The 571,154-nt window shown below is 40.2% G+C and overlaps 3 protein-coding genes and 2 long non-coding RNA genes across 7 annotated transcripts; 3 read left to right on the forward strand and 2 right to left on the reverse strand.

Moving 5' to 3' along the window:
- Positions 1-154,496: 154,496 nt before the first annotated feature.
- Positions 154,497-477,599, reverse strand: LOC145429373 (uncharacterized). Its single transcript, XR_013909604.1, has 2 exons — positions 476,770-477,599; positions 154,497-155,153 (listed from the first exon to the last, which is right to left on the reverse strand). It is a non-coding gene; the product is annotated as an uncharacterized LOC145429373 (long non-coding RNA).
- LOC145429371 (uncharacterized) lies at positions 194,293-196,566 on the forward strand. The gene is made up of 2 exons (XM_080302695.1): positions 194,293-195,130; positions 195,258-196,566. Exons 1-2 carry the CDS (start codon positions 194,807-194,809, stop codon positions 195,927-195,929), a joined length of 996 nt encoding a protein of 331 aa, XP_080158821.1. The 5' UTR covers positions 194,293-194,806; the 3' UTR covers positions 195,930-196,566.
- LOC113023394 (E3 SUMO-protein ligase ZBED1-like) lies at positions 248,377-250,593 on the forward strand. Its single transcript, XM_026169397.2, has 2 exons — positions 248,377-249,599; positions 249,764-250,593. The coding sequence occupies exons 1-2, from the start codon at positions 248,533-248,535 to the stop codon at positions 250,437-250,439; spliced, it is 1,743 nt and encodes a 580-aa protein (XP_026025182.2). The 5' UTR covers positions 248,377-248,532; the 3' UTR covers positions 250,440-250,593.
- pcdh10a (protocadherin 10a) lies at positions 259,101-277,682 on the reverse strand. Of its 3 annotated transcripts, none has more exons than XM_026169920.2 (5): positions 274,496-277,682; positions 273,189-273,247; positions 272,552-272,658; positions 262,754-263,137; positions 259,101-260,805 (listed from the first exon to the last, which is right to left on the reverse strand). In XM_026169920.2, exons 1-5 carry the CDS (start codon positions 277,040-277,042, stop codon positions 260,786-260,788), a joined length of 3,117 nt encoding a protein of 1,038 aa, XP_026025705.1. In that variant the 5' UTR covers positions 277,043-277,682; the 3' UTR covers positions 259,101-260,785. The 3 variants fall into 3 exon arrangements, with proteins under 3 accessions (XP_026025705.1, XP_026025706.1, XP_026025704.1); XM_026169921.2 differs by having other exon boundaries at positions 260,307-260,805; positions 262,977-263,137; XM_026169919.2 differs by lacking the exon at positions 259,101-260,805 and having other exon boundaries at positions 262,367-263,137.
- Positions 477,600-500,723: 23,124 nt separating the features above from the next.
- On the forward strand, positions 500,724-501,655 carry LOC113023207 (uncharacterized). The gene is made up of 2 exons (XR_003272523.2): positions 500,724-501,452; positions 501,535-501,655. It is a non-coding gene; the product is annotated as an uncharacterized LOC113023207 (long non-coding RNA).
- The last annotated feature ends 69,499 nt before the right edge of the window (positions 501,656-571,154 follow it).

A 571,154-nucleotide genomic window follows, 5' to 3' on the forward strand; every position in this document is an offset into this window, starting at 1 on the left:
GCACCTAGTGCTCCGATTACCACGGGGACCACCATTACCTTCACCCTCCACATCCTCTCGAGCTCTTCTCTGAGCCCTTGGTATTTCTCCAGCTTCTCGTGTTCCTTCTTCCTGATATTGCTGTCATTGGGAACCGCTACATCGATCACTACGGCCGTCTTCTTCTGTTTGTCTACCACCACTATGTCTGGTTGGTTAGCCACCACCATTTTTTCCGTCTGTATCTGGAAGTCCCACAGGATCTTAGCTCGGTCATTCTCCACCACCCTTGGGGGCATCTCCCATTTTGACCTCGGGACTTCCAGGTTATACTCGGCACAGATGTTCCTGTACACTATGCCGGCCACTTGGTTATGGCGTTCCATGTATGCCTTGCCTGCTAGCATCTTGCACCCTGCTGTTATGTGCTGGATTATCTCTGGGGCATCTTTACACAGCCTGCACCTGGGGTCTTGCCTGGTGTGATAGATCCCAGCCTCTATGGATCTTGTACTCAGAGCTTGTTCTTGTGCTGCCATGATTAGTGCCTCTGTGCTGTCTTTCAGTCCAGCTTTGTCCAGCCACTGGTAGGATTTCTGGATATCAGCCACCTCCTCTATCTGCCGGTGGTACATACCGTGCAGGGGCCTGTCCTTCCATGATGGTTCCTCGTCTCCCTCCTCTTTCTTGGGTTTTTGCTGCCTGAGATATTCACTGAGCACTCGGTCAGTTGGGGCCATCTTCCCAATGTATTCTTGGATGTTCGTTGTCTCATCCTGGACTGTGGTGCTGACACTCACCAGTCCCCGGCCCCCTTCCTTCCGCTTAGCGTACAGCCTCAGGGTGCTGGACTTGGGGTGAAACCCTCCATGCATGGTAAGGAGCTTTCTTGTCTTTATGTCAGTGGCTTCTATCTCCTCCTTTGGCCAGCCTATTACCCCAGCAGGGTACCTGATCACGGGCAGGGCGTACGTGTTGATAGCCCGGATCTTGTTCTTACCATTCAGCTGACTCCTCAGGACTTGCCTGACCTGATCTGCAATGTTGCCTTCTGGTAGTTCAATCCCCTCAGTTCTGACTACCTTCCCTCTCTTTGATACCATCCGACTACACTACTCCAGTCCGAACGACATTCCAATGTCATTGCTGTATAGCCTGGTAGTGTGGATCAGTGAATCGATGTCTCGTTCACTCTTGGCATACAGCTTGATGTCATCCATGTACAGGAGGTGGCTGACAACTGCTCCGTTCCGTAGTCGGTATCCGTAGCCAGTCTTGTTAATGATCTCACTGAGGGGGTTCAGGCCTATGCAGAACAGCAGTGGGGACAGAGCATCTCCTTGGTAGATCCCGCGCTTGATGGTGACTTGTGCTATGGGCTTGGAGTTGGCCTCTAGTGTTGTACGCCACATCCCCATTGAGTTCCTGATGAAGGCTCTTAGGGTCCCATTGATCTTGTACAATTCTAGGCATTCCAGTATCCAGCTGTGGGGCATTGAGTCATAGGCCTTCTTGTAATCAATCCAGGCAGTGCACAGGTTGGTCAGTCTGGTCTTGCAGTCTCGGCTGATTGTTCTGTCTACCAGTAGCTGGTGTTTTGCGCCTCTGGTATTCTTGCCAATTCCTTTCTGTGTCCCACTCATGTATTGACCCATGTGCCTGTTCATCTTAGCCGATATGATGCCTGACAGGAGCTTCCATGTAGTACTGAGGCAGGTTATTGGTCGGTAGTTGGAGGGGACCGGTCCCTTCTTTGGGTCCTTGGGGATCAGGACCGTCCGGCCTTCGGTTAGCCATTCCGGGTGTCTCTCGTTAACTAGCAGCTGGTTCATTTGTGCTGCCAGACGCTCGTGGAGTGCAGTCAGCTTCTTTAGCCAGTAGGCGTGAACCATGTCAGGCCCTGGTGCTGTCCAACTCTTCATACTGGAGACCCTTTCTTGGATATCTGCCACTGTGATGGTTACTGGACCCTGTTCAGGGAGGTCGCTGTGGTCTGCCCTCAGATCCTCTAGCCACTGAACTTGCGATCCTGGGTTCCAAAGGCGTGTAGTCTAACCACTACGCTATCCAGCTATATATATATATATATATATATATACATATATATATATATATATATGTATGTATGTATGTATGTATGTATATATATGTATGTATGTATGTATGTATGTATGTATATGTATGTGTGTATATATATATATATATATATATATATATATATATATATATAGATAGATATAGATATAGATAACTTTATATAAGAAAGTATTGTAATTGTCCAGTATTGTGAATTTTCACTCTTGCATTATGTCCCTCCCTCTGTGCATGTTCTCATGGTCTATTCCGACTTCTAAATCCTCTATTCCACACCATTCTTTCTCCCTTCCTCTATTCCTCACTAGCCGATGCCATGACCTTTTTAGCAGCTGCTTAAACAGATTAGCTGTTATTAAGAGCTATGCACCGCTGATGACTCTTTCATGAGGTAAGGTCCTGGTCCTGTGGGGAAAAGAGATTTGAGGGGAAAAGAGGGGAGGGGCTGGATGCATAAAGAAGTGGAAGAAAAAGAAAAACTGCAGGTGAACAGGTAGGCAAATTGGTCAGGTAGAAGCGAGCGAACAAAGACAAAGCTAAAGTAAACGAAAAGGGACAATGTTAAGGTTCTGAATGAAGTTTGGAAAGATGTATATAGGTGGAATTTAAAACCTGAGATAAGTGACATACTTTGGAATGGGAAAAGTAAAAAATAGAATTCAGATTAAATATATTGGCAGATGGGAAGCATCGGGCATCAAAATACTGTTCATAGAAAAAGTAAAACATGCAAGAACATGCCATTGTTTTGTTTAACCTAAACTTTTAATGAGTAGGACAGAGGGAGATATTCTTTGATGAGATTATATATTCAAATTTGTCAATCACCTTCTTGTATTGTTTCTGTTAACAAACTTATTCCTTCAATAACTCTGTAATCATGGCAAGTTGAATTTCAGTGTTGTTTACCTTTTTTAACAATAAGAAAATCAACTAATGTGTACTATTGCACTAAAGTCATTTTTTCATTAGTACCTACTCAGAGCGGCTCGCCCCAACTCGACTTGAATCGATTGCTTTTCCTTTACAATTGAGTATTTGATTAAGTCGAAGATCAATCCCTGTCTGCGTACAGAGTGGTCTTCCCACGCGTGTATTCATTAAAATCAATTGTTTGACCAAGATCGTCTGGACCAATGGTTGTTTGTACTCTCCTTCCTCAATTATGTGAACCTTAACACTCCGAATGTGCATAGTCATTGTCATAGCAACTTGAGCATCCTACAATGTCCTGTATGTTCCATGAACACTACAACAAAGGTGGACATTGAGGCAGGAATATACCTGCTGCTTGCTCTGTGGCTTTGCGTCAGACTTGGGGATCACGCCGTGTTTGTTGTAGCTGTTGCCGGGTTTCAAAAATAGCAGATTTGAGTTTCGTAAATGGTAAATGGCCTGTATTTGTATAGCACTTTACTTAGTCCCTATGGACCCCAAAGCGCTTTACACTACATTCAGTCATCCACCCATTCACACAGTGGTGATGGTAAGCTACATTGTAGCCACAGCTGCCCTGGATGCACTGACAGAGGCGAGGATGGCGCCACCGGGCCCTCTGACCACCAGTAGGCAACGGGTGAAGTGTCTTGCCCAAGGACACAACAACTGACTGTCGGAGCCGGGGCTCAAACCGGCAACCTTACGATTACAAGACGAACTGCCAACTTTTGAGCCACAATCACGATGTGAACGAAACACTCTCATAAGTCATTGAGTGACCAACCAATACTACTACTAACCAACCAATCGGTGGCATGTAGTCTAACAACATCACACCTTAGTACCTGCTCAGGCTGCTTGGCACATCGGCCAAACAGATACTATTTTAGATGGTACCGGTTACTGTGACCAAGTCTATCATAGTAGGCACTAATGGAAAAGTGCCAGATGTTAATCTTGAATGCCCTCACCTTAGTTTCCTACTGTTTGCACTGTGCAGTGGTGTTACCATTATACTTTGTTTTTTAAATAATAATAAAAAAAATGGTCATGTCCAGGCATTGAATGAGAAATTAGATTAGTTATTGTTTTAACAAATTATGGTGATTTCTTTTCTTTTTTTTTTACCTCAGTATTTTACCTCAGTATTTGTTTCCTTTTAAATAACAATAGCTGAGTCAGCTAAGAACCCAACTGTTAAACATACATAATACCTACCGTATGTTTACCCTTAGAACAGTAGAGTTAAGAATGTGCTTTATCACATAAGAAATACAATTAAGGGCAAACAAAACAAAATGACCTTAAGTGAAAGTTAAGATGAAGTTAAATCAATGACAATATAAATAATATATACCAATAAAAGAGCAATAATAAAAGAAAAAATAAACAAGACATTTAAAAGACTATAAAGACCAATAAAAATACTTTTAGAGGCACATAAAAGCAGGTATTTGAAAATGCGTTTTCAGAACTAATTTTAATTCTACAAGCTTTATTTCCTCAGGCAGGTGTTTTAGAGCCGAAGGGCCCTGATGGCTGACCAGAAACTCAGCTTTTATGTTTTAATTTCTCAGTAATTATTTTCACACTGGCACACTGTTGTGGTGGTTAGCACCATTGCCTGACATCAAGAAGATCCTGGATTTGTATCCAGTTTTCATGTTCATTTTGTATGTTTTCTCCATGTCTGCATGGGTATTCCGGTTTCCTCTAACAGCGCAAAACCATGCATGGGAGGTTTTTTGGTGATTCTAAATTAACTATAAGCGTATAAAATCTCTGTGTTTTGCCAGGATGTACCCTCCCTCTCACCCGAGTTGGGATTGGTTCCAGACCCACTCGACTCTTAATAAGCACATGAAAATTGATTATTCTTTTATCTTTAAACAGAAAATACTGCTATAGGCTGTATACCTCTGTTAACGTGTGATGGTGTGAAAACACATAGATTGTCCCTGCCTGCTTACACTGTTGGATTTTAAGAGAATGGTCACCTGAATCTGTTTGGCTTTATTCAGCTTCAAGTTTGAGCTTATTGTGGAGATTTTGCACTCAACAAACTATTTGTTCAATACCAAATGGCAGATGGAAAGGATCGCAACTTGTTGGTGGACATAGTAAAATACACATCCAATATTTTTCTCTGGAATTGTTAGAAGCTAAAGAGTTTTAAGAGAGTGAATATTGATTTCACAATAGCATTTTGTGACTTAATTAATAACATTGTTTGAGATACACGATGCATTAGATGTTGAAAGTAAAAAGAAGTACGAACACTAGTATATTAACCACTCTAATGAGAATAGAGTTAAGATCTTGTATCATAAAGTAGATTAAGTGATTCTAAAACTTGTATCAAACTTGTCTACCCACTTCACAATGCAGAGATATAACAGCCTTATTTTGTTGCCTTATTTAAGCAGTATCCCACCATATTTCCTTATATCCATGGCCTATATCTGTATATTCAACTGTTGCATATGTGCACCCTTTGGTTTAACAAAGTAATTACAAAATTACGGTAGATATGTTCCTCTGAGGATCCGCACATAGTTAACTTAAATGTTTGCTTTTTTAAAATTTTCCCACAATTCATTTCACTTTCTGAAACGTCTTATGAGATGTAAATAGCTGTATGTCCTGGCCAAATTATCAAATATTTGCTTCCATTTCTGAATTCAATTTACTCTTCCCACCACAAGAACACACTGACCTGCAAATACATTTTACTAAAGAATTGTATATATAAAAGAACAAGCCCAAATTTTATCGATCCTGAAAAGTAATTAGTAAGAGTTATTATAAAAAGACAATTATTTGTGCCAGTTGTTGGGTGCTCCTCAGTATTAAGCAGTGACTCATGCATATGCTGTCAAGTTTAAAACTCTTTTTCTTCTTCCTCTCTCCTGAAAGATCATTTTAATAACCATAAAAATGGCTCCTCCTGGTTTGTCAATTTGTTGGGTTTTTTTCCCCCTATTCCTCTTTTTCTCCTGACCCAGCAACATTCATTATTATGATGCAACAGAAATGGAAAAAGTAGAGCTCAAGGTCACATTTCATCAATTGCTGTTATGTGCCAAAGCATATTTCTTCCTTAAAACACCTTGACATTTTTGTTATGGAGCATTTTTCCTCCTCTCTCCTGGTGAAATATGCTACTCAATTCATCTGTGTATGTGTGTGTGGGTGTGTGTGTATGTGTGTGTTGCACCTGTGAACCTGACTGATACCTTTTGTGCGTGATGTACAATCTAGTAAATTGAAGGCGCATGTGGATGGGGATTTTGATGGATCAATAAATTGATATACAGTGTTGGTTATGAGCTCTGTCTTGAGGTGTATGTCATTTTTTTATGGACTGTATTTATAGAATTTTTTTTTATCTCTCTCCAATATACCTCTTCCCACTGGATGCAATTAACATTTACTGACATTCTAATGAACACTTTTCTATAATCCTCTGTGATTTCATAATCAGTGAGGCTTACTACAAACAATAATAAGATTTCCCTACTGTTAAAGAGTCCCTCAACTCACTAAGTCCTGGAATGTCAGATGTATGATTTGACAGTTTACTGGTAAACACTGTAATTATCTCTAAAGGTCTGAAGTAAAAACTGTCACTTTTCTCTGCATTTGCTAGAGTAGCAAACATCATTATGTCACATTTTGAGGGGGGTACATGTCAAATTTGTGATACTTGGGAAGTAAAAAAGGAAAGGAGAAGCATACATCTTTTAAAGTGACTCCTGAAACTTTTAAAAGTGGTATTTTTTAATTATCTTGATGCATGGGCACGGATTAGAATCAGTCTGTAACCATTGGCGACAGCAAATCAGAAAGAAGCACTGGTCATCGATGCGACAGGGCTCTTGCCAGAGGGGGCGATGTGGCCAGACTTACCCCCTCACTCTGACAACTGTAAAAGGTATCGCACATATTGTTATAATGAGGACCAGACTGGCAGTCCTCTGTGCCCTTCACTCTGTGCTAGGAGAGCAGAGGGGATGAAGAAGTATTAGACATAGGGGCAGAGAAAGGAAATGGAGTGTTATCGTTGGTGGTATAAAAGTAAATGGAGGCTAAGTGGGAAATACTGTATGATTATGGGTGAAGAAACTGACACATAAAGGTAGAGAGGTTAAATTGTTTCTGAGGTGCAAGACGAGCTACTAACACACAACCATTTAGCTTAACAAAAAGTCTGGAAACCATTTGCCATGACATTTGCCTTGATGTTGCAATTATTTGGTTCACATAGATATGTGTCGAATTGACCAACTGGTTTGACCAGTTTTCAGCAAATGTACACCCCAAACAAGCCTTTATACACATAATGCGATGAGGCCAGGAGTGTCTGTAACTGATTGACTGATTGATTTATTATAATCTGTGTGCCACATGGGCTCACAGATTGGATTGGATGGGTCTTCTGGCATGACTATGACTTAAAACGTACTGCACCAAAGGTGCCTTGGCATCTGGCCTAGCCAAGATCATGGAGTCGCTTAGCCAGTTTACAGGCCTCAATCCTATAGAAAATCTTTAAGTTGCCAATATTTAGAGTTTCTGTAAAGAGGGGTGTGCTAAAAATGGTTTGAAATGAGTGCAAACCTGTTGGATAACTGATAGAAGCATCTTACCACTGTGCTTGCCAATGCGGGTTTTGCTTGGTGATTAAATGCTTATTTCACTGAGTAACTCGCAAATTATTATTATTTTTCCGGGTTTTTAGTTCATATTCTATTATCATTGAAATAAAACTGTTATAAAAAAAAACTAACTTACAAATTTAACAGTGATTCAAAGAATTATTTCCCTCACTTTATGTCCCAATATGAGCCAGTCCATTCCATGCATGCACAACACATGCACAGTGGCACAGGAAAATAATTGCTCACACGCTTACAGGTTACAGGTTAAAATGTGATCGTTTTTCACTGTGAGTAAGGAAAGTTAAGTGTAAGAAAACCACCATGAATGTGTTTAATCCTTTGAGGTCCTGGGTCTAATTGGCTGTTTTTGACTACTTTTAATTTTACCTTTATATTTCACCTTTAAAAACTGTTTACCTCTTTTTTTTTCCCAGCAAAATCTTACGACTGACTTTGCAGTTACTTTTTATTACATTTTAATCTGCCTTTGGTGTCATTTTAGCCAGCATCTGTGACATTCAGTAGTCGCTTCATTTGACACAGAAAACAAAAAAATTACTAGGCTACATACTGAAGACAATACACTACACATTAACCATACACTCAAAATAAGCTCTCTCTCAAATTGCAAAGCTCAACTCTGTCTCTCTTTCGCTGCTGTCACTCCTACAACTTTCCTCCCTTGCTAATCAACCAGATACCACATGTTGCAATATAATTTTGTGACTGGTTGTGTCATGGTCAGGGGGACTGACAGTGTTTTTCCTCAATGTCGTGGACTCCACCTCTGGGCGGAGTCCTCATCATCGCACCTGCTGTCCACACCTGGTGGTGATCTAGTTGGCAGTATTTAAGACCACTGCACGCAACTAGTCTTCGTCAGTTTGTCTGCTAACCCACTTTAGTGATTGGTCGCCTTAGTTCTTTTGTGTCGCCTTGTGTTTTAGACATTTCTTGGATTTCCAATTCTCCAACCTGGCAGTTCTGTCACTTACTTGGACTTACTTGGTTAGTCCTGGAAATCACAAGCCAGTATTTCATGCTCTGTCTTCTGTCTCTCTTTATCTCCATGCCCTCCTGCCACAACCATCCCGGAACACTGGACCTCTCAGGCTGGACTCCCTGCTCACCCACCTCATCTGGATCCTCACCCTGACTGTTCTGCTTTGCCCCACATTACTCTCCACCTGCGAGCAAGCTAGCGTCTGGAAAATCATATGTTCACATTACCTCCCGTCTCCCCAACCTGCACTCCTCTGTTTTAGTGATCTCAATCCTCGCCCCACGAACTACGATTCTCTCCCCGACTCTCGCTCCGATTCACACCTCATGTTCAATGCTCTTGAGTTATTATTTTCCTTGTGTTTGAAAATTGTTAGAAATCTGATTCTTGTGTTTCCATCTGTATCTGCATTTGGGTCCACTTTCACACACTGGCCTTAACAGGTTGAGCAACTGTTTAAGCCATGCTTAAGATTAATCCTAAGAAATTTTATTGTTAATTAAATAAAATGTTTATTTCCTTGCCAGTCTCTCTCTCTTTGAATATCAATAGGCAATTTAGTATGCATTTGTGTCTACACAGCCCAAATTGGCACAAGAACAGAATCCGCAGGAACACAAACTAAAACAAAACATCAACAAATGAGCTCCACAGCTAAGACCCTGTAAAACAAATGAATGTATTTGAAAATGCATGTCTAGTACCGACTGCTCTACTAAGTAGTAGCTACACACATTTTAGTCAAGGTAGAATTCACCAGTGACACAATGTAGCTCCTGAATTGCATAATATGTACAGTAAGTTTTAAATGTAATTAATGTCAATAGCTGGCAGTCTCAGGGGCGTGATAATGAGCCATGAACAAAAAGCCAGCCTCACAGAAGTAATGTTGGTAGAGAACCTTCCAGGCAGTGCTCAAATACTGTAAATACACTGTCATTTTAAATTAGGAAAAGCAAACAAAACATTACTGCCTGGCTGAAATCCAATTTATCTGAGCCCCAATTGCTGAAATAGCACTGTTGCCCCTTGCTGTTTATTTGACTTGAAATCTGCTAACGTTCAGATTTTTATGTAAGATACTCTGTTCTGATAATTTTTTAAAGCATCTAAATCTCCAGGTAAAATAAAATGTACACGTAGCGTTTAGTGTGGATTCTAGCCCAGATTATTCTAAAAGTGTTCAAAGCCTTGTTTGCCATCAAGCACCAGGGGACTAAGTGCACTATTGTGAGTGTGTAGTCTTATTATGTTCCTGGAGCAGTAACAATTATGATTCAGCTTTATTATCAGTTTAGCTTCCCAGAAAATTATTTATGATGAAGCAAGCTCTATAAGACAAAATAAAGAAGGTGTGAAGCTGTGCAGGCATTATCTGAACAATTCTGAAACCAAACTAGAAAGCACAAATATTATTAGGAGAAATACATTGCAGTACAAGGAGACTAATTTGTTTTGCTCTATACACTGTCATTAAAACTGTTGGTGAAGATGTCATTTTTGTGTTTGGGTACTAGCACAAAACACAAGGTGGAAGAGCGTTCTTTTGCATTTTGCATTGGATTTTATCCAAAAAATGTAACTGAGCCACTATACTTCTATCTCCTTTTTAAACTTCAGTCTGTTAAAGGAGGTAGTAATAATAATGCTGCCAAAAATAGGTGGGCAGCACACTGTTAGTGGTTACCACTGAACATTGAGAACAATGGAGAAGTTCACGGAGAAGTCAAGTGATGTCAATATGAAATGGAAATTTTGACTTCTAGCATTGACTACTAAGACAACCTGAAAATACTTATAATGCTCTAATTGGTGCAGTTGCAGACCAAAACAACTACACCAAGACCGTTTGGAGGAGGTGGTCTTGGTCCAGTTCCAAACAAAATCCACTGAAGTTCATTTATGGTCTGAGCTTGACCCAACTACCAGGTGTACTTTGTAAATTTGAGCTACACACCTCCCTTTAGCCATATATGTTTTTGTATTCTGAGTTGAGGTACAGTACCATAGATGTCCAAAGAGCAATATAGACCACCAACTTGCTATGAAATGAATAAATGAATGTATATTCTCCATATTCTCCAGTAGTCCAAAAAAGCACCTTCTTTCTGTATTAACATTTGTTAGTCCTGCCCCAGACACATCCAGCCAATAAACAGCAGATGTTTCTGTGTGAGAAGAAACCAAACCCCAGGGGGGGAAAAAATCATTAAACTCATTAACTGATTCAGACCAGAGTAAACAAACTATATAAAAAAAGGCCAATAAAATAATAAAAAAATATCTACAGTGTTAATAACACAAGGTGTGATTAGATGTGTGTTACATCTGATGTGAAGTAGCTGCTAAAAGTGCGGTTGCCAAAGAAGGTTGATACCAGATGGATGGAAGATGCATTAAATCGAAAAATGTGCATAGAAAGGTTTTGGATGAAAGTTTTTTTTTTTCACTTTTCACCTGTTACTGTAATTGTAAAAGTTTCCTTTCCAATGGTCAGTCAGTGTTTTAACACTTTAAACTGCCATTAGGTAATAGAGTTCCTATTAAAACGTAATAGATCAAGAGCCCATATCTTTGAAGGAATGTCTGTGATGTAAAGTACACAATCAGCTAATTGATAATGTCTGTTGTGGTCCTGCAGTATATTTCTACGTCATTTTCCCCCTAGTGCTACATATCTATTAAATGTCATGTATACTTCTGAGGCAAACAACTGGTCAATTGGTACACTCTGCTCTAAAAGTAATTTAGATGTTTCATGCCACCCAATAAACCATCTGAGAAGTGAGCTCTTAAACTCTCAGTCTCAAGACACATAATCAAACCACAAGGTCAGCAAGCTAGTTTCATACTTGACACCATAAGTATTTGTCAATGGCCCTTCATTTGTACATGAAAACAGAAAGAGATTTCCTGTTGACAGCTACTTTTCAGGTCACACAGTTCACTTGATAGGGTAAGACAACTCGTCTTCCTCTTCCCTTTCCTCATTATTGCCTCACCTTTCCTTACTATGTGTCTGTTTTATATTAGAAACATCACCCTTTACTTTTTCTGCTGCTCTTGTGCTAATCTCTTGCTCTCTTGCTCTCTCATCTGCACTCTCTCCCTGTCTCTCTGCCCCTCTCTCTGTTTTCAAATACGGCTCTATTTGCGTTCACAGTAGCTGGTAGACTTTGATGTGGGCTGACAATGTGGCTTGTGCCTCTGCTAAATTTAATCATATTAGCTAGTTAACCATGCTACCACCGTGTGACCCACTGACAAAAAACTGTGCTCCTTCTGCTCTCTCTCCCCTGTTTGCTCTCTCCCTTGCTCGCTCTCTCCTTTTTTGTCTCTGATAATCTAGCCTTGGGACTGAGGGGGTGCAGAGAGCAGAGTGCTCTCGGGAGATACAGTCAATGTGAATGTGTGGATATGTGTGTGTTCACAACAGACAGCGAGGAGATGAATATTTATAAGGTGATATTGGATCTGTAACATTTCTTTTTAAATGTCTCCCCACTTTATTTTGCAGTTTCAAAGATGATTACCTTTTCCTTAAATATATCACCTTTAACCAAATGCTTTGTGTCCTATAGTATAGAAATATTAGATTTCTCCAACAGAAGTAATTATACATTGTATCGACAGTCCATTATGTGAAATGGCCCTGGATGACTACGGATCCACCAATCCCTTTGACACAGACTGCCTCCTCTGTCTTAAGTCCACAAGGGAGAGAAAAAGACCTGCATGAAAAGTTGACACTGCTGTACGTGTGTGTATTTGATAGTTTGTGTGCATATGTCAAAGCGAATGTAGGAGAACAGATGAGATATCTCTTGATTACAGCTGATAGGTTTATTTGAGGAAGGTCAGGAAGATTTGGGAGAAGAACAAGACATGAGTAGCTGATGGGGATGATAGGAAAGTGATGGCACAGTTCACAACACACACACATCATTTCTACAAACACACACTTGCACATAAATTCTAGGCACGCACGTACACACACACACACACACACACACACACACACACACACACACACACACACACACACACAAACACATGCACACGCACAAACCAACAGAGAGAAATGGAGGCCAAGACAAATGACAAAAATCTACATTAATAATCAAAGCAATGAAGCACAAAGTTAATCACAAAAAATGGAATAGAGGTGGGAGCATTTCAACACCAGTTTCCTTCTGTATTTCCATTGCCCTTCTTTGGGAACAAGAGATTGGACATGCCCACTAGTGCTGGGTTGTCAGAAAGAATCTGTCTGACACCAGTGAATGCCCCCCATGGCTCATCAGAAGTGTCAATCTGAAGAATGATAGATTTGAAGGTCAAAAAATAGGCAATTGAATGACAGCTTGATGAACAGATACATTAGATAAGATTATTGCAGTGCAAAAGGCAACTTTTTTCATGAATGTAGCTAGGAGATTTAGGATTTTCTACAGAATAAGATGCGTCACTTAAAGTTTTGTCACATTCAGTAACCAATCCCCAAAGTGTGGCTGACTTGTATCTACTCTGCAACAACTCCTGAAAGGTGGAATATCTTCATTCTCGTCATATAATTACCTCACCGGCCTGACAGTGAAAACACTCTGATGGCATTATCCGTTTTGATTATTGCCGTTGTAGCCCTCTAGGCATTCCATGTTTGATTACTCCTGCCTTGGAGGTTGATCTTTGTCTGATTACACTGACTGTTTGGTTATTCTTATAATAGCAGTCTTGTATAAAATTGTTTTTGTTTTTGGCAGGGGGGTTTTCATGCGGGCTTATCTGTAAGTAAACATCTCTGTTTGGAAGTTTTCAGAGGATGGATGTTTTGTTAGGGTTGGGGGTGATTATTGATAGCTCTGAGGTTTGCTCGGGTGTGATTACTTTTGCCTGGCAGGCTAGCGTTTTAGAATAATTTGTGCCCTCCAGAACCGATGTTTATTTTTGTCAACATTCCAATTACATCAGACCAATCAGTGTGGTCACAGCCCAGTCGTCTCATCTCCACATATCAGCTGTGTCAACATTCGCTATCATCTCTGGCTGTCACACTGATTGTAACTCTATCACTCAATCTTTTTAGTGGTTAATTACATCTGGATCTTACTGTGAGAAAATAATAATAAGCCCAAGCTCTTGTCTATACTTTACTTTTGCATTAAAGTGTGCCCAGGGCATACTGTTTAAATCTTATAATATATACTACATTTTGGGAAGGAAGTCCATCAGTCATTTATTTCCATGACGTGGCCGCAGCTGATTCATGACAGATTTTTATTCTTTTTTCCCCCCGTGCTTAATACTTTCAGTTTGAGCTCTTCCATGACAGTAATTGTCCAATTTTTCTCTGGCCATTTCTTTGGTGTTCTGGGTTGAAAGGTAATCGGTTTTGACTGACTCAATTAGTTCCAGTATGCCTGGTGAATTCAGCTGATTATATTGGTTCTGTCATACAAAGCCCTCAACATATTCTTTCATTGTCATTCACAAAATGAATGGGGAGAGGAGTATTCAGATTAACACCCATGCACTTTCTTTAATTTTATCACAGGGCTTCCTGGTTCACTGGTCTGTTTTATTATAAGTTGTGAGTTTTGGTAGACTTAAAATAACTGTTCAACTGAAAACATTAGTTTCATTAAAACCACTTGTACTGCTTGATACAAATGCTTTCTATAAAATGATAAAGTGAGGGGACTATTCAGATGCATTAAGGTAGAATTTCAGGATTAAGTGGGATTGACATAATCCTGCCAGAGGAGGGAAAAGGCCAAAACACAGGTTAACCACTAAAAAGCAGGAAAGGGATAAAACGAGCAGAAAAAAAAGCTTCAAACAGAGGGAGAGCACAGAAAAACAATATCTGTTAATGTAACAAGCAAACGGTTGGTGTAAAAGGACAGAGAAAACAGTTGGTATTGTTTTAATCCTGTCAGTGGGAACCTTCTAATCCCTTGCTGTGAGCATCACAGAAACACGTTGGTGTTTTTGTCTTTTGTTCCTGGGGCTAATCCCTGGCTTGCTGGCCCCCAGGTCTGGGGTGGTATATTGATGACATGGTTTCTTTCAGCCTATACATTACACAAAGCACAGAACACACACAAAAATCCCTGACCTGACAGGTCATCAGGGAATCCTAGACATTGGTGGTTTTGGCACAGTATAGTTTTTACTGTAGTAAGAAATATAGGAAAAATAAGATTAAAATATTATCACAACAGAGTAATAACCATGAGATAATGTCTTTAAAGCATTGTGCAGACAGACCTTTGTCTTTCTTTTTGTAATCCACATTTTCAACTGCAAAAAATATGATACCTAATTATTTTAGTCGAGCTTGTATTAGTTCAGACAGTTATTTTCAGGCTTTACTGTAATGTTTTTCTCTCTATGTTTTCACTTATTTTTTCTCCCTGATACGCTTTAGATAGCTTTGGACAACACAACCTTGTGGATAGGTCTTGAAAAAGATTACTCTAATGTTGATTGTGTACCTGAAAATGAGCACCTTTCTGAAAATGTATGATATTTTACAAACCATTATCCACCCAAATCGGAGAAAGACACATAGTTTGTTTTAACCCTATTGTTGATGCTTTATTTTGTTCATTTTTTCCAGTCTGAAATAAATAAATACATTTTCTTATACTGCAGCAACAGAAAATATTTGCTTGTGCTTTGCTATGAAAGTCAACCCTGATAATATACCAAAGCATATGAATTTAGTATTGCAAATAGCAGTTCAAACCCTCAAAAATCTGTTTAAATACTAAAGTAACTGTTCAACAAGTAGGTAAATAAGAGATATTCCTCTTGTTTTGTATCAAGTATGCTCTCATATGCAATAGCTGTTTCATCTATGCACCACATAAGACAGTTAAGATGCATTGTTATGACTGGACCTGAATGCTGTACTATGAACCACCAAAAGGATCAAAATCAGTGCCCGTAGTCACACTGTACTGGTTATTTTAATCATAGTAGTTAATCTGTTTTACCACACAGAGCTGACCTTTCTATCTACTGTCATAAAGTTGGTTATTTAGTCTCTACAGCTAGCTTAAAAGCAGTGACATGTGCCTTTGCATTTTTTGACTGGAACCTGGAAATGTTTGAGCTGAAAGGGAGGACTTAATTGTTATTCCTATTTTTTTCTGTTATACTCAACCATTTGATTGCTTTTGATCCACTATTAAAGGTTTAAAATCTGGAAATGCAAATCCAGCTTACTGTTGAACAAAGAACTTGATTTTTAAGTGATTTTTATGATTTTTAAATACATCTGTGTGCTATGTGTAACACTTACTACCAGTAAGTGCAGTACTGTGTGCATACTGTGTGAGAGACAGAGAGAGAGAAGGAGAGAGACATTGTTGCCTTTGCACATACCTTTGCTGAAACCTCCTTGTAAATGGACGTATGCTTTTGAAAATTAATAAAAGTCCTTTATTTCATTGCCTCTATATTTTATAATATATACTTTATATTGTCACAACAGATTTTGCTCTTGCCTAGTCAGACCTGTGCTTTATTGTCGAGGAAAAGTGAAAAAGTAGCAGCAGCGCTGCTGCAATATTCCTCCCATTGGTGATTATAGAACAATGGTGAGACTTACAGTGATAAACTGTATCCTACTTTCCTACTTTCAAACACTGATATACTCCTTATGTCAGCAAATGCTAAATCTAAATCTCTTTTTGGGTTCCTCTCACAGAAATACAAAATGCAATTATCGCCTGTCATCATAACACCTCAGTGTCAAGTGATGATGGTGATAGCTTTACGAAACTTACATGAAGCCAAACACAAATTCATAGAGACATACGTTCATTTTGCCTCCTCACAGGGATTGTCTGACATCGCTTTGCCTGGCGGCTTAATGTTATGATGTCAATGGGTCATAGTGGTTTATGGGATTTAGCCTCTGGAGGAAGTCAGAGGCTCTTTAAAGCCAGGACAAAACGGCCTCTAAATTTAATTGAGGTTGCAAGTGGGCACAATAATAATGATCGGTCTTATCGTAAAAAAAGCATTATATTGTAAGTATTAGGAATAACAGCCAGAATGGTTATGAGTGGATCCAATTCAAATGTGAAGAGAAAAAGATACTCAGTGACACTCAATAAAAGTGGCATAGTTATGACAGACATGGAAGAACAATTGTGTAAGATATATAAATTAATATTTAAAGCACCTGTTGTCACTGGCAAAATCAGTGGTGTTCTCTCCTGACAGCTGTGAAGCCTGTCTTCAATACCATGAAAGAAGAGCAAATGTAGTGCAAAAGCCAAGTCTTCCAAGATGGCATCAGTCTATATTGTGATCTGCATGCCTACACACTTTACAGATCTATCTGAAAACTCTCCAAGCAGCCCAAATCAGTTTAAGCTTAGAGAGGAATAGTACCGTTAATACTTTTGCCTTGGCTTGAACGGCTCTCTAACAGAACTTTGAAACTTTACAGAAAATCATCCTTTCTCCAAAACCCATAATCAGGAGTTGGTACTGTATTCTGTTCACAAAAATTCAACCTTTTGTGTGTATTGGCCTTTCGAGATGCCATTATTCCATTTTCAGTAAAAACTTCATCCATCTCATATTTCATCTCTCCAAAAAAAAAAAAAAGGAAAAAAAATAGAAATAAAGAAATGCTTTTTTTAGGATCAAGCTTCTTTCTGTTCTCGGAGGGAGATTAACATAATTTTACGGCAGGATTTACACTGGCTAAGACTTTAAATCTGTCCTCAAATCCCAAGTGAAGTGCAGCTTTTTTGCTTTCTTAGCTATGTGTTTTTCTATATTGTAATATTTTATTTCTGGAAATGCAATACATGATTGCAGTCACACTGTAAGATCAGAAGAAAAAGAGGAATCATTCAAAAGGATATAATAGAGGACATAGATAACTTGCAGATTTAGGTCTTTGCATGTTTGTGTGTAGTAAATTTACTCTGAAAAAGAAAAAGGTGAGTTATGGAATCCACTGCTTGGGCTACACAGTCCCAAGAGCACTGCATCAAACAAAAATGTGAAAACAGTGATAAAGGCATCGACCAGCTCATGGTGCACTGAAAAACCACATCCCAGGTAGGCAGCAGGTAAGGTAACTCAGGGGAGTACAGGGAAATGAAATGGCAAACTCAACACATGAATTAAACATTTTGTCCAGAAAACCCACTGTGCTGACACAGCACTTTGGTGTTAACAAGTGTTTTTCTTTTTTCTTTTTTAGGTCAACATAGTTTTCTCATTCCATCATGCAAGTGGCATTAACATACTTTCTAGAAGGTCTTGTATCCAAGTATTTTTCCATCGTCATACAATAGATTTGTATAGCGCAGAATACAAAAGGCCAAGATAGCTGTCTTTCATTGTTCTCATCAATCATATATGACATCTCAGGAGATATCTTACTCTGGTGTACTTTTGATGAAACTTGGAGAAGCAATGCATCTTCACATGCTGATCTGCCATTTGAGAGATTACATTTATTGTCCAAATACATTTTTAAAGGTCACATTTTCAAAGTCAGAATGGCCCGAAATTGCTGCAGCACGGAATCTGTTTGGAAAAAGGCACATAAAAGGGAGGGATGTGCGCATTTATATTGTCAGACATTTGTATCACAGTATTTTTCAAGATTCAAGCAGTATATCATTATAATTATTTCTGCTTAAGTTGCACTTTATGTAGTTTTACAATATCTACAACAGCCCTTTTTGTTATTTGGGGATTTAAACAACAGAAAAACCCGAATAACAAAAATAATATAAAATAGATTTGGCACAGGGAGCCAGTTGAAAACAACCTGGGTATTACAATTTCACTTACACTCACTTGCTACCTATAGCACTGCCTTTTAAAAATGCCACCTTACTAAAATGAGTGAAATTGCATGGTTTATATTCCTCATAGAAATGTTGTATTAAAACATTTTTTTAGATTCATCCATAATAATTTACCAAATATGTTTTATAACTGAATATTACATTTTGTCATCCTGTTCCCTGGGAAAAAGAAATCAATGCTGACTCAAGAATTTCACTGATTTCTGAAAGAATGCAACAGCAGGTGTTAAAACTCTCAAACTGTGAAAGGCCGAATCGAAAAGTCGAATCTTTCTGATTAGATTTGTAGTGGCGGAGCTTTATGCTGATTCTTCTGATTTTTTTTTTTTTTTTTATGATTTCCCATAGTTTAAAAGAAATCTAAGAGCATTTATTATTTTTTTAATCAGCAATTTCTTTTTATTTTCATTTTAATGAACAGCTGCAGGTGTTACCATGTTGTGTAGGGTTAGGGTTTATTGAAAAAAAATATAAAATGCTTTTTTTTTGGTCTCACACATTCGGTTTGAATGTCCAACAGTCTCGTAATCATAAATCAAGGTAATACTCACAAACTGGCTGCTTTAACCTCCTAGGACCCGAACTCTTTCACAGCATGCATTTTTAATTTCTCTTTGATATTTGGACACATTGGGACCCGATGAATGTAAAAACAAAGAATTACCAGATTTTATTTAACCTTATTTTTGTTTCTAATAAAACTGAGAGCCACATATGAGGATATTCGTTTAAAAGTTTGATAGAACAGTGGCAGTATAATGTCCTCGTAAGTGGATATCAGGCCCTTGTAGAGCAAAATTGAGTATTTTAGTCTAAATAACCCAAAATGTGATGTCCACATATGTGGACGCCAGGTCCTAGGAGGTTAACTGGTCATTTGGCTGCCTGTAATTTCATTATTTCTAAGCTAGTTCCACTTCATGTCTAATTCTCATAGATCACAACAGATGCTTTTACTAAAAAACATCCTTTTGCCACAGCATGACACAATGCTTAGTAGTGTGTCAAGCAGCTAAATCAAATTGGATACTGGATATTCATACTGTACTTTAAAAATAAATAAATAACTCTTAGCATTCCCTAAACAGACTGCTCTTGACCTACAACCAGCAGTTCATGTTTCAGTAAGCATCTGACATCTGTTAGTTTAAAAAAAATTTGAAACATTACTCACTCTGCTTTAAACGAACCTGGTGTTTGAATTCGTTTCAATCGCACTTTGCTGTTTTGCAGCATGTATACAAATTATATCTTATTTATAGTTTGGCCCATTTCCGCACACATTATTTTTAAAGGAGCAGGTTCCTTAGTGGCTAATAGTCAGAATCTGGTGTGACTTGGTTCTGAAAATTCTAGATGGATGTGTTGACTTGCCTCACCTCACCTCACCTCAGCAGATTAAACTTCTATACTGCACATAACTAAACGAGTTTATCCCCCTTGTGATTTTTTTTCATTGTTTGCAAAGTCTGCAAAACCTGTGTTTGAATACTACACCACTTTTACCTTGGGGATTTAGTTCATGCTCCTTAATGCTCATGATTTATTTTTCTATCTGATCCTACTCAGTAGAACTACTTCATGGCGCAATGCTACAGTGAACCCTTACACACTCGCCATCTGTCTTTACAGCTGCAACAGTACTGCATTAAATGCTGCTTGGATGCACACAATGACTAATGCTGAGTAGTCTGTACTCTGTGGCATTGATTCCAGGTTCAGCCACTGTAAAATACAAATGTAAAGTACTTGGTGTCTTGCAGTGTCTTTTCGTAATCTGTACAGTAGTTACCGGCAGCCTTTTAGCTTGGTTAATGTGTGGTAACTTGGACTATGCACTGGGAATATCAGTGATTTTAATTAATAAATATATGTTATTAATACCTTACGTTCCTAATCTAGGTTCAAATTTTGAGTAGAGCTCACCCCCCCATTGTAATGTCATATGTACACTATCTTGTAATTAATATTAAAGGAATATGCTGTTTTTGCAAATATGATACATTTGTTTTGGTGGAGCCTTTGGTTATCAAACCTGTAGCAAAGGCTCAGTCATGTTGCTTAGAATTTTATGAAGTAATGTAAGGTGGAAAATCACCCTACTGCTTCAAACACCTGGACAAGAAACAAATTGGTAAGAGTGTTGCCTTTACAACCACCCTGTTACTCTGCAGACTCAGCACACAGCATCATGTACCCAAATCCAAGAGTGGGGAATAGATTTGTAGTCTGTCACATCAATGCAGTGGCCTTTTCAATGTGTCTTTAGAGTGATATGAATCCAGTAAAATTCTGCCATTCATATTAATATGTTCTTTACAATATCCACTGGCATTTTTTTCAGCGGGTTACAGAAAGACGCATAAAGCATCCATGAAAAATAATTGTTTTGAAAAACAATTGTTTATTCACCTACCTTTACTAGGTTCCCATTTGCTCACCTTGCTCTTCCTGCTCTTGTACAAATTGTCTGTCCTCTCTGTCTCTCTCCATCTTCCTCACTCCTTCTTTGCTCTAACAGTCATAGTCAAACTCATTGTATCCAACTAGAAAATAACAAAAAAGAATATTATAAGAGTTGGGGATTAACATTTGATATCAGTATAACACCTTACTCTTTTTGCTGCCGTCACCCTGCTTTGTTTCTTTCTGTCTCCCTCTCTGTCCCCGTCTCTCAGTATTTGTGCTGTTACCAGAAAGTTAAAGTAAATAACAGTGAAACATAATCTACAGCCTAATAACGGCATAAACTCATCCATATCAATTTATATCAATATTCTAACTGAATACAGGCTGCTGCTGGACATTGACAAGTAACATCCTTTTAGCGTGCTCACACCTGGAACTGGAGCTGTACTGTAAACAAACAATGAAGCCCAATAAGACCAGAATAGGCATGGAAAAAAACCTAAAAGAATAAAGTAAGTAAATCAGCTTGGTTGGCACCTAGCGATATGCCAATAGCCTACATTAGCTAATGTTGTTAATGTCTATTTACAGAACAAATACAAATAAACAGACACTTCAGAAGTCACAGAAATGTCCCTGCATTATCAGAACAGTCTGCACTGCCTGCACTGTAGCGTCATTACATCAAGAACACTGGACATTAAAACCTTTTTTTATTCTAACCTCTTACATCTCCAGCAAACAACTTGGCAAAATACAACATCAGACAACAGTTTCAGACAATAATAATAAAAACATGATGCGAATGGCTTGATCAAGAATTGAGCTGGGTTAGGGGTCATATAGAGAAAAGACCCAGAAGGGGCTTGTTTGGAGGCGTGGTCCCACTCCTGAAATTCAGATAATTTATTTCCAATTGTTGCTGAGATGGCCTCAGATTTTACTCTATAATGCTTAAGAGTTTATCATTGACTTAATGACTATGAGGTGCCCAAGTTCTATGGCTCCAAAACAAGCCCAGATTCTCACCCCTGCACCATCGTGCTCGACAGCTGGAATGAGGTGTTTGTGTTGATATGCTGTGTTTGGTATTCAGCAATCTTGAAACTGTGCATTACGACCGTACCAGACATACCCACTTGGCCTCCTCTATCAAATGGATATTGTCTATCCATTACCCACTCTCTTAATTACAATGGACACACAAGGTGTACTGTCAGTACACAAGATAGATTTACATTCAAAGTCCAGTATACATGTGTGTTTAATGTTGCCTGTAACCTTAAAATCTATATTTAGGGTTTTTTGTTTTGTTTTTTTTAGCATAGATCACAAACTACCTCAGTCAAGAAGAAGGAACAAAAATCTGAGCAAACTTTATATGGCAAGTTTTAGTATGAGTTTCTTTCATATATATCAAAGCATATTTAACATTTCTGAAAAAATATTTCACGTGGGTTCACAACCTGGCCATCCTTTCTGTAGTGATGTCAAGACTATTTTCTTTGTTTTTACATTTTGCAATCCTTTTTAGTAGAAGAAAACTGTGCACATGAAAATATATTATTTGAAAATGTAATTAGCTGCTTCAGTTCAAAGCCTCATTGCACTGTGTGTAATGCAAATCTGTATTTCAAACAGGAATTTAGAGGCTGTTCCATGTGTATGAATGTGCATGAGTCACAACAGACTGTTTCCTGTTTGATCAGAGACACCCTCAGATGTCATACGTTTTTTTAATGTGTTCTTCAGAAGAAGACTCTATTTGTAGAGGTTGAGGTATGCATGTGTGTTTGTATATGTGTGCACGCTCGTATGTTTGTCTGAAGCCCACTCAGACTTCCCAGTGCAGACACCGAAGGTCTCTCTTGTTCTCCCCAGTGGCGCTGATTGGGAAACAGCTCCAGGCAACCTCTAGGCTCTAACTCTCACTCCTTTATCTCGTGTTTGTGAGTGTGTGAGTGCAAGTATTGTATCTAAATCTGTGTGCGTGCATGTGTGTTTATACATGTGCCCATGTGCACCCTGTTTTCTACTCAAACTGCTTCATCCTGATTAGCACATGCTAACTTTAGATGAAAAAAAAATCACCAGAGAAAAGGAGGATGATAAAGATGGGTTGAGTTCAGAAGTTGATGTAACAATATTGGGTTTGCTAAGTGGGAAAAAAGGAGTCAAAGAAAAAAATGAAGTGAAGGTTGAGGTTAAAAAAACAAAAGGAAAGCAGAAAAAAGTGACTTGCTGAGCAGGGGAACAAAGAAAAAGGTTGAAAAAACAATGACTCAACCAGGATAAGGAAGGTAAAATTGAAAAGAGAATGCGGTCAGATGAGAGGAAGGAAGGAAAGAAGGAAGAGGATGAGACCAAGGGGGGAATATGATGGAGGAATGAATCAGAATGTAAGAATCACTGCCAGGTGTTTGAACTTTGAAAAAGACAGTATTTGAGGGTAAAGAATAAAGGATAAAGGATAAAGGTTTGTTGAAGCCAAGGGGGATTCTTTCTCATTCTCTCTCACTCTTCCTCCCTACTTCTGACTCTTATCAGACTGATTGAGATTTTACCTGAAACTTAAGTCATACAGATTTCTGCACACAGAGAGGTTGAGGGCGAATGAGACAAATATATCACAGATCTGCAGATTGATTTGCAAGTGTCCACTGACAGGCATATGAATGTGTATGAACCATGTCAGACTATTGGAACGAGGTAAAGGTTCGAATAATAACAAAAGGTATCCTAGTCCAAATAAAAATCTGTAGTTAAACATTTCTACCACTTGTATTGTCAGTCAAAATATAGATAATTAATAAAACTAAAAAAAGAATTAGATTAATGTTGCTGCACAATAATGTTGTTTAGCTGTCACTCAATGTAATTTGGGATTGTTGCAGAAACATTGAACCCTCTTATGTCCCATTTGTTGCCCTCAGCTGGCTGTGTGTCAAATTATCCTTTGAATTGATAAATCCCTGCTCCAACACAGTGCTACAGAAATGATGTGCCTTTCTTAAAATTGTGATTGATTTGTGCATATGCACACATGGCTCAGCAGCAGTAATTTAATTAATGCTGGATAATTCAGAATCTGACTGTAAATAATGTTCTATGTTCTTCTGCTGACAGGTCAGCTGTTACACACAGATTTTTATAGTGGAATTGTTTGTGATAAAGCCTGAGCTTCATCACAGCTGTCATTTTTTTTTAATTACAATGCCTATTGTTAGGCATAGCATTAAATTTCAGGGAATTAATTTTGTTCTAGGATTTTGAGTTGTAGTATTGCTACTGCTAGGTGTAATGGGACAGGGGATGAACAACAACAAAAGTAGTATTCAATTTAAAGCTAGCCAACACTTGAGCATTCTGTGTACTGTTAACAAGAAAGCACAGAATATAAATGTCCAGTGATGCCAGGCAACAGCACCACCAACTGCATCATTACCAGGGAATGTTTTGCAATTTGTAAGTGTCAACTATGTTAAAATTAATTAGTGATGCATTTTTACATACATTGGTTTGGGCAATTAACAAAAGTGAACAATAGAAGAATTTCAGCTACTCCCTTGTTCACAAAGGATTGCCACAGCAGATAGCTGCATATTTGATTTGACTGACTTTGAAAAAAGTCAACTAAGGCACTCGTTTGATTACCTAGATATAAAAATACTTGATAACTATAAACATATTGTGTTTATGGGTATTAAATGATTCCTTATTGTTGGTTGCATCTGAATCAAAGAAAATTCAGATCAATCAGATCTATATGTGTTCACCTAATGAGAAGTTATTATTTCAAAACAGTGACTCTTTCATTGCTAACTGTGCATGTGCCACACTCTGGAAAAAGTTCAAATCAAAGACAGTGAGACAAAATGTTACAAGGTTGTTAAGTTAACACATCATCAGAGCTACCAGTTGCAGAACTACCTTTTTGCATTCTTAATATAAAGGGTAAGTAGTGCATATGTATAAATATAGACCTGAATATATTAATTTCTGTAGGAGTGATAAGTAATGAGTGATAGGTCTGTGTTCTATTGTTAGCCAGGCTACTATTAGCCTCTGTGCTATAACTGAGACTTGGACTGGAGTGTTATGGTCTAGCTTCTTTTAGCAGATGTTAGCCAATCCTCAGTGCTCAAAGAAAACTGTTAGCAGGTTTAATTCATCTGAGAGACAGCATCTTCTATCATCGCAATTTAGCTCATCTCAGAAGTTGGGACAAGCCGCAGCCCTCAGAAGGCAGTAAGTCCTGTAATTCCTCTCTAAATTTTCTGCCACACTGACATGAATCTTTACACACCCTAAGTAACAATGCAAAACCAACTAGAGAATATTAGAACATGTCTGTTTAGTTGCAGACTTGCACCAGTTTTTTCTTTTTTTTATTTGAAAGCTTCAGTAAGCAGAATGTACTGGGTTAATCCCATCTCCGCAACTATTCAATATATATTATTGGACATGAACTTCTAATTAAGTTGTTATCTGCAATAATTTGCATAGCAGTTTTTTTGTAAGTAACCTTGAGTAAGCACATTAGTTTTGCTATAGATATTTAGCCATTATTAATTACCTTTAATTGTAGTTGATAAATTGCTCAATGTTTCATGTTTTTCATTCATGAATACATTCCCATTTTCCCACCTTTGAATGATTAATATGACTGAAAAACTGATGCATCGAGGTTGAAATTAGAGTTCTTTGTGTGTGTTTTACAGTTGAAATTTAAGTCAAGTTTGCAATATTCTTTCCTTTAAGTACGTCACAGAATAAAGGAGTCTCCTTCATCTGCTATGGAGTATATAAGAGAAAAAAGAATTGATCGTCAAAATGCACCTACATATACAGCTGAAAATGAGTTATTTGCTAAGTTGTCTGCTATTTGTAGATACTGGCTGATCTCTGAAATTGAGGGAAAAAGCTGCCAACACAGAAAAAACAAAACAAACAAAAAAACAACAACTTTGAAATACCTTCAGAAACCCAGTAAAACTATTGCTCAAGATCATTTCTTTATATTTTGCTTCCAAGGAACCAGACTTTCTTTCCATTTTTTAAAAATGAAGGGTGGCTCAAGACTTTTGCACAGTACCAATACAGTACAGTACTGCAGATTGGACTACTGCAATTCATTGTATTTTGGTCTCGACCAGGCCTCCATTTATTGTCTTCAGATGGTCCAAAATGCAGTTGCTCGTGTGCTAACTGGCCCCAAACGGAGCATATAACCCCAATTTTAGCTTCCTGTTTTTTACAGGATCCAGTTCAAACTTTTACTTTTCGTTTTTACGTCACTCAACACCCAAGCCCTTCCGTACCTGTCTGAGCTCCTATTTGTTTATGCTCTGGAAAAAATAAAACCTGAGGTCCAGCTCAAACTTAATGCTATCCATCCCTTGGACTAAACTCAAATTCCGTGGCAATAGAGCTTTGTCTGTGGCAGGTTCCAGACTTTGGATTAATCTTCTCCTAAATATTAGATTTGCACAAACTCTTGATCAATCGAAATCGCTTCTAAAGACACATTTTTATGCCCTGGCTTTTAATACATTTTGACCCAAGCATTTTGGTCTTATTTCATAATCTTAGTTATTGTTTTAATTCTCTTATTGTCCTTTTATTTTTATTGTTGTACTTTTTGTTTTTACATTGTTTCTGTTTTAATGGTATTTTCATATTGTTAAGCACTTTGTGCAACATGGTCTGTCTGGAAACCTTGACCTAATGCATGGTGATTAATAAGTTGATAGCAATTTTACAGCCAGAGAAACAAAATAGCAACAGCCACAAATGTTAAACTTCAGTTTTCAACATGAGACTTCACAAACCCAATTTTTGATATTTTTAACATATTTAACATAAACAGTAAGTTTATGTTAAATATGCTAAAAATATCAGTTATTTTAAATGGTATGTTTTTATAGTGACAAAAAAAATGTCTATAAAAGTTGCTACACTAGCTACACAATCATAAGAACAATATAGCACGGAGGCAGAAAAAATAAAATTAGTGTCTGTTAAAATGGATTGTTTACCCTGTGTTGACTTTACCCTGTATAGAACTCATTGTTTCAAAAGAGCTTTCCAAATGGAGTGAGTGAAATCCTACATGTGGTGACTTTGACAAAGTCAAAATGTTCTTACGGTTTTTGTGTGCTCACAAACTGTGAAATGTTCATGTTATTTAATTTGGATTCACCCCTTTTTAGCACTTAACTTCACCTCTCCACAGAACAGAGAACAAAAATGGAAACAGCTGGGTATTTTGTTTTGCCAGTATGTATCGTCTATACAAATCTATGACAGCACAGTTGCCAATTACAGAAATTGAATGTGTTAACTTTTAATGTGTTAATCATGTAATTTCTCTGTGGCAAACTTTGTTATCTAAATAAATGAATCTAAGTGAAATGACAAGATTGATATTTTGAATATTTTCTATCCATGTATTAGTTTATTCAACAAGACTGACATTTGTTACACAAAGTATATAAGAGTTGCAGTGTTTTGTTGCTCTGAGGTATTTGATTGATGCTGAGTGCATTAACAAATATTTTGTTAGATTCATTAAAGCCAAATATTTGGACTCAATTGAAGGTTAATATATTAAAGCTACGTAATTTTACGATATTTAACTGATGAATGCATGTCATCTTCATAGAACATCATCAAAATATGTCAAGCAAACTTTTAGATGGTGACATGATAAAAGTACGTTCATTCAACAGATGATGTTTTTTAAGTGCAGATGTCTTTATGACAAGTCTCCTCCTGGTCTCAAACCATGGGCATTTTGTGTATTAAGTGAATTTGTTTGGTACTGAAGAGTCTTGCTCCAAATTAAAACAGGTTCTAATTACTCATCACAAAGTGTACTTGTATCTTTTCATTCATCTTTCAACTTTAGATTTTCTATCAAAAAAAGGATTTTCATGAATAACTACATGCTCAGTTGTTCTTTTTTATGACTGGAATAAAAAAAAAAACCACAGACAAATCCCCAAAAAGGGGAAAAAACAACCTAGACCTTCAAAGGTGGATCCTATGTGGATTTTATGGATGCTCCGATCAATTCCAAAGCATACAGTGACTGATCAGTAGTATAGAAAAATCCCTGGCAGCAACAGATGTTTTATTTATTGCCTCCAGCTTCATTTTAACTTCATATGCTAGTTTCATACTTTTCATGATGCTGATGAAATTGTAAAGATGACAAAAACCACAATATTGAATCCATTTGAAAATAATATATCATTCTTCCACTCCATGTTGATAACATCACACGTCACAGCGTCTATGAGCGCAGGCTTCAATTATATTGAAAGAGCAGTGGGAGTTTCAGTGAGTGTGAGAAGTCTGAGAATACAGCGCACAGCATAACAAGAGCACATCTCAAACAATGCTCTTTATCTTTCAGAGAACTTTCTATACTCTCACAAAAATACACACACACACACACACACCTACACACACAAACAGACACACACACGCACGCTCCCAGATCTCAGGAGGGATGTAAAAAAAAGCATTAAAGAGCTGTCTCCATTCACTTTCATCTCTCATCTCTTTTTAATACGTCCTCCTTTCTGGAGCAGGTCTCACTCCCCCAGCTGTTATTTTAGCAGCTTGAAGTGTTTGTGAAGTATATTCCCAATCAATCAGTGAACGTTTTCTGGAAGAGTTTGAAAGACATAACAACTTCTGCTTGCTGTCAAGACGTGAACAGGTGCTTAATGTGTGTGTGGCCTGTGTGTGTGTGTGTGTGTGTGTGTGTGTGTGTGTGTGTGTGTGTGTGTGTGTGTGTGTGTGTGTGTGTGTGTGTGTGTTCATGTTAGATCGCATCAGGCCCATGCGCTTGCCTTGTCTTCTTTCCTCTCATGCCTTAGCTAACACAGCTGGCTGCCTCATATCCATTAGGAAGTTCTCTTCAGCTCCATTCCTTCGCTGGGTGTCACAGTGCACTGAGCACTGGCCTGTGTGTGTGTATATACATCCAGCTTTGCAAGAAGTATGTGTGTCTATCTGCTCAATGTAGGAATGAATGTGTGTCTAAGTGTGTATAAGTGTGCATGTGTGCCCTTCAGACTGCTCACGCTTCATTTGTCTGCTGAATGAGACCAGAATCTCTCACTATTCACTAGAGAATCCTTCTGAATTCTCTCTCCACCGGGGTACTGCTTCAGTAAGCACTCTTAATGGTAACCCAACAATGTGTGTGGCATGTGTGCGCAGATGTGTGCACGCATATATTAGAGTATTAAAGTAAATTTACTCTAAAACTTCAGAGCTGCTATTTTCTGTGTGTTTTTGTGTGTATCTACATACAAAGACTTTATGAGCTACGGAGGACAGCATAAGAATGTCAAGAGAGTTTAAGGTCAAAAGGGCCCAAGAGCTGGAGATGAGAAGGCCAATGCTCAGAACTATACAGAGGACATACATGAATTTACCTCTTAGACAGAATTTACCTCTTAGTCTCTATATCCTTCAAAACCTCTCATTACATCTTTCAAACTTTCTCATTTTCTTCCTTAGTCTTCTCTTTCTTATTACCCTTCTTCATAATTCTCTGATCCTCATTTGTCTCTTCTTTACACACGCACACACACACACTTCTTCATCAAAGTTGCCCAGTAAGATCACCCATATAAATGCATCACGTTTCTCTTTAGGGAAAACAAATACAATTTACTCGACTGATCCAAGTTTTGATTTTCTAAATATCCATGTTTATTGTTCTTTCTTCCTTGCTTGCATGGTAGTAGCACTTCTCACGTCTTGCTGTGATGTTGCTGTTGTGTTATTATGCCTAAGTAGGACCCATGCTGAGAAAATTGGCCCAAGTTCAGCACCGGGATAAATGACCAAAAAGGCCTTATAATAAGCACACATAATGGCCTGTGTACGTACGTTTTTTTTTTCCCTTTTTTTTGCCTGTTTGGATTTGTGAATATGTGTTCACTATGTGCTTTCTATGTGTGCACTCGTCTGTGAGTCTGCATGCGCTTGATAATGATAACCATGAATTATGCATGTGGTGTGATGCTTTTCATTCAATTTCAGCTCTTATTTTCCCCCAAACAACATTACAGAGGCGGGTCTCTGGGCATTTGGCTGTAAATAAACTCGAACTAATAGACTTCAACTCTGGGCAACACCCGTCTGCAAAGCACTCGCCAGGGAGCAAGCTTAACAAATTGCCTTCAGGCCCTGTACTCAGGTCAGCTCCTGTACATTACCATTGACTTTCAGGGGTACCACTGAGGTTAAGAAAAACAGATCTGAAATCAGCCTTCTCAGGGCACAGTTCTCCTCACCTAAAAGGCAATTCCAAAAATGGTAGTAAGCTAACAAAAGCTAAAATATTTTGAATATTTGCACACATAAATGCCATGTTACATCAACAAAGGATTTTGTGCCCTGAGCAGAAGTTGATAAATAAATCAAACTGTTTAATTTTGTGTGGGTTGATTGTGTCTTCTGGGCATAACTGTACAGATTTTATACATATAGAGCTGAATGCCTCTGAACAGGTATGTGTCAGAGGCTTCAGGTTACATGTTCTATTTTCTGTGAAATGCTCGGGGTATCAGGATGAGGCAGTATGTTGCCATACATGAGTGGCCATATATCCCTTGTCTATGATCTGTGACCTTGTCCTCTCTCATCACTCGTTGCTTGTGACTGCGCAGTGGCTCAGAGCGCTCTCTCTCCCTGCCTCTCTTCTTGTCTCTTCCTCTCTCACTCTTTCGCTTTCTCTGTCCGATGCGCTTCATTGCTCTTCAAGAGCCCCAAGCTCTCCTTTTTAGTGCCTGGGGCGCCCTGCTCAACACTTGTGACATTGGAAGTATGTGTATGTGGCTGTGCATGAGCATGTACTTATATCCATGTGTGTTAATGTTTTAGCCCATGTGAGGGGAGTCAGTCTTATGATTTTGCAGAAGACAATCACCTGCAGCTTTGATTCAAGCAGCTGGAATCACATAGTCTTCTGCCAACATTTCACACACTGTTGTTTATATGTGTGTGGGAACATTGATCCTTAGTGACTAAGTAACTTTATGCCACCCTACTTAAAAAAAACTGCAGAAAACAGTTTAGGGCTGCCTAGCCTGGAGAGAGTGTCCAGTGACAGTGGTGAAGACATCCTAAGGGCCAATGGGGAAGCCAGTAGTGCAGATGGAGGAATTCAGAGAGCCGACATTGGGGACACAGATGTGGCTTGGCTGTTGACAGGTGTTGATAGGGGGTATGGGTCACCTTTGGTCATTGGCTAGAAGCCAATGTTGATGAACATTGATGACCCACTGGCTTGGGCTCTGGACTCTCTGCCAGAACAAGACCCATAGGTTCTGGTGCTATGTGTTCCTCAGGCCCAGGTAGCTGGAGTGACAGTGGTAACTCTGGAGACTCGGGGGCTACAGGAAGCTCTGAAAGAAACTTGGGGGATGCAGGCTGTTACTTGACCCGGCATGCAGTTTTCTCACAACCAACTCTGAAGGCTGAGGCTAAGACCTGTCCGCCCTAACCCTGGGGACAGCTGTGGTTGTAGGAATGGTCTGGGCCCTCAAAAAACACAACATGCTGGGCAACAAACACAAGACTATTTGCACTCAAATCTTGCAGAAGCAGGCCTGCCCAACCACTTTCCTTGTATGAATTCATAATGCTCTAAGGTGCTGGTTTCTGAAACAACAAATACTATTTTCAAACATCATTCATCAGAATGCGTGTTGTAATTGTAACTATACACTATACTTGTTTTAGGTGTAGAGTGCCATTTTGCAGCTGTGGATAATGTCTCAACAATATCAACGCTGTTGTCTTTTTTCCTATGTTATTTAATCACATATAACAATAACATATTCATGTCTCATAAAGGAAAATGTTTTCTTGTAAGTGACTATGGAGGAACATTACTGCCACGCAGTGTAACTTGCATGCTGGTAATGGGTGGTTGTGTGTGTTACTGACAGTAGGCAGCATTACTGTTGTGAGCCCCACAATTAGCATTTAACGACTCATTTACAGTGGAAGAATAGTCCGCGCTGCAGGTCTCTGCTAGTCACGTGATACAGGTCACTCAGGACGGTACCATGCTGACATGTCAGCAGTGAAAAAACAAAATGTTGGATGTGGATTTGAATGTGGAGTAAAACTATTCATTTTAAAAAACAAGAAAGGAAGAAATCATTGCCTCCGAACATAAAAATTAGCTTGAGTTTTGTAGGCAAGAATTCATAAAGTGTTAAAATGTGAGAAAAAAAAAATCATCATTAAGTAATCGCTTATGGTTTTTTGCCACTGCCAAACAGTATGTGTTTTTTGCAGTTTATAAATGATCTTTTTATTTATTCGGGGGACAATGAAAACTTATCCAAACCTACCATGCTCTGTGTTAACAAAAAAACAACTGCTCCCTGAAATCTAATAGGGCTTTGGAGCGTGATGTCACAGGAGGTGGGCCACGCCCCCAGAAGCCATGACAGTAGGCCAGACAAAGGATACAGCTTCAGCTATGGTTCGAGTAATAGGTAGTTTGCACAACAAGTTCAAAATGTTACACACTACAATGCCAATCCGATTACTCTTATCATGTGAGGCTGAAGACACAACACTTCTTGATAAGATCGTTAAGGTTTGCTGTGTTTTTGTTAATATGTGCCCCAGTGTTGTTGTCAAACCAGGGCCAAATGACACTTGCTCCTGTTGAGTATTCTTAAAGCTGTTTTTTTGGATGTACAGTACATTGCAAATAGTTGTACTTTGTGTGAAGTTGTTTTAATAAAACAAAAAAGAATAGTATATTTGTTTGTTTTTCTTTATTATAGATCTATTCACATGTACACAGCAAACACATAAAAATGAAATGCAAACTATTTACATCGCACCACACAGCTGTCATCAATCTTTAAGCACAACATGAAACATTACAGGCTATTTAGAGCAGCATGTTGTTTCCAGAAGTATTTCCCAACAAGTTCAGGAAGTGCTTGCTTTAAGCGCGGTTTCCAGAAATCCACAGCAGGGATTAATAAAAGGCCTGTAATTAACAGAGGCTAATATAGATGGGTTGGCTGTATGTGCAAATCAAAAACTGTAACTAGGAAGTTGTTTAGAAAGTTATCAAGTTCAAAGCGACTTACCTTTGTCTTAACGACAACGTACTCGCAGCGTGGAGGCTTAAAGATGGACAAATCTTGCACCCAGCCATTCATGAATTGGATGTGGGCCTCCAGGGATTTATAATTCTTAAACTGGTTCGCTGTTTATGCGCTGACTCCACAGACAAGGTATGCGAAGATATCGGGATAGGACAAAGGCGGTAGGTCGTCTGAGTTTCCACTCCACTTCACTAGTTTGAGACCATGACTGGCTTCAATCAGTCAGACTCGGCTGGGTGTCTGGTACACAGGGGCCGCTATTGAGAACAGGAAGGCTGCAAAGGGGGTAATTAGCACTGCCAAAAATCATTGGCTGCCCTCTGGCACCCCTGAAGGCCGTTGCCAGTTCCTCCTGTCTCCAGAAAATGAGGGACATCACAGGTGACCCCTTGCACCCTGCCCACCACTTGTCTGACCTCCGGTCAATCAGGTCCGACACAGGTCCCTCCAGACTCGCAAACAGTTTCTTGCCCTGGGCCATTAGAACTTTTAGCACACACTATCTCCCCACACCCCACCCCTGCCCACCCACCCAACAATCTGAGCCATGGTCTGAGTAACCCTCATCACTCAGGCCACTCAAACACAGACTCTACTCAGATCGAGTCCTTTGCACTACTTCCAAGAAAGTTGCAACCTGTTGTCTATGTGTGCCTTTTCTATTGTGCGTCTTTCTTTTGTTTTGTATAAATTCCTCACGTTTTGATATATTTTTCCTGTTTGTTATTTAATCCTGCTGTCTTAATATTTCTGTTTTATTCCTGAACAGTTGACGTGGAGCACTCACAATTTCATTGCCTAAGCAGAAAAGCCCAGACCTCCCTATCCCCAGCCACCTCCTCTAGCTTATCCGGGGGAACACCAAGGGGTTCCCAGGCCAGCCAAGCGATATAATCTTTCCATCGTGTCCTGGGTCTGCCCCGGGGCCTCCTCCCGGTGGGACATGCCAGGAACACCTCACTTAGGAGGCGCCCAGGAGGCATCCTTGTCAGATGCCCGAACCACCTCAGCTGGCTCCTTTCGATGTGGAGGAGCAGCGGCTCTACTCTGAGCCCCTCCCGGATTGCTGAACTTCTCACCCTATCTCTAAGGGAGAGGCCAGCCACCCTTCGGAGGAAGCTAATTTCCGCCACTTGTATTCGCAATCTCGTTCTTTTGGTCACTACCCACAGCTTGTGGCCATAGGTGAGGGTATCAGAATCAGAATCAGAATCAGAATACTTTATTCATCCCGAGGGAAATTAGGGTTACACCAGGCAGCACGCTAATGGCGCATGCGGTAGGGACGTAGATTGACCGGTAAATTGATAAATTGTTTTGAGGACTTGGAGAAGGCATTCGACCGTGTCTCTCGGGGTGTCCTGTGGGAGGTGCTATGGGAGTATGGGGTGTCTGGCCCATTGCTATGGGTCATTCGATCCCTATACAACCGTTGCAAGAGCTTGGGTTGCAGTCGGACTCGTTCCCGGTGGGTGATGGGCTCCGCCAGGGCTGCCCTTTGTCACCGATTCTGTTCATAATTTTTATGGACAGGATTTCTAGGCGCAGCCAGGTGGTGGAGGGCTTCCACTTCAGTGGCCTCAGAATCTCATCTCTGCTTTTCACGGATGATGTGGTTCTGTTGGCTTCATCGGGTGAGTGCCTCCAGCTCGCACTGGAACGGTTCGCAGCCGAGTGTGAAGCAGCAGGAATGAGGATCAGCACCTCCAAATCTGAGGCCATGGTTCTCAGCCGGAAAAGGATGGAGTGCCCACTCCGGGTTCCACTTGGGGCGTTCCTGCCCCAAGTGGAAGAGTTCAAATATCTCGGGGTCTTGTTCGCAAGTGATGAAAAATCCAAACTTTCAAATTGCTCTTAAAGAAACATGTAATATACAATACAACGTTGAAATGTAAGTCTCAACCATTAACTTGTTTAATACTTAATCCTTCTGATTAATTTCATGAAATATATGTCATGGTCCCTGTGTCTCGCCAGCTTACCCCGTGCTAGGAGACATGTTTTGTTTTGTTTTTTGCTCTCTCTCTCTTTCTCCGTTCTGCAAAGGATTCCTGGTCTGCACCTGGGTCCGTTTAAGAACCCGGATGATATAATTAATATGTAATATATATCAGCGGTCCCCAACCCCCGGGCCTCGGACCGGTACCGGTCCGTCAGTCGTTTGGTACCAGGCCGCGAGAGTTGAGGCTCAGGTGTGAAATGTATAGTTTTCAGGTTTTTATCGGTTTTCAGCGTTATTTTGTTATCGTTTTTATCGTTTACTCGGTTTTCCTGGGTCTTTTCACGTGTGTTATGAATAAATTTTCTTTTTTTCGGTACCGGTACTAGTTTTATTTTGTTGTATTTATCCGCGACACCTTAAAGGCCGGTCCATGAAAATATTGTCGGGCATAAACCGGTCCGTGGCGCAAAAAAGGTTGGGGACCGCTGATATATATCATTAACATGACTTACCTATTAGAGAATATTTTCCTGTTTACATATTCAAACTTAAACTAAACTGATTCGATTAGAATAATTTCGCCCTGACTTGTTCAGGGTGTACTCTGCCCAATAATAGCTGAGATGGGCTCTAGCCTCCCACTATGCTGAATTGGAAAAGCAGAAGAACATGGATGGATGACTAGATGGCATATTAAATGGCCTGTATTTATATAGCGCTTTGGGGTCCTTAGGGACTAGTAGTCCCTAAGGACCCCAAAGCGCTTTACGGGCCCTCTGACCACCACCAGTAGGCAGTGGGTGAAGTGTCTTGCCCAAGGACACAACGACCGAGACCGTCCAAGCCGGGGCTCGAACCGGCAACCTTCCGATTACAAGGCGAACTCCCAACTCTTGAGCCACGATCGCCCGATATTAAAGTGATGTTATTTGTATGTTGATGTTCAAATCATTGAATGATGTTAACATTTATTGGAGTTGGTTTCAGTCAAATGGCAAACCTCGGTTCTCAAATTTCCACTGACTTGTGAAAACGTCTGATTCTGAAGAAATTTAATATTCAAGTCGGTGAACATCACCCATAATGGCACATGTAGTGGAAATAATTTTCTGTATTTTATCTGTTTCGGTAAAACTGGCCTTGGTAATTAGTGCATTTTTTGTTTTTTCTTTTACGAAGAGGAAAATACTAGTTCCAGCTGTATAAGTGTATATTATCATCTTTGGTTCTAATAGCCACTATGCCCTCCTGTCCTGTAGCTGTACTAGGAGAATGATTAGATGATGGTAATAAAAAGAATGGTAAAAGAAAAATTATATTTTTTCAAGATTGCTCTTTCTAAGATCCTTTTCTTTTTCATGTATCCTGAATAACATCCTGATGATATGTGACGGAAGTGTCGGGACTCACTGTCAGCCCTAAGGGTTATGCTATTATGGTTCCAAAGTGAAAAACTACTCCCACTCTTTTTATGCTGCCCCTGAACAATATTCATAAGACTCACAGTAAGCCATTTCATTAATTCTGAATTGTTTTTGGAATAGAACTGTATTATTCTTAGAGCCCTAGAAAAGCAAAAATGGTATGTTGTTATTAAATTATCTGCATATAAAGCATTACTACAGGTAAAACAGTTAAGATTTATGAAAGTAAACTGTTTTAAGAAAACACGGCTGACAAATCTGATGTTTATTTTGCTTGTTATTGTTTCCCCATTTTGCAACCTTGTGTCCATTTCAATGACAGCTTGATTAGCACATAAAGTAATATCTTTACCCAAACACAAATCATGCCACTAATCTCTTAACTCTGCTGACGTAGGACAGATATTCCAGTCATGCTTCTCCATCTGGGAGATTAAAGACCCTAATACATCCCCTTTACAATATTGATTATATCGATCATGCCTTGAACAACAGCATAGTCGGTGAAAAAAGAAAGTACTCTCAGGGAGTCCATCCTTTCCACCAACTTTATTTGCAGAGAAAACTGTTCTTGTTCATTTGTCAGGCTCAAGATGAAAGATAGCAGAAAGCATCAGTGAGATCGTTTAAAAGACTTAAGCTTTCCTTTTAGAGTTTTATAAACTATAAAGCATGTACTGTAGCTAGATCCTTTTGGCTTCAGTAAGTGCTGGAATCTTGTGGCATTAATCAAAATAACCAATCTGTATTAAATCCATATGCACCTTGTGATAACATCCAATTTTTGTAAATGCATAAGCGGCAAGCTGTGCTATAAGGTAAAAAAAATTATTGGTGTATTACATGATCATCTGAATGATTTATCTGCTATGTTAATTATTTTCATGAATGGTCAACAGGAGTACTACACTGGGTGATGCCACTATCTACTTCGATAAAGGATGTTTGTCTAGTGTATTGTGTGCTAAAGGAGGTAAATAAAAGAGGCATTGGAGCACATTTTCTTTGCATTTATAGAATGACCAGCTCTTATAATGGCTACCACTTAGATACGTATTACTCATTTCTCTCAGTTAGGAACGTTCCTAATCATAGCCACACTTCTTATCACATTTGGTTTCAGTCTAAACTGAAATGCAGCATTATGAACAATCCCTACTGCAGCCATCACTGTAACTAACCAGCTGATCTATGCCATGGAAGCTGCTTGGCTATAAGATAAACAGCCACAAAGAGCACACCAGGCAAGTATCAGAGCTGTAGAAAAGTGTGACACCTAAGAAGTACAGCATGCTGCCAAGACAAAGCCTTGGCCAGCCGCTTGAAGAGGTATACCCGACAGATGGAAGCCAGGAGAATAACTGTACTCTACTGAACCATCCAAGGTGTACTGTCAGTGCCAGGGGAACTGTATGAGAACAACCCCACAGAGGCAGGAGACAAAGCAATACTGGAAGAGTATATGTGAGAAGGATGCAACTAATGGCAACAACACTCAGTGTTTAGTGGAGTAAAGAGCAGACCATAGCAACCTCCCTGAACACGATCTATTAACCATCACAATAGCAGACATTCAAAAAAGGGTGTCAAGCATGAAGAGCTGGACAGCACCAGGGCCTGTGATGATTCACACATTGACTAAAGAAGCTAACTGAATTCCATGACCATCTAGAAGCACAAGTGAAACTTCTAATGGATGAGATGCAGTCAGAATGACTAACCAACTTATCCCACAACTTAGACATTCACATTACTCACACTCTCATTACACATACATATAGGATCTTGGGGGTGGGCACGATACACGGAGTCCAAAGTACCATCAGGGTGTACACCCCACCCCTGGCATCGTTGCCCACCTCTCAATTTTAAATACACGTAGACATTGAGGGCTAGCAGGAGGGACCATGCACTTACCTGCTGCTCTCTGGCAGGTAGCTCCAAGCCAAGGTGAATCAAATGGACCATTACGGCAAGGCTGGGATGGTCAGTTTGGTAAAGTAAATCCGTTGGGCATCTTTCTTTGCCTTTAGACAACAATTCTGATGGCAAAAGAGCCAAACGGGACAGGCCAAAAAAAAAAAAAAAAAAAAAAAAAAAAAAAAAAAAAGAATGACTAACCAAAGGCTGAGCAGTCGTGGAGGGACTGGTACCATCCAAACAACCAACGATGGAAGCTCCTGTCAGGTATCATAGTGACTAAGATGAACAGGTACATGACTCAATACATGAGTGGGGTACAGAAAGGAATTGACAGGAAGACCAGAGCCAAAAAGTCGAAAAGTACGAGTTGTCACTGACCAGAAACCGGAGATGGAAGCATGTAAATATAATAATAACCACTGCAGCCAAGAAGAGTGCCCGACCAGCCCAGTTGTAAGTAAGCTATTAAGACTCGACTGTACACTGTGTTCGTGTTTTCCTCTGAAACAATAAGTTCAGTTGGAGCAGCCTTTCAATGCCTCTCTCTGTCTCTCGCTAGCAAAGTTGACAGAGAGAGGCAAGGTAAAGCTAGTTTTCAGCTATGAGCCCGACACAGAACCAGAGGTCCCTTTATTATGGTTCGGAGCCGCGGACATGTTTTATATACACGTGGAAAAAAGTGCAGCCTTACCTAATGTCCCTCCTACTGTTACTTGTTTTTATATTAAGATTTAAAAATCTAGTTGGTACTGTTATGGTTTGTAACCTACAGTAATAGTAATAAATCACACAGCAATAGTACACTAATGTAGTTGTAAAAAGCATGATAATATATTAAGTAAGTATTCAGAATACGTTAATCTCATTGAGTAATGTAACTGAATACGTTACTCAATGAGCATGTATTTTGTAATCTGTAGTGGAATATATTTGAGAAGTAACCTTTCCAACACTGCTAACAGATGAGATCCATACAATATTCTAATAACATCATAGTATTTGCTTTTTAATCTGAACAGTGTGTTTTAAATCAGTTTTGCTCAGGTTTCAGATGTGAATAAGAACTTTACTTTGCTATGTAAGGAATTAAAGGATATAATCTGTTCTCTAGACAAACTGGAGCATTTCTGTCAGGGACAAAGCAGTAAGAGGACACAGGTGGTTAACCCTTTAAAACCTACCATAGAACAAAGTCCACCAGAGCTTATATTATATTTTTACATGCTTTTGGAGCCATTTTTGGGAGCATTTCAAGTTGCTATACATCAATACAACCATTATAGCCCAGATTTTAATAATATGTATTCATTAAGTGCATAGTAATTACATAAATTGCAAAAAAGTGCAATAAACTACAAAAAAATTGAAAATCGTTTTTGCTTTTTTAACATATATTTGTAGTTAGAAAAATTTAAGAGGCTTATCCCTCAAAACTGTAAATACAAAAAAGTTGCACAAAATAGTTTCCCACCACAGGAAATTTATTTTGAGTGTCTTCATAGTTTTATTTTTGAAATACACCAATTTTTATACACTGCAGGAAATATAAATAAATATTATACTGCAAATTTGCAAAAAAGCAGCATATGCATCAAAATAAACTATTTCCAGCAGTGCAATATGAGTCCTAAGCATCCCAGAAATGACACAGAAAGTCATAAAGTCAAAGATAACTTTTAAAAACACAAGTATAGGCCCTGAGGCCCTGATGGCAAAAAAGACTACATTTCTGCGAAAATGACGTCACTTCCGGTTTCGGGCAGGTAATGGCGGAAAAGCAAAAGTTCGCGCTGACGTCTATTCCAACGTAGGAAGTGTTATGAACAGCTGATCGGATTGGCAAAGCGTGTTTCTGGAATATTATGTTTTTGTTCCTGCAAGCGCTTTTTATGCAGTTTTTGCAAAGCTTTATGTGGAAGGAAACCGTGACCTAGGACAAGCTGATGGCATAAGATGTAAGTACAACTCCTTCGGTTTCATATGCAAAAAAAAAAAATGCGCTAGCTTACGTGGTTGCAGAGCTACCGGGATTTAAAAATAGTTATGCAAAACAGAGCGTTCCCGCTCCGATCGGCTCTGAAGGGTTAATTAAATAAAATGGGGTTTTATTGACTCAAAACAAACCCAGAAATTTAAACGGGCAGACCAATAAAAGAGGTCAACTGAATAATAATACTCAATAAAATAAACTCAAAATAACAACTAACAAAACCTCAAACAAAGATCAGACAAACTGACCTGTTGAAATTCATGCAAAATGGTGCATTACCACACCAACTGGTGTGGAGTGTGGACCAAAATGTCAAAAAATCAAATCCTCCCAAACAAATTAGTCTGCCTTAAAAACCAAAATATGACCTGCTGAAATGACACATGGAGGGAACTTAAATACTGGCTTAGCTAAACTATATGGCACACAAGGGGAAAACAAAGTGGCTGCCACACACCCAACTAACACAAAACAATTACACAAACTCCAAACACCCCCAGGCAATGAAGCATGTGGTTCAGTCCACTGAGGCTATCAGCAGTACTTCAGATTTCTCAGCCCTTTGTTACACCTTTTGGAAGGAGAAGCCAAACCTCCAGGTAACTCAAAGAAAGAAAGACAGATGTATTAATATAACATAAAACAGAACTTTGACCTTGCAGTGTTGATATGTGTGTACTCCATATAAACATTGAAAGGTGTGATGGAACAAAGAACCAATATATTCAACAATAAGTAAAATATATTTAAAGTAGTGACTGCAAAGTAAACTAAAGTGAAGAAACTAGTGGTGAGTTGTGGAACTTGCCATATGTGGCTTGCTATCACAGTTGCATTAACTGACATTTAGGAAGCATTTGGCACAGAGAACCATAAAATTATTGTAGACAGAATTAAATAAATGGGTTTTGACTAGTGATATGAATTCTGGCTCTTTTTGGAAAATCGGCTCTTTCGGCTCAGCTCACTAAAAAGAGACGGCTCTTTCGGCTCCCAACTGGCTCTTCAGGTTGTTTTCTTGCTTTAATTAATTTATTATCAAAAGCAATATAAAATTATGCACAAAATGAATTACTAATGTAAAAAAAACTCCTGTTTTTTTATACGTTTATATATGAACATGCTTTTATTTATTCACTTCACATAAAATGTAAAAAAGAAATTATAAAATACAAAAACCAGCTATTTACATTTCAACTTTTAACTATTTAAACTTTCAGCTTTTTCCTTTTAAACAAATTTAAAGTGAAACAACACAAAACTCTGCAAACCATGCAGAACTCAATAAAATCTAAATTAAAATACAAAAAACAAAAAGAAGATGCATGTTCTCTGTCATATAGGCCTGGGATGATTTTTTTGGAAGAGTGTTTTCCTGCTTGGAATTGTAAACACAGGATTCACTGCATGAACAAACTTTCTGAATCCTTTATCCTACACAACTGAAAATAGTTGTGTATGATTGCTATACTTTTCTAATGTGATGATGTTGTCTCTTGTTGTTGCCCCTGGCTTTCTATCTGTCTATCTCCCTCCTGCTCGGTTCCTGTGCTACTGCGAGTGTAACTACTGTCCTCCCCCCTCTGCTCAGTGCAAACACAAGGCTCACATGCAGTGTGAAGCGAAAAAAAAGTGAGAGAGAGAGAGAGAGAGAGAGAGAGGGAGAGAGAAAGGGGAAAAAAAACATGGCTCCCAATGTTCACTTCAAAGCTCTAAGAGTCGTTTCGTTTGCGACTGACACATCACTAATTTTAAGTAGGTTAAGTTTCTTTTATTTTCTTTTTAGGAACAGTCTGCCTTTCTTTTAGCAGCAGGCTAAAGATGGAAGAGACAAAATCTTTACTGGTCCTTCAACATGCAGATATAATGTTCATGAATCCTGCTACTAGTACTTTTAAGCCCTGTGATGCTGTGTTTTTTAGATCCATCATTGGGAACAGCGTTGTCACCCATCACTGTATCCTGTACAACAGACCTGGACATTGTATAGCCCTGGGCTACATCTGGTCCTTTGGTTGTCTATGACCTCATACGGAGCCCCCCAGGGGACATGGGAGAAAAAAAAAATTAGGGAGGAAAAAAAAAAATTAGGGAGGAAAAAAAAAATTAAGACGGATTTTTGCGAGCGCTCGCAAAAGTATTGCGAGATCTCGCAATAAGTATTGCGAGCGCTTGCAAAAGTATTGCGAGATCTCGCAAAAGTTTTAGCCGCATTCTTCGGAGGCCGCCAGCTCGAAGCCGACCGGGAGGTCGAGGCGCGATGTGCCGGGAAAGCGGTGTTCCTCCCGGCTGTAGTAGGTCTCGACTTCCCGTTAGCTTCGAGCTAGTGGCCGCCAGCACGAAGCCGACCGGGAGGTCGAGGCACGATGTGCCGGGAAAGCGGTGTTCCTCCCGGCTGTAGTAGGTCTCGACCGCCCGTTAGCTTCGAGCTAGTGGGTGTCAGATCTCCAAAAACGTCGGAGCACTTTTGCAAATATGTGATGTCTTGTAAACCGAGCAGGTATCTGACGTTTACACAACTACATTCACGCCTCAAAATATCTTAAAAGTGTATTTTGTGACCCAGAAAGAGTAATATTACAACTAAGTAGCTGCCGCCATTGTTGGAGTTTTGCGAGATCTCGCAATACTTTTGCGAGCGCTCGCAATACTTATTGCGAGATCTCGCAATACTTTTGCGAGCGCTCGCAATACTTTTGCGAGATCTCGCAAAAGTCCGTCTTAATTTTTTTTTTCTCCCTAATTTTTTTTTTTTCCTCCGTAATTTTTTTTTCTCCCATGTCCCCTGGGGGGCTCCGTAACCTCACATGTGGAATTAATATTCAAAATTAAAATTCAAAATTAACCTGCACCTTATGCTGCAGGTGTATTTACACCTGGTGTAAATTAGTATATTATATAGCAGGAAATGTTGTGTAAGACAAAATCTCAGACAAAGAATTAACCATGTTGTTGATGTAACAACATGAAAATAGTTCACTTCATTAGGGACAAACACGTTTTTGCAGGTTTGGAGAAGCATAAGACTGAATTAGTTGACATAGGGCACCACACAGCTGTCAGGTGGCTTAGGCTGGTTAAACTCCTAAAAAGAATATGGGACCCGAGAGCAGAAATTCAAGAGTTTTGTGAAGAGAATGGCAAGGACATTCCAGAGTAGATTAGAAGGCAGATCTTGCATTTGCTGTTGATGTGATTGCCCTTCACATTTCCTCTCAGACATTAAATCAGACTTTAATGCACTTGTTCAAATGCAAAACAGACTAGACTTTCTCACTGAACAAGAACCCCCCCCCCCCAGAAAAACTGTAGATGAAGTAATTAAACTAAAACCAAAATAGTAGTAGCACCTTGTGTAAAGTAAAAAAGAAAGTAGAAAAACTTCTATGAAAATATTGATTTTTTTTTACAATTGTTTTGGGGAATGTTCATTAAATACTAATAAATAGTTAGCATTTTTATTATGCCTAATACACATTTTAATTGCCTTATTTTATTTGTCATCACATCAAACTTATCTTTACACATTCACAAACTTAACTCTGATAACCCATTTATGACAGCAGAAAAAGAGAAACAAATGCTTTCTCTTCTTACACCTAATATACCTAACAAGTAGAGAAGACTTCAGCTCTTTTAGGATGTGATTAGATGTCACCCTAGAACAGTTTAAGCTATGTTTTTGAATGTTTTGTATAATTAATGCTCTCGCCTTTCTTAATAGCTTGAATTATGCATGATCAGTGTAGCTGTGTGTGAATGTCATGTTTGTGTTTGTGTACATATCAGAGTTCTCAAAAATACTGAGCAATACTAAAAGGGACTAGTGAATAGTAATTTGCAATTAGTATCCCCCCACCATTAGCAGCTGAAAACATTAAAAGTTGTTGGCATTCCCAACACTGAACAACACTGTGTGAAATTTTGAGAGATCAGTAGAATTTCCTGCAATTTATTGGTAATTAACAGATAGCCACATTAGCTGTCTCTTAAGTCATTATTAAGGTTTACAGCTAGCAACTACAGGGAGTGCAGAATTATTAGGCAAATGAGTATTTTGTCCACATCATCCTCTTCATGCATGTTGTCTTACTCCAAGCTGTATAGGCTCAAAAGCCTACTACCAATTAAGCATATTAGGTGATGTGCATCTCTGTAATGAGAAGGTGTGTGGTCTAATGACATCAACACCCTATATCAGGTCTGCATAATTATTAGGCAACGTCCTTTCCTTTGGCAAAATGGGTCAAAAGAAGGACTTGACAGGCTCAGAAAAGTCAAAAATAGTGAGATATCTTGCAGAGGGATGCAGCAGTCTCAAAATTGCAAAGCTTCTGAAGCCTGATCATCGAACAATCAAGCGTTTCATTCAAAATAGTCAACAGGGTCGCAAGAAGCGTGTGGAAAAACCAAGGCGCCAAATAACTGCCCATGAACTGAGAAAAGTCAAGCGTGCAGCTGCCAAGATGCCACTTGCCACCAGTTTGGCCATATTTCAGAGCTGCAACATCACTGGAGTGCCCAAAAGCACAAGGTGTGCAATACTCAGAGACATGGCCAAGGTAAGAAAGGCTGAAAGACGACCACCACTAAACAAGACACACAAGCTGAAACGTCAAGACTGGGCCAAGAAATATCTCAAGACTGACTTTTCTAATGAGAGTGAGTCTTGATGGGCCAGATGGATGGGCCCGTGGCTGGATTGGTAAAGGGCAGAGAGCTCCAGTTCAACTCAGACGCCAGCAAGGTGGAGGTGGAGTACTGGTTTGGGCTGGTATCATCAAAGATGAGCTTGTGGGCCTTTTCGGGTTGAGGATGGAGTCAAGCTCAACTCCCAGTCCTACTGCCAGTTTCTGGAAGACACCTTCTTCAAGCAGTGGTACAGGAAGAAGTCTGCATCCTTCAAGAAAAACATGATTTTCATGCAGGACAATGCTCCATCACACGCGTCCAAGTACTCCACAGCGTGGCTGGCAAGAAAGGGTATAAAAGAAGAAAAACTAATGACATGGCCACCTTGTTCACCTGATCTGAACCCCATTGAGAACCTGTGGTCCATCATCAAATGTGAGATTTACAAGGAGGGAAAACAGTACACCTCTCTGAACAGTGTCTGGGAGGCTGTGGTTGCTGCTGCACGCAATGTTGATGGTGAACAGATCAAAACACTGACAGAATCCATGGATGGCAGGCTTTTGAGTGTCCTTGCAAAGAAAGGTGGCTATATTGGTCGCTGATTTGTTTTTGTTTTGTTTTTGAATGTCAGAAATGTATATTTGTGAATGTGGAGATGTTATATTGGTTTCACTGGTAAAAATAAATAATTGAAATGGGTATTTATTTGTTTTTTGTTAAGTTGCCTAATAATTATGCACAGTAATATCTGGGATGATCAGATAGGAGAGGAGTACAGAAGTCTGGTGAGGAACTTTGTCGCATGGAGTCACACAAACCACCTGCAACTCAACACCTCAAAGACTAAGGAACTGGTTGTGGACTTCGGGAGGTCCAGAGAAGGTCCACTGCCGGTTCAGATAGAGGGGGAGGAGGTGGAGGTGGTCAACAAGTACAAGTACCTCGGGCTGTGGGTGGACAATAAACTGGACTGGTCATGCAACACAGAGCACCTGTATAAAAAAGCCCAAAGCCGACTGTACTTCCTCAGGAGGCTGAGGTCTTTTAACATCTGCAGGAAGCTCCTGAGGATGTTTTACCAGTCAGTGGTTGCTGGAGTACTTTTCTATGCTGTGGTGTGCTGGGGGAGCAGCACAGCAAAGAAGGACTCATGCAGGCTAGAGAAACTGATCAGGAAGGCTAGCTCTGTGGTCGGCATGAAGCTGGACACTCTGGTGACAGTGGCAGAGAAAAGGACACTAAAAAAGCTGCTGGACATTATGAACAATGCTGGGCATCCTCTGCACACGGCCATTAACAACCAGAAGAGTCTGTTCAGTGACAGGTTGCTTCTCCCCAAGACAAGAACTAACAGACTTAAAAACTCCTTTGTCCCACACGCCATCAAACTGTTTAACTCCTCTCTGGAGGGGAGAGGGAGGGGAAACAGGAGGACAAAGGAGGGGGGAACAACTAAGCTGTAGTGCCTCTTCACCTCACTGTGCAATACCTTATTATATATATATATATATATATATGTTTTTATATAAAAAAAACACCCAGCACGCCCCTGTGGGCGGTTTATCCTTCAAGCTCGGGTCCTCTACCAGAGGCCTGGGAGCTTGAGGGTCCTGCGCAGTATCTTAGCTGTTCCCAGGACTGCGCTCTTCTGGACAGAGATCTCCGATGTTATTCCCGGGATCTGCTGGAGCCACTCGCCTAGCTTGGGAGTCACCGCACCTAGTGCTCCGATTACCACGGGGACCACCGTTACCTTCACCCTCCACATCCTCTCGAGCTCTTCTCTGAGCCCTTGGTATTTCTCCAGCTTCTCGTGTTCCTTCTTCCTGATATTGCTGTCATTCGGAACCGCTACATCGATCACTACGGCCGTCTTCTTCTGTTTGTCTACCACCACTATGTCCGGTTGGTTAGCCACCACCATTTTGTCCGTCTGTATCTGGAAGTCCCACAGGATCTTAGCTCGGTCATTCTCCACCACCCTTGGGGGCATCTCCCATTTTGACCTCGGGACTTCTAGGTTATACTCGGCACAGATGTTCCTGTACACTATGCCGGCCACTTGGTTATGGCGTTCCATGTATGCCTTGCCTGCTAGCATCTTGCACCCTGCTGTTATGTGCTGGATTGTCTCTGGGGCATCTTTACACAGCCTGCACCTGGGGTCTTGCCTGGTGTGATAGACCCCAGCCTCTATGGATCTTGTACTCAGAGCGTGTTCTTGTGCTGCCATGATTAGTGCCTCTGTGCTGTCTTTCAGTCCAGCTTTGTCCAGCCACTGGTAGGATTTCTGGATATCAGCCACCTCCTCTATCTGCCGGTGGTACATACCGTGCAGGGGCCTGTCCTTCCATGATGGTTCCTCGTCTCCCTCCTCTTTCTTGGGTTTCTGCTGCCTGAGGTATTCACTGAGCACTCGGTCAGTTGGGGCCATCTTCCCAATGTATTCTTGGATGTTCGTTGTCTCATCCTGGACTGTGGTGCTGACACTCACCAGTCCCCGGCCCCCTTCCTTCCGCTTAGCGTACAGCCTCAGGGTGCTGGACTTGGGGTGAAACCCTCCATGCATGGTCAGGAGCTTTCTTGTCTTTATGTCAGTGGCTTCTATCTCCTCCTTTGGCCAGCCTATTACCCCAGCAGGGTACCTGATCACGGGCAGGGCGTATGTGTTGATGGCCCGGATCTTGTTCTTACCATTCAGCTGACTCCTCAGGACTTGCCTGACCCTCTGCAGGTACTTGGTGGTTGCAGCCTTTCTAGCGGCCTCTTCATGGTTCCCATTTGCCTGCGGGATCCCCAGGTACTTGTAACTGTCCTCTATGTCTGCAATGTTGCCTTCTGGTAGTTCAATCCCCTCAGTTCTGACTACCTTCCCTCTCTTTGTTACCATCCGACTACACTTCTCCAGTCCGAACGACATTCCAATGTCATTGCTGTATAGCCTGGTAGTGTGGATCAGTGAATCGATGTCTCGTTCACTCTTGGCATACAGCTTGATGTCATCCATGTACAGGAGGTGGCTGACAACTGCTCCGTTCCGTAGTCGGTATCCGTAGCCAGTCTTGTTAATGATCTCACTGAGGGGGTTCAGGCCTATGCAGAACAGCAGTGGGGACAGAGCATCTCCTTGGTAGATCCCGCACTTGATGGTGACTTGTGCTATGGGCTTGGAGTTGGCCTCTAGTGTTGTACGCCACATCCCCATTGAGTTCCTGATGAAGGCTCTTAGGGTCCCATTGATCTTGTACAATTCTAGGCATTCCAGTATCCAGCTGTGGGGCATTGAGTCATAGGCCTTCTTGTAATCAATCCAGGCAGTGCACAGGTTGGTCAGCCTGGTCTTGCAGTCTCGGCTGATTGTTCTGTCTACCAGTAGCTGGTGTTTTGCACCTCTGGTATTCTTGCTGGATAGCGTAGTGGTTAAACTACACGCCTTTGGAACAGAGGATCGCAAGTTCGATTCCTGCCTGGGGCGTCTGTATCCAGTAAGGGTCCTAAGGCTAGACCCCCTATGCTAAGCAAGCCTACCGCAGACATGAGCGAGACAGATAAATATGAAGGCATGCCGGCTCGGACGTCGCCCGGATCAACAAGGTCCGCGTCAGGTGTTGAGGAACCAGGGCACCCTGACGAAAAGTGGGCTACTGGAACAAGAAGGCATCGGTGGGCAAGGGACGAAAACAGGGCGTTGTTGGAATATATATATATATATATATATATAATATTCTGTAACTTCTGTCGGTGCTGTGCTTTTTGGAAATCGAATTTCCCAGAGGAACCCACCCGAGGGATTAATAAAGTTCTATCTTATCTTATCTTATCTTAATAGTCACCTGCACACACAGATATCCCCCTAAAATAGCTAAAACTAAAAAACAAACTAAAAACTACTTCCAAAAACATTCAGCTTTGATATTAATGAGTTTTTTTGGGTTCATTGAGAACGTGGTTGTTGTTCAATAATAAAATTATTCCTCAAAAATACAACTTGCCTAATAATTCTGCACTCCCTGTATAGGTACTGATTGAATTGAATTCAAGATCCTGCTCCCTATATACAGGCCCCATCGTATCTTAATGACGTTATAGTACCATATCACCCCATTAGAGCACTTTGATGTCGCACTGCAAGCTTTTTGTGAGTATTTAAAAGTAGAATGGGAGGGAGAGGCTTCAATTTTCAGGCCCCTCTTGTATGGAACCAGCTTCCATTTTAGATTCGGGAAACAGACACTATCTCTACTTTTAAGATTAGGCTTCAAACTTTCCTTATTGCTAAAGCATATAGTTAGGCCTGGATCAGGTGACCCTGAATCCTCCCTTAGTTATGCTGCAATGGGTGTAGGCTGCTAGGAGATTCCCATGATATTTCTTCTTCAGTCACCTTTCTCACTCACTATGTGTTAATACACCTCTCTGCATTGAATCATACTGGTTATCTATGGCGTTATTTTTGTGGCACAATTCTGAGCGCACGTAAAAAAAAAATTGCAGGTGCAAGTGTCGCATTTTGAGGAGAAATTTATTTTGAGTGAAGAAAAGCTAAATTTGAGTGAACAAAATTCATTGCTGCGAGCAAAAAATGTATTTCAGTGTTTGCTATTATCCATATACACACACAATAGCAGCCCTTCTCGCTCAGTTTTTGCATTTGCGCTTGCTCGCAATGTGTTGCTTGCGCTCTCAACATTTCTTCGTTTTCACAGATGGGTTAAACATAATATATAAGGCTGAACTGACAAAAACTCGTCCGTCTACACCATCAGGTATTATAGGATAAACCATAAAGCCTTTGAACTAAAACAAACGCTGTTGTGACAGTGATGTACGCTGTCTTGTTGGTATATATGTATGATTTGTATCACCTTCATGTTTCCCTCTCACCACATATACAAACCGATATCATGACCAGCAGCTTTTACAGCTGTGGCTCCACCAAACATCAGCTGATACTAGAAAGTAATATTAAATAAATTCTAACAACAGCTGATCAAGCTTGAACGTGCTGCTGTTGTTTAGCGCAACATCCGCTGATTTCCTCTTTCTGGCGCAAAGTGGGAGATAAACAAACAAGAGAGATGGGACTTATGACAGAAAAGCCGATCAGCTAATCATTGATCAGTTTCATGATTGAAGTAGCAACAGGAGAGGGAGGGGAGAGAATGAGAGAAGAACAGGCAATTGTGCAGCAAAAACACAGAATAACTCCAGCTTTGAGTCTTTTTTTCATTCTAGCTGAAGTACGGGACGAATCGTGTTCTTTTTCACGTCAATACGGATGTATTGTAATTGGTCCAGCCCAGAGTCGATCATGACCAATTGGCTAATCCACCACCTTTCATTGTTTATACCGCCAGAGCTTATCTTTATATTTTTACATGCTGTAGAGCCATTTTTGGGAGCATTTCAAGTTGCTATACATCAATACAACCATTATAGCCCAAATCTTAATAATATATATGCATTAAGTCCAAAGAAACTACATAAATGACAAAAAAGTGCACTAAACTAAAAAAAAATTTAAAATCTTTTTTTTTACACATATTTCTAGTTAGAGAAAATAGTTTCCAATCACAGAAAATTTATTTTGAGTGTCTTCATAGTTTTATTTATCCTGCCAAGTCACCAGAGGCAAAGCACTACAGTATTAATATGGCTAGTAAAGTTACTGTAATTTTATTGTGTTTGGCTCAGGGACAGGTTTGGGTTTAAATCCCAGTTTGAGCATGGATTTGTTATCAATTTGTTTGTATCAGAAAGGCTATTTATACATTTGACATTGATCTGTTGTTCAAATTTTTTTAGTAGACACATTTGAGAGAATTCTTGGCCAAAGGTCTAAATTGACCTGAACTATACTGTGAAGGCATAAAATATGAACAGTATGTGAAGGTTAAAGAAGAGGATTTTATCTGAAAGTATGCAATCCTCGTGTTAAATAATATAGCATAACAGTGCAATTCAATTTTCATTTTATTTATATAGTACCAAATCATGACAGCAGTGGCCTAAGGGCATTTTATATTGTAAGGTAAAGACCCTACAATAGTACAGAGAAATGGCAAAAATCTATTGAACCACTGAACTAATAACACTAACAACTAAAATATATAAAATATCATAGACAAGGGGCCTCCACTCCTATGTGTAGCCTAAATATGAATCTGCATTAGTGAAGTCTGCTCCATTAGGTTGCCATTCTTTGCTTTTTGGGCACAGAATTAACTTTTTTTCTTCTTCATCCATCACACCACACCATGTTTTTAAACCATCTTTAGCATGGATGCACCAATCTACCTTTTTCAATTTATGATCACGAGTCCTGATCCATACCAAAAAACCACAAATTATAGGACACATCAGGTTTGACTTGAAAAGCTTTTTTTTTTTTTTAAATTAAATATAATAAACAGGTTGATCCAAGGATATAAATGTAGCTAATTGTTGGTATTTATTGTAGCAATGAAAGATGACAACAGGCCCAGACTAGATACAGTGAAAAATGAGCGTGCAAGACACCAATGCCAAATCGTTGCTGTTGTTGTTATCAACCAACAAGCTTGGCTAGCAAGTCTCCAAATTGTAAAGACACAGTTACAGATTAATAGAAACATATTAATAAAATGAAAGATTTATTTTTATTGGATAATGTGCCAGTGCAAAAACATTACTGGCATTAAAATACTCTGAAACATATCTTTAAAACACTCCAAAAATAAAACACTGCTAATCAGCTGAGCAGAAGACAAATCTAACAAATAGCTAGTTGTAAAATCACCTATGTCAGTATCCACCTAGGAACCAAAGTGCCCAATTCTCTTAGTCTGTGGAGATGGTCTTACTTTTAAAACTGTCCTCTTGAGCCCGAATCAAGAGGCCAGTTTGACCCGTTTGTCATAGGCTTATTTTTTTCAGCCTCAGAGATTGCCACTTGATAGTGACAGAGGCAGAAAATATTATTAGAGCTTTGGTATTATTTAAAAGTGGGGTCAGTGGTAGGTGTCTTATAAGGTTTTTGCTTGACCATGAAGCTGTGAAAGGTAGTTTAAAGAAAAAACAAAATTAGCATGTAGCTAACATTTCATTGCTGATGTAGTGACATTCAAGGCTAAGGGAGAAACTGGCCATGTAAGCCACAATACATTGAAGATAAAGGTTCTAGTGGTCACTAAATCAGCCAACTGTTGTGGCTATTTATTTATTTTTCCTTTTAAGCAAGTTTAAACTTTGGGAGATTGTTGTTTTTATTAGTGCACTGACTGTTTTATTTATTTTTTTGTATTTGTCTTGTATACTTAAAGTTTTTAATAAAAATACAGTAGCTTGGACAACAGCCCTCAGTTCATATTCTGACTACCTAATCAAAACACAGAGTGCTAATCCTATCTTCTCTAACTTGCAGCAGCTTTCTTCTCTATTATTAGTGTGTTACAGCATTACTAAGCTGGCTGTTGTTATGAGAAACTGTATGAAACTATGTTTCCAAGTTTTGCTTTCATGCTTCTCATGTTGTGTATGGTGTGATTTCTGCAAGTGTTTTGGAGAAATCATGATCAGATAATTACATAAATAAACCAGACAGAGGCTAAAAATATCTTCTCACTTTTGACTTTACTAAGCAAATAAAGAAGTGCTCAACTGATATTGAATTGGGAAGATGGATTTTTCAATAACTGTTCCAGGTTGAAAAAGGCTAAGAAGCTCACATCAGTGAGACAAGGTCAGTAGTTGTTCTTGTAGCTAACATTACAGGTCTCATAAAGGGCTATTTTTAATATATTTGCTGCTCTAAACAACATACCATAGTATTCCATTTTGGCATTTTTTCCTTTTTATCGCTGCCTAAGATTGACATATGACACCTATTTTCATCTTGTCGCCTTGTCAGCCTTTTCTCGCTTCTTATGGCTTGCACTCCATGTCATCGCCTTTACCACCCCCACACAGTCCCAACAGCCACTTATGTTCTTCTCCAGCTTTTTCTCTCTCTCTATTTTTGTGTGTGAGAATGGGAAAACTACTACTCTCAAACTAGCCCTTTTTTTTGTTTTTAAATAAGGCTGATTCTTATCCTGCATCTCTACAGTGACAGCCCCTACACCAACAACATGTGGATAAATCATCCTCTACACCAGCGGTTCCCAAAATTTTTTTGCTAGGCCCCCGTTTGTTTTACGTTTTACAAGAAAAATGTTCAGTTTATTTCACACCTCAAACATTTAGTAAACAATTAAGCAAATACAAGTAATCTGCAATACATTACAGGTAGTAAGAAAGTAAACTACTAACTCTTTTACGCTACGTCCACACCTACACGGGTATTTTTGAAAACACAGCTGCTTCGTCCACACGTAATCACCGAAAACTGAGATTTTTTAAAACTCTTTTTTTGCGTTTACGTGTGGACGAGGAATACAGAGTTTGTCACACAACGTCAAAGGTATGTGCCTTTTTACATGTCATGCTGTGCGCCACGCTATTGTTTACATCAGATGAATTGCAGAATGGCAGATAGAGACAAAATACTGTTACTGTTAATCTTACTTATCTTCAGGTTTTACACGCTTACATACACACACTGTACTGTCCCTCCATTTAGAAAGGCAGAGGCATCACGGTGTGATTATTTCACGTGTAGTTGTTTTTTTCCTGTGTAATAATATTCAACATTGCATTTTCAAAAAATGCCTCTCTGTGCAAAATGGGTTCAAAGACATAAACAACTGTGGGATACTGTTTGTCCGTGGTTTGAACCGAGGGAACAAATCGTGGCAGGAACAGCCTGATGTTATTTGTATCCCGCTGTAACTTTACAGTATAAAGAGCTAACATCTCCGAAATGTCAGGAGTAGTTTAGTCATTACAACAAGTGTTTGTGAACTAAAAATCAAGAATGTGGGATACTGTTTGTCCGTGATTTGAAGAACCCAGTGTGTGCTCCTGACAAAGGGAAAACCAATTCTGCAGGGGAGACCTACCTTAGCACTTGTGCAGGTGAAGCCAAAGGGAAGATATGCTTCACCATATTTTCTAGTCTTTGGCTTAGAATTAAGTTGGTTTGGAAACATATTCAGCGATGCTTCATCTCCTGCTTTGCGTTTGTGTGGGCGCCCCTGCTAGCAGTGTCCAGGCATGTTTTTTTTTCCCCTTTCCATACCACGCCCCCCCCCCCCCCCCCCCCCCAGGGGGCGGGCCTCACACTTTGGGAAGCTCTGCTCTACACCGTCCTATCATTTGCTTTGGGGTTCACAGAAAGACAACTGTCAACACGGATAGCTCTCTGCTGTCGCCATAACCATTTCATCGTCCATAGAAATCAATCACATGAGAGTTCACACCCCATTAATCAGACCTCTTAGGCTGATTTGATAATGGAACATTCTGCTGTCTTATGGAACAATGCAATAACTGTAGACATTAGCCACTGTGTGCCATGAGGCTACCAGCCTAATGTTATTTCCTTTCATCATGAAAGAGGTAAGCTTTTGGTGTTTTGCAGATGTTCACACTCAAGTCTAATTATTGCAATTTTGCAAACATAAAGAGATATACCAGATGAGATCAAATAATGGGACTGAGGTGCAGGTGGTAGGAAGAGACTGAATACTATGGAGAGAGAAATGTTCATATGTCATCATTTTGATATGGCAACTTTCTATGCCAGATGGCCTTGCTGACCCCCAAGAGATCTGTGTCTACTCCCAGCATCAAACAAAGACTATTTCACTTGTTTAGCATACATGTAAACCGCTATTCTATGTAGCCATAAGTAGCAAGGACCCAGACCTGCAGACAGTTTTTTTCCCTGCATGTGAATGCTTTTTGTTGGTGTAAACAATTTCCAACACTCAGTGGCAGGCTTTTCAGCCCACTCTCTGTGCAGCTCAGTACTCCTGTCTGGAAGGCATGACCAGGTGATGGAGAACAGCTGTGTGGGTCAGCCTCCCATGACAGCACACCCTGAATCCACTGCTCCATAGCACTAAGTGATCAGAATAGTTTTAAAAAGCAGAATTAGTACTTAAATTGATAGTACTTCAATTCATTACGGTCAAAAATAACACAAAAAACCCCAGAAAGATGTAAACAAAGGTTGGGTGATGTGTACTGAATTTGCTGCTCTCAGCTATGGCCAGAAGGCTAACCATACCTGGTGGGCCAACAAACCATGAAGCTGCATGAAGAGGCCAACAAACCCAAGGAGTCCTTTAAGGTTTTAGTAGCTCAGGGGACTCCCGAGGCAGCTGCCAGCCTTTTAAGGCAAGAAGGATGACAGCCTCTCTAACTGCAGAAACAAAGTCTCACACGTGAGAGGAATTTGGAATTAGATCACGGAGAAAGATGTGACAGAACTTGGCCCAGGCTGTTGTCAGCAAGCGTGTTTAGCTGTTGACCTCCTGGAAATAGACTAGAAACACTTTGATGATCTTTTTAACTCACTTGATGTGTTTTCTAAGTAGGTATCCAGAGATTGTGTTAGGCAAAGACTTGACATTATCAGTATTGTTGTGTTCATTTCCAAAATGAGCAAATGGGTTAGGCAAATCATTAAACATTGTTTTTAAGTACTTTGTATTTCTTCAGTGGTTATTTGCTGAAGTCCATATTGTCGTTTGGACCTCAGAGGCAAATGAGGTTAGAGAAAGTCATTGTATTTGCCACATCACACACACACCCCATAGCTCACACACAAACACACAGACAAACATACAGAAATATTCACCCTCTCCAGCCTTCCATCCCCATCTCTGAAGATGAAATATATTGAGTTGGTGGTACAGACAGTCCCACTTGATAAGCACCTCAGTCATGCAGAAAAACATCTTCCACATTCTCATAATGTAGACAAAATGCCATTTACATGATCCATCGCCTCAAGATAATGTCTCCCTTTGTGGGTGTAGAGGTGTCTGGGTGTGTGTCTACATGCATGTGTGCATGTTTCTGTGTGTGTGTGTGTGTGTGTGTGTGTGTGTGTGTGTGTGTGACAGTCAAATAGGAAACAAGTCCTGCCTTGTCTTTATGCCCTCTGTATTTGCCTCTGTTATAGGTGTTATAAGTTTTCTATGGGTGGAAAGAAAAACGTACATTGCTGACTACACTCCATCAGTGCCAATGTAGAGTGTAATGAACTAATTAAAGAAATAAGCTTCACAGCAGGCTTTTTTTCAGGTTAAATATATTTTTTATGATTAACCTCCTAAGACCCAAACTCTTCCACGACATGCATTTTTAATTTCTCTTTGATATTTGGTCACATTGGGGCCCGATGAATGTAATAACAAAGAATTACCACATTTTTTTTTAAACTTATTTTTGTTTTTAAGAAAAATAAGAGCCACATATGAGGATATTCGTTAAAAATTTTGATAGAACAGTAGCAGTATAATGTCCTCGTAAGTGGATATCAGGCCCACGTAGAGCAAAATTTAGTATTTTAGTCTAAATAACCCAAAATGTGATGTCCACATATGTGGACGCCAGGTCCTAGGAGGTTAAGATTTGTAGTTGATTTTATTATGTATTTATTATGTATTTAAACTGCATCCCTTTAATTTAATTTCTTAAGAGGCTCTAATGATAATTAACCAGTCAGTTCATATACACAGCAGCTTTAAGTGTAGCAGGGTATTTATTGTTCTCTTCTCTTTTAGTGGAAATGTACTTTAGCAATTTTCTATTTTGCAGCACGCTTTACTTCATGAACATTTCTTCTTTGACCTTGTAACTGGTTTTACAACAGCAGAACAAACCAGGAGAAACAGGGCCTCACTCTTGCTACACCTGATAAATTACTGAATTTAAGATGAGTTTGAATGTAGACTTTTCTTTAGAAACACAATACTTAGGGACTTTGCATAACCACTTAAAAGTGATGCCCTTCACTGTTGTCAGAGGGTTGACACCGTGTTTTGGGTTGACTAAGAAGGTGATGAAGACGTTTGCACATATCAGTGAGCTAAATTTAGTACCAGTAAGAGCATGGTCTTTGGGAGTGACCTCTGCTCCTGAACAAGGCAGGTGTGAGAATGCCTCTCAGGCAGATCACACATGTCTGCCTGGGCTGTTCCACAGTGAGAAATGGCTGACAGTTGGATGACTACTGCAGATGCAGCTGCAAAATGCAAAACAGGGCTGTAAATATGAAGTTAAAAGAATGCAGTGCGGTTTGATGGGCAGGTTGAACATTGTGTCTGCAATTAGAGTGGGTGAATATTAGTTCTTAAAATTATGCATTGTTTTCTCTAAATCTCCCACCCTACTGCCTCTCTGTCACTGCTAATTTTTCTCTCTGTATATGTGCCCCTGTCCATTTTTAACGTTTTCATTCTGTCTCTTTCTCTCCCTTCTTCATTTTCTACTGCACAAAAGAGAGAATGTACAGTTTATGTAACAGCCATTTTGAGAGGGCACATTGGGAAAAAAAGAAATGACGATCATCAGACAGTGATTATCTTCACAGCTACTCATTCATGGGATAAAGCTAATACATAATGCAAACCTCTCATCTACCCGACCATCAATGGCGCCCCCATCCATTATAAGCTCAGCCCAATATGTATTTCGCAACTAAAGGGTGATCGAAAGCATGATGGGGCTGAGGCGCCTTGAAATAAATGCAACGTTGACCCACATCTTCAACCATTCCCCTAAATTAGAAATCCATACTTCATTTCTTGGGCAAGAGCCCTTGTTTCTGCAAGGCCGATGGCTGATATGGGCAGCTATGATAGGCACTCAGTCAGTGTTCAGGCCAAGTCATGCTCTTTATGCCGTTGGACTAACTGGTAAAAAAGTCTGGATGATGGAGGCAGGGATGAGAAGAGGGAAGGCTGACCTTTAGATAATCATCTCAGAGCTAGGTTTAGGACGCAGTGTTTCTTTTCCTTTTTTTTTTTTTTTTTGAGAAAAAGAATTAAGTTTGACTTTCTTGTCTAAAGGGATTAAAGTTTATAGACCAAACTGCCCAAAGGTAAAGATTCACAAGTTTATTTCATTTTATATGTGACAGAAAAAGAGAATCTGTCTTTGTTTGTGAGCTCAATTTGGTAGTTCAAGATTGATGGCAGTTGATGTATCGTTTCACAAAAGAAATTGATGCAGTTTCAAGGGACCTTCTTCAGCCTTCAAGGCTCTAAAATCAAAGTGCAGTATTTATATATATATATTTAGCTTATAACAGTCATAAAAATCACATTGAATATATTGTCAACTTGCTCATCTGCTACTCACATTGCTTTCTTAGTACTGTCTTTAAAAAGACTAGCAAAAGAACATACACAAATCAGATGATATTGCAAAATATAAAACATTGCAGCAACAAAATTTAGACATGCATTATGTTAACATATCAATTATTATATTGTATTATTATATTATATTTACCCCATTCACCTCGTATATTTATTTATATATATATATATATATATATCGTATATTTATATATTTATTTCATAATGCACGAAGTATCCATGACTATTTCATCTAAAGGAAGCAGTAAGAACTTTGTGACGTGATGTGGGTTGATGAGTCAATGAACCTCACTCCTGATCGATGACAGAGATACTGACATGAGTTGTGGAAGATTTTCTATCGTTAAGGGCGGCTGTTTTAGTAAGCACTGCTATTCAAGAACACAGACGATCATCAGACAGACTGGTGTTACTGAAATTTTCTTTCAAGTGCATCTAACATTGCTGGATTTGGACACTTGGACAACAAATAAACCTTCCTATCATGCAAGAATGTAATCCAACTCTTCATCAAAGAGAAAGGTATCCTAAAACTCCCACTTTCTCCTTTTTTCTAAGTCTAGTCTAGGCTAACTAACTGTTTTGTTATTTATTGCTGCCAGCTGTGAAAAATATAATGAAATGTAAACATCTTCAGTGGTCATATGTAGTTTAAAAGGGATATTTGTGGTTTTTAAATTAAAATTAATTTTAACTGAAAGAATCCTTTTTGCTATTTTTAGATATCTTAAATTGTTATCGGATTTCCCCATTCTTTTAGAATTCTCGGGAATGCAACAGATATAGACGTTTAACTGCAGCCATTCATCTGTTTCAATAAAGATGATCCTTACCTTGCTCAGTTCAGCAAGACAATGCCAAGGACTGGTCTTCATGTATTCATGGCTATATAGTAAAAGGGTCCAGATGCCAAAAAAAGATTGCTTGAGGTGCAGTTCAAGGAGTATGACTAAGAAAGCATTGAATTGTTGAGCTGCTGAATTCCTGTATCAAGCTAGAACTGGAAAACATCTGTCCACAATACTGTAGGAATTCATCCCTGTTGTTCCCAGACACCTTTAGAGTGTTGTAAAAAAAATAGAGGTGATGCAACATAGGACTGAAAATGTCACTGTCCCAATTTGTTGGTGGCATCATACTAGAAATGAGTATTAGTCTTTTTGTTTTTTGGTGAAAAATAAATCTTATTTTCAACATTTGATACCTTATGTTTGTACTATTGCCAGTTATTATCACTTGTTATTCTTTATTTCTAAATGTTTCATTCTGTTCTTATTTGGGTGTTGATCACATAGACCTAGTGATTGATTGGCTAGTAAATTCTGATTTATAAGAAAAATGTGGATATGTTTACACATACACCTTTACAAACACCTTACAATACTCACCAAAAGACTCTAAACAACAAAAACTTCCACAAATCACCTATAAACTGAAACAATATGCTTATTTGCACACTTAGTCGCATAGTTACTGAACACACATCTAAATTATACTATATTTGCACATTTTGCATCTTGCACATGTCTTCACCCTGTCTCGTCTACAATATCCTGACAGTAACTTGAACCTGGTATTCAATACCTACTGCACAATACACTTTGTGTTGTCTCTGTCCTGTCTTTGTGTATTGTACAGTTAGTATTGTATAGTTATTACTATAGTACTGTATAGTATTGTATAGTTGGTAATTAGTACCTTTTTGTCCCTTAATTTTACCAAAATTTAGGGTGTTATTTATTTGTAATTCCTAGTTTTGTATCTCTTGGAGATATATTTTTATATACTTATAAATGCACCATGAGGGGCTTGGGGTGAAACAACATTTCGGTATGCTGTATACTGTGTATACTGTTGTATTGACAATAAAGCTCTTGAATCTGAATGTATTTGTTCAGGTGACAAAATCTGGCATTTCATCAAAACACACAATCTTGTCTTTAATCTTTCAATAACATATATTTCAATAATAGATATTAAAAATTAAAAACTGAAAATCAAACGTAAGTGTGGATAAACTGAATTTGCAAACAACCTCCCAATGCACAGACTGCTACATGGAGGGATTTTAATGAACAGCTGTATTCACCCTGAGGAGCTTTACTGTATTTTTTCAAGCCACCGAGCATTAAAGCATCTAGTCTAGCATTTAGTTTGGAGGGGTAGTTTGTAACTGATGACTGATTTTAGTATTTGGGCTGATTTGTCCTGAAATTGAATCTCTGACCTTCTTATTGCTACAATGGCATTTACCTGCTTATCCACACATAATACACATATTAATTAAGGGTCAGATGTTTGTGTCAGACGTTAGGCGAATAGTGAACCATGTCTCATATGTCAGCTTATATGCCTTTTTCACTTCACTGACATATTTAATTAACCATTAGCTAAGTAGGCATTTTGACTAAAAGTGTGTTTGATTTGGTTTTGGAACCAAGGTCGAAAATCTTAGCACAGGGATGATATGCAATCACATATGTAGGCCTCACATACTTCAAATGTGTCAATGAACAGATGACGTAAGTATGTTTAAAGGTACTAGCAAAAACCACACCTGCAGTGGTTGTTTGTTTAGTTCATGTTATTCTTTGTACCCTTATTGTTTCACTGTATATAGTAAGACAGCTAAATAATGGACACAGAAAGACTACTAAAGTAATCAATAATAAAAACATATATTTGTTGACTGTAATACATTGTTTTATTCAAAAAACTTGATAACAGGCACATTGTGTCATTGTTTGATGAGCACTTATGAGATGTATGACAACATATTGCAGTGCCCTGAAACTGCCACATCACTAAAAATTGTTGAACAAAGATTATTTACAATCAACAACAGTTATGTACATGTAATGTATTCTTAATGTCGGTATTTGTTTGGAAGTCAGCTATTACACTTAACCAGTAACCAGCTGACATTGTACATCCACACTGAACGAACCATCTACCTCGTGATTCTTTCACTGTGATGTAGACTAGGAAAATAATGGAGTTTCATACCTCCTACGGCTTCTCTGAACTCGGGTATTTGTTCATACATGTTTGGCCGACACGCAGCTGCCTTCCTTATTGGAACTTGGTAATCACATTTTAAATGCACACATAACTATCTATCTTGTTCCAAAAAGCAAATTTGGAAACCTTCTACAGTTCACATTAGTACAGTGTTAAAAAGATTTTTCTTTTAAAAAATTGACATTGATGGTATAGTTATTAAAAATGCCTTTTAGCATGTATCTTTCTCTGTGCGTGTGTGTGCAGCACAGAAAAAATGTGAAATTCTTCATGTTCATGGATACAAATTTTCACTTTTGTGGCATTATGTGGCAGTGATCATGTGTAAGTAGTGCATTTAAGTTTTCCACATAGTAGGAATGCATCACCATGGCAACAAAGAAAACAAAGCTTTAAAAGACATGCACTGCATTCTTTTTCTAACCATAACACAGTATTTTTTAATGCCTAACCTTATCCAAGTTGCTTTACATGCTGAAAGCTGAGTCGTATGTGTCTAACCCTAATCAAATATGAGAGTGCATTAATGAAAAGCCATGTTTGTACCAAAAAAAAATGTGCTGAGAAATTCATTTTGAGGAAGATGAAAAAGGTTTGTGTCCAGAAATGTAAATCAATTTATTGAAGGTTATGACTGTTTCACAAAATGCTGTGAGACTGTGTTGCTTTTCATCTGGGGGCCTGGAACCTACCATAGCCTACCAGAGGCAGGGTACACGCGGGACAGATTGCCAGACAACCATTTGCGCTCACATTCACACACATGGGCAATTTAGAATCACCAATTAACCTAACCCCACACCATACATACAGAGACAAAATATTCTTTCTTTTGACAATATATTTTTTCTGTCTGTCTATGTAGCCTACATATTGCACTAGAGAAAGGTCAGGGAAGCTGGGCAACCCAAATGTACTGAACACCCAATGGAATGCATTTGATACTGTCAGAAGCAATTTGGGGTTGGCACAGGGTGTGCCAGGAGCATGTCAGTCTGATTTAGAGTTCCTCCATTGGGGTACCAGCATTAGGGGGAGTCCTGCTGACAGTTATACACTTATAAGGTCACACATAGTGAACATTAACATCTACACATAAACACACATAATCCCCACATGAGAAACACATAGAAAATCTGATGCAGCATGACTACACACACATGTGGCAAGTGTACATGCATGTGTACATATGTGTGGACACACTGTCTTATTCAATCAAGTCCCTGGCTTACAAAGCCTTAGTGAGACTGAAAGAGAAGAAAAAAAGCACAAGCAGAGGTGTCCTAACATTTCACAACATTTCAGTGAATGCTCTGGTCTGCAAAGAAGCCAGCGATTCATGAAATAATTCAGCACATCACAGTATGAAGTAGCCAAGCGATGGCTCATCTCATGGGGAGAGAGAGACAGGAGAAAGATGCCACTGTGGACTCATTCAATTAAATTTTATTACCTTTGTGTGAATATATATGATTGAATGTGGATTATGCCTGAGTGCTTTGTATTTGAAAGGATTTGAATTTTTGATACTTTTCTTTACATGAAAATCTGGATGGTCACTATTCCTAAATTAACACCCTCTCATACATAGACACATTACTTCTCACATCTGCCTCTGTTTTAAAGATTAATCCTACTAACCTCTGTCAATTTTTTTTAACTTTATATTGTACATATGTATCTTGTCTCCCTTCACAGTATATAGTTGTCAATATTTTCTGGGGGGCTTTTTAGGTGTGCATCCACACTATGTATATGTATACAAACTACAACTGTGCTTTCTATATTTAATCACAGACTTTGCAGCTAAACAATGCAACACATTTCTGCTTTCATACAGTGATAAATGACATAACAGTAACCCCATTATTACTTCCTAATCAACCCCTTTTGGTTCATATGTGTGTGTGTGTGTGTGTGTGTGTGTGTGTGTGTGTGTGTGTGTGTGTGTGTGTGTGTGTGTGTGTGTGTGTGTAAAGCAGTGAGTGTACCTTGAGGTGGAAATCACGGAAGGCATTATTTCATGAATTTCATTAGTGAGGTGAAAATAATTTCCGTGCCAGCAAGTATTGTAATTCAGCTATTGTTGTTAATCCAAATTTAATATGTTGAAAATGATTGGAGGGAGATGAGTGAAGTGCTTATGCTGCTGCTACATTTCTGTGATGAGATCTCCTTGCCTCTTATGACTGATTTTCTTTTCTTTGCTCTTTTCTGTTTTCTCTCAGAAAAAAGATTGTTTTTTCCCTCCTTTTTACTACCACTCCCTAACCTCCTCTGTATCAAAAGTGAACACAAGCCACTGTCATCTTCTGTGGGCTTTCTAAGCTGTGATCATAGTGAATAATTCAATAATATTGATGTCCTTGTTTTGAAGAACAAGAATAGTGTAAATTCATGCATATGAGATCGCTGTTTGATGTAGCTATTTCGAATTTTCTGGCTCACTTGAAAGCTAGTTCACTTGACAGATTCCGAACATTCACAGGAACTGATTCATTCACCCATTGTCACTGTATATGAATAATGACCACATAATCAATACATACCTAATTTTCCTTTCTATTGTTTTTTAAGAAATTAGAAAAACACAAAATGCAAACTTTAGAAGTTGAGTTTTTTCAGACTACTCATCAAAGTCTAAAGATCTTCCAAGGGCGCTGTTGAGCTTTATTTTTCTCTCTTTGGGGGGCAGATACTCATGGTGTGCATTTTGACTACAGGAGGGCACAGTGAAAATTATAAAAGAAACACAACTGACTTAAACTTGTGGTAAGAAATGTGAAGGCCTTTACAGCAAATGTCAGATACAAAGCCACAGAGCTGTGAGAAATATGGTAAATAGGCTGTATTTATATAGCGCTTTACTAGTCCCTAAGGACCCCAAAGCGCTTTACACATCCAGTCATCCACCCATTCACACACTGGTGATGGCAAGCTACATTGTAGCCACAGCCACCCTGGGGCGCACTGACAGAGGTGAGGCTGCCGGACACTGGCGCCACCGGGCCCTCAGACCACCACCAGTAGCCACACACAGAAATGGTTGTTGATTCAGTATGTTACATAGTGGCTTTTCACTAATTTAGCATTTTATTCTCCAGATAAAGATTCTTATAGCTATGCTAATATGCCAATATGGAACAAGTGTGAGTTCTGTGTTTGTCATCGTTATCATCGGAATTTGACTTGGGCAATATGTAAATTTTGCAATCTCAAGCTTCTTGTGTTCTTTCTTCCTGATGTTAGCCATCACCAGTTTGCCATCTGTACCTGGAATTAACACAGGATCAAAGGCTACGTTCACACTGCAGGTCTTAATGCTCAATTCCGATTTTTTGATCAAATCAGATTTTTTTGTCTGCTCGTTCACACTACAAATAAAATGCGACAGCAAACGCTCTCTAGTGTGAACGCTCAAAGCGGCCCACATGCGCAAAAGAAGATGTCACACACAACGCGCTCTGTTTAGACCCAGAGCAACAGTATTGTTTGACTGATGGCCCTTAATATAAAGACTTCGGACTTCACGTTTCCCAATTTTTGCTTTAAGTTATTTTGTTATTTACATAATAATGTAAATAACCTAACAATGATCCTTATTGCTGTTTAAGAGAGGAGCGGTGCTTCAAAGGATAGCTGCAGATTTCTGTCAGAATCTGCAGATTATTCAGTACAAATAAAATGTTTACGTTGTCTTCCCAACAGTTTCACTGACATCTACACTGGATGGCCAGGAAGCGTTCGCGATGTCTTCTCGGGCGCTTCTCTGGCGCTGATAATTGGCTTCAGTCTTGTGTCGGTGACGTAAACGGCGGATTTAATGCGACTTGACCGTTCAAACAGCAGTCGCTTTCTAAAACATCGGATATGTATCGGATTCAGTACCACATACGAAAGTGACCCAGATCGGATTTGAAAATATCGGATTTGCGCCGTTCACACTGTCATAGTATGATCGGATATGGGTCGCATAGGGTCAAAAAAATCGGATTTGATGCGCTTTCGCCTGCAGTGTGAACGTAGCCTTAGTTTGGTCATTCTCAACCACACTTGGGGGCAAATCCCCTTTTTGTCCTAGGGATTTCAAGGCCTTACTCAGCACAGATGCCCCTGCATACTGGTTGTCAATAGAAAATTGTACTTAGTAGTCAGTATAATCTTTTAATAATATAAGTTTACATATGGTAGTGATAGGATGTGCGATCCTTATTAGTCTGCGAAGGCTTTGTGTGCATTCCAGAGTGCTCTGGCATTCACACCCACCTCCTGGGAGCATGGGAAAGGTCGTACCTTCTTTTATTGTTTTACGGTAGGATAAACGTAGCTATGTCAGTTTTAGTCTAAGTGCCTTTTTTACATATAGATGAACTGTTGGATTTTCCAGACCAGCAGGTTTAGGGAAGTCGTTTATGGGGTCACACTCTGACACACACACACACATACGTATACACCTTCACATTCCAATGTAAGGAACAAACACCCACTGATGTATAAATAAAGACCAGGGCAGTCTCAGAGCTGCGAGTCCCTGAGCCCTCACTCTCGTGCGAGAGCTCAGAGCTGCCCTTGCTAAGCAACAAGTAAAATTGTGTGTTTCTCCTCTCTGATTCTCAGCTGAAGAAGTGTTTTAGAATACATCTCCTAACACTGGTCCAGCCACTTGGTTGTAGCATTACATGTATGGCCTGCGTGCTAGCATATTGCACCCTGCTGTTATGTGCTGGATTGCCTCAGGTTCATCTTTCCATAGTCTGGACATGGGATGTCATGGTTCCCAAGTCTCCTGTGCTGGCCTGCCTTTTTCTTTTGTTTTTCTTTGTTGTCTTTCTTTATTGTTTTTCTCCCTTAGTGAGTGTGTGTGGGCATATTGTGTTTACCATCTCTGTTCAATTCAATTTGAATTCAATTCAATTTTATTTATATAGCGCCAAATCACAACAACAGTTGCTTAAAGGTACTTTATATTGTAAGGCAGACCTTACAATATTGCATACAAGCACTTTGGCGCTAGTGGGAAGGAAAAACTCCCTTTTAACAGGAAGAAACCTCCAGCAGAACCAGGCTCAGGGAGGGGCGGCTATCTGCCGCCACTGGTTGGAGTGGGAGGAGGAAGACAGGATAAAAGACATGCTGTGGAAGAGAGCAAGAGATTAATAACAAGTAAGGATTCGATGCAGACAGGTGTATTAACACATGAATGAATGAGAAAGGGGACTGAAGAAGAATACTCAATGGATCATAGGAATCCCCCACATGCCTACATCTATTGCAGCATAACTAAGGGAGGATTCAGAGCCACCTGATCAAGCCCTAATTATATACTTTAGGAAAAAGGAAAGTTTTGAGCCTAATCTTAAAACGACAGATAGTGTCTGCCTCCAAAATCAAAAATGGATTCCACAGAAGAGGGGCCTGAAAAGCAAAGGCCTTGCCTCCCATTCTACTTTTAAATACTCTAGGAACCACAAGTAAGCCCGCAGTCCAGGAACAAAGTGCTCTAATGGGGTGATATGGTAATATAAGGTCATTAAGATAAGATGGGGCCTGATTATTTAAGACCTTGTATGTGAGGAGCAGGATTTTGAAATCAATTCTGGATTTAATAGGCAGCCAATGAAGGGAAGCCAATATAGGAGAAATATGCTCTCTCATTCTAGTCCCTGTCAGTACTAAACATTTTGGATTAGCTGAAGGCTTTTCAGGGAGTTTTTAGAACATCCTGATAATGACAAATTACAGTAGTCCAGCCTGGAAGTCATAAATGCATGAACTAGTTTTTCAGCATCACTCTGAGGCAGTATATTTCTAATTTTAGCAATATAATAATAACCTCAGTTTTATCTGAATTTAGAAGCAGAAAGTTCGAGGTTATCCAGGTTCTGATGATGCTGCCTAAGAGAAGCATGTACAGTGGCTTCCAAAAGTATTCCGCCCCCTTGAACTTTCCCACATTTTGTGACGTTAAAGCCACAAACATGAATCAATTTTATTGGAATTCCACGTGAAAGACCAATACAAAGTGGAACGAAAATCATACATGATTCCAAACACTTTTTACAAATAAATAACTGAAAAGTGGGGTGTGCGTAATTATTCAGCCCCCTTTGGTCTGAGTGCAGTCAGTTGCCCATAGACATTGCCTGATGAGTGCTAATGACTAAATAGAGTGCACCTGTGTGTAATCTAATTTCAATACAAATACAGCTGCTCTGTGACGGCCTCAGAAGTTGTCTAAGAGAATACTGGGAGTGACAACACCATGAAGTCCAAAAAAAATCAAAAAAAAAAAAAAACCCACAAAAAAAAACAAAAAAAAAACAACACACCAGACAGGTCAGGGATAAAGTTATTGAGAAATTTAAAGCAGGCTTAGGCTACAAAAAGATTTCCCAAGCCTTGAACATCCCACGGAGCACTGTTCAAGCGATCATTCAGAAATGGAAGGAGTATGGCACAACTGTAAACCTACCAAGACAAGGCCGTCCACCTAAACTCACAGGCCGAACAAGGAGAGCGCTGATCAGAAATGCCCAAGAGGCCCATGGTGACTCTGGACGACCTGCAGAGATCTACAGCTCAGGTGGGGGAATCTGTCCATAGGACAACTATTAGCCGTGCACTGCACAAAGTTGGCCTTTATGGAAGAGTGGCTAGGGATGGGTATCGTTTAGGTTTTATCCGATACTGGTGCCAAACCGGTACTTTTGAAACGGTGCTGGTGCTTAAACGGTGCTCGAACCGGTGCTTAAAGAATGGAGAACACAAACTTGTCCAAAAACCTCTCATTTTTAGCTGTTTTTCTTTTGTAAAAAGATAAAAATAGCCTTTTCTGCAGCTATAGGGCATATATGGTATCACTACTGGCTGGAAGCAGTGCTTAAACAATGGAAAAAACACATACTTTGTCCAAAAACCTCATGTTTAGCTGTTTTCCACTTTTTCTTTGGTCATTTTAGCTTTTTTGGCCAGGGTGAAGGGATTATCTGCCATCAAACAAGAAGACAGCCGCATGTAACTATGACGGTGTTTGCTAGTTCACCTCACATGCATTAATTTAATAACGTGATCAAGGTTCAAGGTTCAAGGTTCCTTATTATTTGTCACATGCATAGTTATACAAGTATAACACACAGTGAAATGTAGCCTGACACGCTCCTCGACATGTGCAAAAATTAGGGGGGGGGGTGTAGAGGAAGAACATATATATATATATATATATATATATATATATATATATATATATATATATATATATATATACACACACATATAGTATATACACTGGGTGAATGTGCAGTAGTAGCAGCAAGCAGGTGAATTCTGTACATTAATATGAATAGATATCTGACTATTTTACAGGATAGACAATATAAACATATTTAAAATTAAAGGAATTGAAATGTACATTGTGCCTTGGTTTAGTGTCTGGAAGAGTCCTGTCTCAGTCAATTATAGATGATGTGAGAGGGCGGGTGTGTGTGTTTAGGGCACGGATGGCTTGGGGATAGAAGCTCCTCTTGAGTCTCTCTGTCCTTGCCCGGAAGATGAGGAACCTTCTACCAGATTGCAGAAGTTGGAACAGTTTGTTGCCAGGATGGGACGGGTCCTTCAGTATCTGCACTGCTCTAGTCCGGCATCTCCTGGTGTAGGTGTCCTGAAGCGGGGGGAGAGCAATCCTGCAGCAGCGTTCTGCTGTACGGATCACTCTCTGGAGAGCTTTTTGGTCCTTCACACAGCTGTTCCCGAACCACGATGTCATGTTTTGTGTGAGGATGCTCTCCACAGCGCCTGTATAGAAAATCCTGAGGATCTTTGGAGAGACCCTGAACTTCTTCAGTTGTCGTAGGTGATACAGGCGCTGCCTAGCCTTTTTTGTCTGGACCTGAATGTGGGCAGCCCATGTCAGGTCTGAGGAGATGTGGACACCAAGATACTTGAAGGACTGCACCCTCTCCACTGGAGCTCCATTGATGATAATGGGCTTGTAGTCTCTGTGCTGACCCCTTCTGAAGTCCACCACCAGCTCCTTGGTCTTGCTGACGTTCAGCTGGAGGTGGTTGTCCTGGCACCACGATGCCAGATTCTTCACTTCATCCATGTAGGCCGCCTCATCGTTGTTGGAGATGGCACCCAACACCACTGTGTCGTCAGCAAACTTCACAATGGTGTTGGAGCCATGGGTGGCCACACAGTCTGAAGTGTAGAGGGAGTAGAGCAGTGGCGAGAGGACACATCCCTGAGGTGCTCCTGTGTTGATGGTGATGCTGTTGGAGAAGCACCTGCCCACCCTCACCACCTGAGTTCTGCCAGTGAGGAAGTCCAACACCCATGCACACAGACGGCTGTTAAGTCCCAGATCCCTCAGCTTTGTGAACAGTCTGCAGGGCACTATTGTGTTAAACGCTGAACTGTAATCAACAAACAGCATTCGCACATAGTTACCCTGTTTCTTGTCCACGTGGCTGAGAGTGGTGTGTAGGACGTGGGCGATGGCATCCTCTGTGGATCTGTTGGATCTGTAGGCGAACTGCAGCGGATCTGTGGTGTCTGGGATGGAGGAGGAGATGATGTTCTTCAGCAGCCTCTCAAACACCTTCATTACTACCGAGGTCAGTGCAACTGGCCGGTAATCGTTCAGGGATGAGGGTTTGCTGTTCTTGGGCACAGGGATGATGGTGGATCTTTAGAAGCATGTGGGGACCACAGACTTCGCCAGGGACTCGTTGAAGATGTAAGTGAACACACCTGCTAGCTGGTCAGCACAGCAGCGCAGCAGACGGCCGGTGATACCGTCTGGCCCCGCCGCTTTCCTTGTGTTCACTCTCCTCAGTGCCGCTTGGACGTCATGCTCCGCGATGCTGGTCACCGGTCTCTCGCTGATGACGTCACTGTCCTCGGTAGTCAGGCGGTAGATAGCATTAGCCGCCTGGCTAACCTCGAAACGGGCGTAGAACCGATTCAGCTCGTTGGTGAATGCAGAGTCGGCGTTGATCGGCGCAGTGTCCCTGGCTTTGTAGTCCGTAATGGTGCGTAGTCCGTGCCACATACTCCGTGTGTTGCCCTGGTGGAAGCGGGACTCCACACGTTCCCGGTACCTGCGTTTGGCATCTCTCACCGCGCGCCGCACGCCGTATGAGGCCGCTTTGTAGGCGCTCATATCGCCAGTGGCGAGACCCGCGTTGTAGGAGGCGGTCCTGGCGTTTACTGCAGAGCGGATCGATCTGTCCATCCACGATTTCTGGTTTGGGAATGTGGTGACTCTCGCAGTGGGGATAATCTCCTCCGCTAGCATATTGACGAAGCATACTGCTACTTCCGTAAACTCGTTGATGTCGACTGCGCATGCTCTGAACATGTCCCAGCCTACTCAACGTAAATTACACACGAACAACATTATGCCACTCACCCAGAGAAGAACGGCTGCTGCTGCCATCATCATCCGTCATCATTTCTGCTACACTGGCAAGGCTAGGGGTCAGGACTCTCCTCTTTGTGTTCTTGCGGGATTTTGCTAACTCCGGGTCTGATAACAGACACCACACCTGCAGTAGATGTGCTCGGTTTGAGGTCTTGCAGCAAGCTATCAAATACGGTGCATTTCTCTGCTTAAAAGAATGTACGTACCTGGGCCCGCCTACTATCATTGGGAAGGTAAAATGATTGCCTAGAATCCAAAGTGTATGACATCTCAGGGAAAAAGCACCGAAATAAAACACCTAAATGTGCGCTGCTTTTCGGTCTGGTTACTACAGTTTATGTCAGAACCGGTGCCATCATGGCACCGGATACCGGTACCCATCCCTAAGAGTGGCAAGAAGAAAGCCATTGTTAACAGAAAACTATAAGAAGTCCCATTTGCAGTTTGCCACAACCCATGTGGGGGACACAGCAAACATGTGGAAGAAGGTGCTCTGGTCAGATGAGACTAAAATGGAACTTTCTGGCCAAAATGTAAAACGCTATGTGTGGCGGAAAACTAACACTGCACATCAATCTGAACACACCATCCCCACTTTGAAATCATGTATGATTTTCGTTCCACTTCTCACGTGTACACAACTTTGTATTGGTCTTTCACGCGGAATTCCAGTAAAATTGATTCATGTTTGTGGCTGCAATGTGACAAAATGTGGAAAAGTTCAAGGGGGCCGAATGCTTTTGCAAGCCACTGTATAATGTAAACAGAACTGGTCATAGCACTAAACCTTGTGGAACTCCATAATTAACCTTAGTTTGTGAAAATGATGCTCCATTTACATTAAGAAATTGAAGTCTATGTAATAGACAAGATTCAACCGCATCTACATGGATGTTAAAATCCCCTACTAATATATATATATATATATATATATATATATATATATGTATATATATATACATATATATATATATATATATATATATATATATATATATATATATATATATATATATATATATATATATATACATACACACACACAGTGGGGCAAAAAAGTATTTAGTCAGCCACCGATTGTGCAAGTTCCCCCACCTAAAATGATGACAGAGGTCAGTAATTTGCACCAGAGGTACACTTCAACTGTGAGAGACAGAATGTGAAAAAAAAAATCCATGAATCCACATGGTAGGATTTGTAAAGAATTTATTCGTAAATCAGGGTGGAAAATAAGTATTTGGTCAATAACAAAAATACAACTCAATACTTTGTAACATAACCTTTGTTGGCAATAACAGAGGTCAAACGTTTACTATAGGTCTTTACCAGGTTTGCACACACAGTAGCTGGTATTTTGGCCCATTCCTCCATGCAGATCTTCTCGAGAGCAGTGATGTTTTGGGGCTGTCGCCAAGCAACACGGACTTTCAACTCCCGCCACAGATTTTCTATGGGGTTGAGGTCTGGAGACTGGCTAGGCCACTCCAGGACTTTCAAATGCTTCTTACGGAGCCACTCCTTTGTTGCCCGGGCGGTGTGTTTTGGATCATTGTCATGTTGGAAGACCCAGCCTCGTTTCATCTTCAAAGTTCTCACTGATGGAAGGAGGTTTTGGCTCAAAATCTCACGATACATGGCCCCATTCATTCTGTCCTTAACACGGATCAGTCGTCCTGTCCCCTTGGCAGAAAAACAGCCCCATAGCATGATGTTTCCACCCCCATGCTTCACAGTAGGTATGGTGTTCTTGGGATGCAACTCACTATTCTTCTTCCTCCAAACACGACGAGTTGAGTTTATACCAAAAAGTTCTACTTTGGTTTCATCTGACCACATGACATTCTCCCAATCCTCTGCTGTATCATCCATGTGCTCTCTGGCAAACTTCAGACGGGCCTGGACATGCACTGGCTTCAGCAGCGGAACACGTCTGGCACTGCGGGATTTGATTCCCTGCCGTTGTAGTGTGTTACTGATGGTGACCTTTGTTACTTTGGTCCCAGCTCTCTGCAGGTCATTCACCAGGTCCCCCCGTGTGGTTCTGGGATCTTTGCTCACCGTTCTCATGATCATTTTGACCCCACGGGATGAGGTCTTGCGTGGAGCCCCAGATCGAGGGAGATTATCAGTGGTCTTGTATGTCTTCCATTTTCTGATGATTGCTCCCACAGTTGATTTTTTCACACCAGGCTGCTTGCCTATTGTAGATTCACTCTTTCCAGTCTGGTGCAGGTCTACAATACTTTTCCTGGTGTCCTTCGAAAGCTCTTTGGTCTTGGCCATGGCGGAGTTTGGAGTCTGACTGTTTGAGGCTGTGGACAGGTGTCTTTTATACAGATGATTAGTTCAAACAGGTGCCATTCATACAGGTAACGAGTGGGGGACAGAAAAGCGTCTTACAGAAGACGTTACAGATCTGTGGGCTACTGGAACAAGAAGGCATCGGTGGGCAAGAGACGAAAACAGGGCGTTGTTGGAATGCTACTACGCAAGTAACCCCGGCAGAAGGGGCTACATGAATAGGATGAGAGACCTATGGATTCTTCGATACCCAACATCCACAATGACGGCGAAACAACTAGTAGCTCAGTGTTCCAATATTCGAAAGAAGGGACTGCTCTCACAGCTAGAGATTGACGAGGTACAACACAAATGCTACGGCAAGGAGGAGTCAGGACGCCAGGTCAGGGGGGTGATATCATCACCCCCACCCGAGATTGGGTACATAGCCCCAAGTGCGATAGGAGAAGGATCGTTGAGTGCGAGAGGAACTGACCTGAAAAATAGGATCATGGCCAAGCTTGAAACCTGGATCCCCCGTAGCCGGTTACCAAGATTACGTGAAGTACCCTCAGAAGGTCTGCTAGATGATGTTAATGCAGCACTACAGGCAATACCTACAACCACGATTACCGACACTAACAAGCTGATCTACAATACGGCAGCAGTGATCAGTGAGATGCTTGGCTACAAGTTGAACAGCGACAAGGGGCAGTACCCTCCATGGAGGAGGGTACTGGAGGCTAGAGGGCAAGATCAAAGTAGCACGGAGGGAGGTTAGCCAACTAACGGAGTTGCAGAAAGGTGCGACAAATAAGGTGCCTAAGAAATACAGCAAGCTGTCCATACCTGAGGCCTTGGAAACTGCCAAGCAAAGACTCACAGCCTTGGCCAGCCGCTTGAGGAGGTACACCAGAGAGATAGAAGGCAGGAGAATAAACCAGCTGTTCTCCACAGAACCAGCAAAGGTGTACTCTCAGTGGCAAGGGAGCAATAAGAGAACAGCACCACCAAGGCTGGAGACGGAGCAATACTGGAAGAGCATATGGGAGAAGGATGCAACCCATAACGGCAATGCTCAGTGGCTAGTGGATCTGAGGGCAGACCACAGCGACCTCCCTGAACAGGGTCCAGTAACCATCACAGTGGCAGATATCCAAGAAAGGGTCTCCAGTATGAAGAGTTGGACAGCACCAGGGCCCGACATGGTTCACGCCTACTGGCTGAAGAAGCTGACTGCACTCCACGAGCGTCTGGCAGCACAAATGAACCAGCTGCTAGTTAACGAGAGACACCCGGAATGGCTAACTGAAGGCCGGACGGTCCTGATCCCCAAGGACCCCAAGAAGGGACCGGTCCCCTCCAACTACCGACCAATAACCTGCCTCAGTACTACATGGAAGCTCCTGTCAGGCATCATATCGGCTAAGATGAACAGGCACATGGGTCAATACATGAGCGGGACACAGAAAGGAAACTGACCAACCTGTGCACTGCCTGGATTGATTACAAGAAGGCCTATGACTCAATGCCCCACAGCTAGATACTGGAATGCCTAGAATTGTACAAGATCAATGGGACCCTAAGAGCCTTCATCAGGAACTCAATGGGGATGTGGCGTACAACACTAGAGGCCAACTCCAAGCCCATAGCACAAGTCACCATCAAGTGCGGGATCTACCAAGGAGATGCTCTGTCCCCACTGCTGTTCTGCATAGGCCTGAACCCCCTCAGTGAGATCATTAACAAGACTGGCTACGGATACCGACTACGGAACAGAGCAGTTGTCAGCCACCTCCTGTACATGGATGACATCAAGCTGTATGCCAAGAGTGAACGAGACATCAATTCACTGATCCACACTACCAGGCTATACAGCAATGACATTGGAATGTCGTTCGGACTGGAGAAGTGTAGTCGGATGGTAACAAAGAGAGGGAAGGTAGTCAGAACTGAGGGGATTGAACTACCAGAAGGCAACATTGCAGACATAGAGGACAGTTACAAGTACTTGGGGATCCCGCAGGCGAATGGGAACCATGAAGAGGCCACTAGAAAAGCTGCAACCACCAAGTACCTGCAGAGGGTCAGGCAAGTCCTGAGGAGTCAGCTGAATGGTAAGAACAAGATCCGGGCTATCAACACCTACGCCCTGCCCGTGATCAGGTACCCTGCTGGGGTAATAGGCTGGCCAAAGGAGGAGATAGAAGCCACTGACATAAAGACAAGAAAGCTCCTTACCATGCATGGAGGGTTTCACCCCAAGTCCAGCACCCTGAGGCTGTACGCTAAGCGGAAGGAAGGGGGCCGGGGACTGGTGAGTGTCAGCACCACAGTCCAGGATGAGACAACGAACATCCAAGAATACATTGGGAAGATGGCCCCAACTGACCGAGTGCTCAGTGAATACCTCAGGCAGCAGAAACCCAAGAAAGAGGAGGGAGACGAGGAACCATCATGGAAGGACAGGCCCCTGCACGGTATGTACCACCGGCAGATAGAGGAGGTTGATATCCAGAAATCCTACCAGTGGCTGGACAAAGCTGGACTGAAAGACAGCACAGAGGCACTAATCATGGCAGCACAAGAACAAGCTCTGAGCACAAGATCCATAGAGGTTGGGGTCTATCACACCAGGCAAGACCCCAGGTGCAGGCTGTGTAAAGATGCCCCAGAGACAATCCAGCACATAACAGCAGGGTGCAAGATGCTAGCAGGCAAGGCATACATGGAATGCCATAACCAAGTGGCCGGCATAGTGTACAGGAACATCTGTGCCGAGTATAACCTGGAAGTCCCGAGGTCAAAATGGGAGATGCCCCCAAGGGTGGTGGAGAATGACCGAGCTAAGATCCTGTGGGACTTCCAGATACAGACGTACAAAATGGTGGTGGCTAACCAACCGGACATAGTGGTGGTAGACAAACAGAAGAAGACGGCCGTAGTGATCGATGTAGCGGTTCCCAATGACAGCAATATCAGGAAGAAGGAACACGAGAAGCTGGAGAAATACCAAGGGCTCAGAGAAGAGCTTGAGAGGATGTGGAGGGTGAAGGTAACGGTGGTCCCCGTGGTAATCGGAGCACTAGGTGCGGTGACTCCCAAGCTAGGCGAGTGGCTCCAGCAGATCCCGGGAACAACATCGGAGATCTCTGTCCAGAAGAGCGCAGTCCTGGGAACAGCTAAGATACGGCGCAGGACCCTCAAGCTCCCAGGCCTCTGGTAGAGGACCCGAGCTTGTAGGATAAACCGCCCACAGGGGCGTGCTGGGTGTTTATATATATATATATATATATATATATATATATATATATATAATTTATTTTTTATTGTTTTATTTTTTTATCTGAGCCTAGCATTAGATCAGATAAAAAGTCTGCGAAATCAGACAGAAGCTCTGTGTAAGGCCCAGGTGGAAGACAGTTCATGACAAATAAGATTGTTTTTTGAGTTTTCAAGCTAGGGAGGACAATGCTATCAGGCTTTCAAATGAATTAAAACTCTGTCTGGTCTTTGGTTGATTAACAGGCTGGTGTGGAAAATTGCTACCGCCCCCTCGGCCTCTGCTTTGAGGATTCTGGTAGTTGGTCTGACTTGGAGGTGTTGATTTATTTAAACTAACATAATCATCCCACTTTACTCTGCCTTACAGAAACCTGGTTTAATTAATTTGTTGATCAATTATTAAGTCGTGTACTAAGAGAGACATGGAAGAGAGATATCTAATGTTTAATAATTCACCTTTCACTGTTTTACTCTTTGGTGCAGATGTGGATACTGTAATCTTCTTTGTGTTTTTTTTTTTGTGCTTAAAATGTTTTTTGCTGATTTTTCGTTTGTCTGTTTGGGAGCTGACACTGTCTCTAATGGGATGGGGTTTTGGGGGGCGTAACATGAAGAGAGAAGCTGCAGAGCTGTGTAAGAGTGCAACTCTGCTTTCTTGTCCCAACTCTGGACAGTCACGTTTCACAAAGTGGGATGGATGCCAGTTGAACTTTTACAGTGATCGAACACAGCATTGGACAGAATTTTGGCGTGATGCTACTACTAATGCCAAGGTTGCGGGTTCGATCCCCGTACGGGCCACAACTAAATTTTGATGGGGCAGGGATAGCTCAGTAGGTAGAGTGGTGGCCACATTTACCACCTCCCAGAAACTCCAGCGTTACCATCACCTGATCTATTCCCAGTGGATAGAAAGCCCAGGGCTTTCTAACACAGTGTACGCTTATCTTTAGGCAGTTACAAAGAACGTACGATTGACTTTAAATTTGTTATGAAGATTATCTTAGCAAAGTCAATCTGAGGCAGAGCATTATTGTGGGCTCAGGCACCAATTCGTTCTGGTAATGAGTTAATGTATGCTGAATACATTATCCTGTCTCAGAGTGATGCTGAAAAACTAGTTCATGCATTCATTACTTCCAGGCTGGACTACTGTAATTCATTATTATCAGGATGTCCTAAAAACTCGCTGAAAAGTCTTCAGCTAATCCAAAATGCTGCAGCAAGAGTACTGACAGGGACTAGAAAGAGAGAGCATATTTCTCCTGTTTTGGCTTCCCTTCATTGGCTTCCTGTTAAATCCAGAATTGAATTCAAAATCCTGCTCCTCACATACAAGGTCTTAAATAATCAGGCCCCATCTTATCTTAATGACCTTGTAGTACCATATCACCCTATTAGAGCACTTCGCTCTTGCTCTGCAGGCCTACTTGTTGTTCCTAGGGTATTTAAAAGTAGAATGGGAGGCAGAGCCTTCAGTTTTCAGGCCCCTCTTCTGTGGAACCAGCTTCCAGTTTGGATTCAGGAGACAGACACTATCTCTACTTTTAAAATTAGGCTTAAAACTTTCCTTTTCGCTAAAGCATATAATTAGGGCTGGACCAGGTGACCTTGAATCCTCCCTTAGTTATGCTGCAATCGACGTAGGCTGCCGGGGGATTCCCATGATGCATTGAGTTTTTCCTTTCCAGTCACCTTTCTCACTCACTATGTGTTAATAGACCTCTCTGCATCGAATCATATCTGTTATTAATCTCTGTCTCTCTTCCACAGCATGTCTTTATCCTGTTTTCCTTCTCTCACCCCAACCGGTCGCAGCAGATGGCCGCCCCTCCCTGAGCCTGGTTCTGCCGGAGGTTTCTTCCTGTTAAAACGGAGTTTTTCCTTCCCACTGTCGCCAAAGTGCTTGCTCATAGGGGGTCATATGATTCAGTGGCGTGTCTAGAAAATTTTTGTTGGGGGGGCCAGGTAGGGGCACAGATTTGGAGAAGGGTGGCAGATGTAATTGGCAGATAATGTTTAAAAAAAATTCTACCAACCGTTAACCATAATTCAATAATCCTATAAACGTAATAACCGAATGCACTTTTAACTCTTATTAGAATGAGATTTTAACCAGTTTTTAGATACTGTGTTGATAAAGTACAAGAGATACAATCAGTGCTTTGTCAGTGTTTACTCAGCATTCAAGGACAGCAATATTTGCATAGTATTTTTACTGACATATAGTGCACATATGTTTTGGGCAAAAACATTTTTTAATATTAAAATACGAACATTTGTAACAAACAATTGACAAATTAGCCAGTTCCAATGTAAAACTTTATCTGCCTATTAAAAAAAGAAGATAATCTTCTCACAAACTGGTGTTTGATTTTGAAACAGGAAAAAAGTGGGGAAACAACTGAAAAGACTAACATTTGAATAAAACCTGGAAGCAAGTAAATACTTTCTATGCTGCCTTATGGTAAACTTTGGTAATATTGATAAAGAACAACACTGGCTGATGATGAAATACAGTCAGCTGGCATGGTGACACTGCCAGTATTAACCTGCAGGGCTGGACTCGGACAGAAAATCGGGCATTTTGACTAGAGACCAGCCCACCAGGTATTAAAGCCATAAAGACTTTGAATGAAAACAAATGCTGTTGTGACAGTGATGTACACTGTCTTGTTGGTATATGTATGATTTCTATACATTTTACATCAGATAACAACTTTGGTTGTAAGATTTAGATAATTATTTAATAAAAGCTAGATATTTTAAATGAGAATAAGAAAGAAAAGTATTTCTTTGTGCCCCCCTCTCCCTGTTAATGCCCTACCTGGCCCCCTGGCAAAACTCTCCTAGATCCACCCCTGCACAGTTACCAGCTGTCAGCTACATAAAAAAGGATCCTGGTGTTATTTATCTCTCAGAAACAGTTCATAACTTCCCTTCAACTCATTCATGTGACCTAAAAGGTAAACCCGTTTCTCCATCACCTGTTCAGCTCTGATGATTCAGTAAGGACATCTCCTGGTTTCATCTTCATGTTTCCCACTCACCACATATCCAAACCGACATCATGACCAGCAGCTTTACAGCTGTGGCTCCAGCAAACATCAGCTGATACTAGAAATTAATATTAAATAAATTCTAACAACAGCTGATCAAGCTTAAACGTGCTGCTGTTGTTTAGCGCGACATCCGCTGGTTTCCTCTTTCTGGCGCAAAGTGGGCGATAAATAAACAAGAGAGAAAAGCGATCAGCTGATCATTGATCAGTTTCATGATTGAAGTAGCAACAGGAGAGGGAGGGGAGAGAATTAGAGAAGAAGAGGCAGCTGTGCAGCGTAAACACTGAATAAATCCAGCTTTGTGTCTTTTTTTCATTATAGCGAAAGACCAGGACAAACTGCATCTCTTCTCAGCTCAATACGAAACGTGTAATATTTTCTCTGAATGAGAGACCATTCCATTTTTTTAAGGAGCCGTTGGCAACTCTACTAACTAACCTTATGAATAAAATAAAGTTGACTATCAGTAACATCATAGCACCCACCCAGCTGTATAAAAACTCCGTCAAACTGGCTAGAACGCAGTATGAGTTATTGCAACTGACGGTAAAAAGTCAGCACAACGAAAATAAACTACACCTAAACTTGGTTTATATCTGACCCAGATAGACTGCAGGTCATAACTTCTTACCTGAAGTTCAGTTCACCCGACACTCGGACTGGCGGCCGCCTCGGGGCTCTCCTCCTGCCTCCCCTTCCCTCATCCACCTGCTGGCCTCTGTGGAAGCCCCGCCATAGCCACCACCAAACAACTGACTTATTTTTACACATCGACCTGCATCTGGCCAATCCACCAAGTCTCATTGTTCATGCCATTACAAAAAAAATAAAAAAATAAGTCACCGGGCATATGTCCGGTATGCCCGATGGCCAGTCCAGCTATGTTAACCTGCAACCAAATCTGCAGCTCCATACAGCAGTGTTACGACTTACATTATATCTTATAACTCATCATATGAGAGAGCACTGGAGGCGTAGGTACTCGTTTCTGTTAAGCAGAGACCAGGAGATTTCAACCTGGCTACTCAACTCTGTATTGCACAGATTTCTCTCCCGGGACATCTGCCGATCTTGGCTCTTAACAATCAGTGGCTAACTTCCTTCATACTGAACCAGACTTACTTCTGCTTTCAGGCAACAAGCATGCTATTTTTGATACTCAGCGTTCCCCTCTTGTGCTTCGTTTCTCTTGGCTTAAGAACCATCACCCTACCATTCACTGGGCTAGTAATAAGATTCTTCTACAGAATTTATACTGTCACCAGCATTGTGTGCAATCAGCTTTACCTCCAGACAACCCCTAGTTTGTTTGTTTTTTTGTACTCTAATTCCACAAACTCCAGATCTGTCAACAGATCATGCATGACTTAGCATTTGAGATATATATGGTAAAAAATGGCCTTAAACCTTCTGCCTTCTCTTTTCTTGAAGGAAAAAAACAAGAGTATTAAAACAATTTCTGTCTGTCTAAACATTGGCCTACACGCACTTGAGGTTTGCAAAACAAGTTCAATTCAATCAAAAGTGCAGTGAAAAATATGGGTTTAAGCATAATTAGAAAACACCATCTCTATGAATCAGTCCACTTAGGCCCCAGAAATTATAATCCTAGTGACAGAGATTTACAGCTTGTTGACAAATACCTGAATGAGGTTGCGCTTCAAGCATGTTAAGTACTGCAACGTTTGTGTTTACAGCATTTGTAAGCTGGCATAACATTCTTGTTTTCTGTATCCTACAGAGCACATCTATTGCTAATAAACAATAGTCTCTTATTTCCTTTACTCTATTAATCATTTGTCTTCAAGTTTAGGTTTTTATGTCATAGTCTCTTAAAAAAGTGATTAATCTACTTTTACACTCTCATCACAGCAAGATATTCCACCTTATTAAGTCCCCATAGGGACCCAAACTCTTCAAGCAGGTTTAAATTAGTGCTTTCTTTCTCTGTTTGATTTACATCCAGTGATTAAATGGGGGGCTGAGGGTGGTGGTGGTGAATGAAAGAGGGAAAAATAGCTTACGTCAGCAGCTAAGAAGATCTTTGAATGCAGAGCTGTTATTTCACCACAAACTAAATCATTCAGATACTGCACTGTCTCTGCCAAGTTATTTCAATGACATCAAATTACTTGGGCCTACTTCCGAGACGTGCATCAAAGGCAAGGTCAGGTAAAGGTCATAAATGTAAAAAGGTAAAAATAGTCATATTAGTCAGAGTTTAATTTTACTGCTCAGGAGAGTTAGTGGAACATATTTTGAGGTGTAGTGTCTATAAATTCGAAAAACTAAAGTGTTTGTTCTTGGTATACTCCATTGAATTACAACTTTGCAAACAATTGTGAAATGATTTACAATTTGTAATTAATTCATTATTGCAATTCTATAATGTTGTATCTTGGCATCACACCCAATACGGATCAAGCTCCAAAAACACATATCTTAGCAAATGCTTACAACATTCCTTTCTAAATTTGAGCCTAATACAGCTGTAGTAGTTGATATTCTATGAGTTGAATGTGTAGCATACAATCCTACTGTTCATCTATCATAGAACAATTATCCTCTCACCACAAATGTCCAGACAAGAACATCAGCTTGGTTCATTTTGTGGGGAGGTTGTAGTTGCTGTTACAATTATAGTTAAAAGAAAAATTTCATTTACTTCTGTGACGCCTTCTAACTTCCAGTCCACCACTCTGACACATATCACAATTTTATCTCCAAGTAGTGATAAGTATTGGCCACAGTTAGTGGGATTTACTCCTAAGAATACTGAAATGGAAACGTGGACACGATATGGTACATCAGTTATTCTGCAACATTAATCGTATTTGTCCACCACACTAGATTCAGATTGTGATGAGGGAATGTTCAAGATATGCTGCTTTTCTGAGCCCACACACAGTGTGTTTAAAAAAGAGAGAGAAAAAAGAAAGGAGCGCACAGAGGTCTTGCCAAATCAGACAAGCAAGCAAAGAAAGCTAATTATGGTGCTTGGGAGCTAAAATACTCATTGAGAATCACAGGACTGCTCTCAGGGTGTATATAACTATTAGTCTGATTCACAGGATGTGGCCAAAAGTACTGATCACTGTAGTTATATCAGCCAAACCAGATCAACCCCTACCCTATGGATACACAATTTCTGACTCTTCAAGTATTAATGATGTAGGTCTTTACTGCGTGTGTGTCTGTAGATCTAGAAAAAGCATCTGACAACAAGGATTGTGCTGAATAGCAACCTGTCCAGGCTGTACCCTACTTTTTCTTCTATAGGGATAGGTCCCAGCCCTCCTGCAACACTGATCTAAATGAGAGGAAGTAATTGTCTATCAAAAGTAGTCATAGAAGAAGTTGTTGTATGATGTACTTACTTTTTAATGAAACGGGCCGATCCTTGCTTGTCAGTTTTAAGGGGAATTACTTTAACTGCCTCTAAATAAGTGATAATATTAGGTGGATAAATCACATCTTTCTACAATCTGAAAACAAAGCAGCTGAAATATCAGGCAAATACCATATCAGACATACATAATATAGACAACATATTACAAAAGCATGAGAAACATCATCCTAACCAATCCTAACCACAATTATGATTACACTGACCACAATTACTGGAAGAGAAAGACAAAAGATTAAAAAACACACCACTCTAAAACAAACTGCAATTGTTTGTGCAGGGCTTATAAAGCTCATTTATTTAGACATTGTTTGGTAGACTGACTCTTTGTTAACGAGTGCACGTATAGTAAGCACAAAGGTTTGGCTTGACCTTTGTGCCAAAGCCATGTATCAATTTACCCCAGTCTTTGGCATTTTATCCACATGAGTGTGATTGAACTCCTGAGGTACACTGAAATCTGCTGCTAACAGCAGCACCTTCCCACCCACACTCTCTTGCCCCTCCAAGTTAACTGACAGAAATGGACTTTGAAAAATAAAAGCAGCTGAAATTTGAATCATGCTTCCAATCTTGTACACTAATGACAGACCTTTTGCAATTACCCTTGTCGCATATCTCTCCCAGATTGGGGTGTGGGTGGGGGTATAGGTAATACCTACAAGGTCCCCATCTGGATGTAAATACGCCTGTTCTTTTAAATGAACGGCTTTATAAGCACAAAAAAGCCATCAGAATCCTCACACCTCTGCCACCCTCTGGCAATGTAATCACTTCGTGCATTGGATATTGCATTTATTTTTTAATATTTCACTTTACCCCGTCTGTTCGTCTTTCTTTCTACCTCAGCTTGCTACCCTGCATGCATGCCATTTTCATTCTCACCCTAAATGGTATTTCTTCCCAAGAAATTAGATATCAGCCCAGCTGTCCCTTATTATTTCAACCAAGAAAGGAGGACTCCAGTTACAGCCTATACTGCTCTCTACTCTCATTCTTTTACTTTCTCCCCCCCCCCCCTTTTTTTTTTCTGTCTAACCCCCTCTCTTTATCCCTTTTATCTTCATTCTTACCTTTCCCTCTTTCACTCTCACCTCCGAGGCCTAACCTCCTCTCCTGCTTCAACTATCACTTGCATTAAATCAAACGGAACACATTAAAAGTGGCATGCGCAGCAGACAATGGCTTTTATGATTGCCTGCCGTGTTCGGCCTGGTTGTGCTGCACAGCCCCATAAAATGCCATTTGTATCACCTCATTTCATAAGGTCTTACTAAACAGATGAAACAGAGAGGGAGACTGAGAAGAGACACATAAACCGAGCAGAGATATAGTAGGTTGGAGGGAGGTTGAAAGAGAGAATGAGAAAAAGGTAAAAGCATTGCAGAAAGGAAAGGACAAGCCAAAAAGAATAAGAAAAAGAATCACAAAAGGAGACGAAGCATAGACTCAGAGTGAAATGAGAGTAAAGATAGGAGAAAGATGAATAGAACTGGATGAAAAGCAAAGGAAAAAAATATATATATATATCTGCAAGTGCAACAAAGCCAGACTGGGGTAGCAAGACAGGTGAGAAATGAGGGTTAAAAAATGGGGGTGAGGAAGGAACTGACAGAAGATGAGAAGATTACATAATTGAGTGAATAGGAAAAGTGAGATGGGCAGAATAGAGAGAAATATGTGTGAGGTAGAAGACAGGGCAAGAGGTGGAAAAAAGAGAGTGAGAAAATGATACTGATGAGACAGTGAGGAAGAGAGAAGAGCGCTGCATTGTGACTGAGATTACTCCAGAAAGCCCTGACACTATTCAAATAAGAACAAGCTGCCAGGACAACTACGAGGATTTAGAGCAATAAGAAATATATAGCAACCAAGGGAGAGAGATAACAGTGATGAGGGCACATCTCTCGCTCTCCCTCCTAGTGTCTCTTCCTCCCTCTCCATTAGTACAGTGAGCATATTGGGCTTATTAAATTCTAATTGTCTGTAATGGCCGCCCAAGCTCTCTGAGGCACTATGTGACAGGGTGAGAGTGAGTGGAGGTATTTGTTTTGCTAATTGGAAACCGTTCACCTCCCTTAAGTGTTCTGCTGTTTGCCGCTGCTCAGGGAGCAGCTGATAAAAACCAGCACAACGATGGATAGATAGCACGAATACCATGGAGAGAGAGAGCGGGAGAGCAGGGGGAAGAGAGAGATGTGGGGTGCAGTGGTGGGCAGGAGGGCAGAGTGTAAGAGGAGCACCTTGGGGGTATTTACCGGTGAGAAGGAATATGAAAAATCAATGAGGACATAATGAGCTTCATTTAGAAAGTTGTCAGACACTAGCAGAGGGCTGTTTAGCATGCTGGATCCACAGTGCGAAACAAAAGATGTTTACACAACAAACCACGTAGAGTATGTCTTTCAGCGGCTTTCAGAAAAGACTCTCAAAGGCTGCAATTGCTTTGGAGCTGTCTCTTGTATGAATAGTATAACAATATATGTATGATTTATTATTTATTTATGGATATGTGACTGGAGTTGTTGTGTATATCAACATTTGTTTATTTTCCTCTGTGCTAAGGAATCCCCCCACACCACCAACACAACCAATATCTAGCATGTCCTTGCAACGTCCTTAGACAGCGTGCTTCAGAAATCCATTTAGAGTTCTTTACTTGTTCTGCTGAACTCCTCTCCACCTTTTTCCTTTACTTCCTCCCAGTGGCAATATTAACAGTGGTAAGACCAGAAGCTGAAAAGAGGTGCTAAAAGCTTCTGTGTTTCCATAGGGTCTTGGTTCCACTGAGACCTGCACACACAAATGCTTGTAGTGTACTCTATACCAAATGAGATGACCTTGCTAAACACACAGCACACTTAAGAAATGTTCCTTAATTTTAAAGAAAGTTTGATTCATTAAGAAATATGCATATTTACTTTGATAGGAATCCCAGAGAATATTGATAGCATCAATATATTTACCTATTCAATATGACTCTGGAGCTATTAGACAGTACGCTTCGAGCCTAAAAATGGAAAAATATGTGGAAAAAAAAAAGTTTCTACTTTCTTAGATTTTTGTGTATTTGTAATTTGTAAATCTTTTAGATGATCATCACAGATAACCAGAGTAAATATAAAATACTGTTTTTAAATGACAATTTCATTTATTAAGGGGAAAAAAGCTACTATACCTACATGGTCCTGTGTGAAAAAGGAATTACCCTCAGTGAGGCTACATCCAGGTATGATTACTATTAAATCAAAAAATCACATAAATTAAGCACATATGATAAAGTAGTGTTGGCTAAACTAAAGAAGTAGCCAAGAAACAAAGTCATTGATATGTATCAGTTGGAAATAGTTACAAAGGCTTCAAAGGCTTTGGAGCTCTAGTGAACAACAGTGAAAGCCATTATCTACAAATGGGGAAAAGACTGCACTGACGACTCATTCAGGAGGTCACAAAAGAATATAGAACAAAATCTGAAGAACTGCAGGCCCCACTTGACTCAGTTAAGGTCAGTGTTCATGATTCAATAAAAAGAGAGAGACTGGGCAAAAATGACGTCCATCAAAGACTTCCAAGGCAAAAATCTTTCTGACCAACAAAGAGACAAAGACTCATCTAACATTTGCCAAAAAAAAAACTTCTTGATGGTTTCTAAGAATTTAGGGAAAATATTCTGTGGAATGATAAGACAAAAATGTACCTTTTTGGAAGGTTTGAGTCTTGTTATATCTGGTGTAAAACAAATGTTTCATAAAAACTCAAACATGGTAGTGGTAGCATGATGGTCTAGGGCTGCTTTGACGCTTCAGAACCTGGATGACTTACCACAATTGATAGTTCCACAAATTCTGCTACGTCATTGTTCAATGTTTTTCATCACTAGGGATGGGTATTGATAAGATTTTCACGATTCCGATTCCATTTTCGATTCTGTTTAACGATTCAATTCTTTATCAATTCTCTTGTCGATTCTTTTTAAAAAAGGAGAACACTAAGGTCAGTTAGCTTAGAACTTTGTTTTATATCTTCTTCAAGATAGAAATTTAGGAGTAACATGGTGAGATCTTAAGAGATCCACAGCCTACGGCTCTTCAATGGGGTGTCACAGGGTCCCCAGGAAAAAAAATGGTAAATGTAAAATAATAAAATAAATATTCTTCTGTAGCAATAACAAAGTATAACAAATTATTCTGTAGCAATTACACAAGGATATCCAGTAATCTCCCTGCCTACAATTAAACACATTCACTTACTGAAAATCGGGGGCATCTGCTGCATGCGGCAAATGGGTGCAAGCCTTTTACCACAAACTTAGTCTCTGCTCGGTGACATTCGTGTATCCTGGCCTGAAAGGAGACGCTACCGGTAGACTGCAGCGAGAACTGCCAGCATCTGAAGCAGCCAGACTCTGTCTGTCTCTCTCATCATGGTCACCTAAATGCAGCGCACAGTAATGGCAGGTTTTGTAATAAGGCAGATCGCGCTAACATAATATGCACTGTTGTTAATTATTTACCTGCCATATTAACGGGAGAGGACGTGCAAACGTTACCGCTGCTGCTGGGTTGAGATTCACGAGTCCGGAATTAAAAACACAACATTCATTTAAGGTTATCGTGTGTTTTGTGAGCAAATGCTTTTGCATATTCGTAGTGTTTAAATGAATGAAATATCTAATTTGCAAGTTGCCCTGTTGTCATCCGTTCTTGTAAAGTATAACCAAACTTTTGAGCGTTTGAGCTGCTTAGGCGCCATGTTTCCTGCCAGGAAAATGACGCTCCGCAACGGGGTGACGTCATTCGGGGCAACTGGAATCGATAAGGGAATTGTTTGCAAAAATGGCAAACAATTCCAAGAAATTGAAACAGTGGGAACCGGTTCTCAACACGAACCGGGTTTTGATACCCATCCCTATTCATCATTGCATTACTTTATTTTTATATGTGCAAGCAACTAGGTCTTATAAAATACAGGTTTATATAGAAAAAAATGTGTCTGTAAAATGCTTTTTCTCAAAATTACTTTTGATGGATAATGACAGCACTAATGCCTGTGGAAATTATCTCACCTTTTAGTAAAGACATTTTAGCTTTATTCGTCTTACATTGTAGTCTAAACTAAGTTAAATGTTACATGGCTTAAGGTTATAGGATGACACTGAAACAGATTTTGAGACAAGTGTCTCAGAGCTAGCATAGTACTGTAACTGTTTCTTAGCAGATGGTTTAAACAATGGTTTACGCATTGCAATAAATACGCCAAAAGCTGTTACATACAAAGATGCGATCGAGTGTTGCTTGTCTTGACTATAAACAACAAATGGCACAAATACAAGGTACAGTAAGACATTACAAGCCCCAGAGCAAAACTAGTTCTACTTTTCTCAAGGTGGGTGCCCCTTTTTGCCAACAGTAATTAGAGTAGAAGATTTCAGTTTTTCTGTAAATCATTAGTGCCATAAATGTTGATCAATAAAGCAATCAATCAGAACCACAGAACATCATGACAGCAAAATATACAAGCATATTTTTTTCAAAATGTCAAATGTGCTTTCAGGGTTCTGCTCCGGCAACCGATTTGCATCATATAATCTTGCCATGTCTCAGTGTTTTATTTGAAGGCTAATTTCGATTTTTTTTTTGTAATTCTTGGCAGCCAATGACTCAATCATGGCAGCCAATTGAAACATTTTCTCCCTGTGGATTTCTGAAAAACACTGCCTTGCTGGCTTATGTGGGTGTCCCATTAGAAATAAACAGAAGTGCTTTTGGCTGCCTTGTCTCCGTTCCCCCTGGTGCCTTTTTAAGTGGAGCCATGTTATTTTTACATTGCTGTTTGTCAAGACTTAGATGGATAGGTAATGTATGACTGGCTGTTTGGAGACATGGAGGCAGGTCCCACAGTGATTTGTCTCAGCGACTGTTGGACAAGTGTGTAGAGGGACAGCGGGTGCTGAAAAAAAGTGTATATATGTAGGTGTGTATGTGTGTGTGTTTTCCAGATTTAATTTCTATGCATTCATGCTCATACTTTGGCATTTTCCAGTAGATACAAACGTTTGTGTGTATCCGAGCACAGCCATGTACTAAAGTTCAGGAAAGGTTTTGATCCTGTGATGTTACAAAGAAAAGCTGAAGAAAGGGTGGCTGTAAAGCACCACAAATATTCAGGCAAAACAAACTTGAATCAAAATACAGAGAGATTAAACTCTTGGGAGTAGCAGTGGAGAATACAATTGTTTGAATCAAAGAAACTGGAATACCATAGCAACATGTGGTATAATGCACAGTAAACTAATCAACCAGTATCTACAGAGATACTATAAACTATGTAGTATATACCAAAAGGTCTATTTTCAGCAAACACAGATACAAGCATATCTATAATGAATTCAAGTTAAAATTACAATGAATAGTGAATGTCTCTTCATTTTAAAATAGATACAAATGTTCATTCATGGCTCATTCTTGTCCTTCGGCAATAATCAGTAACAAAATGCGGATACATGGTTTGTCTACACTTTCGTACACATTTTGTGGACTTCAGTAGTTGGTATCCTTTTTTTTTTAAGATGGGTACATTTTTTTTGTTTCAGAAGTTCATATGACCTGAATTATTATAATTTTTTTAATTTTCTTTTTTCTTTCCTTTTCTATTATTTTGGTCATAGTTGTCCACTGGCCTGCTGTGGCCCTTCTGTATGGAGTACTCCCTGTTCTCCCTTTGCTAGCGTGGATTCTCTGCACGTTCTCGAGCTTCCTCCCTCAGTCAAAAGATTTGCTGATCCTAAATTGGTGTGGACATTTTAATGTTTGGCACCTTGAATAGGCTCCACCCCCTCCAGTTTGTTGTCACAGCAAAGTAGAAGAAGGCAACACCTATTAAGTTATTAACAACAAAACAGACCACCAAGCTGGCAAACAACAAAAACTTTGGGAAAAAATGTCTAACCAGTGCTGCCAATGATCAGCCACTGATTGCCAATGGCATAATTTAATTATGTGCAATGACTATTTACTAGAGATGGACCGATCCGATATTACGTATCGGTATCGGTCTGATACTGACCTAAATTACTGGATCGGATATCGGAGAAAAATAAAAAATGTAATCCGATCCATTAAATATCACGAAAGCACCTCACAAAACTTGCAACACGCTGTAACTCACCTCAGAACGTTAGCACGTCGGAGCAGTATGCGTCACGTGATAGAGCGGCTGTGGCATGCGGGACCTGTTGGTGGTCTGGATAGCATTTGGAGCTTCGCTAGCAACCCGGCATTTCATCTCCGACAAAGTTATCCCGAGAGAAGTAAAGCAAGTGTGTAAGTCCATCTCTGAATGTTTGTAAAGCATTCCTGCGTTAAGCTTAACAAGCGACTGCCTCTCCTGCTGCTACTTCAATCATGAAACTGCTTAACGATCAGCTGATCGTCTTTTCTGTCGCGAGTCCGTGTCTCTAGTTGCTTTTGGCCCACTTTGCACCAGAAAGAGGAAACCAGCGGCTGAACAACAGCAGCACGTTTAAGCTTGATCAGCTATTGTTAGAATGTATTTAATATTACTTTCTACTCCAGGATCTTTTGTAGCTGACGCTGGTAACTGTGCAGGGGCGGATCTAGCAAAGTTTAGCCAGGGGGGCCGATAGGGCATTAACAGGGAAAAGGGGCACAAAGACATACTTTTCTTTCTTATTCTCATTTAAAATGTCTAGCTTTTAAAAAAAATTATCTGACACCCAAAGTTTTAATTTGATGTAAAATGAATAGAAGTCAATTACTGTATATAGTAACTATTAAGTCTAATATATATACCCTAGTAAGCTATAGTACTTTTTCCTTTGGGAAGGTACCATCTGTGCAGTCTGCAATTTTGTTGACGAAAGATGTTGAATCTATTTAATATTTCTTGAAAAATAATTGATTTCTGTGCATTTTTTTTTTCACACTGCATCAAATTAAGGTTGATTACGTCGAGGTGGAGCGTGAGGGGTGGTTCCCTATTTTTTATTTATTTATTTTTGTTGTTGCTGGGAGTTGGAACCCTATTAGTTAGGTTGCTTAATATTTATGCTAAGTACTCTTTAAAATACCAGAATAGGGAGGATGGTGTAGGTTTAAGTTTATTAGATTGATCAGTATTGCTGAACTATGAAATATATTTTTTTGCATACAGGTATAACAGAATAGCTTTAGTGTACTTGTTGTTTTAAACTTGAGTATGAACTTATACAAAATGCAGCAAGATATTTAAAAAACAGTTTTGTTGATTAAAACACACTATATCGGATTCATATCGGTATCGGCAGATATCCAAATTTATGATATCGGTATCGGTATCGGACATAAAAAAGTGGTATCGTGCCATCTCTACTATTTACTGAAGCTTTTCTTCTTTGAATAGTAAATTAATCTTAAAATAATATCCGAAGACAAAAAACACAATCTCTTTGGAGTGATGAATACTATACCCATCTTTAAATAAACCTAAATGGAATATTTACTCACTGATTTGCAGTTCTTAGATTTATAACTGCTGATCTTTTCATTATTTTATTGGACTTTCTTTTTCTTTAGTGATGTAAATGGCACCCAACAGGAGAGTTAGTTCCACCAACTGTTCATCTTGATGAGTCAAACATGGAAACAGGCATTAACTGGAATTTAATTTTGCCAATTTTATTGCTTCTTTGCCAGTTTTATAGAAAGCTAGTTAAAATTTGGACTGCACTTGGATAGAAACTTGATGCGTGTGGATGCACACTAATTTTTTCCTTCTTCATTGGCTCCTGTACATCTGCTTATGTTTCCCCCGCTACACAATGACTTGGTAATCCCCAATTAGACACAATAATTTTATTTATGGAGCAGCTGTCCCTACAGACACCTGATGCGCACATAAACACACAGACATGTACAAGCCTTCAGAATACACATGCAAGCACAGACAGTCTCTGAATACCCACTACTACTACTATATTACACACAAATGGCCCAGGCCTGCATACTCTGCTGGATTGTGTGGGCTTGCTCACCAGATGCCTGCTGAATAATCAATGTGCCATCATCTGACATTCTTCCAGTGTACGTGTGTTCATGTATGTGTTTGAACTCCTTCCTTTCAAGATGTGGGCTTAAAAATTAAAACTAATTGGATTGCTTTGAAAAGTGCCCATGTATTGGGTTAAATGATTATTTTGTTCATTTTATTATCTTACTCACCTCAATATTTCATTTTCTTTTATTTGAGTTCTTTCACTCACATAGCTCTCATTTTTATTTTCTCTATCCACTGTCTTCCTGGAAGTCACCCCAACACCTGCGCCCCCCCTCCCACTCTCTGCTTCATGCCTTCTCATTGCACATGTGCTGCCTAATTTGCTGTCCAGAAAGTCTTCAATGATTATTGTCTCCAATTTGTTACGTCTACCTTAAAGCCTGTCTAGATTGCTGCAGACTGTGTTGATGGCAGACACTTGATATAGAGTGGTATGAGCGTAGCAGAAAAACTGAATCTGAAATGAATATTGTATAAAAATTACAACTGAATGTTTATCGTAGGTGTCGCTATTGTTGGCACGAGAGAACCCCTTATCCCCCAGTTTGTTAAATTTCGGAGTTAAAAATGCTGCTTTGAGTGATTTCCATTATGGGTACTACATATGCATCACACACTCTCACTCACACATGCCCGCACCTCTGCATAATTTCTGTAACAAGTAGCCTCTTATTTACAGCAAATCTGCATTTGCCACTTAACTTCCTCGCTTTGGCAGCCCACTGCAGTGGCACAGTCATGGTGCACATTCATCTAAGAAGTCCTTAAGCCACCCTCTCATTTTTTTTTCTTCCTCTCCGTTTATTGAAAAGTCTTTATTTCTCATTATGTCAGACCCCAGATTGCTCTTTTTCTCTTTGTTCTTCATATGGGTAATTTCACAGTCACTAATTCATGCCTAAACTGGTTAAGCACTTGTTCATACAGTCTTCGACTTGGTTATGTGACTAATTACTCTTCATGAATGAGGATTCCTAAAGGTGCTTGTATATGTCACCAAAGGATAACAGAAAGAGTATGTGGGTGTGTATACATGTCATTATTTACATAATTTTACTCTCAGTGATGTATGGAATAACTGGGGTCATGAACCCTCTCAGATAAAAGCAGCATTATACACTACTACTTTCTTTGATACTTTGCAATACTTACTTTTCTGTCAAAGGTTTAAATAAACCCACTGTATCAAAGTGAAATGCAAGAATCAGTTTGGCTTGAAGAAAAAAACAACAAATAATAACATTTTAGGAACATAAACAGTTGTTGGGACTGGTTTAAAAAATGTCAAGAAAATTAAATGATGTGAAAATTAGTTATGGGAACTGAAAACTGGTTCTAGTTAAGAGTCAGTTTCAAAGAATTCTTTGGATTCATATGCCTCCAAGCTTTGGTTGAAGTGAGATTTGGCAGGTGGGGGAACCATATATATGGCAAGGCAGCAAAATAACCTTTATCAGATTTGATGGTTTTGTTACTGTCACGGTATGGCATGGCAAACCGTGGAAGGAGTGGGGAAGGAGGACCCAGGCGCGGTGCTCTATGTATAAACAGTGTGTTTATTTACAGTGTGCAACAAAGTAACAATAAATCCCCGTGTTTTCCCAGACTCCCGTGTCGTGTCTCTCCGTGAATAGTCCGTGTCTCTGTGCTCTCCGCTCCCGTGTCAGCACCCCCCGGTGCTCGCTGCTCTCGTGTCTTCCACGCTCCTCCTGCGGGAAACAATAGACGCAGCCGTCAGGACACATACAACTGCGGGCATACGCATACACTAACTCAATCAACGGGACGACTAACGTGGAGCCTCAAGGAAATGATCCCGCGTCGGTGGGAGCTCCAACTCTCTCCTAAGTAGCTCCCCCGACGAGGCTTGATCAGCAGCAGGTGTGTGACTTCGGGTGTGGCCAGTCCCTCCGCAGGGCCACACCCCTCAAGCCTGCAGGTGGCCGAGCTCCATCCTCCAGGCACACCCGCAGACATACACACCCATACCTCGCCTAAACATATGAGTGGGACACAGACTAGCACAGCACAGAAAAACACACACATATGTACACGCACAGAGAAGGGGAAACGACACCAAAAATACATAATAATAATACAGGTCCATGACTGCCCAGGGGTCCTAGGTCGCCCAGTCCCAGGACCCTGACAGTTACAGACTTTTCAAAAAAGTGTTTTTCTTTCACAAATGTGGAGATTAAATTGTGTTAAAATGTACAAAACAGTGATGTCATGTTTTGTGACGACTACAGAGAGACTTGATGAATTTAGGAATCTTATGATTTAATAAAGAAATTTGCAGACTTGCACAGAGATGGTAACATTCTGATGACTGATAATGGAGACGAAGACAACAGACGACAAGGACAGGGAGGAACAGGGGTTTAAATGCACCAAGGAGACTGTCAGAGAGAACTCGGGACAACTGGAGACATTTAGGGATGCAGGGACTGACAGAGACAGGGAAGAAGTCTCATCGTGACAAGTAAAGTTTATCTTGCCTGGCTGGGCAGCTCTCTGGGTGCTTAGCACCCCCAAACCTCTGATCCTAGAATCGCCTCTGCTGTGAGATCCAGTATTGTTAGTTAGTATTGTTAGCTGCTGTTAGCCAGCTTTAGTGAAACTTTCTTTGGTGGCTCTAACATTGTTGGACTTGGTTACAAAGCAAAGAAACTGTCATGCGATGTGAAAATGTAGACAAACTGTTTATCAGAGGGAAGGTGTGAATTTTAGGACGATCTAGCCATTAGCTGGCATAATGTTAGCTTATAACCAGGGGTTGCTATTGTTTAGCCCAGCGGTCCCCAACCCTTTTTGCGCCACGGACCGGTTTATGCCCGACAATAGTTTCACGGACCGGCCTTTAAGGTGTCGCGGATAAATACAACAAAATAAAACTAGTACCAGTACCGAAAAAAAGAAGATTTATTCATAACACACGTGTAGGACTGGACTCTCCCAAACACGTCACTATAAGACTGGACTCTCACACACATCACCACACGCACCACCACACATTCCCTATAATCCTATAATTCCTATAATTTATAATCCTTATCTTTATAATCTCTTCTGCTATTTGCACATTCTTTACTGTAAATTCCTAAGTTAATTTCTAAATTTTTGTAGTAAACTGTAAATTGTAAATATTGTAAAACTTTTCTTCTGTCATTTAATGGTCGGGCATTGTACAGCTACAAGCATTTCACCCCCATGTCATATGGTTGTGTGTGTGTGACAAATAAAATTTGAATTTGAATTTGAAAAGACCCAGGAAAACCGAGTTAACGATAAAAACGATAACAAAATAACGCTGAAAACCGATAAAAACCCTGAAAACCATACATTTCACACCTGAGCCTCAACTCTCGCGGCCCTGAGGTTGGGGACGGCTGGTTTAGCCCGCTCCCTGTTAGCTCCTGAGACAGGAAAATGACGAATAAATAAGCATTTTTATGCATGTTTTTGTTTGTTTGACCCTGACTTCCAGTCAGGAGAGAAGGTGAGGTGAGGAGGATGAGGTGGGAGAGAGAACAGTGATGGAGAAGGAAAAAAAACAATAGAAAATGGACAAATTAATATATAGGTTGAAAGACCTATTTTTGATCATTAAATTAAAGGGTTAGGCATGCTACGTGTGTTTATATGATTAGGTGGAATTACAATGTCTCAACCACTATATTCAAAGAAACTTTGGTGCTTTCATAAACTAGTGCCCACTCCTATGTACTTTTAATAGCTTAATTCTAAATTTATGAGAATGCATTAAATTGTTGGAAGATATAATTACACACTAATCAGTGTATATTTATGAGTGCAAAATGCTTTTTTTCCTAATAAATAATGTTAAAAATTATTTATGTACATTTAGGGACTTCCTGCATACGTATACTCTAGCGCTCTCATGCTATGTGAAGATGATAGCATATATTAACATGCCATGTCCATAAATTTAAGCTGAATGAGAAGTCAATTTCACTCACTCCAGAGGCATAATTTCCTTCCTAAATACAGAACTAATCAGATGTTTAGGCAAGCTCCAGCCATACACTTTCTGAACTGCTTATCTAACTAGGGTAGTGAGGGTGGCATGGGGCAGGAGGAAGGAGTTCCTGATGTCTCAGCTGACATCAGCCGAGAGGCGGGCTACACCCTAGAGAGGGTACTAGTCCATCAAATACAGAAAGGTCTTGTTACCCTGGAAATATAGCATATACAACTGCATGGAGCAAGTGCAGCCACCGGAGCTGATCGTACCCACCCAAGACAATGCTTGCAATTCCACTAAATGCACCACAGCATGCTCAGAAGTATCCCGGAAGCTGATGTCTTTTCAGTCCCTCAATCTTCTGTAATGTATAATATCATACTCACCAATAGGGCTGGGCTATATCATACCGTTTATGGTAATACCGGTGTAATTTTGGGCAACAATAGGAAAATGAAATATCGCGATAGAATATGGGTAAAACGCGCATGCGCAGTGCCTATGTTTACATACGCACATGGCGGCGACGCAGAATGAGAAGAGCGAAAGTGGATCGTTAAATGAAATGGATGACTCAGAATTGGTTTGTAAAAATGCTGCAACTTCAGTGGTGTGGAACTGGTTTAGCTTTCGTCCGTCAGATACACAACAAAGCACTATTTTTGGTAGAGCATGCTAGCAGGCTGTTGTTATTACCGTGTTGTTTGGAAAATATGGCACACTTAAAATCAATCCTTTGATTTTTCTGAAAATCGACAGTGCCCCTTATAATCCCGTGTGCCTTATGTATGAATTCTGGTTGTGTTTACTGACCTCGAAACGATTTTATGTGGTACACGGCGCTCGAAAATCTGTCAAATGTTTTAGTACGACTTTGCTAAGCTATAAACCCGCACAGCTTATTGGATTGTCGGAGCATTACGGCTATCGTAGGCAGGCGCCTCGCGGAGTGATACGTACTGTGCCTCAACATAATATTACCGTATTGTGTGTGTATAACCTCTTTTTAAATTTTGTGGATATTATACATGGTTATGCTGGGGATGTGTCGGACAATTTTCCCTGGAAATGCCTTTTGGTTAAACTGTCAGCAAGGAATTTGCACTGTTACATTTTTATATAACTTTAATGCACATAAAAAACAGCTGCTTGTTAAGTGAAAATACATTGATGGGGTTTTTTGCACTAATAAAGTTGTGGAGTTGTAAAGTATTTTGTCTAGTGTCAATTATATCGTCAGTTATATCGTTATCGCAAATTTTCAAATGTATATTGTGATAAATATTTTTGGTCATATTACCCTGCTCTACTCACCAATCACTCAAAACATGGCAACAAGACTAAAAATGAGAAAACGCATGCAAATTTTGAGAGCTGTTCTTGAAATCTTTAACCCTTACAAGGATTATTTGGGTGAGGTTTACATTTACTTGACAATGTGTACAAATTTGTGGCTGTGCAATTTTCATGACATTTCACTTACTTGCAGCTAGGGAGAATCAACAAGAAAATATAATAGTATTATGCCATTAGCAGTGTAGCCTCTCAGCAAGGAGGTCATGTGTTCGAATCTGCTGTCCAGCTGGTGCCTTTCTGCGCGGCATTTGCATATTTCTCCTTATCTGCATGGATTCTCTGCAGGTGCTCTGGGATACTCCCACAGACCAAAGATGTTAACTGGTGTTTCTAAATTGCCCTTAGGTGTCAATGTTTGTATGGTTGCCTCTTATGTCTGGGTGCACCCAGCCTCATGCTTTATGACAGGTGGGATGGGCTCCAGCCTAACCATGACCCTACAAGAAGATGGATGAACCAATGAAAGCAATAGAGCTAGCTAGCAGTTATGTCAACAAGAGAAGCTTTTTAGAATATTTGTAATTACTTGTGCTGAATCCATTTCTTCTCTCCCCTGAATTTGCACATCTTATGGGCTTTAAGGATACACATAATGTGTTTTGGTGAGACAAGATAACTGTAAACTTGTGTTCAGGTGTTCCGGAACATTAATAAACGTCTTTTGGACAGTTGATCTTGTTGTTCTTTTTTTTTAGTAAACATTTTATCATACCTTGAACAAATTATGTCCAAAGCTGAAAGATGTAAAAAATTCAGACTTATCCAAGAAAATAACACCATTTCCCTTTAATTAGATCCTGCAATTGACTGACTGATTAAACCTTTAGGGTTGATTTAGTGTCTGCTGTGATTTATGTTGTTATCCTGACTGAAATTCAGTGAGTATGAACTGGAATTACATTTCTTTATTTAAGTCGGAAGAAAGGGCATTATTTCCATTTGTTTATACGCTTTCAGACTGTTTTGGAGTGTTTTACAATTACAAGCCAGACAGAGCAGACAAATAATGTTGACGGGAAGGGAGGCCAAGTGGAAGACAGAAAAGAATTGTACTTGCTGCTGTTAAAATGGAAAATATCAAGCGGTATTCAACCGATGACTGTAATTTAGCCAAACCTCTTCAGGGGTGCTTGACAAGGCATATTATACAAGGCAAATGCTTTTTGGAAAGCAAAAGAATGACAGCATCCTTTTTTACTTCACAAGATATGGCTTCAGTTCAGTCATGGCACTCTTTTAGCTGAGAACTGGACATGTCTCAATGTTTTTGTTCAGATTTTCAACCATTGCTTCCAAGTTATATCAAACAGACATAGAGCACAAGTTAAAGGTGGCCTGAGCTCAGAATGATAATACACTATCCCAATAGATGGAGCTATAGGGTTACATGTCACTGTTTTAGGCTATAAGTACCACTAATATACATGAACCAATCCTCAGCACTACCTCAAATAAATTTACATTGTTGATACATTATTGGCAACTAAGAAAGAACATCTCCCATCACAGTTTCTCAGAGAGAAGAAAGTTACTTTTCCAGCTAACTTTGACTGCATGAAAAAGGGGTTAAAAAGGCAGAACTACACACACACACACACACACACACACGCACACACACACACACACACAACATACAGACAGGCAGTTTGACAGACAAGGTTGGGGAGAATAGATGTGGGCAGGTTCAGTGATTCTGATGTCAGAGGCGGTCTGAATGCTTTCTGTGTCTATCCTCTCTCCACTAGACCTTACATGGCAGTTCTCCTCTCCGGGGTGTTCTGAGAAGACAGGAGGGGTTGCTGGAAGAGAGGAATAGAGGAATGGGGAGGGGGGCTACGATGGCAGGTACTAGGGGATTGTTCCAATGCCCTTGACATGACGGAAACACTACAATAAGGAAGAAAGAGGCAGCCAAGAAGGGAGGATCACAAAAAAGAAAGCCTGAGGAGGATGTTCATGTCTGCTTCAGAATTGTTTTTTTTCTTTTCGCTTTCTTTTTTTTTTAGAGGACTTTGTGTGTGTTCATGTCTATTGTATTAGCTAAGTGTGCTTCAATATGTATGGAGGTTTGCTTGTATATGGTGTGTTGCTTCTTAAGATCAAGGCTTGTGTATCTTAAAGGTTCTGGCAGTGTGTCTCAGGCAAGTATGTATTTTTTTAAAGCAGTTAAATGTATGTGAGTAAGTGTGTGTATGTGTTCACTGTCCAAACCCAGTACAAGTCCCAAACCAGGGCTTTTCTTTGGGCTAGCAGATGTTTTGCTCTCACCTTGCCATACCTCATAAAGCGTGATGGCTTGGGACCCTGGGGCCAGTCTGGCAAACACACACATGCAACCACCTATGCACACACCCACACACACTGGCATACATGCACCCTCTACCTTACTGCCACCATTATAAAGCCATGGTGCACACACACACACACACACACACACACACACACACACACACACACACACACTCACACATACACGTGCAGAGACAGAAGTGGGCAGTGGTGTTCCTGTGATTTGTCGTTGCACACTAACATATAGAGAAAAAGTGTCAAGGGCAAAAAGTGTGTATGTATGAACATCACAAAAGCTAAAGAGTCAGGAAAGGAGAATAACAACACCTGCACTTACACACAGGAGATGTAAAGAGAAAAGAGTTACTAGACTTTGAAGTAGCCACCAGAAAAGCACAATTATGTATGAGCAATAAAAAAATGAAGCGATCGCAGCCTTGTGTTCAGTGCTGGTCATAAAAAAAATGTTAAATGTTAAATGGACTAGTTCTTATATAGTGCTTTTCTACTCTCCTTGAATAGAACATGTTAATGTTATACAACAATTTTTTAAAAAGCACTTCTAAATGAAGTACCCAAGTCTGGAATTTTCATCAAACCAGTACAGCAACATTAAGCATGCCTGCAGAGTGACACCCCTCCTCCATCTAGGACAATCTGACCACTTCTCTCTGCTTGTGATTCCCCCCCCCCTCGAAGTATATTTTTACTTCAGTTTCACACTTTCTACATTATTAAACCTATAGACAAACCTTACGTCTGATTATTCTGATCCAGGTCCTGTGATCTTTGTTGTCAATCCACAGCTACTGTTATTAACATTAGACAAGAGCATGTGGATGGAGGGGAGACAGAGGAACCTATTCCAAAGCAGCACATGTTTTAAGCTGATAGAAAGTCATGTAGATTACAAACTCTGAAAGGTCAGATCCCCTTCAGACATTTCAGAAGAAGAAAAAAAACATTTTTCCCCATTATGAATAAATAAATACCTTATCAGTTTTCTGCTTCTTAAAATTACATACATACCTCCTTTCCCACTGGAAAATCCCGAGTCCATGAATATGAAAAAGAACTGCTGGATACAAGATGCCCCCCGCCGCACAGAACGACCATCATCAGTGTAGTATTTACCTCATTTAGAGTTCACTTAGGCACTCCTGATTGTTGCCAGGATGGAAACTATTTGGTAACCAGGACAGGGTTTTCCATATTCATTTATTTGACTATTAAAACACTCCATGTTTGATTGTAAGGTAATGTTTTTATAAAGCCTTCAGCCACTGTTGAATAACTTGTATCCCAATTTACTTTGTTATTACGATTTAATAAAATAAAAACTATTCAATAATTTATTTGTTTTGGGTTTTTATTTTGTTTCTAGGAAAATATCTTCTATAATTATCTGGATTAAGCACAATTATCATAGCAGTACACTTTGGGTGTATTGCCTATAAACAAGACATAATTACTAAAAAAGAGAAAATAAACCATCAGCTAACATATTAAGTAACATATTTTACAATAATGTTAATGTATTTAAACCAAATTATCTTCAAATTACACTGAGTCATTTTAATTGTGTTATTTTTTTCCTTCCTCACTATTCATATTTCTTTCAGTTCATCAGTAATCCAAATTCTATTTCTGATAGATAGTTGTTTATAACAGTTTATAACACATGCAAACAGACATTTGAAAATTTAAGCATGAGGCTGCACACAAGGAGAGAAATGCACATCCATAAGCACACATGTATGGATTGACTTGGATTGACATACATGCAAAGCACCAGGTTTGACAGAGAGACCAGAGGACGTTCAACACTACAAATACTGCTGAGATTCTCATTAAAACCCTAGAGGGAAAATCCTTTTTAATCGTAGGAGCATTACCCCAGTGGTAATCCAAAATGGATTATACTGAACTATAAAACTGAAACAACCGCAAGGTGGCAGAAAGCCTGGCAACACACAGCACAGCACTTACTTAAGGATTTTGCTTTTTAACTCTCAAATGGCCAGCCTCGGTCAGATCCAACTATAGATATATGAGGTCTTTATTTTGTCAGTCAATATTGTGTGATGTTTTTATTAAAGTAGGCATATTTCTCTGGAGGACAGAGATGACACTCATGTTTTGCAGAAACTATCTTCAGTCCACTGATACTCAAAATTATGTAATTGCAAAATCAAGCAAATTCATATGTTTTTTTTTCCTTCTAAGTCAATGCGGAAAACATGTATCGTGCCACAGTTTTCAAATACTTAATTAAAACACTAAATAATAATTTAGATAATTTGAAATATCATTTACAGAAAGATATTGTAAAAATTATGTTTTCTTCATTTTTTCATGCTGATATTTATTTTGATATGTCCATAAATATATGATCACTTACTGCACTTGATGGTCTAATAGATACAGAGACGTCAGATAGACGTGCAGATCATGTCAATATTGGGTCCATCTGTCAATGACCAATTCTGATATCTATACAATGCCCCAACTAGGTCCACAATTTGGACATCCAACCATGGCTTGGACGTCAATATGATGTTCAACATTTGAACTTTGGACTGGCTAATTTCTTTAGACGTCATGTAGACATCTATGACAGGTGCAAGAAATTTACATGATTATTAAATGTAATATGTTTTTTATTTAAAATTGTCAACATTGTTGATACATATGAGCATGATACATATGAATACAGATTGTATATAAACAAAGACAATTTATTATATGGTAGCCTATTGATTTATTTATTGCATGTTTTGTTTTTTTATTTTACATTTTCCCGTTTTTCTTTAACTGGTTTGTTTATTTCAATTAATCAGCTTATTTGTTTGTAACCAGCTTAAATCTGTCATTTAATAAAATGTACTGAAAGTTGTGTAAAAATTTAAAATAATAATGGTTAAGGTCCTTAGAAAAATTTGGGAATTTGTTTTTGAAAGGAGTACAATGTGTTTACAAGAAGTTTACAAAAACATTTGCCCTATATACGGTTCAATCCTGTTTTATTTTGAAAAACTCTTGATTGTAAGAGGAAATGATCAGTGTGGTTGCAATTGTTAGCTGGACTGAGAGAAGTTATGTTGGAAAGTAGGAGAAGTTTGTGCCAGTATGCATGTTTAAACTGGACAATCTGCTAAACAGTCTCTAAGAAGCTGGGGAATTCACACTGTAGCTGCTCAATTTTGTTTTAGCGTCAAGATATCTTGGAGATGTCTGCTGATCACTCTGCATTCCTTCACATATAAGTATATAACTGATGTACAGTGGTCCCTTGCTATAACGTGGTTCACCTTTCATGGCCTTGCTGTTCGCGGATTTTTTTTGTGCAATTTTGCATGCTTTTTTTATTTTTGTTTTTTTATAGTGCATTGTGTTCTGCGTCCTGATCGGCTGTAGACCATTGTCAGTCAATCTTGTGCAGTATCTCCTGCACAGTACAGAATGCGTTCAGCTTGTCAAATTTACATAAATTTTCGATCGCTAGTAGTGTGACTCTGAAGTGCTGTACTGTATGTTCGTAAGTATTCTCCCAAAAAACAAGAATGTTGACGAAATGTCATCACCTGCATGTGCCTTTGGTTTCATTCTATAATACTGCACTTATTTTTCTACAAGCTTTGAACTTTGAGAGTGTTTAAACAAGTGTGAAAATGTTCAGCCTGTCTGAGAAAAGTGTATAAAGTGTGTAGTGAGGGGTTTTACAGGCTTAAAACATCTATAATAATTGTAAAAAATAAAGCTGGCTACTTCGTGAATTTTACTTACTATTTTTAGAACGTAACTCCTGCGATAAATGAGGGACCACTGTCCCATTTCAAAAGTTGGCATTCTGTTCCAGATCCTTTTCCATTAGCTTCATTTGATTGTCTCAGCTGCGGATTATTTTTAAAATTAACTGGCAGTGTATAGAAAACATGTCCTCCATCCTCTGGAAACATGGGACTACAGAACCTATAGAAGCCATATAAAAACAACAACTAAAATGAGTCTAAATCACATTTGACCCATAGATAACCCATATACAGAGGTCCTACAGACGTCAACACCAGACGTTCAGTAGATTTTTAAAAAAGACACTGCCTTCAGTGGACCAAAACTGGACTTCCAAAAATGACACATAAAAGACTCTGACGTCACTTTGCACACTGGGTAAGTGTTAATGATGGGTAATGAGCACAGTCTTGCTTATTCTATATTCAGCCAAAGACAAAGCAATCAAATGAAACAAAGAATGTTACAACATTACAAAATACTGGACTGACTAAGGAACCATTATTTGAGCAACATGGGAGCAACAAACAGAAATTGCCCTAGTTGGTCTCTAGAAGAGGGATTTTGTTGTGTGATTTAGAGCTCTATTTGTCTTCACTTTTTTAGTCTTACATTTCAATTAATAGCAGAAAATAGCCACAATATAATACAAAGATAATAATATAACAAAATGGTATACATAATCAATAATAATCTAGTTAAACTGAATTACTTACCAGCTGTTGTGACCACACTGCACTGAACAAGGACTGTGGATTTTGTACTTTATTTCTGATATTAGCTTAGTCTGTTTTTTGTTTTTTTTTTGTTTTTTTTTTTCATTTTATTTATTTTTTTGTCCTGCCTGATCCCTGCAGGACATGATGAATCAAAAATCACTTTAACCTACCAAAATTATTCCAAATTTGGTGTGAATTGATGACATAATAAGGAGGTCACAAGAGAACCCAGAGCCAAGAACATAATTTAAAGAACTGCAAGCCCTACTTGTCACCTGTCTCACATTTGTCAAAAAAAATCAAATTAAAAAAATCTTTATAATCCCTAAGACTTTTAGGAAAACATTATGTGGTCCATCTCTGAGTGACTCAAAAAACAAAACAAAAAAACAGTTTTGTAGTGGCTTACTCAATGTCGAGACTTAAATCGCAGATTTGATTGAAATGCTTTAGCATGACCTTGGACAGGCTGCTCATGCTCAAAACCCCTCCGATGTGGCTGAATTAAAACTGTTCAGCAAAGAAGAGTTGGCCAACCTTCCTCCACTGTCACTTGAAAGACTTATTGCTAGTTATCGCAAACGCTTGATTGTAGCGCTTGCTGTCAAGGCTGGCAAAGCCAATTATTAGATTTAGGGTGCAATAACTTTTTTTTACATGAGGCCAGACCTTTTTTTCATTATAAAAGAAATTATCATAAAAAAAAACCCTGCAGTTTGTATTTACTTGGGTTATCTTGGTCTAATATTAAAATTTGCTTGACAATCTGAAACAACAAACAAAGTGTGGCAAATATGCAAAAAATTAATAAATTAACCCTTTAAGACCTACCATAGAACCAAGTCCGCCAGAGCTTACTTTATATTTTTACATGCTGTGGAGCCATTTTTGGGAGCATTTCAAGTTGCTATACATCAATACAACCATTATAGCCCAAATTTTAATAATATGTATGCATCAAGTCAATAGTAACTACATAAATTGCAAAAAAGTGCAATAAACTACAAACAATTTAAAATCTTTTTTTTTTTTACATGTATTTCTACTTAGAGAAATTTAAGAGGTTTATCCCTCAAAACTTTAAATACAAAAAAGTTGCAAAAATAGTTTACAACAACAGGAAATTTATTTTGAGTGTCTTCTTAGATTTATTTTTGAAATACACCAACTTTATATACTGCAGAAAAAACGAAATAAAAAAATCCTATAATGCAAATTTGCAAAGAAAACAGCATTTGCATAAAAATAAACTATTTAAAGCAGTGCAATTTGAGTTCTAAGCATCCTAAAAACTATTCAGAAAAGCATAAAGTCAAACATGACTTTTAAAAACACCATTAAAGGCTTATAAGACCTACAAGTAAAAAACTACATACAAATGACGTCACTTCCGGTTTCAGGGAGGTAATGGCGGACATGCAATAGTTCGCACTGACAGGTATTTCAATGTAGGAATAGCCCTTAGAAATCAGGTAGGAGGGAAATACACTTTTTCATGGCTGAGTGTGCAATGTTTTTCTGTCTTGGTTCACATAGCTCACAACTAAAAACCTAGATTTTGTTAGTTGAGATAGTCACCATTATGTATTTGATTAGGTATGGATGCGCTGATAGCATTGATGTGATTGTACTTTTAGCACCCTCGATGGGCGATTGTGTGATTCATTTTGACATGCAGTCACATTACACAAAGTGGAAGAAAGTAGGAAGTTTGAAGGAAGTTTGTGCATGGTCCCGATCCACTTATAGCTGCCCTCCTTTATCTTTTGTGGCATCGTCTGTATGGGACTTGTTTATTACTTATTACTTACGTCTAATATCATGATTATATTTTGCAACACTGGTGAAGTTTGGTCTGTAAAAAAATGTTAAAGTTGCATGGGCTGAGAGTGCAACTATGCTTACTCTAACAAAATATGTGCTACAGAACAATAGGAGATTTAAAGATTATACTTTGTATAATTGTAAATGAGGTATATTTTTACTTCAGTTTCACACTTTCTACATTATTAAACCTAAAGACAAAGAGTAACTGTCTTCAGAGTCTTAATGGAAGAAAGGTTTTGAACCTTGATGGCAATTTCTCTGGAAGCAAGATTGAGGAGGTTTATATATTATGACCTTGCCAACTGTGTGTGGACTGAGCAATGCCTGCCCTTTTGCTGGTGCACTACACAAAGGTCAAGTGTGTGGTGGTGGCGGCTCACTAATGAATGCACTTTCTGGGTATGTCTTTACAGCAGTTAGGATTAAAGAAAATATGACTGGGTGGGACTAGCTAAAAGGGGTGCAGTTATAGTAAGGAAACAGTTATAACCTAAAAGCCAAAAATGATTTGTTTATTTTATGACCTAAAATTATTTGTGTTGACAGTCACTAACTGCACAAAGAGTGTCAGCCGTTAAACTATTAGCAAGATATTGTGAAATGTAGGTCTGTTTTCCATGCATTTTGGTAAGAACTATAGTTACATTAGAAAATTATTACACGCATCTACCTAACACAATAAACAGTATTGTGTTACGTAGATGGGAAAATACAGAAAATCAATAGTGAGCTTGACTTCACTCTTTACATTTATTAGCTTACAGAGAAGAAAACATTGCCCCTGCCTTTCTCTTGTTCTCAACCCATTTAAGTCTTGGTCTGCCTCAATGCAATGTGCCACGGGATATGACTTGACTTCACTTTACATGGTATTCCAGTGCTGCATTTCAGTCATACACAAATATAGAGGGGGAAAAATGTCTGCAGTCAAATGAAGTCTCACAGCTTACCAACTTTCATCTTTATTTGTGTTTTTGAAGAACATGCATACAGAGACACAGACAAGCACAATGACGGGCTGTCTGGGTTTTTCAGGCTTTGGGGAGCTTTCATCCTTCTATATGTCAATCAACTTTGGCCTGCTTTTTATCTTTTTGGGTGGACATTGCTACATACAAACATGCAGCGAGAAAAGCTTTTATGTCTGTATACCTAACCCAGTATTCAAAGGCTGAAACTTTCTATATGCTATCTTCCTCTGACTGGTATAAATAGAGCAACTTGAGAGGTGCTAGGTTTAATCTTAAAGCCCATCACAGATGACAGCACGGTGAAATAATCAAAAACTTCTTCAGCCGCTCTGCAGGCAGATTCCGTTGGTTATGAAGGAGGCCAAAGATAAAAGGATGCCTTTGAAAAGACATTCGATGCAGAGTCACATATGTCTCTCCCAATTTAGCCTAAACTGGTTCACTACCCCCTGACGAGACAACACATTTGCACATTCACACACATACACACACTCTGAAAACATACATGTACTAAGTGTAATGGAAAGACACAAAAGGACATGGTTATATATAAACATACAGCCAAAAAAAAGTCCACGTTTGGGTGTGTATGTGCGTGCAAAAAAGCACATGTGTACAATCACACACAGGCAAGGCACTTGTCATTACTCGCTCCGTCAAAGTAGATCATACAGGCATTAATTGAGAGCGCAATCATGCTCTGAGCCCACGGTTCAAAGGAGCTGATAATAAGCTGTGATAGGTCCAGCTGATGGAAAAAGCCTGCCAGCAGGCACAGACACATGCTGGGTTTATGTGTATGTGTGCCTTTGTGTATTACTTTGTCCATGCTTGTGCCCTTTTCCTTCTGTCACTGTAGAAAACATTTCCATTGAAAAACTTGTTTTTCGTTGACTTAAGATTTGGACCCCGATTTAAGCTTAGAGACACTAAAGTAAGATTTTGGTCCATTTTCAGTCTGCAAAGACGTAGTTGTATCTCTATGAAATGTACTATGCATTTCTCTCAATGTACCAGTTTATTTAGTGGTGAGGAAATCTAATCTTTTCACCAGGTGTAGATTCAGTACCCCACTGAACCCCAAATCAACACCACTCAAACCACACATTAGGTTTTTTAGGTGTTACCAGTGCTTTATATACAGCATGCATGTGTGTGTGTGTGTCCATGAGCAGCCACTCTAGCCACTAACTTGTCTTGTAGCCAGCTCTGTATTCCTGGCATTTCTGTGGTCGATAAGACAGTGGCATGCAATATTAATGCAGTCTGCTACTGTGGTTGGTAAGAGCCTTAGACACCCTCTGCTATTGTTTCAGAGAGAACTGGGAACAGTGAGCCTGAAACACAGAGGTGAAGAAAAAGCAAGACAGGAGGGAATCAACAGGGAGGGAAGTTAAAAAAAAAGGAGGAACAGAGTATAAAGGAGGGAAAAAGTGATATACTGGAGGTAGAGGAAAACATAAAAGCAGAGTAACGTAAAAGGAGTGCCAAAAAAGAGGAAAGAAAGTAGCTGAAAGACAGAGGAAACAGAGGGTAGACACAGGTCAAGAGTAAAAAAGACCTGTGGATGGACAAGATTGATAGGAAAAGTAAAACTGGAGACATGAAAGAGTGGTGAGGAAATGAAATGGGGATGGAAGACTGATTTAGAGGATGAGTGGATGAAAGTGGAGGCAGGGAATTGAATGAGAGGAAAAGCTAACAGCACGATTAGATGGAAGGAGAAAAAAAGAGTAACTTAAATGTAGTGAGACTGTGATGAGAGGATAGCTTAGAGAAATGAGAGATCATAAAAGCAGTTAAGGTAACGGAATGATGGGAAAAGGGAGAGATGTAGAGTGATCACTGTGCCCATGATTATCAGCAGTATTGAGGACAAATGGATAAAGGACCACACATTGTAAGGTCAAGTAAAAGGAAGCTCCTCATACTGCACACAGAGCATGTGTGCCATTGCAATGTTACTTTTCCAAATACAGTCTGTATCAATATTAGTGTACATGTTATTACAGACAATTTACATGTTGGGTAGCCACATTCAAGCAATTGAAAGCAGAGAGTTCCTGTAACCTGACAGAAAACACGAGTTCTACAAAAATGCTCACTTTTTGCATGAGTGTAAAATCACAGAATAGAGAACCCTGACCCAAGTTTGCATGTTTTTAATGATGCACCCTTGTTGTAATCTAGGATTCTCCAGAGAAAGTTTTCAGAAGTCAGCTCTTAAGTGGACTAGATTTCTCATGAGACTGCCTCATTTGCTTTATTACTTACTGTATATGCCTCTCTCTCTCTGGCTTCTTTCCCAAGTCTCACTCATGATGATTTAATTCAGGAAGTTCAAAATGATTTAAGTGTCAGCAGGTGGTAATTTATTTATGTTCTTTTGGTAGGTTAATGACTGCATACCAAGAGCAGTGAAAGAAAAGAGGCGAGGTTAAGCTCAAATTCAGTGGTATTTCCAAGAAACTGCAGTTAAATTATGGTCCTTCAGCATGTTAATTCCCTCTGCTATGAAGTTCAGTCATTTGTCAGGGATAGAAGCTCCAGTGTTTCATTTTAGATGGCGCTTGCTAGAACCCAGGGTGGGACCCCTATGTTGCGAATAAAAGAGGAGGGAGGAACCCAACTGTGAATATACATTTGTGCAATACAGTGTCCGGTTGGAACTGCTGTCTGCCACAGTTGTTTTCAGGGGCTGAGAGCTATGTGTGGAAAAATGCATAACTCAAACCTATTACAGCTTGCTTTTAGCATCAACTAACTCTGAGTGAAGTACAATGGTGTTGCACTTGATGATGCATTATCAGCTCTCAATTAGGTGAATTGTGGCTTTGGCTGTATTTATAGCCATTTTCAAAGTCAGTAAAGTTGTTAATTCAAAAGAAAGGAAAAAAAAAACAAACAAAAAGAAAAACATTTGAGTCCTTTCCAGATATAAACTCGGGAATATAGAGGCATTTGTTGCAAGAAAAACTAATTTAAGTTCCTAAAAATTTGCTATTACATGTTGTGATTTGTAGATGGTTTCAATTTGAGATTCTATTCAGTAAAACAAGATAATAATAAGAGAACATTGAATAGATAGTTGACTTTATTGGGATTTCATGTAAATACACGATTTTTCATTATTATCCCAAAACTTTGCCCCCTTCCAATAGGTAGAAGTATTCTCAGTAGAGGACTTTAAACATTACAAAAAATAGAAAATATACTACCTTCTTTACTGCAATGGTCCACTCACAACCTCTTCATTCAATAGCTTGTCATTTTACGCACGCACACACACACACAAACACACACATGCACAACCTCTATCTGTTGCACTTATCTTCCCCTTAAGCCCACAAGTGTTTGGTTTTCTGTTTTCCATTTGAGTCCTCATATCGCCAACACTGTATCTACTCACACTGACACTTCAAACCAGCGGGGTCAATGACCATGTGGCATCGCTTTGTACAGCAATAACATCCCCCTCACTATTCCTGTCTTCCCTGTCTCTCATTCATTTCCTTTACCCAGAGTGCATTTGCTCTGACCATTCACATCAGTGTCAATTCCTTATCACATGCATTATCTCAGGACCCACAGATCAACTGCCAGTGCTGTTTTGTTTTATTGATACTTCAATTATATAGAGTGTTGGTAAGGAAGCTGGGCACTCTGGTTGATCATTAGAAGGATGGTAAGGGGTGTTCTTGTGGGTGAGTATATGGGTGGCCAGAGGGTGGTAGATCACATGCTGGTATAACAGGTATTGATTATTCTAATGGTTACACATTAATATTCTATACGAAGTGGCCCTAGGCTTCAAGACAATCAACTGGTCAATAGGCTGTGAGTTTTTCCACACAAGGCTGGATAGGTTTGAAAAGTTTGGGGTTTTCTTAATAAATGAAATCATCATTTAAAAACTGCATTTTGTATTTAATTGGGTTATAATATTATAATTTGTTAGATAAGCTGAAACATATAAATCTAACAAATATGCCAAAACCACAATAAAATAAAATAAAAATCAGGAAAATAGCAAATATTTTTTACAGGAGTGCAGTTCTTTTAGTGGAAAATAGATAGTACATTCCTAGAAAAAAAAGAAATGAAATCACAAATGATTCTTGAGCATATTCTTAATATTACTTCAGGTCTGTTGCAAAAGCAAATGATGATTTTTAACGATGATGGCTGATGATTTCAGTGCAATATTGGAATTATTTCCATTTGTGCTCAGCCATTATTGCTATGGGCTCCAAGGACATTTATGAACTGAATGTTATATATATTTATTTTGGAAAATTTGCAATTTTATGTTAACATAGACAAAGACACTGTAAGGCTTTAGCTTTACTTATTCCCCTGTTAAAAGCTTCCACTGCCAGATTTTAAATGTGCCACAAAAGACGCAAGCTTTTTAGACCCGTTTTAAAAGAGGATTGAACTGTTACAAATAAGTGTGTGAACTTTGGTTCTGTTAGTAAGCTTACAAGCTTAGGCAGCTATGGACCCCCTTATAGACTTGGAAGATGGCTATAAAATGCAATTTCCTTCTTCATCATAGAAGCAGTAGTGGACAGTTATTAGGAATTCCAATAGTGACAGCCTTTTACTTTATCTGAAGAGAATTGTCAGACCATTCCTGCTGTCTGTGTGCGTGTGTTTGCAGTGTGACAGATGGCTCTGTCGGAGTTCTGGTATTTTGGAAGAGGCAGTGTACAAAACAGTGTACTTAACAATCTTTTGGTAAGATGAAGACTGCTTAAACAAACTGAGAATTAAGGGTGCAGAGAAATGGATTATGCTTTAGGTGTGGTCTGAAGAGTTTCTGTCATTTTGTTTTTCAAAACTTGGGATTATAAAAGTCCTTTGGAATCAACATACATTCAAAGAAGATTTTAAACCAAACTTACTCATTCACGCTTGAAGGGACTGGAGATGATAATTTCATAGTGAAATGTAGAATTTTGGAGTATTACTGCTTCACCTTCAGTCAATGCCCACAGACAGTCCTATGTGGTATTGGACAAAATATTTCATCCCTCAACACTTCAGCACTCTTGGCAAGTTGCCATTCTGTCAAATCTAGCTAGCTAATGAATGAATATGTCAATCATGCATTAAAGGCTATGTCCAGGTAAGAAAAAAAATACATATGTGGATACCTGTCTGCATTGTGACAGACTAGACAGACTACTCACAATCACCCTTCAGCTCTTGGAACAAAAGATTTTTAATAAATCAAAGTAACAGCATGGAAGTTCTAGAGGACTTCTTTCGGGAGTTGATGGCAAGGCCACCAACATAGCCAATACCAGTGTGAGTGTAAAACAGAAAAAGGTGTTAAGAACATCACAAAGAAGACGTTTTCAGCAAAATCTTCTGACAGCCGGTCTAATGAGGCACCCTGACGGAAAGGTCACATGTCACTTGTGTACACAGTATAGCGGTATAGTCTGTCCCTGCAAATCATTATTAAATGCGTAGGTCTTGATCAAGGTAGTGCAGTCTCAGTGAACGCGCTATTTATTTCATTTTGCTTCAGTTCCTGATTCCATGGAACCTTCCATTAAACTTTAATATATTTTTACTTTTTATATAGAATACATTAGGTCATAAACTATTGATTGGATGCTGATATCTAAATGTAAAATGAATAAATCTTTTGTAAGACAGACTTCTTAGAGGTTAATTGAGTTCCTCAAGGATTTAATGTCATACTAGTCACTAGCACATTGCTCAATCTAGCACACTGGTCCACATTGAAATGTTGTATGGTAGAAAACACTGAATGGATTTGTGGTCCCCAGAGGTTGAACTGTGCAGTATTTGAAGTTTTTCTTCTATTGTCTTGAGCAGGATGGCATTTTTGATTGTAACTGACATGTCTTTAAAAACTGCAGGGTGAATTGCCATGGAATTTGTGAATCTCTCCTCAGGGTTAATATATTTTTTATTCATTTTTCACTTTTGCTGACTTTTGCATTTAGTTAAATTTAAACAAAAATCACACAAAGTATCCAGGCTAATCATTTTAGGATAATCATACTCATCATACTGACTTGGTGGATAACAAATCAGTGCGATGCGATAAGTGTGGATAATAAGTTGTGAAACTGCTTCTGAAAGCACAAATCGAGAACCTATAGAAAAGAAATAGAAATATCTGTTACCGTCTCTCATTTGGGAAATTCATGTGTTCCAGCAGCAAAGTGACAGGCAGATGGAGCACACAGATTCACACAAAAGTAAAGAATATAAAATCATAAACTCGAAATAAGAGGCTGTACAGGGCAAATTTACAACATAAGAATAAAAATAATAAATAAATAAATAAAACATAAAGCCCTATATATAAACCCTTACCCATTTCTCAACTTTTTTGAACTGTGTTGCTTACATCACATTTAAAACTATTTATTTTCAATTACAAAAATACCATTTCTAAGTTTAAGCATTTTATTGTTTTTTTACATGTACTGTTAAAGGTGGTGCTGTGATTTACATTATGTTTACATGTAAAATTGTCTTCTTCATGTTGCTAGCTCCTGTACACACAGGACCTGATTTGTTTCTCCAAACAAATGTGTATTAAAATTGAAGACCGCTTCAGTAAAAAAGTCACTGTATTGTTATCAGCTTAAGCCAGGGGTCCCCAATCCTAGTCCAGGGCCGGTGTCCCTGCAAGTTTTAGATGTGTCCTTGATCCATCACAGCTGATTTAAATGGATAAATTACCTTCTCAACATGTCTTGAAGTTCTCCAGAGGCCTGATAATGAACTAATCATGTGATTCAGGTGTGTTGACCCAGGGTGAGATATAAAACCTGCAGGGACACCCGCCCTCGTGGACTAGGATTGGGGCTTTAGGCATTTGTTGTAATGCTGCTTAAATACTATTTTGGAGAGAACTGCTTTCCCTTTTTTGTTTGTGTTGTGATACATCAGCATTTGTTTTGTTTTTTGTGTTTTATCATCTAAGTCCCACTCCTTTAATCATTTCTTGTACACATTCACTTGATCCTCATCATATCCACTCTGTATTTTTTTAATAGCCATGTCACCACAGAGAGACCTACCTATGGGCATCATTTTCTAATAACACCATCTTCCCCAGTCACCTCTTGCCCGTCTAGCTCTAATATAGAAGACAAATACTAGCAGGAACATAAGCTATCATTCAGGCACTGCATAAATTGGTTAAATCTGATGGACCCAACTGCAGCCTGGAGATACCCCCTGCCATGAGTGCTCCAGTCGACAATTAATCTAAAATGCCCAGTCTTAATCAAGACTCCCGCTGCCGCTGGTTTTCAGGCTGACCTGCTTCAAAGAGGATTGCTGTCAACTGGTGTCACTGTGAGCTCTAAGTACAGTTAAATATAATTTAATAATGGTAGGGTCAAACTTGTTAAAAAGCATAATAAGATCAAGCAGAGTAACACGTTTAAAAATGTACACAAGATCCATAAGTGAAAAAATGATTCAGTTTTCTCATACATTAGCTAGATATTAGCTTAATTATATTTAACCAAAATGTTTTCAGTTATTATTATGATTACTTGAGTCTAAATGTTATGCATATCTAGTTAGTATTTGTCCATATGTCCCTTGTTTCAGTAGCCCCCAAGTGGGACATATCTGAAGCAGACTTCATAAAAGACAACATGGCTTTCATGAACATGGCAGCACAAGAACAGGCCCTAAGTACCAGATCCACAGACATACAAGTAATAGCATGATGCACGGTGCAACCTGGGACTGTGAACACTGAGAAGCACAACCAAGTAGCTGAGCTAGTGTACAGGAAAGGGAGACAGCACGGTGGTCTAGAACCACAGAGCTACATTTCTGTGTGACTTTGAGTTCCATATCACAAAATTACATATGACTAACAAGCCAAGTAATTTAGTGTGTTATCAGTTTGCATTTTGTTTGCGCTCAGTGCTATTCCACTCTTTAAAATAATTTCTCACTAACTTTGAACCTAATCTTTTGAGTTTTATTTGCTGCTTACCTGCAATGGCATACTGACAGTGTAGTAATGGATAGCAAAGAATGTCCATGCCAGCATCAAAATCAAAAGTCTGCTTAGCTTGTGTTTTTACCTAATGTGTTTTACAGGGAAAGAACACAATCTTAACTGTTTGTAACAGTTTGCGTTTCCCTTTGATAAGATAAGATAAGATGACCTTTATTAGTCCCACAGGTGGGAAATTTGTTTTGTTACAGCAAAAGTGCAAAGTTATGTAGCAGAAATTAAAAAACACTGGAATGCAATAAAATAAAAAATAAAAAATACTACATAGAATAGAATAATATACACAATAGAATAAAATAGAAATACAAATGCTATATACAACTGAGTAAGAGATGTTATAAAGATTCATTTAATTTCAATCCTACAGAAAATGATGCAAATATAATGAATATCAAAATGTAAAGCTTGCTCCTTTAGTAATCATTTGTAAATGATCAAAATTTAAACACAATCACAAGTCAATACTCCATAAAGAATGTTTGTCTACAATAAGAAAATGTCAAAATCAGAGCTCAGTGAGATTTGACATTTTTTTTCCATCTTGCAAGCCAACCTAAATGCATTAGCTCCACCAGTGTAAATATCCATTGAAACAGAGTGCAGCTGATGAGTCTCCTTGTCTAGCACGACAGCTCTGGCAGTAAGACAAATTCCTATCATCCATTGTTGAGTTCTCCCTTTTACTCTAAATGGCTGTTAGGCCTTTTAACCAGCAGCTGCAATTAACATGTCATTTCTTGGCTGTCAAATGGTGTGTGTTTGTGCGTGTGTGTGCATATGCACATACTAGTGTAATAGCTAAATGATAATTTAGACCACATATGCCACTTTGACTGACATAAATAAGGAGCATATCATTTGCTTTATTCCAGGTTCTTCCCCTCATCATTTCCTGCCTTCTGTTCATTTTGACAGCAGGCCAGGAGCAACATGTCTAAATCCAGTTCTGTTCTCCTTCATATATAATGTGGTAATTTTTTAATAAAGTCTGTTTTTGTAGTGTCACATGTTTTGTTTTCTTTCTGTACTATGCCAAAATGCTTGAAGATTGGCATTTCCTACACCAATGTTGGCAGGTGTGCCACCTGGTGACAACTAATAGGAACATATAATCAAGTTACCTGGCTTTGGTGGTGCACAGACAGAAAGCAGGTTAAATTCTTTTAACTATTTACTTGCTAGACTGTGCTTATGTGCACACACTTAGCCAAGCACATGACAAAACTGCAAAAATGTTGTATCTTCATTTTGTATTACATTTAGTTAGTGAGGGTTAAAGGCTATTGCAATTATGATTTTACCCAAGCAGCGTGCATTGATGCAATTGTCCCCTGCTGAGATGACTATGGCTTCACATTAAGTCAACATCAAACATGACTACTGTGACTGATTATACAAACGTATATTTTGAAACAACATATTATCAAAACATGGATATAGGGTTATGTAGATCGACCAGAGGCGCTAAGATTTGAAGCCCAGAGTACAGAGACTGATTGGCTTGCAGAAGGCCAGCTAGAAAATGATTGGTTCAGAGTGATGAAAGCAGAACAGAGTTTGACAGCATGGGAAAGAGGAGATGATGAAAAACATTGTAGAGCCCATATGTTCAGGAATTCAGGCAGATAAGTGCATACAGATCTTTTTAAAGGGTGTGTTCTTATACAAGCTTGATTAAGATAAGATAAGATAACCTTTATTAGCCCCACACGGGGGAAATTTGTTTTGTCACAGCAGAAAGTGGACAGTGGAAATGTTATGTAGCAAAAATTAGAATACAATACAAATAATATACTGTACAACTGTACAGAATATAATTAAATAAAATACTATATACAATAGAATAAAATAGAATAAAAATATACAATAGGTTAAAAATAGAATACAAATTCTATATACAACTGAGTAAAAATGCAACTTTGTCAGAAAAGAGTATTACAGCATTCTGTAATCTATATTTATCTGCCCATTTCTCCATTACACTTATACTAGTATTTTTCCAACACTAGCCTGAATGAATTTAAAAAAAATTAGGTTAGTAAACTGTAGAAGAAGACTGAAAATGCAGGGATGTACAGCTTTTATGAAAATTGACATCTTTGTTCAACCAATTCCGAATCAAAATGTTGCAGTTCACTTTAAAGTTGTTGAGACAGTGTTCAGCAAGAGGATGTACAAACTAAAGTTAACTGTAGCAGCAGGTCACATGAAATGAAGAACGCAGGCTGTGCTTCCTAATGATGCTCCTTCACTAATGATCTACTTATGTATTGTTACCCTAAAAATATATAAATTCATCCCCCACACGAAATTTTTTTTTTACTTTTTTGACAAAGTGTGTTTTTTTTTCTTTTCTAACTGGACACATTCCAGTTAGAAAAGGTGTGTAATTTTGGAAAAAAGCTGTCTGAGCTTAACACATACATGAATTATTGCTTCAACACTTATCCAGGAGCAGAACTGTGAAAAACTGCAAGAGATAGAGGGAGTGAAGTGGTATTGGCAAAAATGCTTAAAAGAGAAAAAGGAGGCGGAGAGAAACAGAGAGAGAAACAGGAAAGAGTCAACAACAGGTGTTTGTGTGAGTAGACACTTATGTTCAGTATAGTTTTATCCCTATAAAAAAAACAAAAAACTGAAAACTCTTGTTGCTTAATTTCCCATTTAATAGGACACACAGAGATTTTAATTTAGTTTTTTTATACGAAGGTACAGTGCTTTCCCTTTAGAATTATTATGCATACATGTATGTACATGTCTATAACCTTCAAATTCAGCCATGGCTGCTCAATAACATTTGCGGTGTATATTTTTTTCTTATCGTGTATTATATGAATTTTTATAAAACTAGAAATTAAGTTCAGGTTTGTCAAGTTCTATACCACAAAGTTTTCTTTAAAGTTACTGTCAAACCTGAGGTAATTTACATGTGAATGATGAGGGTGTGGCCACTAAACAGTAGGCATCCTTTATCAACTTATGAATGGTGGATTTTTGTCAACCATTTCTGGAATTTAATGGAGGGACTGGAGAACAATTCGGTGCAAAGTGATGAAGACAGTTTCCCCAGTGACCATGCTGCCTGCACAGTCTGGACCATCAGTCGACATCAAAAAACAGTCTCCCATTTGCTTATCTACCACAGGCAGCAGGCACACTATTTACTGAGCAGTTGCTATTGCACACTCTCATTTAATGACATTTGTTATTTCAATTCCACTCCACACAGTTTCCTCTTCAACTTTAGCAGGGAAAGAGACGAAGAGAAGAGCCTTTTACATTAGGATATTTACTTCCTTTTGCTCAGACTGTGGCAGGGATGCTCTCTTCTGACTCTGCTTCTTGAGGTTTGTTTTTTCGTCTGTGCTAAATTTAGTGTTAACCAAAACTGGTCTTTTGAAAGATTAAGTTGGCATTTTTTGAGTATCCTCATTATGTAGGGCCCAAATAATAGATTGACATGCATTTTCCCTACTGTTATTCATCGTCATAAAATGTCTATGTTAATATAAGGTCTCTTGATGCTTTCACCATGTTATCAAGGGACTGATATTATTCAGACATGCCCATTGCAAAGTAGAAACAGATGTAGATGATACAGGATCTGGATTATCACATGCAGTGTCAGAGACATACAATTAAAAGCCATAGTATTAAAATATTGGATCACTTAAATGTAGTCAAAGTGATTTTCAGATTAATTATTTTTTAATGCCATTCCTCTGTCACTTATAATGATGCAGTTTGATGCTTACATACTATGCAACTGGGCAATAGAGTATCACCAGCAGGATTGCTTACATGTGGGTTTTTGGATAAACTTTGGATTTCTGGATTAGCTTTGACATTAGTGAGTGTTAAATGCTTTGGGTATGGATTAAATGGTCCCCTCATTCAATTCATACATTAATATTAAATGTATAGCTTTAGTGAAATAAAAGTGGCATTAAGAGCTTAGCAAATTAATTCATACCAAATTAATGACCAATGCAGATTTTTTTATTTATAGTACATTAAAGAGATTTAGCTAAAGCATGCATACTGAAAAGTGACATCCCAACCTTTAGTCCTTTTTTGAGGTTAATACGATATTCCTGCTTAGCACATTTGTGGCTCCAGAGTGTAATGGTTAACAAATTTGACTGGTGACTGACAAGTTGCTGGTTTGATTCTAGCTGGAAACATTAGACTGATATCTGTACTCCCAGTTGTGTAAGATACTAGAAAAAATATTCTCCACTAGATTTTATGACTTCATCACAAAAAGCAATGTGCTATATGAACAGCGGCACATGTTTAGTAAACCCCCAAATAAAATCCCCCAAAAACAAACAAACCAAAACAAACACACAATACATGCTTTAATTAAGTTTAAAGATAAAGTAACACCTGCTTTTTAAAACAACAAAATATTCTGTAAAAAAATTCTTACATCTTAAAAGAAGCATTTGGTACAGTTGACCATGACCATGACCTTTTACTAAACTATGGGATTAGAGGGGTGGCATTATTGAGGGTTAATGGCCAAACTGAAAAATGTTTGCCTGAATAAATACCACAAAATTGAAATTAGAACCTGTTGTCTATGGGGTCTTCCAAAGATCTGTTTTTGGGGCCTTATTTACATTACTGGCATATCCACAATTTTAAATACATTAAAAGTAATGTTTGCAGATGACACAAACTATTGTGCTGTGGAACTTGGAACAACTTCAGTTAATTTTAATTAATTAAATAAACGGAATAACTGGTTTGACAATAATAAATTAACACTGAATTTGAAAAAAAAAAAACAATACAAAATCCATGATATCTGAGAATTGTAAAATTCTATCACTGGGGAAATAATGACGAAAAAAATAGAATTAGAAAAGGTGACCGAAATCCAATTTCTTGGGATAATAATACATCACAAATTATCCTGGAAATTCCACATTACTTATATTAAAGGCAAAATATCAAAGTCTGTTGCAATTCTTTTTAGAGTTGAAGATTTTATAAATCAAACATTATTACCATACTTTCTTACATGACATACTGTGTGGAAGTATGGCAGATACTCATCCAACATACATTTATACATTCTGCAAGGAAAAAAAGCAATAATTATAATGAGTAAAATGGCTTCAAGACAACCATCAAACTACTTATTATCACATTAAATGCACTGTATAATTTAAAGTCCTGGGTAACATCAAAACTGCAAAAATAATGTATATAACAACCAATCTCATTCAGAAGCTGTCACAAATGAGACCAAATTATCATGACTTGAGAGGAATCCTTATCCTCAAGCCAGTAGTAAGGACTAATGTAAAATATTACAGCGTTGCAATCACAGGAGTTTGCATAACAATTCTATGAATGAAGTGAACAAAGTACATCAATACATAATTTCACGTTTGTTCAAAAACAACTAATTGCATGAATAAGGGAAATGTTCTTGTCAGTGATTGATTTGTTTCGTTGTGTTCTTTTGAAGCCTCGTCTTCATTTTTTTGTTTGATCAATAAGACAGAAAACTAAGCTGAATGTTTTCATCAAGATTGTATTTTAGTGAAAAGGAAGTAGGTCTCAATAAGTGTTAAAATTCTGCCTGCTCCTGTTTAGGTATAGTATGTACATATTGTGTAAAATTTACAATTATTTCATATTGTTTCTCATATATCGTACATGTGTAAGGATTGTCATGGATGGTACCGTTGTTTTCACTGCACTTTGCCTTTGTTTTCTTGATCTAAAAACAGTGTATATTATATGAAGAATAAAAAAAACTAATAAAAAAAACTAATTTAAAAATTTATTCCAGCCAAACCTGCCTTGCTCCGTCTCTCAGTTATACCGCTTCCAAGCATATCTTGATATAAATGATCAGTTTTGGCTATTCAAAACAAAGATATTGGGCCTGTACTACAAATTGAGTTACCCTAACACTGGCAACGGGGATAAATGGTCACACTAAGGCTAAGTCCACACTTACACGGGTATTTTTGAAAACAGAAATTTTCTGTTTTGGTTTTTTTTTTTAAACATCCCCTCCACACGTGCAGTTTTGAAAAAATATCTCCGTCGACATGTAAACGCTAAAAACGAAATGTTGGATAATCAGAAGTCGAGAAGCCTGTGAAGGAAAGAGTAAACAGGGTTTTGTACCCTCACAAAACCTTAAGTACTTCTGAAAAGTTTGTTTTTCTGGAAACGTGGCGCACAGCATGATGTCAAAAATGGCGCACCCCTTTGATGTTGCGTGAGTCTGCTAATAAAATTTAGAAGAAGAATACGACATTGCACGAGTAAATCTCAGTTTTCCTCGTCTACACCTAAACGCAAAAACAGATTTTGAAAATCTCCACCCTGGCAGGAGTTTTTAAAAATCACCGTCTTCAGTGACCCATAATGCCGTTTACATGTGGACGAAAGGCCCAAAGGCATAGAAAAATCTGCGTTTTCAAAAATACCCGTGTACGTGTGGACGTAACCTAAGACTGTCATCAAATCACCTTGGTCCACCTGGGCTTGTCCCTCGATATTCACATGAAAGGGGTGGTTTTGGTAGCATCTCACCTGTCTAAAAGAATTGTTTCACAGATAAACTCTTCTTTCAAAGAAAAGAACTGTAAATGCTTCAGCATATGAAGACATTTTGGAAAATTTCTTGCTCCTAACTTTGTGGGAATTGTTTGGGGATGGCCCCATTCCTGTTCCAACAGGACTGTGCATCACTAATATTTATATCTCCATAAAGCCATGGATGAGCGAGTTTGGCATGGAAAAACTTGGCTGGCCTGCACAGTCCTGATCTTGACTCGACACATCATCTTTAGGATGAATTAGAGCAAAGACTGAGAGCCAGGCCTTCTTGTCTATGGATTTTTCTATCATAACTTCTGCAAAAATGGCTGTTTCCATAGAGCAATGCTGGAGCTCTGTCCAAGTAACAATCACATTCTTCATCATCTCCCTGACTAAGGCCCTTCTACCCCAATTGGTAAGATTGGTGGGTGTCCAGCTCTTGGAAGAGTCTTGGTGGTTCTAAACTTCTCACATTCATAAATGATGGAGGTCACTGTGCTCATTGGAGTCTGTTATGTCCCCTGGCTAGTCTAGGGGGTTTGAAGGGACGAACATAAAGGTGGATAGTGAAGAAGTAGCCAAGATGGTAGTTTTAAAAAGGTTTATTTAATGCTAGTGATGAAATTTGGGTTCAGACTGAGGTATAACTTCAGGGAGAGCCAAGGCCAACATAACAAAAAAAACATCCCTGGTGTGAAAATAAAAGAAACTTACCTAACTCCAAAGAAAACCAAATATACAACCTATAACCATAACCTACCTAACAACACATAAACAGGAGAAAACAGGGTGTCAAAACAATAGGCAGCTCTCCCCTACAAGCAGTCTGAACATGAAAACAAAAATGCACTTTCAGGTCACAAAGGCATGCAAGCCTGTACAGGCATGGCAACCAAAATGGCCAGAGGGCACAGAAACACAGCTCCACAGGCCTTCAGTAGTGCTCTGCTGATTAACAATTAGCTGGACTCTGAGCAGCATCCAATCAGGACAGAAGAGGTGGAGCCTAGACAAAACATAAGGAGTTAGTTGAGAGAAGAAAACCAACATCATCCTGTGGGATGTAACAGAGCCTTTAATTCTGCAGATTTCTTTTCTGTACTGTTCTGTAGATCTGTACCTTGACACAATCCTGTCTACAATTCCTTGGACTTCATGGTTTGATTTGTACTATGACCTGTCAACTAAGCGGCCTTATATAGACAGGTGTGCGCCTTTCCAAATCATGTCTGCTGAATTTATCACAGGTGGACTTAAATCAGGTTGAAGCATCTGACAGATGATCAGTGTAAATAGGATTCACCTGAACATGAATGCTTGTGTCCATGTTATATTTCAGTTTTTTTATTCTAAATAAATTTGCATTAATTTCAAACTTTTCAGTTTGTTATTATGGAGTATTGTGTGTAGAATTTTCAGTTGAAAATTAATATATTTTGGAATAAGCCTGTAACATTACAAAATGTGGAACAAGAAAAGTGCTGCAAATTTTCTGTATCACCAAATGAATGCATGTTTCAGTCTGTGGTTTTGCTAAGCTACAGCTTAAGAATTTGCACATATAAAACACATTCCCCCACTAGAGGATGTATATTGTCCTTAAAACATGCTGTAAACAAATGGCTTGTCACGTCTGGCGAGGCAGACAGCGAGGCTAAGGAGATTGAGAACCCAAGTGCAGGCAAATGGAGACGAGTGGGGACGTAAAACAAGCCTTTACTGTCGGCTTTACAAAAACTACAAACAGGAGGAACAGATAAAACTAACTAAAACCTAGACTGGGGAAAACTAAGCATAAACATATAACCTGAGGACGGAGACCAGAAGCAAGGAGTGAGAAACCAGGAAACACAGGGAAAGCTGGCAGAGGAAACATGAAGGACACACAGAGAGACTGACAAGGAACAGAAGGAAGCACACACTATATATACACACAGGGTAATGAGGAAATGGCAGACAGGCAGATAACACAGCTGAGATTAATCAGACAAGACGAGATAGAGAGGACATGTCAGTACCCGATCCGTACCGGAAACCCGATCGGTGCCACCCATGTGCAAAAGGCCACTACTTCCGCTCGAAGCATTTAATGATAGTTATGGGTCAGAGTATCTGTTAAGATGTAAACAATAATAAGTATCGCTTAAAATGTTTGCAGTAATGAAACATTTCAATATAATGTAGACAAAAACGGGAAAAAAAAGTTACGGATAGTTACGGATCAGAACTCATCGGTCCTTACTGCGCATGTGCAAAGTTGAGACCGTACAAATCAGGTCTACCCAATTCGTACCGTGCATGTGCAGATGTTCTCTTCTTCTCCTATTCATTTAATGGCAGTTTACTCCCCAGTTTACGAGGATACCTCCACTTGCTGACCGAGCGAATGAACCCGATTGTAAACTGAACTTTTTTTTTTCCACCTGTCCCATTTGGTTCTTTTGCCATCAGAATTATTGTCTAAAGGCCAAGAAAGATGCCCAACGGATTTACTTTACCAAATGGACCATCCGAGCATGGACCATCCCGGCCTTGCCATATTGGTCCATTTGATTGACCTTTGTTTTTATTATTTATTTTATTTTCACTTGCTACACACGGGACATACATGACTGGGGCAAAGAAAAGGGAGAAAGAAAGAGAGGTAGGGAAAAAAACAGCAGGGAAGAGGAACGGTGATAAAGGGGAAAAAAACAAAAACAAACAAAACAAACAGACAAAAAATACATATATCAATCACCTGGATCATCTGTTGAGAAAGAAAAAAGAGAAAACAAGCAAAAAAGGAGAGCAATATAATAAACAACATCATGATAATCATTGTGAATATAACAGTAAATACTAAATACTGAATATTATTGTGCAGCACATAAGATCGGATCGACAGCGCACAGTGTGCTTTGAGGTAGGAGCCAAAAAGGGTGTAGGGTGTGTCTGTGAGCACCCGTGTGTACACCTGTGAGCATGAGCGCGCTTGTATTCGAAAGGCTCCTTCATGTAATGATCTGCTAGAGCAGTGGCTCCGAATGGTTCCCAAACTGTTTTTGCTAGGCCCCCCTTTGTTTTACAAGAAAAATGTTGCCCCCCCACAAACACATTCTCCAACCGCACACACCCATATTTTGTTTTCAAACTCCATTGCGGTTTATTTCACACCTCAAAAATTTAGTAAACAATTAAGCAAATACAAGTAAACTGCAATAAATTACTCTAATAACTTTATTCTCAGCCAAACCGATTTACTCACAAACAAGTAAAACACTGAAAAAGCCAAACAATAACATTTTTAAGTTATCTAAGTGACTTATATAGCATGTTTAAGCCAAGTAGTGAAAGACCGCGGGGGTTTGAAGACGATGTGGCAGCTCAGATATTTGAAGTTTACACAGCTACATTCTCACCTGAAAATATGTTAAAAGGTTTTTTTGCGACCCAGAAAGAGAAATAAGAGTAATATTAAAACTAAGTAGCTGCCGCCATTGTTGGAAACTGGAATTGGCTGTGCCGCGCTATTCTGAGATATGTTTTTTTCAATTTTGTTGTCCTGGTGGAAAATCGGGAGAATGGTGGATTTTCGGGAGGGGCACTGAAATTCGGGATTCTCCCGGAAAAATCAGGAGGGTTGGCATGTATGGTTGTGGCAACATCATTAACCTTGTCAAGCACCTCAGAGTAAATCATATCACAGAATATGACGAGCATATGTTGAGGCGAACTGAAGAGGAGGAGAGGGACAGGTGCTGCTAGGGCGAGACAGACGTCTCTCACAGAGTCCTTTAGTGCTGCAGGCAGGCAAGGTATTCAATTAGCGCACAACTTCAGTTTTTTATTTCTACATGATAATTCTGCATTATTAAGTGATGAGTGGTATCGCACATCGCTAGTGGGAGCCCTGTCAAAACCCTGCCCATTATGCTAGCAGTGTCCAAGCGTTGTTCTTCTTTTTTTTTCCTTTTCAAATTTGATTTAGTGATACCTTGTCTGTGTGGAGAGGATTGATTGGAATAGTGATGACGATGTCCGCTATCACTGTCAATTGTCACTAAACACTTAATCTGGCTGATGAATCTTCATGTGACACATTACTAAGTATGTATTATTAGATTAGATTAGATAGAACTTTATTAATCCCTCGGGTGGGTTCCTCTGGGAAATTTGATTTCCAAAAAAAGCACAGCACCGACAGAAGTTACAGAGTTACAGAATATTATATATATATATATATATATATATACACACACACACATATATATAAATACAGAGACAATATAAATAAAATATACGAAGGGGATAAATAGAATAAATAGGAATAAAAATAAAAATACAAGTGAATTGCACATTTCAAGTATTGAGTCTATTGCACCGTTGACTATTTACAAAAGTATTGCACAAAAGGTATTGCACAGTGAGGTGAAGAGGCACTACAGCTTAGTTGTTCCCCCCTCCTTTGTCCTCCTGTTTCCCCTCCCTCTCCCCTCCAGAGAGGAGTTAAACAGTTTGATGGCGTGTGGGACAAAGGAGTTTTTAAGTCTGTTAGTTCTTGTCTTGGGGAGAAGCAACCTGTCACTGAACAGACTCTTCTGGTTGTTTATGGCCGTGTGCAGAGGATGCCCAGCATTGTCCATAATGTCCATCAGTTTCTTTAATGTCCTTTTCTCTGCCACTGTCACCAGAGTGTCCAGCTTCATGCCGACCACAGAGCTAGCCCTCCTGATCAGTTTCTCCAGCCTGGATGAGTCCTTCTTTGCTGTGCTGCTCCCCCAGCACACCACAGCATAGAAAAGTACTCCATCTATTAAGTCTGTAATTATGCGCCATTCTTCCTATTTTACAGCGCTTTTATTCAATCAGGGAGGAAGTGATGTAACATTTGCGCATGCGTGGTACGGATCGGGTAGTGACAGAAAGCAAAACTCAAAAAACTGAACATGGGTCACGAGGCTGTCAAAGTAAAACAGGAACTACATGAATGTAGAGACAAGGATGTCAGGAGATAACACAGGGGACACCAGGGAGACACAGTAACACCAAAACACTAGAAATCATAAATAAATAACTATAAACTAAGTAAATCGAAGAACATTAATAATGACAAAACATAAACACGGATTCACTAGCTTCGGGACCATGACAGGTTCAGTGAAAACGCAGTTCTTTCAGACCTGCTCTGGAGCAGGTAAGAGGTGAGCCAACTACGCAGTACAGAAAACCCAGTGGTAACCTTGAAATCACCTGGATGAGAATAAATTTTGCTTTGTAGTACAGGTATATCAAATAGGAATGATGCAGATGTCATTACAGTGCATCAAAACAATATTAGGCAATGTTAATAACAGATGACAATCTGTTTCTTCCAAAGAAACCAGCAGGAAAACAAAATCTAAAACAAAAGCCCTTTAAAAGTTAAAAAAGGGGAAAAAAATACATTGAATGCTTGTTATTAATTGAGCATATTTATTATAAGAAATTCTGTAGAGAAAAGCTTGATAGCATGTGTTTCATGAATAATAAATATAATTAACTTTAACAGATGAAATACTTTGTTGTAAACTGTTTTCTATTGTTGTACCTTTTTAAGTCACCTATACTGCAGCTTCCTTTACAAAGTATGCTCCACTATATGCAATAAACTGACAACTAAGTATTGCATTTGACATTTGACATATTATACATACCAGCACAAAAACCTTGGTTAGCATAAGAAACAATATTTTTGGAATTTACTCACTAGGAACAGTGGAAAATGCATATAGTGTTTAGATGAATTTTTTATTTCTTTTTTTATGCAAATGTTTGTGTGTGTGTGTTTTTTTTTTTTTCAACAGAGTACACATGCAGAGATCTTCACCATGGGAAATCAAAACAGTCTTTATTAACAACAGAATGGTTGGGATAACATGTTCTATTTTGAAAGAAACCTGCATATCAGTTGTATGAAAATGGTTTATATCAAAGCTGCCTTCCCTGGTTGAATCCTGCATGCCATGTGAGCTACTAGGATCCATCCACAGAATATCAAAAGCTCTTCTCACGGTCTGACCTTAGATCTTACCCATATACAGATAATTTCAATTTTCTTTCCATTTCCTGTCCCTGATCTGCTTTGGTATGTTGTTTCTGGAGAGAATCATAATTAAAACTTTATTATGTTATATTTTCTGCCACCCTGTGCTGCTTTTGGTAGGCTTGGTTGGCCATTTCAGAAATGAACTGACTTAGTCTGTGTTCATAAAATTTGTAAATGAATTTGCAAGTTTGCTCACTTGCAAAGAAATGAACAGTGGTAGTTTCATTTTAAGAGTGATGGAACGTTAACTAAACAAACAAACAAACAAACAAATTGCATACCAGTTATAAATTGAGGTTTGAATTGAAGAAATAGACAAGTGCAAAAAATGCAAAACAATTTATACTTTGAAGTAATTTGTTTTTTCTAGATTTTTAGTTGATATTCTGTCTCTCTCCAGTAAAAATCACCGAATTTCCCAGAGGAACCCACCCGAGGGATTAATAAAGTTTTATCTTATCTTATCTTAGCTTAGCTTAAAAAGGAACTACCATTAAAAATTAGACTGTTGATTTCTTTTAAGTGAGCAAACTTACAGAGTCCACAGGTGATCAACCAATTATTTCTCCCATTCTTTACTGTCACATTAAACACCTGCAAAACAATGCTAATTTTTTTGATACCCACCATAAGACTCACACATTTAGAATACATCGTTTAGCATGTCCCTGTTTATGCTAACCTTGAGTCATCAAACACACTTTTCCTTTTGTGCTGAGGACATGCTAGGCCATTTCATGGTCAAACATACAGTATCAGTAACCCATAGGACTGTTTTCAGCTAGATTAGCTAAGCACCTAATTTATGCAATGATCTTCTGATTGTATGCATCCCTTTTTCAAGCCAGTGAGTGATTGCAAACTTAACCCCATGATACACTTTGACTGACAGCCCTCTTATTGTATACTGCAGTAGAACAGTGAAAAGAAAATGTAAAAATTCACAAGCTTTTCTGAAAAGAAAAAAACTCAAAGGAAATATAAATGAGAATATAAATAATTAAAAATGAAAGTTTAATGGGAAAAGAGATAATCAGGAAAATTTGTATAAAAAGTAATAAATGCAGAGGAAACTTAAAATTCAAATAATGATTTACCATATTCTATAAATCCATTAATGTCATTTCTAGTCTTTGTCATTTTATCATTTTTATTTTTTTCAGACAGACTCTAACCTAACATCCTCCATCATGTTGCCTTGCTGATCACAACACTACTTCTTACTTTTTAGTCTTTAGTTAGTTTTTGTATTAGACACATCCATCAAAAGACATCAGGACTGCCAGCAATTGGTTGTCCAGGGGGAGTTATTAGCAAGGAAAACAGAGCTGGTAACTAGTATTTTCCTGTATTTTGTTGGGACTTCATAAAATATTTTCACTGGGTCAGTATCCAACATGCCTGCTGATTTTCAGTGTAAACAGTAAAATAATTACTCAAAGTGACAAGAAATCCACATTATGATGTGCTGTTGCTTGCTTTGCAACAGTCAGAGCATAAAAGATGACCAGCAGCTCTGCCTGCGTAATTTCTGTTTCTTAATATAGAGGGAGTTCATGTGGACACATCCTTATCTAACTTTAGAGCAATGCACTTATCATAGCTAAAAATCAGTCATTCCTTGAAGTTTTATTTAATAAACAAATTGATAAAAAGAGAGATTTTCTTGAAATGTCACTGTATAAATTAAGCAGTGGAGAATCTTTTGGATTAATAAAAAGAACAGACTGAAAACTGGCGAGATGCACTTGCTAAAATATTTTGTACATTATGCATTTTTTTTTAAATGTAGATCTTGACACATTGCATTTATGTCACATTCTTATGTGGCTATCTGGTGAGAAAAGATATAGGCCATCTGTCAAACTCCACAGACTGATGCTGAAAAAGACTGACAGTTGAACACAAGTCTATATAGCCTAAAATTTCTTTTCTGACTTTTATCAAAAATGTTTTCTAGCATATGGATAAACAGATGGATAAATCGACTGACCAATGGATAGCGGAGAGGGGTCTTAGCACCATTTGTCACACGTAACTGCCAAAACTCTACTGTTTCCATACACATACAGTGAACACATTGTGAATAACTACCAGAAGCTGCAACAGACTTCAGTTTTGCATAAGAGGAAAATAATCAAATCGCAACACTCTGGTGGTCATCATTAATTAAAAAAAAAAAAAGACAGCTATAATGAAATCCCCATATGAATTAACTTGACTCAAACACTCATTTACAACCCCTTTTCTTTCATATGCCCCCCCCATCAACCATAACTGACTGAGACAGGACTCGCATTCTCATATCATGCCTGATATAATTCAGTCACTTATTGCACATAATGTCGTCTTTGTATATATTTTTCTTACTTATTGTATATAATGTTTTCTCTTTTTGCACAGTCAATGAGCGTATCAGGACACATTTCAATGCGCGTTATACTTCTATAACCAGGGGTGCACATAAGTGGTCCGCAGGTGCGCATTCGCTGTCAAAATAAAAGACGCGCACCAGATAAGAAGTTGCAATGCGCGTTTGCGTACGTAAGATTTTCTGGAGGAGGACAGACATTTGTTTAGAACTCTTAAAAATGTCGAAGAAGCAAGCTTCTTTAAGCAATTACTTTGGTGTTCCTCCACCTCCAAAGAAATGTCAGGAGTCCAACCGCAAAAGAAGCGCGTATTCTTGGAAAAGTGGTTGTAGGAGGTGAGCTGGCTTCAAACAAATGATGAACGCACAGAGATTGTGAAAATCCCACTCTAGCAGACAAAAACAGTGCCTTTATGTACGCAAACGCGCGTTACAGCTTCTTATCTGGTGCGTGTCTTTTATTTTGCCAGCGAATGCGCACCTGCGGACCGCTTATGTGCACCTCTGTGTATAACTATGCATGTGACAAATAAAAGATCTTGAATCTATATGTCCATTTTCATGCTCAAAAGTCCCACTTACTAAGGTGTGGGAATAGTCTTTGAATGACAGCTGAAAGAAAGAACTTATTGTGTCCTGCTTTTTACACATAGTGATAGAGATCTAAGTGAACTCTACAGTATGTATATAAATCTGATGAAATGTTTTCTTTCAGTCCAGTGAACATGTTTTCTTTCTTTGGTGTTGAGCTTCCCCTTTCCCCCTTCAGATCCTTGGCATAACAAGAAAGAGTGATCAATAAGAACTGGGGACATTATACTTAGTCTTTTTGGCAATTTTTTAAAAATGCTATGAGCTGAACATTCACTACACCTACACTTTGGCTGTCTGTACTTCTTGTAAATACCTCTGTACGCAGGAGATAATGTGCCATTTTGCTTCTTTTCCAAAGGTTTGTGCAAAAAGGAGCCATGCCAAAAAAGCATGCCAAACTGGCATCACACAGTTGTATTAAACACTTTTTCAGGAAAGAGCTGCACACATAGAGGCCCATATAACAAGTTTGTCTTGGTAAAAAAAAAAAAAAAAAAAAAAAGGTTTGGGGAGATTTTTCTGTGAGTTCATAATGAAGCACTGCACTCCTCTATGCACTTATAATATGTGCAGTTATAATGACCTCATATCATATATAAGTTGCCTAAAGTGCATAATTAATGCTTAACCTTTTTTTGCATGTGATTTATAATTCTGCCACCCATTTATTTTATAGATGAAGCCTGTGAATCTATTGACGAAACATAAAAAGATAATGTAATACAGTACAGATACAAAGAAAACCATAAAATAGAAAGTAAAAAACAGAGATTAAAAATGGAAATAAAAATAGAAAAAGCAATTGCAGTTGAATATATAATAGCATGTTCAATGTTTTAATAGTACAATATTGTCTTAAGTGAAAGAACAAAGTAAAATTGTACGTTATTGCAAAGTACCGTGATGGAAACAGCATTTGCCTCCTTCCTGATTTCCTTCTCTTTTAAACACTTGCATGTTTAAGATAATCAAAGATAGTTTAATGTTAGACAAAGATAATCCAAGTAAATGCAATTGTGTGTGTAAATTGTGTGTTTGCTGCATAACCCAAGTATGCTTGATCTTCAGAGCACAAACTGACAACCAGGGGTTCTCCATCAGGATAAGAGAAGCATTCATGGTTCACTTATGGAAAGTCATCCAGGTGGTAAAGCTGCAAAGACCATAACTTTAACTGTTGGCATGATTTTCTGTTTTTTAGGAAATTTAGTTTCATGCCAGATCTAATAGGGCAGAAACTCATTGCTGAAAGAACAATGCTGACTTTAACTGAGGAAAGTGTAGTTCTTTAGATGTTCCGGGTTCTTTTTGGAGCTGCTGGATGAGTTGTTATTGTGCTGTTGAAAACATTTTGGTAGGCTGGCCTTTTTCTGGAATGATTCACCACTACTCCAAGTTTTCTGGATAATGAATTCTTTGACTTCTGGAATTCATGTAGCCACACATCTGAAAGCATATTGATTTGCTCTCCTGATATTTAGACTGTAGTATTGATATTTTAACCTTTGCCTCACTGAATACCAGAAGTCAAAGAAATGGCTTTTTGATCTTTTTCAGACAGAGAATTTGTCAATCATCTGTTTCTGTAGATTGTGGCATGATGTGTTTCATTTGGAGATCTGTTAGCTCTGTTTTTACTTCATGAAACAGGCTCCAATAAAGTAATTTCTTGATTCAAACAAGTCTGGCAGTAATCAGCACTGGATATGGCTGCTGAAATTATACTTAGCATTCCAAAAAATATAATGACAGTTAATGAGGAAGAGGACGTTGGGGGGGGGGGGGGGTTTCCCCGGGTACAGTAGGTGTTTCCATAGTAATGATTAGCACATTCGGTTGCCAAAGGGAAGAGTGCTGGTTTCAATCCCTCTGGAGAGACAAATTCCCTTTAGGGCTGCACCTGGAGTGAAGCTGCCAAATTAATTGTTTAGTAACCCCTAATGATGAGTAAGCATCTAAAGGTAGCTTAAAATTTAAAACTGCATTTTATATTTAATTGGGTTAAAAAAGAAATAAATAAGTAAAATAAAGTTTGTCTTAAGGTATCTCATAAGAAGTCTTGAGCTAAACCAGAGATGTTAACAGCTCCCAGCTTAAGTGCCTCATGTGTTGGAAGAAGTTGGCTAATGCTAAAGTGCTGTCAAGAAAGCTGGAGAAGCAAAGAAAACATCTCTTCTAAAGAGAAACTTGGCACCTTTTACAAAGAGCGCTGGATCGGAACCTTAGGCAGTGAGTCCATCTGTTGGATTGCAACTTTCAAACAATGCAGTTGAGTAAAGTTTTATGCCAGTGGCACTTATTTTAGGAAGCACTAAAAATATGCGGCTCAGACCCATTGTCAGTAGCATAAACTCAGCCACTTACAACATCTCGAAACACCTTGCTACCATCCTAGCACCTCTTGTGGGGAACACCCCACATCACATCAAGAACTCCACCGACTTCACCGACAAGGTCCAGAAACTTACCCTGGACCCAGATGAAACCATGGTGTCCTTTGATGTAGTCTCTCTCTTCACTTGCATACCCACCACGGAGGCAGTGGAGACTGTCAGAAAACAACTACAAGAAGACAGCTCCTTGGAAGACAGGACCAACTTCACAACCAATCAGATTTGCACACTGTTAGACCTCTGCCTCATCACTACATATTTCAAATACAACGAGGGTTTCTACAGACAAAAACATGGCTGCGCCATGGGCTCCCCCGTGTCACCTATTGTAGCCAACCTTGAAGGAAGTGGAAAGAAAAGGTTCTTGGCTCTTTTAAAGGGAGAGTACCCAGCCACTGGTACAGATATGTAAACAACACCTGGGTCAAAATCAAAAGACAAGAAGTGGAATCCTTCACTGCGCACATTAACGCCATGGATAAAAACATCAAGTTCACCAGGGAAGACACAAAGGACAACTGTTTGCCTTTCCTGGACTGCGCTGTGCACATTGAAGAGAATGGCAACCTCAACATTGAAGTTTACTGGAAGCCCACACACACGGACCAGTACCTCCTCTTTGACTCCCATCACCCTCTGGAACACAAACTTGGGGTAATCAGGACCCTGCACCACTGGGCAGAACATGTTCCCTCTAAGCCTGAAGGGATAAAGAAGGAACACACACATATAAAGGAAGCACTTAAAACATGCGGTTATCCTAATTGGGCGTTTATAAAGTCAGCAAAGATGCACAGAAAAGAAGATCAGACACCAGCGAGGGAGGATAAGAAAGACAGACGCAACAACATTGTCATCCCCTATGTAGCCGGTGTATCAGAGAAACTCAGGAGAGTTTTCTCCAAGCACGACATCCCGGTGTATTTCAGATCCAGCAACACGCTCAGACAGAAACTGGTTCACCCGAAAGACAAAACTCCTAAACACAAACTTAAGAATGTGTTGTATGCTGTACAGTGCAGCGAGGAATGCCCAGACCTCTACATCGGAGAGACCAAACAGCCACTTCACAAGCGCATGGCACAACATAGAAGAGCCACCTCCACAGGACAAGACTCAGCAGTTCATCTGCATCTAAAGGACAAAGGTCACTCTTTCGAGGATGCCAACGTTCACATTTTGGACAGAGAGGACAGATGCTTTGAAAGAGGAGTGAAAGCCATTTACGTCCACTGTGAGCGACCATCTTTGAACAGAGGCGGTGCTTTACGACACCAACTGTCTGGCATCTATAATCCAGTTTTGAGATCCCTTCCCAGGCACCTTAACGCCCACTCACATCCTGGGCCATCTGACCTCAGAAAATCACATGATAGGGTTTCACAATGAGCTCACCCGAAACCCTGGCTGATTGTCACCCACACCCGCTTTCACACCTTGGCTCATGTGATTAGGTAGAGGATCATCAGGGGGTCCTTTGTCCCTCTTTGGGGGGAAACTCCCACTGGGTTTAAATCTGGGACTCTCCACCATTTGACCCTTAGAACTGAAGAAGCTTCTCGGATGAGAGGTGAAACGTCTTCAAGCAACTCAAAGAAGTCCAGACGCTTTTCTTTCCAAGCTCCTTAGACTAGAATAATGTATATAGTATAACATGACACTAAGTTTGTCAATATGGCAAGAGCCAATAAATGCATAAAAGATGCAAGGAAAACAATGTAATTTTAAGGGAACATTGTCAAACGTACAAGCAGTTGTTGAAGTGAATGAAATTCCAGAGTAGATTTGTTTCCATGGAGACCCTTCTTTGTTAGCCATGTAGTTGTCTAGCAAATTTGTAATACCGCGGTGTTTGTGTGAATGCACGCCAGTATCTGTAAGAGGGTTTTTGAAGGTGCATGCATGGTTGTTGCCAATTCACAGCAAGCCCTAGAGAGTGTGCTATTATACATAAAAAGATCACTGTTGCATATTCAGATGATCTGTCCCAGGGGGGTCATTAAAAGGCATGTTTCGAAGGAGCCAGCTATCTCACATTGCTGTTAATGAGCTATGGTTATGGCTTTATTAAAACTAACACTTGTTCACCAGTCTTTATGTGGACATTCCTATGGAGGATAAAAAAGAAACAGAAGTATGGAGAGTTAAATTACTCTGTTCTTTAGCTGTGACTTGGTTTAGTTGCACACAGAGGAAAATTAATGAGCTCACTCAGCTTACTGCCAATCAGTTCTGACAGACTTTTGAATATGAAGCGTGCATTAACTGTGCAGTGTCAGAACCAGCCTTGATATTTTAGGAAAGGATATGTGCTGCCAACCTCATAAGTGATATGAGACACTTGACAGCATTGTAATTCAGTGCGATGGGAAGCTAGCCATCCGTCGGCCAGTGACAGAGCTCTAATTGTGGTGCAGCAGCTGAAAGCCTGTTGACAACCATTTCCATGCATTAGTGAGAACCACTGTACTTTGGTTCCATTAAAACAATGTCTCTCCAGCCACTCCTGAGCTAACAGAGCACAATGTTTTGAATCTGATAAACTGAAACTATAAAACACAGCAAACCTAAAGCATTAACATACAGCTAGGTAAAATGTATACTTATAGCCTCTGTAAACAAATGAATGGATGATTTTAACAGTGCTGCTTTCATTTGATTTGTAACATTTAACATGTACTGTTAAGAGTGCCTTTTTTTTCTTTTGCATTCTGTTTGATGTGAGTCATTTTGAATTTAAGCACCCAGGTGACTTCTGCAGCACAGTGAAGGCATATGGTAAACTCATAGAGCTTATTTTTCTGTGTTCTGTGTTGGCAGCGTAAATTTCTTTACCTGTCTGCTGCTCTTTATCTTTTGATCTTTTCTCATTTCCTAACTGTGTGTTTGTGTTATGGTGCACAGAGTTTCCTCTTGGGGGAATCAAGCATGAGTAAAAAACATCTGTTGGGGTCATCTCACCCTGTTGTGGAGCTTACAGTATGTTCTTTAAGTAATGCATTTTCCTTACAAGATAAACCAATAAGGACAAATTACAGTTAACTTTGAGTTAGCGATGAGTTGACTTTGAGTTGTCTAAACAAATTGCCTCAATGTTCTCACCCACTACCCACTATCACCCATCACTGCCACTAGCTGATTAACACAATAGTTTATCTGGTCTGAAACTATTGCTAAATACAAAACTGACACAGTTATTTTCTCCTTTTATAATGCTGCACTATACTTTTTCTTTTAAATAGGATGTGTCATGTTTGATCACTTCCTTGCCTCACCTGGTTTGTGAAATTAAAATCATGTGAGACTATGCAACAGGGAGTCATCAAGAGGGATTCTGATCTCTTCAGCAGTCCCTTTTACTGCCAGCAGTTAAATGCCTCACCAGCAAAGAAAGCAGGACTGCAGAAAAACAGAAATGCTTTCATCCAAGCAATACTGTGTTTTCCTCATTGTCAGAGGTAGCTTCAGGTTGGGTTCAGGGTCAGATACACAGAGCTTAGGAGAAACATGCCCTGTTCGTCACATCTGCAATTATCCAGATCCACTGAAGAATAGCTTTAACAGACCTATGTTCTGTGCTTACACCAAATGGCAGTCATTCTTGGCAGTTCACACATGCAGGCAGATCTTCTATGCCAGAGGCAGTGTGCTCCACATGGTGGTAGATAAAACCTGTCTGGTGGAGGGCCACCACTGTGGACATGCCAGGACAAGAGAGGAGAGTGCAGCCCACAAAGCCATTTCTTGGCTTTTGTAGTGGGTGCATGAAGAGCATTTTGAAAAGAGGCATACAGAGCCAGCTCCTTGGGTTGGGATCATTCTGACTGGGTCAAATAGTGCTACAGTCTTTATTTAGGTACATATCTCACAGCATCAGACCTGCAGTTAAATTTGCCATATTATGTGCGTGTGCATTTGTATTTGACAATTTTATTTCATTTACAAGTAAATGACTATTGCAGTAACTTTGAGTGATTTGAGTACTTTAAAAGGCATAATCACTTCTTAAGCTTCGATTATAGTTTCGGCATCCATGAGTCTACTACTGTCTGCTCGTGTCTGAGTGACATAAATTTCATCCTCAGATGGTGAGTTTAAAGGTCCTTGCTGATGTTTGTATGCCTCCCTGTTTTTTTGTGACCACGTGGACTTCTCTGTGCCAAATTTACATTACAATACACCAATTATGCATGGACTCCATTCGGTGGACTTCAAACTGCCTTCAAAGAAGGCTAAACATAACAGAAATGAGTACTGTTATGTACCACTGGTGGTGGTCAGAGGGCCTGGTGGCGCCTATGTCCGGCAGCCTCGCCTCTGTCAGTGCGCCCCAGGGCAGCTGTGGCTACAATGTAGCTTGCTATCGCCAGTGTGTGAATGTGTGTGTGAATGGGTGAATGACTGAATGTAGTGTAAAGCGCTTTGGGGTCCTATGGACTAGAAAAGCGCTATACAAATGCAGGCCATTTACTTGGCTGATGGTTCTCCAGCGCTCTGTGTCTGTAATGAAGTACAATCAATCACAGTCAAATGGTACAAAAGCGGATCAATGTTATGAGTAGAGCTAGTAAAAAATAGTAAAGCTTAAACTTTTTTTTCCTGACAGTAGCTTAACGTTGTTTTGGTCCTGACAAAAAGAGACAATAGTAAAACTTTCACTCTAATGCCAATGAAAACATCAAATGGTAAATGGCCTGTATTTGTATAGCGCTTTTACTAGTCCCTCCTGGGGACCCCAAAGCACTTTACACACCCAGTCATCCACCCATTCACACACTGGTGGAGGCAAGCTACAGTTGTAGCCACAGCTGCCCTGGGGCAGACTAACAGAAGCGAGGCTGCCATATTGCGCCACCGGCCCTTCTGGCCAACACCAGTAGGCAGTAGGGTGAAGTGTCTTGCCCAAGGACACAACGACCGAGACTGTCCGAGCCGGGGCTCGAACCGGCAACCTTCCAATTACAAGGCGAACTCCCAACTCTTGTCGGTTTTGGCTTGTTGTTCTTAAATTGGACATACGTTTGTCAAGTTTTATTTTATTTTATTATGTTCTTTATAGAAGAGAATGATTTTTAGTTGGTGCTTTTTGATAACATTTCCAAAGTCAAGTACTGTTTTCAAAGATTTTTATGAAAGTATTCTTATTAATTGAGTTTTTACTCGAGTTTATTTCTGAACTGCTAACACCTTTAAGTAATCATCTGTGTGTGTGTGTGTGTGTGTGTGTGTGTGTGTGTGTGTGTGTGTGTGTGAGAGAGAGAGAGGGAGAGAGAGAGAGGGAGAGAGAGATAATTACTTCATATTAATTTTTTATGCCAAATGGGTTGGAAAACAGGTCTGTTCCTTTCAGAACAGCAACTTCTACTGTTCAGTCTTCGTAATTGATGTGTAATAAAGAAAAGTGTTAAATGAAATCACAGAGGACTAATTATTTATCTTCATTACTTTTTAACAGAATAGTCCATTTAAAATCCATAAACACAGTATGCAACAGTATGTGAAGCAGAATATGTTATTTAGTTAATATTTCTTTGAATTACTTGCTTTTTAAAAGGTACATTGATATGTTTTCACTTTGCCTGTCTTCCTGCACCTAGGGCTCCATTTGAAGTGAAATTGGACTATCACATCCTTCATTGCTTTAGTTGCTTCTCTCTCTCTCTCTCATGTGGAAAATCAGTGGTTGAGCGTCAGCTGTCAATCATAAGGGATGACTGGTTTCTGCCTATGATGCTTATCAATAATGAAATGGACAATTTACCTGCCTCTAGGTCTATCTCTCACAGCCTCGCTGTCGCTCTAACTTTGAAATGGAACAATTTGCTTTATTGCTGACATATAGTATGCTGCCTGCAACACTATATCAGCCTTGGTGTGATTTTGTTTGAGCTCATGCTTTATCAATCCATATGTTACCACTTGTCATCCACTGCAGGGGTGCCTGTCTGCCGGGTTTCTCATCTGATGAAAATGCTACCCCTGATATAATTCAAATGCCTATTTATGCCGGTTCAAGCAGCTCCAACATTTGTGTACCACAGGAGGAACAAAGGCACTACTTTCATTAAGCTGTGATATCATAAAGCTAGCTGTTCATGTTCCCATTCTTCGAATTGATAGGTCACCAGATTCTTTGTGATTAACCATCTCTGTGCTGTGTTACAATGGTTCTCGTTGTACGCTTTTTATGGGGGTTTGTAGTACATATTAAATGCTTGTCATGTCAGCACGAATGGAAAGCAAACTCAGCTGGAAGAAACTTGGATATTAAATTTGCATGACTATGTAATTTTGATATATTCAGTGTTGGATTAAGACTACTGTGTCAATATTGAAGCCATACAAGGGTTTTAACTATGTTAGCATAATGACCTAATGTATTTTCTCACACAGCTGCTGAGCGACTTGTTCATTTGCAACTTTGGGGGCACATTTGTAAGCTCCGGGACTTACCAAATGTTGGCAAACTCACAGAGCAGTCTTCCTTCCTTTTCACTTAGTGTCTATTAGCTTTTACAAATGACCTGCATGCTCAACAACGTGCAATGCCTCCTCAGCTTCCGCTGATTGAATATGAAATGACTTCAAGGGCAAATAGAAGATAACAGCGAGAAAGAGCTAGAGATAGTGAGAGACAGAGAGAGAGAGAGCAAGAGACATTTCTTTCATGCGATCCTTCATTCTGGCTTACAGGTCCCTGTGGGTGATTGGTGAGAAAACCAATAATTTGGGTCCTGACTGAATACGTATGTCAGCAGCTTGAGCTGTGCAAACTACCAGTGGCTTATTGGAATGTATGGGTGGAAAGGAGGGTGTTAATGCCCGAGTGTATTGGCTCCAGCCCAAAAAAACGAGAGCCCATCCTTTTACGTTATGCATGCCTGGCTTGGCTGGTTAGTATTTGCTGTGCATTAGTTGGCTTCAGTCTTTGGAGACTGGCAGCGTCTGCACACAATGTCTTGCTCTACCGAGTGAGAGAGTATGAGGACATGCGCAGAGCAAGCGATAGCAAGGACCAAAAGTGATAGGATAATAAAATGAAATGAAAGGAGTAGTTATAGAAACCTGGAGGAATAGTTAGAATAGGTGTTCATTTAAATACACGCAGAGTGAGGTGCAAATAAAATAAGATCAAATGATGCATAGACTGAGATAAAAAAAAATGAGCAAGACAGAACAACAGAAACAGATATGAGTGATGTGACGTGAGTCTGGAGTTATTAACTGACAGAGAAAAGAACACAAAGGTCTGAGATCTGAGTCCAGCCCTTTAAGAACATGACTGCACACCAAATCCATTTTAATCATTTTACAAGATACACAAACAGGTGCTTGATAGAGAATGACATTGTCCCTTTCTGGTATGTGACATTGTAACAGCATCACATACTTCTGTTGCTGGATAGCTTTTTCATTTGTTATTTTCTTTATATTTAGGTCAAAGGAGTGGAAGACAAGCCTGAATAAGGGTGTAAGAAGTGTCACTGGAACTTCAAAGAGGTTCAACATGATGCAATTGGATGCAATGTGATGCCAAACTCTAGTAACTGGGCCCGAAGAAGCAGGTATTTTAACATAGGGCAACAAATTCTGCCTAATAGTGTGGGCAGAAACCACAGGACATCATTATCTCAAACTGATCCTCATGATATTCACAGTTAGGCTTGGAACGTGGCTTGATTTAAAATCCATTACAAGTGCTCCTCTGCAGCTCCTTTGCAAGAGAGTCCATGTCACAAGACTAACATTAGAATGAACTGAAATTGGGGTGCAATTGCCTGACACCAAATAATTTGCCTCTGCAGATGAGAAATAGAAGGATAACATGAAATTGCGATTAGAACCGTGACATGAAGCAACCACTTATATAGTGTTCTAAGAATAGAATACAGAGGAGTAATTTTACTGGAACAAAGACAGAGTAACATGTTTTTACTTGCCTGAGAACACTGATATTTTTTTCAGCATGTTTCCTTATTTTGCTGTTTGATTGTCCAGAGGTTAGAACTTCATAGCCAAAAGCTTTGAGTCATTTAATACATCTGTGAGTGTTGTTTAATTATAAATGAAATCCTCTTTTCACCAAACTGCCTCTAGTTATTATGTTCAGGAATTAATTTGGAACATGAAAAAGCCGGTATCATTGATGCTGGCTGCAAGAGGTCCACTTTCCTTAGAGATAAGCTGCCTATCAGGAGTTGTTGGAAATTATTAGTTTCTCCATCTGCAACTGATTGATGTTGAAGTGAAGCAAGGAAATGAGGCAGAGGGAAAAAAAGAAACACATAAAAAGAACACAGACAGAGATCAGCGTTATTTGTCTTGCCCACATGCATGACAACACTTTGTTGTTTGCCATATTGTAGGCCAACATTTTGAAGAAAGCTGACCTGCATATACACAAGGAGAAGCTTTTGTACACTTATTTACCATAATTTGCTGCGAGCTGTTTTCAAAGGCTAGTGGAAGAAACCCAGCCCTTTGAGATAAGCAGCCCTTTGTTTTTAATCAAAGCCCTGGTTTGAATGAGAAAATGTTCCAAATGACTAGAGTCAAATGAAAAGGGTGTTTAGGCAGCCACAGCGCTTTCAGGATTCAAATCAAACCTCAGAACCACAACTGGAAAAGCTGTGAAAAAACAAACTTTTCACTGTTAAACACAAAGTTATGATTAAATTATTAAATTCTCTGTATGAAATTATCTCTACCGGCCTGACTGACCCAGGAATAGTTGGAGTTGATCCTTCTGATCTGAAATCAAAATTTTCTTGCCTATCTTTGTCGGTCGTGACCTTGACAACAGACTCATGAGTTACAAAGTGCATCAACGAAACGCACTATGACATAAGATGTGAAAGTGTATACTGCTGCTGCCTGGACTTCATATGTTGTTTTTTGTGTTTGTTTTATAAATGCTTTTGTAAGTGGTAGTATTTCATAGCCATAAAGAAATAGACATTAAGGCACTCATAAACACAACAAATGGAATAATTTTTAAGTCATCAAACATGCAGCATAACACATTTTCCCAACAGCTGGCATTAACTACTGTACAAGTCGTGTAAAATCAAAGATACAGATGGAGAACCAAGTCCAAATAATTAACATATATATATATATATATATATATATATATATATATATATATATATATATATATATATATATATATATATATATATATATATGTCCCTCTCTCTCTCTCTCTCTCTCTCTCTCTCTCTCTCTCTCTACTTGAGATGCTCTGTCCCCACTGCTGTTCTGCATAGGCCTGAACCCCCTCAGTGAGATCAACAAGACTGGCTATGGATACTGGCTACGGAATGGAGCAGTTGTCAGCCACCTCCTGTACATGGATGACATCAAGCTGTATGCCAAGAGTGAACGAGACATCGATTCACTGATCCACACTACCAGGCTATATAGCAATGACATTGGAATGTCGTTCGGACTGGAGAAGTGTAGTCGGATGGTAACAAAGAGAGGGAAGGTAGTCAGAACTGAGGGGATTGAACTACCAGAAGGCAACATTGCAGACATAGAGGACAGTTACAAGTACCTGGGGATCCCGCAGGCGAATAGGAACCATGAAGAGGCCGCTAGAAAGGCTGCAACCACCAAGTACCTGCAGTGGGTCAGGCAAGTCCTGAGGAGTCAGCTGAATGGTAAGAACAAGATCCGGGCCATCAACACCTACGCCCTGCCTGTGATCAGGTACCCTGCTGGGGTAATAGGCTGGCCAAAGGAGGAGATAGAAGCCACTGACATAAAGACAAGTAAGCTCCTTACCATGCATGGAGGGTTTCACCCCAGGTCCAGCACCCTGAGGCTGTACGCTAAGCGGAAGGAAGGGGGCCGGGGACTGGTGAGTGTCAGCACCACAGTCCAGGATGAGACAACGAACATCCAAGAATACATTGGGAAGATGGCCCCAACTCACCGAGTGCTCAGTGAATACCTCAGGCAGCAGAAACCCAAGAAAGTGGAGGGAGATGAGGAACCATCATGGAAGGACAGGCCCCTGCACGGTATGTACCACCGGCAGATAAAGGAGGTGGCTGATATCCAGAAATGCTACCAGTGGCTGGACAAAGCTGGACTGAAAGACAGCCCAGAGGCACTAATCATGGCAGCACAGGAACAAGCTCTGAGTACAAGATCCATAGAGGCTGGGGTCTACCACACCAGGCAAGACCCCAGGTGGTGGACATAGTGGTGGTAGACAAACAGAAGAAGACGGCTGTAGTGATCGATGTAGCGGTTCCGAATGACAGCGATATCAGGAAGAAGGAACACAAGAAGCTGGAGAAATACCAAGGGCTCAGAGAAGAGCTCGAGAGGATGTGGAGGGTGAAGGTAACAGTGGTCCCCGTGGTCATCGGAGCACTAGGTGCGGTGACTCCCAAACAAGGTGAGTGGCTCCAGCAGATCCCGGGAACAACATCGGAGATCTCTGTCCAGAAGAGCGCAGTCCTGGGAACAGCTAAGATACTGCGCAGGACCCTCAAGCTCCCAGGCCTCTGGTAGAGGACCCGAGCTTGAAGGATAAACCGCCCGCAGGGTGCTGGGTGTTTATATATATATATATTAGGGGTGCAACGATATTCGTATCGATATTGAACCGTTCGATACAGTGCTTTCGGTTCGGTACGCATATGTATCGAACAATACAACAGTTGTAATTTATTTTATCAATTTTCCTTCTGACGATGCTGTCTGTGTTGAGCGCTCAGTGAATCTGTGTTCGACTACTCCGCCTAGGCTGCACTGTCGAGCGCAGATCCACTGAGCGCTCAACACAGACAGCATCGTCAGAAGGAAGAGTGCAGGGCAAGCTAGCGAGACAGAAGTTAAGCTCTCCTTGCAACAGGCAAATTGAACGTCATTCAGATCTGGCGTTTGGAATTATTTTGGTTTTCATGTGACGTGTGACCCTGTTGTGGCGCCGTGTTGTGGCGTTAAGGTCATTTCAACGAGATTAACCTGAAAGCTCTAGCGGGAACACAACGAATATGACTGCACATTTACGCCGACATCATCGTAGTGCAAAGACAAGTGGAAGCAGAAACAAAACAAGCAAGCATGCTACTAACTTTAGCCGAGTCATTTAGACAGCTGTTAGCACATGATTCTCCTTATGCTGCTGAGAATATAGCCCAGAAGAAGCGGATAGTATAGCTTTTATTTTGGAAAGAGACATTTCTCTGTAATAAACTCTCTTTTCCAAAGATGAGTGATTCCTCAATCAGATACAGGGCTTGCAATATCGCTAGCCCGACGTCCCGGAGCTAGCGATTTTTTCAGTCGGGCTACCAAAATCTATCTCTTCCCTGCCCATCGGGCTATTGTAGGAAAAATATATGTCAATGCTTTTGCATTCTTTCGGAAATGTAGCTGGGTAATTATGTCATTGGCATCTGTGAGCCACTGTCAATATGTGACATATTGAAGTCGCGTTTGAATTTGCGCTTGTTTTTTTGCTTTCACTTTGCAATCGTGCAAACTGTGTATAGAGAGCGACAGCACTGATCTGTGAGTGATGATAATTTGTGCACCAATTCCTCTGACATCGTCTTATTAATCGTTAGCTTACTATGCAAACATGACAAGTGAAATCTCCCGCAGCAAGCTTAAACATGTGAGAGGTTGATCGCGCAGAGAATTGCTGAGCTTATGTGAGTGAGTGTGTAAAAGCATTTCAGTTCTGCTGAGCCAAATAAGACAGGTCAGGGTGAAGAAGTGACAGCCAAAGAAAAGCTTACCACAAAACGGAGAAGTTATGACAAATCAGACTATGAGGCAAAAAGAAAGTGCAGCTTTATGGTTTCATGGACAAAAGAATTTCTGTGGCTGCAATATGATGAGCTAAATAACCAGGGCTGCACATAAGTGGTCCGCAGGTGCGCATTCGCTGTCAAAATAAAAAACACGCACAAGGGTTAGGGTTAAATTTAAAAACTGTACTTTTGAGTTAAAATATATATTTATAATTTTAATAAATGACAAATTAAAAATGCATGAACATTTTTTTGTATCAAAAAAATATCGAACCGTGACACCAAAGTATCGAACCGAACCGAACCGTGAATTTTGTGTATCGTTGCACCCCTAATATATATATATATATAATATTATTATCATAACACTATAACATGAGTGTTGGGCCATGTTAGGTTATCAGGCCATTTTATTTTTCAGACAAAAACAGCTTTCATTGTATCATATTCCATTTAAGAACTTTCTTCACTGAGGACAGCGGCAGCTGAAGAGTTGATGAGCATTTGGTTTCTATACCAGCCAGCAGATCATCATAACTGTGGGCCATTTTTTGAAATCATGCTGCTATAGTGGGATTGGTTACACAGCTTTGTTTTATTTGGTTTCACACATTTTTAGAAGCCTGCTTCTTCCACAGTGTGGCCATATCAAGGCCCGGTTGTGTCAGTTTGAAAGACTAACTTGTAAACAAAAACACAGCCAACAGAAAAAAAGCAACATAATCAACTGAATTGTATGGAACATTTATTATTAACAAAATTAAAAATGAACTTTATTTTATGTTGTCATTTTAGAATGTTGTTTTCGTATAAATATGCCTTTTTGACCTCCTCAAATGGCAAAAAAAAAAAAACAGTGAATCCACGTGTTTCATATTTGCCTTTGTTTTAACCGCACTTGCATGAAAAGAAAAGTAAGTAGATTAGTACTTGTCACCCCTTACTTACTGAATAATAGTACAATGTACAGTTAAATAAATGTGATGTTTTTTGAACCAATCTATTGATTGTTTCATTTAATTGTGGTATAACATGTTAATAGTGGCGTAATAAGGTAGAAACAAGTGCCATATTGCCAAAGTAATATCCAAGTAATTATTTTGTCAACAATGGGTATAGCTTGGTAATATTACACTGAAATTTATGTAACTGGGTAATAACAGGCCATAAATTGAGATTAATAATGTGGGAAGAAATGTATGCATATGGGGCAGAACCAAATAGTAATAGTATAATAATATGTTGATAAAAATATGATAACCTGGTGGAAATAAAATGGTAATATCTCTGGATTAGAGTTTTTATATACTGATTGATTGCCATAACGTCATAATAATAAGGTGATCCTGGTTACTTTAAGGTGCTGGCCTTTTATTACCCAGTTAACCAAAAATCTAATAAACAAAGGATGCTACAAATAATACAACAGCCAACAGATCTAGTTGCGAGATCTGTGGGATTAGTTGCGCTAAAGTAAAAACAGACTGTTCATTGTGAAACAGATTGAACAGCTGATTGCCTACATTTTAAAACAGACCTCACAGCTAGCTACAAACACGTAAGAAACACATTTTAAATAATTATTGTAAACGCGGAACAGGCAGAGTTTTTCATCTCATCCACATCTGCCTCAGATTAGCAAATCTGCAGCTTCTCATAAAGTGTTCACAGTGCGCCGCTTTGTCTCAACTCTCCTGCTCAGACCTGAAAGCTGTTTCACTGTTGTGGTTTGGATTTCATCTTTATTTGCATAGATTAGTTCTTCTCACTTTGGACTTTCAGTTTAGTTCAGCTACAGTTGTCCCGCTGCTTTGCACAGACAGCTACTCGCTCCATTCTCCATGCATTCCGTCACACACTCCCCAGTCTGACCCACTCTGCTCCAGCTCAAAATCCCATCCTTAGTCCGGCAGTTATTACCCATCTTTTATCTAACTATAGTTTACTAAATATTTATTTTTCAATCATGTCTAGCCTGCTTTGGCTCAGGTTATAGTAGCCTTCATGTCAAAATTTGCATAAACAATCATGTTGATAGGCAATCCAGTAATGATTTTAAAACAATTTCCATTGGGTCCAAATGACATCCGCAGCTGTGCTAAGTGGTCATACTTTTTTTTCTTTGGGTCCTGCACACCCAAATATTAGGTATTTGATGAATAATCCCACTGTAGGAAAAGTCATGTAACATGGGATGATGGATTCATACAATTTTTAAAATGCCTAGGGGTCAAAATGACTTTCTTAGGGGTTCGACTGTTCAAGACATGAAACCCTGGATGACCTCTAATTCCCTACTTTTAAATTTCAAGCAAAACTGTGTTTATTGTAGTCATTTGTAAAATATTAGAAAGATGGTATTACTTTGGCCTCCAGTAACACTACGAGGAATTTTTTGTCATTTTTTTCATCAGGATATGTCCTTTGCCGTGCACAATAAACACTTATAGGACTGCCTTCATTCATTTGTGCAATATTGCTAAAATTAGGAATATCCTGTCTCAGAGTGATGCTGAAAAGCTAGGTCATGCATTTATTAATTCTATGCTGGAATGTTATAATTCATTATTATCAGGTTGCTCTACAAGCTCCCTGAAGAGTCTTGATATAAAATGCTGCAGCAAGAGTACTAACTGTAAACTGCCTAGGGAATAGAAACAATTAAGTTCAGAAAAAGCACAAAACAACTTCAAACATCCAAAGTCACTCCTAACACCTAATCAGAAAAAATAAAAATAACTTTCATGTGACACAAACTGACATTGGTTGGCTCAGTATTCAGTCATTCCATAGCTGCTAAAGCTTTGACTACATCTTTTGGGCACCAGAACTGAGATGACAACCCTGTCTCTACAAAATGTATTCTAGTAAGACCACATACACTGAACAAAAATATAAACGCAACACTTTTGTTTTTGCTCCCATTCCCCATGGGATGGACGTAGAGACCTAAAATTCATTCCAGATACACAATATAACCATCCCTCCCAAACAGTGGTCACAAATCAGTCCAAATGTGTGGTAGTGGGCACATCTGCCATATTGCGATAATCCATCCCACCTCACAGGTGTGCCCCATCAGGATGCTGATCTGACATCATGAGTAGTGCACAGGTGTACCTCAGACTGCCCACAACAAAAGGCCACCCTGGAATGTGCAGTTTTGTCTCACAGCAAAATGCCACAGATGCCACAAGCAACGAGGGAGCGTGCAATTGGCATGCTGACAGCAGGAATGTCAACCAGATCTGTCGCCCGTGCATTGAATGTTCATTTCTCAACCATAAGCCGTCTCCACAGGCGTTTCAGAGAATATGGCAGCACATCCAACCGGCCTCACAACCACAGACCTCGTGTAACCACACCAGCCCAGGACCTCCACATCCAGCAGGTTCACCTCCAAGATCGTCTGAGACCAGCCACCCAGACAGCTGCTGGAACAATTGGTCTGCACAACCAAACAATTTATGCACAAACTGTCAGAAACCGTCTCAGGGACGCTCAACTGCATGCCCGTCGTCCTCATCGGGGTCTTGACCTGGCGTATACGACAGCGTGTACCAGTTCCCATGAATATCCAACAACCTCGCACAGCCATTGAAGTGGAGTGGACCAACATTCCACAGGCCACAATTGACAATCTGATAGACTCCATGCGACGATGTGTTGCACTGCATGAGGCAAATGGTGGTCACACCAGATACTGACCGGTTCTGGGTCCCCAGACCCCCAATAGCGCAAAAAACTGCACATTCCAGGGTGGCCTTTTGTTGTGGGCAGTCTGAGGTACACCTGTGCACTACTCATGATGTCAGATCAGCATCCTGATGTGGCACACCTGTGAGGTGGGATGGATTATCTCAATATGGCAGATGTGCCCACTACCACACATTTGGACTGATTTGTGACCACTGTTTGGAAGGGATGGTTATATTGTGTATCTGGAATGAATTTTAGGTCTCTACGTCCATCCCATGGGGAATGGGAGCAGTAACAAAGGTGTTGCGTTTATATTTTTGTTGAGTGTATATATGTATTTTTGGTTTAATAAATCATTGCACATTGTGGTGATCTTCATGCTAATAAGATCCTAACTCCTCAGAGTCTGCAGCCAGTTTTGTGCTCCTCTATCTGACAGGATGATGTATAGCTATGCTAACTAGTGGATCACGTCAAGCAGTAGTACTAAATTATAATATTCCTATTAACACTTGTTGACTGGACTAGGCGTCAGTACTAAAGCTTTTGTCTCCATATTTGTCAAGTCAGTAAACCAAAACCACATGCAAGTAATATATCAGGGTGCAGACAGCATAAATCCTTTTGAACTGGCCTTCACTTTCCTGTGGCTCATGTTTAAAAGGTCTGCAGCCCACTGATGTATGCATGCTATCTCTCCCTGTATCTCTGAAGGTCTTTTAGAAGTCACCACTAACTAGAAACTGGGGAATAGGTTGTCTGGGCTGACGGAGAAGCGAATGGGGTCCCCCCAAGAGGCTCCGTCAGTTCCCAAAAGCTCACACCTCAAACGGATTCTCTTTCATGTGGACTATTAGCATCAGGTAACGCTGTAGCCCACTGCTTTGAAGTCAACGCAGATATCAAAGGATTGGGGGGAGATAGGGAAAGGCGACATAGACGAGGACTGTATTTAGATATGACTTGTACGTTGCATGTGAATGAGCACAGTGCAGAGTAAAAACTGTCGCACACAGCATTAATATCATCACTGACAGATCACTACTGGCTATATTCACCTCATTAAAATTGTGACAAATAAATGTTTAGTCTAATTGTTTATCTAGGGGACAAAATAATTTCAGTGATGGCACAAGTAGTTTGCTAATACAAACTAAGAATAGGCCACTGGCAGCACAAGATGTCTGAATTTTCAACAGTGTCAAGGGGTAAAGTGTTGAAGGGTAAGTTGTGTGAATGTGTCAAACACACCGCTGTCACTGAAAAATGTTCATCTGCTTTTCCCAGTGCTAAAAAGGTGCATATCCCCAGTGCTAAAAAAGAGGGTCATGGCCTAGCACTCCAGATGTGTTTCTCACACACCATTTTGTGCAAAGACTTGTCTCTGAGTGGTGCGCTTCAATCCAGAGCAGTCATTGCTGCACGGTCGCTGCAGGGGAGGGAGATTTAGCTGAAGTGCTTCCACCCTTCACTGTTAATCCTGTGGCTGCACAGAGGAAGAGAATAACAGAGAGAAGTGCATGTAACTAAGGAAAGTTCTGTGGGTTCAGCCAAGTGTGAACACCAGATATGTGGGGTACTGGAAGAAAGCCCGATACCCGCCTACTCAGGGCCTTTCTCAAAAACAAACGGCACGATTGATTGTGTATATGAACAATAAACAATTGTTGGACCCCCAACCCCTCCCAGGAGCAGTATCTTGCTTAACTGTTTTTCAACTTTTTACAAAATTCATAAACTCTAAAAATCGATTGCTCTTGTTGATGAACCAGTAAGACTGCTACATTAAACTTTCCACAATACTCCATCTTCATCACTATATAGTCACACTTTTTTAAGCCAAGACCAACCTTTCATTGATGGTTGATATAAAATAAATTGCTGTAAATGTTCAACAGACACCTGGTATAAAACTCCAGTATATTGTTAATTATACAGAGCTGATGCTGCTTACTAAATATTGTAGAAACTCCTTTGGCAAAGGCTGAAATGCAATAGACATCAATGCTGACAGTCACACAAACTCACAATTTTGCCAAATACTTGGGTTTTTTCCCTTCATACCATGGGCAATCATCATCTTGGTCCATGATGCATGTGGGAAAAATAGTTTTCACACAACATCCAAGCTCAGCAAAGTTATATGTACTGAGAAATTGTAGGTGTGCAACCAAGTGGTTTGCAGCCCTTCATCTAACAGCTCACTGTGGCTACTCCCTCATGTTCCATTACTGACTGCAATATTTAAGACCTGTCAAAAAAATCCAAAAACTGTTGCCTTGATTTGCCAATGCATTATTAATGAACAGTGGCTGTTAGTCTATAATCTTTTTACTAAGACCGTTTAACAATATTTTAGGTATTTAAAGTCATTAAAATGCGTTTAATATGAAGTTTGGATGGCAGGAAAAGCTGGGCTTGCAGAATAATTTTTGTTTTAATATTTATAATTAGTTGTAGTTATGGAAACAGTGGATACTTGAACTAGGATACAGGTTAGGTGCATTGGCATACATACGTATATTAGTATAAACCATAGTGACATACTCTATTTGAGATATAGTCAAGACACTTAAATTAGCGTTTTGTTTCCTGTGAATATGCAAAATAAATTGAGGTAATGATCACGAAAAAAAAGAAAAAAGTAACGTGAGCTTAAATACCATCTTTGTGACACAGGATTGAATATTTGATCACTTCAATAACTGGCATGTGCTATCTGAACTGTGAACGTGAACGTGTAAAACTCTGAACGTGTTCTCATTAGAAATTGCACTGTAATGCTCCCACAGACGTGTACTGCTTTTTTTCTAATTGCTTTGAATAATAAAGATGGTTGGGGTTAGAAGTCCTCCTGAGAGCACTGGATATGAGTGTGCCTGACGATGACAATGGGTATTGTGTTTTTTTGTTTTAGCTAAATTTTCCCACTTTGAATAAACATGCAGACTATCATTTTGATGATTGTGATGTTAAACACAGCAGCATTAAAACAATGAGTCATTCACCGAAAGCTGCAATTATTGGTATTAATCCCTTGTGCACCTAACCCTTCTACACGGTGCTACAACAAGTCAACCATTCATTTCAGGATTTGATTCGTGCTTGCATACAGTGTATAATTCAAGTGCACCACTTGTAGCACTGGAACAAATGGTGCATTAAAAAAATAAATAGATACAATACCAGAGTATTAGTGAAAAATGCATAAAACACACTCTGATTATGAGAATGTGGTAAAAACACATAAATGAAATGGATTTCATGGTATGCCATTTGCTCTCTTTCTCTGTATTTCTCTCTTGCTCCAAAGACCCCACCCTACCTCCAAAAAATGTTTTAGTTAAAGTGATATTAGGCGAGAAGTGAGTGTGGGCGGTGGTTTTGGTTAAATGTGGGGGTAATCAGCTTAATGCAGAGTTAAAGGGCCGATGGGACTCTGGCCAAATCTCTAGGCTATTAAAGTCGCACTGTGTCCCTGGCAGTGACCTCATCCTCAGCTTTAATTATGGCAATACTGTCTATCTCCTTTAGCTCCCCTCTTTTACCCATCCCCCCGTCTTTGTCAGGCTTACTTGTTCTCACTTCATCTCTCACTTTTTTTCTGTTTTACTTCCTCTGCAGCCCTCTGCCGTTCAGTCCTTCTTGTTTCAAACTGTTGTATACCCCATTTTAAATACCCCAGCACTTACTTTCTCAGCTTCATTTGTAGATGTTGCTTCTGTGCCTTCATTTTCCTTCGTATTTGTTTTTTTTTCCTGATTCATCCTTCCTCCTCCCCCTGTTCTCTTCCTGTTCCATTTGACTATGTTTGAATTTGCCTCCCACAGACTCTTTACTTGTATACTTTCCATCAAGCCTTACTTTTTGGGGGGCTTCTCTCCTTCTTTCCCTCCTTCTGTGCTTTGCTCTGCCTGTCATTCCTGTCAGCACATGCTGGAAGTGAATGACAGCAGTGAGGTGAAAAGTGTGTCACTGATTTGCTTATATGGAGAGAGGCCAGTGGGTGGTATTGTACCACAATGATTGTTCAAAGGAAAGGTTTTAATAATTATATGTTAAAAACAGAGAACAGTAGTAAATGCTGCCCCATGGGAAGCAGCACTTATTTTTTAAGCTGCTGAGACTGCATTTGCACTTTTTTCTTTTAATGTCTCTTGGCATTTCTGTAACTTCTTTCTTGCATGCTTGACATGGCTCAGTCTTCATCTATGTCTCCTTGATCCACATCAATCTCATTTTTTTCTTGCCCTTTTATTCTTTAGAAAAAAAATGCCATAAAATTATACAACCTGTCTCTCTAATTCCTTCTGCATTATGATTTCAACTTTCCCCTTGTTACACTTTATTCCCTCCATTTTCATCCTCTTCGATCCCTCTGTCAAACTCTCACCTCTTTTCCACTGCCTCTACTTTACCACCCTAATCACCTTCTTTTTCCTTATCTTTATTGTATTCCCTCATCTGTTTTATCCTGCCGAAGGCTTCACTTGCCTCTAGTTACAATGCACTATCAATATTGCAAAGAGAACCACTGACGGCTGCTCATGTTCAACCACTCACATAAATTCTACATTCCTCTAATTCATCTCCATGGGATACACACACACACACACACACACACACACACACACACACACACACACACACACACACACACACACACACACACACACACACACAGACTAGCACTATCTTTCAAAACCATAGAGAGATGAACACAAATTGTACACATGCACAAACGCAAAGAACATCCAAACACAACATTTGGAAAGCACACACAAACAAATGCAAGTGTGCATAAAAGCGCATACTGGAACACACATACACACACAAGTAAACATACAGACAGTGGCACACACCCATAAAATCACTGCCAAACATCTGTTGGCACATCTATAATTTCAACAGAACCCCAGTATGCCATTGAGAAGCACACATTGCCAGCTGGGCCAACACTTCTGCCAGCCGCACATCTGCACCGTGTGTGCTTGGAGGACTAGTTGTGTCTCTTAAATGTGTATGCGTATGCATTTGTCTGTGTGAAGCTGACAGCACCGATCTGACACTTCTTGTGAATACACTTTCTGTTAGTACACCTCAGTTTTAACCCTCTCAGGCTCAAATTAAACTTTTTGTTGCTAATGCACAACCAAGTCCTGCAGTGGTAAAAAAACCTCATAAAATATGTATGTGGGGTAATCAGGTTGTTAGTTTTTAACTGTTGCAAATCGGCAACGCCTGCCTCGAGAGGGTTAATGTGTGTCACTTGCAGTCCCTATATGGATCAGCCATTAACAGATGTATAGATTTTTGGATAGTGACGTTTTTCGGGGTGTTTTTTTGCCTCTGTATGATCTTCTTTGCTTACACTGACATCTCTTTGGACCTCATATTGACATTTAAGTGAACGAAATGTTAGTGCAACACGCAAACCTCAATCTTTGTTTAAGTTAATTGTCTTTATTGACCTAATTTACATGGTTTCTTTCACTTTGATCACAAGGAGTTCCCTTATTTGTTATGTAGGTTTCACCTGGACAGCTTTTACAGGCCTTTCCCTAGACCTTCAAAATAGTAAACAACCTTTACAATGAAATGTGCATGGTGCATGATACCACAGACATACAAGTTAAAAGAGTTTTGTTTAATTAAGGGCAACCTAACACACACACACACACACACACACACACACACACACACACACTTTAATAGTAGTATTAAAGCTGTAAGTTGAATAAAAATGCCTTTATTTGAATAAAGTACATTTTATGTAGCTTATACATTCAGAGATGACTACAGGGAAGGAAAGTAACACTCAACCAATCTAATCTTCATGTCTATAGACATATAATACACATATGAATAGGTCAAGGCATTTTTTCTTTAGTCGTACAGCTCACAGAATTCAGATCGTACATGATACAATTAATATGGAGATCACTGCATATGTTGTCTTATATAAACTTCTTGTGGGTGAATTAAACTAACACCACAAATAAATAAAATCCAACTCTGAATAATGAAGACTAATATATTAATATATCACTGCATGAAAATCTTTCTATTTACTGTAAAACACACAACTAATCTTGAAGTCACCCAGCTAGAGATGAACAACGTTGCATTTGCATTGCTTGTGAAAGTGACTTCTTGTACCAAATCTTTTATTGCATGTAGTTATATACATTTGTACATATATATACATTTTGTCTTTTACAGTTGCAATGTGTTTTTTCTTTTACATTTATTTTTATTTCTGTGCAGTTTTCTGAAAATGATATTGATTTGCATAAAAAGTACATAGCTTCATCCATCAGTTCTAGAGGGTGTCTGTGAGATTGGATGGGTGTGTTCGGAGATAGAAGTATTGATTTAAAATCTCAGCATTCATACCTTGAGGTTCTTGCAGTGATTGGCAGGCTCAATTTCATTTTAATTATACCTTTAGGTGATGCTGTCTGTATTTAATTGCAAAACATCTGAAATATTACATGCTGCAATTTGATCTCAACAGAGTATGTTCTATATTTGGAACTTTCTCTTCCTGTCCTAAGGAATGTGAAGAACGTTTTTGGAGTCACTCACTACTAACACTGTATTAGTTTTAGTGGTTATACTACAGTGGGGCAAAAAAGTATTTAGTCAGCCACCGATTGTGCAAGTTCCCCCACTTAAAACGATGACAGAGGTCAGTAATTTGCACCAGAGGTACACTTCAACTGTGAGAGACAGAATGTGAAAAAAAAAAATCCATGAATCCACATGGTAGGATTTGTAAAGAATTTATTCGTAAATCAGGGTGGAAAATAAGTATTTGGTCACCTCAAACAAGGAAAATCTCTGGCTCTCACAGACCTGTAACGTCTTCTGTAAGAAGCTTTTCTGTCCCCCACTCGTTACCTGTATGAATGGCACCTGTTTGAACTCATCATCTGTATAAAAGACACCTGTCCACAGCCTCAAACAGTCAGACTCCAAACTCCGCCATGGCCAAGACCAAAGAGCTTTCGAAGGACACCAGGAAAAGTATTGTAGACCTGCACCAGACAGGGAAGAGTGAATCTACAATAGGCAAGCAGCTTGGTGTGAAAAAAATCAACTGTGGGAGCAATCATCAGAAAATGGAAGACATACAAGACCACTGATAATCTCCCTCCATCTGGGGCTCCACGCAAGATCTCATCCCGTGGGGTCAAAATGATCATGAGAACGGTGAGCAAAGATCCCAGAACCACACGGGGGGACCTGGTGAATGACCTGCAGAGAGCTGGGACCAAAGTAACAAAGGTCACCATCAGTAACACACTACAACGGCAGGGAATCAAATCCCGCAGTGCCAGACGTGTTCCGCTGCTGAAGCCAGTGCATGTCCAGGCCCGTCTGAAGTTTGCCAGAGAGCACATGGATGATACAGCAGAGGATTGGGAGAATGTCATGTGGTCAGATGAAACCAAAGTAGAACTTTTTGGTATAAACTCAACTCGTCGTGTTTGGAGGAAGAAGAATACTGAGTTGCATCCCAAGAACACCATACCTACTGTGAAGCATGGGGGTGGAAACATCATGCTATGGGGCTGTTTTTCTGCCAAGGGGACATGACGACTGATCCGTGTTAAGGACAGAATGAATGGGGCCATGTATCGTGAGATTTTGAGCCAAAACCACCTTCCATCAGTGAGAACTTTGAAGATGAAACGAGGCTGGGTCTTCCAACATGACAATGATCCAAAACACACCGCCCGGGCAACAAAGGAGTGGCTCCGTAAGAAGCATTTGAAAGTCCTGGAGTGGCCTAGCCAGTCTCCAGACCTCAACCCCATAGAAAATCTGTGGCGGGAGTTGAAAGTCCGTGTTGCTCGGCGACAGCCCCAAAACATCACTGCTCTCGAGAAGATCTGCATGGAGGAATGGGCCAAAATACCAGCTACTGTGTGTGCAAACCTGGTAAAGACCTATAGTAAACGTTTGACCTCTGTTATTGCCAACAAAGGTTATGTTACAAAGTATTGAGTTGTATTTTTGTTATTGACCAAATACTTATTTTCCACCCTGATTTACGAATAAATTCTTTACAAATCCTACCATGTGAATTCATGGATTTTTTTTTCACATTCTGTCTCTCACAGTTGAAGTGTACCTCTGGTGCAAATTACTGACCTCTGTCATCATTTTAGGTGGGGGAACTTGCACAATCGGTGGCTGACTAAATACTTTTTTGCCCCACTGTAGGATAAAATTGGGCTAGTTAATTCTTACTAAGTTAAAGCAGCGTGAGAAGGCTCACTATTTCTATATTTTTTTTGTTTTTGGTCTTTGATGCATGTTCGGTTGGTTAGCCATCAGCAAAGGATCTTAGCTTGGTTATTCTCAACCACCTTTACATTCCAGCTGTATTGTCTCAGGAACATTTCTACACAGCCTGCACCTGGGGTCTTCCCTCATCCTATTCATGGGGGAGGGCCAGTATGGCTTCAGTTTTTATATATATAAAATAGGCAGGCATATATAAAAAAAAAATAGACAGGCATTTAAATATTTTAAAAGCATTTTAAAAGTCAAATAGGAAATTCCTCCTAGTAAATATTACACAAACCATTCATTCTGCACTGGATGATGGACAGCTGCCTGGATAGAGAGAGATAAAGAGAGCAAGAGCGTGAGAGAGACTAAAGCAAAATTTTGAGAGATACAAACAACATTAAGCCACATTAAAGAAGATTAGGGCAAGCAATCAAATGCTGGTTGCCATGGAAATCCCAAGCTAAATTGTTATTAAGTGGGACTGGGTGGCTAGCCAAGACTAAGATTGTACAATGAGGATAAGCTAAATGCTATCTACCTACCCCCCTTCAAACTGACATCCATCAGCTTTCTGTCTGTAATTTGGGATCTACAGCCCAGATAATCTTTGTCCTCTAAATGTATTTATGCTTGTCTTGCTTATTAATGGCAACGTGGACTCAAAAAGAATATGTTCAGGTGGTATGAAATAAGCAACTTTTAATAGTATCAAGTGTAAGTTCCAAGCATTAGTGCATATGCACATGAGTAATGGAGATAATGGAGTAATGAGTAATGGTTATGTGTTTGGAGCCAGCAACCCCCCCCCCCCCCCCCCCAAAAAAAAAGGGGGGGGGGGAACTAAAGGAAACAGAACAATAGTGATTTCTTTAAACTGCCCAAAAGAACTAACCATGTATTGTGTCTGTCTGTGTGCCCCACTGCCAACATGAGAACTGTCCCACTTCCTACAGAGCCAAACAAAAAGGAGAGTGAGACAGTTTTTCAAGCATCCAATTGGGCTTTTGAAAGGCAGTCAGCTACAATGCAGGCTTAAAGATGAGCTCTAAGCCAGAAAGCGTCATGAGTTGTGTCAGCAGCACAGACAGAGAACAAGTAAGGCAACATAAGGACACCGTTGTGCTCTATGATATAATCTGAAGAATGTTGTTTCAAGCTAAGCTAAATGAACATATTACATACATTACACAATATACTAATTCCACACTCTAAACAATGGTAAATGCTTACTGATGTCGTAAAACCTATTGTGTGTGTATCCAAACTCTTGTGTGTATTCGTTAAGAGTGATAAAATTAAAATCTCTGTGTGCCATACTTTGGCAACATTATAAGGCTTCTCAGGTATCAAAAAGTACGAGTAGAGATTCAAGAAAATACAAATGTGAATGACCAGTAAAACACTAAAACAAATTAAATGCATAATGAAAAAACTTGATATTACAATAGTATGCCCATGACTGTGCAATCTGTGTAGTTTGTTTGCTTTAACAAAGGAACAAAACAACCTTTTTGTTTGTTAGTTTTTCTATGCGCCCTTCTCTTCTACACCAGAAGTGAAGACATGCAGGGATGACCTGTAACTTTGTGTTTGTATTGTTCAGCAAGAAAACAATTTGTGCTTTTTGTATGCTCCTCCCCCAAATCTTTATCATTAGCTACTTGACAGCAAATAACAAACAAAAGAATATACACTGTTATAGACTTTTTATCATTCTTTACTACAGCAAAAATAAGTTTTTTTAGTTTAAGTGGAAACATAGAGAGAACTACAATTTCCTCAAAAACTAGCAGAACAAAGAGAGCGAAAAGAAAACTGGAACTTGATTTATATTTATCAGACAAAAAACTGACAAATTGATGCAATAATTGATGTTTATAGAGTATGTGTGTATAAACAGACACGCTAGTGTATATCAAGCTTGTTTCAGCTGTGTAGATGTGACATAGAAGCAAATAGTGAAAAATTTATAGACGCTACAGTAGGGGTGGGCGATATAAACGGTATACGGTAGAAATGATATGAATTTGGCCAACGGGAAAGAGATGTTGAATATACCGCTCTGCTGCGATAGCGCATGTTGATGATGTCATATATCATTACCGCATATGCTTCAAATTATACCGCAATATGGATTTTAGGCCATATCGCCTAAAGTATGCTACAGTACTCTAATACAATACCAAAAATGCAAAATCCAAGTAGGCAGGAAAAGGTATGGGAATTTATGTGGGCTGTAACTACTTGCATTATATACTCCAGTTCAGACCTTATAGCTGTTATTATTATTAGTAGTATTATCATTCACAGATTCTATCGAAGGAGACGGCAGCATTCCTAGATAACTAAGCCCTACCTCATTATTAAGTCAACAACACAATCCCTGCATGCTCGTCATCCATTACAGAGAAGTGTCGACACTGCTCATCCAGGAAGTAGCTTTGGCTCCTACAAATTGAATTGGGAACATTAATATTCCACTCGAGCCCCTGTGCACTCGGGCGGGGCTCTACACAGGGAAGTGGAGAGAGACGTATAATGTTCTGTCAGCATATGCACTGGGCCCCGTCCATCTGTGTGATGGGGCCCCAGAGCAGTACTAATTTTCCTCCACCCCCCCACTCCACCCTTTTTTACACTACTCTGGAAACCAGTACAGTCAAAGACGAGGAGACAGTAATTGTGTATGGTACTCCTGCATGTGTTTTCCTTTTATGTGTCTTTCTGAACTGTGTTTGTGTAATTGTGTCAGCGTGTGTGTACGTCTGTATAACACAAGTATACACATGCAAATCTTGCCCCTTTCGTGACCATGCGAATTCAACAGCATGTACTACAGCACCTTGGTTGCCATACTATAACAGAGGTCACCTGTCTGCAATCTGGGGGACTCTTCTGTCATTCTTTCTCCTCCCCTTCCAATTACCTTATTAGTGGTTTCCCCAAAGGAACCTTTTCCTTACTGCCATCTGCTGGCATGGCATGCATAATGATTAATTTAAAAAAAAAAATACTAAAAGCATGCTGAGTACTTCCCTTTTATGTTGGACATCCAGTGGTTGATTGTCAGAAGTGTGTCACCAAATTGTTTTCTTTTTTTGTTCGTTTCACTTTGAGATTCATCAGACTCTTGATATCAGAGGATTAGGGCAGAAAGTGAGGGAAGTGAAATCATCAGGTGCAGAGCTGAAAAAGGAAAAGGCTTTCCGATTACTTCTGTAATGGGAGCCAGCAAGGAGAGGAGCGGTGGAGGGTGTGGGGTGGAGCTAAAGGAAAGGTGGAAGATTTGAGATCTTGCCAGATTGTGAACTGAGCTGATGTCAGATCCAACAGAAGTACAAGACGATTAAGAGTGAGTTATGACCCTTAAGGGAGTTATTGGCTTTAGGTTTCTTTTTATGGGCATTGTGATAGTCGGAAATTGGTTGGACCTGCAATAGGATCTTAGCATTAATGGATTACTGGGAGAAGATGCCTGTGTTGCATACATAAGTAAGTGTGCATACTCATTGTTTGAGGGTATCCCTTCATACCCCCTGCAGTTCTGGAAGATTGAGATCAGGGTTAAGTATGCTTCGCTATCTTGTGCTTACACACACACACACACACACACACACACACACACACACACACACACACACACAGTGAGATAAAGCCATCTCCTTAATGTAAAATCTGTGAATCCTAGTTGAGGGAGAACGGTTTAATTTCAACTGATGTGACCTGAAGCCATAAAGAGTAAAGGAAAAAGGAGAAAAAAAAGAAAAAAATTGAGTGGGAGTGAATCGTACAGCAGCATGCTAACATAATCCACTGACACACACATAGACCATTATCGTGAAACATCTGTCCGCCCTGTTGACCTCCTCATTTCAGGTCAAATAAGGCCGATTACACAGTAGTGAGATGGATGGGAAGATGGAGATTGATGTCAGTGTGCATTAGGCAACCCTGTCTGTTTTTATGTTGCCTAGTGTGATGTGTGTCCTAGGTCATAGGGCTAAGGCAGTGTAATCCTAATAGTCACATATCCGGCACAATAAAGCACATATCATCAGCAGAATTTTTCTAGTGAATTTAAAGCCACTGTTTTGGTATTTTTATCTGTAACAGTCTTATAAAGTGAAAAGTAAGACTATGGGTTTGAATATCATGGCATTATCAGATACTTCTGTTTATCAGGGCATATTAGCGCTGCAGAGAGACTTAGGGCTAGGTTTACTAAATGGGGCAAAATCCTATGCGAGCAAATTCCACAAAAAGCACTTATAAGTGTTGTTAGTTTTACGGGTGATTTACAAAGTTGTGCTGTTTTATAAATACAGTCACAGTCAGCTCACTGTATTTTTTTGGCATTAAATATTGGGCAAAGGTAAATCACATGTCAAAAATGTTAGTAAATCGCTTTGTTCACTTGATTTAAATATTCTTCTCTCTATGTTGTGCCTTCAGAAAGGACATCCCACAAATACTTATGCAACAAGGTCATCTGGAGAAATCTACTTGAGTTCCTACCTCTTATAGGCAATCTTGTCACTCAACCCAGTTTAGACTGTGCAACACACTATTTAATATAGCCCACAATGGGTTACCCATAAATCCCAACAATTGGGGAAAATTAGTTAATTGCCACCTCTATAACCAATATTGCTATAGTTAATTAAAATAATAATTTAAGCTGTATAATAATATTATTATTTATTACTTAATGAGCAGTATATGATGTGCTATATAAGTTTAATATATATTCTATAATTCTAATTGTAACAGGTTACATATATATATATATATATATATATGTATGTATATATGTATGTATATATATATATGCATACATACAAAAAATGGACAATATAAGAAAATATCACCTAGTTTGATGATGGCTGCTCTAAATTTGCATGGATCTATGGGCTTGTATCAGTGGTGGTGGTGTCAGGGACCAAGTGAGCCTTATTTTAATACCACAGCCTACCTGAGTATTGTTGCTGACCATGTCCACCACTTTGCAGGACAATGCTTTTTGTCAAAAATCTCATATAATTTGAAACTAGTTGTCCTGTACACTGTTTGTGGTGGTCTGAGGAGCAGACCCAATATGTAGACTCACAGGCAGGACAGGGCTTAAAACAGCTTTATTAGTAAGCTTGCGGGCAACAGGAAAAAAAGAAAGAAAGAACTAAATTAAGCCTACATTGTGAAATGTTAACAGGGCAACTACACTGGAAAGTGACAGAACACACAGCTGGCAGAAAGAGGGAGATCAGATAGACAGGGCTGAGAAGAAACACCTGGGGAACACAGCTGGACATAATCTAACTGACGAAACAGGGGAAGCAAAACTGAGGTGAAGACTTACTAAATGAAGAGAACGAATGAGCGGACAAGAGACACATGGATAAACAAAGATGGAGGAACTTAACAATAGCAAACAAAAAACTATGGATGTGCAGCCAACAAATTGGTAGCAACTGTGTAATGCTGTCATGTTAATATGGACTAAAATCTCTCAGGAATGTTTCTAGCACATTGTTTAATCAGAGGTGGCAAAAATACAGACATCCTGTACTTAAGTAGAAGTACTTATGTACTTTTCTAAACATTAGTACTTGAGTACTGGTATTTAAAAAAACATTCCAGTAAATGTATTGATTCAACTTCTTTACTCAGCTATAAGTGAAAGTACAGGCTTTCATGTGTTTAAAGTGTTCTCCAAGTAAGACACTTCCAGTTTATCAAATACCACTGAGCGGTCCTTAACTTTAATATAACCTCTCTTCTTCCTGTCCTGTTACCTCCCACTCTTTTCTCTCCCTGTGTAATACAGCAGCTGTAGCTTTAGCTATCAGACACACTGTGTGACCCACTGCACACAGTTTGTGTTTGTTGATGTTTTTAAGCTGATAGAAACGTTGCATTTGAAATAACCTGACATTAGTTCCATTAATGCCATAGATGTTGATCTATTTGGTCTGAAACCATACTGACTGTCCATTATTGTTTTGTGCTTATCTATAAATTTGTCAAGTCTATTAATGAAAACTTTTTCCAGTATTTTTGAAAATTGTGAAAGTAGAGAAACAGGCCTATAATTTGTGAATTGGTGTCTATCTCCATTTTTAAACAGTGGTATTGCTTTAGCTGTTTTCATTTGTGTTGGGAATGCACCAGTTTGTAGAGACAAATTGCAAATGTGTGTTAAGTGTTTGGAGATGCCATCTATCACTTTCTTAACGATTTCCATATCAATGTCATCAGAGTCTGTAAAATTTTTTGTTTGTGATTTCCCAACAATATCAATGATTTCCTTTTCTTCCACCACCGTTAAAAACATTGAATGAGGATTACAGTCAACGAGTTTAGTTTCTTTCTCTGCAGAATCTGTTATATCAGGAATTGTATCAGCCAAGTCTGGCCCAACACTTACAAAGAATTTATTGAACTCATTAACCACATCACTCATGTTAGTAATATTTCTATCATTATTAGCGAAATACGAAGGATAATTTGACTGCCTAGAACCATTTTTAATGATGGTATTTAATGTTTTCCAAATCCCTTTAATATTATTTTTATTCATATTTAATAATTTCTCATAATATTCCTTTTTACATGACCTCAAAATACTAGTTAATTTATTTTCATATTTCTTGTATTTATTTTCAGCTTCTGTACTTCTGTTCGTTATAAATTCTCTATATAAGGTATTTTTCTTTTTACATGCATTTTGTAATCCTTTTGTGATCCATGGGCACGCTGCATATTTTTGTTTTTTACTATATTTCTTTACTGGGCAACGACTATCATATAACAGTTTAAATTTTTCTAAAAAAATCTCATAAGCTTTATCAATATTTTTTTCCTTATACAGCATCTCCCATTCTTGCTTAAGTAAATTACTTTGCATTTATGGACTCCTCTGTTCTCACTCGTTTGTATTTTGTTGTATTTTCCTGTTTGACCTTCCTGTAATTGCTGTTATACACTACAAAAACAGGTAGATGATCACTGATGTCATTAATTAGGAGACCACTTATAGATCTGTTTTCTATTTCATTAGTAAATATATTGTCTATTAAGGTTGCTGACTGTGCTGTAATCCTGCTGGGTTTAGTGATCACTAGACAGAGTCCCATGCTATACATTGTATTAATAAACTCATCTGTCATACTATGTTTGTTTGAGTTAATCTCAAGATGCTGAGAAGATTCACATACTGAATTTTAGCTTTATACTATAAAGGGGGTCTCAATAGCTCATGTAATATCAGCTTTTGTCAAGTTCAGAGCATGTACTTTTTCACTGAGGAAAGAAGGTAAATCAGTACTTCAACTTTTACCAGAATATTTCTAACACAAGTATCTGTGCTTCTACTTAGGTGAAGAATGTCTATACTTTTCCCACCCTTTTCCCTGCTTTTGCATAAAGGCATGGACATGGTCACTAAAAATAATGAGGCAGGTAGGGGAGCTTAAACAATATTCAATTGGTAATAAGGAGCGTAAGGAGTATCGCTAGAAAATATCTCCCATACCATTACACCACCAGCAGCCTGAACTATTGATACAAGTCAGGATGGGCCCATGCTTTCCTGTTGTTTATACCAAATTCAGCCAGAGTGTTGCAGCAGAAATCAAAACTCATGACACCAGTTAATTTTTTTGGTTTGTTTTGTAATCTTCTTTTTAAAATTTTGGTGTGCAATTGTGAACTGAAGTCTCACTTTCCTATTTTCAGGAGCTCAGGTGGTAGAGCAGTTCACCTACTAATCGGAAAATTGGTAGTTCAATCCCTATCTACTCCAGTCTGTGTGCCAAATATCCTTGGGCAAGATATTAACCCCAAGTTGCTCTCCGATGCATCCATTGAAGTATGAATGTGTGTGAAAGTTAGACAGAAAGAGCACAGAAAAAAATGCTCGTGTGAATGAGGCAAGTTGTGTAAAAGTGCTTTGAGTGCTCTTAAAGAACCAGTCCATTTACCATTTAGCGGTCCACCTGCTTCAAGGTTCATAGTATTGTACATTCTAAAATGCCTTTGTCTGCCTTCAGCAGAAAGCAGTGTAGACATTCCCTTCTGACCTTAGCACCAACACTCATGCCACATTCAAATTAATTTACATTACATTACCTTTCTTTTGGATGTACAGTTTCAACTTCAGCAGGTTATGTAAGTGGTGTGTGGATCGATATTGAAATATTGATTCATCCAATACCAGTTATTTATGTTCTAGAATCAATCCTTATATTAAAATATCTATATTTTAGTAATTTGGGCTAAATTTGTAGTTTATCATTAACAGGAACACAGTGGAACGAAACTATATTATTTGGATCGTCTAACTTGGAAGGAACTACTTCCTCTTCCGCCTTTCATAGTCATATGCGAAATACGGCTGTATAAATGTGTTGCAGCGCCTTGGCGTGCACATTCACAACAAAGGCTGAGCGTAAACAGAGTCATGAGTAGACGTATTTTACTTCCACAAACAGCCAAGACACGGTTTGCGATACATGTGGCAAGAGAATGAGGTGTTGTGGCAACGCCACTAACCTCGTCAAACACATCAGAGTAAATCATATCAGATAATATGATGAGCTTATAGGGATGGGTATTGATAAGATTTTAACGATTCCGATTCCATTTTCGATTCTGTTTAACGATTCGATTCTTTATCGATTCTCTTATCGATTCTTTTTTTTTTAAAAAAAAGGAGAACACTAAGGTCGATTAGCTCAGAGCTTTGTTTTATATCTTCTCTTTGAACAAGATAGAAATTTAGGAGTAACGTGGCCTTACAAACCCAACAGTGAGATCTTGAGAGATCCAGCCTACGGCTCTTCAATGGGGTGTCACAGGGTCCCCAGGAAAAAAAAATTGTAAATGTAAAATAATAAAATAAATATTCTTGTGAGACATATCACATATTGACGGGGTCGGGTTATGTTAAAAAGTATAAATTGTTATACTTTGTTCATTGGTTCAAAGGTACCCCACACTTCTTTTTTTGTTTGCTTGTTTGTTCTGGTGTATTTTTCATTTGAACTGTTACTCTGCCAGAGTACTCATATTTACAAGATGGCATTGAACATGGTGTATCAGGAAAACTATTTTGTACGTATGTTCCTTGAAGGGGATTGAAGTCGTTCTTTTTTCCACCGCAGCGAAGGGCTAGGAGTAGGAGAGGAGCTGCTGTATGTTTTTGTTATCGAATCGATCTGATTGTGAAATAAAGCATATGCAGTGAGAAAGCAACTCCAGGAGTCATCCCTGCCTTAAAGCTGCAACATTCTTCTGTAGCAATAACAAAGTATAACATAAATTGTTCTGTGGCAATTACACAAGAATATCCAGTAATGTCCCTGCCTACAATTAAACACATTCACTTACCAAAAATCGGGGGCATCTGCTGTGGCAAATGGGTGCAAGCCTTTGACCACAAACTTAGACACTGCTCGGTGACATTAGTCTATCCTGGCCTGAAAGGAGACGCTACCGGTAGACTGCAGCGAGAACTGCCAGCGAGCGCCAGCCAGACTCTGTCTGTCTCTCTCATCATGGTCACCTACATGTACAGTAATGGCAGGTCTTGTAATAAGGCAGATTGCGCTAACATAATATGCACTGTTAGTTGATTATTTACCTGCCGCATTTACGGGAGAGGACGTGCAAACGTTAGCGCTGCTGCTGGGTTGAGAGTCACGAGTCCGGAGCGGAATTAAAAACGCGTGTCATCGCGTGTTTTGTGAGCAAATGCTTTTGCATATTCGTAGTGTTTCCTCCCTTAAATGAAATATCTACTTTGCAAGTTGCCCTGTTGTCATCGGTTCTCATAAAGTATAATCAAACTTTTGAGCGTTTGAGCCGCTTAGGCGCCATGTTTCCTGCCAGGTAAATGACGCTCCGCAACGTGGTGACGTCATTCGGGGTGACTGGAATCGATAAGGGAATCGTTTGCAAAAATGGCAAACGATTCCAAGGAATTGAAACAGTGGGAACCGGTTCTCAACAAGAACCGGTTTTCGATACCCATCCCTATGAGCTTATGATGAGGCAAATTGAAGAGGAGGAGAAGACAGGGACAGGTGTGGCTAGGGCGAGACAGACGTCTCTTGCGGAGTCCTTTAGTGCTGCAGGCAGGCAACGTGTTCAAATAGTGCACAACTTCAGGTCTTTTATTTCTATATGATAATTCTGCATTATTAAGCAATAAGAACAAGTAGTCTGATGTTGTGTAATCATTGTGAAGCTATAATTTGAAGTACAATAAAACATTACTTTTTTGTACAAAGTATTGGTATCGGATCAGTACTTGGAAATCAGTGGTATCACACATCACTAGGTTATGTCATTTCCACCTCAACCAAGAGATGTAATCTCTCCAGCATTTCCTGGGTCTGCCCCGGGCCTCCTCCCTATGGGACATGCTCGGAGCACATCACCCAGGAGGCATCCTTATCAGATGCCCGATCCACCTCAACTGGCTCCTTTCGATGTGGAGGAGCAGCGGCAGGTAGCTATCTACTTTCATATGTTGTATTCATTAATTTTATTTATTTATTGCCTTTTCTTGATTGATGCAACTTTAAGTTTTGAACCTCATTAAATAGACAGAACAAAGGCTGAATCATAGCCCTTACATCACTAGCAGTCTTTTGTAGCTTGAACATCATTATTTTTTTCTCTCACAGAAACAGGACTGCTAATTTAGTAGACTTTAGACTTTTTACAAATGAATCTGACAACCACAGTTTAAAATAACAATATTTATAATAAAAGTCTCAAAGAACATAATGATATTATTATCACTGCTTAGCATATGGCTCTGTTAATAATACTTCTCTCAGCTTTCTAAATAGTTATTAGATGAACATGGTGTTGTTTTTGCTAATGTCCAGTGAAGTGAAGCTTGATGCTGTGGCACTTGTGTTCTTGCTTCAGGTTTTTTTTTTTTTTAACTTAGATTTTGAAAAGCAATCCATCAGATTTCAGATTTGTCTCTTAGTTCCCCTGTGGCTCAGCAATTTGGTGCTCTGTATTGCCAGTATGATATACCCTGGCTGCAGGGTTTGACTACAAGCTCCAGCTGTGTACTCACATCTATCTTTATTACTCTGTTTCCTGTCAGCTGGTAGCATTAAACACTAAATAAAATAACAAGAAGAGCTAAAACAAGTGTTCATTCGAGAGAAAAAAGAACCGGAAAAGAAACTGAAGTACTTGAAACCCACTCTGTTATAGTGTATAAGCCTATCTTAAGCTGTGCCTAGTGCCTCACTGTTGTCCTTGATCGTTTTCATTTTAGTCGAAAAGAAACTATAACCCCTCAGGCTCAAAGCTGTGTTTTTGGAACAATCCTGCTAAGTGATTTCTACAAGCTATGTACCAACCTTTGCATATGGGTATTAACGAGATTATAGCATAAACAAAAAAGCAAATGTTCTGTATGAGTTTATTCACATTAACTTTATGAAGAACCCAAACACATGAAATGTAAATACTGAGATCTAAATCCTGAAGGTTGAACTTCACATGAAAAACATTGCCTCATTCTGACATTGTTTCTAAGGAGATTCATTTCCTTTGAATGTACATCATTGCATGTATAGTTCCTGACATGCCCACGATTTTGCAAATCTGCACTTTTCTTACCAAGTCCACAGGGTGAAGTAAGTTATGCAGTCAATATAAGCTGATAGATCAAGTCAAAGGGTATGAGGAGGAAAAGAACAAAGGGACAAAGATTCTGCATTATATATTTAAAAGGAACTGTGAGCAAGTCTAATGGATGAGATGCAAATTATTACTCATAGTCATAACCCTTATGGAAATTGCCAGGTTGACATCCACAGCTCCAATTCTTCAAGTTTTATCACTGCAATTTTACAGGAAAGCTTTTTTCTGCTGGAAGGAAATATTTATCAGATATATTGGTCTCTTTTTTCTGCTCACTAGAGTCACCTTTGAACCAACAAAATCCATAGGTTTTAAAAAGCTGTGCACACACAAAGAAATTCTGTTAATAAGAACATAACCTGCCTTGTCTGCCAAATCCACATCAATATTTTATATTTACCATGCTATTTATCCAGTTCGTTTATCATTTATGAATGTTATTTAATGTGTCGCAGTACACATGCACAGAATTTCTGTGGGGTTTTTTTTAGAATTTTTTGTAAGTGTGCCATTTAGATAATGTCACAGCAGGCCATAAACTCCTCTGGCATCTCTGTAACCCCGCTATACAGCCATCGACAAGGCTATTCTCTCTGAATAAACAAGTGTCTCCTCTTCTCAACACTCGACCCTTAATTATTCATATGGAGCTGAATAGGACATTGTTTGTCAAGGCTACGGCACCAGGGAACTTTGTGCTCCTGGCTATACACCTATGTGTGTGTAGTACAAGAAAGCAAGAAAGTTGGTGGGAAAAAAAAGATATTGAACTAGCTTATGCAGAGGCAGCCAAGTTTCTAATTGGTAATTAAAATACCTTTGACAAACTAGCTTTAGTTGTCTACTTGCTATTGGTATGGTAATGAGGGTTGAAGAGGTAAACTGCTTTCCCACCAGAGAGAAAGAGGGGGCAAAGAGAAAGTGCTAGTGTGTGTTTGTCATGATGAGCACACTGCATGTGTTATTTTTAGATGTGTTAGTGTTGAGTTATTTAAACCAGAAATGTTTAAAATTTCGATGCAATCTGACATTGCGAAACAGTAATGGTGAACATCAACCGTTATACCATAAAATATATTTCTAGTATTGTGTCATCTTATTTGTTGTACATATTTGTTTCAGTTCTGCAAAATGTCAGAGAAGAATGACAAATGTCCTGAATGTCCCTGAGTGAGGAAAATAATAAAATCAAAATTGTATTCTATTTAAAAATAAAACGAGGAAAAATATTTTCAAAGCAGGCACATTATGATTTTGTATTGAGTCACTGAATCACCTAGATTGCAAGACATCTTTTCTTTACTTCTTTCTTTTGTGCTTATTTTTTCAGTTAATGGATTATTTAACTATTGAATGTTTTAAAAAACGAAGGAACAATGTCCAAGCAATGTCTCATTACTCAAGCTGGCATCCTCAACAGCCTGGGACCTAAAATAACTCACTGGGAAAACTATGACAGCACACTGGCTGCTTAGAAACACAAAAGGTTTATATTTCAGGCTTATAATACATTGCTGTGTTTACCAATAATTGTATTGTTCAAGTAGCATATACTTACTGTTGCTTGAGCACATGGTTGTGCTGTGTATTTTATGAAAAACGTATTATACAACGATTGCCACATAAGTTTTATATATGCAATGTCTTGTGATCAACTAGTGGCACCGGTCATCCTGTTTTAGTAGGAAAACAGGTTTCCCTTATTTCCTGTCTGATTCCCAGGTCTCTGTAGAGGATTTCTTAATATAATGCTGTAATGTGATTTCTGTTCCTTGTCTTTTTTGTTAATGTCAAATCCCAAAATACATGGCATTTCAAGTCTAATAGCATGTCATCATGTTTGAGCTAGTTAAAGGCCACATTAGTAATAACAAAGGAAATGGCAATGCTTTTATGCCATGTAGCCTACCTTTAGATTTAATGCACTGCAGAAGCCCATAATTATGAGGTCAATTTGGACCAAATGAAGACTTAAGTCTTTGCAGGGGTGTTGAAGGTGACATTTTAACATGGGTTTATGCCTTAAAAATTCTGTTCCTTTTTTATATTACCATGAAAATTAATTTAATTGTTGTTATTTAAAAAAAAAAAAGTTCAAGTGAAACATCACAAGTAGGCATAAACAGCAACAAAGAGTTATTAAAACAAATTTGGTATCTGTACATGTAAAAAAATAATAATAATTAAATAAAATAAAATAATTATGATCTCCACATTTCAGCCTCTTTAAACCAAGTTCATAAAATAATTTAGATGTAGGCTGGTATAACTTGGTTGACTGGCATTTTAAAATCAGCCAATGTTCACTAAAAACTTTTGTTTATACTTCCTGCAAAAACAAATCACCACTTTCTAGCTAGATAGGTTTTTTGCACAGTTATAGTTATACTGGAAAACAGTATAATTAACATTTCATGTAAGTCCTGGCTTAAGTGTAGTATTATAATAGCTATGGTGTCAACCGATTGTCTTCTATGATGTCTTCCAGTGTTGTCTTCCAGGTTTTCCAGTGCATTTGTCACTTTTATTAATGTGCTGGATTGTTGCTTTGGGCACTGATACAATGTTTGCTTTTTATTTGTTGTGTTTTTCCAGCTTTGGGCCATCTCTTTGGCCTCCATACATATAAAATGTAAATGAAATGTTATTGAGAATTAAGATTCCACACTTTCAACTACCTCTTTATGTATTTTTATTTGTCATGATTAACAACAGATATTTAATGTTATGAAATCAACTGGCCTTACCTGCATTAAATTGTTTGTTTGTCAGTTTTTCAGTTGCCTTTTAGACTATTACAGTGTGCTGTTGTAAAAATTTATATTTTTATGTAGACATTGGTGCCAACATGTTGTGCGTATAAACATATTGCAGGGTTTATACCCAGGGTCAATTTGTTTCCTCCACCTTGGGTTTTGATTTATCTTAGTTCCCTTAGATCCTTTATAACAAATAATGGTTGTAGCTCAGAAAATAGGAAGGTTGGTGATTTGATCCCTGGATGCTGAATATCCTCGAGCAAAATATTGTTGAATGTTAGATAGAAAGCACTTTCATAGAAAAAGCATATAAAAGGGTATGAATGGGTGAGTGAGGCAAGTTGTATAAAGAGCTTTGAGTGTGCCGGTACCATAGAAAAGCGCTATATAAGAACTAGTCCATATATATGTTGAAATATGAACATTTAACAATCACGCAAGATACCATTCAGTAAAAAAGCCACTACTCCAGGCTTGGTGTTTTTGAGAAACCCCCCAAAACCTGTTGATCAGGACTTGATGCTTAGTGGTTTCAACAACACACCAAAAACCAATGCAGCAGGCATTTCAGTTTTTTGCAATATTGTTTTGTTCAGATAGCTTTATATTTACAATAACCTACATTATTTTGATGCATTCAGAACTGATTTTACTTTTGAAGCTGTCGCAAAATTATTAAAGACACCTTTTGACTCCAAGGCATCCTACATGAAAGAAATCTGTTTTTCTACATAATTATCTAACATTTCTGGTAATAGCAATGCAGTATGTTCTGCATGTGTGCTTGTAGTAATGTTTTTTTTTAAATAACCGAGTATATAAAACGGCGTAAATTGTATCTATAAACTGTATAAATAAGCAGTTATTAGCTGCCTTTCAAGTACGTTCCTCATGTCATGAGTGGGCTTCCACTCCACTGTCATGGATTGCAACTACAGTAGCAATGGCATTACCTGTTCTGCTGCCTCAGTAAACTCAGTGTACTGACACCAGCTCTCCTAGTGTGCTGGAGTTGTTTCACTAACACTCCTCATTCCTGAGCAGGGGACTGGAGTTTTAGGAAAATATTGAGGATGGGAAGGACTGGAGTTAGCTGATTAGTGGAAGTTGCACTTTGAAATTAAGAGCAAGGGTGTTGTTCAGTAGTAAATCAATCAAGCAATTGTCTTGGATCAATGAAAAAAAAAATCTCATCTGGGATGACTATAAACTGTCATCCCACAATTTATAGTACCTTATGAATGGGAAAACTCATTGTAAACAAAAGGCTGTAAGGGTGTATTCTTCCTGTTGACACATTTTCTGCCCCAAGTTCCTGTATTGGAAAGGCTGCTTATGTCTTTTGTCTTTTCACCATCAAGGTTGAAGGAGAAGCAGAAGTGAAAATGTGTGTGCTTCTCCTTCAACCTTTTGGTGCCAAAAATCAACATCTATCATACTCATTACTCCACACTTCACTCCCCTCCCCCATTCATACAATGCTGATCAGTGTGCTCTTCAGTGCCCCCTCCCAACCTTCTCCACCTCCATTTTCTCCTCCCAATTACAAAGCACTGTCAGCAGGGTTGTCAGTGTTACACTGAGGAGTGCAGGGCATAGGCAGACACATGGCTGTTTGATCATTCTATGCACATCCACACAGAAAGCCACCCTGGATAAGCACATACTTTAGAGATAACGTCCTTGTATCATTTAAATGTTAATAGGCTTTCTATGGGCTCAAAACTACATTTATTATTGTGCAAATGAGCCAATTTCCCCATATCTGTCCTGTCGTTAGAGCTGGCATGTTTAGTTGTCTGAACATAATTAGAATTATTGTACTGTAAGGAAGAGAGAAGAGGATGGGGGAGAAGGAAAGGAGAACAAGGGGGGCTCATCGTTTGTTCTACGTAGAGTAGGACAAGCTCTTTGGAGAAAGTTTCCTTTGAGAAAGAAAGAAACATTTTCACTTTTATTCTTTTTCATTCCACAGATTTATGGATCTCCCCAATCTTACTCCCACTTTCTGTTTTCTTTTATTTCGTCTTCGTCAGACATGATTGTTAGAATATTTTGCTTAGGTAGTGAAGCTGCTTTGCAGGAGATAGAAACTGAGGAGTGAGCAAGAAAGTGAGAGACAATAGCAAAAATTGTACTGCAGATATAGAGTTGGCATATGTGCAGTCAATGTCAGATGAATCAATTTCAATATCAGGGATCTGATGAATGCCCCCAACTACGATTGAACTGTAATGATGTATATACTTTGATAACTAAATATTTACATGCATTCTATATCTGATGTGCTATTCAAAAATGTGAAATCCAAAGGCTTCAATAACATATTTGGTTTGTACGATGAACATTTTCTGGGAGACTGTTTCCAAACCTGAGATTTACCGTACATAAAAGAAACACACTTCCTAGAAGATTCCTCTTCAAAGTATTTTGTTCAACAGGGCCAAGAAGATCTTTGGCAGTACTATATATTCCATCTCATCAGTGAAATTCCTGTGATAAAGCTAGAGGACATGGTTCGAAAGAAGGACATGGAGTTACCACAATAAGTATGTGACCCAGATTTGAATTTGGGGCAGAAAATGATTGGATGAAAAAGAACAAAGTCCAGCAAAGGTGGGTTTATTAAAACTTGTGATTGGAGTAGGCTGCAGCTAAAGTGGATAGTCTCAGATTCTTCTGCCAAAGCTCACATTCCACAGAGCTGTCAATCATCTCCCTCTGTAGTGACAGATGACCTCCACATATCCCCCCCCTTTCTTGTCTCTGTCTGTAGTGCGCTTCTCTCTCCTCTTTTCTGCTGTCATCATCACTGTTGGCCTGTCTCTATCTTCCCTTGTACCTCTAACTTGTGTCTACCTTTCCATCATATTCTTCTCCATTCCCCTGTCAGTTTTTTCTGCTACTCTCTTTCTCTTCAATGTTTCCTCTCTAACCTGCACCGCTTCTTCTCTTTTGTCACAGCTTAAAATGTTCCCCCCATGTTTTTTCTGCTCCTTTTCTTATTGCTACCTGCATCATCAATACCAGCCTGCTGACTCCACATGTTAAGTTTCACTTCTGTTTCTTTTACAATTTATTTAATCTTGGATGCATTGAGTCGGGATCCAGTCCACTGACAGACATGTGTTTGCTGATCTAAGAGCCCTGAGTGTGGCAGTAACACTGGCCGAAGCCACTGGCACCAGCGCCTAGCTATAGCAGTACACAAGGCAGCCAACCAGAAAGCCAGCTTTCACACTGTTTTTTCACAATCTGATTGTTCATTGCAGTCACCTGGCAAAGAAGCTCAAACTGGATTGTGGTTTAGCAGATGGATGAGGTAGATCAATACAGGACAAGCAAACATCTCCTGCACACATTTGGTCCTTGCTTACCTTCATGCTCCTTTACCCATTGTTTGTTTCTGCTTTCTAAACCTTGCTTCTATGAAAAAACTATCTCAACAACAAAGTGTTAGACACTGACAGAGTGTCTGTTTCACCCTTCTTTTGCAATCAGGTTAGCCAGGCAAAAAGGTGTGAAATTGCTTACTGCTTTCTGAACTAAATATGTGTTCTTGTGTTAATCCTGGTTTCTGAAGCCAGACCTGCAAGAATTGCTTTCCTCCAAAACACTTGGAGCATGGAGTGTGCAAATATGCACATGGCTACAAATGAAAAGGATACAAAGAAAAAAAAAGCATTCATTCTTGGTGAAGAAGAGCAAAACAGCAACAAAGTATCTTTCTTTAGCAGTAGCACTTTGGACAAGCTGTAGATGGGAAAGAGAAGACTGACTGACAGTAAAGTGAATTACAATAGTCCAAGCATTAAATGAGTGCATGAATGACAATTTTGCAATATCTCACAGAAAGGAAATGCTTAATTTTTGATCTGGAGCAGAGATGGAAAAAGGTTTTTAGTTATGAAGTTAATTTGCTGGTCGACCTTAAAGCCAGAGTGAAAGATCACATGAGATTTTTGGCATAGGTGGACAGATTTTCTACCTGATTAGAAAACCCTCAAAAGGAACTAGGGGAGCCAAAAAGTACATTTTCTGTCTTCCTCATTTAGCAGAAGAAATTTCTGCACCATCCATCCTTAATTTCCTCAAGGGATATGATGATGCTATCCAGCCTAGACTAGTTGGGTGTGAGGGGAAGATAAACTTGAGTATTGTTACCAAAGAAGTGAAAGGATATACAGGGAGTGCAGAATTATTAGGCAAATGAGTATTTTGTCCACATCATCCTCTTCATGCATGTTGTCTTACTCCAAGCTGTATAGGCTCGAAAGCCTACTACCAATTAAGCATATTAGGTGATGTGCATCTCTGTAATGAGAAGGGGTGTGGTCTAATGACATCAACACCCTATATCAGGTGTGCATAATTATTAGGCAACGTCCTTTCCTTTGGCAAAATGGGTCAAAAGAAGGACTTGACATGCTCAGAAAAGTCAAAAATAGTGAGATATCTTGCAGAGTGATGCAGCAGTCTCAAAATTGCAAAGCTTCTGAAGCGTGATCATCGAACAATCAAGCGTTTCATTCAAAATAGTCAACAAGGTCGCAAGAAGCATGTGGAAAAACCAAGGTGCCAAATAACTGCCCATGAACTGAGAAAAGTCAAGCGTGCAGCTGCCAAGATGCCACTTGCCACCAGTTTGGCCATATTTCAGAGCTGCAACATCACTGGAGTCCCCAAAAGCACAAGGTGTGCAATACTCAGAGACATGGCCAAGGTAAGAAAGGCTGAAAGACGACCACCACTGAACAAGACACACAAGCTGAAACGACAAGACCGGGCCAAGAAATATCTCAAGACTGGTTTTTCTAAGGTTTTATGGACTGATGAAATGACAGTGAGTCTTGATGGGCCAGATGGATGGGCCTGTGGCTGGATTGTTAGAGGGCAGAGGGCTCCAGTCCGACTCAGACGCCAGCAAGGTGGAGTTGGAGTACTGGTTTGGGCTGGTATCATCAAAGATGAGCTTGTGGGGCCTTTTCGGGTTGAGGATGGAGTCAAGCTCAACTCCCAGTCCTACTGCCAGTTTCTGGAAGACACCTTCTTCAAGCAGTGGTACAGGAAGAAGTCTGCATCCTTTGTCATGGTCTACGGTGGGTGGCTGGAGTTTCCATTAGGCTCCTGAACTGACCTGGGATCCGCCCCTGGGCAGGGCCAACTCCAGCTCCTGCACACCTGGAGCCTATTGCAGGCAATCAAGCCAGAGGGATTTAAACCACACATCGATGTTCACTCACTGCCAGTTTGTCATCAACCCATGTTGGTAACAGGTCTTGTGCTTCAAATGCTCGCTGTGATTTATCTTACTAACAAAGACTCTTTTGTACTACAGTTGCTGTACCCACCCTGGCTCACACTCCACCTCCGGACTCGGGATACCTAGTGATCATTCTGGAAATCCCTCTGTGCCTCACCTGCCTGCCCTCCTGCCATCACACTCCACCTGGAGCCCCGGATCTCAGGTCAGCCTTTCCACGCCACTCAGCCTCCCCTGGATCTTCATCACCCCCCTCTCAAACACTCCAGGTCCCTAACTGCAAGTAAGAATTGCTGCTCTTATACTGGCCACTTCTGAGCTGCCTTCACTACCTGCCTAACTCCTATATCCTCTTCCCTCAGTCTGACTGTTCCCCACTCAGCTCCGTTCCGCTTCTCAGGCCTCGTTCCCTCGCCCTAGCCACGTTCCCCTGGGCACGCCACACCAAGGCTCCACGTCTCGTCATTTTCTGTCTTTGCCACGTTTCTTTTTTTTTTTCCCCTTTGCACTTAACCGTAATAAACTGTTAAATCATCTACTGTCTCCGCTCTGGGTTTCTGCACCTGAGTCCTATTCAGTACCGGCCATCCGTCGCTGTGACATCCTTCAAGAAAAACATGATTTTCATGCAGGACAATGCTCCATCACACGCGTCCAAGTACTCCACAGCATGGCTGGCAAGAAAGGGTATAAAAGAAGAAAAACTAATGACATGGCCTCCTTCTTCACCTGATCTGAACCCCATTGAGAACCTGTGGTCCATCATCAAATGTGAGATTTACAAGGAGGGAAAACAGTACACCTCTCTGAACAGTGTCTGGGAGGCTGTGGTTGCTGCTGCACAGATCAAAACACTGACAAAATCCATGGATGGCAGGCTTTTGAGGGTCCTTGCAAAGAAAGGTGGCTATATTGGTCGCTGATTTGTTTTTGTTTTGTTTTTGAATGTCAGAAATGTATATTTGTGAATGTGCACAGCAACAATTAACACTGGAGAGTGTCTATATGGGTCCACACCTCTGAGTGTTAAATACAACATTGTTGAGTGTTAAATTAACACTTTTGACAGTGTTATATGTTTAAAAGTAACCTAGTCAGTTTTGAAGATTAACAAAGACTAACACTGAGCAGTGCTGATTTTCTAACACTGGAGGAAAATAACTCAAAATGTTAGAAATATTCCAGTGTTAATTTAACACTGGAGATTTTGCTGTGTGGAGATGTTATATTGGTTTCACTGGTAAAAATAAATAATTGAAATGGGTATATATTTGTTTTTTGTTAAGTTGCCTAATAATTATGCACAGTAATAGTCACCTGCACACACAGATATCCCCCTAAAATAGCTAAAACTAAAAACAAACTAAAAACTACTTCCAAAAACATTCAGCTTTGATATTAATGAGTTTTTTGGGTTCATTGAGAATATGGTTGTTGTTCAATAATAAAATTATTCCTCAAAAATACAACTTGCCTAATAATTCTGCACTCCCTGTATTATGTTTATTGATGATTTAAACCAAGGGAAGAATGTGTAGAGCAAACAGGATGGGACCTAAGATTGAACCCTGAGATATCCCACAGCAAAGAGCTTCTGTTGAAGAATAGTTTCCAATGGTGACAGAGTATAATGTGTTTTTGAAGTATGAAGTGCACCACTGTCTTCTCCATAGTAATGCAGATGTTAGTGGTAGCTCATCAGAATATATAATAATTTCAAGATAATTTCTAGCATCATGAATCCCCACAACATTTTCTAGTGTATACTGTTAGCTGACAGTGTTGCTGACACTGGTCGCAGCTAAGCCTGCACACCGAGAGTCATTGGCACTATTAGATTCAATAGAATAATCACAAATTCCATAGACAAAAAGCAATATGTGGCTGGGTTATTCATAGACTTGACAAAGGCATTTGACACTATAGATCATGATATATTAAGAAGAAAACTGGAACGTTATGGTGTCAGAGGGGTAGCTTTAGATTGGGTCCGGAGTTATTTAGGTGACAGGAAGCAGTTTGTGAAATTAAATGGTAGTTGCTCCTTATGTATGAACATTGCTTGTGGTGTACCCCAAGGGTCAGTTTTGGGTCCAAAATTATTCAACTTGTACATTAACGACATCTGTAAAGTGTCCAAAGTATTAAAAATGGTTCTCTTTGCTGACGATACAAAATTTTTTGCTCTGGTGATGATCTGCAGAACTTATTGGAGGATATGACTAATGAAATAAGTAAAGTGAAGTTCTGGCTTGATAAAAACAAATTATCATTAAATTTGAATAAATCTAAACTTATGTCATTTGGAAATAGTAGTTTAAATATAAATGCTAAGATTAAATAAATGGTGTTGATATTGAAAGAGTCAGTGAAAATACATTTCTGGGGGTATTAATAGATGAAAAATTTAACTGGAGAGCTCACGTAAGATATATTCATTCCAAAGTATCATGTAGCATTGCAATACTAAACGAGGCAAAACAGGTATTCGACAGAACATCACTTCATATTCTATACTGTTCACTGGTTTCACCGTACTTACGCTATTGTGCAGAGGTCTGGGGCAATAACTATAAAACCACATTACATTCACCTTTTACTCTTCAAAAAGCAATTCGAATCATCCACAATGCAGGTTATAGGGAACATACAAACTCACTATGTTTGCAGTCTGAAATATTGAAAATTGACAATCTAGTGAAATTCCAAACAGCACAAATTCTATTCAAAGCAAAAAATAAAGAACTGCCAGGTAATATTCTGAGTATGTTTTTTTTTTTGAAAGAAGGAAGCTATAATTTAAGGGTTTTTTTTAACTTCAAAACAGGGAAGGTACGTACTACAAGAAAAGGCTTTTGTGTTTCTGTTCATGGAGTGAAACTGTGGAACAGTCTGAATATGGAATTAAATCAATGTCAAAGCATAAAACTGTTCAAAAAGAGTTATAAAAATATGATCTTCTCAAACTATAAAGAAAAGGAAATTAAATGAATGTCTCTATTAAAAAAAATTCATGATGTGATATTATAGTATATAGTATATCAGAAATCTGTTCACTATTTTTATTACAAATTATATCTGTAAGGAAGCTGACTAAATATTAACTGATAATTTATGGCAAAGGGGTGGGATTAAATAACTGTTTACTTCTTCCCACTCCCTTTCAACATGTAAATTAATCAAAACATTTTTTTGCATGTGTGTAATGTGTGTGTGAATGGGTGGATGACTGGGTGTGTAAAGCGCTTTGGGGTCCTTAGGGACTAGAAAAGCGCTATACAAATACAGGCCATTTACCATGTATTTTGTATAGTATTTTTTTCTCTCTTATTTTCTTTTCTAAATGTACCTGTATATTGTTCACATGTTTGAAATAAATTACCACCACCAACAACAACAGATGGCCTCCCCTCCCAGGAAGAAACCTGTCGGAGGTTTCATCCTGTTAAAAGGTTGTTTTCCCTTCCCACTGTTGCCAAAGTGCTTGCTCATAGGGGGTCATACAATTTTGGTTTTTTTTCTCTGTATGCATTATTGTATTGGCGACTGTAGTTGTGATTTGGCGCTATATAAATAAAACTGAATTGAATTGAATTGACACTGCCCCATCCTGTGATAGGCCATATTCTTTTTTTAAAAGTACATCTCTCTTCTTTTTGTAGTTTGTGAGATCACACTGAATCAAATGGTAGGTGGTCCAAAAATTACGTTATCAGCTTCTTATTTTTTAAGGGCACTTTATTGTCTGTTTTTGGTAGTTTTATGCTTTAAAAGGGTGCTCTACTCAGATTTCTTAACGTAAAATATTCAGTTTGAGCTTAGAAAGTACTTTTTTTTAAGGCTTAGCAGTAGCAATTAGAAACATATGGGAATTTAACAAGCAGAGAGTTTTATTATTGGAAGGAAAGGATCCAGGATTTTTTTGGAGCTTGTCTCATATAAGCACTAAAAGCCAAGATATTTTGGCCTCTGCTGGATAACGTTTAACATTTTTATTATGAAATCTGTCTCTCAGTCCCCCAACCTCATTAAATCAGTAAACATGTCATTTAACAACGCTTCAGTAATAGCATAATTAAAACTGATACAAAAAAATTGTGAATAATACCACTTTGAGGAATACAATTAAAAGGGTTGTGTGTCCATACTTCAAGTGAAAAAAAAGGTCATCTCAAAAGAAATTTTCATTGTGCGAAGAATGATGACTCATCACTATTCGATGTGAACGTGCTTGTCAGATTGTCATATTGGAAATATTACACCAAAAAAGTTTGAGGGGAGGGTATTTCATATCTGGTTGTATTATTCAACAAGCATTGTAGTTAAACGTGCTGACAGCTTTCATCTCACAGTGAACAAATCACGCCACGTTACATTAAAACCACTGACGAACAGTGTACTATCACTAATTAGTTGTATGCACAGGTAATCAAGTAATTACAAATGTTTCTATGGCACTTTAACCAATTACAGTTTGATGAGATTTTATTATTCATTTTATATTGTTCATAATATGATTAAGGGTCTCATTAAGCATTGATTATGTTCCCCTGAAGTAGGTTGTTAACAAAAAGAGCTTGGTTTCAAAAAACTGAAATGAGATATTGGTTTTGAGGCACAAATGTTACCGACAAAGTTACTAAAAACATTTACAAACAACAACCAAATACAATCAAACCCAAAAAACAACCCACAAGCCACTTGTGACTTTTTTTTTTAATCAGTTGATTTTATACTTTACATGGCTGAGTAGCTGCTTTGCTGAAAAGCTTTACATTGATTTGCTTTTATGTGGAGCTGGAATTCACATCACAAAAGATTATAAACAGTGCTTCTATGATTGTATGATTTGCAAGTGATTGCTTTTAATTACAGCTTGAGCCAAATATAGACGATGCATCTAAAAAGTGTGTCATTGGTAAACTAAAACAGCTTCTAACTACCTAATCAACTGCTCATGTCAGTTTTTTTCTGGAGGTAAACTGCAGAGAAGCAATTTCTGCCTCATTATTAAAAATGTTGACATTTACGGTGCAAGTTCCATCGAAAGTTAATTACCTTCAGTGGCTTAAATCTCTTTAGGTAATACAGAATACTTTGTCTTTTACGAAACCTCTTCTTCTCTTGACACAAAATCCAATTTAGTGGAAGGGAAGAGACTTAGACATTCCATGTAATCTTTAATAACAATATATCTTAAAATATGTTGTGCTTCAGCAAGTTATTCTGGGAAAGGGTTGGAACTAACTGTCACAGGTGTTCTCCCAAGAAAAACATAGCATGCATGTGTGCGTGTGCTTTTTGATCTCTTTATGAGAAGATAACCATGAAAAATTCCATAAGGACACTGTAATGACTCTTATCAGTTTCTGCGCTGCTTCACTCATCTGATTTATTCAGCAGTTAATACATATAAAAGGATCCGTAGTCGTATAAAGTGAATTTGCCTTTTGTTCCAGATTAAATGAGTTTTAATTCAATTTATTTGTTTAATTACACTATTCATGGGTTAAAATAAAACCATCCATCCATGGAGGTAGAAACCAATGGCTTTGATCAAAGGAAAAGCAATATTTGGTTTGCATTTGTGTTCAGCAAATCAATATCACAATCTGTAACTTTGCTTTCTTCATATGCACATGAATATTAGCATTTTTCTGTAAGCTCCAAGTGCTCACAGAATGTGAATGCAGCCACAATTATCGAAAGATTTGACGTGTTACCTCTTGTCTTGTTTTAACTACAAAACATAAGGTAAAAATTTATGGAACCCACATCGTATGTATTGTGGTATGTGAATGGGTTAACTCTAACTCTGGGATTCTTCCCAGGGTACCTGCCCTTTACCTGATCTGGAGACCGTGGGGAGATGGTTGTGTTAAACTTTTTAGTCCTTCTTTAGTCCCATGTTTGAGTCCTCTTTAGTCCCTCGTATATGACAAAATGATATGTTCAGTAAATGAACTCTGCAGACTCTGATCTTGTTCTGCAAGGAGTCCTGCTTGGTAAACATGACTAGGTATGACCCAGTAAGACTCACTGATCTTCAGACAGCTCAGTTGCACCTATTTGATAGATGGTTCCAAGATGACCTACCTTGTGAATCTGTTGTAGAGCAATAAGGTGGGCTTTGTCCAACACACTTCTAAATTTTACAACTAAGTCCTTTTTCGTATTAGTTTCAAGAACAGCCAAAGTAAATAGCCCTGATTCTGCAGGTTACAGTGTTCAGTCTGCATTAAGGGAGAAAGAGTGTTGTGATCTCCCCGATCTTCTTGACACTTATTTCCATTTTAATTACAGTAGATGACCACAGTTGCGAGCACTGAAAGTTGAAGAATTACAACTCCAAGAGCCAGGTGACTTCAGACAGGGTCGATTCTAGGATGAGAGCTTTGGGGGTGCTGAGCACCCAGAGAGCTGCCCAGCCAGGCTAGATAAACTTTACTCGTCACGATGAGACGTCTGTTCGTCTCTGTTATCAGTCATCATAATTTTGCCATCTCTGTTCAAACCTGCAAATTTCTTTATTAAATTCATCAAGTCTCTCTGTGCCTGGGTCCTCATCACAAAACATGATATCACTGTTTTGTACATTTTGTCACAATTTAATCCCCACATTAGTGAAAGAAAGGCAAAAAACTTTTTTGAAAAGTCTGTAACAAAACCATCAAATCTGATCAAGGTTATTTAAATGCTGCAAAAGAAGAATGGATTGGAATAAAAAAATAAAATAAAATACATATCCTAACCTTAATTACTGGGGGAGAATAATGAATGATGCTCATAGTGAGTAAAAAGTAAACTGGGTGCATTTTTTGGACAGAGATTCATTTTTAATGTGGATGCATAATATAATGCAGATACATAAAATGCACTCCAAAAATAGAAGAGTCTTTGAAATGTACAAATGTACAAAATATTAATTAAAAAAAAAAGGCAGCTTTGCCTATGGTACAATGTATACTATGTATGAAAAGATCTTTATTGCAGATACTACTATGGCTCTGCAGATTTTTTTATTTTATTTTAACCTATTTCGCCTCACCTTGAGGTTGGCAAATGTGTCTATCACTTTTGGTGGCCAACTCTCTCAAGCAGTTTAACGGTTTCTGTTTTGCTTGTCACTATTTCCTGTAGTGCTGGGCGATATGGCAAAATATTTATCACGATATGAATTATTTTATATAACGATAACGATATATATCACGATATACCACCTGACCTGTGGTCATTTGCAAAGTACGCAGTCGGTAAACAGCGAGCGCAGAGGGTGCAGTCTTTGTTAATGAAATGGATAGTTGCTCATGTAGGGCTGCGTATCTCTGCTCATCCATAGTTCAGTCGTCAAGGCATAATGCACGACACTGCAAACATCCTTCTCTGCTTTGGCCCGGCATGCGTCATTAGTTATTAATTACATTAATATGAAAAAAAAAAACAAAACACTATTAAGATCACTAATAAAAAAGTCCTCTGTCAGTGTACTTTCAACCAAAAGGCAAATAACCAAACCACATGAACATCTAATAAAAGATATATTTATTGAAACACTGATCCAACATTATTCTTTATTGATGGATCATTTGATCTTACACTTTTACACCCGACTTTTCAGTTATTTATTTGTAAAAAATGTTTGGAAATCATGTATGATTTTCGTTCCACTTCTCAAGTGTACACCACTTTGTATTGGTCTTTCACGTGGAATTCCAATAAACCTGATTCATGTTTGTGGCTGTAATGTGACAAAATGTGGAAAAGTTCAAGGGGGCCGAATACTTTTGCAAGCCACTGTACCTAACTATATAAAGAGTAACTGCAGGTTAAATGCAGCTAACATGTCCTGTTTTAAGCCAGGCACTCACACCTCCGCTCCGCTGCGTCTCAGCCACGTTCGCTCTGCAGAAAGGGCGCTAGAGCCAGAGTAGGGGAGAAGCGAGCTGGAACAAACCATTTTTTTGGAGGGGGGGGGGGTAAAACATTACTTCTCAACCAAGTACTGCATGCTTTTTATATTTTTAGTAGTGTGTCACAGCAAATACTGTCAAAAAAAGTAAGAAATCTTTGGGGGTGCTTTGATTAATTTTGGGGGGCAAAAGGGGCTAAAACACCCCTGACTTCAGACCTGGGTTGAGTAAGCTGTCAACTCCATGACCTCCATAGCAACCAGTCTTCCCTCACTCCTCATTGTGTATGGTCCAGGATGGGCCGATTTTTAAAAAGAAAATGAACAAAGAACACTTGTTGCACTCCCGACACTTCAGTAAAACTTCTCTATGGTACAGGAAGTGCCCAAATTGGCTTTCAGAGGTAAAACAAATTTATTTTATTGTAGCTAGACGCAGCTAACATAGCTTTACACCACTTAGTGATGACAGTAATAATATTGTCTTCAAATATCGTTTCATTGTTCACCCTCTGAAAATCTTTGTAAAGGTCTTTTTAGCTGAACATTTTTAGCTGGCATTCTTTGCTTGTCATCTTAATAAGATCTCACAAAAGAAATGGCACTGACATGGATAGGGTTTAAGCTAAAACCTCATAGAATATTTCAAATGTGTCTCTCACTGCTCATTCATCAGGCAAGAATTTCAAATGACAGAGATGGCATTTACTAATTTTATAGATGGGTCATTACCATAATTCTAAAATAAAATAACTAACATAAAGGGTCATTAATAACATTCTTTACAATTGGTGTCTTGGAAACCTACTGGCTATGCTCTTTGCACCACACAGAATTTATTAGTAGCAACATGATCAATGGGACAAATAGGCTGACAGATGCTTCAAGCCCACATACACTATATGTAATAACTGGACTTGTTACGTCCTGATGGCAACCTATCACTGACATCCACTGAGCTCCTGAGAACGATCTTTTCTTTGACAAATATTGCAATACTTGTAAAAGCCTTATACATGCCTAGGTGCTTGAATTTATACAGCTGTGTCCTTGGAAGTGATAGGAACACCCGAAAACAATAATCTGGATCGGTGAGTGTTGGCAATATAGCGTATGATTTAAATGTAAGACTACTATCAGCAGTAATTTTTTAACTGCCCAATATTCTTGATAATATTACAAGTGGGAGTATTAATCAGTAAGTCTAACATTTTTACTTTTGAAAGATGCCCTTGGTATGCCATAGAGTATCATCTTCAGCAACTCATTCTGAATGTAGCTACTTGAAAGTCAGATCCTTCCTTCCATTGTTATGTTGGTGCTGATCTTCCAATTTTTCTTGTCACTGCTGACTGTATGAGACTAAATAGAATACTAAGCAACTGATAACTAATCCGTCATTTTTTGCAACATTAATCCACAGCAGCAAATTCCCGTTCAGTAAACATGACCAATGACATTAAGTTATTTACATATGTTAGCATTTTACTTAAGGTTTATTATTTCAACACAACTTTTCTTTTTGACAAAAGCTAAAAAGAATCCATGTAAACATTCTTCAGTGACTCCTGAATATCCTTTTTGTCCATCTGGCAGTTGATGAAGGTCAAGGATAGCGGGGAAAAGAGGAAAACTGTCTCAACTGACTAACATGATCTGTGGTTACATCTGTATTCCTCTAACCTCACATGCTAGGCTTGTGATATCCGGCTCCTTGGAGGCCAGTGTAAGCCTTTGATTCGGAGGTGCTTCTTCCCTCTGGGTGGTGGGCTGCTCTACAAAGTCATAACACAGCACAATAGGTTCCTTGTTGTCAGATGATTAGGCAGACTTGTGTGTGTGTGCGTGCACATGCATGTGTGTTGACTAGTTTGTCTGACAGCGGTTTCAAATAACAATAGATGTCAGAGCCAGTGAATAAGTAGTCTGACTGGCAGAGCCTTTTGTTTTCCAGACCTTTTCAATATCGCGTGGGAATGTCACTGTGTTGACTGGGGATTTGCCAGAAGGGGCACATATTGGGAAGAAAAGTGAGCTTTAGTGACTTTAAAAAAAGCTTTTCACATATTTGTCTCTCATCTAAAATGAGTTGGCTTTATTTTGTTTGTTGTGTATGCTTGTGTGTGAATTCGCTCAGTATGAGTGATGGGTTATTGTTAATGACAGACTGTGTGGGCACCAGAGACAGACAGGTGGATGGTTAGCTTTCTCTTTCACACACTTTTCTTTGCTTCTACCAGCATCCTGCCAAACTCACAGTTAACACATCTTTGTGGTGACTGATCTCCCTTTCTTTTGTTACTCATGTGTAGTTCTTATTATTTCACCAAAAAAAAAAAAAATGCACCCAAAACATGTCTAGAAAGGAAAATGATCACAGCAGCTTATAACTTTCTAAATGCTAAATTTTCATGTTATTGTTTTATTGCATGTTTGCGGCAACTCCTCTGGCATTATTAACGCTCAAGCAGCAGCAAATTAGGTCAGCAAGGGGCAGGGGAATCACTACATTGAAGAAACCCCGTTTTAAAGACAAAAGAGAAGCGGAGAAAGAAAAGCAAAAAAGGTGAATGTGACTAATTAAATTAGACATAGCTTAGCTTGAGGGCTGCTATGGGGAAGAAGTGTAGAGAGACAGGATGTAAAGGGTGGGTTTTAGAGTAGAGGAAGGATATTTAACTGCATATCAGGTCATAGAAATCAAAGCCCTGGGGCACAGCTGAACCAAACATGTCCCAGTCAATGAGGTACTAGCGCAGAGACAAGCTCTGACCTTTGAACTTCAACCTCTTTGTGTTTATAGGGGTTGGGGGGATTCAGGAAGTCATATCCAGCTTTCTGTTTGGTGCATCTAGCCCTCAGGGAAGTGTTTTAAGCTGACAAGGATATATTGGCAACCAAGGAGATAATGTTTGATAGCACGTTTGTTAATGTGTTTATTTTTTAAACTGAGTGCTTTAGGCAGTTTTTTAAGCCCTGAATGTGGCCTGTTTTACATATGATGAGTTGGAAGGTTTATGCCTGGATGTTATAATGAGTTGTAGAATCGAGATTCTGGTAAATGGATTTTCCACTCATTTATTTGGAGTAAGAAAAAAATTGCTAATGTCCCCACTGGTTTATATTTTGCTATAGTGTTAGCTATATCAAATTCGCTGAAGCCAAAATATCTTGTCTTTAATTCACTGACTTTCAGAATGTTTCCCACTGGACATTGAAACTAATATTAAGTCAGCAGAATGGGAATCCACACAGGACCCATCTTTAAAAAGAAATCTTTCCAGATGCAGGAATTTAAACAGGGATAATGTGAATTCTCTTCATATTAGTTTCATATTTCTTTCTTTCTTCAGCAATAAGCAATTGAGCACTCTGTGTTTTATTCATCACATGCTTTAGGAATCACCCATCTCTGCCCACATTCAGATGTTTCTCTTTTTCTTTCTTGCTAAAGAAAAATAGAACTGGTAGATTTTGCTCTTTTGCAGCGCTGTTTGTTAAAGCCCCAGGGGATTTTTAATATGGATTTTTATCATAATGTTGACATACAGCCACACTGTCCCCATAGAAATATCCACAACCCCCCAAAATTGCAATGCTATTAACGTTATATTTCCAAAACAAACAAATAAATAAACATTAAAGGTTATTGCCAGATAAAATCTTATTTTGTCCCATTTAGTAGTGTGTGTTTGTGTGTGTAAGAGATCATTCATTGCTTCTAACGCATGTACCATCAACACAGGTTGCAGGCCCGAGGCCACATTTGGCCATGTTACTAAAACATTTTCACTATACTCACTGCATGATATCTGACCTTAATTATGAGCATAAAATAACAGTGGCAGATGGATGGGGAAGCACATTAATGATGAAAAGAAATTATAATGGAACTGTGGGGAGAAAAGCCTCCAACCCATGTTAAAACTAGACGTGGTTGATAAGTTAATCCTTTGTCATACAGTATACTAAATGGAAATGAAATCACCACTTGATTTTTCAACTTAGTATAATTACAGTAGAATTACATGACTTTTCTTAGAACAAAGAAAAGCAGTCTGATAGCTTTTCAAAATAAGATGCTTCCCAATATGCACAATACTTGGTTTCCCCAGGATCAAAATAATCCACTGATTGGCATATTTCCACTGGAAGAGTTAATAGCTAATTCAACATATAATCAATGTGTGTTTGAGTGAATAGTGGGACCCAAATGCAGACACAGGAGACAGAACTGAGTTTTAAACAAAAGGTGAGCCATTTATTTGGCTGACGAAATGTAAACGCAAAAACAATGCAAGAGCGAACAGGGCAAACCCTAACCTGAAACCTAAAGTGGGAAATAACTAAATAACTATGAAAACTGTAACGAGAGCCACGGACATGAAACTGAACAGGTACATGCAACTATAAACCAAACAGGAATCTTATCAGTACAAAGAACTCTGAGACATGACAAGGCTAGACATGAAACCAAACAGATGACCTGACAAAGACTTAAAGAAAACACATAGACTAAATATACATAGGAGGCGATCAGGGGAAACACATGGGGAAACAGCTGACTAGAATAATATCATGACACCACAGGGAAAAGTAACACTAAGCACAATGAACATAGAAACAAGGAGCATAACGGGATGCAGACATGACATGTGCTTGACAACACAGGACACACAGACATGACACATGACAGGTTAAGACACACGAACCAACAAGGGAGACTTAAACACAGGGCTGATGACATAAAGGGATCTAATAAACAAGGAACTAAAAGTGAGCAACCTAGGAGCTTAAGATGACTAAATTAATTTAAACATAAACAATGAATATCAAAATACAGGGTCACAAGACCCAGGACCGTGACACAACGGTATCAGTTTAGCAAAATATGAAATAATACAAACTCTGCCTGTCTATATCGCTCTTGACATTAATGTAGGTTATTCAATGATTTTTTGGGGGAACACAAAGAACAAAATACCATAGATAAAGTCATGCTTTTAAACTGTATAGCAGACAGAGAAGGAATAGTCATGCATGTATTATCGAAACAGCATGTCACTTACACATCTAAAAAAAGCTTTCACATACAATTCTTAACTCAGTCCAGATAATAAATCATTCCTGATCAGGAAAAATCCTGTGCTCACATAGTAATTTAAGCACATTCATGCACGTGTACTATAAAAAATGCATCTACATAATAATTCGATGCATTTTTTTCCTTTGGAAAAATAGGCATTAATAATTCCCATCTTTTCAAATACATCTCTGATTTCGGTTATACATGTGTGTTCATTTAAAAGTGATAGCAGATGACTTTGCTTGTGGAGTAGTGTTTGGTAGTGATCAAAATATTTATTCAAAGGTGAAGTGCCACAACAAGAAAGCTAGAGAAGTAAGGAAAAGAAGATCATAACTGACTCATGTAAGAGTTCTCAGGTTGCTTCTCCTTCCCTCTCCTTCTCTCCCATGTGTCAATCTCTTTTAAAGCCACTCTTTCCACACATCCGCTTCATTCACCATCTCTTTTATCTGCTTGTTTCACCCGCACATCTTCACCTCTGCCTCATTTACAATTCACTTCTTTCCTCCGGGGAGTGTTAACCTCAGCCGTCCGCTCATTGAGCCCCAAGGCCATGATTAGAGTTAGGAGAGAGAGAGATGAATATGAGGAAGTTAGGGCTGTTGAATGGCGGGGCGGGTAAGGATTGGTTCAGCATGCCTGCAATGTGCATAAGTCAGACACAGCTAGTGACCCAACCATCAACCCCCAATGTGGCTTTTAAACAAACTATATTTCACTGCTGTTATAACCTCAGGATGATGATGTTTGGGGACCTTACTAGAACTTTTAAAGGCCTTTATTTCGAGGCGTCTACAGGTAGCCACATCACATACAGATACAACACTAAATGCTCCCAGAACTGGAAATTGAATGCAAATTAAATCCAGTTAAGTCTAGGGACTGACACAGTCCTTGCTTGATTTTAAAGCAATGTACAGAACATATGGTAGAATGGCAAAAACCATGTTGAAGACACTCTTCATATTTTAATTATATTATCGATGAATTAGTAAGATAATAATGTAAAAAATAAAGTTAATTTTGACTTGCTTGGCAAATCTTGTCATTTGAGGCAATTGAGATCAAATGTAATGTTATGAAGTTACAGATTAATCATATTATTCTGTTTTATTTCCATTTACCTTAACATCTCCAGCTTCACTATCACCATTATCTTTAGTGTACTTGACCGCTATATCAATATCTTTAGACTTTTATATTCTTTATTCTTATCTCATCCTTCTCACATCCGTTTACCCATTTTTTATAATTATGCTGTCTCCAGTCGTTTGCCTTATCTATAGAGAACCTATATCTTTTTATTTAACCCATGCTCACTGTTCAGTTTCTCTGCCCTTCCTTATACCCATTTTCTCTCCAGCCATCATCCCTCCTCTGAATATACCATTCTTCTTATCTCTATAGATTGCTTGCTTCCTCCCTCTTACCTCCTACTCCCTTGCAATTAGCTTTCTATTTCACTTCCTCCATTTTCCTGCTCTTGTGCTTAGCTTTCCTTGACACTCCTGTATGGCTGCGGACCTTTGCCCTTCTCTCTGATCGTGGTTTTTCTTTCCAAATATCACCCCTCCTTGCAAACTCTTTATATTTCCTATCTTGCCATTCAGCAGACTCTGATCATTTCTTCTAGCTATTGCCCCCTCCCTCTTCTTTCCTCCCTCCCTTGCTGGTTCCTGACCTCCATCCTCCCTGTGATCATCCCTCCAGAGTTCATGCCATCTGTTCCTGCAGGAGAACCAAGTGTGTCCTGCTCCCCCAACACCAGCCAGGATATGTGTGTTTGGGCATGTGTGTGCCAGTTTGTGTGTGTGTGTCTGTTAAAGTATGACCACGTATCCCTCAGTGAATGTCTTAAAAAAATAAAATAAATCAATAAATTAAACATTGGAGATTTGCATATTCATGATTTTAAGGGTAGCGCACCATTGATACCATTTATGGAATTATCTTTCACATCCTTCATCGCTGATATTGCTACATTAAAAAGCAAAAAAACAAAACAAAACAAAAAACCTTTATTGTCTAATGCATGAAGGATGTATATGATTATAGCTAAAAAGGCCGATACCTGTGTGCTTTCTTTTTTGTCAGTGTTTATGAAGGTGTGTGATATTGCATTTATCTGTGTATTTGCATGTCTGTGCATGTGTTTGTGGTAACAGTGAGAGTTCAGGCCCTCAGTGCTCTCCCTGCTCGATTAGGAAGTAAACAATGTTTATTCAGGAGCAGCTGTCTGAGGGAGATGGCTGTTTACGCGTGCATGGATACACGTGCACACACATGCACTCAGAAAGATGAAGTCTTGTAAAGTAGAGAGACTGATTAGCAGCTCTGGAACCAAGGAGGAGATTCCCCAGTGGAAATATGAATGCAATAAGTTCACATGCAGCTACTTTTGCAAAGACAGACCAGTATTTATAGTGACCATTGTGAATACGTTTCAATAAAGGACTATTGAGAATCATGGGTGTCACTGAAAAAGAGGCACCACAAATACAATGACTCTTTAGTCTTTAACTGAAACAGAATGTGGACCTCAACGTGAACTCTCCAACCCATTAGCAAGACCTCATTGGCACTTTAACTCTTCATACAGGCAGCTTCCTCTGCAGCTTTATTATTTTTATTTTTAAGCTCTTGAAAATCACCACTTCTTCCTTTAATAAAAAGATAATGTAAGCATTATAGTGGCAAAAATGTTTTTATTTCTTTGTGAAAACTGAAAAAATAACTAACATGTCAGACTTATTGTGTTGATTGTTATTCTGTGCTGCACCACAGACTTTCCTCAAAAAAGAAACACAAAGAAAAAGGTCTTCAGAAATCTGCTTTTAAAACAAAAATACCAAAATCTGCCACGTAGTCCACCCACTTTTCTCGCTGAGCTTTTCGGATTCCTTCCTCTCGTCTTCACGGCAGCTGTGTGCATTTCTCTTCAGGGTGAATCCTCCACTAGCAGGAAGGCCTGCTTTCCAAAAATGACCCAAATTACCCGACACACGCTCTTACTGTTTATGAATCTAATTAAAATCTGTTTACAAATCTTATAAAGGCCAGTAGTAATCATATTTACGCTCAGTTATTCGTTCACAGTGTTAAACCAGCATAATCTGCCAAATGTATAAAAGCATTTTTTTTCTGCAAGTTTGACCCTGTCACTTTCTGTCAGCTATTCAAAGGATTTTCTTTACTTTGACATTCTTTTCACTATATTCACACAGCATTGATTGAGGTATCCTTAAGAATGAAAATACAGCACTGTAAACACGATTTGGTGAACGAAATAGTTGCATTAACAAAAGCTCGCAATACAAAGTATCCATTAGACTCTATGGGATAATCAAACATAAAGCTGTTGGTCACAGCTGTTACTTTTGATTCAAAAGCCCTCTGTTTGGATCTCCCTATGAGCCTTGCATTGGAAAACAGTCGGGTAGCTATAACCACTTCTGCTCACTAAAAAGTATTTTAAAGACATGCATTTGTTTAAACAGTTGGCTATTTTCTTTGCTGTAGCATTTAATTAACACATTTTACTGTCCTAACATGGTGAGCCTCCTTTGGTCTAGAAAGTATGGTTACTTAAAATTGTCAATACATTATTAGTGGTTGTGTGTGCCAGCTTTGAGAATATCCAAAATGGGGGTACTTTGGCGCTCACCTGTTGCACTTTGCTTCAGTGTTAGAGTTTGATTCTAAGTTCAATTTTAGTTGATAAGTAGCTTTCACCAATTTGTCATACTGACTCCATTGAACCGACTGGTATAGGAACTGAAAGTGGTATAGGAACTGAAAATAGACATTTTTTTTATTGGCAGCAGAATGTGATGCTTATTGTCCACACTTGGTCTGGTCTCATTCCTTTGTCTCTCTCTCTCTTTTTTTCATTTTCTCTTGTTCTGTCTTGCATATTCTATTTCACCCATCCCCATCTATCTGCAAATATGAGAGTTGGAACACAACTCAGCAGTCTTAATTAAAAGGGTTGTTTGCACAAAGGCTAAAAGTCCTGATAACACAATGTTTTCTATCTGTCTAAAATGAATGCTGTTTAGTATGGTAGTGCAGCTCAGGCTGAAATTGAAAACCATTGTTATGGAAGGCATAAATACAGACGAATAAATAAAACTAGTCACTGGTCCAACCAACGAGTTCTCTATTTTATAACCTTAGGTGACCGATAAATATATCCAACGCACTGTGTAAGCCAGGGGTAGGCAACCTTTCTGATGAGGAGTGCCATTTAAAATTTCCTCAGAAGTCAGTGTGCCATATGATTGCATTAGTAATAAATTTAATAACTCTCTATATTAACAGTTACACACTATATAGAACCACTTTTATAGAATTATATTTGTTCGCAGATGTTGGCAGCTATCAGCGAATAGTTATCAGCTATTTTGAAACAAAAAAAAGACACTTTTTATCCATAACAAGAACTCCATAACAGCAAATGGACTGTACAACAGAAAATGCAAATGCTATTTATGGTGTCCTCACAACAATGATAAAAAAAAATAAACTGGGCCAATATGGCATGTTTTGTTACAGTTTTTCTCGATTGCCTAAACACTATAACCAGGCCTCTAAACTAAAATTTCAAAACCGTAACGCTATTGTTCAAAAAGCTCACCCATTTCCCTGAACTATAAACACTATTCCCTGCTTTGACACATGACTCAAATTTGGTGAACTGTTACTGCAAAACTCTACACACAAATCCCTACATTTTACAGTGCTTACACCATGTAGTCATTTAGAAAGCACTAGCATGCAATAATGTTAACTTAAGTCAGCATAGCTTGAGCTCAATTAGCACACAATTAACTAGGTGGAAACACTAGGAGTCAAAATTTAGCACACACCAATCAGAACCTGCGATGGATAGATAAAAGGGCCAAAGTCAGCTCATTCAGGTTTGAAACAATGGATCCAAAGAGATGCAAAGGAAGAGGACGTGGTGGAGAAAGAGGATGTGTTGAAGGAGGAGGACGTGGTGGAGGAAGAGGACATGGTGAAAGAGGAGGACGTGGTGAAAGAGGAGGACGTGGTGGAAGAGGAGGAGGAGGTGGTCTAGGACAACAGGAAGGTGGTGGAGGAGGAGGAGGACGTGGTGAAGGAGGAGGACGTGGTGGAGGAAGAGGACATGGTGAAAGAGGAGGACGTAGTGGAAGAGGAGGAGGAGGTGGTCTAGGACAACAGGAAGGTGGTGGAGGAGGAGGGAGAGGTGGAGGAGGAGGAGGACGTGGTGAAGGAGGTGGAGGTGGAGAACGACGGCGACAAGGAAGGGGAAGAGCAAGGGCAAGAAGACAGTCAGTCTCGGATGAAATTCGAGCCACTTTAGTTGACCATGTCCTTGTCCATGGGATGACTATGAGGGAGGCTGGGCAACGAGTACAACTAAATTTGAGTCGCTTCACTGTTGCCTCCATCATCAGAACCTTCAGGGAGGAAAACAGGTAGGTGTACTTGCAGTAAGACTGCTTTGTACAGTAACGTTTAAGTTACTGAACTTATGTGTCTTGAGTATGTTTCCATTATTTGCCTGTAAAATGAATGTGTGACAGTTACAGTAATGAGTGCTTCTATTTTTGTAGGACACAGAGACGACCACCTGGTGGAGGCAGGTTAAGGCTTTTGTTGGAGGAGCAAGAGAGGGAACTTGTAAACATGGTAATTGCAAATAATGTAATCCGCCTGCAAGAGATTCAAAGGAGAGTGATTGAGGATGATCATCTTTTTCGAGGCATAAATGCCATCAGCCTCTCCACAATTGACCGCATCCTCCGAAAGAATCAATTCCGGATGAAACAGGCATACCGAGTCCCTTTCGAACGAAACTCTGACAGAGTGAAAAACCAACGTGTGGAATATGTTCAGGTATGAGTTTTGATACTGTATAAAGTATTGTGTACCATCACAGCATGGCAGTTTATGCTGCCATTTCAGCACTCTTGAACTGTGGTTCAGGGTACCGATTGACTCTACTGTGTTATGTGTTTTGCAGAGAATCTTTGAGATTGAAGGACGGCCTGTTCCCCATGAAATAATCTTTGTGGATGAGGCAGGTTTTAACCTGACCAAAAGAAGGAAAAGGGGGAGGAACATAATTGGCCATCGGGCTATTGTAAATGTCCCTGGTCAGCGTGGGGGGAATGTCACTATGTGCGCAGCCATCAGCCAACGAGGGGTACTCCACCGCCATGCCGTACTAGGACCCTATAACACTATGCTTCTCCTTGCTTTTCTTGATGGTTTAAGACAACATATGTTCCAGCTGGACTACAGGGAACCAGCACAGCCAGAGCAGCCTCACTACGTTGTTGTGTGGGATAACGTCAGCTTCCATCGCGCTGCTCTGGTTCGTGACTGGTTTACCAATAACCCAAGGTTTTCTAATATCTTTCTGCCTGCATACTCTCCCTTTCTAAACCCGATAGAGGAGTTATTTTCGGCATGGCGGTGGAAAGTGTATGACCGAGAACCTTATGTCCGTGTTCACCTCCTTCAGGCCATGGAAGAGGCCTGCCTAGACATATCAGTAGATGCATGCCAGGGGTGGATCAGGCATGCAAGAGGATTTTACCCCCGCTGCCTGGCTGGGGCCAATATAGCCTGTGATGTGGATGAGATTCTCTGGCCTGACCCAGACCAAAGACAAGATGCTGAGGTGGGATAATGTTTCTGGTGTGTGTTGTACTGTATAGTACATGAATGACAATGTGCCACTGTACATACATTGGTTGTGTCTTTTGTGTTTATCATGTGACAAGGGTTTTGAAGGGGAGAACCATAAGCAACCTATTTGTTTTGGAACTATTGTTTTGAATTAATTGTACCAGTGTGCAAAACTCTGTTGTAGTGTGTGTGTTTTTGAGGGCTTGTGTTTGATGTCTGAGGGCAAAGTTTGGTTTTTCAGCAAGAGTGAATAGTTTTGAGTGTAGAGCTTTATTTTGACCTGAAAATAGGATATTTGGGAAATTGAGTGAGATGTTATGGATTTGTGTTTACTGTTGTGAGGATATGAGGCGTAGTTTCAAGAAATGTGTTTTAGCAATCGAGAAAAACTGTAATATACTCTGATCTTCTGTCTTCCACTCAGAGACACAGGTCTCCAAGTGTCCAGCATTCAGACGGCTACCTGAGGACACTCATGTGAGAGAAAATCTGCTCACACAGATATGTAGAGCCAAATACTGTCAACAAGGCCTCTGAAATGTTCTGAAGACAGTTAAACTTGTCAGGTAGTGATGTCCAGCAGGCGAAAATGCGAGCTCCATGAACACGCACAGCTATGGATTCCAGCTGCTTCGATGTTATATGTGTGATTTCTATACATTTTACATCACATAAAAACTTTGGTTGTAAGCTTCAGATAATTATTTAATAAAAGCGAGACATTTTAAATGAGAATAAGAAAGTATTTATTTGCCCCCCTTTCCCTGTTAATGCCCTACCTGGCCCCCTGGCAAAACTTTGCTAGACCCGCCCCTGCACAGTTACCAACTGTCAGCTACATAAAAAAAAGGATCCTGGTGTTATTTGTCTCTCAGAAACAGTTCATAACTTCCCTTCAACTCATTCATGTCACCTAAAAGGTAAATCTGTTTCTCCATCACCTGTTCAGCTCTGATGATTCAGTAAGGACATCTCCTGGTTTCATCTTCATGTTTCCCAAACCAATATCATGACCAGCAGCTTTTACAGCTGTGGCTCCAGCAAACATCAGCTACTAGAAATTAATATTAAATAAATTTTAACAACAGCTGATCAAGCTTAAATGTGCTGCTGTTGTTTAGCGTGACATCCGCCGGTTTCCTCTTTCTGGCGCAAAGTGGGCGAACCAAGAACCAAGATGGCGCCGCGTATGGTCGCCCTGGTGCTTCAGTGCGTTACTTTTGTTTTGTTTTTGTGCATTTCTTCTGTGTCTGGGCACTCCTCTGGATACTCGTACACCAGAGAAGAGCTCCTTAACTACAGGACTACAACGCCTGTGGATTTATTTCCAATATTTGTCGCATCTGCGGCAGATTTACTGCTGACTCTGACCAGGAAAGCGAGACGCCGAAAGAGAGGGAAGCGAGCCGGCGCACTCGTGCGTTTGAGGAGACGCGGACTGCGAACTGCTCTTCCTGGGATCTTCCTTTCTAATGTACGCTCACTCGGGAATAAGATTGACGAACTGGTCCTGATGAGAAGCATGAACAGAGACTTTGCCTCCTCCTGTGTCTTATGTTTTACAGAGTCGTGGCTCAGTGAGAACATCCCAGACTGCGCGCTCAAGCTGGAGGGCTTCCATCTGCTGCGCGCGGACCGGCAGGCCGCTCTCTCCGGTAAGTCCAAAGGTGGAGGTCTCTGCTTCTACATCAATAGTGGCTGGTGCACAGATGTGACAGTGATTGCTCAGCACTGCTCTTCCTCTCTGGAATATCTTTTTATCCACTGCAAACCGTTTTATTCTCCGCGGGAGTTTGCTTCATTCATCCTGGCCGCTGTTTACATCCCGCCTGACGCAGATGCGCAGGCAGCTCAGTGCGCACTCGCGGAGCAGATACTGCACATGGAGCGGACATTCCCGGACTCTCTCATCATTGCTCTTGGGGACTTTAACAAAGCCAATCTGAGCCATGAGCTTCCCAAATACAAGCAGTATATTAAATGCCCGACCAGAGAGGAGAGGACATTAGACCACTGTTACAGCACGATCAGCGGGACCTATCGCGCGGTGCCCCGCGCTTCACTCGGACTTTCTGACCACGTCATGATCCACCTAATCCCCACGTACAGACAGAGGCTGAAGCTCTCCAAACCTGTCGTGAGGACTAAAAAACTGTGGAGCAACGAGGCTGTGGAGGAGCTTCGCACGTGTCTGGAGTCTACAGACTGGGACACAATGAAGGCTGCTTCTAACAGCTTGGACGAGTTTACGGACACTGTCACCTCCTATATCCACTTCTGTGAGGACAGCATTGTGCCATCACGCACCAGGGTGAGTTATAACAATGACAAACCCTGGTTTACTCCTAAACTCAAAAAGCTGTGGCTGGAAAAGAGAAAGGCGTTCAGAAGCGGAGACAGGGACTGCTACAGAGAGGCCAAGTACAGGTTCACTAAAGAAGTGGACATTGCTAAACATCAGCACTCTGAGAAGATGCAGCAGAAGATCTCAGAGAATGACTCGGCCTCTGTGTGGAAAGGTTTTAGGAATATCACAAACTACAAGCCTAAAACCCCCCACTCCACTGATGACTTGCTCTTAGCCAACACCCTTAACGACTTCTACTGTCGTTTTGACGAGCCATCAGGCAGCCTTCACACCTCCAACGGCCCCAACAATAGAGGCACTTTGGACACTCATTCCCCCACCTCTCCCCCCTCCATAGAGCCATCACCACCTTCAAACTGTTCACCTACAACACCCCCCTCCTCACCCCACACAAAAGAGGATTTCACACCACCTCCTCCCACCACAACTCTTCATATTCATGAAGCAGATGTGAGGAAGCAGTTTAAGAACCTGAATGCTCGGAAAGCTCCCGGCCCAGACGGCGTGTCTCCTGCCACCCTCAGACACTGTGCAAACGAGCTGGCCCCAGTGTTTTCTGGCATTTTCAACTCCTCACTGCAGGCATGTCATGTGCCTGCCTGCTTCAAGTCCTCCACCATAATCCCTGTCCCCAAGAAACCTAGGATCACTGGACTAAATGACTACAGACCCATGGCTCTGACATCTGTGGTCATGAAGTCTTTTGAGCGCCTAGTTCTCTCCCATCTCAGGACCCTCACGGCCCCCCTCCTGGACCCCCTGCAGTTTGCATATAGAGCCAACAGGTCTGTAGACGACGCCATCAACATGGCCCTACACTTCATCCTGCAGCATCTGGACTCCCCAGGAACCTACGCCAGCATCCTGTTTGTGGACTTCAGCTCTGCCTTCAACACCATCCTTCCAGACCATCTCCGAGGCAAGCTTTCCCAGATGAATGTGCCTGATCCCATTTGCCGGTGGATCACTGACTTCCTGACGGACAGGAAGCAGCATGTGAGGCTGGGAAAGAATGTCTCGGACTCCCGGACCATCAGCACCGGCTCCCCTCAGGGCTGTGTTCTTTCTCCTCTGCTCTTCTCCCTGTACACCAACTGCTGCACCTCCACCCACCAGTCTGTCAAGCTAATCAAGTTTGCAGATGACACCACCGTTATTGGGCTCATCTCTGACGGGGATGAGTCTGCCTACAGGAGGGAGGTTGAACGTCTGGTGTCCTGGTGCAGCCACAACAACCTGGTGCTGAATGCCCAGAAGACAGTGGAGATTATTGTGGACTTCAGGAAGCACACAGCCCCACTCCCCCCCATCATCCTGACTGACACCCCCATCACCTCTGTGGACTCATTCCACTTCCTGGGTACCACCATCACCCAGGACCTGAAGTGGGAGCCCACCATCACCTCCGTCATCAAGAAAGCCCAGCAGAGGATGTACTTCCTGAGGCAGCTGAAGAAATTCAACCTGCCAACACGGACGATGATGCAGTTCTACACTGCAATCATCGAGTCCATCCTCACCTCCTCCATCACCGTGTGGTACGCTGGAGCCACTATCAGGGACAAACAGAGACTGCAGCGTGTTGTGCGCTCTGCTGAGAAGGTGATTGGCTGCAGACTCCCATCTCTGCAGGACCTGTACACCTCCAGGACATTGCGGCGTGCAGCTCGGATCTCAGCTGACCCTTCTCACCCTGGACACAGTCTGTTTGACCTGCTCCCCTCAGGCAGGAGGCTCCGGTCCATTCGCACCAGAACCTCTCGCCATAAGAACAGTTTCTTCCCCTCTGCTGTTGGACACATGAACAATAACCATATGACTGTTCCCACCACTAACACATGACCCTACGCTGTGTTCACTGCATCATTCCATGTTTGGCACTGATCACCACCTGCACTCATGCATATATCTTTCTACGTAGCACTCTTAATTCTTATTCTCATGTATATATCTCATGTATAGCTCATGCACATATCTTTCTACGTAGCACTTTTAATTCTTATCCCTACTTTTATTTTTTCATGTCTATTTAAGTGCTATTTATGACACTATGTTTGCACTGAAGCACCGCAGCAATTTCCTAATGTTGTAAACCTGCTCAACATTTGGCAATAAACCCCTTTCTGATTCTGATTCTGATTCTGATAAATAAACAAGAGAGAAAAGCTGATTAGCTGATCATTGATCAGTTTCATGATTGAAGAAGAAACAGGAAAGGAGGGGGGAGATAATGAGAGAAGAAGAGGCAGCTTTGCAGCGTAACAACAGAATAACTCCAGCTTTGTGTCTTTTGCCATTCTAGCTGAAGTCCGGGACAAACTGTCCCTTTTCACCTCAACACGAAAGGCGTAATATTTTCTCTCAATGTGGGACGATTCCGTCATTTTACGGGACGGTTGGAAACTCTACTAACTAACCTTATGAATTAAATAAAGTTCAACATCAGTAACATCAAAGCACCCACCCAGCTGTATAGAAACTCCGTCATAGTACACAGTATGAGTTATTGTAACTGACTGTAAAAAGTCAGCACAACGAAACTAAACTACACCTAAACTTGGTTTATATCTGACCCAGATAGACTGCAGGTCTTAAATTCTTACCTGAAGTTCAGTTCACCTGACACTCGGCGGATACCTCGGGGCTCTCCTCCTGCCTCCCCTTTCTCTCATCAACCTGCTGGCCTCCACCACTTGTTAATTTTACTGAATCTGAGGAAGCACCACCATAGCCACCACCAAACAACTGAGTTATTTTTACACACCGACCAGCATCTGGCCAATCCACCACCTTTCATTGTTTATACCGTTACAAAGAAAAAGAAAAAGAAAAGTCACCGGGCCACCGAGCAAATTCCCAGTATGCCGGATGGCGAGTCCAGCTATGGTCGTGCCATCAGTTAACCCTTCGCATGCCAACTGTGGCACGCATGCCTAGGGTTGCCGACCCCTGGTGTAATCTGTAAAATATTTGCATCCTGCCTTTATTTTCCGATCCTGCATGTTCACAGCGAATTCCAATGGATAGGTCAATTAGGATCAGTTATGCTTCCAGTGTATTTTGGGTTAGCCTCATTCCTCTAATCCTAACAATATTCCTGTTCCACCCAGGACAGATTGTGAGTGAACATCTGCACACCTTCATTTTCTGTTGTATAAGTACCAAATGATTCAGAAAGCAGGGCTCTTTAAAATAGAAAGTATATGATCTAAGTGCCAAAAGGAAAGAGTTGCTACAATGCCTTATGAGCACGGCCAAATTGGAATAGCTTTTCCCTGAACCCAAGGTTTGGTACAGATTCTGTGTTCTTTGTTTTTTTGTGAGCCGGGGACTGGATAATCTGCTCTGGCTGTGGAATCTCTGGGCAGCCTAACAGACTGGAACTCTGTAGTCGACTCCGGTTCACAACAGCTACACCTAAAACAATTCACTGGATCAGACTTTACTTTAAAGACCGAAACTATTTTTTCGGTGTGGGCATTTCCAATTGTGTGATGAAGCTGTGTTAACCATCCTAAATAAGAAAGTTTCTGTGTTAACCTTCCATTGGTTTGCTGTATTGTGATGGTTGGGCCCTTTTCCCATAGCTAGAGTGGTTCGGGAGGGGTTGAGAACTCACAACCTTGGGGAGTAACAGCCTGTTTTATTTGTTTTATTGGGATTCTTTCTTTCTTTTTAATTTTTTTGAGTGTTTTTTCTTTCTGTTACTTGTGTTCTCCAGGGCCCCGTTAACATTGGTGTATGGTCTAGGTTCACGAGGGCCAGTTGAACAAATAAAAGGGTTACACGTGATTTAAAAGTGACTGTAGTATGTTTCTGTCAAACCAGGTTGCCTTTGAATAGGGGCACCCGGGTTATCTGGTTGGGTACAGGTATGTGGGGTTAGGGTGAGTTAATGTTCGACAGCATAGTGCACTGCGGGCAGCTGTTACTCGCAGGTTTGAGCCCTGGAGCCCCCCCCACAGAAGTGGGGGGGGGGGGGGGGGCAACAGCCAGACAGCTAAAACCATTCTTAAAGTAGTAAGTATCTGGGTCAACTGTACAAGGGGCGGTCGCGGACCCAGATCCCACTACCCCCTAGTCGTTCGAGGCAGCTTGTGCATTTCTATACCTCTACATAACGGGGCTAGTAGGCCCTTACATATGCATGATTTACCTTGTTTAGTGTATCTCTTACCTTCCCATCTTACATGCTCGGTCGTCTGCTGATTACTAATAAAGTCATAAACCAAGAATGATCCCTTTGACACAAAGGGGTACATTTTCACCTCGTGTTCTTTCCCCCTCTATGTATGTTATTTATTTTCCTTTCTCTCTGTATCTTGTTCTAACTTACACACACAGATACAAACACACACTTCAGATATGCAACAGAATTGTTGATCCTTGTCTCTTTCTTCATAACAAAAATTCTCCTGGGTATTGAAGTACGTACGTGCTAGCATGATGTCTGGGACAACAGATGGGAACCATTCTCCCAGGTGAAGGAAATATCAGAGGTCTTCTTTGAGAAAACATGAAGTGAAATAAGGAACTGAGAATTGCAGAAGCTCACAAAATTGCACAGACCCACAAAACACATGTTGTCAGGAGCTTGCTGCAATTTTGCCTTTTCAACTAACCAAAACTATTTACATTTTTACCATTTGTTATGATGAAAGTAAAAGTAAAAGTAAAAGATTAAAGAGTAAAAGATTAACAAATGGAAACGAAAGTAAAACTGTAATGATTAATACAAAAATACCAGTTATTTTGGCATGTTTGGCAAAGACAAAAGAGAATAAGTAATAGGGAATCGGTAAAGGTAGAAAGTTATAAAACATCAATAAAATAAGAGTGAAATTTTCTTACTCTGTTCATTACCTAATCATTAAAATGATCTATATGAATTTAACATACTTAAAGAAACTGAAATACACTTGGAAGTAGCATTCTCAGAGCACATACCAAAGATTGTGTCTATAAGAAAAAAATCAAAGGAAACTGTGTTTCAGCACATATGTATTAATTTACACTTTACACACAGCTATGTATATGTGTGTGTAAGTGTTGACATTTTTGGTTTCAACTGACTATTGTCCTACACCGTAGGTCCTACACGTAGGACAATAGTCAGTCAGATCCAATGTGTGATTTAGGTACTTACTTATTTTTTTCAGTGGCACATATTTGTTTGAGGAAGTCCTTGTTATAGCTAAACATTCAGTGTGTCGAATGGTGCAGACAGAGCTTATACAAACACATACTGGGGATTTCATAGGATAACATTATCTGTCCAATAGCAGACTTCTCAGCTGGTATTCCCCAAAGAAGAAAAATACCCAGCAGGATCCACCGGCTTTTTCAACACTCACAATAAGTTATTTCCTAAGCTTGTGGGATTCAGGAATATTAATCCTCTGTAGAGTAAGCTTATAGTTACAATGCCTTAGTCCTAAACTGCAGCAGATTCTAAAATATAAATCCCCCAATAAAATCAGCTGTAACATGTGTGAACTATGTTGACATTTAGGGATGCACATTTGGCTTTAAATCAACTTCATTTGGTCCTGTGGTGCTGAATGTCACAACATCCCACACTGAGTGTTTTTATGTCTTAATAACTGTGACCTTTTCCTTTTGCCTATTGGATGTCCATAAATCAATCTGTTGGTTCTGGTAAGGGTACTAATAAATGGCTTTTGTTGGAAGGCAAGAGCCAGCTGGTCTCAGTGGTCATCATGGAGAAGTATGAAAGCAGTTTGGTTTTGTTTTGTGTTTATACAATTCATACTGACCTTGGGTTATTACCAATAAGACAGGTTTCTCTGCAGATTCTCCTTGATTGCACTCATTCTTGTGCATGCAGTCTTGGCTACCAAAGCTCTCAATGCAAGATGAACTGGATGAACAGAAAGCTGGAGCAGTCCCTCTGGTTCACTGCTGTTTGCAGATAGCTGGGAAATGCAGCTTTAGTTCACTTTACTAGTTTTAAACCAAAGTTTCAGCACCGAGGTGAATTCACTTAATGGCAGCTTTCAAAAAACAACACTTTAGACATCGCTGAGTTCAAAGTCTTAAGAACAGTAAAAACAATAGTTTTCTTACCTCACAAAGCATGGAAATTGTGTGAACAAAATGACGTATAAATAACAAGTAAGCATAGAATTTGATAAATCAGAAATGATTGAGAATAGAATTACGGTGCTGGTGAAATTGTCGTTAACTGTGTAGAAGAAGTGAAGAAAAACACCTGCATTTTTTAACAGTGGACAACTATTCAAAGGCTGTTTTCTTGTATTTGTGTTAGTATTGATGGTTATACTTGCACATAAACCACTACATTGGACACTGATGTGTCACTCCATACCCTGCCACCCACTGGTCATTTAATGTTACAATATGACGTGTTTCATTGTAATTATTGTTATTTAACACTTTCATGCATGAATTATGAAAACCTCAATCAGGATTTTATTTCTTAAGTATTTTTATTCATCTTTACATGCCTAAAGATGAATAAAAATACTTAAGAAATAATCCCAATTGAGGTTGTCATAATTCAAGCATGAAAGGGTTCAATGGATAGCATGCCTGATATGGCAGTTTACTCTGTATGTAATTTCCCAACCATAATGTAATCATGAAAGTGATCTAATTAATATTTATTTTAATGGATTAACAATCACATTTGGATTTTTTTTAAGTATTAGAGAAATATAAACACATATGAGACTTAAGTCTTTAAGGATTGTCATGGTCCTGGGTCGTGCGACCCAGTGTTTTGTGTTTAGTCTATGTTGATGTTTATTGATTATTTAGGTTCATTGAGTTAGTCCAGCCATTTGTATATATCACCCTTGCGTCACGTCTCCCTTGCCCTTCGTGTGTTTATGTCTGTGTGTCTTGTACTGTCAAGTTCATGCTGTCAGTTATGTCACCTCCCCCCGTACTACTTCTCCCTGGTTCATGTCTCATGTTTCCTGTTTTACTTTGAAGGCCTGCATTCACTGTCAGTGTATTCAGTTTCACTCCTCCTGTCCTGTCGTTAAGTTCATGTGTGTCAGCTGCGTTCCCATGTGTGGCCACTTCCCCTGATCATCCCTCATGTGTATTTAGTCTCTGTGTTTCTTACAGTCTGTGTCGCGTCGTCTGTGTTACCACCTCTGTGTTCCGTATTTCAAGCCATAGCTTTTCCTTAGTTTATTTCCAGTTTAGGGTTTTGTTTTAACTGTTACTCTTATGTTGCCTTCACTCTGTTTTGTTCCTTTTCATTAGCCATAATAAACGGCTCGCTTTTGTTTAAATCCACTCCTGCATCCTCGCCTGTGTTCGCACCTGGGTCCACCACACACATTTCCGCACGGTCTGTATTTACTTTGGGAAATCAGGAAATTCTTGTTCTTTTCCATCTGGATAAAGGAACCGAATTCTCTATCTTCCACGTCTGCCTATGGCCTTGTAAGCTCAAAGTGATCCTGTTTTTGCCTTGTAATAAAAGAAAAATAAATCAAGTCTTTTGTCTTGAGTTTTAGATTAATAGAGAGCTCAAGATGTTTGTCTTTGACAGTCCTGCTGGTCTATTTTAGTCTATCTTTGCATAAAAAAAAAAACAAATTTTAACCACATCGGGGCAAATGGTAAATCAAACTGTGGCATTAGACATATTTATAAATTTTAGGGGTTGAGAGTTGACTCCTCATTAAGACACCTAGTCAAATAAATAAATAAAGAACAAATATAATAAAAACAAAGCAGCATATAAAAGATGTTTGATTTCACTATGACAGCTGAGTCAAACTGCAAGAAACCCAAAGGCAACCACACAGAGTTGAACAAAAAAATCAAATGCTGACACCATGAAAACACAACCCATTTTATTTCATATTTTTCAGTGTTTGTTTCCTGCAGAATGTTGTTGTGATTTTTCTTTAACCTTGCCTCACCTTGCTCAAGTGTTTGTCTTTGCTGTCTTAAGTAGACTGACTCACGGGTCGCCACAAAGTGGATATTTTCACTATCAGTCTGAAAAAGATTATTTAGTCTTTGCATATTTAGGCACTTTGTTCAAACAGGGGATTGACTTTGCTGGGGAAATAGGGCAACTACAAACAAAACAAAGCTTTGGATGCCATTTCTGTTTACCCTCTGACTAACAGTACCATGCAGTTAGGTAACGAACAATAATGATGCATTTTGGAGGCACAATCCATTTAATTAGAGAATAATCTGGTTGGCTATTGTTATAAATGCTGCAAGTTTGGTTTATGTTTGTCACTATAAAGTAACTGTATGAAAAGAACAAAGGAGCTGTTTTATAAGAATTATGTGCGCTACAAAATATACAGGAAAATACATAATTATTCAAGAATCTGCACTTCCCATTTCCACTAATTGATAGTCATGGTATTGCCATAATGATTAAAGCTAGTCTGGGGATGTGTTATGAACACATTAGAATGAACAAATCAAAAGACGTCAGATGGTTTTAAAAAACTGTTTGTATTTATTTATCCATATTTCTACCACTTGTTTGGGTTCTGGTCGTCGGGGCAGCCATCATTTCTTTTAGTGATTATCCACAATTCATGGCCATAGTAGTTTGACTGTTATATGGACAGATTTACTTGCAGATTTTGGTAACCTTTTACCACAATGGACTATTACAACACACCAATGACCCTTAAAATGTTGTAATCTATATACTATCCCCCCAACTCAATTAAAAGACTCATCCTCAGTAATCAAGCCTCTTTGACACAATTTTGTCATCCTAGTTTTGGGAATAATTATTTCAATTTTCTAAAACTAACTTTCTATATTTGCTCAAACTTCCTAAGTTCCTAAATCTCTGTGTAAAGGTGCTCCCTCTGTGACTGAAATGGCGCTGAAATGTGTGGAGTGTAGGCCCTTGAGGAAATGGGGTCTGTGGTTGACATCTGAAGCATTTTGTAAGGAGCAGACTGAGTAATACACACAAACACGCACTCATATAAAGACACACATACTCGTGCACATAAAGACACACAAATGTGTTCCAACAGACTCACTCGGTGACACCTGCACTGACGTGCAAACAAACAAATGCAAAGACAGATAGTGACAGGTGAGGTCATGTGTTTGCACACACAAATGCACACTTCCCCAGCTCCTCAGTTGATCAGAGACTGTTACAGTGTCACCTCGTTCCCCAGCTCAACCCCCTGTAGGAGATCGCTCTTTGTCACTGATGCCACTCTCTAGACAGTCTCACACAACTTCTGTCTGCCTGCTGCTTCTCTGTTTGTGTGTTTGTCTGTAAAAACGTTTCCTCCCCGTGAAAGATTTAAAATATTCTATCAAATCTGTTCCAGCAAAAATTAAGAAGTGCTTACAGTTTAAATTCAGCACCACACATTAATCACATCAATATTAGCTTAACTTTCAATTAGGTGGTGCATTCCTATACCAACAGCATTTGTGCTTACTTTTAAAAAAAGCTGACAAAATTCAACATATTTCCTAGAGCTGCATTTCAACGTGTCTAATTTCACATCTAGTTTGTTTTAGCTGTGTAAAACCAAAATTAAAGGGGTGGGCAGTGGGGCGCTGTGTTTGCAGTTAATATTACATTGTTTCCCAGCTGAAAGAGACATAATTCTTTTCATCTCTCACAAGGCCCAGGGAAATGTGGATTCTATGTAGAGCAACAAAGAAATTGCACAGACTCTTGTAGTCCCTCTGTTTTGACATCTACAGGCAGTATGCCACGGCTCAGCTAATGGTGTGGTAAGTGATAAAATGTAGGTTTATGAGGGATTAGTCAGTTCTGTATGTGCAATAGACACTCACACAAAAGCACGCATGAGCACAAGAGATTCCCCAAGTTTAGCGATGCATTAGTGGTGTTTACGACAGCTTTGAGTGGAGCTTACCCCTCCACTGCCATCCCCCCACCTCAGCCTCGCCACCTCCCACAACTGCCGCAACACACTCATCTACACTAGCCGCAGTCACCAGCATGATGGGGGTTTAGTTAAAGACTGGAATTCTCTGTCACAGATGGTCAGGTCACTGAGATTGGGAGGGTAAGTGGTGGTGGTGGGGATTCTTCCATGTTTTTCATACCGTGGGGCTCAAAGGAAGAAGAGGCAGAGGGGAGATAGCTTTAGCAAAAAAATGGATTGAGATGAAGAGAGGGACATCTGGTTTGGGGAAGACAAAGTGGGGCAGAGATATAAGTGGATAGAGTGTTGTTAATGATGGCAAAAGGAGGGAGGGAGTAGTAAGAGGAAGAGAGGGTGCAAGCAGATAGCATAAGATGCCTAACAAAAAGAGGAGCCAAAAAACTTTAGACTGGCAGTGCATTGGCCAGAAGTAAATTCTGGTCCCCCAGTAGTTAGGCTGTCTTAATAGTACTCATGGCCTTAAACCCTGACCCAGAGCCTACTTATGAAGTGACTGATACTATTTCTTGTTAAAAGTTGAACTATTTTGCATGTCTTTTTCTTTTTTCAGGTCATGAATAATTGTCTCATAACCTGTCAGTGGCTGTTTGGACTATCAAACGCTATTAGGTCAAAGCTTATACAAAGGGATTTTTACTGGGAAAAACCTCCGAAACAAAGTCTCCAGCACCCTTACTGAGAGTTTTTCTTTTTTTTCCAGTGGTAACATCTATTGTTTTGGAGGATTCTGCAAAGATTAGCCATGCCATTAGCACTGGTATAAATAGTATGAAGCTGTGGCAATATCACTGTTTGCTTGTGACATTACCAATATGGCAAACATAAATAGGCCCTTATAGTCTCTTGGGCTTATGCTCATTACCTTCCATGTAGTCAGAATATTTGGATAGTAGATGAAGGATATCAGGTATAACACTTCATGTTCTATTCTCTGCTCTGAACAAATACAGAGAAAAATCTAATATAATTTAACAAAAAAACAAAACTGTAAGTATGTGGGGGCTTTTCTTCAACAAAAGCAATTCCTCTTTTCAAACCAAAGCCTAGTTACACAGCAATAATCAATAAATCTTGAACAACAAACAGAAACCAGAAAAATTTTTGGTACCAAAAATATAGTCTCTTTGCAAAAGATTATTCTTATTTTATGAGAGAGATTAAAGAGATGAGAGATATGAGACACTACTAATAAAGTCTCATTCCTTATTCCAAAAAAAAAAAAAAAAAATACATACAAATGAATGTCAACACATTTCTAGCCATTTTACAACAGTTTTCCAGTGAAAACAATAATAAAAAGAAAGAATAACTTGGCTAGATGCACAGGGAAATTATATTACGTAGAATTTAATTGGCTTTTCCAGTTTGCACTACAGTAATCTTTACTACATGCATTATTGATCTATTTTTAAAGTCGCAAATGGACTGCCTTTAGTGGGGGCACACTCTTATGCAATCTGACAGTTTGCAGCTGGGATCTCCAAATGCTCATTTCCCGAAGCTGCTCCTAAAGCAGTGCGTGCTCCACACTACAAAGTGTCTCATTTACTGTAACAGATTTTGTATCCATATAAGAGATGATTTTTTCAAGAAAAATAGTCTGCTTGTTAAACTCAGGGGGAATTGAGTCCATCTATAAAGTACATTTGGATATGTTTTTTACCTCAGACCCCTGCTGAGTAAATCTCTCTCTCTGTGTGTGTGTGTGTGTGTGTGTGTGTGTGTGTGTGTGTGTGTGTGTGTGTGTGTGTGTGTGTGTGTGTGTTACTATGCGAAAACCTTTAAAGTGAGTACAGATATTGAGTAGAGATTGATTTGTACATATATCAATGATTGACACAAAAAAAAAAGGAAAATATCATCTGTCCATACCCTAATAAATAAAGTTGGGAAGCAACAAAGTACGAATATCTCTGCTTTTACTGCCTATTTACAAACATTTCTGTACTTTCTACTCCTTACATTTCAAAACAGGCTCATTTAGGTTTAACACATTTGAGGGAAGTTTTGATTTCCCACCACTGCATGCTTTCAAACATCAAACCGATTGGAGCATAAATGAAGGGAACAATACATAAAAAACAGTCCTGTTAGTTTATCCATCACTGAGACTTATCACATAGAAATAGATAAAAGGGGCAAAAGCCCCTATTTTATGTATAATTTTTAAAAAATGATCATCTGCCAAAAAGTGCCAAAAAATGATTGCTGGTATTTAAACCGTTTAAAAGAGTTGGTCTATAAGCTGTCAAACATATCGCTCATGAATAACATCAGCTCATTTTGGGCCAGAAAGAATATTTCTGTTACAAGGTAGCAATCAGTTTTTGTCAAAGTGGTTTTTACCAAGTTAAAAACATTCATTAATATTAAAATGATCTTTTTCAAGGGAGATGTCTAAGGGCAGCAGACATAAACAAAACATCACAGCTCTGTAAAGACATATTGAGCAGCCAAAGAACTGGTTGATTAAAATGAGTAGGTACAGTAATGCACTCAGATACTCGCAAAACAGGTAATTTCTTTATTTAATTTATAACCCCTTTCATAACTCCTGTTGACTACAGGCTATTTACAGCAAAGATACAAGAACACACAGAATCATCAGAAATCGCTTTTGGTGCAGATGTCCATAATCGGTGGAGATGGTACTTCTAGGGGTTTCTTTTTTCCTCAAAGTGCTTGCTCAAAGGTAGATCATTTGATTGTTGGGGTTTCTCTCTGTTATTGTTCGTGTCAAGGCGCAAGCACTGATAAGAGTGGACTGAGCTGAGTCTGGTGTATAATTCACAACTTTACTGTAAAGAGCACTGATTTCAAAACACAGAGAATTGGCACTAAGAGACTCTCTGAAGGGAATAGCAGAGATAGGTGAGTTCAGTATGATGACAGCGATTCCTCTGATCCACTGGGAAATCGACTGGAAGAAGAGCAGTGTTTGGCACACTAGGAAACACTACACTAGAAAATTCATGGAGAGGCCTGATTACCACTTGGCAGGTGATAAGCAGATGATCTGGCAAAGAGTGGATGTCTGGACTAGCTCTTAAGGACTGACTGGCCAAATCAGGAAAATGAGTCACAGGTATGTATCCCCAGAGACCCCTCCCAAAAGGAGGAGTCAACCTTGCCCAACCCAACCTTGATCTGCAAAAGAAAGAAAACAGAGGCCCAAAACACAATCAAGATCTGTCATGACAGTAGCGTCCTTACCTTAAATTGGAATGCACCTTGAGGTGACTGTCATGATTTGATGCTACATAAATAAAATTGAATTAATTTGAATAAAAAATTACATTGAAACAAATTCAGGCAATTTCACGTTTATACCAATGGCAAACTGTCTAGTATAAAGACAGTATTTAGTTAGTGTAGGGAATAGAAACTAGCCAAGTTAGCTGGTTACATCTTGTTGAATTTGTGTAAATCCACTAAGACCAGTAAACCTCAGAGCAGCAGCTCTTTATGTACAGCTGATCACAGTCTGTACATAAAGAAATATTTGTTTTTGTATTTTATAAAAACATATTAATATTATTACACTAGTATTTGATACTAATACTAATATGTTCATTTAGCTTTACTCTTTTCTTGTTTCTTTTATGAGTCATTCAACCTTTATCATAGTATTTTTAAAGGCAAGTATCTGTATTTGTGCTCATTTTTTAAAATTAAAAACAGTTGAATTTAATTCAGGCAATTCCACCTTTATAACAATGGCAAGCTGTCTAGTATTAAGACAGCCAAGTTAGCTGCTTACATCTTGTTGAATTAATTTGTGTAAATCCAATCATTTATTTTTGTATTTAATGAAAAATATACTCATATAATTATAATAGTATTTGATTTTATAGTATAATTGTATTTTTGGTAGTGTTTGCATATGTGTGCTTTTTTGTTTCTTTTTATGAGTCATTCAACCTTTACCAGAGTATTTCTTTTAGCACAAGTATCTGTATTTCTGCTTACAAGTTAAGAATGTCTTTACTTCTTCCACATTTGCTAGTAACTGCCGGAACCAAAAATAAAGAACCCCTCCCTCAACGAAAAACAGAAAAAGAAGAAGAAGAAGAAAGAAAAGGACTCTATCTCAAGTGACAACATCATCTTTATACTTGTCTGAAAGATGGGCTGAATTTGATATGGGACACACACACACACACACACACACACACACACACACACACACACACACACACACACACACACACACACACACACACACACACACACACACACTTACTAAGAGATCTACAAACACTGGAATCTTCTTAAATCTATACTAATCCATAAACCTCTGGGTGCGCCACTTCCACCGCTTCTCTGTCGGCGGGACCCGCATGCATTTTGTGCTGTATTCATGTTGTTGAATCGTCGGAAGTCATAAATTATCAATAAATGGAACTGAATCTCCACATATACTCAACATGCAAAGCAAACCTCATTTGCTCATTGTCGCTGACATTACATTATTTTTTTCTCACCTTGACAACACTTCCCATATGTAAGTGTGTGTGTGTGCGTGCGTGTGTCTGTGTGCGCACAAATTCAGACAGGACTGTATGTGTAATGAGGCAGCATCTGTTGTGTTCTCTACTGCAACTAAACACCAATCAAAGATGATTATGATGTTGACAAAGTTTCCCAGCAGATAGCACTTATTCAACCTCTGCAGGAGTCAACTCTTAAACAGAGCCAGAAAACAAATTTTTATTGTCAAAGATTTTGATGAATTAGTGAGTTTGATGTTATATTTAAGACCGCAAGAAATGTGAATGATTTTGGAGCTGTTGAAACAAAGTTCAAAATTTCAAATAAATGTTTAAAGATACATCTTACAAACTCTGTACTCTTCAGTTGGATAAGTGGAAAAAATACTGGCAATATCTCTTTTTGCTTTTCAGATGTGTTTGCCACTTTCATTTTCAACATTTGAAACTGAATAGCCTTGGGTTAAGCTGTTTAATTGAGTTGTTAAGGTGTTTAATGAGATCAAGCTGTTGATTAATTAGAAAATTAATTAAGAGATTAGTGTAATTAAAGTAACTGTTATTTGTGGCCTTAAATTCCATCCTAACTTTTTTTTTATTTGCAATCAGCTACAGCATTTTTGCATTGTATCATCTGTTGCTTTGTTAAACACATTTTTAGCAGATGTAATTTCACAGATTGTGACACTATGCTATCAGTCATTTAGCTTGCACAGGCCACTCACCAATCTTTTTTCCTCTGTATATGGAAGGCAGAATTGTTCCTTTTAACATGTTTGCCAAGCAAAAATTGAAAAACAATAGGTTTAAAACTTTGATAGTGGATAGTAGAATAAATTATCTGTCAGGGAATAATACATTTATGTTTACTACTCACTCTGTAATTTCCTGTGAATTTATTGCCTATACCAAAATCTGTCATCCCTCATTTGTTTCTTCTGCCAAGACGTGTCAGATTATGGACAGCTTTATTATTATTTTTGCACAGTAGCTGCAGTAGTAGCATGGTATGACACTAATTGTGCCAGGTTTTTTGTTGCTAATTCAGCCTATAAGTTTCTCTTTAATTACCAAGAAAATTACATTGCTGTGGTAATTAGTTTGGTAATTATTTGCATATGATCAGATCTGTTTTTACTGATGCTGTCCCTCTCGGATGCTCCCACCTTCTCTTGTTTGTAACTTTTTTTTTTTTTTTGGAACTTGTCACTATACCCAGGGTTTCTTAGCTTCCTGAGGCTGAACTTTTTTTATTTTCATAAAAATGTGCTGGCTTTTAACATTTGCATTTAATTGGTTTCAAACACAAACAAGCACACACGCACACACGCACGCACGCACGCACGCACACACACACACAGAGATTATTCAAATAATTAAGACAATCTGAACTGTTATCAGACCAGCAACCAAACAGCAGATGTAAGTCAAAGTGCATGACTGGCTTTAGGACTAATGGTCCAATTCCAGACGTTTTAACCAGATATATGTCTGATTCCTGTAAAACATGTTACAAAGTTTTGTTCCATAACACCCAAGTCATCTTTGGACAAGTGCCTCTTTCATGGCGAGCACTTAGCGTCCATAGATTAAGATGAAGGTGACTGAAAATTTCTTGGGAATAAAATCAAAAACCTCCTGGAACTTTCTATTTTCAAGACTACTACTCCATCCCATTATTGTTAATTGTGATGCACTCAGTATACAGGACTTGACTGGTCTATACAGGCTCATACTAAGTATATTTAAAGTTATTAAAAAACAATTCAAATACAAAATTTAACCTACATGCTTCCCCCCCCCCCCCCCCCCTGAGTGATATGTTATAATGTCTGAAAACTATCCCATCTCTGCTTTTACTTTAATTTGATATACAGTGGAAATTCATTAATCTTTTCTTCTACCCTGCATCTATCCATTCTCCCATCCCTGCCTCATCCATTATTCATGCCCCTTTCTACTTTATCTGTCTCTAAAATAAACTGACTCCACTTGAGCAGTAAACAGATACATGCTACGTCCTCTTACATCTATTTACCCATATTTTCATTTCACTATCTTTTGTAAAGGAAACACATTTATTTTTCACAGTGTGAATCATATTTTTCTCCACTTCATTATAGAGCTTGATAAGATGACTGCCCAATCCATTTACACAGCAGTTATAGACCACCTGTGCCAACATGCTGTTGCGTCTCGTGCTATTACCTGCTTTCTTATGCTTATCCTACATCTCATATTAAAGGAAAAATCAATATGAAATAGGGCTATATTGAAGTGCCAACATGGGGATGTTAGCTCATTTTTTGTCTTCTGAATATAATACTGGCTAAAGTAAACACAAATCTAAGAAACTGAACTAAAGTCCTTTTGAATTTCCAGCACTCTTTTCTTATCTCGTATGACATGCAAAATGTTAGTCATTTGACTGTAGTAAGTATAACTACAGTCTAGTACTGCCTCTACTAGTTATACTTGACTGTGACTGGAGCAATGTTTGTTTCTGGGGCTAAATTCATAAGATGCCAACTGCAAAAGTCAGAAACAAAATTAGTTTGATAATGTATTTCATGAACTATCCAAAGCATTTCAATTACAGTTTTTGCCCGTTGCCTGAACACATTTTGCAAAACTTTGCTCATTGTGCCAAAACCCTAAACACAAGTAAACATGACACAACACTGGGAAATATACCATTCACATCTGCACCAAATTGAAACTCTACTCTCAAAACCTAAACTCTGCTATCAAAACCTGACATTCCTTTGTCAAAATGTAACTCTGTTGACAAAATGACACATACTTGCATCATATGCAAACACTTACAGAGCAGGGGGAACACACTAGTCTACTTTATATAAAGCACTGCAGTCTTTGATTTCCATTGTTCATTCAGAAGGCATATTTTCAGGAGACACATTTGCAAACAACCAAAAAAGCAAATAGGCCTACTCAATATTGTACATTGCAGCACTGTACATTGCAGTACCATGAATTCAGATAAAGCAAAAATAAAAAACAAAAACAAAAAACCCATAATACAGTAATAGAAAAAACACTATACTGTAAACAAAAAATCATGACAATTGTGCATACGTGGGCTCATGGATCCCGCCGTCTGTTGGGGTCTGGCCACAGGACCTCATCAACATCGCAAGCAATGTCTCCTCCTGCTAGGCACCGGGGAAAATATCCTCTTCCATGTCAAAACCATCCATGGATTGCTGTCACCTGAATGTCGCCGCAGGCCTGTTCCATTGCCTGCAGAAGAGGCATGCAGGCATGTAGTTGGCGGTCATATACACGCCATCTCCAAGCCGAAAAAAATTCCTCTATAGGGTTTAAAAATGGTGAGTAAGGGGGCAAGCATACCACTTCAAGTTGACTGTGGTTGGAGAACCAGGACCAGAGCAGCCCGATGGAAACTGACATTATCCCATATCACCACAAACCTGGGCTGATCTGGTCTGTTCTGTACAACTATATCATGGAGAGCATCTAGAAATGTGAGTATATGTTGCCTATTGTATGGACCTAGTTTTGCATGATGATGCAGAAGCCCTCGAAGGCTTATGGCGGCACACAATGTGATATTTCCCCTCCGCTGCCCTGGAACGTGCACAATTGCCCTTTGGCCAATTACATTACGACCCCGTCGTCTTGTTTTGCACAGGTCGAATCCAGCTTCATCAATGAAAATGAATTCATGAGGCTGTGCAGCTCCATCCATGGCCAAGATTCTCTGTAAAAAAAAAAAAAAAGAGAACATATTACTGTACTACAGTGCTACACATACAGAACCCTCACCCCATCACACGGGTACCTGTGTAGCTCTCAGAATGTATTCATGTGGTACTGATATGGTACATATTCAGCTCGAAGTCCTTTGACCCTGTCACTGTTCCTCTCAAATGGGACTCTGTAGAGCTGCTTCATGGTGATGCTGTGTTTTCCCAAGATGCGTCTGATGGTGGTGATGCTCACATGGTTTATGTTGTTGAACACTTGCCTGTCTGCAAGTATTTGCTTTCGTAGCTGGTGGAGACGGATAGCATTGTCTGCCCTCACTAGGTCCACAACGGCAAGTTCCTGCCGTTGTGTGAGCAGGCGTTGGCGTCCTCCCCCAGAAGGTCTTCGAGTCATTCTAGAGAAATACAACCACATATTGTCATCGGTTTGCTTATTTTTCTTACAGTACTTTACTGTATATACTGTATCATCCACTGTACAACACTGTACTTCAATATAAGTAATCATGGTATGTTTCACAGAAACTACCACTTTGGCTGCAAAAGGAGCATTAGCACCCTGCAATACCCTGTACACTTGATATGGTAACTGTAGAACAGTACTATAAAAACCATCTGAGTAGAGTAGAAGACAGTGAGATGAAGACAGACCTGTTTTCTAGTCGGAATTTTCTTATTACAGATGCCACTGTGAAGCGGCTTAGATGTGGGTGGACTCTCTGCCCAGCTTCCCTCATAGTCAGGCCGTGGTTGATGACATGGTCCACCAAAGTTGCTCTTATATCATCAGAAATATGGGTCCGTGCATGGCCTCTTTGACCACCTCCTCCTCTTCCTCTTGCTCTCCCTCCATCCATGCTTGCAAAGTTCTTGAAATGGCTAAACTGAGGGCTTTTTGTGGTTGGCTAATTGGTGTTCAGTTTTGCAAGTAAGTGCCTTCAGGTGTATATTTGAGTGGTTGCAATTACCCGATGTGTTTTGTATTTTGGATACATGTGTTTTCCAAATGGCATCCTGAAATTTCATTTTTGAACGAAGTGTCTTATGTATAAAATAGAGTGTACTATGCAGGACCATGTGTGTTGCATAAAGGAGTAAGTGTGTTGCATAATTGCAACCAGAGTGCAAAGCAGCACTTTTGTTTAAGGTATGGGTATGGTGTTTGAGGTATGGTAACAAAAGCTTCAAGTTGTGTTACTTTAGTCTAAGCATGGGTTTATAGTGTTCAAGCAACGAGCAAAAACTGTAATAGTATTTTTGAAATAGTCATCCATCCATGACAATAAACTGGACGGGGTTAAAAACACCACTGCACCATAGAGGAACGACGAAAGCTATCTCTATTTTCTGAGATGGACAAGGCTCAGGATTTTCTATGAGTGTGTTGTGGGCAGTGCCACACAGTGATGCATGCTGGAGCCACAGGTTGAGGTTCACAAATCCCAACAGACTCAATAAACTCATCCATTGCTGGGACAAAGCTGGACTCTCTTCAAGTGGTGTTGGAGAGGCAGAAGTCTTCCAAGAGCCATTCATCCATCCATCCATCCATCCAGAAGACCAGCCACGTCCTCTGGTTCATCCCAGGGGACAACTGGGTTTTACTAAGCCAGGCCAAGAGATATAATCTCTTCATTGTGTCCTGGGTCTGTCTTGGAGCCTCCTCACAGTATGACATACCTGAAACACCTCACCTAGGAGGTGTCTAGGATGCATCCTAATTAAATATCCCAGCCACCTCAACTGGGGGAGTAGCTGCTCTATTCTAAATCTCAAGCTCATTCTTTCAGTCACTTACCCAAAGAGGCCATAGGTGATGGTGCAAATGTGAACTAACAGCTTCATGTTCAGCTCTTGCTTCACCACAACAGATTAGTATAGCATCCTCACCCCTGTCGTTTCATCTATCGGGCTTACTCTCCTCTCTCCCATTACTCATGGACAAGACCTAGAGATACCAAACTCCTCCACTTGGGGCAGCAAAATGTTCCACAGTAGGCACTCCAGCAATTTCCAGCTCAGAGCTATGGCCACACACTTGGTGGTACTAATTTTAAAAAATCAAAACAAAAATTAAAATCATGATCATATAATTCAATTCAATTTTATTTATACAGCACCAAATCACAACAACAGTCGCCTCAAGGCACTTTATATTGTAAGGTAGACCCTGCAATAATACATACAGAGAAAAACCAAACAATCATATGACCCCCTATGAGCAAACACTTTGGCGACAGTGGCAAGGAAAAACTCCCTTTTCACAGGAAGAAACCTTCCTTGCATTCAGTACAGAGAGGTAGCATTTATAATCTATATAATATGAACATATTTTAAAGGAACAGTTTTATAAATCCAACTCCAAACATTTGTGGGACTTCATGAAGTCTCTAGCTAAAATGTCCCAGTGAAGAAACTGTTTTGAAACAGTGTTTCAGTATTTCCCAGTGTTTTAAAACTGGACACTTAACGGCTGAGACAATTAGGGACCTAGGTTTAACACTGTATAATGAATGTGGTGAAAATGCCAGACTATCATATCACAAGTCAGTCACACTCTATTCAATTAAAAGGGCAAGCTCAGATTGTGGCACATCACTGTGGAAGCCCTGGTGGCAACCTCAGAAGCCACTAACTACCACAGTTTTTGAGGTTGATGCCATTTGGGGTTCATGTCAAGTCATATAGGGATGGTGTCATGACCTGCTGTGGCAGTGGTCTCTTTTTGGAGGTAATGCAGGTGCAAATTGGGTAATGCCATGGGATTTGGAGGTAATGCCATAAAATCTGTGTATGATGCTGTGGCATTTGGAGGAGATACCATAGCATCTAGGGATGATGCTGCATTTGGAAGTAATGTCATAGTTTTTTTGAGTAAGGCACAACTTTTGAGGGTGATTCCATAGAACTTGGGGGTGATCCTGTGGCATTTGGGAGTAGTGCCATATCCTGCCATGGAGGTGACTTCTGTTTGGAGGTAATGCCACGGGCTTTGGGGGTATTGCTATAGCTGTTGGTGGTGATGCCATGGCTGCTTGAAGGTGATGCTACAACCTGCAGCAGCTGTTTAGAGGGGATGTCATGACATGGAATGATAAAGTATGGAAGACAGGTGAACAACTGGAGTTGTGTCTCCTTCATAAGGCAATGCAATGTGGCAAGTTTACGTACATTAGTCATCTATTTCTGAGTGCATAATCACATATTAGACTGACTCATTCCCTCAGCTTATTCTCCGTTTCTTTCACACACACACATCAATTGTCTGGGTTGGTGGTAGAGTTACATGAATTAGTAACCAGTTGGGATCAAGATATACCCAAAGATATTTTTATGCACTGTTTTACAAAATCTGTAAAAACACATTTGAGTAACATGTAAGATGCTATGCAAATGTTTTACAATGGAAGCAATGTTAAGAAATAAATAGTTTGTGTCCACTGAAATTCCATTGACAGAGAGATTTTAATTTGAAATTAAAACAGGCATTGGATCAAAAGTGATAACATTCCATTGATTATACTTTTTTAAACATTTATAATGAGAAATGGACAGTTACATTCAACAGTGTTCTGAAAGATGAAATAGGCACTTTGTGTGAATGAAGGAGAAATAATGGAAGCCAATGTTATTTTTTAGTAACTTTTACTGTTTAGTGGTTTCAAAATTTCAAAACATCATGTAATGTCTCTCATCTTCACTGGTTAACATATAAGATAACAGCTAACAACATTTTTTAAGATGGAACATTTTCTGTGATGTTATTGAGAACATAAGTTAACATTATGAACACATCAACACACCTAAAATGTCATTGTGACATTTCACCAATTAATTTCCCTTTATAAGGCATATTATAAACTTAACGCAATTATTGAAGCTGTGATTTAAAAATTGTCAAGTCTGTAGATTAACGTGAATAACTGGGTATTGTTTCTGCACTACTTTCAAGTAGCCAATTTCAAGTAGATTTTCATCAGAAGTGTGTTCTGTGAAACCAACCATTCTTGGCGTAAGCTGGCTCGACAAAATCTAAAAGCGCAGTCAGCAATAACAAGAATCACAATGGTGGTTATCAACTTTCTCTGTTAAGCCGGTCTTATGTGTGCAGGCACATAAAGGGCCTCTCTCTCACCTACAGCATAAAATGGGCAAATTGTGAACATAAAAATGCAACAACACAATGGAACACTGTTGTTGCAAATAAGACAAAACAGCAAAGCTGGAAGAAAATAATTAATTTTGTAAATTCATGAATTAATATATTTTGTAGCTACTGTTGTTCTAATGTGACAGTTAAACATTTGAGCTTTGAAACTTTAAACTTGGTGTATTTAAACATTAAAGCTTACTTAATATATATCATTCTCATTGTTTCATAGTCTGAGGGAGACATTAAAGTTATTTTAGTCTGATGCCAGATCAAAGTCAAACTAATTAATCAGCTGAATATTTTGGCAATAAATGTAATCTAGTCCACACTTTTAGCAAGAAAAAAACAAAAATGAGTGAAATGTGACTAAAACTCTACACTCTAACCCTGCTGTTTATTTAATGTGTTACCATTAATTACCATTGGTTGTCATGATTATATAGGGTGAAAGAGAGCTACCTTTGTGACATTAAGTTTAAGAACAACAGATCAACAAGTCATGTTTTGTAGTACACCCCTAGGGACAAGAGTTACAGTAGCTTGTGGCATCACCCCAGATACCCATGGTAACATATATTCATCTCCAGACAATCACAAACACTTGTGGTGAGTCATCAGCTCACAAAAACTGCATTTTAAGATTGTTGAGGTTGCTAGAAGTGGTGCAGACAGTCAGAAAGTTTATCATAGTCCTTAATCACCTTACAAACACTGTGTGTTATAACAAGGCAGAGGTATTCTGTGTTAATTTGTGTACTGTTCTTTTATGATGTTTGATTTTGATGTAAGTGTTATTCACAAATTTAGATATGTTTTGCTTTGTATGTATGTGGCGGCTTCAATATGGTTATATTGTTGGTAACTTGGACTTGGAGGCCAGAACAAGTTTTATCCATACTTTGAATATACTCTGTTGGGGATATAAAAGTGTATTCTGTTCTGTTCCTACAACTTGAATGTGAGGTCATCCCCTAAAGACACTGATAGAACTACATCATCTGCTTCGGTGGAGTTCAGCATCCTTTAGTAACAAGTTTGACTTATTTGTTAGCAACTGGGCAGCATTTTGAAAAGTGTGATTTTGTTTGGATTGTTTGTTTTTTTTAGTTAGATATTAAGAACAATAACCTAATCATTTGCTGTGTGCTAAAACTGAGGCCAGCAAACGTAATCAGTTACAGTAGCTAGCTTTGAAAAAAGTTTGGTTTTCTATTTTACATTAGACTTTTGATGGACATAATGGTCACACGGCAAATATCTAATTAACATAATCACATACAATCAGTATATCATTAGTTTTTTAGTGAAGAACTTGTATTCTGAATTATGACCAATGCCAAAAATATTACATTGTATAATGTTGGAGGGCAGTTTTGCTATCCCATTCAATCATAAAAAATATACAAATATGCATCCTTTCAAAAATTATGTTTCCCAGCCAATCATGTTTGTTTAGATTATGATGATCACTAGAGTTCTCCCATCTCTCGTCACCAGAGATGGACAGTAACGCGTTACTTGTAACTATATAATGTTGCATATAATTTAATGTTTGCCTGATGCATAAAGTTAAAAGATTAAAACTAATAAAACAAGTTTTAAAAGAGACTTTTTTATTTGATTACATTTTATATGATGGATTATGCAGAAAAAGTAGAATTGGGCTAAAAGATCTATTGCTTTATTACCTATTTAGGGGATAAATCATGTTTTAAAAAGTAACTAAGTAACTAATTACTTTTGAAAATAAGTAATCAGTAAAGTAACAGGATTACTTTTTTCAGACATAGGTGCAGTGTCAAAACTTGTCATCTAACATTCACAAGAGGTCATTAAATTTTTTTTCTCCACAGAGTAATGATTTACAAAAGCCAACAAGAACATCTTAGCCCATTCCAACCACTCAGCTCACATCTTGCCTATTTCTTATCCTTATTGTAATATTTATTTTTCTTCTTCTCTTTTTAGAGTTCATGCAGAAAGTAGTTCTGGCATCCTCATTTTACCTCTTCTGTGGAGTTAGTCAAGAGTGATAAAAGTACATAAGTGGGCACGGTGATGCATTGAAGACAATGAAAAGGAACGCGGTGGTACTTCAGAAACACACCATCCTTGAGTCTTCCAGTTTTTTGATGTCTGTCTCTTTGATCTTTGATGCTGGCTGCTCCACTAAACTGGGTGGCATTCAGTCAAGATTCTACCTGTGCCAGTGCTACATAACTGTCAGAAGATGTCATTTCCACAATTCAGACTTTACCAAAAGTTATTCATGTTTTCCCAGACCTCATTACCAACTTGTTTCACACCGAGAGATGCACACATTACTGTGAGTACACATGCAGCATAAGACATGCTTGCTCATTGCTTATCGCCACATCAAATAACTGCACATTATTTGTGGCATATTTCTGTATTTGTTGAAGTACCATTAGAGCCAATCTTGTACAGAAGGTGGGTTTGATGTCTATAGTATACATTTTTCATGACTAGGCAATTGCAGGTTTTTCATTTCTAAAAGCTAAGTAGCCATGATTGCATTGCCAGGGTTTCCATGTCACTGACCAACTTCCTCCCCCAATATGTTTTAATATTTCCAGATAAACTGAATGGTAAAAGAGAATACATCCACGTGGAATGAAGAAAATGATTATGTGCAACCTCTATGCTCAAAAGTTGAGGATAATATATCAACTTTTAAGGGACAAATCCACAGTGGATCATCAATAGTGGGGAAAATTACACCTTGCTTCTTGCTATAGGCAGAAACTTTCCAGTCAGCCAGGCTTTGCAACAGAGTGATATCACCAGATTGTTAGTGTGCTCTGTAACATCACACACAAAATTCATGGAATGTTATGAACTGCAACGTAGTCTTAACCTTCGTCATCCTGCTATAGTCCACCAGTGCTGCTGATGACAATACATGTACATATGAAGCTCCTACTTATGAGTCACTCTTAAAAATAAAGATGCAAGTTCCCAGTAAATAGAGAAGAAAAAAGCCAAAGAAACTCAAGAATGCAAGCACAGCATGTGTGTGCACGCATGTGTGTGTGTGTGCGCGCGTGTGTGTGTGGGAGAGAGAGAGAGAGAGGGAGTAATTTAAAGGTCATTGTCACAATGAGGCCTGCTAAAGAGTGTGTATCACAGACAGCCTGACCCAGCATAAAACCAAGGCAATTAAAGCCCAGCCACGGACCAGGGAATCGACACAGCACAGCAGTGGAGTGATCCAACATGGCCTCGGTCGCACAGAGTAAACAGAGGCTGAGGGAAAGGCTAAGGCAACTGGCAGTAAGGGAGGGGAATAGGTTATGCAAATGATCCTGGGCTCCGGCAGAAGGGAGTCAATGGAGTTCCTCCACGCTGACGGGAGCAGAAAGTTAACTACACAAACAAGTCACTGGGTTTTTGAACCAGTTCTCTCCTTCAGTCCCTCTGTCTCTTTTTGCAGTCTGCCTAAGTCAAATTATTGCAACTATCAGCTGATTGTAAAGCTCTGACCTTGATTTAAAAAAAAAAACAAAAATAGACTCCAAGCAGTCTTTGAATTCTTGGTTCTGGATTGAAAGCTACCACAGAACAATTTGCCGTAATCCATTTTCGAGTATACTTACAATCTCAGAATCTCTCCCCTAACCAAATGAAATTCCTTTGTATTCCATTTAGCCCACAAAACATGTTATCTTTGCTCATAGTCAGCGGTTGACTTGAGAGAGAATGACAGGATGGCTGGGTATATGTGGGTATATTTTCATGCCATTCTGGTGGGAGAGACTTGGCCTGGTTTTCAAAGCCTGGTGCCAGATGGTGGGAGCAACTTGCGAGGCAAAGGAGGAGAAAAAAGAAAACAAGCTTGACTCTATAATGCCAAGACCAGATGAGAAGACGTAACCCAAATCAGACACACTCATAGACAGACACGCAGACATGCAATCTTGCATCTTGATCACAACTTCAAAAGACTACTTTGAGAGATGTTCTTTCGCAGGAGCCTCAGATACGCTGAGGTATGCTATTGTTGGAACATAAACAGAACCGTCTGTTCATCCCACTTAGAGGATTATACATTCACATTTACAGTACAGCTGTATGAGAAGGTATAACACATTTTTTTCCCTTTGAATGGTAGTGTTAAACAACTAGTTCGCTGTCACTGTGTCAAGAGCTTTATTTTAGCATCTTCAGTTCTCTTATTTTTTTTGTTTTATTTCAATGTCAATGATAGTTCACCCAGAATACACCCCCAAGTTGCAGGTTTATTGCAGACATTCGTGTTGAATCCATTTGGTGCAAACTATTTAGTTTCACCAAAACCCTGCACTGCATTTGGGTGCAGCTCGTTTTGATGTTATCAGCCCACTACATAGCCATTACCAGTTCACTACAAACTGTGAGTGTACAAAGAGGCCATCATGACAATTGTTAACAGGGTAACACCAAAATGTGTTTTTTCAGGTTAAGGAGTATTTTAAAATGTCATAAAATTATTGAAAACACATTCAGTAAGGAATGAATTATCACAATAATAATAATAATAAGCACTGTTAAATGAAAATAATATTAACTCATTCACTGCCAGCCATTGGCAGTGAATGAGTTAAACCCATTGACTCATTCACTGCCATTGACGGCTATAGACGTCAATGGCAGTGAATGAGTTAAACATTATAGTATTTCCTAGTGTAGGGACTTTGTTTCCAAAACTAGGGTTTATGATTTGCATCAAAAATATAGTACCCTCCTAAAATATGTAAACAAAGAAGTGACACTGATATTTTTCCATCTTCCATCTAGGAAATTGTTTTACATTTTTAATTTATTTCCACTTATTCCTTATGCAACATGTTGTATTTCTACACTATTTGCACTGAAAAAAGAAAGAAAGAGAAAAAAGAAGCTAAAACCATTTTCTGTTTTTTTCTTCATTTCTGTTTTGACCTCAACTTCAACTTAAAAATAAATAAGGAAAATTAATATTTTTCCTCTTACGTATTGTGATTTTGGAGGAATTTTCAGTTTTTAGGATGACTTTTAAATTTTTTTCAAGGGCAACAATAAAATATTTTTTTTTCACCATTAATCCAATAAGTTAAAATAATAGGACTTTGTAACAACAAGAATGATATTCATCCCTCCTGTTGAGTTTAAGGTTACTGGAACAATTTGTGTATTGCATTTACAACTAAATATAATTCAACAATAATTCAAAAGTCTTCATCTGAGTTTTATCAAAGCTTATACTATAATAAGTTATATTATTAAACATATGGGAACTATGACAATTGTAATTTTCAGACAGTTATACTTTCAGCAAAAAGTCCTGACTGATTTTTTTATGAAGCAATTAGATGAGAAATGATTGAATGCCCTCCTCTGGTGTGGTCATTAAGTGAGGGCACTGCCAGTATATTTTCCAGAATTTCTTGCAGATCTTTCTAAAATTTTGACAAAAATATTTTACCAAGGCTTTGTTAGTGCTATATCTTGACACACCTTGACAACAAGTGAAATGCACTGTGTTCTTGGTATTATCAATTAACTCACTATATTATCACTAAATAGCTCTGTGCTGTTCTTAAATTGCTGCTAGATTTGAGTTTGTCTACCATTCCTTGTTTCTCTTTTTTTATTTTAAGTAGAGGGCTCTTTGTTTACCAGCACCCTGGCTACTTGGTGAGAGGTTTCAATCATTTGTCTGGTGTTAGAAATTTTAAACTTTTTTCTATAGATTCACAGGAAGATGTGAGCTTTTGATCTCAGTACTGTAAATAAATCTGTTTCAAATTGCTGTGTACGTTGTCATCTAGAATTTTTACTTACATTTGCTGTTCAGTGACTGAGGTCTACATTATAGAAATCACACAGACACACATCATGTACTACAATCCAATGTTTAAATGTATGAGGATTTTGAGGCAGGGGTTAATGGGTCATTCATGGCAGGAATGTTGTTAGCCAACATATGGTGAGTCCAGACAGCTTAAACCCTATTTGGACAAATAAAGGAGGACAAGTCAGGTCAGGAAGTCCAAGCACAAAGACTGTGCGGAGATGACCTGAGAAAGAGATGATCCTAAGTTCATCACACCCCTTACACTTCAGTGCACGTCTCACAATACAAAGAACACAACTCAGACATGCACACAAACACTGCATAGCATGCATTTGTACTCAACACTTTGTGCTGGGTACTTTGTCTTGCAAAAGATTTTAATGCCTGACAAACTTTTGTATCCTCAAATAACTTGGATTAGACAAATCGGATGAATCAAGCATTTTAGTTTAATGTTGTGTTAATGTGGCTCTTAAGATAAAATACTGTTGATAAGAATGCATGTCTGTAATTGGGTGGGTTTTAAAGAGTTAACTGTATTAAGTAACAGGATCAGTTAATTGCAGTCTATTTTAAATGTAACTAATGAATTGATTACAGTTTAGTTAATTAAACTTTTAATCTGCTTTCTGTATAATAGATGGGATAGACTAAAATGCAACCTGAGGATCAGTGTACAATTACATGTATATTTTAATTAAAGAAAATTCATCATGTATCATACCGCAGAACAACTACAATTAATGTGGGTTACATATACTTCCACATTCAGAATGTTGTTCTTCAGTACAGAGAATCCTCAAAACACTTTTGATCACAGGAGCTCCATCCATCCATCCATTCGCTACCGCTTATCCTTTTCAGGGTCGCGGGGGTGCTGCAGCCAATCCCAGCTGTCATGGGGCGAGAGGCGGGGTACACCCTGGACAGGTCGCCAGTCTGTCGCAGGGCTAACACACAAGGACAGACAACCATTCACACTATCACAGGAGCTCATTGACACTAAATATTCTCTGCTTGCTAATAAATGAATTAGAATAAGCATAGATGATCCCTAACACAGTTAATGTAGTTAATACATACACTGTATGCTACAATCAAACCAAAGTACTTCATGGTGTTGTCAGTCATCTCAAGGCCAAGACTTTAAGGAGTGTTTCAACATGAAGATGATGAAAGTGCAGTGGCAGATTAAATGATAAGACATTAGGTGATTCAGTGGTTAAAATTCTAAGGGTAATGTTAAACAACAACACAGTCAAACAAGCTGATAAAATATCTATTAAATGATGGTAGTGATCAAACTAAGAAATGGTTTCATTATCTTGTTGACACTGCAATAGTTACAATTACTATTAATATGGTAACAGTTACTATCACATTTGGGAGCATTCTTCTCAGGTCTGCATACTACTGCATGTGTGAGAATAGCTATAGAAAGCATTTTTGAAGCTCCAGAGGGAACTGGAGGAAATTAGATTTTGTCAGAATTACCACAAGTTACATCAGTTGCATCAGGATCGGTTTGGGGTGAAAAGTTTGCCCTGACATCTTCCTTGTGCAAGAGTAGGTAATTGTCCAGAGAATTTCCAGCTGCCGTATTTCTAGTAATTTAAAGGCGTTTGAGATTAACAGTCTTCGATGGAAGAACAGTTCTGGAATATGGAATATAGTCCAGACTAAATAAGTGAAAAAAATGTTTTTGCTTTGTTTTGTAAGTTTATATCAGGTTTATATCAGATTTATAAAGCAGAAGAAATAAGTGTTACCCCCAAACCCCCAAAACACTTAGCAGTGACTAGTAAAATCTACTAAGAACAGTACAAATTCGTATGCTGTTTAATGAAACAGCACAAAAGCTTAAACCTAGGAGATCTATCTAAGAGAATGTAGGGAAAAAAGGTTTTATGAAACATCACACACAAATTTCATGGAATGTCATGTTTTATGTGTTTTATGATATAACAGTACATGTTGGAGAAATGTACATTTCAGGAAAATATTTCAAAACCACAAAGCATGCAATAAAATAAATATAAATCGATAGGAAGTCACATTTGTACGGTATAATAGTATTAGATATATTAAATTAAATATATTTCTTTGCAAATTATAACCTGAACACAGCTTTGTGTTGTTAAAAAAAATCAAAACACAGCTGGAAACAAATGTTCCCTTTTTAACAGTTAATCTATTACAGCCATGTCGAGTACAAAATGGGGTAAGCTATCTGCTTGTTTTATTTTAATTTAATTTTTTTCTCTCTGCACTGTGCTGGTACAGTGACTGTACCTGCCACTAAGACACTAAAGTCATGGAGACACAATCTCTGTGAGATCGTTTTACTCAGATAAATGTTATTGTTACCGTGTGACATTATCTCAGGGACAATGCTATTGCACCAATGTTTAGTAAGTTGGATGTTTACTACTTAGTTTAGCTGTTAGCATCCTAACAGATTTTTTTAATAACCAGTTGACAAAAAGTACAGAAAAATTATTAGAATTCTATAGGCATTCAAGGAATTAGTCATAATGTAAAAATAGGGGCAGGGATAGCTCAGTAGGTAGAGTGTACGGGGGTTCAAATCCACTGAACGGCTACCCTGAGGTAGCCTGAGCAAGGTCTCTACACACTGCTCCCCAGGCGCTGGATTGGTAGCTGCCCACTGCTTCACTGAGTGAATGGGTTAAATGCAGAGCAATTTCTTATGGGATTAATAAAGTACACATTAAGCAGGGTACAACCTGAGATTAATATAATTTTACCAATTTAAAATATATCGTTTGAGCTTAGTGACTTCTATTGTTTAAAATGTTTGATTAACAGTATTTTTCCTTTTGTGTACTATACATACATACGTGCTGATTAATGTAGAGATCTGTTGCATGCATTTGCTGGTTAAAAATTTGGATGGATGGATAAATGGATTGATGGGGTGTACTAACTTGAGCTGAACTGAATTCAAATAAATTGAATTAAGACACATTTGATACGTATTTAAAGAGGCTGTGTCTTATTGCCTCATATCAACATACAACAGTTTAAGATGCATTTGTTAAGATAGATAATTTGTAGTTTGTGGATGAGGATCATTTTAATAAGCCCTTTCATATCTATTAGTGGCAACTTAAGAATAGAGACTGACAGCTGAAATATTCCATTGTCTATTTGGAAATCTTTTTACTTCCTAATTAGATCTTTTCCCTGAGATAAAACTGGATCCATAAAAAGAGGTCTGGAACTAAGTTGCAGAAACATCTGAGACTTTGAAGTGGCTATAACAAATATGAAACTCAAGCTGTGCTTGATGTAAGAAAAGCTCAGTCATTACCTCTTAATATTGTGACTGTTGTCAAAGCATTCGCATAATTTATTATCAATTTATAGCACTGCTATGAGAGGGCTTTATCTTCATTTCTATTCAAAGTGTGCTTCTGTGTTAAGCAAGGCAAATACAGCTGAGCTGAGAGACTCTCTCTACAGCCTCTGCTCATTTAGCTCTATACGACAAAGGGAGATGAGTTGCATTTTCGGATGCATTCATTATTTCTCCTCTGTCTCTCTTCCTCCCCTCCTTTCTCTCTCTCTCTCTCTCTCTCACACACACGTACTCTGTCCTTGCTATTAAAATCTGTGGGTATTTTTGTTCCCATTAAATGAATTATACCCATTACTCTCTCTGACAACTCAGCATTGAGTGTGTGCACCCCGATTTAACATTGTTCTAATTCCTCTCACTATTATTGCAATAAAGCATTCATCATAATAATTAACCATTTTGACATCTAATTTAAGTTAATTAATTTAAGAGAAAGAATGCTTGTGTTATATGGAGTTTTGTGAATTGCTTTGAAACTTCTGATAATCATGGGGTCAGAATGAGTGTTGATAAATTTCACATTCTTTGGAACTACAGGAAAAAAAATATTCGCACAAATGTGACATGGGTCACCTGTCCATTAAAGGACAATGACATTGATCCATCTTGGTAATAGCAGTAATGGCAGATTCCTGTGAGGGTAGCTTATGGTGACCATTCTTCTGTGTGCCAACCTAATGATAGACACTCGAATAAAATGCTCTATTCTTAGATTGGTAGCACCATAATCTATCTGGATAGAGGCAATCTAGCTTTTCAAAATCAGGCTATTGGTTTTCTCTGTATTGCTCTTCTGTTATGGATCCCTCCAGGCAGCACATTGATGTACTATAATTTGCGTGTTTTTGTTCTCTGCATTTGGCCAAAAGCTTCTTTGTTCGAAGAGACAAGCGATCGCAAACAACAGTAGGCAGATATTGTTATTGGCACATTGTTTTCTTTATGATGAAGCAAACTCTTGCAAGAAGTGCATTTTGAATTCACATATTGATTCTTTGAAACCGAAGCCTAGAAAATATATAGTTATTTTGCCAGGTTCTTGGTTTGCTTTTGCAGTGATTGGCGTTGAAATAAGAGCCTAGTGCAATAATAAAGCACATCTGATAAAGACATGTGTAGATTTTTATGTCTGTGCATTACCAGACCTGCCTACCAGCTACTGACCAAGTGACTCAAAGGTATCACAGACAACAATCGTAGTGTATCAGATTAGTGAGCATGAAAAAACAAAACAGTGAGCACACCAATATGTTTCTCTTGCTGTCACCAGAGCCTGTTTTTTCTAAAGCAAAAACACCATTAAATGATATTTAATATGACATGTCTTCAGCAGTACTCAGACAGGTATATTTATCATGCACGCTAATAGATTAGGGAAACACTCATTTGGTCTCAAGTAGCACAAGTCATTAATTAAATTCTCTTCTCAAGTGATTTTTCACCATGCTCTATAAGCACAACAGTGATATATGCTTGTGTCCCAAGCACAAAGTCAAACTGCAAGTAAAAAATTGTATTCAAGGCATATAAAGTGAGATGATTGGTACCTGTTGTCACATCAGACAGGCATATGGATGATCTTGTTGAGTTTCCACACATTGCAAAAATAAATAAATAAATAATGTATATTGGGAGATGCCCCTTAGAGTGGTGGAGATTGGCCGAGCTACACAGTCCTGTGGGACTTCCAGATACAGATGAGCAAAATGATGGTGGATAACCAACCGGACATAGTGGTGGTAGACAAGCAGAGGAAGACGGCCATAGTGATAGATGTAGCGATACAGAATAACAGCAACATCGGGAAGAATGAACACGAGAAGCTGAAGAAGTACAAAGGGCTCAGAGAAGAGCTCGAGAAGATGTGGAGGGTGAAGGTAACAGTGGTCCCACTTCTAGTCGGTGCAGTGGCTCCTAAACTAGGCGAGTGGCTCCAACAGATCCCAGGAACAATATCAGAGATCTATGTCCAGAAAAGTGCAGTCCTAGGAACAGCTAAGATACTTCGCAGGACCCTCAAACTTCCAGGCCTCTGTTAGAGGACCCAAGCTGGAAGGATAGACCACCCGTAGAGGCAAGAGGGGAATTATATAATAATAATAACAACAACAATACATTTTATTTGAGTGTGCCTTTCTAAAACCCAAGGTCACTTTACAAAGAGAAAAAGACATCAATAAAACAATAGATTAAAATAGATTCTAATAAGTTAAAATACAAAAAAAAAAAACCCAACAAAATACAAGCACAAACACCAAATTTAAAAAAAAAAAACACACACACACACACACACACACACACACATATATATATATATATACATATATATATATATATATATATATATATATATATATATATATATATATATATATATATATATATATATATATATATATATGCTGTGTGTATAGAATCACATTGAAGTGACACCCTTTATTATGTCCGTCAGTCTGTCAGAAATGTCTGCTTTAATATGAAATGATGGTCAAGGTCCACAAATTTAAAATTCTAACGAATTTCATAATTTAAAATTAGAAAGTTATCATGTAGGCCTTTAATTATCTTTTTTAAACTTTTTTTTTAAATACTGCAGTTTATGACTTGCAAAACTACTGGTATTCTCTTTAGTATAATCAGTAGTCTAAGTTTAGAGATGATTAGCAAATCTTAGGTTAAACTAAGATGGTGGACATTACACAGAAACATCAGTCAGTCTCCACATCAAAGCATTACAGGCTCACTAGCATTTTTAGATGATTGTATTTAACCACAGCTATAAAGCTTGTTAAAAAAGAAATGTGTTTTTATGCTTGAAATCCATTTATTTGGAGCTAGTTCACTGACACCCTGCCCTTCCCCTTCTCTTTTCCCACCACCACCATCATCAATATCAGCCCTTCAAACTAACCATGTTTCAGAGTCACTTTTGCACTGAGTTCTGTGCCTCTCACAGGTACTACAAAACAATGACTCCATTTCAGAGACTTGGGTTTTTCATTCCATTTTTAAACTCAAGTACCTTTCCGGAAATCCATCACAGGCTGAGATACATACAGTTTTCTGTTCAGACCTGACAATGTTCTCAATGTAGTCTGGGATGAAAAATACTAAGAAATATTCGGCTGTTTGTTACTAGTTCCCAAGGTAAAAACGAAGGATATAATATGGGACAATATTTTTAATATTTTATATTAATATTCATGTTTTTTCACTAATTTCACAAAGTATTAGACAAAGAGTTGTATTTCTGAATTTTTAGACGGATCTTAAATCAGAAGCGTTCCTAAATTAAGTAGAGTTCATGTTAAGGACAGAAACATTTTTTGCTTAAAATATGTATACATAGTATGAAAACCTAATTAAATAAAGCATAAACATAAAACTATTCTTGGTAAACTGCTCCTTTATTATCTAAGTTTGTTCTTGGGTTGCTCTGGCACACTCCAACCCCCCATTTCCTAGTCCTGTTATTGGTTTTATTATCTCTTGAGCTCTGTAATATTTGTGGAAACTGTCTCCTCTTGTGGTTTTGTTTTCATGCAGTTCTCTGTAGACCAAAACATGGGGTTTTGAAAATTATTTGTTTTTTATTTGTCTGTCTGCTTTTATTTATGTTTATTTTACATACAAAGGTCAACTTACTCCCCTTGTGATATACTCCTGTGAAAACAGTTGCAAAATGCATCTAAAGTCAATTTGACCAGGGACACCTGCATCGCATTGCTTGTATTTTAACATATTTGTATTTATAAAGAATTATTATATAGCATAATTTGTATTTTTTGGACATGAAGGATCTAATGCCTTTTAATCTTTGACCCATCTGAGAGACAAAAAGGCAGAAAATCGTTAACTGATTGACTTTACCATTGATTTTAAACCTGTTCAACCAATTCCCACAACTTTGTAAATTTTCAACACTAAATTACTGAAGTACCCTTTCAAGAGGTGATTATTCTAACTGTGACTGTGCCTCCAGCAGTGGTATGCACGGGGGATGGACGATTGTCACCATTTTGCCAAATTGTTTTCTTAAACATTCATTTATCAGATATGTGTGTGCACTGATGTGATATTTTTGCGCTCCATTTTTGCCTTAATATAATAGCTGGTGGCAAAGGGGGCACCTGGTATGGTCAGGTTAAGTACCTTGAAAGTACTTTTGTTGTTGACCCAAGTGCCCCTCTAATTAGTTAAAGTGTCATCCTTCTGACCTTAGGGCAAAACATAACCTTTTCCCAAATGCTGCACACTCCATTTTATTATTTTTACTTTTACCCCATTAGTGTAGCTGTGTTTATCACTGCCCACACCAATCAGCAGCATACATACATTTCCATACAAGCTTGAAATCAGAGAAAATATTCCAGCTGGACTCACGCAGTCAAAATTGCCCACACATATCACAGGGAAAAAAAAATATCATGTCCTTTTCAATGTAGAGTCCTGTTGCCATTTCCAGGCATGCTTATCCATTAGTGCCAGGGAAAATGAAGGGATGTGCAAGTATGTGTGTGGGGTGGGCACACACAGGTACAGCACAATGTTCATGACTTCGTCTGCCAGACTTCTGTGGCTAACTGCATTAGTTCTGCTTCAGTCACAGTTGGAGACCCCACAGAGGAAGAGACTTAGCTGCAATGAGCCACCCAGGAGAATGAAACTGATCAAAAGTGTTTACTTCTGAACAAAATTTGTGTGCACTCGGAGGGGCCTCTGTCTACATATGTGCATTTTGAGCATGTACTTGCTTTCATAGTATTGGCAATATCTGTGTGCATCTGTGCAGGTGTATTCTTGGGCGGTGTTTGAAATGCAGAGACAAGAGTATTTCTGAAATTGGAATGTGGAAATGGTTTGGCATACATACGCAGGGATTTCAGTGTCTCGCTGTGAGTGTTTTTCAGGGAGATGATTATGGTTTATTAGTATGGGACTGTACAGCCCTTCTAACTGATAGTCAGATGTCACAACGGCTGTTGCATGAAATTCATTGACTTTATAAGGAGGACATGCTGAGTTTTGGCTGGCAGGGGGGCACCGACAGCTTTGTAAATGTTTGGGAGATAAAAAGGCTGTGTGACTGTGGGCCTGTGTGTCTATCTGTGTGCATGTCTGGCTAGGGTGTAAACAATGGCTAAAGAAGTCTTGATAAAATGTCACTTGGGCGCTTGACCTTGTTTGACAATTTAAGGAGCAAATAAATAAATCACCCTGAAATGCATCACCGCAGGGTGGTAATACATAAATACATACCCACACACAGACACACACAAATAAACAGATTAATGCAAAATATGGGGGTCTAAAATTTTAGGATGTGATTTCTAGTTTATTTTAAATTACTAGGTTCATAAAATACCTGGATGTGACATGCCACTCAACTAAGACTATGTTAGTTTTTTTTTTCAATTAGATTTTTCTTGCACCAAATCACAACAGCAGTTGGCCCAAGGCAGAAAACAGAAGCTGGGACGCTGAAGGATCTGCAGATCAGCAGAAGCAGCTTCAGTCCTCTCTCTACACAGGATGTGTTCAGGCACTGTACTGTGCATAGGTCATTTGATAGTGCTAAGCTCTACACACAGTCATTGTATTTACAAGAAAAATGACTTAACCCTTTAAGACCTACCATAGAACCAAGTCCGCCAGAGCTTATATCATATTTTTACATGCTGTGGAGCCATGTAAAATTGGTGTATCTCAAAAATAAAACTATGAAGACACTCAAAATTAATTTCCTGTTGTTGTAAACTATTTTTTGCAACTTTTTTGTATTTAAACTTTTGAGGGATAAGCCTCTTAAATTTCTCTAATTAGACATATATGAAAAAAAAACAAAAACAAAAACTATTTTCAATTTTTCTCTAGTTTATTGCACTTTTTGCAATTTACGTGGTTACTATGGATTTAATGCATAACTTTTATTAAAATTTGGGCTATAACAGTTGTATTGATGTATAGCAACTTGAAATGCTCCCAAAAATGGCACTACAGCATGCAAAAATATAAAGTAAGCTCTGGCGGACTTGGTTCTATGGTAGGTCTTAAAGGGTTAACTATAGTAGATTAATGTTCTTACTGTCTTGGAGCAACTGTGACCCCATAATTTCCTCCGGGTTTAATAAAGTATTCTGATTATGATTCTAAACAATACACTTAAGAATTAACATTATCATTACCCTAGTACCAGATTGGGTATACCTTCAACTGAGACGGGTAAATACCTGCAGAGGGTAAGGCAAGTCCTGAGGAGTCAGCTAAATAGAAAGAGCAAGATCTGGGAAATCAACACTTACACCCTGCCAGTGATCAGCTACCCCACTACGATAATAAGATGTCGAAAGCAGGAAACAGAAGCCACTGACATCAATACAAGGACGCGCCTGACCATACATGGAGGGAGCACCCTGAGACTGTACGCTAAGCGAAAGAATGCAGAGGACTGGTGAGTGTCAGAACCACTGTCCAGGATGAGACAACAAACATGAACTGACTGTGTGCTTAGTGAATACCTCAGGCAGCAGAAACCCAAGAAAGCAGAGGAGCAAGAGGAGGAACCATCATGGAAGGACAAGCCCCTGCACACAGCTTATAGAGGAAGTGACTGACAATCAGAAATCCTACTAGTGGCTGGACAAAGCTGGACTGAAAGACAGCACAGAGGCACTAACCATGGCAGCACAAGAACAAGCTCTGAGTACAAGATCCATAGAGGCTGGGGTCTATCACACCAGGCAAGACCCCAGGTGCAGGCTGTGTAAAGATGCCCTTGAGACAACATAACATCATGGTGCAAGATGCTAGCAGGCAGAGCATACATGGAACGCCATAACCAAGTGGCCGGCATAGCATACAGAAACATCTGTGGCGAGTATGGCCTGGAAGTTCTGAGGTCAAAGTGGGAGAATGACTAAGCCAAGATTCCGTGGGACTTCCAGATACAGACAGACCAATTGCTGATAGCTAACCAACGAAACATAGTAGTGGTGGACAAGTGGAGAGAGACGGCCATAGTGATAGATGTAGCAATACCGAATGACAGCAATATCAGGAAGAAGGAACACGAGAAGCTTTAGAAGTACCAAGAGCTCAGAGAAAAGCTCGAGAAGATGTGGAGGGTGAAGGTAACAGTGGTCCCAGTTGTAATCAGAGCACTAGGTGCAGTGACTCCTAAGCTAGGTGAGTGGCTCCAACAGATCCCAGGAACAACATCAGAGATCTATGTCCAGAAACGTGCAGTCCCAGGAACAGCTAAGATACTTCGCAGGACCCTCAAGCTCCAAGGCCTGTGTTAAAGGACCCAAGCTTGAAGAATTGACTGCAAGGGGAATTTTATATCATGCTGACTTTAAATAGAAAAAAGAGCCTTTCAGTTAGTTTATATGGTTTTTTTTAAATTATTAGTTTTGCTTTCAATTTTGATTATTATGTCAAATAGTTTTGATTCCTATGATTCAATAAATGTCACTATTGCTTATAACACTGACTCAAAAAATGACTTTACTTTCTGTAGGTTTACTGTGAGTGTAGACTATTAACATTGTGTATAATTTTAAATTAAATGGATGGCACCATTTAATGGTTGTATTGGAATAGTCTTTGAAAAGGGATCAGGGCTGATTTAGCTGGAATGGATAACACTAAATTGTTTTAATTGCAGCATTTTAAATACACTTAGAATCTAGATGCAGTTCAGTCCCACAGTGCAAACTTGTTTAATGGCAGTTACAATACCTTAAATGTTAAACAGTGTGCAGCATAAATCTGTAACCAGTCAATGAAATACACTGCCATTCAGCAACTCTGCTGTTAGCTAGCTGTCTGTCAGTATGTGACTGTTAGCTCTGTTTAGCTGTGATATTCACTTACAATGTTTTCTTTTTTCACACATAGATTAGGAACCACACATTTTAGGCCTTTGTGAAAATTACTGTTACAAAGACCTAAGGCATAATCATATGTCTAGTATTTACATTATATGCACAGTTGGTAATTCTATATTTAATAGGCTATTGGCCATGCTGTTGCACAGCTCTGACTCAGCCAAAGCAAACAAACAAACAAACAAACATAAAAAGGTATTGTTACGCCCCACTTAATGAACGGAGTGTCGACTGGAGTGAGGGGTAACACAAAGTGAAAGGGAACACATGAACTACTGGAGAAATAGATGTCAGTATACAAGATTTATTGCCTAAAACTACTATAGTACAAAAACACAGGGAAGCTCTTTTCTTCAGGGTCTCCAAGGCCAAAACAATAAACAAAACACCCCCTTTTAGCTAGAAATCAAAACCAAGTACTCACTAACCAAAAACAAAATACAATGGCTGAGCTCCCTGTCTAACCAAACCAGGAGAAAACAGGTGAAACAAAAATGGCAGAGAACCCCTACCTGCTTCCACAATGACAAACTAATTATCACAATAAGGGCACCCCTTCGCTCACAATAAAAGAAAGAAAAACCAAAGTTCACAGAGGGTAAGTTCTCACACACATACACACAAAGGCCCGCTGCCCAAAACTCTACAGCTCACAGCTCTGGCAACATGGGGAAAATGGCAGGGGGTGTGGCAGTTTAGGATGGCAGCCTATATGCCGTGGCTGACGAGCTGGAACACACCTCAGCTGCGGCTCATGAGGCAGACCTGCAACACAAGAAAAGGAGAAAAACAACTCTTCTACAGAGGGAGAGCCACTAGAGGTCAGCGACCGTAACACCCCCCCACATAAAATATCACATACAGTAAACAGACACCTTTAACAACTGCCACCAGGTCCGTTACTGGGGTTAAGGGGTTAATACTGGGTCCTGGACAGTGCGTCAGCCACCACGTTGTCCACACCTCTCTGATGTCGGATGTCTATGTTATACTCCTGAGCATCTCATCAATCTTTGGTTATGATTGTACATGTGCTTTAGGAATACCAGAGGGTTATGGTCAGTATAAACCATGACAGGGGTGGTGGTTGACCCCACGTACACGTCGAAATGCTGCAGAGCAAGCAACATGGCCAGGGTTTCCTTCTCAATGGTGGAATAGTTGAGTTGATGAGGCTTGAACTTAGCTGAGAAGTAGGAAACCGGGTGACTGATGCCATCAACTCCATCCTGCAACAGTACTGCTCCAGCGCCCGTAGCGCTTGCATCCACTTCTAGCTTGAAGGCCTTGCTGAAGTCGGGAGCAGCCAGTACAGGGGCACTGCAAAGGAGAGACTTGGCACAGTCAAATGCATGTTGGCACTCAGCAGTCCATACGAAGGGTTCCTTTGGACTGCACAGACGAGTCAGGGGAGCCACCACTGTTGAAAAGTTCCGGCAGAAACATCTGTAGTAGCCCACCAGACCCAAGAAGCGTCTGAGCTCCCGTCTGGTGGTGGGCACCGGGTAGCTCAGTACGGCCTCCACCTTTGCATTCACGGGGCGCACCTGGCCATGTCCCACTTGTTTTCCGAGGTATGTCACTACCGCCTTGGCAAATTCACACTTTGCCAGGTTCAGATGTGTAAAAAAAACTATTTTTACATGTTACATATCTTTGTGGAGGCTGTGGTTCAGGAGGTAGAATGTGTTATCTACTGATTGAATGGTTGGTGTTTCAATTATCGCCTTGGGCGAGATCCTAAGCCCCAAATTGCCCCCAATGCATGACATTGGAGGCTGCTATGACAAAAATTATATTTTGTCATAGCAGTACCAGGGCTTTTACCATCTATTTTTCTAATTTGGTTTAAATTGTCATGAATGTACAAACCAATTTCAACAAGGATACATTACTTCAATTTTAAAGTTGTAATAATCTATTCTTTATTTTCTTGTTAACAATTCTGTCACAGTCATGTCATGTCTGATGTCTTGTCATCTGTTAAATCACAACATTACCAAAATGACAGGAATAACAGCAATGCATTTAGTACATATAGTGTTTATCTCTAAGGACTAAAAGGATATCAAGGGTGCTTTTGGAGATGTTTCAAATTCAAAGGCCAAATTAGCCCTTAAACAATATAGTGTTCTGCATGACAATATTTTATGTGAATGTTTAAATTTAAATATTACAATTATTTATCAAGCAAATTTTATGTGGTTATGTCAACGTTGTGGTTCCAGTTTCACATGTATGTAAATATATTGATCTTTGCATTTCATCAACTTAGGCTCTTGAAATCTTTGATGAACATTTTCTTTCCTTTATTTCTGACATTTTATGCATAAAGTGGTTAGTCAGTATTTCAACAGATATGCTCACTTTTCAAGTGTTGCAACTAAGAGTAGTCATTATAAGCCTATTATAATGTATAGATATATCTCGGAAAAACAAATTATTTGTTTTTCCGAGATATATCTAGAGCTGTCACACCTTCATGCACTCTTTTTTTTCAGCTAACAGTAGCTTCATTATCAAATGAGACAAATGATATATGATAGTAATGTCAGTCCAGCACAAGACAGCGCTACTTGGCTAAAGAATTCGTGTCCTGTATAAGATAATTGAAATAATGCAATAATGTTTGTACACCTGAGTACATGTACATTTAAGGTGTTGTAACTGCCATTAAACAAAAATATTGTCCCACTTTTCTGGTGCAACATTGTAATTATGTTTGATTGTACACAAAGAAATATGCAGTAGGAAATGTAAATGTTTAAAAAGCAAAAATGATTGAAAGATAACAGATTAATCAAATTCCTACTCTTTGGATATATTAGAAAACTAAATTCATGCAGCCTATCAAGTGAGTGTAAATAACTTTATACTTGCAAAGTTAACTAACTTGGAAAAAATATAACTCTACAAAACAGCCATGCAGCTAACTGCCAAACCTAAAATTAGTTTAGAATTGATTGGATGTTATAATTACAGCAGGTTCGGTACTTTAGAGAGACTTTAGATGCTTGAGTAAAACGGAGTGGAGGAGCACATCCACCATAATTTGTACCATCTGTGGAATATTGGCCTCTTTGAAAAGTACAGTGTAAATTATGCACAGTCTTCTACTCATCTTTCAAGTCTGTGAAGGAATATGCTCAAATACAGACAGACACACACACACACACACACATATACACTGACCTAGACACCTACACTCATGCACACACACACACACACACACACACACACACACACACACACACAGACAGAAACCCTTTCCTCCTTCCCAGAGCTTCTCTTCCTTTATCTAATCTGTGTTTTATTGAATATGGTAATTATAATGAAAGGCCTATCTTGTGCTTGGTTTAATTTGTTTTTGTGCCTTTTTCTGATCTCCTGCTTACTCCTTCTGATGAATGTGTGTGTGTCCGTATGTGTGTGTGTGTGTGTGTGTGTGTGTGTGTGCGCGCGTGCATGCGCATGTGTGGGTCTGTAGGTGTGTGTGTGTGTGCACATGTACGTGTGAGATGGAGATACACTATGTGTGCTAATGAGCATGTGTGTGTTTGTGAGAAAGAAGTCCCTGCTCTGACACACTGCGTTACAGTGGGACCTTTGTAATAAGGAAATAAGACATGGCTGCTGATGTCACAGGAGTTTAACTTTGGCTCAAGGGAAGGAACTGGACACACACACACACAGTGTAGACAGCCCAAGACATCAACAAAATTCTTCCATCGGGCCTATTGGGGGTTCAGGGGATTAAATACAACATGTAACCTTAGAGACCCGCTTCTGGTTGGCTGACACGTTTTTGCTCTCAGTGCTCCTGTAGGGTTGTTTGTTGTTTGTGTTCTTGTGTTTGTCGATAAAACCTAGAATGCTTGATTATGCCTAAAAAGTTTGAACCATGCAGCTCCAATTCTGCCACCCCAGGTAAGGAGACATTTGACGTTTCTAGCTTTTTCATTCTCTATTGGTTATTCATGGTTATTCACTCATGAGAACCTCAAAGGCTGAGTGAAATTAAATACAAAGAGAAAAAGGGGAAAAGGCTGTTGATTTCTTTTCAACTTGGTACAAAACAGATGTGGTGCACAGACAACAAAATATAGACAAAGTCAGAAAAAATTCTTCTATAGCCCATTTTCTCTTGCTTTTCCAGCAATACCAACAGAATCAATTCTTCTCTTTTTTGGCCCTTATTTTTGCACCAACTCATGCTTCCAATAAAAACAACTTCCTTTCAAAGAGCTTCTTTGAAATTCAGACAGACCCAGACTGCCAAGAGGTAGCCTTGTCACCTTATTCCTTGTTGCTACATATTTTAAGTGGCAATACAGTGAGAGGAAACCACAGGAGATGCATAGTTACTGTAATGGGGAGTCTTTTGATATACTAGCTCCATTTGACTGGGGTCTGGGGAGTCTCGTTTGAAAGTATTATCTTTAAAGTCAAGCTGCATCCATTCACTCCATTACCTCTGATGTTAGTCAGTGTTATTAAATAGGAGAAAGTCACGTCATTTTTGACACTGTTAATGCTTGCTGCAAGTAATACACAATGATTGTGAATAGGAAACCTGTGATTTGTGTAATTTTATGTGTGCATGTGCACATGTGCGAAAGAGGAAGAAAGAGACGGTCCGCAGAATAGTATAGCAATAGATGGCCTTAGCCTTTGGTTTGAAAATGTACTGTAAAAGAAATATTGTACAATTCACTCTCTAAAGTAAATGAAGTAGCTGAATAGCCACACACACACACACACACACACAAATACATGAACTCAGTGTCTTTCTAAATAGATATTTTATTTGAAATCTCATACTAGATGAGACCTTTTCAGTGTGATATATTCATTGTACATGTACTCGAGTTTGTGTTTCCTTAATTAATTCAGCAAAAAAAGAGAAAAGAACTTATGTGTTTTGGGATTTTCGTCATGGAGGTCATGGTGAATGTCAACCAATTGATAAAACATGTTCTGGCTCGTGTCCATGTGCATGTATCAGTAGGAAGTATTTTTTAATCACTGTATATGCCAGAACCTGCCCACCATATCTCCAAGCAGCAGGGTACCTCTATTCATGTTTGTTTGTTTTTAAGGTTTTTTCAATGCAGATATAATTCAGATTACAAAAAATGATGTAATGACATCCAAAGGTTCCCTATTTGGGTTTTCTACAAGCATGCTTATGTAGTTTTATTTAGTTTTGCTTCCTGACATTTTTTATTCACAACTCTACTTGCCGGCCAGGAAAAACCTTGATTCTTCTCTCTGAGGGCGGATGTGGCTTGTTTCCTCTTGTCTCCACTGGCAATGTGGGGGTAAAGTGCCACAGGGGTATCACACAAGGGGTTTCCCATTGTGACTGACAGTATGAGATATCAATTTTTCCCTCCACTGCTTGTGTCTCAGTCTCTTCTTTTGTGTATACATTTTCAGCAGATGTACATGCCTCAATCTACAATTTTTCTGGTTTTCCTTTAGAAGCTGTTGTCAAAAGAAAAGTTTATTTCCTTTCCAACGTAAACAGTAAGTAGACAAGACTTCAACAAATGTTTCACAGAACAAAGACCCACTTTGATCTCCCATTAGCATTTAACAATACAATACTCAGCAGGAATAAAAACATAAATGCTCATTTGCTCCCTTTTTTCTTAACACGCCATGTTTTTCCATCAAAGGCCCACTGACGACACCTCAGGAAGGGAAGAAAGAGCCTTGAGCCATATAAGCCTAAGAGGAATTATGCATTACTATTGAACAACTGTGTCTATGTACAGTATAGTATTTCATGGTGGTAATGCTTTTCAAAAAAGGGAACATAAATTGAGGAAGATACAGTGTCCTAATAGAACAATGAAATATTGTGTGGCTGTAAGCTTTTACAAAAAGGACTTACATTACAATCTTCTTATTAAAGGTGAGTTTGTGGATCACAATGGACAGAAGAGGAATCATCCAGTGACTGAACAGTTGAGGAGAATCTTCTAAAAGTAACTGTAAATATTAATACTATTAATACTATTAATTTTTTTAGTCAATAAATAGTGATTACATTATGTTCTGTCTAGACACGTTTTGGTTTTTATGACAGAATTAAACAAGCAAGCTACAGTTTGTTGTCCATTTGGGAGAATAATTATGTGCCCCCATGTGGAATTTGTAAGTTTGGCCACTCACTCACAACCATCAAACATCTCTAATTTTATGATGGTGGATCACTTGTTGAGAAGCACAAAATATTTCTTGTAGTGTAGTGACCAGGATTGCAAACATCTCAGGAGGGACTCTGCCCACATCTCTTTACAGGAGCTCACTAAATCTTGGTTTCTTGGCTGATTTTTGGCGTCTTAGGTCTCTCCAAATATTTTCTGTTGCGCATCTGTAACCGGAAGGTCGCCGGTTCAATCCCTGGGCTCTCTGTCGTGGTCGTTGTGTCCTTGGGCAAGACACTTTACCCTATGTCTACTGGTGTTGGCCAGAGGGGCCGATGGCGCGATATGGCAGCCTCGCTTCTGTCAGTCTGCCCCAGGGCAGCTGTGGCTACAACCGTAGCTTGCCTCCACCAGTGTGTGAATGTGTGAGTGAATGAATAGTGGCATTGTAAAGCGCTTTGGGTGCCTTGAAAAGCGCTATATAAATCCAATCCATTATTATTATTATTAGCAGCGTACTCCTGAAATGCGCCAACAACATTGAGAGTAATATCCTCCTCTCTGCCCCTTAATGCTCTCTGGTCGCTATGGTAATGCGTAAATATTTCTTTCAAAATAAGACACAGAACTACAACACGGGAAAAGACCCAGGGAAACAGAGTTCATGATAAAAACCTGAAAACCATAAAGTTCACACCCGTGCCTCAACTCTCGCGGCACGGTGGCCCGGGGGTTGTGGACCGCTGGTCTTGACCATTGTGGTGGAGGTTGAAATGGTAGAAAGTGATTATGTGGACAGGTGTGTTTTATACATGCAAAAAGTTGAGATCAGAAGCATCTATTGATTGATTAACTGTCATCTCTGTGCCCATGGTTGAAAGGGGTCAAATATGTATTTCACTCAATTGACATGCAAACCAGTTCATAGTTTTTATGTAATTTGGAGCGGGGGGTGTTCTCTAATTTTTGATTCTGTCTCTCTTTATTAAAATGAAACTACTGAACATCAAACTCCTGCTTCCAGTCTGTACTCTTTAATAACTGTTTTTCACAGCTTCAAAGATAGAAGACCATTAGAATTTATTTCTAAAAGAAGTGCAATGGCGTAGCAGCTACATGATAATTTGTTTTTTTTTCCAAGTTAAAAAAGACAAGGTCCATTTAGTAATGCTTTAGCATTTATGTAGGCCAGTCTGTCTCCAGTATGACTTTTAAAACCTTTTAAAATCAACATGAAAGTCAACAGGTCATGGAACAAAATAACCAAGCCTTAGATTTCCCTTTATCATAATGCCCCCAGTGGAGCAGCTTCACTGATATTCTATATTGTGTATTGTGCAGAAAAAGACTTTGATCAACTCTGAGGCATATATTTTGGGCTTTTGGTTTCATCAGTTCTGAACCATATCATCAATAGAGCAGGTCCTGTTTTTGATGATTGAGCAACAAGTAAGTAGTCTGCCTAACACACCGTCTGAAAAAAATGCAGAACAAAGTTCAGACAGTGTGTAGGTTTTCTTTGATCTTGTCAGCATGTCACGCTGATATTGAATGGGCTGTGAGCTCACTGGTTAGATATTCCCATTTGATCTAATATATCCAAGTCTATCACTTACCAGAAAAATAGCACTATAGTGAGTAGTTCATATGTGACTTAAAAATAGTGTTTATACAACCTTGCATAAAGAGGAAGGCGTTTTACTGGCATGGTTTGGGTCAAGTTTGCCCCTTAGATAGAAGGCACTGAAAATATGTACCATGTGTTGAAAAACTGGTATTTTAATGGAAGTGAGCTCTTCTAGAATAAAAATGTCTTTACACACAGGACATCTGTTGTTACCGAATGGGTCAATAATATTCAGATCAAATTTCAAATTTTATTTGTCACGTACACAGTCATACACAGTACAATATGCAGTGAAATGCTTAGACAACTGCTCGTGACCTAAAGAAAAAAAAAAAGGAAAAGGCTATGAATAAGATAGGAAATAAATATGAAAAATTAAAAAGGGTAAATTTAACTAGGAAGGAATAAAATATAAAAAATGAAGGTTAAAAATGAAATAACTGTACAACACAAATTAGAATGAAGGGTAAATTTAACTGGGAAAGAATAAGATAAAATATATAAATTAAAGTTGAAAATAAAATAACTGTCCAACAAAATACACAATACACAGTATAGAACTATATAAGAATGTATGAAGAAATATAAATAAATAAATAAATAAATATATACACAATAACAGCAGCTGTACAAGTATTAACTGGAAATGAAGAATATAGTGACCAGTGTTGTGCAATCCATATGATGTCTTGTGCAGTGCAAATATGCTTAAAGTGATTTAAGTGATGAAGTGAAAACAATGTCCAGAATGTCCAGTGTGTGTGTAAGAACTATATGTGTGGGTCAGTACTGTGTGGTGGTGTGATTGAGAGACCATATCGCCTGCGGGAAGAAGCTCCTCCTCAGTCTCTCTGTGTTGGTCTTCAGGGAGCGGAATCGCTGTCCACTCTCTCCACTGGGCACTCGTTGATGACAGGGGTCTGGTAGTTCCTCTCCTGCTTAGTGCTGAAGTCCACTATCAGCTCCTTTGTCTTACTGACGTTTAGAAGGAGGTTGTTCCTCTGGCACCAGTTCTCCAGATTCCTAATCTCCTTCAGGTTGGCTGCCTCGTTGTTGTCAGAGATCAGGCCCACCACGACGGTGTCGTCAGCAAACTTGATGATGGTGGTGGAGCTGGTAGTGGCCACACAGTCATATGTGTACAGAGAGTACAGCAGGGGGCTCAGAACACACCCCTGGGGGGCTCCAGTGCTGAGAGTGGTGGAGGCTGAGATATGTCCGCCCATCCTTACTGCCTGTGGTCTGCCAGTTAGGAAGTTGGAGATCCACTGACACATAGATGAGCTGAGTCCCAGATGCTCCAGCTTGGTGGTGAGTGTGGAGGGAATTATGGTATTAAATGCAGAGCTGTAGTCTATGAAGAACATTTTAACATAATCCCCCCTTCTAGTGTCCAAGTGAGTAAGTGATGTGTGGAGGAGATGAGAGATGGCATCGTCTGTGGAACGATTTGGACGGTAAGCGAACTGTAGTGGGTCCAGTGTGTCTGGTAGTGAAGAAATGATGAAGTCTCTGACCAGGCGTTCAAAACACTTCATCACTACTGAGGTGAGGGCTACACGGCGATAGTCATTGAGAGAAGCAGGGTGGGGTTTCTTCGGGACAGGAACAATGATGGACTCTTTGAAGCATGTGGGGATCACCGACTGAGATAAAGAGATGTTGAATATCTCAGTGAACACAGGAGCTAGCTGGTATGCGCAGTCTCTGAGGATACGACCTGGGATGCCGTCTGGTCCTGCTGCTTTCCCGGTGTTCACTCTCTTGAAGGCTCTCCTTAGTTCATGCTCGGAGATGACGAGCACGTTTCCGGTGCTGGCAGTATCTTCCTGTCTGCAGCCGTTAGCGCCACTAGCACTAGCATTGTTGGAGTCCTTAGCTGCAGCCTCGAAGCGAGCATAGAAAGTGTTCAGCTCGTCTGCCAGAGTCACGGCCGCGTTCGTCATACCGGTATGACGAACGGTATGAGAATAACATGCTATGGCTTTTGTAGTCACTAGATCTCAAAACAGTAAAACACCTATGTGAGATTTTGAACAACATTCTCAAGCATCCAAAAAAAAGGAATAATTCTTTGGAAGGCACATTGATGCTGTTCAGAGGTCTCATAGTGACCTAATTTCTAACTATCCCTATATAATTCGTCACACATTTTATATTGTATTTTCATTCAATTTGTTAACTTTCTTTATGCTCACTTTGACAATTGGATAAAAATGTTAGCATCATTCTCATGTCTTAGTGACTGCAAGCAGAAGAAACGACTTACGTGCCTCACTGCCCAAAGTATAGAATAGTGTGACACAGTAACTTGACTAGATCCAAACTGCCAGATCCAGTGAATTCATGTGACCTTCTAACAATATATAATCGCTAAAAATGATGGCTGTAACAACTTTGATGGTATTCTAAAGTAGTGTTTTATCATTTGATTTAGTGTAAAACAAGCATTATATTTTGTTCAACAGGATTGAAACCTAGAAAGCGAGAGAATAAGCTCATCGCCAATGAGTTTGCTGAGCTCATAAGTGATAAGTTTTTGTTTTATAACTGTCTATACAATCAGACTTTGCTTTATAAGCAAGGAAGATAACCCATTTTGGCCTCCTGAAATGGCTTCACTTTTCAGACATCAAAATTATATCCATCTGATAGTGTTGAGGTCATTACTTAAATCAAATTAATGTATTGTGCATTGCTTGTTATTTTTCTCAAAAGTAATTCAGTATCTTACTTAAGCAATCACCAAAGAACGAAATTAATTACAGTACTCATTACTTATTACTAGTGCTGTCAAAATTATCGCGTTAATTGTTAAGATCAACGCAAAATGTTTAATGCATTAAAAAAATTTAACGCTGATTTTGTTTTTTTATTAATTTCCTGTAATCTAAGACCTTTAAATTCATGAGCACCTCTGGAGGAGGGGGCAACAGTGTGCTATGCTGGCGTTTGGCCTGACAGAAATGATTAGAAGAAGAAGTGACACCATGCTACTATCTAGCTAACACTAGCTAACACACGCAAGCATGGACGAGGGCGGACTTTTGGGTGGAAAGTTTCTCTTTAAGAAGTTGCCTGATGGCTTGTTGGACAAAACGAGAGTAAGATGCACAATTTGCAAAGCTGAATTCAAGTACCACAGAAGCAGTTCATCACTGGCGTATCACCTGAGAGCAAAACACCCAACTGAATCCACCTCTACGGGACCTCGCCAGTCTACGCTTCAGGAGTATGGTGCTTGTGGACGAATAACAAAAAATGTGAGAGAAAAGGTAACCAATTCTTTGGTTGTTTGGATAGCTAAAAACTGCCGACCAGTTAGCATAGTAGAAGATGATGGACTGAGAGAAGTCATTCGTGCTGCATCAGGAGATGAGTGTTACAATCTGCCCTCGAGAGGAACCATTGTGTCGAGACTGCACACTTTGTATGGGGACCAGAGGGCTCAGCAGTCCAGCAAGCTTGTGCAAGTAAGGAATGTCGCTCTCACCGGAGACCACTGGACTTCGGTGAACAACGATAATTACTTGGGGGTCATGGCGCATTTTATTGATAACGACTGGACTATGCAATCGTTTGCACTAACAGTGAGTAAAACTGAAGAGAGACACTATGCTGAGGCGTGTGCTGACCATTTTCTGAATGTTGCAAACGAATGGAAAATCAAGGACAAGGTAACCACGCTTGGCACCGACAGTGCTCGTAACATGGTTGCAGCCGCCAGACTACTTCCATTTGAACACATGCCCTGCATGGCCCACATTCTGCAAAGAACGGTCACAGTTTCTCTTAATGACAGCGCATTTGAAAGGGCTCTGGCCAAATGTCGCAAGATTGTTGGACATTTTAAGCATAGTCCAGCAAACGCTCAGGAATTAAAGGCACAGCAAGCTGCACATGGACATCAAACAGAACCGCTTGTTCAGGACGTTCCAACAAGATGGAACTCCACCCTAGAGATGATCAAGCGGATCCAGAGAAACAAATTTGGGCTGACCACCATCCTGACTCAACAAAACAGCAAGGTGACTATGTTGACTGACCAGGAGCTTGACAGACTGCAAAAGCTGGAGGAACTACTGGAACCTTGCAGGTAAATACATTTTGTTTCTCATGATTGTGTGTCTATCTTTGCATTCTAGCTTTGTTTTCAAGTATGTTCTCCACCTCCACCTCTCTGTGTATTTTCATATGTAGTTTTTATGTTTGTCTCTGTGTGATTAATAGAAAAATACAGACTTGATCTTTCTATTGCAGATATGTTACCGAACTGCTGGGAGGAGAGCGGTATGTCTCTTGTTCCATGGTGTTGCCAGCCTTGTGTCATTTGTTCAGGATTATGGAGCCCTCAGATGATGACCCAGTCTACGTTTTGAGGTTTAAGAAGATTTTTACCACAGACCTAGCTCAGCGGAGGGACAGCAGCAATCTCACATGGCTGAAGATCGCTACTGCCCTTGATCCCAGGTTTAAAGATCTTAAATGCCTTTCCAAAGATGAAAGAAGAGAGGTGTGGGCATCAGTACATGACCTTCTGATGTCAGAGACGGATGCACACCAACCATCTGCTCAGACAACAGAGGAACCCTCACCAAAGAAGAGCAAGATGTCCATCTGCTTGCTGGGTTCTCCTGATTCAGATAAAGAGGAAGAGGAAGATGCTATAGACTGCTGTCTGAATCTGTACAAAGCAGAGCCCAAAATTGACATAGGAGAGTGTCCACTACAGTGGTGGTTAAAGAGAGAAGGGGCACATGCCAGGCTGGCACCTATTGCACGCAAGTACCTGTCAACCCCTGCAACCACAGTGCCTTGTGAGAGATTATTCTCACTCTCAGGTCACATCATTCAAAAGAAGCGTGCTTCTTTGTCATCAGACAATGTAAACAGAATAGTCTGCCTCAGTAACTGGCTGAGTGCAAAGAAGGACTAATCCAGATTGCTCCTTTGAAGTGAAAAATGTTCAACATTCTGGGTTTTCAGCTGTGTCTTTTTGTGTTTTAAATACTGAGTTTTGTGCACCCTTTATTGTTATGATATTCACTTTAACCTGTAGGCCTGGGTTCAGTCACTGTTGATGGCCTTAAAGGTTTTTTGTAAGTTTTCACTGTGTTAAAGATTGATGAAATTTATTAAAATTCTCTTTGAATTTCAGCATACATTCTTTGTGTTTATTCTGCATTTACTTCATTGTGTTGCATAAATGTCTGTTACAATCTTAAAATATAAAGAATTAAAAAAATGTAATTGGAGCCAGGCTATTAATAAAGTAATTGAGATTAATCGCAATTAATAACAGAAAATTGTGAGATTAGTTAGTTAATTTTTTTTAATCTATTGACAGCACTACTTATTACATTATTATCGTGTTACTCCATAAAATGACCCGAGATGCATTACCAGTTAAGAATATAAACCTTTGGTTACAGTTCCACAAAATGTGAACACAAAACTAACAACATAACCCAAAGTTGATAAGTAGCCCAAAGAGAATTTAAAGCGATCATCACAGTGATTGTACTATAGAAAAAGGTACAGACAGAAATGGAGGTTACAGTACTGCAAGTTTGTCTTTCCATACTCTGTGGTGAAAAAAAAAAGTCACATATTTAAAAAAAATAAAATAAAAATGGTGACCTAAGTTACACATCGGTAATCTACATTGAACGTGATATGATAAGTTCAAACAGAGAATGTAACATTGCACACAAGGGGATGATGAAATTAGGAAAATATATAGGAAAATCCCCAAAATTCAATTAAATTGAATTCTGTTTTATTTATATAGTGCAAAGTCACAACAACAGTTGCCTCAAGATGCTTTATATTGGGAAGTGTCACTTATCATAAATATTTTTTTAAAACATATAGATGCTAATAATCACTATATGTGTCACAATGATCGTGCAAAATTTCTTTTAGACTGGCTCACGCGTTAAGGAGAAAATAGTGTACTGACAGAACAGAGATGGCAAGTACAAGCACCAAATCATTGTATTTAAGTAGAATTTTTTTATTTGAGTGTTTATTTTTCTGACAACTTTTTACACAAATACCTATATTTTCTACTCCTTACATTTTCAAAACAGGCTTGTTACTTTAGGTTTGAGGAATTTGAGGATATTACTTCAAACATACCAATTCGAGTCTAAATGGAGAGTAACATAAAAAATAAACAATCGTATAGGTGTATCCATCACTTATATTAGGAGTTGGTGGGATTTCTCTGGTGTGGTGTCATGGGTTTGCTTCTGTTTTCAGCACAGGTAGGCGGGGCCGGTGTGTCACGGGATGCTGGCACACCGGCGGTACATCAGACGTCATTTGATGGAGCATTATTTAGGAGCAGCGCGACACATATAGTGTATAGTTGTCAAGTTGTCATCGTGTTACTTCAGCATCTAGCTAGCACTACAGAAGAGGATTGAGCGTAAATGGATTAATGTGTTGTGGCAATTAATTTCAAATACAACATTTTTAATGGCTCACCAAATCTCAGCAAACACAAATTTGTTACACAAATGCAGTTTGTCACACACTGTGTCTGCTACCTAAAGCTACATCTACTGTATTTCCCAGGGAGAGAAAAGGATGAGAGATGGAGAAAGATGTCAGAAAGACAGGACAGGAGCGAAACAAGGGAGGTTATATTCAAAGGAAAGAACTGCTGAGTGGCATTTGTAAACGGGAACTCTAAAGCTTATGTGCAATGTCCTCAGTTTTTACCTCTCAGCCATGAAAAGATGATGGGGTATTGTTGTCACCCCATTGGGAGTCATTTAGACAGACGGGCGGCATGGACACTCAAGTTTGTGGATGCTATAACTCGAGAACGAGGCAAAATAGGAGTTTTAAATTGATACCATAGTTGTATCTCCTAAAAATCTTACTGAGCTCGATCTCAAGGTCAAGGCTGGAGGTCAAGTTTTCTGAAAATTTTGTGAATGTGACAACTTATGAAAGAGGTAATATAAGAGTTTGAAACTGATACTATAGATGCATCTGCTAAAAATCTCAGATGAGTTTGAATCCTGGTGACTTTGACCTCAGCGGTCAGAGGTGAAGTTTTCTAAAAAATCTTGTCAATGTGATAACTTGAGAAGAACTTGAGAACAATGACAACATAGGATTTTAAAAATAATATATAGGTGTAGCTACTAGGAGGCTGAAGTGTAGCACTGGCAGTCGTCAATATTTTTAAATCAGATATTGGATCTGTATATGACAGGAAGTTTTTTTTTTTTTTAACATTGTGAAACATTCTGGAGAACAAACTGAGATATACTAACTTATTACAAGTTTGCATTAAAATAGTGAGAATTTTAAAGTAAAACAAACAGATTTGTTTTCTATACTGTGTGTAAAGCTCTATTTTGGACTGGTGCACAGTGGGTATGATGTTCATGGTCAGTGTTAGGTTTGTGTAGCAGAGATTAATTTCAGTTTAAGATGTTGATGCTTACAGTAGATTCCTTCACTAAATTCCTCCTTTATGCCATCTTGTTACAAACGAGTACACTGCTATAAGTAAATAAATGAACAGTCTTGGATATTGATGTGGTCAGTTAGCATATCAACACAAAAATAGCAGATAATGTTATTAATCAGTTTCAGTGGTGTTAATGAAATGAACAACTAGTCCACTGGGAATGGTTTTGCAGTTGGAGGCTGCTGACATTTTCCCCCTCCCTCTTCTCTTTTCTGGCTGTTTTAAACCAGTGAAACTGTTTTAAACCAGTTTCACATTTGGCTAGGGTCAGTTTCACTGTTAGTTGCATGAGATAATACCTGGAATCTACAGATGTTGCACAGGTAGTCCAACTCCTCCAGGATGGTACATCAATATGATCCATTGTCAGAAGAGCATGGAAGAGGTTCTAGGAGACAGACAACACTCTAGGAGAACAGGACACAATATTAACGTGCTATACTTTGGAACATGTTACACCCGGCACCTGTTATAACCTATGGCAGGAAGACATTCAAACACCTAATAAATGTGCATTTTTATTTACCATACTATTAAACTGCTGTTAACTGTGTTTACTGAATATTTTAACTGGGATTGTTTTATTTATTTATTTTTCAGCTATTCTGAGAATGAGCTCATCACTGAATCACAATTATAACGCTTCAACCTCATTCAAATTTGATTGCAATCAACATAAAATATCTCTCTAGAAAATTTGTTTTTCTAATGTTTTCTCATACACATAATGTGGGCCACAGTGAGAGAGTGCAGACAAAATCAAGAGCCCTTGCAAGTCTCATAAGTAGCAAATGTCATTTTAGCTAAAATAGTAGTGATTATATCCATTTTCTTTTGATTGTTTTATCATACACAAAACAAGAGATGCACAGGTTGGCAAGTGAGGACTGGTCTAAATGTTACATTTATATGTGTGTCAAATGTAACTCAGACTGTGCGACTGAAGATCTCTGTCTTTTCTTGCACGTCTCCAACAGCAGAGGACCCCTGTCTCGCCTGCAATTTCTAAGTCTGACAGCTGAGAGCCAGATAGCAGAACAGGAGAGGAAAGAAGAAGGGAGAGAGGCAGAGGAGACAGGGCCTGAATTTGTGGAAGGTGAAAAGAAATGGGAAAAATGGGCAAATAAGTAGACATACATAGGGGATAGTTATCACCAGATCAACCCTTCCCCCTATTCTATCCTTTCCTCTGTGGGGACCAGGTGTTCTTCTGAGGGGGCATGACTGCAAAGAAAAAAAATATAAAAGCCTGCCCTCATGTTCACTTGGCATCTGCACCTGCAACTGCAGGGTTGGGAGGTGGGGAGGGGGAGAGACAAGGCGTCAGATAAGGTTGGTCTCTAGAGGTTACTAGCTTTGTTGTTTCACCACCCTACAGCAGACCTCTATGCCCTCAGCAACACCCTCTCCCTCCGCTTGACACATCTCCTTGAAATGAATGCCAGGCTTTGAGTCAGCAATTCAAGTTTCTCTTTCCTATAGACCAAGCTCTTTCTTGCTTTTTTCCCTAGCTGGTCAGGTATATTCTGTTTTTATTTTACTGTTACTGTTTTAAGCTGTTTTGTGACAGCTGGGGACAGGGTAGGCATCATCCTTTTTTTCTTAGCATTTTTGGCACTTATACACTTCCTGTTAGTTTTCTCTTATACAGCGATGCATTTGCTACTCATATGTCTTACATTATTTACACTATTTATTTCAAATTCAATTTCAAAAACTATTAATATATTTTACTTCCCCTTATATTTCTACATGAATGCCATTTCTTGTTCCACTAATGTACAGTATGAACATCAAGCCACCTTCTTTTCATCTTGTATTTATTTATTTATTGGGGGGGGGGGGCTTTTTAAATGCTCTCCGTGATGTGTTGTTGTTGTTTTTTTTTCTTCCTGTGGTTAGCCTGTTTGTTTCTGTCAGGCACGTTGCAGTAGCCTAGCACTGGAGGCTGAGCTCTGTCCTCACTGGGTTGTTCCCTCCCTTGAGGTCAGGGTGTGTGAGTCAGAGGCCTGATTCCGTCACCCCAGGTTACCAACTCACTACTTCCTGTCCAGAATTTAGAATGAGAAGGTGGCTGAGGGCAAAACGTTCCAGGCCCTGTGACCATGTGTCTGTTGTGTTACAGAAAAGCAGAGCAATTGTTATCTCGGCCATAACTCTTTTTGTTTGTTTTACTTTTTTTCTGTCCTGAAAGGACACAACCCAGAGAACTGATTGTGATTGTGCTAGATGCAGTTTGTGAACATACTAATAATTGTTGTGCTTGTTTTTTTTAAGTAAGATAAAATGGATTTCTTGGGTATATATACTCATTCATCAGTCTTCTAACAAATATTAATCAGTGTAGCTTTAAAAATAAACATATAAAAATGCCTGCTTCATTACAGTATGTTGACCAAGAGTCAATGTTAAAACCTAAAACATAATGATTATTTAAACAAGTTTGCGAAAAAGGTTTGAAGCAAATATATCAACACAGAAATAAATAGATATAGACCTTTGTAATACCAAAAGAACTATGCCATTGTTTATGACAGCTGGCAAACGATCTGGACTGGAGTTGCCTTTTTTTTTTTTTGCTTTCGGTGCTTTCCCCGAAAACCACCATCATCTGTCCGTGCTTGTATCACTGATGCTGTTGTCTGTTTTCATCTTTGTTTCTTGTATTTGGATCCTGGCTTCTCCTATCCAAATACATTGTGTAGGGTGTGAAAAACAGGAAGCTATGATTGCTTGAGATACAACATGTAGTCATTTGTCTCTGCCAACTGTAGCAAATAATTTACAACTGCATAATCTGTGCCTAATCTGACATGGTGACCATATCAAAAAGCAATACCTTGTAACTGTACTGCAGCTTTAGGCAAACCATGTGCAACTCCTACTGCAACCTAGAAGAAAGTAAAGTAATGAAAAAAGCAAATAATTACATTTCTATCACAGTCTTTCTACAGTCTTGTAAAAGAGGGTCTCGACTCCGTGTCTAATACAACCTGAGAAAAACTAACAACAGCATGATTGAAAATAGAGTGCCTGTTTTTCACACTCCTCATTTTCTGATGAGCTGAGTCTGACTGATTAATTAATCATTGTTTGTCTAACCAGAAATCTAATTAAAAATGCTTTGTTCTGACTTTGAAAACATTTACAGTAAGTTCCATAAGTAATTTAATTAAAGATTAATCTTTGAATTTATTACGATTTATTATGCAACCAGTAAGTTTGATGGATAAATTTTTGATTCTAAATGGGGTTTTTTCTGCTCAAATTAGAAATGAAATCATTTCTTTATAGTGAGCTGAAATCTTATTGACATGATCTAGAAACATATTTGACCTAGATGGCAAGCACAATGCCAACCCTGCCTGACATGAGGTGAAATGAATCAAATGAACAGCTGTTGAATGGAGTTTGTTGTGTGAAAAGCTAGAATGCATTCTGCTAAATGTTCACAAAATGCATTCCGGTCAACAGGGCAGCGAGGCTACGTCTCTGGTCAGTAGGTTGTTGCAGACCTCTCCTGCCAACAGATAAGGAAAGAGATAGGAGTAGAAATAGGCATTGAAGCGCACACTGTAATAGCTGTCTGCTCTGGCCTGATGAGGTGGCTGGGGAATAGAGCCCAAGGATATGGGAGTGTTTTTGTGAGAGTGTGTGTGGGCTCATGTAGACTGATGAGGTAGCCAGGGATAAGAAGGCAAAGGAGGAAGTCTGCATGGGTGTGCCATACATGTGTGAACGGCAGGGTGTGTATATGTCTGATGAGATGGCCATGGTGAAAGGTGGTTGGACCAGGCTGTGTAAATGATGGCTGATGAGGTCTCTTGAAAGTCTATTTAGCGAGAGTAATGAAGTAGGTCTGCCAGGGGAGAAATATGTGGGATAGGCTGTGTGGCTAAGACAGACAGCTTGGTCACCTCACTCAACCTTTTATGGGGAGATGAAATGGATAAGACATATCAGTTGTCATGACTTGTATTCTCTCTGTTTGCCATCAAGAAGAAGAGGAATCACATCACTGCAATTTACAGCCGCTGATAGAATGTCAGTATCCACCTTCAGATTATGCAGCCTGCTTGGTGAAGTCCAGATGTTTGTCTATATTGTCATTTTATTTTCATTTAAAATAAACACTTAAATAAGTAATACTTAAGCAGACAGAGTTGTTTATTTACTGAACTAAAGCCATTATAAATCAGGAAACACTTCTATTTTTAAAAACTATTCATTTTAAAATACAACAGTGTTTTTTCTTTTCTTTTTTTAAACAGTTAACCATCAGACAGTCCAATAACACTTAATGCAATGATTGGTGAAGTCATCAGAGCTGTGAAAACAGCTTCTTTCTGTCCTTGACAGAGCCATTTGTAACAGCTATAAACAGTAGCCTGAACCTAGTCAAGAAACACAAAAGACTCAAGCCTTTGGGTTATTTACAAATTAAATTGGATTACTTTCTTAAGTGATTCAAAATGATACCTCAAATTCTTTACCAATGACACGCATATCTGTTTAGAATGTAGCATTAAAAATGGTTCTGTTACGTATGATCCCATATCTATCAAATTTAGATTTTGGACGTATCTGACCTTTATTTAATAAAGGTAATGCCCCCAATTTTTTTGGTTACAACAGGGTAATGGTGGGGCAATGATAATTGCATGATTGCATGATGATAATTTTCAGATCAAATTTTCATAATGAGGTAATTACAGGGAAAAATATTCATGCCGTACTTGAAATTGTTTCAAGGTCAGAAGATGTCAGTAGTAACCATATTAAACAATAGATTTTAATGCTCACAAATTTTAAGTTTTGCCATTTCAGTTCTTTCAAAATTAATGGGATAATGTTAACCCAAATTTCTCATGAGAATATTTTGGGGACAATGTTAACAGGAGAGAAACCGTGATTAAAAAAAAAACAAAAAAAAAAAACTTGTTGATACCAACGTATTACCCTATTTTACCATATTAAGACTAATCCAAGCTGTGACCTCTTTTTTTTCTCATTCCTTTTCCTCTAATTTTCCAGTCTCATAAATAAACATACCCTGGATTGTTTCTGGGTGAGATCAGTACCCCAAAGGCAATTCATTCATGAAGGCAACCACCAGATTAGTCACATACTCTGGTCACATGTATCCCTGCTCTTTGATGAGGGCTATCTTGTGATAGACACAAACAGATCATCTCTGTTTTTAGGACGTCAAGTGAGGGACTGCTGTTTCCCTCATGATTTCAGACTCCAGTGCTCCTCTTCTTCTCTTCTTCTTTTTCTTCATGTGTCTGTGAACTTGTGCCAGGCCATGTGAAGATCACACTGGAGTGAAAGGGTGGGATAGGGATTTTTTTTTTTTTTTTATGAAAAGCTATTGAGGTCAGGGAATGGGGAAAGTAGAGCAAAACCATGGTGATTACTTCTTGAAAATCCAAGACATCTTTTGGGATAGAGCTATGCATTTTTTAAAACGAAAAACCATGTGCTTAAAACAACACCAAAGCAGTTGAAGTGGGCTGTGAAGATTTGAAGTTATAAATTGTTTCGTTGCCTTAGCGGAACAAATGGTTCACAGGTTCACCAAAAAAAAAAAATTCTTCATAAAAATATAAAAGCGCTACTGTTAATGTTTATAATGTGGTTTTAACCATATCAGTGACACTAGACTACGGTTTATTAAGTATGAGAGTGACTTTGCCAGTTTTATAAGCTGAAATATCTCAACAACTACACTGTTGTGTGATTTGGTAGAGGCACTCTTCCTTTGAATCCTTCCAACTTTCATTATGCCTGGATTTGATTCAGACAATACTATCCCCCAGAGGAGAAATCCTAATGACACCTGTGTAATCTTTTAAATGTCTCTGACTGTTGGGTAGATTGTCACAAAATCTGCTGCAAACATGCACAGTGAATTTGGCAGCTCTCTAATTTTTCATCAGCACCATCTTCAAATCAACTTGTAAAAAACCTGTGGCATTCCCATCAGCTCAGCCAGACTTTTTTTGGGGTAATTAGCAAATGTTAGCACACCCATAACTAAACTGATATGGTGAACTGAGTAAACATTAACTGATTTATGAATGCAACAAAACACACTTTAAATAACTTCAATGACACTGTTTATTTATCACCACTTGGTCTGTGTATGTATATGTGTGTGCAATTCTTTGCGCCTCACCATCTTTGATGTTCATATGTACTGTATTTGTGTATGCCTTCCCTGTATGATTGCAAAACCCTTCAATATCTTGCAGTGATAGCCCTCTGTCCTGTACATGATCAAATGTTCTGTTAGTAAAAATACACAACAGGCCAAAACAACTCAACTGGTTCTTTGCTACACACAGCAAGGCCCAGCACCTGTAAGTGGTGAAAAGTAACAATCAAATAAGATCAACTTAATTCTTGGTTCATGTGAAGGGGTTTTCTGAAGCACTCTCCCTTCACTTTAATCATCTTGATTTTGTAGCACTTGGTTTTATTAGATTGAATGACGATATGAGGTGTAGAAACTAACCAATGGTTACACAGTTTTCAGAAAAAAGTATATTGTATGCGTATATATATATATAGTTATATATATAGATTTATATTCATTTATAAGCTTTTAAAATAGCACAGTAAACACTTTGCACACATGATAAAAACCACTGAATGTGTCTGATTGTTTATGTATAGGCCAATGGCATCAAGGGAACCACACCCTCATCAAAGGAAATTTTACTTTCTCTGCAGTCAGTCAGCTCAGGAAGGAACATCAGAACTGTTACTACTTCAGAAATGAGAACATTCATTTGTGTGTGTATGTGTGTGCGTGTGTGTACATGTGTGTGGTTTTTCTTATATAGATAAACTGAACATGAGGCTAATGAGCTTCTTTTTCTACGCAGTACTTTTGTTCAGAGCTCCTTCCTGAAGTGGCTTATCTGGAAAGATGATTGAACTCAGCGCTAGACCACATGTTCCTGTCTGTAATTGCAAGTTGGAATATTTTAGAGTTTGCACACTTTAACCACACAGAAAGAACAACAGAAACAAAAAAGAGAAGTTATATAAAGACAGTCAAGTTAAAAACCAGAGATACAGAATTTATAATACTTCACATTTTCTCTCCTCTTTACCATGATTTTTTTTCATACCTGTACAACATCTGCTCTCTCTCTCTCTCTCTCCTCTAATTGTCTCTCACTTTCACTCTGGCAGTTTGTCTCCTTCCCGCAACACAGTCTCTGTACAGCTGGCTTAGTGGTGACCATAGAAATAGCTAAAGGGTTCCGTGTGACGTTGGTTGAAGTTTGTACAGAAACATTTGTTTTTTTTTCTTTAGTTTTTTTTTCTTTATGTAAACAGGCACACACAAATTTCTAGAGGCTAACTCTTCAGTCAACAAAAACACCTTCTTGACTTAACCGTTCCCTCATCATCACACATGATTTGTATTCCTCTGTTTGTTTCAGTTCCTTTCCTCTGTCTGCTGATGACATTGTAATTTTCACATGGTCAAGAGTTTCGGCCCCGGTCTCAGTCCTGCTGAGAGAAATAAGGCCTTGGATTGCTCTTTTGATATCTAGAGGTTTACAGCTACTCAGTTTTTATTTCTCCTTTCCTCCCTCAGCAGACACAGCCAAGGCTTCGTTACAGTCCGCCACCCAAGATAATGAAGTTTAACCAAGGTTGCTGTTGTCCAGGTTGCCGTTTGTTTAGTTTTATTTCGCTGTCTCCAGCATCAGTGTTGGTGGTCTAGTAAAGGAATTCACGCTGTCTCCGACAGATCCACATGGAATGAGCTAGCAAATCCTTTTGCGGGCTGAAAAGACAGAGAACACACTCGTTAAGACAAATGACACCCTTTCCCTCGAGGCTTTTTAGTGACACAGGCGGCTCGAAATACTATCTCTTGAAGGATACGTGCCACAAAGGACTCTCTGTGAAGTTATTTATACACCCTAGAGGCTGGTTCTCACAGCATAATTGTAAAACTAATTTGGGAATTGGGTAAAAACATGTCTATCAGTGAAGATAAATGCTCCAAAATTTGGTGGCTACATGATGCATGCGTAGAAAATACACAGAGCACTAATTGATTCATTAATTATCTATAAATGGATCATTAAACATTTATAAATACTTTATCAAGACAACCCTGGTGATCAGAGTATTGCCATAGCAGCATAAGATGCTATTTTTAAAAGTAGAATATATTGCCTATTGTTTAATAAAGTCTCAGCTTCTGGGACTATTCTGATAGCCTATTTTCTTACAGAATGATGAACAGCAAAACCTTTGCTGTGGCACAGCGGGTCCATTTATTTCAACTGATAAGAAAAAATGGAGGTAACATCAAAAAAGTAAATTGAAATAAAATAAAGTTGTGAGTTTTGGACTGAGCGAATATGGAGCACATTTATCCTAACCCTGCAAGGCAGACGAGATGAGCAGACACACAGGCAGCTATATTTGGAGCAAAACAAGCTCTAGCACCTAAAGGCTAAATACCAATTATTTTTCACACAGACCTGATGTGCAAGAAGAAGATTGCTTGCCTCTGTTAAGTCACAAACAAGAAAAAAGCAGGTTATGGTGCTCATCGTTTACCTGAGAGACAGCCCACAGTCAGCATGCAGTATCATGGAGGGTGGTGGTTAACATGATGGTGACTTGACTGGAAATGACTTCTCTACTGAATGTGTATATCAAATCCATTCTCTACTCTTAGAGCTAATAGAATATTCATGTAATGTGGGAGCCTGGAAAGCAATTGAAGGTGCTAAGAAGTGTCCAGCCATCCTTTTTTTCCCCTTGCTTTCCTTAGAAATGCAAACTGGAAACTGAAGTCTCAATTTTAGTGGTTCAGTGATTATCAATATGTTTCTTTTGCCAAATTAAACTTACTTTATACTGCAATAGTTTCCTGCCTTCTTGCAGAAAACTTGTGTACGTGACATTGCCAACTGAAATATTTTGACCTCATTGTTGACAGCCCATCTCACCCACTCTTATTTATGTCATGTATTGATCCACAAGCAAGCAAGTATAGATACTCAACAGTTCCTTTGTAGAACAAAATGGACTTCAGTCCTTGTGAAGAAGAAGCAGCAGCGTGGGTTGTGTTTCACCTTTTGAGCTATTCAGTAAGGAAGTCATCATGCTCGAGCAAAACCAATGTTGAGCAAATGGAAAAAGATGTCCTCTACATCATGAGATGATCTGTCTTTTGTTTTCTCTTTGCATGCTCCAATCACACAATGTAGATATGTGGAAACATGACGTGTGCTTGTTTTGACAACCTTTACTTATATGAGCATCAGATAAAAAGGATTTTGAGGGGAGAATTTGGAAAAAAGGAAAAAGAAAGGGGCAACAGCAAATTAACACAAGTCCAATTCATTTTTTTATTATTACTTTAGAATAAGTCACATAATTACAAGCAGCATTTAGGGTTAGGGTGAGGTTGATTAAAAATTTAAGTGTCTTTTGGAGAAGGACAGTTAGAAATAGTTTACATTTTACAATTGATAAAATTAATGATAATTTACAAAAAAAAAACAAAATCAAAAAACTTAACAGAACGATATAACAAAAGATAAAGCCGTAATTTTAAACTCCTTAATAAAAGAAGAAATAAAAGTTGATGAACATCATTAAAAAAGTCCAGATCAGAATCAAGAGGCAGATTCATTGTCCCCTCCTTTAGTATCTGTACTGGACCAGACCAAAGTCATAGGGTCCCAGGGACCTTTCATACTGATACTCACAGAGAAAGGTGGGTTTGTATGGTAGGGTCCCCCTATCATACTCTTTCCTCTCTAGCGTGCTGGAGCTGTACTGCTGTTGCTGCTGATGGAGATGATGGTGAAGGCTGTGGTGTGACTGTGACCTTTGGCCGTCCTTGCCAAAGGTGGAGAATGACCTATCGTTGGACGAGGCAGTGGACGAGGTCATGGTGAGTTGGTCGGAGAGGTTGACAGAGGAGGGTACCTCAGTGTCGGGCAGTGTGGCATCCATGCCGGGGACATGCAGATTGCTACGGTAGTCCGGCCCCTGACGCCCATCTGATGGCACAAAGGATGGCATCCAGCAGCGGTCAGAGTGACCCAGGGCCTTGCACTCTTCTGTACAGTTGGAGAACAGGTCAGTGCCTATAGAGAGTATTCAGAGAGAGGATGCCAAGTGCAAATGAAGAAAGCACAAATGGAAAGCCAGAAATGTTGATGGAGGACAATAAGTAAGAAAAAAGGAATGGGGTCATGATAAAAGAAGCAGTATAAATATTTGGAGTGGAAAGGGGAGATGGAGGGAGAGATGAGTGAAAGAAGAAGAGAGAACACAAGTTAGCAATCATTTGCCAATGTCGCAAGCAGAAAAAGTGCTGCAAAAGCTATTCATCAAAGAGACAAGGCCAACATTGATGAAGCGAATTGTTTGTTTTCTTCCTCACCCCATTCATTCCGAATGAAATGTGCAATCAAAGTGATGTGGTGTTGAGAAAACATTTCAACCCCCCCACCCCCCGACATCAACATCCTCAGTCTCACAATTGATTTTGAAACACCAGGAGACAAAATGCGAATCTATATTCCTTCGTCTGTACACAAAAAACGATAATTATGTTAAGAAATGTGCCACAAAACCAACAAAATAGTCACTGGCTACATAACCACACTCTAATGTCAATCATCCCTATACCAACCGACAAAGTGTGTAATTGGCACACAGCTTCTGCCAAAAACAAAAGACCACATAAAAAAGATCAAATCAACATCTGAAATGATATAATAGAATGTCAAACACACTCACGCATAAACCCCAAGCATGAAGGAAGTACCAGTTGTGTTAATTAAACTGTCTCTGTGTCAGAGTGTGTGTGTGCTCATGTGCATAGTGGATTGTAGTTTTCCTGGCTCTCCAGTGAAATCTGGATGGTTTAGGAAAGCCTTCAAATGACGCGATAGAAGCAGGAGATGATCGGTTTTGGGTGAGAAGAGGAAAGAGATCTGTTTCATAAGGAAAGGGAAAAAAAGAGCAAGGGAAAGAAAGTGGGCGATAATTCCCTGTGGCTGAGTGGGTTTCAGATCTATTCTACTGATCCATTCAACTGATAGTGTCTCTATTGCTCCATTACTAACACTACACATGTACACACACAAACAAAATAATGTTAGAGAAAAAGCAGAGAAGCTAGACTCTTTTCATATTTTTTGAGAGGGTAGGGGTGTGTGGGAGAGTCTGTATAGTCACTAGTGATCAGTGCAGTCATGTCAACGAATAAATGTGTTAATATTATCTGCCATCTACAGAGCATGTTTTTTTTCTGCCATTTCCACAACCTGTCATGGATTACAGATCATTTGAACCTATACATTCTTTTCTAAAAGACGAGAACTGAGTACAGAAGAAAGTATCCATAAGGTTCATATTGTTAGTTAAGTTTTGTTTGTTCTGTCTGGTAGATTGCAACTGCTTTGCTGTTTGTTATATTTCAGTATCATGACAATTTACAAATAAATAAATAAATAAACAAAATGAAGTTGCCCTGTTTCCATGTGTTCAATATAATGATCTGAGCAATCATCAGCAACAAAAGGTACAACCTGCACTTTCTGAACTTATTTTGGTGACCTCGCAGGCTATATGCATACTTGCAGATGTTAGTCAAGGCAAAAAAGCACTTGTACCTCCTTCTCATGTTTATCAAATTAAAATAAATTAATTGTAGTTCTAGTTAATGTTCTTCTGAACAATGCTAGACTAAATCTTAAGTGCACAAATAATGCAATAAAGCTGAATCCCTTGTTGTGGAGACAGAATACAGTATCTTTCATCATCTGGAAAGTATTATGTAGGCTTAATGCATTAATAATAAAGCTGAGATTTAGGTAGGATTTTTTTGTCTATCATTTTTATGTTAAGTGGGATAACTGGTTTCACTGTTTATGGATGCATTTATTTATTTATGTATTTATTTATTGAACTGCAACTAAGGTAATCCTTGAAAATACTGAAGACGGGGAAAAAGGCTAAAAAATGATGAGATGAGAACAGCCAGTAAACGGTTACGTATTTCGAAATAACCTTAAAATTAATTAAATCTAATTCGATGCAAATTATTAAACATACAACAAAAACATTATTGTAGTTTTGACTCTGTTGTGTTATACATCGCCAGTTATTTTAATAGTAAATATTGACCACTGCACATGTAAATAACACAGCAATATCAGTCTTTATATTGTCAGAACTACCACTACAACAGATCCCATTTCCTTCTATTTGTGCGCGTCGTGTGGATCTAATCTTGCTAATTCATGCCTCATGGGGAGCGAGAGAGGCACAAGACTGTGCAGTGACCAGAGAGCTAGAGACAACAAGGGCCAAACAGACTGGGGGGACTCACAGATTTCAGAAACAGAGACAGCAGGCGGGCGAAACGGCAAGACTGCAGGAACCATAAGGAACGAGAGGGGAAACCTGGGCAATCACAGATGGAAAGAGCAATGGCCAGAAAAGACAAGGGAGACCCAAACCTTACAGATGGAGATGGGAAAAGAGCTAGAGAGAGGTGGGCTGAGTTGGAGGCTGGCTTTGATTTACCAGAAACAGCGTTACAAATGTCCAATTAAACATTAGCTTTTATGTGCTTCAACCCTATTTCACAAATATTTTTTAAACATTCATTCAGATGCCACTTTTCTAATTCTAATTATTCAAGGCTGTGTGGAGCAGCTGCCTTATCTTAGTTTAAATAGTTTAAAATAGATATGTGTTAGAGCTGACAAGTTCTTTGTTTAGTATTTTACCTTACATATTTTGTTTGGTTACGAAAGATTTAAAGTCATGAGATATGTTTTTAGTTTGTATACACTGTCTGGTTTGATTGCCCCATGAGTAAGCACAAGTCACAGGTTTTTGCTGCCAAAGGGTGCATTTGTTTTTTATCATAGAAGGGATGTGGCTCAGTGGCAGCACAAACCGATCTGATGGAGAAGAAAATGAAAAATCTCTCAATTCCATCAGGACTAGTCCAGGAAAAGCTGCTCCAGGAGATATTTGTAATGCTGATTCCATTTTTGAGTGGCGTTTACTTCAATTTACCCTCCAATTCACCCCAAGAACTAATGTATATTTATGGTGTCTTTAAAGTCTGGGTGCATATAAATTATGGTATTTCTGTTAATTCCCACTTTTATATTTGCCCTTTAACCTTTTAATGGACTATTCAGAAATGTCTCTTCTCACACGTGAAGGGCGTTGACCTCAGGCCACTTTCTGTCATTTCTGAGGTATTGTGTGGATAAAGAAATTGGGTGTCATAATGCATACATATATACATTCTTAAATGTATAAACAAACGAGCAGGAAGACTGAAGCACAGGTGCGTAAACCAGACATATATTTGGCAGAAACCACATGGTACCCACACCTGCATACCAATAAAAAGTTAACACTGAAGGATTATAAGAGAAAAGGTTTGTTTGTTCCGTATTTCTCATTTCTCAGTTCGCACTGTACTCTGGAGAGGATGTAAAAATATAGTCTGCTCTGCACTGTTTACCATATATCAGGCTGAAAGTCGTGTTACAGCTTCCGAAATGCTCAGTGATTTTTTGCCTGCCAACTCACTCTTGAAAAACTGACAACGTGAACATATATGTTTGCAAACACACATACATGCTTGAAATACTCCATTAATACAGAGATATGTAAATTTACACGAGCAAACAGACAGGGCATGCATACATGACACCAAGTAGCTGTTGATCCCCGTGAAGCACCTTTTCCTCCTCAGGCAGGAAGAAAAACAACAACCAAAACAGTGACTGGCAATGACAGGCCCTGCCAGCAGCCCTATCTCTCATTGTGACCTCATCAGGCAGGAAGAACACACATACGCACTCTCACATGCACATGCAGGAGACAATGTAAACGATGCTACACAATAAAAACCTGATCTACTTGCTAATAAGCAATCAGCACTTCTGTTCTTTTTTCTTTTCCTTTTCCCCCCCATTACAACTCTGCATGTTTCTGAAATCCCTTGTTGGTGTGATTTGACTAATTGCGCTGTCTGACATACATCCAGCAACAGCGAGCAGGGAAATGAAGGAAAACAATTTCTCAGGAAAACACGAGCCTCTAGTTTGAATTCATTTTGTGGGTTTACACTTAGATTTGCAGTCTCTCATTCTCTATTAGTCCCTATGAGTTTCTTTCCTTTCGTCCTCTGTCTCTCATTATTTTCTGTCACATGTAATTCTCCTTCTTTCCTCTCCTTGCCTGTTGCTTTTTCTCTCCTTATTTTGTTTTCTCCACCCTTAAAAAAAGAGCACTCCTGTTCCCCCAGGTGGAGGGTGTCTTCTATCCATACCTCTGTTTTTCATCTTGTCCTCCACTGCTCCAGAGAGAATACAGACACAAAACATCAATATTTGGACAGCAGCAGCGTACGGCAGGGGAGTAGCAGAGCTTCCTTACATGAGTTGGCCAGAGAGGCTGTGATGAGTAAACCAGAGACCTCCCAGGGCCAAAACAGAACAAGATGGCTCTCACAATTCTAGACGTAATGACAGACAGAAAAGAATGTTCCTAGCTACCATTTTCAATGTTTGTTAGGCAGCAACTACGCTGGGATGGAGAGCCAAGATGGCCCCTCCTGTAACAGTCACTGCTTGATTAAGTGCAAAGGGACAGTTTGTATGATTTGGACCTTTGTTGAATGCCAAGAATTACAGTGTACAGTTCTTTGACAAAAGAACTTCTGACAGCATCGTTCTACAAAATTTTGATTTATTACTACTTAGCTTTTCTTTTCTTATTTCTGGCCTTCAGATGTTATTATAAAATTGCACTCAGAGACTGTTGTTTCTAATATTTTACCTAATCTATGTATCGTGACGTCCTACTCTTTTTTTTAATAGGTTTATTCAGGCAAGCTAGACCAGATGTTCAGTGACATTCATTTTCTGGAGAGAAAATGGCCAAAGCATGTTTATGACTCCCCAAGAGTTTGCAAATAGTCTTACGGCCTTACCTTTTACTTCGAAATTTTCAAGGCCTCATGTGAGGAAAAAAGAATACAATACTCTTTCACTTTTAATCTTGAGTTTTTAACAGATTCAAGGTATGTCCATGTACAGGCACTACAGCCATACTTGTGTCCTCTTTTTTCAATCACTTCAGGGTTAAAAACACATTCAGTTTATTCAAAAGCTATACCCTATTTATACTGAAGAGGGTATTCATCAAGGTGCTAAAGTTGTTTGAGTGTATTAGTAATCACTGCAGGACATGTTCCTATTGTGGTTTCTTTTTCACACAGAGAATCCTCTTCCATCTACCTTAGCCATGTTACAAAGAGGTCATTCAAAATGGAAACTGTTTAAGTGCTTCCACAGAGATAAGAAAGACATCTTGCAGGAATCTGAGCAATCTCGTCAATTAGTTAATCAAACTGATTGCCAGAATTCTCTTTTATCTTTCTCTGCTCTGATTTGTATTGACTATTTTTGAATTCAACAAATGAGTCGTGTTAGTAGAAGAGATGCCATGTCTGCCTATTTCAGGTAGAATGCAAAGTAATTTTTTAATGAGAAAATGTTTATTTTTTTCATTCTGTTTCCTGCAGAAGATTTTGCAGTGAGCTCTTTTCAAATTCTTCCAATTCAAAGGCAATAAGTGTGGATCTACACAATGAGTTCACCAAACTTCCATCATGCCATCTTCGTTCAGAGGTTGCGCATTTACGAAAGTATTCTGCTGTCATTGTTTCTTGTTAAAATAGCCGTTCCTTAAGAGCAGTGATTTTAAGCAAAAAATTGCTAAACATTTGCTGATTCCAGTGTTGTTGCTTGTTTTATACGATAGTAAACTACATATCCTTTGGACTGGTGGTCAAGACAAACAAGCAATTATGTAACAATATTTTTAGGCATTAAACCATTTAGAGCTTTGAAATGATTTCAGTCAGAAATTAAACTAAATAAATGATGAAAAACATGATGCACGGCCAACTGATGACACAATAATTGTTAGTTGCAGCCTTTGTCTGGTGTTACTATTTTAACTACGGACTTGAAAAGGTTTTCATGAGTGAAAGCTTTTCGGTTATGACTGTTTGCCTTTTGTTTGTCATTTTCACCTAAGCAAAGGAAATGTCTTCCGAATGCATTTGTGTATTTTCTTCCCCTCAACTCCTTTTCGTTCGACTTTCCTTTATGCAAGCTTTTAAACGAAAACTTGAGATGTTCTCTTAATCATCTCACAGATTGCATTTGTTTGTTTATGACATTCTTTTGGCATAAATCTATATTTCTATGCAAACCATTTGCCCTTTAGTGTCTGGGACAATGAGAGAAGGTGGTATCAAAACACTGTGTGCTAAATTCCTCTGACAGCTTACTGACATGGGAAACTGCAACACTGTGGCCGCCACTAATTCATAATCAGCCATCTAATACACCGTTGCCACAGTGATTTAATTGTCTCATTTGTCACGGCTGTTGTTCTCACCATAACAAACGTCATGATAATGATCATTTCCAGTCTCCCACCCGTCACGCAGTCTTCCACAGCTGATCGAATGTTTCTGTGAAGCCAATTTTTTTTTCCTGATGAATATTTTATCCTCTCTTAAGTGTCACCTTTTTTTCTTACGTTCACTCACTCCTGTTGTCACCTCCAATTTAGATGATGGGAGAGCAGTGTATAATTTGGGAAAAAGAAGTCTTGGGCTATAAAAGGTGTGGCAGTCAGTCAATAGTGCTTCAGCTGTTGATGAACCAGTGCCTCACTGCAGACACGCTGCTTTGAGAAAAAGCCATTTGCCCACTTTTTAAAGGTATCTGGTGGCTCACAGGCAGTGTCCTTTTGATTTAAAACCACGTCAGGAGACTTATTTTCTAAAGTGTCAGCCGAGCGGCCGAGCGGAAAGCTAAGGCAGGTGTAGTTGATGATATGCCAACTGGAAATGGTTTTCCCTTGATTTGAAATATTCTGAGGTGCACAAAAAAGGAGAGTGTGCTGTGCGGTCCCATGAGGAAACCTTGCCTCTAACCCTCCTTTGATAATTGCTATGCAAAGGATCTAGAAATGAATTACTGATCAGCCGAGTGTTGCGGAGAGCCAACGTGTGGGGGAGACAGAATGAAGGATGAGACCCTGCCACAAACCCAAGAAAAGAATATGTGTGTGTCAGGCAAACGCATGCACACACAGAACACAAGCATATGAAGTGTTATCTAGGCATAGTCATGTCAAACACACAAATATATATGCATATTTGTGTGTGTGCGTGTGTGTGTGTGTGTGTGTGTGTGTGTGTGTGTGTGTGTGTGTGTGTGTGTGTGTGTGTGTGTGTGTGTGTGTGTGTGATCACAGCCAAACATATGGTTGTGAACACAGGTTCTCAAGAAACACATAAAAGTACATCAGGTCAGTACAAAGTCATCATGGCTCAGGCTTTGGCAGTCTGGCTTTCTACTCGCACTAAACACAAAACTCATACAGGAAACAGCACATAATAACACAACTAAACTTACAGAAGCTCGCAATCCACATAAGACAACCAACAGCATTCCTGTCCCTGTATATTATTAAGTAACACAGAGAAAAACAGAGACACAAATGAGCAGTATGTACACCTATATAGAGAAAATATATATATATATGGCAAAGTGCCAACTGCTTTCCTCTTAAACTGAATCTCATTTAAGCTTCACACAGCACCATCTCAAAGGAGAAAGCCGTTTCAATACAGACATCATCACTGAGCCTTGTGTTCTACACAGCACACACACAAGCAGATTCAATACAGGTATCATGTATACACCTACATATTAAATCAGACAATGGTATACCTTTACACCTACACAGACACACACTCCATCTGGTTTTGTTTACAGAAGTCTGAGAAACTCAAATGTCCCTCTTTCCAAAATACCAGTCGTGTGATATTACCTCCCATGGAGTGTTAAGCTGTTCCCTTCTAAATCCAACATGCGGACCAAATGTTGGTTTCCTGGTATGAAATACAGAGTACAGCACCAACTGTGTACACTCCCAGACCAGTGCCAAATGAGGTTTCTAGGAGCCAAATAAAGCTGAAGAAACATGTTACCGATTCAAAAATGTAGGTCTGTAACTATACTAGCAAATCGTCACAAAGGAATTCAAGACAATTTTCCACATAAAATAAGTGATAAAGTACAGTCTCAGACTTGTCCAGGATCATGTTAGGACTTATTCCTTTCTGATATCTTGAGACATATATCACATACTTATACATCCAATGTTCCTTGTTGTCTTTTTTTTTTTTTTAATCTGATCTGCTGGTTAACATTGGGCAAAATTCTTGAATAACAGCGAAATGCCACATGCATTCCAACAAGAGGTGTATGTTTAAGCAAACCCATTAATCATTTCACAAGGGTTTTTTCTGATAAAAAAATAAGGGAGTTTTGGATTTCTTCCAATTCTGTAGTTCAGTCTCGCACAGTTTGACCTTCCCAGCCTGTTTCATGAGCGAGGGCAGAGAGTGACACTACCATTGCTGCATACTGGCTCTCTATTTTGGCTTCGTTCATTAACAATGTCAAACACAGGAGAGCCTAATGAGGGACCATTCACTATCCTACAACACCTATCTGATCTTTTCTATTTGTATTCTCAGCATTGATATGATATTTGGCTGGCTCCCGTCTAGACAGGGGTCTTACACGCGTCGTGTGGAACAATCCCTCAGAAGGAAAGGGCAGTTCAATATGAAATGAGATTTTGTATTGCTCCACTTTTTGCCTGACTCCACTTTGATCAATAAACAGGTAAAAACCTAATAGAATTTTAGATAGAACAAGGCTAGCCTTATGATAAGACCCAAAGACATGTCTAAGGAAATCTGCATTGTTTTAAAGTGTAAAAGAGAAATGAGTGAGTAAACAGACCTGAAATATGAGTGTAGGTGGGGAAATGTTACCTAATCCTGATATTTTACCTTTATTTTAGCTGCAAAAGCTACAAAAAAAAATGCAAAAGGTACTAATATTTTTTGATAAGCAGAATCTATACATCAAAGGTACTACAACACCCCAAGTGTAATGCTGATTGAAATGCTTCTCATTATATCAATTTAGCTTTAATGCCTTTCATTTCACTTCAGTGAGGATATTGATTTGTGCCACCAAAGCACTATAGGCCTCACACTGCCTTAGTGCCATTTACTGTCCTTTCAGCACCACTTCATGCTGAAACAGCAGCAGACTTAAAACGAGAGAAGTCGGAATGCAAGGAAGGAAGAAAGAGAAGAGATTTCCCCCCAAATTTCCCTCCTTTTCACCCGGCTGTGAAATGTAATCAACACCTCTGGGGCCCAGTTCGTGCCAGCAAGCAACCTCGGAGTCTAGGCCTTCGCACTCTCTCAAATTAAGGAAATTAAAAGTCACCGGTCCGCACCAACAATTCAGCTTTATCCCATTCACAATAACAAACACACACTATTGAAACAGATCAGGGTAGGGTGTGTGAGGGCTAATATGTTGGTGTAATTATGTGGGGTAACTCACCGGCTGAATGACCCCGGTTTGTGGCATCGTGGTCACTGTCACCCTGTTCGCTGTCACCGTGACCACTGTCTTTGGAGCTAACAATATCTGCTTCTTGAAATGCCGAACTAAAAGAGGCAGTGGGGAGGGCAGAGAGTTGAGGTATGAAAATAGTAATAGGGCAGAAGGAGAGAGGTTGAGACAGGGAAGCAGGAGACGAAGAGAGAAGCCAGGATTAAAAGGGAAAGGAGAAGGAATGGGAGAGTCAGAAATCAACACCACATTAATATAGTCACGGTGGCCATCAAGAGTCTAAATTGGATGTTACACATGGCATGTAATGAAATCCAGCATTACAGCTTTAATAGACGCTACTCCGTCAGTTATGGGACTGATGCCAAATTGAAGATGAGTGTTATGGATACACTGGGAACAGTGTAGCCTCTCAAAGCCACAATTAAGGATGCAGAATATATGGGATTCACACTGATGGTTGTAATATTCATTTTTATAGACATATGAATAGGTTGTGGCTCCATGAGGCATATTGAATGTTACAGGTCTTCTGATGGTGGATTGTGTGTGGCTCTTTAGGCTCTGTGATTTGGAGATGTTTCAGTGTCTGTGCATGTGTCGCTAAATGTGTGCTTTTCACTACCTGTTGACACGTCTGGGTCTGTCCACAAGATAGCTGAGTTCTGCTCGTTGGTGTTTTGTCTAGAAAACCCACAGACAACATTGGTCACATGTGATGCCGAATAAACAGAGGAGAGAGACATATGTTTCAAAATAAGAGAAGCATTTAAAAACATATATGGATACACTTGATGTCAACGTGTAACTGTGTAGAATAAGTTGTGGCTATGTGAGGCGGGGTACCGACGGTGCGCGCATCCACTTGGTGAGTGAGTGGGCGAGAGGAGACGAGAGTAGGGGAGAGTAGGTTAGGGAGGCGATTGAATGCGTAAATGATTGAGCCGCGCGATGCTGAAACTGAACAACCTTTGTTCACCGTGCTGCCGTGCTGGGTTGTGCACGGAATACTTAACGCACAGAAAAGGCAAGGCTGTGACTGGCTGTCTGGCTCCAGTCCAGCCAAACCGCAATCAACAAAAAGCCCCAACTCCACAGCTCCGCTGGCAGAACGCACAGACTGAGCACATCAAGTCTATTGAAGCCGCTGGTCTCATATCTTCTTATAGATTCTTATATTTGCCACGCAAACTTTATAACCTCCTGGGGACATGTGCGGTATTTTGTTTATTTATTTTTTAAAAGATCCACTGTTAGGGAAAGATTCTGGCGTTGCTAAACCAGCAGAGCGAAACGCTCTCCGGGCGATTTTTTTTTTGCACATTATAGTGCTTTATTGATTACATACTCCCTTCTGTGTAATTTAAAAAAAAATACATTCGTTTGAATGACCAATATAAGTTCCACAACTCTCCAACGTGTAGCCTAAAATTCATTAATTATTAAAATACTTTTGTAAAATTCACAAATTACACTGTTGGCCCTTAAGTGGGAACTGGTTATGTGCGTCAAATTAAATCGTTTTTACTGAATAAAGAATAAACATTAAATAAAACACGTTTTTCAACTTGGTGGTCTAAAGAAATTGGCAAGTAAAGAAAAATATCTGGCGCACTCAACTTCTTCGCACGACGTAAAGGGTGATCTAACAGCAATCTGTTACCAAAAAAAAAAAAAAAAAAAAAAAAAAGGACTACCAGATTTAAAAACTGACATGTCCAATCACCATTAAGCATGACAGCGGTTAAAGGCCACTAAGCACAACAGCCAATGGCACATTCCTTTATAAGTCTTTTGAGAGAGTTTGACATTAGAACAGCTTGCCATGCCTAAAAACTGGGTTAACTGTTGAAATTGGGGTTTTGTGCTCTTTTGATGCAGCTCAAAATGTAGCCCAGAGAGACTGCTAATGCTGATTCAGGCCTCTCTTACCTCATTAGACAGGATACTGCCATTAGATATGATGTCCGGCTGTTGGTCACTGTAACCAGTGACTATGGCGCCGCAGGGGTTGGTGTGATCTGTGTCAGTGCTGCGAGAGGGGCTGCATGGTTTCAGAAACATCAGATCCGTTTTGGCAGATTCCGGTGTCAGACACACCTGGTAGCAGTAGGAATTCTGGTTTTGGTGATGGTGGGAGCCGAACCCCCCTCCTACGCCGCCTACACCAGACTCCTCCACGGGCACCTGCCCCACGGGCCCGACTCCTGACGTTACATTGGTGCTCTGAACTAACATGATGTCGGATTTACTTAGCTTTTTCTGTTTACGGCCACGAGCCTGCCTGCTGCAGCACGAGCCACAGCACAGGCAGCAGTCACCAGCAAGCAGGCACGTGTATATGTTGAGCTTCTTGTCCTTTTGGCAGCGCACGGCCAGCACGATCATGGCCAGTAGGAAGATAAAAGAAACAGAGCCCAGGGCAATGATGAGAATTAGGGTGAGGTCAAGGGAGGTCTCTTTTGTCTTGGAAGCTGAGCCGCGATCGACACCGCGGCCTTCATTCACGCTGTCCACTAAAATTACACTCACACTGGCAGAGGAGGACAGAGGTGGCTGCCCGTGGTCCCTCACTTCGATCAGCAGGTCATAGTAGCCCTGGGGATCCCGTTTGGGAGATATCCTGCGGGCTGTTCGTAGTTCCCCTGTCCTCCAGTCCATGCGGAACATTCCCATCTCGTTGCCCCGTAGGATGCTATATGACAGGCGTGCGTTCTCTCCATCATCTGCATCCATGGCCACAATGCGCGTCACTAGATAGCCTGGTTCCGCAGAGCGTGGCAGGTGCTCTTTGGCTGTGCCGTTTTTGCCGATAGGGGCTATCACAGTAGGAGCGTTGTCATTTTGGTCAACTATGATCACATTTACAGTAGCGTTAGAGAAGAGCTCGGGAGCACCTGAGTCCTTAGCCTGGACCATGAAACTGAACTCCTTCAGCTGCTCGTAATCAAAAGAGCGTAGTGCGTAAAGGTAGCCAGTGTCCTGATTTATTGACACATATGTGTCCACGGACATGCCCTGTATGTCACACTCCAATATGGAGTAGGTTATAAGAGCATTTTGTCCTACATCGGGGTCCAAAGCGCTCACGGCGTGAATGAAAGCACCGGGCACGTTATTCTCAGTCACATATACATCATAAACAGCCTGCGTAAATCGGGGCGCGTTGTCATTCTCGTCGGAGACGTGCACTTTAATTGACTTGCTGGTAGCCAGGGAAGGCTGACCTTTGTCTTTAGCCACCACGGTTATGGTGTATGAATCTGTGTTCTCCCTGTCCAACGGTCCGTCTGTCACAATGGTGTAATAGTTTTTAAAGGAAGATTTCAGCTTAAAAGGAACATCCCCTAAAATTTCACAGCTCATTTGTCCATTCTCATCAGAATCCCTGTCCGAGACGCTAAAAAGTGCGATCACGGTGCCCGGGGCGTCCTGCTCGCTCACAGATTCAGTCACAGTGCTGAAACCGATCTCTGGTGTGTTGTCGTTCACGTCCACGAGTTTGACAAGCACTTTGCAGTGCGCGGGGACCGCATTAGCTCCCAGATCTTTAGCCTGAACATAGATCTGGTGCGTGACACTCTCTTCATAGTCCACCTCACCCGCTACCTCTATCCTACCTGTTCTGGCATCAATGTTGAATAATTCCTTTATCCGCGGTGTGTTATGATTGCTGAAAGAATAAACGATCTCTCCGTTTTGTCCCTCATCAACATCAGTAGCATTGAGCTGAATCACGAGAGTGCCCACGGGTGAGTTTTCCCGCAGATTAACCGTGTACACGGACTGGTCAAACGTGGGCGCGTTGTCGTTAGAGTCCAGAACTTTAACGACCAAGAGAGCTGTCCCGGTCCGCTGCGGGATGCCCCCATCCACAGCCGTCAGCACATAGCGGTGCACTGCCTGCTGCTCTCTGTCCAGCGGTTTCTCCAATACCAGCTCCGCAAACTTGTTCCCGTCGCTCTGTGTTTGCACGTCAAGGTAGAAATAGTTGTTATTCGTTATGGCATATGTACTGAGCGCGTTTGTGCCAACGTCAGGGTCGAAGGCGTTCTCCACCGGGAAACGGGTCCCGGGAATAGCGCTTTCCGAGATTTCCACAGAAATGTCTGTTTCAGGAAATCTGGGTGGATTGTCGTTGATATCCATCACCTCAATCTCCACGCGAAAGAGCTCCAATGGATTTTCCAGAAACACCTCCAGGTGCAATAGGCACTGGGTGGTCTGCTTACAAATTTGTTCCCGGTCAATTTTTTCCTTCACCACGAGCGCACCGTTCTCTAAGTTCACCTCCAGATAAGGTGTCCGTGAACTAGGCACAGTCTGAAAGTGGCGAGCGGAAAGTTTGGTAATGTCCAGCCCCAAATCCTCTGCAATATTCCCAACCACAGAGCCCGGTTCCTGCTCCTCTGGCACCGTGTAGCGTAGCTGAGAGGCAGCTCCATCCAGAGTGGAGAGCAGGAATATTAACCAAATCATCTCCTCTGCCTCTGTCCAAGTGCACTTCAAAACGGAAAAAAATAAATGTTATTCCCTCTTCTCACAAGAAATGAGCATTTCCCATTTTCTCTGTCCGTAAAAGGGCAGTGAAATAAACAGCAACAAGGCTGCACGACTTTGAAATTCCTCTCCTCTGCCTCAGGTCAGTGGAACATTGTGTCGTTTCAGCTGTGAGAAGCACAGCCATTTGATCCGAGCTTCTCTGTTTTAATCAATTCAGCACCGGTCTGTGAGTTTTGGCGTCAGCGCAAACATTGCAGGCTGGAGCCAGGACGCATAGCCAACTCATAGCCTCTGCACAGAACAGACTGCCCCTTCTTCACAGAAAAAAAGTCACAAAACAAAACAGGAAATTCCACACCAGCAGAGAAAGAACGCAAAAAGTCCTATTTATGCACAACCGAAATCAGCAACAAATATAACTTCTAAAGAAAGCCTGGCGAATAACACGACTTTCTCCCTATCTTTCTCTATGAGGATGTAATCACTGCGCCTAAGCGCTCAAAGCGGATGATGTTCACAGCTCGGCTTCTGTAAAGCAAGTGTGAGCAGCGAGGTTGGTTTTGCGCACAGCTCCTTTCCCCACCAGCCAATGATATTCTCAAACAGCGGGTGTAATGGCACCTGATTGGGGCTCCGCAACGCCAGCCAGAGAACACATAGGACCCTCATAACAAAACCAGTTAAGTGCCGCTGCGCTCCTCTCCTCTCCTCCCCTCTTTCCTCCAGGCCCAGCCTCAGTTGTAGCAGGGAAATTAAATGTTTTACACATCCAGTGAATTAAGAAAGTTGAATAATAGTGGGTGCTAGTTGGCGTTGGCGGGGCTGTGTAGATAAAACTGAAGCTTCCGTCGAAATAGTGGATTTTTTGAAAAGTTTTTTTAACCTTATTCGTATTACTATCATGAGGATTCCTTTTTTGTTCCAATATAACAAATATCTCACAACTTGTTAGATGAAGAGCCATGACCCTCGTGTGGCTGTTCTTGACGCAATTATTTCAACAGTTTGCTATTAAAGCGCTGCTCTGATAGCAAAGCATGAGTCAGACTGTACCAAGCATACTCACAGCCAAAGACCACCATGTAAAATGCCTGCGCAAGTAAAGACAGCTAGTGACGCAATACTCCAAAGTGCCGTGGTCACTCTCGTCTCTCTCTCTCTCTCTCTGAAATGCACACATCTCAACAGGATATTGGAGGAAAAAATAAAGCATTTTAAATAAAGTATACATATATCCAATGCAATTTCCTGACGAGTATCAGTATGATACAAGGTTCCATCAGAGCAGGATCACACATGACTTACTTTAATTCAGAGAAATGAAGCGTTGTACTTTAGTCCTACCGTGTTGCTAATAGCCTAAAGCCTATTAGTTCTCCCATCTTCCCGTTTTTATCATTAACCTCCTCACATGATGGCCTTAACGTTAACGTTGCGTCATGCGCTAATTTAATTCATAAAGCACATATTAAAAATGCAAATGGTGGAGTTTTGAGAGAGCTAGGAATAGTGGGGGTCTAACTACTTGCACACCATTTGGCGGATGACGACAAAAAGATGAAAAAGAGCGTAATTGAGGCTAATTAGCATAAGTCTCTAATTCCAAATGTAATAGATGGAGCGAAACAATATCGGCCGTAATGCAAAACGACGTGCCCATTGTGCAGTGGATTAAATAGCGAGTGATACGCGATTCTGCATCTCGCCATACAAGTCAGGAGAAACAAAGAGGAGACGTTAGATGAATTTCTACCCATGTCTGAGCTGGAGCTGTGTGACTGAATCGAGCTGACACTGGAGTCGAATCGCAGAGCGGTGCGCTCTGCATCTCCTCTCTCTCCAGCTCTCTCTCTCAGTCGCGCTCTCCGTCCCTGTCAGGGAGTTACAGACCAACGTCGCCCCCTTGCGTTAGCCCACTTTCTTTTAAAAAATTCTGTTGATAAAGAAGAGCCAACAGAACCGTTAATGCTATTTTCTAATTAACAGAACATTCACCCAGTTCCGTGTAGTAATTAAGAAATGACTGAACACACACACAAACAAACTAATAAATAAATAAATTCAAGTTTAAATAAGCCTGGACTGTATATAAGCATGTGTAAATATGGGACCCTAACTTGCTCACTCTAAATATTATGCTGTTATACATATATCTTTCTAAATTACACTTTTACCCTATTTTGAGAAGCCAGCTGCGATGAAGAAGATGAAGAGGTTAAGGACTGATCTATGGACTGTTTAGTCTTTGAGAAAGTCACACTTCTTCCTGTCTTCATACTAATCATGTGCTGTCTATAGCTTACTATTCATATTCCTATTGATCTTCTCAAAGAGTTTTCTTTTAAAGGAATAACTGCAATGCTACAAAGGCATGTTAGCGTAAGAAATATGCATTCACAATTTGAAGACTTTGGTTAACTTCATTTAGCTCCATTTAATTCCTCACTTGACTCCTTGTGTCCGGGCAAGAACAACAGCCATATTAATTCCTCTTTCACTCTCGGTGCATTTATAATTTAGTGGCGCCGAAATGACAAATGGGACATAATTTTTGACAAATGATATCATAACTAGCCATGATGTGAAAGGCTAACAGACTAAGGCTGGTCTTTAGGTAAAAGCTCAGCAGGCCATTAAAATTTCATAATATGAACAAAAAGGCAATTAAGATATCATTAAGGGGGTAAGCACCCAAAGGATATACCTCAAGCTTATTACAGTGCCCTTTGATAGGCCTGTACCTAACCGCTGTTGCAGCCTGCACTTCAGAGACTTAAAAGAGAAGAGTTGTAGCCCAGTGACAAACTGCTAAATGGGAGATATTGTCTCTTTCAATATGTCAACAAAAGCCTGTGTTTGAATTTAAGTGCACAATCGTGGCCAGAAAATTAGTTCAGACTTGGTTTAAACTAACTCTTGATGGTTAGTTTATAGAGGAAAAAGAAACTTGTTAATTTCTGACTGTTTTATCTCATCGGCTTATTGAAGCTCTGGGGTCATAAACGCTGAAGAAACTGTAATACAAATGGAAACAGGTCAATAAACAAACAAAATAAATGTGTAGAACAGAGCTGTTACTTCTTAGTGTCACGAGAATCAAGCTTGAGAAGAAAACTGATCAATACATAGCAAATACAATTCACTGTTAATAACTACCCCACTCGTACTGAAGAAATTCTGTTCAGTTGTCTCATAGGGCTTTCATGTGAAATCCGCAAACAGTTGCATATTAAAAACCACACTACATCCACCCTTTAACCCTAGATGAGTATGATCAACGCAAACCATTTGTACCATTTGGGCTCCTGTAATTGCTTTAGCTTAGAAATTGCAGTGTGTTGTAAGCTGGATAAGACCATGTACAAAATGGATGGCTGTGCCCTCAGCCCAGAGTGACTGTGTGTGTGATCAGTGTCTGTCCCAGACAGCTGCAGGGTGACTCCCTGCCCTGATGGCCATTACTCAGTCTGATGGATGGAGTGATGGTGTAAAAAGTGGTGGAGAGAAAAAGAGAGGGGTAATAGGAAAGTAGGAGGACTCAAAGGAAGCAGTGGACAGCACATTAGGGCAAAATGAACAAGATAGTGAGAGGGAACAGAGGAATGGTTCGAGGAACAGAGGCCACAAGAGGTTGAAATGTTAAAGTGAGATGAGAGGAGGTGAAGGAAGAAAAAAAGAAGTGGAGAGATGGTGATATGGGATCTGGGCATGACAACAGTGAATAGTGCTGATAAGAAATGGAAGAGGAGGCAGAAGAGGATGCTACTTTAGGTAATTGGTTTATTTTCATGGGGAGAATCCATCACCATTTCTGTAAATACATCAGTAACTGCCCGTGATAATTTTCAGTCCTTGCTTCTCAACATGATGTAAAAATTAAAAGAGAGCGAGAGAGAGAACATAAAAAAATCTGTTAGCGTTTAAAAACACAAACTGTATACTACATAAACATAAAACATAGCAAGTGTACAATGCAGCATTCAAAGTAAAATAAATTAGTTACCAAATCTTTTGAAAAAATTTACATAATTAAAAAAGAAGAGTAGGCAAACAGGTTTTCTTTCTGCATTTCACAAGTAACTTCACACAGAAACATCAACAATTGCACAGCACTCCAGCTAGCACTCTTTGATGCAAACCATGAAAAGCATACTTTGCTAGTGGCACTTTGGACTTTGTAGGCAATATTAGAGTGGCTCTACTCAAAAGCAGTGTTTGCATTTACATGTGGTATTCAGTCTCACTGACTACATTCTTGTCCTTTTACAATGCCAGATGGTACTGTGCAACAAGTTGAAAGGTCTTAAAGCAGCAATAACTGGTTTGTAATTTGGCAATTTTTACACAACACAACAAGCTGTAAACAACCATCAACCACAGGACATTGCAGTAATGCATGTAGCACAAATGCATTTTTTCTTTTCAGTTGTTAAGTGCTTCATAATGTCCAAAACCAGGTGTTGTGTTATTAATTCTTATTTTAAAATTTATCTTATAGTGAGGACACTTTAACCTGGCAAATACCAAAGAATGTCACGACACGTGTAAAAGCAAAACAAAAGCTCTGCTGCAGTAAGCTAGCTTGTTAGTGTCCCCATCACTACCTGCCATGATAACTTGTCTTTGTACAATAAAGAAAATGTTAAGAATAAGTATGCTTTGTTGCACACTACGTTTTGATCATTATGAGTACAGGCTGTACGCTTTATGTAGCCTTACTTGATAGTGTGAATCCAGTTATTCTCTCAAAAAACAAACAAATAACAAATGTAAGTATGAAAGCATGTGATTTGAAATGCATCACAAAAGTCTGATGATGATTATCTGTACGTTTGTTGGTATGAGCAAAATCTTTTCACATAGTCATTCAGATAGTGGCTCTGCTTCAAAATCACGCAGAAGATTTAAATGAACCAAAACACATTTTTAGCATTCTTTGCTACTCATTTGTGGCTTTAAATAGCCTAATCTTTCACAAAAAAGCAGTTGGTGTAATAGAAATGATAATGATGACAATTAACAAGTAACTGATGGCACTGATAAGTGAACACCTTACGCATGTCATACTTGCTTTACACTAATGATGATGACGACAGGGATGATGGAGGAGGGAAGTGGAAAAGATCATCAATGCCATAAACAATAAATATGCAGCGATACTATCATTGCCATTAACTGTGGAAAAATTACTATACAATCCCCCCCCCCACACACACACACACACACTCACACACACCTGTGTTAGATTATTAAAGCTACAACACATTGCCTCAGCTATTCTGAGAGAAAAAAAGAAAAGTTCTTCCTCTGTATGCTGTAATACCATCATGCTTAAAAAAGCTCAATAAGCAATCTGTATCTGTCTCAGCTTGGCCCTTCGCGCTGATGTGCTCCACTCGGGGTCTGTTTGGTTATGCAGTGATTGTCTTCTTTCCTGCCCTTCTTACTGGCTGCCTCCAAACCTCGGAACTTCAGCATACACAAAACTGCATTTCTGAGTCTCCCCAGACAGCAGACCAATCTATATGCTCATATTCATCTTAGCTGGAACTGATCTGTTCTCTGTCTTAATGCACTGGCCTTTCCCCGGAGGTTAGGTGAGGCCCCCCATCATATTCCTCCCACTCTCTTTCTCGCTGTCTCTCTCCGTCTTGCTTTCTGAGAAAATGAAAGATTTAATCCACTAAAGACAGCACAGGCACTTTAACAAATACAACAGTCAATATTCATGCAGATATACTGTACATGCGCGTGCTGCACCTGCAGGCTCAAAGTGACCCATGTGTGCGGAAATTGATTGACAGTGAGACAGTGAGGGAGGTCCCCATTATAGCCAGAGTCTGGGGGAAATGGTTGAAAGATTCACAATTGGGGATTGGTTTCTATCAAATCGCCTTTAAAAATGGATGAATCCTCTAAATTACTCAAGCGGTTGCCTGCCCCACCCGAAATCCCCAGTTAGAAAATAGATGTTTATGTTCAATATGCTTGCTTTTCTCCCCCCAGTCCAGCTCCACTCATCCTGCAACCCAGCCACATTCAATTCTGAAATTGTTTTGTTATGTGGTTGGCATAATGAGTTATGATCGATCTCTATTGAGGGAGAGAGAGCGCGAAAGAGAGAGAGAGACCATTGTTGATGGGGGGCTATGTCTTGAGGCTGCCCATATAATATCATCTAAGCACTCCATCTTAGCTGGAAGACAAGGAGATAGAACAATAAATATAACCTGATACTCTGCCGCTGTGATAATTGAAGGATTCATGGTCTAATGGCTGAGCAAACTACAGACGCGATAGAGCGTTCAAGTTAGCTGAAGGTTTATGTGTGTGTTTTCTGTTGTTGGGATTCAAAGCATCTGCCAAAATACAAATGTCTTTAGCTTTAAACCGCTATAGAGAATGTTTTCACTTTCCTTTGGGCTTTTATGAATGTTTGAACACATCTTTGTTTATTCAAGCAGTGTTGCATTCGAACTTCGTGACATTGGATTGGTTCTGCAAGAATCTGCTGTATGTAATGCAATATATCCCCAAACCTCATAATCACCAAGGTACAGCTTGCTTCTTTGCTGTATTAAAGCCTCAAAACTCCTGGCAGTCAATTAGGGGCCGTTGTGTATGTCAACGAAGCGAGGCGAGTTTGCTTGCTGATATTATGGCTAATTAGCTCGACTCAGCTCCCCCAAGACAGAGAGGGAGACACTGAGGTATTGTTGTGGTTTCACTGACGTTCCAAGCAGAATCTCTTAAGTCTTGAATGCATAATCCTCTCCTCAACATTTCTTCAGCAGAAAAACTGGAGATCATTTGTACATTTGAGGCTTGGATGTCTTCTGGAGACAGAGGCAAGCTCAGATGATAGGAATTCAATAGTTTTGCTGCATACTTTATATCTTCCAGGATTTATAAGAAGCAGTAGATACAGAAGAAGACCAGAATTTAGCATTGACTTTCCTGTAGCTGTCATTAGTTTACTGAGGATTCTGTCAGTTGCAAAGCCTACTTCATATGCCCAGCCAGTGGATTTAAGCGTGATGACTGCCTCATGTGTACAGGAAACCAGAATATTAAATGAATGCTCAAGGAAAACCCTTTGATTTATTAAAAGAAGCAGTTAGATAACTGTCGAAAAATGATTTCATGTCATAGCTTGGTGGCGTTTCTATTGATTTATTTAAAATATATGAAAGTGTTCACTTAGGGCATAGAAGTATTATTGTTAGAGCGGTGCAGTGGCATTAAAATATAGAACTTTGGTTATAACAGTAGCTCTTCCTCACACACAAGGATATTGTGTCAGCTAAAACTAAATTTATATCTAAAGTTGTTTATGTTTCCCAGCTGAGCAGTAGGTTAGATGTAACACTGAGGAATCTGTGGTCTCTCATGACAGAACATGTTATCCCTGCACTGTCAGCCAAAATGCTTTCACAAAGAAGTGCTGTAGTTTCATATATCATTAAATGCGTTTCTTATTTTAGAAGAACTTAGTTTGACTAAATTTCTAATGTATATATTTAAAAAGTCAGAAGGGTGTGTGGGGGGTGGGTGGATGTATGTGATATGATAACACAGCACATGTGAGCAAACTGGGGGCTACAGGATCATGAAAAACATTCAATATTAATGTTTTATGCATAGACAGTATAGAAGATGAATGTAGCCATCTCCCCCTAGTTTCTGAAAGCTTGATTTAAAACCATGAAATAAGTGTCCTGATGCATGCTCAATCATCCAGATAAGGAAATCCTAAAAAGTTGATTCTGTTCATCTAAGTGTTGCATTTTCATTGGGACAAAGGTTTCGTCACTCACGCACGTAAGTTGAGTCTTGGGACTGAATAAGTCACTTGGACTTTTTTGGGATGGGCCTTGACATATTTATTTTCAATGTTGTAATCACAACATTTCATGATTTAATCCTGTACTTTGAAATATAGTATAACCAAGATGTTTAATGTAGACTTTGATTCGATGTGACCAAAAATAAGCAAATAAGTCCTTTAATTCACCAAGAAAGTGTTTAAAGACTGTGGTTTTGTGTGGTGGACAATAGCATGGTGCTTAGCACTGTTGTCTCACAGCAAGAAAATCGACCACATTGAAGCCTTTATGTGTGGAGTTTGTGTAGACACTAAAGCTGGTGCGCCAGAATGTCATAATAGGGGGTTCTTCAAATAAAAGGGGGGAGCAAGTGAATCAGAAACCCAGGGCCCAGAGATGCTACAGGGCCAATCAGAAAAAGTTTATTCCCCAAGGCGGACAGCAGGAATAAAAACAAACTTCTTAAAAACAAAACGTATACAATAAAATGTTCTCAGTATGCCAAGATTCCCACCAAGACTAGATAAGACTTTATTGATCCCACGGCGGGGAAATTTGTGCAATAAACATCATTCTAAAGCTGGTAAAATACAATGTGCTCTTTGTGCAGTAAAATCCCCCACAGTCAAATGCATTATTTCCCACTGTTCCGAACTGAGTTGCCACGTTACGCTGCTCGGTCCTTTCCTGACAATCGGGCAGCACAATCTTTCCAACGCCTGGCTTCTACGTGTTCCTCCTCTTCATGTCTGGGCCTCCTCTGTCTCTGTGCTCAACCATCCATCCATCCATCCATCCATCCATCCTCTTCCGCTTTATCCGGGGCCAGGTCGCGGGGGCAGCAGCCTAGGCAGAGAAGCCCAGACCTCCCTCTCCCCAGCCACTTCCTCTAGCTTATCCGGGGGAACACCAAGGCGTTCCCAGGCAAGCTGAGAGATATAATCTCTCCAGCGTGTTCTGGGTCTGCCCCGGGGCCTCCTCCCGGTGGGACATGCTTCCGGTACGATGGCGCCTGTGTCTGGCTTTGCCGCTGCTGGTCGTAATTTTTCTGTGCTGTTTTTCTCTGCCCTTTTGTTATCGCTTCTTGTCACTGATGTGTTGGCTGCTTCAGTCTATGATCGCCTGGCGCTGTTGTCCATCCAATCTTCTATGTTGGGTCAAGATACCTCATTCTCCTGTGACGGTGTTTTCCATCCTCTGCTGCCGACACCGGTGCGTGGATCTTCGTCAGGCGTCATCTATGGTGCCCTTCTGAGTCCACGCAATTCACGTAGGAAGAGAGGCAAAAGAGCAGGTGTCCAGGTGAGACTCAGACTGCTCTGGAAGCGGGGATTAGCTGTACCTTGATCTACGAGGTGGTGCTACCTAAGGAGTGTTCATCCAGACTCTCCGGGTGTTTGGTGCTTCATCCCCACGGTGAGTGGAATTTACAGACGTCGCAGATCAAACCCTCAGTTTCGAACTTTGCCCGAGTGGGTATTCCTTCGTCGGCCAGCTTCGGACGTCCAGTCGTGGAGGATGTCTCGCTGCAGTGTTTGGAAACCAGTTTCACTGTCATTCAGTAATGGTCGGACACTTTTCATTGTTTGAACTACAGCTGGTTAGAGTTGGAAATAAAGATTCGCTTCATTGTGATGTAGTATATCACCTACCTGGCATTAATAGCCTGTTTTTAAAGGATTTTAGTAACTTCTTATCCTCCACTTTGAAGCTGTCCAGACTGGCTATAGTCGGGAATTTTAATATACACATTGATGATGACTCTGACCCCTTTGCTAGAGGTTTTCTTAGCCTCATGGACTCTTTCCATTTTACACAGCATGTGTCTGTTTTACCTCCTTATAATGATGTTGATTTACTAACAAATCTTTTTAATAACTCTTGTCTCTCTATTTTAGACAATATTTGTCCTGTAAAAACCAGATTAGCTGCCTATTTCTCAGACCTTGTATCAAAGAGCAGAGGTAACCCCAAGGTACTTTTTGACACCATTAGTGATATTGTTGTTCCTGCTCCACCTGCTGTTTCAATTACCTCGAATGAAGATTGTGAAAATTTTCTTTCTTTCTTTGTTGAAAAAGTTAGTAATATCAGGAACAATATCTCTCCTTTTGTGTCTTTCTTGTCTGCTCCAACCCATCCTAGGCCTGTTATTTTAGAAAGATTTTTACCTGTGTCCTTACCTGAGCTGGTCAAATTAGTTAATTCGATGAAAGCGTCCTCCTGCTCTCTTGATATTTTACCTGGATCTTTGTTTAAAAATGTCTTTCAGTCTATCGGTCCCAGTGTGCTTACAATTAACAATACTTCACTGGTTTCTGGTCAGGTCCCTGTTTATTGTCATTCACCCTCTGTTAAAAAACCTAAGCTTGACGCTTCTCTTCTTAGCAGCTACAGACCAATTTCAAAATTACCATTCATTGCTAAGATTTTAGAAAAGGTTGTTGCTAAGCAGCTTATAGCTGTTCTAGATAAATACAGCATTCTGGATATATTCCAGTCTGGTTTTCGTAGAGCACACTCTACTGAAACTGCACTTATTAGAGTCTCCAGTGACATCCTGATGAATTATGGTGCAGGACAATGCTCTGTCCTGCTGATGTTGGACCTGACCTCTGCCTTTGATACTGTTGACCATCACATTTTACTAGATAGGCTGAGACATTGGGTGGGTATATCAGGGTCTGCTTTGGACTGGTTGGCATCTTATCTGTGTGAACGATCTTTTTCCATCACTAATTCTAAATACAGGGCCTCTTCTACTTCTCTTGAAAATGGTGTGCCACAGGGCTCTGTTTTGGGGCCTTTATTGTTTTTGCTGTATATACTCCCTCTTCAGCACTTATTGAGCACTTTTAAAGATATTTCTTATTACTGCTATGCAGATGATATTCAGTTGTATATCTCCTTTAAGCCCCAAGATGTTTCCAAACTACTGATTTTGCATAGGTGCTTAGATTCCACTTGGGGATGGATGGATGGCTCATAACTTTCTTCAGCTAAATCAGGAGAAAACTGAAGTCCTTGTTTGTGCTCATCTCGTTTGGATTATTGATTTTTTTTGGATTATTGCAATTCTTTGTTCACTTGTTTAAGTAAAGCCTCTGTGGATCATTTGCAAGTTGTTCAGAATGCTGCTGCAAAGCTCCTGACCAAATCTTCTAAATACTCCCACATTACAACCCTGCTGATCCAGTTGCACTGGCTCCCCATAAAATTCAGAATCCAATTCAAGATTTTGACTTTGACATTCAGGGCTCTGCATGGACAAGCACCAACCTATATCAGAGATCTTTTACATCAGTACATCCCCAGCAGGTCCCTGAGGTCATGTGATCAGGGCTTGCTGGTCGTCCAACATACAAGGCTGAAAACACAAGGCGATAGAGCGTTTTTAACTGTGGCCCCCAGACTCTGGAACTCCCTTCCTTTAAGCCTGAGATCTGTGGACTCAGTGGTTTAAAAAACCTATCTTTTTAAACTTGCTTTTGGTTGATTTCTATTTTTATGTTTTAGTTTTTCTGTGAAGCACTTTGTGATTTTTGTCTTGAAAGGTGCTATACAAATAAAAATTTTACTTTACTTTACATTCCCAGAACACCTCACCCAGGAGGCATCCTTGTCAGATGCCCGAACCACCTCAGCAGGCTTCTTTCGATGTGGAGGAGCAGCGGCTCTACTCTGAGCCCCTCCCGGATGGCTGAACTTCTCACCCTATCTCTAAGGGAGAGGCCAGCCACCCTTCGGAGGAAGCTCATCTCCGCCGCTTGTATCCTTGATCTCGTTCTTTCGGTCACTACCAACAGCTCGTGGCCATAGGTGAGGGTGGGGACGTAGATCGACCGGTGAATTGAGAGCTTTGCTTTTACACTCAGCTCTCTCTTCACCACGACGGACCGGTGCAGCGTCCGCATCACCAATCCGTCTGTCGATCTCCGGCTCCCATCACTCACGAACAAGACCCCGAGATACTTGAACTCCTCCACTTGGGGCAAGAACTCATCCCCGACCCGGAGTGGGCACTCCACCCTTTTCCGGCTGAGAACCATGGCCTCAGATTTGGAGGTGCTGATCCTCATTCCCACTGCTTCACACTTGGCTGCGAACCATTCCAGTGCGAGCTGGAGACCATCACCCAATGAAGCCAACAGAACCACAGCATCCACGAAAAGCAGAGATGAGATTCTGAGGCCACCGAAGTGTAAGCCCTCCACCACTTGGCTGCACCTAAAAATCCTGTCCATGAAAATTATGAACAGAATCAGTGACAAAGTGCAGCCCTGGCGGAGCCCATCACCCACCGGGAACGAGTCCGACTGCAACCCAAGCTCTTGCAACGGTTGTATAGGGATTGAATGGCCCGTAGCAATGGGCCAGACATCCCATACTTCCGTAGCACCTCCCACAGGACACCCCGAGGGACACAGTCGAATGACTTCTCCAAGTCCACAAAACACATGTAGACTGGTTGGGCAAACTCCCATGCACCCTCAAGTATCCTTGAGAGGATAAAGAGCTGGTCCGGTGTTCCGCGACCAGGACGAAAACCGCAATTATTCCACCTGTATCTGAGGTTCGACTAGCGGACGAACTCTCCTTTCCAGGAACCTGGCATAGACTTTCCCAGTTGGAACACACCCTCCGGTCTCCCTTCTTAAAGATGGGGACCACTACCCTGGTCTGCCAGTCCAGGGGTACTGCCCCTGATCTCCACGCAACATTGTAGAGGCGTGTCAACCAGGATAGCCCTACAATGTCCAGAGCCTTCAGGAACTCGGGGCGGACCTCATCAACACCAGGGGCTCTGCCACCAAGGAGTTGTTTAGCTGCCTCAGTGACCTCGCCCCCCGAAAATTGGCGGGTCATTCCCCTCATCCCCAGACTCTGCTTCCTCCTCGGAAGACATGTCAGTGGGATTAAGGAGGTCCTTGAAGTATTCCTTCCACCGCCCTACAATTTTCAGCGCTCCGCCAGCACTATACACAGTGCAGCTAGAGCACCGCTTTCCCCTCCTGAGACGCCTGACGGTTTGCCAGAATCTCTTCAAGGTAGTCCGAAAGTCTTTTTCCATGGCCTCTCCGAACTCCTCCCACACCCAAGTTTTTGCTTCAGCCACTGCCCGAGCCGCATTCCGCTTGGCCTGTCGGTACCTGTCAGCTGCCTCCGAAGTCCCACAGGCTAACCAAGCCCGATAGGACTCCTTCTTCAGCCTGGTGGCTCCCTTCACCTCTGGTGTCCACCATTTGGTTCGGGAATTACCAGCACGACAGGCACCAACCACCTTGCGGCTGCAGCTCAATGCAGCACCGCAGCTCAATGCAGCTGTGCTCAACCAGCTTTCATTAAACAGGTCCTTTCACTAGCTGATAGGCCACCTCAGCGCCTATCAGGGCCTTAACAAGTGCCTGGTAGCCAATTAGCCCAGCCAGTCCACAGTGGATTACAACACTGTCATATAAAACACTAAACGCATGCAATACAAGTATCTGAATAAAATCATGCACATAAAAACTACACACAAAAATAAACACTGAAATCAGAATAAAACCAATTATAAAGACAAATGCAAATTTCTACTTTGTGACATTTGCACGTTCTTCCCATGCTCCATGGATTCTCTACAGGTACTTGGCTTCTTCCCAGAGTCCAAGGATGTGCGGTTAGTGGGTTTCAGTTAATTAATGATTCCAAATACCCCCATTGGTGTGAGTGTGAACAGTTGTCTGCCTCTTTGTGTTCGCCCTGTGACTTACTGATACCCTCTCCAGGGTGTATCTCGTCCTATGCCAGCCGGGATAGGATCCAGCCCCCCAATGACCCTGAATTGGATAAGCAGATGAAAATGGATGGATAGTTTTGTGTGATTGTAGTAATGGCACTATCTTCCTGTAATCTTCACCGAGGAATTTTAGTTGGTTAAATAAATTACTGAAATGATACTGTAACCAACAACGCTGAAGGAATAAACAATATGAAATGATCTTCAACAAAATTACAGTCCATTTTTGTGGTAGTAGGTCTGTGAGGCTTTTTGTAGGGTTATTGCGACTTTCAGCTAAAAGCTAAGATGTTCACAATGAACACATAACATACCACTATTTTATTGCTTGACATTGACAATGTTTGAAAAATTTGATTATATAACTATATCACAGTTTTTGTTCATTTGTGTCCTGTTGCTCTTTGGCTGCATGTACCAAACAGTAAATTAACAACATAGTTATTGCATTTTGCTACATTTCGTTACTCTGCACTGTAAGCAAGCTTTTTATTATGTTTTAGGTTTTTTTCTTTCCTTTTTTTTCTGCCATTGTCTTCACGAGGCCTTTTTATTGTATTACTGTATTTGTATTTCTGACACTTCATCGGTGTAACACCCCTTGGCAAAAGACTAAAGTTTCAGTCAGTTATAGATAGTCTGATTAAGTCTGTATATCTTGTCAAATTATATATTCTTGCTGCAAGACAATGACAAAGTGATCCACTTTTTTTCTTTATCACAGCTTCAGTTCATGTATAAGCTTTAGTCATATTTGTAAAAACTCTCAACACACTTCCTCATGATCTCTCTGTTCATACCTATGTAGAGGACAGTCGATTAGTATAGATTGCAGGCACCGAATAAACTTTGATTAAGAATGAAGCTAAGAAACGGCTGTTAGAGCCAGAGTCATTCTGTTTACTGCCAGACACTTTTCTTTCGGATCTTGATATCCTCTCGCCTTATCAAAGCGACACTGCATGAGAAAGTATGATTGAAGGAAGCTCCAGTTTTCTCTCTCAGTACATCTGATAAAGTGAGAAATAGAGTAAACGAAAAAAAAATACAGAAGGATTCATGAGTTGATATTGAAAGTAACATATTTTCTTACAAGTAGCTACAATCACACTGGATTGCTGAAGACTGATGTTAAATGTATCATCTGCAATATTAATCCAAAAGCTCGATTTTTCTGTGGGCCTAGATCAGATCAGTGCCTGTGCAAATGGCTTCAGTGTGGCTTGGAGAGGGGAGCAAGAAGAGGAGAAAAAAGGGATCGTGCTTTGAAAAAGTGAACAGAAAATGATGAAACGGGGCTGACACACTGTAGTTTTGGTTGGCTGCGTGGGATGAAGGGAGGGTAAGGGATAGAGTACAAAGACACAGGTAGACAGAGGGCTGTTATGTGTGGGAAGGATAAGGAATTGAACACCAAAACACAAATACACATTTAGTGAGTGTGAAGATGGTAATAGGGGAGCAAATGTTGTTTTTCTTTTTTTCTTTATTTCTTTTTTCTAATTGAACATGCAATTATCACTCCGCACACACACTCGCATGTCACAAACACCTTTCTGCACTGCTGGCATCGCCATTAACAAACAACAACATTAGCATTTATACGTCAGTGTTCCCCACTACTTGTCAACATGGTGCGAATGGACACACCTCAGTTCCCTGAGTGTGGCTGTGTATGAGTGTGTCTATCTGTGTGTGATTAACACAACAGTAACAATCAACAAGAGGGTGATCCATCAGCCGTCAGTCCTGCTGTGAAGTTTTAATTAATTACATGGAGGGAGACAAGGTCAACGCTGCACACCACAGTGGACTGCTAGTCTCGCCTCTCTACAGGGGATCAATAGGGCTTTACACGCGCCTGTAGACTTCTATACACAGTTATTAAGGAAGTGGGACGAGGCCCATTGTGTCTGCAGCAGCCTTGTCAGGGGGAACGGGCGTAAAGGATGTCGGCTTGGTTTAAGTTCACAGTAGGGGAGACAGTGAATGGGGCTTAATGGGGCTAATGGATCTGGTAAGGTGGGAGTGTTGAAGATGAGACAGACAAGAGAATGAAAGCTGTAGTTGGTTGCTAGTAGTTGGTTTAATGTGGAGTGTTGCAAGGATTCCACTTCAGTGGCAGTACACAGTATGTGTTCAGGCAGTTTTGCATCCACTCGAGTCTCTTTTTCTCTCAATATCCAAGAGACATTTTTGAGAGTGTAAAGCATAAATAGTTACTTAGCAGTTTTTATATGGTGCATTATTTCAAAGGCCATATCATTGACATCTCTGGTTCACAACTGTGCTGTCTTCATCAGTCAACCTGGGAGGATCATTAAGAGAAAATGGAGTAGCACTTGAGCAGAGGGATCGGGACCTTCACTTTATTATGAAGTGCAAAGGTACAAAAACACTTGAGACACTGTACGATGGCAAGCATTGCAAACATTGAGCAAGAAGGGTGAATGAGAAAGTATAGGAGTGAGAGAAGCAGGTTTGAAGAGGTGATGCATTATTCATTGCAGTAAAGCACAGCTCATTGATTTAATGGAAATACGATTCTTATCTTTAGATCTCACAAGACAAAGGCCTTATTTCACACCATATGTCACTGTCTGATTGGATAACACTGACAGCAAGAGGCGGTAAATATTATTGCTGTGAATACAGATCTTTGCATGTGAGGGGATACCAACATTTTAAAGTGTTCTTCTCAGGAATGTTAGTGGGACATACCAATCAGTCAATGCTATAGTTCACACAGACTACTAATTTCCATTTTATTCCTGTTAAATGCTACCAGGACCAGACGACTAATGCAGTACACAGCACACAGCACAGGAAATGCATTTGAAGAGTTTATTTACAGAGAATAAAAATGTGCAAGGAGGTATCAGAGATGAAAGGAGAAATGAGGCCTTTGTATAGCAAGAGATTGGGCAGACGGCTAATCCAAATTGAGAGTTGGAACAGAGACACTGGTGTCACAAAGTCCCTTTGTGAGATTGTGAGATGCTATATCTATATCTTTATTTTTAAAAAATTCAGTAATTTTGAATTGAAGGCCTCTTTTTTTCTTTGTTATTTTCTTTGTTTTTTTTTTACTATTCATCACTATAAACAGATATCTGCATTCAAATATACATAATCTATGTGGATGGGACAAGATTTCTGGTACCGAAAGTATTTGTTGTCCAGAGTCTGTTGAATCGTGTTTGAGCAGGACTCTTGTCACTTGTTGTCTGTGTGGAAAGCAAAAAAAGGGATTACCTTTTGAGAAAATGCAATCTTGAAACAAATTAGCTATTATCTGAAAATTATTAAATTTTTTATTAGTATATTTAAAGTAAAATACTTAAATACACAAATACAACTTTGTGTTTTAAAAAAAACAATAAACAAAAATTATTCGTTGTCCTCAGAAGCCAAGTCAGCAGTGTGACTAATGGGAACCCACATTTCTTTGTGCGTCTGCGTAGTGGTGAAACAGACACAGTCAGTAATGCAGATGAGATACTTGGAAAGCTTTTATTGTTGTTGTAACAGTCAACAAGGATTCAAGAACATCATCAACAATGAATCCACCCGAATGTTTTGTTTGTTGTTATCCGTTGTGCTGTTGTGTAATAGCAAGCTTGTTGTTTCTGGATACTGGTCATTTTCCTCATTTCATTTTTTTTTTTGTTTTGGTTTGTTTTGGTTTTTAACTTACATGTCAAATAGAAGTGTTGATAGATATTTCAGAATACTGAACATGTCATGTCATCCAAGTAAAAGACTTCTGAAGTCCCTGGCTTTTCTAAATTGCACTTGCATTTTCAAATTCTTTGTTGAACTGGAACCGGAATGGTTTTCACCAAGAGGTAGATGAGACAACATGTTGCATCGTTAAAAACCATTACCACTTTTTTGTTTGTCTAGATTTTTTTTACGGATTTTTTTTTTTTTTACTGAAATAACAGCTCTGAAAAGAGAGAAATAGACAGACATTTGTAGCTGGTTTATTTTATCTGCTTCAAGCGTTTTTTATATATATATTTTGATTTGAACAAACTCTTTTTGCAAGTTTCATAATCTTATTGATTGTGCACTGTGCTTGTTGACTATATGTCTGCAAAAACACTTTTTAAATAAATCATACTTACTTTTATTCCATATAATAAAGTTTTCATTCAATTTAATTAATATTATCTCAACTCTGTCTTGTCAGCAGATAAATAACTTATCCAACTTTCATTGGGAAATATGCAAGCACAGATTAGACTTTCACAATGCCTCTTTTTTTATTGTTTTTTTTTTTTTGTTTTGTTACATACATACACATAAAGCCTAGACATCACAGCATGGCAAAGGTGAGTATTGTATTTCTTAATTGGCAGTGTATAAGAGAATATATTTGACAAGGTTAAGGATTTATCTGTTTTGGGGAATAAAAATGCGTGGCAGTTTAAGCAGTTTATTCCAACATAAAGTTTTGAACATGAAGGATTATATTCTTTAACGGAAAATATGGAGAAATTGTGTTCCGTCTGTGTCAATATTGACAGATCCAGTAAGACGTTTGGCTCCAGGGGTCTTAGCTAGTCTGAGAAGCACTAAAGCGAGAAGAGCCAGGGGGCGATGCTCAAGTGTCTGTGTATTTATTGCAAACAGAAACACACATACATTCAGACGCAACACCAGATAGACTTAAGTTCTTTCATACAAAACACACATAAAGTGAGCATACACACTCATCATCAGCCATAGACTCACACCAGCTCATCGAGGCGAATCAAACAGGCATCCCAACCTCAGTGAAATGTTTAACCTCTTCAGCCCTGCAGGGGAAGAACACCTCAGTCTTTCTCCTCTTCATTTAAAATAGCCCCCAGGTTTTTAGGAGACAGGGCTTAACCCTTTCACAGAGAAACACATATTACTTTTTCCTGTGGTTACTCAACATACCCCAGAGCATATGATGAAAACACAAGGGGCTTCTTTTGATTTTTTTTTTTTTTTTTTTTGTATGCCGTCCCTAGGTGTAATTCTCTGGGTGGTGATGACTTCTGAAAGTGGTGAAAAGGTGAAGGTAGAGAATAAATTACAGTTGGGGAATAAATGATAGGCTCATGCTATATCAACTTCATGGTTAGATTTGGAGACACAGGAGCTACAAGATGATTTGTCCTTTGAACAGTTGGAGCTGAAAATCAAACTGTGAGCAAAGCTGAATTAAATAGACGGAGAGTTCAGATTTTATGAGTGCAAAGCATCATTGAAGTTCAGACACAGCTTGAATTACAGCTAGACTTTGAAACCTCAAGACAAGCTACTTATTTAAATACTGCCACAAGCTCCATCAGAGAAGCAATCAACCTTAAGAACATGATTACCAACAGCACCGGCTTCTTCGTCACTGTCAAAAAATGAACAGGTATCGTGAGACTGCAGCTGATGACAATTTCAGTGAAAAGACGGAAAATTTTTAAATGTGGGAGCCGATGCTCTTTCGATCAAAAGTTTATGTATGTGGGTCAGCAAAAGATGAGAGAATCAGGTGGTCACAGATATTATACAAAGGTAATTTCAGCCTGATATGAAGACACACTTCACTGATTTTGATAACTCATATTTTCTTTTTCTCATCATGCCAACTGTATGATTGCTAACAGGGTTTTTCAGTTTCAGTTTTTGTCTTCTGAGGGCAACGAGGTGCTGCTCTCCTAGAAAATGTGAGTTCAAGCTGTGTGTCACCTTCAAATGTGGGTGTGTAATATTAGAACCCATCTTCACCATAAGAAAAAAAAAGTATTTTATGACCCATCTTCACATCCTGTGTAAAAGAAGAACTCTTTTGCTGCAAGTTCTTCAAATTTAAAATAAATAAAAAAAATTTTTTCCAGTATGTAGAATGAAAGATATAGGTCTAGCATGAAGAATCTGTTCTCCGGGCCTTCTACGATTGTCTAGAAATCACTTTCAAAGACTAAATCTGTTTGTTGATGGTAAAATGCTGCGATTAAATGGATGATTGACATAATTTCAAGTGTAGTTATATAGGAGGTACTCACCTATAGTCTGCGTATTATCCAGAGGAGCAGCTGGCATGCTCCTAGTTTGAAAAGGCTGACAGGAGTATCAGCAGAGAAGCTCAGCACTGTAGTGTTGTGGATGGGGTTGGCAGCAAAACATAAAATGTCAAGTGTAAACTGCATTTTGAATGTTTTCAATGCTTTGTCTTGCTGTCAACTAAACTGAACCTGACTTTTTGTAAGGCAAAGGTAAATTGCATTTAGTTTGACATTCTTGTTGAAATGTTATTACGTTTTTTCGAGTTGGATTAGCAGTGATTTTAAAGTTGTAAAAAGCCACCAGCTTGGAGTTTCAGATGGCTATCTGGTCAAAAGTATGCCTTTTTTAAACAAAAATTCTTGTTTGAACTATAGCAAAATGAACAGACTAATTTTTACTAAGAAAAACACTGGTTTAATTTTAGTTAATCACACCAGGGGGACTGAAAATAACAAACTGGCAAAATATAAGCAGTGGCTGCAGCTGGCTAAATGAGAGGAATGACTTTGCAAAGGGAATGGAAATGTCACAGTTTCATTAATAACCAGTACTTTGTTCCTTTTAATCTCAGGTAATCTGCTCCATCTTCTCTTGTCCAAGCAACATATCAAAAATGTATTGTTTGTTAGTTTGTTGGCTGAATAGTCTATTGCTGAGAAAAGAGTCAACTCAGCCGCTTTGAATCTGCATCACCTGACACACTCTTTAAAAAGGCAATGCCAGAGTCCAGGAGAACTGGAATAACACAATAAAAAATAACAGAAATACACAACAGGAAGTAAAACAGAGAGAAAGAAAACAATGCAACAGTATAGTCTGTGGAATAACTTTGTAATGCTATAGCCATAATATAGCCTTGCTACCGGATAATTAAATTAAAAAAGACTTACAATTCCATAAAATGAATGGTATGAAATTAATTGCTTACTTTGAATTTATTTATCAAACAAACAGTGACATTTGTGGTGTTTCTCTACTGAATTAACCAGCACGTCAAGATGAATTAGTGTTGTTGCCACTTCGCACTCCTTCTCTTTCCTTTCGTTCCCATCTCATCTCATCTCTTCTTTCATCTGGACCAGATGTTGAGGTCCACTTGACAGATAAACAGCATCTCTCATCGAGGCTGTGAAGAGTCTAAATCAGCCCCTTCACTGTCACTTTGAATGTTCATTATCATGCGTTATCTCAACTGTCACTTGCACAACACAGTTGTCTTTTCAGAAGAGTCTATAAAAAAATCAGAGCACAGAGCTTTATTCTTGCATGTATAGATTATCATTTTTATTTGTATGTATTATTTAACAACTGAAATATAGACACGTCTTTTCTATGTGTATTATTAAAATGTTTATGTTAATCTGCTAATAATTCACAATAGAATGAAAAGTACTTGGATATAAATGCTACATAAAGCCTCAGTAGGCAACTACTTTTAAGAGGTCATTTAAGGAATGCAGTTTGGTTGGCTTTGTGGTCTATTTTATTAAGTCTGTTTAACCAGCGATATATTCAGAGCAAAGCAAACTTGACATTGGAATTGAAATACATGAATAAATTATGTTATTATTTAAGGTAACAAAAACATGACAACAGTTTTGGGGTTTTGTTTTTTGGTTGTTTTTTTTTTTTTTGACGGGGGGGGCATGCCTCAGTTTGGCTAGACTATTTGGGCCCTAGAACCAGACGTTGTAACTCAATAAATAACAATGTTGCAAATCAATACACAATAACTGAGAAGCCACTGTGTAGTCTTTGATAGATAATTCACTATTACCTTATTAGAATAATCACAACTAACACAAACCTAATGTTGCCTAATTAGAAAGGTTGAAATTTGGCGCAGCATGGTTAGTACATGCAAAGTGTGTTTCGTGTCTCTCTGTGTGTGTTGATCCAAAACTGCAGCTTTATACTTATGATCATCCAGGATTTTGAAAAACAAAAACAAACCAGCTCCAATGTATACTGTAATGACGCTGTAAGTTTTAAGTTTTTGCCTTTTTATCTTCCCAGGAAAACAATTTTAAACATGTCCTTCTCACGGCTGGGACTCTACTAAAGAGACATTATTTCACATGTAACCCTATGAATATACCAGTTCAAAGGCTTCAGCAATATGTTTGCTCGTTTTAACACGGTGGGGGTATCCTGCTGGCCATTAGTGGGCCATATTGGCCACCAATATTTTTTGTTCATTCACAGTTACATTATTGTTTGCTTGCTGTGTTTGTTTGTGGTTTCATATCACAGGCCTATGCACATACCAAAACCCTCTGATCTGTGTTCACTTAGGAGCAGCTGGATGCCACAGACATTGTAGGGTTAATTGCTGACATATCTGAGAAACTGCAATGGAAATATTTGACAAAACGAAGATCTGTGTGGACAAATATCAGACTGATTAGGTTTCTGGATGATGTCAGGTTGACTGTTGGAAGAGAGGTTAATTTTACCATACTAATGATGCATTGTTGTAATAGCATTCCTGCTCAGTACAAGAACTAGTGCAGACATTTGGTGTAGGTTTCTGGCTGAAGAGCCAGTGGTGTGAAGCTACTGTCTGCAGGATTGTGGCTAAAAGCCTCAGAATCCTGCCACAGTGATACTGTAGTGCTGTAGATCTTCAGTTTGTCTTAGATAACTAGCCTATTCCTGCTGGTGAATGAGAGCTGATCGTGACTGGGCTGGGGGGACGGCCGAATGGTCACCCCTCTCCAATCACGCATTCATGTTTTTGGACAACCCGGTACTAAATAACTAGATTTGTTTCCCTGAGGTGGCTGAGGATCAGGAGGCAGAGCAGGCTTCTCCTAATCAGAAGATTGGTAGGTTTGATCCCTGGCTGCTCCAGTCTGCATGCCAAAATAAACTTGGGCAAACACTTAGATGTAGAAAAAAAGTGAATGAGTGACTGAGACATGTTACTCAAGCAGAAAAGAAAAGCATTTCATAAGCCATTTATAAAACAGGGGTGTTATTACAGGTTAATAACTAGTTTCCACCACTTGACACAGTGGTCTGCTAAAATCCATTTGAAGGATAGGGTTACATGTGAAATAATGTCTCTTTAGTAGAGTCCCAGCCGTGAGAAGGACATGTTTAAAATTGTTTTCCTGGGAAGATAAAAAGGCAAAAACTTAAAAGGTTAGGTTAGTTTTAATAGTCCAGTCAGAGATGCAGTGAGGAGGGTCCTACTAATTTCAATTGCAACGTGAACACGATTTACATGTAGACATGATACTTTGTACAACATTTACAGTAGTTTAAGACTGTATTTACCAACATGTAGTAAAATTACTCATTTATTTTGTTGAATTTTCCCTGATTAGGCCATAAAGTATCTATCATGTGTGGACTGTTTTCCTTTTAAACTGACTGATTTCTGAAGATTTAATTGATCTCACAAATCTGTTGGTATATTATTATTATTATTATTATTTTTTTTTAAAAATGATATTTTATGGTAATGGCCTGCATTTGTATAGCGCTTTTCTAGTCCCTAAGGACCCCAAAGTGCTTCACACTACATTCAGTCATTCACCCATTCACACACACATTCACACACTGGCGATGGCAAGCTACATTGTAGCCACAGCTGCCCTGGGGCGCACTGACAGAGGCGAGGCTGCCAGACACTGGCGCCACCGGGTCCTCTGACCACCACCAGTAGGCAAACACACGGTTAGTATCTTGCCCAAGGATATTTGGCATGCAGCCAGGAGGCAGCCTGGGATCGAACCACCGACCTTCTGATTAGTGGCTGACCTGCTCTGCCACCTGAGCTACAGCCACCCCACAAACAGACAATTTTATTGTCTTTTTACGAGTTTACTCTAACATAAGCATATTAATTCATGTAATACACAAAAATACTTGGGGAACACAGATGAATCTGTTTGACTTCACAATTTTAAAATACTGTGATTGATTCATGATTAACAGCCTTATAGGTGTAGGCGTAAGAAATGGAGGGCTCACTAAGTTGCTCAGTGATGTCTTTGTTGCTGCTTAAACTTAATGAAGACGTGTTAATCAATCACTCTAAGATAATCTTCACTTCTCCATGATTTCAGGCAAGTTGCTTCTTTTACTGTGTTTTCCCCATCTTGCTAATTTAGTTCACCTTTTGGTGTTGATGTTTCATGCTTGTCTTTGAAGTAAGTATTCACACTTTTCCCTCATCACCTTCTTTTGGGTCAAAATTGAAGTCAGATCAAAACAAAATCAACTTATTAGTGGCTGCATCAAAGGTGTCATGCTACGTCATCCTTGATCAGCTTTCACCTTGCTTCCATGTCTTCCTGTCTCCTCCAAACACATATCTGCAATATTCATTTATTCACTCCCTCACTCTTTATTTTATCTCATTCAGTCAACCTTTTCTCCTCTATCACCTAATGCATTATCTGCTAATAACCTGAAATTTGTTTGTCACTGTGGTGATACAGAGGGGCACTGCCCATCCTATTACTTTCATTCTCCTCCCCCAAGTAGCTTGATTTATAACACCTCATATTGAGTCTGATCAAAAGCCAATTGAATTCCAGTCAAATATTTGTATTTCAGCCTCATCTGTTTGATTTAACTGCCAATGCTGTCAATCCTGCCTTTGCTGCTACCTTCCTGAACCCTGCCACAGCTCAATGCCCTGCAATCTAGTTTCCAGATTTACTGTGTAACAGCTCCTAATGACAGAGAGAGTCCCTGGATCCCCAATTGGTGCATTCAATGCAGAGGCAGTCAAGGTTATACAGGAATATAAAGCAGGGATTTGTTGGAACAATGAGCTTTATTGAATGCCTCTAAAATAATGTGCATAGTTTACCAAAATATGAAGTGTGGAGTTTTATCAGTGCGCAGTGGCACATGTAACAGAAATTGTAATGCACGTGTATACAAATGTCCTTGAAGTAAAGACCATGACGTTCTCCTTTGTTTAAATATTGTTTTTCAAATAACGGTAAACCTCGCTCTCTAATCTCACCACCATTTCTCATGTTGAAATAGGTGTGCCTGAGTTTTCAATGGTCTTCATTGGTTTCCTTTAGAAGTGTTGAGCGTTACCCCTGAGCCAATTGTATCAATGCTTTTTATTACACTCTAAACTGGAAATGAAGGACTGTGAAAGTCTACTAGTACTGGTACTTTGCAATTCTGTGGACCGCCAGTGTCCATGGTAAAAGAGAGTTTAGAAAATTACACACTTACAGTTACAAACATGTGTTTGAAGCTCATTTTATTCTTTGTTGGCTACAGTTGGGGACTGTACAAACTTGTTGTTTCTAGAGTATTTAAAAGTAGAAGGGAGGCAGAGCCTTCAGTTTTCAGGCCCCTCTTCTATGGAACCAGCTTCCAGTTTGGATTCGGGAGACAGACACTATCTCTACTTTTAAGATTAGGCTTCAAACTTTCCTTTTTGCTAAAGCATATAGTTAGGGCTGGATTGGCTGACCCTGAATCCTCCCTTAGTTATGCTGCAACAGGTGTAGGTGGGTGGTGGATTCCTCTGATGCATTGAGCATATCTTCTTCAGTCACCTTTCTCACTGACTATGTGTTAATACACCTCTCTGCATTGAATCATACTTGATTATATTGAATCATAGAATCACTCGCTCTCTTCCACAGCATGTCTTTGTCCTGTCTTCCTTCTCTCACTCCAGCCGGTCAGGGCTCCCTGAGCCTGGTTCTGCTGGATGTTTCTTCCTGTTAAAAGGAAGTTTTTCCTTGCTACTGTCGCCAAATTGCTTGCTCATAGGGGGTCATATGATTGTTGGGTTTTTCTCTGTATGTATTATTGTAGGGTCTACCTTACAATATAAAGCGCCTTGAGGCGACTGTTGTTGTGATTTGGCACTGTATAAATAAATCAATTGAATTCTTTCCATCATCTCTCTATATTTGCCTTCTAAATTACTCTTACATCTTGTATCTTGTTATACTGTCTCTGCCTCACTTTTTCCCTTCCCTGTTTAGTTAGGCTGCTAGCCAGACACAAGAAAGTCAGTTTGTTAATTCTTTCACTCTTCTTTATTTCTTAATCAACTGAAAGATATATCATTGCAAAGTAGAACTGTTTGGTAACCACAGCTATGCAGTGGCAGACCACATAAAGGCACAGAGCTGCGTTGACAAGAGCTGAGGCCAATAGTGTGTAAAAATCACCATTTCTCTGCTGACTCAAAAACGGCAGAGTTTCAAATCTTTGCTGGGATCAACATTAACACAAAAACTGTGTACCACTTTGTGGTATCAGTTTCTCTGGCTGAGCAGCTTCTGTAGGTGCAATATGTAGGTGGCACATATCTTTATCTGTATAGTATAGCTTAAGTTGTTAATGCTTATTAGTTATTTAGAGAGTTGCTCCAAATGAGTAATCGTTCTCCCTGTGGCTTTAGCCCATCCATAAAATATGCAGTGAAGGAGAGAGGTTCACTCTGAACTTGTCACTAAGTAATGTTCAGACAAGACACCTTGGTGTGATACACTGGGTACCCTTGGTTACATTTTTATCTGTGTTGGGAGGTCCAAAAAACTTCAACAAAAAAAGTTGGGTTTTTTTTGCTTTGCTTTGTTGTTTTGGGTTTTTTTTCCCTACAGTATTCTACTCTGGATCATTACCTTGCATGTAGGAAAAAACATTTCTAACTACACCCAGTGGATTAAAATCTGCAGATTAAGGGTCTTGACCAAGCTTAATATGTAATGAGTTGGATGTGACAAAATACTTTAATTCATGTGCAAATACAACCAAGAAAACATAAATGTCAGTAAAATAAAACTGTCTAATAATAATATTAAAGACAACCTGCTCACCTGTGGATGACACTGTGGACTCTTTATATAGTCCTGAAGTCTTTATACAGACTTGAAATATCTTGCTTTTGGTCTTTAAGGATACCAACACACAAAGCAGTCTTTGTTTCACCTTCAGTGGATTAGCCAGCAAATGCAATTGTTCCACTCACCCAACAATTTTTTTTAAAGTAAGTGGATATGACACTGACACACCAGGGAATAAGTGTGCTCCATTGTCTGGACTCATTTATTCTGACTGATCATGACAGTAGCAGGGACATAGACTAGGTTGAGGATCCCCACATTATCCAATCAAGCTACTAGGGGTTGTAAACCTACAGGAAGTATTTCATTACCCTTTATTTATACCCACCTATCACCTATTTAAGCCTACTGATTATTTTTCCTTAGTATGAATTTTTCATGTGCAGTGATCCAACCCTGCGACATTTCAAGAAAACAAAGGGATTTTAGCCATCTTATTTAGGTGTCAGAACGCATACTCTTCCATTAAAGCAATCAACTGGCTGCATGTTGTATTCTAACTGTTCAATTAAAAGTTAGGGAAAATTAACTGTTCAATTTATCATTAGGGAAACTATCTGCCATATAGCACTCCAGTGCTGCAAATGTTGGATTGTTCATCAGTCCAGGTACAACTGATGAAAAATTCAATCATTTTTCGATAAGAATTTCTGGTGTTGCTGATATAAAGCACGAAGGAGGAGTATGACTTATACAACTGACATCATGTCATGTCTTGCATATTGACAACATAGGTATACAATCATTGAAGAAACAGCTCCTCTTCTCCTAAGATACCGCTAAAAGAAACAATGGGAGACCACCTACAATACCGATACTCAGACTTATGCATTGCATTACTAAGCGACATAGGTGTACTGGAATTGGGGTAAATCTGGTGCTATTATTAGTATTGCTAGTGCCTCTGCAGGTCCGCAGAGATTTGTAATTTAAGTTGTTTTCCCCATCAAGGTCAGCATTGTAACCAACATTCATCATTATGACAGCACGGTTATTGTATGTAAGGTCCATAGTAATATCTAATACTGTTCAGCGGGACTGACCAACCATGTGCCACAAAACTTGGCTTTTATTCTTACTGATCCCACAGGTTATTTAAGTTGAAGGGTTCTCCCCTGCTACTTGAAAGAGTGCTAATCAGTCAAGGCTTTAGTTGTAATGAAAACCTGCAGATGGCTGGCTCAATGCTCTTTTGCACATGACTGGTCACCCCTGGCTATTATTATATTTGTTATATTCATAGTAACCCATCCACTTGACCCATAGGCTGGATCTTGGTGTGCACTGTCAACAGAGTTTCTGGTATGAAATTTCACCTCCTAATCCCATAAGGCCTCTTACCCCACTAGTTTCTGAACTTAAGTGGATACAGTGGTTAGTTATATGAGGCTCAAAACTGAGGGCTTATCATTGGCTGGCTTAGTGAGCATTATTCAAATTTTCAGTGTGTAAAACTATGAGCTTGACAGTTAAAACCCATAAAGCCCTATTAAAGGGTTCAGTCTGTGTTCAGACAAGTAGAATTATAATGCCTAATCATTGTTACTTAGCAAGCCAATGCAATGTATGGGGTTTTGTATGGGGTGGGATTCTTCAATTAAGTCTCTCAGTGACTATTAAAGTGAACCTCACACAAATTATTACAAAATTTTTATTTGTGCTGAAAATCCTGAATCTTTCCAATACATTTTTAGCAAGTTGTGAAGAAAATGATTGCAATAGTTATTATTTCCTCATCTATGTGTATCAATGTTTTGATAAAATGGGGTTGGGGTTTTTTCAACCATTAACAGATAATTATCTTTATCAAATCAATGTTTTTTCCTTCTAAATATATATAGAATATGAGGTGAAATTAGTATTATGCTTTGGCATTTTTGGATCAGCTGTGGAACACACACCAGGCTTTTTCTTTGCACTTTTATTTGGTCATAACCACTAAACTGCACCCTGTGAACCTCCCACAGGTGTCTCAGGATCCATCTTACCTGTTTTTTTTAGTTACCCTTCTCTTTTTAATCCCTCACATTATAAATACATGGAGAAGGTAATTATCAACCATCAAGGTACATGGGTCAGCACAATTACACCATTAACATGTCACCCTGGCTGCCTGCATGGACTTAGCCTCTGCCAATAGCAAGTTGGCTCCTGGGCACTAATGAGTAGCTAGGTAATTAGAGGTTGGCTTGATTCTACCTTACTCACAAGCAAACAAGCACTTATAAACTCTCTCTCTCTCTCTCTCTCTCTCTCTCTCTCTCTCTCTCGCTCTCTCACACACACACACACACACACATTTACAAATGCAACACATATCTGGATGTTGGTATGTGGCTCTTTCTCCCTGCCTAAATGGGTGGGCTAGCCATATGTCACAGCAGTTGTGTTGCATTAGTGCAGTTGGTGATATACTTTAATGAACCTGCTTCCAAGAAGGAAAAGGAAGGAGGCGTGTTTCCTAAATGTATTTTAAATGCTAATTAATGTCAAAGTTTCCAGAAGTGGAAGGGTTAACACCAGTGGGGAGCATGTGAAGATAGTCCCCAGTGGTCAACCAGAGTGACTAACTAAACAGACCCTGTGAATATGTATATGTGAAACTATGTTTATTTGATGCTAACTACCCAAACACAGCATTCTTGCTCACCAAACCTAATTTCAGCATAGTGCTTTAGTGTAGGTGAGTTGGTTTACTGAACCACAGCACCTGCAAGCCCTAAATTTACTAGGGGTTTCTGTGATAGGGGAGACCGGGGATAGTTGTAACGTGGGTCAGTTGTAACACTTCCCAATTTCTCCAATCAGGGCTAAGTTTCAAATGATGTGACTCATCCTGTGCATGCCCAACTCAGTTCTGCTATCACATGTGAAAAATCAGCACATTTTGTCAAACACAGACAATTTAACATGAAAAAAAGTAATTTGTATGCCAAAAAGTAAGTTTTTCTACTTTATTTCAATTTCTAATAACATTATCTGCTTTGCAGTTAAACTCATCAAACTTAAATTGTGTTATTTGTATGTCTATGGGGATATATTCTGTGTAGGTCTTTAGTGCTAATGTTTTAGCCGTTGGCTGTAATGTTATTAGTTCGTGGCTATAGGAGTCTGGGTCAGTTGTAACAGCAACAGTCTGGGTTAGTTGTAACAATAATGCAGATGTTGCAACTTACCACACTATTACTTTAACTTATATTAAACAAGTTGGGGCAACGACATCAGCAGAGAGAGGTTCACTGGTCGCATTTGTATATGCGGTTAATGCCATTGGCAACACAATTCTTCCACTGTTTGTGTTCCCACACATACATTATGCAGACCACTGTGTCAGAGATGGACCAGTAGGAAGTACTGGTAGTGGAAATAAGTCAGGATGGGTGCAAGAAACAGATTTCCTCATCTTTCTGAAGCACTTTGCAAACCACACCAAGGTAAGCCATGATAAAAAGTAATGGAATTGCGATGCTGGTGAACAACTACATTTTTTCAGCTTCATTGTTATGTTCAAAATTGGTGCAAGAGTTGTAGGTTATAATGCCCACTGAGCCAATGAGGCCAAACTCAAGGAAGACCAACCAAAATTAATGAAATATTCAGTTGCAGAAAATTCCATAACTTGTCTTTTTTGGGGGGGTTGGAATATGTTCAAAAGCTAGATTTCTGCATTCTGTCACACACACACACAGCTACATAAATGGATGTAAGTGCATTCATGTGTTGAATAAACAAAGATTACATGTTAATGTTTTGTTAGTACCCTTTTTTCATTGTGTTACATTTTACCCCAGGATATGTTACAACTAACCCAGACTATGGGGTTAATTGTAACATTTCACTCTTCGTGTTTGAGACCATACCATGCAATGGGTAATTGTGCTGCAGAGAAAATAGCTGCACTATTTAATAGCAGAGACATGTAAATACTTTGCATTACATTTTGAATCCACTACCTTAAAAGAGCTTCAATTTACAGACAGAAATGTCAAAAATGTTACAACTATCCCCGGTCTCCCCTACTGTCAAACCATCTGCTAACCAGTTAAATTTATCACTAAAGGTTACTGACTATCAGTTTTATGAAGAATTAAATTTTTTTCTGATATATTATAATATACATTGCTATGTTTGTAAATCTACCTACTGGTATTAGCAAGAAAAATCAGGTGGAGCATGATTATCCAGAAATGTGATCAGATCAAGTATAATAAAATCACTTTTCACAAATCTATTAAAACCGCTATGAAAGTCAAGCTTAACATTTTCAAGAGCTGTCTTCATCAGTCTGTTAGTGACAACATTCTGTTTCGCAGATATAGATCACATTTACATTAATATTCCTCATGGCTTCATTCTGACATACCCATGACAGTGACAGAGCATGCACCATCAGTAAAGAATGAAATTAGAAACCTGCCAGCAGTATGGGCACCTGACTAGGAGGCCTCCTGGACAACTCCTTAGGAAGGCATTCTGAGCGCTGGCAGGATACCATGGGGCGGACCCCGGGAGGGCTGGAGGGGTTATTAATTTCTTCCCACCTGGGAATGCCATGGAATCCACTGGTAAGAGCTGCAGCTGCACAAAGTTGTTAGTGGACACAATACCTCGGCTCATTTGCTTAGATGGCTGCCTTTGGAAACAAATTCTAGATAGGTGCTGGAGGATAATAACATCAACAGAGCGTGCACCATCTGTAAGGAAAAAAAAACTGCTTGGTATGATACAGCATACCGACAATCAGATCTTGATCTGGACAATCTCTCCCATAAAGGCTCATTTACTAATGTTTCTCCATCCATCTTCATCCGCTTTATCCGAGGCCGGGTCGTGGGGGCAGCAGCCTAAGCAAACAGGCCCAGACCTCCCTCTCCCCAGCCACCTCCTCCAGCTTATCCGGGGAAACACCAAGGCATTCCCAGGCCAGCCGAGAGATATAATCTCTCCAGCGTGTCCTGGGTCTGCCTTGGGGCCTCCTCCCGGTGGGACATGCCAGGAACACCTCACCCAGGGGGCATCCTTGTCAGATGCCCGAACCACCTCAGCTGGCTCCTTTCGATGTGGAGCAGCAGCGGCTCTAATCTAAGCCCCTCCCAGATGGCCGAACTTCTCACCCTATCTCTAAGGGCCAGCCACCCTTCGGAGGAAGCTCATTTCTGCCGCTTGTATCCGCGATCTCGTTCTTTCGGTCACTACCCACAGCTCGTGGCCATAGGTGAGGGTAGGGACGTAGATCGACCGGTAAATTGAGAGCTTCGCTTTTACACTCGGCTCCCTCTTCACCACGACGGACCGGTGCAGTGTCTGCATTACTGCAGCTGCGGCCCCAATCTGTCTGTCGATCTCCGGTTCCCTTCTCCCATCGCTCGCGAGCAAGACCCCGAGATACTTGAACTCCTCCACTTGGGGCAGGAACTCATCCCCGACCCGGAGTGGGCACTCCACCCTTTTCCGGCTGAGAACCATGGCCTCAGATTTGGAGGTGCTGATCCTCATTCCCGCTGCTTCACACTCGACTGCGAACCATTCCAGTGCGAGCTGGAGGCCCTCACCCGATGAAGCCAACAGAACCACATCATCCGCAAAAATCAGAGATGAGATTCTCAGGCGACCAAAGTGAAAGCCCTCCACCACTTGGCTGCGCCTAGAAATCCTGTCCGTAAAAAAATATTAAAAGAACCGGAGACAAAGGGCAGCCCTGGCGGAGCCCATCACCCACCGGGAATGAGTCCGACTTATTGCTAGCAATGCGAACCAAGCTCTTGCAACGGTTGTATAGGGATCGAATGGCTCGTAGCAATGGGCCAGACACCCCATACTCCCGCAACACCTCCCACAGTACACCCCGAGGGACACGGTCGAATGCCTTCTCCAAGTCCACAAAACACATGTAGACTGGTTGGGCAAACTCCCATGCACCCTCAAGTATCCTCGAGAGGATAAAGAGCTGGTCCAGTGTTCCGCGACCTGGACGAAAACCGCATTGTTCCTCCTGTATCCGAGGTTCGACTAGCGGGCGAACTCTCCTTTCCAGCACCCTGGCATAGACTTTCCCAGGGAGGCTGAGGAGTGTGATCCCCCTGTAGTTGGAACACACCCTCCGGTCCCCCTTCTTAAAGATGGGGACCACCACCCCGGTCTGCCAGTCCACAGGTACTGCCCCTGATCTCCACGCAACATTGCAGAGGCGTGTCAACCAGGACAGCCCTACAACGTCCAGAGCCTTCAGGACCTCGGGGCGGACCTCATCAACACCAGGGGCTCTGCCACCAAGGAGTTGTTTAACTGCCTCAGAGACCTCGCCCCTGGAAATTGGCCGGTCATTCCCCTCATCACCAGACTCTGCTTCCTCCTCGGAAGACGTGTCAGTGGGATTAAGGAGGTCCTAATGTTTCTGCGCTGGGTAAAGGCACTGTTCGTGCCACTATACATCATAATAATACATAACATGATCATATTGTTTAGACCTTGTGGTCTTTATTACAGGTTGAAGTAAAAGCTGTGAATTAAACACTTAAATGACTCTTCTTCTTCATGAACTACCTCTGTAAGACTTTAGTCTAATACATGGTAGAAGTATTTTACTATTCTGTAGAATAGAGATTAGTAAATCCAGTTGTAGAAGTTGGATATACTCTCATCAAACGAAGAACACTCCCCTGCATCATATTTGCTGTACAGAATCTAGAACTTGATCTTTACCAATTTTGGATTGCTAATTTAAAAAATATAGAGTGCTTAGAGAAAATGTGTCTCAGCTGTTCTGATACTTCTGACACAGAAAGGATCAGTAAAGGTTTTCACCTAGGCAGAAGTTGTCTTTCTTCTCTCCTGGATCACCTGGACAATTAGCTGCCTTCCCAACTTTGGCAAATGTCCAGCTGGGAAAACCAGATTTACTCAGGTCCTTATTGATATGATGTTTTTCAGTTTCCTTGGCTTCTGTATCTTTGCGAATGGTGTTGGTCATCAGGACACTACAACACAAAGCTAACACCATCCCCACATATACAGCGGCCAGGGAACAGCTGACACACATTTTCTCTAAACACTGCATTTCTGGCATCTCATGGCTTTCAAACCCCAAAACACGCTACATCAAATATTGGTCCACCCAAAAGATCCGGTTCCCGGCACAAATAGAGTAATATAGTGTACGCTAAGTACCAGGAGGAATGCCATGATTTATATATCAGGGAAATCTCTGGCTAAGCTGATGGCACAACACATGGAAGATAACTCATCAGGCCAGAACTCTACAGTCCATTCACACCTACAGGCCAGTGGACACTCTTTCAATGATGAAGATTTACGCATCCTGGAAAGGGAGGAATGCTGGTTAAGGGAGTCAAGAAGGTCATTTACGTGAAAAGTGAAAGACCATCTCTGAATCGAGGAGGGTTCTAAGGGTACATCGTAGACCATCTTACAATTGTAATTGCAGCCATTCCCCAACTCTTTGTAAATGGCAATCATTGCCATTGATCAGTGGTCATGATAACTGCATATTAAGGATCAATAAACTGACCTCACAGCCCATAGTTTATCAGTGATGCTAGTTTCAGTCATTATGCAAATGTACTGTTTATAAGTTTGGGGAAACTTGAGCTGAGACTGAAGAAGTCATTTGGATGAGTGATGAAATGTTTCTCCCACTAAAAATGCTATGTCCATATGAACAGAATCAACAGAATCTACCTCGTCCTTTGTTATGTGGAAATCAGTGAAATTATTTTGGGTCAAATGAAACAAAAATCCATGAATCACAGTTATTTAAGAACACAGGGCACAAAGCCTTTTAATGCTTCGCTTGCCTCTTTATTGGGTTTGATGGCTTACTGCCATGCACATGTGTAGAAAAAAAAAGACAAACTGACACACACACACACACACCACTTTTGATGAATCACACAATCACTTATGCTAGCATAATCTCTCAGAAACGCACATTTTTTTCCTTTGCATTTTGCTAAAATAGCAAGTGACAGAGACGCAAATGTCAGGGCTGACATTCTGTATCCCTTCTCTTAGATGTGTGTGCACCTTATGCTCCACTGTGGCTTAGACTTTTTGTGCAGGCTATGCGCATTTACACTATTTCCTTTCTGGGATTATGCATATGTGTGTATTCATACATATGCATGTGGTCATGTCGCTCACTGTCTTTGTTTCCATGCCTGTCTCTTTCTCACCCTCCAGATTCGCCAGTCATATTAACATTAGCTTCTCCGTATCCTGTGGGAATAGGGCAGATCTTAGCCAGAGAGGAAATGAAGGATGGGATAAATGAGGGAGAAAGAGGTCACCGTTGTCAGAGGAGGATAAGGGTGTGAATATTGTCATGTAGAGAGCAGGAGGGAGTGGCACTTTGTAGGCAGGAAAAGTATAAAGACAGGGCTAGTAGGGAAGCCAAGCGAGCGATTGTCAAGTAGGGAGTGTCAGGTCTTAGCTGGAGCATGGCTAAGTGGAGGGGGCATGGCTCAGTGTCATTCAGTTTGAGTAGTTTAACTAGTAAAACCCACTGCACCATGTGGGTTTAACAGTCAGAATATACTGCCATAAAAAATATGTGAAGAGGTTTCACTCTAAAAAATATGTGTGGTGTTTGTAGGTAGAACTTAACAAAAAAGCGTTTTTCTGCAAAAAAGTAAGTTGTCTACATGTACATGCTTCAGTGAGTTGACTAATCGATGTTAAAAGTCAGTGCAACACAAAAATTTAAAAACAGCTCCTTAACTTAAATGTTTGAGTATATTGAACAAAATACTTTTGTCATCAATCAACAACATTACGTTTGTACAACATGTAAAAATGAGTTTCAACATCCTTCTTGTTTAAATTGCCCATATGCTGGACCATAACAAAAAAAAAAAAAAAATTACAACTGCCATAAAAAACAGAAAAAGAAACAGAAAAAAGCAGAGCTTGGCAACACTAGCTGGTAAGTTTCTTATTTTATTGTCTTTTATTAATATGTACTGGTTATATAAGTTTACTATGCAAAATATATTTGTCATGCTACAAAGAATTTGTATTAATGCAGTTAAGCATTATAAAATTAATTTTAATAAATTAGATACATAGCTGGTCCTTTTAGCCAGCTAATACAATGCTCAATATTGTTTTTCCCTATATCTGTGTAGATTTAAAAAAAAAAAAAATTTAGTCTGACAATGGCAGCTATATGCTGTGAATTGACTGTGTCTCTCCGTGTGTTATGCTAGTTGTTACGCTACAGAAGAAAAAAGGATGAATTTTTTTCTGCTGTTATTTAAATCTGTCACTCTGGTGGTCACTTTGGTTAGCCATAGCTGTGTGTGAGACCATGCAGACAGCAGAGGGCAACCCCGTAGCATATGTTCATATCGTGTGCAACAGTTTCTGGATTCTTGCGGCCTCGTGGGAGAAGAGGTGTGTTTGCCCTAGACTGTGTTTGGTGAGTTAACTAAGTACTGAATTCTAAATAGATGAATTACAAGTTATATTCGTACACTTTAAAATGTCCATAACATTCGAAAACTGGACTTACCACATGGAATCCCTGGAACAGTGGAGGTACTTGAATCTATGTGAAAGACACTTTTGAGGTTGATGTAAAGTTTACTTTGCACTATAAGGATGTTGACTTTGGAGAAGAATATTTTTCTCTGACATCAACAGGTGATATCAAGGACAAGGACACACTCAAGGTGGTTCAGATTTTTGAACCCCCCACAGTTACTCTGACATTTAGTGATGTAGGCATTTCCTTTATATCTGCATCAGAGACCTTGGTCAATTCTTCAGTAATGTCAGAGACTTCCATTGTGTCCTGCGGCACCAGTTGCTCATCTGGATCTCAGGATACAGTCATTCTTTCCTCACCTGAACATCTGAGTCAGCATTTACTGGCCTACCAGTTTTTCTGTTCCTCTCTTTGCTTATGACACTGAGCTTTTACTTGCTTCAGGAAATGAAACTTTATATAAAATGGGCAATTAGAGAAGTAAACTGAGAGAGCTTGGGTGCCCTGAGCTGGATGTGAACTCTCTCAAAAGAATGCAAGAACATGAGAAGACACCTTCAAAGAATCAGTGAAAAAATGGCCAAAACATTCTCGAGTCACAGAAAGGAAGTGGTTAATCTGGCACCACCTGTCAGTGACTTCAAAAGTAGATGGCCTGCACTTTTTGATGCAGCACAGGTGATTTTATTAAATAATTTAAAGGATAGCTTTTCTTTTTTTTTTGATAAATGATGAATTCCAAAGGATCACCACTGTTGACTTGGAAACAACATTCATGGCAAAACTGGACCAGTATTCCGCAAGAATAATGTCCCTGGCCTCTTCAAAAGGAGGCGCTGCAAAAATTAAGATTGAGCGCATCAGGAACATGCTGCAAGAGGTAAGAAAAAAGAAACTGAACATAACTGATAATCTTACACAACGAAGGTTAATTATCTAATTCATTATCTTAGGAGCATTGTTGGCTATCTTTTATTGAAGAGTGAATAAGTGAAGAGGTGGACAGAGTAAAAAGTTGCTAAAATGCACATCACTCAAAACATGTTTTTTTTTGTGTGTGTTGTCCAAGTCAAGATTATAGTGATGTACTGTACTTGTAACTTAATGGGTAACTGAGATTCAATTTAAAAAATTAAACGTTCACCTCATATGTGAGTTGAAAAGACATTAATGTAACTTTTGGTCACATTATTGCAAACTGAGGTTGGTAAATTTAAATAGGTACTTTCCATGTAAGGTAACTTGGTAACTCTAAAATACATCAATGTAAGTATTGGTGATGTTGCAGATAACGTGAGGAGACTAACCTGAGTTAATAATTTGGAGTGTTACAAGTATCTTTATCAACTGCACAATAAATGTTTATGAGGAAGAGAAGTTACACAAACACATCAAAGAGGGTGGATAGGAGCTTTTATTGGTTTATCACATCTTTACAAGACTTGTCCACAGGTACTTTTTCATATATCTTACATATAACAATTATAGTTGAATCCTTAGAACACAACTCAACAAAAACTGTTTGAAATAGTCTCTAAATTTAGGTTACATTTACTTTTACTCACCTCATCCTACTGCTAGCAAAGCAGTAGGATCAGAGCGTGATGGGGCTTATATGCACTCTCAATCTGAGCTACCCAAAACAAGTAAAGAACACTCTAGAGGTATTCCAGAAGGTATTTCTGAAATTTGATGGGCTTAAAGCCAGTCCACGGGTAATGTCTCTTAAGTGCAAATTTCTGTCGTGAAACAAATGTGAATTGGGCTGTAGTATTCCGATGTGCCTCTTATGTTTTTGTATGCAGTCCTAGATGAGTGTAGTTTTGAGAGAAGTTCGTAATACATATAACCTTAGCTTTGTAAATGGAGAGTCCTCTTCACAAACTAAGGTTAATTATTGAGTTACACGGGGTTCTGTGCTTGGAATGATTCTGTTTACATTACAAATGCTTCCCTTGGGCAGTATCATTAGAAGTAATAGGATACATTTTCACTGCTACGCAGATGATACCCAGCTTTATCAATCAATTAAGCCAGATAACACACATGTTAAACTGCAGAAATGTCTAAAAGAAATAAAAACTTGGATGATCTCTATTTTTCTGCATCTAAATTCAGATAAAACTGAGGTTATTGTACACATCACTAAAAATCTTAAAAATATGTTTTCTTATTCTTACTCTGGATGGCATTATCTTGGCCTCCAGTAAGACTGAAGAATCTTGGAGTCATTTTTGACTCTGGAGCCACTGGACCAGTCTGGGGGTCACTCTCGATTATCACGAGGACCACTCTTATCTTCACCAGTGTTGGGTAAGTTACTTTAAATTAGTAACTTAGTTTCATTACTAGTTACTTCTATCAAAACTAACTCAGTTACTTCAAGTTTCTCATTACTTTCAAAGTAACTAGTTACTAGGGAAAGTAACTTTGGTTTTACTCAGAATTCTCTTGTTAATGTGTTGCTTCAGTAACTGGATACCCAGCGAGATTGCCAGTCTTCTAGCTTGCTTACTTGCCACAAGTGCACTGTGCCACCTACCAATAGAAAGGAAAAAATAATGTGCATATTTCAACGAGAGAAATCCCACACCTGGACAGTCATTGACCGCTGCCATGATTCTAGCCTACGTCACAGTGTCATGTGCGCTTTTTACATCCAACACAAAAACTGCAGTTGTGGTGCTTTCGATTGTACTCAGAACTCGGAATTCTGCCTTCCGAATAGGTAGATGTAGGCAACACCAGACTGCAGATGAGCTGCATACAGGGCTGGACTGGGACAAAAAATTGGCCTGGGCATTTTGACTAGACTGGCCCACCATTATAGGAAAAATCATAAAGCCTTTGAATGAAAACAGTGATGTACACTGTTCTGATGGTATATATGTATCAATCTATCAATCGTTTGTTGTAAGATTCAGATAATTATTTTTTTAACCCTTTAAAGCCGGTTGGAGCGGACACTCTCCATTTTGCGTAACTATTTTTAAATCCCGGTAGCACTGCAACCACATAAGCTAGCGCAATAAATTTTTTTGCATATGAAACCGGAGGAGTTGTACTTACATCTTATGCCATCAGCTTGTCCTAGGTCACAGTTTCCTTCCACATATAGCTTTGCAAAAACTGCATAAAAAGCACTTGCAGCAACAAAAACATAATATTCCAGAAACACGCTTTGCCGATCCGATTAGCTGTTTGTAACACTTCCTACATCCGTCCGACTGCGGTCTGGAGTGTGGAGCCTTCCTGCTGCTGCGGAGTCGGGGCGGTCTGCCTCCCCCCACCGCAGGGAAAAGGGAAACACCACCTGGGTCTGGGTGCAGTTCCCCCCTCCAGGGGCGCGGGCACCTAGACCCGGTTTGTAGAGTACGCTTGGGGAGTGTGATTGTGTGTACAGCGTCTCTTTATGTCTGTCTCCACGTTGGTTGAGTGTGGAGTAAGTGCATATGAGAGCATGAGGGTGGGAATGGATGTTTGTATCTGTGTGTGCCTGTATGTCTGTGTCTATATGTCAGGTTGGGTGTCAGGCGCCACCTCTCTGGGGACATCTCAGGCCCTCCAAGGTTTGGAGGCCTATCTCCCCCTACCACCACTTCCCCTGCCAGTGCAACCCGTTCTCACTCCCAAAGCGTAACATTTTACGCTAGGTGACAAATCGTCACCATATTACGTTTTCGGCTACCCACCACGTTCCTAAATGACGACCTCGGAAAAAGAGGAAATATGAGAACCGTCTGGACTGAACCTACACATGTTCGCTCTTTTTCTTCAAATCGCTTAGAAACACGCTATTTAACATCATTAAAGTCCTGGTTAAGGTCAGGAATAAGGTTATGGTCAGGGCTAGGGATAAGGTTAGGTTTAGGGCTGAAATACAGGGCTGGAACGTCTACTACCGCGGGAGCGTCATTGCACTGGATTCCAGCAATAACCCGCCGCGTACCATAAGAACGCCGAAGGTCTCCTTTCGCGTTCCTCAGGAACGCCGCGGGACGTGACAAAACGTCGACATGTTACGCCTCGGGAGTGAGAACGCTCTGGCCAGTGGTGGACCCCCTCAGACATCGGTGCGTTGGTGGTTCTTTGTGTCCGGGGATGGGCGTCCAGGTACACACCGGCTCACTCCTTGGCGGCCGCTTATCGGGGCCTGGAGCCTGGGGCTCGCTCGGGCCACTTCGGAGGTGGGGTGCCCCCGGCCTCTCGGCCTGGGGCTCGGTCACTCAGGCGCAGCTGGCTGCCGGCGGAGCTCACGGGCGCGTCACTGCAACTCCCCCTGGCTTCTGCTCCGCAGCTGCTGAGTGAGCCCTCATCTGGGACTCTCCTCAGCTCCTTCCGGGACAGTGGCGCAGCTGCCCCTCTGTTGGTCTTCCTTGGTCTCTTGTGTTCTGGGGGCCTCTGGATGTCTGGAGTTTTGATCTCCTCCACACCTGCTTCATGCCCTGGAGGACGGGGCTGTGGCCCCCCCACACCCTCTAGCAGATTATTACATGAAGGAACCTTTTAAAAAACAAAAAACAAGCGCGTCCATGCTCACAGGTGTACACACGGGTGATCACACCCACAAACTACACCCTTTTTGGCTCCTACCTCAAAGCACACTGTGTTCTGTTGATCTTATGTGCTGCACAATAATGTTTAACATTTAGTATTTACTGTCATATTCCCATATATCATTGTGATGTTGTTTATTCTATTACTCTTGTTCTCTTCTGCTTGCTTTCTTTTTTCTTTCTCAGCAGGTGATCCAGGTGATTGATATATGCATTTTTTTTTCTCTGCCCGTTCTGTTGGTTTTTGTCTTTTGCCCTTCTCCCCCGTCCCTCTTCTCAGCTCTTTCTCTTTCCCTCTTTCTTTCTCCCCTTCTTTCCCCCAGTCAAGTCTGTCCCGTATTCAGTAAGTGAAAATAAAATAAACAATAAAAGGTGAATCAAATGGACCATTACGGCAAGGCTGGGATGGTCAGTTTGGTAAAGTAAATCCGTTGGGCATCTTTCTTTGCCTTTAGACAACAATTCTGATGGCAAAAGAGCCAAACGGGACAGGCCAAAAAAAAAAAAAACACTTCCTACATCCATTAGCGTGAACTGTCGCATGTCCGGCATGACCTGCCCGAAACCGGAAGTGACGTCATTTTGCGGAAATGTAGTTTTTTACCATCGGGGCCTTATGAGCCTATACTTGTGTTTTTAAAAGTTATGTTTGACTTTATGACTTTCTGTGTCGTTTCTGGGATGCTTAGGACTCATATTGCACTGCTGGAAATAGTTTATTTTGATGCATATGCTGTTATTTTGCAAATTTGCATTATAATATTTATTTTCGTTTTTCCTGCAGTTTATGAAAATTGGTGTATTTCAAAAATAAAACTATGAAGACACTTAAAATAAATTTCCTGTTGTGGGAAACTAGTTTGTGCAACTTTTTTGTATTTACAGTTTTGAGGGATAAGCCTCTTAAATTTCTCTAACTAGAAATATATGTTAAAAAAACAAAAACGATTTTCAATTTTTTTGTAGTTTATTGCACTTTTTTGCAATTTATGTAATTACTATGAACTTAATGAAGACATATTATTAAAGTTTGGGCTATAATGGTTGTATTGATGTATAGCAACTTGAAATGCTCCCAAAAATGGCTCCACAGCATGTAAAAATATAATATAAGCTCTGGCGGACTTCGTTCTATGGTAGGTCTTAAAGGGTTAAAAGCTAGATATTTTAAATGAAAACAAGAAAGAAAAGTATTTCCTTGTGCCCACCTCTCCCTGTTAATGCCCTACCTTGCCCCCCTGGCAAAACTTTGCTAGATCTGCCCCTGCACAGTTACCAGCTTTCAGCTACGTAGAAAAAGGATCCTGGTGTTATTTGTCTCTCAGAAACAGTTCATAACCTTCCTTCAACTCATTCATGTCACCTAAAAGGTAAACCTGTTTCTCCATCACCTGTTCAGCCCTGATGATTCAGTAAGGACATCTCCTGGTTTCATCTTCATGTTGCCCTCTCACCAGATAACCAAACGATATCATGACCAGCAGCTTTTACAGCTGTGGCTCCAGCAAACATCAGCTGATACTAGAAATTAATATTAAATAAATTTTAACAACAGCTGATCAAGCTTAAACGTGCTGCTGTTGTTTAGCGCGACATCCGCTGGTTTCCTCTTTCTGGCGCAAAGTGGGCGATAAACAAACAAGAGAGAAAAGCCGATCAGCTGATCATTGATCAGTTTCATGATCGAAGTAGAAACAGAAGAGGGAGGGGGTGAGAATGAGAGGAGAAGGGGCAGCTGTGCAGCTACAGCTTTGTGTCTTTTTCATTGTAGCTGAAGTATGGGACAAACTGTGCTCCCTTTCACCTCAATATGAAACGCGTGATATTTTCTCTGAATACGAGACGATTCCATTTGTTAGGGGACGGTTCTCAACTCTTCTAACTAACCTTATGAACAAAATAAAGTTCAACATCACTAACATCATAGCACCCACCCAGCTGTATAGAAACTCCGTCATGCTAGCTAGTATGCAGTAGAAAAAAGTCAGAATAACGAAAATGAACTCCACCTAAACTTGGTTTATATCTGACCCAGATAGACTGCAGGTCATAACTTCTTACCTGAAGTTCAGTTCACACTCGGACCAGCGGCCGCCTCAGGTCTCTCCTCCTCCTGCGTCCCCTTTCCCTTTCACCTGCTGGCCTCCACCACTTCCTAATGTTACTGAATCTGTGGAAGCTCCGTGATAGCCACCACACGAAGTAACGAGTAACGACCCTATCTAAATCCCAGTAACGAGTAACGCGTTCCTGATTTTGGCATAATAACTAGTTACCGTGCTCGTTACCACAATAATAAAGTAGTTACTGTAACACTGGTCTTCACCCTCCACATCTTCTCTGGCTCCTCTTTCAGACCTTGGTATTCCTCAAGTTCTCATGTTATTTTTTCCTGATGTTTCTATCACTTGGTATAGCTACAGGCTATCACAGCATTCTGTCTCTGTCTGTCCTCCGCTACTGTATCCAGTTGATTAGCTTTTACCAGTTCATCTGTTTTTATCCAGAATAAAAGGAATACAATGAAATTAGCTAATAGTTTATAGCTAATAGCTGTTGAGAAATCAGTTTTACCCCGGTTCTTTTTATTCCTCGAGCATCCAGAGACTCAGTAGTCATTTTCACAAAATCTTTATTCATCTTTACTCATCTTCATTTACTCATCTTTTACTCATCTTCATTTAAGCATGCACTTCTAGAAGGGAAGACGAGGCCGGTGTCCCTCTGCAAAAATCTTCACCCCTTTGTTAGTTACAGCCAGCTTTATAGAAGTGACCCCATCATAAAACCCCCTACGGTGTGCTGCAAACTCTGTCTGTGTCTATGTGCACGAGGACATGAATGCCTACATGTGCGCGTTCCCTCTTGTCTATGTGAGTGCTCGTGTGTGCCTGTGTGCGCATACCTGTGTGTGTGTGCACATGAGTGAGTGTGCATGTGGATGTGTGTGCGTGACAGTTAAAACACTGTGGGTGTAGGTAACTCCCTAGAGGTCATAAAACCCCTCTCCCTTCCAGACCACAGGTATCCAGTTACAATGTTGAGACCCCCACCCATACATCATCTGGGGAATTTCCACTCAGCATTAACTCTTCTCTGTTTTACTTTCACAGCTCAAGTGAGGGAGGGGTCTCCTACAATCTACTCCTAAGTTCACGACACAATCAGCCTTTATTATATTGAGGGCAGTGTCAATGTCTCTACAACAGTTCAACATTCTATGATAACACATTTCTAAACTCTAAATCAGCTAAATATTCTACATAGCTAATAGTTGGCTTTAGTTAACTTTTCTCTATAATTCTTTGATCTTGACTTATAGTTATTTTCTTTAAGGAGGGTGCTGCTCCTTGTGGCTGTCATTTTTATTATAACCAAGCCTTCTATCTCTCTGGTATACCTCTTCACGGGGCTAGCCAAGGCTGTGAGTCTTTGTTTGGCAGTTTCCAAAGCCTGTTATACTTATTAGTCTTCTTATTAGTCTTCTTCGTCTTCGTCATCACATCTTTCTGCAGCTCTGACAGTTGACTACCTTACCTCTGTGCTAATTTGACCTTGGCCTCTAGTTTTCTCTTTCACAGAGGGTAACACTCCTTGTGGTTTTGCTTTTGGTGGCTCTTGCAATAGGGATTGTCTGTAATGCTGACAATCCCTACTTTCAGAGGGTACTTCACATAGTTTTGGTAATCAGCCACATAGAGTCAGCTTAGCCAATATCTTCTCTTTCAGGTGCTCTTGCAAGCACACACTAAAAATTGCATTTGACAGGGATCACCAGCTTTGCAGTGTTGTTTCCAGGAATGCCTTGGGTCACAATAGTGACAACATTAGTGTCACAAGTTGCATTAACCCAACATGTAGTTTGTTGGTTGGCATAAACCTGCACAAACACAGGAGGACTATGGAAGCCCATCAGAAAAATCCCTGCCTGGGTTTAAATCCAGAATCCTCTTGTTGTAATACCACAGTGTTAACAAGTGGGCATTTTCTCTCTCTTTCTCTCTCTCTCTCACACACACACACACACACACACACACACACACACACAAAAAGAAAACTGATGTTAAAACATGTAACAAAAGGAGTGGGGAGGCCATTTGTTGAGGATATAAGTTTGATTAGTCTATTCATTTTTCCATTCATTGAAGGAAGCTTTTGGTCACAGGCCCTGTTCACAACCTTGGCACTTTAAATGTTATATTCTCCCTTTTCAAGAGCTTGTATATATAATAGATCTACAGCACTTCCAAGTTTTTATCTGGTGAGCACTGAGTTTCTTAAATTACACTCATACAGTAAGTAAAATCTTAATAGATTAAAAATTATAACCATGACCTTTGATTCATATTTTATTTTCTTTACTACACACCAGACATAAAAATAAAATATACATTTGTTAGTGAAGAGTTCTTCAGTAGTTTCTATTCAAATTTCTGCTCATAACACAAATTCATAAACTTCATTCTCAACATATATGTCCATTAATTACTGTATACACTGCCATGTTCTGCCATGAGCAAGATTATGAGGTAAACTATGATGGTGCTAAGGCACTCAGTTTCAGAGATGGGCAGTAACGCGTTACTGTAATCTGATTACTTTTTTCGAGTAACGAGTAAAGTAAGGGATTACTATTGCAAAAACGGTAATTAGATTACCGTTACTTTCCCGTAGGAACGCTGCGTTACTGCATTACTAAAACCGTGATTATTTGCGAGAATGTCTCACGACAGTGACGTAAGCGAGTGCGCCGTTAGTGACAACAGCTGTGTGCAGATCAACAATGGATCACATATCGATTGTGGGAGAGAGTGTGAGCGTGCAGCGTTTAAAGCATGGACGTACTGACCTTACTTTGAGTTTGATTCCATAAAAAGTGACAAAAACATTAGCGTCCATCGTGCGTGGGAAGAAAACTTCTTTTTACAGCGAAAAAAACCCCTAAACTTCCAAGCAAGCACCGAGTGCGCTACCACGTAATGGGAAACTCACAGAGAAACTCACGGATTTTTCAACTGACCGCGGCACACCTGCACCAGGGTAAACCTCCGCCTACCATAGTCCTGCTTTACAGGTGAAAATAGAACAACAGGACCGCTGAGTCTTTGACTTTATTTATGTTCTGCTGTGTTTTACTTGCATCTATTTGAAAGAGTGAGTGTAAACACAAAAAATATTTTATTTTATGTGCTGGAATGTGTAGAAAATGAGTTTACATGTTAAACTAATTTATTCAACTCAGAGAATGTTGCATATAATTAAATTTTTGCTTGATGCATAAAGTTAAAAGATTAAAACTGATAAAACAAGTTAAAAAAAAGAGAGATTTTCCATTTGATTACATTTTGTATGATGGATTATGTAGAAAAAGTAGAATTGGGCTGAAAGATCTATCGCTTTATCACCTCTTCAGGTTGTAAATCGTGTTTTTAAAAAGTAACTAAGTAACTAAGTAATTAATTACTTTTGAAAATAAGTAATTAGTAAAGTAACGGGATTACTTTTTTGGGGAAGTAATCAGTAATTAGTTACTGATTACTTTTTTCAAGTAACTTGACCAACACTGCTCAGTTTCAACTTCAAGTAGGAAAAAGTACTTAGTTGAAAAAAATCACACTGCACAAACAGTTGCTGCCTTCTTTTTTCTTTTATTCAAGATTCAAAATCTGCTTAAATGTGCAAATACTACCTTTTATTGCCAAGTTTATATTCCGTATGTGTGCTTATGCTCATTTCCCCACTCTCCTTGCTGTTGCAGTGACAATCTCATTTCCCCATAGAAATCATAAAAGTTCTTTTGATCTTATTTAAATGTTAATGGAAAAAGTAAAATATTATGAACAACTACAAATACTTAACAGATATCTGTCACAAGTGATACAGCCACTCAGTAATTTATAGTACTGGCACAGCAGTTCCCTCTGGATGGCATTAGCTTTACTAGGTAAGGTCTGATTTGATTTGCAGATTCAGTCAATCATCCAGACTGTCAGAATAATTTTTTTTGGATTCTCACCACACATCCCACCTTACACTGTATTCAATTTGCTGCGTTAAGAAAAATCTTGTGTGCTTAAATTTATGTTATCCCCCATTTCATCTAAACAGTTATGATACTCAAAAATGTCTTAAATTGCCTAAAATATCTAGATGCTTAATGTATTTCCAATAAAGCATGCAATAATGTGAAACATTAGACTTAGACTGTGGCCCACATCAGTCTAATATTGTATGTGTAACCCACTCCTGGGTAAGTACACCTCACTCTAGGTTCGGGGAGGAGCTGGACATGAGTGTGAATAATCATAATACACAGAAATTTCAGTTAACTGTGACTTTAGTTTCAACAATAACAGTTTCACAGCAAAACAACAACTAGGGCCCTTAAAATAAAAATAGAAATAAAATGCATTGTCCTTAATCATTGGAATTGTCCCTTTGAAAGTATTTGTTAGGTCGCAACCTTATAGTTCAGTTTGTTCCTCAGAGTTTATAGAGTAGAGGGTCAGTCAAGTCAAAACACAGATCGAATGAGGAAATGATCTGCAATGATATGTCAGTCAACAAAAAAAAGGTGAAGTTTCACACTTAGTGTTTTTATAGTCTAGAGTGCACTCTTTTTTTTTATCCGTTCACTGTTGCCAGCCGGAGTGACTGGTGGAATCCTACCAGAAACCAGATAAACCGTTGGCCGTCTGACTGGTTGTGCAGATCTGGATCCTGGAAATCACACTGGGAGGCTCGCCATCAATTGGAATCACTGGTCTTTTCTCATGGAGCTCAAAGCTCACTAAAAGACCTGACCTGTATTTAAAAACAGGTTTATAGTCTCTCATTTATCACTTTTTCCAGCATTCAAATTAATTATAAATTCAACAACAATAACTGCAATTTGCAATTATTTACATCCTGAAAAATTGTAGTACTCTTCAGTTAACAGATTAAATTGTAACTCATGTTAGAACTTCTGTCTAACCAACATAGTTGCAATAGACACACACATAACACAATTATTAGACAAATAAAATACAAATGTTAAAGCTTAAATTTCTTCAGAACATACCTTACACTAAATTCAGCACAAAAGCTATCAAATTGCATTTGTTCCCTCATAACACAAACGTTCATCATTGACATGACACATACAGTAGAAAAATATGCATTAACTACTATGATTAGCATCATCATTATGATCATTGAACATAGAAGGTAAATCAGTTAGCTTACCGAGACACGTGGAACACTATTAACTTAGCCGCCACCTCTGCTGATTTCGGCAGCTCTGTCTAACATTCAACTCACTATTGAAATGTTAGCCGATAACTTCTGAAAACTTTTTGACAACTTTTATGAAGCCTTGCTTCCATAACCGCGGCAGTTTCTGCTGATAATCAAGATAGCTTCGGATTTTTCTTTTCCTTGAATGGCTGGTATCACTACCATCCATCCATCCATCCATCTTCATCCGCTTTATCCGAGGCCGGGTCGCGGGGGCAGCAGCCTAAGCAAAGAGGCCCAGACCTCCCTCTCCCCAGCCACCTCCTCCAGCTTATCCGGGGGAACACCAAGGCGTTCCCAGGCCAGCCGAGAGATATAATCTCTCCAGCGCGTCCTGGGTCTGCCTTGGGGCCTCCTCCCGGTGGGACATGCCAGGAACACCTCACCCAGGAGGCACCCAGGGGGCATCCTTGTCAGATGCCCGAACCACCTCAGCTGGCTCCTTTCGATGTGGAGCAGCAGCTGCTAAGCCCCTCCCGGATGGCCGAACTTCTCACCCTATCTCTAAGGGAGAGGCCAGCCACCCTTCGGAGGAAGCTCATTTCTGCCGCTTGTATCCTTGATCTCTTTCTTTCGGTCACTACCCACAGCTCGTGGCCATAGGTGAGGGTAGGGACGTAGATCGACCAGTAAATTGAGAGCTTCGCTTTTACACTCAGCTCCCTCTTCACCACGATGGACCGGTGCAGCGTCTGCATTACTGCAGCTGCGGCCCCAATCCGTCTGTCGATCTCCGGCTCCCTTCTCCCATCGCTCGCGAACAAGACACCGAGATACTTGAACTCCTCCATGTAAAACTACGCCATGTAAAAACACACAACTTCCTGTTAACCTTCAAAATAAAAGCTCCTGCTAGGCACAGCAGGAAGTGTGGAAATAAACACATTTTCCACTTCTTCTGACAATAAAATAAAACAAATAAAAGAATGATTCTGAAACTAAACAAATACCTTATAAAGCTCATCTTATTTTTACCCGTTTCTCCAGCTGGGTTACATATGTAACCATACGAATTACGTGTTTTGGAAACTAATTGCACAACACGCAGCACTATTAGTTATCTCAGTCTCCCAGAGTAGCATTTCTAATTTTGATTGAAACTGTCAGAGAAAATGGCAGCCTCGAGCTAGCCAGGATATTAGTTTACAGAGGCTGTTAAAATTATATGTCTAACGGTACTGACATATTCATAGGGTTAATCTTTGAGACAAATATCATGAGGTAGTGATGATTTTGCAAATATTCCACCTTGTAGTGCAGTTTGCACAAATTGTTTTAAAAATGCACTCACGCTACAAACATTACTGATGAGTCAAGATCTGCACAAATTGACAGAAACACTGAAGCAGCTACACATTTTATTCTTATTGTCATGTATGTCCTATTTGTCAGGTGACAGAAGAACCAACACAAAGCTCAGAGAGCAATGGTAATACAAGATCACAGGTGAAATTGGATGATGACTTGTTGGTTCATTACTGTATTTGAAGCACATGTGTGACTGCATGTATGTGGAATGTTTCACTGTTTTTCATCAGGTGACAGAGGCAGCTCTGCCATGTTGTAGCTCAGACAGAGGTGAAGAGCCGAGCTCACAGGAGACTGACTGATGATTTGGTGCTATAGATTAACTAGTATTTATTATCATGACAATTGTTAGGCTGCTGATGTAAATTGTTTCATTAGTGTATATTTGACAAAGAATCTGAATTGACACGTCTCACTTTTTATATGGCACGAATCAATGTGTTATTTTATCAGGTGGCAATATGTCCTAGTGCAGTCAGAGGGGAAGAGCCAGGGCCAAAGGTGAGGCAAAGCAAGCACATAATAATATTAATCTGAGGATAAAACGCAGGTACTGAGGCTGAAAGAAGCTTCAGTGCTCTCAGAAGACTAAAAAGATGGCTAAGGTTAACAATGACTCAAATGAGATTAAACAATGCTGCTGTATGTCCACAAGGAGAGACTGGACGGTATAGATGTAAAACCAATATGCCAGCAGTTTATCTCAGTTAATGAGAGGAGAAGGCATGTGTTTGGCTCCTTCACATAGTGGACATTGAGTTGTTGTGTGGGGCACCAGTAGTCCATGTCTGTTGCTGTAACAGTAGTTCATGTTTAGAATAAAAAATCCCAGCTCACTGATCTGATCGGGGCAATAGTGCCTAAACTGTTTCATAATTTTGCTGAAAGATCTTTTACTTTGTGGTAATCTTCGATAAGTAGTTTTATGGACAAAAACCACCAGGCCATTCAGTGTTCCCTTAGTGCCAAAATATAACAGATGTTGGTGTACTAAATTCAAATTCAAATTCAAATTCAAATTTTTATTTGTCACGTACACAGTCATACACAGTACGATATGTAGTGAAATGCTTGGACAACTGCTCGTGACCTAAAGAAAACAAAAAAGGAAAAGGCTATGAATAAGAAAGGAAATAAATATGAAAAATTAAAAAGGGTAAATTTAACTAGGAAGGAATAAAATATAAATTAAGGTTAAAATGAAATAACTGTACAACACAAATTAGAATGAAGGGTAAATTTAACTGGGAAGAATAAGATAAAGATAAATATATAAATTAAAGTTGAAAATAAAATAACTGTACAACAAAATACACAATATAGAACTATATAAGAATGTATGAAGAAATCTAAATATAAATAAATATATACACAATAACAGCAGCTGTAAAAGTATTAACCGGAAATGAAGAATATAGTGACCAGTGTTGTGCAAAACCAAAGTCCAGAAAGTCCAGTGTGTGTGTAAGAACCATATGTGTGGGTCAGTACTGTGTGGTGGTGTGATTGAGAGACCGTATCGCCTGCGGGAAGAAGCTCCTCCTCAGTCTCTCTGTGTTGGTCTTCAGGGAGCGGAATCGCTTTCCTGACCTCAACAGAGAGAACAGTCTGTTGTTGGGATGGCTGAGGTCCTTCACGATCTTCCTGGCCTTGGTCCAGCACCGCCTGCTGTAGATTGAGTGCAGGTCAGGGAGCTCGGAGCGGATGGTGCGCTCAGCTGACCGCACAACCCTCTGTAGAGCTCGTCTGTCCTGCATGGTGCTGTTCCCGAACCAGGTTAAGATGTTTCCCGCCAGGATGCTCTCTATGGTGCACGAGTAAAAGTTCCTGAGCACCTTGGAGGGCAGTTGGAAGTCTCTCAAGCGTCTGAGGTGGTAGAGACGCTGTCGGGCCTTTTTCACCACGGTGTTGATGTGACAGGACCATGACAGGTCCTGCGTGATGTGAACTCCGAGGTATTTGAAGCTGTCCACTCTCTCCACTGGGCACTCGTTGATGACGGGGGTCTGGTAGTTCCTCTCCTGCTTAGTGCTGAAGTCCACTATCAGCTCCTTTGTCTTACTGACGTTTAGAAGGAGATTGTTCCTCTGGCACCAGTTCTCCAGATTCCTAATCTCCTTCAGGTAGGCCGTCTCGTTGTTATCAGAGATCAGGCCCACCACGACGGTGTCGTCAGCAAACTTGATGATGGTGGTGGAGCTGGTAGTGGCCACACAGTCATATGTGTACAAAGAGTACAGCAGGGGGCTCAGAACACACCCCTGGGGGGCTCCAGTGCTGAGAGTGGTGGAGGCTGAGACATGTCCGCCCATCCTTACTGCCTGTGGTCTGCCAGTTAGGAAGTTGGAGATCCACTGACACATAGATGAGCTGAGTCCCAGATGCTCCAGCTTGGTGGTGAGTGTGGAGGGAATTATGGTATTAAATGCAGAGCTGTAGTCTATGAAGAGCATTTTAACATAATTCCCCCTTCTAGTGTCCAAGTGAGTAAGTGATGTGTGGAGGAGATGAGAGATGGCATCGTCTGTGGAACGATTTGGACGGTAAGCGAACTGTAGTGGGTCCAGTGTGTCTGGTAGTGAAGAAATGATGAAGTCTCTGACCAGGCGTTCAAAGCACTTCATCACTACTGAGGTGAGGGCTACAGGGCGATAGTCATTGAGAGAAGCAGGGTGGGGTTTCTTCGGGACAGGAACAATGATGGACTCTTTGAAGCATGTATATAACTGAAGTAATGTTGTTAAGTCCTTAAAGTCATATTCTTTTATTGTCATGACTGTATTTGAAGCTATTTTTATTTTTGTATGATACCTGATTCATATGGATTATGGCTGAAGTAAACTAAACTCTAAAATACTTAGTCAGTCATTTGTTTAATAGTAATTTAACATTATATAATTCACATATAAAACTATGAATTGTGATTTTAAATGGTTTAAAAGCATGTAGAATAGCATATGTAGGCAAGTACATTTCTCCTCTTTTTATTAAGAAGCAAAAACAAAAAGGAAAAAAAAAGAAACAGGGCAGGGTTTGGTGGTTGAATCATCCGTCCCCACCAATGCCAAAACCAAATCTACGCCCTTGCTTTGTAGGAGGATAATTTTCAGAAACTCCATTTCTCTATTTATGTGTACATTTCAGATCATATCGCCACATGTTTCTTTGACATGCTTTTAACATCTTTTGACATTATTAGTGCATTTCCATGAGGATAAAAAAACACCCAAATATGTCTGTATATACCGTGAGAGATATATTTCAAGTAAATTTTCTCTGTGGAAATTCAAGAGCAGTTCTTCCAAGTGCAGTTTTTTGCTAATATAACAGAGCATTTGTGGGGCTAATAAAGGTTGATCTTATATTAGCTTATCTTACCTAAACTTTGGGCAAGGTGTTAAATCTGTAAAAACATGTATCTTACAAGGTTTCCTACATGCTGCAGTGAGTTTGTGTTTTTTCCCTTTTTTTAAAGGCAGAATTGGATCTTCCTTGTACTTCACCTTACAAAAAGGAACAAGAATGCATTACATGATGACTTTACCAGATGTTGCTATGCCTAGATGAATGTTAAAAGTTTAAAGAGAAAGAATAAAATTCTAACACAATCATATAGGAGAGAGAAAGTTTCACTCAAGCACCTTGAGGCAACTGTTGTTGTGAGTTGGTGCTAAATAAATAAAACTGAATTAAATTGACTCTCGGGTTAACAAAGAATAACATTAAAAGAATTCAATTTTTGTAATATTACATCAGTGTTAATTAGTTCAGACAAATTAAAATAAATTGGAATTATCTCAGATTATTTTTGGATTATCAACAATCTGTACTTTCATAACAAGACATCAGACATTAATTTTAAACTAAAGAAATAGTAAAGATAAAAATAGTGAACATGTTGATTAAAAGTAATGTTAGTAAACAACAACAACAAATATCTTCATTAAATTATACTAACCACTATTATAACCAAAACTTTGAGCGCATTTTTGTAGAGTATAAATCAAAAGTATTTTCTGTAAACTGAACACTTGTAGACAAAGATAAGAACAATGAGAAACACTAGACAAAAAGAGAAGGTAAGAGCAAGCGCTGACTTTAAAGCCTTGATTATGCTTTCCACAGGGATTTATTTGGTCCTGAGTGACATAAATTTCATCATTGGACAGAGGGTCTGTGCTTATGTCCACATGCCTCCCATTTTTTGTGACCACATGGACTCATCTGCAGAGACTTTACATTACAATGCGCCAACTACGCATGAAACCCAGGCGGTGGAGTTCAAGCAGATTTCAAAGACATGTAACATGAATGTCTCCAGCTGTCCATAAGTGCAAGAGTGTATAATCAAGGATTAAGATTTAAGAGGAGGCAAAACGGATCACGAGACAAGGGGGAACACAAAAGAGTGTGGCCAGTTATGATGCTAGTCTATCTGAGATGTGATTTAAGATTTTCACGTGGTTTTAGAATCCACAGCCTCAATCCTTTGTCTAACAAGGTCTAGTTTCCAACTGGATTCATTCTTTTAAGAATATATCACAATCTTCCTTCCTTCATGAGCAAAGAAGTATAAAGGCAAAATGAAATGTTATATGACATATCCCAAGCTGTTAGGAAGTTGGAGGTCAGAGCTCATTGTCAGCTAAGCTATGGTTCCCCTATGGCTAAGTTCTGGGTCATGGTGTCAGCAAAATAAGTATAGTTCTTTGTCATACTTTTGGATCTTATGACCACTGTAATTGCAAAAGTACAGGCTCACCATCTGAAAAGGCAGACACTGAGGTCACCAGCATTGCCTACTGCATGGGTAACAGGCAAAGGTGTCCTCCTTCGCAAAATACATCGTTTTTATATCACTTCTTCCAATATGACACTGCAGAGTTTCTGTTCCAAAGTCTGTGTATTAATTATGTGTAAGCTAGGAAGCTCATTTTAGCAGTTCTTTTGGTCAATACTATTAGGTTGTGAACATAGGCGAGAGTTGGAATATACAGATCAATTGGTAAACATTCTTTGCCTTGAGGTTCGGCACTTTTTCACTGTAGGAAACCTTTATAGCCCTTGCATTAAGTGAGTCAACATGGCAATCCATTTTTTTTCAATGCTGTCAATCCTATCTCATCCTCAGTCATGAGCAAGGCCCATAACAATTTTCCATGAGGCAAAATTGACTCATTTGGCATATACCAATGTAAACTCATACACATGCAGCATGTCACCACTGTGTATATTCAAATCAGAAAGATGGTATGAAAATTTCTAATGTAAAATTAGTTTCAAAAACTATATATAACGCATCTTCTAAAGGTCTAATCAGGGCTTATTTACACAGGTGTGACATGCAAAAGAACCACATTTAAACAAACACACACAAACACACATGCACTTGTTTCACAGGGCTCACTTGAATTTGAAAACCTTTTTTATTCTATTACTGTGTGTGTAGTCTCACAGACAAACACAGGGATGCACAGTTACACACGCAAACGCATGACACAGATTCGCATGTGGACACAAACTAATTCATTCCCTCACACAAGCACAAACTCATATACACACATCATGCCGCACCCCACTTCTGTTTAGGGAAAAAAGTAATTACTTTCTCTCCCTGCCTCAATGCCTTCAAAAGCCTCAGTGGGGCGATTCCCCGGTGAGCCAGTGAAATTCACTTAAACAGCTTTTGAGAGAGTAAGCAGTCTTATTGTTGCGCACTGAAACTTTGATTGGAAAGGGAGGAAAAAATGAGAAGAGGAAAGGAGGGGGCAGGAAAAGATTGGTAAATAAAACTGTTGGCCAGTATTATTTTTCTGTCTTTTTTCCACATTTCTTTTACCTCTCTCAGACTTTGTTCTCTTTGACTCGGCTAAAGACTGTAGGCAGGCAACATCGGCAGGTAAAGAATAGCTGCACGGGATCATGCTGTGTCTTTTAAAACACTGGAGGAATACACTGTGTGTGTGTGTGTGTGTGTGTGTGTGTGTGTGTGTGTGTGTGTGTGTGTGTGTGTGTGTGTGTGTGTGTGTGTGTGTGTGTGAAAGAGAGAGAGAGAGAGAGAGAGAGCATGCATGTTATTGCAATTGCTCCTCCGTTAAAAATACACATCTCCTCAATCTTTCAGAATCAATTTTCATCACAGCTCTTTACAAGCACATAACTCTATTTTAAGATAGCTCAACCTTGACTTTGAGCTGCTCACTTGGTCCACCTGCAATACCTTTCCTGTGGGGACTCTTTAATTGACATCAAATTTAACTCACCAGACGAGGACTATCCCACAGATTACCACTCTGAACAGCAAACTAGAGAATCCCAGTGGTATACCTGCGGGAGAAAATGACTAAATAAATTAACAAAGCTCATTCAAAGCCTCTGATGATGTATCCCATAGTGGACTTAGGTGGGTGGGAGACACCTTTGAGCAAGTTATCATGTACAAGCTTCGTGACATACTGGAGAGATTTGCAGTTCTGTGTTTGGGATTTCATCACATTGCTCTACTGCTAATATTTTTGTAAAGTTCCTGCAATGTTTGGTCATGTCTAGTACTAGCGAATAGATTCAATGGACATTTCAACATGCACACAGTGTGTGAGTCGGTGTATGTTTGGAGACCATGCAACACTCTTGGGGAAATACAAAAGGACTGATGAAGCAGCCTGGAGAACAGAAGATGTCTAGAGGGACTTTATTAACATATAAAGAACCTGACTGTAGGTGTGATGTGTGTAGCTGTGTGCTCCTGTGTTGTGTGTTGGTAAAACGGTTTGCTTGTCTGTGTTTGCCATTTGTTCAAGATGTTTTTATGGGTAAATGTGTATACACTAAATGGTACTTCCTCGGCTTTAAATGAAAAGGGGAAAAAATAAAACAAAGATCCAGACACTGTTAGGGCTGTTGAATAATGAAGAGATAAAAGCCCCCCTTGGCAGCTTTGTGTGGAGAATCCCTACATATGTGGGAGCTGTCCATATCCTTTCTTCCCAACCCCTTTCTTCTCTGTTTCATCTTGAATCTAGTGAATCATTCAGGGACATCTGCTTTATCTTTTGCATGTTCCCCATGTGTTGGAGCGTGGTGTTCCATGGGCTAATGTCATCTGTAATGGCAGATATTCTGATTAGAGAAGACCAAAAGAAGAAAAGGGGCAAAAAGAGATATGGTTTGGGTAAAAGACAGTGCAAGTAAGTGGGAAGTAAGAAAAAGTCTAAGAGAGGCAAAAAGATGGGATATGTTGAAGAGATATTTAGAAGAAGACTGACTCAGATTTACAGGGAGTGCAGAATTTTTAGGCAAATGAGTATTTTGTCCACATCATCCTCTTCATGCATGTTGTCTTACTCCAAGCTGTATAGGCTCGAAAGCCTACTAACAATTAAGCATATTAGGTGATGTGCATCTCTGTAATGAGAAGGGGTGTGGTCTAATGACATCAACACCCTATATCAGGTGTGCATAATTATTAGGTAACGTCCTTTCCTTTGGCAAAATGGGTCAAAAGAAGGACTTGACAGGCTCAGAAAAGTCAAAAATAGTGAGATATCTTGCAGAGTGATGCAGCAGTCTCAAAATTGCAAAGCTTCTGAAGCATGATCATCGAACAATCAAGCGTTTCATTCAAAATAGTCAACAGGGTCGCAAGAAGCGTGTGGAAAAACCAAGGCGCAAAATAACTGCCCATGAACTGAGAAAAGTCAAGCGTGCAGCTGCCAAGATGCCACTTGCCACCAGTTTGGCCATATTTCAGAGCTGCAACATCACTGGAGTGCCCAAAAGCACAAGGTGTGCAATACTCAGAGACATGGCCAAGGTAAGAAAGGCTGAAAGACGACCACCACTGAACAAGACACACAAGCTGAAACGTCAAGACTGGGCCAAGAAATATCTCAACACTGGTTTTTCTAAGGTTTTATGGACTGATGAAATGAGAGTGAGTCTTGATGGGCCAGATGGATGGGCCCGTGGCTGGATTGGTAAAGGGCAGAGAGCTCCAGTCCGACTCAGACGCCAGCAAGCTGGAGGTGGAGTACTGGTTTGGGCTGGTATCATCAAAGATGAGCTTGTGGGGCCTTTTCGGGTTGAGGATGGAGTCAAGCTCAACTCCCAGTCCTACTGCCAGTTTCTGGAAGACACCTTCTTCAAGCAGTGGTACAGGAAGAAGTCTGCATCCTTCAAGAAAAACATGATTTTCATGCAGGACAATGTTCCATCACACGCGTCCAAGTACTCCACAGCGTGGCTGGCAAGAAAGGGTATAAAAGAAGAAAAACTAATGACATGGCCACCTTGTTCACCTGATCTGAACCCCATTGAGAACCTGTGGTCCATCATCAACTGTGAGATTTACAAGGAGGGAAAACAGTACACCTCTCTGAACAGTGTCTGGGAGGCTGTGGTTGCTGCTGCACGCAATGTTGATGGTGAACAGATCAAAACACTGACAGAATCCATGGATGGCAGGCTTTTGAGTGTCCTTGCAAAGAAAGGTGGCTATATTGGTCGCTGATTTGTTTTTGTTTTGTTTTTGAATGTCAGAGATGTATATTTGTGAATGTGGAGATGTTATATTGGTTTCACTGGTAAAAATAAATAATTGAAATGGGTATATATTTGTCTTTTGTTAAGTTGCCTAATAATTATGCACAGTAATAGTCACCTGCACACACAGATATCCCCCTAAAATAACTAAAACTAAAAACAAACTAAAAACTACTTCCACAAACATTCAGCTTTGATATTAATGAGTTTTTTTGGGTTCATTGAGAACATGGTTGTTGTTCAATAATAAAATTATTCCTCAAAAATACAACTTGCCTAATAATTCTGCACTCCCTGTAGTAGAAAAGAAAAGAAAGCATGGGAAAGACGTGTGCGTGGGGGTTTAGGTTTGCCTCTTTCCATTTCTTCCTTCCTTTGATCTCAATGACTTCTTGCCTGCAAAGAAAGTTGGAGAAAGTGAGAAAGGTAAAGAGAATGAATGAAAGGCCAAGTCATAAAGAAACAGAGAGGAAAGGAAGCAAGCAAATGAGAATTTGCTTGCTCCCTTCCCTCAGTGAAAGAGATGAAAATTCATCAAGAATATGATGAAAAGAAAACAGACAGAATATGAGGAAGATAACTTCAGGCAGTGCTACACAGAGACAGAAGCTGAGTCATAAGAAAGCATTGAGACAAATGAGACAGCAAGGAGAAACGTGAGATAAAATAGGTCAGGTGAAAATTGTGTTTAATTATTGTTAAGCAAAACGATCAAAGTTAGTGTTTGAAACAAAGTTATTTGGCAGTTGTAAGGATGAGATTATGTGCATGACATTATTGTGACTTTCTTGAACTCTCTAAATCAGATATAAAGGATATAATTATTGTAAAGTAATACTATGGGTTGGAAAGTGATGTCATAAAAAATAAATAACAGCTGAGAATTTTGATACAAAGATATAGAGTGAAGTGAAGCAGAAGTAGTTATTTTGGTGTTCTTATAAGTTGGTCGTCAGAGGAGCCTTTGCCTTTGTTGAAGTCCATGAATGGTAGGTTGATATAGGCTGTGATAGATCAGGGACCAGCTACTGAGCTGTGCAGGGTCACTTTCTTAAACTTGACTGTTTATTTGCTATGTACCTTTGTATATATGTTGTATATGTAACCAGCTGCACCTAACATTCATATAGTTGCAATTAGCATCCTTATTCTAGTAACGATCATCTCTATAGTCATGAACAGGGATGAGCATTTCAATACCCGTTTTTCCATGCAAGGGGAATCATTTGACCATCTTGAAAGACGCCCCTCCATTCCCAACTTAAGTGATTGTTCATAGGTATAGTGTTTGTGTTTGGTGTCCAGTGGGTTTGCAATGGACTTCATCTAATTTTTGGAAAGGCTTCTTGGACTGTGGCATATCCATCAGTTTTCTAAACCTTCTCAAACTTAAAGTTTTAGTGGCACTGGATACTAGAACAGCTGTCATAGGGCGAGAAGTAGGGCACAACCCTGTACAGGTCACCAATACATCACAGTGCCAACACAGAGAGACATGCTATACTTTTATATTCACAACTACGGCAAATATAGAATCACCAATTAACCTATTTGGATTTTGGCATGTAGGAGGGAAGAAGAATGAAATTCATGTAAACAAAGGGGAGAACATTAAACTCCACAGTAGTGGTGTGCAATGCTGCTTTTTTGGTTATCAATCTAATACCAAGTAAATATGGGCTAATATCGCCGATATTGATACCGATACTTTTCATTAAATAAGGTGGATGTGTCATTGAATTGCTAAAGCTCAGTTAATTTTAATGACCTTAAGTTTTTTTTGTGATGTTTCCTTTTTTATTATTAAATAGTTAAAACCCAGGTCATAATTAGGACAAAGTTTATAATTAAATAGAAAATGCTTATAGAAAATGAATATTATCAAATTTTTTTTTGAAAAATCTTAAATAAAAAGTGCACGCAAACCAGTAAACAAATTAAAACAAAGAAGTACTGTTGAGAAACTATAATACAAAAATTACAATTTAAATTATCAACAACAAAAACAAAATATAAATAATATGTAAACAACTTAACAACATCTAACACAAGGGGGGAGGGGGGACAAAGTGTGCCTGCTCTGTGCTCACACAGGAGCGGCAAGTCCGGCGACCTGGCTGTTTCGTCTTTGCCAAAACCACAGCATTGCAAACAGGAATGGAACTTAAATTAAAGAATTGATCTCACCAGGCTAGTATTGATCCGATACTGATGCTGACTTGGTATCGATACAATCAAGATTTGGATCGATTCACCCACCACTACTCCAAAGAAGAGCTCAAGTCAAAAATTTGAGCCAGAACATTTATTTGGGAAAACATTGCGAACCACCCCATGTTTATTCCATCAGTAACCTAACTGGCAATTTTAAAAAATCCAGAATAAGAAATATTTCAGAAACATACATAGAAAAATCAAGAATATCATTCTCTGTGTAAAACTGATTTTTTTTTTATGATGAAAATCTTTGCAGAGTTTAGAGAGACCTTTGTTTGTGAGGGATAAGGCTAAAAAGGGACACTGAATGGAGATTATTTGGGCTGTCAGGCATTGCTGCAATAGGAAAAGACAGTTCAGAGTATATATAATCATGGTTAATTTGAACATTTGAAAAACATCATTAATACTTAATGATTTATGCTGCAATGCTAAACCACGACTGAGTTCCACAACACTTACAAAGCATTGTCAGAAGAAGAGGTGACATTATGATGAATTAAAAATAGTAGAAATAGTCTTTAGTACTGTCACAATCTATCACAGAGCATGCATCAAATTCCAAATGAGTATATGTTTTAATAAAGTGAAACCTGTAGGAATGTAGAACACATTGGCTAGTAACACACGATGAAAATATGCCTTTTTCTTCTGGTGAACTTTATTTCACTTGGTGTCCCAAGAAGATGATGTTTTTTTAATTGCACAGAAAGACAAAAACCATGATGGTAAAGTGTCTGTGAAGGTTCTCAGTCATCCAGGTCATCGTAGTCTAAGGAGCTTGCAAAGAAAAGTGTCTGGACTTATTTAGGTTGCTTGAAGACGTTTCACCTCTCATCCGAGAAGCTTCTTCATTTCTAAGGTGTAGCTGTACAGTGCAGCGAGGAATGCCCAGACCTCTACATTGGAGAGACCAAACAGCCACTTCACAAGCGAATGGCACAACATAGAAGAGCCACCTCCACAGGACAAGACTCAGCAGTCCATCTGCATCTTAAGGATAAAGGACACTCTTTCGAGGATGCCAATGTTCACACTTTGGACAGAGAGGACAGATGGTTTGAAAGAGGAGTGAAAGAAGCCATCTATGTCCACTGTGAGTGACCATCTTTTTTTTTTTTTTTCTTTTTTTTTTTGGCCTGTCCCGTTTGGCTCTTTTGCCATCAGAATTGTTGTCTAAAGGCAAAGAAAGATGCCCAACGGATTTACTTTACCAAACTGACCATCCCAGCCTTGCCGTAATGGTCCATTTGATTCACCTTTTATTGTTTATTTTATTTTCACTTACTGAATACGGGACAGACTTGACTGGGGGAAAGAAGGGGAGAAAGAAAGAGGGAAAGAGAAACAGCTGAGAAGAGGGACGGGGGAGAAGGGCAAAAAACAAAAACCAACAGAACGGGCAGAGAAAAAAAAATGCATATATCAATCACCTGGATCACCTGCTGAGAAAGAAAAAAGAAAGCAAGCAGAAGAGAACAAGAGTAATAGAATAAACAACATCACAATGATATATGGGAATATGACAGTAAATACTAAATGTTAAACATTATTGTGCAGCACATAAGATCAACAGAACACAGTGTGCTTTGAGGTAGGAGCCAAAAAGGGTGTAGTTTGTGGGTGTGATCACCCGTGTGTACACCTGTGAGCATGGACGCGCTTGTTTTTTGTTTTTTAAAAGGTTCCTTCATGTAATGATCTGCTAGAGGGTGTGGGGGGGCCACAGCCCCGTCCTCCAGGGCGTGAAGCAGGTGTGGAGGAGATCAAAACTCCAGACATCCAGAGGCCCCCAGAACACAAGAGACCAAGGAAGACCAACAGAGGGGCAGCTGCGCCACTGTCCCGGAAAGAGCTGAGGAGAGTCCCAGATGAGGGCTCACTCAGCAGCCGCGGAGCAGAAGCCAGGGGGAGTTGCAGTGACGCGCCCGTGAGCTCCGTCGGCAGCCAGCTGCGCCTGAGTGACCGAGCCCCAGGCCGAGAGGTCGGGGGCACCCCACCTCCGAAGTGGCCCGAGCGAGCCCCAGGCCCCGATAAGCGGCCGCCAAGGAGTGAGCCGGTGTGTACCTGGACGCCCATCCCCGGACACAAAGAACCACCAACGCACCGATGTCTGAGGGGGTCCGCCACTGGCAGGGGAAGTGGTGGTAGGGGGAGATAGGCCTCCAAACCTTGGAGGGCCTGAGGTGGCGCCTGACACCCAACCTGACATCTTTGACCATCTTTGAACAGAGGTGGTGGTTTACGACACCAACTGTCTGCCATCTATAATCCAGTTTTGAGATCCCTCCCCAGACGCCTTAACACCCACTCACATCCTGGGCCATCCAACCTCAGGAATTCGCATGATAAGGTGGGGCCAGGTTTCACAATGAACTGACCCGAAACCCTGGCTGATTGGGACCCACACCCAGTTTCACACCTTGGCTCAGGCGATTAGAGGATCATCAGGGGGTCCTTTTGTCCCTCTGTGGGGGGTTACTCCCACTAGGTTTAAATCTGGGACTCCCCACCATTTGACCTTAGAACTGAAGAAGCTTCTCGGATGAGAGGTGAAACGTCTTCAAGCAACTTAAAGAAGTCCAGACGCTTTTCTTTGCAAGCTCCTTTGACCATGATGGTAAAGTATAAACTGAGTCCAAGACAGAACCAACTGCATAATACTGCTAATGTGACTTTGGCTTTTTGCAAAAATCTGTAGTGACAGCACGCTTACACAAAGCACAGAACCCAAAATGGTGTTAAAGCTGAGTGTATGCCTACCCCAGCCCAGACCCTGAACTTCAACATTTAACAAAGGCAGTGATGAACAGTTCCCATTCTACCTGTTCATGTTTCTCAAGTGGAATCACCATGGTGATTACTCCAGTGTCTTTGGGCTGGTTTTAGCTTTGGTTTGCGTTGTTGGCATTATGTTTGTGCATAAAAATTTCAAGCAAGATCCTATGTGTCCTCACCAGGATTGGGCCTTGTGTTGGTGAATGGGACTGTAGACTAAGGTTCATACGGCTAACTGTTAATTATGTGACAGTGTGTTTCAGGTTATTTTAGAGAGCAACACATCTTCAGCAAATGAATAGTATCTGAAAGTCACATCTTCAAGAAGCCTTTCTTGAGGAAATGTAGAAGAAAAGCTGAAGTATGACAAATCATACAAGAACTGAAACAGGTCTAAATATGTATAGAAAAGGTTAGGAGGTAAGTATTTCAGCGAGTAGTATTGAGAATCCTTTCAAATTTGATGGAATTATGAATGCAGAAAAAGGAATGTTGGATTTCCTTTATGAAATACCATTTGGAAACTTTCTGATTGTCAGTGGCTTCATTTTTTCAATAAACAAAAGCACACTGCTAGTGCAGTAAATGTATACCTGGAATATATAGTAGTATACCATCAATCATGGACTGGCTTCTCCAGAGCCCAGAGTCTATGTATGTAAAATGCTAAGTTATGCTACAATTCTTATTTGAACAACTTTAGTGGACTTAAAGTCACTGTGGAAACTTTTAAAAACAATAAATTCATCACTGAATAGTAAAGTTCAGCAGTTATTAGCAAATGCAAATTACGTGGACTAATAACTGGATGATGACACCGTGAAGTATTTTTTTTCCAGGCTTAGTCATGGTACAAATAAATTCTAAAATTATAATTCATTACATCTTCTGTTTGCTAAACCACAGGTCATACCAGACTAGGCTATGACATTATAAAAATAGTGACAGTGTTCAAATTGTTGAGTACTTGTCAAAATCAAAAATTTTCATCAAGACCCTTGAAAAGTCTTTATTTAAAATACGTTTTATGTATTCTCCATAGTCTCCTCCAGGTAGGACATGCCTAAAATACCTTATTTACGAGATATCAAGGAGGCATTATATTCAGATGCTTGAACCACCTCACTTGGCTTCTTTCTCTTTGGAGGAGAATCTTCAGAAGCTTTATGCAACAATGGATGTGAGTCATTCAGCAGGTTTGATGGGAAAAAAAACTGACATTTATTTTCATAAAGGATTTAATAGTACTAGTTCTTCTGCTTCTTAACTCAATCTTGAAGGAAGGTTTGTGAAGTTAGTCGAAGCTTCATTAGCAGTGTGGAGGAAAGACACTTTAATCATGAAAGTGATTTATGCTAGCCTTCTTCCTCCTACTTTTACATAGAGACAAGACTTTCTGTCTCATTCCTCAAATTTTAAGATATGAATATTAGGGATTCAACAACAAAGTGACAGTGATGGTATTAAAACAGCTGTCCTTGTGCTGGCTGATTTTTCTCAACAAATAAAGGTGCCCTGTTTAGCTGTTTGAGACTGTCTGAATTTGTACCTTCATGCAAACTCTGTGGCTTAAACTCCTGGGCTCAGGTGTCTGTACAACAATTTGCCCCCAGTTTGTTGGCACAATCAACAAACAATTGATAGGCTAATTGAACTTGGGAACCCTTTCATGTTTAGACATGTGTTCCTGGATAGATGACGGCGATGGGACGTTTGAAGAAGAAAGCTGCCGCCGTAATCAGGATGCCCTGTCAGCTTAAAAATGGATTAGTGCTTGATTTGAGTGCCGGCACTTCAGAGTTCAATTGCAATGGGGTGGAGGGATGAAGGGGATGGTTTGGAAGACAGAGAAAGGGAAATGCATTTCAGATGGGGTGGCGTTTGGTGGATTTGAAAACAGGATGCATCCTTTGCTCATTAGGAAAAGGAAAATCTGTTTGAAGTTGCAATGTTTGACAGTGCTGGCAGTAAATATGACAACAAGGCTATATAATGAAATTTAGGTGCTCTTTTAATGACAAACTTCGAGGAATGAAAGGAAGATACAAAATCGCTACTTTAAAAAAAGGGTTAATTGTTATGGTTAAAAATATGTAATTTAAAAAAAAAATCTGTTTTACAGTTTCAGATGGGTCTGTACTTCACAGTACTACAGGGCTTAAGCTGTGTGATGCTAGCTATCACTGGAGCTGTAAATTATACACAGTGTGAAATCTCAACATTGCAGTTTTGTGCCATCTGTTTATCCTGACGTGTTTGATATGCAGGACTTCCTTACACATGCTACATTAACACAGAGGTGTGATTATTTTCTTATATAGGCTTGTGAATTTTTTAATTTTACTTCATCAGTCTGTGTATTTTTACTAATGTTAATTATTTCATTTAGTGGGGAGTATATGTATATATTAGTGGGGAGCCTAGTTCTAAAAACAGGGACAACTTCAAAATACATTTTCTTTACAAATTTGTATATTATCAAGGATATGACCGATCACTTGATAATTGATAATCGAGTTCCATAAATCTTTGGCTGATTGTCTTTCAGATCACTCCTCAGAGGAGCTCAGAGTCCACAGGGAACATCTTAATTGCTCCCAGTGTAATAAAAGGAGAGACAGGAGGGACATGAAAAAGAAAGAAAAATAAATAAAAAAGTAGAATACTATTATTAGATGCAAAATCACAGTATTGGCCGATGAGTGCTGCAGGCCAGTTGGTTATGAAATGTTAATATAAGTCATAATATCAAGCAAATTATTTTCTGTCTCTGTCTGAGTTGGCATCAGTAGTCAGAACATTTTGTCAATTACTAGATCCCAGTCGCCTGATGTGGGTACAGCAATAAGGTCAAATGTTTAATGGCAAGTTAAATTGCACTGAGAGTTGGTGAAAGTGAGCATATGTCGATGACTAATAGCAAATGTTGTTTCATGTAAGGATTTTCTTACTGGGCTGCATGAGCAGAACTGTTAATTTGTCATTACGAGTTATGAAATACATTGGAAGACATGAAAACAATTTAATTTATAAAAAGAAATGTCTGTGATGGCAAGTGAAATACGACGAATCCCTTCTGACTGCACAAACTTGTCATCAATTGCTCCATTCCACCCACTGAATTCCATCTTTAAAAAAAAAACTTTCAGCACTGCAGGAATAAGAAGGAATGGTTTCATATAAGTGTTCGATGCCAAAGCACAGTGGGCTGTGACTTAGAAAGGAGGCACTCAAAGAGATGATGCTGTCACAGAGATGGGCCAGAAAATGCACTCTATTATGAGTGATGTTACACCGTCTGATGCAACCGAAGTTCACCTGGACTGCGACTTCCAGAGGCGTGAAGAAAATGCTGGAGAGAGAAAATAATTCTAGTAATATTTCTAGCCAAACTTATTGATCCTTTGTCATGACCGCTCATTCATATTAGATTTCTTTAATGTGATAGGGTTGCTTTTACACTTGTCTTTGGCTCACTTAGAATCGTGTGCAATCAAGCTGACAGCAAGTCGTACATACACAACACATATTTTCATGTCACAGCTGATGTTTTGTAAGATGCTCCAGGCTATATAGAGATCCCTACCACAGATTTTAACAGCAATATTAGACATGCAGCAATAACAATCCTTTTTAATGGATAAAGGCCTCATATGTTATTATTGTAGGGTCTACCTTACAATATAGAGTGCCTTGAGGCGAATGTTGTTGTGATTTGGCACTATATAAGTAAAATTGAATTGAAATTGAATTGAATATGGCAGTTGCAGTGTTGGAGGTAGTTTTCAATTAAAAAAAACACACAATTTGTGTTCCATGTGACAGCTCTGTGTTTTGTACCGTTTTCACTTTTCACTTGCTTTTCAGGTGTTTTTTTACTTAGGAAAACTAAATATACTGGATGGTGTCAAGAACTGGCTGAGAGTAGGTGAGAAGGACGGAGTCCACACACAAAGTTTGCTGAAATACAAAATAATTAAACATAAGCTAGCCAAAAAACAAACATAGCTAATTTACAAAGTAGTAGAGCTGTTTGAGAATAAATTTCAAGATTAGAAATTTCAAGTCAAAATGCTATTTTGAGGAAATTAAAAACCGTAATATTAGTTCAAGAAAAAGTAGAAATGTTGATATAACAGATGTCATTTCAAGACAACCTCTACAAAATGTCTTGTGTATATGAGTTAGTAAAAAAAAATCGATCAGCTGTCTTATATGTATCTTGTGATACAACGTACTGGAGAGTCCTCGTTTCATTTCCTTGTAAATAAAATCCTATTTTGAAGTATGGTTTTACAAACTTACCTAAACAAGGCATTTTGTAGAGGTCTTTAATCTCAACATTTCTACTTTATTCACAAAATATTTAGACTTCTTCTTAGACAACACGTGTGAGCTGTATCAGCAGCTTTTGAACTAAATATGCTAGGTTAAGGAAAAGTCTGTGGTTTTGATTAAGAATTTTTCCTTCGTAAAATAAATCGGAAAATGAAGCTTAGCTGAAACGTGTTTAGTTAGGATTGAATTCCGTCTCATTGTTAACTTGCTGCATCTGAGCACAGACACCAAAGGTTTGAATCAGAGAATAAATCTGAATGCAAAATCTGAATTTGCAAATATACATTTTTGCAAATTCAGATTTACTTTTAAAATTGGTGATTACGGGTATACTTTTTATTATTTATTTAACAACAGCTTCTAAAACTATTCTAAATTTACCCATCTATTGGCACAAATCCTAGGATTCAAAAGAAACCCTTCACATGCAGTCTCATCCAGTTGTTTAATGTGTAACAGAGGAAAGCTTACAGCTTTCAGAAATACACCAAATAAGTCAAACTAAAAATGAGCAAAAGAACCAGACTTAATCAGAGCAAAAATAATTAGATGTGATACAACCATTGTCAAAACTTACGAAAATTAGACTACAGTGTATTCAAGCCAGATCGGTTACTTGACAGTAGCTCTTTCATGAGGCCAAATTGTTAACTGCTGAATGGATGACCTTTTCATCTTTAAAGACGTAACAAGGTTGTTATATTTAATATTCCCTTTCTATTATTACATTAATAAAATAAATTAAAGGGAGACAACAAGAAAGAGCCTGGAATAGCCTATCTGATGACTTTATTCTCACATGTTATTTATTTATATAGTATATCATTGTGTTCCCAGAGAGACAAAAGCATTTCTGAGATGCTGCCTTGTTTTCTTTTCATCCTTTAGAGTGGGAAGAGAAAGGAGAAAACAAGGTCCACAATAACTCTCCCCCTCGAGAGCAGTGACGGTGTCTTCCCCTGGTGCCACCGGGGACATCTTCCCTCCTCCTTCACCCACTTCAGGGAGCATTGTGTGTCCCTAAAGACTGCTCCCCGGAATAACTAGGTCATGTGGGAGAAAACTTCACAGCATAATTAAAGAAGTGTTTGTGGCTTGCACCTCCCTACATCTCACTTTCTGTATATTTGTGCATGTTCGTACATATCACCACAAACACACTTTCAGGAGGAAAATTATGTGATTAGTCGCAATGTGATACCCAAATGTGCCTGACAGCCTTTTCACTACATTCTTTAACTGCTATCCCTAAACTTTGATAAATAGTGCTTTAGATGATGCAACAGTATGTAGTTCTAAAAGCAAGCACATTTCTTAGGTTTGGCTCGACCACAGTCCTCCAGAAACTGTTGAAGATTATAGAGTCGATTTGTTTAAACGCAGAACTACACTGGCAGTAGCGCAATATCTTGTTATCATACTCCTCGTAGTCGCTCCCTTTCTTTTGGCCTCATTACCTTTTATACACTCCTTTCTGTTTGTTTTATTCTTACTCCCTTCATCTCTCCAGTTCTCCATCTCCCTGTGCGTTACTTTCTCCTCCTCATAACTGTAATGACCATCCCCCCCGCTCTTTTCTTTTGCTGTGGGAGGTGAAGGTGTGTAAGAATAATTCAAATGAAGGGAGAACAACAGAAGTTAGAAGCAGGGCAGACACTTGAAGCAGTAGTCGTTGCAGACAAGAGGAGGAGCATCAAGGACAGTCATTTTCCTAGCCAGTCAGTCGTTAAGTTAGTCAGTCATTCTGAACAGACTGTACCCTCACAGTGGCTTCCTCTTAACTCTATTTCATGGATGTAGAGGGAGAGGTAGCACTCACTTTGCAAAACATGAAAGAACACTTTATGTGGAAAAGTTCCCTTTGGATTCATTTTGTTTTCGTGCTCAGTGTCAAAATATTGACACAGGAGGGAGAAAGCAAACTGTGTTTTACTCTCATGTATCAGACTTTTTGTCATTTTGAATTATTGATAATCCTATAAGGCGGGTTGTGCTGGACACGAGGCTATCCTCAGGTCTTTCTTTTACACATCTGAAGTGGTAGTACCTGTGGAACTGGCAATCTGTAGCTAGCAATCTAAAGCTCTTTTTTTGTTACAACTGTAGCGTTGCTTAGGGCTAAACAACAGACTGAGCAGATTTTTGTAAAACACCTGGCCCCAGGCCTTGCAGGCCTTTCAAAGTGTTTGGCTAATGGCAAATTGTAGAGGCTGTAGATGGCTGTGTTGGGACCAAAATAATCATATGTAGCAGTGTTGGGAAAAAGACAAAGAGGTAGAATATGTAAGGTGTGGACTAAAGGTGACCTTTCATATGATATGAGCAAACAGTTACAGTGCTAATCCATACAGCTCCACTAGCAGCTAAATTATCGTTTTGTATACTGTTTATTGCTGAAAATACTTGTGACACAGTAACCAAAATAATAAAATATCTCACTACTGTACAGCTGTGCATCTTAATTTTCTTTCAAAGTCACAGCAAATCAGTGAACTTCTGTCACGTTCGTACAATATAATATTATATAACAATATAATAAATCTAATATTTATATTGTACGAACGTGATAATTATGTATATTGTATATTGTAATAAAGTGATATTATATTCTACAAACATGAAAAGCATATTGTTAGAACAATAAACTTTTCACCTTATAACGTGATATAGCTCTATTTTTCTTTTGCCTGGGTGGCAGCTCTATGCTCCTGTAATTTGGTTATCAAAATACGTAACTTAATTAATTATATTGTGACGTACTTTAGCCTTTTCTTATTATTCTGCCTTCTCAGAAAGGGAAAATTTTTTACAAATAAAATTGTTTACACTTGTTATATACAATAACTATCAAAACCTATTTACATTTAATTTGACTTTCACAGAAATCCCACCTCTCTTTCTGGCTACAGAGCACTTACTTACCAAGGTTAGAAACAAAGTACAGTTATGCTTTATTAATATCACTAATTACAATGTTCCACATTTCCTTGCCTTTTTAGTAATTTTAAGGCTTTTTAGAGTTTTTTGGGTTGTTTGGCAGTAATGTTTCTGCCTATTTATTTCAGCCCATGAAATCGAATGCAGATCTTCCTGAGGTAAGATTTATGTCACGGTCCCTGTGTCTGGTTGGCCCACGCTGGCTACAGGTTTTGTTGTTGTTAGTTTTTGTTTTCTTTGTCTCTCCTCCTCCTCTCTGCCTGGGTGGAGCTCGTTACGGGCTCTCGCTCTTGGCCCACACACCTGTGTGATTGTGTCCACCTGCTGCTGATCTGGCTGATTTCCCCAGCTGCTATTTAAGGCAGTGGCACTGAGCAGCTCACCGCTGGAACGTTGAACCTCCTGAGTTCGTGCTCTCGGCATTTTCAAAAAGAATCCCTTGTATGTATTTTTCTGTGGAACTAACCTTAACTTCTGTGTGTAGATATCCCTCTTCTGGACCAAATCACGGGACCTGCCCAAGTGTGGCAGCGTGTGTGGAGTTTTGGAGCGAGTGCGGCTGAACAGGAGTGCGTGTGTGCGGAGGAGCTGTGGCGGTGATTGTGTGGAAGAGGAAGCGTGTGTGTGGATTCCCCCCCCTTCTCTCCCTAGAGCCCTGGACCCCCCTCCCAACTCACTGTACATATATATAGCACTAAGGTGATCCCTGTTGTGAATAAATCTCCTTTTGTTCTCTGCGAAAGAACTGTCTGTGTGTGAGTCCGTTCAGTAGCCATGACAATTTACATAAATCTAAGTAATTTGTTTGTCGTTATCATTAATGTTGTTGCTGTTGTTGTTTTTGTGCAATTTAAAATCATATAAACCTAGCAAGCATCAGACAGCACTGTGCCTAACCTAAACAGATTCATGCTTTATTCACATATATTATATGTAATTATATATACTTGTACATTGTACCTAGGGTTGCAGCCACTTGGCCCTGCCCCATTGTTCTGACAGCCCTGATTGTACTTATAAACTGCATCTGAACAGGGAACAGTATGCCACATTAATGTATTTTTTAAGTGACTTGTTTCTAATACATGGATTTTTCTCTTACAGATGTCAAAGTCTCAACCTCATGTTGCCCTCCCCCATCCTCCTAAAGTAAGTATTTATTGTTGTAGTTTTTATGCAGTGTCTTTGTCACATGCTAAGCATAAATATTGAAATAATAACTGTTTTCTAACAGATTTTCCCAAACACTATGTTTGTTGTCATTCAGACCAGTACTACTGCTTAGACATTGCTTAGTGGTCATGCATGTTTGGCAGGCTTGTTATGATACCAAAACAGTAGGCCTGTCACAATAATCAATATATCGACTTAAAGCATGACCTGATCTACATGACCTCAATAACTGTTGATGATGCAATATATATATATATCCCTCAAGGTGGTGTCGGAGAGGCGGATGCTGTCCAAGATAAAGACAATGTTGGATAACACCTCCCACCCACTCCATGACATGTTGGTCAGTCACAGGAGCTCGTTCAGTGAGAGACTGAGATTACCGAAAAGCACCACTGAACGACACAGGAAATCATTCCTGCCTGTGGCCATCTCCCTGTACAACGCATCCACTTAACACACTGTTTGCTGCAACAACTACACATGTTTCTTTTCCAAATATTTATTTATAAGTGACTTATGTATGTATGTATGTATATATATGTATATATTGTACTATTCTTAGTTAGCGTATTGTCTGTCTTGTCTTAATGTTGGTTTAAAATGGAGCACTGTAACAAAAAATAATTTCCCCCAGGGATCAATAAAGTATTCTGATTCTGATTCTGATATCGGCCATTATATTTACATAAAAAAACATTACAAAAACAAAATATAATAATAACAAGACAATAACATTTAACTAATTTAAATAGGGATTGTTTTTCAGCAAAATATCTTACTTTTCAGAGGAAAATAGGGAAAAATCTGTAGATGGAAAAATATCCATAAAAGTTCTTAGTGCATTTTGTTTTCTATTTGTTAGAAAATTTACTATTTACTATTTATTCAGGTTTTTTAAGGTATCTAATATTTTGATACCTAATTTCAATAATCTAAATATTTTAAGAATTAGATGTTGGTTTGTCAATTGAAAGTGTGTAGATCTTGCATTATTGTGGTGTTATATTATGATTATACATCCAGTGGCATAAAATGGTCTTAAAATGACAATGACATCACTTGTCGCAATTGTTTATGGGGCAATATACCGACTGTTACGCCCCAGTCTAGGGGTACAGGAACGCAACATAAGTTTGAAAAGACTGCCCCGCCCTGGTCCCCAAAACCATACACAGAGGGAAACCAATTCCTTAGTGAATCGTGTTTTATTATCTACACTGCAAAAATGAAGCTCCAGGGTGAACAAAGGCCAAAATAACAAACAAAACAAGCTAAGTCAGGAGGAGGTGCTATCTAAAACCCTATGTGAAATCAAACATCAAACAAAAGACAAGCGCTACACCTAACTCCCTAACTGAAATAAACAGGAGAAAACAGTGCAAGGAAAAACAATACGGCAGCTCACCCCTTCTGTTGCAGTGCTATTTACAATGTGCTATGTACAATGAAAGCTAATATACACACTATATACAAAACTCAGAGAAGCCGCACAAATCACAAGCACAAAAGTCTCAAGTTTTGGAGGCCAGGGTCAGGTCTGCTGCTGCTGTCAGTGGCTGCCCCGGGACAACTGCTGGTGAGGGATTTGAAGAAGATCACATGGCCAGGGGACCAATCAGCAGCCGTCAGCTCATCCACTCCGGGACCTGCAAAGACTTAAAGGCACAGACAACAACAGCCACCAAAACAGATTATGGACAGGGCCATAACACCCCCCTTCCCAAGACCAAACATCTCCCCTAAAGATGTTTGGCGCTTAGGGGTTCCGAAAACCACGTGACAGCGCATCTGCCAGTACATTCTCTGTCCCTTTCTTGTGATGGATCTCCAGATTGAAATCCTGTACTAAGAGGGACCATCTCATGAGCCTTTGGTTAGAATTTCGCATTCGGGTCAAAAACACGAGGGGGTTGTGGTCTGTGTAAACAATGACAGGTGCTGAACTGGAACCGACATAGACCTCGAAATGCTGTAGAGCAAGCAATAGGGAGAGAGCTTCTTTTTCAATGGTGCTGTATTTCTGTTGGTGGGAGTTGAATTTTTTCGAAAAGTAACCAATTGGGTGATCAACACCCTGCCTATCCTCCTGCAACAGTACCGCACCTGCACCGTTGGCGCTGGCATCCACCTCAAGTTTAAACGGATGTGTGAAAACAGGAGCGGCAAGTACTGGTGTGCTGCAGAGGAGAGCTTTGGCAGACTCAAAAGCATTCTGGCAGGTGGGGGACCATACGAATGGTTTTGATACACTTGTGAGACTGGTGAGAGGTGCAACTACATCTGCAAAATTCTTACAGAAGCCACGATAATAGCCGGCCATACCAAGGAACCGGCGAAGCTCACGTCTAGTGCGAGGCACAGGGAAATCTAGGATAGCCTGGATTTTAGCCAGCAGGGGGCGCACCTGTCCCTGACCCACCTGCTTCCCTAGATAAGTCACAGTGGCCTTACCAAAGTCACATTTGGCAAGATTTAGGGTAAGGGATGCCTCTTTTAATCTTTCAAAAATCTCCGTGAGTGTTCCAAGGTGATCTGACCAAGTCTCTGAATAGGCTACAATGTCGTCTAAGTACACTTCACAGTTTGTGACACCACCTAAGACAATGTGCATAAGGCGTTGGAATGTGGCAGGGGCATTTCGAAGGCCAAAAGGCATGACGGTGTATTGGAGGAAGTGATCAGGAGTGACAAAAGCAGAAATTTCAGATGCACGCGGAGTGAGGGGAACTTGCCAATAACCCTTTAATAAATCCAGTTTGGTGACAAACTTTGCGGAGCCAACCCTATCCACACAATCTTCCATGCGGGGAAGAGGGTAGGAGTCGGGTTTGGTCATACTGTTCACCTTGCGAAAATCACTACAAAAACGTGGAGTTTTGTCTTCCTTCGGCACAAGAAGGCATGGGGAACTCCAGGCACTCGAACTAGGGACAGCAAGACCATTTTCCAGCAGGTAGGAAACTTCTTGCTGAAAAAGTGCACGTTTGGTAGGGTTCACACGATAAGCGTGTTGTTTGATCGGAGGGTGGTCACCTACATCTATGTCATGTTCGAGGACAGTAGTGCGAGACGGAGTGTCAGCGAACAGAGATGGGTAATTATTGATCAGAGAACACACATCCCTCTGGGCAGCCTCATCTACCGTAAATGTCGGGCTATAAGCCGCTACTTTTTGCACAAGCTTTGAACCCTGCGGCTTTTAGTCAGGTGCGGCTTTTCTATGGATTGTCCGTGATTTTTGTCATATCGTAAGACGATTTGTTTTGTGTGTTCCGCTGTTGTACGGCACTACGTTGCCTGGCGGAAGGATCGGGGTTCAAGAGTGGTATGTTAGTCACATGTCCGTCCGCCAGGCAACGTAGTGCCGTACGAAGTAGCGCGAAAAACAAACTTCAAAGTAGCGCTACGCGTTCAGCGGGAGTCGTGGATGATGAGCGGCGATAAACTTGCAAGTTATGCCCAAAAAGCAAGTTATCCCCAACTCCACCGGTGGATTCTGACAGCGTGGAAAAGTGTGAAAACATCCACGATCACCAACGGATTTTGAAGGGCTGGACTGCTGCATGATGGAGAGGAGGACACCGCCACGGCCCTTCTGAGGGTGTTCGACTCTGACACTGACAATGAGGATTTCTTTGGTTTTGAAAGTGACAACGAAGGAGAGAAGAAGAGTGGATGACGAAGCCATCATGAGCCTGTTTGTATCCGACACTGGAGAAGAGGACTTTGGTGGTTTTAGTGCGTAGGAAGAAGAGAAAGATGGTGGTGAATGACTGACTTTTCTTCTTGTTAAAGCTGTGTCACTGCACCTGAGCCTAAAAGGTAGGCCGAATCTATTTTTCTGGTGTGCTGTAGGCTACTGTTATGTACTACATGTGCAAATATGTACCCATAACTTGTTTTTCAAAATATTAATAAAAGTGATTCTCCAAACAGCCATCTCTTTCCTGACAATTCCCTTTGTGCATATTCTCTTACATATGATGAGTCAACATTGAAACACCTGCGGCTTTTGGTCAGGTGCGGCTAATGTATGTACAAAACAGGATTTTCCCCTGATTTTAGCTTGTGCGGCTAATATTTAGGTGCGCTTTGTAGTCCGGGAAATACGGTAAATGTTTTAGGTGAGATTTCAAATTATCCAATATTTCAGAGTTTCTGAGTCGGGAGCAACCCTCAGCACAAACGAAAGCTAAGCCATCACTTTCCGGGCTATACTGAGACGGGGATGCTGGCACAACTACCGGCATGGCAGACAGCGCAGCGGGGGATGAGGAGGAGTTTACACCTGCATCACGAACAAAATAAGGCTTCATCAGATTAACATGACACACACGACGCTTTCTCCTACGGTCTGTGGTACCTATAACATAATCTGTGTCACTCAGTTTCTCTTGGACAGTATAGGGCCCACAGAACTTTGCCTGGAGAGAGGATCCAGGAACGGATAGGAGAGTCAACACTTTGTCACCCACTTCAAATTTTCTCTGCACTGACTTTTTATCAAATTTCCTTTTCATTTTTTCCTGAGACGCGGAAAGAGCCTCGCGTGCAACTTCGCATGCTTTATGCAGATGCTCCCTAAAACAACTTACGTAGTCTAATACGTTCTGCTCGGGGGTAGCTGTGTCGGACAGATATTTCTCTTTAAGCAGCCGCAGGGGACCACGCACTGTGTGTCCAAACACCAGCTCTGCAGGACTGAAACCCGTGGACTCCTGCACACTCTCTCTCACCGCTAGAAGGAGAAGTGGCAGACCTTCGTCCCACTCTCTTCCTGACTCGAGGCAGAACTTCCTCATCATGGCTTTTAAAGTCTGGTGGAAACGCTCAAGCGCACCCTGTGATTCGGGGTGGTATGCACTGGACTTTTGATGCTTGATGGATAGCGATTTTAAGACCTGAGCGAATATCTTGGACATGAAGTTAGACCCTTGGTCCGTTTGAACTGATTTCGGCAAACCGAAAGTGGAGAAAAAGTTTACTAGTGCTCTGACAATGGCTTTGACTTTGATAGTGCGTAACGGAATAGCCTCAGGGAAGCGTGTGGCGGCGCACATTAAAGTCAAGAGGTACTGATGTCCTGACTTTGTTTTTGGAAGCGGACCTACACAATCGATGATTATGTGCTCAAATGGTTCCCCTAAAGCCGGGATTGGATGCAATGGAGCGGGAGGAATAACCTGGTTAGGTTTTCCACTGACCTGGCAAACGTGGCAAAAACGGCAATACTTGGTCACATCAGACTTCAAACCTGGCCAGAAAAAGTGACGCAGAATACGATGGTAAGTTTTCCTAATTCCTAAATGTCCAGAGAAACTGTCATGTGCGAGGCTGAGCACTTGGGGTCGGAATTTTTGCGGTACAACCACTTGTTGAAATACATTCCAGCCAAGATCACTAGATGAGGGAGGATGCCATTTGCGCATTAACACATCACTTTCAATTCTGATCGCTTGAATTCGCGGCGAGTAAACATTTGGCCAAAGTCGGGTCATTCTGTTGCGCATGAATGAAATCTGTTTTGTTTACCTCAAAAGACAGGTCAGGTGTAGCGGGTAGCATTTTATCAGACACACATTTTTCGGCTTTTTCCACAGGCAGTTCAGCTTTCTCAGGAACAGCTTCAGAACATAGAAAAGAGTCAGACAAGTCAACATCACCATATTTACGCTTGTGGGCACGTGTGACAACACAGGCAGGAAACACAGAGGGCAGACTGTCAGCAGCAGGCTCAGAAACAAAATCAAAGTCATCGACGGGGTTTTCAATTACTTCAGGGATCGGGAAAACTTTCCCATTGGCTAGATCATTCCCCAGAATCCCCTGCACGGGCAAGCGAGCGCGCACCCCAACTGTTACTGGGCCTGAAACGAGAGGCGACTGTAGGAAGACTCTGTGCAGCGGAGCTCGTAACACACTCATTTTCACTCCCCACACGAGAGCATCAGCACCACAAAACGAGTTACTTGAAAAAGGCAACGCGCTTTCCAAAATGAGAGACTGGGCAGCCCCAGTGTCGCGCAAAATTACAATTGGCACGCGATCCTCCTCTATTCCAGTCAGTGAGGCGAACCCTTGTGAAATGAAAGGTCGGTAACTGCTGTCAAGACTGTCATTTCCTGGTTCATCACTGACGGGATTAGGAGTAGAAACCGACTGAACAAAACCAATGCTTTTTGGCTTTTTCCATGTGTGAGATTGCTCTTTGCGACGGAGCGACGGACAATTGGCAATGAGATGGCCAGTATCATGGCAATAAAAGCATTCTCGGACAGTCATGGGGACCTGATCAGGGCGCGTTTGACGCTTGGGAGAAACCCTCAAACTCCTTGCAGGTTTAGACAACGGGGCACATTCATGGCGCACAGCTGAAAACGTAACGCGATGGGTCAACACAAACTCATCTGCGAGAACAGCAGCTTTAGACAACGAATCCACCTTTTGCTCATTGATATATACAACAACATTTTCTGGAAGACACGTTTTGAATTCCTCCAGCAGGACCAATTCTCTTAGCTGAGCAAAGTCCTTCACTTTACTTGTGGCTAACCACTTATCAAACAAGAGAGTCTTCTCCCTGGCAAACTCTACATGTGTTTTGTTACACCCCGGCCTAGGCAACCGGAGTGCAACACGAAAAAAAGTAAAAATAAAGAAAAAAAACACACACAAAAACCCCACTAAAGCTCACCACCAAAATCCCGAAACGAAAGTATTTACAACAAACTATTTATTTACAACAAAACACCAAACTATTTACAACACGGGGGAGATCGCGACCATGACACACTGAAACACAGGGTTTAAATACATAGAGGGAGCAATCAGGAAAATGGACAACAGGAGGGAAACACAGCTGGGGCAAATTAGAACTGACGAGACAGGGAAACATAAACTGAAAACACTAAGATAACACAGACTTTCAAAGTAAAACAGGAAACACATAACAGTCACGCCAAAAACAACACACCGACAACACCGAAACGTAACAGTTCCCCCCACCCAAAAATCAAACATTTAACACCAAGTGAAAAGTTTGATCCAGACAGACGAAGCCGATGAAGGCTGGAGCGGTCCCACTGACCCTCCAGCAGACGACGAAGGCTGGAGCGGTCCCACGGACCCTCCAGCGAAGGCGGATGAAGGCTGGAGCGGTCCCACGGACCCTCCAGCGAAGGCGGATGAAGGCTGGAGCGGTCCCACGGACCCTCCAGCGACGACAAAGGCTGGGGCGGTCCCACGGACCCTCCAGCGACGACAAAGGCTGGGGCGGTCCCACGGACCCTCCCCTCAGCGAAGGCAGACGAAGCTGATGAAGGCTGGAGCGGTCCCACTGACCCTCCAGCAGACGACGAAGGCTGGAGCGGTCCCTTGGACCCTCCAGCGAAGGCGGATGAAGGCTGGAGCGGTCCCACGGACCCTCCAGCAGACGACAAAGGCTGAGGCGGTCCCACGGACCCTCCAGCGACGGCGGATGAAAACAGACAAAGCTGATGGAGGCTGGAGCGGTCCCACGGACCCTCCAGCAGACGACGAAGACTGGTGCGGTCCCCCGGACCCTCCAGCAAAGGCAGATGAAGGCTGGAGCGGTCCCTTGGACCCTCCAGCGAAGGCGGATGGCTGAAGCGAAGGCAGACGAAGATGATGAAGGCTGGAGCGGTCCCACTGACCCTCCAGCAGACGACGAAGGCTGGAGCGGTCCCTAGGACCCTCCAGCGAAGGCGGATGAAGGCTGGAGCGGTCCCACGGACCCTCCAGCGACGACAAAGGCTGGGGCGGTCCCCGGACCCCCCAGCGAAGGCAATCCCGGACCCCCCCAGCGAAGGCAATCCCGGACGAGTCCCCATATGTTACACCCTAGCCTAAGCAACTGGCGTGCAACGCAGGAAAATAAAAATAAGGAAAAAACACACGACAAAAAAACCCACTAAGGCTCTCCACCAAATTCCCCAAACGGAAGTGTCTCAAAACGAAAGTATTGACAAAACCCATTTACAACAGACTATTTATTTACACCAAAACACCAAACTATTTACAACACGGGGGAGATCGCGACCATGACACACTGAAACACAGGGTTTAAATACATAGAGGGAGCAATCAGGAAAATGGACAACAGGAGGGAAACACAGCTGGGGCAAATTAGAACTGACGAGACAGGGAAACGTAAACTGAAAACACTAAGATAACACAGACTTTCAAAGTAAAACAGGAAACACATAACAGTCACGCCAAAAACAACACACCGACAACACCGAAACGTAACAGTTTGGTTGGCAGATTTTTCACACGACCGAAACCTCTGGCGATATGCCTCTGGAACTAGCTCATAAGCCCTTAAAATAGTGGATTTCACAATTTCATAATCCAGGCTGTCATCAATAGACAAGCTCGCACACACTTCCTGTGCTTTCCCCACCAATTTACACTGCAGCAACAAACTCCATACATCCTTGGGCCATTTTAAAGTGGTTGCGATGCGTTCAAAGGCATTAAAGTAAGAGTCAACTTCACTTTCTCTGAAAGGTGGCACTAAAGCAATTTGCCTGCTTGCATCAAATTGGTCAGAGGAGAACGAATCAGAAGATTTATTCACAATTTTACTCACTGGGGTAGAGGTAACATTGCGCTGTCGGGAAGGATCCAGCTCCATAGCCCTTATGCGGAGATGCATAAGCTCAACTTCTTTGGACTTAGTCGCAAGCTCCACCTCTTTCAGGCGAAGGGCGAGCCCAAGATCCTCCGTAACCAATCCTGTTGATTGTCCGGCTGGGCTAACGTTTGGGATCTGAATGGCAGCAGGAGCCTCCGCCCCTGGCGACACCCGTCCACTGGCAGCTTGTGGGATGGTTGCAGCAGCTTCTGCTCCCGCATCCACCACCAAACCTCCAGTCGCCTCAACCGGCCGAGGTTTTGACTTCGCAAATACCCCCTTATCCACCAGCTGAGCTGTCAGGCACTGCTTAATTTCTGCCTTTTTAGCATGTAAAGGCACACTAACATTAAACAAATCTGCCACAAACAACAAAACCGCCTTTGTGCATCGATCCAACTTATCCACGGTGGGTTGTAGTGCAAAATCATCCACATCAAAAGTCATTGTGACTAGACCACCCCCAACACCACAAGAAAACTGCCAACCAAAAACTGCAGACAACCCACAAAATACAATGAGCAAAAAGAATGGCAAAAGAAAAAAAAAGGACGAGCCCCCACTTTATGTTACGCCCCAGTCTAGGGGTACAGGAACGCAACATAAGTTTGAAAAGACTGCCCCGCCCTGGTCCCCAAAACCATACACAGAGGGAAACCAATTCCTTAGTGAATCGTGTTTTATTATCTACACTGCAAAAATGAAGCTCCAGGGTGAACAAAGGCCAAAATAACAAACAAAACAAGCTAAGTCAGGAGGAGGTGCTATCTAAAACCCTATGTGAAATCAAACATCAAACAAAAGACAAGCGCTACACCTAACTCCCTAACTGAAATAAACAGGAGAAAACAGTGCAAGGAAAAACAATACGGCAGCTCACCCCTTCTGTTGCAGTGCTATTTACAATGTGCTATGTACAATGAAAGCTAATATACACACTATATACAAAACTCAGAGAAGCCGCACAAATCACAAGCACAAAAGTCTCAAGTTTTGGAGGCCAGGGTCAGGTCTGCTGCTGCTGTCAGTGGCTGCCCCGGGACAACTGCTGGTGAGGGATTTGAAGAAGATCACATGGCCAGGGGACCAATCAGCAGCCGTCAGCTCATCCACTCCGGGACCTGCAAAGACTTAAAGGCACAGACAACAACAGCCACCAAAACAGATTATGGACAGGGCCATAACACCGACCAACAAAAAGTTGTTATCGTAACAGGCCTACAAAACAGACGTTTTTATGATTGACAAATACAAAAAATAAATACATTAAAAATAAATACATTTAACTTCTCTGACATTCTCTGATATTCAGTTACAGTTCACACCACAGCTACCTGTACATGCAGTACTATACTGTAAATTTAAATCTCTGCATTTAGCATCCCACTAGAAGAGTCACAGTTAATGCGTTTTTCTTTTTTGTTTTTTTTTTGTTTTTTTTACAAATACCTATACAAACACATTTACTGTTTTAATTGTAGCCTGTGGATTAAAATTCAGATGTCCTTAATGTAAGTTGTGCATTTTTATTACATCATATTATTTTTATTATTGTTTATTTATTTATTTATTTATTTATTTCATTTTACATTCAAATATCTCAAGCTTCTTAGTTAAATAAGCTTGATTGCTAGTAGATAAAGAATAGTTCACCTATAATTGATATTCCCGATTAATTTCTCACCTCTGATTGAATGCCTTTGTTTGTTGGCCTTTTTTGACCATAACAAGACATTTTTGCAGGATATATATGGTGGATTTATATGCATAGATACAGTCGTAGTGCTTGACACGTGCACAGAGCAGTAGATGGAACTAGGGAGGAAAATAATTACAATCATGGTGTTGATTGCTGATGTCAGTATATACAGTATATTTTAGAGGAATTTTTTGTTTTTCACCCAAAATAAACTACAGGATGGGCCATTTATATGCATACACTGTAATAAAATGGGAATGGTTGGTGATATTAAAGTCCTTTTTGTGGCACATTAGTATATGTGAGGGGGCAAACTCCTCAAGATGGGTGGTGACCATGGTGGCCATTTAGAAGTCGGCCATCTTGGATACAACTTTTGCTTTTTCAATAGGAAGAGGGCCATGTGACACATCAAACTTATTGGTAATGTCACAAGAAAAACAATGGTGTGCTTGGTTTCAACGTAACTTTATTCTTTCATGCGTTATTTACAAGTTTCTCTTTGTTCACTGCCATTGACATGTCGAAGAGGTTAACACTTGAGGAGCGGATCGAAATTATGTTGATATCTGGTGAACGCAGTAACCCGGTGATTGCAGCAGATTTTAATGAAAGACACCCTACGAGACCACCCATCTCCCATGCTACAGTTAGCAAACTGCTTGCTAAGTTTTGTAAAACTGGTTCAGTGTTGGATTTGCCAAAATGTGAACGCAAGAAAACTGTCACTAATGAAGAAACATCAGTGACTGTCCTAGCTTCATTCAGCAAGAGCCCACAGCATAGCACTCGCCGCATGTCACGGGAGAATGGCATCAGTCGAACATCCCATCGGCGGATATTAGCTACTCACAAATCGCACCCTTACAAACTCCAGCTACTGCAGCTACAAACTCCAGCTACTGCAGCATCTGGTTTTAGGAATATTACAAACTACAAGCCTAAAACCCCCCACTCCACTGACGACTTGCTCTTGGCCAACACCCTCAACGACTTCTACTGTCGTTTTGACGAGCCATCAGGCAGCCTTCACACCTCCAACGACCCCAACAATAGAGGCACTTTGGACACTCATTCCCCCACCTCTCCCCCCTCCATAGAGCCATCACCACCTTCAAACTGTTCACCTGCAACACCCGCCCCCTCACCCCACACAAAAGAGGATTTCACACCACCTCCTCCGACCACAACTCTTCATATTCATGAAGCAGATGTGAGGAAGCAGTTTAGGAGTCTGAATGCTCGGAAAGCTCCCGGCCCAGACGGTGTGTCTCCTGCCACCCTCAGACACTGTGCAAACGAGCTGGCCCCAGTGTTTTCTGGCATCTTCAACTCCTCACTGCAGGCATGTCATGTGCCTGCCTGCTTCAAGTCCTCTACCATAATCCCTGTCCCCAAGAAACCTAGGATCACTGGACTAAATGACTACAGACCCGTGGCTCTGACATCTGTGGTCATGAAGTCATTTGAGCGCCTAGTTCTCTCCCATCTCAAGACCCTCACGGCCCCCCTCCTGGACCCCCTGCAGTTTGCATATAGAGCCAACAGGTCTGTAGACGACGCCATCAACATGGCCCTACACTTCATCCTGCAGCATCTGGACTCCCCAGGAACCTACGCCAGGATCCTGTTTGTGGACTTCAGCTCTGCCTTCAACACCATCCTTCCAGACCATCTCCGAGGCAAGCTTTCCCAGATGAATGTGCCTGATCCCATCTGCCGGTGGATCACTGACTTCCTGACGGACAGGAAGCAGCACGTGAGGCTGGGGAAGAATGTCTCGGACTCCCGGACCATCAGCACCGGCTCCCCTCAGGGCTGTGTTCTTTCTCCTCTGCTCTTCTCCCTGTACACCAACTGCTGCACCTCCACCCACCAGTCTGTCAAGCTAATCAAGTTCGCAGATGACACCACCGTCATTGGGCTCATCTCTGACGGGGATGAGTCTGCCTACAGGAGGGAGGTTGAACGTCTGGTGTCCTGGTGCAGCCACAACAACCTGGTGCTGAATGCCCAGAAGACAGTGGAGATTATTGTGGACTTCAGGAAGCACACAGCCCCACTCCCCCCCATCATCCTGACTGACACCCCCATCACCTCTGTGGACTCATTCCGCTTCCTGGGTACCACCATCACCCAGGACCTGAAGTGGGAGCCCACCATCACCTCCGTCATCAAGAAAGCCCAGCAGAGGATGTACTTCCTGAGGCAGCTGAAGAAATTCAACCTGCCAACACGGACGATGATGCAATTCTACACTGCAATCATCGAGTCCATCCTCACCTCCTCCATCACCGTGTGGTACGCTGGAGCCACTATCAGGGACAAACAGAGACTGCAGCGTGTTGTGCTGCGTGATTGGCTGCAGACTCCCATCTCTGCAGGACCTGTACACCTCCAGGACACTGCGGCGTGCAGCCCGGATCTCAGCTGACCCTTCTCACCCTGGACACAGTCTGTTTGACCTGCTCCCCTCAGGCAGGAGGCTCCGGTCCATTCGCACCAGAACCTCTCGCCACAAGAACAGTTTCTTCCCCTCTGCTGTTGGACACATGAACAATAACCACATGACTGTCCCCGCCACTAACACATGACCCTACGCTGTGTCACTGCATCATTTCATGTCTGGCACTGATCACCACCTGCACTCATGTATATATCTTTCTACGTAGCACTCATTATTCTTATTCTCATGTATATATCACATGTATATCTCATGCACATATCTTTCTTTCTACATAGCACTTTAATTCTTATTGTTTGCACTGAAGCACCGCAGCAAATTCCTAATGTTGTAAACCTCAACATCTGGCAATAAACCCATTCTGATTCTGATTCTGATTCTGATCTCAACAAGGATGAATGCACAGAATTTGCAGAATGGGCAAAACAAAATCAAATCAAATCAAAATTTATTTATATAGCACATATTAAAACAACAGTGTTGACCATAGTGCTTCACAGTCAGTAAAACATGAGACAATTAAAACAAACAATAAAACAGGACAACAAACAATAGGTAACAACACAATAAGGCCCGAGTAGAGGGAGTTACAGTAGTCCAATCTGGATGTGATAAATGCGTGGACAAGCTTTTCAAGGTCCTTTAAAGGAAGGAATGGCTTTGCTTTAGATATGTGACGCAACTGGTAAAAGCTGTTTTTTTTTTACCACAGTGGAGACCTGTTTCTCAAGTTTAAAAGAGCCATCCAGGAACACTCCAAGGTTCCTTACAGTCAGCGAGAGATGGCTATCGAGAGGGCCTAGGGCATCAGCTAACTGGTCTAGCGGAGTGTGACTACCAAGGACTATGATTTCGGTCTTATTCTCGTTCAATGTAAGAAAATTATGTGATAACCAAATTTTAACTTCATGCAAACAGTTGAACAGAGGTTGCAAAGAAGCAGACACATCGGATTTCACAGGTGAATAAATCTGGATATCATCGGCATAACAGTGAAAGGAGATGTTATATTTTCTAAAAATTAATCCCAACAGCAACATGTACAAAGAGAAAAGAGCAGGACCAAGCACGGACCCTTGAGGCACACCACAGTAAATAGGGGCAGAAGCCGAGGAGTGTTGCCCAATAGCAACAGAGAACGATCTCTCTGAGAGGCAGGATTTAAACCAAGTTAAAACCATACCTTTGAGACCAACAACATGCACGCAAAATACTTTGTTCAGTGATGAGGCAAACCTTTATGTGAATGGTGAAGTTAACAAACAAAACCACCGCTATTGGTCTGACACTAACCCAGATTGGATGGATCCCTCCAAGACTGTTGGAACAACAAAAGTGATGGTTTGGTGTGGTATGTGGGGTACAATGATAGTGGGTCCATTCTTCATCAATGGAAACCTCAAGGCCAATGGATATTTGAAATTGCTACATGATGATGTGTTTCCCTCTTTATGCACTGAAGCTGGCACGTTCCCTGAGTTTTTCCAGCAAGATGGTGCACCACGACATTATGGGTGCCAGGTCTGAGCATTTCTAGATGAACAGTTTCCTGGAAAGTGGATTGGTCGTCGTGGGCCAGTTGAATGGCCCCCAAGGTCTCCCGATCTGACCCCCTTAAACTTTTATCTTTGGGGTCATCTGAAGGCAATTGTCTATGGTGTGAAGATATGAGATGTGCAGCACCTGAAACTACAGATACTGGATGCCTGTGCTGGCATTTCTCCTGCAGTGTTGCTATCAGTGTGTGAAGAGTGGGAGAAGAGATTGACAATCCAACACAATCGGCAGCACATTGAACACATTTTATAAGTGGTCAGAAACTTGTAAATAACGCATGAAAGAATAAAGTTACGTTGAAACCAAGCACACCATTGTTTTTCTTGTGACATTACCAATAAGTTTGATGTGTCACATGGCCCTCTTCCTATTGAAAAAGCAAAAGTTGTATCCAAGATGGCCGACTTCTAAATGGCCACCATGGTCACCACCCATCTTGAGGAGTTTGCCCCCTCACATAAACTAATGTGCCACAAACAGGACTTTAATATCACCAACCATTCCCATTTTATTACGGTGTATCCATATAAATGGCCCACCCTGTATACTGCTTGAGAAGAAATGTATTACCCTACCGGATATTGTTCTGTTTTTTGTTTGTTTGTTTTTGTTGTTTTCAGGTTCAATGGTGCGTGTTCTTCTAATGGCCGCCTTCCCACTGGAGGTTTTGATCTACAGCAATTTAAAAGGTATACAGCTTTGAAATTCAGTTCGAATGGTTAGCTAATAGTATTTTAAAAAGCTTACTTCTCTGTCACCAGTTTCTTTACCAAAAAGTACCCATAAAAGTATCTCTCAGTAGCATATCATTGTAGTTCAAATGTTTAGTCAAACAAAGATCAGATTTTTGGAAATCTAAAAATAGATACTCAAATGTTCATGCTTTTTTATAGGAGGACAGAGCAAAATGGACATCGGCACAGAGCGAAGAACTGCCCTTGATAAGGACACTGTGACAGCCATAGTGCTGCACAAAAAGATATGTGCTAAAATACATTTCAAAATATATTATAAATACATTTTAAAATGTATTTTAAATGCTGTCTATGTAGAGTGCAGACAGGCAGCAGAAATGATATGTTTTATTCTGCTGTCGCTAGCTTATGTTGACAAAGAGAGCAATGCAACATTTTAGCATCCTGGCTAGCCCACACATATTAAAAATTACACACCATGCATTAGTGGAAAAAATAACCTCAGGCATGTGACTTAGACTGAACTAGTATTGGACAGGTATTCACCCACTTCACTTCTACAAAATTGGCAATCTTTCTCACGTTTCATCTCCTCATGTCTAAGTGTTACGTTCCCCTGGGGGGTCTAGGCGTTAAGGGGGAAGCAACAAAAGTGACCGGGTCAGAAAAAGGAGTCAAGGAAGCGAAACAGTTAAATAAAACAGTTTTATTGAAGTAATTCAACTAAAAGAGACGGACAAGCCGCTATCACCATAAAAGTAACACAAACAAAACTCAGGCATTGGTCAGTAATGCAAAATGTCAAAAGGAAAACGCAGCTCACTAGCTGACAACCACAAAACACAGCTCACCAGCTGGAAACACCACAAAAACACTCAGCTCACTAGCTGTAAACCACACAAATGGCACTCTGGCCCAGAGCTCACCCTGCTCTGGGCTTAAATACCCTTAATTGCTGATGGGAGTCAGCTGTACAGGAGGGAAAGGTGGCATCTCAGGCAGGGGAGGTAGTGGGACACGCCCACACAGGCACCCTCAATAGAGAGAGAGAGAGACTAGGGCCGTAACACCCCCTCCCATAAATGCAAACCCATGGTTTGTCAAATCACAGTAACCAAAAGTGAGTCCATAGCCGTGTCAGGACGAAATGCAGGCTTTCCACCTACCAAACCGCGTAGCAACGGTTAGGCATGGCCTGAGGGAGCTGCCAATCCCATCTCAGTGGGTTCACCACATTACCAGAGAGTGGCCCCAGACCCTCAAAACAGTGTCCCATGGGATAGCCGGGGCTTCGAACCATCGCGTGTGGAGAACCCAGCAGGCAGCTAGCAGGCTTCACTGAAACACAAACATGATTGTTAGCAAGGGGTGCAGGTCTGAAGGGTGGTTTTGAACATGAACCGGAGAAAGGATCAACCAGCGGCAGCTCAGGGTTAGTTGGCCTCGTACACTGATTACGGGGTGCTACCGAGCAACTGTGCTCCAGGTTTAGCCTTTTAGTAGGCCTGGCAAGCTTGTCAGTTTGAGAGCCACGACTGACTGTTCTCAAAACAGGCCCCTTTCGTGTTGAGTGGGCTTTCTGTTTGAGTGCCAGTTTGACACAATTGGCAACCACATGGCCAGGCTTGTGACAGAAAAAAAACACAGTTTGGGCCTAGGTCTTAACACCATAACTGCATTTTCCATCTTAGCTGGCCCACTCTTACCTGTCCAGGCTGCGCTATAGTGCAGAGGGATATCCTGTCCTACAGCACTTGCTTTGTGAGTCAGCCTAAACTCATCTGCCAGGGTGGCAGCTTGCTGTAGAGTTGTAACCCTCTGTTCACTTAAATAAAGGGCCACAGACTTAGGAACAGAGTTTTTAAAATCCTCCACCAGCATAAGCTCACGTATGGACCCCACATCATTAACCTGGCTTGCCGCACACCACCTATCAAAGAGCCTCGCCTTCTCCCTGGCGAAGTCAAGATAGGACTGTCCCTGCACCAACTCCAACCCTCGAAAATGCTGCCTATATGTAATGGGGAAGTCTTTAGGACCCAGGGGACCCAATGGAGGGTATAAAAGAGGAAGTGGCAGCAGGTGCTCTTCATTTCCACTGACGAGCGGCTGTGAACAATGGTTGTGTGAGTAGGTGAAGAGCCTGAGAAGTTTTAATTGTCTGCTACACAAACGGTTGTTGTAAACCTCTACAGCAGAGGTTCGAGGTACAGGCTGTTTTTCTTTTAGTGTTTTTTTTAAATTTGTTGAAATGTATTTGATGTTTATTGTATTTTATGTTTTAGTAGTAATTTTTACAAGATAAGCCAAGATAAGCCAGGTGTGCAGCAAACACAGTTGTCTGCTGGAGGTATGTTAACTTAATATATTTGACATTAAAAAAAAGTATATTGATGCACTATAATCTAATTTATATTGTATTGCCTCCTGCAGGGCAGGCTGCACATGTGAATTTGTCACTGTTTTTTTCCTCCTTCTCCTTGTTGTTGTGTTTTTGGTTTTGGTAGGGTCACCTTTTAAAACTGTTTTTTTTATGCCGGGTTTGTTTTTATTTCTACTGGGCTGGTGCAATATTAGTCGGGCAATGTGCAATCCCTGAGTGGGACTCTTACCTTAGGGGAATTAGGATCTTTAGAGGTGCTCTGTGTGGAGTTGCAGTGAATAAGTTTTTATTAAGAGTGATTTTTAGTGCCACCGATTATTGCCTGAACTAGCACTTAGTGCATGCGATAAGTGTTCTGTTGGGCTCGTATTTATTTGGGGTGGATTTGTTTCTTTTAAAGCAACGAGCATCTGGGACCGCCAAGGGAGAGCAAGCCCTCAGGTGATAGTTGCATTGCTGGCAGGTTGCACCAATAACACTATCTTGTGGTCGTTAGTGACCTTTTTACCATTTTGATGTTTTAGGCCTTTTACAAACCCTTTGTGTTCTTTTAAAATAATAAATTTTAACATATCTGACTGATATTGACCCTCTTGTCCTGTTTATTCTGGGCTCGTTCCTGTGAGAGCTTTGGGCCTGAAAGTTTGCACAGGTAGTATAGAGGCCCTTAGCGGTTACTCGGTGGCTTTCGCTCGCTACATTATTTGGCGTTGTCGACAGGATCCAGGTCATATCAGTTACGGTGTTTGGTTTTTATTTTAGTGTGGCCCTGTTTATTTTAGTAAGAGTGTTAGAGGAGAGGAGGAAAAACAGTGACATCTTCTACGGAGGGGAAGCCAACGCTTGGCCTGCTGCGGGGATAATAAACCTCCTTCGCCGACCCTATGGACGACGTACAGGCCCTCTTGGAGCAGCTGCAACAGCTAAAAGCAGCAAATGAACAGTTGAGAGACCAATTACAGGAACGTTCTCCTGGGACTGGTCCAGTGCCAGATCCAGTGCCAGGTCCATCTACTGTGCCATCAAATATCAACCCAATAAATGAAGCTACAAATGTGTGTTACGTTTATGCACCTCAGGAGCGTAAATGCCCAAGGTTTACTGGTAAATTGTCAGTGGACTTGTTAACTGTTGACCAGTGGGTTGAAGAAGTACGTAGATGCCTGGAGATTCGTCCTATGTCAAGAGCAGCACAAGTGATGTTTGTGATGGACCATCTTGATGGCAGTGCTAAATCTGAGGTCTGTTTTCATTCGAGTATCAGCAGAGACACTCCTGACAAGATCTTTGATATTTTGGTCGAGCACTATAGCTGCACTCAGTCATATGTAGCTGCCCAGCTACAGTTCTTCCAGCGCACCCAGCGAGAAGGGGAATCTCTGCGAGATTACTCTCATGCCCTTAAATCTTTAATGGACACTGTAATCTGTAAGACACCAGGTGGTATTCCAAATTCTGATATATTGCTAAGGGACCAGTTTACTGAACATGTCCATGATGATATGCTGCGCAGAGAGCTGAAACAGCGGGTCCTTCAAACACCAGACATGTCCTTTCTTGCCCTACGCAGTATCGCCCTTAAGTGGGCTGATGTAGGTAGGCAGGGAGGGAAAACTAGGTCCCGAGCCTATTCTTGTGATACGAACTGTCAGGTAGTAGAGGGAGTTAATGCAGAGATGCATGCAGTCACCCTTGGGCCTAATGATGACATTCTACAGATAAAAGAGTGCCTTCGTAAACAACAGGTTCAATTGGATACGCTCATGAAGCAAATGTCTGTCCAATTTTCACAGCCGTCTCAGACTGAACTACCCCTGACCCCTCCCACAACTAGGCCTTTTCGTTTCCAGGCAGATGGAAAGCCAATTTGCCATCGGTGTGGTAGGGCTGGTCATATTGCCAGGTTCTGTAGGGTAAAACATCCAGCTATAAAGAATAGTGGTGGGTCTCATGCTGATGCACATGTACAAAGTCAGGTTGTGGAACAAGGCCCTGAGTCTCAGCCATCGGGAAACTAGGTCCCTCTGGTGCAGAGAGCCAGGCATCAGGAACAGGGTTTATAGGCTCGGCTGAAGTTGTTATGGAAGATCCCTCTCGACTAATTGGGAATTGTCCAGTGGTGGAAATAGAAATGGGGGGTGTTATAGTTCCCTGTCTTTTGGATACTGGGTCCATGGTCACCACTATTCGAGAGAGTTTCTTTGAGAAGCACTTCAGGTCGCAGGGGGTGGGGCACTTAAAGAAATGCCAATGGTTACGCCTCAGGGCAGCTAATGGGTTGAAAATCCCCTATATAGGCTACATGGAGCTTGATGTGACTGTTTTTGGTGGCACCCTGACAAAAATGGGCGTGTTGGTGGTGGAGGACCCTCTAGATGGGAGCGTTCAGCAGCCACAGAGTGTGCCTGGCCTCTTGGGGATGAATATCATTAGCCGTTGTTACCACCTACTCTTTGAGCAGTTTGGCCCTCGTCTGTTTGAATCTCCTGCCCTTGAAAATGCCAGTAAGACGTGGAGAGAGACACTTCACAAGTGTCAGCGCATTGAGGCTTTGAATACATCCGGGTATTTAGGTAAAGCAAAAGTCCACGGTCGAGCTGTTTGTGTCCCTGCTGGTTCGTTGAAATGGATACGTACTAGCTGCCCCTCTGCTGCTAACATTAACCTTCCATCAGTGCTCCTGGAGCCCATAGCGACAGGTAATCCCCTGCCAGGGGGCATCTTGGTTTCTCCGGCCCTCCTTTCTGTTGAACAGGGTGTTGTTGACATTCCGGTGGTTAATGTGGGAATTGAGGATGTTTGGTTACCGCCCTGTACACAACTAGGTGAATTGCATCTGGTTGACCCTCCATCATCTGGGGACTCTGGCATTACTGCAGAGTCTGATGATCCCACGTTGCAGATAACGATGCACGAAGTGACTGTACAGGCGCATCCGCACCTTGATTTTTCCGAGCTCTCATGGCCTAACTTGTCCAATGAACAGTCACAACAAGGAGTGTCACTTTTGCAGAAGTATTGTTCAGTTTTCAGCTATGGGGAGGGAGATTTAGGATGTACCACATTGGTGGAACATGAGATCCCTTTAATGGATGATGCCCCAGTGCGACAGCGGTATCGCAGGCTCCCACCCTCTCAGTATGAACAAGTGAAAGCCCATATTAAAGATTTGTTGGATCGGGGGGTAGTGTGTCTAAGCAGTAGCCCTTATTCTTCCCCAATTGTGGTGGTTTTCAAGAAAAATGGAGAGATTAGGCTGTGTGTTGATTACCGTTTGCTTAATGCCAAGACACGGAAAGATGCTTATCCATTACCCCGTATTGAGGAGTCATTAGATGCCCTGACGGGAGCACAGTGGTTCTCTACATTGGACCTTGCAAGTGGGTATAATCAAGTACCAGTGGCCGAGAAGGACAAAGCCAAGACTGCTTTCTGTACCCCTTTTGGTCTGTTCGAATTCAATCGAATGCCATTTGGGCTTTGTAATGCCCCTAGCACCTTTCAGAGGCTAATGGAGCGGATTTTTGGGGATCAAAGTTTCCAGTCCCTTTTATTGTACTTGGATGATATTGTTGTGTTTTCATCCTCCTTTGAGCAGCATCTGGAGCGTCTTGACTTGGTCTTAATGCGGCTCAAAGAACACAATCTAAAGTTGAAGCTGGAGAAGTGTCACTTTTTCCAGCCAGAGGTTCAATACCTCGGGCATGTGATATCGGCTTCTGGGGTGGCGACCGACCCTTCTAAGATTAGTGCAGTGGCTGAGTGGGCACGACCGACTACTTGTACAGAGCTACAGTCATTTTTGGGATTTGCCTCATATTATCGGCGTTTTGTTGAAGGTTTTGCCAAGTATGCTGCCCCGCTCCACCGGCTGGTGGGCGAGCTGGGAGGTACCAAGAAGAAACGTAGAAGTGGTGCCAGTGGGGCAATGTGTCACCTTTGGAGTGAGGAATGTGAGAATGCATTCCAAACACTAAAAAGGCTGCTGGTTAGTGCCCCAGTATTGGCATATGCAGATTTTGCTAAACCTTTTGTCCTTGAGATAGATGCTAGTCAGGCAGGGTTAGGGGCAGTTTTATCTCAGGAGCAAGAAGGAAAGAGGCGGCCAGTTGCTTTTGCTAGCCGGGGCCTGCGACCTAGTGAAAGGAATATGTCCAATTATAGCTCTAGAAAGTTGGAATTCTTGGCACTAAAATGGGCTGTCACTCAAAAATTCCGTGAATATTTGTTGGGAAATAAGTTTGTCGTGTTCACAGATAACAATCCCCTTAGCTATTTGCAAACTGCTAAATTGGGAGCCGTAGAGCAGCGATGGGCCTCAGAACTAGCTGTGTTCAACTTTGAGATTAAATATAGGCCAGGTCCCAGCAATCGCAACGCTGATGCATTGTCACGGCAACTGCATCCACAGAGTCCATCTGGCCTGCTTCCAGGGTTGAAGGTTCCACAGGAAGTGCAAGATCAGACAGATGTAGGTCAACTGGGAAATGCTGTTGCCGCTACGTGTAGAGCCATAGGTGCATTTCCATCCCGACCTAAAGCTGATCTAATATCCCTTCAAGCTGCTGACCCGGTAATTGGCCCTTTTTCACAGTATTGGGAAAGAGGGAGGCTGCCTACCAAGCAGGAAATGGGTAATGTAAGTAAGGGAGTGAAAAAGTTGGTGCAACAGTGGCCCAGAATTAAGTTGAAGGAAGGTGTCTTGTATCGTCAAGTTCAGACACCTGGTAATGGCCAAGTTTTGTTTCAACTGTTGCTACCCCAATGCTTGCAAACAGAGGTCCTGAGAAGTTTACATGATGATCATGGGCATCAAGGCATTGGACGCACTACCAGCCTGGTGAGAGAAAGGTGTTTTTGGCCCTTTATGGCACGTGACATTGAGAAATATTGTCAGGAGTGCGATCGTTGTGTCTTGGCAAAGGCTGTAAAACCAAAAGTTCGCACATTCAGGGGGGGTTTGGTGGCTTCTAAACCCCTGGAAGTCATTGCCATTGATTTCAGTGTTTTGGACAAGTCTAGTGATGGGCGTGAGAATGTACTTGTGGTCACTGACGTGTTTTCAAAGTTCTCTCAAGCATACCCTACAGTAGATCAACGGGCAAGTACAGTGGCACGGGTATTAACTGAAAAATGGTTTTATATCTATGGGGTCCCTAAGCGTATCCATAGTGATCAGGGAAAGAGCTTTGAGGGAGACTTGCTGAAACGTCTGTGTCACCTGTACGGCATAGACAAAAGCAGGACCACACCATATCATCCTGAGGGCAATGGACAATGCGAGAGATTTAACAGAACACTCCATGATCTGTTGCGTACGCTCCCTCCTGATAAGAAAAGAAAGTGGCCGCAATACTTGCCACAGGTATTGTATGCTTACAATACCATAGAACATCAGTCCACCGGTTTTTCACCTTATGAGCTTATGTTTGGTCAGAAGCCCCAGTTGCCCGTTGACTTCTTACTGGGGGCTTCCCAGTCGGAACCAATGTCTAGATCTGCGCAGGAGTGGGTAGAGGAGCATAAACAACGTCTAAGTTCAGTTTATGTGCATGCGAAAGAACAACTCCAACAAGCTGCAGAGAGGAGAAATAAACATTTTCAGCCCACAGTTACTTCCCTTCTCTCCCCAGGTACTCTGGTTTATCGGAAAAGTCATCCTTTAGGCCGCCATAAGATCCACGATGCCTGGGATCCTATGGTGTATGTTGTTGTGCAGAGTATGGACAAAGAAGGCAGGGTTTACAAAATACGCCCTAGAGATCGGTCAGGTCCAGACAAGAACTTAAATCGGGCCGAGTTGAGAGTAATACCTTCAGGTATTGTAGCACCTGCTCCAGACGAATATCCTCTCTCTGACCCAGGGCTGGTAGTTGAGTCACCCCGGCAGTCAACATCAGATACACCAGATGATGACAGTGAGGCTGGTGGAGTTGTACTCGCCCTTGTTCCAAACCCACCCAAAGATCAGCCACCCTCGGTATGTGTTCCCGAGCTTGTTAGTGAAACTAGTAGCATAGGCTCGAGCAACTTGAACCCTGTATCCATAGTTCCAGAACAGCCAGAGGAAAGTGGGATTGATAATAGGGAGAATGTTTTAGAGCAGGACTCGGGAAGAGTTCAGGGGCGGCCTAAAAGAAGTACAGCAGGAAAGCATTCTAACCCCTTTAATCTCCCACGGTCAGTAAATCAGACTACTGCTGTTCTCACTAGCGATTCACAGAGCTCTCTTGTCCATAATGATTTGCCCCAAAATTTATTTAGGCCCTGGCAGTAAGTGGTCACCGGGACGGTGACCTTTTAAAACGGGGGCAATTGTAATGGGGAAGTCTTTAGGACCCAGGGGACCCAATGGAGGGTATAAAAGAGGAAGTAGCAGCAGGTGCTCTTCATTTCCACTGACGAGCGGCTGTGAACAATGGTTGTGTGAGTAGGTGAAGAGCCTGAGAAGTTTTAATTGTCTGCTACACAAACGGTTGTTGTAAACCTCTACAGCAGAGGTTCGAGGTACAGGCTGTTTTTCTTTTAGTGTTTTTTTTAAATTTGTTGAAATGTATTTGATGTTTATTGTATTTTATGTTTTAGTAGTAATTTTTACAAGATAAGCCAAGATAAGCCAGGTGTGCAGCAAACACAGTTGTCTGCTGGAGGTATGTTAACTTAATATATTTGACATTAAAAAAAAGTATATTGATGCACTATAATCTAATTTATATTGTATTGCCTCCTGCAGGGCAGGCTGCACATGTGAATTTGTCACTGTTTTTTTCCTCCTTCTCCTTGTTGTTGTGTTTTTGGTTTTGGTAGGGTCACCTTTTAAAACTGTTTTTTTTATGCCGGGTTTGTTTTTATTTCTACTGGGCTGGTGCAATATTAGTCGGGCAATGTGCAATCCCTGAGTGGGACTCTTACCTTAGGGGAATTAGGATCTTTAGAGGTGCTCTGTGTGGAGTTGCAGTGAATAAGTTTTTATTAAGAGTGATTTTTAGTGCCACCGATTATTGCCTGAACTAGCACTTAGTGCATGCGATAAGTGTTCTGTTGGGCTCGTATTTATTTGGGGTGGATTTGTTTCTTTTAAAGCAACGAGCATCTGGGACCGCCAAGGGAGAGCAAGCCCTCAGGTGATAGTTGCATTGCTGGCAGGTTGCACCAATAACACTATCTTGTGGTCGTTAGTGACCTTTTTACCATTTTGATGTTTTAGGCCTTTTACAAACCCTTTGTGTTCTTTTAAAATAATAAATTTTAACATATCTGACTGATATTGACCCTCTTGTCCTGTTTATTCTGGGCTCGTTCCTGTGAGAGCTTTGGGCCTGAAAGTTTGCACAGGTAGTATAGAGGCCCTTAGCGGTTACTCGGTGGCTTTCGCTCGCTACATTATTTGGCGTTGTCGACAGGATCCAGGTCATATCAGTTACGGTGTTTGGTTTTTATTTTAGTGTGGCCCTGTTTATTTTAGTAAGAGTGTTAGAGGAGAGGAGGAAAAACAGTGACATCTTCTACGGAGGGGAAGCCAACGCTTGGCCTGCTGCGGGGATAATAAACCTCCTTCGCCGACCCTATGGACGACGTACAGGCCCTCTTGGAGCAGCTGCAACAGCTAAAAGCAGCAAATGAACAGTTGAGAGACCAATTACAGGAACGTTCTCCTGGGACTGGTCCAGTGCCAGATCCAGTGCCAGGTCCATCTACTGTGCCATCAAATATCAACCCAATAAATGAAGCTACAAATGTGTGTTACGTTTATGCACCTCAGGAGCGTAAATGCCCAAGGTTTACTGGTAAATTGTCAGTGGACTTGTTAACTGTTGACCAGTGGGTTGAAGAAGTACGTAGATGCCTGGAGATTCGTCCTATGTCAAGAGCAGCACAAGTGATGTTTGTGATGGACCATCTTGATGGCAGTGCTAAATCTGAGGTCTGTTTTCATTCGAGTATCAGCAGAGACACTCCTGACAAGATCTTTGATATTTTGGTCGAGCACTATAGCTGCACTCAGTCATATGTAGCTGCCCAGCTACAGTTCTTCCAGCGCACCCAGCGAGAAGGGGAATCTCTGCGAGATTACTCTCATGCCCTTAAATCTTTAATGGACACTGTAATCTGTAAGACACCAGGTGGTATTCCAAATTCTGATATATTGCTAAGGGACCAGTTTACTGAACATGTCCATGATGATATGCTGCGCAGAGAGCTGAAACAGCGGGTCCTTCAAACACCAGACATGTCCTTTCTTGCCCTACGCAGTATCGCCCTTAAGTGGGCTGATGTAGGTAGGCAGGGAGGGAAAACTAGGTCCCGAGCCTATTCTTGTGATACGAACTGTCAGGTAGTAGAGGGAGTTAATGCAGAGATGCATGCAGTCACCCTTGGGCCTAATGATGACATTCTACAGATAAAAGAGTGCCTTCGTAAACAACAGGTTCAATTGGATACGCTCATGAAGCAAATGTCTGTCCAATTTTCACAGCCGTCTCAGACTGAACTACCCCTGACCCCTCCCACAACTAGGCCTTTTCGTTTCCAGGCAGATGGAAAGCCAATTTGCCATCGGTGTGGTAGGGCTGGTCATATTGCCAGGTTCTGTAGGGTAAAACATCCAGCTATAAAGAATAGTGGTGGGTCTCATGCTGATGCACATGTACAAAGTCAGGTTGTGGAACAAGGCCCTGAGTCTCAGCCATCGGGAAACTAGGTCCCTCTGGTGCAGAGAGCCAGGCATCAGGAACAGGGTTTATAGGCTCGGCTGAAGTTGTTATGGAAGATCCCTCTCGACTAATTGGGAATTGTCCAGTGGTGGAAATAGAAATGGGGGGTGTTATAGTTCCCTGTCTTTTGGATACTGGGTCCATGGTCACCACTATTCGAGAGAGTTTCTTTGAGAAGCACTTCAGGTCGCAGGGGGTGGGGCACTTAAAGAAATGCCAATGGTTACGCCTCAGGGCAGCTAATGGGTTGAAAATCCCCTATATAGGCTACATGGAGCTTGATGTGACTGTTTTTGGTGGCACCCTGACAAAAATGGGCGTGTTGGTGGTGGAGGACCCTCTAGATGGGAGCGTTCAGCAGCCACAGAGTGTGCCTGGCCTCTTGGGGATGAATATCATTAGCCGTTGTTACCACCTACTCTTTGAGCAGTTTGGCCCTCGTCTGTTTGAATCTCCTGCCCTTGAAAATGCCAGTAAGACGTGGAGAGAGACACTTCACAAGTGTCAGCGCATTGAGGCTTTGAATACATCCGGGTATTTAGGTAAAGCAAAAGTCCACGGTCGAGCTGTTTGTGTCCCTGCTGGTTCGTTGAAATGGATACGTACTAGCTGCCCCTCTGCTGCTAACATTAACCTTCCATCAGTGCTCCTGGAGCCCATAGCGACAGGTAATCCCCTGCCAGGGGGCATCTTGGTTTCTCCGGCCCTCCTTTCTGTTGAACAGGGTGTTGTTGACATTCCGGTGGTTAATGTGGGAATTGAGGATGTTTGGTTACCGCCCTGTACACAACTAGGTGAATTGCATCTGGTTGACCCTCCATCATCTGGGGACTCTGGCATTACTGCAGAGTCTGATGATCCCACGTTGCAGATAACGATGCACGAAGTGACTGTACAGGCGCATCCGCACCTTGATTTTTCCGAGCGGCTGTGAACAATGGTTGTGTGAGTAGGTGAAGAGCCTGAGAAGTTTTAATTGTCTGCTACACAAACGGTTGTTGTAAACCTCTACAGCAGAGGTTCGAGGTACAGGCTGTTTTTCTTTTAGTGTTTTTTTTAAATTTGTTGAAATGTATTTGATGTTTATTGTATTTTATGTTTTAGTAGTAATTTTTACAAGATAAGCCAAGATAAGCCAGGTGTGCAGCAAACACAGTTGTCTGCTGGAGGTATGTTAACTTAATATATTTGACATTAAAAAAAAGTATATTGATGCACTATAATCTAATTTATATTGTATTGCCTCCTGCAGGGCAGGCTGCACATGTGAATTTGTCACTGTTTTTTTCCTCCTTCTCCTTGTTGTTGTGTTTTTGGTTTTGGTAGGGTCACCTTTTAAAACTGTTTTTTTTATGCCGGGTTTGTTTTTATTTCTACTGGGCTGGTGCAATATTAGTCGGGCAATGTGCAATCCCTGAGTGGGACTCTTACCTTAGGGGAATTAGGATCTTTAGAGGTGCTCTGTGTGGAGTTGCAGTGAATAAGTTTTTATTAAGAGTGATTTTTAGTGCCACCGATTATTGCCTGAACTAGCACTTAGTGCATGCGATAAGTGTTCTGTTGGGCTCGTATTTATTTGGGGTGGATTTGTTTCTTTTAAAGCAACGAGCATCTGGGACCGCCAAGGGAGAGCAAGCCCTCAGGTGATAGTTGCATTGCTGGCAGGTTGCACCAATAACACTATCTTGTGGTCGTTAGTGACCTTTTTACCATTTTGATGTTTTAGGCCTTTTACAAACCCTTTGTGTTCTTTTAAAATAATAAATTTTAACATATCTGACTGATATTGACCCTCTTGTCCTGTTTATTCTGGGCTCGTTCCTGTGAGAGCTTTGGGCCTGAAAGTTTGCACAAGTAGTATAGAGGCCCTTAGCGGTTACTCGGTGGCTTTCGCTCGCTACATATAGGCCTCAGGTACCAGTTCATAGGCTTGGAGGACGGCACTTTTGATCTTTCCATAAACCAGGCCGTCCTGCCTAGACAGACCAGAACACGCTTCTTGAGCCTTACCTGTCAACCGACACAGCAACATCACCCCCCACACATCTTGAGGCCACTGCAGTGCAGTTGCCAGGCGTTCGAACACACTGAAAAAGCTGTGAACACTAGATTCACAGAAGTCTGGAACCAGGTGAATGTTATTGCTCACAAACGAGCCTCTAGACACCTGTACACTAGCAGCTGTGTCAACCATTTTGGGGATGGTGAAGGGTTAGAAACACACCACCTAATTAGGACCACTGCCACACCCGTCTGCCAACTCACGCAGACTACCCAATAATTAACCGATTAATGGAAAACTACACAACTTACTTTAACTGACCAACTTACCTCTTGCAGTATACACTAAACAAACACAACTTACCCAGTTCCTAAGCACAACAAACTTTACCTACCTATCTTCTGGAGCGTGCTGGGCTCGAGGCAACTTGAAAGGCGAAACTTCAGCGACTGGAGCCCTGAATTGCCTACCCCCAACAGAGAATTAATCCCCACCCAGGATTACTCCAAAAACAACAAAGGCAAAATAACAAAAGAGTGCCCGAAGGAGGAACTTAAAAAGCTCAGCTGGGCACTCACCTACCTTAACTGGGAAGTTATCTCCAAAGGTAAAAAACAGCCAGATAATCAAAAACCAATTCCAACTCAAAACTCCCTTTTCAACGATCCCGGACGAGCCCCCACACAGGCACCCTCAAGAGAGAGAGAGAGAGACTAGGGCCGTAACACTAAGCTACAGCTCTGGCTGGTGCAGGGCTAAGCAACCAAACAGGAACAGCTACAGCAGGAGAAATAATTATTTGGTCCCCTGCGAATGTTTTAAATTTGCTCACTTATAAAGAAATGAACAGTCTCTAGATGTTAAGGTAGTTTCTTTTAAATGGAGAAAGATAAAATGGCAAAGAAAAATGTGGAAAAAAAAATATGTTAAATCAAATGTTATTGATAGCCTTGAGTGAAATAAGTATTTAATCCCACAACAAAAGATGACATAGTACTTGGTGGAGAAAGTCCTGTTGGCAGCATAGTGCACGTTTCTTGGAGTTGTTCACCAGGTTTGCACACATCTCAGCCTGACCCATTCCTCTTTACAGAAAATCTCTGAATAAGTTTGTTGGCTGCCATTTGGTAACTCGAAGCTTCAGCTCCTTTCACAGTTTTTCTATTTGAAAGGGATATGGAGACTGGCTAGGCCACTCAATGACCTTAATAATGTGCATCTTCTTCAGCCACTCCTTTTTTGCCTTAATAGCATGTTTTGGGTCATTGTCATGCTATTAGACCCATCCATAGGCACTGCAAGATTTCAGTCCATTATGGTGTGATGTGTTGCCTGTTGTGTTCTACAGTAGGGGACTGTGGTCCCAACTGCCTTCAAATCATTAACATTCCTCTCATGTGGTTTTAGACAGATCCATCACCTTTCTCGTGATTATTTTTATGGGCTCTCATTCCTTGACTCACCCATTTCTCTCTGTTTCTCTCATGCTCTTTTTCTCCCTTCTGTATCTGTGTTTGTGTGTGTCGGTCTGCTTGTGTGTTTTTTAGGGGCTGAATTCACCTGGTTTATTTTGCTCCACACCTGCAAGATATTGCTGATTACACACCTGCTTGCTTTTGGGGCTTATGACCGGTGTCCTATTTAAGATGAAAGTTGTACATCATTTGATGAGTTTTTTTTAATTTCACCTTTATTTATAGAGGTAGTCCAATTGAGACTGTTTCAGTCTCAGTCTGTTTCAGTTACAAGAGACACACAAACAAACAAAAAAACAGTTTCAGAGAAACTGGTGCCCTCCATCCAATATACAAGTTTGACGCTTCTTTATTGTGACTACTGTAAAAAAGGTTTTGGACCTACCTTTTGTTTCTAGGTTCAGTTGCCCCTTTCCTTGGAAGAAAGGAAATGTGTTTTGGAGAGACACTGAGGAGAGCAGTGTTTTTAAGCAGAGCCAGGAAACTATGTTTTGGGAGTGGACAGCAAAGCCCTCTGGAAACCATTTACCTGCTAACCTTGACATACTCTTTCACAGAAACTCATTATCATTGTTGATCTGTTTTCTCTTCTTTCGGTAACTTTTATCCCTGCATCTGCACTTGTGTCCAGGAACCTCTCTAGTGCTGAAAAAATGTCTTCACCTCACGAAGCAAGATCTTGCATGGACCTCTGGACTCCAGGCTGATGGTCAATTCTTTCATTTCCAAATAATCACACCAACACTTATTACCTTCCCACCAACCATCTTTCTAATGGTCTTGTATCCTTGTGCAGAGCTACAGTCTTATCCGTGATGTCCACTGATGTCTCTTTGGTTTTGGGAATACTGGTGGAAGAAACTGATTCTGTGCACAGGTGTGGTTCATACAGATAATTAAGTGAGATCAGGAGTATCTGTAATTGTGTTACACGGGCACACTGCCAATCTATAGGAGCCAAAATTGTGGCTGGGTTGTAATGAATCAAATACTTATTTCACTCAATGATAAGAATGACAATTTCAAATTTATGTAGTGTTTTTTTTTGTTCTTCTTGACATTCTGTATTTCTGCATTAGGATTAATTTACAACAGAAACTATATTGTTCGAAATTATAAAGTCAGCAGGGGATCAAATTTCCATACTACCAAGAATGCGCCATGGTCAAGAGGGTTATTTAAATACGTTGTCATAATAAGATAAGATAAGATAAGATAACCTTTATTAGTCCCACACGTGGGAAATTTGTTTTGTCACAGCAGGAAGTGGACAGTGCAAAAGTTATGACGCAAAAATTAGAATACAATAAGAATAAATACAGTACACAGCTGTACAGAATAGAATAAAATAATATACTATATACAGTAGAATAAAATAGAATAAAAATATACAATAAGATAAAAATAGAATACGAATGCTATATACAACTGAGTAAAAATACAACGATGCCAGAAAGGATTATTGCACTTAGTGTTATTGCACATGTGTGGATGTGTGTGTTTGTTCAGTTAAAGTCTTTGTTGTGGAGTCTGACATCAGTGGGGAGGAAAGACCTGCGAAATCTCTCCGTCCCACACCGTGGGTGCCGCAGTCTCCCACTGAAGGAGCTGCTCAGTGCTGTCACAGTCTGCTGCATGGGGTGGGAGACGTTGTCCAACAGGGATGACAGCTTAGCCGCCATTCTCCTGTCACTCACCACCTCCACTGAGTCCAGAGGGCATCCTAGAACAGAGCTGGCCCTTCGGATCACCCTGTTCAGTCTCTTCCTGTCCCCAGCAGAGATGCTGCCGCCCCAGCAGACCACACCATAAAAGATAGCAGAAGCCACCACAGAGTCATAGAATACCACCTAAGGGAATTTCACTGATAGGGAATGTAAACATGGAATATTTAAACAAACTTGTCTGGAAGCCACACATGTTTGAAAATACATCCCGGCAAGACAAATTATGATAACGCAATATGCTTTAAAACTGTTAGACTTTTGTTTATTTGTATTGATTGTCAGTACTTTTTCAGACCAATCAAAGGATTATGTGGATAAGATGTGAACTTTACCTTGTGAGAGTGCCACCAGATGTAGAATAAAAAACACAACAGATGCAACACACAGGGAGAACACTTTTAAAAATAACAGAGAGAATAAGTGCCTATTACCTTGATGAACACAGAGTTTGTCGACATGCTGTTTCAGTAAGATTCAGTGTGTTAAAATCTAGATGCTAATCGCATATTCAATGCTAATCGCATTCAATATGCTGGCAGTTTTAGCATGTGTGTGCCATATGTCAATAAAATTACATTGTTAGATGTCACAGAAAGACACAAGAGGAAATAGGAGGAAATTATAAAGTCACTGGAGATGAAGCAAGGGCGATGATAATGTTCTCGGGCTTTTTTGTTGCTGCTGAATATGCATTTTTTTAATCTGCTGTAACTTTTAGTTGTAATTGGAAGCACACATCTAGCACCCACTTCCAGTCTCTCTCCACTGCAGGAAACGTAGGCTAACTTTGTGAAGAGCCACTCACCATTACACATTTTTTTACATATGTAACGGAGCGGAAAGGCTGATTTTATTTCCACGTTGTTTTTGTGTTTTTAAAAGGAAGGAGACCTTCCTAAAAACGGGCAGAGCAGTGGAGCCGCCAAGGGAAACACACAATTTAAACTGTAAGATTAAAAATATAATTTATTATATTTAAATAGTTAAAAATGTAAGATAAATTAAAACAACCTTGGCCAAGGGATAACACAATAAAAAGCAATAAAACACAACGTTAAAAGTCCAGTGGCATCCGCCACGATATAAAAGTCCAAACGGTGCAGAAACCAACAGGATTGTCGCCGTCCTGTCGGCCTCTTCATTCTGATGCCAACTAGAAAAAGGAGAGAGGGCCAGCGGCAGTCACCATTCTTAAATTCCACTGGAGGTTCGTCTTAGACGGGATGAATCGGGACCTACCCCAGATGGGCAGAGCTCCTAACTCCGCCCACCACTGTGTTGTGCTTCACACGCGTAGCCATAGACTCGCCGTCCCGGGGACATAAGGCGCCATCCCGCTGCCTCTCTATCCCCTGCCGTGGGCCTCTCTCGGCGAGGAGCTACCTCCCGTCAACACCAGCACAGACCTCTCCGCTCAGCTCCGATCACTCCCTCCAGTGCGCGGTCGTCCGCGATCTCTGGTCTCGTTCTCCTTTGCCGCACGCCTTGGCCAGCTGCCTATAGCCGGGCCTCTGTGCCGCTCTGCGCGGCCGTCGCCCACACCTGTTACCATGCCATGTCTCTCCTCCTTTCAAGCCTTCTCTCAAGCTTTTTCTCCCCCCTTGCTCTATGGTCTGCCAGGCCCTCTTATTGGCCTCTCTGGGATCTCTCGCAGGTGTGATCAGTTTACTATCAGGTAGGGGCGGAGTCTTTACAGGACAGGTGTTCAATTTAAATAAGATAAAAACATGCAATAAAGCTCATACAAACAAACCCAATATACAATATTAAAATATTAAAACAGATAAAACATTGCAAAACATGCACAATAAAACCCTAAATAACTTGTCCCGTTTCACCCCGTGACACATACTTGTAATATCATTACAGGACTGAATAGTGCTTTAATAAAAACCACACAATATAAAACACCCAGGGAAAAAATAACTTTAAGTGTTTTGTTTGGCCACTATGTGGCTCCAGAAAAGCTTAAGTTCATAATGGAATTCATCCTCCAATTCTGGAACTCTACTTGATGAATATTATTCTTTTATTGTAAAAGATATTTCTTTAACTGGGGTTGTGATTAATGGGAATTGATACAATTTTAGCAATTCTGTCATTGTTATCACTTATCGATTTGATTCATTTATTGATTCTCACTGGCCCTACTTTGAGACTCACCACCAATTGTTAGTAGCATATCAAAGACATTACAGTCATGCAAATCAGTTATGTGCTGAATGGCCAAATGTTTGTGCATATTGGAGGTAATTCCCCCTCTTAACAATTAACAATATAAACATACAGGTTACAGCCTCACACATTAACACAAATTTCCATCCTAATGAGGACACGTGATCTTTCTCTTAGTATTTAGGTATGAACAAAAGGCCAGCTGCATAGATCAAAGATGAAAGCCAGCACAAAGAGACTTTAAAGCGATCACCACAGTGATTCCACTATACAAACATGAACAGGTAGAAACGGAAGCTTTCAGCCTGACTGTTCATCAGTTTGTTACCTGTTGACATTCAGCAGCTGCTGGCTTTAGTGCATGCTCCCGACACAGGGGAAACAAATTTTGTCTGGGATAACTACATCATGAATGAATGAATGAATGAATAATGAATGAATGAATGAATGAATATTCTTTATTGTCATTGTCACAGGTACAATGAAATTGAAAGATGTCTCTGGTCAGTGCAACATCACAAAAGATAAATACTTAAAAACTATAATTAAATACTTAAAAACTATAATGATAGGATATAAAAGATAGAAATACATGTAAAATACAGTATTCTCATACCGTAGATACACCCAAGCAATCCAGGCCTAAGGCCCCATACAGACACTCAACATACGACCTAGTTGATATATCACTCAAACAATCAATCACTCAATCAATTTGTTAGCGCATCCAACAAAACATGTCTGAAAGCATTCCAACATCAAGGGCACAAATGACAACAGGGGCAATGAAAGTCATCTACTTTTAGTAGCATTGAGACATGATATTGCAATTGGGTAGAAACTGTGTTTGAGTCTGTTAGTCCTTGTGTATGTTGTTCTATACCGTTTACCTGAAGGCAGCAGTTCGAACATGGAGTGTCCAGGGTGTGAGGTGTCCTTTATGATGTTATGGGCTCTTTTGAGGCAGCGGGAACTGTGTAGGTCTTTCAGTTTGAGGAGAGGGCAGCCGATTGTCCTTTGGGCAGCGTTGATTACTCCCTGGAGTGCTTTCCTCTGAGCCACTGTGCAGCTAGCGTACCATATGCCTATGCAGTACGTTAGTATGCTTTCGATGGAGGCTCTGTAGAAAGACACCAGCAGTCTCTGTGTGATGTTGTTCTTCCTAAGCACTCTCAGAAAGTACAGTCTCTGTTGTGTCTTTTTCAGTAGCTCAGAGGTATTCACACTCCAGGATAGGTTTCCCTCTATGCTGACTCCCAAGAAGCGGAAGTCTGCCACCCTCTCCACACAGTCGTCGCTGATGATTAGTGGTTGGATTTCTGTCTTGTGTCTTCTGTAGTCAATTATGAGTTCTTTGGTCTTTTTCGTGTTTAGGAGAAGGTTGTTATCCTTGCACCATGAAGACAGCCGCTCCACCTCATCTCTGTAGGCAGACTCATCTCCCCCAGATATGAGCCCCACTATCATCACGATAGTGGCTCACTTTATCATGGTGCATGGCTTGGTTCAGCATTGACTGCCAAAAAAATAAAACTCCACATCCACGCTGTAGACTGCTCCACTATTTTCCTCCTCGGAGACACAAACTGAAATCAGCTAATGGTAGCGAGAGTACAAGAACCGATAAGGATCGATAGGCAAGCAGACTAACAATTCCAAAGAATTGGACTACTGAGAACCAGCTCTCGATTCCCATCCCTAGTTGTGATTCATGGTGAGAGAGAGCTATCTGACATGGCATTCCAGAATCTCCAATGGGCATTCCGTTGGGTTTTAATAGTCCACAGTGTGATTCCAATCTTTTTCATTGTCCACTAAATCCCTATGGCTATATCATCCCAGAAGAGAGGGATGCTATCAATATAGAAATGTTTTATCATGGGATGAAGGGTAATCAAAACATTGTATTGATTTGCAGTGAACCTTCCTTTTAATGGAACAAGTGAAGCTAAATTATGCCATGGCAAAATGCCACTCATATGTGTCATGAATCAGGATTTTCTTAGTAATCATTGTTAAGTTTGGTGGAGTAGGATTGTAGTGTGGGGTTGTTTTTCATGAATTAGGCTCGACCCCTGAGTTTCAGTAAAAGGAATTCTTAATGCTTCAGTATATCAAGACAGTTTGAACAACTTCATGCTCCCAGCTTAGTGGGAACAGTTTGAGGATAGCCCCATCCTGTTTCAACATGACACTGCACCAGTGCACAAAGCAAGATCTATGGCAACATAGATGGGGACATTTGGTGTGGAAGAACTTGACTGGCTTGCACAGAGTCCTGACCACAACCCAATCGGACACCTATGGGATGAATTATAGTGGAGACTGCTTCCAAATAGTGTCTGGCATCATAAATGCACTTCTGGAAGAATGGTCAAAAGTTCCCATAAACACATTCCTAAACCTTCTGGAAAGACTTTCAAGAAGAGTCAAAACTGTTACAGCTGGAAAGGGTGACCTGATATTAAACCCTATGGATCAAAAATGGGATGTCAGTCAAGTTCATATTCTTGTAAAGGCAGACAAACAAATGCTTCTGGCAATATAGTGTATATCTACAATGCTCCCCTATCTAAGCAGCTTACATACATACTTACATACACAATGTTTATCTCATGAAATAATTATCATTAAAAGACTATTAAAATTTTTCATGCAAAGATTTCTAGGGTGTTAATTAGCTTGCAATCTTTCTAGTTATGTGTTTTTTTAATCTGGTAATCAAAATTCACATCTAAGGTATATTTACCTTTGTAAAGTTACCCTTACAATGTAAATTTCTAATTTATAGTTGTTTATGTTCTATTTCTACTGTATTCAGATTTTGGAAGGCATGCCATGGAAAATGAGTTTTAATTAAACTATAGTCAATTCACAAAATACACAAAAAGAAAGGTGTTCATATATATATATATATATATATATATATATATATATATATATATATATATATATACTGGTAGACAGAACAATCAGCCGAGACTGCAAGACCAGACTGACCAACCTGTGCACTGCCTGGATTGATTACAAGAAGGCCTATGACTCAATGCCCCACAGCTGGATACTGGAATGCCTAGAATTGTACAAGATCAATGGGACCCTAAGAGCCTTCATCAGGAACTCAATGGGGATGTGGCGTACAACACTAGAGGCCAACTCCAAGCCCATAGCACAAGTCACCATCAAGTGCGGGATCTACCAAGGAGATGCTCTGTCCCCACTGCTGTTCTGCATAGGCCTGAACCCCCTCAGTGAGATCATTAACAAGACTGGCTACGGATACCGACTACAGAACGGAGCAGTTGTCAGCCACCTCCTGTACATGGATGACATCAAGCTGTATGCCAAGAGTGAACGAGACATCGATTCACTGATCCACACTACCAGGCTATACAGCAATGACATTGGAATGTCGTTCGGACTGGAGAAGTGTAGTCGGATGGTAACAAAGAGAGGGAAGGTAGTCAGAACTGAGGGGATTGAACTACCAGAAGGCAACATTGCAGACATAGAGGACAGTTACAAGTACTTGGGGATCCCACAGGCGAATGGGAACCATGAAGAGGCCGCTAGAAAAGCTGCAACCACCAAGTACCTGCAGAGGGTCAGGCAAGTCCTGAGGAGTCAGCTGAATGGTAAGAACAAGATCCGGGCCATCAACACGTACGCCCTGCCCGTGATTAGGTACCCTGCTGGGGTAATAGGCTGGCCAAACGAGGAGATAGAAGCCACTGACATAAAGACAAGAAAGCTCCTTACCATGCATGGAGGGTTTCACCCCAAATCCAGCACCCTGAGGCTGTACGCTAAGCGGAAGGAAGGGGGCCGGGGACTGGTGAGTGTCAGCACCACAGTCCAGGATGAGACAAGGAACATCCAAGAATACATTAGGAAGATGGCCCCAACTGACCGAGTGCTCAGTGAATACCTCAGGCAGCAGAAACCCAAGAAAGAGGAGGGAGACGAGGAACCATCATGGAAGGACAGGCCCCTGCACGGTATGTACCACCGGCAGATAGAGGAGGTGGCTGATATCCAGAAATCCTACCAGTGGCTGGACAAAGCTGGACTGAAAGACAGCACAGAGGCACTAATCATGGCAGCACAAGAACAAGCTCTGAGCACAAGATCCATAGAGGCTGGGGTCTATCACACCAGGCAAGACCCCAGGTGCAGGCTGTGTAAAGATGCCCCAGAGACAATCCAGCACATAACAGCAGGGTGCAAGATGCTAGCAGGCAAGGCATACATGGAACGCCATAACCAAGTGGCCGGCATAGTGTACAGGAACATCTGTGCCGAGTATAACCTGGAAGTCCCGAGGTCAAAATGGGAGATGCCCCCAAGGGTGGTGGAGAATGACCGAGCTAAGATCCTGTGGGACTTCCAGATACAGACGGACAAAATGGTGGTGGCTAACCAACCGGACATAGTGGTGGTAGACAAACAGAAGAAGACGGCCGTAGTGATCGATGTAGCGGTTCCGAATGACAGCAACATCAGGAAGAAGGAACACGAGAAGCTGGAGAAATACCAAGGGCTCAGAGAAGAGCTCGAGAGGATGTGGAGGGTGAAGGTAACGGTGGTCCCCGTGGTAATCGGAGCACTAGGTGCGGTGACTCCCAAGCTAGGCGAGTGGCTCCAGCAGATCCCGGGAACAACATCGGAGATCTCTGTCCAGAAGAGCGCAGTCCTGGGAACAGCTAAGATACTGCGCAGGACCCTCAAGCTCCCAGGCCTCTGGTAGAGGACCCGAGCTTGAAGGATAAACCGCCCGCAGGGGCGTGCTGGGTGTTTTATATATATATATATATATATATATATATATATATATATATATATATATATATATATATATATATTTACTACATGTTGCAGGAATTTCTTTAACCTCATGTAAAAGCAGGTTGGTGTTACTCATCTTCACCCTCAACATGTCCAGACAGGTGTTCAACACTGTACATTTGACTTTAAACTGACCGAGTGCGTGAGTTTGAACTTTCGCCCTCAGAGATACCGCTGAGGTATCTCTGAGGGCTGCCTGAGGGTATCAGACAGTATATGATAGCAGCCAGATGGGGCACTGACATTTAACGAACAAAGAGCATGGTAACATAACCCCTGTGGGGTTGTAGGTGACTTGATGGCAAGCTATGTTGCTGTGTATCAGATGAGCTGCGTGACATTTTTTTTTCAATCATTATCACACCCACAGTCAGTCACTCTCTCAGTGCTAAAAGTCAACTCCATATCCACTTACCTCTCAATGCATTTATAATGAGTCACAGGATCAAGCAAGTGCTGAGAATAGTGGATGGAGGTTGAAAGCCGTGTCACAGGTTTCTTAACACTTTCATAAGCTTTCAGTATATTATTTCTGTGCTTTTAATGTACTTTATCACACCGTGCCAGGGATAGAACTAGAGATGTGTAAGTCTTTTTATCATATCATGGGTTTTCTTCTCTAAATAAAAAGAAATGCAAGAAGAGAGTTTCTACATTACAACAAATGGGATTCTTTATGTTTAATAAACTGTTACAGAAATTATTAAACTTATTGATTAATAAATCAGATAATTTTAAATAATATATTACCCACTGTTAATGAAATAGGAGTTTAATGCTTCTTTTAAAGCTTCTTACCATAATAAAATTACTACAAATTCTAATACAAATGTCTGACAATAATAACTGTGCTCTTTATTTATAAATACATTTTTTCATAGATAGATTGCAGCACTTTAAAAGATCATACATAATCTGACAGCCTAGAAGTTTTGACTATTGACAGTTTGTGTCCATCCATCCATCCATCCATTCTCCTCCATTCATCCTTATGAGGGTTGCAGGGGGACTGGAGCCGATCCCAACCATCATAGCACTGTGACTTATTGGCAACCTATCCAGTGTATGGTATGTTTATCCAGTGTACTCCACCTCTCAGCCTATAGTGGTTGGTAGTTAGTAGTAGTAGTAGTAATAGTCTTTGTGTGATGTAAAAAATTTTTTATCAGTTAATAGTAGCACAATATTTTGGCATAAAGGTACATTAAATTGACAAAACTCTGGGATAAACTTTAATAATTAATAAAATGTATTAGAATTAATGATTCAATTATTTTAGACTTGAATAATCAAATTGCAAATAAAGCTTTTTAAGATTTAGCTGACAAAATAGTTATTAAAATAACTAACAATAAGGACACACAAACTGCTAGTATCACAGATATTATACAGATTATGTTAATAGAATCTTTTTATCCTAACTTAATAATGAAAAAAATATAGTTTTTGTATATTTATGCATAAAATGATTTTAATTTCACAGCTAGCATTAAGCAAACATTGAAACAGTTTCATTCAATGGCATCTCCACAATCAGTTAGAAATAACAACAGTTGATCATGCAGTACTTTGACAACTGATGCAGCAAGTAAGGTAATTTCAGTAATATACAGTTCATGCCAATCATTCAAAAGAGACCTGTGACCCAGTTTTGCAACAAACTTTACTGAAAAACGAGAAGGTTTATACAGTAAAAGAAAAATTGCTTAATACGTTAAAAAGAAGTAATTGAACCAGTAATTGCCTCATTTGTATGTTAATCGTTGCTGAAATAAATGTTTTAACATGTGAAAAGTACACCCATATATACACAGCATATTGCAATATCAAAGAACAAGTGCATCATCTCTCTCTGTCCTATTACTTCTCTGTTTCCTCCTAGGCATGTGCTGACACACACAGACTTCGTTCCACCGAGCAATGGCTGAATAATTTCCATTGACTTCCTGGTGCATTGGCCACCAGAGGCAAATTCATAAAAGCAAAGATCTAAGACATTAATTCACATGATTTCATTAAAGATGGGTGATTGCATTAAGCCCATTTGTTACACAGCAGCGGTGGTGTGTATACTGTGTGTATATCACTCTGTTGTGTAATTTGATTCAGGGAATTTCCAAGCTTATTTCGTCACTTAATTAACTAGAAAGTAGTATCACTGCTAGGTCTTTCTTTTTTCCTCTTTTTTCATTTTTTTCATTTTTGTTTATCTCTGGCCCAAAGAGGTGTGGAGTCATTTGGAGGTCTTTGGCACTGAGTAAAAAATAACACTTGTCGACTACAGTGGAATCTTCTGTGTTACTGGTGATTAGGATATGGCAACGGTGTCCTAACAGAGCTCAAGCATCGCGAATATCCCCGGTATGTCATATGGTATTGTGTAATATTCCCCTACGAGAGTGCCCGTTATGACAATAATTAAGGGTATTCCAAAGATGTGCATTCAGATCCACACAATAGGAAATTTAAATATTGTACCCAGTGATATTTCTCATAATAACATCAGCCTTCACAATTACCCCTGCCTAGTACTAATTATAGACAATTAGTCACAGAGACAGGTAGAGATATCATACACTTTAATCAAGTATTAGTTTCAGCTGATTATGAAAGAGCAGCACATTGCATCCCTGATCAAATGTCTCCCCATAGGCTTAATTGGGTCTTGGATGATTCCAGCATTGTTTATTTAGGCCTGATTACACCCAGGATAAAGACTTCAATTAAAGCTAGAGCTGTAATGATCTTGTCTCAAATGCCAGCAATGTACCACTGATGGCCTCTTGCAGAAAGGTCACTAGCGCTCACAGCAGTACATTGTGCAGTATAATTCTTTTTTTTTTCTTTTTTTTTAGATTTAATGCTGGTGCATCTGAGAGAAAGTGGCCTTGTTGAATGCTAAACATTATAAATACTTAATCACAAACTTTCTTCTGTCAGCCATCAGGGAGAAAGACAACAAAGTTAGTCATTTAAAGGTACTAAAATGAGATATTTATTCTATCGGTGTTTATATCACACAGTGCCTCAGGGCTACAACCATACCAAAGCCTGATTAACATGCTGACAACAACAGCTGAGGAGGTGTTTGCACACACGTGTGTGTGGGTGTGTTTGGTGGAGAGAAAGAGTGCACTTGAACATTTCTCATTTGTTTCTCTTGTTTACCTGTAGGGCATCACGCTAGAGCACAAGCATGAATTGCACCCAGAATCACCCAGAGCTGATTTCTCTATTAGCTTTACTTTTGTGATAAATTATAAATTGTATATGTTTATACTTAAATTGTTTTGGGGTGTCAAGGACAAGGAATGGAGACTACAATTTGTTAATCTCCAATCACATTTTTCTCCACCTCAATGTGTCTGAAATAATAGGGTTAGAGAGACTTATGTCTATACAACTGATGGCAGGCAAGAACCTGATTAGGCCACACAGGAAGTGTGCTTTTCATCTTCTATTTCTCCAGGTTGCATCAGTATGGTTTGTCATTGACACATCCTCCCTTGCTGTAAACACATGGGGTCTAAACCATCATTTCCTATCTGTCAAGTTATTTCCTTTGTTTTGCGGTAACATCATTGTCGAATTGACATCATGCACATACCTACAATTGTCAATTTAACTATCTCTGATGACATGCACAGTTGTAATGTGGGTTCCTTTTCATCTCCCATGTCACTGATAGCCTGAGTAAAATCATGTTCCACTTTTAATTGTCAGTGGGAGTGCATGAAGCATTTTCTGCAGCATGATTTACTCCATAGTCACTTTTCATACATTACTGCTTCATGTCAACATAAATAAAACACACACAAACACACATACATATATATACAAACTCACACATATATAGATCAACAGGACCCTAAAATCCTTTATCAGGAACTCAGTAGGGATGTGGCATACAACACTGGAGGCCAACTTCAAGCCTATAGCACAAATCACCATCAAGTGCAGGCCCTACCAAGGAGAGTAAGGTAGTTAGAACTGAGGGGATTGCACTGCAACATTGCAGATACCAAGGAAAGTTACAAGTACCTGGGGATCCCACAAGCAAATGGAAATCACAAAGATGCCACAAGGAAAGTTGCAACCACTAAGTACCTGCACATGGTCAGGCAAGTCCTGAAGAATCAGCTGAATGGGAAGAACAAGATCAGGACTATCAACATCTATGTCCTGCCAATGATCAGGCATAATAAGCTGGCCAAAAGAGGAGACAGAAGCCATGGACATCAAAACGAGAATACTCCATGCATGGAGGGTTTAACCCAAAGTCCAGCACCTTGAGACTGTATGCGAAGTGGAAGGAAGGAGGCCGGGGACTAGCGGCCATTTTCCATGACGAGACAACGAACATCCAGGAGTACATTAGGAAGATGGCTATAACTCACGGTGTGCTTAGTGAATACCTCAGGCAGCAGAAACCCAATAAGGAGGAGCAAGAGGAGTAGCTATCATGGAAGGGCAGGCCCCTGCATGGTATATACCACCGGCAGATAGGGGAAGTGGCTGACTTTCAGAAATCCTACCAGTGGGTGGGAAAAGCTGGACTGAAAGACAGCACAGAGGTACTAATCATGGCTGCAAAGCAACAAGCTGTGAGCACAAGAGGCAGAGGTCTACCACACCAGGCAAGACCCCAGGTGCAGGCTGTGTAAATATGCCCCTGAGACAATCCAAGGCAGCGCATACATGGAACGCCATAACCAAGTGGCTGGCATAGTATACAGAAACATCTGTGGCAAGTACGGCCTGGAGGTCCTGATCAAAATGGGAGAAGCCACCTAGGGTGGTCAAGAATGACCATGCTGAGATCCTGTGGGACTTCCAAATACAGACAGACAAAATCGTAATGGCTAACCAACTGGACAAAGTAGTGGTAGACAAGCAGAGGAAGATGGCCGTAGTGATAGATGTAGCCGAATGACAGTGACATCAGGAAGAATGAACACGAGAAGCTTGGACTTGCACTCTGCGCAGTGACCTCCATGCAATTGTGATATGAAATTTAATCCAAATTGCGCTATATTTTTAAAAAAAAAGGAAGCTTTATTTTTTTGGGATGGATATTGAAATGACTGACTGTAGCTGTGGTGAGAAAACAGTGCAAGTTTTTACCTGTAAAACTAACCACACTGAGTGCTTTATGGGGGTTCCACTCACATGCTATTATGTCCCATTTAGTAAAACTGGCACTGCGTGTTGTTTTCAATAATACCTAAAATTTTGAAGCACATATCAGTCACTAGGTCTGCATGTTTCCATATTTCCAGCTTCACTGGCTTCCTGTAAAATACTATGTTAACTTTAAGATTTTGCATCGTACTTTCAAGTCTCAACCCTCTTTGCAACCCAGTCATGTTTATTGTCACCGATCTCCTGTTTTTTCTTTGTGCAGATTTTGCTACATGTGTGAGATCACACACATCTTCAAACATATTATGTATACAAGAATAATCCTGAATTTTTTAGGATTTATTTGTTGTTACTGTTCATTTCATCTGAGATACATTCATCATTCCTATGTTGCAAACCCCACTCATCTGTTATTTCAAGCAAGATCAAGAAATGCTAAGAATATTTTGCAAACACCATTTAACCCAGCTCTGAATCCTATTTCCTCGGCAGTGAAACACAGATGATTTGGTTTTATGTGTTGGGGAAGAAACAGCAAGGCACATTCCATCCAGACTGAAATATTTGTCATCATGCTCTCAATCATAAGGATATCTTTCTCTTTCTGGCTCTACCGCTCTCTCTTTTTCTGACAAATGTGTACCGTACTTAGGCTCCACAAGCAGCTTTATATGAGTCACCAAGTTAAGATTTATTCCTTCCATTACCTCACGCCCTTAGTGTCTTAATATCATGACGTTTAAACTTGTACCAGAGCAATAAAAAAAAAAAGAGTCAGTTGCCTTATTTTGTTTTTCAGTGCTCATATAATTATTTATCTTAAAGCAAAAACTATGAATAAAAAAACTATGTTTCTGTTTATTCTAGGTGCACTGTCAAGTTCTCTCCTGTCTCTGTATCCCTTGTCAGATCATGCTTGGGAAATCCAACTGACAGGTTTGTGTTTCCACTAATGTATTTGCCTTTTGCATATATACATCTCATTGTCTACGGTTTTGCAGACAGAGACTTTTAAATGGGACAGGTATCAATGTTGAAATCAGCTCATCTGAGGGTGCGGCACTGCTCGCTTCTTTTTGCTAATTCTGTTAAGCCACTGGGACTCCTAATAAGGAACAACAGTGCCTTGATGTTTGGCCCTCTGGCATATGAGGTTTATTTGTGGGCGGTGAGTGAAGACACACATATTTTGATGCACACATATACACATGGTTAGCAAATGTGGATTTTCACTCACTTTTACGCTGTGACACACTTGAACACAGCCACAGCCATAAAAGAACTGCTAGAACATTCATAACAGGCTCACAACAGAAATAGGGCCTATAATTTACCTGTACTAAATGCAGCTTTTTAGTAAGTGCCAAAGCAACCAGCATCCTACTCCACCATTCTACTCTTCTCACCTCTTACTCCTCCTCATCCTCACCACTCCTGGCCCAGATTGTAATTGTCTCCTGAATAGCACAGAGTAAATAAAGCTAATGCAATATTTCTCTGGAGTTCATCTTGTGATGTAATATGGTGTTTGGCTGGTGGGAGAACTAAGTTTTCAAATTGAACATGGCGGCTGGTCAGATGAATAATGGCGTTTCTGAAATAGTTTTCAAGGTTAGCATTCAATAAAAAGGACACACTTTCACATCTGAAGCCCATTTTTTGTGTGGAAAATATACACAACCTAAATATGGATTTTTATTTTTCCTTTGCGTTAGTGCTGCTTTTTAGTTATAAAAACACACTCAATGACAATCTCTCTCAGGTTCTCTCCTTCCCAGCGTTTCTGTGTCTCCCTCACCTCTATAACTTCCTCCCTCTCACAACAGCTGCCCTTACAAAGCCACTATGACATCTCCTTGAGCATTTCTTCCACTTTTTTTTCTGTGTACAAAAAATCTTCTCCTCTATCTGGCATCCTTTCTCTCATCCCTAAGTGCCGCTTCCCCCCTTCCACCCTCCCAGTCAGCTTCCCACTGCTGTCTCTATGGTGTCGTGATGGTCACCATAGCAACTGTATGGAGGAATGGAGGGTGGCATATTGGGGGTGGGGGTTGGGGGTGGAGGTAAAAAGACCATCATAGCATGTTTAAAGGGTTTGGCAACAACACGGTGAGGCACCACATTATCAAACACCAGTGAAAGCTCTTTTTCTCAGTCACAAACACCCATGCATGAGGTGCACAGGAATAAAGACAGAAATATTTATACTACTACATAAAGTATGAATGTACATGCACCTCCACTCTCTCTCTGTTACACACACACACACACACGCACACACACTTAACAAGCACAAAGAAGCTCTCGGTGCAAGAGCATTAGAGTTGAGAGGCTTACCATTGGAAATGGGGTTTTAAGACTACCTGTGGATTCCCATAGAAAAAGAGTGAACTAATGTTAAATTGGCTTTGATGGAGAGGAAAATGCAACATGAGGTTTCACGAGCTAAAACTGCATTAGAGAACTGAAAGTGAGTTGCCTTTGTTAGAACAAAGTAAAGAGAGAGGAAAGTGCCTATTACCAGTACCTGAGGAAAAAAAAAACCCAAGCTGTTGTTTTATTTACCAATCTTTCAGACTCCATCTCCTTATTTTCCACCTGCAGGCTTTAATCTGTCTATGCAGCTGAGCTCCCTATGATTAGATATAAGGTTATGTTAGACAGTTTGGTCAATGAAGGTAAAGATGAGAAACACCAGGAAGAGCTAAAAAACTATCCCACTAGTAATAGGAAATAGAGAAGGAGAGGATAGCAATGACCAGTCCAAGGTAAAAACCTGCATATAACAAGTAATACAGTACAGCTAGAAATGGACTAGTAATTGCACTCACAAAAGTAAGGGCCCCCTTGCAGTGATTTTCTTTTTAAATTACTTGAAATTAAAAAAATAAAATAAAATGACAATGCTAAGACATAGTCTTTGTTAGCATCCCAAGCTTTGTGTTTTCTTGCAATATTTTTTGCATTGTGTGGCATGCAAAAAGTAATTTACTGTATTTACAGAGTTTACTGTATGGAATGAATGAAAAAATGTTTCCTACTTGCAAATAAAGTGCTTTTTGCAAATTGTAGGATAAGAAATAAGATCCCAAAAAAGAGACATGGGTTCGTCCTCCTGTGGGCCCACCATTCACAGGAGCATCTGTAGGGGTTTGGTGGGAGTCAGAGGTGAAAGTACTGGCACTCTGCCTTGTGATACATGGAATGTCACCTCATTGGTGGGGAAGGAGCCTGAACTGGTGCGTGAGGTTGTGAGATGCCAACTAGATATAGTCTGTATCCCAAGGCATGGCTCATTCTCTGGAACCAGTTTCCTGGAGAGGGGTTTCATTCTGTTCCACTCTGGAGTTGCCCTCGGTGAGAGGTGGAGGTGGGGTGGCAGGCGTGGGTATACTTGTATCCCCCGACTTTGCTGCCTGTGCATTGGGGATTTTCCCAGGTTTACGAGAGGGTTGCCTCAACTTTACCTGAAGGTATTCTGTTATTGGACTTGTGTGCTAACCACAGTTTGTCCATAATGAACACCATGTTTGAGCATAAGGGTGTTCATAAGTGCACATGGCACCAAGCCACCCTAGGCTGCAGAGCAATGATCGATTTTGTGGTCATATCATCAGTTCTGCAGCCATATATCTTGGACACAGGTGAAGAGCTTTCAACTGATAAGTGGTTAGTTGGATCAGGTGGTGGGGGAGGATGCTGAACAGACCTGACAGACCCATCCGTATAGTCTGGGTGCACCAGGATTGTTTGGCAGAGGCCCCAGTCAGCAAGATCGTTAACTCCCATATCCGGCAGAGCTTTGATTGCATTCCAGTGGAGGCTGGGGGCATTGAGCTCAATCATTCGAAAGGGAGTAGAGCTGCTTCTCTTCCACATTGAAAGGAGCTAGTTGAGGTGGTTTGGGCATCTGACTAGGATGCCTCCTGGACACCTCCTAGGTGAAGAATTGTACACATGCCCTACTGGGAGAAGGCTCTGGGGCAGACCCAGGACTCACTGACGAGATTATATCTCTGGTCTACCTTGGGAATGTCTTGGTGTCCCAGCAGATGAGCTGGAGGTTTTGGTTGGGGTGATGGAAGTATGGGCTTCTCTGTTAAGACTACTGCCCCTGTGACCTGAACCTGGATAAGCGACAGAACATGGATGGATGGATGGCCTCAGTATAAATCAGTGCTCATGTTGATTGGAAGTCTCTGTTTCTGTTGGAGAATGGTGAGGCAGTCAAAATGCTTGCTGGTGTATTGCCAACCTACTTCATAATTAAGAGATTCTCCATATCCACGAATGTGATCCCACACAGACTTATACTCTGCGACAATGTGAGAGGGCAGAGGCTGGACTGGAACTGGGTCTTGGTGTGCTTAGATGCAAACAGGCCAGGTAGACAGTCCAAAAACGTGTCAGACATGTTAATAGGTGGTTGTCAGCCAGCCAGTCACTCATAATCCATAGTGCCATCTGTATAAATGTATCTGGGACCTGTTTTCATTAACCTTGTAGCCCCTTGTGTTAGGGTACTGCGAATATGCAGTAGTTGCACATTCACCCAGGGCCACGCACAGAAACACACACACACACTTATAGCTCAGATTCATTCAGTCCATGTAAACCCACTCATTGGAATTTATTTGTGCATGGACATGTAAAATTGTTGACCAGCCATATTTTCTGCAAGGCCTAACTTGGTAGTGTCAGGCTTGGTAATACAAATTGGTTTTGTATACTCACTATATGCATACAAGTACTTTTATAGAACTTAAAAATGATCACTGTCCAAAAAAAAAATTACATGAATTCAGTTTTAATATGTCAATGATTTTAGTTACCTTAGTTCCACTCATTTGCATATTGCACACCAATAAAAGTATCATCCATATCCAACCTCAATGGGACCTCTTTACTGTTTATTACGTTCAGTGTTATAGCATTATGAATGACTATATAAACAAGTATATTTGATGTGTCTATAGTGCTCATCACTTAGTATTGGTTAATTGTTTAAATATAACCAACCAAGTTGGCCCAATATGAAATTATGTTGACTTATCAACATACAATAATTAAAGTGTCAAATTCTCACTATACAGTTCAAAACATTATTTACTGTAAAAGATCATTAGATCTTCATTAGACCTGATGATGAGACATAATTAATAATTACAATCAATATTAAATATATAATCAACATATAATCGATTAAACTCTTTTCTGTTTTATGTATTTCCATCACTCGGAATGAATAAAATATTGTAGTACAATAATCATGTTTTGTTTATTTTATTTCCCATTTTTCTCATTTTATTGCAGTAAAAAACCTTTGACATTTAGTGTTAAATTTCTGGGGGGAGTGTGAAAATGTGAGACCAAGCCAGTTCTAAATATGAAGGTTTATTTTATTTGAAGTCTGAACTGCATGTGTTTGAACTGTTTTCTTGCAGAGTCACCACATGTCAGAAGTGTAATCCAGTCTTACCCACTAAACGGGATAAGCGTGTCTAGCTAGAACAATTAGATGGCAAACATATTTGATAAGAATAGACTGAATTTTATTAAGCCCCATAAAGACCTGAAAAATCTATGCATCAGTCTAAGACTATTCAATATATTCCCCAAAACAAATCTCAGGAAAAATGAAAACTTTCTTTTACATATTATCAAATACCACAATGATTCACAGCCTATTTGAAATTGTGTTTTCCCACTAGGGATCAACCTTTAAATTCAAAACAACTGAGCGATAAATACTCACACTTAAGGATACAGCAGGATATCTAATTATCATGCTGCTAAATGTTGCTTCATTTGATACACACACAAGCAAATATATATATAATTAATGCAAGCCACTTTGAGTCCATACAACTAAGAGAGAACGAACTAACAAACAGACCAACAGCATCAGACAGACATGATGAAATTGAATTTCAAAGAAAATAAATTCACCTCCAACAACATAGAAGTCAGACGTGGAAAAAAGAACAAAAAGGAGCAAGGTGTGTTGCGCTCAGCATTCAAGTGAACCATATAAAAAGAGAGTCTTTGGTCAATCAAAGTCAAAAGTTGATTGGAGTAACCGCTCTGCCATGGGGACAGGTTAGATTCCCTCTCTTTCATTTCTGTCTGCCAGAAAAGACAAAGCAGCTGTAGAGTTAGGCTAAAATTCCTGTTATTATCTGTGGGGGCTGTGGTGAGTGGCAAGCTGCCCAAATTGAGAAAGTGAGAGTGCATTGAATGTAGATTTTTAATAACCATTAGTATGTCTGCCATCACACAATAGCTGATTCAATCTACTCCCAGTTTCAAGCTGTGAAATGATAATGATTAAGGTGAGATATGTGTGTGTGTGTGTGTGTGTGTGTGTGTGTGTGTGTGTGTGTGTGTGTGTGTGTGTGTGTGTGTGTGTGTGTGTGTGTGTGTGTTAGCACTGAATATGTGTGTCTTTGCTTGAGCACACACATTTTGGTATATATGCAGAGTTTGGGGGATTGAAAGGATTTTGTGGCTGTATGGTTCACACTTCCATAAAGCTTGAGCATTTTGCATATGCATCTGCACATTTTTGTACTTTTTTGTGACAACTGCCTGCACACTTGTGCTTCTTGAGTGTTTCTGGTTGTTTAACTTTTCTTAGTAGTTTTGTATGCCAGCATGCATGAATGACTTTGTATTTCTCTCTCCCCCTCTCTCTCTCTCTCTCTCTCTCTCTGTGTGTGTGTGTGTGTGTGTGTGTGTGTGTGTGTGTGTGTGTGTGTGTGTGTGTGTGTGTGTGTGTGTGTGTGTGTGTGTGTGTGTGTGTGTGTGTGTGTGTAAGGATGGGGAATGAGCAGTCTGTCATGCCTGAGAGGGAGCCAAGCCTGTTTAAATTGCCTTCTGGCTTCCAAGCCTCTCATCTGCAAACTGGCACCTCTTGTTCTCTTTCTGTCTCTCTCTCTCTCTCTATTTCTTTCTCTCTCTTTCTTTCTCGCTGTCTCCCCCATCCTGTCTCTTTGCTTTGTATGTCCGCCTCTGTCTTTCCTCCTGTTTTGTATGTATGCCTCTATTCTTTCCTCCCCCGTCTTTTTTCTGCGCTTCTATTTTCCTCTGTCTGTTTTGCTCTTCACTGTCAGTTCTTGTCAGTTTTCCACCATGATGCACCTCTGTACTGAAAACAACGACACTATTAACTTTCCTTTGCAAACAAATTTGTTTTCATGGTCACACTTACACTTATATAATCATACTGCTTCTGTGATGCTTCTGCTGTAGCCTCATCTTAAAACATAGTCACTGCATGCTTACTTGTTGTAAACACTCACTGCTTACTGTGTTTTTTAATACAATGCAAATGTGGCAGAGCTACTTACAAATCAAAAATATTTTTGCATATATCATTTAAAGCAAATACACACACACACATATATGTGTCTGTGACATGTGTGTGTGTGTGTGTGTGTGTGTGTGTGTGTGTGTGTGTGTGTGTGTGTGTGTGTGTGTGTGTGTGTGTGTGTGTGTGTGTGTGATTTTAAGCTGTAGGTGTGTGTCCATAAGTGCATGTGTACGTACATCTCTTGGCATGCTGCTAATAACCCCCATTTGTTTGTCCTTCAGTGTAATGGCCTCCATAAATCACATCATATTCTCCTTAGAGATTTACCACTGGGCCCTTCGCTCCCTTTCTCCCCTCGTCATCTGGCCTTGTGTCTCACCCCTCTGCTCCTTCTACAACCCTCCTCACCCCTCACATGTTTTCTCTTTTTCTCTTCTTCATCTTTCTCACCCTTATTCAAGGGCTATGGTTTGGCCTGCTTGATCAAACCTTGCTGCTTGTAAGGCCTTTTAGTTTATCAGCTCGGGCACTTTTGGCTCTCCATTGATTATCACATTAGCGAAGCTTGATGTTTGAGTCACTGCCTTGAGATTCTGGTTGCGTGAAGGTTGTCATCGGGTTTTGGTGTTAAACGAGGTGAAAAGGCCACATGTCAAATGGACTGATAACGTTTGTTTGTGAGGAGGTACTCCTAACAAAGTGTGTGTATGTGGTACAGGGTATTCATGATTGTCCTTGAATACTTAGGTGCAGTGTAGAATTCTGAGTAGTTTAAAAGCTTCAAGCTGTTTTAGCCAAGGTTGTTTTTCACCCTGAGTTGTCCCCTCTCACTTTCCTTTCTTTCTTTTTCTTTCTCTCTCTTGCACACACATATTTCTGAACTTCTTTGTCCCTTTCTGTGAACTCCTTGTGTATGACTTCTTTGTACGAGTGACTTACTACTTTTTGCACACATGCTGATGGAACACACTGCTCTCACATGAATTTGTTCACAACCTAATGCTATTACTCAACCTATTCAGGATACCCCTTATCTATTGAACTGCACCCACAAACACAAAGAATACACATATACTCTGTCTCACATATATACACACACTGACACAAGATAAGCACATTTACAGTTTCACCTACGCATACTGAGTACCTTATACACTTCAAAGTGGGGCAGCCTATCTCTCAAGCAGGCAATCGCTCTGGTTACAGCATTAGAACTAGGATAAAGAATTTTTTACTGAACCTGAACATATGCTCTCAAATACACCTAAACCTTTCAGTGCAGTAGAGTGGGAGGCTTTAGAAGATTGGTTGAGAGAACCAACTGGGAAAAAAAAGGGAGCTACACAGGGATGTTGCAGGGCATTAACCCACCCAATCTTATTTTATCCACTTTCTTTAATTTCTAAAATAAAATTAAGGTGGCTTTTCAGTTTACTGTGACTTCATTATAGCTACAGTCAGAGGTTTTCTTTATTACATTATATTATAGGTATGATAAATGACTTAAGGAAACTCGCTTAACTGTTCAGGCTGATTCTTGAGAAAAATGATGTGGATTATGGCTTTTTTATTATATTTGTTGACTGTGTCTATGTGCTGGTCATTTTTCTTTTTGGATTTCTTTCCTCTAAAATCTGCACAGTATCATTAGTTATCCCATTTCATAAACACAAAAGAAAGAAATACTGTTCAGCCTCTAAAACACCTTTAATGCTTTTCTTTTGATATTGAATTAACCATGATGCACAAATCTAAATGGCACACAGTCAAAGAAAGAAACAATAAAATTAAATATAATTAAATTTTATCACACATTTTAAATACTAAAAATATATTTTTTGTTGTTTTATTTCCTTTGGTCACAGAACATCAGTCTCTTCAAAATAAATCAGCATCACTAACATCAAATCACTAAATAAGACAACCAGTCAGATTCCCCCTGCTAAAAACAAACATAAAGAGAAAAAAAGAGAGAGCGATGTGAACTGTAAAAATGACACAACACATTCAACACAAAATGTGTTGAGAAATCTATTTAAAAATATTAAATATTTCTGCATGGGCCTTCTCGCTGTTTTTTTTTCAGCGCAGTATCAATTTCCAACTGGGTCTTTAGGCACTTACTAACAGACTGTCACAAAAACACAATTTGTCCCAGTTTAAGTTGTTACGTCAATGTAAAATGCTAAAGATGAAGTAGTACTAGGTGGTTCCTAAAGAGCAATTAGCCAAAGACGTGCTAATTCTCAAGCTGGATCGTGTAGTGGTAAGACTACACACCTTTCGAGTGTTTGTCACAAGATCGATTCTCACCCAGGATCCAGTAAGGGTCCTGGCTAGACCCCCCATGCTAATGAAACCAACCCCTGGAATGGCGCAGCTACATCTGCAGCTTGGACACAAGCATTTCACTACATGTTGTACTCTGTATAATTGTGTATGTGAGAAATAAAGGTTGTTTGTTTGATGGTCAGTGAAAACTTTGAGGAAACTGGAAAAGTAGCTGACAAAAGAAGAATTGGCACACCTTAATTTTTTAATTCTTGACAGAAAATGAACCACATGTGAAAGTCCTTGAGGAATGCAATACAGAAAAGACTTGATAGAGATGCATCTGGCCCTTTAATTGATCATCTCATGTTAGCCAACACCTCAGTGGAAGTGAGGTGTCTTACAGGTTTTTTTTTATTGGTTTGGCGCATGGCTGAGGCTGCCAGGTTGGTACAGCCTAATTTACAAAGGTCAACTGTCAGCTCTATCATCAGAACTTTTTGCCAAGAACACCAGTATGTCTGCTATAGCAACTTCACTTCTAAAATATAATACTCTATTGTATAGATGAACAACATGTAACTAAATGTAAAACCTCAACCTTTTTCATTTTTACCTAAACCGTGTGCACAAAACTCTGGAGGGATCTATGCTAACGTAGAACCCAGTCAGGACGTCAGCTACTGCTGTTTGCTCATTTTTTTTTTTATTATTGGAGATCGTTTTCAGGCTTCAAGTAGCACCATTATACCAACATTTCACATTCTAGACATTGTTTTAGGTGTATTTGACCAAAAGTTTGACTGAAAATTCACATGCAAGCTTTTTTTCAAGGTTGTGGTATTTGCCCGCAAACAATACCTTTCAGCTAGCTACAACAGAATATTATGCTATCACCGTGCAACATGGCTAATGCCTTTCACACAGCTTTGTCTCAACTCCAAAGAGCCACAGAAGTAAAAGCTCATAATAATAATTGAAACAATCTTTGAAAAAATGACTTACCAAGCATGGCAAACAACTCAAATATGTAGAGCAAAATGTTCTGAAATGGCTTCACTTCAGATTCAATTGGAGCTTATGGTGCTGGGGGCGGAGTCTGTGAATTTACTCTATTGGTGTCATAGCCCCTGTAGGAGTTCAGAGTTAAGAGGTCAAGAGTTAATGTTTCCATTGTAACACCTCCAGATTTGAAATAGAAACACTCATTTTTAACACTCAATTTTAACTACTATCATTTTACACCTGAGCGTTACATTAAAAGAATGTGTCTCTACTTAGAGTAAAATTAACTCTACTTTTGCAAGAAGACTACTAACACCAAAACATTTAACACTTTTGAATTTGCTGTGCTGGATTAAAGAAAAAACACAAACAAAAAAAGAAACAATGGGTCAGTCATGGGTTTGCCTCCTCAAAGCTTGATTAGCAGTGTTGGATTATCTTGACAAAGAATGAAACTAAATCAAGCAGCCACCATGCAAAGAATACCGTTGGAAGTTCTTCAAGACTCCAGAGAACTAGCTGTCATCACATTTTATTGCTAATAGGTCAGTTTGATTTAAACAAATAACTAGTGAGAAGAAATGAAATACTAACATATATTTTTTTTAAATCTTTCAAATGAAACATCATCTGCAGTATCTGTGGTTTCTTTTCTACTGTCTAAAAATACCCAAATATTTATGGGATGACCTATAGGACTGTAAGAAGGTTACAAGGTTACAATACCAGCTCGCTCAAACGACACATGGTGTTCTCTGGAAAGTCTTACAATTTTTCATGTGAGAGAATGAAAACCGTGGCAGAAACGATCGAGACTCCCATATGTCATTCAAAAGAGCTTGTTCAGAAAATCCTATTTCAAGTCCTTAACCTGTGAATTTTTATTTAATGTACTTGTAGATAAAATGTCTGTGAAGGTTCTCAGTCATCCAGGTCATCGTAGTCAAAGGAGCTTGCAAAGAAAAGCGTCTGGACTTCTTTAACCCGAAAGACAAAACGCCAAAACACAGACTTAACAATGTGTGTATTCTGTGCAGTGCAGCGAGGAATGCTCAGACCTCTACATTGGAGAAACCAAACAGCCACTTCACAAGAGCATGGCACAACACAGAAGAGCCACCTCCACAGGACAACTCAGCTGTCCATCTGCATCTTAAGGATAAAGGACACTCTTTCGAGGATGCCAATGTTCACATTTTGGACAGAGAGGACAGATGGTTTGAAAGAGTGAAAGAAGCCATCTATGTCCACTGTGAGTGACCATCTTTGAACAGAGGCGGTGGTTTATGACACCAACTGTCTGCCATCTATAATCTAGTTTTGAGATGCCTTCCCAGACGCCTTAACACCCACTCACATCCTGGGCCATCCGACCTCAGGAATTCGCATGATAAGGTGGGGCCAGGTTTCACAATGAACACACCCGAAACTCTGGCTGATTGGGACCCACACCCAGTTTCACACCTTGGCTCAGGCGATTAGAGGATCATCAGGGGGTCCTTTTGTCCCTCTGTGGGGGGATACTCCCACTAGGTTTATATCTGGGACTCCCCACCATTTGACCTTAGAACTGAAGAAGCTTCTCGGATGAGAGGTGAAACGTCTTCAAGTAATTTAAAGAAGTCCAGACACTTTTCTTTGCAAGCTCCTTTGACTGTAGATAAAATAAAGCTATATAATTGTTTAACAAGTGAAAAAAAACGTGTTGCAACAGATTTGCCCTGTTTTACATGTTCTTAGCAGTTTTGGTCATCTGATGCTTCTCTTTAAACCCAGAAACCAGTGATTGAAACACTTCAAGCAACAAAACCACACTGCATCCTGTTCACCTCTATTATCAAACATTACAAGATCAAAAATGACAAAAGTCTGTTTAGTCTTGCAGTCTCTCAGGGGAGATTTGTAAATCACTGTCCCAGAAACAGGTTGCAGGCAATGAAGCAGACCACAAAGCAAACTCAAATAAAAATACAACATTGTTTGAAGTCACCATACGGCCTCCTAGCAGTAAATGGGTCATGCCTCAATATTTCTTAAAGTTTCAAATTATTGCACAGACTTGCCTTGTTGAACTTTCCCTTAATTTAAGGTAGTGCAGTCTGGGCAAGTGGAAATAAGTAGTGTATGAAGAAAAACATTTTCTTTGGGGCTCAAGTTGTTCTGTGGTATTATCTGTATCCTTGCCTTAGAGTTTCCTCTATTTCTTCTGTCATGTTCTCTACGGATAGCATTTTGAGAGTCTTGCTCAGTCCACCCTTCTGCAGGATTAAACGTCTCAACAACTTTGGACAACCACAATAAAATTTGCATTTTTGTTTAAAACATGCCACATCTGCTACATGTTCTAGTATACGCTGACTTTAGCAATACCTTTAACACAAACATGGTGTTGGCATTTTGGATTTTTCTTAAATGCCCTGAAACTTGGTACAAATAGTGTATAGTACACATTTTTGGTGATGCTTTCTAGGAGATGTAGAAGCACGATATAGGTGGAGAAATGTGTTACAAAAAATGATGGATATCAGATAATGAACTAACTGTGATGCACTGAACTATCATCTATTTTCCTGATCAGATAAAACCTTAGCTCTTGGGTGCCAGTTTAACTCACTGGTTGAGCAGGTAACCATATTCCATTTGGCTGAAATGCAATGCCACGTTCAAGATTTACCTATGGCATTCTGCTGCATGTTTTCCGTTTCTCTTTGCCCACTCTTCACTGCTGCACCATCAAATAAAAGGCAAATGTCTCAAAGAAAAAAAAACGTCACTGATTTTAATTCTAACAAAATACTCACAAGATGAATAAAATTCCCATCAGCCTTGAAATCTGTGTTTGCTGATTCTTGGTAAATGTTTGCATGGTTACATTGTGGTGGCCCACTAGGGGACTCCACTCACACCCAGGTCAAGAGGAGGGGTTCTGCTGTTTTTTGGCGCCATGTGTCCAGGTGTAGTTTGGAGGTGAATAAAGTCGGAATGGAAAGTTACAGCTCCTGTGTCGTCTGTACTATACCTCCACAACATGTTTAAAACTTTGTATTTTACCTGTGTCTTTGAGAATATGCAAGTTTATACAGTTGTGGTTAGATGTTTACATACAGTCATCAAGGGCATAAATCTCATGCAATTTTGGGCTTTCACCATTGAAAATATTTTTTTAAATAAATAAAACCCTAAAATTATCATGACATCTATGCCCATGATGAATGTATGTTAATTTTTGGCCATGACAGTAGGTGTTACCATTGAGACCAAAGGACTTCTTTAAGTATACCACCGAGGTTCTGTTTTTTTTGTTGTTGTTGTTTTTTAAAGTTATTGTGATTTTATTCCTTTATAGTGTTTATGGTGCACTGTTGGTGTATGCATAGCATACTTAAATGCATGCTTCATATAAACCATTGTAATCTCCAGACCTGTTAAATGTAGAGCTATTGCATGTCAGTGCTCTGATTTCTTTTAAATAAAGTATTTCTCTACTAAAGTGAGCAGCTGTGCATTGCGACCAGGTCAAAGTTCAGCACTGGGTTAGCAGCATGAATTCAAACAGTCTGACAACTACCAGCATACTTCTTCCTACTGATTTTCTGTTGCTCCCTGGTCTTAGTAACAACGACATTATCAACATACAGTGATATACGCACAACATCTGAGATATCAAATATTCATGCAGTATTACTGTACCTAGGGCTGCCCAAAGCCAGCAGAACTGTACATCTTCATAGGAAACATTTACCCTTTTGTCCTTTTTTTACTATACATTGCTAATAGCTAGGGTATAAGACAGCATTGTGGATTATTGCCCAAGTGTGGTTTGACTAGCAATAAATCTGCTGAAGACAAAATGCAAAACCATCGCCTATGTATGTTATGGGAATATTAGAGTAAAGGGATAAAACAGAGAAAATAGGCAGAGAGGTGAGGGGAGGAGAAGGGAGGGTAGTGAGTTTATGAATCCTGCTTTAATGGAACCACATTATTCAGAAGTCCTCCAGGCCAAATCCAGCTGTTCGCTTGTAGCCCCTTGCTTGCACTCACTATTATTTTCTGCCTCTCTTTTCCCTTTTCTCTCCTTCTCCTTCTCTGTTGCCCTGACTCAAATTTGTGTTTTCTCTATATATTTTTAAAAGCTTCTCCAACCCACCTCTCTCTCTAACTCTCCCTCTATCTCTCTCTGACTCCCCCTTCTCTCCTCACCTCCCTCTGCCTGTTCTGTCTTTCCCCTAATCCCACTCACAGTAGTTGAGTGACAAACCTAATTGGAGTGCAGAGAAGGTCCAGTGGGAAAGAAGACATGAAGCAAAAGAGACACTTACTTCTGTAAGGAAACATGCAACACGGCGAGGCAGAGACAGTGATGGCCAGTCAAATAGACTAGTGGGAGAGAGGCAATCAAAGCAGATTGAAACCGTGTTGTATGTGACTGTATGTGCATACGAGAGAAAGAGAGTTTGCAAGTGAGTGATACGTTGTTTAGAGCTGAAAATGTCAGGTTCCTGAAGTAAAGTTTATCCCCATGGAAGCCATCAGTCATCTTGATTTCAAATTCGTTACTAATGAGCAGTGTTGGTCAAGTTACTTGAAAAAAGTAATCAGTAACTAATTACTGATTACTTCCCCCAAAAGTAATCCCATTACATTACTGATTATTTATTTTCAAAAGTAATTAGTTACTTAGTTACTTTTTAAAAACATGATTTACAACCTGAATAGGTAATAGATCTTTCAGCCCAATTCTACTTTTTCTGCATAATCCATCATAAAAAAACTGGCGAAGATTTTTTTTCCTGTGCATCTTCGCTGATTTAACAAAGCTCCAGCTGTTTACATGTGTATATTTGTTTTTGTTCCCTTCTGCCTTAAACGTAATTTATGGTTCCACAAATGTTTCTGTCTCCATATGTTCTCAGTTTGGACAGTGTATGGAAAGGTTTTCATCCACTGCAAACATGCTCCTGTGCAGTCCTCTAAATCCCAACTGCATGTTGGTGCACGCTAATGGCCTATGGGTAAGTCAAATGCTGATTGGTTGACAGGTGCACCGAAATGGGGAAGAGAGGGACAGTGGCTTTCACCTGTGTGCTGAGTGAAGGAAGCAGAGAAAACCAGGGGAAACAGACAACAATATTGTTCCATCTATCATTCTATGTATGTAAACTGGCTCCTCCCAAGGACAAAACATTCATAAATAAATTGAATATCATAACACACATTGTGCAGTGTAGTAAGGAGTACTCAGACTTTACATAGGAGAAACCAAGCAGGCATTCCATAAATGAATTGGTACATTATAGGAGAGCCACTTCAACAGGACAAGTCTGAACTGTACACCTGCACGTAAAGACTATTCTGAATATGCAGTTGTTCAAATGTTTAACTGAAAAGACAGATGTTTTGAGCGAGGAGTAAAGGAGGCCATCTATGTTGACTATGAATGACAATCGTTGAACACCGCCACTGTCTTGAGATCCTTTCCCAGGCATTTCAATCCCCATATGCCCCTTGCTTCAGGTGACCTCAATAGCTCCATTGATGATAGGGTGGGACAATGTCTTATAAAAGTTTCAGTTTCCAGAAGTTTTTTTTTTATATATATAATTCAGACATGTTAATATTTTTTTAGATCATGAGATGAAAAGTCTCTTGAATACAACCATGCTATCCATGCTATTAAGTCCCATTTTAAATGTTATTTAGACATAATTCAGTGTAATGAAAAGAGTTGTTAAGTTATCAATTTGTTTGTTTATCAATAATGTTTCTTTGTTTAAGTAGTATTTTGAAAACTCCAAAAAAATATAGCTTCAGCTGCTGTTGGAATAGTTTGCAGAGTTGTACATAGTGTGCCTGAATGTGTGGTGCCTTTTAGTAAGTGAATACAGTGAAGTGCACCCCGTCATTGTGCGGGATTGACAGACAGTGACAAGCAATTACTGCTAGAAAAGGCTTCAGGTTGCATGTGTAAAGCCAAAGATTAGGTGAGTTGTATGGGAACATTTATAGTCAAATGCTCTCAGCATGCGTGGGAGTGCCCCGGGCTTTTGCTGTGGTTAGACCATCAAAGATGCAACGTGATGAAAGTTATTGTGAGATTTGGATCTTGTTTCTGTAAACCTCACAAAATCCCCCAAGGACATGCAATCACTAGCAGAACCCACCAAAAAATTAAAAAAAATATTAGATGATTGATTAAACTTTTAGCTAAAGCCCCAATACAAAGCAGATATTTGAGCTGTCTGAAAACAAAGGACTCTGTGTGTCACTGGGATTTAAACCAGCTGAAGTCATTGTAAGTTAAACGAAAAATAACCATTAGAAGATGTTAAATGGAATAATTAGCTGTCAAAAGGCAAGCTGTGGAGCTGCCTAAGAATCCATCACGAGGAAGGCTAAAATCCCCTGCTTTATGTTATAATCCAAGTTTTCAGGGACCTGGGTGATATGGTCACTTTTTTCTATGACTGCATTTTGGCTAGATTAATTGACAAGCTTGTCAGAGGAGTGAAAGCTGTTTGGGGGCAGCTTAAAAGTTATGCCCTAGGATGGAAAATCTGTGGCTTAAAGAAATGGTCTGCAGCACACACCATTTCTTTAGCACACAGATCAGCACACAATATTGATGACAGTAATCAAACCTCGCCTGTGTGTATGTCTGGTGTTTGTCTTGTTCTGTGTTTTTCTGCTTTGTGTTTGTATGTAAGGTGGATCTGATGTCGCAGAGCTAAAATTGCAGGATTATTACTTGTAGTGTTTCTATCTAGTTTTTCAAGCATTCTAAAACATTCAATTGCCCATTATTGTTCTGGCCAATTTCTTGTTTAAGTAAACGCTACCTGACCATTTGAGGACTCACATTCTGCTCTGCAACATAATGTCCTTCCTTGAACCTGGTTTTATCTCTCTGGTTTGTGAGAGTGGTAAATTCAAAGCTAGGGAAAAAACCTTCTTTAGCCTTTTGAAGTTCTCAGACCTGTTTGCGTGAAATCAATCGCAGGCACCTTTTTTCAAATGCTTCACTTCAAAGTGCTGTCCTATCCCACTGCTGCTGCTAAGGCCTCCTGCCATTTTCAACATGGCGCGCAGAGATTGGTACCTCTTGGTTCTTAAGTAAGATTCTGCTCTCTGATTACAGTTCCTCTAGTTGAGGGATTGTTAATGGAACATAAAAATAACTGACCCTGAAACTATGGATGCTAAGGTGCATTATTTAACTCATACCATGGCCACAAGGGAGGAGAGGAAGGGAGGGAAGAGAAGATACAGAGTATCAACTAAACAGAGAAAAGAAAGGTGGAAAGCAAGATGCAGTGATGTTCCTAGTGAGACATATTACAGTGGTGTAAAGAAGTGCCATTTTTCTTGCATACTATATAACACAAGCACAATTTCGAAATGTGTGCTTGTAGTAATTCTTTAAGGGTCACACATCCTGATGTTGTAATTGGTCTCTTGTGTCTAGATGCTGCTAGAACATTTGGCGTGCCTCCAGGCTTGGGGTCTTTATGTCTCCATGTGTTACTGCATAAGCAGGTGATGCGGAAACGTTAAAGAGTATCGTCTCTTTTAGTTGCTGTTTATTCATCTTTGAGATGTTAACATTAAAATATTTTATTAACATTATAATTCTAATACTATCCCCATATCTGATTACAAGACTATCTGACAATGTGATTTCATGCTTGTTATCAAGTTCTAACATATAAAATATATGTGCCAGTAGCTTCAGACCTTCCTATATGAATGCCGTATTTAGGTTTCACAAATAATATTATGATTCTTTTTGCTTGTTTGTTTTTGATTTTTGTCTTACACTATAGAATCTGTTTGGCCCTGAAGTAAAATGATGTGCTGGATATAGTGCTGTGAAAAAGTATTCCTGATTTCTTTTCGTTTTTATATACATATTCATCATACTTACATGTTTCAGATCAAAAATAATAATAGTATACAAAGACCAAGAATATTTTTTAATGCTGATTTCCTTTGTTAACTGGGGGAAAAGCTATCCAAACCTACCTGGACTCATGTGAAAAAGGAATTTCTCTCTAGCCTAATAACTGGTTGTGCCATCCTTGGCAGTAAGAACAGCAATCAAGCATTTGCAATAACAGGTGATGAGCCTTTCACATCACTGTGGCTTAATTTTGGTCCACTATTATTTGCAAAATTGTTTTAATTCAGCCATATTGGAGAGTTTTTAACATGTATGGCCTGTTTAAGGTCAAGTCGTATCTGAACATTTAATAGGCCATTTTGTTTGTTTGTCCCTTTTTTTTAGCCATTCAGAAGTGAACTTGTATGTTTTGTATCTTTTCCTGCTACATAACCCAAGTATGGTTGGACTTCAGGGTATGATTGCCAGACACCAGACCTAATTTTTACAATATATTTATGTTGTTTGTTTGTTTTGTTTGTTTTGTTTTTACCTACATTTAGCAGTATTTTATTTTGCAGTTTAATAGAACTGCAACAAGTCCTCAAGCTTGAACAATCAGAACATTCATTTTTCCCTACATCTGCTAAAGTTAAACAATGTTATTGTAAATATGATGATAAAGAAACATGTAGTAATGGTTATCAAGTAAGCTTGGAAAGAAACAGAGAAAACTACCATCTTTCAAAGAGGTTACTACATTGTAATACTATCTGAGGTTCACTTACAAAGTGAGGAAATACTGCAGAGTGCTTATATTTTTAGTTAGACATGTTAACATTTGTTGCATGAAAAAGACAATACAGCATTTTCTATAATCTACTCATTATGTGTGTTAACATAATTTTGTATTAAAAATACAGAATTCAATTTAAAAAAATGTAGAAACCCATCGTAGCTGGCTTTAAACTACCATAGCTATAGTACTAAGAGTATTGAAAATGTGGAAAATCTGCCCTTTATGTCAAACTGCTGAATTCAATGAACAAATGGATAAGCACACACATTTTCCCTAGCACACAGTAAGTCATTACTATTCAGAGTGTCTATTGGCCATGATAAAGGACACCAGGTGTCTTCCACACTTCTAAGAGTCCATAGGTTAAAACAGATTGGTGCTCTTTGAGGATTGTTTGTATTCTGCACTAAAGGGAAACCTTGAGCTTGAGAGTCTGGTCCTCTCCAGCACAGAGAGACACACAGCTAGTTTTGCATAGCCAAGACGTTCACAAAAACACACTTACATGTACACACTTGTCCACAAGGGATTGTCATTCACACTTGAACTTGTATTCTGAGCACAGGCAACCTTGGTCCTTTACACCTCCACCAACACTCTCTATTCTGTGTTATCAAGGGGATTCAATTTCTGTGTCTGGAGATGGGTTCTAGATTTCACTATGTCCATCTGTCTCCACAGTTGTCTTGGCTTTAGAATGTCCTTTGCTCTGTTTCTCTTCACCTGACTTTCTTCCTCCCTCCATCTGTTTGCCATTTAGCTTCCCCTAAATGTACTGAATTCTGGGCTTTAGAGGTGAATTAAGTTCAGATTACAGCCATAGAAGTGACAGAGTATATTTGATTCTTGCAGTACCCTCTGCACCCACCACACACACACACACACTCTCTCTCTCTCTCTCTCTCTCTCTCTCTCTCTCTCTCTCTCTCCTCTTCTTGCTCTCCTGATATTTGTCTGCACCCTGGAATGAAGTAATTTTGGTATAGGTAATCTGTTGAACTTCAGACATCCATATGACACATGGAGATACACAGAATGATTCATTTATGTGTTATGAATTTGAGCAGCTGTCTGATGGAGTGAGAAAAGAGGAAAAGTTTGAAACTTCAAAGGCTTAAGGACACAAGAAAAAAATCTTTCATACCCTGCACACATTAACGTAAACATACCAATGCATCTGCTTAGCATGACCATCTTTTACAGAATCTGTTTTTCTTGTTCCTGAACACCTTTGCTAAAGTATTTGAAATACTAATAAACAGTTTAAGACAATGCCCCATCTGTTCTCTTGGCACAGTTACTGGGACACAGTTTAACTGAGAGGGACTATTGCACATTTACTGAAATGTGCAATAATACCCAGAAAAAAACAAACAAAATAAAAACGAAGGTCAATTTGAATGTTTAGAAAAAATCTAAGGCAGTTGTAGGAGCTGGATGAGCTAGAGATTATGTTTAAATGATTCCTGCTCTTAGTAATTGAAACTAAGAATGACATGGGAGGTCAGTGGCTCCTCAGAAAAGCATGTTTTCACAGCAATTATTTAATCTCAAGTAATATCAGGTATAGTCTGAGATGTCTTGTCAAATGCACACTCTGATATACATACACATATATACAGTCTGTCCTAAGAGGTGCATATGCGTTAATGATTCTGAGATGAGGCTCATGCAGCTTGCATTGCAGTGAATTGTAATAGACTATAATTTCTATAATTTCTAAACGAATGCTAATATTTGCTAAGACTTTTGCAGTAACAGCCAATCGCCGTGAATTTATATGTTTAAATTTGTCATGAATTTAGCAAAAAAAACATTTTTTCTCTGCAAGTCAGTACATGGCTTTATGTTTTATTTGAATTCAGATCTTTGTTATGAAATTTGTAATCAGCAGCTGTTGGCCTAGCCTTAATAGACACATACTGAATCCACATAAACATACTAACAAATTTTAGAACATGCAAGGAAAAGCCTCAGGGACAAAGTCATTTAATGATCCAAATCTGAAATGTGTGAGTGTACAACAAGTTCCAACAGTACATTCTGAAGGCCTATCCCCCCTCTCCCGACTGTCTCTGATTCTGTTCCCTTATCTCCTGCAGCTCACATACACACATAGTTTATCTCATCACAATACCAAAAATCAACTGAAACTTCTGAAAGTTTGCCGTCACAGATACCCCCAAACTATTGAAATGTGTGAGTATGTGTATGTGCATGAATCTATCCCTTCTGTCATGGCCTAATTGGAGTATCTGAGGCTGGGGACACAGCAACATGAAGTGCTAATTTGATTTGTGTTTGTGACTCTCTGAGAATGGCTTGATGGAACTGATGCAATTAGTGGTAACACAGTTGTGTTTTTGTTCTTAGTATATGTTTGTGCTCACATGCTGTGTTCATGTATTATAAATGTTTTATATGCATTTGTATGTGTGTTTTCTTACAGTACTTACGTGTTTTCAAAACTGTGTGTTTTCTGCACATTCAAGTTTATCTTTGGATATTTGAGAAAGACAGAGGACGGAGGCAGAGGGAGCCTCACCACCCCAGCAAAGTTTGCTGTCAAGCGGCAAAGTAAACATGGCTGATATCCCATCTTAATTGATTTGTTTGTGTTTGTTGATTGAGATGAGAGATGCAGCCATGGAGTGTAAACGTTCAAATTATGAAAAGCAGACTGCATAATTACATCTCGGAATATTTCCCTATGGGGAACTCCCTATGGGGCTGAAGTAAAGAGAGGTAGAGAGAAAGTGAACAGAGAGGCACACAGAATGACAGAAAAGCATTCCAACAAACTACCAAGTGAATGGGAACATAAAGCAAGTTTGATTATGGGGATTTCAATAATTATATATCTCTCGGGCCTGTCTCATTTGCTGCCCTGGAGAATAGCGGATTAGATCTAAACACTGGATTAATGTAATATGCAACCTGGGATTAGGATTATGAGAGAGGCTTTTGAGAGATTTATGGCAGGTTGCATAATGGATTTACATGAGTTTTTATGGTTTAAACCAGTATATGCAGAGTACATTGAGTTCCCCAAAGGAACACAAAAGTACAGTAGACTAAGAAAGGAAAGGAAAATAGAGCAAAGAGTGGGTTATTTTCACTCATTCTTTGAAGGTGTGTACACACATATTCTTTTTGGTCAAAAAGGGGACTATTCTAAAACAATTTCCATGAGCAATGTTGAATTTGTGTTTTCATGAAAAAGTAATTTATTCTAGCCAGTGGTTAATGTATCATTTCATACTGAAATAAGAAAACGCTACAGAGGGGCCCGGGAGGGACAGGCAATGTTTTATTGGTCTTAGGGTTTTTGTTTTATTTCACTTTTTTTTTTGTATATGTATGCATACATGTGTGTGTGTGTGTGTGTGTGTGTGTGTGTGTGTGTGTGTGTGTGTATATATAAAAAAAAAAACACCCAGCACGCCCCTGCGGGCGGTTTATCCTTCAAGCTCGGGTCCTCTACCAGAGGCCTGGGAGCTTGAGGGTCCTGCGCAGTATCTTAGCTGTTCCCAGGACTGCGCTCTTCTGGACAGAGATCTCCGATGTTGTTCCCGGGATCTGCTGGAGCCACTCGCCTAGCTTGGGAGTCACCGCACCTAGTGCTCCGATTACCACGGGGACCACCGTTACCTTCACCCTCCACATCCTCTCGAGCTCTTCTCTGAGCCCTTGGTATTTCTCCAGCTTCTCGTGTTCCTTCTTCCTGATGTTGCTGTCATTCGGAACCGCTACATCGATCACTACGGCCGTCTTCTTCTGTTTGTCTACCACCACTATGTCCGGTTGGTTAGCCACCACCATTTTGTCCGTCTGTATCTGGAAGTCCCACAGGATCTTAGCTCGGTCATTCTCCACCACCCTTGGGGGCATCTCCCATTTTGACCTCGGGACTTCCAGGGTATACTCGGCACAGATGTTCCTGTACACTAAGCCGGCCACTTGGTTATGGCGTTCCATGTATGCCTTGCCTGCTAGCATCTTGCACCCTGCTGTTATGTGCTGGATTGTCTCTGGGGCATCTTTACACAGCCTGCACCTGGGGTCTTGCCTGGTGTGATAGACCCCAGCCTCTATGGATCTTGTGCTCAGAGCTTGTTCTTGTGCTGCCATGATTAGTGCCTCTGTGCTGTCTTTCAGTCCAGCTTTGTCCAGCCACTGGTAGGATTTCTGGATATCAGCCACCTCCTCTATCTGCCGGTGGTACATACCGTGCAGGGGCCTGTCCTTCCATGATGGTTCCTTGTCTCCCTCCTCTTTCTTGGGTTTCTGCTGCCTGAGGTATTCACTGAGCACTCGGTCAGTTGGGGCCATCTTCCTAATGTATTCTTGGATGTTCGTTGTCTCATCCTGGACTGTGGTGCTGACACTCACCAGTCCCCGGCCCCCTTCCTTCCGCTTAGCGTACAGCCTCAGGGTGCTGGATTTGGGGTGAAACCCTCCATGCATGGTAAGGAGCTTTCTTGTCTTTATGTCAGTGGCTTCTATCTCCTCCTTTGGCCAGCCTATTACCCCAGCAGGGTACCTGATCACGGGCAGGGCGTACGTGTTGATGGCCCGGATCTTGTTCTTACCATTCAGCTGACTCCTCAGGACTTGCCTGACCCTCTGCAGGTACTTGGTGGTTGCAGCTTTTCTAGCGGCCTCTTCATGGTTCCCATTCGCCTGCGGGATCCCCAAGTACTTGTAACTGTCCTCTATGTCTGCAATGTTGCCTTCTGGTAGTTTAATCCCCTCAGTTCTGACTACCTTCCCTTTGTTACCATCCGACTACACTTCTCCAGTCCGAACGACATTCCAATGTCATTGCTGTATAGCCTGGTAGTGTGGATCAGTGAATCGATGTCTCGTTCACTCTTGGCATACAGCTTGATGTCATCCATGTACAGGAGGTGGCTGACAACTGCTCCGTTCCGTAGTCGGTATCCGTAGCCAGTCTTGTTAATGATCTCACTGAGGGGGTTCAGGCCTATGCAGAACAGCAGTGGGGACAGAGCATCTCCTTGGTAGATCCCGCACTTGATGGTGACTTGTGCTATGGGCTTGGAGTTGGCCTCTAGTGTTGTACACCACATCCCCATTGAGTTCCTGATGAAGGCTCTTAGGGTCCCATTGATCTTGTACAATTCTAGGCATTCCAGTATCCAGCTGTGGGGCATTGAGTCATAGGCCTTCTTGTAATCAATCCAGGCAGTGCACAGGTTGGTCAGTCTGGTCTTGCAGTCTCGGCTGATTGTTCTGTCTACCAGTAGCTGGTGTTTTGCGCCTCTGGTATTCTTGCCAATTCCTTTCTGTGTCCCGCTCATGTATTGACCCATGTGCCTGTTCATCTTAGCCGATATGATGCCTGACAGGAGCTTCCATGTAGTACTGAGGCAGGTTATTGGTCGGTAGTTGGAGGGGACCGGTCCCTTCTTGGGGTCCTTGGGGATCAGGACCGTCCGGCCTTCAGTTAGCCATTCCGGGTGTCTCTCGTTAACTAGCAGCTGGTTCATTTGTGCTGCCAGACGCTCGTGGAGTGCAGTCAGCTTCTTCAGCCAGTAGGCGTGAACCATGTCGGGCCCTGGTGCTGTCCAACTCTTCATACTGGAGACCCTTTCTTGGATATCTGCCACTGTGATTGTTACTGGACCCTGTTCAGGGAGGTCGCTGTGGTCTGCCCTCAGATCCTCTAGCCACTGAGCATTGCCGTTATGGGTTGCATCCTTCTCCCATATGCTCTTCCAGTATTGTTGTTCCCTTGCCACTGAGAGTACACCTTTGCTGGTTCTGTGGAGAACAGCTGGTTTATTCTCCTGCCTTCTATCTCTCTGGTGTACCTCCTCAAGCGGCTGGCCAAGGCTGTGAGTCTTTGCTTGGCAGTTTCCAAGGCCTCAGGTATGGACAGCTTGCTGTATTTCTTAGGCACCTTATTCGTCGCACCTTTCTGCAACTCCGTTAGTTGGCTAACCTCCCTCCGTGCTACTTTGATCTTGCCCTCTAGCCTCCTTCTCCATGGAGGGTACTGCCCCTTGTGGCTGTTCAACTTGTAGCCAAGCATCTCACTGATCACTGCTGCCGTATTGTAGATCAGCTTGTTAGTGTCGGTAATCGTGGTTGTAGGTATTGCCCGTAGTGCTGCATTAACATCATCTAGCAGACCTTCTGAGGGTACTTCACGTAATCTTGGTAACCGGCTACGGGGGATCCAGGTTTCAAGCTTGGCCATGATCCTATTTTTCAGGTCAGTTCCTCTCGCACTCAACGATCCTTCTCCTATCACACTTGGGGCTATGTACCCAATCTCGGGTGGGGGTGATGATATCTCCCCCCTGACCTGGCGTCCTGACTCCTCCTTGCCGTAGCATTTGTGTTGTACCTCGTCAATCTCTAGCTGTGAGAGCAGTCCCTTCTTTCAAATGTTGGAACACTGAGCTACTAGTTGTTTCGCCGTCATTGTGGATGTTGGGTATCGAAGAATCCATAGGTCCCTCATCCTATTCATGTAGCCCCTTCCGCCGGGGTTACTTGCGTAGTAGCATTCCAACAACGCCCTGTTTTCGTCCCTTGCCCACCGATGCCTTCTTGTTCCAGTAGCCCACTTTTCGTCAGGGTGCCCTGGTTCCTCAACACCTGACGCGGACCTTGTTGATCCGGGCGACGTCCGAGCCGGCATGCCTTCATATTTATCTGTCTCGCTCATGTCTGCGGTAGGCTTGCTTAGCATAGGGGGTCTAGCCTTAGGACCCTTACTGGATACAGACGCCCCAGGCAGGAATCGAACTTGCGATCCTCTGTTCCAAAGGCGTGTAGTCTAACCACTACGCTATCCAGCTGCATATATATATATATATATATATATAGACTATATATATATATATATATGAGGAATGCTCTTGTTCTTGACGAAGGCGGTTGCACTTTTCTCCTCTCCTCCTCTCCCTTAGCTTCCCTGCTTAGCCTCTTATGTCCTTGTCTAGTCTAGTGGTTTTTGTATTACTTTTCCCTGGAACACTCTCTCACAGTCTGTTCTCTAAAACCTAAAAGAGGAATTATGGATTTGATCAACTGGTCCCTAAATGCAATTGACACCCCTTTCTCAATGAGAAGTTTGGTCTTGGATGAGCCTGAGTGCTGAAGATATCTACCTGTTTGGAACCATGGTAACAGGGTTCTTGCTGATCGGAGCTGGCTTATCGGCTCCGATCAGCCGATAAGCCAGCTCTCTTAATTTATCGAAAAATGAAGAAAGCGGAACTGGCTGTTCAAACCCCCACAAGGCTGCCCGCTGGGATTGAAACGATGGGAAGAGGCGTGAGTTTCTCAAAATGGGCTCATTGAGTGCAGCACGGATAAGATCTTGGAAAGGCTTACAGCTGCCGTGAATACTCAGAATAAGATCTCTGAGTGCAGACTGGATTACATCTTGGAAGGGCTCGCTCGGAATAACAACTCTGAGCGCAAATTGGATTACCTCTTGGGGAGGCTCACTGTGGTCGTGAGTTCTCAGAAATTGGCTCTTTGAGCACAAGAATGACAACATCACAGAGCGCAAATTTAACATCTTGGCGGAGCTCGCGGCTCTCCAATGGGAGATTGAGAGACCAGTGTTGGACTGTTAGAACTGCTTTGAAATTCATAAGAGCTGTTCGCACTAAAGTAAAAAGCACCATCACTTCATGTGGATACCCTTTCGGCGCCAGCTGCGGTTGCAAGGCTGGAGCTGAGCAAAAACACCCTGATAACGACTGTGTTTAGTTTGTTCCTTCCCATTCCACGCAAGGCCACCTGGGTTGGGCGGTCTGTACTGAAACTGAACTCAGGCGCAGAAACCCAGAACAGCAACAGGTGGTTTAAGAATATTTAATTGGTTAGGCTTAAGCTCTGGAAACATGGCAAGGACAAAAGCAATAAAACGTAGAGCTTGGCGTGGGGAATGCAGAACTAGGGAGAGGGAATGGGGCCTGAGATGCAGACTGGAGCAGGGCAGGAAACAGTCACACTGAAGAGAGAAGACAGCGGAGTTAGGGAGGTAGTGGAGGTACTCTGAATTGGTAAGTAATTTGTATAGCAATTCTTACTTGCAGGAGGAGAAACAGAGTGTTGAGGGGAAGTGATGAGAATCCAGGGGAGCTGAGTGGCGTGGAAAGGCTGACCTGAGATCCGGGGTTTTCAGATGGAGTGGGATGGCAGGAGGGCAGGTAGGTGAGGCACAGAGTGATTTTCAGAATGATTGCTTGGTATCCTGAGTCCAAGGGTAGACCGTGAGCCAAAGGTTTGAACCAAGGTGAATCCAGAAACTGCAGCACGAGAAGTTTCATTAACAAGGCAAATCAAATAGAGAACTGGACACATGAGGGCCAGTTACCAACATGGGTTGATGACAAACTGGCGGGGAATGAATGTCAGCGTGAGGCTTAAATCACTCTGGCTTTATTGCCTGCAATTGGCTCCAGGTTTGCAGGAATTGGAGGAGGTGCCCCTGCCCAGGGACGAATCCCAGGTAGGTTCAGGAGCCTCATGGAAATCCCAGCCACTCACCGCGAACCATGACAAACATGGGGAACATGGACACAGAACACCAAGGAAGTGACTGACACCAAAAAAGAAAAGTGAATACACTACAGATTTAATGCACTTGAGAAGAGGCTTTTTAAACCTTTTCTCAAGTGCATTAAATCTAAACTAAGTAAGTATTTTGAAAATGGAAGTAGTAGAAAGTGGAGATATTTGTATAAAAAAATTAAAATATAGAGAGTAAAAGCAAAACATTGGTTAGTGTATTGTGTTATTTCCCACCTCTCATAATCAACTTATAAGAGGTGGGATGAATAGTGACTGGACATAGTGGCACCTACAATACCTCTAAATACTAAGCCATCAGTTTTACACCATTGATTTTAGACTATTTAAACCAATTAATTTACAAAAAAAGTCCAAATCCAAATGTAAACAAAGAAAAAAAATCAGTTGTCCAAGGATTAAATTCAATAAATACAGAGAATTAGAAGGTGCAGTAATAACCTTACAACCACTATCAGCAGTAGGAAAACACAACACAGATTCACAAGAGTGCAGAGAGTTGGAATTTTTTTATGGAACCTTGAGATGTCCAGTTCTCCAGAATTCTCCTGTTTTTTTTAGTTTTGCTGAATGATTACCAATCTACATTTGTGATTTCATCATTCATGCAGCAATGCTACAACAACTACCAAAAGCAATACTGACACACTGTAAGGGAAGTGCATGACAGTATGGCACAGAACAATGGTCTTCTACCTCATCTTTTACTTAAAATCTCACATGTATTTAGCAGACATCAAGCTCCAAATATATCCATCATGACATACAAATCTAATAATAATAATAATAATAATGACAACAACAATAACTGGATAATTTCTTATACAGAACGAGTAAACATTTGTTAGTTCAGCATACACTTATTTTAAACACTTTAGTCGCATAAAGACTTTGATGATGTAATTACTGCCAAATGTCAACTCTCACTTCAGCTTCTCTGAAATGCTGAGTTGTAACTCAGATGTGTGAGTTTATGCCAAATGCCATGAATGCATGGAAAACATCAATGTTAACAGCTGTTACTAACAGCTAGTGACAGCTGCTAGTTATGACTGGCCAGTAGCAAGACTTACTTTTTTTACTGTGTCTCCCCTTAACTCTGAAATGGAAATTATCATCTAATGTCCACATAGACTCACTGTACCCAAATGGCATATATTTCACAAACAATCATAAATGACTGAGCCATTTAACAAATTATTTCTATTTTAGTTTTTCTAGTATCATTTATTTAAGCATGACTACGCATCTGCAGTTTCTATCATAGTTTTCCATGATAGAACATATTGATGCCAGTGTAATTTGACCAATTGTCTCTAAAAATTATGAAAAATGGTCTCAAATTTTGACAAGATGGAAAGGAGTCCAATTAGACATGTCAAGTCAAACTAAAAAAGTCCACTTCTTGTATTTAAAGAGCATCTGGCAAATTCTGAACTGTACAAAATCACCACTCAGGCTAGGTAGATACTGTAGCTTAATCATCTTATTCAGTGTCCCCTCTGCCATGCTGCTCTGCAAGTACTCTCTGATTGGTTTTAATTTAGAAGAGGAATGCTTCACTGTCACAACTTTGACAGATGTCACTTTGCTTGGTTTGCTTCAGGCCACGGTCAGATATCCCAGGGGAAATTATTCTGCTGTGAATTTCAGGGACCAGAGTCAGTTTGTTACACTAACTTCAGTCAGTCTGCTCTAGTTGAATGTTGCTGGAGTGCTGGAGTAACTCCCTTAACTATAATGACATATTGCTCACTTGATGATAGAAATTACTTGATACAAACCGCTTTCACGGTGTGGTACATTTATTTTTAGGTCTGTAATTAGCTCTCACAAACATAAACAAAACACTATGGCTCACACACGCACCCTCTATCTATTTATAAGACAGGGTCTGTTCTTTCAGACCTTTTTGTGTCATCTTAAAAAAGAACTTTAACAATATCTTTGTGAAATAAAATTTCAAGGGTGGAGCTGCATATAAAATTCTAAAATTTAAAGTTATGTTAACAGACAGTACAAATATGACAGCATTTGAATTTGTGTTGAGAAAATAAGGTCAAAATTCAGTTACAAAGTACAAATAGTGCAACAACGGTTTAATATGAATTCTTTGACCCAGACTGTCAGGGTTAAAGGCAAATACAGTACATCGTGTTTTCTGTCTTTCAATGGGGAGCATTTATTTGACTTTCACATTATTTTCTAAATTGGACATTTGTATTCACATTTTAATAAATTATTCTAATTTATCACATTTTTACTTATCAGGCGCAGAGTAAGCATAAAGAGAAGCCACTTGTCTCCATTTTAAGCCTCAACTGAGCACCCACCCACACACACAGAAACTACACAGAATGACTGATAGACGGTGTTTTCATAAATAGTATGAGATGGGTGAAGTTGGCCACAGCTTTAGATACTTCAGGTTCATGACTGCCGGTTATTGCTTCTCCAGTACTTATAAAATAGATCGTACAGCATTCTAAAGAAGATAGCTGTTGACAGAAATGAGATCACAATATCCCTTAAGAGAAGAACTTTCCAACTGGAGCCACTCATGCTGACAGGTTAAAGAGGTGAACTGTCTAAAAGCTGAGAAGATACTGAACGTACACAGTGATGGGAAGAGGCAAGCAGTGGAATATTTAACCTTTTGAGGTAAAATTTAAAGTGACATTTGAATGTGCTAACTTCTTTTCAAACATAGTGAAAACAAAAACATACCATTATATTCTATAGTTTAGATACACTATATAGTGAAAGTATGTAAGTAAAATGTATTTATATAGCACTTTTAAGACAAGAAACCAATCACCAAGTACTTCACAGACATATGTTGATGCAATAATAATAATACAGCATCCCAACCCACAATATAGTGTGGGTTTGGGAAACCATATATTTGTCACTTAAGGAGAAGAACAAATACTGGTGTTAAAAATATTCTAGTAAATATGTAGAACTATTTACTCAGCTTAAAGTGTACAAACTACAGGCGATGTAAAAACTAGCACTTTGGAGGATATTTCTACCCACTATTTTGTGCAAAGCTAAACCTCACTGTTAATGTGCTAAAAAAAATATTTAGGCAATATGACATTTATTTTAACTTAAATTTTAAATGTTGTATTTTATGTACCCAAATTGAACATTATGCAAACACAAGCAAAGGTAATGAAAAAAGTGCCTAAAAAGTGCCTCTGCATTTAAACAGAAAACTTAGCTTCATCATGCAAGACCAAGCTAATGCTTTTTTGACACCCGCACAAAAAAAGTTGAAGACTAAGATGAAGCCGTAAACGGTATACCTAAATCCAGATCAGAAAAATAATTGTAGCATGATGGTGGTAATATTTTTCACTGGATGCTTGATTATCAATAACCAGTTATTTCTTTTTTGTATATAAGACGACATGATTATGTGATTTGGTGTGTGACAGCTGTTATGTCCTGCAATGTACATGTCAAAACTAAGAAGATGTACAGGGCAAAAGTTGTTGAGTATGTTTATTTACAGTGAATGTTCAACAATAAAATGTAAAGTGAAGAGAGAGGCTCCAGTTCTGGCAAATCCAGTCTCTTCCCACCGGAAAAAAAAAACTCTCTCCCTCAGTAACTCACATCAGAAGGAGATCCAGGAATCCTGCACAGGGGGATGCAAAAACAAGATCAAAACACCATGACGCATCAGGTAAGCGGAGCCAACAACACTGACTGCTTCCTGCTTAACAATTCAGTGCTGAATGAAGAGCTTTCTTCTCCTTAAATAGCAGCCAAACTGATCACAGGATTGTCAACAGGTGAGGTAATTACACAGGTATGCTGGACTGAATGGTGGGAAACAGAGGAGGGCCCGCCCCTGCAACAGAAGGTGTGGTTAATACAAACACACACGCTCACACACAAACGCAGACAGACAAGCACACAGACACACACTGACAGAAGAGAGAGAGAGAGTGTGAACAGAAGAGAGACAGACAGAAAATATGAGCCAATACAGGAGGACTGGCGCACCATGACAGTGCATCTAAATTCAAATTTTGAAAGTTAAAGTGGTATCCTTTGTTTTCACATAAACTAGACAACAGAACAACAGAAAATACAAGTTCTGCCTATATAATATAAAGTTTAATAAAATAAAAAAAGAGTTTGACTGAACTACTATAAAACCAGTGTGTGAATTATTTAAATTTCAATCTTATCTCAAGTTCAACAAGCACCTGTTGTTAGACAAAATGAGTTAGATAAAACTTTGTTGGGATACCTTACACTAGACACTTTACTTTTTTCCATCATGGGTAAATCTAACATGACAAAGACGAATCCTTACTGTCTATAGCTACATCTCTGCCATCTCTTTTTATCTCCTTAGCAAGAGCCATCTTTATCTTTGAATTAACATTTATTGGCTTCCTCATTCTCTAACATGTATAATATGTGGGTGCTGGAGAAATGCAGAGAAAGATGTGATGTCCAGTAGACAATGTGATGTGGTGCCAAGGGAAAATAAAATTAATATTGTGCCAGCAATCTCGCTAAAACTTCCCCAGTGCCACCTACAACACAACCACATGCATATAAGCATGGTGGTCCTTGCCAAACAATCCTATTAAACAATGCACATGGCATTTAATCAAGGGTGGACTTGCTGAAAGACAAAGAGACAGGTAGAAGTGTTTTTCTTTTCTCTCCCTCTCTTATGTCGTATTTAGCCCAGTTAGTCTCCACGCTTCATAAAGCATCCTTACATCATGGCATTCTTGCTGCAGTACCTCATTATCATCTCACTGTATTCAAGGTGCATACAAGCACTAATTCATAACGATGCCACTCTAAGGTACTTTGCAGTAGGTACATCTTTCTTGTGCCCTCATGTATTATATAAGATGCATAGGGAAAATTTAAATGGTATCTGTTAAACCTCAAATAATCTAGTAGTAGGGGATAATATATTTGGATCCAAACAAATGGCATAAACTGTAAGTCAGATAAAGACACACACACAAACACCACGCACATGAACATGCACAAATAACAAACAACACCCACCTCCAGTCTATCAGCCAAATTATCACTGACTTCATAAAGAGACCTACCACTTAGTCGGCAGAATATCCAAGATAGCAAAAGTGTTGCTAAAGCACTGCATACATGCAAGACTGCTTTGTTGACACTACACTAGCTGTAACACATATTACCAAATGGGAAAGGGTACAGGCAAGGAAAAATAAAAACAACACAAAACTCACCTGAGATAATATAAAGTGGTTGGGCTTGGTGGTGTGAAGTTGTGGGACGAAGGGTTAGGATAAAGAGAAAGAAAAGAATGAACAGAGGAATTCTATCAGACAGTTTGGGCATGGTATACACAGTGCATCCAGAAAGTATTCACAGTGCTTCACTTGTTCCATATTATCTAATGTTACAGCCATATTCTAAAATGAATTACATTTGTTTTTTACCTCAAAATTCTACAATACAATACCCCTATAAACACAAAGAAACAAATGCAATCCATTTTGGAATATAATAAAATGTGAAACAATTGAAGTGCTGTGAATACTTTCTGGATGCATTGTATTTGTATACATAAAGCACAATGTTGGATCTTCATAGATACATGCTGTAAATTTACATGCTGTAAATTTATACTAATTGCATAAAATAAAAATATCCATGTAAAGGAGATTTTCCTGAAGTATTTATATTTTCCCATCTTCCCAAATCATCTCTCTTATTTTGTAGGTCATTTGTGCGTCATGTCTTTCCATGTATTTAAATCAGAGGATTTAGGTTTTCTCCACCCTTCTGATATTTACTTCAGTGGTGTTATTCTTAAAATTCTGATAAATAATTCTCAACAGCCAGTCCTTGGGATTCATTAAATACAGCATCCACAATTTAGTAAACTAACTATTTTGAAGTGTGGCACGACACTGGCGCAAACACTTATATAAAATGCCAGGATTTTAAGAAGTTCTTTACAACTAACTGTTATAACAAAACAACCAAGAAGCAGTTGGTTTTGAAATCAGTCTAACACCTGTTTTATTGCCCTCGATATTTTCTCACTTTTAATTGTTGGTCTATAAAATAACTTTTAAAAAGTCAACAACATTCTACAGCAACAGTAGCAATTTTATGTGACTATATAGAGCAAACAGAGCAAGCAAAAATGTTATACACACACACACACACACACACACACATATATATATATATAGAGAGACACTGTTTCGACTTTACAAAAGCCAATAGATGGCATACAATCACATTCATGGTTTAGATAGATGTTGTGGAAGTTGCTGTGTCAACATGTTCGAGATGTTTCCATGTATGATGTTAACAATATTTGTCATCTTGGTTTTGCTTAAGCGTTATTAGTTTGCTAACATTTGACAAATTATCATTAAATATAAAGTGGAGCTTAGATTGTCTACCCTGTCCATTATTCTATAATAATACACCTTATGGTTGCTGAGACATTTCATAAAACACAACCAACTGTTTCTACTGAGATTGCCTCTATAAATAGATCTCTCCTTGCGAATATGCCAAATCTTTAGGACAGTACATAACTTGATTTCTGCCACTGCATTTCCCAGTATCAACTTAGGTCTCAGACAAATTGGTTTATCTATTTATTTTTTTAAATTAATTTATCTGCATTTGTAAACAATGAAGTGCTCACAGCTCTAGGCAATATGTCAACCAGACAACTGTTATCTGCTATTCGGATATATTGGCTATAGCACAAGCACCCTAAAAATTTAACCACTGTCCTTTTTTTTCTTTTTTTTCCTTTTTTTTTTTGACCATTGTCCTAGATTAGGGTTCCTATGTTGCACTAATGATAGAGTCTGGATCAAAGTTGTAAACCACGTAAGCTGACAGACTTGCATCTTTGATGAACAATTATTAATAGCTTCCCTGAAGAAGGCCCCAATAATAATAATAATAATAATAATAATAATAATAATAATAATGATAAAAATATCCTAAAAAGGGAACAGTTCATATATTTGGCTATTCTGAAGACAGTATGAAGTAGTTCCTTCATATACTGATCCATAACTGAAAGCTACAGTTAGGTATGCAACTAAAGATCAGTTAAAGTGAAATCTGGTCAGTAATAGAAAAATCCTACCAATTTAAAAGTCACCTTTGATATAGCTTAGTATGCTTTCACCTCCACCTTTGCATCCTAAAATATAGAGCATTAGTATAAACTAATGTGATTCTATTGAGAGAATAAATCTTCTTTTCTGAGCCTCCATAAATTCCTGTGGTACACTTTAGTAGAAGTGTGCTTTAATATTTCATTATTATTGCCTCTACGTTGAAACTTCCACAGGCCCATGTCTTGTAACACAAAACCATCATCAGAATCACAAAAATGTCTGAACCTTGAAATATGATTTTATGGCTAAAGTCTGCCAACATCCAATAAAGTACAGCATTCCAGATAATATAGCTCAAGCTGCATTTTTATGGATTCCTTTGCACAATTTCTATAAATGAGCAAAATCTTTTGAATTAGTGTTTATTATGAAGGGTAATTTCTTCCACTCCTCCACTGTGGTTGCTCTAATATCGAATACAGTTGGACTAATAAAGTTTACAGTAAATAACCAGCTCATTATGTTAGTTTTGCAACAGTTAGTTCTGGATGTTTCAGCTGAGGAGCAGGGGAGCTACAGCATCCAGAGATATACCATTATAGTGCTAAAATAATTCATTTGTTTTGATGACTGAAGAATTCATTTGAGTTCATTATGTGTTTAAATGTTGAAAAATTACATTAATGGTTAAAAACAAGAACAATTTAAACACAGAGCCATTGCAGGGGGGGGCACGGTATGAAAAGGGAAAAAAGACACAAGATTCTTGGACACTGCTAGCATGGGGCACCCACACAAACGCAAAGCAGGAGATGAAGCATCGCTGAATATGTTTCCAAACCAACTTCAGTCTAAGCCAAAGACAAGAAAATATGGTGAAGCATATCTTCCCTTTGGCTTCACCTGCACAAGTGCCGAGGTAGGTCTCTCCTGCAGAATTGGTTTAACTAACTAACTAACTATTCCTGACATTTTGGAGATGTTAGCTCTTTATACAGTAAAGTTACAGTGGGATACAAATAATATCAGGCTGATCCTGCCACGATTTGTTCCCCCTGTCCAAATCACGGACAAACAGTATCCCACAGTTGTTTATGTTTTTGAACCCATTTTGTACAGAGAGGCATTTTTTGAAAAATGTATTGATAGATGTTGAATATTATTACACAGGAAAAAAACAACTACACGTCAAATAATTACACTGTGGCGCCTCTGCCTTTCTAAACGGAGGGACAGTAACTGCGTGTGTATATGTAAGTGTGTAAAACCTGAAGATAGTCAGATTAACAGTAACAGTATTTTGTCTCTATCTGCCATTCTGCAATTCATCTCATGTAAATAACGTGGCGCACACCATGACGTGAAAAAAGGCACATACCTTTGACGTTCCGTGACTAACTCTGTATTCCTCGTCCACACCTAAATCCTCGTCCACACCTAAACGCAAAAAAAGAGTTTTAAAAAATCTCAGTTTTCTGATTTCTCTAGAGATTAGCCGCTAGCGTTCAGCCTAGCACTTTTCTTTGGACCTCATACTCTGCTCTGTACGGATGTGTTCAGCTAATGCTAGCTATTCCTGAAATGGCATGAAACAGCAAATAGGTTGGTATTTAGCTTGTTTATTTAATTCAGGAAGAGGAGACGGACATCTTGCTGGTGTGATAGAGGCAAAGCTCATGTGGTCCCTTCTGCTGTTGTGAACTGTGGATTTTGTGTGACCTGGTCTTGTCCCTTTGAACTATCAGCCATAAGTACTGATATTTGCACGTGCCTTTTATTTTATTGCACGTTTACGAGTAAAACGGTCATTTGGTTTTAGGACACAAGGCACCCCAGCCCTCTTGTGTGTAACAGGATACAGTGTTGGGAAGGTTACTTTTAAAATGTATTCCACTACAGATTACAGAATACATGCCCCAAAATGTATTTTGTAACATATTCCGTTACGTTACTCAATGAGAGTAACGTATTCTGAATACTTTGGATTATTTAATATATTATCATGTTTTTTACAACTACATTAGTGTACTATTGCTGTGTGATTTATTACTATTACTGCAGCTTACTCGCCATACCAATACCGGCCGAAAATGCTTACGTTCCAGTACTGCGCATGCGTGAAACGCAAGAAGATTCGGCCTGCCTCATTTCTGTCTGCTGTTTATTTACTTTCCGGCTTGTTGAAACGTTGCAGCAAAATGTTGAGGAAAAGCACCGAGTTTTTAAATGGACTAACAATGAGGTGGAGTTGTTGCTGCGAGTAACACAAAAGTACAAAGTTGCAAAAGCGAGTGAGAATTAAAGAATTTAAAGAAAAGGTATCTGAAGCATGTACAAACTGATATTAATCTTTAATAGGGCTGTCAAAATTGAGAGCAAACAAAACAACTGCTGTATAATGCCCTCCGCTATCTTTGTTTAATTGGTCACATGACTGCATCATATGACCAACATGCGTCATCGTTTTCAAAAGTCTGCATTTTTGAGTGTCCACACTGCGACGGGACAGTGTTTTTTGACATGTATGCATTTTCGAGAGTGTTTTCAAAACACTGCGTTTTTCCTTGGGGAAAATGAAGTGTCAGTGTCGACGGGAGGAGAGAAAACAATGCGTTTTCAAATGAAAACACATTAGTGTGGACGTAGCCTGATTTGAAAAGAGGTAGAGGCCTGTCGGTCTTACATCAATGGTCTATTGCCATTTCCGTACATAGACTGTCTCGTCTTGTCTTTGGGTTCCAAAGTTGCATCTGAACTTCTGGAAGACCAAAGTGAAGATGTTTGGACAGATGTGTGGGAACAAAATCCTCCACAACAATGTGAAAGACTAATAATGTCAAACAGAAAAGGATAACTTCAAGATATTACAGTTTTTATGTTTTTATGTTAAACCTTAAATCTAAGAACTAAAACAGGATTTCTTTCTTTTTACCATGTCTGTGATTCTCAGAATTAGACCTTTATTACATTGTAATTTAAATTACAATGTGAAACCATTTTATAAGTTGCAGTCGCAATTAGGTAAGTAAAGCTTCTTGTTGCCTTCAAGTTCTTCAGACTTCCATTCCTCTTTTGGAAGTATCCTAAAAGTACACTGAGGCCTAATGGGACATTTAATCCCTCCAGCATGTCCTGAATTCATCCCAGGGTCTCATCCTAGTTGCTCATGCCTAGAAAATCTCCACAGAGTGTTCAAGAGACAACTGTATTGTCCAGACCTCCCCTGGCACTTCCCAGCTGCTTAGCACAAAAATCCGCTAGGGCTAGTTGCATGAAATGAAATCTTTAACTCTATTGCTAAGTGTTTCAGACAACTGAAAAGTCTGGGCACTGATCAAATTAAAACAAAATTAAATCAAAATCCTGGTTTACAAACCACAGAACTGATAGAGACAATTAAAATTGAAAGATTACAAAGAGGAAATGTCAATGAAAGCGAAAGGAAAACACCTTCGTCTCCAAGGACTCACAGATCAATAAAAACTGCAGCTATGTAATATAAGGATCGGTATGCAAGAGGCATGTGTGTAGATTAAGTCCTCATTTCTCTGTCTCATACTCTCACTTTCACACACCCACACTGGCACACAAACATTCAGAATTGATGAAGACTTGTGTTTGACACGGGTGATGTAAGTGTGCTGAAACTGAGCATGAAGGTCAGAGAATTGCTTGGTGAACCCAGGCCTGCATTACTGAAGTGACAGGAAAAAAAAATCTTTCTTTCTTCCTTTCTTTCTGTCTTTCTTACACACACACACACACACACACACACACACGCACACACACACACACACACACACACACACACACACACACACATATACATTGTATAGCTGATGGATGCTGTTTCAGTTGGAGTAGAAGTATCCTGTTGTTTTCTGCTAAGCACTTTCTGTTCAGCACTCATTGCCAAGAGTAATGGTCAGTGAAGAGCCCCACTGCTCTGGATGTGTTTGTGTGTATGTATGTGCGTTTGATTAAGAACAGGGCACTTTTTCATTCCAAAATCTTTGTTATTAAAACACAGGCCTCCCAGTCTTCCTTTTGCTTAAGCACTGAAATGTCCATGTATTTGCAATGCATAGAAGATTTGCAAAATTTACAGTTTGCATCAGTGGAAAACCTTTTGGCATTAAAAAGCTACTGTCTGGCTTTACTAAAGAGACAGTGCAAATGAAAAAATGGGAAAAAAATTATTATTTTTGTACTAGATGTGGTTATAATAGTGATAGTTCTATGGCTGTTCGTTTCTTGGAATGAGAAAGGAAGATGTTATCAAAAAGACTGCATAATTGGCCCAGATGGAGCAGATTCCCAATTCAAGAAATATACCAGGATGCATCTTTGTTTTAGGGATAGGAGCATTACTTTTTATACTGACATGATGGGTTTGCATGCTTTTAGTCACATTTCTACACAGAGATTGGGTACACAAAGAAAATGTCTCTGTCTTTTCTCAGCTGCACACACAGACAGACTTTGCTGTCTCTTGTTTCTTTCTCTCTTACTTTTTATTACTTTTTTAAAACTTGGATTTGTATCGAAATATTTGTCAAATTTTTGCGATTAGTTGGACTGTGTCAGTGTGTTGGATTAAGTATGTACTGCTTCACACAACCTGCAGAAAAAAGCAACAGCATGGACCACGTTTACAAAAATGAGACTGCAACAGTATATTCCTAACACATACATGGTACTGAATAGGATGGCAAATAATATGTTGTGTTCTCTTATACAACTTGCAATTTAGCTATTACACACAAAATTCAGGTTTATATGGTGTAATAGTTTGTAGTAACACAGCTCTTCTCCAGATAAAGCCTCTGCTCTAGCTGGGTCTGAGTCCTTCGAGTGACACACAATTTCCATACAGAAATGTGTACAAAGTAGTCCAATGTTTTGCAACCACCTGCAGAATCATCCTCAATTTCATTTGTGTATTTTTGCAATTGTGGCATCACTCTAATTTGTTCTGCATAGTAAGTCTGGCTCATAGAATCATGTCATGTCATTACATTCACCTATACATTTCTGCTTTGACATCAGTGTTATTGCCAAGACTACTCTGACTATCCTCATTTATCCATATTGTTTCTTTCAAGTGGACTGACTAGATGGGAAACTAATTGTGGCCTATAAAGAAAAATCATTTTTCAAGCTTTGTGTGAAAAAATTTCTTAGGATTGGGCAGAATTATTACTTCAACCCTAACCAAGCAAGACCTTTGGGATAAATTGGAAAGTTAACTGGGAACCACGCCTTATCACCCAGCATCTGTGTCTGACCATGTGGCTCAATCTGAAAAATCTTCTCAGACTTGTATAAAGTTTTTCTAGAAGAATAGAGAAATAGGGAGTAGCATGCTGATACCTGGGTAATTAAGACCTCATTAACTAGGGGCTTATTTGAGGTATTACTATTAGTACAGTTAAGTAATCTGGACTGTCATATGGTTAGTTATTTTATGATGCAAAACTAATTTTAAGACCATATATACATAATTGTCATGTATGTGCCGACACAGAGACACAGACACATATCAGAACTAAATACACAAGTACTGAACACCCACAGACAAACAGGGAGATGTGCTACACCCCTAAGTCAGCACTTCTTCTTGCCTCTTCGAGCACAGCAAGAGGTGCAGTGTAGGTACTGTAGGTCTGAAAGGTTTAGCAGCATCTTAAAAGACAAGCCAAAGCTTCCCAGAGAGAGGCCTAGTCAGCCCTTCACCCAGCCGTCACTGCTTCACAGGAAACTGACATCAAGCAGCCCCTGTTATGCCTAACACAGGACAGGGGGAGACATAAACATGGCAAGGGACACCCAGTCTGACACAAAGCACCACACCTCACTGTAGCAGAGCAAAAGGGAGAAGTGAGTGAAAGAGAGAAGCACGAGTGTGTGTGTGTGTGTGTGCACTGTATGTATGTGTTTGTAAAAATATGTCTTTGTGTGTGTCTTGTTTACAGAGCTTTCCTGTCATATGTCTTCATCTCCACTTTCTATCCCCTCACTGTTCTTCAGCTCTGTGGCTAAGCCAGCATGAGGCAGAGACACACTGTGCAGGTTTCATCCCTTAGCTTAGAGGTGAGTGTTTATATGTGCGGTAGAGAGAGAGAAATAAAGAGAGGAAAGGATTGTGTGTGTATCATAATGTATTGCCCCCAAAATGTGTTTCCTCTCTGAAATTGTGCATTTCTGCTCTTAAATTTTCTCTCATTCACCCCGTAGGTGTGTGTTTTAATGCGTGTGTCTGTGTTTACCTCCGCAGCCTGATCCCAAGCTTATACTGTAGTGAGTGGCAGCCACCACCATCAGAAGCTCGCTCCTTGGGGCATAATGCATGAAAAAAAAGCAAGCTTAGGGGCACATCAATTCCACAGGCTTAACTGAATGCCTGGTGGAGTGTGCATGACTGTGTGTTTGTGTGGCGCTTTTATAAGATGAATTTTCATACAGTGCTCTTGTTTCTTAACAGAGAACAGCACTGACATTGGTGTGTGTTTTTGTCCATCTGTTCCTATGCCTGCGTGTGTGTGTGTCCAAGTGGGAGTGGGTATGGGGGCTTTGTCGCATGTTAAACGCTGTCATAATGAGCGTATTGAATCAAATGCCAGATAAAGGCAGAGGGATTTAGGGGATTCAAGCCTTTATTAAACGTTCATATTGTTTCCCCACATCTGACAACTGAGACAAAGTGGTAAATACAAATGGATTTTTATATCCCCAAATAAATACCACAGTCATGAATAAACGTGATAATGATATCAGATGGAATGTGCTTTATTTAACTTGCATTTTGTCACTTCGGATGAATCCTCTGACAGCAGTTATTAAAAGATAGTTTAGCCTACTCAAAGATGAGGGATTGTTCTGTCCTTTGTATATTCTTTCTATTCCATTAGCGTAAGAAGAACATGAGCAATATAGTATTAATATTTAAGACTTGCAGCTCACATTAGGAAGAAAAATGAAATGACATTTGAGAGGCTTCTGTTTGTTTTCTGATTTTCCAAAAGCCCTTTTAATGTCTCACAAACAAAAATGCTGCCTGTGGAGACTTTGTAAAAGAATAACAACAAGGCGAACAAAATGCCAATGCATCATAGAGTGATATGTTTGAATTATTTCACCTTTTGTTTCTTTTCTCCAGTCTGCTGTTGAGTCACTTATCGTACTCACAAAATGTAGATATATTTTCCCACTGTCTTGAAGCTAAATCATATATTACATACAATGAGATTAGTTCACCTGACTCACTGTTACTGAAATTAAATCCCAGAAAGCATTCATTTTGAAGAACATCATCATTATTTCACTTTCCCCAGCAAGTGAACAACACAATTTCGTTTGATTACAAGCCGTGCACTCATGCATTATAAACGACTGAATCATTTCATTACATTTCAAGTCATTGCAAGGGAACAGCACATGCTAAATCAGTATTCATAAGTCCATATTTCTTGTTTGATGATAATTTCTCATTTCACCAGATTAAACAGCATATTTGGGATAAAGGGTTCCATAAAGCATTCAGTGTGAATGGCAGAGGAAAAGGGAAAGATAAGATGTTGTAGGTGGGGAAAGAATTGGCTTGGTTGTATCATGGACTCATTCTTGGGGCGACTGTGGCTCAGGGGGTTGGGAAGCGTATCTGTAACCGGAAGGTCGCCGGTTCGATCCCCGGGCTCTCTGTCCTGGTCGTTGTGTCCTTGGGCAAGACACTTTACCCTACTTGCCTACTGGTGTTGGCCAGAGGGGCCGATGGCGCGATATGGCAGCCTCGCTTCTGTCAGTCTGCCCCAGGGCAGCTGTGGCTACAACTGTAGCTTGCCTCCACCAGTGTGTGAGAGTGAATGAATAGTGGTATTGTAAAGCGCTTTGGGTGCCTTGAAAAGCGCTATATAAATCCAATCCATTATTATTATAGGCCCCGTGGAATTTAATTACACACAAGACGGCATTTGCTTGAATGTGTGTGTATTTCTTGGAAGCGAGAACCTAATTGTGTATGAGAACTGAACGCTCCTCCCCCAGAATCCACTAGAGCAGACACCAGACAGAGCTCTGTCCAGAGTGGCAGTTAGAGTGTCGGTTCCCCGCAAACGATCAAAGAGCTCTGTGGCTCTGTGCTCCAACCACCAAGAGATTTACTGTCCCCATGATGAGCAGGGAGAGAGAATTAAGAGGACAGGCTAGAGAGAAGAAAGGGGGTGAGACTGAAGAGAAAGAGGGGAAGCATCAAACAAGGGCTGCGCAGAAATGAAAGGATATAGAAAGGGAGGAGGCGGAAGAAGGCGAGACTGAAAGCAGAATTGGCAAGCATAGCTGAAAGGAAGAGAGAATTCAAGAATGAGAGATGAGAAACATGGAGAAAAAAGGGGGATGAGGGAGATGGAGATGAAGAGGAAAAGGGAGAAGAGAGAGAGAACAGGAAGGCACCATTAGGGTGAAAACGAATAGAGAACTAAGAACCTCAGGGCCAAAAGCTACTTAGAAGCTAAAGAGATGATTGCATTATCACATTGCCCCTCATCTTCTCTCTCCACATTGCTCCCCTGTTCTAGCAATATACAAAGAACAGAGTTGGATGTCCATGGGGGAGATGTGAGAAGTGGGCCAAACAGGAGAGGTAGGTGAAGACCTGAAGCTTCAAAGGGTTCTAGGGTGTTTCAATCCCCTTGCCTTTGTCTACTCATCTCTTTTCTCACTGCTGCACTTTCCTTTCTAGTCCCTACTGACACATCCATCTATTGTTCCTCATCTCTGGTGTCTGCTACCTTTCATCTTTCTATTCATTTGATTCCTAATCAAAACCCTAGTCATTATACCATAGACTCGAAAATGTATGTAGTGACAAAATTACATTTTTCAAATTGCATTAAGGTAATCCCAAGAAGATTGTCATTTCTTCCAAAATCGCATTACTAACTGTCTCTTTATCAAGGAATTAAAGGACAAAAACAAGTTTGCTTAAGAAGATATCCAGACACTTGAGTTGTGTAGTTGTCTGTGTTTATGTCTGTATAAATCTGCTTTTCAGTTACAAGGATTTTAAAGTGGAAAAATAGAGAAAATGTTAAGTACTGCTCTGTCATGCAGTGCTTCTTAAGACTGTTTTTTAGATAAGACCCAGCTACTTGTCCACATCTCCCTTCCTACTCCATTTGTGAATTCAAATCCAAAGTATAGCCAGTAAATCTCTTGAGATTCTGGCATGAAATACAGAGAGAACAGTGGATGGCGGCCAAGAGTTTTCTGAAGGCACATCTTTGATGCAGTTGCCCTCTAGGATCCTTTCTCCAACCTTCACCAAATCAAATCAATACTTGTTACCAGCTTTTTTTGGGGGTGTCTTCTGTGTGTTTCTAATTATTTGGATGCTGTGAAGGCAGCCATAAAGTTTTAAGGTCTAGCTTTGCTGAAGTAGTTTTATTTATAACGTGTCAACTCAGTGGAGTATCATTACAGCAAGGAAACTCATCAAAGGTGAACTTTGAAAAATGGTAAGAAATATTTTATATATTTATGCATTTTATATTTCTATTTGAAGCAAACCTCTTTATAGTTTTTTTTTTGTTTGTTTGTTTTGGTCAACCAAGATCTGAAATACTCATTGGTACCCTATTACTTTTTAGCATCCTGATTTTGTTTTATAAACTAGTAGCATGTAAACAATGAAATTCTAAATGTCTTCAATAAAGTGCCACTGGATGTGTTTGTGTCGCTTCTGTTCTTCAGCTGTCAACTAAACAAAACCTGTTTTTCTAATTTACAAGCTGAGGAAGGTACAGATAGCGAATGGCACTTTAACCCCTAGGCTAACTCACAAAATACCTTGTTGATAATGTAATTGGAATTTGTTTTAGGGTTTGTTGTGTTATAAAAAGTCCACCTTAAAGTGAGGAAATCTTACTATTCATCACTCACTGAAGAAAAAGAGCAATCTTAGGTTTCTTTTAAACACTGTAGCTAGGTTTACGAAGCGTCCGCACTCTGTTGAGTCGTTTTAGAACTGAAGAAGCCTCTTGGATAAGAGATGAAATAGCCTCAGGAAACTTGAAGTCCACTTGCTTTCTTCCCAAGTTCCATAGCCTATCAAGAGCTTTAGAACTTCAGTAATCACTTTCTCCAAACCATCAACGTGTCTATTAGACCCCTTACCTACAATACTACTCAAAGAAATCCCACCATTAATTAAAGTTAATTAAACCGCTACTTAAAAAGCCATCACTTGACCCTGCAGTCTTTGCTAATTATAGGCCAATCTCCAACTTTCATTTTATTTTAACACTGAGAGAAACTTTGGAGTCATTTTTGACCAGGATATTGCATATAAAACAAACATATAGGACTGCTTTTTTTCATTTTTGCAACACCTCTAAAATTAGAAACATCCTGTCTCAGAGTGACCCTGAGAAATTACTTAATGCAAATATTACTTGTATGCTGGGCTATTGTGATTCATTATTATCAGCATGGTCTAAAAAAACCCTAAAAAACTTTCATTTGATCCAAAATACTGCAGCGAGAGTACTGACAGGACTAGAAAGAGAGCATATATCTCTTTCATTTGTGTCTTTTCATTGGCTCCAGGTTAAATCCAGAATCAAGTTTAAAATCCTTCTTCTCACTTACAAGGTCTTAAATAATCAGGCCCCAACTTATGTGAAATATCTCATTATTAATCCTTTATTTATCCAGGTAAAAAATCTCATTGAGATTAAAAATCTCATTTCCAAGAGAGACCTGGCATCATAGTACCATATCACTCCATTAGAGCGTTTACCTCTGACTGCTGGTTCCTTGGTTCCCAGAGTATTTAAAACTAGAATGGGAGGCAGAGCCTTCCTGCAGGCCCTTCTTCTCTGGAACCAGCTCCCACCTTGGATTTGGGAAGTTCAAACTCTCTTTTTTGATAAAGCATATAGTTAGGGCTAAATCGGGTGAGTGTGAATCTTCCCTTAGTTATGCTGTTATAGGCATAACCTGCTGGCGGCTTCCCATGATGCAGTGAATGTTTCTCCTTCACTCACCTTTCTTTTTTTTTTTTTTACTTACTGTGTGTTTGTACATCACTCTGCATTTAACCTGTAGTTATTTATCTCTGGGTCTCTTCTACAGCATTTGTCTTTTGTCAAATGCTGTCTTCTTTTGTCCTGTCTTCCTCCCCTCAACCTCAACCGGTCACAACAGATTGCTGCTTCTCCCTGAGCCTGATTCTGCCAGAGGATTCGTAAAAGGTAAGGTTTTTTCTATTTCGCTGTCGCCAAGTGCTTGTTCATGGGGGGTCATTTGGCTGTTGATGTTTTCTCTCTGTCATAGTAGGGTCTTTTACTTTACAATGTAAAGTTCCTTGAGGTGTGTGTTGTGATTTGGATCAATATAAATAAACTGAATTGAATTGAACTGAATTAGAATATAGAAAATTTGGATAACTGCATTGGTGTTAAATATCCATACCCCTGTGGATTAGTTATATGGCGCTAAATGAGCGGTGTATGGAATTTAAAATTTTTAGAAATCTAAACATATAGATTTCTAAACATATGGGGTTATGGAGTAACATATATACGTTTCCCAACATATACACTCTGTACAGTCTGCTTTATGACCTTGTCTCTACTTGATATTAAAGTGTGACATGAGCACTATAGCCAAAGATTGATTCTGACACAAAACTATTCGCCAAAAGTAAACAGAGACCACAAAAATGTAACAAAATAACTCGACTCCCTCCAGTCCACCTCCCACCCCCTGTCAGTGTACAGGCTATGTCTCCAGGGCACCTTTGTGCTCTATAGCACCTCCAGAGGCAACTCTGTCACACACATCATAAGCATAATCAGAGAGTTCAAAGCTGGTATATATAAAACAAAACACCCACATCCCCACACCCACTGCACCTTCTGGCACTGTCAATGTGTGACATCTATGTGTAAACTAAAACACTGCCAACTAAAATACCACAAGTACATTGAAGCAAAAGCATACATACATAGTGTATGCCAGTATGATCCTTGTACATATCCGTGCAAATATAATTCCTAAGATAACATGACACAGAAACCCCAAATTATATTAAAATTCCTGCTCCATGCACTAGTGTCATGCTGTATGAATATTTACTCAGTATATTAGTATATGCCAGCCACTGTGTGGAAACCAGTGAAACATGATGGCTATTTCAACAGAAGAAATAACATTCGTTTTCATCCAATTCTGCAACAGAGCGAGATGGGCTTTCATTGGAATGCTTTGACCTTGCGGTGTAGATGCTTAACATCCCAAGAATGAAATTGGCACTCCTAAAATGGATTTAGCCTGATGTGCAGAGGCTTATAACAAGTGCCAACTCTGTAGTATTTAAGAGGGTACTGGCGGAGAAACAGTGTGTGTGTGTGTGTGTGTGTGTGTGTGTGTGTGTGTGTGTGTGTGTGTGTGTGTGTGTGTGTGTGTGTGTGCGGGCATATGTTTCACTCCTCATGGAGCTGTCAGTGTGTTGTTCTTAGCTAAATATTTATAACAGAAAAGACACAGTAAGTCAGACAAAGTACACACATATACTCATTCAGAGATAGACATGGAGGAGGGCAAGTGTGCATAAGAGATGGACAGACGGGTTGAAGAAGGAGGAAGCTTATTATTTAATGTCCTACTTGGCAGAGAGCTGTCAGAAACCAGAAGAGTGGACGCTTGCCAGGGACTGACAGAGCAAAATCACCATTCGTCTTCTTCTTTTCAAGACATGGACAAGCTTAATGAATTAAGATCCAACTCTTCCCTTACTTCACTAGCTTGTGATGTGCAGGCTTCATATTTGTACGTTTCAGACCATTACAAGCAACGTGGCAGTAAATCAACACAAAGGCCATGACTCATTCACACACACACACACACACACACACACACACACACACACACACACACACACACACACACACACACACACACACACACACACACACACACACACACACACACACACACACACACACACCCTGTTACCTCCAGTTATAGCATTCCAAACAATAGCTGCGAAAGGCAAATTAGTAAACAGTGTGCTCTGCTTCCATAGCTTGACTGATGAAAACACTACAAGGCGAGCATCCCAGGCAAGCCAGATTCCTGCCTTTGCGCTTATCTTCCCCTAACACGCTATCAGACAAATTAGTAATGGGGTCCACTTAAGTGTGTGTGTATGTGTCCTAGAATGTGTAATTTTATGTGAGTCTGTGTATTCAGTAGTAAGGTCCACTCATGGTCTGTCTCCTCTCTTGATGTTATTTATGGCTGTTTAAATGATCTCAGACACCTCTCATTTGTTTAGACAGCTCCAATTGGCTTTCTGTCTGAAGAAAAAAAAAAAAGAAGAGAATGGCTAGGGAGTGGTGAGGCAGGGGAGGAAATATATAGCAAGATGTGTGGCGATATAAGAGAGGAGGAGAGAGATGGCTGAGAACAGTAAAAGGTGAAAAGGAAGAAAATAGAGATACGAATACAGAATAATTTAGAATGGCGTGAAAGAAACGAGAGAGACAAAACCAAGATAAAAAAGGAGTGAGGAGAGGCAAGGAGAAAACAGTTTAGGAAGGATAATTTGGAGCAAAGTTAGAAAGACACGGAGAAGGTGAAGGGAAGAAGCAGAACAGTCCGAGCATCAAGAGTAAGGAGAGAGAGCATGGCCTCTGACTCAGAAGGGTTGATTCTATTTGGTCCCACTGAATTAAAAAATGCTTTCGAAATATGAAATTTCACATCTAGTACCTTTTCCACTGACCATAACATGACGTGTCATGTCACACATTTTTGTATAACGATCTGGTGGAGAAAAAACCTGTCTAATAAATAAGCTGCCACCAGCAGCTAGTAAGCTAGACTGAATAAAAGTCAACACAAACAACTGACCTGGTTATCATGCACTAATTATTATGCACTATTTTAATTATTTGTCAAAAAGAAGTGCATTTCATCGTTTTGTGAACTGACTCTATAAAATTCTGAAAATCTCAAAATTATGGACTATTGCTTTCTGCTAAATACTGTGATTGTGCTCCAATATAAAGGTGATGCTCAAATAAAGTTACTGGGGAAAAAAGATCCTATAAATATTTATGGTATTTACTGCTTTACCTTTGTTTACATCTCTACATCCACCTCAGCTTGCTCATTCAAAATGAGCCAAAGTTTGTGGACATGCTAATCTTTTTTTTTCTTATCAAAGCCATACAATTTTGACAGACATTCACATTCCCCGCATGATAAATGCTACATATGCAGGTGATCTTGTGATTTTTCCTGCAGTGTCACAATAAGGCTCACAGTTATTGTCCTGTCTTCCTCCCTTCACCCCCTACCAGTCACAGCAGGTCTCTGCCCCTCACTGAGCTTAATTCTGCCAGAGGTTTCTTCCTGTTAAAAAGGGATTTTTTCTTTCTCGCCTTCACCAAGTGCTTGCTCACACAGGATTGTGTGATTACTAAGGCTTCTTTCTGATATTGTATTTACGTTACAATATAATGGACCTTGAGGTGACTGTTGCTGGAATTTGGTGCTGTAAAAATAAAATTGAACTGAATTAAATTCACAGGGAAATACAAGGAAAATATAAGGGAAAACCTTCACTTTTGAACCAGTGTTGGATTTTAGGTGTCCATTTTACAGCATATGGATGTATTCGTGTTATTGTGCCTGTGTTTGTAGTTATCAAACACACATTTGATCAGTTGTGGAATCACAGCGTAGACACCACAAGTGAGACAAGTCTTGTTTGTCTGATTAGGCCTCTCCAGGGAATACAGAGAACCTACACCCCAAGTACATACAAAGAGACACAGACACACAAAAAAACGGTGACATATTCACTTGTAGAAACACACACACAAAAGCATGCTCAATTAAATCTGAATGTTTATGATGTAATTTCCTTTTTATTGTGCCATGGCAGTATGATCTCTGGGTGCTCTAATGTTAATTGCCACTGAGCCTTCCTGCTGTTGTTATTATTTGTTGTTTCTGACAAGTTTGGGTTTTTGAGCTACGTAAACAATGCTGTAAACACAAGGTCAGTTCAGAGCGAGTGCAGCCTGGAGTCTTTTAGCAGCATTTCTTCATAGAAATGGAAATGAGGTAGCCTGTATAACAGAGTCCCTTTAAAGTAGAATATGATTATCACATTTAAAGATTCAGAATGTTACATATATAAAAAAGTGAATATGTTATTATTTTAAATAGAGTTTCATTCACTAAAGATAGGATACATTTAATTCACTCTTTTTTAATCTCTAAAGCCAGTGACTTTCCCTAGGCAGTCTAAACCACAGATTCCAGCAATCCATCAATTTTACTGGAGATAAACACTACTGAATATAAACAGAGCTGTGTGAAATATTGAGGAATTAGCTTGAGAAATGAGCCATATGTCCAACAGCACCTCTGTTTCATGGGCCTATTGTTGATTGCTTTTAACAGTGGATTACCTAATAGCAATTTTTAGTTTGAATTATCATTTGTTTACCAAACGCAGAAACAGATTTTCTCATTTTTAGCAACAGTTATGGTAAAAATACACCAGGAAAATATAGGTAACACATAATAGTTATGATAGTAATAAAGGTTAAGTCCAAATGCAGAAGCAGTATGGTAAATAAATAAGATTCAGTAGCTTGTAGAGTCACCTTTGCCAACAGTGACACTGCTTTATTGTCTTCTCTATTGTATGTATTTTTGCATGAAAAGATAGACCTTCATTTTCACTTAAATTCAGTGCATCCTTGAAAAATAGAATACTAAAAACAAAAGCTGTATCAAATCCTTACTTAAATGAACAGGGCTCTTTGTTCACCTTTACATTGTGCTACATCCATGTTAATTTATCTTTATAACCTGACCTTTGCAGACAAGTCAAACAAAGTCTTTCACTCTAGTCATTGTACCTGCATGATGGATGTGAATAAAACTCAAACCGAAGTACTCGACAGCTGTGGGAGCTCTCTCCTTTTTCCATACAGTGTTTTAAATACAGGGCAGGTTTTTCCACTTTTAATAAATTAGCGTGTGAGGTGATAGCACATCTTTTACCCAGCATGCTGACTTTCATTAAACCTGCCTTACTCATCATGTGTAGTGGACACATATCTTTGGCCAAATGGAATATGATTGGATTGATTTGTTTCGGTGTGCTCTTATGAGCTAGATGGATACACTGACAAGCTGTGTAGGCTTGCTTCTATTAAGTTGGTGTTAAATAAGTCGCGTTAGCAAACACTGTATTGGGGGAATTGTTGGCCTTCATATGGCTTTTCATGCATTCATCATATTACAGCTTGTTTTCTGGCAGCTGATTAAGTTAGTTCTGTTGCTTTGCAGTGTAAATACACTGCAGTATTTGCAGTTTGTTTACATCACTTGTGTTAAATACAAAAGAAAGTATTTCCAAGTAATGAATGGTGAAACTTCGATGAAAAGGCACTTCACTTTCTGCTGTACAAAGCATTTAATTTTTGTTGTATATCTATTTTTTTAATGTAATGTTAGTCTATGAAACTTTAAGCTGCAGGGTGCAGCAAACAGCTGTTTGGCACATGCAGTCACATGGTTATGTGATGAACCAGGGAGTGCTGAATTGGCAAAGCATGGATTTAAGCACTGCTCAGTCATGCTCATTTAATTGTGAGAAGCCATAATCATGATCAAAATTAAAATGTGATCAATTGTGCAAACCTAAGTTGATCTGTTTGACTTTATTAGTCTCTCGCGTCATTGTGTAGGGATATTGGCCCACTCTCCTTTACAGCGATGTTTCAACTCATTGAGGTTGACAGGTATTTGTTTATGCACAGCTCTTTTAAGGTCCCACCATGGCATTTCAATCAGGTTGAGGTATAGACTTTGACTGGACCATTGCAACATACTGATTATTTTCTTTTTTAGCCATTCTGTTGCATAGTAGATTCTCTATTGCACTGCATGACTCAATTTTGAGCAAGCATCAGCTGTCAGACAGATGGCCTCACATTTGACTCTTGTATACTTTGGTATACAGAGGTGTTCATGTTTGGCTGCAAAACGAGCCAAAATCATCACCCCTCCACCACAATGACTGTTGATATGAGATGTTTGTGCTGATATGCTTTGTTTGCTTTTTGCCAAATGTGGTCCTGTGCGTTACGGCCAAACAGTTCTTCTTTAGTCTTGTCTGTACTTAGTCCGTTGCACAGTCACACCATGGAGTATACATTTTCTAGGATATACACACCTGTGAACGCTTTCTTGAATGTTTTCCAGTTGAGAATAATCTTACCCCCTGCAGAATGATGGACTTTAAATAGTTTGGAAATTGTCTTATAACACTCCCCAGACTGATGGGCAGCAACAATTGCTTCTGTATGATCTCTTCTGATGCCTTTTCTCCTAGGCATTGTGTGAACATACACATGAATGCTCCAGAGCAGCAAACAACTACTGCCATAACTTATGTTTAGACACATAAACCTTAGAAATGACAAAGTTTGCACTTTGTTTTTACCGTGACTGTATTTCCTTTTATACATAGAGAATATTTTTTTTATACACTGTCCAGGCAACAAACTGAGGCACTACAAAGGTTGCTGCTCATCCATCACTTTGTGGTTCAAATCATTTTAAGTTAAAGCACTGCTACTTCTTCGTTGGACAGCAGTAATAGACCTTGGGATTGTGTTTTGGCTGTTGTTTGAGTAAGAACAGTAAAATTTATATTAGGCACATCTGCAAGCTGAAACTGTTTCTTGAGGTGACTAAAAGCCTCATAACACTTATAGACTTGAAATGGCAAATTCAAGTATGGAAATATGTTTTTTGAAACGCTAAAAGCCTCATAACAAAAATTTGCATTTTAAAAAACATACTTAAATACTTAAATTTGCCATCTATAAGTTTATTGATACCGAAGAGTAACTACTTGTTAAGCACTATAAGTACCCAGACGGTGTCATAACATTCAAAAATTTGACTGTGGAACACTTTTTGCTCTCTGTGGTCACCGTTTTTGTTATGTAGTATAGCAGGAAGGTGTACCAAACAGTTCAAAGGAATAAATCATCAGCAAAGGAATTGAATTCAGTGGGGATGTGGTAAACAACACTAGAAGTGACTTCAAGCCCATTGTGGAATTACCCAAGGACTGATGTTCTGCATAGACCTGAACCTCCTCACCCAGATCATTAACAAGACTACTGGAGCACCCAAAGTGCTTTATACATCTTGCCTCATTCACCTATTTACATTCATACAAGCACCTTTTTAAAATTGCTTTTTGCATTTAAGTGCTTCCTATCTAACCTTCACACACATTCACAATTTGATGGATGTACTTGAGACCAACCTGGGGTTAGTTTCTCCCCCAAGGTTTACTGGCATGAACCACCATGAACCCCCCCCCTCCACACAAGTACCGCAGAGTTTAACTCAAAGGAATACTTTTTTTCTCTTACCTACAACGACACCAGCTACATCAAAGAACACACCAGAGAGCAGGCTACGCACTAATTATTAATACAATGAGACAGGTTTAAATTCATGCATATCTGGAGCAATGACCTCTGCCGACACATAGGTTTGTCTTTGTGATGTATCTGCTGTGACTACAGCATGGGAAAGCAATAAGCGGCACAGTTAAAAAAGTAAGAGCAGATTTATCCGGTGGTGGTAAGTAAGCCAATGATAAATGGGTTAAACAGCTGTTTTCCTTTGAAGGTAAATTAATAAAAAAAAACTTGGGAGAATGTATAACTAGGTCATATTGTAGGGGCCTTAGCTTCATAGCAAAAATGCCTAAAAAATGAAGAACAGGGATAATTATAGATGTTAGAAAGTGTACTAGTATTATGCAAAATAAGAAACATTCTTTAATCAGAAGTTAGCTATAATAGCAAGCTAAATCTAATAAAAGATGGTAATGTGGGCTGAAATCATGCAGACAAAAATTAAGTCCTATACAAATTATACCAATGTATTCTATTAATAAATACTAATTTATTTATTTTTTAATTACTATTGTCAATTTTCATTTACTGGTATATATCAAAGTCATCTGTGTACTATAGTTCAGTCCAAGCAGTCTAAGGTTGATAATCATAGACTACACTGCAATACTTATTTAAAATGTAAACACTGACAAGTCTATAAGGATAATAAATAGTTTCAGTTATGTGCAAAGTAACCTTTGAGAGCCTGCTGTAGAGAGGGTGATGTTGAAGGACAAAAAGTTCAGGGCTGCCATTCTGCCCCGACTCGTCCCACTGCTTCAGCAATCAATTTTGCCGTAATTACCAACAACGGCACGTGTCAGATCTGTATCTTATCTGACTGGACGACTTGATAATAGGGGTTATCAGTGGAAGTGACTGGTGAGATCTTTCCCACGTCAAGGATACACAAGGGTATTTGAGGTCAGGGTTCCGCATGAACAGTAGCTTATCTGATTATCACATAGTACTGTTAGATAGAAAGTCTTCAATGTTTGACAAAGTCTTCTTATCTAAAGAAACGCTTTACCTCCAGTACCACAAACAACAGTACAAAAAAATAATTTCACTTGAATGAATATGTCTCAGCATAAAGTTAAATAACATGAAGAACAGATACTAAGGTCTGGGGTGAGTGTAGGATATGGCCCAAAACACTTGATGGAAACACTTGATGTAACAGTATGACACATTATGAGAGCTACACTGTTCTGTAAAACCACCCGACAGACCCAAGAGAGCATTGCATCATTGACCCCTAATATCATGTTGAATATGATTTTTTTTTTTTAAATTGTTGTCAGTTAATATTATCTTTAATGTTAATCTTCAACAAAATCTACCATTTGTTTTCATCTATGGTGTAGTTGTTAATCTCCCATATTCTTTTTGAAATATTAAAACATTTTCTCAGTCCACAGGACATTATTATTACATATATGAACAGAGTGCTATCATCCGTTCTCTGTAACATCATTTTATGTAGGTGTTAGAGTCTATCCAATCACGTGTTGAGTAAACCCAAGCTGCCAGTTAAGACTAATATATTAAAAACTAAGACCAATATAAAGATAACCAAAACCACAGATGAGATACACAATCTGAAAATTTGAAGATTTAGTCTCAGGACTTTTGCTGTGAATAAGCACTGCAAATCAATGAGTTAGTGTTGGTGTTCATCACAAAACCATTTACTTCATTGACTACAGGTGCAGTAGTGGTTGATACTAATCATGTAGATCAAAAATAAGATGAGTAAAATCCCAAACAATGAGTCAATGCAATTACACACACTAAGCAATGAACATAAAAAACAAAATAATTGTCATGTTTCGGCTGTGTGGCAGGCAGGGATTTGACCCAAACGCAAACTCACGGGGACAGAACTTGAACTCAAAAGCACAGCTTTATTGCTGGAAAATAGAACACAAGCAATACTAAACTAAACTGGGAAAAGCTAATTAAAATGCATAACAGAAGACACGGGGAGAATCACACACAGCATGAGAGACGACGCGACACTGACTCAGAGAAACACAGGGTTTTAAATACACTGGGAAGTAACGAGGGGAATGAGACACAGAAGGAGGGCACAGCTGGGAGAAATCAGGACTGACAAGACAAGCAAAGCACATAAGACACGGACCATCAAAGTAAAACAGGAAGTTTCACACAGAGACGCGAACTTGACACAGTGGAGACAGCAAATAAGAAACACAGAGACATAAACCATAAGGCAGAGGTCTAAGAACCAAAATACACAGGGAAATACTCAGCTTGGAACACAAGAGACTAGACTAGAGGGAGTAACAAAAGACCAACCATGAGAACATAATGCACAATGCAGAGTGACAGAAAAGAAACAAGAAACTCAAACATGCAAAGACACACAATTACACAGAACAGAGGGGGCACAGAGAGACATGAAGGGCAAGGGATCAAAACTAGAAGCTATAGAATAAATCACACACAAGTACAATAATACAAAAATCACAAAGAACTAAAAACACTGGGTCAGGAGACCCAGGACCGTGACAATAATAACCATTCTCTTTCTGCTCATCTACAAGTGTATTTTTCTTCTACCTAAAATAACTTGTAAACAAATGTTGTTACAGCTTATATTTGCTGATGCTGTGAGTTACTATGTGCATTTGAACAATGAAGCTTCAGTAACAGACATGCATAATTATTGTTTGTCTGGCTCAAGAGTCTGGCAAAAATGCAAATATCATTTTTTTCCAGGTGTTGAGACACAAGACAGTAGCCATTAGCCATTAGAAATAGTGATTATATATAAATGCAGTTTTTAAATCCACACCATCCACATCTGGCAGTTGTAGCTAGGTCTTAACACAATGAGGTTTTATATGTAAGACATACATATATACAGTGTTACATACACTCTACGAGAAGTGGTGATGCCTGTTCTCTGCTTTTTGAGTTTTGGATTACATGGATCTTGTGATTTATTGTTGTGGGATGGTATCTGAAGTGGTTTATTTATTCATTCTGTGACAAGAGCACTTGTCCTTTTTTTATCCAAGGACTTTTTTGAGTGTGCTGTAGTTGCTGTTTCTGTTAAAACAGACAACAACACAACCACACCAGGTGTTTTTCTTTTTCTTTTTTGTTTTGCAATCATTATCATCCAAATCTTTATACTTAAAACAGGGCAAGTTTAAAGATTCAATTCAAATATGGAAATACACATTGAATTTCTGTTTGCCACAAAATTGGCAGTCATTCTATAATTCTAATTAGAGAAAATAATCTGCAAACAATAACTGAAAAGGTTCTGTATTATCTATACTTGCTCATTGTTTAATGCGAGGATGAGAAACTGATTCATGCAGTGAATGTAATAGCTGAAGTTACAGTTGCTCACTGGGGAAAAGTATCTGTCCCTGCAGGTGCAATATTGTTCATTTATCTGTGAGACACACACACAGAATGTATGACATTATTAAAGTTGAGAAATATCAGTTTTGAGCATGCAGGGATGTGCCCATTTCCCACATTCAGAATGTCCCCTTTTCTCCCTGGAATCTCTTGTTGTGTATGTGTTCTTCTCTCCCGGTGTTTCTGTTTCTCTCTCTTGGTGTCCAGCATTTTCTCACCCTGGGTGTCTTCATCTGTCTCTGCTGGTTTTTGTACCTCTTATTTCTCCAAATCCTGACAAGATATGAAAAATATCAAAAGATGTTTTGAATTTGGTGTTGACCTTTTTGAGAGTCCATCAAATGATTAAAAAACAGAGCCCTTATTAGCCCACTCTGATTTGCACATCCTCTCAGCTTTACAAAAACCACACCGAACCTTGCTAAAATTGATTCCTTTGTACTTCTCTTGCACATACACACCTAATGAAATTAAAAAGGAACATTCATCCAAGAGCCTATTTTCTGGTGTCACCTACATGCTTGAAAGGTGTTTCTGAAAACTTTGTAGCTTCTTCATTAGTGGAAAATATCTGAGATAGTTAAGTTGACAAAAGTTACAACACATTCTTCAAAAACTCAAGGTATCTGTAGAAATTCTCTAATCATTCATCAGTCTTGCTTTCTGTTTTGTAAAGTTTTCAATTATTTTGCACTGTAAACTACTCACTAGTTATGAATAGATCCATCCAGAATACAATGGCGTTATTTTTGTGCGACTATTCTAACGTAAAAAAAAAATTGCAGGTGCAAGTGTCGCATTTTGAGGAGAAATTTATTTTGAGTGAAGAAAAGCTAAATTTGAGTGAACAAAATTCATTGCTGCGTGCAAAAAATGTATTTCAGTGTTTGCTATTATCCATACACACACACAATAGCAGCCCCTCCCTCTCAGTTTTTGCATTTGCGCTTGCTCGCAATGTGTTGCTTGCGCTCTCAACATTTCTGCCCGTGCGCATTCAACTCTTTCTGTACACCGTTATACTACACAAAACTCTTTCTGGGTCACAAAATAAACTTTTAAGATATTTTAATGCGAGAATGGTGCTGTGTAAACTTCAAATATCTGCTCGATTTATCAAGACATCACATATTTGCAAAAGTGCTCTAATGTTTTCGGAGATGCCTGTTACCCACCAGCTGACCGGGTGGTCACTCAGGTTAAACATAATATATAAGGCCGAACTGACAAACAATCGGCCGACTACACCACCAGGTATTATAGGACAAACCATAAAGCCTTTGAACTAAAACAAACGCTGTTGTGACAGTGATGTACGCTGTCTTGTTGGTATATATGTATGACTTGTATCACCTTCATGTTTCCCTCTCACCACATATGCAAACCGATATCATGACCAGCAGCTTTTACAGCTGTTGCTCCAGCAAACATCAGCTGATACTAGAAAGTAATATTAAATACATTCTAACAACAGCTGATCAAGCTTGAACGTGCTGCTGTTGTTTAGTGCAACATCCGCTGATTTTCTCTTTCTGGCGCAAAGTGGGAGATAAACAAGCAAGAGAGATGGGACTTATGACAGAAAAGCCAATCAGCTGATCATTGATGAGTTTCATGATTGAAGTAGCAACAGTAGAGAGAGGGAGAGACAATGAGAAAAGAACAGGCAGTTGTGCAGCAAAAACACAGAATAACTCCAGCTTTGTGTCTTTTGTTTTTCATTCTAGTACAGGACGAAACGCGTTCCTTTTCACCTCAATACGGATGTATTGTAATTGGTCCAGCCCAGAGTTGATCATGACCAATTGGCTAATCCACCACCTTTCATTGTTTATACCGTTACAAAAACAAACAAACAAAATGAAAAATCACCATCAGCCCACTGGGCAAATGCCCGGTATTCCCAATGGCCAGTCCAGCTATGCGGTCAGCTGTTGGGTAACAGGCATCTCCAAAAACATTAGAGCACTTTTGTAAATATGTGATGTCTTGATAAATCAAGCAGATATTTGAAGTTTACACAGCACCATTCTTGCATGAAAATATCTTAAAAGTTTATTTTGTGGCTCAGAAAGAGTAATATTTCAAACTCCGCCACGGCCTCGTTTCAGTTTTGGACGAAATGGATTCTGGGATATTGCATTTCGTCATTCCGAGCTGATTGGAGACCAAAACAGCCAATCAGATTTTTTTGCATCCAAGTCTGTGATTGGCTGGGTTTGTGGCACAAGTATAAAGGTGTACAGAAAGAGCTGAACACGCACAGGCATAAATGTTGAGAGCGCAACCAACACATTGCAAGCGCAAAAACTGAGCGAGAGGGGCTGCTATTGTGTGTGTGTATGGATAATAGCAAACACTGAAATACATCTTTTGCACGCAGCAATGAATTTTGTTCACTCAAATTTAGCTTTTCTTCGCTCAAAATAAATTTCTCCTCAAAATACAACACTTGCACCTGAAATTTTTTTTTACGTGCACTCAAAAAATTTTTTACGTGCGCTCACAATAGTGACACAAAAATAACGCCATAGAATGCCTTATATTCAAACTTAAGGACAGGGATTGATCTCTGTCAGAGGTTTATTAATAGCACCTGGTAAACACACTTGGATGGTCAGAAAAACTGAAGTGAGACCATATTTATGTTACTGAAGGACAATGAAGAATAACACAATAACACTTCAGCACAGAAGAAGAGTGATGGAGTGCCACACAGCCATTACCCAGCTTAAACCCAAGTTTCAGCATTAGACCCCAAACTAAAGGAAAGAACCATGAAGTGCCCATCTTCCAATCAAAGGTAACATAATACAAATGCTTTGTTAGTGTTCTTAAGTAGAATTCTCAGGCATCTGTAATCTAGTTGAGTATTTTTTCTTCTAAAAACTTTATTCTTTTACTCGCTACATTTTTACGCAATTGTCTCTATACTATACTTTCTACTGCCTCCATTTTCGAAACAGGTTTGTTATTTTAGGCTTCAGGCATTTGAGGAGAGGCATTACACTTACACTGAACCTAAATTGAAGGAAAATAACACATCCATGACAGTCCAGATTGCACAGCACCTGATAAAAGAGACACAAACATAAATGTTTTGTATTAATTATAGTGCTGTTCTCATAGATAAAAGTAAATCTTAACCCATGAGTGCATGCTGCACACCTCCATATGTTAAGACCCTTTCACATCGGTAGCGGGATGCACAGCACTCACTACTAACTACAGTGATGGACCCAGAATTTTTATTGCACTGGCTACTGTGCTCTCCTTTATGCGCTCTGTGTGTACTAGATTTGACTGCACAGTTATTTCAAAATATGTATCTCTCTGACTTTGTATCCTCTACGAGAGTTTGTGTTGCATTATGTTCAACATCAGCATTAATGGAAGATGCCAAATTGACATATTTAAGATTTAGACATATTTAAATTGTGCTGTATGGGAATATGGGATGAGGTAGCAGAAAGTGTCCAATGAACAATGTTTTTTTTCTCAAGTGAAAGAATTCTTAGGGACAGAATATCGTACATGGACTCACATTCAGAGTCAAACTCATTTGTATATAAATAAAGGCATACATAAAATATTCTGTATATAGAAAAAAGGGACTGATTTTGGAAATAACAGTCAAATTATGTCCTTATGTTTGATACATTAACTTGCAAAAATAATATTTATTGAATCATAAAGATTCAAAACATCATGATACCAGGATATATATTTTGTTTCTCCTTTGTGCTCTTGTGCTGTAAACCATGCATTTTCTTTTGGGACAGATTGTAAACCACGTGAATTATTAGATTCAGTCCATCAGATGTGCAAAATCCAGCCTCATTCGCTGTGTTTCTGCAGTTAGCTACAAGGAACAAATCTAATGCAAATTTATGAAACTGCTTTTCAAGATGTGAGGCAAAAAAACAGTGTATGCTCAGCATTAAAAACATGCATAGACATTGTTTTGACTTATTCATAAAACTACCCTACTTGGGGTGGACACATTGTTTGATTTTAAAGTCTCATCCTCTAAGTCTCAGCTGCTACAAGAAATCATTTAATAACATCCTTAATATGAGATTTTCCATTATTATTGTCCTGAGACAGTTTGCCATTTTGCTCTAGTGATGCAGTTAGTTTGTGTGCCTCCAGCAAAGTTTTTTTTAATGTAAATGCAAAGTAATAGAAAAAAAAATACCACTTCTTTATGTTTTGACCGTCTGACTTTCAGAAGAACAAACACTTTTATTTATCCTTCATCTTATCCATCTCCACATCACACCTATCTCTCCTTACTCGGCCTTCCCTGACCTGATTTGTTTTGGTCCATCATCATTTCACCACTCCTCTTGTTGTTTCTCCCATACTCATTTCTTTTTTGTTTTCTCTACTTGTAAAGAGGGCTTGCAAACAGACATCACTGACAATGAGAGCCAATTCTCTATCAAGAAGACTTGTCTTGTGTGTGTTATCTGTGTGCATGTGTGTGTCCACCATTTTAAGTGTTTGTTTCTGTCAAGAGTAATGCAAGGTGAGAGAAATTATTAGCATATTTGCTATCTAGTTTTATACAATTGCTGATTGTTCAGCAATCTTTGGAACAGAGAATGACAGGGAAACAGCAAGACTGAGAGAGGACTCTGAGTGGAAAAGGATTTACTCAGTCTGGCTTTAATGCTGAGGTCAAGTTTATTTACAAGGAATATCATTGAAGATAAAGACACCTAAAATCCAAGCTAGATTAACGTCCTGAGCAAACAAAATATGCATAAAAGATAATTGCTTCAAGACACCCACACACTTACACAAACGTAATTTTAATCAGCCAAATATCAAGGTTTTCATACATAATTCCAAGGTTACCAGTGCCTGCACCGCTAGCCATCGAATGAATTAATACCTAGCTTGAGATTTACAAAATAATTACTGCTTTTATTACAACATAATCCAAACATGGGATTGTAGTTTTAGTTATTATTGGATTAATGTAATACATTAAGGAAGAAAAAGTTAAATGAATGCATCGTAATTTGCCAAGGACCACATTTGTGTGACGTTAAGCATATCACTATACTCACCAATATAATACACTCACTTTGATAGGTACACCTGTTCAACTGCTAGTTAATGAAATAGTTTGTCAGCCAATCACATGGCAGCAAATAAATTTAAACATGTATACATGCTCATGACAATCAGGAATGCCAAAACAGGCGATTTAAGTGACTTAGAATGTGCATGGTTATTGTTGTTTTACAATCAACTGTATAGAAGACTCTTGGTAAAAACATGGGAGAATGATGACATTCACCAGGTAATATACTGAAACAAATAAATGCCCTTAATGCAGTGGTTGAAAATATTCTTATGCATATAACCCTTGTCTGTCAAGAGTTTATAGCCACTGGTTTTACCTCACTCCATTTTGTAAAAGCAGAGTAACACTTTGCTTTACTACATTTATTTTCACCACCTTGTCCCATTCCTTCATTCCCAAATGGACATTCATAAAGAAAGTTGAAATCATTTTTCACCTTTATAGCCACATAAAGCCATTTATTCTGGAAATAAACATGGATTTCAAATGCTTGGAGAAGACAAACACACTTTGGGTGACAGAAAGAGACAGAGAGAGGCATTATCATTCACCAGTTGCCTTCTACTTTCTCTGTTGTTTTAGTGCTGCTGTCTGGGGTGGAGGAATGTAAGCATTATCACCACAGACAGGCTTTATGTTCCTTATTACACTGACTAATTGATTGTTTGTCTATATCTAATGAGGGTGGTTGCCCCTGGAGTATTTCATGTGTGTATGGGGTGTGTATGTGTGTAGTCTGTGTACAGTAGTTACCTTGATGTCGGATACACCAGTGATCTGCAGTTTTCATCAGTGTTTCAGTCAGAAAATCATGCTTTGTGGTTCTTTAAACATACAATACGCACTACAGTATACAGTTTCCAAATTTTCACTCATCGTTCAGTTATCATAAAATACTTTCTGTCAGGTGCTAAGAAAGTGAGGTGAAGAGCATTTAGAAGCAAAGTTAAAGGAATGCCACAGTGACAAAGAGAATTTGAAAAGAAAGTCAAATTCTAAAAGGACAAGTCCAGTGAAAGCGCCTTACAGGTTTCTGTTTCACTCCTGTTTCACTTACAACCATAAAATCAAAATTCAGATCTCAATATTTATATTTATATATATATTTGACAGCTGTGCATTTGGTTCAAATCCTTGTAATTATGATTAATTACACAATAATAATATTGTTAAGGAAGTGGGGTTTTTTTGTTTCCGTATTTGTTTAAGTGAATGCATTAAACAAGGCCAGTTTTCTTTTTGTGAGATTCTCACTCTATTATGTTAAATGGTAAGTATTTGAACAACTTCACTGGGCAAGAGTCACTTTCATTCAAGCCTGATATTATATTGTACAGCAATCTTTCAGTATTGAATCTGTTTAAATGTTGATTTCAAAGCTGTACGAATAGGTTCACATAAAAAAGTGCTGTGCAATGTGAAAGACATTACCTCTAGTGACAAACCTACATGGACTTCATTACTTACCTTTAAGGGGTTTGGCTTATTAATTTGGGTTTATAAGAACTTAGTTTTATTTCTTATTTTTGTTCACAGTAGGCTTCTGTGTGTAGTGAATAAGTTCTAATGCACTCATGTACACAAACTTTCAACCGCCAAATGTCACAAAGAGAAAGTTAGCTCCCTGCTTGTGCACATACTGGTTCTGTTTGAGAATAACAAATACCAAAAGGGAGATTGAATACTTTGGTTTTATTCATCAAGCACAGGAATACAAATGTTATTTTTTTTCTATAAACTTGTTGCTGACGATTTTCCAACTCAGCTTTAAGTTGACAAATGACACTGTACAGTTCTATAATACAACACTCTATTTAGCAACCTCCCCCCCAAACAAACGAAAAAAAGTTTGGATTGCTTTGCCTACTGCATTGAATATGCAATACTTAATAGACCTAAGAGCAAAACAAGCATAACACCCAATATCAAACATGATTTGATATTGTTTGTCAAACTCTTAAATCATCTTTCATGTCTTTCAATACTTAAGGCAACATATCCTAAGTAGTTCAACCTTTCACGTTGTCTTTTTGGGCAAGATGGGTCATCTAGGACCTATTAGGTATGAAGCTGATGTAATTGTCTACCAGTTTGGGGCAGCTGTAGTTTGTCCCAGTTTTAAATTGGCATAACTTGTCTTCATGGCAGAACGTCTAGGGTTCAAGGACTACTTGTGCAGCTCATCTGTTTTAACACTGCATAAAATAATACCATAAGAGCAAGTTTTGATGAAATAAACATAAAACATCTCAAACCCGCCTTCCCCCTGTATGTAATAAAACTGCCAAAGGACTTTTTTACATTTGCATTTTTTACTAGTTGTTCTAGGTCAAAATTCAGTTGATGTTTTTGTTCTATTCATTCCCTAGATCTCTGATAACCCAATATAATGCTTTAGTATGTAAATGTGCTTAAACAGTTTGAATAGCTAAGTGGTTCTCGAGTTGAGGTTCCTTATGATGATTGTGAACTCAGCAGAAATAACTTCTCTTCTTAACTTTTTTCTTTTTTTTTTCCTTTTAATCATACGTAAGCTTGACAGTCTCAAGTTTAACTCATGCACCGTTAATTGAAAAAAATGCCATCATTATTTCTTTCTTCTATACTACAAGAATTTCAACTGAATTCTTACTGTCTGTTCAAGTCTGTTCTACAGCTCTGTTCAAGTGTGATTCGCACTACCTCTTCTCAAGGAAAGCCTGGCTTTGCAATCTAACGTGGGACTCAGCCATCTGACCTAATTGACTGAAATTCAGTATTGGCACCATTTTTAGCTGTTAAAATTTAAACATAACTCTTGGGCTTGGGCTTCACTATGAGGCTCAGTGTAGATGAATTGTCTGGTTGACTCATTCACTTGCCCACTCTAAAGTATTTTATATTTATATGCACAATCAAACAATTGCACACAGTCACATCCTTGCTTCTCAGTGGTATTGATTACCTTGTCTAGCCAACAAGGCGCTTAGTCTTGAAGGAAAATAAGACAGAAAAAGGTGTAAAACTATTGATTAGTTGTAAGGGCATGGCATTACTGAGTGAATGGTTACTGTATTCTTTAATGTTCATAAATCATTTGCATTTCTTTATTTACTGAAACAGTTTAATTTTCCATATAGATTTGCATAAAGGCACATAACACATGGAATATTGGATTTTTGTGTATGTGCGTGCATGTGTGTGTGTGTGTGTGTGTGTGTGTGTGTGTGTGTGTGTGTGTGTGTGTGTGTGTGTGTGCGCGCGCGCGACCATCTTTGGCTGAAGGCTATCTCAGGTCCTAGATTATCTGAGGACACTGTCCCTTCTTAAGACGTAGGGAGTCAAGGAAAGTCTTGATGTCCGCAAAGTGCAAAGGACATGCAATACAGAGTTTTATCTGGGACGTATTTATGGCAACAAAATCTATCTACTCAATTTCTGTGGTCCTAAGCTATAATCATATAACTAATGTAAAAGGCCACACATGTTGCACAGCTATCTATTTAGAAGCTACAATTATTGCACCAAACTATTCCCCTCAGGAATTTGTGTTGATGTTTGTTCATCTTATGTGTATGCGTGTCAGTCTGTTTTCTGGGGCTAGTTGGTGTACTTCAAGCAGATTTGAATCTGTTTTTCTGTCTCTTCTCTCTAAAGAAGAAATGAAACTACAATGTTGGGTTAAGGTTATTTTCGTCTCCTAAGCATGAGCATCTGAACTGGACCACAAAGAAGTGGCCTAATCTGATGAATAACATTTTCTTTTATATCATGTGGATTTCTGGGTGCATGTACCCGCTTACCTGTGGAACACTGGTCAACAGGATGCACTATGGGAAGAAGGTACTGATTAATAGGCTTTCTTGTAGTCAATCGACAGGTTGCAGGTCTTACTGTCTTGAAGTCTTACTCGCCACGAGTTGGTGGTTTGCCCTTCTGGTGTTTCTGCCAATTCCTTCCCGTGCCCTGCTCATGTATTGAGCAATGTGCTTGTTCATTTTCACAGGTATAATGCCAGACATGAGCTTCTATGCTGTGCAGAGACACGTTATTGGCTGTTATTTGGATGGGACCTTCTGTTTTGGGACCAGGACCATCCTGATTTTATTTAGCCATGCATCTCATCGATTAGCAATTTTTTATTTTTTTTTAGCCAGAAAGTGAGACCTGTCTGCCACTGTGATGGTTACTGGCTCCTTTTCGGGGAAGCTGCTATGATTTGCTTTTAGATTCACTAGGTACTGAGCATGTCTTATTTGTTGGATTCTTCTCGCACGTGCTTTTCCTGTATCACTCCATCTTCTGCCTAGGTGAGGATGTTCTCGTATTGCTCCCCTTGTACTGAGAGTATACCTTGGATGGTTCATTGGAGAACATCTGGTTTATTGTTTATTGGCCTATTTTTATATTACACCTCATTACCCAAAGCTGTGAGTCTTTGCTTGGTAGTTACCAAGACCCCAGGTATGTACAGTTTGTTGTACTTCTTAGGCACCCCTTTCTTCATCGCACCTTTCTGCAGATTGGATAGTTGGCTTCCTATCCTACCTTGGACTTTGCCCTCTAGTCTCCTTCTCTATGGATGGCACTGCCTCTTGTGGCAGTTCATCTTATAGCCGTTTGATCTCAAGGATCACTGTCTGATCAACTGCCTGGTTTCAGTGATGGGAGTACGGATGGTCAAAAATGCTACATTCACATCTTAAAGTAGACTTTCAGAGACTTCAAAAAGTCTTGGTGACCTTGCCACAAAAGGTCCAGGTTTAGCCATAATCGTCTCATTCAGGTCATTCACTTTCCTCTCTGACTGAATCCCCTCGACCATAGCATTTGTGTTGTATGTCATCAATCTCTAGTTGCAATAGCAGTTGTTTGATGTTAGTTTAGATGTTGGGTATTGAAGAAGCCATAGGATTCTATAGATTTCATTGGATTCTATAGGAATCCATAGAAATTGTGACAAAGGGTAGTCCACCCAACTTCCACTGGGAATGAGTCAGATATATTGGCACCAATGGGGACAAAGCTTCCATTGTTGTTGTACAGGGACCAAATAACCCATAGCAACAGGACAGATACCCCATACTCCTGAAACACCACCCCACAGACATGATGAGGGACATAGTCAAATGCCCTCTTCACAAGACTGTAGAGAATCTATAAAACATTACATCAATGAACATCAGTTAAATACTGTAAGTATATACTAAAGCTTGATTGATGCGAAGTTTAATTAGGTATTATTTAAATTAATTAATCATCATATTAATATATTGAGTTTTATGCAGTTGCATTTTTTCTTTTTTGTGATAAAGGATTAGAAGTAGATCCAAACCACTTTTTTGTCTGGCAATAAAAATGTAAAGTAGCCAGTTAGTTCAGTTAAGCATTAAAATGGAAAATAGACAAACAGCTTGCCTGGCTCTGTCCAAAGGTAACAATGTCTGTCTACCAGTATGTCTAAATCTCATTAATTAACACACTAATATTTCTAGTTTCAGTTTATTTGCTTGTCTCTGACCAGTTGCCAAGCAACCACTAGAGATTCCAAGATTCTACAAAATAACTGGTTGTGTGCAGGAAACCTTGAGGCTCAAAACCTAACCATCTGTAAAGGGGTTAACTTCACTTTCACTGTTTTCTAATACAAGGTCAATATTTGTAAAGCTTTCTAGTGGAAAGAGTTGCTCTTAGTAATGAAATAAAATTTTAGATCGTAATTTATAGATTTAATTTCAAGGTATTTGAAGTTACAGTTGCTGCAAGTTTTTCACAACGAATCTGTTGAGGTTGCTCTAAAGGTGAAATTATAAATAATAAGGAGTAGGACTTTTCTTAATATTGATTTAAAAAATGCCATCGATACAATACCGTTATCATACACATTCTCCTTACTGGTCTCATTTTCATTCATTCAGTTTTCTGTTTAGTAGGCCCCCGCAGTTAATTATATGCAAAACTATTTTATTATTTCTGTCAGTAACTCAGTCTTGCCACCATCTATGCTGCCTGTTAGCACAAGGGCCTTCAGACTTTTGGACAAGTTATTGTCATCATTTACAATTATTAAAAACTAGAAATAGCATGCAGCTTTTAAAGAGCTTAGTTTGATCCTAAGTGCTAGTTTCTATTGATAGGAATTTTATGTTTGTTGCCTTGGTCACTACACTTTTGAAATAAATCATGTGCCCTTTCTCTCATTAGAGATTCTCTTATTTCCTACCTAATGCCCTGAGACCAGAAATAAAAATGATAACAGCTCTAAAACATTTTGGCTACAAAATACTACCATTGATGACTCAGATTTATTACACACAAAACATGGGCACTCAGATAATAATATGTATGTTTAAAATTCCTCACATACTGGGGATAAGATCTCCATATCACGTAGTATCAAAACAGATCCTGCCCAGTGTTGGTGTCATACTGGGATGTAGAACTGTAACTTTTCTGTTCTGTTTCTTAAGAAGTCACATGTACACATCCAGCTTAACACTAGAACTGTACATGTACAGATCCATTCTAATACTAGGAGGTGTAATTTTAAACCCATCCTGCAACAATAGCAATAATGGTATAATAATTTTACTATTTCCATCAAATTATGTGTTTGCTGCCGGTGAGTGATTTAAGTTATGAGTGCAGTTATTGACAAATGTAGAAACATGATTGGTCATATCTGTTTATTCAGATCTAAATAATTGGAAAAATCGAACTTGGTTCAAAAAATAAAAATGACGTCCTCGGTGGTTTTAGGAAAAAGTTGATTTTTATTAAAGTAGATTTTACTCTTTATTTGCTGAGATTAGCTCTCCACACTCTCGACTCTTTGCTCATATCAACTACAATTCTCCCATTGCTCCTGTACAGCCAGCAACCCTTCCACTTCACCACACATTCGGTCACACACTCCCCCACTCTGCTCTGGCTCAAAATGTTGTTCTCAGCACCGGCAGTAATTATTCATCTGTTATCTAATGACAGTTCCCTTTATATTTAATAATCTATGACATCTAAACTGCTCTGCCTTGTGTTTTAGCAGCCTTTGCATGAAAATGTGCATAAACAATTGTGTTGCTAGGCAATCCGGAGTGATGCAGAAACTATTTTATATTAATATCTTTGGGGTCAAAACCATGTGCTTGGTGGTTATAGGTAAAGATCTTTTTTTGTTGTTATTGTTTTGTTTTTTTCCAATTTTATTTATACAGCGCCAAATCACAACAACAGTTGCCTCATGGCAGTTTATATTGTAATGTAAACCCTACAATAATACATACAGAGAAAAACTCAACAGTCATATGACCCCCTATGAGTAACCACTTTGGTGACAGTGGGAACGGAAAACTCCCTTTTAACAGGAAGAACCCCTGCAGCGACTGGTTGGCTAGAGAGGAGGAAGACGGGATAAAAGAAATGCTGTGCAACAGAGGCAGAGATTAACAAGTAACAAGTAATAACAAGTAATCATTCAATGCAGAGAGGTGTATTAACACATGGTGAGTGAGAAAGGTAACTGAAGAAGTTACTCAGTGCATCAGAGGAATCCACCACCCACCTACATCTATTGCAGCATAACTAAGGGAGGATTCAGGGTCACCTGGTCCAGCCCTAACTATATCGTTTAGCAAAAAGAAAAGTTTTAAGCCTAATCTTAAAAGTAGAGATAGTGTCTGTCTTCCGAATCCAAACTGGAAGCTGGTTCCATAGAAGAGGGGCCTTAAAACTGAAGGCTCTGCCTCCAGGAACAACAAGTAAGCCTGCAGGGCGAGAGCAGAGTGCTCTAATGGAGTGATATGATTACTACATGGTCATTAAGATAAGATGGGGCCTGATTATTAATATATAGATATAATATATTATTATTGTATGTGAGGAGCAGGGTTTTGAATTAAATTCTGGATTTATGAGGAAGCCAATGAAGGGAAGCCAAAACAGGAGAAATATGCTCCATCTTTCTAGTCCCTGTCAGTACTCCTGTTGCAGAATTTTGGATTAACTGAAGGCCTTTCAGGGAGTTTTTATGACATCCTGATAATGACGAAATTCAGTAGTCCAGCCTAGAAGTCATAAATGCATGTTTTGCAGCATCACTCATATACTGGAAGAAAGCAGTCCTACATATTTAAAGCAATCCTACATATTTAAAGCAATTCTACATATTTAAAGTGGTTAGACACATGAACAGGTTGGTGGTGTACCAGGAGCTTCTGTTTAAGACTATCCTTCCTCCTTACCATCACCCAGCCATCCAGTTTCCCCGGCTGCTCGGGACAGTCTGCTGGGGAAAAGGCTAGTGAGGCCCACGCTACCGTTGGCTGTACCAGCTACAGGAGCTGTCTCCAATTCAGTGATTCCGTGAATAAGCCTATCTCAGAAAAAGTCATGAACTTACACAATTTTTAAATTGATAACAACTTCTTTCAGTCATAACAATGAAGGTCATGGTCTTCCAGCATGATGATAACCCAAAACATTGCCAGTCTTTAGATTCCAATCCTATAGAAAGGCTGAAGCTTCAAGTTGCCAAGCGGCAGCTAAGAACACTGAAGGATTCAACATTTTTGTAAAGGGGAGTGGGCTAAAATCCTTCATGAGATGTATGTAAACCTGGTGACCAGCTACATTTTGTCACGGCTGGCGGAGTGAGCCGTGTGGAGTGGAGGAAAAGGAGGACCCAAAATGCAGCAAACTGATGATACGAGTGACGTTTATTTACAAGGTGGTAGTGGCAAAAACAGGCAATGAAGCATGAGTAATTACAAACGGAAACCTAAACTGGGACAAACTAAGTGACAAACCTGGGACCATACAAAGGGGTGCGGGGCAGAGAGACGCAGAGACAGGAACACCATAGAACGCAGATGAATGTAGATTAACGCAGTGATACATGGATGAACGCAGATTAACGCAGAGACACACGGATGAATGCAGACGAGCCGACAACGAACACAGACCGACACCCACTAAATATACACACACAAGGTAATCAGGTAATCACACACAGGAGGGAAGAACAGCTGAACCTAATACACATGGGGACCGGAGGAGACAAGCTGAACACAATAACAACAGACACAGCCCTTCAGAACAGAACAGGAAATCCAGAACACGAGCCTTCAAAATAAAACAGGAAACAGACTGATGTACAACACAACACGGGGACATGAACAGAGCACCAAGGACAGACACAGGTAGGGCTGACAATACACCAAACTTCAGGTTAACCCCTAAACTAATACAAGTCAGAATAAACACAAAACGCTGGGTCAACGACCCAGGACCATGACACATTTGTCAATAACTGTCTCTCTGGTTGCCAGCAAGGATCCCATACTACGTACTGAGTTATTTTCTGCTTGGGCATCAAATATTTATGTCATTCAGTGACATGCAAATTGGTTTAATTTGTTTTTCTTGGTTTTTAATTGATATTCTGTCTCTCACCCTTAAAATGAAACTACCATGAAAACTAAACTTTATAAGACAGCAAATTCAGTAGAGGATCAGATAATTATTTCATCCACTTTATAAACACAGAGCTATTCAATATAAATTGTACTACTGTATCACTCTACTTGATATTCTTCACCAAGCCTTAGTTACAGCACTCAACCTGCTCGTGTGAGGATTCCAGTGAAAACATAATAAGTAAAAGTAACTGTACTTTAAACCTAAAGTAGGTGTGCTTCTTTTCTTTGCAATTACTATTGTGCAATATCAAAGCATTGAAAAGAATTCAACTGTGTTGTGAAACCATTTTTAGTTAAATTTGTTCCTAAAACAATTCCATGCAAGCTTTGAATTTGAACATTCAAACAATCACTATAAAGTGTTAAACAGTTGAATAAACAGAATGAAATCCATGAATTGCCTGCTATGAATTGCATGAACACTGAGGGAGATTCTGGTCATTAGTCTGTAAAATTAAGTAGTCCCCTCTACCACTAACAAGACCTTATCAGTGCTTCATCAGTCAGCAGTGGACTCTAAAAATCTTTCACATAAGACAAACATTTAGTGAATTTTGTTTGAAGCTGAGACTTTAAAAGGGAATCTTTGGTATAATGTAGACATTGTGTCTTTTTTTCACAAGTATGATGGTTAGGCTAATTTGAAAATTGCCTCTTTTAATTTTGTATTTCCAATTAAAAGAGACAACTGTGTGCAATGCTGCATTTCAATGAAAATGAATGTTTTATAGTAATATTGAATGTGAAGCCCTTTTCAGACATAAATACTAAAATTGCTGGATTCATCAAAATGCTAAACACCATAATTTCTTTTTCATTTTGTCAAAGGTGTCTCTCACAGTAGTCTTCACACACACCTGCACATTCACACAAGGAGTTTTTTCTAAGTAAGTGCTTTCAGTCTAACATTAACACCAATTCATACTCCAATGGATGCATCGGAGAGCAACTTTGCGTTAGTATCTTGCCCAAGGATATTTGGCATGCAGGCTGGGAACAGCCAGGGATCAAAACACCAACCTTCCAATTAATAGATAACCTCCTCTACCACCTGAGCTACAGCCACCCCAAAATGCTGAGTATGTCATGAATTTGTGTTACTTAATGGCAGTCTCATGTTTGACATGTGTGATCTGCTCATCTAAAGATTATATCTATTCACTGTTAAGCAGAGTAAGTGCCATTCTCAGTTTTTCAGGATTTAATACTTTAATAGAAAGTGAATTGAGCTTGGAAAATAACTTTCTGAGACAAGGGGAAGCAAAAGTCCCTATACATTTGTCTCCCATGTAATATTAACTCCTCAAGCTCTAGCATAGTCTGTCCAAAAAACATCAATAAAAGCTCATCATCTGTTGATCCAAAGTGATCTACCATTATGTGGTGCCATCCTGTTGCCTTCATCTGACAACTTTCAGTTTAGAATGTACTATGTTGATACATAAATATCACTTAGAATAAATGGGTGTATGTCGAAAAAGAGCTTTATTGTATTGTAATTCATAAGATTAAGCATTTTAATGACTTCTGTTTTTGAAATGTCCAACACAATCCCCATTCTGCCTTATCATTGACCACCTAATACATAGAGACATTTCCATCTGGCTGCTTATGAAAGTGTTGTGTGATTTTTATTTTATTTTTTTCAGAATTCAGGGCTACACTTATCCAGCATGGTTACACATTCTGCAGCAATACACATTCCCATCTGGTGAGCATTTAGTGGTATTGTCATTTGTTTTTTGAAAGGACAGTGAGCCAAAAAGCACCTTCAAGCTCTGTAAGAGCTATTCAACCAAGATGAGCACAATGAAGTGCTGGATTAGGGGCTTTGGCTTCCACAATCACCTGACCTAAATCCTACAGAGATAGTTTGGGATGAGTTAGACTGAAGGTTTAGCTGCAAACAATTCCATTTTAGGAGGTTGGAGGGGTCATGGTATAGGTCACATGTTTGTTCAACAGATGTTATTTGTTTTATTTTATTTATTTATTTATTTTTTGTTCTTTACTTGCTTATTTACTCTGTTTTTATTCTACCTGGTTAAGTTGAGTTGGAAGTGATCTTACACCTGCGAGGTATTGGACATAGTTCAAAAGGAATAACAGTTATAATAGTGCAGTAATTTGTGTATTGATGTGAAGAAATTCCTGGGGACCCCAGTGAAAATAGGGGGTAAACAGATTAGTTAGCATGAATTATAGTGATCGAAATGCTTTGATTAGTACCTGGCAGTAAGGGACAGATTGGATTAATGCATTTCGTATGGGCCCCATAAAGCTTTACATGCATGCTGAATTGCTGCCACAGTGTGGATGGAGCATCAAGAAAAGAACGATAGGTCAGCATTACTTAACAAAGCCATTTAAATGCACAAAGTCTTTCTCAGTCTGTCATAAATATACACCTAAAACACGGTGACACATGCTCATACACATCAATATATTCCTTCACAGAACCATATAGTGTTTTGTCTTTGCTGCCACAACTTTTTGGAATAATCCTTTGATGATGCCCCTGCGTCATTGTGGGTCTCAATGAATGTGGTAGTGTTTACTCTTGTGCATGTGCATATACATCTACAAATGTGTGTATGTGTGTGGGTGTTTCTGTGTGCTCACATATTGTGAATCCTCTGTCAGCACATCGTGTCAGGGGCTGGCTAGGACTTTTCAGAAATGCAGTCTCAAGCATATCTTATTTGGATTATGTATAAAACACTGATAGAGGCCGTCTGCTTGCATCAATCAGGAGGGCAGGCACAAGAGACAAAGGGAAGCAAAAACGACAGGGTGGTGGAGAGTGAGGGAGAAGGCGCAAGTGATGAGATGTGTAAGGTTGTGTGGTAAGAAAGAAATAGGTAGTAAAGGTGCAGGGATAGAGCTGGCTGGATAGCTTCAAATACAGAACCATGTAAATATGCAGAGGGGAGGATAGATTGGTAGAGAGATGGGAGTTTAACATTCAAAGAGAAAAGAGAGGGGAGATTAACAAAGGTGAGGTAGCACATGAGAAATGCTTTGTAGAGTAGTGGATTTATCAGACAAATCGAAGAGGTGAAAGAAGGAAGAGGGAGACATGGAGCAAAGGGAAAGAGGGGTAGTGGAAGAACGGAGAGGAGGAGGGGCAGTAGGCAGTGCTTGATTGATGGGCTGTAGACAAGGCCTGCCGTTCTCTAGAGCAGAACCACTTCAGCACTGGACACCTGCCAGACACTGCAGCCCTGGAGAACTCTGTGTGCGCGTGTGTGTGGTGGTGGTGGGGTGGGATGGGTGGGTGGTGGGGGGGTTCTCTTGTTACAGTCTGATGACATAGGCACACAATATTAGAGATACACTAAAAGGTGTAGGTTACTAGTGTATTTTACATGTGTAGCATATGTGTTATACTTTTAAATTTTACCAAAACTTGCTTTAACATTTTGCGTTTTAATCTCGTGCCTCAAAATCAGTCTGGATGCTGTAAACTAAATTAAAGTAATTATCTGAATGCCAAGCTTAATATCATCACAAATCATAAACACATTTAAATTAATCAGCACAGGAAGCAACGTCTAATTAAGCATAATATTTTCAGTCTAACCAACTTTAATTCTACAATAAGTTTAACTGACTGTATTCAATTACAGAAAATAATTCTGTAAAATCAACCAGTAACTGGATAAATCTACAGGTAGAGTTCATAGCTGATAAACTTTTTAAAAGCAATGACTTCAAAATTCAGAAGTTATGTATCCTCCTGTCTTCTTAGAAAAAGAAAGGATAGACATAGAGTACAGTGACCAAAAATTATACGTATACAGTACATCTTACTAATACTTAATTCATCATTGCATAGATTCAACTAGATGATGGAAACATTCATTAGAGATTTTGGTCCATATTGGACAGTTGCTGCAGATTTGTCCGCCACACATTCATGATGCAAATCTACTATTCCAACAAATCCCAAAGGTGCTCTGTTCCACTGAGAGCTAGTGTCTGTGGAGGCCGTTTATGTGCAGTGAACTCAGATGAAGTGAATCATGTTAATGAAACCAATTTGAGATTATTTGAGGTTTTTGACATGACACATGAGTAGTAATACAAAGAAGTATATAGTATATACCTCTCTATGTATAGACAGAGTGTATAGAGGGGGCTTTAAAATCACACATTTCTCTGCAATCTCACTCTCCTTGTCTTTTTGAGGGTTCACAATCATCAATCTGTGTGTGTGTGTTGACATTGTACTGGGACAGTCTGGGTAACCTTGCCACCTGAATTAAACTCTGTGGCTTCCAGTGTGCTTATTCATTAGTAAACTATTGGTTAGCATGCATAGTCATTACACAAGACCCCTCAATCCTCAAATGAACTATTTCCCTGAAGCTTACAACTTACAACTGATAAGTTATATTATCATAAAAAAGCAATCTTTTCCTTCCAATCTCCAGCAGTGCTCATAGAAGACTTAAACTGCCTTGAGTGTCACTCACATGGTACACTGAAATTGCATTCAGAGTGTGGTTAGTGAGTTGGGTACAGTGAGGCACTGTTTCAGGTTCTGTTACCTGATTAGATACTGTTGAGGCACCTCACAATTTCAAAATAACAGTCACTGCTGAGTGCCAGGGTGATTTTTTTTTAAGGCTGGTGTTAAAAATCTAAATGTGTTTTTTGAGATTAACCAAGGTCAAACTTCAAAAGTTGTTGTTGAAAGCAAAGCATAATCAGTGTTGTTAGTGATTTATTTGTTATTCAGTTTAACTTGAAAAACCAGAAGGCCACATAACTTCCTGGGAGCTTAGGAGAAAGTGCTGTGCTCAGATGAAACCAAAATGAAAGACTTTGGCATCATCTCATCATGTATGAAGGAAAAGAAATACTGAGACCCAAAGACTAACATCCCCACAATCAAACATTATGGAAACATTATGCTTTGAGGCTGATTTTCTGTTGAGTGTACAGGGCGACGTCATTGGCTTGAGGGGACAGGTCCATTTATCAGAAAATCTTGAAAAATACTTTCTTCCCTCAGCCAGAACAATGATGATAGGTTGTGAATGGGTTTTCCAGCATGGTAGTGACATACCAGGAAGGCACTAAAGAAGTGGCTAAAGAAGATGCACATTAGGGTCATAGAGTGGCCTCAAGACCTCAAACCTATAGAAAATCTGTGGAGGAAGCTAAAGCTTTGAGTTGCCAAATGGCAGCCACTAAAGCTAAAGACTTAGAGATTTTCTGTAAAGAGGAATCCAACAAAATCCCAAAATCCTAATGTGACCAACTACAAGAAATACCTTTTGCCAGCAAGGTTTCTCTACCAATTACTAAATCATATTTTGCTTGGAGATCAAATACTTGTTTTACTTAAAATGATGAAAATGTATACATTTTATGTAATGTATTTTTATGTATTTATTTATTTATTTTATTTATTTTCTGAAAACTGCCATGAAACTCCAAGACTGCTCATTTCTTTGTAAGTGAGCAAATGTAGAAATTCAACAGGGGGTTAAATAATAGTTTCCCTCACTGTATGTCTGTGCAGCATGTTCCCATCCCAGCCGTTTGCATGATGCAATTTTGTTAGATGCCACCTGCATCTCACTATTATAAACAAAGTGACTTTTGGTATTGGCACCTTGAAGCAATGGCTGTGGCTGCAGTGTCCTATTTTAGAGACCATCAAAGTCTCCAGGTTTCGATTCTGCTCAGACTTTTACATATTAGTTTTGCTTATTTTGAAGTGACTCACTGATTTGTTCCTTTTTTTTTTTTTTTTTTTTTTTGGCCTGTCCCGTTTGGCTCTTTTGCCATCAGAATTGTTGTCTAAAGGCAAAGAAAGATGCCCAACGGATTTACTTTACCAAACTGACCATCCCAGCCTTGCCGTAATGGTCCATTTGATTCACCTTTTATTGTTTATTTTATTTTCACTTACTGAACATGGGACAGACTTGACTGGGGGAAAGAAGGGGAGAAAGAAAGAGGGAAAGAGAAACAGCTGAGAAGAGGGACGGGGGAGAAGGGCAAAAACCAAAAACCAACAGAATGGGCAGAAAAAGAAAAAAAAGAAGAAAAAAAGAAAAAAAATGCATATATCAATCACCTGGGTCACCTGCTGAGAAAGAAAAAAGAAAACAAGCAGAAGAGAACAAGAGTAATAGAATAAACAACATCACAATGATATATGGGAATATGACAGTAAATACTAAATATTAAACATTATTGTGCAGCACATAAGATCAACAGAACACAGTGTGCTTTGAGGTAGGAGCCAAAAAGGGTGTAGTTTGTGGGTGTGATCGCCCGTGTGTACACCTGTGAGCATGGACGCGCTTGTTTTTTGTTTTTTAAAAGGTTCCTTCATGTAATGATCTGCTAGAGGGTGTGGGGGGGCCACAGCCCCGTCCTCCAGGGCATGAAGCAGGTATGGAGGAGATCAAAACTCCAGACATCCAGAGGCCCCCAGAACACAACAGACCAAGGAAGACCAACAGAGGGGCAGCCGCGCCACTGTCCCAGAAAGAGCTGAGGAGAGTCCCAGTTGAGGGCTCACTCAGCAGCCGCGGAGCAGAAGCCAGGGGGAGTTGCAGTGACGCGCCCGTGAGCTCCGCCGGCAGCCAGCCGTGCCTGAGTGACCGAGCCCCAGGCCGAGAGGCCAGGGGCACCCCACCTCCGAAGTGGCCCGAGCAAGCCCCAGGCTCCAGGCCCCGATAAGCGGCCGCCAAGGAGTGAGCCGGTGTGTAGGTTAGGAGAAGACTGTGGTGTGGCTTAAAATACATTCTTTCACAACAGTTTCACAACCTTAAAAAATGATGAGCGGCAAGTGACAACCCCATCTTACTGATGCTATAACTTGGTGCATTGCTTTGAAAGGGCATCATTCATGTTTACATAACTGAAAAACCTTTGGTAAAATGGCATTATTTGACACTTTTAAAATTACATCAAACACTATTTGTGAGTGTTTTTCTCCTCTTGTCAGGTGAAAGGAACACAAAATAAATAACCCTCACCATCTCCGACACAAGCACTCACACTAATTGATATTTTTAGTCTTTTATTTCTCTCTCTTTTCTTTCAGGATTACCTTTTTTCTTCAACTGTCTTCTTAAATAGTTCTCTCCTCTTACTAATGCTTTTCACATATTCCTCATAACAAGCCTGTGGCCATTAAATCATGTTGCTCTTTGTATTTGAGCTGTTAAAGAGTAGAAATCACAAGCTGCTGTAAACAGTTTAGTGAATTTGATCGGGGACAATGTTTAATCAAAGAATAACCAGCGAATAAAATACAGAAAGAGACGATTTGATTAACATAAAGATAAAACCAGAGAAATGCTTTCTCTTTTGATGAGCTCTTCTCCATGAAAAAAACACTCTGTTAAAAGAAAAAAAAGAGCCTAATGGGAATTTCAGTGCTTTTGTATTTTGATCAGAATGAAGGTTGTTAATGTGTAGTAACAGCAAATGAGAGAGAAAAAAGAGAGCTGGGAGAGCTGAGAGGAAAAAAAAAGGAAAAGTGGCCTTTCATAGCTAAATTAAAATTTTAAGCGCTGCTAAATGCATTTCTCTGCCCACCCATTGAGCAGGCATTTCTGTAAGTAATTATGTCCTGACCCTTTATGAACTATGTTAAAACCTCAGCTTTAACTCCATCTTTTTTTTCCATTTCTCCATCAACCCCCTCCACACACACACACACACACACACTGCTACCACTCCAACCTTTACCTTCCTCATCCTCTTGTTCTCTCTTTCTCTTTTCTCCTGGCAGAGGTTACTCATGAAGACAACTTCATTTTTATTCATGTGCTCATTCATGTGAAGAGCTCTCTGAAATGATTTTGTGAAAATTGGAGCCTTTGTGTTTTGGTAATTACTCGGGAAAACACAGATGACAACATTTCTCTTGCAACCATTGTTAGCGTAACTCTGTGGTAATGAGCCACTTTTTACAGAAAAGCAAAGGGAGACAGGCGATCTTCAGCAAAGAGGACAGGACTGAATGCATAGCCACTTTACCAAAAAGGGGGACTGTGGCTTTACAGAATATTAACACATCAGTCCTGAGTTTACGCTATTAGCAGCCAATTTGCTTAAACACTTTTATGGCCGGGGTAAGAGGTTAACTCTCATCATTCATGCTTCGGCATATACTGTGGCATTTATTGCTACAAATTAGGTTTTAAAAAAGTAATAAGATATATTTAAAAGCTGTAATGTATGCTTGGAGGTGAACTGATAGTGTCAGCAACCATTAAGGCATTATGAAGAGAGAGATACTGGCAAACTACAAATGATTCTTGGCCTTATGAGTCAATATAAGTTATTTTCATGGTTGAGCATTACTCTGGTTGTTTTGTAAGGTCAGAAAATGATTTATTTTTTTGTATCAGTTAAACAGATTTTAATGAGTCAGTAGTAAAAAATCAAGCAGAAAATATGTTACCATTAAATCTCCTGGTCAGCCTGTGCTTCGTCAGCCGCAGCTCCAGCCTGTGCTTCGTCAGCTGCAGCCTCAGAGCCTTCATCCTCGCCCGGTCTGGCCTCTGCATCAGCTGCTCCTGCTCCACCTGGTCCGACTCCGGCTTCAGCCTCAGAGTCTTCATCCTCGTCCTCGTCTGGCCCAGCCTCAGAGTCTTCGTCCTCGTCTGGCCCAGCCTCAGAGTCTTCGTCCTCGTCTGGCCCGGCTTCGTCAGAGTCTTCGTCCTCGTCTGGTCCGGCCTCGTCAGAGTCTTCAGCCTCGTCTGGTCCGGCCTCGTCAGAGTCTTCAGCTTCGTCTGGTCCGGCCTCTGCCTGTGCTTCTGCTACGCCTGGTCCGGCCTCTACCTGTGCTTCTGCTACGCCTGGTCCGGCCTCAGCCTCTGCTTCAGCGTCACCTGGTCCTGTGCCCTCCAAGCCTCGGCCGGTACGCCTGACACTTGGGCGCCGCCGCCGCCTTCCGCACGGCCGGCCCCCTGAACGGTTCCCGCCCCGTCGCCTTCCGCACAGCCGGCCCCCTGAACCGTTTCCACGTCACCGCCGTCGAGGTCGGCCCCCTGAACCGTTTCCGTGTCGCCGCCGTCGAGGTCGGCCCCCTGAACCGTTTCCGTGTCGCCGCCATTGCCGTCCGCACGGACGGCCCCCTGATCACATGAACTATGACTTTCTGGACCGTCACCCTCCGGGTCGGCCCCCTGAGGAGTCATGACCTGTTCCCTGCGCTCCTGTGATTTTGATGGACATTTTGTTTTTTTGTTTTTTTGGCCTTGTTTCTGGCCCTCCGTCCTGGACCCCCACCGCCCGCCCTTGGTGGGTTGTTTTTGGTTTTGTTTTTCGAGGTTTTAGGGCGTCTGGAATCCGCCCTTAAGGGGGGGGCTCTGTCACAGGCTGGGTCTCCGACCCAGCACTCTGAGTTTTCTTTGTATTTTTTGATATGTTATTAGTTTGTGTTATTTCCTATTTGCCTTTAGTTTAGGCAGTTATTGTTCCTGGGTTTTCTATGTTTTGGGGTTTTCTATTTATTTCATCACGTATTAGGTCTGTTAAGTTGTGTTGTCATTTCCTGTTTTATTCTGACAATGTCATGTGTTCTTTGTTCATTGTATTTAGCTTTCCTCTCCTGGTCCTGTCATTAGGTTTATGTCTGTCAGCTGTTTTCCCCCATGTGTCGCCACTTCCCCTGATCACCTCATGTCTGTATTTAAGCCTTTTGTTTTCTTCATGCCATTGTCAGTTCATCTGTTTATTCTCACCAGAGTTACAGTCATAGTCATAGTCTTAGCCTGTTTATTTTCCACCTCGGTCATAGTTATAGTTTTTGGTCTTAGTACCTTTAGTGTTTTGTTTCTTAGTGTTTTGCCAGCTCAGTGTTTTGTTTCTTAGTGTTTTGCCTGTTTGCTTTGGTCTCTTGGTTCATTTCCTGCCGTCATCGCAATAAAGGTTCACTTTTCTGTTAATCATTACTATTCCTCGTCATCATCTGCTTTTGGGTCCTGTTTCCGCACACATCGGCGCACCCCGCCGTGACAGAACGAACTGACCAGTCATGGACCCAGCGGATTCTGCTCTCACCGAGTGTCTGGAGGAGACTGCTCGGATCCAAGCGATCCTCGACCGCTTCTTTACAGCGCCCGATTTGAAGAGCAAGCTGGTAATGATTAACGCTGCTGAAGCTATTATGGAGAGGGATCCCCGCCTTCTCCAGCTCCCGGACTCACCTGCCATAGTTCATGCCTTTACGAGGATAAAGGAGATGCTGCAGGCCCAGGGACTGTCGAGTCAGGAAATGGCTTCCAGCACTCACCAGTCACAACAACCCCACCATCAGTCATCTCCATTGCTGCCTCCGGAACCTGAGTGTGTTCGTGTCGGTTCGCTGAGATTCGCCGCAGCGTCACCACCTCTCAGCTCACCAGTTTCCACGCCCTCATCACAGTCTCGCCATACTCCTGTCACAGTTCAGCGCGAGGAAGCGCCGCACACCATAGACTTGGACAACGACGAGCGCCAGTCTATATTCTGCGCTCTCTTGGAGGAGGAGCTCCGGTGGAAGCCGTGGCTCATTCCGGAGCACGAGCACTCTTTCCGGGGAACTCGACTGGCTCTCGGGGGACCTCGGAGTTACCAGGGACTTCCACCCATCGCTCCGCCGTCTTCCACTCCTAAGAAAAAGCGGCGTGCGCGCCACCGACGCTCCATATCACAAACGCAAGTGAGTGATTACATTTTGGCTCCTCATGTTTTCTCTCAGGAAGTTGTTGAAATTGACACTACTTTTCCGGTTAATGAGCCCGGCTATACAGAGACTGTTTGCCCTGGAAAAGCTAGCCATCAGGCTCAGCTAAGCTGCTGTGGTACTGCTATCCAGGCCGGTTTGGAGCCGGAGACGGAGGTACAGCTGGTGCAGCCAATTTCAGTGTCAGCCGGAGGGCCCGGGGAGCCCGTCCGGCCTCATGTTTCGTCTGCTGGAGGTTCAGGAGAACCCAGCCAGCTTCATGCTTCATTTGCTGGAGGTTCAGGAGAACCCAGCCAGCCTCATGTTTCGTCTGCTGGAGGTTCAGGAGAACCCAGCCAGCCTCATGCTTCGTCTGCTGGAGGTTCAGGAGAATCCAGCCAGCTTCATGCTTCGTCTGCTGGAGGTTCAGGAGAATCCAGCCAGCTTCATGCTTCGTCAGCTGGGGGGCCCGGGGAGCCCTTCCGGCCTCATGCCACGTCAGCTGGGGGGCCCGAGGAGCCCTTCCGGCCTCAAGCCACGTCTGCTGGGGGGCCCGAGGAGCCCGTCCAGCACCACGCCACGTCTGCTGGGGGGCCCGAGGAGCCGGTCCAGCCTCACGCCACGTCAGCTGGCGGGCCCGAGGAGCCGGTCCAGCCTCATGCCACGTCTGCTGGGGGGCCCGAGGAGCCCGTCCAGCCTCATGCTTCGTCAGCTGGAGGGCCTGAGGAGCCCGTCTGCTTCACCACCTGTGGCTGCCTCACTGTCACCTGGTTCTGCCTCTGCTACGCCAGGACCAGCTCCGGTCTGTGCTTCGCCCGGTCCAGCTTCAGCCTGTGCTTCGTCAGCCGCAGCTCCAGCCTGTGCTTCGTCAGCCGCAGCTCCAGCCTGTGCTTCGTCAGCCGCAGCTCCAGCCTGTGCTTCGTCAGCTGCAGCCTCAGAGCCTTCATCCTCGCCCGGTCCGGCCTCTGCATCAGCTGCTCCTGCTCCACCTGGTCCGGCTCCGGCTTCAGCCTCAGAGTCTTCGTCCTCGTCCTCGTCTGGCCCAGCCTCAGAGTCTTCGTCCTCGTCTGGCCCAGCCTCAGAGTCTTCGTCCTCGTCTGGCCCGGCTTCGTCAGAGTCTTCGTCCTCGTCTGGTCCGGCCTCGTCAGAGTCTTCAGCCTCGTCTGGTCCGGCCTCTGCCTGTGCTTCTGCTACGCCTGGTCCGGCCTCTGCCTGTGCTTCTGCTACGCCTGGTCCGGCCTCTGCCTGTGCTTCTGCTACGCCTGGTCCGGCCTCAGCCTCTGCTTCTGCTACGCCTGGTCCGGCCTCAGCCTCTGCTTCAGCGTCACCTGGTCCTGTGCCCTCGAAGCCTCGGCCGGTACGCCTGACACTTGGGCGCCTCCGCCGCCTTCCGCACGGCCGGCCCCCTGAACGGTTGTTTGTTTCTGAAACTCCAATGCAATAAGACAATCCTTAGCAATAATGTTCGTAGAAATTCAGACAAAGACCTGAGAAACATGACAAAATACAACAATGCAACCCATTCAATATTATTGTACTGTGAGATATGATATCAGATATGATAGTTATCTATTTAAGAAAGAGGGGGGGGGGGGCAGGAGGGGGAAGAGAATAAAGATATGATGCACCAATGCAGACCAGTTCATTGCTATTAAGAAGTTGGATATGGTTATTGTCCGTGAGAGGGGGGCAGAGAGTTCAGGAGCCTCACAGCCTGTGGATACAGGCTGTTGGCCAGTCTGGATGTTCTGGCCTGTATAGACCTGTACCTTCTCCCTGAGGGCAGCAGATGGAAAAGGTGGCGCGCAGGGTGATGTTGGTCCCGCAGGATACTGTGCACCCTCCTCAGACAGCGAGTGGGGAAGATATTACTGATCTCTGGCAGACTTGTTCCAATAATTCTGCCAGCTTCCTTCACCACCCGCTGGAGTGCTTGCTGATCGGCCTTGGTGCAGCTGGGGAACCACACTAGAAATCCATACGTCAGAACGCTGCTGATGGCACAGTTGTAGAAGTTCAACATCAGAGATCTGGGAATGTGTGCGCTCCGCAGTCTCCTCAGGTAGTAGAGGCGCTTATTTTCAAAAGTAATTAGTTACTTAGTTACTTTTTAAAAACATGATACACAACCTGAATAGGTAATAAAGCAATAGATCTTTCAGCCCAATTCTACCTTTTCTGCATAATCCATCATACAAAATATAATTAAATGAAAAAGTATCTTTTTAAAACCTGCTTTTATCAATTTTAATGTTTTAACTTTATGCATATTGCATCAAGCAAAACTTAAATTACATGCAACAGTCTCTGAATTGAAGAAATTTGTTTATCTTTAAACCTATATTCTGCATGTTCCAGCATATAAAATAAAATAATGTTTTGTGTTTACACTCACTCTTTCAAACAGATGCAAGTAAAACACAGCAGAAAATAAATAAATAAAACCTATTATCTATTTTCACTTGTTTAGGAGGAGTGGGGCGGGTGGACGTTTGCCCTAGTGCAGGTGCGCCGCAGCCGTCATGTCAGTGGAGGAATCCGGGGGTTTCTCAGTAAATTTCACATTCCCGTGGCAGCCTGATTAGTACTTGCTCAGAAGTTTTGGGGTTTTTTTGCTGTAGAAAGAAGTTTTCTTCCCACGCAGTGTACAGCGGACACTAATGTTTTTGTCACTTTTTACATAATCAAACTCAAAGTAAGGTCAGTACTACACACTCGTACTCTCTCGGGCATTCTATATATTATCCGTTGTTGATCTCCACACGTTTGTTACCACGAATGTTGCACACGCTAACGTCATTGTCATGAGACACTCTCGCAAACAAAATCACGGTTTAGTAACGCAGTAACGCAGCGTGCTTACGGGAAAGCAACCATAATCTAATTTCTTTTTTTGCAATAATTTCTTACTTTACTAGTTACTAGAGATGGCACGATACCACTTTTTTATGTCCGATACCGATACCGATATCATAAATTTGGATATCTGCCGATACCGATATGAATCCGATATAGTGTTTTTTAATCAACAAAACTGTTTTTTAAAATATCTTGCTGCATTTTGCAAGTCTGCAAGTTCATACTCAAGTTTAAAACAACAACTACACTAAAGCTATTCTGTTATACCTATATGCAAAAAAAAAATATTTCATAGTTCAGCAATACTGATCAATCTAATAAACTTAAACCTACACCATCCTCCCTATTCTGGTATTTTAAAGAGTACTTAGCGTAAATATTAAGCAACCTAACTAATAGGGTTCCAACTCCCAGCAACAACAAAAATAAATAAATAAAAAATAGGGAACCACCCCTCACGCGCCACCTCATGATGCTTAATCGACGTAATCAACCTTAATTTGATGCAGTGTGAAAAAAAATGCACAGAAATCAATTATTTTTCAAGAAATATTAAATAGATTCAACATCTTTCTTCAACAAAATTGCAGACTGCACAGATGGTACCTTCCCAAAGGAAAAAGTACTATAGCTTACTAGGGTATATATATTAGACTTAATAGTCACTATATACAGTAATTGACTTCTATTCATTTTACATCAAATTAAAACTTTGTGTGTCAGATAATTATTTATTAAAAGCTAGACATTTTAAATGAGAATAAGAAAGAAAAGTATGTCTTTGTGCCCCCTTTTCCCAGTTAATGCCCTATCGGCCCCCCTGGCTAAACTTTGCTAGATCCGCCCCTGCACAGTTACCAGCGTCAGCTAGTAGAAAAAGATCCTGGTGTAGAAAGTAATATTAAATAAATTCTAACAACAGCTTATCAAGCTTAAACGTGCTGCTGTTGTTCAGCCGCTGGTTTCCTCTTTCTGGTGCAAAGTGGGCCAAAAACAAAGACGGACTCGCGACAGAAAAGCCGATCAGCTGATCATTTAAGCAGTTTCACGATTGAAGTAGCAGCCGGAGAGCGAGAGGCAGTCGCTCGTTAAGCTTAACGCATTTACAAACATTCAGAGATGGACTTACACACTTGCTTTACTTCTCTCGGGGATAACTTTGTCGGAGATGAAATGCCAGGTTGCTAGCGAAGCTCCAAATGCTATCCAGACCACAGGTCCCGCATGCCACAGCTGCTCTATCACGTGATGCATACTGCTCCGACATGCTAACGTTCTGAGGTGAGTTACGGCGTGTTGCAAGTTTTGTGAGGTGCTTTCGTGATATTTAATGGATCGGATTACATTTTTTATTTTTCTCCGATATCCGATCCAGTCATTTAGGTCAGTATCGGACCGATACCGATACGTAATATCGGATCGGTCCATCTCTACTAGTTACTTGAAAAAAGTAATCGGATTACAGTTACTACCCATCTCTGTTACCAACAGATGCTGATTGATAGGCAAATATTGAGGGTCTCCCTTAACCAGAAATTGTGGTAACAGGGTAACCAATTCTGCACACTTACTCAAAACAAAAATCATTCTGGTACCAGTAAATGTACCAGAATGAACCAGTAAATGAACCAGAATTCTGGTACCAGTAAATGTGAACCATACCATGGCAAAGATAACTGTTTTACTTCTTTTCCCAGTCTATCGGAAACATCACTAAGGTCTAGGGGAATTAATGTTAAAAATGTAAATGTCAAAACCCACATATCAGTGAGAGTGATGGGTTATTGTGAGTTGAGTTATAAGTCACTTTGAACAAGCTTTTAGTGACCTTTTCTTTTTAAAAATGCCAAGTTCAGCTTTATGTGCTTTCTTCTGAGATAATAGATGGATGCTGATGGAAGAAAGGAGAAGAAGATATGAGGACATGAGAGGGCGTAGCAATACAACTTTTTCATAATGCCTTATGAAAAAAAAAATATATAGATATAGTTGTTTATATTGTCCTTAAATCTGTGTTGAAGAACTGCAATTAAAATAAAAATGTAGCTCCTTCAGTTGTTCAGGCAGGAGTTTACTAAGATCAAACTATCATGTTGGCTTCAATGAAATATAACCAATCAACTAACATATTTCCAGCTGAATATGTTTTATTATTTAATCAATATAAGTTCACATGAGTGAATGAGGGTGAAATCAAAGATAACCACAAGGATGTAATGACTAAGCGGCTGCGTAGAGACAAGAAAATGGAAGAAGGAAAAAAGGATTAAAGAATGAAAAAAACTGTGTTAGAAGGCATGAGTAATAATAGGAAAAGAACAGCAAATGATAGAGAGGGCTATTGGCAATAAGTCTAAACCCACCAATCCCATCCTGCAGATTTATAATAGGAAAGGTAGGCTTGTTACAAGCTTCTGTGCTTCTTGCTTTACAGAGCAAATAAAAGGTAGACATAATTAAGACTACCGAAGGTATAAATCTTATATGTGAATGGCCCATTGCACACATCGACCGCACAAGTAATTTACATGGCCCTTTGAGAATTTGCCTTGGAGTTTTCTCTGACACTCACAGTGGTGAGAGAAAGACAAATATGAACTGCACTTTGTAGGATGGATTTCAAAGCTAAGATTACACCTGTTTTCACATTTCAATTCGTAATAACCATTTCTCCCTTTTATCCTATAAGAGTACAATGTGACAATATATTTTATTGCTTCTCATATAATCACCTTTATGAGGTTTTAGATCAAATGTAAGATCTATCGCATTGAGTATATGCAGCATCAGTAAGTATTATTTAGTGCTTTATTTTTTAATTATAAATTACTGTAATGATTATGATTTTTTTTTTCTTTAGGGTTTTAAGGTAAAAGAAATCTACCATCTAAGCATATTGCGATCAATGCAGACTGGAAATAATGTATTTTTAAATCATAATAAATAATTTTTCTTCATTTAAATCTCAGTGACATACTACTAAGTATATTCTTTCGCAATTGCACATCCCAAAGTGCTGTCTTTGCTATCATTCAGTACGTTCCCAACTACCGGTCTCGTATCATTGATCAGAAATGAAATTTTAAATTTTCATTTAATTTTCTAAATTTCAATCGTGGCACTTAAAGTTGCAAATATGAAAGTCTGTCCTATTACTACCTGTCTTGCTATGTTAAATTAGCATGGTCTTAGACAAGCTGACTGCAAAGCTTAATTTAGGCTGAGAAATTGTTTTTTTCACAAGAATATGAGCAGAAAATGGCACTTAATGAAGTAATTACCGGTATACATGTTTCATGACTTAGAATTACAAACTGAAAAACAACACAACAATAAAAAAATAAAATACAAATTAACTACTGTGCCATCCTAGCTGAAAGATTGTAGTGTTAATACAGTTGCTTTGTTCCATCTGCAAATGATGGGAAAGTCAACCAAAACTCTCTTTAAAATTTAGTTGAACATGGGTAGTAACTTTACAAAGACTATCTAGTTCGGTTTCAGTTTTTCTTGTAACGTTACTGAAACTCAAACTACATACCAAAACATTTCCAGCCCCATTGCATTTTCCTCTTTTTTTGTATTATGACTCTCTCTCAAGTGGCCGGAGTTACCAGCATGGAAGATGACGCAGAGGTTCAGGAAAGACACTACAGCTTTACCCTCGCTAGAGGGGTTAAAGCAACCATTTGAAGATGGTCTTAATTGGGTGAGGTGGGGGTATTAGAATGCAGGTTCCAGACCAATGGCTGTAGGTGTAAAGAGGAGAAAAGAGATTTAATTGATCCCCTAGTGGTGCATACAACTTGGCATCCCTCTCAGATAAAGGTAGGGAAATGTTACACAGGACTGGCTTACCCATTGCAGTCGAGCGTCACTGCAATCCTTTATCTGATACTGTACTTTAATAAAATCTTTTCATTATTAATATAATACCTTATTTATCCATGTTAAAAATCTCAATGAGATATACTTGGACAAATATCACAATCCTTCAAAAATACTTTACAAATGCTACTACTAATATCACTTCTACCTCTAATAATAATGATGATGTTTGAATTATTATACTTTTTGTAGTATCACCTAATTTCCATGACTGACTTGGAAAGGTGAAAAGACAGTATATAGTATATTAGAGTAGTGAGGGTGCAGACTGTATAGCAGTCACCAAAGCAATTCAATTAGGCATAATATACTGATGTAATCTAATATAATGACAACTCATACTCTTAAAGTTTGGCCGAGGCACTAAGAAAACATGAAGTGATTTCTATTGCAGATATAGATGGCGGGATAGGTTATTGCTTAAAATGAGAGACCTAAAGTCTGGTGTGCATTTATCTTGTGTTTGCGTGCAGAAGATACAAAGATATGGAAAAGGGAGGGGTTGTCTTATGATAGAGCAGCAATGACAGATTTGTTTATGAAATGTGGTTTTGTAACCTGCAAAAATTACTCACAAAGTCACTTACTATTTAGATGCTTGGATTGATATATTAGTTTGCAGGGAAATGTGCTCTCTTGACACTCACAATTCCATGCATTCCTTACTGATGTGCAAACCCTGTCTTCTAAGAATTATGTTCTCATACGTCTACACTGCATTCTCAATTAGGTTTCAAGGGAAGTATATTTTCTCTCCAGCAAAACATTACGATTTGAAAGACAAATGAAGTAGGCCTACCTAACAAAGGCATAATCCGCTATCATCACAAATGATCAGGAAACTAGGATTCCCAGTATAAAATGCTGGAATGGTCCACTAGGTTCTGTGCAGGGTTCCATATATCCTTCACTCTGTTGTGACCATGCAGACTGTAAAAGTACTGCATGCTTCAACCAGTTTCCATAATTGTCTTGTTATTTTAGTACTTTTAAGTTTTGTTTTCATTAAGAATTTAAGTTTGTTTGCAGCCACTTTTCGGTTAACAACAAAATTACATACAGTGCAATGTAAAGGTATTTGCCCCTTTCAAAATTAATATTTATCTTTCTCTAATGTTAAAATTTGTTTGATAATCTGAAACGTGTGACAAAATTTGTTTGATGTTCTGAAACACGTGTGACAAGTACGCAAAAAACAAAAATCATAAAAGATTTTGTTACCCAAGTTTAATTAAACACTGATTGCAAACAAAAATAAACTGTGAATAAAAACAAAACCTAAAAGAAAACAGAAAAAAAGTCCTAAATTTAAAATCATAAAATGAAATACTGAATCAAAATTTGTTTGATGATCCAAAACATGTACATGCCAAAGGTACAAATAAATAAGGAACGACAAATATATATTTTTGCAGCACTATATGTAGATTTAGAAAAATATGTCAACACTTCTAGAAATTTACTACCAATATGCAAGCCTCTGCACTAGCAGCAATGCAACAGCAATGCAAAATATAATATGAGTATGCTGTGTATGTCACAGAAATTTTCCACATCATAGAAAAGTCCCTTTTGAAAGAGTAACAAAGTCTGTCTGTGCCAGTGTGTGAATCACTGATCTGTTGTTGTTCATGTTTTGTGGGAGCTTTTTTGTTTTGTCTCGCTGTACATTTTTATTTTCACCAGCTATTTGTTTTAACTTTCGCTCACTATTTCATTAGATTCATGCACAAATGTGAAATACCTGTTTACATTTGAATTTCCAGTTTGGCTTAAATAAATACTGTGCAAAAGTCTTGAACTGCCTCTTACATAAATATATTTTGCTTGGAAGATGAGAAATAGGTGCATTGTTTCAAAGAACATCTGTGGACATTAATAAAAATATACTATAAATGGCAAAATATTCCATTCTAGAAAGCTGGAATTGTATGATAGATCAAAATCTAACAGTAATTTTCAGCTTTCATATTTCCATCTATTTTGACAAGATCCCCAACACCAGCAGCAGAGGTCTATTGATCTTGTTGTTGATCTTTTATTGTATATCTCAGTCTTTTCTCTCTCTTTCACTCCTTGAGAATGGCTTTTGACAGCCACCCTTTCACTGAGGCCATTTCTGATGAGGCTTCGACAATCAGTAGATGGATCAACTTAAGGGCCAAACGCATCCCACACATTATGTGTCAGGCCTTTGCTGGATTTTCCTTTTCCTATTTCTTAAGGACATGACTTTCAGATATTGTTCAATTGTTGTCTTAGAAAAAAATATAGACCTGCCATTTCTTTTTTTGTTCCCCACTTGTCTATTTTCCTAAAACCATTAAGGGCACGCACTACAAACTATGGTCATACCAATATTTCTCTTAAAATGGTCAGGTACAAGGACTGGACTGAAAATGAGTGAAAACACAGTCAATATCCAAAGAAAAACTTTGAAAGATCTTCAGAAAGCTAGGAGAACTATTGCCAAGGATGCATTTTAAAAAATCCAAACTGGCTCCTCGGAACCAAAATAAAAAGAAACAAGGGCTGGCTTGAGACTTTTTGCACATGTTGAAAAACAGTGCTTAAGGATACTGTTCAAACATAATGCCAAGAACTCGTGACCAAACTAAAAACTCGTAGCTCACTAGTTCGATTAATGGCATCTGAAAAGACACACGCAAACCTTATTGTGGGAAGTATATGACTTACTGGAGAAGTAATTTAAATTTCAGTTTAGTTATATAGTTACATAAGAATGTTTTGTTTTGTTTTTTTAAGAAACAGGACTCGATGTGCTATGACTCTTTTCTCTGTTTAACCGTACCTCACCTTAAACACACTCTTAAGAACACAACTGCATAAAACACCAAGTACAACTTCTAAATGATAATCATAAGATAAAGTCCTATATTACCTTGGCCTATGTGTCTCAGTGTCTTCCAGTTTCCCTATTCTCCACAGAACTCTACTCTAATCATCCATTTAACTTCTCCACTGTGGGAATTTTTTTTTTTTAATCAAAGCCAAAATCAAACAAGTGGAGAAAGAACCTGCTCCAGTGGAGGTAGTAGCTATGTGAAATCCCATCATGTGAAATAGGTGCTCATCTGGCCTGGTCTCAGTGGTTCGGCTGAAAAATCCCATTACAGGCTGAGACAGAAATAACCAAAACACCTCTTACCAAAGCCACTCTTCTTTTTCTTTTCCACTTACACCTACTCATTATTCTCTGCCTCATTCTTTCATCCACTTGTCAGAAGTTTTCCAGGTGGTTGCATTTTACCTTTCCTCAGCTCCCCTCCCTAGCTTCATCTCCATTGATATTCTTATCAGCGGTCTTATATCTAATCTTTTTAAGACATACCCTTCTCTTTTTTTCTCCCAGGTCCTTTGCACCCTTTTTCACTTCGTCATTACTAAAACTAATTTCATCATCTCTTCCCTGTCTTTACCTATGTCTTTATTTCTTTCTTATATTTATTCTATATACATCAAGGCAATTACATGAACTATTTCCTCTGCAAGATTTCTGCAAGTGCTACCTAAAGCTTATATATTTAAACTTTAACCTAGAGCACCAAACAATAGCGCAAAATAGAAATATCTGAATAATATACATCAGTCTGTCTAGCCATAGTCTTTCTTTTCTATATCAATATAAACCCACTCTGCCATTTATCTTATCTAGTACTGATGTGTTATAGATTTACCGGTATAATGTCTAACCATTTGCATTAAAGTATAACCGCAGATAAATGTACAAAACATTGTCATTTAGTACTTTATCACTGCTTTGCTTACCATCACTCTTTTGCAGTGAGTCTATAACAGTGATAACATAATTATGTTCCATTTCCTAACACTTCACATACAAACGCACAAAATCTATTGTCAGTGAACATAATAAAAAGATTAAAGAAGCGACAGATAAGAAAGGCAGTTGGAACTTTCTAATTAAAGACAGGTTGGCTTTTTAATCTGAGAAATAATGAGCCTGAGTAAGACGGCACTGTTGGTACTTTCTGAATATCAGAAATATTATATATCTATTTTAGGAGGTTTGTTCTTACCTTTTACTAGGGATGGTAATCGTTTAGGTTTTATCCGATACCAGTACCAAACCGGTACTTTTGAAATGGTGCCGGCGCTTAAACGGTGCTCGAACCGGTGCTTAAAGAATCAAGAACACAAATTTTGTCCGAAAACCTCTCATGTTTAGCTGTTTTTTGTAAAAAGATAACAATGTTAGCCTTTTCTGCAGCTATAGGGCATATATGGTATCACTCTTGGTTGGACGCAATGCTTAAACAATGGGAAAAAAACACCAACTTTGTCCAAAAACCTCTCATGTTTATCTGTTTCCCTAGCCCTGCCAGTGTAGCAGAAATGATGACGGATGATGATGGCAGCAGCAGCCGTTCTTCTCTGGGTCAGTAGCTTAATGTTGTCCATGTGTAATTTACGTTGAGTAGGCTAACCACGTTATTAAATTAATGCATGTACTAGCAAACACCGTCGTAGTTACATGCGAAAAAGTGGGACCAGGACTCTACTCTCCGGGATCATGTTGCTAACTCCGGGTCGATAACAGGCACCACACCCGCAGTAGATGTGCTCGGTGTGAGGTCTTGCAGCAAGCTATCAAATACGGTGCATTTCTCGGCTTTTTAAAAAATGCAATGCGTCACCAGGTGTTTCATCAGATTCGAGGTGTTACCTCCTTTGCACAGTATCACAGTATCAGCATAATAGCACTTGTTGCAGACTGCTGAGTTTGCATCTTTTGCTGTGAAGTACAGCCAGACTTTTGACCATTTCGCCTTGGGCATTTTTAATCTGTGGCTCTGCTCTAAAAGAACGTACGTACCTGGGCCCGCCTACTACGCTTGCAAAGATAAAATGATTGGCTAGAATCCAAAGTGTATGACATCTCAGTAAAAAAAAAAGCACTGAAATGTGCGCTGCTTTACGGTCTGGTTACTATACCATTTATGTCAGAACCGGTGCCATAATGTCACCGGATACTGGTACCCATCCCTACCTTTTACTAATTCTGTTTTCTTCATATTTACTTATCAATATGCAGCCTGGCTAAATTAACCAGCCCAGAACATGGATTATCTTTGGGGTTCTTTTAATCTGAATAATCAAGTAAGCGCTCAGAAGAAAATAAAAGGTTGTAAAAATAAGAAAATACAATTTTTACAGACAGTTCTTATCCAGTGACAGCTTTGTGCACTGGTAACCCACTGCTACAGCAGGTTATTTTCCCAACTTTATCAGCGTCTGGAACTCAAAGATGTTTAGCATCAATTTGTGACTGATATAAACCCATCCAGAAACAAAAAAAACTTAGCAGTGCAAAAATAACTGTAGTGGTTTCTCCTGCTAAAATACAGAGCCAAGATTAAACAGTTAACAAGGTATATTTTCCCTCTTACCAACAGAGATATTATAATACAAGTATGAACTCAAATACATACAGTGATGAGATGAGATAGCCCTTATTTGTCAGTTGCAGGTCTTTTGCCCACAACCGAGATGACAGACCTTGCCGACCGTACATACAATACACAAACATCACATTGGGAAGACAGGTCAGGCTAGGTAGCAAGGAAAAAAAAACATCGAAATGTGTGACACAGAAGGATAATACAGGAATGCACAGATATCAACACACCATAGCACAATAAACACAGACAGCAACATGGGAAGGAGTTCCAGTGTGTACATCTGATCTGGGACCGCTGCAATCTTTCGACTGCGCCTCCAACTGACCTGATGTCCACATCAGAGGGGAGGTAAGCGTTGGAGGTGACGTTGGATCCGGGGTAGGGAGGGTGATGCGTGCGTGAGTGCTTATCAGTATCAGTATAGAGGGAGTGCAGAATTATTAGGCAAGTTGTATTTTTGAGGAATAATTTTATTATTGAACAAATACCATGTTCTCAATGAACCCAAAAAACTCATTAATATCAAAGCTGAATGTTTTTGGAAGTAGTTTTTAGTTTGTTTTTAGTTTTAGCTATTTTAGGGGGATATCTGTGTGTGCAGGTGACTATTACTGTGCATAATTATTAGGCAACTTAACAAAAAGCAAATATATACCCATTTCAATTATTTATTTTTACCAGTGAAACCAATATAACATCTCCACATTCACAAATATACATTTCTGACATTCAAAAACAAAACAAAAACAAATCAGCGACCAATATAGCCACCTTTCTTTGCAAGGACACTCAAAAGCCTGCCATCCATGGATTCTGTCAGTGTTTTGATCTGTTCACCATCAACATTGCGTGCAGCAGCAACCAAAGCCTCCCAGACACTGTTCAGAGAGGTGTACTGTTTTCCCTCCTTGTAAATCTCACATTTGATGATGGACCACAGGTTCTCAATGGGGTTCAGATCAGGTGAACAAGGAGGCCATGTCATTAGTTCTTCTTCTTTTCTTGCCAGCCACGCTGTGGAGTACTTGGACGCATGTGATGGAGCATTGTCCTGCATGAAAATCATGTTTTTCTTGAAGGATGCAGACTTCTTTCTGTACCACTGCTTGAAGAAGGTGTCTTCCAGAAACTGGCAGTAGGACTGGGAGTTGAGCTTGACTCCATCCTCAACCCGAAAAGGCCCCACAAGCTCATCTTTGATGATACCAGCCCAAACCAGTACTCCACCTCCACCTTGCTGGCGTCTGAGTCGGACTGGAGCTCTCTGACCTTTACCAATCCAGCCACGGGCCCATCCATCTGGCCCATCAAGACTCGCTCTCATTTCATCGGTCCATAAAACCTTAGAAAAATCAGTCTTGAGATATTTCTTGGCCCAGTCTTGACGTTTCAGCTTGTGTGTCTTGTTCAGTGGTGGTTGTCTTTCAGCCTTTCTTACCTTGGCCATGTCTCTGAGTATTGCATACCTTGTGCTTTTGGGCACTCCAGTGATGTTGCAGCTCTGAAATATGGCCAAACTGGTGGCAAGTGGCATCTTGGCAGCTGCACGCTTGACTTTTCTCAGTTCATGGGCAGTTATTTTGCGCCTTGGTTTTTCCACACGCTTCTTGCAACCCTGTTGACTATTTTGAATGAAATGCTTGATTGTTCGATGATCACGCTTCAGAAGCTTTGCAATTTTGAGACTGCTGCATCCCTCTGCAAGATATCTCACTATTTTTGACTTTTTCTGAGCCTGTCAAGTCCTTCTTTTGACCCATTTTGCCAAAGGAAAGGACGTTGCCTAATAATTATGCACACCTGATATAGGGTGTTGATGTCATTAGACCACACCCCTTCTCATTACAAAGATGCACATCACCTAATATGCTTAATTGGTAGTAGGCTTTCGAGCCTATACAGCTTGGAGTAAGACAACATGCATGAAGAGGATGACGTGGACAAAATACTCATTTGCCTAATAATTCTGCGCTCCCTGTATGTATGTGTGTGCGTGTCCATAGTTCAGCTGAGACAGTGTCCTTCGCCCTGCCAGGCTAAGTAAACAGTCTTCCAGCCAACCCAGGTGGCCTTGCATGGAATGGGAAGGAACAGACTAAACACAGTCGTTATCAGGGTGTTTTGTTCAGCTCCGGGCTTGCAGCTGGCGCCAAAGGGGTATCCGCATAAGTGATGGTATTTTTTACTTTAGTGTGAACAGCTCATATGAATTTCAAAGCAGTTCTACAGTCCAACACTGGTCTCTCAATCTCCCGTTGGAGAGCCGCGAGCTTCGCCATTTCGTTCTGTGATGTTGTCATTTCTTGTGCTCAAGGAGCCAATTTCTGAGAACTCACGGCAGTGTGCCTCCCCGAGATGTCATCCAATTTGCGCCCAGAGAGATGTTATTCCGGGCTAGCCCTTCTGAGATGTAATCCAGTCTGCAGTCAGAGATCTTATTCTGAGTATTCACAGCAGCCGTAGCCTCTCCAAGATCTTATCTGTGCTGACTCAATGAGCCCATTTTGAGAAACTCACGCCTCTCCCATCGTTCCAATCCCAGCGGGCAGCCTTGTGGGGGTTTGAACAGCCGGTTCCGCTTTCTTAATTCTTCGATAAGCCATGGCCAAGCCATTTCCGATCAGCCAGAACCCTGTTACCATGGTTCCGAATAGGTAGATATCTTCAGCACTCAGGCTCACCTAAGCCCAAACTTCTCGTTGAGAAAGGGGTGTCAATTGCATTTAAGGACCAGTTGATCCAATCCATAATTCCTCTTTTAGGTTTTAGAGAACAGACTGTGGCAAGGCAAGGCAAGGCAAGGCAAGTTTATTTGTATAGCACAATTCAACAACAAGGTGATTCAAAGTGCTTTACAGAGACATTAGAAACAAGAACAAATAAAAAGCATGATTTAAAATTGAATAAAACAAGCAAATAAACTAACTAACTAATTAACAAACAAACAAACAAACAACAGTATATAAAATCAAAACAGATAAAATCAGAACAGTAGATAAAATCAGTAGTTAAATGTAAGTTTTGAAATTTAAGCTTAAAGTATGGATTTGGTGCTTTATTCAAATGCAGCTGAGAACAGGTGAGTCTTCAACCTGGATTTAAATAAACTGAGTGTTTCAGCTGATCTGAGGCTTTCTGGGAGTTTGTTCCAGATATAAGGAGCATAAAAGCTGAATGCAGCTTCTCCGTGTCTGGTTCTGACTCTGGGAACTGATAAAAGACCGGATCCAGATGACCTGAGGGATCTGGATGGTTCATACTGGGTCAGGAGGTCATTGATGTATTTTGGTCCTAAACCATTCAGAGCTTTATAGGCCAGCATCAGAACTTTAAAGTCTATCCTCTGACGGACAGGCAGCCAGTGTAAGGACCTCAGAGCTGGACTGATGTGGTCCACTTTTTTGGTCTTAGTGAGGACTCGAGCAGCAGAGTTCTGAATGAGCTGTAGTTGTCTGACTGATTTTTTAGGTAGACCTGTAAAGATGCTGTTACAGTAATCAAGCCTACTAAAGATGAATGCATGGACTAGTTTTTCCAGGTCCTGTTGAGACATCAGATCTTTTATCCTTGATATATTCTTGAGGTGATAGTAAGCTGACTTTGTTATTGTCTTAATGTGTTTTTCTAAGTTTAGGTCTGAATCCATCACTACACCCAAATTTCTCGCCTGGTTTGTGGTTTTTAGATGTATAGATTGAAGTTCTCTGGTGACCTGTAATCGTTTTTCTTTGGCGCCAAAGACTATTACCTCAGTTTTGTTTTTGTTTAGCTGGAGAAAATTGTGGCACAACCAGTCATTGATTTCCTCAATGCATTTACCAAGAGCCTGTACAGGGCCTCGGTCTCCTGGTGACATTGTGATATATATTTGTGTGTCATCTGCATAGCTGTGATAGTTTATTTTGTTGTTGTTTATAATCTGTGCCAGTGGGAGCATGTAGATGTTAAACAGAAGGGGTCCCAAGATGTGAGAGAATGTTCCAGGGAAAATACAAAAAAAAACACAAGACTAGACAAGGACATAAGCAGGGAAGATAAGGGTGAGGAGAAAAAGTGTGTCCGCCTCCTCCGAGAGCCAAAGAAACAGTGCATTAATCCAGCAGAAACCGGAATACAGATCCCTCTGAGATGAATGGCGAAATCGGTTGCAGAAACTCCTGGTGCCTTAACTGTTCCACACTTTGCTTTTAAAACAGACCACGCAGCAAAAAACGGCATTGCACACCCACATTACACCAATGCAAGCTAGCACTTCTGTGAATGTCTCTGTAGATCCCCATCATCCCTTGCTCTCTCAGAGGTACCCCAAAAGAAGCATGTCCAATAATACCGACCTTCCACCTGGCTACAAATACGAAGATTATATTCATAACTTTTACGCAATTATATAATCTTTCAAAGACAGGCTGGATTTCTTGACACAAAACACCAAGTTTTGAACATCTCATTTAAGCCATTCTAACACCACAAAGTCGCACTGCAAGTTAATTTGCACCTGGTACTATGCAGTGACCACTCACAGTGCCAGTTTCTAACACTGTTAATTAGTTATTTGAATTGAAGTCTTGTTAGATTACCTGATATTTTAAAGAATAAAAGTGTAGTCAACAGTGACTTCAGTTATAGAAGGCATTGTTATACATTTAGCAGAAAACTTTCTGTTTTGCTACTAAAAGTGAGGACCCCAGCTATCACACAAAAATACATAAAAATTGAAATTTTAGAGAGCTAAGAAATACACATTAATTAAAAACCTTTTTAAAAATCTGGTTTGCAGAGGACACTGCAGCAGAGCTGATACATCAGTTAATACTTGTAGGTTGTTACTTTATATCCACACTGTGGAGCTGAAGAATTTTAAAACAGACTAAGAAATAGAACTAGTGTATTATTGTTATAGTATTATACATCCATTTATTAGCTTCCACGTATTTAAAGTTGGGTCACAATGGCAGCAGGTTAAGCAAGGTATTCCAGACATCTTTCCCCACAGCAACACATTTATGTTCTCAGTCAAGTCATTCCAAAGTCAAACAAGGTATATAAACCTGGGTTCTGGGTCTTCCCTATGTATTCGGAAAAACTCCAAGTGGAGGCAGTTAGGAGACATCCTAACCAGATGTCCCAGCTACTGTAGGTGCTAAGTCTCATTCTAGGGATTTCACAATCACTTGCAAACCATTCAGCTGTTTGCTGAAGGTCAAGCACCAATGAAGCCAACAAAACCGCATCATCTGCAATAAACAGGAATGCTATTCTGAAATTTCCGAAGAGGACATATTTTTCCCACCTTAAGATTCTGTCCTTGAATATTACAAATATGATTGGAGAAAAGGGTCAAGCCTAGAGGAGTGCAATACTTCCAAAAAAGCATTCCTGACTTTGTGCCAAGAATGCAGACACAGCTCTCATTTTGACTGTACCAGCAAATCCAGAACCACATATTTTCACAGCACACCCCATTTTTTGCAATTCTGTGAAAGAGATGTTGACGACATGGTCAAACTCCAATGATCTCTCCAGCAGTCCTGCATGGGTGAAATTCGTGTTCATTGTTTCACAGCCAGGACAAAATGCTATTCCTGCTTAATGGTTGGTCTAATTTCCAACACTCTGGAAGAACGGTAGGCTTAGCAATGTGGAACACGTTCAATTTTTGAAATTGGGGAACATCACCCTGGTCTGCCATTCTGCTGGTAGTCTCTCAGACATCTGTACAACATGAAAGAGCTGTGCCCTCCCCCATGTGTCTTCCCCATGAGTGTTCAGTCTCTGCATTCTCCACAGCAGATATTTTGATCTGTTCATAAGTCCCTCAATTTAATCTTTCTACTATCTGACAATCCCCATTTTTGGTTAGCAGTTCTCCTTTCTTACCAAACATGGCCTAGGCAAACCCCTGTTTTCAAATCCTGAGTCACAAGATTATTTGCCAGAACTGAGGTCAGCCACAAGTCCTAGTTTCCTTTAATGCTTCAATTTGTGATGCAAGGGCTGCTTATTTTTCAAACCTAGTCTCTAGGAGCAGAGGTAACCCTAAGGTTTTATTTGACACTATTAGGGATATTGTTGCTCCGGCTTCTGCTGCTGTCCCAATTTCTTCGAATGAAGACTGTGAAAATTTTCTTTCCTTTTTTGTTGAAAAGGTTAGCAATGTAAGGAGCAACATCTCTCCCTCCATGTACAATTTGCCTGTTCCGATTTTACTTAAGCCTGTCATATTTGAAAGATTTTTACCAGTGTCTTTACCTGAGTTGTTGAAGCTGGTTACTTCAATTAGATCATCCTCTTGCCCCCTTGATATTTTATCTGAGTCTTTGTTTAAAAATGTTTTTGAGTCTATTGGTCCTAGTGTTCTTAAAATTATTAATGCATCTCTACTCTCTAGTTAGGTCCCTTACTGTAAAAGTGCTGTCATTCACCCACTTTTAAAAAAGCCTAAACTTGATCCTTCTTTGCTTTCCAGTTACAGACATATCTCAAAATTGCCTTTTATTGCCAAGATTTTAGAAAAGGTTGTGGCCAAGCAACTCACAGTTGTTCTAGATGAACATAACATTCATCTCATGGGTGTATCGGGTACCGCATTGGAATGGTTTAAATGCTATTTGTCAACTCGATCTTTCTCTGTGGCTACCTCTAAGTTCAGATCCTCCGTCAGCTCTCTTGCCTATGGGGTGCCTCAGGGCTCTGTCTTGGGACCGTTATTACTTTTGTTGTATTTACTCCCTCTTCTGCAACTTCTTAGCTCTTTCTCTGATATTTCATATCATTGTTGTGCAGATGATATTCAGCTATATATCTCTTTTAAGCCACCTGATGTTTCTAAGCTCCAAATCTTGCAGTCCTGCTTAGATTCCGTTAGAGATTAGATGGCTGGTAATTACCTTCAACTAAATGCTGATAAAACAGAAGTCATTGTCTTTGCTCCTGAGAAATTTGTTCCCCTCGTGGTTAAAAATCTAGGCCCTCTTGCTTCTTATATTAAATCCTCCATTAGGAACCTTGGTGTTACATTTGATCCAGCTCTGATATTGGGGACACACGTTAAATCCTTGGTTCGCTCTTGTTTTTACCATTTAAGAAATATTGCTAAGCTGAGTCCCTTTGTGTCACGTTCCGAATTGGAAATGATTATTCATGTTTTTGTTTCATCTCGCTTAGACTATTGTAATTCCTTGTTTACTTGCTTAAGTACTGCCTCCCTGGAACGACTGCAGGGTGTTCAAAATGCTGGTGCTAGGCTTCTGATAAAGCATCACAAATACTCCCATGCCACTCCCCTGCTGATTCAACTGCATTGGCTCCCTGTCAAGTTCAGGGTCCATTTTAAGATAATAATCATGACTTATAGGGCTCTGCACGGTGTAGCTCCAACTTACATAAGTGATCTTCTTCTTTCTTATCACCCCAGCAGGTCCCTGAGGTCTTGTGACCAGGGGTTGCTGGTTGTCCAGCATACAAGGTTAAAAACAAAAGGTGACAGAGCATTTGTATCAGTGGCTCCCAGACTCTGGAACTCGCTCCCTTTAAGTTTGAGATCTGTGGACTCAGTCATGTCTTTTAAAAAGCAGTTTAAAACGTATCTGTTTAAACTTGCTTTTGGTTGATTTTGTTTTGTTTTAGATTTTAATGTCGGTTTTCTGCCTTTGTAAAGCACTTTGTGATTTTATCTTGAAAGGTGCTATATAAATAAAATTTTACTTTACTTTACTTTTATACATACTCCACACACCCACCTGTCTTTCTGTGCTTCCTAGCTCATACCATGACTTTAGTACTATATGCTAAGCGTTGTGCTTGAATGTCTACTGCACATGCAGTTTTGAGAGTGAGTGTGGACATATGGGTGCTTTAATGTGCATGTGCTATCCACTGGACACTAGCACCTTATTACAGAATCAGATTATTCCTGTGTTTATCAGTGACATGATAAAGCACTGGGCTGAAGCACTAAGTATTCATTTGGGTTTCTGACAAGTCTTTATGTATGGTCTGTAAATTATGGTCCCTCTACAAAATGTAAGGTTATTACTGAAACGAATGCTTCCACTCTAAGCATCAGTAATAGCTATGGAGTATGTGTGTGTCTGTAAGTGTGTGAGTTATATGAGTCCAAGAGCATTTTTGTCTTTCTCAGAGTGTGAGTGTAATGATGGTAGTGTGGGTGGAGCACATGCATTTTTAAATTGAAAACATGACACACCCGCAGTGATGATTTAGTACTAGGCAAGAGAAGTGTTTGGAACACTGAATAAGGCCTTTGAACAGTGCAGTGGAGAGACAGAGAGAGGGCTATAGTGTTATTCAGAACTGCAAGTACAGTTGCACTCTGGGAGAGGCACTTAATATTACCAGTCTGCTGGATGCCAAGTTTTCTCATCCACAAAGTTGAATAATTTTATTCAGGCCATTATTGAGGCAGTTTATCCAAAATAGACTTGGGAGCGTTTCAGTGGTGTTATCTTTATAGATTCTACAGGGATAATTTAACGTGCCAAACTTATATTGTAATGTTACTGCATTGTTAATAAATGAACATTTCTGGATTATGTGTAAGCAAAATATTGCACTTACACATGGGTGGGACCATTATTCCACCACTATTTTCTTGGAGGTTAAAAGACCTAACTTGGGATCCAAATACATATGATAATGTAAGACGGATATATTCTCCCTTTTAGAAATACTGATATAAGATAAATCCTCTTTTGAAACTTCACTTTACAGATGCATGTCTCATCTGGTGTGTTTTTTTATTGTTTGATTAAATGTTTCAAAAACCAGCTTTTCAGTTATATGCACGGTAACACCCCACTCCTAAACAATGTGTTATCAGAACTTATCAGCTCATCAGAACTTCAATATTTTAGTTATATTTGACACTTGCATTTTAATTCCAATTTAATTTAATTTAATTTAATTTAATTTAATTTAATTTAATTTAATTTTCTATACCTGCTATGTTAACATTTACATTCAAAACAGTGAGTATCAGAAAAAAAAATCCTTCAACAACAAACCCCACCATCATCCAGTCTTGTCCAGTCTTGCAGTTCACCTGCTTCCAGACCACTGTACTTTGAATTAATGCAGTGTTGTTCTATCCCTTGAGGTAATAGTAGTAGTAGTAGTATAGTGTGTAGATCACCCCAAACATTACCAATAAGTCCATCATTAGATCTTGGTAATGAACCGGGTCATTGTCATTACTATAACAGGGCTGCTGTACCGTCTCAGATCTGGCTTATCAGATTTGTCCTGAATGAATAGACAGTGATCACATATGAATCCAGTAATTCACAAGATGATTTTATGACAAATCACCTCTCCAGTTCATCATCATCAACATTTTCATGAGAAAGATGGTTTACTAGTTATGTAAACTAGTTATGACCCAGAGGATTCTGCAAATCATCATTATACCTTCATGTATTTATGCCTCACTCAGTAACATTTGGTGTGTAGGAGTTACGTTTGAAAGCTATGTATTATTTTTAATTACAACTCTCTATTTTTTGTTGTTTTGAGAACAATTAACATATGAATAGGTAAGAACAGATGCCACCAAAACCCAAGTGATCAACAGAGGCAAGACTGAGATGGTTTGAATTTGTACAAAGGAGGGATAGTGGCTATACCAGACAATGGGTGCTGAAGATTTAGCTGAAAGGCAGGAGAAGAGGAGGAAGACTTTAGAGAAGATTCAAGGACGTAGTGAAGGAGGAGAAGCACAGGGATGATGTGACAGAGGAGGATGGTAGAGACAGGCTGAGGTGGAGGCAGAAGATTATCTGTGTAAACCCTAAAGAGTTCAACTGAAAGAAGACAACAACATGAAAAATAAATAATAATAATAATAAAATGTTTTAAATTATCTTCTGTATGGCTTTGAAAACAAAATAAGTAAATATTCATTCATTTAAAACAAAGAAAAAAAATCCTTTCCAAATCACATAAACTCTAGATAGACTAAATTAAGCATGTTAGTATTTTAATGAGCTATTTGCCCTACATAGCCAAGTGCAGAAGACTTACTGTGCAAATCTTAAATAATTCTTAAACGACCAGATATCCATAAAGAAAATTATAATACTTACTGTAAAACAAATAATAATGTTAATGGTCAACAGCGATAAATGCAGAGCCACCTTATGACGAGTGTTTCTGGCTTTCAATGTGTCTAACTGCTCATGTTTCAAAAGCAAACAATTGCAGATAAGTAGAGCAGTCGTACACCCACTATATATTTGATGTAATTCCCATAAGGGGAAAAAAATACAAAAAGACATGGACTCCAATGAGATCATCAGTTTTCTTGAACACATGTTCGTGATGGGGGCCTATTCCAGCTGACATAGGGCAAGAAGCAGGCTACAGCATGGATAGATCACCAGGCCAATCGAAACATATACATAAAAAATGCATATATTGATATAATAAGACAAAAAAATAATACAAATGTTGCGGCTACTCCAACCAATGGCCGCGGCAGGCTAAACATGAGGACACCTGATGACGCGCAACAATTAACGCACAAACACTTCTGTATTATTTGCTTCTTTATTTACACATGCCACTGTCCAAACTACAAATCAGCACATGAGATCAACTGTCAAACACACGCACAGAATATCAAATCATTCAAATTGCGGTATGGCTGCGATATGTTGCGGTCAACAGAAAGTTTTTGCCTCGTGCTCACCCTACCTTCTGCTCATCACATCAGGTGCTGTGTACAAGTGAGTGCAACCACATTTACCTTATACCACACCCATGAGACACGCCCCACACCCATGCACCAATACAGTGAGTCTATTTAAACTAACCCACTTAGACGGAAACAACTCATATGGCTCCTACATACCGGCCCCTAATTATTTTAGAGCAATAATTACATCATACTTACCATGTAGGAGACATACTGATAAACATAATCAATCTTTTATCAAACATTCAAAGATACAATTTCAATTCCAAATAAATAAATATACATTAATGCAAATAGATATTTGAAAAAAGTCAATCTTCATGACTCTTCTGCTTCCTGTAGAAGACACACTTTAGTGATCGGCCTGTCCAAATAACCAGTCTTTGTCTTAACACGAACCCGACGTACAAGTCCTTTAGTGTCAGAAATTGCTTCCACAATCCTTCCAGTCACCCAAGAGTTACGAGGCGCAGAATCATCGACAACGATAACCACATCCCCCGGAATGAAGTTCCGTCCGATTCTCTGCCACTTCTGACGCTCTTGAAGCTGGGGCAGGTACTCCTTGACCCAGCGTTTCCAGAACAGGTCAGACATGTACTGTACTTGCCTCCATCGACGTCGTCCATACAAGTCCCCCTTCTGAAACACTCCTGGTGGTATCAATGGCTTGGTCTTAAGCAAGAACAGATGGTTAGGAGTCAAGGCCTCCAAATCATTAGGATCAGTAGAGGCTCTAGTTATTGGTCTACTGTTCACAATAGCCTCTGCCTCACAAAGAATTGTACAAAGGCCTTCTTCGTCCAAATTCTGTACTTTCAAAATGGAATTTAACACCTTCCTAACAGACCTTATGAGACGTTCCCAAACACCGCCATGATGGGAACCAGCAGGAGGATTAAAAATCCATTTTATGCCCTTTTGAAGCAGCATCTCCTGAATCTGTGCCTGATTCCATCCTTCCACTGCCTCTCTCAACTCGCGTTCACCACCCACAAAGTTGGTACCATTATCCGATCGTATCTCCAATACCTGACCTCGCCTTGATATAAATCGACGAAGCGCATTAATAAAAGAGTCTGTGCTCAAAGATGACAATACCTCCAAATGCACAGCTCTCACAGCCAGGCATGTAAAGATAATTCCATATCTCTTTACTTCACACCTTCCACGCTTAACTTGAAAAGGTCCGAAACAATCCACTCCAACCCGAGAAAATGGAGGTTCATCGGGTGAGATGCGATCTTGTGGAAGGTCTGCCATCATCTGATATCCTGATGCTGCATGTGTCATTTTTAGTTTCTGTTTTGCTCTCTACTTTCCCCGGGTCGCCTTTCGTTGTTTTAATAAAGTGTCTTTTTGTTAGCTCGGAGTCTGCGCCTGGATCCTTTCGTGCCCGCGCACCACGGCGCATGACAGTACGGACTGGCCAAGATGGATCCAGCAGACCCGATACGTTCAGCTATTAATAAGCAGGGTGCCGTGCTCGGCCGACACGATCAGTTACTTTCTTCGCTTCAGGATCAGTATCAGGAGCTGAGCGAGAAACAGGGAGAGATGTGCGCTAAACAGCCCGACTCGGCGTACCGCTGTGTGACGTCTCCGCCGCCGGAACCCTTCCACGGCGAATTGGACCAGTGTGGGGGGTTCCTTTTTCAGTGTACTCTTTTCTTCAGTCGCTCGCCACTCGCCTTCCCCACTGACGCGGCCAAGATTTCCCACTTCGTGGGACTACTGAGGGGAAGGGCGTTGGCGTGGGCTGAAGCCTATTTATCTGCTAACCCGATACAGCGCTGCGACTTCGATGACTTCCTCGACGAGTTTAAAGCAACCTTCTCTCCGTCAGTTTCCGAGGATGATGCCGCTCAAAAGCTACTGGTGCTCCGCCAGGGTCGGCGTAGCGTTGCGGAGTATTTAGTGGAGTTTCGCACCGTGGCAGCCGCTGTTGGCTGGCCCGATTCGGCCCTAAGGGGAATTTTTTTACGCTCCCTGAACGATCAGATTAAGGATCAGCTCGCGTTTCACGAGGCGGCTAAAACGTTCGAGGATTTGGTGTCACTCGCCCGTAGGATCGATAAGCGTCTACGGGAGAGGGAGGCCGAACGGCGGTCCAAGCCACCGAAACCCGTGTTGCACCCAGACTTTCGCGTGTCACTGCCCCTGTCCCCTTTTAGCTCTCCAGCGGCGTGCGCTCGCTCACAGTCTCCTCCTCCGCCGGAGCCGATGCAGATCGGGCGCTCTCGGCTCTCGCCGGAGGAGAGGGAACTCCGTTTTCGGGCCGGGGACTGCTTATACTGTGGGAAGCTGGGACACCGCATCGCCAGCTGCCCGGTTCGCCCAAACGGACCAGCTCACCGGTAGGTTCGGGGATACGGGTGGGCTGCACATTGAATACTATTAGACCCCGATTGATTGTGTCCGTTGCCATAATAACCAATAAAAAGACTGTCACATGCAGCGCATTAGTGGATTCTGGGGCGGAGCAGAATCTCATGGATGAAAGACTGGCTAAAGAGCTGGAAATTCCACTCACTCTGTTGGAACCTCCCCTCCCTGCGTCAGCGCTGAATAAACAAGTGTTTGCTTACATCACTCATCAGACCGCGCCCGTGACATTAGTCACTTCCGGGAACCACAACGAATCGCTTTCGTTCTTTACCTTCCCGTCTCCCGACACCCCGCTCGTGTTAGGCTACCCGTGGCTGCAAAGACATAATCCCCACATCGATTGGGCAGGAAGCAAGATCGCCAGTTGGAGTTTGTTCTGCCTTGCGAATTGCCTGAGATCAGCAGTTCTCGCTCCACCCACTAACCCGACCCCACCTGTTACACAAGCACCTGACCTCTCCTCCATCCCACCCGAATACCACGACTTGCAGGAAGTGTTTAACAAAGACAAGGCTTGCTCTCTGCCACCACACCGCCCCTATGACTGCGCCATCGACCTGCTACCTGGTGCCCCGCTGCCCTCCGGCCGGTTGTACAACCTGTCTCGCCCCGAGAGAGAGTCTATGGAAAACTACATCCGAGAATCACTCGCGGCCGGTATCATTCGACCCTCTTCTTCCCCAGTCGCTGCGGGCTTTTTCTTCGTGGGGAAAAAGGACGGTTCGCTGCGGCCGTGCATTGACTACCGGGGCTTAAATGACATCACCGTAAAGAACAAGTACCCTCTTCCGTTGATTAACTAAGCACCCAGCGGGCCTGCTCCATCCGCTCAGCACGCCTCACCGGCCTTGGTCTCATATCTCATTAGATTTCATTACCGGTCTTCCTTGTTCCTCGGGAAAGAGCATCATCCTCACCATCATCGACCGGTTCTCTAAAGCCGCCCACTTCGTCCCTCTACCGAAACTACCCTCCGCCCCTGACACAGCCCTAGCCCTAATTGAAAACGTGTTCCGGCTCCATGGTATTCCCCTTGACATCGTCTCAGACCGAGGCCCACAGTTCACTTCACGAGTGTGGAGGACCTTTTGTTCCATTTTGGGCGCGAGAGTTAGTTTAAGCTCGGGTTTCCATCCGCAATCTAACGGCCAGACCGAGCGGCTTAACCAGGAGCTAGAGGCTGTGCTACGGTGCATGGCGTCCCAAAACCCCACTTCCTGGGTCACCTTTCTGCCCTGGGTTGAATATGCACATAACTCACTTACCTCGTCTGCCACAGGTTTGTCCCCGTTCGAGGCATCCCTCGGTTATCAGCCTCCTCTTTTCCCTGAAGACGAACTCGGTCTCGCAGTCCCCTCCGCTCGGCACCATCTCCGGCGCTGCCAGCGGGTCTGGCTCAGGGCCCGCCAAGCTCTCCTGCGGACGAAGGAACAGCACACACGCCATGCCAACCGCCGTCGCACCCCCACCCCCGACTACCAGCCGGGGCAGAAGGTCTGGTTGGCCGCCAAAAACATTCCGCTGCGTGTGTCCTCCCGGAAGCTGGCCCCCCGCTTCATTGGCCCGTATGAAGTTGATGCGGTTGTTAACCCGGCGGCAGTTCGGCTCAAGCTCCCTACTTCCTGGCGCATACATCCCACGTTCCACGTTTCCCAGGTCAAACCCGTCCGCCGCAGCCCATTGTGCCCTCCGTCCGAGCCCCCTCCTCCCGCCCGGCTTGTCGCTGGTCACCCGGCCTATGCGGTCCGGCGCATCGTGGCTGAGCGCCGGCGTGGGCGTGGGTGGCAGTTCCTGGTGGACTGGGTGGGGTACGGTCCCGAGGACCGCCTCTGGGTTCCGCGTTCCTTCATTCTGGACCCGTCCCTCATCGCTGATTTCCGCGCTTCTCTCCGCAGGCCGCAGTCCGGTCGGTCGCCTGGGGGCGACCCTTGAGGGGGGGGCACTGTCATGGTCTGTGGAATGCGTGATGCTCGGGTAGCCACACCCCCGGGCTGGGCCATCACTAGCACACCTGCTCTCCATCCCGGTGATTACACGGAGATCCACTTAATCCGGCGCTGACGGATGCTCCACGCCAGTCCGTAGTCATCCCCACAGTGGTAACCAGACTTCCACGAAAAGTGTGCATTCTCTTCTGCTTGGAACTTTGTTTAACCTGCCTACTTCTGTCCAGATTTCTACTCGGCGTCTGCTACCTGCCTGTCCTCCGGCTCAACTGGATCTCGCGGCGCTCACCTGGCCCACTCGCCATTCCACGGACTTCCTGCCCCCACGGACTGCCCCACTACCCTCCCGAGCTCCCACGGTTCCGTTCTATCGTAAGCCCCTACTCTAACTCAGTCCTGATATGTTCTCCCCGCTTCCTGGCTCCCTAGTAATCATCTCCCCTTTCTATTGCAGCCCCCCGCCGTCCCGATCCCGGCTTCCTCGTGTCATTGTTTCCCCGGATTTTTAGTTTCTGTTTTGCTCTCTACTTTCCCCGGGTCGCCTTTCGTTGTTTTAATAAAGTGTCTTTTTGTTAGCTCGGAGTCTGCGCTTGCCTTGCATCTTCAGGCATAGCTGCTCTACTAAGCCTACCTCCAACTCTCAACACACCATTCTCAAATTTAGGATTAAGCCTATAGAGCTCACTACTCTTCTTCACCCTGTCACCCCTCTGCAACCTACTGATCTCATCTGAATATCTCCTTCTTTGACAAAAGCAAAGAACTGCATTCTCTGCCTTGTTAGGCTCTTCTACCGAAAGAAATCATTTGGCAGCATGGTCCTTGACTGTTTGCAACTCTCTTTTAAGCTTTTCCTCAAGATTTTCTTGAGTCACGCTAGACGCAAAGCTCTCTTCCAGCTGCTTCCTCCTTTTACTAATTTCCTGCAACAAATCTTTGAATCTAAGAATCCATGCAACCATCCTCTTCAGACGAGTCCACGAAGAAAAATAAGCAATGAACTTCATCGCCCCATCTTTGCATTCATTTGTACCAACAGCATTGACTAAAACGGTCGTTTTAATCTCTGGATCATTTATGGAGCTCTTTCCAAAATCAAGATTCACTGGCCAATTAATTTCTGGTTCAACAAGAAACTTTGGCCCTGACAACCAAGAATCATCCTTCAAAAAGGTTTGCACCTTAACTCCCCCAGAGGCTAGATCAGCAGGATTACATGATGTATTAACATATTTCCACTGAGAAGGTTTGGACACTTCAAGTATCTCGGTCACCCGGTTTGCTACAAACACTTTAAACCTTGAGGTTTCATTGCTGATATACCTTAACACCGAGGTACTATCAGTCCAGAATACTGACTCCTGCAAATGCATTTGCAGCTCTTTTTTCCACATCTTATCCATTCTACTCGCAACTAAGGCAGCTGTCAATTCCATGCGAGGAATGGAAGTTTGTTTCAAGGGAGCCACTCTTGCTTTACCCATTATAAACGCACAATGCACTTGATTCTGGGTACTGCGCAACAGCAGATAAGTGACTGTGCCATAACCCTCCTCGCTTGCATCTGCGAAGTGATGTAACTGAGCAGAAGCAACGTCTCCAAAATCAGAAGGTTTAAGGCACCGGTCGACCTTAAAATCTGCAAGAAGGCAAAGATCATTTAGCCAAACTGTCCATTCTTGTTCAACAGTAACTGGCAACACATCATCCCAACCCCAATGACTTCTGCACAGTTTCTGAAGGATCAACTTAGCAGGCAGCACCACAGGTGCCAAAAACCCTAATGGATCGTAGATCGAGCTCACAAGGGACAATATCCCTCTCCTTGTTGGAGGTTTGTTTTTCAGTGTGATCTTAAACTTGAATGTATCCAATTGGATACACCACTGTACACCCAGTACTCTCTCTACCGGTAACACATCACTATCCAAATCCAAATCCTTCACCTCCTTGGATCGCTCCTGCTGAGGTATGGCAGCAAGCACTGCTCTTCTGTTGCTAACCCACTTTGTGAGCTTAAAGCCTCCTTTAGCACAAAGAGCAACAAGTTCATGATAGAGCCTCACTGCCTCCTCTTCAGAACCAACAGAGATAAGGCAATCATCCACATAGAATCTATGTAAAACATTGTTGACAACCTCTAGTCTGAAATGATCTCTGTTGTCCTCTGCACATTTCCTCAAGGCAAAATTCGCACAACTTGGGGATGAAGTAGCTCCGAAGAGATGTACTTTCATTCTATATTCCACCAGATCCTGACTATGATCTCCGTCTGGCCACCACAGAAACCTTAATAGATCTAAGTCATCTCTTTGTACTCTGACCTGATAAAACATGGATTCAATATATGCCATGAGCACCACATGTTCTTTACGGAATCTGGTTATGACCCCAACTAGCAAGCTAGTGAGAACTGGGCCTTCCAGAAGTTGTCCATTCAGAGACACTCCCTGAAACGAAGCACCACAATCAAAGACAACTCGCAACTTCTTCTTCTGTGGGTGATACACCCCATGATGTGGAATATACCATAATCCTCCATCACAGCGATCGAACTCTTCAACAGGCACCTTCTCTGCATACCCTTTAGAAATTATTTCAGTCATAAAACTGGTGTATTCGTCATGAAATGAACCATTCCTAATAAACTTTCGTTTAAGGCTCAGAGCTCGCTGTTCTACAGCCTTCCTATTATTTGGCATGTTTACCTGATTGCATCTAAAAGGCAAACCAATGGTGTAATGACCATCAACCAACTTAGCAGAATCCATCACTGACTTCATAAACTGCTGGTCTTCTCTAGACAAAGCCAACTGCTCATCTTGAATACATTCTGGAAAGTCAGTCTTCATTTGACGTTCCCACAGTTCATCCAATCTTGCCACGGAAATCCTATTAACACTCACATCAAAAATGTCAGTATTACAATCCTCTCTGAGAGGACCATTCACCGTCCAACCCAGCATAGTTTTTACTGCATAGGGACCTCCATCTTGACTTCTAACAACCTCCCAGGGCTCTAAAGCCTTGGGCACATTGGTCCCGATCAACAGGTCTACCCTGGAATTTATCTCCAGTACATTAATATGGTGCAAATGTGGCCATCTGTCGAGATCTTCCTGTCGGGGAATATTACGTTGATGAACAGGCATGCTTTTCTGAGTAAATAAGTCAGGCAAGTCACAGTAGTGATCTAAATCCAAACCAGCTACTTCCAAATCTGAAACCACATAGCTACTGACCATTTTCTCCTGACCCATTGTCCGCAAAAGAATGCCAGTTTTCCTTCCTGAAAGATTCAGTCTATTCATGAGCGCTTCCGTACAAAATGAAGCTGAACTCCCAGGATCTAGAAAGGCATAGGTTACCAATGACTGAGTACCTTTCTTAGACTTCACTCTAACTGGTATTACAGACAGAGCACTATTTTGCTCACCGGCCCCAGTAACACCACTGCTTTGCACAGCACAAGAAGGACCTTCATCTGATGGTTCTCTCCCTCCTATAGTTTGCACTGCGACACTTTCCCTCCGCTTGGAGTGAATATGTACGAGTGTGGGGTGTTTCTGATTACAAACTTTACACAAGAGACGTTTCCTACAGTCTCTGCTTCTGTGCCCAATGCGCAGACAACCATAACACACGCCATTCTCTTTCAAAAAAGATAATCTTTCACAGTGTAACTTTCTTTCAAATGAAGGACACAACTCCAACATATGCCCTGCTCCACAAAACAAGCAGGCCTTGGTCACAACTGAACCATTTTCTCGCCTCAATGCTGGCTCAATCTTCCCTTCCACCTTGGCCACTGTAGTAGCAAAACTACTCCGCTTAGCCTTAGGGTAAAACTGAGGCTTACTATTCCTCGCATCTTTTCTGGTGGCTGTCGGAGGATCCTGTATATCTCCAAACAATGGATCACTTGCAATCTTAACTTGCCTTTCAACAAACTCAACAACATCGCAAAAAGACACTTTACGTTGAAATCTCTCCTGCAGATCGCAGACAACATTCCTCCACTTATCCCTGAGCTTGTAAGGCAACTTTTTTATAACTGCTTGCATATTAGCAGAGACATCCAACTCATGCAAGGATTCAACGTCTCCCATTGCATTGCAACATTGCCTTAATAAAAACCCATATTCCTGCAAAGCCTTCACATCATCAGATTTTATAGATGGCCATTTACTGACCCTTTCAATGTAGGCAGCAGCAATTTTCAGCGAATTGCCAAAGTTCTCTTGGAGCAAAGATTTAGCTTTAGCATATCCATACTCAGCAGGCATATACTGACAGCTTCTGACCATTTCTCTTGGATGGCCTCTAGTGTATTGCTCGAAAAAATATAAACAATCCTTAGCACTGTGAGCTTGACTCTCCACCATGTGCTCAAAGGCTCTCATAAATGTTTGATATTGCAAAGGATCGCCATCAAATAACTGAATGTCACGTCTTGGTAACAAAAACAGAGACTGCTGCTCAGCTAATAAAGTTGTAATTTCATTTTGTTTCTTCAAAACTGTGACTAGATGATCATGACCCTCACCACCTTGCACTGTATGTGTGAGAGGTTTTGATTGTGCGTGAGACTGCGACATCATCTGAGTAGTTGAAACTGCACCTGGAAATACTTGATGTAACTTCATCTCTGACTTTTCCAACGAAACGACCTTAAGCTGAAAAGTATTTTTAACCTTGGGCCTTACATCCAATACCTGCGCTTGATGATCACTTGCATCCACACCCTGATATGGTTGTTCTGGTAACACAGGTTTGAACGTCGGAGCATTAGGATTTAAAACGGCTAAACGCCCCTGCTCTCGTTCTAAATACGAATTCATTCCATCAGATTTAACCTTAACAGCACTTGAGACTCGGGACATTTCAGAAGTTTTTAAAACATTCACCTTTGCTGCTGAGGCTGCTATTTCAGTTTCCAAGTCAAGCAGCTCCTTTCTTTTCTTAAGCTGTATTTCTTGTTCTTCCAAAGCATGCTTTTCTTTCAACAACCTCTGTCGAACAAGAAGGGCAGCCATGTCAGCCTCTGCTGTTATGCGTGCTGACAAGGCAGATGACACCATTGAGCCACTGAGTGATGATCTGCTTTTCCTACTTTTGTTTCCAACATTAGAGATACTATCACTTGGATTAACATCATCTATCGCAGCACCTTTACTAACATTCCCGGCGATCTTAGAAGCACCAGAACCATTTCCAGCAGGTAATACATCAGAGGAATCAACACCAGGTGGATTTAAATGTGGCAAATCAAGCTCAGACACCTGATTTTTGCTCTGAGGGTTTCCCTTTGCATCATGAAGCCATTTCTTGATTTCTTCCATAAACTCAGTATTATGTGCTCGCACACTTATGAACCAAGCAGTTTGTTTTTCTTGCTCTTCTTGAGGAAGCAAAGGAAGTAAGGTTTCATGCAGATGAGTCGCCTCATTAAGCAACACAGACAAATTCTCTAACTGAGCCTGAACAGTTGAAACATTATCCTCAGATTGCTTTAACTCTTTAATAATTTTTATGACCTTTTTAATTTTATTAATCTTAGTGTGACGTTCTGTTTGCAGTCTTTCAATCTGATTCTCCAAAGCCTTAGCAGTCGGTTTCGGCTGTCTTTTCTTTCCATCCACATCACCACATTGTGTTAATTGGTGTGTCTCCATTTTTCTTTAAAATATTACAAAAAATCCAAACGCTGAACTGCACCTATGCCACCCAGCTTCATTCCAAAGCATAAACTTGATGACATTCACTTCATAAACCCTGGCCATACACAATTGACAGGAGCAATATCCCCCACTAACTGCCTATTAAACCTAACTAACTTACCTAGTCTTCTGTACATACTAGCGGTGGGTATTTATGTACCTCCATACTGTGAGAAAGACAAACTCTCTTAAACACAAACTGCGGCGGTACTCCCAAGCCAATGGCTTCAGCCGCCTGATGCACAAATACTAGAAAGCAAATCAGTACAACGCCTTGTGCAGCTGTACTGCTAAAACCTAACAGGGGAACAAAACTCCTGAACAAAATGCGCTCGTGTAGCCAAAGGCTTAATCTAAAAGCGGGTGGTAAAAGGCAACAGCAAACTACAAAACTATCATCAATAAAACTCATCTATTTATAAATAATCCAATAAAACCTACAAAACAACTTTCTGTTGACAATTTGTTGCGGCTACTCCAACCAATGGCCGCGGCAAGCTAAACATGAGGACACCTGATGACGCGCAACAATTAACGCACAAACACTTCTGTATTATTTGCTTCTTTATTTACACATGCCACTGTCCAAACTACAAATCAGCACATGAGATCAACTGTCAAACACACGCACAGAATATCAAATCATTCAAATTGCAGTATGGCTGAGATATGTTGCGGTCAACAGAAAGTTTTTGCCTCGTGCTCACCCTACCTTCTGCTCATCACATCAGGTGCTGTGTACAAGTGAGTGCAACCACATTTACCTTATACCACACCCATGAGACACGCCCCACACCCATGCACCAATACAGTGAGTCTATTTAAACTAACCCACTTAGACGGAAACAACTCATATGGCTCCCACAACAAATTTGACTAATGCTAGAACTCAAAATCTCCATTTGAGTTTCATGTTAAATTTTCCATTTTGAAGCTTGACACTGACATTACAGTGGTTTGACTTTTTACACAAAACAAATAAATAAAAACATAGCTGTTAAAATCATTTGAAGAATGATTATTTTCTTAGCTAAAAGTCCAAAAATAGTTAACCCACACACAGGCAAGACAATGTGGTTGATCAGTGTAATTACAAGGCTATAATTCAAAGTATCTTATTGTTTATTTCTGTCTAAATTTACTTTGACCAGCTACAACAATTAACCACTTGTACATTGCCAAAAGAGTTACAGACCATCAGGGCATAGTAACATACAGCACGCACACAATAAAACACAAACACACAAAGTTTATATTAGCAATTTCTACCTTCGAGATTATGTTAAATAGAGTTACCATAGTTTTTTTTTTTTTAAGTTCAAAAGTCCAAAAGTTCTTTTTAGTACAGTTTTATTGTGCTTTCTAATATCATACATGTTCTGAGTGGTATTCCACACACTATTTACAAAAATAGTTTTCCTGTTTTTCAAAGAAATCTTCATACATAATGATGCGAACTGATTAAAACCATGACATTCTAATTTCTTCAACAAAATGTCATGATCAGTTATATCAGTTGGTGCTGTGAAGTTCAGCAGTGCCACACAAACCATTTTCTTCTCATCTATACTTCATAACCAATCATCTGTAATTTGAGTTAAATCAGTAACTGTAGAATCACAAAACATAACATAACATTTTCCCATGACTGTGGACATGTGCTTTGAGTGAAGCTCTGATTTAAATCATGACAAAGAGCAGAAGCAATAAAATTAGCAACCATTTTAATTAATTAGTGTCACATCAAGCCAGTCAGTACCTGGAGTTCTTTTTTTAATTTATTTTTTTAAGGTTTTACAGAGATCTCGGATGTTGTTCCTGGATCTGCTGGAGTCACTTGCTCAGTTTTGGTGGTCACTGTCCAAAATGCTCTGATTACCACTGAGACCACTGTTAACTTCACCTTCCACATCTTCTCCAGCTTCTATCTCAGCCTTTGATATTTGCCAAGATTATCTGAATTAAGAAGCAAAAAGTTAGCGGCCATCCAGGTCTTTATGTTTTTAAGACATTCCTGCAGTTTAACTATTGGTGTGTGTTATCTGGCTTCATGTATAGATAAAGTTGGGTGTCATCTGCATAGCAGTAAAAATGTATGCTTTCTCATGATACTGTCTAAGGGAAGCATGTATAATGTAAAAACAGAATTGGTCCTAGCACGGAACCCTGCGGAACTCCATAGTTGACCTTAGTGTGTGAAGCGCACTCTCCATTTACATCAGCAAATTGAAGGCCTGTGGTACATATAGCCAATTATCAGACACAGGTGGTTCATATTTAAAATTGAAGCATTAATTAATGTTAGGACTTACGCAATTATGACTAATGTATTGGCTCATGTATTTCCATGTGTTAAATAATTTAAGGGTAATTTGTTATATCACTGATCTTATTTTCATAATACATTTTTCCTTCTATTTAACTTAGTAACAACATTCCGTAATTTATAATATAGCTGGCAGTTTATTTTATAATTTGATTTACTGCCTAATATTTTGCCTGAATGTGCTCTACAATATGCTCCTTCAATTATCTATCCAGCCATGATGTTCTGACATTTATGACAGTAAATGTTCTCAGTGGTGTAGGTTTTCCAACCACTGGCATAAATAAAGCATGCAGATTTGCCAGTGTCTGCATCAGCCTCCCCTAATGCATTTGATTTGCCCAAGCAAACACCCAGCTTAAGTACATTTATTTTGTAACTGCTTGTTTAGGCACAAAAGCTGTTGTGATGCTGAGAAGTAATTGACTCCATGAACTCATAAATGTATACTTTTTTTCTCTGATATGAGTTAGTGTTATTAATGTGTTTATGAAAATATATAGTTATTAAATATGTATTAACATTATTAGAAATGTTAATCAAAATTCAAAATTTAAAAAGTTTCTGTGTCTTTGTTCTTCAAAATCATAATTAGAAAGTTTAATACACCCTCTGAATACATGTACATGTTTGTTTGTTTTTTAAATGCCACTACACATTACTCAGGAATTTACTTGCTGTATCCTTTGGCCATAAGCCCTATTTTGCTATCCTCAATATCATCCAACCTCGATAGGTAAGAATGCTAGCTATGCTGGGCTTCCAGTGTTCGTTGAAAATGAATGGCAGAGGACAACAAGGTTAATTGGTGTCATAGAGTTAGCAACAGCAAGGGTGCATATCGTATCATCAGCCATTATAGCTGTCTGGGCTCTCATAACAGACTGCTAATCCAGGAAGAGGGACGTCTGGTGGTTGACAATAACGAAAGAATGAAAGAGAGAGAGCAAGGAGAGATGAGTTCTGTCTGTGTGTACATCATATACCTCAGGCCAGGTCGTGGTTCACTGGCTGCTGTCCTCTAGATAAGAAAATACAGTAGTTTGTATGCAGATTAAGTAACCTGATGAGTGCCCTTGGTGAAACCAGCAAAGACATGGGTCAGCTTTAAACTGGTAGTTATACATCTTGACATATCCTCTCTTAATGACTTGAGGAAAAAATAAATTTTTGCATTGTTGATTGAAATTTTGTGTATGTGTATGAATGTGTATGCATGTGAACCGTGTTGTTCTAGCTGTCTTATTGAGTATTCATAGCCACGAAAAAATGAAATCATCGCATTCATTTCAGTTACACCATTCAAATCATGAAATCCCTTTGCCACCAATCACTGTCTTCCTCAGCAGATGCTGCTGTACCATCTTGTCACATAAATTAATGAATGTCTATCTGGTGTTGATGATGTTCTTCTCAGCAGATGCAGTTTGACTTGTTAGGCCAAAATAAATAATAGAAGCTGACAAACTTCAGCTTGCATCAAGAGCAGACCCTCAAGCATAAAAACTGCGGCACACTTCAGCTAGATTTTCCATCAGCAAGTGGTATGAAATATGCAATAATTATTCTATTAAACATTGCTATATTCAATAATGAGATGGGAAAATTCTGAGCATGCAAGCCTCCAAAGAAAAGTAATGATATCGCTTGGGACAGGCACACGCTAAATACTGTGAGCTGTCTGGAGACAGAGAACCTTGAACAAAGTATGTGTGAATGACTGTGTGTGTGTGTATGTGTGTGTGTGTGTGAGAGTGAGAGAGAAAGGGATCCAGAGAATATGTGTTGGAATGTGACTAAAAGCCAGATCCTTTCTATATGTGTGCACACAAGCATGTGAATACTTATGCATGTAGGTTTTTCTTTCATTTAGGGTAATTAAAAGCTAATATGCAGCAAAATCAGCTTTGCGCTTTCTTCACAATTAGTAGTCATCTATGAAAAAAGCACACACACTTCCATTTTCTTAAGCTGTTACTTAATTATGATAGATTTTCCTCTCATTCTCCTTCGTTTACCCCTCACATTTTTCTGCTTTTCCATAATGAAAACATAACTAGCTGAGTCATTTTTAATCGGCCATGTTATTATGGATTTTGATCAAAATACATTTTTCTTAGCTTACTACAGCTTGATTTAAGACTGTTTTCTTTTTCTTCTTTATCATTATCGGTTTAACTTATTAGGGCTCATTGAATTGTGCGTGGAGTCACATAGAGGAAAAAATGTTGCAAAATGGAAAAAAAAAATTTCCCTCTGCATGGGAAAGTTAGAGTATGTTATCTACAAATTAAATGTTCTGGCCATTGAGGAATAAAGCTTAGATTATGCACTTTTTTCAAAGTGATGCATTAGCTATTAAATATAATGCAAGGCATTCCTGAGAGTGTCATTAAAGCTTAAAAATTTACATTTATGTTTTAAAAAATACCAAAGGTGAAAAATACTTGTGCGGTTTATATAATACATAGCAACATTCAAATGTTACACTTGATAAGAATGTCAGGGTCTCCTTGTCCTGTGTCTATCATATGCTCTCTATTCTAATGTCTAATGTAAAGATGATTCACACAAAGTAAAGCTCCTCTCTAGTGGTTCTTTGTGGGCTAAAGGTGATTTACACAACAAAAACAAACTTGAAGTCTCCTCAGTAGTTCGTCTCTGTATTTAAAAGTCCGGTACCACTTTACAATAAGACTCCCCATATAGATGGCTAATAAATAGTTTATAGCTATGTTATTAACTAATATGTAAATGCTTTATATTTATTTATTAATTTATATATTTCCACCCTGATTTACGAATAAATTCTTTACAAATCGTACCATGTGAATTCATGGTTTTTTTTTCACATTCTGTCTCTCACAGTTGAAGTGTACCTCTGGTGCAAATTACTGACCTCTGTCATCATTTTAAGTGGGGGAACTTGCACAATCGGTGGCTGACTAAATACTTTTTTGCCCCACTGTATTTTGTGTACATCCTTGAACAAACGTTCCAGTTGTCCATCAGGGTGTCAGGAACCAAGCCAAGATGACCATTCAAGAACATGAGGTGTTCCTCCAGCAACTTCTCAGTACGATTTCCTCTGTCTACAGACATGTCCTTTGATGGTCATCCAAGCTCTTTCGATATGTTGTGTATGACTGCCAGATTGAGGATCTACAAACCACCTGCTGTGATTTACAGTGTAGGCATTCTTGTAGGCTCTCCACTCATCACTGATAATGGCACTACCTGACTTAACATGCTGTCTGGTCAGAGGAACAAGGTGGCACCTTGATCGTTTTTCAACAAGTTTTAACATGAACCTTCTTCGCCTTTTCTCTTTAATTCCCATCAGTCCAAATACCCATTTCTTCCTTTTCCATGCATTTCCAAATCGTCCATGTGCATACTGAAAACCAAAAAAAATAAAATTACACAGAATATTTAGAAAGAAACATTCAAAAATGTGTTTGCTTTTTAAAATTTTAGTCATATTCCTGTTATTAAAGTAAATTGGATTTTAACTTCACTACCTAACAGTATGGCCAAGATGTTGGTTGAATACCTTTTTTCTGGTGTTTTTGTTGAAATATTTTATTTTTCTTCATAACAATCGTGAGCAAGCAATGACCCGCCTTTCTCATTGCTGCGCACAAGCGTAAACCAAGGATGAAAGACCAGTTCATTCATCGACAACAATCATGCAGAACCAGATTCATGTGGGTTTCATTCTTGGGAAAGCTAGATTTGCACCACCAACTGAACCTACCATACCCAGACTGGAGCTGTGTGCAGCAGTGCTAGCCGTAGAAATTGCTGAGTTTATCGTTCAAGAGATCAATATCCAAATTGATGCGGTTACCTTCTACTGTGACAGTAAAGTGGTGCTGGGCTACATTCATAATCAGTCCAAACGTTTCTATGTGTATGTCCACAACAGGGTCCAGAGAATCTGCCAGTCCACACAACCGAATCAGTGGAGGTATGTACCTACAGAGCATAACCCAGCTGACCATGCTTCTAGGTCTGTTCAAGCCTCACAGCTCACCAGAAAAAACTGGTTCACGGGCCCAGACGCAGATGTTGAGGTACGACCACAAGTTACAACCTGTGTTATAAGTCAAAAGGACAAGTTGCTGGGTTGTGAGAGTTTCACAAAATTCTCTTCCTGGAAGTCTATACAGAGAGGAGTTGCAACACTTATCCATGTGGTTTGTTCTTTTACGGCAACCAGCCGAGGGACCAACAGATGTAATGGTTGGCATTGTTGCCGTAAACCTCTCACAGCTGACGAGTTGTCCAAGGCAACTACAGTGATTCTTCTTGCTGTGCAACAAGCTTCTTTCCTTGAAGAGTAAAGTGCTCCCTCCAAGGGAGCTGGTGTTTCCAAGAGAAGCTCTCGAACGAAACTCAACCATAGATGCAGATGGTCTGCTAAAGGTTGGAGGCAGGTTGGAGGCAGGTTGACGTTAGCTGACTTAAGCGACAAAGAAAGGCATCCAGTCATTCTGCCAGGCAAACACCATGTATCCACGTTGCTCATCAAACACTATCATGAGCAGGTCGCGCATCTAGGTCGTACCATCACAGAAGGTGCAATTCGAGCTGCTGGCATATGGCTAGTTGGCGGCAAGCGATGCATGAGTACTGTTCTTCATGGATGTGTCACCTGTCGAAAGCTTCGTGGGAAAAGAGAGAAACAAATGATGTCAGACCTGCCGCAGGAGAGACTAAGCACTTCACCACCCTTTACCTACACTGGTGTGGACATTTTCGCTGTGATAGCCAGGCGCACAAGAGGAGGCATTGCTCAGAGTAAGCGTTGGGCCATTTTCTTCACTTGCATGAGCACACGTGCAGTCCACATAGCAGTGATAGAGTCTTTAGAGACCTCTTTGTTCATCAACTCCTTGAGAAGATTCTTTGCAATCCGAGGTCCTTCTGAACACTTATACTCAGACTTTGGAACCAATTTCGCTGGTGCTTGCAAAAAATTGTGTCGAAGTCAGAAGTTCAGAGATACACCAACAATCATGGATGTACATGGCATTTCAATCCGTTTCACTCCTTGCACATGGGTGGTGCGTGGGAGCGCATGATAGGAGTTGCAAGGAGAATCCTAGGCTCAATGCTGATGCGTACTCCCTCCTCCAGTTTGACCCACGAAGTCCTGTGCATCCTGATGGCGGAGGTGACGGCCATCATCAACTCCAGACCGCTTGTCTCTGTCTCTTCAGATCCAGACATCCCTCAGATACTTACCCCAGCAATTCTTCTCACTCAGAAATAGAGTGTTCCACCTCTTCCAGGGACATTCACTGAGAAGGACCTGTATAAGCAACAGTGGTGGCAAGTGCAAAGATTGGCCGACCAATTCTGGAATGAAAACATGAATACTTGCAGACACTTCAACTTCGTCGTAAATGGCAAGAGTCCAGCCCAAACATTGAAAGAGGTGACGTTGTCTTGATGAAAGATGATAGTACATGCTGGAATGATTGGCCCATGGCTCTTGTAACAAACACTTTCCCCGGCAGTGATGGAAAGGTCCGTAAGATCGAGATCCGGGTCGTCAAAGACAGAGTGGCCAAAATGTTCTTCAGGCCTATAACGGAGGTTGTTATGGTTTCAAAAAAACAGGACTGAAAAGGTTATGTTGTGGTTTGAATATTGATATATGGCATCTTAACAAATACCAGACGGGGAGTGTTCCGCTCTTAATTTTCTTGCAATATAGGCGCTCTTTGTAGTGAGCTAATTTTATTTTTGAAATCTTGAAATTTTTGTTTTATTTTGAAAATTAGTTTCAAGGAAGTGACAGGAAGTCAGCCATGTTTGTTTAGTTCCTAGCGGGTCACATGTGGGGAAGGTTTATCCACCGACATTTGCGTTTTGTTTGTGCCATCAAGACCACTGTCTGTAAGTTTTCATTTGTATTGAATTGTAGGATTGTATTTTATATATATTTTGTGGAAATATTTCCTGTAGATAAATACTTTAGTAGCTGTGTGCTAACACTAATGGATGTGTATTGGAATCTATGTTTGTCGTGCTAATGATGCTAAGTTAATTGTAGCTATGTCATTTGTATTTCAGTTTTACTCCATGAGGAAATACATACTAATTAAAAGGAGTTGGACGCTACATCCTGACTTCGCAAGTTATTTCAAGTGGAGTTACGCTACTGCTGAATTGTGTAGCATACACACACAAGGAGAGCAGGATAGTGGTCCCCAATGTTTACCAGGAGCTACTGTCCAACAGGCCAAGTGGAGAGACAGTACTAGCTTTTGCTAAGCGATGTGAGGCTGCAATTCAAGGCAGCGATGAAGTAAAAAACTAAATAGAAAGTATGAAGGCCGCTGGTACTTTGCTTCCAATTCGAAGAGGGAAATCTGTCTGAAATCCTAATTAGTTCTAAGTCGTTTTGTTTGTTTTGAGTATATTGAATTGAGCAAAAACAACCATTTTTCAAAGATCTGTTCATTTATGTGTTCAGTTTCCACACAAGTAATAGATTTACCTGTTAGTTTATTTTATTGTTTTTTTTTTAATATTTTGATTTGTATAAATGTGTGTAGAGTAAATAATACAGCGTGCAGTTTCAGTTGAGGTATAATAATTTATTATATTATAATTATTATAATTTTCCTTTGTTTTATGCCAGTGGTGAATTTAGGGATGGGATTTGTTTCCTTAATATAGTTTTAGCTATCTTTATATATATAGACAGTATATATAAGTGTATATAAGTTTAGCAATGCTAAATAACTGTTGGTGCTTTATACTTTTTATAGTAAAGCCCAGTAATACTTACACATGTTTGTTGGTCATAAATAAATGTTCACATGTTTTAAACTTTACAACGAGGCTCTTTTTTGTCATTTATAAATGTTTAGTAGTCATTAATAAATGGTGTTATGCTTTACACTTTACAATAAGGCGCCCATCTGGCATTTATAAATGTTTATTATTCATTAATAAATGGTTTTATACTTTACACTTTACAACAAAGCTCCGATTGATAGTTGTGGATATTTATAATGCATTTATGAAGTCCAATTTTGTATGCTAAAAAATATGTTTACAAGTGCTGATTGTGCTTACAAGATAGTAACTTAGTCTGAAATGTTTAATATAGCAACTCTACATGAAATATATACGTGAACACATTTGGCTCACTATTTGGCAAGAAACCAGCCATGGGTACTTTCTCTTTTTTTTCTGGCTGTGTTCATCATTGCATGTTTAGGTCATTATTTTTGTATTTTCTGTGGTTCCACTGAGTTCAAGATGAGTTATTATGAAGACTACATACACACACAAACACGGTCAAAAAACAAAGAAAAGTACAACATACAACTATCACAAATCAATGCCAGCTCAGCCACTGATCTAGAGAATGCAGGAAAGAGAGAGATGATAGAGTGGCATGCTTTCGCTGAATATGTATATTGCTTGTGAGGAAACTCATCTTAGTGGCAGCCAGCCACACACTGATACAAGTACACTTGTGCTTGACAATTTCCAGGTGAGCTCACTACTTTAGATTGATGGCGTAGACAGAGCAGCATATGTTTCCTCATCTCTCTATATATATACTGTCCATTTTAGTCTCTCATTGTCTGTCTTTTAGTTTGGTCTATTTGGATCAATCATCAATCTCTTGCTCTTTTTCCATTGCTCTTCCCTTCCTGTTCACTTGTCTTACCTCCCATTGCACACCCTGCTCCCTTTCAATATATTACAGACAATCTCCATTCCACATGAATCCACTTAGCACAATGGAGACTAAACAAATGTGTGTGTCAAACCCAGATGCCGTGATCTCAATGCCGTATAAAGGGACCAATGGAGAAGTGACAGACACTTGCGTAAAAAGGAGAGGGTAAGAAAGAAAGAGGCCAACAAAAAAGCTCATTGGGTTGGATATTTGTGTCTATATAATGTTGGATAAAAGAATGACTGAGAGAATACAACAAATGGCAATTTTTATGCATATATATAAAAAAACAAAGACTTGTGTGCTGAAAAGATTAGCACACAAGTCTTTGTGTGCTAATCAGCATGTAGTGAGGTACCTTTATACCAAACAGAAAGACCTCAACAAGGAGCACATTTAGAAGAACACTGAGTACTCCGCAGATTAATTGGTGATTTAAAATTGTCAATCTCACGATGGGGCACCAGTACAATTCAATTCAGGTTTGCTTATATATGCCAAATCACAAGAACAGTTACCTCCAGGTGCTTTGTAATGTAAGGTAAAGACACTAAATATAAAGACAAACTGCTCATAATAAAGCAATTTGCAGTGGTGGAATGGAAGAAGATCAGTTATTTTTGTTCTTGTTAAAAATCCTTTTAACAGATAGGAACAGGGAGGAGCGGCCATCTGCCGCAACTGTATCCTGGTGGGGGGGGGGGGGGGGGGCACAGGGCAAAAAACAGATTAACAGAGAGTCAAGTCAAGACAAAAATGACATGCTGCGGCATGCTATATAAACATGTGGGGAGTGAGTGGAAGAAGTGCAAGGCATAGTCTCACAGCAGTCTTATATAATATTAATGGATTGGATTTATATAGCGCTTATCAAGGCACTCAAAGCGCTTTACAATGCCACTATTCACTCACTCTCACATTCACACACTGGTGGAGGCAAGCTACAGTTGTAGCCACAGCTGCCCTGGGGCAGAGTGACAGAAGCGAGGCTGCCATATCGCGCCATCGGCCCCTCTGGCCAACACCAGTAGGCGGTAGGGTAAAATGTCTTGCCCAAGGACACAACAACCAGGACAGAGAGCCCGGGGATCGAACCGGCGACCTTCCTATATCAGCATAACTAAGGGATGGTTCCTTGGTCACTTGATCCAGCACTAACTGTAAGCTTTATCTAACAGGAAAGTTTTGAGACTAATCTTAAAACTGCTTCTAGAAACTTTAGAAACTTTAGAAACAACGAGTATGCCTGCAGTCTGACGGAAATGTGCTCTGTTAGGATAATATGGTACTATGAGGTCTTTAAGATATGATGGGGCCTGATCATTCAAGACTTTGAATGTGAGGAGAATGAGTTTAAATTCATTTCCGCATTTAACAGGGTGAACAGAAGCTATTACATATCTCAATTTCTTGTTCATGTTAGTAGTCTTGCTGCAGTCTTGCTGCAGTGTTTTTCTAATTGTATTGTAATTTTACTATGAAAATATTTGGTACATTGTTTTAATTTGTCTTGATGCCAAGAAGTTAGGGGTTGTATACTCCAGCTGCCATGTGAGAGTTTTGCTCCAGTGGACAACTGGGAAGAATAAAGTTGTCAAAAGTTCTGTTTGAGAGTATAATGTACTTAATGATACAGCTGTGGGACTGCTAATAGCTGCTTCTTTTTTTGTTTGTTTGCTTGTTTAAATTTTATTTGAAAATAAATTCAAAATGTCATCTCTATCAAAAATTAATGGAATACCCTGTCAGGCTGTGTCACAGTATATCATGCAGAGAGAAAAGCCGACTCTTATTTCCTTCACTGTCTAGTAAAGACAGATTCAGCACTTCTCAAATTTTTGTTGAACACAGCTTGGTACTTGCACAGGGGAATCACAGACAGGTAAGTTTCTGGATCTGACACTGGGGTTCACTGAGAGAGAGGAAAAGACAGTTAGTCAAGGAGAAATGGAGGAAAGTGATCTGAACACTGTTTAGGTGGTTGAGAAGAGTGAATAAACTGGCTTACATGTGTTAGTAGATGAAGCATCTTGGGAACGAGGGCAAAGATGGAGAGTGCTGGAAGTTGTAGGGGGTCAATCAGGTAGGTGGTGAAAATGGGGAATGTTTCAGCGGAGGTTTCCAAAGAGTCCAAGGATCCAGGCAAACAGGGAAAACTAAAATTTAAAAGACTGTAAAGTCATAGGGAAAAGGTTCACAGAGTTCACAGAAGAGCCTGATTACCACACTAGATATGCAGATAATTTGATAGAGACTGAATGCAGGATCTGGGGTGATAAACAGTAAGTAGTTACAGGGACATAGGGGTGGAGGATAGTGCCTCCATCAAAAGATAGGTTATGCCTCCACAACATAGCCTAGGCATCAGGAAGACATCCAAAAAATACAAAATAAAAAAACAAACCAATGCCTACCATGACAGAGCTGAAAAGGAATGTGGGGTTGTTCCTGTCTTCCTCTATCAGTGATGAATAGTAAGATGTCCTAGCTTTATAGAAATCATTTTTATAGTGCAACAAATAATTTTTCCATCTCAAATGGTGATCTTCTCCAAGAGTGCAATGCAATTTCCTCTCCTACTTATAAGTCATCTGTTTTAAGGTGTGTGTATATGAGTATGTGAGGTATACCAGGGAGTCAAATTTCTCTGATTCGTTAGTTTCTGTTTCAGAGTGGCCACAGTGTCCAGCATTGCACGTACTGAGTATGAAACACTATTAACAAGATCAAGTTCTGTGGGCGCAAAGTTCAGGCTGCTGCTCAGCATTGTGTTGGCACATGGGATTGAAGGACATAACAAAGAATGAAGCACTTCTTTAAATTTCATCACGGTGCATTAAGAACCACATCTAGTGTACTGAAACAGTTTTTCAAGTGCTTTATACTCTATTATTGTATGTGAAATTAAATGTTATCAAGAAATGATCTGATAAAAAGTAATTTTTTCAGGGAAAAATACAGTTAAATGTTCAGTTTATTTGCCATATGCCAAATATCAGGACGAGATCAAGATTGTGGATAAAATGTCTAAGAAATCAGATAGAAACTCTGAAAAAGAGCCAGGCGGCAAGTAGTTAACAAACCGCAAAACTGATTGTTGCGCTTTCCAGCTAGGGTGCACAAGGCTAAGAGTAAGGCTTTCAAATGAATTATAACTCTGTGTAGATCTTTGGTTTATTACTAAGCTATAGCAAAACATTGTTTGTATGGTCAAAGGAGCTTGCAAAGAAAAGCGTCTGGACTTCTTTAAGTTGCTTGAAGATGTTTCATCTCATCCGAGAGCAATGACCTGGATGACTGAGAACCTTCACAGACATTGTTTGTATGCTTCCTCCTTAGCCTGTGCTACAAGGATTCTGAAAGTATGACTCTGGAGTATTAACTCATTTAAACTAAGATTTTCTTAGCTTCCTGTGAGGCAAAATAATTGAATACAGGGTTTATTAACAAAGAATCATCCAATTTCACAGTTAATTGATTAATAAGAAAGAGGGGATTCTGGACTTTCACGTGGTTGTCTGTTGAATCGACTTATGCTGTTCATTTAAAAGGGGACACATTAAGCACTTGAGAACATTGTAAGTTGTAAAACTTTATATTCACGTATATATTTTAAAATTTATTGCAAACTTCTACATCTATTACATAAAAAATATAGCTTATATATTCTTTCTTATATATTTATATTCTGATATACCCTGTATTTTGATCAAATATTAAATCATTAACAGAGGGCCTTAGAAGAGAGTTACCTGATGGGCCAAATGTAATTGTTTTGCTTTTAGTGAAATTAAAACTGTTCTATTGCTTTTGTTTGCTTTTGTAAGTTCTTTGATAATTTCATGATTTCTCATGAAAACTTCCTTTTGTTTATCTTTAGGTGGTCTGCGACATAATCTCTGGGAGTTTGGGATTTTACGGGTTACAACAGCCATTCTGTTCAAATAAGAAAGGTCTCTATTACAATGAACAATGCTTTTGCTGTCTGTCATTACAGATGATAGAATCTCCTCCACCATTAAGAAGCAGGACGGAGTGAGAACCAAGGCAGAACTGATTGTTCTCTCATGGGATAGCATGGCTGTGGATGGCACGGAAAGGCCTAGCCTCTGAAGTTTCTTTGTGGAAGTAGGATGACAGTCGATGGGGATGCAGATTTCCTTGGGGACCCTGGTCCACTTGAGTTCCCTGCAGTACTCTCTGAGTGGAGAAAAGTCCTATTCATTCAGTGTACTACATTTGTACTACATTTGTACTACATTTGTTGACCAGCTGGATGTCGCAGCACAGGATGGAATTTTGAAGTTTTCTAGATCTTGTTCTTTCGTCCTGTGGTAAATGATTTTGGCAATCTTTTTTTTCCCATATATGAAAAAGGGGTTAGTGCTTTCAGCAGTCAATTCCTTGCAGTGTGTTCTACTACAACAACCATGGTCACATTCTACCAACTGCACAAATACTAAACAGATTGAAAATGTGAATAAGAATCACCTTTATTGACCAATTATGTGTACAAATACAATAGATTAGCTTTGCTCTCATAAAACAGGCACATAGCAGAATAGGCACAATACTGTCACAATACTGTCTATAGTAATAACACAGAGAATAACAACATATATATGTAACTTATTTTCTATCAAAAATTTTGTTTTGTTTTTTAATCTCCTGGGTGGGTGTTATGGGTCTCTCTCTCTCTCTCTCTGTGTGTGTGTGTGTGTGTGTGTGTGTGTGTGTGTGTGTGTGTGTGTGTGTGTGTGCAGACATTCACTGTTTGATGACAAAGACATTTGCCTGTGGCCACTGTTGGGTCACTGTCTGGTTGCTGATAAGTTTATTAAAGTCATTACTTATAATATGACCAAATTGCTCTGTCTGTTTCTATTTAATAGTATGCTGTAATCTGTGTGAGTCCGCAAAGGTTTGCGTTCGCTAATTTAATTTTTTTAAGTGTTTTATCTCGAGCATACAAGGCTGATGCTAGCATGCTAAGTTAGCCTGGTCACTAGCCTGGTAGGGTAAAAGAAATCTATGCCATACTTTGCTAATGTCATACATTCTGCCCTTTTATAAGGGAAGCCAGCCCTAGCAGACACACAACACACACAACTCATTGTTCTCTGTATTCTTGTATTACAACTGGTTGATACTGATACTGAACAGCCACAGATCAAGTACTGTCTCTTGTCTCATCATGTATATAACATGAATGCAGCACTATGGATGATACCTACTACAACCAGCTGATCTACACTATGGCAGCAGTGATCAGTGAGATGCTTGGCCACAAGGACACAAGGAGCAGTACCCTCCATGGTAAAGGAGAATAGGTTAAGGTACAATGAAGAAGGTGAATAAGAAATACAGCAAGCTGTTAATACCTGAGGCCTTGGAAATTGCCAGCTGTATATTGTGTTGGTTAGCCATCACCATTTTGTCCATCTGTATCTGGAAGTCCCACAGGATATTACGTCAGTCATTCTCGACCGCCCTAGGGGGTGTCTCCCATTTTAACTTCGCGTCTTCCAGGACATACTTGGTGTACACTATGTTGCCCACTTGATCATGGCATTCCATGTATGCCAAGCCTGCTAGCATCTTGCACCTTGCTGTTATGTGCTAGATTGTCTCAGGGGCATCATGGCACGGCCTGCACCTGGGGTCTTGCCTGGTGTGATAGACACCAGCCTCTATGGACCCTGTGCTTAGCGCTCATTCCTGTGCTGCCATGATTAGTGCCTGTGTGCTGTCTTTCAGTCCAGCTTTGTCCAACCACTGGTAGGATTTCTGGATGCCAGAAACTTCCTCTATCTGCCGGTGGTACATACCATGAAGGGGCCTGTCCCTCTGTGATGATTCCTCCTCTTCCTCCTCTTGGGTTTCTGCTGCCTGAGGTATTCACTGAGAATGCAGTCAGTTAGGGCCATCTTTCTGATGTATTTGTGGATGTTTGTTGTCTCATCCTGAACTGTGATACTGACAATCACCAGTCCTCAGCCTCCTTCCTTCCACTTAGCGTACAGCCTCAGGGTGCTGGACTTGGGGTGAAACCCTCCATGCATGGCCAGGAGCTTCCTGGGCTGGATGTCAGTGGCTTCTATCTATTGCTTTGGCCAGCTTATTATCCCAGCAGGGTACCTGATTACTTGCAGGGCGTAGGTGTTGATAGCCCAGATCTTGTTCTTACTGTTCAGCTGACTCCACAGCGTTTCCACAGCGCGACAAAGCTCCTCCAGGGGTTGTTCCAGCCACAGATTGAGAAGACTCTCAACAGTGTAAATGATGTCGTCTTGTAGCTCCTCAGAAGGATTGAAAACTGCTGGGTCCATGCTGGCTGTCAATTATTAAGGACCCAAAATGCAGGTGGCTTCTGAGGTGAGCGAGCTTTATTGCCACAGTGATGTACAACACAAAAGAAAGGGTGGCGAGAAACAGAACTGAAAACACTCTAAACTAGGAAAACTAAAACTTAAACAACAAAACCTGAACATGAACGAGGGTACCTTGCAGGGAGATCAACGCGGGGAGAATGTACAGGAAGACGGGGCAAAATACACAGAATGACCAAGGGGAATAACACAGACGAACCAGCAACGAGGACGAGAGTACACACACTATAAATACACACACCAGTAATCAGGGGATGGGAAACAGGAGGGAAACACACCTGGGAGACATAACAGCTGACGAGGCAGGGGAAACGTAAACAGAACACACTGACATCAGACAGAGACCTTCAAAGTAAAACAGGAAACACACCAACTGAACACAACACACACCAACTAAACACAGGCTGGGGGACACAGACATAGGAACATGAAACGTGAAATAGGAGAGTACAAAAACCCAAGATAAACAAAACCACAGAATAATAATAAACTTAACATAAACACAGAGTCACAGACTCCGGACCATGACAGATTGTAACACTGGTTACCAGTAAAAACAAATAAAATAAAGTAACGCACTCCTTTCAAGGATGCCCCATAGACCATCACTTTTCAAAATAATCTGTGCATGTTATTGAATATGGCTAATAAGTAAGAAGAATCTAAACGTGATAAGGAAATGAAAGGAAATGAAAGAAAGTGCATGAGAAAAAAAATGCAAACATTTTTGTTTTTTCCCAAGATAATTCAATATAAAAGATTCTCTTACTAATGCACAAAATGAACAGTGTAATTAAAGGTTTGAAAGGCACTGCATGTGTTTATATGGTAAACTGACTAATTCAAGCAGCAGACACTAGCAGTGCAAAAATGTATCTAACTAGCTGACAGACTTTAAAGTCACAGGAAGATATATCAAAACGGTGACTTATGCCAGAACAAATGACTTGACAGATATAAATCCTAAATTTCCTTTAAGTAAAAAATTGGTGACATAGAAATAGTGGTTTTCAAATTTTCACATGGCTTTTTAATGTTTTATTAAATTATTAAGAAGCCAGATGACTTCAAAACATTTACAAATTACTATAAGACCATACCAGCCAGGTCTCCATGGCTCTACTCTGTCCGAACATACATTTGCAGGGTTAGGCAGTCGCCAGTCCCAGCCCGTTACAATGGTATGGTTTCTCTCGGAATAGCTGCGCCAGCAGCATGTAATGGCTACCACTACACTCACAAACTAGGAGTCTCCCCAACTACTAAAAAGTAGGGCAACACCCCGTAGTGGTGCTATACCACAATAATAAGGGGTGTTACAGCTGACACAGGGTCTTTAGCTGAAAACCTGTTTTTAAGTTTTTCAGTGTAGTCTAAGGAGCATGGAAACAAAACAACTGGACTTCTTCAAGTTTCTTAATGAGGTTTCACCTCTCATCTGAGAAATGTTTTTAGTTCTAAAACCAAATGTTGGAGAATCTTAGGTATCGAAGACCTAGTGGGGTTTAAATGTAATTCATATACCTTCGTCTCTCCACCATCTGGTTTTATAACTGAAAAAGTTTCTCGGATGAGTGGTAAAATTTTAAAAAAGTCCAGTTGCTGTCTTTCCAAACTCCTTAGACTACCATGACTTGGATGACTGAGAACCTAGACAAAGCTTTTCAGTGTAGCACCTCTTTGCTACTCTGATCTCTTTTGACAGTGTGTTTTTAGCCTGGTTATACAAATTCTGTCCCCACTTCAGTAGGCTTCCTCCTTAGCCCAATGAATCTGCCTAGATTTTTGCTGTAAACCAGAGTTTGTTATTGTATCTGTGGAAGGCTTATTTGGCATATGGATGACCTCACAAAAATTGGTGTAGGATGTCACAGTGGCACTGAGATCATTCTGGTTTGTAGCTGCAGCCTCAAAAACTACAGGCCTGCAGTCAAAGCAGGTGCCACTAAGAAGAAGTCAAAACCAGGAGCAAGGACATTGCAGAGTATATTTTTTTCAGTTTTATTTCTACAAAGTCTCATCCCAAAAGGTTGATTCTGTTCATCTGGATGTAGCGTTTTCATTGGGAGAAACGTTTCCTCACTTGTCCAAGTGACTTCTTCAGTCTCAGCTGACGGCAGGTTTCCCCAAACTTATAAACAGTACTTTTTGAACAATAACTGAAAGTAGCCCACTGAATGAACAATGAATGAATGAATGAATGAAACAGCCTTTATTTGTCACTAGCAGGTTGCCCTGCAGCGAGATGGAAACCCCCCCCCCCCCCCCCCCCGACCTTACACACATAACACAGACATCACACGGGGTTACAAGTCGGAGATCGGTAGCATTACAGAAAAACACTGAAATGTACACAACAACGGGAAGGTACAAGAGGAAAAAAAGAGACCTCCACTCATGCTGTGCTTCCATGGTAGGGTAGGACAGCATGAGAACAGGAAACAAAAAAAACTCCTCTGCACAAAAGCACATAAATGTCCACAGCACAACATTATGGAAGACCTGACAAGCCACAGGGATGGGTAGGGGATGAGGAGTAACCCCAGGCAAACACAGCAGCCATCCTACGACGGCGCCGTCATCTATTCAACAGCACGGGCCGGGACCTGCCTCGTGTTCCCAGGGGGCAAGAAGCATCGAAGGCGTTGGAAGGGAGGGAGGATGAGTGTAAGTGTATGTGTGTGCGTGTCCAAAGTTTAGCTGAGATAGTGTCCTTCGGCCTATCAGGCTAAGTAAACAGTCCTCCAGCCAATCCAGGTGTCCTTGCATGGGACGGGAAGAATAGCCGTAACACAGTCGTTATCAGGGAGTGATTGTTCGGCTCCAGCCTTGGGCCTGCAGCTGGCGCCGTTATGGGGGTCCGCAATCTAATTGTTGATTTTGTAAATTTCCATGCGAGCAGCCCAGGAGAATTTTCAGGCTGCCCTAACACTCCGACACTGGCCTCTCAATCTCCCGTTGGAGAGCCGCGAGCCTCCCCATGATGGTATCAAACTTCTGTTCCATGGTGTTATCATTCTTTTGATTCTGAGACCTCACAGCTGCAGTGATCCGTTCCGCGATGTCTTCCAACTGTCGCTCAAGGGTCCCATTTTGAGCAGGCCTCTCTCTGATGTATCCCCCCATACGCTCAATGTTGTTGCTTTGAGCCTTCACAGCCGATGCAAGCGTCTCCAAGGTGTTGACCATATTACGTTCGTTGTGAGAGGTCGCGCCTCGTCCCATCGCTTCGATTCCAGCGGGCAGCCTTGGGGGAGTTTGAACAGCCAGTTCCGCTCTCTTATTTCTCCGATAAACCAGGGCTAAGCCAACTCCGATCAGCAAAAACCCTGTTATCACGGTTCCGAATAGATAGATATCTTCAGCGTCCTCGATCGACAGTCCCGCCAGGCACATGACGCTCCAGTTCTGCCACCCGTCCATCGTGTATCCGGCAGGGAAAGTCCCTCCAGGGCACTCAGACTCTCCCGAGCCCCGACTTCTCGTTGAGAAAATGGTGTCAATAGCATTCAGAGACCAGTTGATCAAATCCATAATTCTCTTTTAGGTTTTAGAGAACGACCGTGTGAGTCTATTCCAGGGAAAGTAATGTACACGAGACAAGACAAGGACATAGAGGCTAAGCAGGACAGATAAGGGTGAGGAGGAGAGGAGAAAAGTGCGACCGCCTTCGCTGAGAGCCAAGAGAAGAAAAAAACAAAACAAAACAAAACAAAACAACAATGGGCTGTGAGTTCAGTTTCTTGATCATTAATATGCAAATTGTCATGACTATTGATCAACAACAACTGATCAAAGCCCATTGATTAAAGACTATTGATCATTGATCAAAGACCACTCATCAACGGCTATGAGTACCATTCAGAGAGTTTCAGAGATGGATTTTCCCTTTTCATGTAACTGTATGTGTACATCCTCATCATTGAAAGAGTGTCCACTGGCCTGTAGGTGTAAAGTCCTTCCCTGATGAGGTAGCTCTTCTGTGTTGTGCCATCCACTTTGCCAGAGGTTGTTTGGTTTCTCCGATGTATAAATCCTGGCAATCCTCCTGGCACTTAACAGCATACACTACTCTGTTTGTGTCGGGGGACCCGATCCTTGGGTGGACTAATTTTTGGTGCAGCGTGTTTTGGGGTTTAAAAGCCACAGAGCATTTAGAGAAAATGTGTCTCAACTGTTCCGATACTGACACATTCGGGATCACTAAGGATTTTCACTTAGGCAGCATTTTTTCTTCTCCCCTGGATCGGCTGGAGCTTTCTTTAGATGCCTTCCCATCTTTAATGTCACGGTTCTGGGTCCGTTGGACCCAGTATTTTGAGTTTATTATGTTTTGGTGTAATTTTGCATCATGGATTGTTTTCTTGTTCTCTTGTGGTTGTGGTGATTATTATTATTATTATTATTATTATTATTATTATTATTACTAGAGTTTCATGTTTCTGTTATCCATATTTTAGGAATTGTGGTTTCATGTATAGTTCCGTTCCATGTGTCATTTTCTGTCTCTCTGTGTTGAGTCCGTGTCTCTGAGTTGTGATTCATGTTTTCTGTTTTATTGTGAAAGTCTGTCTTATGTTAGTGTGTGCAGCTTTGTTTCCCCCGTCTCGTTAGCCCTGATCTCCCCCAGCTGTGTCTCCCTTCTGTGGCCCATTCCCTCATTACTACCCTGTGTATTTAAGCCCTGTGTTTTCCCATGCTCGGTGTCGCGTCGTACCCTCAGACTCTGCCTGTGTTCCTGCTTGGTTTCATGGTTTGGTTTGGGTTTTTTTTTTCATGCCAGCAATAAAAGCTGTGGTTTTAGTTACATTTTGTCTCGGAGTCCTGCATTTGGATCCACATTTCCACCTGCCCGCACACAGAGCCCTGACATTTAACAAATGTCCAACTGGGAAAAGCACATTTGCTCAGGGCCTTCTTGATGTGATGTTTTTCTGCTTCCCTGGCTGCTGTGTCTATGGGGATGGTGATCGCTCTATGTTGTAGCGTCCTGATGACACCCAATTTGTGCTCCAGTGGATGATGAGAGTCAAACCTTAAATACTGATCCGTATGTGTAGGTTTACGGTACACATCTGCTTTTAAACGTCCCCCATTACTGATGGAAATCTCACAGTCTAAGAAGGCTAACCTGCCACTTTTCATATCCTCCCTGGTGAATTTGACGTGTTGGGCCACTGAGTTAATGTGATCTGTGAATTGTGATACATCCTGAGATTTGATTTTCACCCAGGTGTCATCCATTTACCTGAACCAATGACTTGGTGGTGTTCCAGGGTAGGATAACAAAGTCCTCTTTTCCACTTCTCCCAAGTTGGCCACAATGGGTGAAACTGGGGAACCCATGGCACATCCATGTTTCTGCCTGTAGTACTTGAATTCCCGTGTATGTAAAATAAGTGGAATTAAGACACAGTTCCAAAAGCAAACACATTTGGTCAGTGCTTGTCACTTGGATGAGAGACAAAACATTTCTCAGAGGACTTAAATACACAGGCAGGTAATGAGGGAAGTCTAAACACCTGGGAAGGAACAGCTGACACAATTAATGATTGCACCACAGGGAAAAGTAAAACTAAACACACTGAACATAGAAACAAGACTTTCAAAATGAAAACAGGTAACATGGAAAGACATAGACATGAAAACACAAGCTTGACAATAGAACATGGAACACACAGACATGAAATACATGGGGAGACACGGAACACAAGGAGAGACTCAAGGAAACGGATAAGGGAAACAAAGGCATGGACATAATTAGCAGTAAAACATATAAGACAAGACAGACTGCACAACAGAAAAGACACAAAACCAAGGAAACATAGATGAAACAAAAACTAGAAAAAAAGTTCAACTAAACCCTAACTAATTAATAACATGAGAACTTGGAACGAACTCAACATAAGAAAATCGAATATACAAAATAAACTGAAAGTGCTGGGTTTAAGACCCAGTCCCCTGGCAAGCAAAATGGAAGTGTGTGCTACTGAATGTGATTTTGGGCATGCAACAGGGCTGTCTCATGAGCGAAAAAAGCAGCCATGGTTATTTGGTCAGCCAGGTGTTGTAACGCCTCACTAACACAGGCCTGAGGTGGGATCTGAAAGTTAACATGAATAAATGATGAAATTTCCCAGGTTGAATAAAACAACATTCGATGACAATGGTCTTTGAGGACTTAAACACTGTGATGTTTACACCAACCTTTGGTTATATAGAAACAGATTCTGCCTCTCCTCACTTTCCCTAAAAGCTCCATATTTCAATCCACTGTATAGGAATTTCTTTTATTTATGTATTATTCATATTCTTTTATTGTATAATGACTTGGTGCCACTGGATTTGAACATGTCTCGCACTCATACATTTAGACAGATGGTGGGGGTCTGGTAAGGAAGTTGGAGGAAGCAGACAACTCCACAGGAAGAGTCTTTTGTCTCTTCGATGACTCTGGGAGGTAGCAAGGGAGTGCGAACCTTAAGGTGTGAAACAACTGTGTACTGTCTTTTGTTCCTGGAAAAGGTATTTAACTGAGAGCCATGTTAGGCTCAGGGGTGAGACTCTGCTGACCGTCTGCCCCACGATCATGCAGGCTCTCCCCCAAGCTTGGTTTTCTGTTCTCTGTTTTGATTAAAGACTGTTAGCTACTGCTCACCGCTTGTCTGCAGGCTTTATTTAAATGGAAAACTTCCACAACACCACTCAGAGAAGTTGGAAGCCTAATAGATACAGTTAGCTTTTGGGAATGTTTTTGCCCAGCCAGGTTTTGGTGAAGCACAGGGTGACAGGGCAGTAGAGCTCGAAAAGTCCATGTTTGTTATGTTGAGTAGCAGCAATTCATCCATCTTATTGGCAAGAGATCGGATGTTCCACAGATGAATCAAAGGGAGCGCAGATCAGAATCCCTGCTGACATAGTTTAATGAGAGCTTCGGCTCGCTTCCCTCGTCAGCATATCCTGCTGATCCTGTTGAGAGCTGCTGCTCCTCCAAGTAAGAATAATGCAAAACTCTCTGGATGGATGAAAGATGGTGATGAAGTGTGATAACTTGATTGACAGGTATATAAAAGTTACTTCCTGCTCTATGTGAGCTGCGATGAAGAGGGAAACTGAAAAAAAAGTAGGTAAAAAGTACCAAAGACAGCAGCAACAAGGCTTCCATCTGCAACTCCACATTTATTCAAAAATATAAATGTGACCCTTAATTTTATTAAGTGGGTTGTGTCAGTATTATTTAGACATACATAGAAATACAATTACCTGAACGGTCAACTGTTAAAAAAAATACATCCATGATGAAGAAAGAGAAGCTCATAGCTCATCTAGGGTTAGTAGCTACATAGTCATATTGTAATTTTACCTGGCCAAATGGTGCCATTGCAGTGCCGTAACTATAACACTATAACGGGCTAAACCAACTGTTTTTGTTTCATTACTAGCCTTTTTCACGTTTGCCAACTAAGGTGAGGCATTTTCTCTGTGCCTTTCTCCATGGTATCATTCCTCAACTTTTGTTATAAAGCTGAAAAATGAAATCATAGGTGACTGACCAACACGTTCTCACTCCCAAAGCGTAACATTTTACGCTAGGCGACAAATCGTCAACATATTACGGTTTCGGCTACCCACCACGTTCCTAAATGACGACCTCGGAAAAAAGAGGAAATATGAGAACCGTCTGGACTCCATCTACACATGTTCGCTCTTTTTCTTCAAATCGCTTAGAAACACGCTATTTAACATCATTATAGTCCTGGTTAAAATCAGGAATAAGGTTATGGTTAGGGCTAGGGATAAGGTTAGGTTTAGGGCTGGAATACAGGGCTGGAACGTCTATTACCGCGGGAGTGTCATTGCACTGGATTCCAGCCATAACCCGCCGCGTGCCATAAGAACGCCGAAGGTCTCCTTTCGCGTTCTTCAGGAACGCCGTGGGACGTGACAAAACGTCGACATGTTATGCCTCGGGAGTGAGAACGGGCTGGACTGACCCATAGGATGAGTCTATTGTGGAAAAGGAAAACAACAGGGAAGAGGAAAAAGAATCGAGTGAAATGAAGGAGATAAGCAGGACATCTCATTCTAGTGACATTTATTGACCTCTGCCCCTTGTTGAGTTGCCTGCACATTATGCTCTTTGTGTGTTTTACATAGATGCAGGGGAAAACAGAAATTGGTATGTGTGAATGTGTGTTTTTCTGTCTGATGGTCTTCAGTTCTTATACAAATGTGGGAAATAATACTTTTTCTTTAAAATCTGGAACTAAAAGAAAAGAAAAGGTATTTTATAGTATGTAATGTGTACATTATAGTGGGATGAAAAATAATATAAACAGTAGACCTAAGGTGGTTAGGCAAATACACAAGAAGTACTGACAAATTGAAAGGAAGGAGGAAAACACCAAGAGGACAAGAAAAGAGGATGAAATATAGAGATAATTTAAAGAGGTTAAGGCTCATGGGATCACCAAGCATTTATCACTCTCAGTTTCTTTACTTGCCTTTCCTGTTTCTTCATAAACACTTGACAAATTCACACACATATACACCCCACCCTTCCACTGTGCAGAAGAATTTTATTTTATCTCTGGCCTTATTCCACAGCTTATGAATTTTAATAGGCCTCAATCAGAACACCTCAGCAGTGTTTTTCTATCTCCCAAAGTAATGGACTTGAACCACCTGAGAGTTCTTAGACAGCTCTGTATTGGTAGAGCTAAGGAAGTCAGAATGAAATAGGGCGGAGTGCGGGGATGAATGATAAGGACGGACGGGATGTGGATGAATAAGAGAGCAACGCTGGGAAAAAGTACGTGCCTGCGGAGGGATCTCAGATTGTGGGTAGGGTGTAAGAAAGAGACAAATTAAGAGAGGGAGTGAAGGCCAAAGAGAGTGGCCTTGGCTCCCAAATAGGTTCCTATTGGATGTAAATGCATTTGGTGGCATGCATGCAATCACAAACACATACAAAAGGGCATGCATAAAGACTAACACACCCTAAATGAGAGGCTGATTATTTCTGGGTTGCCTTACTTCTGATCTAGTCTCCCTAATTACAATCTGCACTGACAAATGGGCCTGCTTGCTAATGCAGATGCAGTCACACTGACAGAGAGAGAGAGGGAGCGAGAGAGATGTACCACTTTTGCTGATTTAGTGTGCCACTGTTCTCTTTCTATTCAAACCCTTTTTAGACACGAAAATGTACATACCTATATCACAAACAACAACATACACACTTATTTCCCTAGGAGATCGAAAACAAACTGTTCTTCATATATTCTGTTAGATATTGCCCCCCAGTGTACCATTCTCACCATGATGTGTAGCCATTTGTTGAAATCAATGGGGCTCAAAAAACTGGTATTCTTCTTTCAATGGTTCATTCTCTCTCTTACCCTAACTCTTCCTCTCTCGCTCTCGCTCTCTCTCTCTGCCTTTCTTTGCATATGCTTGAATGAGAAAAAGTGATTACCTGTGAAAGAAAGGGGTTAGTACGTTAGTCAAAGGTGTCTGCTGTCCCTGTGAAAAAGCCTGTGTATAGCTGTTGCACTTCTGCACATCTTCTGGCTGCCTTATCTCTCTTCCTCTTGTTTCTACTCTCGCGTAACTACAACACACATGCACACACATCACAGCACAATGAGTCAGTGACACAATGAGGTACCCTGCAAATGCTCACAGGAAAGACAAATCCACACACTACATGTGCCAAAGTTGATAGCCTGAAAACAATGCGTCATCACCGCTCTTGCATAATCACAGCACTTTTAAAGATCTTGGGCTGAAAGACAGGAGAGCAGCACAATGCATAAACACAGTCATAAGCCAGTTCTATTCACAGGCCATGTAGTTCTACCAACTGTTAAACCCATTTCCATCTCGACATAGCAACAATAGAGCGAGAATAAGGGACTCTATTGATATTGAGCATTGCTGAATGGTCGGCTGACTAGCATTCACTGTCACACCGGATGGATGGTTTAATTGTAGGCTGGTGAGTGAGAGAGAGAAAGCGTATTTTGTGTGTTTTTGTTTCTGTCTGTGTGTGAATGAGAGGACTTGGGGAGGTGACAGCCGTTATCTCAGGCCTACAGACAGACACTTAGCCCTCTGCCAACCCTCAACCACTTGTCCCTATGGCATGCTCAGAAATGTCACGAGCTGGCACTCAGTGTACTATGTGTGTGTGTGAGTGTGTGTGCGTGTGTATTCTTCTGCATTTGTATGTTTGTGCATAAGACCAGACTAGACTGTATGAGGCTGCTTTTACTGTGCACATCCTAAGTAAGGTTGATCCGATACATTTGTAAAACCTGTCAAATATATAGCTGTTGCTTTTTAGTTCTTTTTTCATTTTTTCCCCATTGATATTATTCAAATTGGTAAAACACCCCCAAAAAGAGATATACTACATTATTTATTTGATTAAATGACATTACAGTATTGACAGTAAAAGATTTGAGAAGTGGGGAACATCACTAGTTCCAGAGGAGGTTTTTTCTCATGCTGTTACCTCATTTCCAATTTCTCACAGTTAAATAAAACACTGTGATGTCACCCACTGCTTTGTGGAATACCATTTAAAATCCTCAGGCTTTGTGTTTGGCTATCACCATCATGGTTTTTGGGAGGCAACAATTATGTGAACAGAGATGCCAAGGAAGGGTAGCAACTTGTCAATCACATGTACCCATGTACTATAAAGCATTGTTAGCTTTAGTGTATACCTTTTATAATTCTAAATTGGAACTACTGAATGACACTACAAATTCCAGGATTTATAGAAGTAATAAATCAAGTAAGAGGTAGAGTCATTTTCTCAAAGACCTCTTTATGGCTATTTTTAAGCAAAATCAATCTTTTCTTTGTTGGTAAGCAGAAAAGAAGCTGATTAGATATTTGCACTTGGACCTGTAGGCTACATGTATATTTTATAAAGTATGTATATGCTTTCATTTTTACTACACACGTCTAACCTATGTTTCTGCTCTTTTACCATATAAATAAAGATGGACAGAGAAAAAATATTATATACTTAATAATAATAATAATGGATACTTTATTGATCCCCATGGGGAAATTACTTGTTTTTCTCTGCATTTGACCCATTCACTCTGTGAAGCAGTGGGCAGCCCACTAAGCAGGCGCCCGGGGAGCAGTGTGTAGGGACGGTACCTTGCTCAGGGGTACCTCAGGGTAGCCGTTAAGTGGATTCAAACCGCCGACCTTCCGATCATGGGGCGACCACTTTACCTACTGAGCTATCCCTGCCCCACTTGTCAACAATTTTAAGGTTACTGATTTGATTCAAAGAGTGGCTACTGTAATGGTTTAACCAGGAGGGCCCAAAATCAAAATGTTGAGTTAATTAATAGTTTTATTTTTACCACTTCAACAATAACACAACATGTGCAGGGGAATGGGGATGCCAGCGGGTTTTGAAGAGTCCACAAGTCCAGATGGCTGCAGGTAAGTTCAGTAACTAAATAATGGAGAATGGGGGCAAAGAGCTAGAATGCCTAGAATGAGCATGAGTGGGCACGTGGGAAGGGGGATAGGCAGATACTAAAGCAGAATTCAGAGTAGGTGCATGAAGTAGTCTTCTGTAAAGAAGGAAGGACAGTCAGGGACTTAGGAAACACAAAACTAGAAAGAAACTATTTATATTAAAGTTTCAGCTACTAATTAGCCTTGACAACAATACCCTCAATGATCAATGATACAATCAATGATCTGGAAATGATGGGCATTCAGGTCCAAAGTTTTATACTTCAGGTAAGTGGTAATGATTATCCGGTGTGCCAGCCCAAGTGTGGGAATGTTTTTGCATGCCACACCCTATGCAAAAACAAAACAAACACAACACACTCACATGATGAGGAGAGGAAAAGAGAGCTAGAGACAGAAAGGAAAAAGGTAGCAGGTTGTCGTTGGAGGATAAGTGCTACGAGCTGACAAGACAGAATTTTAATCTTTGTGATTGGATTTTTCCTCCTGAAATGCACCAAGGAAGTTGTATTTAACTTATCTCCTAGTCGTTTTACATACACAAGCTTGTACCTTTCTGAGTTTGAATCCAGTAGCAGACATGTTTAAATGTCATATAATTTGGATATTTGATTCAAATAAAAAGCTTTTTGCTTGTCCAAACTATTAAAATGCTTTACGTCCTACTAAAAAAAATAATAATGGCCCTTTTTTTTACTCAGATTGATTGCAATCATTCTCAAGACAGACTGATGAAGGTTTGCAAATAATTGCAGTCTAATTTGTAAGCACAGAAAGACTGCCAACATGTTGCAATCAATCTGAGTCAGTCTGCATCAGTGACTGCAAATCATCTGTGATCCCTTTCTTTGCAATATGCGACTTGACTAAAATAGCGGATTGTGTTCTGGTTATACTCTTGTAAATGCAAGGTTGTCAGTCACTTATGTCATTTTGCAGTTTAATTACCACCCTTTAGTATCTGCATCTCTTTGTAGAGAAATTTCAGGGTTTTTGTTTAAAATCTGAGTTACTCTGAATATAAGTATGATGCACATCACATCATATGGTCAAAATAATTTTGGTTTTGCTGCATTCTCCAATCAATATTTTGTGTGTCTATAGAATTACACATTAGGCCAGAAAGAAAACATATATACTTAAACCTATTAGCCACAAAGAAGCTTGTAGGATGTACAGCATTGCCATTTCATACTGGAAAAAATGTACTATGTAGCTGTTGTGAATGGTTTAGGGCTTTTAGTACTGTAAGTTCCAGTAAAAATCCATCCACAATATAGATAAGGAAAAATACATAGTATTGTTAATGGCACATTATACATTTTAGGAGACACAGCATTTAGGTCTTCACTTGTTTTCTCTATTATTTCTAATGGATGTGGCTACTACAGTGAAAGATGGTAAACCACTTACAGTGAACAGTTTGAGGCAAGTGTTTTATCATTACCCTGCAGATAGGAGGTCCTGTATATTAACTGTTCTAAAAGTCAAACCCCCTCCCTTCCATACTCATTAAGATATTTCAGAAGACAATAATACTAGAGTGATGTGGTATATAAATATTAAGACAAAGAATTTAATAGTCTTACATTACAATAGATAACTCACATAATGGGATTTGCAGGAAAACCGACGATAGAGCCAGTCCAGACCACCACCCACATCTGTCTGCAGGTTTTGTCTTGTGGCCATCTGTTTTGTAACAATGCAGAACCATGGGAAGCAGGAAAACATTTCAAAGACTGCTTTTCAGGAACCCCCTCCAAAATTTCGTTCCTCTCATTAATATTCATTATCACTAATATAACTATAATTCCCATAAAGCATGACAAGTGCATGTTGGATTTATGCAAACCAGGCTGGGTGCCTACACAAACATCAGTTTTAAGTAGATTACAGTTTCCCATGTCTCCACAAGGTATTGTTTGGACAAAATAATACCTAAAGCTGCTATTATGTTTTGAAGAAATCAAGAAAAAAACAGAGGTCTTAAGTTTAAAACAGCAATATGATTTGGCATTGACTGAATGTGATAGGTATACTGCCAACAGCTATTAACATGCTGTGAGCACTGCTGCAATTCTCTGTGAGGACTAAGACAGTAGATGCACTCCATACTCTTCGCTGAAGTTTCTGCCTCTAGTGACTCATAACAAGCCCTCCTCAGCTATTGAACAAGACGCAAGACTGCTGTAATCATAAAACTCATTGTTGATGTTGCTGAACAAGGTCAAGCGGGCAAAAAATATGAATGTCAGCAGTGAGAGGAGTCTCATGGGTGTCAGTTGCAGAGAACTGCTTTAATGGCCCATACCCAGAGGACAATGCTACTACGAGGAATCAGAGTGTCCAGAGTGTGTTCAGATGAGCTTCACTGGGTACGTGGCTCTAGAATACTGTCCATCTGACAGGAAATATAATCTATTAATCTTCTGCAAAAAGATTGCTGTTTCTAATTCTAATGATCCAAAATGACCTCCTCTATCAAATATATTTTCTGCATGCAATTTCTAGTTGGGTTATTGTAATCGTCTTACTTTTTATTTTAAGCACTTGCAATGTTATTTCCAACTGTATTGTCCCCGTCATCTTATATAGCCAAACAGACGGGGTACATCCTGAACATGTTTCTCTATCAGAGGGCAACACAAAGACACAGACATTTCATGTTAAATTTACACCTACAGCCAATTTAGAATCACCAGTTAACCCAACAAATATATGTTTGAGTTGTGGGAGGAAGCCTCAAAGGCATAAAACCGAAACTCTACACAGTGCTAATGATAGCACCACTATGTTGTGAGCAAACAAAACCTGCGTTAGATAATACTGTTTGGAAGTTTAAATAATAAAAAGTAACTGAGACTAAATGAGAATGATTGACTTCATTTTATCTGATTTAATTTTGGATTTAAATATATATATATATATATATATATTAGGGGTGCAACGATACTCGTATCGATATTGAACCGTTCGATACAGTGCTTTCGGTTCGGTACGCATATGTATTGAACAACACAAAATTTTTAATTTATTTTATCAACTTTTCTTCCGACGATGTTGCCTGTGTTGAGAGCTCAGTGGATCTGCGTTTGACTACTCCGCCGAGGCTGCACTGTCGAGTGCAGATCCACTGAGCGCAGCACAAGCTAGCAAGACAGAAGCTAATCTCATTGCAACATGGCAAATTGAACCTCCCCTACCCTCATTCAGATCTGGCCTTTGGAACTATTTTGGTCTTCACTTGAGGATGACCCTGAAGGTAAGCGAGTCATGGACAAAAGTAAAGCAGTATGTCGGATGTGCCATGCAATGCTCAATTACATGGGTGGGAACTACTGCATTAGCGCAGTTTGCTCGTTAACGTGTTGACGCCGTCCAGCCCCACGCACGGGGCGATCCTCGGTAGCTCGTTAACGGAGATTTGCCGTGTTGTGGCGTTAACGTCATTTCAGATTAACGTTTGCTGACAGCACTAGTGGGAACACCATGAATATGACTGCACATTTACGCCGACATCATCCTAGTGCAAACACAAGTGGAAGCAGACAAAAACAACAAGCACGCATGCTACAAACTTTACCCGAGTCATTTAGACAGCCGTTAGCACATGATTCTCCTTATGGGGACCTGATATGTTCAATATGCTGCTGAGAATATAGCCCAGAAGAAGCGTATAGTATAGCTTTTATTTTGGAAAGAGACATTTCTCTGTAATAAACTCTCTTTTCCAAAGATGAGTGATTTCTAGATCAGATAGATTCATTTTTTTCATTATTTTGTTGTTTCAGCAACATTAAATTTAAAAACTGTACTTTTGAGTTAAAATATATATTCGTAATTTTAATAAATGACAAATTAAAAAAGCATGAACATTTTCTGTATCGAAAAAATATCGAACCGTGACACCAAAGTATCGAACCGAACCGTGAATTTTGTGTATCGTTGCACCCCATATATATATATATATATATATATATATATATATATATATATATATATATATATACACAGTGGGGCAAAAAGGTATTTAGTCAGCCACCGATTGTGCAAGTTCCCCCACTTAAAATGATGACAGAGGTCAGTAATTTGCACCAGAGGTACACTTGAACTGTGAGAGACAGAATGTGAAAAAAAAAAAATCCATGAATTCACATGGTAGGATTTGTAAAGAATTTATTCGTAAATTAGGGTGGAAAATAAGTATTTGGTCACCTCAAACAAGGAAAATCTCTGGCTCTCACAGACCTGTAACGTCTTCTGTAAGAAGCTTTTCTGTCCCCCACTCGTTACCTGTATGAATGGCACCTGTTTGAACTCATCATCTGTATAAAAGACACCTGTCCACAGCCTCAAACAGTCAGACTCCAAACTCCGCCATGGCCAAGACCAAAGAACTTTCGAAGGACACCAGGAAAAGTATTGTAGACCTGCACCAGACTGGGAAGAGTGAATCTACAATAGGCAAGCAGCTTGGTGTGAAAAAATCAACTGTGGGAGCAATCATCAGAAAATGGAAGACATAAAAGACCACTGATAATCTCCCTCGATCTGGGGCTCCACGCAAGATCTCATCCCGTGGGGTCAAAATGATCATGAGAACGGTGAGCAAAGATCCCAGAACCACACGGGGGGACCTGGTGAATGACCTGCAGAGAGCTGGGACCAAAGTAACAAAGGTCACCATCAGTAACACACTACAACGGCAGGGAATCAAATCCCGCAGTGCCAGACGTGTTCCGCTGCTGAAGCCAGTGCATGTCCAGGCCCGTCTGAAGTTTGCCAGAGAGCACATGGATGATACAGCAGAGGATTGGGAGAATGTCATGTGGTCAGATGAAACCAAAGTAGAACTTTTTGGTATAAACTCAACTCGTCGTGTTTGGAGGAAGAAGAATACTGAGTTGCATCCCAAGAACACCATACCTACTGTGAAGCATGGGGGTGGAAACATCATGCTATGGGGCTGTTTTTCTGCCAAGGGGACAGGACGACTGATCTGTGTTAAGGACAGAATGAATGGGGCCATGTATCGTGAGATTTTGAGCCAAAACCTCCTTCCATCAGTGAGAACTTTGAAGATGAAACGAGGCTGGGTCTTCCAACATGACAATGATCCAAAACACACCGCCCGGGCAACAAAGGAGTGGCTCCGTAAGAAGCATTTGAAAGTCCTGGAGTGGCCTAGCCAGTCTCCAGACCTCAACCCCATAGAAAATCTGTGGCGGGAGTTGAAAGTCCGTGTTGCTCGGCGACAGCCCCAAAACATCACTGCTCTCGAGAAGATCTGCATGGAGGAATGGGCCAAAATACCAGCTACTGTGTGTGCAAACCTGGTAAAGACCTATAGTAAACGTTTGACCTCTGTTATTGCCAACAAAGGTTATGTTACAAAGTATTGAGTTGTATTTTTGTTATTGACCAAATACTTATTTTCCACCCTGATTTACGAATAAATTCTTTACAAATCCTACCATGTGGATTCATGGATTTTTTTTTCACATTCTGTCTCTCACAGTTGAAGTGTACCTCTGGTGCAAATTACTGACCTCTGTCATCATTTCAGGTGGGGGAACTTGCACAATCGGTGGCTGACTAAATACTTTTTTGCCCCACTGTACATATATATATATATATATATATATATATATATATATATATATATATATATATATATATATATATATATATATATACACACACACACAAGTTATATATTGTAAATAGGCCCAAAGAAGCCTTGCACTGGTAACATATGTTGGTGGCGCCGCCATTGCGTGCAATAGGTCGGCAGCCTTAACATGAAATTTCCCACTCGTGGGATTAATAAAGGTATCTTATCTTATCCTATTATATCTGTAATAAATTAAATATCATGTATTAAAGTAAATGGAGGACATAATTTATCCACAGAAGATGAAGACGATTTCCATGCAGCCATCTAATAACATTTAAAACTGTGAAGTTATATTGTGATAATATATGTTTCAATCATTTGGGTTTAAAGTTTATTGAAACATTTAGTATTATTCAGACTATATGCATTTTGCATGTATGCTGAACCCTCACATGCATATCCACAAAAACACTAATGCTCCCCAGCTTGCCTGTTAACAGTTTCATCTCCCAACTCTTTATGCCACAGGCCCCGAACAAGCCATCTGCACAAGTTTCTGGCTCTGCCAGCCTTGCCTCAAGAGATGGACTCATGTTTGTGTCTTTCTATGCATGAATGTTTATTTATTTATTTATATTTCCCTTTCTATTTTTTTTTTTTTTTTGGTGATTGGTGATGGTGGGGTGGGCAGAGCTTGCCAGATGCAGCAATGATTTAAGAAAACATTTCAGTAAGCATGAATTATACAGTATTATTGGTGTTACAGGACAAGGAACAACAAAGATAGTTGGCAAATAAAAGGCTAATTGGAAAGATAAAAATTGGAAGAACAAAAAGAAAACTAAACTTATATAATCTGTTGTCTATGGACATATAAATGCAGCTGTGAGTACAGTGTGCTAGAGTTTGGCAAACCAGCTTATCATGCAAGCAATCTTCAATTTGTGTGTTTGTATAAGGATACCTGATAATTTGGACTAAACTCCAAGAACAGCTGATTACTATTTGGTTGAAGAGGTGTTTTGTTATTAGCCAAGTTTGATAGTTGGAGAAAATAGAAGATTAAGGATTTACACTATGTATACATACATAACAGGAGGGTTAGGGTGAAGTTGGTGATCAGCTGTGAAGAAGAAGAAGAAGAAACAATTTTAGACAATAGTAATTCAGCAGAATACAACATTCAGTTTTCTAGATGTTTGTGCTTGTTTCTTTTTTTCAAATCAGCTTGATATGCTTTAAAAAATGAAGAGCTGTTATAGAAATTACTTTAAAATTGCTTTAAAAATGTACCAAGTCTAATGAAACGTGAAGAGTGCTATCATCAGCAATTCGTGATAATCATGCACTCAACATGCACTGTAAATGTAAATGAATGAGAATAAATAAAAACCTAGGAAGCAATTGCAGAGAAATACAAACTAAAGTTCAATACTTCTTCAGTTGTGTGGCCCAATCAAAGAACTGAGCAACAGTAATTATCTACAATAATCAGTGGCTTTTTAAATGTCAATCATGGAAAAAGAAACATACAAACACATATCAGCTTCTAAGCACATACACAAAACCACATGCAGACACACACACACATGAACAAACACATTTCATGACTGTTTATGGCTTCCAGCATGCACCTGAGTATCTGATATGCAAACAGCTCTACCCAGTTATATCAAAACATGTCATTTGGAGGAGCCAAAAAAAAAGCTTGCTTCCCTCCCCTCCCTATTCCCAAATATGCACACCTGTTTTTTTGTGGGAGATAAACATCCACAAACATTCTTTTCCCATCAGGATTTTATTTTTTTAGATTGCAGCAGGTTCATACAGAAATCCTAATTGCATGTTCTCTAGCTGCTAAAATTTATATAATTAAAAATTCTAGTCTGGTGCAAAAACTAAACAGATGTTACTACATGTGTCTCAAAGGTTTCAGAAAATATTGCATATGAACTTTGCTTTTTATGCATGCATACATAATAGTTAAACATTCAAAAACATTGTGAAACAGTTAACAGATAAACTGTATATCTATTTGGTTTCTTTTCAAATGTAGAATGAGAAGATTGATTAACTCAGAATGCAAAATGTATTGCAAAATGACCTACTTTGTGAAACCACAGGACAAATGAAGATGGGTGCTATCATTAATATAGCCAAGCAATGTTTGCTAATGTACATTTAATTTAATCTCCTACATGTTTTTAACTTACTGTTGTCATTACTGTTTGAAATGTGCTATGTATATATATATATATATATATATATATATATATATATAGCACTACGGGCAATACCTACAACCACGATTACCGACACTAACAAGCTGATCTACAATACGGCAGCAGTGATCAGTGAGATGCTTGGCTACAAGTTGAACAGTCACAAGGGGCAGTACCCTCCATGGAGAAGGAGGCTAGAGGGCAAGATCAAAGTAGCACGGAGGGAGGTTAGCCAACTAACGGAGTTGCAGAAAGGTGCGACAAATAAGGTGCCTAAGAAATACAGCAAGCTGTCCATACCTGAGGCCTTGGAAACTGCCAAGCAAAGACTCACAGCCTTGGCCAGCCGCTTAAGGAGGTACACCAGAGAGATAGAAGGCAGGAGAATAAACCAGCTGTTCTCCACAGAACCAGCAAAGGTGTACTCTCAGTGGCAAGGGAACAATAAGAGAACAGCACCACCAAGGCCGGAGACGGAGCAATACTGGAAGAGCATATGGGAGAAGGATGCAACCCATAACGGCAATGCTCAGTGGCTAGAGGATCTGAGGGCAGACCACAGCGACCTCCCTGAACAGGGTCCAGTAACAATCACAGTGGCAGATATCCAAGAAAGGGTCTCCAGTATGAAGAGTTGGACAGCACCAGGGCCCGACATGGTTCACGCCTACTGGCTGAAGAAGCTGACTGCACTCCACGAGCGTCTGGCAGCACAAATGAACCAGCTGCTAGTTAACGAGAGACACCCGGAATGGCTAACTGAAGGCCGGACGGTCCTGATCCCCAAGGACCCCAAGAAGGGACCGGTCCCCTCCAACTACCGACCAATAACCTGCCTCAGTACTACATGGAAGCTCCTGTCAGGCATCATATCGGCTAAGATGAACAGGCACATGGGTCAATACATGAGCGGGACACAGAAAGGAATTGGCAAGAATACCAGAGGCGCAAAACACCAGCTACTGGTAGACAGAACAATCAGCCGAGACTGCAAGACCAGACTGACCAACCTGTGCACTGCCTGGATTGATTACAAGAAGGCCTATGACTCAATGCCCCACAGCTGGATACTGGAATGCCTAGAATTGTACAAGATCAATGGGACCCTAAGAGCCTTCATCAGGAACTCAATGGGGATGTGGCGTACAACACTAGAGGCCAACTCCAAGCCCATAGCACAAGTCACCATCAAGTGCGGGATCTACCAAGGAGATGCTCTGTCCCCACTGCTGTTCTGCATAGGCCTGAACCCCCTCAGTGAGATCATTAACAAGACTGGCTACGGATACCGACTACGGAACGGAGCAGTTGTCAGCCACCTCCTGTACATGGATGACATCAAGCTGTATGCCAAGAGTGAACGAGACATCAATTCACTGATCCACACTACCAGGCTATACAGCAATGACATTGGAATGTCGTTCGGACTGGAGAAGTGTAGTCGGATGGTAACAAAGAGAGGGAAGGTAGTCAGAACTGAGGGGATTGAACTACCAGAAGGCAACATTGCAGACATAGAGGACAGTTACAAGTACTTGGGGATCCCGCAGGCGAATGGGAACCATGAAGAGGCCGCTAGAAAAGCTGCAACCACCAAGTACCTGCAGAGGGTCAGGCAAGTCCTGAGGAGTCAGCTGAATGGTAAGAACAAGATCCGGGCCATCAACACGTACGCCCTGCCCGTGATCAGGTACCCTGCTGGGGTAATAGGCTGGCCAAAGGAGGAGATAGAAGCCACTGACATAAAGACAAGAAAGCTCCTTACCATGCATGGAGGGTTTCACCCCAAGTCTAGCACCCTGAGGCTGTACGCTAAGCGGAAGGAAGGGGGCCGGGGACTGGTGAGTGTCAGCACCACAGTCCAGGATGAGACAACGAACATCCAAGAATACATTGGGAAGATGGCCCCAACTGACCGAGTGCTCAGTGAATACCTCAGGCAGCAGAAACCCAAGAAAGAGGAGGGAGACGAGGAACCATCATGGAAGGACAGGCCCCTGCACGGTATGTACCACCGGCAGATAGAGGAGGTGGCTGATATCCAGAAATCCTACCAGTGGCTGAACAAAGGTGGACTGAAAGACAGCACAGAGGCACTAATCATGGCAGCACAAGAACAAGCTCTGAGCACAAGATCCATAGAGGCTGGGGTCTATCACACCAGGCAAGACCCCAGGTGCAGGCTGTGTAAAGATGCCCCAGAGACAATCCAGCACATAACAGCAGGGTGCAAGATGCTAGCAGGCAAGGCATACATGGAACGCCATAACCAAGTGGTTACAGGAACATCTGTGCCGAGTATAACCTGGAAGTCCCGAGGTCAAAATGGGAGATGCCCCCAAGGGTGGTGGAGAATGACCGAGGTAAGATCCTGTGGGACTTCCAGATACAGACGGACAAAATGGTGGTGGCTAACCAACCGGACATAGTGGTGGTAGACAAACAGAAGAAGACGGCCGTAGTGATCGATGTAGCAGTTCCGAATGACAGCAATATCAGGAAGAAGGAACACGAGAAGCTGGAGAAATACCAAGGGCTCAGAGAAGAGCTCGAGAGGATGTGGAGGGTGAAGGTAACGGTGGTCCCCGTGGTAATCGGAGCACTAGGTGCGGTGACTCCCAAGCTAGGCGAGTGGCTCCAGCAGATCCCGGGAACAACATCGGAGATCTCTGTCCAGAAGAGCGCAGTCCTGGGAACAGCTAAGATACTGCGCAGGACCCTCAAGCTCCCAGGCCTCTGGTAGAGGACCCGAGCTTGAAGGATAAACCGCCCGCAGGGGCGTGCTGGGTGTTTTATATATATATATATATATATATATATATATATATATATATATATATATAGATAGATAGATTACAAAAAATGTGTACGAGTGATTTATTTCTCACAAATCTCAGGTGTTTATGCATAATTTTTACAGGTAAGGTTAGCTGAAAGAAACCACTTCATACCCATTTTAACTTGAACGTACCATTTTCTTAGCATACCCAAAAGCAAATAACACTAGGCAACCTGTGTAAATGGTTTATTTATCATTTGCCAATCAAATCTAGTGTGCCATTGTTAGCACTAGTAATAGTTTTCTGGTCAGGATGCAGTATTTTATGTAATTATCACAGCTTTAAAGATGTTGATAGCCAGACTGGCTATTCCTCTCTGCCTCCACTCTTTGTGCTAAACTGAGTTAAACATGTTCATGAACACATCCTCATGCCGATTCTGTGCTTAATCCTGCAAAAAGTTGGAAAGAAAGCTAATAAGAATCATTCCCAAAAGGTGTAAAATTCCTTTGATCTCCACAAAAACACAACAAATAAATCCTCAAAGTATTCATGTACTGTGTCACAAGGTATACACATGTAATGAGCTGAAAAGCGTGCTTCTTTCTGTTTCTGTGAGCCTGTATGTGTTTGGGTGGGTGTGTGCGTACGTGTGTGTGTGCGTGTTTCTTAAGTACATTACATTGCGAGTCTTACTGTGCACTCATGGCTAAATGTAACATGGATATTCCTAGGCCCGCATCAGTGGTTGCTAGGTACTGATGATCTATATGATGTATATTTTAATTTTGTATGTGCTTGTGTGAGTTCGTTTGTGTTATTATGCAGGTTTGCGTTGAACGGGAACATGTGTTAGTAGCGGAGATAAAGGGTGCATCCAGAAGCAAAAAGAGGGAAGAGTAAAGGAGAGAGAGGGAGTTTTTGAGTGTATGTGAAGGAACTCTTTCATCTTCACCCCAGAATCCCAGGCGAGGTCTTCCATGCCAATCCATTTCCTGGAGTTGGCTTCAGCCTCAATGGGACAACGCACACACAGACACACACACACAAGCTTGGCTCTCTCCATGCCACTGTGAAAGCTCTGCAATCTTGCTCCTACACACAGAGAAACTGTCACACACACACAGACTTGGCCCATTGGGATGACAGCGAGGAAATGGCAAGCAGCAGCTGGGGGGTCCCTTCGCTCCTCTACAGAAACTGTAGCACCCTAGAGGCATTCCCTCACCCCGTCTTATCACTTTGCGCCTGCATGCATATTTCGGTAGGTGTGTGGTGTGCTGTGTGTTTGTGTGCCGGCTAATTTGTGTCAGAATGGGAATGTATGATGTTGTCCTCCCTGATCACTACCAAGGTACCTGTCATGCTTGCACTCCTGTGTTGTTTTGCAGACTTGCTTAGGGGCTGTGTGCGTGTGTGTGCATGTGTGGCTCATTTGAAATAAAAATAAATGAGAGATAAATAGGACTACAGTACAAAAACAAACCCACAGACCTAAAAACTGCCCTGCTCATTGGAACTGCAGGCGTATGTCATGACATTGTGTTTGGTTTTGTGTGCGTGTGTATTTGAGAGAGGGAGAGAGTGGTACCATAATCAGTCCACAGGCATTTTTTGAAACCTCTCTGTGCATTAGCGTGTGCATGTGTGCATGTGTAGTTCTGCGTGATACTAACCGCAGGCGTCCAAGTCTGTTCATTAGCAGGCTTAGCTAGCAGAGGGAAGCATGTAAAGATGACTGCTATTAATTTAGCATCTCACTGGCCTCCTTCGCTCATGTTCCCTTTCTCACACACACACATGCACACATACACACACGCACACATACAGAGATGACTGCCAATTCATTAAGTGAACGTTTGGAGCCCCAGACTGTACCAACTGGTAGAAGCTAACTAATCTGCACTGCGCCAGTGGAGAGAGAACGAGCCAGAGAAACAGATAACATTCACCGAGGGGGACATTCAGCCTCTGAAAACAACTATTAACATCAACATTTGGGAAGGCCTCAACTTCAAAAAGATAAACACAGACTTACAAGTACAGGCATTTGGTTGTGAATAGAAGTCATAAAACATCGGGCATCGGAAAGCTGCAGCTAGGTATATTAGAGGCTTTGTGTGACTTTTGCAATTTACTTGCTGTTTATTGCATCTCGGTTTCTCAATCCCTATCACACTTTCTGCAATGTGAAACTGTGATTGGAAAGTTGGACTTTTGGACATGCTAAAGTAAGGTAGAAGTTACCATATTTTTCAGACCATAAGGCACACCAGATTATGCGAAACAAAACAGTCAGATAAGTAGAACTTTACTCAGCTCATTCTTCTTGCTTCCTCTAGTTCCATACCACTGATTCATTAATGTTGAATTCTCTCGCAGCTACTCTATTTTCATTCTATAATTCTGGACTTTTTCTACAAAGGTTTAAACTCTGAGGGTGTTTAAACAAGAGAGAAAAGTGTGAAAATGTTCATGTCTGTCTGAGAAAAGTGTGTCGTGAGAGGTTTTACAGCCTTAAAACATCTATAATCAGCTATCACCTATCTCGGGTTATTTTTTGAACGTAACTCCCACGATAAACGAGGGACCACTGTACACTTAAAGTACAACCCACCAGTTTGTTAACTTCTTCCTACTTTATCCATATGAAAAAGAGAGAGCAACAGCTAATAAGTATCATATACCAATGTGAAAACAACATAAGGTAGAAGGAGTTACTGGTAGTGAAATAAACCCAAGGTGAATTTTATTTGTGAGATGAGTCAGAAGGGATCTGCGTGTAGGGTTCACAGTGCAATTGTCATTCCCAGGTTACAAAGTGCTGCCATTGGTCTAAGTAACTTGGATCTCTCACAGATGTCCTGCTGCATCATTACCTGTCACTCAAGGTTTAGCCAGTAGTGAGACAGATCTGGTACTCCTGGCTTGTAGCAAATGGATGCTAGTGTAGGACCTTTTGGGAGAATTTTAATTGCCCAGGGAAACCAGGGGTTAAAAGCCATAGTTTAACTTAAACCACTGTTTTGTTTTTTAATGAACTCAGCCAAGTAGTTTTTATTATAATAATAAAGCAAAAGTTAAAGAGTTACAAAGACTGCAATACAGTGCAGTTTTTATACCTCTTTAACGGGAAAATGATAGTATTTGACCCCCTCTGATTAATATGTGCAGGTATTTGATTGATTGATTGATTGATTGATTGCATATTGTTTCTGGTCTATAGCATTTGTAATCTCCTCAATTGATTCGATTAATGCCAGTGATGTTGATCTTTTTGATCGGAATCCATATTGACTGTCAGAGAGTAATTTGTGTTTATCTAATCTAATTTGTCTAATCGCTTATTAAACAGGTTTTCTAGGATTTTGGAGAATTGTGGTAGTAAAGAAACAGGCCTGTAATTTGTGAAGTGGTGTCTATCCCCAGTTTTATACAACGGCACAACTTTAGCTACACTCAACAAAAATATAAACGCAACACCTTTGTTACTGCTCCCATTCCCCATGGGATGGACGTAGAGACCTAAAATTCATTCCAGATACACAATATAACCATCCCTCCCAAACAGTGGTCACAAATCAGTCCAAATGTGTGGTAGTGGGCACATCTGCTATATTGAGATAATCCATCCTACCTCACAGGTGTGCCACATCAGGATGCTGATCTGACATCATGAGTAGTGCACAGGTGTACCTCAGACTGCCCACAACAAAAGGCCACCCTGGAATGTGCAGTTTTTTGCGCTATTGGAGGTCTGGGGACCCAGAACCGGTCAGTATCTGGTGTGACCACCATTTGCCTCATGCAGTGCAACACATCGTCGCATGGAGTCTATCAGATTGTCAATTGTGGCCTGTGGAATGTTGGTCCACTCCACTTCAATGGCTGTGCGAGGTTGTTGGATATTTGTGGGAACTGGTACACGCTGTCGTATACGCCGGTCAGGCACATCCCGAACATGCTCAATGAGTGACATGTCCGGTGAGTATGCTGGCCATGCAAGAACTGGGACATTCTCAGCTGCCATCTGCCCGTAACAAAGGTGTTGCGTTTATATTTTTGTTGAGTGTATTTTCATTTTGTTTGGCACTTTTCCAGTTTGAAATGATAAGTTGCAAATATATTTTAGAGGTCCTGAGATTCCTTCTATGACCTTCTTGATGATTTTCATGTCAATATCATTACAATCAGTTGATGTTTTATATTTACACATGTGTACAATGTCAATTATTTCTTTTTCCTCCACTGCTTTGAGGAACATTGAGTTAGGGTTCCTATTAATCAGGCATTCACTTCAGTTTACTGATGGCAGTGACTCAGGAATTTGTTCTGCCAGATTTGGTCCAATATCTGGCAGAACATCGTGGCTCAATCGTAGCTCAAGTGTTGGGTGTTCGGAATTGGAAGGTTGCCGGTTCGAGCCCCGGCTCGGACAGTCTCGGTCGTTGTGTCCTTGGGCAAGACACTTCACCTGTTGCCTACTGGTGGTGGTCAGAGGGCCCGGTGGCGCCAGTGTTCGGCAGCCTCGCCTCTGTCAGTGCGCCCCAGGGTGGCTGTGGCTACAATGTAGCTTACCGTCACCAGTGTGTGAATGTGTTGATGACTGAGTGTGTAAAGTGCTTTGGGGTCCTTAGGGACTAGTAAAGCGCTATACAAATACAGACCATTTACCATTACATTGAAAAGAACAAATAAAGGAATGTTTGCTAGGAAAGGTTTTGACGATTTGCAGAGCAAAATGTCTTTTTAACCTTTTAAGTTTAACGAAAGTTTAACAAAAAACTGTAGGTGAAAATATTTCAGGCCATGATTCTTCTTGATACAACTTCTGGACAGGACCGGTGTAGTAACCTGATGACTTCATAATATGTCATGCATTAATGAAGTTTTGTGACTGTAACTGTTTTAAATGTAAAAAAATACAAGGCAATAAAATGGCAGTTTTAGCCCATAAGTAGGTGGTTGCCGTGCAACCTGATGGCATCATAATATATAATAATGCTAAATAATATAAATAATAAAAAATAAATAATAAACCAAATAATAAACCAATATTTACAAAATAATGATTAAAGCTGTTGACCACATCAGCAGTGTTTTCCATAATATTGCCATTGTCAATAAAATATTAAGGATAACTTTGTTGTCTAGAATTATTTTTAATGATACTGTTTAAAACATCCCATATTTCCTTCATATTTTGTTTATTGTTGATCAATGTTTTACTATAATACTCCTTTCTACATACTCGTATGATATTGGTCAACTTATTTTTGTATTTTTCATATTTATTTTCAGCATCTTTTGTTCTTTGTTTTAGGAATTCCCTATAGAGTGTATTTTTCTTTTTACATGCGTTTTGTAAACCCTTAGTGATCCATGGTCTGTCTGAATATTTGTGCTTTCTGTTGTATTTTATTGTCGTTGATTGTTACCTATCTTCTTAACATAGCTTTGGCAAGTCTTTCCCATACCTTCATGATATGACTCACCTGCTTTTTACTTCTGTAGTTACTATATCTCTGCACATTATTGTTGTTCTTGAAAACTGGTATCAGTACACGTATTCTCCATTCTTCAGGCAAGTCTGCTGGCAACTGCAATCTTTCTGTCAATACAAGTTATTTTCTCCTTCTTTAATGTCCAGCCTCACATAAAATTTTAAACATTTTCCTTCGCCTTTGCCACCTCTCTCTTTGCTGTAAGCCTAGCTTCCTATTACTCCTATACTTCTGCATTCCACCACCAAGTCTTCTTGTCCTCTTTCCTTTGTCCATGGGATACACATTCTTGGCAATTACCACCTTCTTTCCTTCCACATCCCTCTCCTTAACACCATGCCTAACTAACATCTCATCATTACCCCTACTCTCTTCACTACATGTTCATTGAAGTCCGCTCCAATCACCACACTGAGGACACTCTCCACCACTTCATTCATCTTACTTCAGAATTCCTCTTTTTCTTCTATCTTACATCCAACTTTTAGAGCATACGCAGAACCTCTTGATAATTAGAATATTAGTAACAATAAAAAAAAGAGGTTATAACCACATTAAAATATATATACATACACACACAATATGTCATCTCTGAGAATACAAAGATGTAACTTTTAGTATACTGTAATATTTGCAAACAATCAAATGTATGCTGCTGGCTCATTGCTGCAATTACAATTATAATATGTAAATCCCTTAAGAACATTTAAGTATAACCAGTCTTGATTCATAGCAGGGAATCTGTGTGTATCCATGTGTAAGTCTCACTTACATTCCCCATAGCTGTGTTAATCATCCTCTCTGCCACTCACTCTCAAGGTCTTAGTGGCCCTCTGTTGAATACTGCAATCCACAATTCAAATAGAACCAGAAATTGGTGTTTTAAGCAGCTCAGTGAATCAGTGAATGTAGTCTGCAAAAGGGCACTCTGATTATAGAAGGGTAGATCATTACTTTTCTAATCCTACTGAAAATTACTTTATAGGTTAAAATTAATATTCTAGTCATAAGAGTACTACCATTTAGCAACAGCATTGCAACATTAATTGCGAGAAGATGAATGTGCTAAAAATAGTCTATTTGTTGAACATGTTAGTAATAATAATAATAATAATAATAATAATAATGTATACTTTATTGATCCCCGTGGGGAAATTCCTCTCTGCATTTAACCCATTCACTCTGCTTCACAGAGTGAATGGGTTAAGTAAATGGGTTAAGTAAATGGGTTAAGTAAATGGGTTAAGTAAATGGTGTTTGCTAGAACATGATATCTTCATGTGCAATTGCAGGGACAAGGTAAAAAACTTGGGCGTGTGGTTCGACATGGTGCTCTCTTTCGAGTCTCATGTAAAAGAGATAACAAAGATCGCCTTTTATCATTTGAGGAACATAGCCAGAATCAGGCAAGTTTTGTCACGCGACACTGTAGAGATTCTTCTCCATGCATTTGTGTCTTCACGTCTAATGATCTTCTTTCTGGGCTACCAAAGAAAAGTTTTAGAGGTCTACAGATGATGCAAAATGCAGCTGCTCGCATTTTAACAAGAACTGGGAAATTTGAGCACATTAGCCCTGTACTGAACTCTCTTCATTGGCTGTCTTGTCAGGTTCGAGCAGATTTTAAGGTCCTGCTGCTCACCAAGGCTTTAAACGGATTGGCACCTTCATACCTCTCCGACCTTTTACACCTTTATGTTCAATCCCGTGCTCTCCGATCTCAGGACTCTGGCCTTCTAAAGGTTCCTAGAGCCAGAAAAAAGACAATTGGAGAGCGTGCTTTTTTCTTTTCGTGCCCCGTTTCTGTGGAACAACCTCCCTCAAGATATTCGGCAGGCTCTGTGGAGGTTTTTAAAACTAAGTTGAAGACACATTTGTTCACCCTATCCTACATGTCTTAATTCTATGGCTTTTAGTTTTTAAATTTTTACTGTTTTTAACTTGTATTTGTCTTTTACCTGTATTGATATGTATCGCTTTTATTTTATTTATCTTTTTAGTTTCAAATAGTTGTACAGCACTTTGTTTGAAAGCACTTTATAAATAAAGTTATTATCATTATTATATATTATGATGCCATCAGGTTGAACTGCAACCACCTACTTATGGCCTAAAACTGCTATTTTTTTTGCCTTGTATTTGTTTAAATTTAAAACAGTTACAGTCACAAAACTTCATTAATGCATGACATATTATCGGGTTACTACACCCGTCCTGTCCAGAAGTTGTATCAAGAAGAATCATGGCCTGAAATATTTTCACCTACAGTTTTTTGTTAAACTTTTGTTAAACTTAAAAGGTTAAAAAGATATTTTGCTCTGCAAATCGCCAAAACCTTTCCTAGTGAACATTCCTTTATTTGTTCTTTTCAATGTAATAGTAAATGGTCTGGCAGCACGGTGGCACGGTGGTTAGCACTGTTGCCGCACAGCAAGAAGGTCCTGAGTTCAATTCCACCATCAGGCCGGGGTCTTTCTGTGTGGAGTTTGCATGTTCTCCCCGTGTTTGCGTGGGTTCTCTCCGGGTACTCCGGCTTCCTCCCACCGTCCAAAGACATGCAGCTTGTGGGGATAGGTTAATTGATTAATCCAAATTGTCATTAGGTGTGAATGTGCGAGTGAATGTGAGTGTGAATGGTTGTCTGTCCCTATGTGTTAGCCCTGCGACAGACTGGCGACCTGTCCAGGGTGTACCCCGCCTTTTGCCCTATGACAGCTGGGATAGGCTCCAGCGCCCCCCGCGACCCTGAAAAGGATAAGCGGAAGCGAATGGATGGATGGATGGTAAATGGTCTGTATTTGTATAGTGCTTTGTCCCCCCTAGGGACCCCAAAGCGCTTTACACACCCAGTGAAGTGTCTTGCCCAAGGACACAACGACCAAGACTGTCCGAGCCGGGGCTTGAACCGGCAACCTTCCGATTACAAGGCGAACTCTCAACTCTTGAGCTAACTAAAAACTAAAAATATAATTTTTTTTAACTATTTTTGAACACAAACGTCATGTTCAGATGGGGAGCTTATAGCTCCTATTGGTACAACTTTAATTTTTCATTCATTGTTTGCGGGGTTATTACTACAGCTTAATAGTTGCTTTATTCCCTGTGGTGTTATCTTGGTTTTTTTTTTTCATTGGAACATCCAAAACCAGGATAAAGGTCGTATCCAAATTCATGGGCTGCATCCTCCTGACGACCCGGCCTTCGCGGTCTACGTGGGCCAGGTCCTCAGAAGGTCGGGTAGGCCGGAAGTAAACGGCCGTGAAATTGGACGGTCTAGCCTTCTGATTAGCGTCACCGCTGTCTCGGTGGAGTTTAATAAACTCAGCCGTCTGCTCCTTGCTAGCTAAAATATAACGGGACACTGGCGTAAATTCTTGACTGTCCCATACTTCTGTTTAATCAGTTTTCTGTTTGACGTTTAGTCAGCTGTGTAAAAACCAAGGAGGAACCCACCCGGGGAATTAATAAAGTTTTATTTTATCTAATCTAATCTAATAACTTTAATCTCAGCCAAACCGATTTAATCACGAACAAACAAAACACTGAAAAAAGCCCAACAATAACATTTTTAGGTTGTCTAAGTGACTTATATATATTACGTTTAACCCGAGCAGCGCAAGTCCGCGGTGATCTGAAAATGATGTGCCGGGAGTTGTGCCGTTCTCGGCCGCATCAGTAACCCTCGAGCTCCCGGCTAGCTATCAAGCTGGTGGGTAGCAGACGCCTTCGAAAACGTCGAAGCACTTTTGCAAATATGCGATATCTTGATAAACCGAGCAGATATTTGATGTTTACACAGCTACTTTCTCGCCTGAAAATATGTTGAAAGTTTATTTTGTGACCCAGAAAAATTAGTATGAGTAATTTTAAAACTTAGTAGCGGCCGCCATTGTTGGAAACTGGAGTTTGGCTGGGCCGCGCTATGAATTCTGGGATATGGTAGGCCACGAAGGACACACCCGACCCATCCTTCAAATTCGGGGAAAAGGAGGACGCATTTGTCGGCTAAATTCGGAGGAGTCTATGAATTTGGACAGCCTTCGGCGCGTCGCTGTGACGTAATCGGTCTACAAATGCGGCCTCAGGAGGATGCAGCCCATGAATTTGGACACGACCAAAGTGTCATGATTCGGCTGAGTGGCAGTGAGGAATTGGACCCAAACGCAAACTCATGGGGACACGGGGGATAAACTCAAAAAGCACAGCTTTATAGCTGGAAAAACAGATCACAAGTTGTAGAAAACTAAACTGGGAAAAACTAAATATAATGTTCAACAGGAAACACAGGGAGAATCACACACAGCATGAGGGAGATCACGACACAGAACTGAGGGAGACGCGGAACTAAATACACAGAGGGTTAACGAGGGAAGTGGGAGCACAGCTGACACAGATAATCGTAACGAGACAGGGCAGGAGTGACGCATACTGACGGGAGACTGTCAAAGTAAAACAGGAAGTACACAGAGGTTCAGACAGGAGGAGAGAGAGAGAGAGCACCGACATAACGGGCTGGGGAAAACATTGAATGAAACACAAGAAGGGGAGACGAGGGCTCACAGATACACAGAGGGGCACACAAGGGGTAAAAGTCACAAGGGGAAATCAAATAAGGAACAACTTAACAGAGCAACCCAGGAACCATGGCTTAAATAAAGAACAAAATACAAAAATACATGAAAACTAAGAATGCTGGGCCAACATGGTCCAGGATCATGACATCACCCCCCCCCCTCCCCCCCCCGCAAGGGCTGGCTCCCGACAGCCCAAACCTGAGAACCAAAAGACTAGAAAAACCGAAAACAACCCACCCAGGGCGGGAGGCGGGGGACAGGACGAAGGGAACGAAACCAAACAAAACACAAGGAGCATGAGACCAAAGCCGAGCCCAGAAACATACAAAAACAGTTCAAAACAAAAGATGCTGGAGTCCAGGGAAGCAGTGTCCATAGAGAACAGAAGGTTGACCCGCGGGGCGACAGCACAAAAGTTCAGTTCGGTTGTTCCGGGGACCGGCCACGTGAAAAGTGGCAGCGGTGGCAGAGCGGGTCCGGAGGCCGGCCACGTGGACGACGGTGGCGGCTCTCAAGCGTCAGGTGTACTGGTCGAGGCTTGGTGGGCACAGGACCAGACGAGGCTGGACCAGACGAGGCTGGACCAAATGACAGAGCAAAATGTCTTTTTAACCTTTTGATGTTTAACAAAAGTTTAACAAAAAACTGTAGGTGAAAATAGTTCAGGCCATGATTCTTCTCAATTACAAGATAATTTTGGTTTCTTGTCTGTTCAAAGATATGAAGAATTTCTTTCAGACCTTAAACCAAGGAAAGAATTTGCAATCATCTTTTTTAGCTATTTTGTTTGATCACCCATGCATTCTGGTGTTGCTGAGCTGGTCAGTAAATACATTTTGTTTTTAAAAATGTACCAGATTGTTAATTTGGCCACTCTTAAAGTTTTTGCTAGGTCTCTGAAATGCTTATTTTGTTCTTTTCAGCCTAATTATGGCATCCTTTATTTGTAGCTCCATCTCTCAGGAAAGCTATGGACTTCAAGTTCATCTGCTTAGTTTTTCATCAAGTAATGAAGAAATAAACCTCACATAGCTGCCTGTCAGCCAGTTGTCAAATTCCTTTGAAAATGGAGATCTTAGTACAAAAATGACTTGAATTCCTAGACAGTGAATACAATATGTTTACCAAACTGTTGAATTAAAGCTGAACATTTGCACTTCGATCACAGCTTGATTATTTAATTTAAAATCCACTGTGCTGCTGTTAAAATTATAAAATGTGCCATTAACCAAAAACCTATGGTCCTGACTGTATTTTAATTCATGTGAAGTAAACTTTGAGCTTCTTCTTGCAGTGTGTGTACTTTTACAACACTGTAATAAGATTATTCTAACTGAAAACTGCATCTAACATACTTTCTGTTTAAAAACAAAAACAATGAGTTACATGTGGAATGGTTAGGTTTTTTACCTAATATAAGTTAAAATAAGTTCTTCATCTTAAGCAAATGGCAATGTTCATGCAGTTCTTTGCTTAACAAGAATTGATCTTGGCTTGTTTAATCACTGTATTTAAAACAAATGGCAGATCATTGATTTCTAATCTTCTTTGTTTATTTTTTAGGTCTATGGTAAAGGCATAGAAAGCCAGTCCATTGAATATCTGTTTCACTGATTGGTTCTTTGAATTTCCAACTTCACTGCTGGAGAACATATTTTTGCCATTTATTTTTGAAGCACAAACTGATTAAGCAAATTGTGAGAGAAAGTCAATTTCACACCACATTCATGTGCAAACACCAGAAAAAATATTTTTATTAGCAGTGACTCTCATATAAAGACTACAGTATAAAGTTGGCAAGTTCACAAATATAGCTGTGTTTTACACACAACTTGTACACTTTAAAGCCCATGAAGACCATGCTTTTCGGTTGATAATTCATTGCCACACTTCTATAGACTAAAGAGGCTCTTCTTTCAAGCTTATCAACTATAATTGTATGCAGGAAAGGACCTTTAAAATGTCGAATGACATTTTTTATGTGTGTTTATGTGAGTGAATGAGAGAAATAGAGAGGCACAGAGAGAAACTGATAAAGAGTCAGTGGAAGAGCATGTGTGTGTGTTCATGTTGGACATAATTAACTGGATGGTGCTGAGAGAAAGATGAGGGCAGGGCAGCTTTAAAGCTTTGTCAGACCATACTGACCTTGGTAACAAAGGCTTTTTGCCCAAAGTTATTAACAATAATTGGACCTAATTACATGATGAATAAAACGAGGAGGAAATTGCGGAGGAGTGTTCTGTTGAACAGTCGTTACAAAGACTAGAAAATAGCACAATAACAGGTCGAGTAGAACCAGTACTCACTATTCCTGCTTTTGTGCATTTGTGCATGTTTGGAAGTGTGCCTGGCCCACGTGCTCTTATACCTGATGCTTTTGAAAAATAAAGAAGTGATTTTAAGCACACCAGGTCACAGATTTCTCCGCTTCAGATTTATTTAATACTAAACACTTTGGAGTTCCATGGCTTTGCATCTTTATAATGAATTATAAGTTGTATCAGGCAGTACAGAGTGATTTTTATTCAACAAAGACTCAAACCCATTGTACCCATTTAGACAGTTAGTGTGTCAGGTCAGTGCTTATTTCCAATAAAGAAAGCCAAACAAGCTGTTTCTCACATATCTCACAATATGTCCTAAAATTATGTTAACTCATTCACTGCCAGCCATTGGCAGTGAATGAGTTAAACCCATTGACTCATTCACTGCAATTGACGGCTATAGACGTCAATGGCAGTGAATGAGTTAATAGTAGTTAATAGTTTTTATTATTACTGCATGACCAAATCTTTGTAAAGCAGAAAGATACTTAGAGAAATTAGCAAGAAGGAAACAGCAAGGAGGAAAGGTTTGTTTGACGAGCCAAGCACAGTTGAAGGTGTGTAAGATTACCTCTAGAATATCAAAGAGTCCCTGCATCAGAAAGGGTTAGGCCTGCCGTCATTAAGCATGCTCTCTTAATGATGAGACTCTCTCTCTTGCACTGATGAGGGAAGAAGACAAACCAGCAGCCAGCCAAATGGAGTCAATTTTTGCATGGCAGGTATGTACATGTATGTGTACTATCTTATGTTTGCATACATGCATATTTGTGTGTATGAATTTTTGTGTAGTTGTTCCTAAGGGAGAGACAAAACCTTCAGCTACTGCATGTAAGGAATATTTTATTCAGGATAATTTGACTGCATTTTAAATCTTTTCAACACATCCCCATCAGTCAAATAACCTAAGAAGAGAGACAGACACGATACTAACAACATGAATTTAGACAGGGAAGCAACTGAAGGGCGGACATATTGACAGGCCACAAGCACAATTGAATCAAATTAGTCCAAAGTGTATTCATTTAGTCCAATTAGTTCCAAGACTAATGCTATAAAGGGAAATTGCCAATATTCTGCTCATCTCCACTGCACCTTACACATTTTTAAGTTGAGCTTAAGGTCAAAGTCAAATGTAAAAACATCCTAGATGTAACAACAAATAATTGATTAAACACTTTAAAATATAGTTCAAGCCATTGTTAAATTTATTGGGTTTGAGTCATACCAAATGCCGCTGACAAGCACAGTGTTTTACTGTGCCCAGATAGCTTGTCATTCCAGGGGCCCGTTCTTCGTACGTCGCTTACTACATCCAAGATCAAATGACACATCCAAGATCAAATCATCGCGCTAACTCTGAGCTCGCTATTCCGGTTCCCCGAACACACCTGTTGTTGACGATTAGTATAGCTGGATGAAGTAATGTGAGATCACTGGGTGGCCCAACAGGGGCTACGCATCGATAGTAGAAACATTGATCGGCAACCCTTTGATTGGTCGGCGAAAATGTCGAAGGAGCGCGCTCGGTATTCTTCGGCAGCAGAGCAAGAACTCTTGAGTGAGGGATTTTAGGAGTTTCAGAGTCTAATTAAAACGCAAGGGAACACTGCAAAGGCTGCAAAAGCAAGGAGAGAGGGCTGGCAGAAAGTTGCTGACAAATCAAACTCGTAAGTAATTTAATAATAACAATAATAATGGAGTGGATCTATATAGCGCTTTTCAAGGCACACAAAGCGCTTTACAATGCCACTATTCAGTCACTCTCACATTCACACACTGGTAGCTGTCACAGCTGCCCTGGGACAGACTGACAGAAGCCAGGCTGCCATATCGCGCCATCGGCCCCTCTGGCCAACACCAGTAGGCGGTAGGGTAGATTTATCATATCACACTATATTATCCAATATTATATTACATTATATTATATTACATTATGTTATATTATATCCCCTTTCACATTAGAGCCACAACAGGACCCACTAGAACATGGGAACAAGTAAAAGTGAAATATAAGAATATTCTACAGAATGGTAATATTGATCACTTATATTGCTTTTCGTCTCTTGGAAAGAGACCCTGGAATAATCTGTTTGTTTGTTTATAACAGCAACCAAGAAAAGGGGCAGCGCAAAAAAAGACAGGTGGTGGTCCTGCACCCCCTCGTCAACAAGTTGGTTAAGTGAATAATACCCTCACGGGAAAATCGATATCTCTCTATGAGCACACTGTCGCGCTGAGCTAAAGGATCCTGTCTGTCCCGCAATATACGCTGGATTCTGAGGACTCTCCTTATCAATCTTGCACCTTCCGCAATGGGTGGCTCGCGTATACGGACAGGACATGGCTGCGACAGGCTTCCCAAATCCACCTTCGCTTTTATAGCCGTGGTCTCCCATCTTGATTACACGAAGTAAATTGCAATTACTACTCTGAAATCTGAATTACATCTGTAATAATCACATACATGTAATAGAATGTTAATAGTACATTTCCCTTTTTTAGGAAATGACCTGTATGTATCTGTGTGACATCAATAAAAGGATCAAGTGCTGCATTATTTTTAGTTACATTGATGTTATTTATTTATGGTACAACAGTGGTAAAATATCGCTGTTGCTTTCGTATACATGAAGCGGAAATACCTGAGTGGCCGCGATCTAATCCTGTTTACATAAAGTAAACCTGCTCCCGAGCAGGTTTACGCTTACGGCTCTGTTGCTATGACAGCAAGTCCCGGATGGGCTTCGAAGAACCGAACGATCCAGGATCACGCGAAATCGTCAACAGTCAAATCCGGCTAACTTACTTAGCGAGGTACGAAGAACGGGCCCCAGGTGCTTAAAAAAAAAAACAAACAATCCCCTCTTGCCCTTGTGGGCGGTCTTTATCCTTCAAGCTCAGGTCCTGTACCAGAGACCTGGGTGCTTGAGGGTCCTGCGCAGTATCTTAGCTGTTCCTAAGACTGCGCTCTTCTAGACAGAGATCCCCGATTTGTTCCTGGGATCTGCTGGAGCCACACACCTAGCTTGGGAGTCAATGCAATGAGTGCTCCAGTTACCACTGGGACCACTGTTGTGTTCACCATCCACATCTTCTCAAGCTCTTCTCTGAGCCCTTGGTACTTCACCAGCGTCTTGAGTTCCTTCTTCCTGATGTTGCTGTCATTCAGTATCGCTACATCAGTCACTACGGCTTTCATCTTCCGCTTGTCTACCACCACTATATCTAGCCACCACCATTTTGTCCGTTTGTATCTTGAAGTTCCATAGGCTCCTAGCTCAGTCATTCTCCACCACCCTAGGGGATGTCTCCCATTTTGACCTCGGGACTTCCAGGCCATACTTGGCAAAGATGTTTCTGTATACTATGCCAGCCACTTGGTTATAACGTTCCATGTATGCCCTCCCTGCTAGCATCTTGCACCCTGCTGTTATGTGCTGGATTGTCTCTGGGGCATCTTTACACAGCCTGCACCTGGGGTCTTGCCTGGTGTGGTAGACCCCAGCCTCTATGGATCTTGTGCTCAGAGCTTTGCCCCTGTACTGCCATAATTAGTGCCTCTGTGCTGTCTTTCAGTCCACCTTTGTCAAGCCACTGGTAAGACTTCTGGATGTCAGCCACTTCCTCTGGTTTCTGCTGCCTGAGGTATTCACTGAGTACGCAGTCGGTTGGGGACATCATCCAGATGTATTCGTGGATGTTCACTGTCTCATCCTGCGCTGTCGTACTTACACTCATTAGTCCCCGGCCTCCTTCCTTCCACTTAGCATACATTCTCAGGGTGCTGGACTTGGGGTGAAACCCTCCATGCATGGTCAGGAGCTTCCTTGTCATTATGTCAGTGGCTTCTATCTCCTCCTTTGGCCAGCTTATTATCCCAGCTGGGTACCTGATCACGGGCAGGGTGTAGGTGTACCGTCCACCTGACTCCTCAGGACTTGCCTGACCCTCTGCAGGTACTTGTTGGTTGCAGCTTTTCTAGCAACCTCTTCATGGTTCCCATTTGCCGGTGGGGTCCTCAGGTACTTGTAGCTGTCCTCAGTGTCTGCAATGTTGCCTTCTGGTAGTTTGATCCCCTCAGTTCTGACTACCTTTCTTCTCTTTGTTACCATCCGACTACACTTCTGTAGTCCTAACAACATTACGATGTCATTGCTGTACATCCTGGTGGTGTGGATCAGTGAATCAATGTCTCATTCACTCTTGGCATACAGCTTGATGTCATCCATGTACAGGAGGTGGCTGACAACTGCTCCATTCCATAGCCAGTATCCATAGCCAGTCTTGTTGATCTCACTGAGGGGGTTCAGGCCTATGCAGAACAGCAGTGGGAAAAGAGCATGTCCTTGGCAGATCCTGCACTTGATGGTGACTTGGGCTATTTGAATGATGTTGGCCAATAAACTGTGCATGCCACATCCCCATTGAGTTCCTGATGAAGGCTCGTAGGGTCCTGCTTATCTTGTAAAGTTCTAGGCATTCTAGGATCCAGGTGTGTGTCGAGTCATAGGCCTTCTTGTAATCGATCCAGGCAGTGCACAGGTTGGTCACCCTAGTCTTGCAGTCTCGGGCGACTGCTCTGTTAACCAGTAGCTGGTGTTTTGCGCCTCATGTGTTGACCCATGTGCCCGTATATCTTAGCCGCTGTGATGCCTGACAGAAGCTTCCATGTGGTACAGAGGCAGGTTATTGGCCGGTAGTTGGATGTGACCAGGCCCCTCTGGGGGTCTTTGAGGATCAGGACTGTGGCAGTTCACCACTTTCCTTTGTACCATTTCAAGTTATTCATTGGACTTGAACGACTTGAATTGAAATAAATAACTGGAAAAATTGGGGTGTTCTAAATTTTTTGACCTGTAGTGTATATGCACTACAGGTACATAGACACATACTCACCTACATATATCTACATACTGTACATACATAATTACACTCACAAAAGAAAGACATTATAAAAAGCAGCACTAAAACATAATTGAATGCACATTATCCATATGTGCACATATGCTGAGTAAATATGTCCAAATATCTGTCTGCAGCGATGGGTCTGGGTTTTTTTTTTGATCCATCCAGTGTAAACTGAGTCCAGACGAGGAAGTCGACCTCCCACAATCCCTTGTGCTGTTTTCTTCAGGCAGCCCAAGTTCTTTCTGTTTTGTTTTGTGCAGCTGCCGTACTAAGCCAGAGGATGCTTTCTATTGTGGCTTTGTAGAAGTTCACAAGAAGCTCTTCTTCCTGAGGAAGAAGGAAGAAGAGCCTTTGTTGGGCTTTCTTCACCAGGTGTGATGTGTTCAGGGACCAGGTCAGGCCAGATGTTATGTGGAGACCCAGGAACTTAATGTTGTTCACATGCTTTACTGTCTCTCTGTGCACGAGGAGAGTGTGTTCTGTCTTCCGGGACCTCCTGCTATCCAGAATTACCTCCTTTGTCTTGCCTGTGTTCAGGATGAGGTTGTTGTCTAACCACCACTGTGCCAGGTGTTGGATGTCCTCTCTGTAGTGAGTGTCATCATTGTACGATATGAGACCCACTACAGTAGTATCATCTGCAAACTTCACAATTGTGTTAGTAAAGTGAATGGCAGAGCAGTTGTGAGTACAGAGTCCTGCCTGACACCTTATCTGGTCTTGCAGCTTTGTTGGTGTTAATCCTCCTCAAGGTGGAACTCATTTGGTGTAGCTGCAGGACGAGAGGCTCATACTGCTCCTGCAGCCAGAAGAGTTCTACAGCCTCTACTGCTGACTGAGGCTTTTTCAGTTCCTTCCATGTCCTGCTATAAGCCAGTATGTAACCTGACTGGTAGGCAGCACCTTGAGCTTTGAGCAGGGACTGCACTGTATTCTCCATCCAAGGTTTGCGATTTGAGAATATATAGTTCTCCAATAACATGTTTCTGTATCTTCACTTGAAAAATTAACTTAAACAAGAAAGTCATGGTGATAAAAAAATGGCTACTGTGTACTGAGTCTAGAAGCATCCAGATGTGATACTTCCTAAATCTGTTTTCCTTGAAGTCCATAAGGACAGCTCTGTCTGAGTAAGCATGTCCACCACCTGTTACTTGCACTGTTTGATCTTAGTATAGATGTGTGATGTGTTTCATTGTAATTATTGTTATTTAACCCTGTCATGCATGAATTATGACAACTTCAATCAGGATTTTTATTAACTATTTTATTTAATCTTTTTATGCCTAAAGATGAATAAAAATACTTAAGAAAAAAATCCTGATTGAGGTTGTCATAATTCATGCATGAAAGGGTTAATTTACCTGAATAATCCGAGTCCAATTGACATCTGTGCACGCTAGCACATATTTGCAGCTGCTAAAAGGTTGTTTTACAGAAAAGGCTGTGCATACATGAAATTTCCCAAGACTGATTGTTGCTGCGGCTAGCTTTTCTTAATCAATAAACAAAAGGTAAAAGTGGCCTCAATGGGTGGCAGAGGGCAGCCAATGATTTTTTTAGGTGATCTTAATCACCCTCCGCGCAGCCTTCCTGATCTAAATTTTGACTTCTGGTGGAGTACAGTCATGTGTGCAAGGGCATACACTAGGGGGCTGTGAGCGTAGCCCGAATCAGTGCTGAGTGAGTTATTTAGGCCGGCTGGTTAGGAAGTCTTTGATCCAGGAGCGGGTGGCAAGGAGGGATCTGAAGGTGGTCCAATTCAATGGTGAGGATGTCTGGGATTATGGTGTTGAATGCTGAGCCATAGTCCACAAAGAGCATTCTCACATAGCTTTTCCTGTTCTCCAGATGGCTGACCTCTCTGTGAAGGGTGATGGTGATGGCATCCTCTGTGGACTGATTTGCTCTGTAAGCGAACTGGTGGGGGTTGAGGGAGGGGGGTTAGACAGTCTAGTCTCTGATGTCCTGAGAGACTATCCACTCGAGGGAGTTCAGGGACGCGGGGGCAGGGGAGGGGTGGCCTCAAACCAAGCAAAGAAGGTGTTGAGCTCCTCTGCGAGTTTGAGGCTGCTGTCAGGGGTTGGGGGAGTACAGATTTCAAACATACCTTATTCTCCCTGCACTGTCTGTGTCACTTGCTGTTCCCGACAATAACCCATGGAGCACCTAGAGGTCCCGCAATCTCAGGTGGGTTATTATCAATCCAATCTGAAGTTAAGTCTGGATTCAGGCTGAGGCTGATGTCTATTCCTGACGACTGATAGCGATCAGTGCGTTGCAGGAAGACACAACGAAAAGACACAGAAATACAAAAGGTGCGCAGTCGTTCGTTCGGAGCACTGTACTGCTGCATATGTCTGTACACGCTGCCATCTTGCTTGAGTACAAGAACAGGGGAACAGTTTACAGGGTTAGGGCAGTGTAAACATGAAGTCAGTCCTGTAAAGGGTACTCGGGAATGAGCACCTTGTGGCCAGTCCTTAGCCCTTAGGACCCGGCCGGTCACAATGCAAAGAGGACACATGGGCCAGGTCCTCCTGTCGGTCCACCACCCGCAGGAGGCACCGTAGCGGTTGGATAGGGGTTTTGAATATATACGGCATCCGTACTACGGGTGCCCCACAGGGAACAGTTCTGGCTCTGTTCCTCTTCAACATCTACACTGCTGATTTCTCCCACAACTCCACCCAGTGCTTCCTGCAGAAGTTCTCTGATGACTGCAGTAGTTGGCCTCATTACTGATGGGGATGATAGGGAGTACAGAGAACTGACCCAAGACTTTGTGGACTGGTGTCAGCAGAATTGGAACACTGGAAAAACCAAGGAGCTGGTGATAGACTTCCACAGACACAAACACCCCCCGGCAGCATCTCTGCCGGGGACAGGAAGAGACTGAACAGAGGGCCAGCCCTGTTCTAGGATGGCCTCTGGACCCAGTGAAGGTGGTGAGTGACAGGAGAATGGTGGCTAAGCTGTCATCTCTGTTGGACAACATCTCCCACCCTATGCAGGAGACTCTGACAGCACTGAGTAGCTCCTTCAGTGGCTGCGGCACCCACGATTTGTGTCCGGGGATGGGCGTCCGGGTACACACCGGCTCACTCCTTGGCGGCCGCTTATCGGGGCCTGGAGCCTGGGGCTCGCTCGGGCCACTTCGGAGGTGGGGTGCCCCCGGCCTCTCGGCCTGGGGCTCGGTCACTCAGGCACGGCTGGCTGCCGGCGGAGCTCACGGGCGCGTCACTGCAACTCCCCCTGGCTTCTGCTCCGCGGCTGCTGAGTGAGCCCTCATCTGGGACTCTCCTCAGCTCTTTCTGGGACAGTGGCGCGGCTGCCCCTCTGTTGGTCTTCCTTGGTCTGTTGTGTTCTGGGGGCCTCTGGATGTCTGGAGTTTTGATCTCCTCCATACCTGCTTCATGCCCTGGAGGACGGGGCTGTGCCCCCCCCCCACACCCTCTAGCAGATCATTACATGAAGGAACCTTTTAAAAAAACAAGCGCGTCCATGCTCACAGGTGTACACACGGGTGATCACACCCACAAACTACACCCTTTTTGGCTTCTACCTCAAAGCACACTGTGTTCTGTTGATCTTATGTGCTGCACAATAATGTTTAATATTTAGTATTTACTGTCATATTCCCATATATCATTGTGATGTTGTTTATTCTATTACTCTTGTTCTCTTCTGCTTGTTTTCTTTTTTCTTTCTCAGCAGGTGATCCAGGTGATTGATATATGCATTTTTTTCTTCTTTTTTTTTTTCTGCTCATTCTGTTGGTTTTTGTCTTTTGCCCTTCTCCCCCGTCCCTCTTCTCAGCTGTTTCTCTTTCCCTCTTTCTTTCTCCCCTTCTTTCCCCCAGTCAAGTCTGTCCCGTATTCAGTAAATGAAAATAAACTAAACAATAAAAGGTGAATCAAATGGACCATTACGGCAAGGCTGGGATGGTCAATTTGGTAAAGTAAATCCGTTGGGCATCTTTCTTTGCCCTTAGACAACAATTCTGATGGCAAAAGAGCCAAACGGGAGACTGCAAGGAACAAAAAGAAACTGTTTTCTGTAAACCATCTGTAAACTTCAAAATGAACACAGAGCTTAAAAGGCTTAGAGGAGGCAACTTAAATACCCCATATTGCACACAGTATCATATATAACGTGAGGAATATTAAATATAGGGCTGGGGTCTGTTTATGTTTTGTAACTTGTGCAGTGGTCTTATTACACTGATGTGACAAGAAAAAAAAGAAAAAAAAGGGAACAGTTCTGGCTCTGTTCCTCTTCAACATCTACACTGCTGATTTCTCCCACAACTCCACCCAGTGCTTCCTGCAGAAGTTCTCTGATGACTCTGCAGTAGTTGGCCTCATTACTGATGGGGATGATAGGGAGTACAGAGAACTGACCCAAGACTTTGTGGACTGGTGTCAGCAGAATTGGAACACTGGAAAAACCAAGGAGCTGGTGATAGACTTCCACAGACACAAACACCCCCCGGCAGCATCTCTGCCGGGGACAGGAAGAGACTGAACAGAGGGCCAGCCCTGTTCTAGGATGGCCTCTGGACCCAGTGAAGGTGGTGAGTGACAGGAGAATGGTGGCTAAGCTGTCATCTCTGTTGGACAACATCTCCCACCCTATGCAGGAGACTCTGACAGCACTGAGTAGCTCCTTCAGTGGCTGCGGCACCCACGATGTGGGACGGAGAGATTCCGCAGGTCTTACCTTCCTACTGCTGTCAGACTCCACAACAAAGACTTCGCAGCTGACCAAACACACATCCACACATGTGCATTAATACTAAGTGTAATTTTTTTCTGACAACGTAGTATTTTATTCTATTGCATGTAGTATTTATAGTATTTTGTTCTATTATATGTAGTATCTTATTCTCATTATCTAATGTTATTCCATTTTTTTCTAAATTTTTGCTACTGTAACTTTGCACTGTCCACTTTCTGCTGTGACACAACAAATTTCCCATGTGTGGGACTAATAAAGGTTTATTTTTTCTCTCTTTATCAAATTGATTACGTGCTTTTTTGTGTTGACATTTACTTAAGTGTAAAACATAGCATTTAAAATACACTGACATGTTCTCAAAACTACAAAGTGATACAGTGATATTTTTCTATTAAATAACAGTACTTTTACTTTTTTTTCTCCGTGGGAATTACCCTGAAACAATGTGATGATGTTAGTTGAATAGTTTTCATTGCTTCATTGTAAATGTACATATTAAATGTAACTGCATTAAAATAGTAACAATTTATTTTAATATTGTGAGCATGCTGCTGGTTTTCATACTAACACAAAAATCACTAGTAAGCCTCCAGCCAGAGGAGGGACTATTTAGTTTGGCAGGTTTTGACTCTAAGCATTCTAGTACTTATACACCATTGTACATAGAGGTGGACGTGACATTTTGGCTGTTTTGTTTCCTGAACTCCCAGGAGTGGTGATGGAGCAATCCATGTATGACAGCACTGTAGACTAATTGGACCACAGCTGATCTACAGCTGGGCTACAACTGTCACTCAGTGCTGTACCAGGGAAAGCCCTGTGCCACATTTTTGGCTTGCGTGAAGATATGAGCTTTACTGGACATAGTAAAATTTTCACTTTCCTGTTGGCTTTTTTCCCCTGTATTACCCACTTAATGTACTAAACTTGTTCATCTTTATTAACATATCAGTATATTCTTGCGTCTTCTCTTCTTAATAAGCTGAAAGTGCAGCTGTGAGGAGGAGAAAATTTAAGTTTAATTTTGCAGTGACAGTAACTCTTACTTTAGTGCAGTTCCAGGGGCCACAACTTTTAAATGCAGATTCTCAGTGTCATGGATTTGGTGGAATACCTGTATTGGTTTGCTCTGAAATGTGTTTATTACATCACTTCAGTTCCACAGCAACCACACAGATGTCAACCAGCTGGAATGCTGACTTTGTTAGCTGTTTCTTTGCACCATCTGCAATTTGAGGATAGTACTTTAGTAAATCATATGATAATATGCTGGGGCTACTTGTTGTGGTGGCTGTGCTGTGAATTATGACCAGCTATCACTCAGTGTTCTTCCGAATCACACAAATGACACTTATCAGATGTTCTCATGCCTGGCACTGTGAAAGTGCCAGAGTGCCAAACAAGCTACACTGTAAGCACATAGCTGGACTCTTGAAAGATTGCCAAAGCAACTAAATTGATACTCAAATTCAGAGACCCGAGAAAGTATCCACAGCAGGAGAGTGGCACCCAGAGTCTGTAACAGGTTAGATTAATCAAGCTCACCACTGTCTCCTGATCTCATTAAAAGAACATTATTTGCCAGAGATTAATGGGAACCTAAGCTGTGTTTTCTTACTGTTGAGTGTAAGATAGTGATTATTAAAAAAAGGTGGGAATAAAACTTCCCTTGAAAAATAGCATATAACATATAACAGTGGCACAGACTTGTTGTGAACTAGGCTGCAGATAGAGAGGGTAAGAAGTTGCCAGTGATTGCTGATTGTTTGTGTACTCAGAGAGATTGCAAATATTGCAGGTTTTTATACATATCTGCCCAGTGTCGCCTATGTTGTTATTTTGCAGGCTTGATGTAGGGTTATTTGCAGCTTTCATTTTTCAGCCTTGGCTTTCCCTCTAAAAGCAGTGCTTTTGTGTAAAGGTGTGTGTGATGTTGTGTGATGTTTTGCGTTTTTGTGATTGTTCCAATGTGCCTCGTTGTATGTGTGCAAGTGTATCCGTCACCATGATTGATACTATATGTAAAACTAAAATTGGCCCCGCCTGAACACTGTAATAAATTGCAATTGATGACAACATACCCAGAGACAGCAGGATGTGCCCTAATACCAATAAATCCATCTTTCTGATGTACTCTGTCAATTTACTCTCATTTCTTCCCGCCAAGGCATTATCGCCAAGTAACACAAGAGTAGCTTTATCCTGCATCACAGAAAAAGAGAGAAAATTCCAAGAGTGAAAATGAGAGAGAATCTCGGAAAAAGAAAGAAGCAGAAACTGCTGATCACGTATCACAAAGAGAGCCCATTGAAACTCATAGTTGTTCATTTTTCACTTCAATTCCCATTGCTATTTCCAAAAAGGATGCAGCAAAAAAATCATTTGCAGATCGAATTTTGTTTGTTTAATAGGAGTCAGTAGAAAGGCTCCTATAATGGAAACACAAATATGGTATATTTCAACAGTCACAACACAAACGCATATGGTAAAGGGTTAGGGGCTTTTTGCTAAAATGTGTTTTCAGACATCTAATTTTGAATTGAATTTATTGCATGTGAGTTCAGGCGATTCATTTTTTAAAACCTATTTTATGTCTAAACACAAGTTTGAACTGATACTGTTGCCTTGTGGCTTTCTTAAGTCTTATTGTGTCAGTATGCATAAAGAATACTGTTTTACCTGATCTGGTTGTGTGCTCAGCATTCTTTATCTGCCTTTCTCTTTCATCCAGTGGCTCATCTTAACTGACAGCCCACTGAGTGTCATTTGATGGCAAGCTTTATTCTGTCTAACTTCTTGCTGGGTTGCTCTTTTGTGTGCCAAATCTGTCAAAATTATATTGTGAGCATTGTACCTCCAGCCTACCCTAAAATCGTATTCACACAGTGCCTTATCTTCACTTAGGACTGCTTGAGTAGGTAAGGGCCTTGAGCAGAATACATTAAAGTGTGGAGATGCATGTTTTCATTATACACTAAGAACAACTAAAACTCTTTGGACTTACTTTGAACTTGTGGATATGAAGTTTTAAGGGACATGACTCGAGCATGTTCCAAAAAGTTTTTGTTGTGATTCAGACCCAAAGTTTTAATGACTTGACTGCTGCACAAGACTGCAGATTTATTAGCAACTGGCTGTCTGCGAACACAGAAAATGTTTTGTATGTAAACATGAAAGCCTTGATATCACATTACATGACACAGACGTGCTGAAACACACAGGTAAATGCAAAAGCAAAGCATTAAAGCTGAGACCCCTGCAAAGTCACTCAGACAAATCCAGATGACATCTTTAATATGCATACATGCTCATGTTAGAGAGAGAGAGAAGTGAGTAAAAAGCCTACATGCACACCCAAACACACAAGCACACTTAGACACATGCAGTGATCTGTTGTCCTTGTTGTTTTTTCTGCTTTGCCTTTCATGTTCAAAGCTTAGTGTGTGATTCCTGCTTCTCCACTGAGGATAGAGGGAGAGAGCATAATCTGTGTGACGCTGTAGAGGTGAAGAAAGAGAAAAAGAGGTGGCAGAACGAATGAAACGCAAGGGAGAATGTATAATTGAGCAACCTTGGCAATCTCACATCCTCATAACACGATTAGGACTAACCTGGCATCTAAATATGGAAAAGGAATATGTTCCTGTAGGTTACCATTGCCACAGGCCTCCATATTTAACATGATAAAATTTCATAATATTTGTTGATTGCTTATTCCCTGTAGGTGGATGCAAGC

Source organism: Astatotilapia calliptera, chromosome 6 (assembly GCF_964374335.1).
Source record: "Astatotilapia calliptera chromosome 6, fAstCal68.1, whole genome shotgun sequence".
NCBI lineage: Eukaryota > Metazoa > Chordata > Actinopteri > Cichliformes > Cichlidae > Astatotilapia > Astatotilapia calliptera.

What these genes read in the sequence shown, in the direction of transcription:
- LOC113023394 (XM_026169397.2), top strand. Translation starts at nt 248,533, where the DNA reads ATGGACGAGGGCGGACTTTTGGGTGGAAAGTTTCTCTTTAAGAAGTTG. An exon ending in GAACTACTGGAACCTTGCAG is followed by an intron (nt 249,600 to 249,763) that starts GTAAATACATTT and finishes TTTCTATTGCAG; the next exon opens with ATATGTTACCGAACTGCTGG.
- LOC145429371 (XM_080302695.1), top strand. Translation starts at nt 194,807, where the DNA reads ATGTGTGACAGTTACAGTAATGAGTGCTTCTATTTTTGTAGGACACAG. An exon ending in AACGTGTGGAATATGTTCAG is followed by an intron (nt 195,131 to 195,257) that starts GTATGAGTTTTG and finishes TGTGTTTTGCAG; the next exon opens with AGAATCTTTGAGATTGAAGG.
- pcdh10a (XM_026169919.2), bottom strand. Translation starts at nt 277,042, where the DNA reads ATGATTTGGTTAATATTCCTGCTCTCCACTCTGGATGGAGCTGCCTCT. An exon ending in AGACCCAGACGTGTCAACAG is followed by an intron (nt 272,659 to 273,188) that starts GTAGTGAAAAGC and finishes TGCCTCTTTTAG; the next exon opens with TTCGGCATTTCAAGAAGCAG. An exon ending in AAACCGGGGTCATTCAGCCG is followed by an intron (nt 263,138 to 272,551) that starts GTGAGTTACCCC and finishes TACTCTCTATAG; the next exon opens with GCACTGACCTGTTCTCCAAC.